This window comes from Rhopalosiphum maidis, chromosome 1, assembly GCF_003676215.2.
Source record: "Rhopalosiphum maidis isolate BTI-1 chromosome 1, ASM367621v3, whole genome shotgun sequence".
NCBI classification, from domain to species: Eukaryota; Metazoa; Arthropoda; class Insecta; order Hemiptera; family Aphididae; genus Rhopalosiphum; species Rhopalosiphum maidis.
In genome coordinates, this window is record NC_040877.1 from 76,334,273 (window position 1) to 76,838,497 (window position 504,225).

The 504,225-nt window shown below is 27.1% G+C and overlaps 15 protein-coding genes and 1 long non-coding RNA gene across 36 annotated transcripts; 8 read left to right on the plus strand and 8 right to left on the minus strand.

Annotated features, from left to right (window-relative positions):
• The first annotated feature begins 14,073 nt into the window (after nucleotides 1-14,073).
• On the plus strand, nucleotides 14,074-38,478 carry LOC113559192 (cilia- and flagella-associated protein 161). Its single transcript, XM_026964819.1, has 7 exons — nucleotides 14,074-14,148; nucleotides 14,568-14,657; nucleotides 19,404-19,627; nucleotides 20,282-20,360; nucleotides 25,204-25,359; nucleotides 27,582-27,671; nucleotides 38,057-38,478. The coding sequence occupies exons 1-7, from the start codon at nucleotides 14,074-14,076 to the stop codon at nucleotides 38,198-38,200; spliced, it is 858 nt and encodes a 285-aa protein (XP_026820620.1). The 3' UTR covers nucleotides 38,201-38,478.
• A 221-nt stretch (nucleotides 38,479-38,699) lies between these two features.
• On the minus strand, nucleotides 38,700-182,170 carry LOC113559191 (band 4.1-like protein 4). 2 transcript variants are annotated; one of them, XM_026964816.1, is made up of 22 exons: nucleotides 181,867-182,170; nucleotides 164,238-164,357; nucleotides 118,217-118,321; nucleotides 116,627-116,669; nucleotides 113,661-113,739; nucleotides 94,383-94,480; nucleotides 77,930-78,050; nucleotides 77,718-77,805; nucleotides 65,839-65,927; nucleotides 65,681-65,744; nucleotides 64,760-64,905; nucleotides 62,075-62,193; nucleotides 57,186-57,297; nucleotides 56,885-57,088; nucleotides 52,864-53,190; nucleotides 51,240-51,458; nucleotides 48,938-49,075; nucleotides 42,652-42,828; nucleotides 41,591-41,689; nucleotides 40,487-41,177; nucleotides 39,786-39,873; nucleotides 38,703-39,661 (listed from the first exon to the last, which is right to left on the minus strand). In XM_026964816.1, coding segments are annotated over exons 2-22 (3,093 nt in total). In that variant the 5' UTR covers nucleotides 164,322-164,357; nucleotides 181,867-182,170; the 3' UTR covers nucleotides 38,703-39,659. The 2 variants fall into 2 exon arrangements, with proteins under 2 accessions (XP_026820619.1, XP_026820617.1); XM_026964818.1 differs by lacking the exon at nucleotides 48,938-49,075 and having other exon boundaries at nucleotides 38,700-39,661.
• LOC113559193 lies at nucleotides 41,036-41,726 on the plus strand. Its single transcript, XR_003405892.1, has 2 exons — nucleotides 41,036-41,312; nucleotides 41,463-41,726. It is a non-coding gene; the product is annotated as an uncharacterized LOC113559193 (long non-coding RNA).
• An 11,312-nt stretch (nucleotides 182,171-193,482) lies between the features above and the next one.
• On the minus strand, nucleotides 193,483-217,856 carry LOC113559108 (septin-7). Of its 3 annotated transcripts, XM_026964706.2 has the most exons (12): nucleotides 217,689-217,856; nucleotides 217,196-217,197; nucleotides 199,017-199,224; nucleotides 198,760-198,945; nucleotides 198,377-198,617; nucleotides 198,088-198,307; nucleotides 197,807-197,996; nucleotides 197,582-197,741; nucleotides 195,532-195,576; nucleotides 195,219-195,354; nucleotides 195,006-195,160; nucleotides 193,483-194,913 (listed from the first exon to the last, which is right to left on the minus strand). In XM_026964706.2, the coding sequence occupies exons 1-12, from the start codon at nucleotides 217,699-217,701 to the stop codon at nucleotides 194,865-194,867; spliced, it is 1,605 nt and encodes a 534-aa protein (XP_026820507.1). In that variant the 5' UTR covers nucleotides 217,702-217,856; the 3' UTR covers nucleotides 193,483-194,864. The 3 variants fall into 3 exon arrangements, with proteins under 3 accessions (XP_026820507.1, XP_026820504.1, XP_026820505.1); XM_026964703.2 differs by lacking the exons at nucleotides 217,196-217,197; nucleotides 217,689-217,856 and adding an exon at nucleotides 209,324-209,875; XM_026964704.2 differs by lacking the exons at nucleotides 195,532-195,576; nucleotides 217,196-217,197; nucleotides 217,689-217,856 and adding an exon at nucleotides 209,324-209,873.
• Nucleotides 217,857-218,227: 371 nt separating this feature from the next.
• LOC113559110 (39S ribosomal protein L42, mitochondrial) lies at nucleotides 218,228-218,847 on the plus strand. Its single transcript, XM_026964708.2, has one exon. The coding sequence runs from the start codon at nucleotides 218,378-218,380 to the stop codon at nucleotides 218,732-218,734; it is 357 nt and encodes a 118-aa protein (XP_026820509.1). The 5' UTR covers nucleotides 218,228-218,377; the 3' UTR covers nucleotides 218,735-218,847.
• A 43-nt stretch (nucleotides 218,848-218,890) lies between these two features.
• On the minus strand, nucleotides 218,891-222,725 carry LOC113559109 (cyclin-dependent kinase 10). The gene is made up of 10 exons (XM_026964707.1): nucleotides 222,555-222,725; nucleotides 222,293-222,459; nucleotides 221,798-221,870; nucleotides 221,477-221,657; nucleotides 220,059-220,261; nucleotides 219,823-219,984; nucleotides 219,587-219,749; nucleotides 219,402-219,523; nucleotides 218,974-219,100; nucleotides 218,891-218,902 (listed from the first exon to the last, which is right to left on the minus strand). Exons 1-10 carry the CDS (start codon nucleotides 222,568-222,570, stop codon nucleotides 218,893-218,895), a joined length of 1,224 nt encoding a protein of 407 aa, XP_026820508.1. The 5' UTR covers nucleotides 222,571-222,725; the 3' UTR covers nucleotides 218,891-218,892.
• A 2,315-nt stretch (nucleotides 222,726-225,040) lies between these two features.
• LOC113559352 (ubiquitin-like modifier-activating enzyme 5) lies at nucleotides 225,041-227,424 on the plus strand. The gene is given in 8 exon segments (XM_026965060.1): nucleotides 225,041-225,487; nucleotides 225,563-225,698; nucleotides 226,041-226,237; nucleotides 226,302-226,488; nucleotides 226,618-226,660; nucleotides 226,663-226,744; nucleotides 226,811-227,025; nucleotides 227,083-227,424. Coding segments are annotated over 8 exon segments (1,257 nt in total). The 5' UTR covers nucleotides 225,041-225,335; the 3' UTR covers nucleotides 227,328-227,424.
• Nucleotides 227,425-227,618: 194 nt separating this feature from the next.
• On the minus strand, nucleotides 227,619-235,780 carry LOC113557194 (microtubule-associated protein RP/EB family member 1). 5 transcript variants are annotated; one of them, XM_026962570.2, is made up of 7 exons: nucleotides 235,445-235,780; nucleotides 233,449-233,622; nucleotides 230,973-231,079; nucleotides 230,477-230,711; nucleotides 229,039-229,127; nucleotides 228,818-228,967; nucleotides 227,619-227,902 (listed from the first exon to the last, which is right to left on the minus strand). In XM_026962570.2, the coding sequence occupies exons 2-7, from the start codon at nucleotides 233,606-233,608 to the stop codon at nucleotides 227,840-227,842; spliced, it is 804 nt and encodes a 267-aa protein (XP_026818371.1). In that variant the 5' UTR covers nucleotides 233,609-233,622; nucleotides 235,445-235,780; the 3' UTR covers nucleotides 227,619-227,839. The 5 variants fall into 5 exon arrangements, with proteins under 5 accessions (XP_026818371.1, XP_026818367.1, XP_026818368.1 ...); XM_026962566.2 differs by lacking the exon at nucleotides 230,477-230,711 and adding an exon at nucleotides 229,267-229,519 and having other exon boundaries at nucleotides 235,445-235,773; XM_026962567.2 differs by lacking the exons at nucleotides 230,477-230,711; nucleotides 235,445-235,780 and adding exons at nucleotides 229,267-229,519; nucleotides 234,546-234,683.
• Nucleotides 235,781-238,510: 2,730 nt separating this feature from the next.
• LOC113557002 (dolichyl-diphosphooligosaccharide--protein glycosyltransferase subunit DAD1) lies at nucleotides 238,511-239,753 on the plus strand. Its single transcript, XM_026962266.2, has 2 exons — nucleotides 238,511-238,903; nucleotides 239,512-239,753. The coding sequence occupies exons 1-2, from the start codon at nucleotides 238,696-238,698 to the stop codon at nucleotides 239,640-239,642; spliced, it is 339 nt and encodes a 112-aa protein (XP_026818067.1). The 5' UTR covers nucleotides 238,511-238,695; the 3' UTR covers nucleotides 239,643-239,753.
• A 1,124-nt stretch (nucleotides 239,754-240,877) lies between these two features.
• Nucleotides 240,878-258,701, minus strand: LOC113558854 (E3 ubiquitin-protein ligase AMFR-like). 2 transcript variants are annotated; one of them, XM_026964423.2, is made up of 8 exons: nucleotides 258,148-258,701; nucleotides 251,638-251,895; nucleotides 245,390-245,551; nucleotides 245,004-245,311; nucleotides 242,695-242,972; nucleotides 242,312-242,418; nucleotides 242,046-242,251; nucleotides 240,878-241,923 (listed from the first exon to the last, which is right to left on the minus strand). In XM_026964423.2, exons 1-8 carry the CDS (start codon nucleotides 258,388-258,390, stop codon nucleotides 241,746-241,748), a joined length of 1,740 nt encoding a protein of 579 aa, XP_026820224.1. In that variant the 5' UTR covers nucleotides 258,391-258,701; the 3' UTR covers nucleotides 240,878-241,745. The 2 variants fall into 2 exon arrangements, with proteins under 2 accessions (XP_026820224.1, XP_028044389.1); XM_028188588.1 differs by lacking the exon at nucleotides 258,148-258,701 and adding an exon at nucleotides 254,069-254,098.
• A 10,684-nt stretch (nucleotides 258,702-269,385) lies between these two features.
• LOC113556651 (proteasome subunit beta type-5) lies at nucleotides 269,386-271,285 on the minus strand. The gene is made up of 5 exons (XM_026961735.1): nucleotides 271,231-271,285; nucleotides 271,013-271,158; nucleotides 270,094-270,489; nucleotides 269,825-270,029; nucleotides 269,386-269,744 (listed from the first exon to the last, which is right to left on the minus strand). Exons 2-5 carry the CDS (start codon nucleotides 271,151-271,153, stop codon nucleotides 269,656-269,658), a joined length of 831 nt encoding a protein of 276 aa, XP_026817536.1. The 5' UTR covers nucleotides 271,154-271,158; nucleotides 271,231-271,285; the 3' UTR covers nucleotides 269,386-269,655.
• Nucleotides 271,286-271,568: 283 nt separating this feature from the next.
• On the plus strand, nucleotides 271,569-276,058 carry LOC113555662 (60S ribosomal protein L15). The gene is made up of 5 exons (XM_026960144.1): nucleotides 271,569-271,725; nucleotides 272,044-272,235; nucleotides 272,320-272,456; nucleotides 275,555-275,665; nucleotides 275,777-276,058. Exons 2-5 carry the CDS (start codon nucleotides 272,064-272,066, stop codon nucleotides 275,969-275,971), a joined length of 615 nt encoding a protein of 204 aa, XP_026815945.1. The 5' UTR covers nucleotides 271,569-271,725; nucleotides 272,044-272,063; the 3' UTR covers nucleotides 275,972-276,058.
• A 1,953-nt stretch (nucleotides 276,059-278,011) lies between these two features.
• On the minus strand, nucleotides 278,012-280,214 carry LOC113556204. The gene is made up of 7 exons (XM_026961014.2): nucleotides 279,925-280,214; nucleotides 279,711-279,829; nucleotides 279,460-279,633; nucleotides 279,038-279,388; nucleotides 278,712-278,980; nucleotides 278,418-278,636; nucleotides 278,012-278,350 (listed from the first exon to the last, which is right to left on the minus strand). Exons 2-7 carry the CDS (start codon nucleotides 279,739-279,741, stop codon nucleotides 278,297-278,299), a joined length of 1,098 nt encoding a protein of 365 aa, XP_026816815.1. The 5' UTR covers nucleotides 279,742-279,829; nucleotides 279,925-280,214; the 3' UTR covers nucleotides 278,012-278,296.
• Nucleotides 280,215-283,740: 3,526 nt separating this feature from the next.
• On the plus strand, nucleotides 283,741-287,517 carry LOC113556203 (probable serine incorporator). Of its 2 annotated transcripts, none has more exons than XM_026961012.1 (9): nucleotides 283,741-283,995; nucleotides 284,067-284,228; nucleotides 284,292-284,500; nucleotides 284,579-284,788; nucleotides 284,853-284,937; nucleotides 286,050-286,233; nucleotides 286,308-286,487; nucleotides 286,553-286,721; nucleotides 286,808-287,517. In XM_026961012.1, exons 1-9 carry the CDS (start codon nucleotides 283,960-283,962, stop codon nucleotides 286,941-286,943), a joined length of 1,371 nt encoding a protein of 456 aa, XP_026816813.1. In that variant the 5' UTR covers nucleotides 283,741-283,959; the 3' UTR covers nucleotides 286,944-287,517. The 2 variants fall into 2 exon arrangements, with proteins under 2 accessions (XP_026816813.1, XP_026816814.1); XM_026961013.1 differs by having other exon boundaries at nucleotides 283,960-283,995; nucleotides 286,556-286,721.
• A 3,716-nt stretch (nucleotides 287,518-291,233) lies between these two features.
• Nucleotides 291,234-448,436, plus strand: LOC113556984 (oxidation resistance protein 1). 11 transcript variants are annotated; one of them, XM_026962233.1, is made up of 23 exons: nucleotides 311,655-311,971; nucleotides 335,848-336,602; nucleotides 400,167-400,223; nucleotides 400,400-400,506; nucleotides 424,838-424,935; nucleotides 425,005-425,169; nucleotides 425,232-425,358; nucleotides 428,416-428,564; nucleotides 428,629-428,819; nucleotides 428,892-429,104; nucleotides 429,178-429,316; nucleotides 429,381-429,585; nucleotides 429,755-430,098; nucleotides 430,177-430,322; nucleotides 431,350-431,535; nucleotides 432,080-432,234; nucleotides 432,313-432,478; nucleotides 433,119-433,329; nucleotides 433,504-433,593; nucleotides 443,048-443,207; nucleotides 446,180-446,301; nucleotides 446,416-446,585; nucleotides 446,811-446,946. In XM_026962233.1, exons 2-23 carry the CDS (start codon nucleotides 336,235-336,237, stop codon nucleotides 446,944-446,946), a joined length of 3,705 nt encoding a protein of 1,234 aa, XP_026818034.1. In that variant the 5' UTR covers nucleotides 311,655-311,971; nucleotides 335,848-336,234. The 11 variants fall into 11 exon arrangements, with proteins under 11 accessions (XP_026818038.1, XP_026818034.1, XP_026818035.1 ...); XM_026962237.1 differs by lacking the exons at nucleotides 311,655-311,971; nucleotides 335,848-336,602; nucleotides 400,167-400,223 and adding exons at nucleotides 291,234-291,314; nucleotides 299,460-299,602; XM_026962234.1 differs by lacking the exon at nucleotides 433,504-433,593 and having other exon boundaries at nucleotides 311,663-311,971.
• A 4,749-nt stretch (nucleotides 448,437-453,185) lies between these two features.
• LOC113557098 (basic phospholipase A2 pseudexin A chain) lies at nucleotides 453,186-474,922 on the minus strand. Of its 2 annotated transcripts, none has more exons than XM_026962407.1 (6): nucleotides 474,612-474,922; nucleotides 459,178-459,319; nucleotides 457,935-458,066; nucleotides 457,739-457,845; nucleotides 455,051-455,199; nucleotides 453,186-454,039 (listed from the first exon to the last, which is right to left on the minus strand). In XM_026962407.1, the coding sequence occupies exons 1-5, from the start codon at nucleotides 474,676-474,678 to the stop codon at nucleotides 455,060-455,062; spliced, it is 588 nt and encodes a 195-aa protein (XP_026818208.1). In that variant the 5' UTR covers nucleotides 474,679-474,922; the 3' UTR covers nucleotides 453,186-454,039; nucleotides 455,051-455,059. The 2 variants fall into 2 exon arrangements, with proteins under 2 accessions (XP_026818208.1, XP_026818210.1); XM_026962409.1 differs by having other exon boundaries at nucleotides 455,040-455,199.
• Nucleotides 474,923-504,225: the final 29,303 nt, after the last annotated feature.

Genomic DNA, 504,225 nt, shown 5'->3' on the forward strand with positions numbered 1-504,225 from the left:
TGAACAGCTTAGAGTGATTGCGAATAGCATTATTAATTCAATATCATCATACTTAATCTTATTTCATTTTACAGGTACGCATACATTATATTGTCATGATTGCATAACATCGTATTATTTTGATTATTTTATAGTATTATCGTGTAGAAATCGACTACTGGTATGACGTGATCACGACAACAATCATTAAGATTTATCCGATATCTAACGTGGGCGTCATAAATAAAACGAAAGCTAAACGATGATCACTAAGGTGTCGTCTTGCAGGAAATGTCATGCGTAATCCCGTTGCCGAGTCGTAGACGTGCACGGCGTATAAGCACAACAACAGCGATCGCGAAGAGCGCGAACAATATATTATTATTATTATAATACTTATACGGGGTTGTTTGAAAAGTCTTGACAGTTTCATCTAACAAGCCCCTTGTCTCAGACCTGTCACGACTTAACTTGTAAACAATGTCGTCAATGCTAACGGGATACAATAAATACACACAATATTATTATGAAATATTATATGCCTAATAATAATAATAATAATAACAACGGGTGATTCATTTATCAAAGAACACAGTAATCCAAAAACTTTTAACGTTTTTGTAAATATTTTTGTATTTATTTTATTTTTTGTTCGTGGTTGTAAGTTGTAACAGAATAACATTTTTTTTTTAAAAATATTTTTATAATTAACATAAATATTTAATTCTATCTTCCAAAGTAAATTATTTTACAGATTACTCCGATAGATATAAATGCTATTTTGGAAGAGTATTTTACGAGTGTTAAAAATTGAAAGTTTCAAAGAGTGATGATAGTGAAGTGAAGTGATACAGTGTTACCAATAAATTATCGATACTTTTATTATAATGATCATCTTAACATAAAATAGTCACTTATGGCTAAATACTCGTCAAAAATTCAATGAAATAAAAATATTTATTGTCTCTCAAAAGTAAAAACATTAAAAAAAAATACAACAATAAAAATTTATTTTTCAATAATGCAGGTTTTAAATGATTAAAAATGATTGTGTATACGATAAGGTGTACGTATAATATTATTTTTGTACTCTATTAGATATTAAAATGTTTGTGAAACTCAGATAATATTAATATAAATACATAAAAAAATGCCATGAGGATATCACGTAATATGAACGTAATAATATAATTATATTAATAAATTGAAATGATTTAGATCAAAAATATGGCTTTCACCGAACTCGATAATTTAACAGCCATTAACCTTTAATAATTATAATATTATAATTTTTGCCAATATAGCCATATTCATTTAGCCATGTGCTTAAGACATTTGTAAACATGTATAGGTAACGATAAAATTAATCTGCAGTACTATGTATAAAATTAAAAATGATAGTTGAAATCCATTGATGTTGTAATAACTAATAATAATATGCCGTATAATATTATTATAGGAAGGTATTTATCAAAATTATTGTATTATTGTAGTGTCGAAACGAAACGATTCTCTCAACGATCCGAGAAAATATACTATCTTTATATTAATTAAATATTTGAAATCGATACGTTTTTAGCCAAAAAAATCACATCTACAACAAAATGAGGTATAATAATAATACATAAATAACGTTATTTACACTTTTACATTGAATCGTCAATGGCCATGGCATAGCGTAATGAATACAATAACAGATACCGTGTGGCATTGGTTGAAATAATTCATCCGGTTACTACAATATTGTTTTCGGATGGATGACAACCCAATAATTTAAGCGACGTCGCACCATTGAAAACTACCGAGCTATTAAATTTGCAAACTCAAAGGTAAATTATAAACACAATTATGTTGAATTTTCCGTGCACAGCGAACTACACGATTGTCTGTATAGTTTAAATACAATAGTCATATTGTTATGTCGAATAATGACTATTTACTAATTTTTTTTTTTTTTATTTTTATGTTATGTATACAACGTCGTTGCACTCGGTGGAGTTATTATATATTTTATTACCTATAATATAATGTGTATGTCGTAACTAGAATTCGAATTGCCAAAATATTTGTTTTATTTTGTCTATTGGCCGAACACGAAACTGTACGTCAGAAGTAATTTCTATACAATATACTACGCAAATCAAAATTAATAAAATTATTTTTTGTTTTTTTAAATTTTTTGCTATATCGAATTTTGTGTTATTTTTTTTTTTTAATGGCCTTTTTATTATTTGTTTTTGGTTTTACAAAATTGTTCAACACTAATGATATGCATTTTAAATATTTTTAACATCAATAATTATTATTCGACCACAACAATATTATAGAATATAGTATTATAGTGCTAACATTTAGTGCATCAACAAATTATTTAATATTTTTAAACTTTTTCTCGGTTTTTTTTTTATACATATAACATAACTTACAAGTTTTTCAATTTAACCAGTTTTACTAACTGCAAACTGATGGATATAATAGTGATACACAATATTTATTTATTATGAAAAAAACAAAATTAATACGTCTCAAAATCATTAATATATATTTTTTATTTTTTTTTTTAATTTATTTTTCATGTTTTCATTGATTTTGTCGAGTTCTTCGGTACTCGAATAATAAGAAACAAATCTTATCCAATCTGGTGTAAAATATATGATTAAAATCTACATAATTATATGTATCTAAATCGCTCACGATTCTCGTTACTCATGAGTTTATAACGGATCTATTCAAACGTAAGTATCTGCGCAAGCATTTGAAAAAAGAATACTTCGATTAAATCGACAGATAAAAAATAACGTTCAATTTCCATCGACTTGCACAAAAGAGTCCTACACCGTTCTATCATGACGTAAATCATATTATTTTTATAAACGACTATCTATCTAATAAAAAAAAAAAAAAAACAATTATTACGTTTTTCTTAAAAAAAATTACGATGTTGACGGAACATATAATTATATTATGATAAAAATATAAATATAAGGTGATTCTTTTGAAGTTAAACATTCACTTTCCAGTTAAATATAAAATTTTTGAAAGTATATCTTACTTGCAATTTCAAGTCATTGGACAATTATAATTTCTTTTTGAAACAAAATATATTCTTTCGGACAATATTAAAGCATCTAAAATACATTTAAATTATATAGTTAATTAATTATCAGTGTTTAAAATATACAACAATTGTTCCATACCATGACTCACGACACTTCAACTTAATAACTAGTTAACTAATAGCTGTAGCCTGTATGCTGTATACATTTATATTCTCAGAACAAATATTTTACTTTGGAAAATAGAATTTTAAAATTTTCGTTTGCATTTAAAATAAAAAAAAAAAATATTTCTAAAACCGTTGATACTTTTTAGTGTGTTTACCTTTAAAGCATCACTTCGTATTATGTTGGTGCGAAACGACGTAGTGGAGTCATTACCATAATATCTTTTGTTCTCGGTAAATCATTATTCGTGGTTATATAATATTATTAAAACGTGGTAATTTAATATAAGGCGGTTAAAACATTAATACCACAATTATTTATCTCAAGTTTCAGTGTAGCAACGCGTGCACCCGAAACCTTTACGCGAGTTGTCATCGTCATTATAATAATATTTTACAAACGGTGATTGAAAATACGCATTAACGATCATTTACGTTACATTCAGGTAAAATACATTCTCCACATCCCTTTTAATGCATACGCTTTGAAAGTTCCTTCTGTTTTTAATAACATACGGTTCGTTTTTTTTTTTTTTTGTTTGTTTGTTTGTTCAATATGTACAACAGTCCACAACTATGCTGCCAATCACTGAATCATCCCGATATAGATAAAATAGAATTTTTATGTAGAATTACTCTATACTGTCTTACCATAACTACACCTACTATCTGGATTTTTTCTGTTATTGCTTTTATTGTTGTTTCTTACTCGATTTTGTTTGTCGTTAATAAATAAAATCGATCGCTGAATCGTAACGCCAAAGAGATCTTTGACGCGTCGCGTAATGACCCAACCGTTTCGTTGCCACGGCGTCAACCAGGCGAAGGAGCGATCGAGAAGTACTTACGTAAAAGAAAAAAAAATCGAATTTCGAATCTCCTGCCACGTCGGTAATAAATAAGCTACGATTGTACCATTATGAACAAAAAATAAATGTACATCCCCCGGGACGAGTATTAAAATACATGATCGCTTAATGCGGCAAAACAAATAAAAAAATAAACAGTATTAAACGTAAACCGTTAAAATTATATTAAATTACAATTGTCGGATACGCGCGACGCAATAAAACGACACATCAGGGTCGTAGCTAATAAAATGCGCGCCTCGTCACTTGTAAGATTCTATCCGAACGCGTAATATAATATGCAGGCTAATTTTTTTTAACAGTTGTCATTAAACTCATCATCATTTCAAAAAGTATATAGGTTTTTTTCTTAAATATTTTTTCATCATTACAGTTTCAAGTTGAGTTAGCCAACGCATTTGTTCTACAACGACAACGATAATAATATGCATCGTAGTAACAAATTTAATTTTATAAAAATACATAATATTAATTGTTGGTAATGGGAACAAAATAAAAATGAATTAAAACAATGGACATTTATAAGAATTAGCAGCTGCTCTGTAATCTGTATATACGGCCGCGACCAAATATTTTAATTATTTTTATATTATATTTTTCACTAGCTTAATTCGATAAACGGCGAACGACAAACGTGATAATTGCAACGTACACATTTATATGATCGGTGTCAATTGAGTATGCGTTATTATTATTCGATCAATATATTTATACATATATTATTTATGTTCTTATTCTCAAAAGTTAAAAAATTCGATCGAAAACAAATTATTATAAAAACTTTCTTTTATTTCAGTGGCATAATAATTATATATAATTCAGTATAGACAAGAAAAGCGTTTTGCAAAATATAGTTTAGGTACACTTGAATACATTTCAAATCACATAAGTTTCGATTTAATTCACAGTGTTTACTATTTACAGCACACGATCCGCATATTTATTTATAATCAACGTCTGAAACTTTTATAAAATCCAATAATATAAACGATAAACATAAACTTAGTTTTATATGTTTCGTATTAAACAGTACATTCAAATTCAAAATTAAGTTTCACATGACTAATTTATATATTGTATGTTTAGTATAGACGATCAGATGCAAGCCAAATAACACACTATAACTATATATTTCAAAATAAATAAGTAATGTTTTATTACTACAGTTGCATTTTGTTACTCTATTCATCTTAGCTCCAGATTTTAAACGCGCTATTATTTTGATTCAATATTTCATTGGCTTACTTCAAAATGATTGGAATTAAAAAGAAACACAATAAGTATCACTAACAAACCAGAAATAAAATCGCCGTGGTAAAAATAACATCGGTTTTTTAAACAAAATAGAAAAATTAAAACACCTACGTTTACCTAAAGTCGGTGTAATATAATATATTATAGGCAATGTGAAACAGTGGGTAATTTGAACCGCAAATATAAACATATTATTTTTCGTGTAATATTTTCTGTTGAATTTACTATTTTTAATAATTACATTATATTGATGACAAAAAAAAATCAATGCACTTATTTGTTTTGCAAAGTTGCATACAAGTACATCAATTAATATATCCCTCTTATAATACTAATGAAGGCTGAGATATTTTTCACTGTAAATTTGTATTATCTGGTATACTGTTAAATAATACACATTTTTCTTTAAAAATCGTAAATTAGTTTCTGCTGTAGAGCCGTTGCGGTTTTCTTTCAGTAGTGATGAACCATATCAGTTACCTACCACTTAAATATATATTTAAAATACTATTTTTTTGGATAGTTTAAACTTATAAGTTATATATTTACTATTTTAAACTTATAATTATAAGTTATAGACTACCCGGCAACTAATTCGGTAATTACGAGAAACTAACTTCGTATAGGCTATTGACTATAAAATATATCGACGGCCATTTAGTTTTGATGAACAAGGGAGATTGTCGCACTTCCTATCAAGTTACGTATTGACAAAAGTATAGACGCGCGATGGTATTGGAGAGGGGAGTATCGAAAAAACGACAAACGACCAGACAAAGCACGACGTTTAATATATATTTTATTATCGGTCTGCAATGCGTAATACACTTACCAGTTACCGTTGTATGTTATAAGAAACATACAGTCTGAGAAAGTGATAAACGAGTAAATTATATTACATATAAATTCGGCAATCGCGGAAAAAAGTGTGTGGCCGACAATCGACGTCGTGTACAACTATAGCGCCGCGCGCAGTGATAGAACTGCGGTAAATCAACACAAACGTGTCGTTTGTACGTTGAACGCCTGTCGTATTTTTTTTTTTTTTTGCTCTTTCATTTCACCCGCACAGATGGAGCGAGAGGGAGAGAGAGAGAGAGAGAGAGAGAGAGAGTGAAAGAGAAAAAAAAACAGAAGAAAAGCATTAAGAACTCGTGCCATGAAAAAGAGGAAAAAAAAATCAAAATCTATTTCGAAATTGAAAAGGTTTTGCGGCGTAAGCGTAGGTGGTGGTGACGAACAGACGAGAACCGGAATGACTCTAATAAATGATAAGAATCGCGAACGCGTAAAACACGATTTATTCGATCCGACGAGTTGTGCGAGCTGGTCATCTGTTTTCCAGGAAACGGTTTTTGTTCATTCATAATATACTTTTTAACGAAAAATGACCTCTACTACATACGAGTATGCCCACCTGTTATGAAATAGTACATCACATGGTTATATTATTATGGTGAATTATTTTTCATTAAATAGTGTAAGGTGTAGTATAGCCATAACGAAACTAGAAGTTATGTAATGTGTTCCGAGTATGCTAAATCTTAATCGGCCTAAAAACGTGTGGGGGAGTTTTTATTTTTCCTGCAAAACTATAAAAAATATTAGTATTAAATCTAAAAAAAAAAAAATACATTTTAAAATGTACTTAGAAATCCAATAATGTGCTATGATAACACCGTATTTAACATTTTTACGAAATAAAAATAAATCTTTTTAAAAAAAAGTAAAAATAATAGTTTTATTTAGTTTAAAAATAGTTTCAATGCGTTTTGCGTCTATTAAATTCCAGTTTAAAACAGACATTTTTCTCTTTTATAGGATATTAAGCTTACTGCTCCGTGACGTATACCCTGTACGCCGTGTGTCTTTGCCTATTAATTAGTGCGCAGCGGTCTTTTATCGATGGCCTAATTCGGCGATATAACATTATTCACAATGACATTATTGTAATAATATTATGAATGAAAACTGTTAATCAAGACAAACGTCTTGCCTAATATAGTTTGATAAAGCGTGTGTTTCGGGTTTCTGTGCGACGTTGTACTCGACTATTTGTTGTCTATTCGCTGTATGAGTCTACGATGTTAACTTAACCATCGACAAAAACCACTTATCGAATTCGTCTACCGACTATCGATACGAAAAGCTCTGTATTGTTAACTGTGTGTTTGCATCGCGTAAAATCGGTATCAGAAAATGTGTTCAACATAAAATATATTATTATTTTGATAACATCGTCGTCACGAGTGTTGAGACCGTAACAAAAGTTTAACCGTACAAATACACGTAACTTGTCTTTATTTAACGACGACCATACAACATGTACAAGTACACTACGTTTGAGTAGTGGGGTCCTAATTTTGAAATGTTTATTTTTTTTTTCATAGTCTATTCACCCATTTAAATTGTAGTTTCCTTGGAAAAATAGTAATAATTTACTGTTGTCTACCGATAATATTTTTAAACGTTGAACCAATATAAAGAGATAGTCCTGCGGTTTTTCTTAAGCAAATCATAAAATATATTATTTGAATAAATTACGTAAAAATTTATGATAGCATGTTAAAGCATAGAAAATATTATACGAATGTGTACTTACATTCAATAACTACATAATCATTTTGACTAAAATGTAAAATAAATAAAATACTGTAGGATAATATATTACGTTTCAAATTATCGCATATTAAATCAAAACATACAATACTACATGAGTTACAACGCTGTAATAACGAAATTGTAGAAAAAAGCCAACTTAAAAATTATTCATCAGTTTTTTAGTTTTTGATGATGATTCGTTATTTAAAAAAAATATATATATAATGTAAAGTATACGAATATAATAATACTATTACTATGTACTAGAATTTTTTTTCCCCGTGTAAGGAGTTTGTACTAGATACACGATTTGAAATAATTAACTTGCTCCAATTTCTAGCAATTATAATTTATAGCAATATAAATACATATAATATACAAAGAACTGAAAATAAAGCTTTTAGAAGATTTGCATTATTTAAAATAAACATTAAATGGTATTGAATAACTTATTCATGTATTCATTAATATAATATAGGTTAGGTATACTATAATAAGAGTATATTGTTTTTCAATCTTTGAATTCAAAATAAGAAAAATAAAAATAAGAATAAGAAAATATTTGATTTTATATACAGATACTTTGAAAAGTATTTAAAATACTACGTTCAAGTACATTTTTCATTTTGTTTACGAATTAATTGTATTTTAAAGTATAAATTAAATTTTTACGAATCCAAAAGAAGTTTGTTACTACTTTGACGCTGCTACTTTCTAAGCATACTATTTTTATTAACTTTTATACTTGTGATTTTTTTCCAACTACAATAGTAATGAGTTACTCTATAATATTATCATCGTTTTTCTTTTTACTATTTGATGTCAAAAACGATGCAACGAGTTTTAATTTAATTTTTTTCTTCGGAGAATATACTACGTATAGAACAATATTATACGAACTCAAGATTTCGATGTAATTGAGCTCACTCTGTAAAAATCAGAAAACAGCTGCAGGGGAGCTGACCCTCACCCTCTTTCACCCGTCATTTAAACGGCTCTGCGGTTTGATCGAGTGGTGAAACAATTTCTTTTCGCCGACGACCCAAAGTTTTTAGCGGTCGATATCTTTTTACTGCGAAACTACAATAATTATTATCATGCATTATATAGTTTAAATAAATACTAATAATATACTGTTGCATACGACTGAATGACGATATTGTATATCACATTATCACCACATATAACAGACTACAAGACTATAAATAAAATATCGTAACGGTTACTACGCGTTCGTCTTCGCGGCCTGCAGTCGATAACGCAAATGTGCTGTGATGTATGTACAGCCACGCCACTCGCATTGCTTTACCTAACTAACCTAACATTAAATAATTGTTAAATAATATTATTATAATACGCTGCAGTTGTCTGCGACAGTGTCACGATATGACAGCATGAATGATAGAAAAAAAATAATAAAACGTACGTCGTACATAGATAATCATCACTCTAAAGTATAGTATATTATTATGAGTTTTGTTAGATGTATTAAATTTAAATTCAATGGTAAATCGTTGAGTACAACGAAAAATTCTTTTCGAAATTTATAAAAAAAAAAATTCGAATATCTACGAGTACACATATATTATATACATATTATATTATAGCTCAAAAATAATATAAATATTTAAAAAATATAATTATGTTTAGACAATTTTAATTTAAACATTAATAGGGTGAAAATTTCAAGTACCTACGGTTATTCGTTTTATTTCGTAATTTATCTTTTGTTTATCTCAACTATATATTGAAAAACACTAGAATATATTTGATTTTAATCCCTCAGAATACCAACTAGATCAAATTTGGTATCAGACATATCTCTCGTAGTTGAGTATATTGTTATTCTTTCTACTAGAAACGTTTTTTGACACAAAACAAATCTAAAACCACACATAATTGTAAAATCAATAGGTTCATCGCTCCGTAGTCCGCTTAGAATTGAATACGATATAATTATGTGTCGATCGTATGTATAATATACGTACATATATAATATTATATTATACCTCACAATACAATTTTCGACGTTTAAACTATTTAAATAGTATAACTATATTACCTATTTTAAACGAGCTGAATTTTATAATTATTTTAATTAATTTTTACCTTATTATTGATTTTATTTTTAATTATTATTATTATTATTATTATTATTATTATTATTACAATGTTTTAATTGAGGTAGTGAGGGCAGAATAGTATTTTACTATTTTTTGACGGAAATGGATGCGTTTTCGGGTTTCAAATAAAATAAACACATTTTGCAATCCTCTGGAACGTTTTAGTTCAGTAATTGTTATTACATTATTCTTATGTATTTCTTTTTACTCTAGAAAAACCACGTTTTGCAGTGTGCGTTTTTAGATAGGGAAACAAAGTCTGGTAAATTTACCGTACACGGACACAGACGTCACTAACATGATTGAGTGAAAAAATGTAAATGATGCAAACTGGGTTTCAGATACAATCTTTAAAAATGTGAAAAACTTTCAGGTACGGAATGTTTTAAGATGAAAACGGTTTTAAATTATAAGAACCACCGAATGTGTTTAGAAAAACAAGAGCCGCAACAATTAAATGGAAACGCGCTGCAGTATATAATATATAATGTATATACAGAAACGTTTCCGAAATTCAATGTTTAAGAATGTGCGTGAATCTGAGAAACGGCCAAAATGGCGCGTCGGTAATGCGAGAAGGGAATTTAATTAAAAACTTGTAATCACCGGAGGGGAGAGAGAGAGAGAAAAAAAACGGAGAGGAAAAAAATCCGTCAAACGATGATGAATCGAAAATATCCCATGGAAAGTTCGTGTACGGGTGGGCTTTAAACTCAAATCGTCTGTGGAACGATTTAATTTAATTTTGAGTTCGACGATCGTTGGCGGGACCCGCGTATAATGTAATATTATTCTGAAATAAAAATAAAATTAATTAATACATACTTCGTTTTATTATATGAAAAAAATAAATTTTTATTATAAATAAGAAATTAAAATATAAATTCAGAAGCAGTACTTTGGTAATTGTTTGATAAAACTATTTTACATTTTCATTTTTACACATTGTGATTTCGAGAGTTCATTTTTGTTTTATTGTTTTTCAATTATTATTATCAATAATAACCCATTAATTTTACCTTAAAAATTGTTATTTTAATTGTCATTATTATTTTATTGTTATGTAACCTAAAAATATAGCAAATTTAATTAAATTTTTAACTTATCAAATTTAGTTAGAAACGTTTACAGGTTTACCTAATCCAACCTAACACTAGGTATGTACTCTATTTTGAATTATTATAATTGTTTGCAATACACATTTGTTTAATTTTCACACCGATCCAGGTAGACAAGAAGATAATATTGTTAATAATAATAACTACATCGTTCATTATGATACTAGACTACATAACAATATGCCTATTGTTTAGCAGGTATGTTTTGACCAAAAATCCATTATTTGTTACCACTTATACCAAAAAATGTGTACTCAATAATGTAAACAATTTTCTCCAGATTTAATAAAACGCATTGATTTAACTGATTTTCTTGATTATTTGAAAAGTAAGGTAAATTAGATGATTTTCAATATCTATTCTATACTAAGATGTGCTATATAAGTCGAGACCCGAACAGCAATTACAGCATACCTACTTCTGGTATCCTGTTTTCTGTCGATTTTTTCAAATCGTTTCTATAATTTTAAACGGTTTGAAATTCCCCTTCAATACTCAATGTTTCTCATAAAATACAATGTTGGAATAATTGCTTTTAAAAATTCTGAAAAAATAAATAAAACTTTTGATTGACGTTGTTGTTGCCAATATGTATGATTATACAATTACAATTTACATTATTCTTAGGTAACTATTTTTTACTTGAAAAAAAATTTTTCTCTTTCTATTTTTGATATCCACTAGACACAAGACAATAATATACAATATAGCGTACCCTGGTATTTCAATTTTTTCTCTGTATTACATACTTATCCAGAGTATCTCTATACTCAGTAAAAAAATATAATAAGTACTGGTATGTACAAATAACTCGACTAGGAGAGAGTAGCTAGTCATAAATAGATCCAGTCATCCAGAGCAGAACAGTCACGTCTTTCCCACTTATATCTATCAACAATGAATCTAGACCATCGTGTTGTAAAACACTCCTTAAAATTGGACATATAATAAATTATACACTGCCCAAAATACGTCAGAGGAAGCTCTCAACCCACACTAAAAATATATTGTTTAACATTTTTAAACATAAAAAGATATATATTTATATTTAATTTTAACTTTTTGTAGATATAAAATATTGTATAATTTTAACAGTATATGCTAAATTTTTTTTTTTTATTAATTATAACATTATCATGATTAAGATAAAATTACCTGAAGTCGGACGTAAATAAATATCAAAAACAATACTTTAAGTGCGCTCTTGTGGAATTCACCGAAACCAATAATGCGTATTTAAATTTTTTTATTATATTCACTATACTCAGTATAGAATATGATAAATACTGGTATTTCCAGTAAGTAAAATTATTTAGTTACCACTGTAAGTCTATAAATAAAAATTAATGTTTTTTCTATTTAAATAATGTAAATTCGTTTATTTGTTTAATTTTTTTTTATATATATAATAAATCCTGACGTAATCAGTGAAGTATTTGATTTATTTGATTTTATTTATAAAAATAAAAATGAGTTTAAAATTAATTTTGTTTTTATTGACTTTAATCTTTATTATAGAAATTAAATTTGTATGATTTTATTATTATTAATGATTGTTAATTTATTGTTATGGAATAAAATGTCATTGAGTTTTAAAATTATTCGTATTAAAAACTATTTTAAAGTGTATTATATTCTTATGTTCATGTTTAAAATCTAATTATATAAAAAAAATTTTTATTTAATTTATAGTTTATAATATGGTACTTATATATATACACATATTTCTAAAGGAATATAGGTACCTTACGATATAATTATATACTTTATAGGTATAGTCATGAAAACTTTATATTTTATTTAATTTTGACTAATTTTTGTAAAATAAAACGAGGTTTAATTTAAAAACTTTTTTACGGAAAATACAGTTCAACTATTTAAGCATATTAAACAATGTCCTTATTCACCTAACCTGAAATAATTTTATAAGATTGTAATTTATAACTTTTTACCAGCGTCCCTCTACAAGTTTATCCATATGGGCATATGACATACGATAGACGTGTCTTCTAATCCATCCCGCACAAAAGCGGTGATCTAACCTAACTCACTTTTTACTGGTCTTAGTAACAGTACAGGACCCTAACCGGTCTAACCAAACCTAGCTTATGTAAATTGACCATCATTATGTCCGTGAACCATGGTATCAGCTGTTGGAATAATAATTACTTACAATTATCAAATAATTACTAACCATTGTATAGGTTATTTATTTCTGTGTAATAGATAAAGACCCTAACTCGTATAGTATATTTTACAATTTACTGCTAAAGTACAATTAAATCTACTCATATCTTATATGAGTATTTGGAGTTATATACAATCTTAGACATTTTATTATGTAGATCAAAATATTGAGCATTTGACATAGACTAGACACTATGCAACTTTGTTTATAAAAAGTTTGTTAAATAGTGTAATTAATTTAATAATATTAATGCACAATAATATTTACAATTTTATTATTATGTGTACGTAAACAATAATTGTGTCATTTCAAATATACCTACAAAACGAATCAAAGGTCTAAAAGATCAAAAAAAAAAGTTTCAACAGATCGTGTAAGAACCTGAAATTGCACATCTCTGCAGTTATTATTCACATATCAGCCTATTCGTGTAGAGTAATGACAATAGTTAAAACACTTGGTCATTCGTACACAAACAACCATCTCGTCGTCTAAACGACGCGTTTACTAATATATTATTTGAATATTGATGGCTGCAGCCGTGACGACCGCCAAAAATCATTATATTATTATCATACTAACGAGCGTCCTCAACAATCAATCAAATTAGGAAATACTCGTATACATCTAATTACTCCGTTTTTCCGCCGCGCTAATATAATATTGTACATATAATACAATATAAAATAAAATTACATTATTCCACCGAACTATCATCATGCACCGCGACACGCAACTGTACAGCGTTAACGTCCGGATGGGCAATTGGGTGGAAGAGACTCGTTTGCAATCCGTGAGTCGTGTGTAAAAATATCGATTTCCGCAGCTATCTATACATTATAATAATACATTTATAAAACAATACGCAATACCCGGGCGAAAACGTCTGAAAGTGTGAAAATAATATTTATAAACTCGGGTCGTAAATTCATCAACTCTAAATGCAATAACCCTGTGACGTGACTCTCGGGGATTGAAAAGTCGATTCTCGGGCGGGTTTGTTATGGCGATATTATTTTTTATTAAAATCGTATTAAAATGTATTGAATTTGACATAAAGTACCTCGAAAATACACGAAAAATCAATATTTTGAAATGCACACACAATTTTACGTTATTGTCTATTGTTTATACTGTTATTATTATTATTATATTATATATTATATCACTACTATGATTATGTAATCGGTCGAATATTATACGTACGTTTAGGAAAAAATAAAATCGTTCTTGGCAAAAAGAGACCGAGGAGAATTGCTCGTGCAGAAATCGCAGAGAATGTACGCAAGCCTTTTGCGACCAGTAAGTCTATAACATAAATGCGATTTATTAGTATATAATTTATACTTCACACGCACGTTTACAATACTACACGTCCGCGTCCGTCGGACCGTGAATGGTTGTAAGTAAATTGTAAAATATAATAATATTACATAACATATTCTACTCCGGGGCCGTTTACTGCTATAGTTTGTATCTCTGTACGTCGTGTATCTCGTTTACAAACTAAATATTAAGTATAGGTAATGATATAATAATAAGAATATTTCGTGCCCATTATAATAGAATATAATTATTTAAACCATAATTTATCCGTTCCGGTATTTTTCTTTACATTTTATGCTTGAATGATGCATCGTTCCGTATGATATTTTCTTTTATTTAGTGCCGCGGTGAGCTTGGAAAAAAGTCACATTTTGTGTCGTTTATCGCCTGATAATACGATCATATTAAATATTTGAATTTCTAAAGCACATACTTTTATACTACATTCGGCTAAGTGCGCCTACGTGAAAGTGATCACACTTCTAATTACAAAGTGTTTAACACCTATCAGTTATCCCTAAGAGCCTATGTCCCTATAACGAGATGGAGAAACCTACCAATTTTGGGCATACATTCTGTGTGCTGGTGCCAAGTATAGTATAACGTACACTAGACCACTCAGTAGTCGGTATGCTTGAGTCATGTGCATTTTATTGTAACATTTAAAAGTTAATTTAAATTATTAAATAATACAATATTAATGATACGATAAAATTATCAAGTGTTAATAAAAAACATGTTCTGTGATACAAAAAAAGCTCTCTTCAAGTGTCATAAAACTAATCGATCAAAACATCACACTCCAAATAAAAATAAACACAAGGTGGTGTCCTTTTTCAACCCTTCGTCTCTTTCCTTGCCTCGTCAAGACCAACCATTATATGTCTCTGTTATTTTTTACTCCAATAATATCGTATTAACTGATTAAAATATATCGCTTTCTAAATTGCATTCAAGTCTAATCACGTTAATTGACTTGCTCTTTTCACTCTGTAAACATACTGAGGTGTGCAGAAATTAAATATTTCAAAAACATGAATGCAAATTCAAAAAACTGTCATCGATAGAGCACATTTTTATTCGAGTATACGTACTTACATAAACAATTTATTAAAATTTCACTTCTTAAAATCCTATTTTATAGTGTTGAAAGGGGCAAAATAATCTGTTTTTGCTTAGCAAATGTCATCCAATATAGTCCTTATACCATTGTATTACACAAACAATACATATATTCCACAGATTATTTTTTTTCCTATTAAGTACTTTTATAATTACTATCATTAATCGTTGTAATACATTATTTTTGACTTTACCTTTTTAATAATTGGGCTTTGATTTTATAATTATACTAATGTCACATATTCATTACTATATATATATGTGTGTGTGTGTGTATTTTTAATTACACGTATCTATCATTTGCAGCTGTTGAGCTATATAGGTATAATGTAATATTATTATTATGTATTTTAACATTTGGTTTTAATTGTTGAAATAAAACATTATTACTGTTGACATTTCAATAATGGAGAAAATAAAAACTTTAAGTATTACTTTAAAAAATAGTACATTAATATTTCGTGTTGTAAACTTGTTAACACCGTAAAGCATTCAAAGCTTGTAATTAATTTGTTCGGTAAATATGATATTATAATGCTGAGTTTTCACATAATTGTAAACAGTAAAACGAAAGTTTATTATTATTTTTACAGTAATCACGTTGAGTACGCATAGAGTTGTTAAACAATTTTATTTTTAATTCGTCAGCACTTATAAGTAATCCCATTAGAAATTTCTTTTACGTGTACTTAATTTTATTACTTACTTATTCAAAATATTTTTGCGTCTCGCAAAATCATTAATTACCTAATATCGTTTTTATGCTCTCTATCTTTGTAGCACGAAATTAACGTCAAAGCATTTCTACATTGTTGAATAAACCAAAATAATATTATTGAAGAAAATAAAATTAATGTTTTCAATCTATTTTTTGACGCCATCTAACATTCAATGGTTAAGTTAACTCTACTTGCTCGACGAATTTCACTAGATGGCGTTCAAATATTTGAATTGAAAACTCTATGAATTTTACATAAAATTAATGTTGTTTTATTTTTGTTCGATTCGTTTGTCGTTCAAACACGGTCGATTTAATTTTCTGTATCTGAATATTTTATATTTTATCCAAAATACGGGTTAATAAACAATCGAACGACATAAAAATAATAGATAATAGATAAATTTATATATACACCTACGAGTACTTTTATAAAAATGTTCAAAAGCCATCAGTGTCATAATTTAATTATACTAGACCGTTACTAGGACATAAATAGGACGTTGTGGTGTTAAAATGAACTAAAATTCGATAGTGTTTGGTAAAAACGCTTATCGACGGAACGAGGTCTTTGAGTCGTGTTCATATTCATTATCCAATTTTTAAATACCCCATTGATTTGACGAGTATAATGTTTGTTTTTTTTTTTAAATTTTAATAACAATTTTCTGTGAAAGAGAAGTCTAAAACCGGTCTCCGGTCGGAGAATGCGTGTTATTGTGATAGTAAGTAACAACAATTTATTACCTCTATACAAGACTCGAGTGGTTCTCAAAATATTTGAAATTTTGAATATTAGAACGTACTATTGATGAAAATGTCTATATTCTACATTTAAAAATGTTGATAACTATTTCGATGCTATTACCTATATTGTCGATGCTGATTTATATATTTTCTTAAACTACACAATAACATTATAATATTATAATTATACACATTAAAAATGTATAATTTAACACATATCATGCGATTATTCGTTTATAATAAAAATAAAATTTGATATAATATTATAATAATATTATAATCACGTTTGTGTGTAATTCAAATTTAAACGAATCACTACAGTACCTAACCGACTTGTTCGATTGAAATCACAAACTCGTTCGGTTACATCGTTACAAGCCGATAGTATTATACGACGCGACACTGATGACCGATGACCGGCCAAACATATTTTTACGGCTTCGGTCACTCCAAGTACATTTAAACAGACTGCTGTTAGTATCGTTAAGGTAAGGTTACACATAATAAGATACAAATATATTATCTGACCGGACTTGTCCGAAACCGCTATACAGTAATCCAACCTGTAGATATAACAGTAGGTAACTCCGGTGATGTCGTTTCGAATAAAAAAAATATATTAAATTTAATGTTCACACGGATAGCATGATAAAAAAATAATAGTAATAATTCCATGTGCGAAAAATCTCGGTATACCGAATTCTGTGAACATAATTTCTAGACTGTCTTTGTTAATAAAATGCAATATTTGAATAATTGATACATAGGCAAGTATATCGCAATGATTATGGTTCTCAAATTTGGTACTCGGGTAATACTATACCCGGAGAGATGTGCACATCGAACATTTTATTTTTTAATTTTGCATATTAATATGCTCAATGTAAATCCACTTGTAATATTTAATTTTGTTAATCCTTATACTAATCCAAAATTTTCAACCGATTTTTGTCATCAATCAACCCAGATAGATTCGCAGTGTCGTATTTAACGGCACTTAAATTTGTCATGATCAGCGTCGTGTAGGATCAATAATTAGTCTATAATACCTATTATAATAATTATTATACAAACATTACAAGTATTCAAATCGCACGTTACAATTATCGACATTTTCAGGCCTTTAAACAAACATGTGCTTACATAAGTTACACGTCAAGTATAACCTGTAAACTCACAAATACTATACGAATACACATGTGACACGTACCTTACATTGTGCTTCGTTTTATTCTTTAATTGTGTAATATATAATATGGTCTACCAGTAATACGGGTATTTTTACGAATAATCGTAGACTGTAGAGTATAAAAATGTTGTGCCAACTTATAGTTTTAAAATCAAGTTTTTCTTAAACTTTTTCTTTTACTTTGCTGCAAGCCTGGATTAAGGGGGGGGCAGAGCCACGGGCTTACGACGGATATCAAGCAACAGTAGCCCTCTGCGATGGCGAATAGTACTTTTTTTTTTTTATTAAATCGGAAATATTTGGATATAATAATAATAGTATATTTCGTATATCAAAAGAAACATGTACAATTATTTATATAAATAACATTTTTATTGTTGTATTTAAAAAATTAAGAAATTCATTTATAGATATATATTTTTTTTTGTCTGAAATATTTTTATTTATGGTTCACCAATATTTTGATTATGGTTATTATGACGTCATTTTGGTTCATAAAATTAATTCAAAAATCACTGTAGCTGTTGTCACTGTTCTATACAAAAACAATCAACTTGTAGCAATACTGTTTTTTAATAACTACTAATATGAATATAGTAAATATTATCTAAAGTAGATATAAATAAGGTTAATATACATTATACACTAAAAACAAACATTATATTATTTTCTTATACTTTTCTTTTTTTCATAATTTTATCATTTATGTTAGTGTGGGTTGTAATATTTATTTTAAATGTCCCATAGTTGTTGAACACTTGTTAATGGGCAACATGAACTAGACGTGTTATAATAATGGTTATGAGTACCTATTTTTCTTTTTTAATTATTTTATTTTGGTATTCGAATCTTGAAAAAATGATTTGGGTATAAAACCTTGATACCTTGAACTTATAATTTAATTTATCGTATTGCTAAATGATTTTATTTCAAATTCATACTACAGGTGGTCTTGAACTCCACCTCTGAATTTTTGAGGTACGGAGAAGACGCACAGCTCGTGTGCTCAGACATCCGTTTCCCAGGCTGGAGCGACGGTGCCGGTGGCGTGGCCCTGTCGTGTTCTACCAGCGACTACCGCTCGGAACTGGACGGGCTGGGACCGGGCTGCACCATGACCGCTTCTCCGTTGACCGAGAGCTGCGTACGAAACTGCTTCAAGATTTGCGGGTAACTTGAGTCGATGGATTTAACATAGAGGTGTCATCAACTTTATTTTAGGCGTATTTTGAGAAAATTTTCGCAAAAACCCAATGAAGAAAGTATATTTATTTTGCAAAAGTAATTCGTTCGTACTAATACATTTTGAAAAACTAAATTATGTTTAACAAATTCGAAGGGTGTTACGACCTAACCTGAAAATCCACTGAGTCGTCACAACCGAAGTAAATGTAACGCATTGACGCGTTGTCTATTGGTCGATTATTTTAACACAAAAAAAAAATTAATATTTAACTCGATTATTATTGGGAATTTGTCCATTTTCTACGACTTATAGGATAATGTGTATGGATTTGGGTAGAGAAATTATTGTAGCGGATCGAATCACCTTAAAATGTGTACCGACGTCCAACACGTATTATCTGAAATCCAACTGCAGTTTATATTTACTTTCCGGATGTTAAGTTAGGTTTCGATTAATATCCAATGTTGATTATAAAAACATTATTAACGTTATATAATAATTGTTATTACCGCCATCATAATTTCGACACGTTGTAATTTATTTATACGTGTAATATTCTTAGCGTTTGATCTAAATAGGGAAAAATGATTATTTTACATCTAAAACTTTAATCTGTCCGTGCAATCCATTTGTTTTAGAATTGGAAGCAACTGCGAAAAAGGAGAACCTTTGATGTTTGGTGATACGTTTACCATTAGCCCGTGCATCTCTTCCAAGGTAAAAGTAATCCATTACATAAAATGTCTTACTACAAACGAAATAATTTTTGACTTGGCTCTTTACTCTTTAATTACGCCGGTGCAACTGTAATATTATTATAACTATAACATTAAGCCACCAAATACATAATATAATGCGAAGGCGCCACGATTTTAGATAAACTCAAAAATGACGCAATGACTTGTATTGAAGTATCCGAGAAGATTCGATTTTTGATTTCGACTTTTTCAAAAGATAAAAAAAAATATTATTAATAACTTAGCTATAATGCAATTAAAAAATAAAAAATAAATACGCGTTTAAAAATTTTAAGTGCAACACGCTCTCGGATGTGAAAGCCAAAATACGAATATTTTTATTGTACAATGTACGTTTATTTTTTTCACGTAGTTTTGATGTATTAATTTATAGTTGTATCATGCCTATTATAGTAAGTTATGGCATGGTAAAAATTAATGATAATTATAATTTTTGTTTTGTAAATATTTTTGTACTTTTTCGTAAAAAGGTCATAATTTATTGTATGCTTTTGATCCTATCTTGTAGGTTGTAAGTATAAAACAACAAAGTCAAATATAAGCTTGCCTATCTCGACCAGTGGTGACTCAAAAGGGGTATAATATTTGAATCATGTGACTGGGGTGAACCCAAATAATAATAATAATAATCTACATAATACAATAGTCATTGAAAGTTTATATGAAAACTAACAGTATAGTAGTTGTAGATAATTTTTATAAGCTATTCTGATGTACAATAATAACAGCCAAACAAATAATAATAAACATGACAAGATTACATAAATCAAGTGCTAAAAGATAATTTATTTTTTGTAAATTCTGAACTACATTTTTAATATTATTTTGTATACCTTTGATTCCTTTGTGTTTAACCTAACCTTTGTGTGTTTCAAAGCCTATCTCTTAGATTTATAATTAATGAACAAAAGTAAATTATATAAAAATGAAAATATTAAATCTCATTTTAATACCAAATTCAGTATTATAACCATATTTAAATAAATATAATTAGAAAAGTGGTTTTAATCGTTCAAACATCTATTTCAACAAGTGACAACACTGTATGTTCATACTCCTACAACTACGAAGATTAGCAACTATGAATTAAAAATAATAAAACTACCTTTAAAAATTAGGAACAGTATTTTAGTTTTAGTTTTACCCACTATAATTACGTAAATGTAATTTAATATAATACACTAATATTATGATGTTATAAAAATGTGTTAATACTTTTAATTTGAAATGGATTGGTGGTCAAACCATATAAAATTTGATAAATTATCTCAGACTTGTTCCAAAAAATGTCCATGTGTTACATTATGGTATTAATATTGTCTATTATAAGATCCTGCGACTTTACAAAATAATTTTAAAATTTTGACCGAGAATGAAAAAAAAGTTCTGGTGTGACATAACAATGAGTGTATATACAATAAAACTTCGAGTCACAACTGACTTTACTCAACTCCGTATAAAGTTCATGGAATAACATCATATATCTGCGGAATTTAACGACTGGGGCAACCCTTATAATAAATTGTACTTAAGAGTCTTATATTTTCCGACTAATAGCGGGGCCGTACTCGCTTGCGTTGAAAAGTTACACGAACGATAAAATTCGAGTTGATAATGAGTACTTATAATAAAATGTCTAAACATAAAACAGACATATATAACTATTACACAGATTACCGCAAACAAAATACCTTATACTTAGATTACCACTAAATATTCAAGTATTGGTATTAATATTTGTTTACATATAATTCAGGCGCAGTGCATACAGGAAATTTAATATGTGATGAATTTTACATAAAATATACTCAGCTAGTGTGTATAAACTTAAAATACCTAAAATTAATGAAAACAAGCTTAAAAGTTGAACCAACATTTTCGTTATTTACTCGATATTTTTATATTACAGTTTAAGTATAAATAAATTATTTATACTCTGATTTACGTAATATGAAATTAAAATTGTTATACGCATTATGCATTCACATATTGTTACTAGCAAAATAAATTAATGGTAAAATAAATATTTATTTATGTAAAATCGTAGTTAGAAATTATTGAAATCATGGAATCTAAAAACAGTGCACTTGAATAGATGTATTTGAGCTTTTAAAAAAAACACCACAAACATTGATTGAGTAAATAAATTCATTTGTTTTCAATTATTTACGAGTACGCCGATGTTTCCTCAACTGGTGAATATATATTCACCATTGTATTGTACGAGTTATTTTAAGGGCCTATACCTATTACATACCCACATAATATTGTATTCATTAAAAGTAGAAAATCCATTTTTAAATAGATTAATGTTTTATCATTTTCGATTTATTTTATTATTTTACATTTAAAAATAAATTATGGTCAGTAGAGACCTATACGAATTGTAAAAACTAATATTTTTTTGGTTTTTACTTGAAAAATCTAAACGTTTGTAATAAATACGATATAAATGTTGCCTCTGTTTCAGTATTAAATATTTCGTCTACTTATCTATGATAACTTGTTAATTTGTGTCAACAATATTAACTAACTAAAATATGTCGGTACAACTGTTACAACGTTCTTTAAAATACATGGTATATTTTTATTTGTTTTATTAAATTATAACTTATAAATTCAAATATATCTATAAATAATAATGTTATACCATTGACAAGTATATAGTACATACCAAGGGATTTAGCAATCACGATGAGAGAGAGCGAAAGATGAGAGAAAACGTTCGAGATAATAATAATAATGAAATTGAGTACTTATTGTTCAAAGCTATTGGCCGCCAGGGTGAACATGTGAATTATTAAATATTATTTACAATAATTCGATTAGGTACTCGACTAAACAAATATTAAATTAATATGCACCAGTTCTACTTTATATATAATATTTATGCGTATAAATAATGATTTTTTTTTTTAAATCAAACCAACCCCACAGAGACAGAGTTCAATCAAAATAAATAAATCTCGTATCACTATGATTGCCGATTGGTGTGTTTTAAATTCTAAAGCCACTGAAACAATTCCAAATGAAATTTTACTAGAGCTTAAATTTTCAAAAAATACGAAGGGTTCTTATTTTATTTTGAGCTTTCTGTGTGAAATGTTATTCTGTACGACAATTCATTAGGTAAGAAATAATATGTTATTCATTTATTTTCCGAATAAAACGTTTTTTATTGATTTCCTATAAAGTTAAAATTATTTTAACAACATCGACAATACATCAATTTAATTGAAACATAAATTATATTTTTCTTTAGATCTAATTTTACGGTCAATATACGCTTGAATACAAACATTTTTTTATGAAGTGTTTTTATAACCATTTTAATCAATTTTTTTTTTTATCAAACTAATGCAATTATTTATTAATAAATATTCACTGATAAATCAAAAATTAAAATTTCCTATTTTGAGAAGAGGAGAAATTACTTTGATTCAACTAAAAGAACCCATCATACCAGCTAGCGTACCTTTTAGAGAATAAATTAAGGGGGGTCCTTTAAACACTATCTGTAGTGGTGAAGGCATAATATAATCCCCTTGTATCCTCAATAATTCCTCATCTACAATTTAACCCGTGCCAACGACCTGGGATGGAGTAATATGATTGCCCATTGACCTACGATGAGATCGTTGTAAATTGCAGGCAGTCAAAATAAATCACCATAATATAACTGGATAAGTTCTTGATTACTATAGCACTTACGATAATGTGCAAAAGCTACACGATTTAAGCAATTTAAGATACTTGAAAAATAATATAAATAATACTTTTCGTAACAAACATCTGTGACCTGGTAAAAAATGTATCCATATGTAGCGTGACAAGACGAGTTTTTCGGATTTCATCCGGTATACATAAATAATCAAGTATCATATTTTATCGATTTGCAACCGTATTACAATAAGTATATTCTTATTTGAAATAAAAATTATGTGATTAATTCAATCAATTTAACTATGTAAAATCAATAAATATATCATGGTAAATTTAATAGTAAGATTTAGATTCAGTAAGATTATTTCAAGTTTATAAAATAAAATTATTACACTGATACTAATATCCTTTTTGATTAAATAGTTTTATTATTTATGACTGTGAATTCAATAAAATTAAAATTTGTATCATTATTAATTATTGTGTGTATTGTTCGCATTTTAATAAATCAACCCAAAGTATTGTTGATTTTACTTATCTTTTAGTTACTGTACGTAGGTACCTTAAATTACGAGTACCTGGTAAAAATTATATACACAAAATGTGGTTCGAACTCTAAACTCATTTTCTATATTAGCACAAATGTTAATATTTTCCAAATGTTCATATTGCACTTGCCTTGATCCAACAATTTCACAGAAATTATAACAATTAATTTAAATTTATTATAATTTATTGTATATTGCGTCGATCGATTTAATATTACGACGACGTTATTAAACACGACTATAAACAATTCATAAATAAACATAAAAGTACATAGATACACATTATTAAATATTATACCTAAATATATTATGTAATAATCAGATAATAAAAATACAAATTATTTTTTGTACCAGTGACTGATATTTTATAATAAATACATTGTATGACGGAATGAGTGCATATTGAACATAATATTTTCCGAGTGAAATATGAAGAAAAAAATATAAGTGTAGTTAAACTTTATTCGTGGTCACACTGGTTCTATGTTTAAAGGAACCGTTAAGACGCACTAAATCGATAAACCCTTATAACTATTATTTTGACGATAAAAATATTATTGTCGTGTTTATTTTTCGACCGTGTTTCCGCAGCCGCTGTTCGTCACTGCCGTCAGTCTATACACTGAACGAGGGGTGTCCGGTCACCCTGCATTGAAGCTGGTTGACTCGCATGACGCGTATTGCCGGTGGACAGTAGACTACTGGCGTGTGTCGATGCGCGAGGAAGCCAAAGGACTTCCGGTTCCGGTGAGAATAAACTTAGTATAAAAAAACCCCAAACCCATCAACAACTGATATTCTATAATAGACCACGACCTTTATTTACGCCACGTAAATAATATATCACTTTCATTTCCACTCGTCTAGGCCATGCAACTGTAGTGTTGTATAAAAATAAACCGAACATTTATATAGATATAAGTTAATAGATAACACTTAAAATATTTATTCTTAATAAAGATCAAGATTAATAAGAGACACTCAAATTTACGAGTATGTAGATAAAAAAAAAAATGTATTCAAAACTTACAATAATTGTAAAATAACGTTTGTATTATAAATATTAAAATATTATACAAGTTTCAATGTGTACACTCATAAATAAGTGTTTTAATATGAATATCTATTGACCATCGATGGTTATCGAGAAAATAATATATAAAATATAATAAGAAAACCAAATAAAATAAATTAGAAATATAAAATAGTATAATAAGATCGAATAAAATTTAAATAATATGAAATAGTTTAGAAATATTAACACCTCTCAAAAAGTAAGTAAGTTGATGAAAAAATCAACTTGAGTAAAGTCAAAGTTAATAGCGTTAAGATATTAATACTTATACTTATCGACAAAATATAATGATACTGATTTGTATAGTCCCACCACAGCGAGTGAAAACTTTATAGTCCCTCCACCCAAGTTTGTTATCTCCTTGCCATCGTATAAGTAGAAAATAATGAGTTTATTTATTGATATTTATGAATCTATTAACTCTAATAATAAATTTAAAATATATAAAAATGTTTATGTTTTTCGTGATTCCCAAAACTCTGTTACATAACTTACATCTTTTAAAATCGTTTCGAACGGATCACTATTGTTTAGTTTTGATAACCACATAAATTCCGACATGTACGGGTAAAAAAATGTCTAGATGTTCCTCTACGTTTTGTGTTGCCCCATTTGGCTGAACCCCACATTCTGTCAACGTTTTGTGTGTGGGCTCCTGGAGTTAGAGTCTACGAAATCGTATCTATGATTAACTTGATTGTGTTTAAACCCGTGTATTTATTATTATTATTATTGTGGTTGGCGGGAAGTTAACAAACCCTAGCGGCAGGCCTACAAAGTTTTCACTCGCCGCTCCGAGGTTATAACAAACCAGTTCACAAATAATATATTTAGCCGTAATACTTGTATTGTATTACCTTGTAATGGAAAATTTCAGTTAAGATAAGTTAATTAGTTTTTTTTTAATTAATAACTAAATATTTTATTATATATTATAACATTATGTGTCATTATGTTATTCCTTAATACTAATTGTTATGGTTTAGTCTATTAGGTGCAAATTCATGTCAACTAAATAATTATTATATAAAATAATATTTATTTGTTTATTTGTATTTGAAATCATTGTATTCTGTGTGATAGAGTATTGTAGTATTATGTTTGTATACTGACATGGTTTAAACTAATTAAGTACTTAACGTTTCATTTTTAAAATCAACTGAAAAAAATCTAACCATAAATATGTTTGCAATATATACTTATAATATAGTTTGCTCATGATAACTGTTGATCATAATTATTATGACTTATCACTGCATTCATTCGCAAGAATACCACGACAAGAGGTCGTTCAAAAGAGAGAAAAACGTCTGTCTAATATATAAGCTGGTTTCACCGTTATACACGGGGCTGCTCCTCCAAAGTCGGACGTTAAATCCAAAACTGCGACGGGTTGTGTGCGTGTGTATGCGACCGGAACAGCAGAGCGGAAAGGATGCGCGTGGGAATACGTACACACACACACACATAAACACAATAATAATGCGATTGTTTCCTCCGACGTAATTACTATATGTCTATCTATATATATATATAAATATAACGGGTTTGTCCTTGAGAGATTTCGACGCGCGCTACCCACCACACACACACACTGTGAGAGAAACGAGTAAACTCGTAAACGCGCGGACGAGTCGCAGTTGACGACAAGACCAGTTGTGTTCGCGTTTCTCGACTCTCGAATAGGTACATACACCGCAGTAGCGTATCGACTACGCTATGTTACAATACATTTTTTCTTAAGTTCGACCTATCATCTGTTGACTGCCAATGTTTTTAATTTCTACATGCAATTTCGCGAGCGAATCGTACTCAAACGTAAAAACCAAAATAATGACTTTACTGGAAACTGCACGCGGGTTCAAATTTTTTTATAAATGCGTAATCATTGCAGAACGGAGCCAGAGTAGTCCTAAAGCACACCGCCACGAATTTGAACGCCGCGGTGGAGACGGACTTTCGGATCGCGACGTTCTTCGGCGATGTAAGTATATTACAATATCTATACACAATAATGTGAAATCATAGTGTTCGCATTAAATCGTACGGCCATATCCATTGCCGTACCGCAGCCTATATAGTGGATTGGCGTTCGCGTCGATCGAACGCTATTGTAATATATTATATTCGGTCATTATGATTTTATACATTGTAAATCATATTTACTAAATAATATCGTTACAGACACGTGTAATATCATCGATACTGATTTTAAATACTTTTAAATTAATACATCGATATTATATATTTTCGTGTCCGTGACTTAAATAATATTATATTATAATGTCGTATAGGCAGTGTTCGTTTACGACTATAAAACGTTTGTTTCCTTACGTTTGCCCGTAAAATGTGTACGTTAAGTATAATAATAGTATTAAACTGTTTCGGTCGAATGGAAAACACAGTCGTACCGTGAGACAAAATCGTGTAAAATAATAATGTGTACAGTCGGCATATTGCCGATTACTATCTTCGTTTAAGTCTCTCGCTTCGAGGTCAGTGCGCAGTTAATTATTTTTATAGTATTAACATTAAACGCGGAGTCCAGTAGAAAAACGGCGTCTATTGCATTATTATTATTTCTCGAGTTATTTATTTTTATTATTGATACGTCGAAAACGTAATAGCGACTGCGCTCGTTCCGATTGATATTACACGCATTTACGCGTTAGCTGCACGCGCGCGTTCTAAATCAATCATTAACAGAACTAGTTTCTATACACTACTTCGAGACTCGTAATATTTATTTTTATATTTATTTAATGCACCTGCACGCCAGATGTACTTGTATGTACCCCGAGTATCCAACCGTACATGCGTTAAGGTCATCGGTATACGCGAGTCCGCCGCAAAATCTTATCTGCGTGTTATTATAATAATTATTATTCAGTTTGCAGTAAAATTCAATGAATCCTTGTCTCGTCATTAATTAAATATAATGATGTAATGCTGAAAGGCGCGGGTTTGTTCTAGACATTTTTATTCGGTTCATACATTCAAACAAATATATTAATGAATACAAGATAGATTTTTGTGGTTTAAATGCATGACCGAAATCAAGTTCAAGTTCAAATTAATAACGCATATAATTTTATTATTGTTTTAAATGGAACGGTAGGACTGCATTTACTTATAAATAAAAAATCGAATATAGAACTTTTTCAATACGTAGATAGTCAACAATTATTACAGAAATGTATTTATACCGATTGAATATATTTTTATCAAGCTTACAAAGTTACAACATGGAATAGGTGATTAATTTGATGTAAAACACTTATTATTTCATATATTGTTTGTATACAATTTTAAATCGTTACAAAAAACCTTTTTAATATAAAATAATATTAAATATAATCTTTTATAGTTTAAATTTCTTGAGTTTTTACTTTATCAGATGACATAATATTGAACATTCCAAAAAAATATATAAACAATTTTATATTATACTGAAGTATCCTGAAAAACATTGTTCATTGAAATAAGGAATTAAAAATGTACCCATGTCGTCACTAAAAACAAGTAAAAATTTGTTAATTTTAATGACGAACAATTTTGTTTTGTTATAATGTAAAATTAAGTGAAAATATAATATTTTTTGAAATGACGAATGTCTTTAATAAAAAAAATCACTCGGTATACATTTTCCTTGTATTGGCATAATACATTATTATATCTCCTTCATTTTTAAACGTCCATGCTATTGCACTTGACTTATGCGTGACGTTTAAAAAATATGAACAACTACATTATTATAATGTATTATGTATCTTTTAAAAAGACGGCGGGGAATAAGATTGTGTATAATATTCACTGTTTACCGACGACAATATTGAGATGAATAAAAAACGTTAACCTATTTTACCGCAAATGCTCGAAATATTAGCATCATTACTCAATTCATTGTCGAATCTCTCTAACACAATATATAGTACATTGTAATATGATAATTATGAAACATAAAATCTCGTCTTACGTACGTTTTCCTTTTAGATAGGTACCTTTATATTGTATATTTCTATATTTATTACGTAGTTCTCGGAGCTAATAAAAACCGTTACTCAGTTATTAAGCTGACATTGTACAATATTATATTATAAAATATAACGAGTTTCGTTGATAAAAAAAAAAAAAAAAACATATGTTTAAAGTACGCATATTGTATGCAATAATACAATGTTGTATTATACTGTCGTCGCGGGTTTGGAGCGCATTGCGATTTGTGGACGATACCTCTTGTCGGTAGATCGTGGACGGGAACTACAACGAAGAATGGAGGAAAATGTGAAACGACGTGATTGATAATTAAATTATTATAGTATGATTTGATTGTTAGTATAATGCCAAATAATATACATAACTCAAGTACGCCATTAAAATTATTTTTGTCTTTTTAAAAATTGAGTATAATCATATAAGAGATTCACCAAGCACCACAACTCCACTTTGTCCATCATTATCATTAAATTTCTTCAAATTCTGATTTTTAGGATTTTTATGATCGTGTTTAATTTTTTTTTTTTTTTTAATTTTGATTTATTTTAATCAAAATTCAAACTAATAATTGTTAACTATTTAAATTTCTTTACTAAGAAAGAACATAAAAAAAAATTAAATAATAAAAATGGTTTTACAAGACTATAAAATACACATGATATTGAATTTAGTATTTCTTGTACTTGGAAAAAATATCAAAATTATTCGATTTATACGGATCAATAAATATTACTATAATTTACAAATAATAATAGCCACATGAGCACCCAAACCTATATATCAATAGCTATAATCCTTAATAAAAAAAGTTAAATAACTCAAAGGTCTTAACTAAAGTTTAAACTTAAATTTATACACATTCAAATATATAAAAAAAATCAGCTGCGATACAGTTTACAAGAATATTTTTTTTTCTATCATGTGAAATAAATAATTCGTTATCGCCACATACAGACCACGGGCCTTAAATGTTATATAAAATTGAAAATAATATCGCTGTTATAATAAGACGTATTGGTACTTAAAAATTTCAAAGATCAGAACTCAAATAAATTAAGGAAAAATGACGGAAAGCTTGCTCGGTGAATGACCTTGTATAGAAACACGTACGCTGAATGTTCGTGTTTTTTTATTTTCTGATAAGGAAGTTTTATGATGAGTATAAATTACGTTCACACCGTGTGATAGAGGTTTTTCGTACTGCAGTTATAATATATAAGTAATAGAATAATTAATACTGAGTGGAACATGAGAACTTTTTCTCGCAGAGCAATGAACGAATTTGTAGTGTGTTGATAATTGGTGTGTGTATATTGGTGACTGTGGTGTTAGGTGCGATTAAAAATTGTCTATACTCGAAAACCTGATGCCGAGAAATTAAAAAACAATTAACTGTCGACTGCAACTGGCGGACATTTATATGAAGTACAAAAAGTTGAATAATAAGTAGCAAGTATTTATATCATTATATTATGTTGTAGGTGTGTTAATTATTTTACAGTGATAATTAAATTAGATTTTTTTCCTTGATGCAATTCTTACTACAGCCAGTATTATTAAATGATAATATTACACTTTATTATATTTATCAATTATGCTTAAAGCTTAGTGTTTTAATATACTAATGCTACGATAGATACAGCTGACATCGTTATAATATATATTTTGTGTATTGAATTGACCATAATTCGGTAAGGAACGCTTAAATACTGAATTCCGTTATATATAATATATAAACCGTAATAAAAAATAATAACAATAATTTTGTGAAACAGTTTTAAAACTAAGGCGGAACGTATTTGTACCGTAATTTTATTAAATTATTAATGCATATTTTTTACCAAATCTTATCGAACACGAAGTTGACTGCACGTGAGTGGAATCCAAGGTCCCTGATACCCTAAATTGAGACCAATGAATTAGTTCCCAAAAAATTTAAAGTTATTTACGTCTAATTGACTTCCTTTTGTTGTATGTCAGTGGAAAATGAGGATGGAGAAGTAATTATGAAAGACAATATTTAATAAAAATCATGATAAAATGTATAAGGAATTAATATATGACAATTTACAAAAAAAAATAACCAAAAAAATTTTGAGAAACTTATCATACAATCTCCTTTTGGTCTCCGAGGTATTGCTAATACGCTGAAATTAAATTCAACTATATTTCAACCAAACTTTAACTTGACAATAATTAAATTACTATTACGTTTTGAAAAAACAAAATGATTTCAGAGATTTAACGTAAACAATTTATGAAACAATGTTTTACTGTAATATTGGACAAGTTTTTGAAAAGTTTGAAACAATTCTTTTTTATATTTTAGAATAAAAATCATATTTCTTACAACACACTAGATATAGGAGTATATTGGATGTACTTGTAAGTAGCTCAATGCATGGTATAGGTCACTGTTTTTTTTTTCATCCGATTTACTTTTTAAAGTTAAGAAAAGCTTATAGTCGTATAATAATTTCAAGAGTATATTTTTAATATATTGTAACGTTGTAATGCGTTCGATAGTCTCAGATGAAACAATAATAAAAAAAAAAAACAAACCAATAGGTAATAATTACGTGAATCAATATTTCGTTTTTAAATCGGACTGGTTTCAAACGCGTGGGTAATGACAATAATTATGATATAGCTATATGCATATAATTGTATAACGAGCATAATCATATTATTTTTTGGGCGTGTCACTGTAGGTGTTTTAATTTAAAAATAATAATATGCTACCATATAATATTGTATGATGGCAAACGTAACAGTTAGCTTGTTCGTATAGTCATTATTATTACTAATAATAATTTACATTGAATGGTTAACCAATATGTGAGTATTAAGATTTCAATTCAAATTATTACTATCGTTATATTAAGTATTACTTATACGTATGGCTGTAGATTGAATATATTTTAGAGACTTCACAAAATGTACTTACATTTTTTAAAATTACAATTTAAAACTCACTATACATGTTACAAAAATATAAAAACTTAACAAGAGAAGTATAAAACATTTTAAATAAAATATATTATTAATTAAGTATGATGTTACAACATGTATACTTTTTATGAGACGAACATTTTTAAATAATAACTTATAAAATATACTCATGTAAACATTTTAATTTAGAGAAATAAAATCTCTAAAAAATTAATAGAAAATGAAAAAATTACCAAAAATGATCTAGAAATTTATAAATTCAAAATTGAATTAATTAGTAGCTAATTCAAATCTTAATACACCAAATAAGGAAATTATGTTAACTTTTAACATAGTTACTAGTATGTGAACTAAGCTAGAATAATTTTAAAATAAAAAAGGGCTGCTAATAATTAGCGCGTTTGGAATAAATTTGCTTCTTGGGGATCGGTTCCATTACTAAAATTACACGTACACTTTAAGCATTGAGATATATCGAAATATATTGTAGCCCGAAATCGGTCGTTTGATATTTCGTAATATATGTTTTTTGAATTATATTTTATGAGAAATATTTATTTGAGAAATTTGATTGCGAACACTTCGTCACTGGACACCATTCCATTGCGTCATGATAAGCATTTGTATAAAATATTTTAATTTACAATTATTGAGCTAAAACTTGAATTTTACCGCATTCGACGTGACTATTGGCCTGTAAAAAGCTTAACGCTGTCACTTCAGAGCAGGTGAAGGGCTCTTAGATCCTTTTATCCTGATCAAATCGTATTAGTATAATAATCGACGTCCGCACTCCTAAGTTTTATGCGATGACAGACTGTTATTATTATATAAATTGAAACCGAATAATACCTATGTGGCCTACAAATAAAAAAGAAGAAGAAGAAGAAGAAGTGAATACAATTCACCCGGACTTCTAGAATGTATTATCTGTGATTATTTCTGTTGATTTTTTTCAAAGATCTTAGGACCGCTAGGACCGACGACTGCAGTAGGCGGCGGTATGCTTGTGCGTATTATTACGATCTGATTTCACGAAAACCCATAAATCTCCGGGTCCGTCGTATTTGCGTCGTCGGGTAAAGGGGCTATATTTTCTTTTATCGATCATTGCCACCAACGACGACCATATAATAAATCGCATCGATTAAAAGCGCGGAGCATCGAGTCGAAATAAATTACACTTCACTGCCATCCACGCCGACAGGCTGCCGTAATGATACATTATCGTACGACACTATATAAGTATACCCGTGGATTTTTCTACCACGCAGTAAGCCACTCATCTTCTCAGTTCGTTAAGTTACCAAAAACACCGAAATTGTTATGTATAATGATATTATTTTTACCGAAACTCAGGTCGAAACGAATTTTGAGGCGAACACCCCGTGGAGATGAGCACAATTATTTAGTGAGTTCTTCGTGAATTTTCTATGACGGACCGTTGTAAATTAATAATTTTACAACACGTTAGTTTAACGGCGAATGTAATAAATAAAAATATTTTTTGACGTGCCATGTCACACGGTTTATGATATTTCTTGTCCAAAATCAATATTTTTAAAATGTATTTATCAAACCTAAAATTCGTCGACGGCATATAATAATATTATCTAAAGGCATAAGGATAATAAACTAAAACAATGAATACGTATTTTATCTGGATGATAATATAACTGTATTCGTGCTATTGGTGGGCATATCGGTACATACTCGTCAAAAAATATATTTTAATATATATAGATCAATTTGTATTGTACTGATTGAATATAACGTAAAACGTACCGTGGACTCAGCTAAATTAATCTATTTTTTTTTTAAATACCTAGAATCGTTATAAACTTAGATTTTGTTACCATTCACCATAGTATCTATTCAGCATACGATAACATAATTGTAGACACGTAGAACCATAGACATTATTTCCAAAATTTTCGGTTTTTATCAAAAAAATCATTGATTCCAACGGAATATTTATTTATTTCAAATATTCGATCCGATATATGAGTTAAAAATTTAAAGAGTTGTACGGTCTACTACGAATTATATGATTGAAATGGAAAATAAACGAATCAAAATTAATTATCCAATTAAACTAACGTAGTGAGTATAGTTTGTACTTTTAAGTGAAAAAATACTATTAGCTTAAAATATTAAAATTAAAATAGTTTTTATCACTTTGATAGAATATAGAACACAGCATGCAATAAAAACAAAATTTTAAAGTTTGGATTGTTAAGAGTCGACTATCAAAATAACAGTTTAATTTTATATCGTATTTTATTTTTAATTAAAGCTGCACTTTAGGTTGGAAAACCGTACAACATTTTCAAAAATTACATTGGGCTATATTATATTAATATAATGCGTGTATTTCTGGCTAATGAATATGGTTTTTCTATTTCTTATTAATACTTGGAAATAAAATACTTTAAATATATTCGTGTCAGTATTAATAGCGTAATGTAAATTTATCAATACAAAACAATCACGACGGTATATCGATCTTAATTAATAATCAGTAATTTATCAGTTTTATACATTAAGTCTTACGGAATAATATTATTATGCATCGTCTATAACAATATAATATGTACGATGTGACTTTTAAATGCATTTTTTTCAATTTTTATATTAGCTAATTGTTTTCCAAAGTATAAAAACCATCCGTCGTCATGGTAAGTCTTAAATATCGATTAATAAGGTGGTATTGGCCATGTAGCGCACACAGCGACGTATATTATTGTGCTCTACGGATTGAAAACTCTATCCCCAATGGGATACACTCCATGTAGGCACTTATAAAGGTACTTATGCGCGGCGTTAAGTGGATTTTGGATCGAGACCGGTATTATTAGAATGACCACCCTGTATACGTGCACAATGCGACCTTAAACCGTGTATACAGAGCGATTTGCCAATAATTCTCACCCGACTCATTTTATCCGTTCATAATGTATGAAATATAAAATTCTAATTTTTGAAATTTTAAAAATATTCACATACCTACCTACCTGGTTACCTACTTTATTATTTAAAGAGTACCTATCACTTTTTTCTATGTAAATTATAAATTATTAAAACGTACAAAAGCTTGGAAATAAAAATTAAAATAATCTCAAAGCTCAGAATCCGAATAATTTCATTGGTAAAGTAGAAAAAAATCGAGAAGAGAGCGTTCGATTAATTACCCTGTATAACTGTGTCGTATTATAATCGCGTATTATTATTATAATTCTCGGAGCGAAGCTGCAGCGCTATCGTTAACGATAGTCGTCTATTATATAACAGCGCAGACGCGTATTGGTCTTCTGCACACCAATCGTCGCTCGTCCGACACAATGCCAGAGACCTTTTCAACCTTTTCAACCCCGCGAACCTATCTGTTTTTTTATAACATACACATAATATACGTACGCGAATCTACTTTTTTTTATATAAAATATGACACAATAGAAAGTGCGTCAGACTACATATTCTTATTATTATGTACGCACATGTAATATTATATTATATTTGCGCACACACAATTTTTAATAGCTTTAATGTATGTTATTATTTTGTCGTACAACTTGCACGCCACGCAAAACGTTATGATTTCCGATCCGAACGAATAGACGGTCCGATCAACGTGATGACTTAGGTACGATTTCGAAATACGGAATACATCGATATCTTTTTCCGTACGGTATTTTACATTTCATTATATTATAATCGCCGTTCTTTGTATTCACTTAGCGATCAATCCGCGGAATGAATCAATGTGACGAAAGACCAAAAAATAAAAATTTCATATTACTTGGAGTATAATATTATATAATAATAAAAAGATTAATAAGTAAAAAAAAAAAAAAATAGAGAAATATATTAGGCGCTATAACATACTTGACATATTTTATTATTGGCCTACTTATTATAATAATACCTAGAGTTAGCAAGACCTTAAGGATTCTAAAAGATGCATGCAAATATGCCCGGAAAATATATCAAAGTATGCTCTAAAAACAATTAAATATGACATTTTAAAATTGTATTATTCTAGAGGTGACCTACCTGCTACCTAGGAGTATTGCCTACAGGTGGATTTCTGTAAATCCATGCATGTACGTGGTTAACTTAATGTAGAAAAAGAGTTTGAAAAAAATGTTTTTTTTTTGAAAACTAAAATCTAAGAAAAATGTTTTAAATAAAATAACTTATAATGAAATAGTTCGAATCAAATGGCAACAGAGCTTTTAAGTTGCAGATAAAAATCGTACGCGATCGTGAACATCAAAAAATGCTCACGATTGCGCATGTCGATTAAGACCGTATGCAGTCGTTCTTCACCGTAGTAACAGGCATAGTGAGTCCATTATAATTGATAAATGATTTGTTTTTCTATGCGTTAGTATACGTTTCCGTGCGCGAATCGGGACAGTCCGTTTGGATTCATTTATATACGAGATTGAGTTAATTCACTGAATAATAATGAGTACTTGCTTCTGTATCGAATATAGTTTTAATCAAAAGTCAGATCGCTTCGACGATTTCTGTTTGTGGGAAATTTTGATTTGGAAGCGAATTGAATTTGAGCTACTTAAAATTAATCGAAAAATCATACGCGTGAACCAAAAAATAACGATGACGGCCAAATAATATTATAATAAAATAAAATGAAGAAAGATTTAGCTTTTGTCGATGAAACCAGACATTGTAAATATATCTAAAATATAAAATCAAACAAATTAATCTTTTATGCAAATCCACAATTTTTGACCGATTTTTATAAAACGGCCGTAAAAAGATTTATCAAGACCCGCGTAGTGCCATAGGTTACATTTTATCGCTTTATTTTTACATTTATTTAACACATTTAAGTTGAATACAGTCGACTAGAAAAGCTTATCGTTTTTAATTTATACATTGTTGCTGTTGGTTACAGAATATAAAGCAGTTATAATGTTATGATGAGATTTAATTTCAGACGTGTATTTTATACTTGGTCAAAACAACCTAATAAACTATGTAAAAAATCTACGAATTTTACATTTATCGAAGTTTAAAAAGGAGTAAATCTGCGAGCATCTAATTTGTTACGGGCAACGCCGTACAGGATCAGCTAGTGTAGTGAATAGCAATAAAAATAATTGTTACCATCATTATTTCTTCTCATACTCCCGCTCCCCACATTCACATACACACTATCGTGATTAGGTTGAGTTAGGTTGATTAAATTCAGTCCAATAAAATGTACCAGTATCATGGCGGCGTAACGTCTTGTTTTAACTTATTATTAAGAAACCACACGAATCAAATCGCTTACTGTGATATTATGCTATGATCGTTGTGACAATAATAGTTCAAACTTTTTAAATCTCTAAAGCAAAACATTTATTTAAAAATGAGCTGAATTAATATTTTTTTGTTTTTTTTTCGCAGGAATATGAAGTAAGCGCACACTCGTACAAAGATGGCAGAGGTTGCGAAAAGGCACAAAATATTTGGGAGTTTGTCACGTCCAGCAAACATTCAGCATTCAAAGATGACGACGGGACGAATAACGATACAAAAACAAACAAATAGTATAATATAATATTATTTTATTATATGTCATATAATACAATAATAATATGTCATTATTCAACTTATTTACGGATTCCACTGCAAACAGATAAAACAACACGACAAACGATACGGTTAATACAAAAGTGCAAATATTTTCTCTGCGCTATAGAGACCGCCAAAAATGTGTTTTCGTTTTAAAGGGTATACAAAAAATAACAAACAAACAAACAAAAAGTAGTATTTGATTATCAGTACAAATATTATTTCTTATTTTCACAGAGAAAAATAAATAAAAAATTAAACAAGATAATTTCGACATCATGATCGGAAAAAAATAATAATTCGTTTGAATTTCGATTTAATTGTTGAGAGCCTGCAATAAATATATAATATTATCATCTGAAATACAAAACATTATAATATTACATCATGTAAGCTTTGTCACACATGTATAATAAATAATATGATATTAAATTATAAAAAGTTATTGTAATCGTTTTATTTTTGTAAACAAAATATTAATAAACAAAAATGAATAGAAGTACAGCCTCACGCGTGAAAACACAGTTTTTCAATATAATAGTAATATAAAATACGGTAGTACAATATGCAGTATAATAAAAAATAATATACACATTGTCGTTGAATTGAATAATACGTACTTACAAGACACGCGTCGTACACAACTAATAATAAGTAGTAATAATTAATAATAATAATAAATGTAATAATGTATATATAATAATATGCGCGGAACACATGTGTTGATCATAATATTGAGCTTTGGTATAGTACTATATTTTTATTAACCCGACGAGCGCGACAGAGACACGACAAACGATTATAATAATAATAATAATAATAATAATAATAATAATATAAAATACGAATGGGAAAGCAGAGAATACGACGAGAATATCGAAAAAAAGAATAAGAGAAGGATAAGAAAATAGGGATCATAAAAAAAAAAAAAAATATTTAATAAAACTCAGACTTATCGACGCCCTTTGACGGTTTCTCTCAAAAGTGAAAAGAATAAATAATAATAATAATAACGGAAAAGAAGAAAACTCGCGCTCGTGTTTATAGATATATTATATTATTCTCCAAAAAGTTTCCCTAAAATATGTGTAGATTATATATATAATTTATATATATATACGTATACTGTAGGTATATACGTAGTGATGAGATAAATCGTTTTCTTTTTACACTGTACACGTTTGTATAATATATAAATGTAATATAATATGGCTTATGTGTACGTGCGTGAGTGCGCGCTTGCATCATATAACTGAAAAACATTATGATAAATAATAAATATATATACACGTAAAAAGTAGCCGGCTTGGAGTGTTGTCTTTCAATTATTGGCGACCGATTAATCGATGTTTCAGGGCTTGGATTTCAATCAGAATTCATTACGATGATAATAATATCGTATCGATACATCATCTTAGTTTGCGTCCCCGCGAGATTCTGTTGAGAAAAAAATAAAATCAATATATTATTATTACTGCTTTGTATAATACCCATAATAGATCGTATGAGTAGTGCTTTTTTCGATTTTATGTTTCACAGAATATAACAGAAAAATACTCACACGTGGTCAGTTTGCTTTGCAGGATTGGAGAAAGGATCTCTTCGAGACTGGCCGACGACCTCAGCTCCGAGTTTGAAAGTCTATCGACCTAAAATTATATAAATGGGTTTAATATTATATTCAACGAGAATATTTGATTGAACCATATAAATATCTTTACATAAATCATGATTTTTAAGCACAGTTTTACTCAGTCAGTTTCTATAATATTTTTGGAATTTCAACAGTTTCTATCCATTAAGACCATATTTTTGAATATTTGGATCTTTTACCATATTATAATACTATTGTAGTATTCTATTTAAATATTCGATAGAACTATTATTATGTATATTAAAAAAAAAAAAAAAAAACATTTGTTTTAAACACAATAATTATCGAAATAATGTAAGCAATAACTATCAATTTACTGTACAACAATAAATTATTTAAGTAAAAGATTGAAAAGGAACTCTTGTGATTAATATATTTTTATAATTAATAATTTCAGGATAGTCCTTATAAATGCCGAAAACGTTTATAAAATACTTATACTTAATTATCGGAAATCAGTATTCAAACAAATCAACAATTTCATAAAAAAAAAAAAAAAACTAGGCGATGGAAATTGTTGACCGTTGTCGTGAAGCTGAGAATACTTCTGAATTGGGAAATTTTAGACGTCATAATTCTAATTAATCGAAACTCGAGTGCAGACTCACGTGGTTGTGTTGTGGTGAAAAGTACGTCGGACCGCCTCTGGAAGAAGTGCGTATCCCCGAGGATCTGTTCCCGAGGTATAGGATTTCACCACCACCACCACCGCTACCACTGTACGGAGACGACCCGTTGTGTTGCTGTTGTTGGTGATTTTGCTGCTGTTGATGTAGTTGGTGGTGATGCTGCTGCTGTTGTTGGTGATGCTGCTGCTGCTGATGGTGAAGATTGTTGTGATGTGGCGACGACGGCGTACCGTTGTGATGGTCCCACTGGTGTGACACTCTGGGTTTGCCCCTATCACCCGGCCACGGAATAACGCCATTGGGCGTGTTGGCGTGCTGCCCTAGTACGCCGCTCTCGAAAGACTTACTGGACTTGATCGACTGCCCAACTGCAGGCGATGCGGAAGAGGCTGTGGTCTTACCGTCGTCGGTTGTCGTCGTCATCGAGCTATTCCTGTTGGTGTCGACCACCGCCGGTGTCGCACACGTTTCCGGGTTGTTGTTGCTCCGGTTCTGGTATGCCGCCTGGTTAATGTTTTTGGGAGGCCCGTAGCTACTAACTGGGTATACGTGGTCCGGAACGCACTGCCAAGGAACACTACCGCCACCGAGAGTGCCGCGAATTTCTTGACTAGACCACGGCGGTGGCGTCGACTTGGTACCGTTCTGAGAGGGTCGTTCGGTGCCATTGCTGTGGTGAATGGAAAAACACGGTCAGACAGTGTTGGGAAAAATATGTAAATTATTATGTCGATGTCACAACACAATGTTCATCTCGTTTTACTATCACTCAGCCAAGTCTCCATAATATTATTTAAATGAGTAGGTAATGTCTGTTAGGGTCGTTGTAATTATGAATATATATCATGATGATAAACTATGGTAAACAAACCGTCAACTTGTTGAGTATCTCGATGTCTTTACATTAATATATTTTAATAGGTATTTAACAATTTTGGTTTGTTGTCATTTTCAGTTGCAGATTTATTATTGTTCATAAGCCGTTATTAAATCGTAAAAATGCAGAAACGCAGTTGGATTACCGAGATTGCTTTATTATTATTATTATTATTATTTAAAATAAAATTAATATTATTAACTCACCCATTTGTCGACGACCTGGCTGAATTGTAAGGGAAGTCTCGCATCAGATTTTCCGCCCTCCTATTGTGCGCATTGTCTTTCTGCTCGAGATCGTGTAACCTATAACAAGACATCAATAAACGTATTTTAAAAAATATTCTACTTTTTAACGTTCACTCGGTGAAACGTATTTCGATATCTGACTACAAATGGTTTTTAATAATAACAATAACGTCTAGATTCGATTTTAGGACCTACCCATCTAAAAATGTACACGCAGCTATTAAAGCATAAAAACATAAAGATGTTTGAGATATAATAAGCAACCAACAATAATATGGCGTAGATAGTTTTTAAGTTGTAAATATGAAAAATAAAGACCACTGTTCGTTCTTAAAAAAAGAATAACTATTACTTATTGTTAGGCCGTATTTATCAAACAGGGGATATCACTTTTCAAGCGTGCTCAGTTCCCTAGTTACTATATATTTTTGAAATAAAGACTTTATTTAATTATCTTGTTATTAAATTTATGAGGTTTATTATTTTTTCATGTAATAAAAAGTTTTGTTTGTCATAAAAATATAATCATTCGAAACTAATAGATTTCTAAAAAATCGTGTTTTTAATGGTTTATTCTAAATAACAGAAATAAATTAGGTCACACAAAAAGTTAACAATTTTGAAAACACCGACAAAAATGTAGTGAAAAAAATAAAAACTTAAGGATAACTTTAATTACACTCAATAAGCTTCCCAATATTTAGTATAATAGTATGAATAATTAATATAATATAAAATACTTTTTATTTTTTGAAAAATCAGATAACGAACCAATAATATTATTGACAATTATTAATTGTATAATAATATGGTATATCCTAAATTAAAAAAATTTAAGTCGACAAAAAACACAACATTATATTGTATCCGAATACAGCTATATGAATAGTTCTTAACATATAGTTTTCGACTATATAAGGACTAGTTTTATAATTCTTTAACATCAATGTCGTAATCAAAGTAGGATAGTATTTACTTATTATTTTTATTTGTATTATTATTATTATTATTATTCTCACCACCGGGAATGGTTCATGAGGTTCCGTTGGTCTTGACTAGAATGACGATAGCTGTTTGCCGAACCCACATGCAATGATGATGGGTTGGCGTATAGCGCAGAGCCCGTAGCCCTGTAGTTGGGGTCAGCAGTTGTCCTCGTCGTCGTTGTCAGTCCACTTTGGTTGGATTGTTGCGACCTGTAAACAAATATAACAATAGATAAGTGACAGACGAATTTATTCACTGTCGCCGAGAAGACACTTCACCGGAGCTTGCGTCTCCGTCTTACAAACGTACATTGATTCAAATTTAAAATTTACGATCAGCTGAATCAATTTATCGTCAGTATATATTATTGAACAATTATTGAACTCACAATTATAGTAAAAGCATTATCTGTAATTGTACGTCGTGTTTTACGATATATTTCAAATTTCAAGTAATACATGAATATGTACAATATTATAAAAACGATCTAGACTAGCTTAAAAGTAATCAAAATATTGTAAGGCACTAACGTAAAGTTTACAGCACGAAAATAATTATGAGAAATGGAAATTTCTAACATTGTACGTTTGGAAGGTGAAGAGATCATAGGCGAGGCGTCCACTTATCGACTAATTTTCACGATTATTTTGTTTTAGGTGGATTAAATGGAAACCATGGAGCCGCAGAGCACGTGATAGTCGAAAAAACTGTGCCACAAATAATATTATATTATGTATACAGATTTACAATATTACTATATACACTGGTTTACGTTTTTTTTTTTTTTATATATTCTTAAAGTCTCTTTCGCCGAATAAATTTACACGAATCGTTTTGAGTTTTTATTTTCACCCCATTAGACTTACCCGTTAATTCCACAATCAGCCAAAGTGGTAAATATAACGAATTTTAGTATTTTTTTTTTTTTAACCGAAGCAAATCTCGTAGTAAACAACACAACTTCACCTTTCATAGTAAACTCGTTGAATATCGTTTTCGCAAATTGTAAAAATTATTGTAGATGTACATAAAATATTTTGTACATGTTTTAGAAAAATCGGAAGAAAATTATAATTTTTTTTTATTTTACCGAACATAATAATATATCATAGCATTATTTAAATTAAAAAATGTTAGAGCCATGGACTTAAAGAATACTGATATTTTAATTTCTTTAAAAAATTACCTATTTTTTACTTATTAAACAAGCCTATAATAAGACACGCACGAAAAGCATCCAATTTAAATGAATGTACCTAATATTGATGGTAATATAAATATCACAGATTGACCAATTATGTTTAATCAATTTTAAAAATATATAACGATTATTAACAAATTGTGTGGATAGATGAATACAGAAAAAAAGTTTATTAAGTTAATAATTTGAAACTAAACCACTTTTTCTCACCATCTCAAACTGATTTTTGATGTACAATATTAATATGCACTTAAAATCACAAAAGACGAAAATGTCGAAAAAACCAAAAATAAAATACACGATTTTTATAAGATTCTGTGCTACATGCGTTGAATTTTAAACTGTGTAAATATTGTACGAGACTACCTACCATAAAAAAATGCATTTAGCATTAAAGTTTTGATACTGATTATTATAATACCTATACATAATATAATGATATACACTAAATAAAAAGTTATCGTTATGATTGACGATTTTCTGACTTCATAAGTTTCTGACGAGCCGTGAGAAAAAAATCAATACAATATTAAAAGTTTCTCTTAAATATTTTTATTATACGAGAAATTATTTAAGCGTAAAAAATAAAACGTGTCTCGTCTTTAAGAGAGGGTACTTATAATAATGTGCGCAGAATATATATTAATTATATTATATAAAAGATGAATTTTACCACCACATATTAAATTATTCAATATCAATGCAGCCACAGAAACCCTAATGATTAATTTTAAACTCAACGAAAAATATAACCAATGATTATATAAAGTGACAAGTTATATTATTTTGAACAGTATAAAAAAAGTTTCTCAACTTTTAATGCTGCGCGTGTTGTTGTATGTAAAAGTTTGTTTCTCTCAGTTTATACATTACGAAAAGAAAGAAAAACGTAAAAAGTTTATTTACTACAAGTATAATCTATTGCAGTAATTAAAATTTAAAAAAACGATTTGCATACTTAATTATGTACTTAGTTGTAGCCTTAATCGATTCCTATTTGCTATCGTTAACTTCATAAACTTGAGTATTTAATCGGTTTTTTTAATCCAGAAAAATATTTTTTTCTTTTATTGTATTTGCTTTATTACTAGAGACCGATCGGTAACGATTATTCACGAGTATAATATTAATACACAGACAATTCACTAAAACACTAAATGGTAAAAATGTTTAAAGTTTATAATATGTACACTAAAATACCTCAATATAAACATTTTGTGAATAACCCAATGATTTTAAACATATTATTGAAATAATTAATAAGAGAAAATAATTGAATTTAATTATCTTTTTATTGGTTAAAATTGCATAGTTAAAATATATCTGTGTCAGTTACACATACACAACAAATAATATCTATGCACAATGTTTAATTCTATGATATTTTTTAAATTAATATTTTATTAATGAAATCTGTCGTTTTTAAATACAGTGAAAACACTGAAAACTCTCTACAACGAATTTGAAGGTACCAAGAGATTTCTTTCGCTGTATAGATATTTTGTAATAAAGAGGGTGTTAAGAATTATATAATAGGTTATAAATCAAACTAACCATTATAATGTAATATTTACGTTATATAGAGTTTTTACTGTATTAAATATATAATCTTTCAAAATTATTCAATTGCTGATTAATCATAATATAATTTATTTTTATCCAAAACTGGCCATGTGAAATATTATCACTAGCCCCCCTAACAGTTATTAGATAAAATCTTGTAAAATATATGTGTATATTGTTCTCCAAATGTCCCACATCACCCTATAAGTACTTATCACTTAAAAAATCAATATTTTTAAATTCAGCTTGATTAAATCAGACAAATAAAAATTACAAATTGATGAATGACATTTAATTTTTTTTTTAATAAAAAATAAAAAAAAGTCGTTTGTATATTTTTGAATAATTCAAAAATTTCGACTTTTATTCTCAATTTTTCAAATAATTAAAAAAAAAAAACTATTAATAATATTGAGCAAAAATTTAGCAAAGTAGAGTATGTTGTATTATGAAAAAATAGAAAATCATTATAAATTTATAAATGTATATATTGCCGAAAACTACAACAGAACGCATATCTATTTCATTTGTATGTACATAGTTTTTATAATAATAAATTACATAAAATAAATAAACATATTGACTATGCAATACATATTATTTTGTGTTTGTATTTATACCGTTTTTGGCCTTACTCGGGTATTGATTTAGCTGTGATCATTACACGTAAACACGCGTTAGGGTATAATAAGGTATAAATACATTTCACTACGGCTCACGGCCGCACGTTTATCGTACGTAATTTATTTATGTTGATAATACTACATAATATTATATTTGAAATGATAAAATATTTATTGATTTTTGGACGTTACGTTGTTGATGTTTTTACAATAATATTGAATTAACGTGTTCGAATATTTATAACGTAATATAATATAGACCACAATGATTATTTCGCGTGAATGACAAAAAATGCCTATCCATCCGAACTAAAAAAAAAATCTGTCTTGTGGAATAAACAATCGTTCACGTGCTGTAACCATGGCAACAAATTTTGTAGCGGGCACTGCACAATAGGAAGTATTATTATATTTTCATACTGTACAACAAAATAATAATATAATTATAATATGATGCTAAACCTTAAAACGAGATTATAATAAGGCTCTCTGTTTGTTGTTATCGGTTTGTGTACCTACCAATTGGTTTATTAAAAAAAATGCTGCTGCGGAGCCAATTTAACGAACGAAAATTATTTATTTCACAAAATTGTATTACAATACGTTGTGTTTTAACTATAGTACAATCTTTCCCGTACCGTTGCCAACCGAATACAATTGAAATGAAAAATTATAATTACGTCTTATAATATTTTGTACGATAATGAGGATTGCTATAAGAACCGACTTTGTGCATGAAACACTATGATAACACAAAAGACAAATATACTCATACAAGTTGATATTAAAGCCATGTGCAGCTAACCACCCAAATTCAGAATTTTTAATTTAAGTTTTTTCAATAAAAATTATTCGTGAATTATTTTGTGGATATATTTATGGATATAAATTATTAATTTTACCAAATTCAAATAAAATTCTCTAGTCATGTCAACTGAGACCAAAATTTTGATCAAATTCATAAAGTTCACAGTTAAAGGATATCTAAAATGTTTTACTACTAAAATTTACTAAATTGTGTTAAACAGAATATGTATATTTATAGAAAAAATGAAAAAGTTAATAAATTGGTGACGTAAGGATAGGTTACAAGTACTACTATTAATATTATCTAGTAAAATCATTATTTAAAAATTACTAGTTAATTCAAACTGAACATTTTCTATGTATAAAAATGGTATTAAAACAATCGAAACAGATTAGGTTAGACTTTTCCCAGTATTAGATGAGAACGTACTAAAGTATATGTTTCAAGTAGGTACTTATAGAAATAGAAGAATTAAAATAGTTAATTCAAAACGTACAATAATAATTGTCGTACAATAAATGGAGATAAAATGTTTTAGTTTACTGTACATTTTAAAAGGCCAATAAAATGGATTTAATGTGTTTAAAATATAAATATCTATTCGATTTTAATCATTATAACTCATTGTACATTAGAATAATTTATATTGATTATAAAAACGGATTAACAGAAAATTTGAAAAAACGGTATTTTGGCAATCGTATATTTTTAAATTCCATGCCTTTAAAAAAAAAAAAATAAATAAAAAAGGTTAATGTAATTTGTAGAGGTAATTAAAAATGGGGTAACTAACAAATCACACATTAATATTTTGGCACGGCTACAGGCCAACCTAACCGAGAACAGAGAAATAACAAATCAGCTATTATATCCGTGTCATAAACTTGTATAGGTGTTATGTAAACTTACAACTATTGATCGATGTATGGCTTTAAACATTAATAAATTACACTAAATATTCATGAAAACCTAAATAAAAAATTAAGGTCTGATACGAAAACATGTTATTGACCGACTAAAATGATGATCTTGAAATATTATTTACGATTCTACGTGTTAAGAATGTCATCGTGTTGGACAAGTGCGTCGTGGCGCCGATTATTGTTGAAATCGATGGACGGTTTGTCAGTTTGGTTGATAATATTTTTTATACCCGAAATTCGATGTTTTCAAACCAAAACCAATGAAGCCATTTCATCGAATATAAAAACAAACTTAAAATCTGATTCGAGTATTCGACGATAGTCAGCGGAGCCGGTCAACGACGCATTTTCGGTTACGCCGATTACAGTGGTTTTATGTTATAAAATAAATTGAACGTTTCTATATCGGGATGGCGTAGTACTTTACGACTCGCAGTGGTCATACCCAGACGCAATGGTGTTTTTTCTTTCATTCTGCTTAAGACACCTTTTTTTCTTAGAATATCGAACATTTTATTTTCAGATTATAATCGCATTTGAAACAAAATAATTACTCCGTGTCACAATAATTTTCAAGAGTGAGTCCTACTACCTCCCGGGAATAAATTATAATATTATACATTTTTTTTTTATTTTTTAATTGCATTTAAAATACATTTCTCGTTTTTCTCGCTATCTAAAAATTGATTTTTTTTTTTATGCATACAAACATAATAATACCTAATAAATAATATTATACAGAATTCAATTAACTTTACGATATTTTAATATCATTGGGTACAAAAAAAAAAATAAATAAACGACGTGCTTTCATGTTCACCGAAGCTCCGTTAATTAAAATCATTGTGGACGTGTTGTAATTAACTAAAATATAATAATATCGTATACCCATACTATACAAGGTATTTTATATTACTGTACTGAACGACATAATATAATACTGCCTCCGTATCATTATACCAATCGTTAAATCACTATCATAATTATTACTATTATACTTATTATAGGCACTTAAAAATATCATATGATAACACTGTATAAGTATATATAATGTTTTGATGAATTAAAATAATTTACAAGTTCATCGTAAGTATGATCATATTCTAATATATATATATATATATATGTGTATTATTATCAGTGCGTGGCAGCGTACGCTAAATGAAAAATCCGTTTGTAAGAGGCTTTAGCTCTTCGTACCTTGGTAACTGATTAGCGCTTTTCGAACTGGGCATGGAGACGGCGACAGCGACCGTGCATTTATCCGTTGGGCCTTCGCTATACGGCGGTGGAGGACTATCACCGGCTTCTGGCACTGTCGAGTCTTTTAACGAACAACTATATACGATACGGCAGACGACATGCAACAAACGACAAAAAAAAAAACAAACAAATAATAATTATGTGACCGATATATACGATTTAACATAGTTTGTGTTAATAAACTACCTATTGTTATATATTATAATATAAATTATGAGTACGTTAAAGCATTATCGTGTTTTAAATTGTTTGATAGTAGTGTAATAATTAATTATTAATTGCTTCGAGAAAACCTCCATGAATGCCGGAGAAAAAGTATTCGGAAAAAAATCAGTGAAAAATTATAATTAATTTTTAGTGTATTGTAATAATGATAGATACTAAAACAATAAATAAAAATACTAAATGTAATAACAATAGTTCAAAACATATTTTTATTTAAATATATTATTTACTGTTTTATCCAATGGTAAATGATATTGAACAAATTTAAAAATATTTATTTATTAAAGATCTATTTCCTTGTACCTTTATTGATTTACTATTTGTGTTAAAATGTTAAAAATTTTGTTTAGCGTATCAATACCTGTTAATTATTACAAGCAACATTATTTATAAATAGTAATTTTAATGAAATTTAAATATCTATGTTTAATTAAAAACTATTATTATTAGTTATTTTATTTGATTTAGGGTATTAATATAAAATTTATAAAATTATCTATTTTTAGTATTTTTTTTTTCAATGACTTTTTTTCCCGGTAACTATACATAGTACTTCAAATAGTTTAGTATATATAAATATAAAATAAACTAGCTACTTAGTTGTACCGCAATTATTTTAACAAGCGCCATGTAATTATATGGTTAAAATAATTCTAAGTGACTGATTAATTTAGACATTTTACATTAATAGGGAAATTGTGTGTATTAATTGGTACAGAAAATCAAAATAAAATTTAGGAGATATGAAAATATAACATTTATGACTTCAAAATCATGTTTGAAATACTTCATCGGATAGTACATAAATAAATGTTATTTTAAACTGAGAAAGGTATTTAAATATTGAACACTATTAGTCGATTACTTCAACTGGGATGGACGCTTATGGTAATTATAATTTGCACATTTTTTATCATCCCCATATTCTTAGTATTTTAATGGTAGATAAATTATGCATAAACCCCTGAATGCGTTTACATTTCCTTTAACCGTTTTAGATCTCGTATTGATTGTGGGTATTTTATTGACGGCACGTCTTTAAAATCTGTCAGTCAAGTTCGATATCTAGGTATTACCCTGTCAGCCGATTTATCGTTTAATTCAATTTATGGTACGTCTATGTAAAGTCTACGTTTTTTAGGGTTCATTAAACACACCTGCTATGAGTTAAATGATGTTTTATGTATGAAGATATTGTACTGTTCACTAGTAAGATAATTACTTGAATATAGTACGGTTTTGTGAAATCATAATCACTCTGGTTTAACTATGAAATTAGAAAATATTTAAACAATGTTTTGCATTTTTATGCTTAGGTATATAAAACTAATTATCCTTTTCATAGTACTGGTGATATTGCGAACTTAGCGGCCTTAAAATCGCTAAAATCAAGACGGGTAATTGTTTATGTAACTTTTATGCATAAAATCTTGAATCGTGTTATCTATGGTTCTAAGTTATTAAAAAAAAATGGTCTTGAGGTACCCTCTTTTAACTCCTCAGAATTAACTAACCTTTTGCAATCTCTCATTCTAAGAACAATTACTTCACAATTAGTCCAGTGTGTCGATTTGTAATAAAATTCTCAATTTTTATTTTTATTTTCTGTTTTAAGCTAAGAACTTTTATTTATAATTTGGATATTAATGTTTAATTTGTTCTTAATTTATTTAAATTATTGTTTTTCTGGGTGTTCCATATTTATTTTATTATTTTATTTTAATTTAATAAATATCTATCATTATTATTATTATATTACTATGTCTTTAAAAAAACATGTTCAACACCCATGACACGGAAATAAGTGTTCGCTACTATAGTTATCGTGTACGGTTATACTATATTATCACAATAGACGATCGCCGTGCATTCAAGGACTAGGCAAGTGTGCTAACAGTGTGCATAATATAGATAATTAAGGGAAGAAAACGAAAAACAACATCTACGGTGATTTTTTTCATTCTAACAATACATAATGTATTATGTAAAGTTATAAACAGAATTTTATACCGACCTTTTGGCTCTCCGAGACGAATAGGTTTTCCGTTTGGACGACAGGGGTGGCGACGAATTATTGGTCTTCAGAGATGTCTTCACCGCCGTATACGGTATTTCTCGCAACTGTTCTTCTGTCATACCATCCGTTTCGACCAGTTCGAACTCCAAATGCTTTTTTAGCTCCTCTGGCAGACGCGTCTTGCTGTTACTCTCTGACGGCGATCTGGATCGCGATCTGCGTAAAATCATCAATCAATCATCGATTTATTTCAAACACCGTATACATTAGCGGGGACTGCAATGTAAGTGTAGGTAACATACACACTATCATAATTGTGTTTTTTTTTTATCTTTATTGAACAGTGTTCACGTCAAGTGAATTAATATACTCATTTCGGATTAGTATACGGTTATAACCATCTTTGCCGAAAAATTAAACTAAATATCAATGATAATTATTTTCACTATGTATAATACGTTTACGATTATCGTAAAATATTAGTTGGAAATTTGACATAGGTAGTAATAGTATGATAATCGAATTGCTATATAGATAATAGATATATTTTAAACAACGAACAATTTGTCTAGAAATGTATTCGATGACATTTTAATGCAAACGCTGCAGTCGGATCAAATGCTATACACGTTAACGTAAAACGGCTAGTTTTGTACGATATCCCTTTCCGACTTGCGGTCGACCGCGCAGCTATATTATAATCACCATACCTCCGTTCACATGACTTCCGACGTTGTGGTGAGTAATTGAACGTTGAAGAGAGGTGAAGCTGCCGACCCGGAAACCGGAAGCTCAAGGAGTATATTATTATACCTACAATATATTTGGGATCCAGCCACCGGCCATTATGTCTATGGTAAATACGATACCTATATACGAGGCAACCCAACAAACACTACCTTGTTGTCATAATGACAGTGAATACAATGCAATAAAAACTGTTTGATGTACATATATGTGCTCGGAAATCACATTTTATGAAACTAAGTTTGAAGTATTTTTTTCAAACATTCATATTTCTTTATATTTTTCTCGTTAATATTATATTAATATTATTTATCATTGCTTCCCTTCCAGGAAATATGATTAATAACCATATAATGATTAGGTTTACAAATTTTTAATTAGTAATTAACGCCTATCTAATCGATCTTTTAATTTGGGTAGATAAAAATTATTTTTAAATCGTTATTAATGTCAATAGCGATTGTCAATGGATAAAACAACGATCAAATGTACCCCCTTTGATTGTTATTTTTATAACATAGAATAACAATAGGTACATATCATTGAATAAATTATTGTAAGATGTTTAAAACCTTTGTCTATATAACGTTACATATTTTTATTTGCCAATAAATACAAGTAGTATTGACAACAGCAATCTAAAAATACTAATTCATTTTCAAACCCATAGGATTATCAGTGATCATTTTAAATTCTTAACCTACCCCCAAAATTTCCAGAAAAAAAACATGTAGTCAATATTACAATAAAATTCAAATACATAGAAATAAAATGTGAAATAATAATATTACACTAAATATTGTATTAACTCTTCTACGGAGTAATAAAAACGAAACACAATTGTCATCATCATTATCATTATTAGTGTTATTACCTGTGTTTCCGATGTTTCCGTCTCCGGTACGACGACGAATGGTGAGAAATCTCGCTCTCGGACTCCAGCCCACTATTCGCGTAGCCCGACCGAGGCCGAACCACAGACGCCTTTTGTATTGCAGACCTACCCTCAGCCTGCCTCCGCTGCACTTCTCGCCACTGTCCCTCTGACTCCACAAGCTGATACCTGTGCCTCCTGTGTTCATGGTCATCGCCTACCGAAGACTTCCGGCTCCGGTGTCTGTGCTTCCGGTGTGACTTGCCCGACCGGCCTGACTGTTCACTCTCGTTATCTGATGACCGTCTATTGTTGCGGTGTCTGTGCCTGCACAAGGTCCATCGAAAGTATACAATTAGTGTTATTATTATTATAAATAAATTATAATCATTATCGAGGCGACCATGCAATTTTGATGTTTTGGATTTTTTTTTTTTTTTTGTTTGCTTATAAAGTATTTTTGAAATACTATTTCGAAAACCGAAATTTTACATCAAAATCAATTTAAAATTCGTGGGGAATGAACGCGGCGTCAATTCGGCACAAACAGTAATAATATTTGTAGTAATATATTATTAAATATTTTTATAAACTATAATTAAAAATAAATAAAACTATATCAATATGTTCCAACGATGATAACTTCTTCTGTTGTCCTCATCTAACTTATATAAAAACATATTTGTTTATTTATTGTTTATTATTATAAAATCCGTATAATTTATATATATTACTGATCTATTCTTATTAAATACTTATATGAGATATTTTTTAAATATATTGGTTCTCAATTAGAAACTCGATGGAAAAAAAAATAAAAAAATACATACGCCGTATGATGTGTAAATTGACTTGTTGAAACGTGTAAATCCATAAAAATCAATTAACTACAATAATACTTTTGTCGTCGATACAAATCGTTGAAATAAATTCAGTTATTTTAATTGTTTTAGTGTGTACGTGTAAATAAATTAATATTTATCGTTCACAATATTATTATGCATGTACTGACTGTATAATAGTGATAGGTCAACGATTTTATTTATACGGTATTTAAAATAAATTAAATAGTAAAGTCATTGACTTATACTCTTATACTCACACAATATTATAGTTTTTTAACATAATATAATATTATGAAACTAAACTATGCATTATTAAATCTCGCAATGAATTTATTTATAAGAGGTCCGTTTTCATAAATACGACGTGCACGTTACCCATTAAAATAATAATATGTTTGTGCATTTTTGTGTTTGTAAAGTCTTAAGCGTGAACATAATCTCCTTAGGATTTGAGATCCTTAGAAATTTTCTTATAAAAGGTACTGAACACTTTTGAGTAAATCATTAGAGTAATGGTATATGTATATCTAAAAATTAAAATAGCATTACATATTACCGAACGGGCGTTATAGGTTAAAGATGATTTATGAAATACACTCCTTTATTAATTTATCAAATTTAATTTAAATTATATAATATTACGAACACCCATATTATTCTTAAGAGGGATTATCAAACTAAACTTATGTTTCAATCAATTTCGCAAATAATATTATGTATTATTTAGATTAGCATATTATATGATTATTGACAGATTAAATTTAATCGAAAACGATAAATTATAATTATATTTTATTTTTCAACATAATATAAGTTAAATTTTGTTTTTGAATACAAATAAATTAAAATTAAGCGATGAGAAAAAAATAAAATTTGAAAATGTTACCAAGGTGTTTACGTTAAACACATCGTTAAATCATTTAATTTTGAAAGTAATTTAGCGTGTTCATCCAACATTTGTCATATAATGTGTGTATACATCATTAATTTCTATCATTTACTTTTAAAAATTTCACTTTTTTACGACTGGTCATAATAAAAACGCATTGAACTATGACTGATAATTTAGAACACACGCACAGCTTATGCATCACCATAATATTCAAATGATTAATCTTATTCGCATTATACGTAGTACATTAGTCTAAATGAATGTGTTTTAATAATATATATATATATTTATGTCTTTAGGATCCCGTCAGTCATCGGTTTAAATTCCAACAAAAATTAAAAATAACACATAATATAAATTAATTATTGGGTATGTGATTAGACTATCTGATTTTATCAAATTTTCAAAATTGTAAATTTAATCAAGATTTATTTCAATTATTTGTTGGTTCAAACAGTTTAAAATCGAAATAAAAATCTAATAAGTATGTGTTACAGCGTAGTATGAATTACACTATTTTACGATCGATGCACGTAAACAATGCGTGTCAAGGGTGATTTTCGTTTGTTACGTCCGTGTGAAAACGTGAACCGACACTATGACGAAGGTAGTAAAACGGTCTCCATATAAAGCTTCTTTTATCGAACACCTCTGTAAACTATGTTCCACGAAAACCAATGTGCCGATATTTAAGAGCTTACCCGAGATGCATAAACAATGCGTGAACGTGGATCTTGGTAGTGGTAACTGATAATTTTGACTAAGATGGGGGTGAGGGGTTTATTTATATCAGCAGATACAAATATACACTGTCCGAGTGCGGAGTAATTTATACGGTTTGGACTTCTATATTCATATATATGGTTATAACATATTGATCACGACTGGTGAAAGTATCCCCTGGAGGTGAGATGAGCAGAGGTGAAGATACGAAAGCAGAACTAGAAACAATGGGAAGGGTCATCGTAGTCGTCGAGGCCTTTTGTATACGTAGTTACGCGTGGAAGTGCTTCGAAAAACCGGCAAACAAATGCACACAAATGCATTTTGTTTTGAAATATAGTGACGTACAATGAATATAATACTGCAGTGAATAACGTCTGCAACTCGAACAGCCAGTGTTTATTGTTGCAGCAGTATCGACATTATCATGATAAAATGTGTACGAAAAAAAAAATAAACGAATATAACAGAGTTAGAAATAGTGATGGTCAAAGATATGATTTTTTATGTCAAAATGTTTACAGTACTGTAATAACAAATAAGCCACACGAGGTACCTATATTATATAAATATTTATAAAAACACTGGAGTTTGATACTATGAATAATATTTTCTTTTACTTATTCCTACTTAGAATACAAATATCTGTAAAAATAAGAAAATAATTATCTATCATTTCCTTAAATATTACAACACTTCCGACATCTCTTATTAAAATTTCATAATTTAATACAAAACGAAATAATAATTCTGTACGCACAAAAATATTCATTAGTAATGAAGGTATGAATTACCTACATACCTAATTCAGAGTTAGATTGTATGATAAATATTCTTCGATATCAAATATAAATTATAAGTAACTATATCGTTGCACAGATCATAGAAAATGATAATTGTTGATTTTTCTTAATTTATTTGGTTAAGATCACGACTTACGGGTCAAACTCAAAATCCTAAAATACCAGTGATCGAGTTTCCACTGAGTTCACTGTACTAACAGAAACAACTTCAGTATGATCCTTTGTGATACATCAATCACTGCATTTTCCTTACACATGTTGATACAGATCCAACGTTATATTATAGTGAGTAGAAATAAAAAGTCATTTTACGTTTGCAAATTAACTCAGGACTTTAAGTTTATGTACTAACTAAGGATGACGATATTTTTAGTTTGCCAAAATATCATGGTATACCTGTATATTGAAAATAGTTACATAAACCTTTATACCGAAAATATCAAATAATCAAAACAAATTAAACAATAATCAAAAATATCATAAAACATCGGAATAATAATAAAAAAAAATAAAAATCAGTATTTATAAATTAAGCAAACGAATATTTAAGTACCAAATAAGTTAAAATACCGAGTTATCGAATAAAATTTTTAAATATCATAACTACTGGTATATTGATATACCGTTTTATACCGGTATTAATATTCCAATGTCGCCAGCCCTAATATTAACTAAATAAATGTAGTTGGGTTTGGTTAAGTTAGTGTTAATGGAACCATTGTATTGATTTGTATTTTATGATAATATACAACACGTACTTGCGACACGACCTTGAGTCGTTAGAGCTCTGACTATCTACGCTGGATGACCGGCGAGTGTGACGCATAATCTGATGCGGACCGGACCGAACGCTTCTTGGCGAGCTACTCGAGTACAGGCCCCTGGTCGGGGCGCTTGACCAAACGCCCCACGGCGCGCTTCTGGTGCTTCTCGGAGAATCACTCCGGTTTGGCACGTACATGCTATATCGAGGGAACAGACAAACTTAAATATTTTAACAATTCGTCGTGCACATTCAGCCACATTATCGTATATTATAATAATTTTAAATTCACGTACGTGTGGACGGGCAGTTGAGGGTTGGAACAGTTTTTCAGCTTATCTTGCGGTTTCAACGATGACGACATCATCAGTTCGTCTCTGGTCTTGTACTCATCTCCGAAAGTTTGATCTGTGTGGAAAGAGTATAAGAATATGCGTTGAGTTAAAAAACTCGTCACGACAATAATACAAATGTCGAAACGCTAATATATTATTATATTATCATTATACCCCCATGCATAGAATATCCTTATACCTTATGTACACCGTAATCGAAGATTCTGTCATTATTATAGTGGACATGTGTGGTTTCGGATAAGCTTTGGGATAAAGAAAAATGCATCGATTTTTTATAATATGTCATTTTTTTGAATTCAATAACACATTCTAATTCAAATAATTTCAATAGTATTTTTTTTTTTGCATTTATTTAATTACTATGATTTAGAATATTTGTCATTTGTGTTATAATAATAGTTATAATTCTAAACAATTATTATTTGGTACTATCAGTGATGAGCAGCGCCGGATTATCCTAAGGAATTAATAGGCTTAAGACTTAGGCTCTTATTTTTTTTTTCAACCACAAAAAATGAATATGAATTTTAACTTGTGATAATTATTATTGTTTTGTTTTATAATTATTTTTATTAAATTTTACTATATTTTTATTTTCTATTTAGTAAACGATTAAAAGAAGGATAATGTTTGGTTATTAATAAATCTTTAATTTTCTATGGCATGAATAAGCTATTATACATATTTTTATTATTAAATATTGAAAAAATGGCTGAACATATTTTAAAAACTATAAAGATTGGGTTTGAAAATAAATCTGAATCTAGTAATGAGAATATTACGATTTTAATTTCATGTAACCACTTTTATAACTAGTATGCTTTTTGTTTACAATTGAATACAATACATGTCTCGATCGAGTATATTGTATTATTATAATATATGATACCACTACGTACTATAATAACCGACCGTCCACTCGGTACGCTTTTAGTTACTATATACGTTGTGGTACCCACAGTAAAATTAAAATAAGTAGATAGATATGTCATATTGTATAATTATTAATTATAACTATTTTCTATGCGACGCAATGCATTGTACATATTATATACTATTATAATAATATATTGCACGATCATTTAGTATAAATTCCTAGGAGATTTGTTGCCAGACAATCGTTTTTATTTCCTCAACAAGCTCCGTTGACCTCGTTGTTCGCGTAAAGGTACTACATAAATATTAAAGGATTATTCAATGCCTCAACAGGCATGCTCATCTCCTTATTTTTTTCATTTTATAATGCATTTATTTTTATATCTTGTGCAATTATTTATTTTATAGTCAAATTTTTATTTTTGGAATTCTTGAGTAAATTTTAAATATTTAGGTCTTAAAACAATATTTTCAAAAAGGTACTTATATGTTTTAAACTAAGAAGTACCAGTGGTAATACAAACTATTTTTATTTTTGCAAATGCGAAACACCTTTTTACTATAAGTAGTTAAGCTAATCATTTTTTAAATACCATTGAAATGTATAAATAAAAATCAGTGCTTTATATGCTAATCATGATAATAAGTTTTAGAATTTGAAGGCTATGATGATTTGAAATGATATAAATTAATATATTAAAAATAATCCATGTGAATTAATATGAACATGACTAAATATAGCATATTATATTTTATATATTTTGTAAATTGTAATACTATATATTATTGAGGATTATTACACTTAGTACCTATATTCATTCCTTAGTTCATTATCTGAGAACGTGCCGTGGCCTGAAGAAAATTTTTCGGTTGTTCTACGTATCACTACTCAACACCCTGCCATCTAAACAAATTGGCGTGTTATCTCGCTGGATTGGTTATAAATAATATATTTATAGAAACACAACTTGTTAGAATTTTAATCTATATACATTAATATTTTCAAAATAAAAATAATCTATTCTGCTTAAAAATTTACAATAAAAATGGTGTAACACATTTAAAAAAAAAAAACTTTTGTCCCTCTAAATAGTATAGAAATCTAAGCATCTAAAGACATGGGTTTTAAGTAATTACCATAATATATAAACTTTTAAAATATAAATTTAAGCAACTGCATTATCAAAGCATAAAATGAGAAGAAGCATAATATTTGATAAGACCTACTATGATGATGTGATTTTTAAACATGTACACGAAAACTCCTTGGGACAAATACATTAAGTATGTAACATATATATAACTCATAAGTACAGTGCTTTCAGAGCGACAGGTATTATTATTTCATTTGGTGGACTAACAACGAGCGTTAATATATCACCTACATTTTTTATACATCTCGCGTGTCATTTCTACGGGCTCTTAAATTAGACATCGTTCCATCAACCAGACATGCACACTAACTCAAAATAATTGGCCGCGTTTGCTGTTTACTTGTTATTGAGGTAAGACTAAAGTGACAATTTTCAAATTGTTTTGAATATAAATTATACTTAATTGAATAAAGATTTTATAAAAAAAATTAAGTTAAAAATTTTAGTTTTGAAGTACTAGTCGGATCTCATTCCGTCACAATAATATTAATAAACTATTATAACATGATATAATATTTCCTTTACATCACGATTCGCAATGTTCCAGATTTTATATTATAATTAGTAGCTGATCTTGCAAGGTATTTCTCAAGATAAATTAAATAATGTCACTGAATTTATTTTTTCTTAAGCTCCGTTAAATGTAAGCTACACATATTTTTAACACAATATGCTTTTTGTAGTTTTCGCCGAATATAAAATTCAGGTTCAATAATAATGATTATTTTATTTTCTGAAACCATTAGCAAACAAAGAAAAATATTAGTTTTTTGTGATTCAACAAAGGCTTGCGTGAGCTCCTCTTTAAAATGCAAAATTTAAAAATTTGAGGCTTCTTGGGTGTAGAATTACCCATGTAGTACCAAAATTTAAAAGTATATGTGAGTAGGATATACTTAGCTATAGATCACTTATACGGTTACATAAATATTGTCTTTTATTAATATGGATTAAGTGATGTCGCTTCGATTAACCACTCAAACTCGTTAGATATGTATTTTTTTTTTTTGTTTTAATGAATTTTCACGAATTTATTATTATTATTATGTACTTTATCTATATAAAATAACAAATCCAAAGTCTGGTATGAAAAATTGATAAAAAACAAAAATGAATAACGCATTTTTTTATAGCTATATTATTAGGTATAGAGCATAATATAATATCGATTCGCTCTGCACACATGCATGTTTCCCGTTGGTTTTATCGAGTGGCGTATACGTAAATGCACTTGACGCGATACGCGATACAGTGCAGAAATATATTATTATATTAATCGATCGAAATCTCGGTAACTATTATTATACAACTACACTGTGCGGGATAATTTTCCATGTTATAATAAAAAATACATAAAACGTGTAATAACAGGAATCGATCTTATTAATATTACCTGCTCATTATACAGTTATGTTACAATATAGATACTCGAGAGTCTTATAATATAAGCGCAATGTACATACGTTTAAATTAATTATAAAGAGGTCGGTAGATGGATACCTAAATAATAAGGATGATAATAATAATAAATAAAAATGGCTACAGACATAATGGTTGAACAATGTTTTTTGTGTGTATCATTCGAGACGATAATAAACGTGCGCGGGTAAATGCGATGATATTTTTATAATTATTATTACTTCGCGTACCCAAGGAGTAAATAATATTGTTATTAAATTAAACGTACCAGAAATACGCGTATTCAAGCGCGCTATTACAATCAACAACGAATTCGGTCGGAATATTAATATCTGCAGCCGGTTATACATTATAATATAATATAATTATATTGTATGTGTAATATTTTATATTATAAAGATATATCTTGTTGACTGTCGTTTGTTGAAGAGACCGAACGTTATTTTTTTTTATTATTATTATTTTTATTCTAAAAACACCACAAAACTTCCAAGTCTTTATTATAGGTACCTACCTAATGTTTATGTTAGTATAAACGCAAACAGTGCGCGCACGGTGTACTGAAACCAGGGATACGCACACATTATAATAACGTATTCCTTTTGCATGACGTCTTAAAGTATGTACACGGTTCTTAAGAATATAATACGAAATTAACTGGTAGTTGGATAATAGTGTATAATGAACGCACCACGCATGTATTGTGTGTACAATGTACGTGAAGGTTTAGCGTGAAAAAATATAAAAAAAAAAAAAAAATAGGCTACGCAATTCCAGCATTTTGTTGGATATACGATATTATTTTATATACCTAGCCATAACATTTTATTTTAATTATACTACTTCAGACTTGAAGTCTAGAACTGGAGTGCTATGTATTGTTTAAGTTAATTAAAAAGAAAAAAATTCTAACAAATTCGAGATCCTAGCAGCGCTTTGAAAAATAGTTGTATGTAAAATGTCAAATTGGTCTGCTCACCTATAATACTATTGTTGTAGTATAGAGAGTGGTTCACCACACGTGTACGACTCCCCACTTACCCCATCAACCTATTTCATACTTTAATAATAAAAATAATATGTATTTTATTTTTATATTTGGAACGACATATTATAGATAGGTATTAGATTTTTGAATACTCCCATTACTTATATCAATTAATATTAAGGAGTTTTATGTATTAGTACAAACATAGTTTTTATTTTACATTAACTACTTTTTCTTTTTACTATAAATTATAAGTTTACTATAATTATAATTCATTTTTACTATTTTACCTACTTTTAAAGTTTTAAATGTCAACATTTGAATAATTACAGAAAAAATTAGGGTAGAAAATCAATGGGGATTCGGCGTACCGCCATCAATATGATACTCACTATCGTTGGCTCCTTCTACGATCCTCCTCTGATAGCGGCGACTAGGTGTCCTTATGAAGGATGGTGGCGTTCTGTTGCTCATCTGCGAACTCCTCACTGACGACTTGTCCGCTCGACCGCTATATAGGAAAAACAAAATACAAATACTAATTAATCACCGATGTACAACGTTGTATAAATTATAATCATTTTGTTGTAAAAAAAGTTTTACATTAATATTTTAATTTTTGGTATATTACGTAATTACGTTATGATAAAATAAAATAATATCTACTATTTATTTGCTGTTTAATTTAAAGGTGTTCATCACAAGAAAGAAGTTCAAAGGAAGTTGATATAGAAATTTATCCCTATCGTAATATATTTTTTGATTAATATTTTGAATTACAAAGGTTTTACATTATACATTACTGATGTAAAATAAGTTAGTAAGAGTAAAAATAATAATATTTTTAATGACTTTAAGTATACAACTTCAAACCTTTACTATAAAAATATTTCATTAACAAATGAACAAAATAGTAGAAAATATTACAAATTTAGTTCCATAATATTACTTCTCGAATATTGATATTAATGAATAATAATATTGATTTTACATAATTAAGTACATAACATGGTACTATGACGCAGCAAAAAATGTATTACACACAAATGATCGCTTAATATAAGTATAAAAAACACCTTTGCAATAATAAAAAAAAAAATCCCATCGATAAACATTTAATAATGTTTTGATCTCATCGATGGTGAAATTTATTCACGAATATTCAATGCAAATGTTTATAACTATATCATACATTTCTGTTCTTCAAAATCAATGGACTATTGTGTTTATATTTTAAAAAAAATTAGGGACAATTATTGACCGAATAATTAAATTGTCTAAAACAATACATGCTCTGCTCTAATGCTTGCCACCTGGAGGGCTTGAGTACAAATAAATAAAAATTAACTATAGGCAATAGGTATTATAGGTATTGATAAAACAAAACCTCGTGGTTAAACTATTGTAATAGGGGTGAGTTTTCAATAACGACACTCACCATGTAACTTAAATTTAATAACGATAAACGCACACTTATAATAGTGCACAATAATAAGTCGTAAGTCTACCCAAACCATAATAATGGAATTTATAGAATAATAGAAGATGTTTATTATCAGGCTCATAAGTACTCGTGTATTAACATGTCAAATTTTCTTAATGATTTATATGGTAAATATATTGCTTAAAAATTGGCTTCAATGTGACTGGATTGAATATATTAAATTGTATATTGTATACAAATATATCAAGATTTTTGAGATATTTGGTATATTTTTGCATGACGATGCATTTTTTTTTCATTTAAAGAACATTTCAATTTTTAAGTACTAATAATTTTGAAACATTTAATAACTTTAGCAGATACCAATTGTGTGCAAATGACATAAACAACATTTGTTTAAAAACTTTAAAAATACTTTGTACCTACATTTTAAAAATATAAATTAATACGTAGACGGTTATACAAATTACGAATTAAAAATAATAGTCGATCTGCAAGTTCAATAAAAATAATTGTAAACGAACGCATATAAATAAAACGAAAAATATATACTAGGTAAATTAATTTTTTTTTTATAAATTAAAACAATATATTTTGTAATTATTTTTTTAAATTTATGATTTTTTACTAGATTAATTAATGTTTTTTTTTACTGTCAAATTAAGTACATACTTGAGCGTTTTTTGAAACACATAGTTCATGGCCATGTACAACCGTAGACCAAAATGCACTAGATATAATTTTCGCAATCTTATTTTGAATCGTAATTATTCATAACACAAAATCGTTATGCATAGCTTTCAAACGGCAATATTAATAATTGTGACAACTGTAGTTGTAGGGTAGACAACAATAAACAATACGAAGAGTATCGCATAGTATTGGCGCAATAATAGTGTACAGTGGCAGTAATTATTATAATATACATCATAATAGAATAGGTATAGTAGTTATAAATGTATGATGCACTGGTAGTTGAAACGCAGATATTATGTGTGTATATATATATATATATATATAAACATTGCATGGCGTGTACCTATATATTATAAATATATACGTACAATGTGGCGCGTAGGAACTATATACCTTCACGCCGTATGACTAGGGGATTTATTTCTTTAGAAATATCTTAGGGCGGGAAAAATCTGAACAATTATATGACGGTATGAAAAACGAAAAACCGCCGTTTGTTCATCCAGCTAGCTCGCTGTAGCTGTTTTATGTACCGCGAGCCCTGGCCGACTACTACATATATAGTGTTTATTACCCGTACATATTATGCAGGATGTTTAAAACGTGTGCCAACAAAATGTTTTATTTTTTTTTTTTTTTTTTGTAAAACTAAAGAAAAAAAATTGTGCACGATATCGCGTATTATTATGATATGAAAACGCGCTTATAATATTTAGTTTTCTCCACCGTCATAATAACACTATATATGCGGTACAAGTGCGGTACGTCGCGACGTACGACGGCTACAACAAAACTATGCAATATTATGATGTACGCAGTGTACACACATAATAATAATAATAATATATCACGTATGTGTAATGTATATATGGTACGCGCGTAACGCAATTAATGTAATTGAATAATATAATATTCTCTCGTGGCGCGCATTTCAAACCTGCTAAATCGAGTGCTTATGACGTCCGGAGGGTTGGGCGACACTTGGACAAGTCTGAAGAATGAATGATGTTCCATGCTGCACTTGTACAGATGTTTACACGCCGGCCTCGAGGGCGTTTCAAACCCGTAAGTATTCTCGTCGTTCTGAAAATATCGTCATTACCATTATTTTTACCTTCATTATTATAGATGTGCGCTCCAATGATTAAAATATTATGCTAATTTTGACGAAACATTTTCCCGGTTTGGCTAGACCGTATTATGTATAATACTATAATATTTTACGATTAGAAACATTAATACTGTTACATTGTGATCTGCTCTGAGACTTCACCACGAGTGTACATCACACTACCGGTAACCAGATAGAAGGTATCAGAGCTAATCAAGTGTAAAAGACCTGGCACCCGTACGTGTGCAGTCCTAGAAGAAAAAGCATCACAACACAAATTGGACATACTAACATACTTTTGATATGAATATTGAATAGTATTAAGTATAATTATTACGTACTAGTTTAGTAAATTAATTATGTAAAGAAGGTTAACTCAGTATTACGTATCATTAAGACCTATGGTCACTAAGCCTCCGATAGTAAAAATCAAATTATTCGAGCACCAGTGCAAGATGTGTTAAAGAATTGGAAAGAAGTGATGCTACAGTTAGTTTAATGATACCCTCACTCCTAGACAGCTAATAAATATGTCACAAAGATTTAAATGAATTTATTGAATTATCATTACCTATTTGGAAACTATGATAATACTCTACACCCTGACTATATTACAATATTAACTGTGTGTTGCGATGTCTTCTTACTATCCTAATCTGATCGAAACGATCTCTCGGTTCGGCCAGAGTATACACGTGCTATACTAAAACGCTATAAACGAGACATAAAAGTCCTATATGTGCTTACGTTTTTGTCGCATACTCTAAGCATGAAATATTTTCCTTTGCTGAAGATCTTAGTGATCCTGGGCCTGAAACACACATCAGTATTTATTTTATAATTATAATTATAACAAAACCATAATAAAGTAATTAATATAAATATTACAGCAGCAGGTCACTCACCAGTAATAGTTTGCGACGATATTTTTATTTCGGAGCACAATCACTCCGGTCGGCGTCAAACCCAAATAATATTCAACGTTGTCTTCACCCTGCGAAAATCAAATGCAGACAATATTAATAATAATAATTTTTAAACTTACACCTATATAGTATATGTGGCGTATATATGCCTTTAAGAGGATGTGATTGTATAAAAATCAGTTAGCCGTAATAAATCGCAAATAACATTTTCAACAAAATTGCACATTTGATATTTTGTATTGAATAGGAAGTAATGTTAATTCTTTTATCATTAAAATATCAAATTATAAGTATGAATGCATGATTTGAAACTCTTCCAAGAAAGAAACGAACAAAACGGTAATAATAATATGTTTTATGTACCTACAAACCTACAAAATACTAAAGCCAAATATGTGTACATCTATATAAATATATATATATATATATACATTATAACTCATTTATGTTGTATATTTTCATTCTTTGTACATCCGTTGTGCATAATATACTCGGTTCTACTATGATGTTATTTGCGTAACAAAAATGAACAAATTACGTTTACTCCAACATCAAAAACGAATGTCGGAATACAAATAACGGTTCAATTTGTTCGCTTAAAAACTAAATTTCAATTTATTTATATTTTTACATAATATACAATATTGTATCGTGCTTACAATGTACGAGAACGGTAAATATATAGATACACACTCGAAAGATGGAAACTCCAGCGACTACATTACTCGCAACCATTTCCAACGAATACTACAATGTATAAACGAGAACACACACATTATTATTTTAATCGTAGGGCACATGAATCAAAATCATTTTCCGAGAAAATAGCAATCAATAAATCACCATACTATAAAAATATTATTGGTGTGATTGGTATGTTAAAAAAAAATATGATAGTTAAAACTCGTAGTTTGATACTACAACTGTACAACGACATTGAGTACATACAGCTAGCTATTTTCTTACCAACGTTTTCGTACGAAAAATCTAATCAAAATATTATAATTGCTGGTCAAGGTATAGATTATAATGGGTTTGTGTGTATACAAAAAAAACAAAATGTAGGCAGAATAGAGTAACTTTACTCAATTTGCGATACGACCTACAGACATATTATTATTATTACGACAACCGTAATAATAATATCAGAGCGTAAATTATTACGATACCTAAATGCGTAGAAAGTATTATAATATAATAATAATCATAATAATTATTTATTATTATAAGTACATTTTGTTATAAATATAATAATATTATGCATATTATAATTAATAAAAATGTATTAAAAACGGCACTGCTGTACTTATTATATAGATTGGTAACAAATTTTAAATTATACCATTTTTTTAACTGTGGTAATATAATATTGTGAATTAGATGATGAAAACGTTTAGAGTATTTTTTTATAAGCTTTATAATAATAATAACAAAATGACCAATATGATTTACATAAAATTAATATAGATTATTATTGTAAAAAATCCTACGCATATAGTGTATAAGTACCTATCTATTATTTAGCTGAATTAGTTATTCTTGTTAAAACTACTGTACAAAAAAAATATATGGTTTGTTAAATAATCACTATTTAATGAGAATGATTTATATAAACTATATCGTTATCTTGAAAAGATCAATTAAATTAAATTTATAAATACCAATATTACAATGGTTAGAGCTCTTTGCTATAGATAATAAATTATTAAAACAATAATTTGACTCTCTGCGCATACCATATTGAATGTAAAACAAACAAAAAAGCTAGACTGTGGACGTTATACTCGGATAAAATTATTTTTTAGTTTTGTGCATAATAGAAAATATTATGTTATTAAAATAAATGTAAAATAAACTTTCATTGAGAAAAAATTGTATTTCGTTTTCATTACGTATTTTACTTCGATTATACACAGCGATTGGTTTAAATTAAACAGTGTTAGTTGAATTTTTTCGTCAATATTATTGTTGAAACCCCGCTAGAACAATTTTAATAATATTAAGTCATTAACACTAAAATAAAATAACATTATAGCCAATGTTGAACGAAAAAAAAAATCAATTCAATCAAGGGTTAAATTGTTTAATAATATTGCGTTATCTACAGTTTGAAATTCATTAATCTCAATAACTCAGTGGCGCCGAATTCCGACTTCTTTTATGAAGCGAAATCTAAATTTTTTTTGTCTATTCGACTTCTAATTTCTATGTTTTAAGCTATCAAAAATCGATTATAATATATATAACACCTATTTAACTTAATTAACCTATTAACTCTAAGAACTCACCTATACTCACACACAAATTTAAGAAGTGAATCGATCATTTCATATGGCAAATGACTTTGGCGCCATTGTAATAAATATAGTGATTGCATGTTCAATGGATATGTCAATATAAAATTATAAATTAAATAATTAAAATTTGTATTACTAAATAATATAATTTGACTACAAAAATACAATACGTTAGTAGTGAAAATAATCTACTTTATGATTGCAAATGCAATCATAGGTACACAATATAGGTAGGTACACTAATGGTACCTACCTATATTGTCAAATTTAATTAGCAGTAAATTTAATATTAAAATAGAAATGTTTATGAATTTTCAATTATTTTCTTATAATAATCATAGACTTCGACCATCCATCCACTATCGTAAAGTATTTTCACTATGCATAATCCATTGATCCATATAACACATAGTCTAATACATTCAATGTTTCCCAAAAGGTGTGCTATGCAAATAATAAATATGTGTCATAAACATGTTACATTTTTTATCTACGCAAATAAAAATATTATTATAAAATGATAAAGATAAAAATGTAAAAACTGTTACCAATACAATTATTAATATCACTTGTTATACACCTAAAAATATTTTAAAAAAGAATCGTAATGAAAAAATTAAAATTTTGTGTTTCAATATTTAAGAATGAATATTTTAATGTTAATTTAGCTCAAGGCATTGTTCCTTATTAATCCTAAAAGTAATTACTATTGTTACAAACCAGTATTATAGGTACATTATGTTTATTGAAAGTGAGCTGCACCTTTTAATAATAGACGTCAAGATTTTGCCGTAAGAAAAAATAGTTTAAGAACTACTAGTCTAATGAAGATAATAAATAATTCTCCTTTATTTATTTGAATGCGGACGATATACATCTATTGCGAATATATATTCACATTTATTTTCATCGGACATGTGTAATACTTGTACAATAAGTATGAAATAAATTATGAGTTAAATATTTTTATTCATAAGTATTGTATTAAAAATGTCAAAATATTAATCTTTTTATACAATTTATCAAAATTCGTTTGGATGTGTTAGTATTATTCAAGAAAACTAAATACATATTATGCATGTTTTAAAAATTTTATATTGCATATAATATACTATACTAATAATATTTTAATAATAATATCATAGATATATTTTCGGAAACTATTCATTTATAACACATATGATTTTTCTAAGACATCACGGTTAAAATATATATTCTCAAGTTGTATATTATAAACTATTTTTTTCTTTAAAATCCAAATCACAAGCATATACATTTGATGCGCCCACGGTTGTCGCACTGATAATATTACTACCTATAATATTATATTATGTGGGTTCACGTTACATCAATGCAATTTTTATTTTTTATATCTGCGCATAACATAATATGATATCGTTACATCATGTGTTGTGGGGGCACCGATGACAGTATTTAGATTTTTAATATATAATATGGTTATTTGAGCTAAATCGCCGTATGCTCGCGAGATGTAAAAAATAACGACCACGTCGGTCGGTTCAAAACCACTTGTCAAATCGTCCATTTAAAAACAGAATCGATTGATTAACGAGTAACTGTAATGCATGACTCTAGTTAGAAAGTGAATGAGTTTTGGTGGTCTGTCTATCCATTGCACTGGTATTATGGACACACGCAGACTCGGCCGCGGCACCATCGATTGATTGATGAAGCTCGTTATAGTATACACTTACCCATTGCAATGTACGATTAAAATATTTAGCAAGTTTTATTTGGCGTTCTATGTAGGTACGTTAGCCAAACTCCAAACTAAATACAATAGGCGTTATTTAAAGTAATGTTTGTCGTAACGCATAGGCGTATTTATGAGGGTGTCTGAGAGACGGCAGCCCCTCTCTTCCGCAAGGTCTGGTACCATTTTTAAAAATTAAGTGTTTTTATGCGCATTTGTATAACATATTACCTCTTCAAATCAATAAATATCAATGGTTTAACAGGCTATAATGTATACTCAATTGTTTAAATTTATAGCTAATGAATTACTAATATTTTTTCAATAATAAGAAATCTTAAAAATTGTGTGGTATGATTTCAGGGTAAAAGTTTTTACTGTTTCTATAGCTAATCAACTTTATATTCAGTTTTAAATTTGATAAAATAAGTTTAGATAATCATGTGCGTTTTATTTTTCTTAAGTTTACTATAACCATATATTTAAAGGTACTTATTGTATATATTTTCAGAATATTATTTTATATATTTATAACATTATCATATTAAACCATGATTTTATTAAAACCTAAATAAATAAAATAAAATCTTCCAAATTTTTTTTTTAAATTTAAATCTCTGAGTGTAATGCAACTAAAGCAATATATTAATGAGTTAAATGTTCACACTAAAGTCATGTGTCAAGCTAATTCCTACATTTCCGTTAATAATGTTATACCGAGCATCGTATACCTAAAATTATGAATAATATCAATGTTAGGTTAGTATTTTTAGTATTTAAATAAATGTGGTATAATTAATTGTTTGTTATTATCGTTTCATAATTCAGTCATCAAAATTTTTAAAATTGTATTTCATATGAATATGTATACGACTTACATATTATTTATTATTTTTACTAGACTATTGAAATAAAACTTTGTGTACGCTTCTATCGTAAATAAGTCGTCTAAAAAATAAATCATACCATACAATCACAATAATAGTACGGTCTTACCATCCGTTAATATAATTGAATATTATAATAATATAGACGGTAATACGAATCCAAACAAAGCTTGCTAAACTTACGGCTTATCACGCGCGCGATGCGACCCCTGTTACCTATGAATTATATTACCCTAAATAGATTTTAATGTCATCGATCACTGTTACGCAATTCAATTGAAATCTCGTTAGCAATTGTTAAGCCAATTTATCTAATTCATTAAGTTTTATGTTTTTTTTTTTTTTGCATCGATTTATGAAATTATATTAAACAGCGGTTGCGAGCCAAGGTATATATTATATCTTTAATAAGGACGAGCAATATGAAAAATCACGCACGATCATAGACTGAAAGAAATGTATACAAAATTAAAAGATATTTTAAAAGTGTAATGCAATTAATAATTCTCCCAAACACCGTATAATAATAATATGCAAATAACACACTTATAACAGTGAAATACAGAATAGATATGGTAATTTATATAATGTGAGGGGGGGTTATACGTGTAATACTGAAAATCTAACCATATTTAACAGAATATTGTTGTTATTATTTAAAAAATTGAAATTTATACAGTGATTATGACATGTGGCCCAAACCGTAATTAAAGAATATTATTTAACTTTTTCTAAATTAATAATTTTTCCCACATTAGCTCTACATTTTTTAAATATAAACACACTATTTTTTTGAACCATTGACTTGTAACGAAAAAACACAAATTATATAAAAATGTCCTATAATATAATATCATTACAGTTTCATGACAGTTCGTTAAACTTTCGTTCGGCGCAATGGTGTATTATTATTATTTGTTCAAACGATATATAAAATAACGATCGGACCCAACCGACCGGCAATGAATTAAATTTGAAAACCAAAACGGATCACAAACGAAACAATAACGATGCAGACCCCATGTAGAAAGTCAATCGGAAAATCGATTATATGCCGAAGACTACATTTTACTCCAATCCGTCGTGACTTTACCTATTATGTAATATATGTACTAGGAATCAATATTGAGCCAAACGTTGCACAATGGTTGCCGAAATATCACATAGGTACCGAGATCACATCGCAAAAAATCTCAAAGGAACAATTCATGTGTATATATATAAATACTTTTTTTGTTTGGTATTTCTTGTATATTTCTCAATTTTTATTTTTCGTGACGACACTGGATACAAATTTACTATGATACACTTTTTTCAGAATTTGACAAAAAAAAAACAACTAATAAGTTATTTAAATAAATTGTACACGTGTTATTGTCCTGGATGATTGATGAAATCACACAATTAACCATATAACAAAGTTATTAAGATCTTAATTTTACAGAGTATTATATTAAACATTAAAGTACAAATAATTTTTGAATTTGTAACAAAATCAAAAATTATATTATCATTGAAAGCAGATAAATAAACATATTGTGTGTATATGGGTATATTAAATGGTAAATATATCTTGTATTCATTATATAGGTAAACATTGATAATACGTATTTATTTTTTAAAGTATCTCCTACACCCGTTATTATAATAAAAATATGTATACCATACCATTGATGAAAATATAATTAGCACGGGGCGTTAAAATACGATCATATTGTTAAATCGGTTGGCCCGATTATGGTTTTATATAATGTGGTATAGAAGTAAAAAGACAGGCCTGTCATACCTCGGGTAGGTACACTCGTAGTTTTCCGCAGACGCAATTTTTCGATTTGTTTTAAGGACTTTATTTTATGCGTGGCTGGCTCCGATGGTACTAGAGGTACGTTGACCTAATCGATCGTCCGAAATCAATATAAACGACGGCCATTAAACAAGTAATATAGCCTATAAGTATGTATACCCGCCGTGGATTGCATATAACGATATAATATGCATGTAAATATATTATTATAATTATTAGTTCAGTTTTATACAAAGATTAGCCAAAAATTACCCATTTATTATAACAGAAAATTCATTGAAATTATATCTAAATAACTTAACACTCGCATTTATAAAATCGCAATTTTGCTAAAAATATAATAATATATCATTAATAAATTAAAATGTATACAAATAACTCATCTGTAGTTACAGATAAAATACTTAACTATTATAGTAAGTTAAACACGTTAAAGGACCAAACGGATATAAAAATAAATTTGAATAAATAGCCACAACTTAGAAAAATTAACGTCTCTCTAAAATATACATATGTTAAAATAAAATTGAAAATTTTATTACAAGAATTATCCCATATAATCATTTTATTTAAATAGATACTTAAAATTATATTTATATAGATAATGTATAATTCTGGTTATTATTAAATGGGCTGATTGTTTATAACGCGCAGCGAAAGAAGTACAGAAGGAAATTTCATTTTGTTTTTCACGTTTGTATAGAGTGGGTTTTTTACGCAACCCACCACTATATAAATATTAATCTGTATGTCACCACGATAATAATATATATATATATTATCAATCCTTGGATTTAAATTGCATTTTTTCAAATTTCCAAGCAAAAGATCTGTTTCATGTATAAAAATGTATTCTATTTTATTTCTTTATCATTTTTTTTTAATTTTTTTATTTTATAATGAAAGTAAACTATTATCATTTAAAAATAAAAATATAAAATTGATATTATGTAAAATTTTGTTTCATCATATTATTTTCGTTACGTATTTTTTTTTTTTTATCCATGTACTAGGCAAGAGCACAACAGTCTAAAAAACGAAATTTTTGTCACGTGCTAATAAAGAAAATATAATAATATATAGATAGGTCGTTTTATTTACGATTCGAATCAATCACTATAACCCCGAGTTATGTTATTTTAAATATAAATATATTTTTATTTAACGCGTCAAAAATTAATTTTGAAGAAAATTGTCTAAGTTTTATTATGAATACATTAAATCGTATTTCTTTAAAGCATTGTTTTTCGGAACATAAAAATCTACACTATAGTTATTAAGATATTGTGTTCGGTTCGCATAAACATAGATGACGCAGGACCCTTAACTAATGCGTTCGCAGAGCATATTACATGTCGATGACGTGCAAAAATTGTTTATATGAAAACAATATATGGCTGAGCTTTTATTTTTCGTTCGTCCGTTCTAACGAATAAGAACCGTTGCCGCAGACCTTTTTCCCAGTGAATAACAATATCGCGCCTTTGAGCGAGGTTGTACGCCTCAACCTACGGGACTCTCATCGAATAATAGTAATAATAATTGTAATGCATTTCTCGGAATATTATAATTGCTGCATTAATTCTCTTAATTCGATTCAATCGCGTCGTTATAATAATATATAGTTTACGCCAAATATACATTTTAAAGTACCAACGCCACAGCGCTGTATCGTTGTATATCGTATACATAAATATCGAGAAACGACAGAGATTTATTTCGTCGGTCGCCGTCTGCAGGTTCGAAATTACCATCGTTGCTCCTATTTCCTAAACATTCCGCGCGATACTTGAGCATAATTTATACAATAATTATTCTGCACGCGTATAATTACTCTTTGAACGAGAGTACAGTCCATTCCGATTAAAAAGCCAAGTCGTCCGAACAATTGTTGACGTCGTCGTATCGTTTTAAAAACCAACTGAGCTATATATGTTTGTACACCGACAATGAAAAAGTAAAAATAGATATATTTCGTTTGAACGCAAAATAAATAAATATAGTGATGACGAACGCAATCACTAACGACAGCTCAGCTGCGGTGTAATAATGTATAAAGTTTCGTATAATATTATTACCGTTGTGATATCGCGCTGCGGTAATAATAATAATATTATGATGCTACCCGAAGAGAACAATAATAATTCTGTTCGAGTCGTTATAAGACCGTTATACATGTGAGATTTAAATAAAAACGCAATAAATGCATAAAAGGACTAATATTATAATAACGCGGATAAAAACAAAATGTTTAAATAACAATAATGTTATAGAAACCAGATTTTTTTTTCTTTTTAATTAAAATTTGCATTTAAAACAATATTTTATAACTGTACACAGACGGCGACATGTATTTACTATTATATTATGTCGTATTATAGGAACTTTCCTACGCACACTCTATCATATATTGCCATTGTTTGGATTTCGTTTAAACGTTAACGATATTATAATATTTTTGATTTACTCGTAGTCAAACGACTGAAATACATATGTACAAAAATATTTATGTACAGTAAAACTCTGGACAATATAAACCTGCACAAAGCTGTCCATAGCGTAGGTACCATGATAAAATATATCTTTATAATCACACATATATAATGTAATAAACACTATACAGAGTGATCATCAAAACATGCTCACCCCCATTTTTACAGCACCGTATTTTAGTTACTAAGATTTTTAAAAAATTTCCTGTGAATATATTCAACATAACTTCTTTTATTTGAATAAAAATCAAACTTTTTAACAATATAATGTTAAGCATATTATGATTTTTAGAAAATTTAAACAAATTGTTTGATATACTAAGGATAATAGTTCTTAAAAAATGCTCAACGGAAATTTAGAATTATACTATATTGGATTTAGAATTTGTTAAACTCGGACAATTTTTACAGATTATAAAATCCAGATAGATGGATAACTATAATTAAAATGATAATAGCCTCTATATCATTGAAACGTATTATAGCATTTTGTACTCGTAGGTACCTGTAGATAATTACTAATTATCTTTAGTATATACAATTAAATAACTCAAAACTCGTTTAAATTATGATTTCGATACATAAACATTTTCAAAAATAATCATCTGCTAGACAACTTACAAAAAAGATCAATTTTCAATTTAAAAAATGAAGTTGGTATCGCTTACGCATAGAAAAATACTTAAATGGTAACTATAAAAAATACTTAAAAATTAAAAATTTGAATAAATTAATTATCAAAGGAAAACATTGGTATATTAGCGTCATTCTTAGTGAATCATTCGGTATTCACAAGTGTGTCTGCAAGGACAGCGCGTGGGACAGTGTTGTCGTGGACGTATTTAGCGTTTAATATCGTAAAATCCGGTATGGAAACGTTTTTAATAATAATATTATACTGATATAATTGTTGTGTAAGCCGCGCACGGCCGTCCGGTAAATTCATGTGTAGCTATACAGTTGTGACAAGCTGGAATTATTTATGTATTGTGCGCGATTGTTGATATAAATTAAACGGCCACTGAATGACAACCACCATAAATATTATGCCGAAACGACATCGTTTGTGTGAGTGTTTGTCTGTGTAAGCGCGTGGGAAGCAAGTATTTCAGTACCGAATAATAAAAACATCGTTACCAATACGATTTATTTGCGCACGCGCGCCCGTGAAACAGAAACGAAAACCGAATTCGCATAGGTAGTAAAAAACTAAATTAAATAAAAACATGCAACTGGCATTTATTTCAATTACGTTTTTATAGGCGTGGACCAAAGCTGCAGCTAAACGGTTGACGGTAGTGCGAGTGAGAGGAATGCACGAATGAGGATCGATTTGCTGAAGCGCAGGTTTAATTCTATAATTTGTTCGGGAACGGGGAAAAAATAGGGTTGTTTAAGTTCAAAGGCCTAAACACTGCCACGCTTGTATCTACTATAAAAAAACAATCCCCATAAATGCTCTCGAGGAAATAATTGAAGCATTATGGGCTGGCTGCATATAATATTATATTATAATGTAATGATTGAACCTATTCCGATTATTCCGAATATCAATGCGCCCGCTGTGTCAGCACAGAATTATTGTAATAGCCTTTAGCCGGGGATCTAAAACTATGCAAACTTGAGCATACATCTTAGAGTGGTCCATATTAGTTATTGGTTAAGTTTACATTTTTTAAATGTTTAATATTTTACTCATTTTTATATTAATAATAAAATTATTATACTTAGCAAATTACGTTAATAGAAAGTGTGTCACAACGTACCACCCTTAAACCTTGAATAGATAAGTTTTATAAAACTTAATTTATTCATAATACATACATATGCATATATTTCTGTCATTAAATTGATTATTTTATTTTTTTATTTATTGAATATTATAAGACTACTCTAAGTAAGACGTCGAAATTAAAATTTACTCAATAAATAAGAACAACCTCCATTTTATATTATGTATACTGATTATTCTCTTTTTTTTAAACTGTTCCTGGTGATAGATACTATCACCTGAAGGTCGCAAACCGTGTTTTTAGATTTGTTGGTCGATTTAAATGTTTCATTACATAAATCATTTTTGCGTGGGCTGCTATAATAATTTATCATAAACTAACGAATCTATAAAATGATTTACATTCCCGATGAATTTAAAGATCTCGTAAATCGGTAATAAATATAATGTACCTATTATAAAATTAAAATAACTCTTAGATTTTCCGCACACGAAAATTTTCACGCGACATCATTTTATTCTTCCCGTTCATAGACATATTGAACAATAACATAAGTTAATATAATAATGTCCGTTGTTTAAAACGTTTCAGACAAAATGGACAGGTACCTACGCGCGTGTTAAACGCTACAACAACTCGTAAACCGACCGCAATAATTATGGCGTTTCGAGAGAACACATTATGTATTATATAATATTACAACAATCATGTTGCGACGGTGTTCACCACTCGTGTGGCGGAGCAAGGCGATGTATAATATGTCGGTATACAGCACATTTATGAATATCACGCCCGCACTAGGGAGAGTCGTATGAAAAATAATTGTTTTTCTCGTCTTACATTGTGGGTACCTACTTTGCAGAATTTTTATTTAAATACTGCGTACCTAACCCCCGTGGTACACGAAGGAAGTATATTACACTGCACTCACCAGTACTGGGTGAAGATCGACGCCGTACATGTCCAGCCACTTGACTTTATCCAAGAAATTCAGCTCGGCGACTGCAGGCACTTGACCCCTGTAAAATGGCTGTCGTTAAGTAATCATAAAGAGCAAAAATAAAATAGAAAACAAAAAAGAACGCAATAGGTAAACGTGCACAGCGAGGGCGAATGAACGTTTATATGGCGCGCTGCACTTACGTAAGTTCTTTGTGTATTTCTCCGATTCGATTCTCAAGCTCTGCGTTCTGATTGGACACAAACCGGAATTCGGACACGTACCCAAGAGTATGTCGCCTAGGATCGAAATCTCCAAGTTCGGCTGTAACAAAACATTATTGTTATTGAAATCAATAATATAATAACATTAGGTGACAATTATTATTATACAATGAAACATAGCCATACGAAAATTCCATGAAATATTCCCAAGACCACAAATTTAGAGTTAAAATTTAGATTATTCATATTATGTTTAAATTAACTTATGCGCCAAAATATATTCTAGAAGATAAAAAAGAGTTTTGGTGATTTAAAAAATGTATTAATTACAACATATTATACAAGTCTAATTCAAGTTCCTCCAATTAAATTATCAGCTCACAATGTCAACATTACATTTTAAATTTGTGTGAGATTTAAAATAAAATATAGTTTCTCTGGTCAGTATGTACACTATACCTCAGTATTCGTAGATTTTTTTTTTAAGAAATAGTCCTAAGAGGTACATAGTACATATTTCTGAAATATTCTTAACGACACATCACAGTCCCTGATAAAACTAGGTGATACGCACGTCAATCATTTCGACGAAATATGGTGCACATCTTGAGACTATAATAACATAATACGCTATTATTGAATAATATAATATTATCACATTATTAAAATAATAAACTATGTTTATTGTAGGCACGTATTCTGTATATTGTATATTGTGCGTGAAACTTTATTTATAATCAAAATCATAGTAAAAACGTATACGAAACATGTGATAAAACAGTCTACGTTGAAATTTATAGACGGCGATATATCTCGATTACATAGCATTATTCAGTTTTCGGCGACATTGTATTACAATAATATGGTGTTTTGGTCTGTTTGTAAGTATATAATAGTGCGGACAGGCGGGGCGATAGAGGCAATGTGCAGAGTCGTCTCAACTGACCGCCAACTTTATGAACATTACATAAAAGCCAAGTTGGATGTTGGAATGTCAAATTTATTGCTTTTCAAGTATTACTATAGTCTATATAACTAAATTATTTCCTGGTATTTAAATTCTTAAAAAATGATTTACTAAAAAAAAAAAATTTCTCAATATACAATAAATAGTATTTTAAATTTGTTATAACAAAATATTGCTTTTTTCCCAGAGTAAGTTTAATGAATTTTTTTAAAATTTCAAAACAATTATTTTTTATTTTGTGCCAGAAGTCAGTGAAATATAATTATTGATGCGTACATCGAAAGTGTAAATATTATCGTGTTTGAACAGTTTTGTGTAAGTACTTCCAAAATATCTTATATGACTCGTGGTGAGCCTATGACAAACTTTATAATGTCTGTTGCTACACAAACCTAAAATAATTATTTGCAGGGTCTACAGCTGCCGTAAATTAATCAGTACGAGCAACAGATTGAATTAACAGCTGTCTAATCGGAATGAACTGATTATAGAAATATTGTTGACGGCCGAGAAGAGTTTGAAATATCAGGTCCGGATACAAGTTCATCGCGTGTTCATTATATTATTATAAATAATACATGGATTTTACGTCGTTATCAAAGATCGAACATTTCCGGTGTATACGTCAGCTAATATATTAAAACAAATGGAAGACGTATATCATAAAATAAATAATAATAATAATGTATCGTTATAAACGCAACCGGATTACGTAAACCAGGAGACAAGCGATTTTTATTATTATTATTATTATTTTTTTTTTTTTTTTTTGAAAGCGCTATGAAAAGTCGACTGCGGTTAGGTTAGGCAAAAGTCGTCAGCCCCCGCGTGGCAAGGATAATAATATATTAGTGCGCGCGAGTCCGCTTTTCCCACTAATAATAAGCACCTAGATTTACACAATATTTATGGCCAAAATCGGGTGGTCTCGGGTTGATCTTTATTGCTTCCTATTTACATCGCAAGCGAACGGCAGATGAGGAGGAGAAAAAAACCCCACCAAACAGAATAAACAACCCCCTTAACAAAATCATATATTTTATCTTGGCCGTTATACGAGTATATTATATACCATTACTTCTACTACGTTTTCTAACTGTTATACTGCATATACGTGGTAGGATATTGTATATATGCGATATGATTTTCTTTCTTTTAACGCAAGACACTAGTTTTTTTTTTTTTTTGTCTATTTCTGAATTTTAGGTTCAAAATATTTTCGTCGAACGCAAAGTGCGATCTCGACTAAAGTAGGTACATAATTATACAACACAGTTTATTGCCAGTGTTTGGAACTCGGATACCTCAAAATTATGTGTACAGTGTGTACATCGCATTTTGTATCGTGCGAAATCTACAACATTATTAATATTTTATTTTTGTGTATTGTATATTAGTATGCATTTCACGGTAATATACCTAACTGAGACTTTACCATAAATAGTTTCATAGTTTAATACAAATTTATCCATTGCAATTGCATGACGATATATTTTAATATTTTTAATTGTTTACGTTTATGCATAATAGACAATACCTAACCTAACCTGCGTGATATGTGCATAATGCGTATTTTTTTTTTCATAATGTAATACGAAATCAAGACTAAGTAGTAATTAATCAATTATTAAGTAGATACATATAATATAACGACTTGCATTGTTTTTGTAGATGTATTTACTGTTGTTATCAAGTCCCGACTGACTGAGTCAACATGCCGAAAAACTACCAAATTGATTCATTTTTAAAATTATGAGGCAATCTATTTATTAATTTATTTTGATACTAAACAAGGATTTTATAAAATTCGCATACTAAAAGAGATTCACAGATTTATTGATTTGCGAAAAACGGATATATAGAGTTTCCATTGGTTACAGACAATAAAATAATAATTTGTATTATTGTTTATAATTTTGGACTTGACCAAAACTATCTACATAACAATGTTAAAAATCTTTGAAGCTTATATATAATGGGATAAAGTGATACGCGTTATTTAATTTGTCATGGGTAATTCCTTGCAAGATTAACTTACTATATAGTAATGTATAAATAACTAGGTGAATTTAATTACACCCGATTTTTCCTTCAAATTATGTTTTCACAACCCGATCCGCAAAAATTGTTGTGAAAAATTAATTTTTAGTTTCAACATTTATTATACGACTTAACATAACATCATATGCTGGTAGTTATAGGTAGGGTGTAACAGGAGAAGTTTATGGACCAGTGGGTTGCTGGTTCAGCCGAGAGCCCCATTTTAGTGATTACTCCCGTTGAGTAGCGCATACGGTTGTGAAATTTGCCGGAAATCCGTGCTCGCACGATTGGGACCGTTTATTTTGTAGTGACGGATTTACACACGCGCGAAAGAATCCATACGTGGAGTTATCGGGATGCATTTTTTACTATGGAACTGTTTTTTACCCATCGTCCGGCTAACGCCATCGCTAGTTTTCGACCATCGGAATTGATATTTATTACCTGGCCAACGTGTGTGTGTTTTTTTACCTGCCACACACCACCACACACACACACATACACACACATATACACAAACACATACATAGAATCATACAAACATACATGTATATGCAATTTCGTCGCGCGTCCACTGAGATTAATTTACACTCTCGGCGCAGGAAAAGTCCCATTAAAACTTCATAATAATAATATACCTACCGGATTTATGCGCCGGCTCTACGTTTGGATAAATTTACGAGCGGCAAGTGAAAAACAAAACAGAACAAAAAAAAAAGTCCAGAAGCCCGCTGCGCAAAGAAACAAAGCGATTTTTGTTTTCATTTTTAGCGTTTCACTCCGACCGGAACAATGTGCTGCAGAATTCCTCACCGGGCATCTGTTCTCGACTGTTTTGACGGGTTTTTGTAATTTTTTAACTAGACGACTCGCGCGCCAAGCTAGGAAAATACGTCTCAACATTTCCGACTCAATGAGACCTGGAATTCTGATTCCAACTTAACCCGTCACATCTCATAAACACATGTACCAAGGTACACACTTCCTTTAGACGTTATATGATTGTATCGGAAAATAATTATATTCATCATTGTATGACTTATTAAAATATGATTTTTTTTTTTTTATTATTCTTTGGAAAAGAATAATACGGGTTTCTAATAAAACTAAAATAAATTTTCAAATAACATTTTTGTTTTTAAAAAAAAAAAATCGAAGATTATAATTGTTTATGTTCAATTTTAATGGCCCCGGAAACACGTGTAAATTATGTTACAAAAACGTTCAAACGGTTTTAACACTAATTAATTATTCCTTTTAATAGTCACTATGAAGTTAATTCTTTGAAAAATAACCCACTAACGTATATACACTAATTAAAAACTATGTATATAGGAGAACAGACAACTTACTAAAAAGTAATAACTATAATTACCTCCAACGTACGCCAAAATTTCTTTGCAAATTAATTCAAAAATATCAAAATATATTCAAGAATAATAAGTTCTGAAAAAAATTAAATTAACGTACTCAGTCTGTTACGTCGCGTGTTTCGTTAAGGTACTAGGACTAAGTATATAATATTATAATATTTGGTATAACAACTTTACTATAACTCAAGTCCTACAGTATTTTGGCATTAGGTATTCCGCGTCACTAAAATTGGACCTCAAATATTATATTAACAACTACGTTAAAGCCGCCAACCCGGATTGCCCGCTTTGAACTACATTTTCTATTATAACAATATAATCGCATAATTATTAAACTTTTAATAGAATAATTTATTCAGACCCGGTTAAGCTCTCCCAGAACAACGTAATAACACAATAAACACACATTGTGTTTCGTTCTTCTCCGCCCATTTATAGTCCAAACTTGGGCAGTCACAAACATCAAATTAGAACGTTATACGTAGTACGAATAGTTTATTTTGTATGAAACGCAAATGTTAAATGTAAAAGTATTTCAATATTATGTTTTAACAATATTTATTTACAAGAAATAAAATAAAATATTTCTTGTATTGATAAAAGCTTGCAATCAAAACGAGTAAGTATTTACATATTACTATTATATATAAATAATATAGTATTGTATTATTTAGTGGTATTTATTTTCAATTAATATAATATATTTTATACTTTAATTATTTTTAAATGTGTGTCGTATTTTAATAGTAATAATAACAATAAGAATAAAATAACGACTAATATCGTGTATTTACATTCAACGAGACTCGGCAATAATACAGCTGGCGTTATAGAATATTATTATCAATTTATATTGTTTTCGGGGCCCACACGAATGTTGTGCGAAGGTGAAATAATAATCATTATTATATTGTAAGACGCATCATCTAAATTTATCGGAAAAGCGGGGAATTTATTCATCGGTGCACAGCTGCAGAGCGACGAAGGGCACGCGAAACGATTAAATTCGCACGCGCACACGGTCCAGCGATCCTAATCCTCAGCGCAGTTAAATTGCCTATGGTAAACGCCGGATCGTTTCGAACCACATAAAAATATTATTATTGTTGTTGTTATTACCTATTATAAGAGCTGTGAATGTGTAGAAAAATGCATTATTTTTAGCTTATTGTAAAAAGTATAGTTTCCTTTACTTAAAGCGTAAATAAGGTACTAACATCAATTCAATTTTGAAACTTTTTGCTATTATAATAACAGCGATCTTATCCTACGATTTATTATAAAATTGGCAGTAGTTCGGTTTTATTTTTTTTTCTGTTATTATAATTATTATTATTAGTTATTACTAAAATTACCATTGTTTTTGATCATTCATATATGTATAATGCGAATGTGTGATAAAACTTTATTAAAATATTACATTGAGCTTGCGGAAAAACGTTTTTGTGAGCTTTCTCGGTCTCTATATTTTAATTATAAAACGTCTTTTAAATAATCGATGTTGTCGAAATTATATATACGTGTATTGACGACTTATGTAATCAAAATCATCATTGAAACTGTTGTATATTATTAATTTTGATAAAATTATTATATTATTTCGTCTGTAAAATGTATAATGTAGTGTAAATCAATTTCAGTGAAACCCGATTAAATTATACTTTCCGACCTGTGCATAACAGTACTCATTCCAGCATAAACTATCGATTTTATTCAAATTTCCGCAAAACATTTTTTCGGTAACCTTAAAACATCACAACATAATTATTACGTTTATCATTAAGTATTTTAATATGGAATAGAGTAACGTTTTTGGCCAATTACCAATCTACTGTTTGAACATTTCAAACTAAAAAAAAAAAAAAAACATATTAATAAAATAATTGAAACTTAAATAAAATATACACTTAATATGTACTTGAATCACTAGAATGATTTATAATAATACATTCTGATAATTTCACAATGACCACAATAATCTACATACATTATTGTACCAAACTCCGAAGTTTGACTAAACTCTAAACAAAAAATATAGGTACATACCTATATTAGCGTGCCATACATAAATTGTAATAATATGACCAAAGTTTTAATACTAATGTGCAAAACTAAACAGTTAAATTATATTTTATACCTGCAATAATATTCGTCATAAATCCTATTAAATATTGGTTAAGATCCTTTATATAGATAGCTTATGATAATATTTTATTAATTAATATAACACAACATTAGGAACAGGGCATTTATTTGTGATATATATATATATATTATAAATAAATAAAATTAATTAAACAGTTATCGAATATGTTAAATTTTTTTTTTTTAATTCACTATAATTCTTAAAATAGGCACAAATATAGTATTGAAAATATGAAATAATAAATATGTTATCAAAATTTAAAATTAAATAAGCTATTACTATTCTCAACAGCGAAAAATCACGTAAAAATGGTAAATAAATAATTATTATGTGATCAAAAATCAAAATTATACAGAAATAGCATGGTTAATGTTTTACATTTTCATATTGTATTGTAAACAAAATTAAAAATTATAAAAAAACAAAATTACTATTTTACTGTTTAAACTATAAAACTTATTTTATTTTGTAACCATTTTATTCGACAATATAAAGTGATGAAATTAAATTAATTTAATTTCCCGGATAGTCATTTGTTCGCCAGTATCCAATGTAAATAACTAACCGCTTTTTTTTCTTTTTTTTTTTGGCAACCGAACGTCGTAACGGATATTCTTACCGCCCACTTTTAGAGTGGTTCGGTCAAAAAGGGGTTTTTATTTATATTTTGTTCGTTCTCCATCCCATTGTGTTTGAAAAAAACATTATATTTTACCATGTGAATAGAAGAACAATGTTGTATTTTTCCCGAGTGTGTCCGAGGATTTCCTCACTTCAACGACGCGCAGTTCAGTGGTAGTCGTCGGAAAATAAGGATTGTTCGGATCGAAAAGAGTAAGAGAGAGAAAAATAATACAAGACCAAATGTTGACGGTCTCTGCGATTCGGATTGTTAATATTTTTTTATTGAAAATTCAGAATGATAAAAAATACCATTTTACCGCACTATATTTAATATATTTAATATTATATATATATATATATTTATAAAGTTTTTATTTATACAAGTTTATTTTTGTATCAACAGTGACCGGCCTATTGTTCACATAATATAACAAAATTACGAACCCTCTGTATATATTTCCATACTAGGATTGATTCAACGTCAACATTTACGGCGATTGTGTGTGTAAGAGAGAATTTAATTGTCACCCCTTCGTTTTGGTGAGACCATCATTGTGTGTTGATGAAGAGAATATTAAAAAACTTTTTATACGAAAAAAAGAATATATTCTTATGCCACTGCAGATGACTCTAGAGCCATAATAATATGAAAACTGTAAAAATGGCTAAAGTTAGATCAAGTATCTACTATATTACCCACGGGGAAAACGAACTGAGAAAAAAAGTAGACAAACTTTCCATATAGAAAAACGTTTTTGTAAACATTAGTAGGAAAAAAAGGACGACAATAATAATAAAAGTATCGAATTATATAATAATACGAATTGACCATTAAATCGGAAAGAAAGTTACATTATAGATATTATAATTTACTACATCTGCAACATTATGAATAAATGTTTGTATAAAAAAAATAACAGAAAAATTTTCCAATTTTATTAAAATTCGAAAACCTAACCTCTGAAAAAAAACCAGTCTCGTAACATAAATTAATCATAAAGTTTTTCATGATTTTTAAACGATCGTAAATATAAATAATAAATAATATACAAAATAAAAAAATAATATAATATATAAAATATAATAAAATATGTATATATTATGGAAATTATATTATATGAAATATTCTTAAAACTAATTTATACTTGATCGTGCTCAGTTTTAAAAAGGGTATTAATAACCACGAGTTTAATTATAGATAATAAAATAAGCAGTGAGTACTGAATAAAAAAGTATTTACCTACAGTACAATAACTACACAAATATAATGAAGCGGACCTTTTTCGTAGAAAAACAAATGAAATGAATAACATCAAGTAAATATAAATACATGTATATAGATTTTACGTTACTCTTTCAGTAAAATGAAAAACACTATATTTCATATATAGGTTAAATTCAGAGAAATGTAAAAGAGAAAAAAAAACGTCTCGTTCCAGACGGAAATAAAAAGAAATGTTATTATTACTATTTGTTTGAATGTGCGATTTTACACCCATATTCACACTTGATGGCTTATGTCGTGGAAATTCATGAATTTCCTCAGGTTTTTACGACTGTACCTTGAGTTTTACGCGCGTCGACAACACCAAAAATGGCGTTTACTTCTCGGGGCCCATAACAATATCCGTACGCAAACAATTTCTGTTCCCTTCCAGTTTTCGATAATCATCATACGGTGCATTGCAACTATACGATTTTATTTTAAAACCCTATATCGGTATTTTTTAAACGGAAAAATCGGTAATACAGCTGCAATATTCACCTCAGAAGAAATATATTTTTATTATCGATATAAATAATAAAAATATAAAGAAAAAAATAAAAACCAAGAAAAAACGTTTTATATATTTATTGTGATAGCAGGTGTGTGTATATTAGGTATCGGGGGCAGTACATAATAATGCATTATTTCACCTGACGCCGTCGCCATTTTACGTCTTAACATCGACGAAACTGTGTTTAATCTTAATCATAATCGTGTCTAAATACTGTAGTACGTAGCGTCCGACGTAATCCTTTACATTTGGATGTATAACCGTAATAAAAAATAATGAAATGGGGGTCGGGAAAAACTCATTTGTGGCGTAAATTTGGGAGATTTATCTTGAACATTCGTTTTTAATTTAGTTTTGTGGTGGGGCCGGTCGCGCTCTCTTATTGTGCATCATAATTAATGTGGTATGAACGGAGAAGGCCCCCCGTGGACGGCGTTTTCACAGTTATGTGTTGAGGTAGACATGCAATTTTCATATTTTACACCAAGTATATTATGCATATAAAATTAAATTATACCTAATATTACGTTATATTATGACTTAGTGTAAACGTATTAATTTTAATTAATGCCCAAGCGACGATAAAAAAAATAAACATGATTAACGATTAGTAATAGTTTTACAAATGTGTAACTAGTTTTAATGTTTATTACACTATAGTTGTATAATATATAGTTATATAATTATATTTAAAAACATAATCTTTCAGTTATATTGGAAGTCGAGGGATTTTTCCTTCTCAAAAGACTTTCATCCTTTTCCCTCCTAAAAACAAATAAAAATAATCTCAATCTACTTTTTCCTTTACGAATATTGTCAAAAATGTCAATAAAAAAGTACGTATTGTGTATATAAAATATTTTTTAATGATAAATTGGTAAATATTTGGATTAAAAAAATATCTTTTATTCCTTGAATTGCTTCATAAATGGCAAAAAAACTGACAGAATTTTTAAAATAAATTATATAATTCAGAGTTTGCTTCTGCTACATATCAGTTTAAATTTAATATATTCAATAAATCATTGTAAGTTTACGAAAAAATAAATTTTGAGCGAAAAAGACAAATAATTTTAACTGACAACGCTTATCAAATAAAATTGCGCTCGACTTTTTGATATTTTTAAATTATTATAGGAATAACTTCAGAAAGTCTATATATCAAATTTTTGAACTTGAAGTAGGTATTGAAAATGAAATTAAGTTTTGAAAGTGAAATAAATTTTTAACTCTAGGGATTTCAACACCTACGTTACACAAAGATAAACTAAATAATTTTGTAAAATGATGTATAATAGCAAAATTTTAATGATAGAAAAGTGAATCAAACGAGAAAATGTTTAATTATTGGAATTTAGTAGTAGTTTTCAATAACAGTACCTGATTTTCGTCTATGATTTATTCAAACGTTACAATCACAGACATTTTTAAAAATTGTTGTGTAATATTATGATTTTATTAAAAATATATCAGAAGAATATTTGAATAAACATTATCCAGAACTCTTTCGGTAACGAATCGTTTTTTCTTTTTATTAATAATAATATAATTTTATTGATCTCTTATATGCCACAAAATAAAAACATTAAAAACTAAATATACAGACCAGTGGGTGCTACGAAATTTGAGGTAAATAATTGATGATAAAAAAAAAAATGTATTTATGCGATACCAATATCGTTTAGAAGCTTTTGCATAATTTTTCGTAATCTATATATAATATTTATTATATAGACTCGACTGTAATGCACACGAATCGAAAATCGCATTAGTATAATTTCAAGTGTAATTCGTATATAAATGTTCCTGTCGGACTTGTGTGTGTGTATTAACAATTCTATAAAAAGGAAGGCTAATCAAAAGCTCTTGGTATTAGTCACGCGCTCCCCAGCTAAAGCGATAAACTATTTTAGGAAAAAGAAAATATTTGAGAGAAAACCCGATCGATGACAACAAAACAATAATAATAATAATATATCATGGAATTATATGACTACTGTTTATACGACGTCTATCATTATCGCAGTAGGCTTTTAATCGACACTATATATTGTTGAGGGGGCGCAATTAGGGTAATTGCATCGGGTGATATGGATTTGCACAACGAGTTTTTGAGCGAAAAAAAGAGGGGTATTCGACCGAGGTCCCGTAATCTACGTACAGCATACATTATTATTGTTATTGTTATTATTATCATTTTTATACGCTCAGCGTATAATATTATGCGTTTAGTGGTTTAAAATACGTCCAAAACCTACGTCTTGCATGTACAGCGATATAGTTATCATTATTATAACGAGCATCGCGTTTATTTTCAAAAATTTACAACAGGATATTATTTATTTTACTTTATTTTATTACAATACACTATACAGTATACAGGCCATGGCTCAAAATACATAGTTTGATAATACACATTTGATATTTACAAATAACAAATATTTAAATATTTTAGCAAACGCTCGAAGTTTAATTGGAAATGACGGGCATCTTTTTCATTAATAATACACAAAAAAGTTTCATGTCATCAGAAAATATAAATAAAAGATTTATAATCTATACATCATTGTGCTAAAAATAGTATGTACACTAAGATAATCAAGACTATTATAGTAAGAGTATTCTACATGAATCTGCTACAAGATATCGTCATTATACGATGATCGCAAGTATGATAATATCATACAGAGCGAATAATATTGATGTTAATACTATTTTGAAATTTAATTTCTGATAAATATCGCGTTTATGACATTTAATTTTGCCCACATTTATTTTTTTTGTATCTTTCATAAGTTGGCATATAACAGGCAGATTTATTGGCTTTTGATGTTTACATTTATTACAACCTACGCATTATGTTTTTAATTTCATAATCTGAATACTTGTTGAATATCCCAAACAACTAGCATATTCTAATTTATAAGCATATTTAAAATTTAATTAGACGACTATTGGAGTGGCAAGGTTCATCGATTAAGACACGTGTTGAGTACATATCTAGAATTTAAATATTATTTAAACTTTATTAATAATAATAATAATAACGGATTGTTCAATGTTCAATCCGATAGGATTAAACAATTATAATATATTATAATATCCATATAGGTATGCATCAATGGTTTTTTTAAAGATATATTATTGTTATTTTTAATGTTAGTTGAAACGCAAAACTCAAAAGTTGATAGTTGCCCACGAACAAAAGTAAGGAACTGCTTAGATATTATTATACATAAAATACAGTAGACCACTTAATACCGGATATTCTAAGTCGCTACAATTTAATCCACTATTCAAAGGACGAACTTTTAGACTGTAGTTTATTTCTAAAAGAAGTTTGTTATTTTAAAGGTATCTATTCACTGTAAAAAACATTGAGTCGATGTATCTTAAATATTTTTTGAGTAGCAAATTTTCATCGATTTTTGAAACATTAATAATGAGTGTCGGCCGTTAAAATAAGTCGGTTTCGTTTTACAGTTCTCGGATATATATAGGCTGTTAAAGTTACCTCCTACTCACAAAAATAAGAAAAATAGTGTTTTTCGCCAAAAAATCTTTCGGGCAACATGACACTGTATCCAACCCCTTTTACTCGACTAGCACTCGTTATCTTGGGATTTTGGATACACTTTCGTTATATATTTATATATATATATATTGCGTACGACGGGGTTTTTGTGCTGACTACTCCACGTCCGACTCTAACTCTCACGTATTTTTTAGATCCAAACATGACAGACGTTGTCATATGCGTAGATAGTCTTGTCAAAAACTGATTTGGAATGTATGTATACGTATATGTATATACCGTACATATATATCACGCATTCACGCGTAATGTAGACATTACGATTTAGTTTTTGGTGTTCGTGTTATATATGAGACTAATCATTTAACGCAGGATACATATTATTACTAAAACGTTTTACGTTATTGAAAATATTAATTTTGTTTTAAATTACTTTAAGTCGTTAAAAAACGATTTTCTAAAAAATAATATTTTTTAACTATTTTTGTCGCTATCATTTTATTTAATAACAAAATGCATTATTAATTTTTTTTTAAAGCAAAATATTTTTTTGGAGAATTTTGCCATATAAATATAAAATTTTGGACGATTTTTTATGAGGTACTAGTATAATAGAATTTAAATTTGTGATGAGTGGAGTGATGTGGTAAAGGTATACCCCGTAAAATGTTGACACACTCTTCCACGTATTTAAACTTTAAATATTTATACATTCATAACTAATTAATAAATTACTTGTCCAAAATGTTTTATTTATTGAAATACCCAATATAAAATTAAAAATGTGTTGTCATTTAAGGAGTAAAAAAAATGATAGGGATAAAAATAGTAGAAAATGTAATTTTTTCAATAATTTTGTATTACAAGCTTACGATTATGTAAAATAAGATTTTTTAAAAATTTAGTGTTTTCTTAATAATGAGTGAGTATGTCTCATATATGTAACTATAATATATGAAATATATAAATAAGTATAATTAATAACTAAATACATAATTAGTAAGAAGTAACTTTTATACAAGTCATATTGTATGTCATATACTTTACCATCCATGGTATTTTGCTATTAGCTGTCCACAGATACTCGCGGTAAAAAGAAGATTTTAATTACTACCGCATTTTTCCAACAAAACTTACATCGTATATTTTATTTTTGATTTTTTTTTCGCCATTTTATATATATTTAGGATTTACCATGGTGGATGACGATGTTTGACAATCACTTTAATAAATAAATATATGATAATAAAATAGGTATTTGATTTCTATTATATTGTTTGTGTATTACTCTTTATTATAATAATCATAATTTCCAACAAAATCGATAGGCGATGAGATTGAAATTAAAACAATGGAATCAATGAAACCCCTATATAGTCTCCATGACGTTTACAAAAAACAAAAATATTATAATATATTATTATATTATTGTACACGAAACACGCATATACTTGTGTAATTTATCATGATCGCCAGACTCATTAGTCGTTGAGTAATAATATTGGAGCCTCCGCTTTTCTCATTCACGCCAACGCCTATTACTTTAAAATAATAACATCTAATGTTATGCTCTCGGTTTCTCATGCGCCCTTCAATAATGTCCATTTGCCCGATATACATACATATATTTATCTGATATGTCCGTTTTGATCATTCTCGACATAAATGAATAACTTACTTAATTATTAATGAACTTTGACGTTTAAACATGTGTGTTACACTAGTTTTCTTTATAAAAATATTTAAACGTATTTTTAGAAAAAATAAATAAAAATGTTAAATTTGAAGAAAAGTCGAATACTGAAATATATAATGCACATAGTATAACATATAAAAATACAACATAATACTTGCAATCATTTATTTTTGTACAGATAAATATTAGTAGAGGGTTAAGAATAATATCAAATGACAACTATATATACTTGTTTATGTGTTTGTTTTACTGCAACTAGTAAGACAATTGTAATCTGATCAAGTTTATTCTGTATATTTAACGTTGTTTATATAATATATATATATAGACATTATATAAGTCCCAAAATTGCATTTTATGTAATTGGCTGTTTACGAATTACGTTATTTATCTTTTTCAAAGTAATATCAACTTTTAAAAATAATATATGAAATAGTTTGTATATATATATAATATATCAATTCAAAATATCAAACACTTGTATAATTTCGTTCCATTTTTATTTTTACTGAAAAATTTAGAACAAAGAAGTATTAAGCTTGAAATATTATTAAAAATTACTAAACTATCGATGAACGACCATTTGCAAAAAAATTATACGGTTTTTAATTAACAACTAATAATACACATATTGTTAAAAATATTTATTGTTATTAAAACGAGTCATATAATATTAACGTCTTACAATTTATATAGCGGAGTCAACGACCTGTTTTTCCGTTTAAATGTCAACTGTAAACAGTATTGAGCAGGGATGAACTATTACGATAAAATGTCATTCAGTAGAAAAAAAAATATCAAATAAGTTGTCAATAAAAAAGACGCTTAGCGATTCTTTGAGTTTTCTGGCTTAAAGTTGTATTGTGAATAATAAAAGAATGACTAACGAATTCAATACATTTATCGTGATACATACATAATATACATAATATTTATATATATTTAAAACCAGTCTATCAATATTTGTCGACAATAATTACACACATACCTTTCAAATCAGTAATACATTATAATATTTTCGGATTCATAAACAAAACAATTACTGTTTCATTTCACAGTTCAATTTTAAAATTGTATTATTCTACAAACATATCATTTCGTTATACAAAATATAATACATCACATGTCAACAACTAAAGAAAATTTAAACATACCTATGTATTTTTAACACTAAGGAATACTATACTATAATAATATATGTTGACTAATTAGTAATTAATAATTGCGTATAATTAAATATTACTATAATTACCTATGCTCTATTGCTACAGAATGTAGAATATTATGTATGTGACATAATAAAATATAAAAGAATTATTTTATTTCTTATATCATGTCTCGTCGAATAATAAAGATTAGAAAAAATACCCCGTCGAATTAAATTATAAAAAATTAGTGACATTTCAAATAAAGTTTTAGATAAAATACACCACATTATCTTACACTGTAATCTGGATGTATAATAAGTTCAGTGAATCGTTTCTCACTGCACGATATATTTAAATAATTTTTAGACTAAATAAATTTAAGAAAAAAAAAATGTAATCTTAGCCTTAAGTTCGCGATGAGCGCTTTCGGTAAAAAAAAAAATAGCGTATACAAAGGACTATTGTTTAAAATAACGGTGGTCGACTTTGTTTGGCGAGTGTTTTTATTTATTTTTTTTTACCATACTATTACTATAGGTACTATGCGATGACGTCGTCGAGGACATGGTAAAACTCTGGTCGGAAGTCACGGCAGCGGCAATGAGGGGAGGTGTTGGCAATGGTAGTGATTCGGTAAGGCGTGAAAAAGTTTTATGTGGAAAACGGGCAGTGAAGTACACAAGTGGAAAAACAATTTTCGCAGTTTAACAACGGCCTCGGGATGATGTGCGCTCTGCGTGTAAAACGCACAGGATATTGTAGTATTTTCCTTGTTTTTAATTTCGGTTTTTGCTAGTCTTTTTGATTTTGGTCGGGTGAATCACAAAAAAAAAACCCCGTAGGAACAGAAACCGCAAAATGACTAACTATCTACGTACCTTTATATACGTGTGAGACGGATAAGATGAAAAACCGAAAACCTGCAGGCGAGAAAAAAAATCGTTTCATTAATATCTCGATATAAACTACTGCAGGATCGCGCACGCCTAACCCCCAGAACCTCGCGTTATTTGAGTATGTTAGTCAATATCAAACGGCTTTTAAACTTACATATGAAATAAATTTACATAAAGTATATATATATTCTATCACTATCGTTGTATAATATTATTGTGTACTTACATTGCACGACGTACGCCCCTAGTTCGGCCATCAGTTCTTGGGTGACAGGTACACGTCCTTGCAGTATGTCCTGTTTGAGCTGCAAGAAAAACTGATACCTGCAACACAGGTGTTTGAAATAACTTAATGTATTATTATTATATACACTATTGAGGATATGTCTTAATAGGTGTACGCGAAAAACTGCAGCACAGAGAACCTGCTATCAAACGTTGCCACATTATGCTGTCACATATCGCATACTTAGTTCATACACTTAATATTATATTAAAATAACACTATACAATAAACACTCGTGTTATATCAAATATCAAAAGGAATAAAAAAAATTGAAATTTCGAGTTTTATTAAAATACAGTCATTTTAGTAGAATTTAAATTTAGTTTGATATAACACAATATTCGAAAGGTCAACGTTTGATATAATAAGAATCTAAACTATATATTATTATTTTGTATATATTGCATAATATACACGCTCGAATGGAGTCAATATACGATAGAGTGTTTTTTTTAACCTAACCTAACCATACACCCCTCACGGCTCATATTGAAATATAATTATTTCAGCAGTAAAATATAAAAATTTAAGAATTATATAATATATACTCACTGACTAATGCGAACATAATATTATAGCGTCTAATAGTTAATCTAGCACTCCTCCTGCTATATGGCTCACATAGAATATTATAAGTTACAACTATTCGAAATTTAACAAATTACTACCAAAAATACTTTAATCATATTATGGAACACGTGTAATTTTCGTGATCTAATTATTATCATACCTAATTATAGTTAGACATTTCCCCAATTATCAACTCTGCCTGATTAGACAAAAAAATAATGATTGATTAACGCGTGCGACTGCATACTCTCCAACGTATATATTATATATATAATTATTTTTACTATTTTCATTAGTAGTTAGTAGTATTACAAATTTTTCGTTATATTCAACTATGCACATTACGTACATATTATAATAACATATATTAATCATTACACATGATATGTTCAAAAAGTTATATATCAAATCGTCAAAATTAAATGTAGGTACGACAAACGTCGCCTTTCCTAACATGAAACGTGATAAACGGAATGATTCACTAAATATAGTCAGTGTTCATACCCTTTTTCTACTATAAATTATTTAGCCATTAATGTTTCTAAAAATTTTGATTTATCAAATTCAAAATTCAAAAAGTAGTTTTTGAGTTATTTAACTTTGTGAATACTTACTGAGAATAACTTTAGTCTTTCGGCTTGGAAGATATATAGAGTATATTTTTATGAAAATGTAAGTAATTAATTTTAATCTATCAAAATGTATAATATGTGAATATAATTTAAGTATAATAAAGTATACTAGATCTTACATCGTATATTATATTTTATATTTTCTTAAAATCATTTTTAAAGACTATTATCTTTAGTATAATATGCATTTAATGACTCAATAAAAAAAAAAAATGAAAATACTCAGTTGGATTTTGACTTAAGTACGAAAATTGGGGATAAGCATTAAGTTTGCTTTTTGAATCTTCATGTATACTTCAAGATTAAAATATTATTGTACATACATAATATTATAAAAGACGCGGTTCCGACCACGCGGACAACGACAACATTTTCGACGCTAATACGTGTATAATTTATTTTACCGCCTGATTTCATATGCGCGAAGCTCACACAACAATAATATCATAATAATAATAATAATAATCATAAATGTTCTAAACATATAATTCCGGTATATTATACATAATATTGTATAGTTACATTAGGTACACAAGAATATTATACATACGTGAACAGGCGGCAGTGTTCGTGCGATACAGAGTGCTACAGGCTATGCCGCACGACTCGATCATTATAACCGGAGATCGATGTCGTGTTTTACGGCAAATAAACTGTAATAATTACCATCCGCAACGAACACACGCGCATGTATAGGAGGCATAATATTTTAAACGCATCGCGGGCTCCTATCTATATCATACGCGTTTTTAAAATATATTATAATGAACAGGGTATGACGCGTGCAATCGTCTGGGAAATAACAAATTACCGGTCTCCGCGCGGCGTGAACTCGATTATTCGATTCTATTAGTTTTAGGGCATAATAATAAGCAATAATGATTGTGTGTGTTTTGTTTAGTATTTTTTTTTTTTTCATCGAGGGCGATTTGTACGTGGACGGAGGACGGAAGGCCCAAAAATCCCACGCTACCGAATTTCACAAGTTCACACACACACCTCATCGATTAACTGCACGACACGTTTAAAACTAAATATTACTACAATAAACTGAACACGGATATTTCTACCTTAAGTAGCAGCACCGGTCAGGTAAGACATGATATTTGTAGAGTTAAGGCTCGGAAGTTATAAGAACTAAAATAGACAAAATAATATGCAAGCAATTTTATAAAAAATGTTTATCAAAAATTTTAAATAGTGAATAAATATTATTTATTTTGTTGTACTGAAAGTATAATATTTTATTAAAAATGGTTTTATTATAAAAATCTAGTTGGCGATATAAATTATTGGACTAAAAATATATTATCACAGTACTTAAATAATATTTATAAAAATATATATTCAATTTTTTTAATGTTGTGTACAAAAATATACATAAATCTAAAAACATCAATTTTTTTTTGGAAACATTAGATAAGTATTTATACAAACTTATCTCTCTTTTTTAAAATTGATGAAATATGCAAAACTTGTATTTCAAATTTTTAATTTAATAACTCATTATTTGCATTAAAATATACAGTGGATTTTTAGTTTGGCCCATTATAAATCAATAAAATTGATAAAAATCAAAACCGATATAAAAGGCTGCAATAGTTAGTTTTGCTATATTTTAATATAGATTAATGCAATATCTGTCTATGTAGTAGTGTCGTACAAACTAATATAAAGTTTTCTATTTACGTGTATTATATAACGTAATAAATGCATATTAGCACGCGGATTATACCAAACCTAAAATTATATTAATAATATACACTTGCCTACCAACACGCGTGTTAGATATTTACTTAAAAAACTTAAAACTTAAAACATTAAATTCCACATCTCTATGTAAGTATTATATAATACAGTATCTCGGTTTTAAAATTATGATCGAGGCAACTATTAAAAAAATATATATTATATATTATTATATCATAATACAAATTTATGCAGCGTTTAGCAAGTAACGACCTAAGTTTTTTATTTGCTGTTATTATTTTTATTATCATCATCATCATCATCGTCACCGCAAACATAAAGCTTTTAATTTTTCTCTTATTACGTGGCTTAACAGATTTCTATAAAACCAGTGCGAATGTCACCACCTGTGCCGTTTTTAATTAAGAAAGACACGCAATATAATATATTTTAAAATTAATAAAAATATATATGGTATCAGTTCCTGTGTAATTTTTCCATTATACGTCAACGATTCAATAATATACATGATGTATAGGTACGCCTACTATTTTAATGACAAAAAGAATGCCTTATTCTTGTTGTTTGTCAACTTTTGCAGTAACCTTTTGTGCCTTTTCATATCATATAGCTAACCAAGTGATGAGCTATTTATTATTAAAAAAAAACCGACGCACCTTATTGTAATCTGAGGTATTATAGTGCATATACGTGTATTACTCAAAAAACAGTAAAGGAAAAATATTCCATTTTAAAATGACAATTTTTTTTGACTACGCCAAGTGATATTTAAAAATACATATGTTCATACCGTACCTACTATTTATCTGTCTGTAATATTCTATATCCTGTACGTAGTGATTTTTCTAAAAAACGGGGAACATTTTAAATGTTTAAAAAGTGTCACATTTACTTATTACGCAGTCTACAATAAATTTCCGAGTAAATGATTAAGTTACAAACGTTTTACTATCATTATTATTCAATTTTACGCAAATTTACTTGAAAATGAATAATTTGCTAAAAAAATTAAATTACAAAAAAAAAAGAATCTTTAAACATAACTAAACAAGCAACAGTACCGTCAGAAACATTATGTTAATTGGCCAAAAAAATAATCCATGAAAAAAGTTATATAAATACACTTGAATTTTATTTATTCATATTTAAAAGTGTAGGTCGACGGATTATGATGTAAAAACAAAATAGAACTATAATGAAATTATATTGATATTGGCCGAGGAAATTGTGAAAATTTGAATTTGCCTGAAATATTAGCTACTATCATTAATCAATGAGTCGTTTAATACTACCGTGTAAAACTAACCAAAAATAATCAAAATATGTTTGATTGTATGCAACGAAAAGCTTAACATAATAGTGAAATACAGTTTTCTTTATAATCATACAATTAAAATTCAAGTATAATCTAATAATTGTTTAAGACAATTTTGTGTGTATGAGTATAATCTAAAAATAAATATTATACAAAAACTATTTATTTGTATTATATTATAGAACTTTTGAAAAAGAATAACGAAAACATATATATTGTTATAATGATATTATTAACGATTAAACAATTTTTTTTTAGTACCTATAATATTTATAATTAGGTACTATTATTGAATTCTAATAAATTTTATACGGCGATTAAATATAATTGAATCTAGTTAAATTGTTTTTTGAGTTATGTTTATTTTACGATAAATCTATGTCTGTAACTTTATACACAAAGTAAATAAAAGTTTCCTTTTATTTTTGTTGTATAGTTTGTTGTTGTATTTGTATTCTTATAACTTTTTATTATATACAATATGCATAATATAATAGTATAAACAACAAGTCAACAAAAATAAAATTATACATACCTATACTTTGAATTTTACCATATATTGTGTAATAAGCTAAATATATTGATATTTTTCCCCGCGCATTTATTAAATAAAATATTTTTTGAATAATATAACATAAATTTCAATTTGAAATCACGCTATTGTTATTTATGTGACCCATAGGTCACAATTATAATTATTTACTATGATTATTACTATAAGTAATATTTTATCTACCTGATAAAAAACTTTTTTAGTAATATTTAAGTTATTCAAATGGTATTTTCCGGTGGTTATTTATAATATATGTTTTTCACTATGTATAAAAGTCATTGATTACTAATATACGATAATGATACAAGATAACTTAAAGCAGTTGTATCATTAATTTACTTGTGGTAATTGGAATGCAAAACTCGTTTCATTATTTAGTATTATTATTATTTTATAATGTAGATATAATATAATATAATAGTATGTTATAATCTCAAGGCGTTTTTATTAAATGAGAATAAAAATAATACATTCTTGGAGAACATTGCATTTAAATAACCAAGTTTATTCTTTATATTTTAATTTTTTTTTTTTTATTCATATATTCTAATATAAACGACTAAAATATGTAACGCATTGCAACTATAAAAGCTATGATAAATGTATTTTTCGTAATGTCCTTGTCTTTTGAATACATACGACAACTAATGTTTTACCTGCGGACAATGCGGAGATGGTATTGCGCTCGATCAACCCTTTACGTGGAAATTTATTGTAGCTTAAGGGAACCAATTGCAGCTCCATAAACGCGCTGCGAGGAAAAATCAGCGGGAATAAAGGAGAGACAAAATGGTGTGGTCACAACGATTATGGTGTAATAATACTAATAAAACCGACTCACTGTATCATAACGCTTTCCGTATAATTCTTCAGTCGGAAAAATAAACTGTGGTTATCTACAGGGAGTCAAATTAGTTTAAAAATGGCAATCTCAGCAGCAGAGTTTATGCAGACGAAATATACGAGTTAAAAATTAGTTGCGTTAAATATTCATGTACATGTATACATATATTTTTTACTTTCAAAACAAGTATTCATGTTATAACAATCGTAAAAAATATAAACGTAATCGAATTTTACTTGTAATTGTACACATATACAATACAAAATGAATACAATAATGATATATAATTAATTGAACGATTTCGAATGATAATCTCGTCTATGTGAGAGAAAAATAAAACTCGTAAACGCATGATTAATTTATTATCCGATCACGATTTTATTATTGTATCATATATATTCAACTCGGCGGCCATTATCATAGTACACACACACACACACACACACACATACAATTAATGACTAAATTAATTTCTCCTGTCCGATTACAAATCCTCTGACGTTTCGTATAATATAAGAACCGTAAATACACATAACAACTATTTAGCGCGACCGCATTTAGATATATGTAGGTACGTATTATTATTATTTTATTATCATTGTGCTCTAGTTTAGTAATAATCACGAACGTCGGCGAAGAATATTACTGCAGCAATGAGCTTATGCAACCCGCAAGAATACAAACACACTTGAACACATTACACGCGATAAGTATACCATGTAGGTACAACATGATATAATTCTTAAATATACGCGCGTTCGGTGAAAGGGGTTTTCCGCCGCCACTGCAATCGACATACACTCGTAGAGGTGACATTTTTCTAGCCCTCAAAAATGTACATTTTACACGACGTCCGTGCGCGATTTCGTATCGCGGCGTATTGAAACGGAGAAATAAAAATGCGTATAAAATAGGAAATGGCGAATCAATCATAGCCGTCGTGTATTTGTCACGAAATTACAAGGTGGCGTGTCCTACGGCGAGTGTTTTCGCGCAGTCCGACCAAGAAAGTCCATTAATGCGGCGATTTCATTCATTTCCGGCACATAAGAGGCATAAATACGAATATATATTATTATGGGTACACGCAATAATTTTACCGTGGTCAGGACAATATCATACGTGCTACAATGCATTTTTAAGTATAAAAGGTGTTTATTTAAATAATTTTTTATTAGTACACTATTGTTTTATCAAAAAGCATTAATGTTTTGGGGAAATTTCCATTAAAGAAAGCCATAAAATAATGAAATTATTAATATTTTTTATTCTTTATAACTTAATAAGTTTTTACTTGTATGAATGACAGTATCACTTTATAATCAATGTTCCTAAGCAGAATAATTGTCTAATGTTAATTTATAAAAATTAAATTTCAAAAGAATATCTAATTTTTTAATTAGTTATAAGAATTTAAAGTTTAAATAAGCAGTGTGAAATAATACCGATAGTATCTACTATCTATTTATCCCGTATATTTTGGTCTGCTATTCAAAACATAAAATCATTAAAAAATAGTAAAATTTATAACAGTAAAAATTAAATTTGTTTTCAAAAATGTTGTGAAATTTTATTCAAATTGTGTAAGAAAATATTTCTATTAACACTTATATTTTTCGAAAAAAAATTAGTGTTTATATTTAAAATAATCTGCTTATACAGTAGTTTTTTAAGATTTGCATTATTTTTACAATTAAATGTACGGTTTAAAACGTGCTTTTTTAATTCTCTGTATTCCCTAAGATTTTCCATAGAATAAGCCCAGTATGTAATTATGATACATACAGGCGATGAACTTAACTATAAACTGCTGTTACAGCAAGTACCATTAACCGTATTTTCGCAGTTCTCACTACATATTATTGTAACGGATATGGCTCCGGGCGTCTGTCGAACGACTTTTACACATTATATAATATATATATATATAAATGTGAAGGGGGAGATTTCATTAGACGCTCTATACGCTCGATATACATGCTACTTTATATATAAATATATATATATTAGCCCACAAATGCGCAAACGATTATTGCTTGTTAAATCGGCGGTGATGGCTAATTTTCCTCTGGCAAAATTGTTATTAACTTTTTGCTAAAACGAGTTCAATATTAAATATTATTTATATAGTAATATTTTATTATAAAAAATCAATTAATTATACAAACACTAAGTGAATTCAAGACGTCTAATTTTATTTTTATAATTTTCAACTCGTTTTTCATTATTTATTATTTCATTTCGAGCCAGTAGTCGTAATGAAAACAATTAAATCAATTCCAAAATATTCTTAGTCAACACAAGTGCAATTATTATACACGACAAATATTAAAATTGTTTTTCAAAAAATGTAAAATTTTATAAATAACCGTTGAATGTTTGATAAATTGAATGTTATAGATAATTAAATAATTTTCACACCAATATGAAATATGAAAATTAAATTTTATGTTCTAAAGTTTATATTGGATCACTAAAAGTCTTTTAAGATCACATAAAGAAAATACCATTAATCATTCAATTCCAAGACCATCAATTCAATATTTTATTTCATTAATATAAACAACGTTAAGATCTTGTATTGTTTTATACTTATTATATATAGTAATTTATAATTGAATTTTACTGACATTTTAATAAACAACACTCCTGCAAACAACATAATATATAATATTGTTTTATGAAAGTTTACCCTCCTCACCTAACACTTAATAATATCAACATAATAACATAATATAATTAAAATATATAAGCCATGTATCATAATAGAAATTCAATTTCTACTATTAAAATGCATTTTAAATTATTCATTTTCACAAGTCAATTCAATAATTAATTTGATAAGGAATCAAATTATATTTAATTAAATATTTAAGTCATTATTAATAAAATCAAAAAAATGTCATACTAAAAAATAGAACATAACTGTTTATTATTACTAATACTGCGAACGATGTTCTATATTAGTTCAAATACAAGTAAGTATACGTTTATAAAAGGACGAAACAGAAACTCGAAACCTAAAAGGAATCATCCTATATATATCCAGAGGAGATAAGACTATATTAATATCGATTTTGAGACTCTACATTTCATTTCATTAACTTAAACATTATTTAATACATTTTAGCGTGTAAAGAAATATTATAAAAAATGGGTACCTACCTAAAAATGTACAATTAATAATTAAAATATTAATTAATTGTCAAACATTCCAAAACTGTGTTTTATTAAAATTATATTATAGATAATATTTACTAAATACTCAATTGTTTTCATAAAATAAAATGCTCTTGTTCAGAATCAGATAGGTTAAACAAATACAACGACCAGAAAATATTTAGAAAATCAAATCAAAGTACATAATATTAATTACACTAATGAAATGTTTTGAAGATATTTCACATTATTTATTGTTTTTAATTAAAATGTCATCATTTGTGTGTCACGTTTTAGAAGTTATAAAAAAACAGTATAATTCGTAGTTATTTTAATAGTTGAAACTTGTTATACACAAAAACTAACATAAAACTCTTTAGATTTCGCATGTTTTATTATTAATTTTTATGTTGAAAAACCAGATTGCATATTTACCGTTATCGTAATAGTTATGCCCACTGATGAAACTAATGTGCCCTAACGTATAATATGTTAGTATTCATAATGAACTAATAATTATGTTACCATCATAGTATACTTAACATAAAGCTTCGGTATAAAAAATACAATTTAATGTTATAACAACGAAATTAAAAATTATAATTTATTTATAAATTATATCGTAATTTTAATTCACAGATATATTTGTGCAATTATGTTGTATACAACAAAAAATACACGATTATTATCATCTGAATAACTTTAAGTTAGCAAGACAAAATTTAATTTATATTTTTGACAAAGAAAAAATTATTATAATACATTGAATACAACACAGTAGTAATATTTAAAACGCTAAAGAACAACCGTCACATAACATGAATCATAAATATATTGCATGGGAAGTGTGCCAAAAAACATTTAAAAAAAAAATAATAATTATAATAAACAATTTGAAGACAATGCTTACTACATTTCAATAAACGAATGGAAATTAATAATACAAAATTATATACTATACATAAGTAACCCTTAACATACTCAAGAGACTAGAAAGATGACATAATAGTAATAGAAGCCCTCGAGTCAACCGACTCTATGAAACACTTACCTAAAAACCGTTTGCCAAACCTGTGAAATCCCAATGTGATCACAATAGATGTAGTGTTTTGAATTTTCAGTGTATTATTATAACACGAATATTAGAATAGTAAGATCCCTTCAGTTTAACGATACATTGATTAGCTTGCTGTAGATACGATTTACATACTATACGCATATACAATATTGATATAATACATGTTATATGTACATAACAATTTATAATACAAGAGCTCTATAGTATTACAAATCCCGAACGAGAGCAAAAGGGCTGCAGCCACACCTTGTATTATAATGATGCATTTATTAAAAATGCTTTGTAAAGAAATAGTAACAGTACATTTTGTAGTTTGTAATCGATCAGAAGTTTAACTCAAATGCTTCTCCAAATTGTTCGGTATTCTACTTATCATATATTAAATATGATATTATGTAAAATATAGTGAAACATAAAGAATTTTCAAGAAATAATTCAACCAAATTTACGATAAGGAAATTATTTAACTTTTAAAGTTGTTCCATATATGTTAATATATTTTCGTTATACTTAAAAAAAACAATTATATAAGATCATGTATCTTTGATTGAATGTTAAATTTTATACAATAACCATTTTATTTAATATTATAATATATAATATAAATAATTTTCAAATAATTAAATTTTTATTTCATTTACTTGTGCAATCATCGAACAAAATTCAATGGAAACATTTAAATATCTTCACTATCTAAACACAAAAAGATCGCTTTTTTTCTTTTAAATAACATAATATAAACTAATATATACAAAGAAGGCGTTTTTCCAATTTGATTCTGTTAACTTAGCATTCAGAGAAAATAATACATATCTTTTTTGTGGTTGAAATAAAATGAAACCACTAATTGCCAAATCTTATGGAAGATTTTACTAAAATGAAGTCATATAACGTATGCAATAATTTAGTATTTTATGCAAACCAACAATGAATACCACTAATCTATTTTTAATCGACTAATTAATTTAGTTGTTAAAATATTTAAAACGAAACATCAGTGGTTTTTCAGGCGAATAATGTAATTTTATTGTTTTAAACTCAAGTTTTATATAATTTAATAATACTATTCTTTTTTCATTTTAAATGAGTTACTAATTAACATAGTAGTTACATCAAAATCATTCAGATGATCAATTATTTACGAATATTGACTACTCATATTTTCTAATGATAATTTTGTCAATGTCAATAAATCATAAATTTTTCATATATATTTGTATCTTCAAACAATATTTTTTGATATTAGCACTTTAATATAAATCTATTTTTTTCTATTTTTTTGTTGTCAAAATAGTTAGATACTTAGTTATATTTTAGAAAACAACTCTAATTCTAAATTTCATACACTAACAATATAAATATTAATTTTTCATAGCAAATCGAGCCGTTAAATATTTATATTTTCTTATAAACGTTTAAAGTTTCACTAAGTAGACGAATAACGGAAGTTTAAAAATTCTATACATAAAAATAAAAAATATATATATATATATTCACTTTTAAAATACTTAAATTTAAAACTATTAGAGATAGTCCCCTCTCGATTTAAAAATTCCCTATTCTTAGCATAAGAAATTTGACGGAATTTTCATTTTTACTGTCAACATTTTTTTTTTTTTTTTTATAATAAAAAACAATTCCTAAAAATAAATCGTACGAATTAGTCACAAACGATAATAATATATTTGTCTGAAGGCTGTATTGTGCGATTCGTGATTACGTGAATATTTAAATTATGACTGTATTTGTCCAATTTTAAAAAACCTGAACGTCAACTTAAAAAAGAACGTCTTACATATTAGCAAGAAAGAAAGTCATCTAGATCCTACAAATTACGATCTATATATTCTATAGGTATTATTTTACAATAACAATATAAATATAAGTCGCGTATGGTGAGTCGTATAATATAGATTTGGAGGGCGGTGGTGGATTATTCATAAATTATATTATAGATGTTTTTTTCATATCATATAAACGAAAAACCGTCGTCGTTTCCGGTAGTCGTCTTCACGAAAATAGGCATAAAATGGTATACGACGACGTCGTCGTGTCATTCGAGTCATTCTACAGTTACGATGATACCTACCCATTTGCAGTTTCAGGCGAAAAAGGTTCAAGGGGTTGTTAGAAGAGGGAATCATAGGGATGACAGTTTGTACGACATTTTCGAGTGCGCTGCACGTTGAGATAATATTATTTAAGCGTGTACAATATCGATTTAACCTTTCACTATCTTTTACATATCATACTATTATTATTATATACGTGTTTCGTGATTATTATTATTTACACCGACCGCCCTGGCAGTATCTCGTGCTACAGAGCTTATACGTTTTCTCCGAATTGGGTTAATCTCTGTGCAACGAATCGTCTAGTCGCCTTATCCGAAAGTTTTCGACGATAAACTTTCAGCCCCTATCGGCGATGGTAGCCTCATTCCCGATTGAAAATAAACGACGAGTCATACTGTTTATGTATCGTTTTCATTGTATCACACCATAATGTGATAATATTATTATTAGACGATTAGAAATTCGATACGCCATTTTAAAATATTATTATAGCGTATTGTGCACACCATATACATATGGAGGTTACGGTAAAAAAACATTATTGGCGCCGTAAAAAATTATATTTCTTTTGGTTTATCACTTTTCGTCGTGATCACAATTAAAAATGTTAAAAGAAAAAAAGTTGATCACGCAGGCTTCATGCATATTATCGTCACCACCGTGATTATGAGTGAGATATTATGATATACATACGGAGATAAACTACATATACTTTTTACTCGCTCGTGTATTATTATAATATTTAATATGCACGCACAATTCGAGTATTTTTCGTTAAAACACTATCATTGTTTCGTTTAGAAAACCATTTTATCCGATTTATGTATTCCTACGCATGACGCATACTTGTCGTATAATGTTATGTTATATAGTAATATTTTTCTAACTCTCTATATAATCTACCACGGTTTAAGTGTGTTCGCGATTTAGGACCCGAGTCAATAAGGGCATGTGAGAGCATGTCGCCATGTCGGTCGCATGTGTAACCACTCGAGTCACACCTACGACAAAATATAAACAATGTAAACGTTTAAGTAGGTATATCGTATATGTGTGTACAACCGGAATAGACTTAACGTAAATAATATTATTTTAATGGCGCTCTACAACTTGACGTTTATATTGTAAGTATATTATTATCGTCTCAGAGAGTGTGTGACTGTAGCTACAGATTACAATGGATAAGGCACTTAATCTATAGTACTCTTATTTGAAAACAGAAGTGGGAGTCTAATAAACGTTAAACATGCTAATCCGGTCGAAATAAACATCCGATCTGATTGTTTGTATATACTTTATTATTAAGACAAAAATGTAATATTAAAATGAAAATACGTTAAGTATATTTATGTTTCTTATAATATAACATATAAAAAACATAATATTATTATAACTCTGTTTTAAAGCTTTTAAATTTTAATTCACAAGATCTATATTTGACGATAGTTCTTTTTATTTGCTTATAAATAAATTAATATCTAACAAAATATATATTTTAATAATATAATGTATCCTAATTAACAGCCACCTTAACCTTAAGTTGTTTGTCTTAAACTTAAATTTAAACGATAATTATTCACGTCACGTGTTCAAACATGTCTACAATTTTAGCGTAGCATACATATAATGCTATTTGAAAAAAATAAACTATAAAATTGCTAACGAAAGAACATTAAAATATTTTGGGAATAATATTAAAGATTTATCTGTTCGCAATAGTACCGTACTTAACATACTTTAAAATATTTATTAAATACATTTATTTAATTTATTAATTTATTTATAATTATTAGTCACGATTAATAGTAAATTATGAAAATGTTTTATTGCAAATATTATATTAAAATTGTAGGATCTAACTAAAAGGGACAATTTATGCCTATTTTCAATGATGCTAATTCAAAAATAGTTGATTGATATAAATAATACATATAACCACATTAATCATTAATTATTATTATTGTTATTATAAAATATTAAACATACATCTTACGATAAACCCCATTGAGAAAATTAAAATTTTACTATTTTCCAAAATATCGATTTTTCAAAACTTATAAATATTATATCGAGTACAATATGATAGCCGTAAAAAAATAATAATAAATCGTTTAAATATTATTTGTCCTATATTGAACGACACGTTATACGCTATAAATCTAAAAATTACCAACTGACACAAACAAATGTCAATTTTTTATATGAAACATTTATTTTCGTATCAGTAAGTATTATATTATATAGGTACATATATATTGCATTATAGTACCGAAAAGGGTATAATATAATATACATCATATTCTACACATACGCACATGTCATAGGTACGAGTATATTTTTATTTTTGTTTGGCGTCTCGTAGGAAATCGAAAACCTGAAGATTTATTTTTCACGTATCTATTCCTCACGCGGATATAGGCTTTTTTGACGGCAGTGCCAGATTGCAATGTAGGTACATTTATATATAGGTACCTACGTGTTGTAATGGATTCACCCACCAACCAACCACATAAGGTGCGCGTGATTTGTGTTAAACGAACTGAGAAAAATAATAATGAAATAAAAAAGAAACGACAGAATACCGTCCAGACCAAGTTTAATGAGCCAAGCACAAAAGCTCTTCTATTATTTTCCCTCTTTCTCCTCACTCTATTTGGACCCTCGTAAACGCAGTAGCAATGTACACGGCATCAGATGCGGCTAATTTCAAATCGCCATTTATATGATATATGTGACTTCAATACATCGTCGAAAGAACTATAACATACCTACCCTACAGTGGAGATCCTACTCTCTACAGTAAAAGTAAAACAGTACGACTTATCAGTTGTGTAGATAGTACGTGTTTGGTTTTTGTTTTTCCACTCGAAAATAATGTCTTTGAAAAGAACGCGTGAAAATGCATAAATATATGTAGAAGAAATCAAATATAATTGATTGTAAAATTTCAAAAATATGTTTCATAAGTATTTACTGTGGATCATTTAATGTGTTTAAAAAATAGTCTATTTTAAAATTTTAATAATCGTTAATATGTATTCACGAGAAATAAAAATACCATACAATTTCGTCGCACTAGAGCAATATATAATCAAACATGTGACATATATATTATTCTAAGACTTTGTAAACTATAATAAATAACTGTAAATATAAAGTACAGCATTTTGTGGGGTTGGACCTAGTGCTTAACGATTCGTATATGAGACTGTTTATATAATAAATGACCGTCGTCGGAGAGAAGTTTGTTCGCCTACAAAGGTCTAATAATTTTATGATATGGCAGCATTTGACTAATATTTCATAAACTTATGTGCTCTGCGGGTAAAATATTCGTAAATTTAGATGAAATACGAAACGATTAAAATAAACACTTAAAAGAAGCGCTAACAGTGTGAAGAATATGTAAATCATTGCCAATTTTTTTGTAATATTTTCAGAACATTAAACTATAAACATACTAATATGATAAAAAAAAACATTTTTTTTTTGCATTTTGCTCATATAATTCAGAAATATACACTTTGCATACAACCGATTAATTTTTATATACTAATTACTAACAAATCATTCCAAAACCAATTATTTTAAACACTAGTGTGAAAAACAAAAATCTAAAACCCGCAGTGCCCTCCAATAAATATAATATAATTGTATGCGAATAGTTAATAAAATATCTACAGAATATTTTAATCGGTAGTTGTTGACTAGTAAAATTAACATACACCATAAAAGATATTTTATTAAATCTTTAATATTTATTGTAAAAATATTATACGATGATAGATCAAGAACTCAAAATAAATTCGAAACCAACTGATTAAACTACTTAACTACACCAATCACAAAAATATATGATACATTTATACTAGACTGGTATCCAATACAGGAAGTTACCAACGACCGTAGCAATATATATATATATATATATATTATGAACGACGATTTCAATTAATAACAATTCAAACTTATACACAATAAGCAACCAACAGACTATATATATATATATATATAATATATGGGCACAAATGTAATCTTCATTACCGTTTGCGAATCGAGAGCAAGTAAGTTTTCCCTCGATAAGTTGATACAATGCGTCTTACTGCTATGGACGATAGTGGATACCAATATTATACAAGATATATATTATACCTAAAACTTTCAAAGAAAAAAAAATAGAAAAAATGATAGTGTCATTCATTGTGACTTATATGAGATGAGTAACTTGGCGCCAAAAAGTGTTAACTTCGCGCCGATAGATATGTGATAAATGAGTTTTTACTGCAGCTATATAAAATCAGTTGGTATAGGAATGCAAGATGATAATAGGATAAGCAAGTTGATTGATCGCAAGTAAATATTGTAATACATGCATAGACATAAAATATAAACAATCTATTTTAACTAAATGGCATCGCAAGAACATCGAATTTTTGTGGAATATGTCGGACTGAGATTTTCAATTCGGTGGAGCATAATATTACTTACTCGAGTATGGGTAAACCTAAGTGCTACGACTATAAGTCATGTTTTAATGACGATAAACCAAATGGCATCATAATAACCTTATTTTTGTGTATAAAAATAAAATATATCAAATATTATTACAAGAAAACTTATAAATCAATATAAAAAAAAACCATATAGTTGTTATTTGTTTGTAATATTTTGGTTTATAAAAGATTTGAAATTAAAATATTGTGTTAAAATCCAAGAAATTCTTCTTTTAATGCTATAACCTATAATTTAACAAATTTTCTATCAGACAATTTGATAAAAATCAATTCTTGCTTTTAATACTATAAAGTTTAGATTTTTGTTTGTTTATATTTTTATTAACAATATTTTTTGTAGTTATGGACTTAACAATATACTTACACAATAACTTTATTTATTTGATCTAAAGTAATATGTAAACTTTTCATTGAGTTTTGAAATTCTATTCAAGTATAGAATGAAAAAAAAACAAATAAATCAAATTTGTATTATTTTCTATAGAGGAAAAGCCCTGCTTAAAAAATAAAAGAGTGACAAATTAAATCATCTTATAAAATAATAAATAAACGATACTACATATATTAAAAACATAAGTAGATTGTATAAACGAATAATAAACCAAAAAAAGAGTAGAAAAAAAATACAATAATATTTTAAAATAAAATATAAGCCGAAGTGGAAAAAAAATCATCAGTCTAGTTATAATGTAATCTGAAAACAACACATTCTGCATAAAAGCAGGTATCTACTATTTTTATATTTTTTTTATTATAATTATTTTTAAATAAAATAAATAAAGGTTACATTTTAAACGACGAGTTTTTTTTATAGAATTTGTAGTGCATATAATATATATTATATATGTTTATATACAAATATTTCGAATTAATTACCCTATTAGAATCATATTTGAATAAACATGGAGAAAAAAATTGCATAATAAAAATACAATAATATAGTTAAAATACTATAAATAAATGCACCCGAAGTAAAATAAAACTGCTGCCGTCTTGATTACAATATAGAAGTATAATGATATACACTCACTGAGAGTAAAAATCGATTGAGACATGTGGTTTTTTAATAATAGGAACGATAAAAATCTTTTGAACAAAAGAACCTCGAGGGGCTTGAAATGTCCGTTTCCTCGTATCGTTTCCATAATATTATGTTATAATTTATGTGCCAAAAATTCACATAATATCAATAACAAATATTATTTGTTTTGGTCATCTAATCGATCTAAGATCTGTGGTGTTTGTGTTGAGGAGAGAGAGTCAGAGAAGATTACATGTTTTCTATCCTATTTTTCTATTTCGTGTTTATGGCTTTAAAAAAAAAAACCCCGATCGTACCTATATATATCGCAAAATGTAATATTATAAATTATAATATATTATTTGCATAAACGGCACAACAGCTTTAAACGGCTACAGCTGCCGCCCACGCGACAGTCAAACCAACTACATTATCCACTGCTACGCCGATAAACCGGCCGCAAGGCAATTGATAGTAAACACATACACAATATTAAGACCCTCGTAAATCACCAGATCTAATAATTATGAGTACACGTACTTCAATCTGTCGATACGTGATCGCTCGATAGACGTTTAACACATGGTAATATTACAAAAAGCATACTATATTTTATTATTATTTTTCTATAAATCATCCATTATGATGTCTTACGACGATTTTTTTTTAAAACAACTTACAGTGGTTTAACATTGATAACAAATCGTTTGTAAGTAGATACAAGTTATACAGAATGATTCATATATGCTCAGCCGGCCCATTGATTTGTTCAAATTCTGAGTTTCGAATATATTTTAAATAAGTGTTCTCGAAGGCTGAACATTTTCAAGCACGTATTCAAGATTAATTTTCGGAGGAGAGGGTTAAAGTTTTGGAAATTTTTTTACTGTAAATAGTAATATTCATAACAGATAATTGTTTTAAAAATCATAGTGTCTATAAACCAACATTTAAACGAATAATTTCTAAATTATTAGATCTTTATGTACTGAGGATATTAGTTTAGGTATGTTAATTGGTTAAAATGTGTCTTAAAAATTATAATAATTAATGTTTATATATTAGACTTTTATGATTTTTAAAAATTTCTAAGAGTAATAGATCAAATATTATAGTAATATTTTATTTTTGATACACAATCATTATTAAGGATTATTATTCTAGAAATATTAAGTTTTAAAACTCAATTTTATCAAAAAGAAATCATTAGCTACTTAACATTTACATTACAAAGGGCGCTTTTCTTAAAAAATAAAAATACATTTTTTCATAATAGAACTTATTAAACGGTATATAAAATAGTAATGTATGAAAATATTATCTTTAAGTATGCTAAAATACATTCCGAAAATCAGAATTCGAATAATAATTATTGAATCTGTTATCATTAAATGATGACACTGTGCACCCAAGGTTTTCTCCATTTCTCAAAATTACTTATTAAATATACAACATGATATAACATAAAAAAAAATCTGCCATAAAACTATAAAGTCGATGGACCATTTGGTTTCAAGACAGCTAATTACTGCGCTGCGTAGGCGCAATAGATTGGTATTTTTATACAAGATCTAATTCATCGATGAGCAATACATAATATCAGTACCTACAGTATTTCCAGTTATGACTTGTTTACAAAATCCAAATCAAAATTAAATTATATTCAATATTCAGATGAACACCCAATACCATTATATCCATTATAATTATATTCATAAGTAGGTAATGTCATATATTATTATCTTACCTGGTGATTTCTTCTACCAGCTTACATGGATCAGCGGCATAAAATTTCACGCCGAAGTAAAACGTGAAATTTTCATTACCTGAAATTCCAAAATAAAAATTCATAAAAAAACTTTATTAGTTTATTATACATAAAATATTATTTATTTGTTTTTGTAATTTGGTTTGTTTTCAAGACAAAACAATATTATTATATAATAAGGTTTCTGTGTAGAAAACTGAAGAAACCAGTAAGATTAATTATACAATATGTTTAAGTTTGAGTACCTATATGTTGTGTTTGTGAGCCACACAAAACAGTACGACACGCATAAGGCATAATATCATGAAGGGTATACGGATATAGGTGTGTATACAAAACACCACCGTACGACGATGACGCCGAAAGTATGGGGGGTAGGTGGACCAATTAGTTAACGTGGTGCATCAAACTTTGTACCAACATTGTTGACTTTCCCATTAGAATTAACTTTCAGAATGTACCTAATAATACTAAATGTATCATGTTAGGACTGAGTGTAGCTATTAGTTGGTGAATCACTAAAAACTAAATATAAAAAAAATATAAATATCCTTCCAAGAATTCTTTAATAAAAGAAACGTTTGCCCACAAAATTGATCTTAAAAAGCGTCCGTGATTTATTTTACTTATTTTTTTCTTTACGATCATAAAGACGTCGCTCTGTTTTTATATTGCCAATAAAACGAAATGCGATATTTACCTGGGCGGCAACTCTCCGACGGATTTCTACTATCTACACCCACCCGCACAAGCGGAAATATCCGGCGTAATTAATGTCATAAAATTAATTACAAGCACGTTTTACAACTACTTATAGCACAAGCAAAAGTAATGGACACCCAAATTGGTTTCCAACCGGTAGTTACTTGTTATTAAAAAAAATATTGATCTTTTCTCTTTCTTTCTCTCACTAGCGCTTCATTTTTGTCTTGGTTGTTCACGTACGCTATTTTCGATTAAAGACAACCACTCTAAAAATATCTTAGCTTTTTCTTCATTAATTATTAATTATTTTTAAGGTTTAAATCTGTTAGAAATCGTGAGCTTATAAAATGAGATTAAAAGAAATAGATTATTTAACGTCGAGCAGTGTACACATATGTCGTAACCGTAAGAAATCGATTGTTAAATTATTGTTAAACAATAAAACAAATAATATCAAACTGAATTCTCGTAATTATCAGTTATAGTTTATTACAAATCATATTATTTTTCGTAAATGAATACAATTTTTTGATTGATTGATTAAGTACGATATGCAAGTCATGTCATATCTAAATATGTATAGTTTTATTCATTAAATAAGTATAAATATTATCTTTGGAGTATTGGTTGTAAATTTGATGAATGGTTACGAGTGTCTTATTGTTAATTAAACTCATTTAAACTCATTTAAACGAGTATCTACATGTTTGTTTTGACTCTCGGTGTACAACAATCAATTTTGTCGTTTTTGAAAAAGATAAATATATCGATTTTTCTATGAAGAATTATTATGTCGTTGTGTCGGATTATTGCGCGTTTCGAAATAATTCCGGTACATATTTTATTATAATATAGGTCGAGTACGAGGAGGAAATAGCCACAACCAATACGCGCGTTATGGGTCGTAAATCACAAGCGTTGGCGATTTTAATCGAAATGTTTTTACTACCATTAAAACCCCCGGGTCGAGAGAGTGGTGACGTATATGAATGTGTGTATACCCAGTAGGTAATAACATGCACAGCAGTTACGATATTACTATTATTATTATTATTATTATTATTGCTATAGTATTAACGGGGGGTGTACAAGGAGTAGTCTAGCGTAATGTTATAGATTTTAAGGACATCGACGATCATCATCATAACATTAAATATAGTGGCATAAATTATACATGGCGATTCACCAAGAATTCTATTTATTAATATTTATATAAGAATTTTTGGAATTTTTAAGCAAAAGTACATAAATTATTCGGAAGATAATTTTTGTTGAAAATGTTGATATTCTTAAACTAAAATTCGAACCTAAATGTTTCTAATTTAACAAACTTTAAGTACTAAGGTCATGAGTCTCTTAAATAGGTTTAGAATATTCAGAAGTTACATTGATTTGAAAACTATAAAAATTAATATCAATTTACTAGTTTATAAAAAATGTCCAAGTACTTATATAATATAGTACCTATCAAACTAAATATTATTAAATGTATTTAATGTAAAAAATATTATTAAGGACTATTATCCTTATAGTACATTTAGTTTAATAACTCAAAAACTACTCGTTCAAATTTCAAGTTAGATGTATATTAAAAAGATCCATCTATCCAATGTTTTACTGTAAAAAATAGAAAGTTTGTACTGCATAACACATTAACACGACACTCCTCGAATGGTAAAAAAAAAATCTATGTATTTGTAAAAAAAAATGATTTTTCAGCATACTCACAGCTAATCAGTAATCACTCAATATCTGTAAGGTATTCCCACCGGTTCAGTTTCTGGGATATACAAAACTACGTGTCTATAACAGTTTTGATTATGAAATGTATAATATAATATGTATCCATATACACGTTCAGTGGGATGAAAAAAATGGACCGAACACATATGCGCTGTTGACAAGGGTTATAACCCAGGCTTATTATATGCAACTATACAATTATTACGGTTTTAACGCATATGCACCACGCGACTAACCCCATTAATAAGCCTCCGAGCCCCACTCCTCTTACCATAGGAGCGTCGCACGTGTACACAATATGTATGTATATAATATATGCATAAATATCCAATTTAATGCGGTATGTATGCCCCCCTCCTGTGGACGTAAATAAAAGTTAGTGCCACGTGGAAGACGGGAAGGCTAACCGAAACCGAGGTTGCAGGGTTACCCATGAACTTTCGGTCAAAATGGATTTAACACAAAATCGTGCGCGGTGTAAATGTGTGTATACGTACCCTTCATCTGTTTGTTCATTTTCTTGGAAAGATCCAACCAGTGCTGAAACAAAAGTATACAAAATATAAATTATTATCGGCCGTGTATGGGTTCATAGATGCGAGTACACACGTATATAATAATATATATATATAGGCATATAATGTACATAATAATTAACAACACTACCGTTGTGTTAATATCATGATAATTGAACATAATAAGACAGTTTCACTAATACTATTATATTATTACAAATAATACGACAAAAGTTGCACGACGTATAACATTATTAACTGCGGAGCGCTAAACATGAATTCACAGATATAGGTATATCATTATGGTATATTACTATGAATCGAAACAAAAGGTCATTTTCTCGGGTTTAAATTATAGAGAAGGAAAATATTTAAAAATAATATTCAACTTTCGAAATCCAAAAAAAAAACAAATACACAAAAAAGAATACATGAATTTCAATCCAAAATTTCCAGACTTATTATTCCTAATAGTCATAAATAAAATTATGCTCAAATCATATCCTCAATCCTCTATAACGTGGATGTGTTTATGAACATGGCCACTATAGCAATAATCAAACATCAAGATCTGATCTAGTTCAAGTTTAAATTAACTCAAAGCTGAATATTTTGAAATTTTTATTTTTACAGGTGAGATATAAACTGAAAATGAGGAACATAACATGAAGATAAAGACTTTTCAATAAATTTCTATCAGCCTGATCTATAAACTAGGTCTAAACACACATCTTAACTTCGCATATATCTTTATATTTGTAAGGTTACAAAATAGCTAAACTTCACTACTGCACATAAATTATCCACCTTCACTGTCTTAACAATTCCCATTTTCAAACCCTACTATCTATCTCTATCTTCAGAAATCCTCCCAGAAGGCTCAAACGACAATAGTCTCGACATTTTATTATTTAATCAATTTAACACCCATAAGAATTTATTAAACTTACGCCAAAGTTTTGTCAGTGAATGTTCATCCCCCCCCCCAAACAACAAGAAGCTCCGTATTATAATATAATCATTTATGTAAATTACCTATGAACGTATGAATTGTATAATTTTCTAAATTCAATAATTGCAGAAAAATGCAGTTTTAAGAACGTACAAGATGGACGTGAATAGGTGTTTAAATTTATTCGAATAAAGATATAGTATTACAACTTTTTTGTATAATCCTATACGGATATGAGTGATATTACTATGTATTATTTATGAACACTGTTTACCTATAGCAAACATTTCCTAAATTGTGTATTTCATTTTAAATATTTAATTATAAAAACTACTTTATATTGCCTATTTATAGGTAATAAAAATAAACGCATTCTCTGATTTACTGGTTTTATTCACAATATAAAAGACTATTAATTTATTTCACTCGCGACGCGCCTCAAATCTGTATATAGTTATATATTACTATTATTACTCATACAAATTTGAATTATCCAATGTGTAGCCTAATAATTAAATCAAAGATCATTTAAATAAACAATATTAATAAAATAAATAATATAAATTATAATATACTTAGTGATAAGTAAATATTATTTTACAAATTGTAATTTAACTTACAGTTTGATTTTGTGAATCTAAGTAACGAAGGCCAAAGTAAGCTGTTTCGAGAAGGCTTAAATGCCTCACAACCACATCAAAAACTTCTTGACCCAAACTCGAACCCTGAAAAATTAAAATATTAAATAAATTACTTTTGCTATCAATAATTTAATCTAAAACACTCTATTATATAAGTGGAATGTCTATCACGTAAAATAACAATTTCCTAAGTAGAACATGTATAATAATATGGCAATATAAGAAATAAAGTTTAAAAAGAATACAATTATAATTATTATGGTTATTCTAATACAATCTAATTTCTATAATTCACAAATATATAATATAATAATAATAATATTCAAAGGCATTTTAAATGAAAAAATAATTATCTAACTTAACACAGAACAATATTTGTGCTCAACTGAAACAATAATTATTAATATAAAACAAACCAGACAAGAAAATGTTTATTTAAATTTATTCAACAGAAATAATTTGCATAAATACACTAAATGTGAAATATATTATAAATGTAAACTCGAGACATTGTGTTTTGTATGGTTTATTACTAATTTATTATTTATTGGATGTTTTACCAAGAAATTATTTTGTATGTCAATCATGTTATAATAGACGCAATAAAGCACTCAAGTGTCTACAATTAGGTATCATAAAGTCTGATTTGTTTTAAGTTTAAACTGCAGCCAATATCTGTAGTAAGATTATTGTAATAATATTTATTTAATAATCATCATCAAATAATGAAATTCGTAACTTTATAAGTTACCAATATTTAGATAAAATTATTCAACTATAATATTATATTATAATGATTACAACTAACCTAAATTTGGATAAGTAAAACTATAAACTTCAAGCTATGATAGTAACAATTACACAATATTTTAAATAATAGGTACATTTTTTACAACTAATGCACTTTATATTTTACATTTGTAATGTATAAGCTTGAGTTATTTATTTTACATGAAAAAATCATATAATATTATACGTCTTACTAAAGTAAAAATAAAATTTCAAAGTAATACCTATATAAGGTTGGTGATTTTTGAGCAACATAAAATCACCGGTGTGGCTCACATAAAACTGTTCATCGGGTAGTTTCTCTTAATGGTGTGTAGTATAAAAAAATGAGCTAGACGGTCATAAAAATACGATATGATCTCGGTAATAAAACTTTCGAGTGCGAACTATAGTTCTCGAATAAAGATCCTCCGAGTAAGTGTTATTCATTTTTGTTCATTTTCACAACATTTTTAGAGTTCAAACATAAGTATCCGACTAATGATAATTAATACTACTCTATATTATTATAATGAATCACGAGTTGTTCTAACATTTTAATTACCTAAGTAATTATCTACTTTATTTTTAAATTGTACCATGCTAAAACAACGACATTTACTTAATACCATTTTTCAAAAATATATACTATTTAATATTTACTTAAAGATAGATTTATTTTTTATATATTATAACCGTTTTATTACTATTTATAATAAAGTTATGATGTAATAGTTTAGAAGATTATTAAATTGAAAAATTTAATTTATTTCAATCAAAATCTAAAATATTAAGAAATGTTTATCTTATGACATATGAGGTTTAGTACATTTTATACATTTTATCGATGTACTAACCTAACCTACGATGTTTGGGGTGTTTCATAAAGTGCGCAATTTTTGAAAATGCAATAAATACGCTGATGGTTACTAAATTGCACCATGACAATTAAGTTTAATAAAAACGAAATACCTTCTAATGAGAGTGATAATAGGTGACAAAAATAATTAAGATAGGGTTAAAAATCTTCAAACAAATAAATCCCACACATTTCAAAAATTGCGCACTTTATGAAACACCCTATATATTCTAACAAAAAACTTATTTCGATTTTCAACATGATATTATTATGTATGTTAACTAATGTGTAATTTTCTCAACGTTAGTACTATTTAATATAGTATAAAGTTATTTCTTTATAGATTAAAATATTTCAAAAATAAATAAAACATTTTTGGTTAAAACATGAATAATAACTTTTGATTTCAATATAATATTATTATACGCTATGTTTTTGAAAGACATCACAAATTTGTTTCATAAAGGTGCACTGTGCAGATTTTCCCATCGTTTCTGAGCATCTAATCGATATTTATACGAATAATAATGAGCCGAAAATGAAAATGAAAACAATTTTCATTCCTTTCCATTCTATTTCATCCTATTTTCTTCTCTCGCACGCCTACTCTCTTTTATTCCAGTCTCGTGCACATATACATAACACACACACGCGCGCTTTCAATATTTTATATACACTTAAGATATTTACCGTTTTTGAATGCTTATATAGGTATATACTTACACATAATATATAAAACAAAATAACAACACGGCAGAATGCGTCCAAGTGTTCCCGGGAAAAACAAAAAGAAAATCGTCGCGGGTGGTATCGAGGGGAGAGGAGTGAAAAGGAAATTATACCACTCACATTTTTACGCCCGGAAAATAGACCCCACACACATCAACACACACATACGCAGACATGCATAATTCATGAGACGCGAAAACCATCAATCAAACAAAGCCTCGTCTTGGTCAGTGCGCCGTTGCAGTTTATGTCTATATACCTACGTATATAATAATACTATATAGATAACTCTTCGCCTTTCCACAGCCACTGTGCACTTAAGACGTTAACTACTTTCATACGACTTGTATGAAGGGAAACTACGTCGCGAATAGGCGTGTTATCCAGTTAATATAGAACGACCGAGGAGAATTCATTCGTCTGCGGCGTACACAATACGCTACAGACACTGCCACGGGATCCTCATCGATTTATCAAAAACGATAAAAGGGTCGCCGAGCAGCAGTTTAATAGGCAATCTCGCCGAAACCGATATAATACTTTCGCATGTTAATATACCGCACACGCGCTCTACACTCGATCATTTCGGTACACATTTCGGCAGCGATATTATAATAATATTTCTCCAAAAAGTCTGCAATATTAAAAAGCCACACAATGTTCTGATACAATATTATTCTGTTATTTGTTCGTTTTCTTGCGATTTCGTGATTTATTTTTCGTGAGAAGCTTTCGTGAATCAACACGCGTTTCAAATATTATAGGTGCATAGCATGATCGTCTTATTATGAAATAGGTACGTAGGTTCATATATAAGTAAGATATTTATATTATTTAGTGAGACAAAGAGTGATTCACAAATAATATTCACTCCCCACCCTTTCCCCCTTTAATAATCAAATTCTGATTTTTGAAATTGTCACGTATTTATTTAGAGGCCATATTTTTAAATAATTAAAACCTTACCTAACCTAACTTAGCGTCTTATAGCGACGAAGACTTCTGTTTTTCAAATTCAGGGCCTTTTTTATAGTGAATTATTAACTAGATAATTATTTAAAAAATTTTAATCTAAATCAAGATTTCAACGAGTAGTTTCTGGATTATTAAAATGTTTATGCTAGGTCAATTTTTTATTTGAAAAACAAGTTGCTTAAATCTTAATAATTGAAAATATAGTATATTATACTTAGAAATTTCAAAAATCACAATAATTATGATTTAAATTATTTGAATACATGTATTTTTAAAATAAAAATGGGGGGGAGGTGAGCATGTTTAATAAATCACAGTAAATAAATATTATAATATAATACTGTATACCTATCCATACGCTAATTTTTTTTTTTTTTAATTCGGTTTAAGACAGCCAACTTCTCAACACATTTAACGTTCGAGAAGCGAAAGGTATTATATTATTATAGTTTCGTAGTATTATAGTTGCGCTTATCATGGACTAATTTTGGCAAGGACACGAGAGTTGTTTCACTGTCAAAACGTGTGATACATGGTCGCGTGTACTTCCGCTTTGACTTCATCGCGTATGATTTATGACAATTATTATTACAGTTCACTTGTACTATGCACTAGGCCCTTTCAACGTAATGATGTAGTTGAAAACTGTATGGATTGCTGGCGTGGGCTATATTTAATAATATCGCGTTTGCCCATAACAGGGTATGTCGTTCAACCGTAAGAAAAGTGTGTATAATATAAGAACGATTGATACGAGAAGGCGTACAAAACTACTAGTATTGCGATACGTATTATAAGTTATAATATTTCGACGGTTGATTTAATCATGTGTTATGTTTTATATGTGTATAATCAAGTGCAACTGAAATATTTTGTTTAGTTTGTTACTTTTATATACAATATTTCTATGGCCACGACTGCTTGGATTTTGGGTCACCGAAATAAAAGATTTCATTAAGTATAAAAATAAAACCTATAGTAATTTCTAATAATATGATAATCATTTTGTTAATTATTCCAACTCCGAAGATATAATATTATTATCACTAAAACAAATACAGTGGCTTAAGATGTGTATACATGTCAAGAAAAAATACATGAAGTATGACCTTCTAAATTGTTTCTATTTAATAATAAACTTGTTCAAACTTTGATTCTGGGAATTTTTTAAATATAATATATACCTACAAAGACCACATTTTAAAACTATTGAAATTTTTTATACTACTTAAGTACTACCCGGTGGTGATACAAACTTATAAAATGAGAACCCCCTTTTTTACTGTAAATTATAGTATCGTTTCATGTATAATATTTTATAATTATTTACCTATTATGTACCTATTTTAAAATTTAAAAAATCAGTTTTTCGGTAACTAAAATATTTATTCTAAGGATAAAATTCCTTATAAATGATCTTACAAAAATATTAAATGTTTGATTTTATTATTGGATCTAGTGTTTATAATACTTAATATTATAATACAAATTACAAAATATCAGCTAAATAATTTACAATTAAAAAAACATGTCATCATTTAAAAAAATAAAGCTTATATTTCTACAAGAAATTCTATAAATTCAATTAATATAACAAAAATCTAAAATTTGAAAATATTTAAAGTATACTTGAAAATTCCAAAACTCAGATTTTGAATAACTGCAGTATTGTCGAAAGAAAAATAGAGTGATCATGCTTGATAAATAACTGTGTATAATAATATGATATAAGTACCTAGCTAAAAGATCATAATATACCTTTAAAACTAATGGAGAGTAAAATAATTGTAATAACGACTTTATTCGAATACCTACATCGTATAAAATATTTCTCGAAATCGCATTGTTTTTAATGTGCACACGAGTTGTAAAGTTCTAACCTCTTGGAAAGTATTCGACATCGTGTAATATAAACATCATAATAATGGCAGACATTAACACCGCGTTATGTAATTTGAAGACACGCAATCGATTTTAATGCTAATTTTTCGAATGAACTCGGTGCGTACATTTCAACCGAAAACAAACGGAATAGTTTCTTATATTTTATCGCGGTGAATCGAATTAATGGCACGCATTCGTACTAATTATTATGCTCCGCAACAATATTCCACGAGTACGGCGTAATGTGCTTGGTAAATTATTTCCCAGCGGCATTGTACCGAGTTTAATATTAAATCCTGGCGTATGCGAAAATAAAACTGTGCGCACAAATATCTGACATGAAAATGCACTGGTAGAACGTACGATAAGTAATAATAATAATTTAAAAACTATTTGGCATCTATTTGTTTATAGGTCCCACGGGTACCATCGTACCCGTCCAGAATAGTAATGCACTCATTTGCATGATCATAACAGGCTGTAAACAATAAGCCAAATGATAACACACGCAAAGCTTTGAAATAATTTTCGTCGAACACGCTTTATTTTTAACATAGTTATCCGTGGTATGCCGATATTTGTTGGTTGAGATATATTTTTATAAAACAACATTTTTATATTTTAATGTTTTTACGTACTTTCAGGAACGCGTCGTCCGTGCAGTGGCATACCTTATTATTCAATCAGACAACGCTAGGAATCATTGACTTCCTATTATAACTCTTATCTCGGCCACCGTAATCAATTCTCACTGTACCAACCGTAAAATTGATTACATCCTACATCTAAATCAGATATCGTTCAAATAAGCACAATAAAATAATAAAAAAAAACATAAAATATACACATAAATTATTATACTTATTAAAATGCCAAATTTATTGGGGGTGCAATGCACCAGGCCCTCAAGACTGAAGTTGTTTATAAAATGATAACGTATCAAAAATAATATTAAAAAAAAAATTAACTCCGTTTTATTATTCCTATACTTACAATTTTTTTTAATCAATTTAAAGGAGCATAATATGAAACATTTACATCTAGTTGAAAATGTTCTTTCACCTTAACTTTTATCAATTATTATATACATATATATATATATATATTTAATACGTCATAATTATCATATGATTTATAAATATCAATTTTTATTAAAATAGGACATCCAATACTAGTAGTTGCAACCCAGATTTCCGAGAATTAGATCCGACACTGAACACATGACAATTAGTTCAACATTAGCCATCATCGTGTGTGATACCGAAGAAACATTAATACGTATAACAACCGTCTTTAAATCGTTTAGTAAAGTATTAATTAAAATAATATTATTAGAATTGTAATACCCGAATGTGTTCTCGCATTGATAAAAACATCTTGCTCAAACCCCCATTTACGGTAACATTAATTATTCATAAGGAATATAAATTCTTCCCCGGATAACTTATATCGCAATTACGATCCGGCTACTCCGACCACAACCAAGTTGCCTTACACGCGCGATGGCAATGGTCAACTACAGCTTATTATCGACGACAAAACGAACCACCGTTACATACAATAATTGCGTTGTAGATGGTTTTAATTGTCTTTTTACGCGTTGTATACCTCCTAATACCAGGGCTATTACAGTCGGTATATCCTATAATATATTATTACATTGTACCTGTCGGTACCGCGGCGAAACAGCTGGTGTCGCGCTCCCGCTATGGTTGATACCGCTTTTTCGTATTCCACGCGTCGTCGAACATAACATAATAATATTACACGCGTATTTTAACCTCTCCGCCGTCGCTCGTGCTGTTATAGCGAGATGGATGCACGCGTAAATCGCACGTACAGTAATCCTATTTTCGAATCAAACGAGTTTTTATAATATACAATGTCATAATATTATATTATACTACGTAATACATTATTACCAGACGTAATTAAATAAATCACCGCGAGTTTAATATTGGGTACCTGCGGGTATAATATGTGTATTTTAACGAACACGAAATTTTATCAACCATATACCTATTCCTTAAAGGTATTATTTTCAGCCGCTCTCGCATCGTGTGACATTATATACTATATACGCAAGCGTAAGTACATAAGCTCATTTGCCTTTCATGGGCACGTTCTATGTTATGTGTAGTAACTACAACGCACGGTGTGTACGTAGAATTTGATCGTGCTCACCAAATACTGTTGAAATATTATTATGTTTACCCTTTCGTCGTTAGAACGCAAACGTCGCAAACACATGATTCTAGGATATTGCAGACGTGTTTGAAGATCATACGAGCGAAAATAATAGTATTGTTCGTTAAAAACACAATGGTAGATATATATTTGTACTTGCAACCTGTACGATGACGATGATATGGCGTGTGCACGATCAGAGTATAGAGGACAGGCATGAATCATCGACGTACACAATTCTAAAAGATTGATTAATCCCTTGATTATTCTTCATTTTCAGAGATAATAATATTTTTAAAGTTTTTCACTCGTACACGAAGAAAATTTAACTTTTAAACAATTCGATTGTATGCAAATAAAAAAAAAAACATTTTACTTTGAAAAAGAAAGTATATAATCACTTATTTTAATTATGTGTTACGTCTCAATGTGCAGTTATCAGTGTGATCGCTATAACTATATGTTATATTGTATGAATATTGTATAGATACGTATATTTATTAATATCGTGTAAGCTATTCATAATTCTTATAAAATACATAAACAACAAGCGAAACGAGAACAAAATGGAAAGTAAATAATTGTACCTAAAATATTTTAATAGAGGTATACCTATTGAACTTTGAAAATTTTCAAGACACGAGTCAGAATAATAATAATAATTAATATACCTATACTATCTGTGTTATAAAATGTGTAAATTAACTTGTAAAATAATTTATTATTACTTTCGTATTAATTCAACCAACGAAAAGACATTTTTACCAACTTTTACTGTTATACTACAAAACTATAAAATGTTATTGTCTATCTTTATACAGCGTTGTACTAGTAACATATAAATTTTTAACGGGAAAATACAAGAGGATTTTTATATTAAATTTAACATACATTAAAATAAAATATAAACACCGCATTAAAATGATTATTATAGGCCCCATTTTAGCAACGATTTTTTTCTAAAACTATATACTATATACAATATACGTATAGTACTCGGGTATCGTCATTACTGTGTCATTTATAGCGATATCTCGAAAACAAAACCCCTCAAGTTTCGAGAACCTACAAATTTCATAATAACGCACACGATGTGGCGGATGGCAGACGTAATTTTAATCGTTTTGTCTTGTCTGTTTTCTGTGAACGACGAAAAAGGGCAGCCGACACTTGGAAAGCGATAAATTAAGGCGCCTCTAGTTTGCCATTAATGTTGCTTTCATTCATTTTCCAGACCGCCAAACGTGTCATCTGTTTTGTTCAGAAATATTATCGCGATCCCACCGCTATCAACGAACCAGGGCTTGAAAAGATTAAGAGACGGAAACCTGCAGTTGTCTGGGAAAGCAAGACGCGGGAATGTTAACAATTTCAACGTAATGTCGCTGACCATAATATAATAAATAATAATATAGATGACCCACGTACACGCATCTCGTTTAATATTACAAGTTACAACTTGTTGTATAAACAGATTTTAAAATAAACAAAGAAAAAATAGACAATCTGTCTGCATCACCATATACTGTATAATTATGTTATACATATTTTATGGTGCCCCATAAAAACCAATGGATTTTTAAAAGCAAAAAAAAACTCAAAAAATGTATCATATTCAATTTTTATTGTATTTACAAGATTCTATAATAAATTCACTTTATGTATGGAACACAGCATCGATGATGGTCATCCCCACGCTGGTAAAACATTTTCTAAAGTTTCGGAACACTCGTGCAGACATGTCATGTGCAACGTCACAACTGATTGCTGATTTAAAAAAATGTTATTATTAATGTGAACCAAGAAACGATAATGAGTGAAATAGGTCTACTAATGCAACGGACACATGACTATCCCTCTACTCTAACCTATCATGAATAACACCTGTTTCAGATCCATCTGTTTATTACGGTACACTGTGTATTATCGACGTATATCCATAAAAAAATACTGACTATAACAATAATATTATGTAAGAATATTCCGAGAATTAATTTATCGATATTAAATGCACCAAACGTACCAAACGGTTTTTAATGTTTTACTTAAGTATAATAACTATACAATATGTGTATCGTATACAAATAATACAGGGTATTTGTTTTCGAATATAAGAAATAGTGCACTGGTTATTCGATGGACGGTGAATACCTACGTATATGCAAACAACAAATCGAGCGGTTTTACAGTACTCGACTATTAATTTTTGATACAGGCGATGGGTATAATACGAAATCGTTTCCGATCTATCGTGAAACCCGAAACAACACATAGCATTATCACAAACGTGTGGTTTTTGTTGTGGTTTTATTCGGAATTCAAACGTAAACGTTCCAAAGTCAGGACAAACCTAAAAATGTACATAATATATGCTCTAAACAATAATATATGTTATTATTATAGTCGCAGCCCGACCAATTAAAATAACTATATGGCCGTAAATCGGATATCGTAATAGAAATATCTAATGGCGACTGAGGTCTAAGACTTTTAAATCGTATTATTCGAAATTGAAAATGCCCGAGGACAACTTCGTGACTTCCCGAGCCTCGTCGGCCACCACCCCCTCCATTCAACTCCTTTAAAACTAAATAACACGGAACGCGGTGTAAGTTTGTACGATGTCAGAGCGTATAACATGCGTATGGAGAGGAGGAGGACCTTTATTCCGAACCGTACATTGTGTCGAGGGATTTACACATTGGCAGCTGCCATGGATTAACGCGGTCAGGTAAGAGTGTAACTTCTCATCACCACCACACAATTCGCTTATATTAAGAAGAATTCTCCGCGGACACCGGACTTGTTTTCGTTAAACGCAAACACAGAGTACAGAGCGGTCAAAATAAAATATGAAACTGCGTGAACAAGCAAAAATAACACAGCTGGCTTGAATGTTCAAGGTAGATAATTAAAGTTTAAACGTATTTGGTGACAATAATAAGCCGATCAAATTAAGGTTTAAATATCGTGAAATGTTGAAATATTCAATAAATATTACAAATTATACTTATAAAAATAATCAATTGACAAGTGACGAAATATTATAACTATTATAAGTTATAACTACTAATTATGAGTTGTCCAAGATTTAAGTGGTTACGATAAAAATAATAAAAATAGAATATTTAACGTGAATTAAAAAGGCACCTGATTTCAAATATATTCATTACAAGACTTTAGTGACTAAACAATAATAAAGTATCTTAATGAGTGCGATAAAAAACATACATCATATTATGAAACATATTCAGAAATATAGATTAAAATAGCATGGTCAAAGTAATTTCTTAGATAAAGATTAAAATAAACCCATATAAATTATTGTTACATAATGGAATAACGTAAATAATAAATAAATAATCATAAAGTATAACCACAATTTTTATGGAAAAAATAAAAACTGTAATCAATACGATAATTGAATTACAAAAATTTTTAAAGTTGAATATAATAACAGAACCGATTTTACTGTGTACGTTTAGAAAGAGACGTATTAAGATTAAGTTGTCGTATTTTTTATACACGAAGGAACTACAAAATAATACCGAACAGCGTCTTGTCCACTCCGTATACACAGGCCTCGGGCAGTATTAATTTCGGCGATGTCAACCAAACGTTCAAAAGTGCAGACATGCCACTCGCACGCCCACATTCACTACCTATATACTATAGTTATTCGTTCGCTACGGATTGTGCCCGTACGGTATATTGTCGGCCGCCTCCCCTTTTGGAGAATGTATTTTTGGCCACAGCTTTTGGACGGGGCGGAAGGGTAGGCGTATTTTTGGAGGACTGAAAGTTCGGAGACAATTAAAACTAAATGTTACGCTCTTAATTATAAAGACTAAGTTACATTTGCTGCTGACGCCCCTCCACTTCCTCCGGCTGCACAATTCTAATTACTATACGGCTTGTAATTTCAATCGTGTTTACCCAGTCCCCGTCTCTGCAGCGTATAAACTTTCCCCATGCCTACTTACCTACTACCAACATAGCTACACCAATGATCATGGCTGCTGCCAATAAGACGTCTGTGCACGTTTCACAAATTAACTGCAGATTTTAGCTCAAGATCCTTGTAGATAAATAACACTGTATTCATAACAATTAAATTCACAAATCTAGAGGGTTAAAAAAATAATCCTCATAGTACCACCTAGGTTGAATGGTTAAAGAAAAATCCTACTTAAAACTTTTATTCCGTGCACGGCTGTACGATAAGTTTTTAATCGCAACGTGGCGCGTGTATACGCTGCATAATATAGTTGTGCGATTTCCAAGCGTGTCAATTATAATATTATTAACGTTGTAATTTAAATTCAAGTTTAAACTTTTTTATTTCATTATTACTATTACTTTTAGACAGTGGCGTATTTTTACCTTTAAAAATGATGTACATTCCATGTAAATATATATATAGGTACCTACTACCTGTATAAGTATAGTATACGTAGGTATACTGTTATAATTCTCTCTGTCTTGAAGTTGCTCGTATTTTCAAAAGTAAATATACATAAAAATAAATAATATATAAATCAAAATATTATCATAATACTCATAATTTATTTGAAAAGTTTTAGTAGTCAAAAAAATTGACTACATTAAATAAGGGTTTAATTTATCAAGCTTAAATTAAATTACAATTTCAACAAAATGCAATACAACTCTCAATATACTAAAATTATTAATAATGTATACTAAATTAAAAACTTAAAAAAGTGAAAATAAATAACTAAAATTATTTTTATTATTAAATATTTACTATTCTATACTTTCATGAATTATTCGTTGTTTTTTAATTATCAATATTTTTTATATACTGATAAATTTAATATGTCAAATATGTTGAACAAAGCTTGTACTTGTGTAAAACAATAATTCACAAATACAATTTAAATATAGATAGATACTTGAAATTATATTATCATAGAATTCCGATGATGCTATATACCAGGACATTATATTAAAACATTAATTCTATTGACATTTTGCAATTTTAGAAAAAAACATCTACCTACATCTAAAAACTTGTTAATCAAATAAGCATTTTATACACGTTAATTAACGTTTGCATATCTTGAAGACTAGCTAAAGGTTATGATTTCCCAAGAGACATTCGTTTGAACACGCAATGACTATATCTATCTCTAGGTAATGTACACGTATGCCTCCCCCCTTATAAAAGGTAAGCCATGATCAAAAACCCATAATAAGGTACATTGCACGCGACTTTTTGTTACATAATCAAACTTTATTTTATTAGATTAAAAACGTTAATGATTAATATCTTTAGACGATGAAAATTCTATTGAACGATTATTAAAAGTTTAAAAACTCATTGTTACAAATCCGTAACGCGTTCACGAGTCATTTAAAGAACACACCATGTGTTTTTTCTTTCTTTTTTATTGCCTCTCACTATAGAGATTTGTCTATTAAATGACACTTTGAATGTATTTTTATTGCCACAAAGTATTTGGGTCGCAAAACTATCGTTTACAATAGAAATATTTTAAGACTTAATGGTACACCTGATGCAATAACGAGTAACTAATAACTACATTGTAATTTCGAGGGCGTTGTTTTTAAAATTAAACTAATATTTATATACCTATTATACCTATATTATATACTATAATATTTTACTTGAATAGAAAAATAACAATTAAACTAAACATTTTGTTTTAATAAATAATAAAAGTATGCAGTTATAAGAAATATATATTTTTTTTAAACTAGTTTATGAGTACCTATTATAAAAACAAGTAGTAACCAGAAGGTCAACTACAAGAAACAAAGTTTATACCTAGGTATTTCTTTTGTCTCTCGGTGTGAAAATTATTTAAAATTTATAATATCACTAAATAATATTTCGCTATCAACTAACAAAAAGGAAATTCAGCAATATTTTTAAAAATCAAACCAAAGCAAGCAACTCTATACCTACATTACAATAGAAAATACGAATTCAAAGATCAAGATTAAGGAAATGTTTTTAAGGCACGTTGGTTATCTTTTTTAAAACGAAAGAGTAGTTAGTTCTAAAGAGGTCGAAAATAACTTTAAAAACTAATTTGGCTCTTTGTTTATTCGTTTGTAAAACTGTGAAAAATATTTATGTTGAAACAAGGTCCTCTTATCTCGTAAGCTTCTTTTCATCCAGTTGATTAATTTTTGAGCATTCAAAAATATGTTTAAAACTTTTTTCAGTGGTAGAATTATTAATTAAAATATAAATCAGTTTAGAGGATTTTATAACGTGTAATATACACTTATTTATTCTTTTTTAACAAAATATTTCCATTCAAAATAAAAAAAATATGTATACATGTGGAATAAAAACATATTAAATACCGAAAGTTTAGTAAAAGAAATATCATAATCGTTATTAATTGTGATTCTATTTTCTATTTTAATAATATTAAATAAAATATCAAATGATAAACAACATGACAATAATAATACATTAAATCTGACCTTTTCAATTTTGTCTAAACTATAATATTGATGTACTGTCATACTGTAGTCACTATACCTGTTCAAACTTCAAATAATTTTAGTAATTTACACGTACACACATCCGGTTTGCTTTAGGACAATATTTGGTTTTATTGATCCGATAAAAATAGGTAAAATAACAGTGTTTTATTGATTTAAAAAATATATATGTATGTATGACTAGTCTGATTATATAACACGATTAAGAGAACATTAAATAAGAAGTGCTGACGCTATTACACAATATAATGTGTCAAAATCTAATCGCATTCGAATAGAACAGATCAACTCGGAATTAATAAAACAGAAACATATTGTTGTTATTTGTTTTAAACATGAATAATATATAGAAGAACAATAAAAAGAAAAAAATGTTTTTAAGCGATATGTCATCGCCGAAATTTAACAATAGGATACGACTGAAAATGACAAATATGTATGAATATTGTCATTAAACCCATCATGGAATAACACAGTGACGCACACTGGTCATACGTTTTCAATGTGTTCAATTTTGAATATTCAATGTATATCATTTTTTTTTCTCCTCCTTTGACTTATCAAACGGCCAACTAACCAACTGATTATCAAAACAACGCGCGTTACTGTCGAATAATAATAATAATAAATAAGTACTATTCCCGCTATAGGCAATACTCAAGATATTTTAATATGATGTTCATAATGTTTACATGAATAATACAATGTGATACGAGGGGAAAAAAACATTAACGCATAATGAATACCTCCACGCATACCATTAATAATAATAACAATAATAATATTCGTACTCGTACGAAACTTCGAAAATGTGTGCACTTATTCGCTGCGTTTGTGGTATACGTATAATATATTATTATACAGCACGTACCACAAACCAATGGTCGCGGCGATGGAATAATAATCGCGTGGGATCGGCAATACGACTGCGCACCCTGAATGAGATATATATCTGGCCGCCGAACAAATCGTAAATAAACTGATTACACTACTAACGCTGCCACTACCGCTACACGGGTGTAGGTATCGTTTTTAATTATGAATATCGTTTTATCTAATTTACTGCAAGAAAAACACGCATATAGTATTTGATGACATATTATTTTTCTTCATTCAACCGTTCAAAACTTATGTGAAAACGTAATTAAAAAAAAATAAAAAATAAAGTATTAGTAGAGACAAAATTAACTAAAATACAAGCCACTAAAATTTAAATTTTTCAATAAAATGGATAAATAAAGACGGTTACAATTATACGCACTGTAGTGTGTGAATAATTATTATCATCGTTTTCCATCGGACGTATTTGCTTTTATCAAATTTTCTGAAAAATTAGTTGTAGCGCGAACGCATTTTCGTTTCATAAAATCGTTTAGAGGGTCATACATAATAACAATATTGGGCCGGTCATCGTGAATAATTAATGATGTTAGTTTTTTTAATCCGCACCGGCAATAATTATAGGTATATATTAAAATTTATGACACGAGTTAATTATAGGCGTTTAACTGCATTACATTGTGTTATTAAGAAGTACAGTTTGAATATGGTATACAATAGGTATATTGTTATATATGTTAAATACCTACGTTGAAAATCTATATTACAATATTATAAGATGTATAATAAGTATAATAAGTAGGTGCCATCAAAATGACGGATTTCAAGCAAATCGCACATGGAATAATATTTTAATGAACGTATGAAACGTAAATGATTATTGGGATTAGCAAAATGGAAATACGAATTTCTGAAGGTGACTATAAGTAGCTTCTACATTCCAACAGCTCGTCCGCCCGCCTACATACGTACGTAAACGAGATTTCAAAACGTAAATATTACCGCGTACGTGGGCATCTTTTAATGACTTATAGTGATGTTCTGATATACCATGCTGCACTGAGTTAAATAATAATACCACATATAGTCGTATAGTACATTAACTAAAATTTTTAATTCGACTAAAAACAAAAACCAATATTGTATTTCGCGTATGTACACCTAGTCGATATCTACTAATATTTTATGCATATTATATTATATTAACTATTGTTCTAGTCATATATTTTACGTTTAATGCATACAAAATGCCATTGATACGATACACATATAAAATAGGAGTAATAATACAATAAATTATAATATTTTAATAATATATTTGCAAGGAAATTACTTTGCACAATATTCTCCACGATTGATTTATATAGTATGAGTATTTTAGATGTTTATTTTGTTGATAGATAAAATAAAATAAGTTTAAAAAAAAATCATAAATAGTTTTTTAAACAATTTGTTTTATCAAAAAAAAACCATTCATACTCTATAACATTATAGTATTTTAAAAGAAAAATTTTATAAATATACATTCATTATAATTATTTCAATATTTTCTATATTTCTTCTATTACGTCTATTACATAATATTATAGTACTACGACTACTAGGTACTAATACGTGCCATAGTATGTTTATGTATAATATTTATATTATCGCATTAATATATTTATAAAATAATAAGTTATACAACTACATAGTTTTAAAATGTTAAAATATCAATTTACTTAAAAAATTCTCATTGAATACTATTAAATATAAATTATCATAATGTCTTATATATACATTATATATATATATATATGCAATGTGTCAAAACTAACCATCCGTATTCTTTTTATTTCCAACTTAAATCCTACTTGAGCTTCCATAAACCATAAACACTTAATAATACTGTATACAAATGAATATTCTGAGCACATAGTATTACTATTCAAATATAAATTATATCAAATGGATTTACAACATTCCTTTTTTTCTTTGTTTTCAAAATTATACTGGTGAAAATACAATAAATAATTTTAAAAAAAACTCATCACTATGTTCATTCTTACAAAAAAAAACAAAAACGAAGTAATACACTATCAGTTAGCATTAACAATAGGTTTCAGTAACATGTTTTAAAATGCAATACAAGAATAGACATAAGTACATTACATACACATTGTAAATGTATGTAAATAGTTTGCGCCTACTATATTTCTCTACACTAATACAAGCCTCGAGAACAATTCATCAATTATCTAAAAATACTTAAAAACGTCGGATGAACAATATCGTATCTTATATTATTCATTAATTCATATAATAGTACTCGTGTGATCAAAAAATTAATATATCAATCCATTTCTTTTGTACAAGTATATACGATGATAGAAATCCGATGTTGAGCATATTATATACGTTCTGCGCAATATATCCACGAAGCTTAAATATATAAATATTTAGTTTTTATGAGCTTTTTAAAATTTTAAACGCAACCGAAATAAAATTATATTGTTTTTCCATTGCCACAAGGTGCAATTTAAACACTGAACTATAAGTACTTATACACATAAGACACCATATATTTCACCTACATAACATCCGTCTAGCTACCTTTTCTTCTTTAGACACGCACGAGCATACAATTCGAACGAAATGTGACCAATTTTCTCTTAATTCGTGAGGATACAATAATATATACACATATAATATATTATACACGCACGCCCTTCGCGTCACACCACCCACATAGCCCGGAGATATATTACGTCGCACAGACAGCGTTAGTGCAAATTTCCGACCAAATGGGGTGAATTGAATTTGTCGACGCGCTACAGAAATTGCTTTCATATTAATAATAATAATAATTTAGCAGCTAGGTACACGCAAATGTAATAAATAATAATATTTTATATAACTCGAATCTACTTTTGTATAATATACTTAAATAATAAATAAATATTATAAGTGGTAGGTACCATACGCATGAGTGAAATATATTTATTTATTTATATTATCAGACATAATATGATGGTGGCAGGATACATTAAACCGAAATCCTTAAAAGAGTTTATGTACGGTGACGGTATTTTTGCGTATTTTTTCCTGTGTTTTGTGACGAGGCCGAAGCGAAAACAAATTGTTTTCTCGGCCCATGACATTTTCCAGCAGCAAGACTGTGGGTGAGAGGGGGTTCAGAAGATGAACAGGGGTTGTTGAGCGCTGGGAATTGGATTACATTGGTGGATCGGAAAGGGTGTCGCGCTGCGTTGAATGTCAATTGCGAAAACAAGAAAGTCCGACAGACCCAAAGAGGCCCATTATTCATTTTTCTCGCAGCTTTTTCATTTTACACTGTATAAAACGTAATACCTACATTGCAGTTTCGACAGATGATAATAATATTCAACGTTTTCATTTATGTGTTTATTGTATATTCACAAATTGACAAAGTGTAAGTAAATGGTATATATTCTATTTTCAACACTTCTTTTTTATTTGTTTCGTTAAAAATTGAAATTAATAAAAGTCAGTACGCAGTTATCCTTTTTGAGAAGTACTTAATACTTATTAAATTCTTGTAAACTAAATCATACAAAAGTAAAACGTGTTTAATATAATCGTATACGATACTTACATATTATTTATTAATTAGTTTTACAAATAATTTGTGTAAATTTAGATAAAATGTTTATCATAATATTATATCCCTTTAACTACAACAGAATAGACAAAATAAGAAACAAATATGTAATTATTTTCAAGTATTGATCGATAGCTAAATATTGTATAATTATATCATAGTTAAAACGTTAAAACAATGATACCATAGATACTCAATTTTTTTTTTTAAACCAAACAAATCTTTGATCAACAATTAATGAATTTTCATATAAATTGAATTCAATAATTCAAATAAAATATTCCTATAGGCTATAGTAAGGATAATCAAAAGTTATCAAAAAATACTATTATTAAAATATCATAACGAATTATTTAATTTTTTGTAAATTTACCAACAAAAATATTGTGTTGGACGGTAGAGAAATAAACATGCGAACAATTTTATATATCTTTTTATTTATTTATTTATTTTATATATCGACGTCTCAGGGGCATTAGGGCAATACAAATTTTAAATATCAGATAATTAATAATATTACAAAGTAAGACAAAAAATAAAAAAAAATGCAAAACTAGAGAACAATCAAGTGTTAAGTAAATATTAACTATTACAATTTTTGAGTTTATGAATAATTATAGATGGCAAAGAATCATAGAAAATATTAATATTTGACAAATTATTAATAGATCAAGAGGGGCCAATTTATGTAAATAACATAATTTTATTAAATCCTAAGCCAGCGCTATATTAATTATTGAACTAAAATATTGTTTATATAATGTTCTTAGTTTTTCAAAAACACAATATAATATGAATACAATTGTATGCTAAATACTTTCGTACTGATATAAATATTTAGATGGTTGAAAAAAATCATAACCATAATTTAAAAAAATAAAAACTCGTACGAATTTCCCACGTTTACAAACTATACAAGTTTCCTGATTTGTTTTTTTGTTATTAAATTACATTTTAGAGTATGAAATAATTTTTTGTTCTGCAGAAGCTTGTAATAAATATGTCGAGTTTAAAGGTTTAACAAAAGAACAAATAAACAATACCTAATGGTGTTTTTTTATATATATATATATTATAACGGGAACTTCGCCCAACATGTCAAGTTAAAAAATGCCATTCTCACAGGGACAACGCCCAGACCTTATGCAGCCAATTAAGCCATTAAATCCAACTAATGGACAGATTAACGTGCAGTACACTGGTAGTATACACCTTCAGCCTCAGGTCGGTCGTGGTCGTATCGATAACCGCTGTTTGTACATTTTTCACCAACAAAAGTACCATTTACACACATCCCAAGGGCGCCGTGGTTTGCTAACCAACATGCCCAAACCGTTCTTAACAGGCTTTGTCGGGATAATGAACTCCGATGAATTCCGTGAACAAAATATCAATCGTTCCCGAGAGTAAAATGTTCTCGTATACACATGGTGCATTTGATTCGATCGTGTACATGAGCTAATTTTATATTAAACTACGTGATAACACAGTCTAATATGGTAATCGATTTTTTTTTATTATTATTATTACTAACTAGTAACTACATATTTCACTATTTTCAAAATGCTTCGACAGTGGTGTAAATTTAGATTAATCTAATTTTAAAGAAAGTGTTGTAAAATACCTATATTAATAACAAAAAATATATGTCAATGTAAATTAAAATAACATAAAACTTGACTTAATTTTATTTTTAATTATTCAAAATATTCCTTTGTGAATGAAAAAAAAAATTGTAATTTATATTTTAAGTAGTGTGCTTTTTGTTAGATACAATAGTCGGTATTTTTCAACCAATAGAATAACCACGTAACTTCAGACTAATTTCTTAGTTGGCATTTTTTGCACGGTTACTCAATTATACGGGCAGGGACTATTTAGACGTGGCGCAGCATCCAAATAACACCATTAAAAACATACAATTATTATTGCTAGACGGAGACTGAAGAGAGGCTACTGCAACTTTTAGCTGTGTTTTGTCGTTTTTTTCCTTCCCTGGGAAATTATATACTCCTTAATTACAACTCCTTGTTTTCAGCTTATGTATATGTTATGATCGCAACTACGGAAATAAAAATCCATCAAGTTTTTTTATCTCGCACACTATTCCTAGTTTGTTATTCCGCTCTCTCTTTCGAATAGATGCCTACCTACCACGTTTCAACTGAAAAAAGTCACAGAATATAACATATATATATATATATATATATACGTATAAAAAAACTAAACCGTTGTAACATTATTATCATTATATTCTGCACGCGTAGTAGTGTTATAGTTTCCTCTGTAGTATATTATTGTAAGACTCGACCGGACGAGAAAATGAAACATGGCGTAGCAGTACTCATCCGTGTCTAAGAGGGTTGGTGCAAAAATAAAAATGAAAAATACATAAAAATAATAATAAACGTGAGTTGATAACGGATCCATTTTTGCGGTTAATTTGCACAAAATTCGCTGCGGTGCCGATGGATGTTTGTTGCTAAACGGTTTTCCGCCACGTACTTTCTACCCACCGCGTAAATAGCCATCGTGTGCGGTACAGCCGGTGCCGCTACCGCTCGTAATGATGAGCCTGTATACGGATAATTTAGCCGACAAAATGAAAAGATACGGCGAATCTCGAGAATAACGTTTCTTTTCTCGTTTTTATCGTAAAAACCCGTTTTCATACTTAAAAAAAAACCCCAAGCGTATATGAAATATTGAGCAAGTCTATAAAAATAAATTGTAAACGTGCGTAGTATATAGCGTTGTATTAAGTAAATAGAATCAGAGAATACACATACAAATGATAATTTTATTCGTACAACGTGAAAAATCGTAGGTAATTTAACTGATATTATTGTCAGTAGGGCATGTATTATATACATATATTATATTTCTTATATTTTTTTATATTTTACTTGAGCTTACATAGGCGTTTAAATAAGTAAATAAATACTTTATATATATATATATATATATTATATAACCTTTTACATACATATTATTGTTATAATTATGGTTAATAGTGTTTGTTGACAAATTGGTGCAAGACTGAGGTGTTCAAACACGATTTGTATAATTTATTTAAATTAGTTTCCAAAATAACTTTCAACAATCATTAATTCTAGTTTATCGGTCTTAATGGGTTAATGTAAAAGAAGAATAAGAAAAAAACAATTTACCTACATATATCCATAATGCAATTACACCCAACAAAGTATAATATGAATAATAGCGTTCTAACAAACTTACGTTCGGCACTACGCGTGTCGGGCTATCTAATTTGACAGCGTTATTCAAATAAGATTTACGAGCATCGGATACTTTTACTATTTTACTGGTCATTTACATACTATGCATACTGTTATTTGCCAGTAAGAATTAGTGAGCTGTCAAATCGAATTTTAAGACATCTAAATTTGTTGTATAGTGCTGATTTCTATACAGCAACTATAATAAAATTTATTTTACATAATTATAATAAAAATGTATAAATCCTAATTTACCAAATGTATGTAATAATATTATGTATTTATAATAAAATTCAACTAAAATACACGCTCTCTACATTATACAATATGTATGCATTACAAATGCACTACTACAATATAAAACATTAATTTGCATTGCTCAAATTTGACTTTTATCGTACTAAAAATTAAAATTGTATACACAAACAGTTTTTTTAAATACTTTTCCGCAATCTATCATGAACTGAACAAAATGTCATAAAATAATCATGTTTAATTAGTGAAATTTAATATTAGTACTCTTAATTGTTTTACGACATATACCGAGTTATTTCATTAACTTATCTTGTTAGTTTCTCGCTCCTATAAACTAAAAACTACTTCAAATAACTCATATAAACTAATTTAAAATAAAATTAATAATTTATTAGATATACAACATTATGGTGATATATTAACTTAAATATTGGTAATAAAATATTCATCGTGAGTAATAGAAATCAACAATAGAATACCTCCACGTCTACATGAAACCCGCACGTCGTATTACAGTAAATCAATCGTAAAGTATAAAAAAAATCAACTTGTATTCGGAATACTTTCAGGCACTTATATTCCAAACCTATAGCACAAATTTATGAATTTGTTGTTTTTATTTATTTTTGATATTACACATATTAAACTACAACATACAACAATAACCATGTCTTTATCATAATATTATTAGCCGGTAGATATCGCAACAGATGAATATCAAAGGGTTCTAGAACACATTGTAATTTATTACACGTTGAATATATAAATGTAAACACACTATTATCGTATTGAAATCGAAGAAGCCGAATTTTGTTTACTATAATCAAAAAATTATTAGATAGACGGTGCTAGAGCAAAAGGACCGTGAAAAGAGGAAATTATATTAAAACATAACTATTACCCGGTTGGAAAATTTATTGTTATCAAACCAATGAACTCGTTATCAACGGGGCTAACATAACGATGTCGTATATCCGGCATAACATAACATACAGGGTAATTCATCAAGTACATGCTCATGCCCACTTTTCCATTAATAACAAATTTATTCAAATTTTAACTTTTGGAATTTTTAAATATATTTAAAGGACATATATTCAAATTCTTAAGGATTTTTATACAACTTAAGGAATGCTCTGTAGTGATACAAACTTCTGTTTTTCAAATTATTACCCCACTTTTACTATAAATAGTTAGTGGATAATTTTATTGAAATTTTTGATATACCAACATAATTTAAAATATGAACAAGTAGTACATTTTGATTACTAAAATGTTTATTCTAAAAAGTTCTTAAAAATAGTTTTACCAAGACATAAAATATTTATAATTTTGGATCTAGTGCTTATAATATTTAAACTATTTTTACAAATTATACATGTTGATAGATTAATATTTTTAAATCATCATAGTTTCTATATCTTTTAAGGTAGTGGTTCCCAACCTATGGGCCGCGGGTAGCATGAGATTGGGCTGTGAACCATGGACCATAATATAATATTATACAACTAACACAATAAATTATCCAATTTTAATCTAAGTATTGACTCTCTCGTAGGGGACAAGCAATATCAAGAATCTAATTAAATTGTTTAACTTTTGATTAGGTGCAATACAGTTTTTTTCTTAATAAACAATTATTTTATATAAATAGGTATATTGGAGGGTCTTAAAGAATTTTTAACAAAATTGGTAGTATGCACAACTAAAAAAGTCGGGAACCACTGTTCTAAGTCCATTATCATGGACCAAGGGTATACATTACCCATATAGTGTATACAGTTAAATAACTCAAAAACTATTTGTTCGAATATTTTTTATTTTGACGATAATATGTCAACGTTCCAGAAAAATTATCTGATAAATAGTTTAATGTAGAAAAAGAGGATTAAGAGGATAAATACAGAAATTTATATCTCAACTCAAGTCGTACAAAACATGTCAAAAATTCAAAAATATGGTCTTTAAGTAGTGTATATTTAAAAATTCAAAATTTTTAATAGCTGCATAATTGAAGAAAATATAGTAAAACATACTTGGTGTATCACCCACTATATAATTTAAATACTGGCGATGTACCGATGTACAACGACAAAGCATTTTTGAGGTTAACCACGCGCAGTCCCGTTAATATCTGTACTCGTCAAAAGAACTGACGACTAGAACATCGCGGCATACACTTTGAATACGGGGATGTGTTAGTCAGTGGAAGTGGGTGCGTCGGTAGAGCCTTTGCCGGTGGAATCGCGTTCCATACCAGATCGTTATTCACACTCACGCGGAATCCTGTACGCGAATCTGCAAACGTCGACGATTTCGCATGCGTCACGGTCGCTCAAATTCCACACGCGTATCACAAAGGGGACGCGAATCGTTTTTCAAAGTCTAACCGTCGTTGCTCTTGCCAGAGTTCATTTTTCTCTGGTTGAAAAATAATAAAAATCAGAAACGAATAATAATAATAAAAAAAAAAACTCCATCCAACCTTAAAATGATGATGATATAAAAGAATTGGCGTGATTCGGACACGTTTTCTAGAGTGTCTTACATATATATATACAATATATAATATTATATAAATATAACGGCAAAGGATATGCGTGTGAGTTTAAATTGTGAAAAGGCTCGTGTTACAAGTAAATAAATGATACGCAATGTTTGTCTCCTACACTCTCTCTCACTCAAGAAAATATTACGTGTGTTTTGCAACCCCCGCAGGCGAAATTTCGTTTGACGTGGGACCCGATATCATTTCGGATTATGTTCGTACATAATGTATATCATATACGAAAGTCAGGCCGTCGCCACGTTCGAACTGAAAACAAAACTGCAACGACCTATGCTGCGAACCGTTAATACGATTTGGGTTTGTACACTTGGCTGGTAACGAAAATAAAAAAGGACATTCGATACCCGTCGTTGCACTTTTGCGCGCCTTTTTACAAAATTGAAAATATTTTCACCCTCGATACGACCGTGTCGCCACTATACCACCACACCCGTGTAAATAATAACATTGTCGTGTGTTTCTTTTTTTCGGTAAAAACGACGAAATATACTATAATTTTCTACTTTGACGTTTATCGAAATTATGTACCAACAGTGCACCTCCCAACCGGCTTTCAGTTCAATTACTTACTTAGGTAAACACGCATTTTTTTGTTGAAATATGACATTTATTGTTTCGTAATGTATTAAACGTATATTTAAATAAAACGTATATAGTTGTGGACGCTTCCTGATTCTCACTACATATTATATTATTTATTTTTGTATGTATGTGCTTGATATCAAAATAAATGTACATAACCTTTTGCGAATAAAAGTTGACACACCCGTTCATAAATATAATTAACTCAAAAGCATTTACATTGGTCAAATATGAATAATATCCCAATGGACTATGATTATATTTTTATTATAATATAATCATATAGCATTTGATTATGTAAATAAGTTTATTCTATTATGCGTTTGTTATGAATTTATGATGATAAATAACAAAATAATTCATATTCGTTTTTCATTAATTTATTTTTGTGCAAATAAAATTATTTATAAAATTAAACAAAATTACTTTGAATGATTTAAAACGTAATTATTACTACTTATAATTATTTTTCTAAATAATTTAAATAAATGATTAAGCAAATACACAGAATAACGTTTTAGATAAAATAATATTTAAGGATGATGATCTATAATTCAAGTTGTTATTTTGCTACCTAAGTTAATATTATGATAAATTTTAAATAATGTTGTTTTTACTGATTGATGAAATGTGTCATTTTATTTTGGCACGTTGTTGATGTTAAATCAGAAGTTATGAGAGTTTATACTAACAAACTACCAAGCTACTTTTATTTTTTTTTATATATACCATCGTAACTCTGAACTTAGTAGAACTGTAGTTTTATGAACCTAGAAAATCCGATTTACGAAAAAACTAAAATATAGTATAAAAATCATTTTTTTACAGCTTACGTGTATTTGTGCAATAATTTAAAATATCTTTTGAGATAATATGGGCATATAATATACACTCGTATGTGTAAGACTAGAGCAAATATATACATCAAATCGATAATTTTGTAAATAAAAAATGTAGTACCTATTCAAAACCAATATATTTTCGTTTGAAGTAATCGGAATAAATAATATATTTAAAAAAAAGTCTATAAAGTAGAAAAGAGATCACAGTCGTACATTGTACCTAATACTTATATTTATAATATTCTCTTGTTATCACTCGTGCTATTTGAATTGTTTACAATAATATATTTTTATCCGATGGCTTTTGATGTATATAATGAATATTCACAGTTAAGTTTATAGATATATATAGGTAGATACGTAAGTACATATTTTCTACTTGTGTGATATTCTGATATATAATATATGGTTTTCGATTTAAAGAGAATTCATTATGAATCATTAACGGAAGTTATTCAACATTATGCCATATATAGGTTTAAGTACTTCTAAAAAGCCATCAAGCTTTTGGTGTACGACAGAATCGTTCACAAAGGAAACGGTGTCGATCGTAATCATTTTGTCAACGGACCGCGTTCGCGCCTACAAAGGCGATAATTTGTATTGGTATATGTGTTTCGGTTTATTTAATCGTTTCAGCAATAGCGCCGTCTCTGCTGTTGAGTGGACCTTTGAAAACACGAAGCGACAAAAAAATAAAATAAAATGAAACGAAACCACAAATCAAAAGCCGAACTATTTGATTGAAAAAAAAATACTTGAAAACACACGTTAAGAAGGGAAAAAACTCAAGTGTATAAAACACGTTTGTGAACAAAAGGAGGAAAATATTGTTAATGCTTTCCGCAATCAGTTGCTTTGAGTCAGTCAACCGTCCATCGGATTAATATATCTTAATGCGAACCAAATGGAAAAACACTTCTCTTATAAATTCATACGTTTGATTAAACAGGCACTTTTATTGTAATTTTCTAGTGAAATGTAACTTCATACAAATATAGTATAGGTAAGTATTCTGAAACTAAAAATATTTATAAATAAAAAAAACTCATCTATGATGGTTAAAAATATATATATAATTATTTTGAACTTCAAACGAATTCGTATTAAATGATTAATACTTATACGTTCACCTATGTTATATGTTTAAACTTTAATATTATATGTTAATTAAAATATATAATATGTATATTGTATACTATGCATATTATTAATAAATAAAAATCATATAGGAAATCTTTAACTTGTATCTTTCGATAATTTATCTTACTGTAGTGCGGACATAAGCTTAACTAATACTTTTAGTTTATTGATTACTCTACTCGTAATAAATATACGTCTGATTAGTAAATAAATATGAAATACTGGTAAATTCGCTGATATATACTTATAAACAAAATACTATATTATAGTATACATAACATATAGTAATATAACATTTAGGTATAATAGGTATTATTATTAACCATCTAACCCATTCCTAAGCACTCATTACGGAGGCGAGTCACTATAATATTATCCAAGGACGCTGGACAAGCTTAACCAATTATTAACTAGATTGTCCATCACAACTGCTGTCACAATTATATTATTCTATTCAAAATAATGACGTTGCTGCTTATAGATACTGTGATTTTCTTATTTTTTTCAATTTAATCACTACGTTTTGTACAAGTCTCAACGTTATTATATTTTTCTACTTATTTAAAACTATAAATACAAAAATGACGTGTGACGTTCATTATTGTGTACAAAATTATAGCTATACGGCACAAGCAAACGTGAATTTTATAAGTATTTTTAATTTTTTGTATTTATTAATGATTGACTTTAACGAAAAAGTTATCAACTTTATAAAAATTATGAGAATTCCAAATGATTTAGGTGTCTAGCGTACACCCGTAATAGTATAATTAAAAAATTTCTATTTACTAACATGCATTTATTATTATAGGAGATTATTTTAATCAAACTACGTATAAGTGTACGATTAAAACCAAAGCAATTTAATTAAGCCAATTTAGTCAAAAACTTGATTTTGTGAACATTTTTATAGGGAATATTAGGTTTTATTCAATTTATGGTTCAACGAGTTTAAACGGATTTCCACGTAGATCAAACTAAATACGATTTCATTAAAAAAAAATCTTCCAAAAATATCTACGTGAGTATATGTTCAACATATCTAACAGCTATTAATAACTGAATGCAATTCTGAAATTAAACATAACATAGTATGTACTATTTAAAATTAGATTAAATTTTGTATAAACGTTTTAGTTTAAACGATTAGTGTACTTCATAATAAAATATTTTTGATTATATTTTTAATCATTTTTAATTTATTCTAATACAATTTTTCAAAAATAACAAATTGAACAATTTGTTCTTATTATATTATTTGTAAATGATGTATAATAAATATTCTTAGTTACTATCACTACTTTTAGTGATTTAAATTTTTAATTAAATAATGTATACGTAATATTAAAAGAAATATCTGTAAAGCAAAACTCGTTTAAAAATAATTATCTAGGCTTACAGGCTTTATTCCAAAACAGGTGTAATGTGTTAAAAATAAGACGTTTAACTTTACAGATTATTTTTGTTTTTTACCACCCTAAAATGCAAAAAAACGTATGTACCATTATCAAACAAATAATTAGCACCTATATCAAACTGCTCTCGTTCAGAATCAAAACAACACTGAACAATTTATATTTGTCTGCATTTGATAAATTTAATGAATATAAATTAACCGTAAACATAAATAGACATAGTTAATAATGTTCTAAAACTTAGGCTAGGATTTAGTCTATACTCGCAATTTTCTAAAACTAGATAATTTTGTGTATAGACAAATTAAAGGTAAAAGATAGATTATAGGCATTACATCTGGTGAAAATTAGATAATGTTTTATTTTCCCGCATATTTGTGTTGTTTCTAGGTGGGTATTGAAATAATTAAGGTTCTAAACCACACGTATATATACGCGTTTATAGCTGTTATTATTTCCGACACGATATACCCTAACCAAAAAGTTTATCTAAAAACAATCTTCCAAAGGAATTCACGGTAACATATATTATATAATACAGATAGCTTCGTATATACTCCTTAAAGGTGCGGGTGTATGTTATAGTATCTACTATGCTTCAAGTCGGGCCTAATAATAATTTTTGGTCGAATTTTATGAGCACGCTCTTTTGATAAAAGTAGAAGATAAGACCGTAATATTCCGAAGAGTGAGAAATTATAGCAATGAAGAAGGGTAAAGAAATTTAATATAATATTGTTTCACGTATATTAAACAAAAGGAGATTAAAACCGCATATTACGGAACAGAAAACTGTATGTGGTTTACACAAATAAAATCCTTATAGGTATCCCTATCGTCATATAGATATAAGCGCTCGCTTATAAGTAATACTGAATATACCAGGATACATTTAACGTAAGACATTCAATATTTCAAAAATTATTAACGTTTTAGAAAATAATGTTTTACATTGAATTAAGCTAAGATTAACATAAAGTTAAAAATAACATTTTTTTACTAGGTATATTTTAATTTATTTTACGTTTCTAATGACTTGCGTTTTTAATTCTGTATACCAAAGCTGAATACTATGTGGAGTACTGCAATGTATAATTTAAAATAGAATTTTTGACGAGAAGTTATAATGAGTTATAATTGTTTAAAATTTAAAAGAATTGGGTGGGATTAATGGGGTTATACGGTCCACTACTCGTTTCGTAAAAACTTTAAAAGTATACTTAAATACTTATTACTAAAAACTGATTATCCAAAATTTATATTTTATAAAATGGTATATTATATTATAATATTTATAGTTATATTGTATATAGATCATTGAAATACTCCGAATAATCAAAAAAAAAATGAAATTATAAATAAATATTTTCATTAAACAATATATACAACTTAGAAAATGACAACGATAAAAAGTTATAAAAAATATTGTTAAGGTTAAAAAATTATTTTCCAAAATATACTGTTTATTAACAATTTATTTACAAATAATATTTTCAAAGACGTTAGTGTCTTCTGAAATAAATAAGAGTGTCTAATATTAAATATATACCCTATAAATGTATAACACATTAAGATACACATGATATAAAAAAATTAGCATTTTTATAACAATAGTAATAATAACACAAAACATAAATAAATATATTTATAAAAAAAATCCTAGGTTGTTTTACCCATCGTTGTATCTTATACACAATGTATACATCATATCATGATATAGTTTCTTTTAAAACGTATGTTATATCACACGAACCGTATGATTAGCGAACCCCACCACGTTAGTTACAATATTGTATGGTATGAGTGGTACGACCACATTCGGTATAGTTGTTGTGTGTGTGCGTGAGTGTATGTGTGTAGATGAATATAGCAATTAACTGGGTGTCTGCAAAGTGGGTGGGTACGCGACGGCGGCAACCGAGATATTGCCTTTGGCTCCGTACTCGTTTTTTTGAGATTCCCCGGCAGACGTTAAACGTCTAATATGTATTCAATATAAAATTTATAGTGCACCTCTTTTGTTTTCGGTTTTTTTCCTCATTTTTTCTTTCACATTTAAATTGGGTGTTTTCGTGAGGAAAAGAAACTATATACTTACATATAATATGCGTAATATCAGACTCTGTTCGTTTACACATTACAACATATATAATAATAATAATATAACTTACGACGACGATGATGATGATAATAATAATAATATGTATACATAGTATATAGAGTACGTCTACAGCGCCGCGGCAGTCCGCGATATATGTTATTATATCACATATTATTGTTTTCCGTGACAGGCGGCGGCCGTCCAAACGATACGCATACATATAAAAATATAATAGAAATAGAATAGAATATTAAAATAACGTACACGGTCGACCGACGTCCGTCATTCGTATTTTAGTCTGAACGAATTTTTATTAGACATTCTGTCAGCCGATATACGTACATCACATAGTTATATCTGTAGGTAGCATGTCTGTTCGTCGTAATAATATTATATATTATATCCTTTACCGAAAATCTTCCACGCATAATATACATCGTGAATTATTGTAATATTCTGGACAATAATGCGCATTGTTATGTCACGGACGCGCGTTACCGCGATTTTGTTTGTTTTTCCCACTCCCCCCGAGCGTTTATTAAACCCTTGATAAACGGCCGTAATAAATAAAAAGTTACAATTAATTTTATCATTATAGATGCTGTTATTATACAGCGACGATAATAATAATTGTGTGAGTTGGCTACCACATTCGTCTGGTACTTGGCGTATGAACAATTTTAAAAAAAAAGCACTTGACGCTCCGCCGAGAGTTCACGAGTATCCGAAATCAATTTAAAACAATACTGTGAAGGGAGTTTAAAAAAAGGAAATGTTTTGCGATTTTAAAACCATCTACGAGTTTAAAAAGCGCTGTTCATTTCCCATGGTGATTTTTTTTATAATTAATTCCATTACGGAAACTCACAAGCCTCTTATCTGTTTTTCCTGCAGCATAAATAAATTGTTAGGTTTATTACACTCGCAAATATTTCGGGGTTAAAATTGAGTTTTCAAATTAATCACTGTAGCAACTATATAGATACAGATTTAACGAGTTACGAGAACTTAGGTGTACCCAAATTCTAATAATTTTATTGTATATAAATCGTTAAGTGCATATAAATATAATAATATGTATGTTGTGTAATTCTCATAACAAATTCATAATTAACAAACTAAATAAGCACATCACATAATACCTATACACTAAAAAATATGTTCTAAAGCCCTTTTAAATAAAAAAATAACAGGGCACTAAGTCTACTATGGCTAATATAATTGGGATTCATCCGTCAAAAACATTCGTTTTAAACTTTTTAAAAGTGCTTTAAATAATTAGTGTTCACAAGAATAATTTGACAAAAGCTATACATTTGAATTTTAAAAGAATTCCAATTACTGTCATCAAAAATACATTGAAAAATAATTGACGTTGATAGTAAAAAGTTTTTAATAATTGTACACGATTAAATATAATTTTCTTCGCACAATAACACTTTTTTAACTATTAACATTTAATACTTAAAATAAACAGTTTTATTAAAACTATACACAAGTTTTGATAAAAAAAAATTATCTGAAATATTGAAATTTATAATACAATTATTAACCTATTATACATTTTAAAATAAATTATATAGAAGTTTCGGATATTATGTACAATAATTTATTCTACCGTAAAGTAAAATGAAAGGTATTTTTGTGATATCGACTAGAAAATACAAAATAAATCTGACAGTAACTAAATCATTTTTAACCAAAGAATTTTATCTTAACAATGGATTGAGAACCACGGGAAGCTAACAACAATAATATGTTAAATATTGACCATGTCATTATCAATCATAACGCTTACATATGAGTAGATTTAATTTTGATCATTTACAATTATTAATTATTATTTATTATTATCATTAAAGCAGTTTATATCTTTTAAAATATATGATACATTTTATGGACTATTATTATATTTGAATAAATAATACGATTTAATTTTTCAAGACGTTATTTTTTTTTTACGAAGAATTATTTATTCATTTAATAGTTTTACCTAATATTGTAATATTAAACAGTCCTTTTTATCTTACAACTACTTCATCAGTTAGGTTATAATTATATATTCCTAAAATTTGAAAACCTTAGTCAATATAATAAATGAATAAAGCATTTAAATTATTTTTAACTATATTATTATACGCATACTAAATTGAATACATTAAAAATGATTTTATTATACTGTGAGAATATCATGTTTAACAGCGGATTATTTCCTATAGCATCACAATTAATTATTATTATGTGTGATTCTAATATACAATATGATGTTTAAACAGTTCCCATATTCTGCATGTCTTTGTTAAAAGGATTACGCCCTCGGGACACGTCGCTCATTCTTATCCAGAGATTGGTTACCTATATAGGTATTAATGTTTTTATTAATTTTCGTGCATTCATACCGTTTTTACCTGGCGATAGCTCGGTTGCTCTATGATAAGTTATATACATATTTATGGGTGTTCTTCCCGAGGGTATTAGAGGGAGCCCGAGAGTAATTTATTAGACATTTACATCGTTAGTACTTATGTGTGAGTGTGTAGGTGTGCGTGTGTACGTTTGTATGTATATATGGAACCCCTACTAAAGTCGACTCCGAAAATTGATGATCTTTGTATTTTCTCTCACTTGCACTCGGTAACGCACGAACGGGTTATTACACAAAGCCCGAGGTGTAAATACCATTTTCAGGACCGACGATAAATCACTAATGGTGTCTATGGAATTCGCGTTTTTTCCTCATTTCATTCTCCCCAACTGACATAATATTTCGAGATTATTAGGTTAATTTTCTGAAGCAATTGGCGGAAATTGCAATATGAACGATGAAACGAGTAATCATTAAAGAACGAGAATGATTAGCACTTGCAGCAAGTAGTCAGGTCACGCGGTGATCATTCGAAAGGTATATCAATTAGTAATTGTCAGTTATTACACGTGGAATACCGTTTGAATGTTTATATTATACATTTTTTTAAAAACAGAAGAGATTTGAATTCCAGGAAACTTCACTTTAAAATAATATATTTTACGATTTCATCAGGTACGTATTATACAAAATATACAAATAGGTATACACACTATTTAAGAATATTGTCAATTATTATAAAAATTATTCAAACAATAAACTTAGTTAAAATATATCAATAATATTATACTATAAGAAATAAAATAAAATTAAAAATAATTTTTTTTAATTATAAAATTACAACTTTATAAAAATAATAATTAAACATTTAAGTTTAAGTATTACCAGTCTGTTTTGTAATATAATGTAATATATATTATAACTTTTATAAAATTCAATGCACTTAATATTTAATTAGCATTCAAAGATGTATTTTATATTAAAAATTTTAAATGTTTAAAAATTATTATTTAATATGTAACTTTACGAATAACTTAATAATGTGCTTGAATGTATATTATACATATATATTTTTATTTTTAACAACGAGTGTTATTGTACCATAAATCAAATAAAAATAAATATAATATTAATATAATTTTTTTTTTCAATTCCTAATAAAAATATTCTGTAAAATGTATAACGAAATTAATATTTAACCTGCAACCACAAAGTACAAAGACCATAGCATATTGATTTACCACATCCGTTATTTTTCTTTGAAATGTCTGTGTTTTTTACCTAAACGGATCATTAATCTAAATAAATTAGGTATAGATAATGATAATTTTTTTGCTAATATACATTTTTTTTATTCTTTTCCGTCTATATAATGTCCCGCTCTAGTGGACGACAATAAATTATAGACAAGCGACCATGTCAAGCGATTCTTCGATACGGAAGACCCTACGATTTTATTGCCGTAAGAAATTGGCTTAATATGTAGGTACATTATTCCGAAGAAATTAGAAAAAAACATATTGAATAAATCTAACTCATAAACAGCTATTGATTATATTTGTCAATATAATATGTTTATACCATATGGAAAATAAAATATAACGATCGTTAAAAATCAAATATATATTACTATAATGTATCAAATTAAAATAAGGTAAAATTACCTTTTTAAAACATTTAACTATGCACAGTGTACTTATTGAACGGTAGGAATTAATTACAGTAATTAAAACATTAAGAGATTGCAAACTTTTCAGAAAGGGTTGCCTAAACATTTTTTATTTACTCAATACTTTCATATGATGTTTAGAGTTTAAAATACAATATAATTTAACTTAACCAAAAATATAGAAATATACATAGTTAAATATCATCAAACAAATTATTTGAAATGACGTATAACTATAGTCAAGAAATCTAAATTAAATAGATCATCTATTTTTTTGTCATTTTTATGTAGGTAAGTTAGTTTTGTTTAGGCCAGGGTATACTCTTACAACGTTGTCCTTTACACTTAGTGGTATTTAATTTAATAAAATTATAGGTAATAGGAGTTTAGAAGAAATATTTCGTTAATTTGACATTCGTATAATATAAAAATGAACTATTAGAATTTGTTATTTATGTAATTATTTACAAGTAAAAATATAATTTTTTCCCGCCCGATTATTTTACTTTCAGCAATGTGAACTCATTGCCGCAGCTGTTTAGATAACCATAATCATCACTACCATCAATGACGTGATACCTAAATAATATGCCAAAACCAGTTCATCCAATCGACCGTTTTCAACGAACCACCTACTTCGATTATGCTTTGCTTCCAACCAATTTCTTGCAGCGTTTCCCACGAGCCTGTCCTGTATAATTATTATAATATTGTCATTTTATTATTATTATTATTATTATTATATTATTATTATATGTTTTTTCCATCTACCCATTTATATACAATTTTTGAATACATTTATACAAAAATAGTCAAAGGGGTTCACATTTATCTAGCAGGCAGGAAATATTGGTGAGACGTAAAAAAAAATAGCAAACGAAACCGGCGTAACATTCCGCAGAACAACTCCGCCTCCAATGTCCCTACTATCAGCGTCAGGTATTCGATTAATATTACGAATACTCGTTGTTTTACTATCAAAAAATTCTTTATAGATAAATAATAGTTATGAAAAAAAAACCATCAAGAAATATTTTATAAATTACTAATCCTGTATTATATATATATCTGTGACGTAAATACAAAAAAAAAACACAGGTACAATTTAATTGCATTCAAAAAAGAAAAAAATGTACACTATAATAGTCATGCAATAATCTCTTGAATCTGAACACCAAAAATATTTAACTGACTTCGAAAGTATACGTATTCTATCGAAAAAAATTATTACGTTTCATAATAATCAACGATGTTAGAGTATAAACTCTAATAACTGGATGATTCTTTACTCTATAGCATACTAATGTTAATATTAAAACGTACCAATATGTATTGTATTTATTTGTTACTGTAAATATTATTGTATTATATTTTCTTTAATACCATAGACTAATTAAATTAGTTTAAAACAAGTGTGTAGAAGCCAAATAAATTATTGATTCATCCTTTACGAACGATAGAGCTAATAAGCTACTCTTAACATAAAATATTTAGAATAATATGGTATATGTAAGTGACGAACTATTTATAATGAATGTGAGGTGTGGTGTAAATATCAGCAGAGGTAACACATTTTTACAGTTCTCAAAAATAAATTTAAATGTTTTCCATTATATGATTGATTTGGCACTCGCTAGGCACTGTTATTCTATTCACCAAATCGAAAATATCTCCCAATCTGATACGAAAACCATATAAGATATATAAACGATATAAGATCTAAGAATATAATTTTTAATCATATATTTTTTCAAAAACTAATATTTATTGAATAGTAAAATATCATAGAAGAAAATTGATGAGTATTAAAATTATTTAAATACAAACCAAGTGGCTCCCGCCATAAATGTATTTTGGTCTTTGGGCGTAATTAATTCCGAAAAACAAAATACAGTAATTTTGTCAAGACTATATTATGTTTAACTTAATTTCAAGAATAACACTCAAAGTTTCGGAATTAAACTGAACATTTAATTTCTAAAGATAAATTGAAAAAAAAATCAAACTTTTAATGACTATAAATTGTAATTGAACACTGTTGCATTTGATTTTCTATTTTATTTTTCTCGTCATATGTATTAATTCACGCCATTCAAGTACATTCAACTAAGTAACTACGTGATTCTGAAATACTTTTTTTAATACGTTCGATATTTTAAATCAATCGCACATAATGTGACACGTTATGCTGATGGTGAAAAGTGACTGTTGGGTGTTGGGAGAATATTATTAAGTGTGAACATTACATTCTCAAATCACATACTTACCCCTAAGTAAATAATGCTTTACACATATGAATTTTACAGGTTTTAAAAATCATACAAAATAACCAACTACCATAGCATATCACATTATTATTATTTATACTATTATTGTGTTATACACTATATTATACGTATATGCCTTCACAATAACGATTTTGATATGCATTTGATATGAACACAGAATATAATATTATATCACACGTCAAATCCTAACAACCGTCAAATCAATTTGAGATATCCATTAAGTAACTTGCACAGCAAAATATCATATTTTGAGATTCAGTTTAGTTGAATTATGGGTAGAGTTTAATGATAAAAATCATGTCAATTCTATATTGTTTCCCAGATTAGTTATTTAAGTTTTAAACACTTTTTATTAGAGGTACAATGGTACATTGTACATTATAATCATTATATGTTAAATTAAACAATTAAAATCACTACATATTATACATATAAACGAGTTTCTAACAGTATAATAATCATGCAACCTTTGTGGTACATCAGAAACAGAGATTACCTAATAAGTCTCTAGCGATGATGTAAAACTGAACAAACAATTAAATGTTGAATCCACTTTACGGTACAAATGTACAATCGTATTAAAAAGTTATATACACTTTGTTTATTTGCCATTCGGTATATATATTTCATTTAAAAAATACAAGATTAAACAATAAATTAAAACCACAATTTTTGAAATACCTATCTAATAATTAGTATACATTTTGTCCATTTATTCAAAAACAATGAGTACTTAAATTTTATTCATTTTTAATAAATTATGTTAATGAACTAATAATATTTACTTGAATACACATAAACATATTGCCAATGAAAAAACTTTCAAACAAGACAATTATATTAATAATGAAATTATTTACTGGATATTTTACTAAACTACATTATATTATATAAATAATACATATTAATATATTATTATATAATAGTGAACTATTATAGCCATAAAATGATTAAATCCTTTAGTTATTCTGGCAAATAACCATTCAAAACTATAAAAAAAAATATACAACGCAAAATACAATACTATAACAATATAGAGTGCTTAAATATTCAAAAACTGTATACGATTAATTATTAATAGAAATTCATCCAATTAAAACGTGTTATTGACACGTCTCTTATTTTATCACAGATTTTACAAATTCGATCCCTTGAGAGTAATTGTTATTAAGGTAACTCAAATGTAATTAGATAAATTGGTGTATTTTCATTTCAAATAAAATAAACAAATAAAAAGAATAAGGTTACTAAAAGCTAAGTTCGGTATAAGCCTTTTTAATATGTGCGCTCTTCGAAGCATCTTTGTTGACTCATTATTTAAATGGAAAAGAATACAGCCTTACTCTCAGTTTCGATTCACTAGAAGAAAAAGTTTATCGTTCATTCTAGGGCTCTTTTCATTTTACATTTTCGTTACGTAGTTTTATTTGATTTTTTTCTTTCTTTCTGTTTTCCCCGTTTTATTATGATACCGTTTATATTGGTTACAATGAGATGGTTTTATAAGTTCGAAGGCGTTATCGTTGGAAGCGCAGATACGCTTGGTAGTTGATGTAAAAGAAATCTGACAGTGTGTTAAGCTATGTATATATACTACAAGGTTCTTAAAATGAATAATTCTTTTACTCTATAAACAAATTATTTCACATGCACTTTATTCAATAGTTTTTTTTTTATTTGATATATTTTAAATGAATATTTTGTTATTTTAAATTTCTTGGGAGCAAATTATTTTTTTTTCTTGTAACTAAACACTTTTATAAAAAAAATGTATGTATATATACAATAACAAAAATAAACCTGGTGTTTATAAAAAAAAAATTGTGCGTTTGAAAACTTCATTGGTTTTACATTTGAATAACGTATCTATTCATTCTATAAGCATTTACACGGCTAAGTAATCGTGTTTGACGTCTATTCACTATAAAATGTATTGTGTTTCCCGACAATCCTGACAGTCAAATTGAGACAATTTAATATCGCATAAATTACTATAGCAGAGTATGGGTCAGTATGAATAGGTCACCTGCAATAAACATGTCACATAAGGATTACACATGGCACTCTAATATCCAAGCCCTAAACAAAAAAAAATATACCCGATTTGTATAAATAATAACAATAATATGACCTTGCTATACTCACGATACCTACTTTATACTAGCATGATGATTTATCCAACGAAAAATATGTTAATGTACCATACAACTCATATAAAACCTTTTATTAGAACTTTTGATATTTTAAATTTAAAATAAATGAAACTACTTAAACCGAGAGTTCTTTTTCGACTTTACTCGAAACAACCCTTTCTTTAAATGCAATCTAACATCACATTGGTTTTTTTTTCATTACGTAGTTTTATTTAATTTTTTTTTTTTTATGAGACATCAAAAAATACTCCGAAAATTAAAAATAAAGATAGACTCAAGAATGAATTCAAGAAGAGCGTTGGAACTTTCTCGTGGATAGTTTTTAAATATTATAACCTTTGTGATAATAAATAATAATCTTTCAAATTCATATGACCCATTAATATTTATAAAAGCGTGTTTTTATGGTAAATTGCATTGGTATGTAATGTCCACCTAAGCACTACAAGATTGAGATATATTATAGTACATACATAGACCATAAAACCATGGTTATCAAATGGCATAAATCGTTTCAGCTAGCTAACTCTCCTAACCTATAATATCAAAACAACATGTCCGTTTATCCAACTGAACGGCTTTATCCTATAATACTATAGTGCATATAATACAATAATGTACACAATCACTAAGACGACTAAACTATCTAGCATGATTTATATTAGTATAACTTAGATAATAATACACAAAAATAAATGAAAATTATAGACATATCTTGAATCACTTACAAACGTTGATTATTATGTAAGCGAAATTAAAATAATTATAATCTACATTCCTATATACTACTAACCTATCTAATTCAAAAATAAATAAAAAGAGAGAAATACAAAGCATTTATTAAATACTTAAATGAAATTAACATTAACAATAATTACCTACTAAATTTATTTATTTATTTGTTTCATCAGTTTGTAATTTAAAAAAAAAAATATAAAAATATATTGTTTATTTTTAAAAATGCAGTGTTCACTTTTTTATAGAATAAACTTATTTTAAAACAACATTTGGTTTCATTAACATAAAATTTAATTTAATATGTCACCGTTAAATGTTATGTATTAAAAATTAATTTTACCTAATTTCGTATTTATATTTTTACTTAATATACATTTTTAACTATTTTCTAATATATAATCAATGATTTCAAATACGTATAATACGAAATATAGTAAATATATTCCAATTAATTTTCAGCTACAAATACCTTTAGTTTTAAGCCAAATATCGTTTTATTTTAATTTAAAGCTAGCTGTGATAGATTTAAATTAGTTATATTCTGACACAATGACAATAACTAAATCACCAAATTAGTATAAAGTAAAATAATAATTTATACTACATTCCTTTATTCTATCCTCTGATGTTATAATACTTCGTCCACAATCATTTTAACAAATATTTTGTAATTTAATACAAATGCCCAAGTATATATTTATTGTATTAATATTAAAGATCCTAAGTTATTTATAGTAAACTGGTATTATAGAAATACACATGAATACGTATTTTTCAAATGATCACAAAACTCAGTAGATGTACTAGGTACCTTCCTAATGTTAAAAGTTATTATAACGAAAACCATATTATTATTTTAAGATTACATCCATAACATATAGAGCCTATTAACTAATATAAGTAATAAGTAATATTATAATAACAGCTAAAAAGATTAATGAGCAATAACTATAGACTATGGAATATTAGCTATAAAGTAACAAAATAAAATGTCATTAGTAAATTAATTATTATATTATTATATTCATATTTTTACAGCATCGTATATTAAAATTGATAATAAATTGATAGCCGGTGTATTATCAAATTTAATATAATAGCGATTAAAGTATGTTAGCTATTAAATATTCAATATCATGGTCTTAAATGTATAAACAATTTTGAATTAAAACTATGAAATTATAGGTATAACCAAAAATTATAATAATGACTGTTAGTAAAATAATATTTCATGTTAATATAAAATCATTAAATACATTTTTTAATAGAATTTAATTGAATTTTTCAATTCAGACATAATTAAATTACACCTTGATGTATTTTAAATTTTAATTAATTTAAATTTTTTGAATAATTTTAGATTCTGAGCGGAACAATGAATGTAAAAATGTTTTCAAAAAAACATGATTTTTTTAAGTTAAAAATGAATAACTACAAATTTGAATTTTTAACCAAATATTTATCATACCATTTTCTAAATACTATATAAATAATATTTTCTACGTACTTTGAAAAACCCATATTATTTTAATTTTTATAAAATTTTACAAGACCACAACAATTTGCAATTAATTATGTGGTTAAAAAATTTAATTTCAATACTATGTTTAAAAATGTAATTCAAAAATCATCATACATTTTTTTAAAGTAAATTTTGTTGTAGTTCGAATAATATTAATAGTAGGAACTTGAAAAATTCCACTTTTATTTAAATTATTATTTTTCACACGCATTAAAATGTATTTTTGAAATATTTAATCTAATATTTTGCAATTTATAAGCATTTAAAATTTTCTAATATTTTAGTTTTTTTCTACGGATGTTGATCAAAATTAAAAGTTATTACGTTCAACAAAAATTTGTGATAATTAAATACAAGATACAAGTAGTTAGTTACATACATTAGTTTTAACTTTTTAAGCTGTACCTATATACGACGAACCTATTCACTCCATACGTCTGTTTAGCGATTCTATTAATTTATAATAGTTAAAAACAGCTAGTAATATTATAATCTTAGTCCTTTGATACATTTTATTATATCAAACTGCTGCACGCTGTTCAAGAAAATTTAAATTATTTTTTGTTCCATTTAATAAAAACCACTATAGTTTCGATAGTTTTTCCCTAGAGGTTTATCATTAACTAAACTTATTGCTGATCGTGTAGATATTTTTTTCATGTTATGTCGAAGTATTACTAAATAAAATGTATTTTTAGCGTTAAATTTAATTGGTATTTGAATTGTATAGATACTATTATATTATATCAAATTCCTGAAATATGTATATTTAATTATTATTTATTGTTAATTTATTTTTATTACTATTTTATTATATTCATATTTTATTACTAATTATTATTATTTAATTTCACTGTTATATTTCTCAAATTAAGATCTTACTCACTACACTATTATTTTCAAACGGTACCTGTTTATGAATAAATAAATATTAATTTATTTAATAATTACTTCTATAATAATAAATTTAATTTATTTTTTCACAGATACCTATTAGTTACCTACTGTATTTCTAATATAAATACATGATAAAATATCTAAAGCATATTGACTGACCGATAGTCTGCGCTCAAAACCGTTTCTTGTAGTTCAATGATTTTTCATGAATTAATAATCAATCAATTATAATTTCAACCGTACATTAAATAAAATAATAATTTTCTATAAAGGAGGGAAATTGATACATTTTTTACGGTCGTGTACAAAACGTAGAACAAAGATAGAGATGAAATAATTGTGTGGTTTTGCCGATGTTGACCACTTATCAAAATTGTTAAAATGTTGTCGACTTATGTGATAAAAATCTTAGTAAAACTAAAACCGAATTTGTAACTAATATAATGAATATTTATTATGACAAGCCACAGGTAAAAAATAAAATGTAATCCTAATGATACGGAAATTTGCAATAGAAGATAATATTATTGTTGAGTGGAAGTAAAAAGTGGCACAAAGAAAGACTGTAGCGGCATAATAGGTATCACATGAAAATAAAAACAAAAGAAAATAAAAAAATATATTGCAAAAATATAATAATTTAATAATATATATATATATATCTTAAGCGTAAAATTCAGCCATTACTGGCCAGTCATGGTTTACGATAAACATTTTCTTTCTGTCATCGTCTTTATCTTGCAGAAGAACAAATTTCGGTGGTGTAAAATATGTTTTGATCGTAGCCACAACTACTTTCATTGTAAAATCTAATAAGTCATTACTTTAATTTAAACCTCTCACACGCCTCGTCTTTTCAAAAGACGAAGAACAAAAACAATATAAATTATATACACTATATAAAAATTAATAATTATATTAACTAAGTCAAACACTCAAACACGTACATTACACGATCGAGTGTAAAGCAAAAAATATTTCTGTTTCATTATTATTTTTATCTTAAAACAAAATAATAAACTTTATATTTTCATTAATATAAAATAATTTAGTAATAATTTTCTTATGATGTCATGATCATAATGTTTAATTAGTTATACTTCCATGTCCCATGATCTAACATTCAAAAATACATTGAAAATATTAAAATAAATGCGTTGTTCGTACTTACATAATACCAAATACCAATATTACTTCTTCAACCGGTAAAATTAATTTATGTAAGTCAATTCGTATTGCAATATTACTATTATGATATTTATGTGAATTTAATTTTAAATAATAAATAAATGTTTCAGGTTAAATTTAGTACAAAAAAAATCAAATTTTATTAAAAAGCAAAACCTTATATGTATTTAAAATATTATTTTGTTATTTTTGACAAAAATATTTTCAAGATATGTTGAACCTATTATTATTTTAATGTACAGGTACCTGTAACATGGGTACAGTAACATGCAATATGTAACATTAACTTAGAACAGACGTCTAGAAACCTAGATATAAACATTATATTTCAGCTGCAGTTTTAATAAAAATAAACAATTTATTAGATGAATTTAACTAACATATAATATGTATAGTAAAAATGTATAAAATAGACAACACGAAGGTAGAATCTAAAGACAAAATTAATAGGCGGTTAGAAACAGATAAAATGAATTCGATAGATTGTTTTAACGATTATGAAGTAATTTTTATTAATGCTGCTTAATTATTATAGAATACGATTAACCCCATCTTTCATATCTATACGACATAACCCAATCGTTTCTATCTTTCCACATTTAATGAAGCCAAAAATAACCACTTCGAGATAGATACAAGATATAACATAATAATATAATATATATTGTCAAAGTTTAGAAGTTTAGAGTTAAGTGTCTCGTCAACAACTCTAGGCTAATTTTATTAGGTACTAAGGTACTACTTTATAATTATAGATATAAATATATAACACCATAGGAATATTTAAGCTAATTATAGATATATATATATATATATATATATATATATATATATATATATATATATTACTTCAAATTATACTCGGGATAACAAGAAGGAAAGGGGAAAAACAAGACCAAGAAAATATATGAGCATGACCTTCGTGCTAAAAACTTGCATAACGCATATAGCTGTAGAAAAAAATCTCCAGGGAAATATAAACTTTCATTAATATTTTTAATTAATCATTTATCATTTCATTATAGAACAACTAAAATTCAAACTTAGTTGTATCGTGAGGAAATGAGAAAAGTATGATGAAGTTTAGTTTGATTAAGCTGCCTGCAGCTAATGTTTAATTGCCTTGTACATACTATACTATATATTATTATAATGTATTATTCTAGGATAATTAGAAATCAAGCCAAAAATATTTAGAACAAATTGATACTATCTAATATCTACAGAACCGTTGTAATATAGCAAAACGCATAAAATTTTATATGTTTGTAAACTTCAGAAGCTACAAACGTAACAGATTTAAGAATTTTTTTCATTCGAAAATTTGTAACAAAATATAAATTTCGAAATAAATAATTATTATAATTATTTACTGATACAATAAGATCAAATACATTTATAAAAAATAAACTATAAAATTAATATTTTTAAATCATACTTGTAGTTATAAAAACACATTTTACTACTATTGCCAACGTTAAATAAACTATTTTCGTTAAAACAATTGTTAAACTACAAAAATTCTTTAAAGAAATTTAAAAAAATGGTACCTAATAAATATGAAATAATTTTAATGTCCATGGAAGAATAATTTATTTTTTATTTATTTTATTTTTAGAATAAGAAGTTATTTCAATCTTAAAATTGAATTAAAAATAAATTATTATTTATTGAAGAGATAAAATAAATTTAAAGTTTTTTTTTTATTGCTTTCACTGGCAACACTTATTTCTTTTAAACACTCCTACTAATCTTACAATGCATGTCTATAAATAATTATGCATGTGATAAGGTTTGATAAAGGCACAGTAGTTAACACATTAATTATTTATTACTTATTATTTTCAATACTCTTTAAAAATTCATCGGATTAAGATAATACATTTTTAAATGTTATGAATATCATAATGAGTATGTATTTGTTGTTTCAATATAATGTTAATGAAAAAATCATGCCATACATTTGATTTTTTTTATAAAAAGTAAATTAATATATTTAAAAACACTTAAGATATTTTAATTAACACGAAAGCAATTTAAATCATTTATGTTCATTAATGAATTTTTAGGTACCTTAAGTATTTAATATGTTCAATAGACAATAAGTCACTAAAATAATATTTTATTACGTTTATTATGTTGTAAATAGTAATATCAAGGTAATAATAATGAATTAAGAAACGCACACCATTAAAATACTTTCCTTTCGTTATTCGTTTAAATTTAAAACTAATTACAACATTATTGACTTACATTTAAAAAAAATTACCTATTATTACTATTACCTTATTTTCTATAGTGTAAACTTTACACTGATATTTTAATAATCTTAACTTTATTCTTAATCACAATTTTACAAGTATAAACTAAACTTGAAAAATGTCGATTTATAATAATTATTGTTATCAATCAATATAATACTATATTTTACTATAAATAACATAATATTACTCAGGTTTTTTAAAATTTAAAATTTTTAAAAACCATTTAACAAAAATATTAAGACTTATTACCGACATATTGTATGGTTCTGGTTCTTTAATTACAATTTTAACATTTACTGTTCTGATATTAATGTGCCTATATATCGAGTATTATAATCTTATAATTATACTATATAATAATAATGAATACGAATACCCAATAACGGTATTAATATTTTTCCTTACCTGTACTTCATGTACAAGTTCTTGATCATCGAGGAATACAATTTTGCAGTGGTGTGTTCGGGCACTGGTACAAAAACAGCCCATGTTGGGTTTTTTCTTATTAAATCTTGTCAAATAGATCTATAAATTAAAAAAACAAAACTTTTATAATATTTTACAATTGAGTTAAAACAAGAGTTAAGCTAATTCCAAAGTAGATATATTTTAATAATAAATTATCGTAAAAATATTTATTATACAATTTTATTATGTATTTCAGTTGAAAAAAATAATCAGCAAGACTTTTGACTGATTTAAAAATCATTTGTTATATTTTATGTTGTACCTCAGGCGATTAATTTTTTTATTCACTGAACCTATACAGGAATTTCAACGAGCCTTTTAAGTATATTAAATACACCCATTATACAGGACATGTTTTGCCCCTAGCATTTTAATTTGAGATAATGTTTGTTAGAATCATTCTATAAAGTTTTTTTTGTTTTGCATATTGTATACAATATTGTTTAGTTTGAAATCCAATGCATTCATCAACTATTTTAATGGAACCATTTTTTTCAAGCGCCTTCGATTAAACTGGATTTTTATGCTACCCACAACAATTTCCCATATGGTCAGTCAACTGGAATGGAATTTGGGATATTGTCCCCGGAGAATTGCCAAGGGAACATGCTAGTGGAGCGGGGAGCTTTACAACTTAACCCACGGGACGTTGTCCAAAACATTCGGTCGTAAATGCGATTTACGCGAAATACCCCAAACTTTTACGCGCGATGGATAAGCTAGTAAAAATAATACGAATGGATAAGATAGTGGTGAGAAGGGACTAGGCAGTAGTAGGCCAAACAACAAGCTCTGAAAAAACACATCTTTCGGAAACTGAAAAAAAAATTAACGGGATAACGCTTGCCTATGGGAAACCGTGATTCCTTAGAGTTTTCCTACACATAGAAAATGATGAATTTCCTCATCAAATTGTAAATACAGAAACGAACGCATAACTAGGGATTTCCAAAGGGGAAATAATATAATTTTATTATTTAATCAGACAAATAACGTTGAAAAATATTATAATTATGTAACTGAGAGAGGGCTGAATGGGAGATATCTTTCAATAAATATTTATTTTCTCTTGAGCTTTTTCATAGAATAGAATCAGATAAAATACGTTAAAAAGATGTTATTTGTATAGTTATTCAGTTGTGATCTACGTATATTGCTATCGTTTTGTTTGGCTGTTAATTTATGTATTAATATGAAAGTACATTGAATAAAAAGTACTAGTAGGTATAATACATATGCACATTTTATACATTCGGAATCAACAATAATATTCGTTACAGAATTATCAGTTTTATTAATTTTATAAACACTAGTATTCTATGCTGTATAAATATGTATAACAATTTATCAACTGATTATTAAAACAAAACAAGCAAACTTATTATATAAACTACTATAGTAAAATCGTTGAATTTGTTTTATACCGTAGGGGAGACATTTGACATCAAAGTTTTATAGATTTTATTAACTGCAGCCACAATTGAAGTCAAATACGAAAATAAATTTTAGTTATTACTTATAATTAATTAGTTGATTTTACTTATAGTTGACATTTTAAAATTCGTTTTTTAAATTTTAATTATTTATTTCTGCGGTAAGTCACAGAATACATATAAATGTTATAAGCAATAAATAAAATACATATATTTAAACTTTATAAAAAGTATATACACTATATTTTATGTATAAACTGTATTGCACAGTTTATATGTTCAAATAAAGATATTAGATAACGAACTATCAAAAAACTTGTCATTACATGTCAATTTCCAATAGAATATATAAGTAAATACAATTCTATTATCTATTCAAATATTTCCAATCCATACTCGCAAGTCGTAATTTTCACTATACGGAAATATCAAATAAATATTTTTTTTAATTACCTACAACACAAGTCTTATATGGATTAGGTAGAATGTGAAACGCTAGAAAAAGAATATGAACGTCAGACAAATATGAAGATTTTTTAATTTTTGACAAAAACTTAATTCAACGTAAATAAAAACAATTAAATGTAAGCTAATATAGTCTTCTAATTTAAATTTTGGGTTAAAATTATTTAATATGCTATGATGTAGTTTTTCAATTTTATGATTTTGATCAACGCAATCATTATGATATATTAAAATTAAAATTTAGATTGCTATTTGTTAAATTTCAAACTTAGTAGTTAATACTTATATATTGAATACAAGTACTGTAGCTATATTAACGAATGAATTAAATAAAATATTAAAATCTTAATATAATATACAATATGAGATATTTAAATAATATAATATAATAATTTAATGTCGTTCTAAATTTTATAAATGTAATAATATTTTAAATCATTATTTTAGACTACATCTAATGTGTAATTGAAACTAAAGTATAGTTATTACTATTTTTTATAAATTATAATATTCACTGAATAAACAAGTTAACTTTGATGTGATAAAATTTACAACCATATTATATCAATTATATCAAAAACTAAAAACTTTAAAATTAAAATTTTCTAAAATATTAAGTTTATAATAATAAATAATACTATTATACAAGGTGGTTCCCCAACCATGTTCACTCTATTTTTCTTATTCAATACCTGACTTTTAGTATTTTAAAATATACTTAAGCAATATATTTAAAAAATGTCAAGAGTTTGAAAATATGGTTATCAAGAACATTTAAAAACTATAAAAATTATAATTTGAATAAATTAATTATTAAACGAAAACATGAGAATACGGATCACCCTTTATATTAAATAGGAACTATAAGGTGATTCAATATTTCAATAATGTATAGCAGTTTCCAACAACTGGATATTGCCTTATAATAATTCATATAGTTGGTTAAGGTCAATCCAAATTCCTTGAAATTTTAACAAAATAAATTATAGTAACGAATAAATTCATGCATAAAATATATTGTCAATTTTAAACTAAATATATTAATGTCAGTATTAGGGATATTTACTATATGTCTATTGTCTAATATGCTATAAAGATATAAAGTAAATCAATTTCGGAGATGTTCGTTAAAATTACTACAATAACAAATATTTTTTTAGTATTGGTACATCTAAGATTTCGTTTTTTCTTCTTATCATATAATACTACTTCACTACTTAATTTTTATGTTGAAAATATTTTATACCTCCATTATTGTAACACGTTTACGACATTCACGTATAAGTAGCTTAATTAGAATAAGAATGTTTAAATATATATTAAGAATGAATATTGGTTTAAGGGATAGAAATTATAGTTGATTTATTTTCAAATGAAGTATACCTATTATTATACTTTATAAAATTACATAATATACAAGGTGATTCATTTACTATAAAACACTCATTATTTCAAAAAGTATTCATGTTTTTGATAAAAAAAATAGCGGAGTAGTGGACAGATATTTTGCGGGGTAACCCCGTACCACTCCACTCCGGGCATCTAAACTTTAAATACTTATAATACATTAACTACTCTCCCTAAATTTAATTTTTATGTATCAAAATACTCAGGAAATTATTCTGCATTAGAATATGAAATTAAAACTCTATGTTGTTGTTCAAAAAATCATAAAACTTAAAAAAATATAAGGATAAAAAATTTTTAAAAATATAATTTTTTTAATAAAAACGTTATTTTTTAACAACTTTAAACTATGTAAAAAAATATTTTCAAAAACATGAATACTTTTTGAAATAATGAGTATTTTATGGTAAACGAATCACTCTGTATAATAACTAATTATATGTAACTCACATAACACGTAAGTAATGCAATTTTTATTTAAATTTAATTTTGTTAACAATTAAAAAGATTGTAAAACATATTATTTAATATTTGTGATGTAGTGCGTGCGTTCAAACTAAAATGATTTAAATATTTATTTGAGTAAACTCTTAAAAATATTTACAATTTTATAGATCTACTGTTTGATCCCAAAACGATAATACATCTTATAAAATATAATTTGTTTCAAATTTCGTAACAAATAACAGAACGCACTATTATTCTTTCAAACTAAAACGTATTTTGATAAGAACGGAATTTAATAAATAAAATTATAATATATAGACTGAGAATCATGAAATTAGTTTTATAATTTTGTTTATTATCGATACATTCTTTTTACCGAAATACCGACAGTCAAACCATATATATAATATTATTATTACAATAACTAGATTGTATAGTTCGGATACATAATATAATATCGTACGTCGTCTACCGCATGGCAAATTAACGCTGCAGGACCCGTTCGCATACGTAATAAAGATAGGAATATATGAATATAATACAGGACCAGTAAGAAAAATCGACGGCCGTTAAAATTCAGTAATAATAGTTATGACGATGATGATAATAATATATGCTAAACCATAGCTGTTGAAACGGTACGTTATTGTTGTTTGCATTACAAATCGCCGCCAATACACGACGATACGCCACGAGATAAATATTTATCACACGCTCTAGTTGCGCTGACATAGTATCTATCTACGTCTCCGCCGCCCGCAGAGTTATTTTCTTCTATAATATACGTTCGATATGATGCGCATCAAATAGTTCGTTAATACTACTGCGACGACTGAAGACGGTTTAATAAGCCAACGGACAAGGGTTTTTTGGAAAACGTTATAATTTCACAGTCTTGTAAACGTTATATCTCATAACTTTTTTTTTTTTTTTGAAAAACATTAAGCCATTGTCCAATAAATACTACCTAATACAATTTTTAATCTATTATAATATATATTTTGTACATTGTTTGGATTTTGGATTATTTCTATATACCTACATATATAATTATGTATCATAATATTAAGTCCCGGATGTCAATATAGTGTATTATTTTTTGGTTGCCCTAGGTCTAGTGCAATGCAAGTAAATAATTCAATCTATGTTATACAGATAGATCAAAGGTAAAACTTTTATTTTAAATTTTTCGAGGTTTTCAAATTTTCAAATTTTTTTATCATTTTCAGGTAATTTTATTAAGTTTTAGTGCATACATTGTACACGATTTTAGAGTAAATTAGGAAATTCAAAATATTATATTAATAAATATTTACTTTAATAATTTGTAGATAATTTTCATCCATAAAAAATATCCAAATGTAGTCAATTATTCTACATTGTAAAAGTTCGAAAACGTCTTCATCTATATTCTATGTTTATTGGATTTTGTGCCTTACCAGGACTCAAACAAATAATAACTAATTGATTAATTGGAAAAATATCGTGAGCACATTTATTTACAGTATATACTGTACTATTTATTTATTAGTTGATATCTTATTTATAAATTACTGTTAATTCAGTTAAGATTAAGAAATTAAAAATATTAAATCATTGTTTCAAATTTGCATGCTTATAAAAAAAATCTTAACTATTTTTATAAAGGCATATTTTATGTTAAAAAGGAATATTTTAAGATATTTTTGGTTATTTTTTTATAGTATTTAATTATTTAATTCCAAACCCTAATCATAATATAGCTAGGTATGCAGAGAAACGCTCCAATATTTTTTAGTAAAAAAAAATAATTAAAAGTTTATCAACGTTATAAAATAAATGTTATAAATATAAATATATTAATTACATAAAATAGATATAAAAATAAAACAATTATTCAACTAAAAATCGTCGATTATATAAAAACAAGGAATTATTGCTTTTAGTAATTTACGTAAAAAACCTATGAGTATTTAAATTATTTTTCTATTAGTTGTTCATAAAAAAAAATCATCGCAATGATTTTATTTCTCACTTATAATTTACACTTTTAAATGATACTATAATTATACGAAAAATGAAAAAGTTCATTGTTTTTCATCCTAATTTATTAAAATAGTTTGAAAAAATATGATATAGAGGGGAAAAAATAACAACAATTTTTTACTTAGTATCACATCACTTTACAATATAGAAAATATGCACCTGAAATGTCAAAAAGTTAATATTTATGTACTCGAATATAAGAATATTTATAAAAAGTTAAAAAGTAAAATAAATAAAAATAAATTGCCTTATTTTATTTTATTTTTTTTAAGTAGATGTATTAAATTATAAGTAAATATAAAATTATGGTGATGTACTTTCAACATATATTTATTTTTATAACATTAAATGAAAACTAGAATTAAAATTTGTTTATAAACATTTTTACGTATATTATAGTATTATACACTAGATATGTATATTGTTTAATTTCTATATCCGTAACTATTATAAGCATATTGTACTTTTTCTTCAAATCATAAGATAATTTAAAATAACAAAAACCATTTCATCTCAATTTTGAATAATAACAGTGTAATACCTACATTTAATATAAACAAAGAATACTAAAATATAAGCTTTGCTTATTGAAACTTCAGGAATATTATAGCTACCGGTATAATATTATTAATTGTCGTAAATACAATTAAATACAATATAATACAAACATGTTTTTATTTTGTTTTTTTTTTCAATTAGTATTATTGAATTATAAATTACACTTTAAACGTGATAAAAAAAAATACCTGCAAGCATTACCATTTGACGCCTATTAAAACTGTTAACAATCGATAGTTTTAAACTTTAATCTCAGTTAAAATTACATGATTCCGTATTCAATATTAGCTTAAAGTATAGTTTATAGGTATAGTCAAACTGCTGTCAAACAGATTTATTTTCGCTTAACATAATATCTATTAGGAGATACCTTTGCTAGAGTGAAATTTAGGTCAGAGGTTATTAATTATTATATTAAATTCAATAATTTGTGTTCTGTGAACAAATAGGTTCGTTATAAAATTACATTAGAGCTGGTAATGATGCATAGTAATCATTAGTTAAATCATCTGATAACGTCATAGTTTTGATACGGTCATTGTTGACAGCGGCGGCGGAACGTCTGCCGTTGTTCAATAACGCATGTAATATCATATACGGAATAAACAAGACACAACAAAGAGGGTAATTGCAAAGCGCACAATGGATTTACCGGGAGACCCGTGGGGGGACGTAAATTACCGATAACCCGATCATCTTTATAAAGAGCTTGAACTCGCCCGTTTTCGATTTCTATACAAACACCGACAACTAACTGTATTCGTTTATATGGCATGTTTTCGTCTCAATCTTTTTAAATAAACTAGTCTAATGCGATGGCAAGCACTAGTGGCGGAGTATTTATAAAATGTTATTTTTCTTTCTTGCTTCTCTCTCTCAATCGCTCACTGTTTCACTACGCGCAATCACCGACAACATACATACACACGTATAAACGTATACACATGACCACCGTAAGAGGTCGACAACCCGTTTTATATATACATATCAACCACGGGAGAGGTCAAGACTATAACACAACGACGAAGTTAATTTTATTTAGTATCCAAAATCATCATCAAGTTGTTAAATTACTTCAATATTTTTTTTTTTTACTTTTATTACGTTGGATTTGTTAAATTAGTATAATATCAGTATGTAATCATGATAATTATACAAACACGCGTATAATCAAACAATAAACAAAGTGTATACAGCACCTTGTATTGTTATTATTGTAAATGAGCTTAATTCGATTGCACAAAGCGCACACATTATACGCAATATACGTTAATAATAATTGGTGTTGTGGAGAAGGGAATATTGTGTACACATATTATATATATTATACTATATAGTAGTCTGCAGATAGCAAACAAGCGCACACGAACAAGGGGATAACTGCATACGGATCGACTACAGACGGGCAGACGGTGTATAATATTCGTAAATGCTCTTATGCTCACGTATCATTGCCGATCAAATCCTATCATTACTGTTAATCCAATATGCAATCTAATAAATGGAATCATCATTTTTTGACTAACTATTATAATATTTTTTCAATCATAATGTGTAAATTTATGACCATGGCTATGATTTTAGAATATCCAAAATGTATGTAGTTTAATGTACTTACTACCTATATTTGATCATCTCAATTACTTTCATATTTAACAGATTGTTTAGGTACATTTTCATTGAATTTATTTAGAAGCTGTATTACTTGACAGTTGAAGTACAAATATTTTGACGACGGGTGATGGATCGAGTAACGTCAATAAAATTAAACATAAGATATTATAATAATTATTATGTTATATAGGTACCAAAATTATTATAATAGGTATTAGCACATAGTTCTTGCCAACACAAACCGATCAATTACGCATGGGTGAAATAAGTTAACCGCCATTTAAAAATAATTTAATTGAATCTGATTAGACCTCATATCTTTCTTTTATAGTAAATTTTACTAAGAATACCTATTCAGTTTTACAATACAATCATTATTATCTTAAAAACTCTTGAATACTCTGATTTGTATGAAATAAATAAATAACATTTGGAAATACATTTGAACCCAAGAGCATGGTTAAATTTGATGCTAATAGAAGTTTATAAAAAGCATTATCGCAATTTCTATTTATTTTAATTCAATATACATTGATAAAATGATAACTAATAACAAAATACTCATATAAAAATACATTTATTTATTCAAATTTCAAAAACTCCCTTACAAATTTGTAATATTATTACGCAAAAATAAAAAGTTTTTAAAAAAAGAATCACGTTTTCTGAACACGTATATCATCGAATTTTTAGTTATAAGAGTCAACGTTTTTATGATCTAACGAAATTCTAATTATGCTGTATGTATTTATATATAAAGCAGCATTGTTGGTTTGGTAATATCATTGTGCATTAGTTCATAAAAGTAAATGACCTTATAGTTTTTTCTTTTGTATTTTATAATACTTTTCATATTTTCTAACTCGAGTTTTATACATGGTGGTATTAAAGCGTACTAGAATACAATCGTGAGAATATTTTAAAATTTAAATGAGATTAATCCAGATCGCCTTTAACATCAGCCGGACGTAGTTTAATTATAAATATTATTATATTGTTTTATGTTTCAATTATACTCTAGGCGCTATACTTCAATATAATAGTTAGTATTGCATTAAATACTAATGCTAAAAAAAACATTATAAACAATTAATACTAAATGCATAAATCTGCATAAAATAAAAATGATTATTATAATGAACAAAGGGTTAAAATCTCTACGTTTTGAAAGTTTCCATTTAAATGTTTTACTAGAAATAGATGTAGAAATTCTGATAAAAGGTCTTAAACTTAAACTATTTAAATCCTGTTAAGCAAGTAAATACAATTTACTAAATAAGTGTAACATTAAAACTATAAATAACTTAAATGTTATTATTTTGTAAAATTAGGTGCATATAACATAATGATTTTGGACAATAAAAATTCATACAAAAACACGTGGGTCACGTAAACATATAAAATAATTATTATATATCGGTAAAAAAAATCGAATATTTCCTCCAATTTATTAAGCTCATTGAAAAATTATATAAGTCATTAGTAGCCAAGTATTAGAATAATAAATAATAATTATGTAAGGAAAAAATTGTCGAGTCTACACGACACGTAGTACGCGTATTTGTACCTATATAAGTAAAAACTTGTAAAAAATACATTTTTAATAGTTGACAATTATGAAATAAACCAAAACATAAAAAAAACTAAATTTTAAAATAATAATTTTACGTCTGTTTTACACAACTAATGGAATAAACCACGATAACAGTTTGTTTTAAATCTTTAGCCTTATCAATCTTTAAAGTGATGTCACTATACTATTTTTACTATACGCCTATAAAATGTTCACAATGATAGACCTTTATGTGATACATCTAATATATATATATATATACATATAATAAGTATCAGTATAAACACGTACCAAGCACAATATAATATATTTATTTATGTTAAATATAACAAAATTAACTGAACGTGAGCATAACATTTATAAAATATTTTCTAATCCTTATATGTTATAAGCGTTTGTAGCTCGTCCAAATATGTTAAAATGAAAAGCTACTATATCACTACTAAACCATACCCATATTTGTTATTAACATTTAAAGGGGATTATTAAATCTAGTAAAAACATTACAATAACAATGATGAAAAAAACAATCAACTCAAACGTGGCTCATTGGGTATAATCGACAACAGTGGCGGATTAATATCCAACCGACGTATTTGCATTGTGAGCCGGTCACGTATCTCAGAAACGTCACGATTTCCAAACCATCACATCACGCGCACGCTCGTTCTTAGAGAGCTCTTGACCTCCAATGGCTATTGTTCACGAATACGCACACACACATAAATGTACATACGTAATACACTCGTACCTAACCCTCGGTTTTTCTAAAAAATATTATTAGGGCTACTACACAATATTAACAACAAAATGTATTAATAATATTTAAAAATGCACATAATCATAGTTTAAAAAAATAAAGATGTAATATAAAAATGGTAACAAAAAAATTGAATTTTGGCGGAAATAAATGTCCAGACAAGTTTCCTATTCCGGTGTTGATAATAATTATTGTGATGTAGATGACGCACCGTATATAAAGAGAAAGAGAGAGAGAAAGAAGACTGGTGTATTCCATCAGATAGACAGCTGCAGGTGCCGCTAGTTTCCCAACAGACACCTGTTCTATACACTGAGTATAGGTTAGCAACAAAACGATTACAATTTAAAATTTAAAAAAACCGCGTAAATAACAATTTCTCCAATAGCTCTCTAATTCAATTTTTTACTTATAAAATATAAATAAAATTCAAACACTATATATTAATCAATTAATTATATCATTCTATTCATTCAGTAACGACATCTACTATTTAAATTTTGTGTGTGTGTATTAAATGCTATTTACGTGTAAATTACCTATAGGTATTTAGTACTCCTTTCGATAGTGCAAAGGTTAGTTCATATAGTTCCAACGCAAGTCTTCAAAGGTTTATTAGGTTTATGTTATCTTTACATAACCATCCCATTTCAAAAATAAGCAAAGACCAAACTGGTCAACGCACGGTCGTATACAACTTTTTTCTTTGCTATAATAGTAACGATACTTTTATATTAGGTACTTTCTCGTTATATTACTAAATAAATTCAAACCAAAACTTACTATGCATAAATACCACTTTATAAAAGGATAATTAAAACATTTAATACATCCAATAAAAAATTGTGTAGCACGCAACAATACTAAAGCTACAAACTCGAATATGTATATACCTATATATATATAAACCCTTAAGACGTAGTAGCGTAGAGATATTAAAGGTTTTCGAGTAAAATGTATTTTCATTTTAAATAGACCAATGGTTTTTTTACATAGAATAATTATTTATAATCGTATTCTTAACATCATAACTAGAATAATATGATTTACATTTTTTATATATTTCAATTTTAGATAAGTAATATATTACGATTTCGTTGTAAATAATTGTTTTTATTTCTTAAAACGTGAAATTCTACTGATGTCAAATTTTTTGATTTATATTTAATACAGACAAATATATGTTTTGTTACATATATTATATAAATGTTGTATACTTATAAATTTTATTTAATATATTGAACAACTTATTATTTTGATAAAAATGCAAATAAGTTTATTAACGCTGACATCTAGTCCAAAGGAACACTGAACTATTGTGCACACCTTGAAAGAAGATAATGTAATATATTATAGCAGGTTCTACGATCCTTTCTCTAATTATCGTCTACCAACAATAGCATTGTAGTTACTGAATCGATATAGTGTCTATATAGATACATATGATTATATTTCCGTTAGGTGGCATGAATGAGTTTTTGTGGATTTACGATTTTCTATTGTCAGTTTTTATGACTTACAATAACAATCCAATGCTTAGAGAAAAACACAATTTTCACGACTGTTATGACTTGTGTGAGTTATGACATATGAGTATAATATGCTGTAAATGGACTCCAGAGTATTCTATTACTCTTTATTTTTAAGGTTACATAAAATCTGTATATCTTATTTATATGAAGAATCCAACATAACTTATCTATAAATTGTATGTTTTAATAATTATTCTTAATTCTTTACCTAATATTAATAAATATAATGAAAAAATAATCATTATTTAAGAATAAAACTTGAAAAAAAAATTATTTATAAAAAATATTAATACTCATTATATAACATTGATAATGATGTAAAAACCAGACAATAGTTATAGAAATTTACAGGAAAATTAATAAAAAAATTGATTTTATTCTTTTACTGTGACATGTGATATAGAAAAATACAAACATTAGCCTTAACATGTTATACTTTAGAGACAAATGATGCGATAAAAATCCACAATGTGGAAAATGTTTATTATAACTATGAAATTCAATTAAAGGCAAAGGATTTAAGAATATTGATTTTACATTAATAAAAATATTATTAATTTAAAATATAATTTAACAATTTCAATGTATTACCATGCATATTTTATTTTAACGATAATATTCATCAAAATCCTTTTTCATATTCATTATCCCTAATTTTAAACCCGTGCGTTATGAGCAGTGCACAATATTATATTTAGTATAAAGTATGACTTATTTTCTAAAAAACGAATCTTATATTATACAAAAATATCATGTACTCGTATTATTTGAAAAATTAAAATTAGTCAACGTTTGTAAAAGTTTAACATAAGGCATAAAATTATCTTTATGGACATTCTACATTCATATTTCATACGAATAACAATTATTATTTTTTCTAGAATTTTCTTATTATAATAAAATTATTTTATGATATTGGTTTTACTATATAATCGTATTTTTAGTTTCTCATCAAACCAGAACAAATAATATTCAAAAATATATTAACATGGGAAACGTATCACAAAATTGTCTTTTTTGAGTCATCTAGTCAACCGGAAAGTCGTCAATGCCCCAGACATATTTATTGTTTGTTAGGTACTACATTACCCCTTTCCCTCCATATAATACTTTATCTACAATTAACCATTTAACCGTGTTTATTGTCAAAGAGTTTCTATATTGTCAATACCCTTTGTGCATATGAAGTATTTTTTTGCTAGTGCATTTATCGTTACAGTTTCCTCTGATATAAAATAACTGATCATTAAAATCACAAAAAATAAATTTTCAATTTTTACTACGTTCTTGGTTATTTTAACATAGTAGGTAAAAAAAAGAAGAGGAGAAAGGTACATTTAAATGTAATAAATATTTTCAAAAAACAATAAAATAAAAATTAATTATCTTCAACAAAGTCCAAAAATCTTTTACAAGTTTATAACTATGAAATGTAAAAAAGTACACAAAATTATTCAACAAATATAATATACTTTAAGTAGGTAAAGGTATAAAAATGTATGTATAAAGTTTTATTTCTAAAGTGAATCCAAGTTGTTATTTCAAGTTTCGAATTCATTCTTGTGTTATAACATATAACGCAATACCTACATAAGTTCGATTATTATCAATGATAAATTTAACAATTTTCTATATCTGTTTTAGAACACCATTATTTATTAATTAAATTAAATTACTGTTTGTTATATACAATAATACTATTGTTGTCTTATTTTTATTCATTGTATCACCCGTCAACTTTATGCTAATATAATAACTATAAGTTATTATCAATATTTACACAATTTAATAAAATATTGTACTAGTATTATATAATATGAGAAAATATTTTTGTGTAAATCAGTAAATAGAAGTCTATTTAAAATTATATTCAATTTTAGCTGTGAAAGTACCTAGAATGGATAATACGTATATACCTATCACCCTACTGGTTAACTATAAGAATTCTGGTAAACTTAATAGTTATAAACTTCTGTTAAACTATGACATGGATAACACAATAATATGTCCCGCAATATATTAAATTCCATTATTTACAATATATTATTATATTAAACCTAATTATTGATAGAATAATACCACGTACGCTTTTAAATCAAACATGAAGAGATACATTTTGAGAATTGTTTGATTATAAATATTTGTTATGAGATAAACCCGTTAATTATAGAAACCTTCAACAATATAAACTAATATAATATGGTCGAAGATAAAACCAATAAACCGTAGATTGATCGCTAGATGAGTTTTTGATGGCGTACCGCGTGTCGGCGGCCGTTATTTAATATTTTTTATAATCAATGATAAAACTAAAGAACTACAAATATAACTATAAGCTAAACAATGTTTGCATTATTTTTATTTTTAATATAATATTTTGGCACATTATATATTAAGTCAATCATGGTCAATAGCGTTATTCAGACAGTGTACGATATTGGCAAATACAAACATACTAAACGTGAAAGACTATTGAAAAATAAAACACGAAACGTTTTCAAAAATACAAAATCATTACTCAAATTCGCAAGAAATATTGTTGACTAAAATCTGTCAATTGAATGCGATCTTTAAGTATAATAGAAAATAGAAAAATTCATTTTCACCATCGATCATCATATTATAGCCAGTCTGGTAGTTGCACATATGCACTGTTATACATCAGAGATCAACGCCTTACGCCAATCACCAAATTATAATAATATATTTATAACCATTAGCTATATACTATAAAATCATAGACTGTGATTTAAATAAGGAATTTGGAAGTGCTTTCGGTGCGGAGAACAGAGTATTATTGTTGGGCGACGACAGTAGTCTGCATCATAGGATATGCTGCGCGCGTACGTCGCGCGTCCGTCACGTTTACAAGTCTCCGATGCCTGTAAATAAATTGACCATTGCCGCCATCACGCGAACACTATAACATATTATTGTAATAATGCAACTATGAACTAATGCACAACTATCTCAAGTTTCTATGACTGAAAATCATCAAATAGCAAAAACAATATCATCAATATTCTTCTGAAAATTAAAAGATATTTTTGGTTTTGTTTTTAATTATTATTCAATATAATCAGCACTAACGCTTTATAGTTTATACGGATATATACACCACACGCACTCCTACATATTTTTGCACACTAAAATAATATGTATTTTAGCTTTTAAAAATATCGTACCATTTTCCCAGCAATCTTGACATCAACGAGTACCTATGTAAGAAACGTAATGAAAACGTCCATTTTGAGTATAATTACAAAAAATAAAAAAGACTGAATCAATAAATTATTGCTTTCTAATATTTTACTGAAACTATGTCAATATAAAACTGATAACATTATATTAATGTATATAGCAATTCATACTTAAACTTTTTGACTCATATTTAAGTTAATCAAATAGATGTCAAGTTATTAAACAAATTTAAAAATTGCATGGCTTTTATTACTTAAATTGTACTAGAATAAAATCATTAATGAATGGTGAATTTTAAATATATTATCTATCTAATTAAATATTTGACAACACGACCTTTATAAAATAACTATGACCTATATTTTATGTATCTATACTTAGTACCTATACTTATTTTAAATGAATCTATTATATAGGTTCTAAAATGTGTACATATATTTCTACTATATCTATACATTTTTATTATTTTTTTTTTATGTTTTATCTCTTATTTATAGTATACTAGATATTTTTTATATTATTATATTATATTACATATATTATTGCTATTTTTAAATTATATGCTTATGAGTAATTATGTTTACTTTAATTAAAATTGTTAATAAGTTAAAACAGTAAAATACACATATTCTGTTCTGCATTAAAATCTTCAACCTTGAAATCTTAATTATACTTATATTCACTCGTTATAATAATAATATATACTCTAAAATATTATTAACAAATAATCTCTCATAACAAAGTAAGAACAATAAAAACCAAAGTCGAGAAAACGAAACTACATAAAATTATATTTCGATTAAGCATATTTATAAATTGATAAAATTATAATAAAAATACTATTACAGTTAGAGGAATGAACAACTAAACATATATTTTATGATATTCTTTTATTACCTACTTAATAAAAACTAGTGAAACCGCTAATACGCTAAAATTCAAAACTACTATTTTAACTTAAATGTAACAAAACAATTATTAATATTATTATTTTGTTAAAATAAAAATACTAATAAAAAAACAAATTTAAAAAATAATATTGATTCTTAATAGTAAATAATATAAATAATTAATACAAACAATATTTATAAATATGCGTTAACTAACATTTGATATGAGTTAAATTTATAAAAAAAATAGACTGCATATTTTATAGTGGTCAAAATAAAACAAAAAATAAATCTTATTGTTTTATTTATTACGACAACATATCCAAAATCTCATATTGAAAATAGCAATAAAATTACCTTTTAAATCATGTTTGAAATTAATTTATTAATATTTAGTGAAGTGTATACTATTTCAAAGTTAGAAACTATTCAATGATTATTGTTTTAGGTGAAAAATACAGAAATTCATAAAATTACAAATTTAATTGTCATATCGTATATCATAGTTATAAACACTCTTTACAATATTATAAAAATTAAGCTATTTTTTTACCGTTAAAATATCCTTTCATGTAAATTGTATAAAAATTATTTTTAATTCTTAAATGTATTAAATGACTTAGATTCACCTTTTATACAGTTATAAAGTAAAGAAATTTTACACTAAATTTGTACAAAAAAAATGTAGATACCTACATTTATTTGGACCATAGAAAAAATAAATAATCTCTATAAAATTAATTTCTAACCAGTAATGGTATTCAGTAAAAAAAATCCTAACATGATATTAATTTGATATTATAGAAAAAATCTATTCATTTAATAATCATGTTTGGAATATGAACGTTGGTAATGATTTTTATTTAATATACCTAACTATTGTTTTCGGTATCACTACAACTTCACAGTTATCATTATAATAATATAATACAAATAGATATAACAGATAATAAGAAGGTTAATTAAACTGAAACATAAAACCTATAACTAAAGAAGCAATACCGTATTAATATTATTTTATTTATTCATACACTTGCGTTTATATACGTTCTCAATTTATATTCTATACATCTAAAAACTTGTACTGCCTTTAAAGAATTTAACTTTCAATTCGGATATTTTATTAACATTTAACCACATTCTAAAGTATAAATTATATTTTGAGCCGTATTTAAAAATGTTTAACTATAATAAAACGTATTAAAAAGTAGGAAGTTAAGATAATTAATAATATTACTCTGCTAATTATTATTACGTTAATAAATTTTAAAAATTTTATGTTTTTTATAAATACCTATTAATAATTTTCATAAAATAATATTATAACAAAAACTATATAAATATTTATTAATATATCTATTGAATGTATTTGTAAAACAATTATAAAACAAAATAAACATTTTAAATAAAATATTTAATTTAAAACCAATATTCTAGACTCCTATTAAATTTAAAAATTTAATCAAAATTAGATGACTAATATATCATAAACTTTTTGTCTAATCGTTTGTATATGTAAGTTTTCCTACATATCCCTGTACAACAAATATTGTAGTAATATCTAACGATTCATTTTGAAAAATTTAATTACGTTTATTAGTTTTCTTTGTCAGTAACAACGTTGCAATTATTTTTGTTTTCTAAATTTCCAATCAACTAACCTCGATCACAACGATTGGATCCACCGCTTAAGCAACGAAGATGCGTATATTCTGCTGTACATCGGATATTTCGTAATTATTCCTTTCGTCAAGTATAATAATTACTTATCACGTAAATATTTTAAACACGCACTTCTTACACAAACACACATATACACACACGCACGTAGAAATGATTTACAAAAATAATACACGTCAATATAAATATAAAATTAAAAGAACTAAAATTTAACTTAATAATAAGCCACTAAACAATAATAATAATAAAAATAAACGCGCCCGGCGTACTGTACGAGAGCATCCGAAGGACTACTCACATGGAGTGGCTCGGATGGCTGCTGGAACGGCCGCGCGGCGGGAACGACGCGGAGAACAGGTGAACTGGAGTGCCGCCGCCGCCACCGCACGGCGCTGCCAACATTGTATATATGTATTTTGGATGTGTAAAATATATATATATATATTATGTGCGTGTATCGTGTATGCTGTAGTCACTATAATGTTCTCGGAATATATTACATAAGTCATTACTCATTAGTATTCCATTGGTCGTCGTGTTCGTCGGTCCATGCAGACATTATAATCAAAAACATTCGTAAATATTTTCACGATTGTCCGAGGACTCACCGACATAAATATATAATATATTACGTTTCATTAAGTTATCATTATTTTAATATTTCTAATATATATTCGTTTTGTGCAACATAAAAACTACAGGGATAGAAAGTGGAATGGACGGATGATGTGATATTAACTACTCTAGCTGGGATTAAACTCGTCGTACATTATTTTCACATGGATATCGATAAGCACACTCAATTCACTTCCAACATGACCAACAATGTTTAAAAATCCTTGAATTTATGGATACAACTACATGATTTAGAACTATTAAATTTATTTTAACTTTATCGGTGTAGAAAACATCCTAGTTAATGTGCCCCGTATTATACTAGAAGTCATAAGAGTTAAGGTAGAATAATTTAAACTAATTTTAAATAAATAATTAAATTTAAATGTAGCCACTCAATATTAATAATAAATAATTTATATTAAATCAGATTTTCACTTTTTTAATGCATATTGCATAACAATTGTAAATCAATTTAATAATATAAATATACCACAAACATAGATAGTTCGTAAATAAGTTATATTATAATACTTGCCTAAAATTAAAACTTAATAGTTTTTTTAAGTTTCATTTGTCATTTGATTACATATAATAATGCGTTTCTAGTAAGTAATAATAGTAAAAAAATAACAACTTAAAATACTCGTATAATGATATACAGAAAAAAATACATTATTATTTAAATTTTAAAACAAAAAAAAAATAAAATAAGAAGATACAAATGTACAATTACAATTAAAAAATGAAACATTTTACTACAAATTATGAAAAAAAAGATTACGCAGTGACCTATGATTAAATAATCTATCTCATCATGATATACGAGTAAAACAATAAAACTGTTTTCTTCTTATTAAAATCAGACTTATAAATGATTTCATATTGTATTGTACCCACATTCTCTATTTATAATAATTCATTTCGCTATCATATAAAAAATATAACATATAATATTGCACTTTAAAATTATTGAAAAATATTTATTAAAAAAATATCATAATATTATAATTTATAGTATTGTAAAATTGGATCCACAACCGTGGTGCACCACAATAGCCTATTTATAACGCCGTGTGTATACAATTTTGTTATTGAAATGTATTTTAAAAATGCAAACACTGCATGTTATTTTATTGAAACAATGATTTATGTATTTCATTCATATTATAATAATTAATTATAAAAGTTATAATAATAGATTGCAGCATTTGTAAAAATGCATGAGTTTATTATTATTTATCAAACATAAATTTTAAAATTACGTAATTTATACTTAACGTGTACTTATTATAGTGAGAATAGATATAAAAAAAAATATAAATACATAGCCAAATCTCAATAACGTGATTTTTTTTCCTAACCTTTATAGATTTTTTTGTATATTCAATGATATAAAACCAATATAATATTCAAGTTAGATAATAATTTTGTTTTAATCTACCATAAAATTCAAATTACTGAGAATTGACTATATTTAACTCACTGTATTCACATCTACTCAATTTACCTAATTTTAGGAATTTACCTAAGTTTCAAACATAATATACTAACGGAGTGTTTTACAAAATTCAGAGAAAAAGACAATTTTTTAGAGCACATCCCACATCACTTCAAAGCTAATAAATAAGTTGTAAAATTAATCTATGTAGAAGTTTTTTTATAATCTGTTTTTTGTATATTTCTATTCTGCAAATACTTTTTCATAAATTTCAATAGCCTTTGCTACGGAGATTTACTATAATAATAATAAAAAAAAATTAAAAATATAAGATCTATCTTTTAAATGAATAATCCAAAGCAATTAAAATGCACAAATGCGAAATAATACACGACTATTTTAACCACTAACCAAGTTAATCAAGTTTTATTTAGATTTTACAAGCCCATACACACATATTTTACCAATATATAACCATAAATTGGTCTTTAATCTAAGACTGTGAACATGATTTCTTCATGGGGGAGGGGTTATAGAAATACTGAAATTTAGTATCTATAATAAAAAAGTATTATGTTTATCTTAATTTTTAAGTTTATAAAAAGTGGTTATTAATCATAATTTTTCGATCATACTTAAGAAGTCTTGCACAAAGAATCTTCCTTTTAATTCGATAAATCCAATAACTGTTGATCTAAATGTAAAAAAAGATAATGGGAAAGGTTTGAACCCCCAACCACCCTTGCACATTAGCCTAATTAGATCATAGAGGTGCATAGTAGTATTATATGAACTAAGCTGTAGATGTAATTATTTAAATCAGCAAGAAAGTCTAATCGTATTAAATACTAAATAGTAACATAATGATAATAATTTGACGTATATTAATTATTTAAATGGCATACAATGGAAGAATATCCTAGATAATTATTTTAAAGGTATTATTAACATTTTTAGAAATGTCTTTTTTTACATAACTATTGCCTATTTGAAGCATTACAAAACAATATTTTTGAAAAAAAAATAATTTTTTTTAACATCTACGAAATATCGTTATTTTTTATTAAGTTTTTACTTTTTCTAAAGACTGTTTACAATTTATTTTAACTGTGCATCCAAAAAAATCGAAACTTTTCAATAAAACGAGTGTTGATTATTTAAATATTTCAAATAACGACCTATATAATATAATTAATGTAATTAAAACATCACGGCGTACAGTGTCACGCGGTAGGAAGTCGTGATAGCACGAATAACAACGGTCCTACATATTATAATATTCTCACATTACATCCTCATTATAATACTCGCGATCGACGATAGAATATTATAATATTGTTTTAATGTATAGGCTAGGTGGTACAGACGGACAACACACATCAGCTTGCTAATGAAAACTCACAGAACGTCGCATATATACAACTGTCAACCTATTTTATTCTGTTGTTATTTTTCATAATTATTTTACATTTGTACCTACGTAAGTAGGCTAAAATCTGTACCTATACAGTTTATGTTATCTAACTTGTTTCAAAAATGAAATTTTTTTTTTTATTTGACTTGTTCTTATAACTCAATAAGGTTATTTTGTATTTGTTATATATTTCAAAAAATAATATAGTTAAATATAACATTAAAATTATGTTTTGGTTCAATAAATTTAACATTTTGCACGAGCAATAGCTTGAAGACTAAAAAAATACAACACTGCAGATAGGGAGGTTAAGGTATTGTTTGATATATGTTTTGAGAGGGGTGGTTTGTTGGTGGGTTTCAAGAAAACATCCATAATTACATACATATCGTACTATATATACATTTTTTCACTCAGCGTAAAAAATAGTTCCGATGCCACTGACTTTGAGTGTGAGCTGACACTATCATCGGCCGCCATTCGAAAATACTGCAACGACCTGGCGTTACAGTGGCACTCGCCGATGAAGCATGCTGACCGACTGCTGACGGCCGCACTGATCTACTAATAAGCAACGGTAGAACAGTGGCGACGGCGTTATAAGCACCTAACGGACTGGCTACCCGCGTTCAAGTCGTGAAAACCTCCCCTTGCCCGACACCGTCAATTCCGTGCCATTCGCGGGTTGGACCTGAGCACCGGATGAGCAAGGCCCACGGTGGACGACGACAACGCCATACGCGCCGTTTATGACCTGGCCGAGACATACTGCAAACACGGTCAGCGCCATCGTGGTCGCCGAACTGGTCGTTCACGGTGAGCCGGCCGGTCACCTGACATCCACACTTCGGTACCAAGTCGTAAAGCAGCGGCAGCGGTGGCGACGACGGCGCGTTTGACTGCTTCGGCGGTGCAGCGGTGATGACAGAGTACGTCCGTAGTATAGTCATCGCGTATGTTGGCAACACCGACCCTTCGCTGTTCAACGAGTAGAAGACGTTCCCTTCTGGAGGGCGCACCGACATCGGAATGGTGAAAAATTAAATATGTACCTACTACCTATCTATAGTATGTAAGATACGTCCTAAATAATATTATTATTATTAAATTGTCGCGACTATATAATAATGTTCGTGTCGCCTATACATTATTGAGTTGTGCTTGCGTAATTTATTAATACTGTAATAATCCTACACGAACCTATACCGTCTTATTAAATTATTTTTTTCTTAATAATATTTAAATGACCATTATTTTAGGTGCCTTCGGTCATTTTTTCCCTCAGAAACCTTAAATTATAGTTGTAACTTATTACCGAGCGTAATAATAATAATAATACACATAATAGATAGGCAATGCCTAATGGCATCTATATTATATTAAGATTATGAAACGTACGATGTTAGGATTTTAGGTACTCACTGACTGGTGACTGCATAACTACATAATTTAAAGCAGGCATCATTTACGTAGCACTCACGCACAAACATTTTTGTGTCCACAGCGGACTCGATAAAAATAAATAATAATAAGAACAAACTCAGGTTAAAATTAAATTACCACATCACTCAGGATATAAAAAAAATACGTTGAAACTTACATATTTCACTTGGTTAAAAACGATGGAGCAAAATTTAAAAAAATATTTTTCATTTCGACATTACATAATCATATTTTTAAGTTTTATCATTTATATTTTACAGTAACAATCACTCATCGATGGTATTTTGCAGACGCAGTATTCTTGTCTGTGATCACACGGTTGTGTAGCGCACTGGAATGTAAAAACCACGGACTGTCGGTAGGTCATATTGATAAGTACCTAGTATGTTATGATCATAGCTGATTATAGTCATAAGTGGTTAACATATTTACTAATATCAAAGATATTGCAATGTTTTATTGTCCTGCGATCGGAGCTGGTAGGGCGCGTAAGCCAAACCTAACCCTCGAATGTAAAAATAGTATACCTTTAGGGAGGAAAAGGAGGAGACTTCTTCGGTGTTAGGTGGGAGAAACTCACCCTTTTGGTAGATGGGTAATCTAACAAGTACGTATCTACCAGTAACCCTTCGAGTAGACCTTGCCACTTATAAATATGATAAGTAGTCACTTTCAACACCAACCTACAGACCTCTCATGACATTGCCAGTTACAATAATACGAGTAGTCGCTCCCTACGCCTACCCACTTTGGTCGTAGCTTTGAGCCCGGACTATTGACTGTTATCAATTAGCTGCAAGGAATAGACATAATTACCATGAAAATGTTAAATATAAAACGGCTATAGCTTTGAAACGAAGTCTGAGCGAGAAATTATGATTGCATCATCGTTCTTAACTCATTAAAATATGCAGATTCTACAAAAAAAAATGGCACAGCAGGTCGGCAACACCTATTTTAAAATCCGTCTCTAACGTGCCGTTGATGGTGGTCTTACACTTACAACTTACTGACTACTGTCTAAAACCAAAAATATAATACCGCATAAACCACAGCTGTCTGTTTTTTCTTTATTTCCCGGGTCCGGTCGATAGACGATCGTATTGTCTTTGTGTAAACACCAATTAAAAATTAACCACAATAATAATACCATATAATATTATCACAAGGTATAAGTGGTATAACTACAGTGCTCGCACTTTTAAAGCAACTCATTGAAAAGCGGACAAAAATTACCCCATTCGTTTTCATGTTTACCACAACGACCGACGAAAATCCTATAGGGAGAAAAAGAGCGCCAGGCAGATTACTAATCATTTTAATCCATAATATTGCCTCCGCGGACTGTATGGCCGTATTTACGTGTATCTGGCAATGATCAGACTTAAAAATTTAAATTGTTTCAAATCTAAGTTTTAAAAATTTTTTAGGTATTAGAGGAACTGATTTTACGAGTTATACGCGCGGTAAAATTGATTAACTGAAATTAGTCGTTTGATATCGTCAAATGAAAACAAAGTAATAACATGTATTTTAGTATTCATTAGTATTAAAAATTAGCTATCCCTAACAGAATATAAATTCATCAAACTATCGTATATTAAAACGATATCACAATATATTATACATATTATAATAAATTATGATTATTATGTAATTTACATAAAATTAGTAAATAAATTATATTATAATGACGAAAATTCTGTGAATTATCAACTATATACAACAAATTTATGCTGCAACAAATTAATTATACACCAATAAATATGACCTAAAGCATTCGGCCAATTGACGAAAATTCATTGTATTTTTATCCGATATTAGGTGGCCAAACATTATTTTACATAATAAATTGGTAACTATTGGCTAATGCAAAATGTATAATGATGGTAAATTGATAACAAGCCATATGGTGTGCAATGCATCCATATTTAACATTTTAGGGCAGTGACACCTACTCACTTTCGACTTGAATGATCAATATAAGCAACTAAATTATCTTGAAATTATTAAATATTGATTAAAGATATAACTATAAGCCAAAACTATAAGCCAACTTCATATAAAGTAAACATAATAATTTTAACTATGATTTTCATTCGAATTAATCTTCTTTAGCTTTTACTACTTATAAGTATTGTATTCTTTTCGTACTTCATATTTATTTTATACTCCGAAACAATTAATGGGTGGTCAACCTAATGTACACATTATACATACTTGCCCGGTTTGTATGTTATGTTATACCTACTTCGTAGATAAATCATCATTGATTTTATTATACTATAAATATTCATATACCTAAATTTAAAAATAATGTCGCATATTTAATGTCAATGATTTATTGTTTTTGTAATATATATATATAGGTATTAAAAAGGTAGGACTGATGGTATTTTTAGTATACCGGTAATTACCATTTACCAGTATATATATTTTCATATATTTACATATAATTTAGTATATCAGTATTCTGTGATTCGATAATTGAAGTAGAAGATAATGGATTATGATTACTATTTAAATTATAATATTGGATTTGTGTAAAAAATCTCGTTTTTTTTGTTATCCTGATCATATAAATTAGAACTGAAAATTTTTAATTTTGATATTTTCAAAGTACAAACTATAGACTGCCCATCAAAAGAACACGCCGGTTCTGAGCGATCCTCTGCGTCACCATCCTATCAAAACTGGTTCACTTATGGCTGGTATCATTGGGGAATGCGCAGAAAAACTGATTTTGGTTGGTTTGCGGCGCGTTCTCTCGCTGGACAGAGTATAGATCCTATTTGCTAACAATTTCATCAATCATCTTCCTCAAAATATAACAAAATTTAAACATATATAAATGATATGTCCAAGTAACAATTATAATATATACCTAACAGAAATATAACAGAATTTAACACATAAACATCTTTGTTTCAATTGGTGTGTAAAAACAATTAAAAATTAAAGGTAGATTCCGTATTATTATTAGACATGAACAGTCTCATGGGTTCATTACTCATATAATTGGTAGAATTGAAGAGGTATGCGGATTGTTGAAGTAGGTAGAACGATAGGATCGTTGGGAAACTTTAAAGTTTAAAGTAAATTAAGGAAAGTTAGGTTGGAGAATCGACATCATCTATTGCACTCGGCTAATGGAACTAAACCTAGAAGAGTGACAACGGGATAATAATCATGTGGAAGACAAGCAGAACTGCAGAAGGCTACCCAAAAGGTATTAATCCACTGCTGGTAAATCGCAAAAACTTTCAATAAATCCTTTCAAGCTGGTTATAGCATTATCAGTATAATATGCGGGTTCCAAATTACAGCACCATGTTCAAGTACAGGCCGAATGATAGTGCAATAAAGAATCTTAATAGAAGATTTAAGTCTAAAATAATTAAACAATAAATCCCATAACTAAGTCCTTAGTCTAACACTTTTAAGGCTTATCTGAATACAAAGACTTGGGTCAGTGTTACTACCTAGTCAACTTAAAACCAAAATCCTTAAAAAAGTTCATTTTAACATAAAATAATAAAATCTCGAAAAAGATAAAAGAACATTCTGAACATTAGAAGAGTATGGATTTACTAGAGAACGTTATAACTTTACATTAATTAGATATGTTTAGAAATGATTCTAAATCTCCAAACAGTTCCATGAATTGATTAATGTCACTTTGAAAAGTATTGATGATTTACATAATATAGAGTTTAATCGTTTAATGTCATTATCAAAACATTCAAAACATATAGATAACAACGTTGATGAAGAATATGACCCCATCAGTTAATACAAATAGAGAACAATACAAGTAACAAGTGCCCCTGAGTATACTAAAAATAAATTTTTAAATAAATTATTTTATTTATTGTATCATTATTGTACATATACTAAGTAGGCACCTATCCATATTCCACTAAATAAAAAAGTTTCCCCCGAGTATAAAATGAAAATTGGCCTGCTTAAATTTAAGCATCTCTATTAATTGAACATTTCTAGGTAGTAACAATATTTACCACATACGTAATTTAATTTATGAAAACCCATTGAAGCTCTATGATCACCCTTAAAAAAATAACCTAAATATTAGTATAGCCAGTTTAAGTGTAATTATGTCCATCACTGATAGATACCCCTTTAAGCCCTTTTGTAATTTTTTCTGTTAATATTAATCTTATATTTACTTATGTTCATTTACACAAGAGATACCTAGGTATCTATATTATTGTTTATGTGCATCTACTTTTATCAGGTGTTTTACTTGTTACATTAGTGACTGATTTATTATGTTTACCTAGTTAAGTTACTCTTTTTCTATTTAATTTGTAACTTTAACAAAACTAACATTTAACTCTAAATTTAATTTACATTTTTCTAGAACAACCTAATAAGCTGGCCACGCCCCATCCGCCACAGAGATCCGTCACATTTCTACAACTTATCGACTGCATAATATATTATATAGGTAACATGTGATAGTTATAAATTATAATTATAACTATTATGTAATTAACGATATATTTATTAAATAAGGCAACCATACATTTTTTATTATTACTTTATATTTTTATAACATCGTATTGATTTAAATATTTACAAATAAATTTTAGCCTCGTAAAAATCTGAACACACGGTAGGTTGCAGTATATTGTTGCATTGAAAGACTACAACCGTGTTTTGGAATTTCAACTATTTTGAGTGCCATTCAATGGTCAATAAATAAATAACAATTTGTTCGTTGTATGTGTGTTTGTTAAAAGAAATGAAAAAAAGGTCACGTAACGTACCGTGTATAAGCTATACAGACACCTATATATTATGCACTCCCCAAGGCACCCCGCGTCGGAATAGAAAGAGTTCGGTTACTGGCGTTACTGCACCACACACAAAATAATATATAGTCATACTCGGTTTAGTATACCTTATACATACCTAAATATCTATATGCCTAATCCACATAATACCTACTCCACAGTCCGCGCTCGTCTTGACATTTTACGACTGTAAAAAACGCGTATTGTTAAATCCAGTCGTAACTCATCTATCGACGACAGACTGTCGTATTACCTGTGTAAGTTCTTATATTATTGTTATTATTATGTTAACATAGCTATACAGCCGACAGACTGACCGATATTTAGTATTATGTTATTTAATATTTGCGACTATAGAGATATTAAAGACTAATACACCAATAGGAATCCACCGTCCCCACATAAACATTTATACCTACCTACAATGGCGTTAACACTATTGGTACAAGCCACAAGTAGGGATATGGTGTACAGGGGACAACTCTACAAATAAAACATTTTTCTTTAAAATTTGACTATTTTGAAATATACTTATATTATATTATTATTATTATTAATTAAAATATTTTTTAGCATACTGAATATTAATAAAATGAGAAACTATCATGTTCCCTGCAACTATCTTTGAATTCTTCACTTTTTAAATTTTATACTCCATAGTCCATAAAATATTGGTCTAGATTCTATTATGGAATTATAGAAGGCAGTTAGAAGATTTAACCTTTGTCCCAGGTTTTTCTTTCAGATTCAAAATTAAAATTATAGAAACAGATTGCAAAAAATATGATAAAAACAAAGAATTCAGCTTTATAAACTTTTTTTATATACATATTATGTATAAAATTACAAGTTACAAGTACTCCTTTTAATTTTTTTCTTTACCTCTTAGATGGTGATTTTAACAATATATAAGTACCTAGTCCCCTAACCATCTACTAGTTTTTAATATTGGTCACTATGATTTCCAAACACCATGGTTATCTATTCATACTATTTTAGTAAAATATCATATCATAAGAGTAACTAATTATAATTTATTTATTGTTATTATTTTATTATATTTTTATTGCCACTTTATCTAGTTTCTTAAAATTTCTATTATTTTTATAATCACAATAATAATATAAACAGTAAACACCTTCCTTATTTCTTAAAAAATCATAATAAATTTAAATTGTTAAAGCTGTTTCAAACAATACAAATATAGTAACCATTTGAATAACTTAGTTTTTTTTTAATATAAGTTGTTTTAAAATAAATAAATTTAATAACCTATTAATATAAATATGTTGCTGTTACTAAACTAAATAGTATATAATGATTAATTGTAATTTGTAATCATTAAAAACAAAATTTAGATGATTTAGATGTAAAGTAATTAAATGATAATTGATGAAAAATGTATAATAAACATTTTTTCTGGGAACTGGACAATTGTTTACAAGTTTATTATAACAAAGAAACAATGACTCAGCGGCTGTTATTATAATAAAATGTGTTAAATCTTTTAGGTTTTATAATAGGTACTGAAATGTTTAGTTCATATTTTCAGCAACACCTATAAGAACAAAATAAATAATATGTACCATAAGGCATCGACTAAGTATAATGAATTATTAATCAATGATCAACAATAATACATATTATGAAATATATGGAATTATATTTATATAGATAAATAATATTGGTCAATATTTAAATAAAAAAAAAACAAATTAATTATTATTAAGTACAGTTTAAAAAAAAACTATATTACATAAACAAATCAAATAAATATCATTAATTTCTATAAAATTGTAATTGTTTATATAATAAATCAAAACCAAAAATACAATAATTTAAAAATTTAAAATAAAAAGAATGAATAAGAATACTAAAAATATTTAGTTTACGTAGGTAATTTAGTATCTAAAAATTACTAGTTATTTTCTTAATAGTATTTAAAAATATATTTACAATATACCGTATGATTTAACAATATTGAGTAGATACTCACGGTGGAGAAATAAACTTAATGGAAAGCACAAAGTTGTTTTTTAACAATTAAATTGATACTGTGCAGGACATATCACTCACTATTTCAACAGTCCAAAAATTATTAATTAGGTATGGTAAATATAGAAATACACACATTTAAAAGTGTATATGAATTTAAAATAAAATTAATATAAAAGATAATCGTTACAGATACCAGAGGCAAGATTCATTACAATACAATAGTAAAAGAATTAATATACATATATATATATATATATATATATTTATATTAAATTCATACAAAAATAAAATTAAAATTTTCTTCCTTAACAATATTCCCAAATAAAAAAAAATTAATAAAAATTAAAAATTACCAGTTTGTAAGTTTGTAAAGTAAGCACTATTGGATGGACATAATGTTAGGGCACTTTAATTAATACTATAATCAGTAATCAAGCGATAATATATTATATTTATAGAAACAAATAATATACTAAATAAAAGAATATTTTATTAAATAAAATCCATAAAAACTTTGAGCAATGCATAAACGGCTTTAATAATGGGTTTGTTCGTAGTTTAACTATTAAAGGAATGTATTCAGTAATAGTTATTGACGAAATTATTATTTTATTAATAACTAGCAATTAAAAATTATGGATTTCTGTGTCGAGAAAAAAAATAATAATACTTATGATTATTGACAAACATTATTTTACTGCCGAATAAACTTAAAATGAAAAAAAGAACAATATTCTACAGGGATGTCATCATCAATTAAAATTAAATGATGTTATTCTTGGAATGAATAAAATAGTCAGTTAGTGATTGCTTACAAATTACGCTTTTGATAAATTTCAGGCAGTAATATTTATTTATATTTGGATTACACAATTGAGCTTCATTCGTTTAAAATTTAAACACTATGGAACTGAAAAACAATTTGCCTATAGTAAATACTTACAAGTTATTTAATTATTCAAATAATGTCTGTATATTACGCATATTATGCATATTACAATGATCAATGAATCAATAAGATTATTAAGACTAAATCATTAAAATTAAGGTAGTAAAAATAAAAAGAATATTATTATTATAAATGTGTTAAACACACACATTACTGGTAACAAGTTTGACAGTCTATGTTAAATTACAACTGTTCAAACGAGATTGTACCCAATTCATACAACTTGGTCAAATAATAATTAGTCGAATTATAATAATAAATAATAATATGATTTTATACATATTATTATGGCACTACTCGTTTCAGAATAATCCTTTTTTCTTGATTTTCTTCTCTTTTCCATCGGTAGTTCTGAAATACAAATTAACAGTTTATTAAATATTGTGCCAATCTGATTTATTAATTAATAAGTTATAATAATTTAAGTAAGAAATATGACATACTCTCTCTCTAATGACCGCCTTCTAAGTTCGTCAAGACTAACACCACTGCTAGATTCCCAGTCTCTGATTTCAATTTCAAGTTGCCTACGTCTTTCATCCAATTCACTAGCTTCAGATTCTAATCTTTTCAACATTTGTTCATTCTTTTGTTGCAACTATTAAAAAAAAAAAATTAATATTTTAACTACATACAAGAAAAAATAATACACTAACAGCAATTTCTGAATCTTTAAGTTTTTGTTTTTTTTCTTTGACTTTCATCTCAAACACTTGTTCCATTTCAGTTTCCATTTTCTTAAGTTTGGCATCATGATCACGTTTTTCATCTTCCATTTGGGCTAATGGATTCCTATTATTAAAAAAAAAAAGAAAAAAACAAATTATGTACATTCAAACACAACAGATTTAGAATGTTATACCAATTACGATATTTCTCTATAATCTTAATTTGTTATAAATTTATTGGACTAATTTTTGGATGAGGGAAAAGTTATTGTTTCTTTCTATACTATTAACTGAAACTTACCAAACAGCAACGAAGGAATTGTTGATTGCTCCTGGGGCGCACGAGCTGGACCAGTGTGTAAGAAAATAATAATAATTTTTTTTTTAATTGATATTATAAACATAATCAGTATAATGGTTTTAAAAAAGCTTGTGTTTGCATAATAAAGCGTTCAATACTATGAACTACAAACTACTTATTTAATTATTTATCTGATTAAACAAGACATATTTTGATTTAAAAGTTCTTAACAATTTCCAACTTATACTCATATAAATAAATATAATATGATAATGCCATTCAATAACAACTTTTTACATTTTTTTTCATGATACATATAATTTTTAGTAGTGAAACCACTATATCATAATACATATTCCAATAATGTATTAGTCTATAAAATGTATAGTAGAAAATTCACACTTACATAGTAATATCCTATATTATCTAACTACTTATAAATCAAATAATGAACAAATATTTACATTAAACTCATTAAAGTATCAAATTGAATGTTAATAGATATTTTATTTTTTCTGTTATACAAAATAAATAATATATTTGTCAACACAGATTGTTAAGAGAACAATAAATTAAAGTATTCTTTTAACTAGCTTTCACTACATTTTGGAAATATAACGAAACATTAATATACAAGCAAAATATTATTTTTTATAATAAAAACTAATTATGCATGTTTACGCACAGTGGTGTATTTAAGATTTTATCAAGGGGGGATATAATGGATATATGTTGGCAAACATAATTTCCTGCACAGGGGGAGGGTACACTTACCATCACCACCGTTTCTCAAAATTGTTGAAAATGTATATACATAAATATATAAAACTGTATTATTTTGTTTTCAAGATTAATAGTATTCATAATTAATTTTTTACAAAGAAAACCATGAGAATACAATACGTAATACCTATTGATAAATATACAAATTTATATGTAGAACGAAAACAGTAAAAAATAGTGCACCAACCAGTGCTCTAAACTTAAGGGTCTCAGGGCCTCAATACAGCTACTAAAGAAGGGCTCTTATCTTTGGTACTTAGCTGGAGGCCTGGGCCCCGGGAAGATGGCCACTAGGCAGCTACCTAGTTTGCCTAAGTGGAAGTTTGATACTGGCACTACAGTGAGTGTTTGACTATAATGAGTAGTGAACTATTATGCTGAATTAAAAATAAACTAATGCAATAATAATAAATATTATAAAAATAAGAAATAACTCATATTTTATTGTTTAAATTTGATTATTATTTGTATTCAATTTAATTATTATAATTTATTGTTTAGAATGCCTATTTATATATACATGCCTTTGCTTTGCAATATGTTTAGAAATAGCAACCAAATCCTTATTATTAAAAGCATGATAATAGCCTGATCATTATTGACAATAATGACGATTAACGGAATTTTACGATTTACGAAACAAATTGTTTACAATCATATACCTATTTAGCAGTAAGTTGTGTATTGACTACGGGCATCAACCATATTTTCAATTTCTTAATATTTCAATATTATTATAAAGTGTAGCATTTTCAATAATTTTATTCTGTATTTCTGTAATATACGAACGATATTATTAAACCTATAAGTAAAAAAAAAAAACCAGAGGGGGGGATTTATCACTCGTAAATACGCCACTGTTCACGCATAACTATAACTGATTAGGGTTTTTAGCAATTTAGCATACTGAAATTCTATATTTAAATTCATTTATAGCATATTCGACTTGAGACAAGAAAAAGACAATGTAATAGTAAACAATTTTCATTATGGTTCATAATTTAATTTATGGTCAAAAAGCCCATGCACAACTAATAAAATAGCAAACAAAACAAATATTTTAAATGTTTATAATGAAATAACATGAAATATATTTATGCAACTATTGTAATTTTTTTGAGGGTCTCATCCAAAAATCAGCCAAATAAATGATAAACAGATATTATTTGGATACATAGAAGATGGGATATTCTATAAATGGGCGCAAACCACAACCTTGAAAGGCTATCAAAAACGCTTACTCATATATCATAATATATTAACTCACTTGGTCATTCCTTTTGGACCATCGGCTGAGAAACAAGCCAACTTTCTAAATCTGAAGTTTTCATAATGTACATTACTAGTTACTTCTTTTAGATCTTGTAAATGTGTTCTCAATAACATATTTCTTAAGGCAACAAAATCACAATGATCAAGATTTTCCACTAGAATTTAATAAAAAATAATTATTTATTATCATACATAAAGTGAATTTGCATTTTAGACACACCTTCAACTAAACCCCAGGGATACTTTCGACCTCGCACTTTCTTTCCATCCACTTCATGTACTTCAGTTGATCCAACAACAGCAAATGGCACTCGTGCTTTAAGTTTTTTTAAATTTTCACGATCTTCATCTTTGTCAGAATCAGGGAAATCGTAAATTTTGATTTTATGCTGAGCAATTTCTTTTAAAATCTAATAATAATAAAAAGAACTCATTATTATCAATATTAAACATAATTTATCATATAAATTTAAATTGATAAATGTAAAATAGAATGTAAACCTGTTTTTTGTACTCTGTCACTTCGTCTGGAGTCATGGTATCTGCTTTGGAAATAATAGGTATTATATTCACTTTGTCATGAAGTCTCTGCATAAATTCTACATCTAAAGGTGTCATTCCATGACTATTTGACTCCAAAAAATACAAGCAACAGTGTACACGACTATCATGTTGTACTTTTCTATTAACTCTAGATTCGGCATTTAAGTATTCTTCATACCTAGCAATAACATTTCAAATAAACATTAAAATTGAATAACAAATAAATTAATAAAAATATTATATTTACCTTGATTCGATATACTCAAGTACTGGTTGCCAACAATCAGAATTGTCAACAGCATCACCAAATCCTGGTGTATCAACTACAGTAAGTGAAAGATTTACGCCCTTTTCTTTCAACATACATCTATTAGTTTCAACTCGTACTGTTTTACCAACACGTAAAGAGGGTCCAGGGTGTTCTTTGCCATATATGTCAGCCAAGAACATAGTATTAATTAAGGTGGATTTCCCAAGACCAGATCTACCTATAACAATTTTTATATTAAAATGTAACTTAAAAAAATGCCAAACACCTGTGCTAACTCAAATATTTAAATGGCAAGTAAGTATTATAGTATGAAGTACATACAAAAAATGTAAAACTATACAAAAATCTAATAAACTTACCAACAACCATAAGAGTGAATTCAAAGCCTTTCTTTACAGCTTTGCGATATACTTGATTAGGTAAATTGGCAAATCCAACATATCCATCTAATTTCTTTACTTTCCTATCGTTAGCCTTTCCAGTTCCAGATTGATCTGTTTTTAAAAGTTTTTCTTTATTTTCTGTAGGCTCCGTTGAGGACTCAGCTATACATTTAAAAATAAAACATTTAAATAAAATACTTAACAAGAACATACAAAAGACATGAAAGACATACGTTTAACAACAACTGGTACTCGTGGTAAATTCATTGGTGCAGTTGATGGTAAATTTGTACTTTGATTAGTTTTTATACTGGTAACAGAGTTCTGATGGGGCACTGGAGAAGTTGAATTGGAATTTGACTGAACAGCAGATTGAGTACCAGGGATTGCACTATTTGCTGATACGTCATTCTTAAAGAACAACTCCCGTTTGCTTTGTAACTAAACAATTAATAATAAAGATTAAACATTATAAAAAGAACAACAAATTAATTAAAACTAATCCATAATTTCAAGAAAAATTAGTCAAATTTGTAATATCCCACAATCTTAAAATATTTTATATACTCAAACACTAAATTATACCAAATTGCTCATATTTAAGTAATGAATAAATAGTTTAATAATTAAATCATTTAAAAATCAATAATTATAATTATTGATTGGTAATTAATAATCTCATAATACATAATTCTGCAATTAATAATAATTCTACAATCATTTTTAATGATTATATAAGTTAAAAAATAAAATAAAATATACACTCATGAATGATTATAAATTATTGTAAGTGTCAAGAAGTCAAATATGAAATCATCATAAATTAGAAATACCCCCAAAAATAGGTATTAAAATAATGAATCCTATAAAATATTAATCATAAAACTATAAATATTATAATTATTTATTTATTTGTACGATTGCGTACAAATAAATTTTAACTATAAAAATAAAGTACAAATATTTTTTTTTTATGGAATGCAATAAATATGATCAAAAAACTCAAGGGTGGTTAGTTATATGTGATAACTATTAAACAATAGCAGATTAACATAATGACTACTTTTATGAACGATATGGATATTTAAAATACTTAATGGTATGTATGTTAACAATACAGTTAAGTTAAATTATTGGTAAGGTAGGTAATAATAGTAATCTAAAAGTCCACCAGCAGTCTATTAAAAAAAAAACACAATAAATACAGAATAGGTAGTCGTTTTAATATTATTAAGCTAATTTATATTTTATAATATAGAAAGGCGACGATACAATACAATAATACGATTACTGACAGATTCTAGATATGATACACACATTGCTTTCCGTATGCTAGTAGTAGGCCCATAAAATGGTATCTCTGTTTATTACTCAAACTTGACTTATTATTTATATAATACTAGAAGTAAACATGTGTAATATACTATAATAAACAACAAAGAGTTAAAAATATTAACAACTGTAATAAAAATCGATCATAAACTAATTAAATGATTAAACATATTTTGCTACCAATAGTTCCTAAGAATGACGCAAATCAAATGTTCACGTACGTGTCAAGAACTGACATGCCATAAAAATAAATAATTCACTTTTAACCTAATTTTAACTGATCTTCTATTTAGTCATAAAAAAAAATAATTATAAGTTATCACAATTTAAAAATTTGACACAATATAATATTTAAGTTCCGCACACAAAAGATAACAAATTATTTCACGGTCACTCATTTTGAATGCATTTTGCGATCATGTGGCGAACAAAACTATTTCTAAAAAACCAACTGGTGAAAATATTATCCCTAAACACCTATATTATAGAGTTTGTGTCGAAATCAATTCAGCGGCTTACATAAAAATTTGACTCGATCACGTTTTGAAAAAATCACAATAGCATTATAAAATTCCAAACCATAATAAAATAGGTTATCCAATTTATCACTACTTACACACTCATAATTTAATTTATTTTACTTTCGATTCATAATTTGAATTACTAATAAACATTAATTTTGTGGTTTATACATTTTATATACTACACATGTCCTCTAATATTAGAATATACATTGAAGTGAAAAATAACTTTTCAAACACGCAATAACATGACTTAAATTCGAATAATTTCTATTATAATTAAAAAACAATATTATGAAAATCTACAAATTACAGTAATGAAATAAATTGTTTACTGACAACATAATATATTCATTAGTCATCACCAACTAATATGAAATATTTAATATTATTATATACCTACTTATATTATCAAAAAGTAACAAGTAAAGTTCTAATAAATAATATTATTATTAACTACAAATTTACGTCCATTCACTTTCAGCTAATAATATTTAAATCCAAACTAATAAAGATTTTTAAATTGAAAAAAGAATAATAGATAACAATAATTAATCAATAATATTTGCCTGCGGTTAAAAAAACAATGTCATTTTTCTTTGATTTAAATTTTTTGTGTAAACACTACTAGAAAGTATTCAAACTATATTATTTTTATGGATACATACATGAAATACAAAATAAGATAACGTCATTAATCATTAAAAATATCATAATTATAATTTATAACATTTATTTGGAAAACCTATGATCTCTACCACATATCTTCGACAATCCAAGATCCAAGATAAATAAATTTACTACAATGAGTTGTTCATTCACAAATGTATTTTTCTCACAATTTCATATCATTTAAAATATAATCTTTATTTTAATGTGCAAAGGCGTGGTTAATATTATAATTAGAGCACGATGACGTAATTTCTATAAAGGAGCTAGTAATACAGAAACAGAACCATATGTGAAGAAACCGTAATAAGGGTTAAAACAAAAAATCTGGGTGTAACCGAGCTGACATTCCCAAAAAATCAAAATTATTACCATAATTCAAATACAGCGTAGCACATAATATATTATAATAACTAATAATTCAAAAAAACATATTTAATAATAGATTTAAAAATATGTAAAATATGATCCTATTACAAGTTAAGCAAAAATTAAATATATTTTTAATACTTTTTATTAATTATTCTCAGTTTTTTTAACGAAAGAGCACTCGAAATATTTCATTTTCAAGATTGTATTTGTCGTAACATTTCATTCCCTACATTTTTTTACTACATTTTCTGCGTTGTTTTATTCGAATAAACAAAGCAAAGCATTATTGATAATACATCATTTAAAATGTCACTTAAACTTAAAATATACTAAATTATTATGCATCAGATTTTATCCATCTTACAATAAGACATAAATTCTATTAATTCAGAATTGTTGATACCTATTAATAGTTATAGACTACAATTATTGTTAAATCGTCTTAATTGCGCTTAAAATTTTAAAATCTATGAACTACAGTAAATCAAATATAAAATATATTAGATTTTTGTTAGTTTTATCATTTTTTAAATTTATCAAATCCTCGAGAAATGATTGCATTATACATTAATACATTATATACTTTTAAAACATTTTTAAACAACCGTCACATTCCGATTGGGAAAAATCATGATCATTTGAGAAACAAAAACACTCACCAGAAATGTCATAATTTGATCAAATCAGTAGTAAAAAATACATTCTACGATTTTATCGGACGACGACGCCTGTCTCGTTTAAAACTACCTTTTACGATTCATCCAACAAATATTAAGCCGTAAAAATAGTTAGCAAATAATTTTATAAAAAATATTTTAGTTTCATTTATCCAGGGGCAAATTTTTTCGTATTAGAATTACATTTTAGTAATGAACATAGGTATTATATAAAATTAATTTATTTCACATAAGTATTAATACTAATATATATATTAAACAATTAACATAAGTCATATACTATGTGGAACAAATATCTCAAAAAAAAAAAATCTTAATAATTTAAGTTTTATAATTGGCTTAGATAAAATATTTATAAAAATTAATTTATACTTATACACAGCATAGTATAAATATATACATAATTAAACATTACGCTAATCGAAGATGTATTTTTGTTAAAACTGTAATACTGAACAAATATAATATTGAGAACTAATTTAAAAAAAAATAACAATATTTTATTTCACTGAGTAGTAATTTAATACTGATTAAGTGTTATAAATTCATTATATAAATCCAAAGATATTAAATTTGTCATTTTCTAGACAAGCCCCGTTAACTAATAAGAATCTCAGTAATATAATTATTCATCTACCAGAACCAGTATAAGTAATAACTTTATTACTTATGGCTTCAGACGACGAGTATTTCATTAAATAAAAAAATATTGATATTTTGTGTGCTTCAAGAATTGAAATGCAATCATCGTTTTACATATCAATGATATTGATCAAAAATCTACATTTAACTATATAAATCATTAAATCAATATATATTTTAATAATAATAAAATATAAAAATAATGAGCACATTGCATAATGTTATTACATGCCTCAAAAATTATATATATATATATTAATATATTATAAATAATAACAATATACTATTATTTACTATGAGAAATTTTCCGTTGATAAACATAATAGACGTGACTAAGTGGAATATAAATATTAAATATATCATGTGGAACTGTTATAGTTTCTTAGATTGGTGTTGTAACTTGTAATAAATAAATAGCAATAAGTTTTGAAATGAATTCAGAAAATCTAAATTAAAGCGTTAAATTCTACTAAACAAAGTTGTTAAAAATGTATAAGCATGAAAATTAACAGCACGTGGTGTGACAACGTAAAGGATCAAGGTTAGAATTAAATAAGTGGACGCATCGAGAATCGCTCTTAAATATTAGTCAGCTGTGGTCGTCATGGTGACGCATACGCACACGATCGATTTTTCTCCCCTGGAAAAGCAACTGAAATCAACAATACCGCACAAAGCAACCCTCTGTAGTTTTTTTTACATTTCAAGGTCAGTATTCTGTAAAATTGCTCGATCGAATCTCACAACTATTATATTTGTATTGAATTGAGTTACTAAAATAATCGTAGTGTTACATATTATATTAAGTTATACATCATAACTCTTAACGTTTTACACTTACAACAATTGTAACTATATATCATATTGTTTTTATAACATGAAACATAATATAATATGCAACTATATGATATACAGTATACCTCACTACACACATAATTTACCTAACCTTAATAATAAGTATAATTATACTTTTAGACTATTATAACAGTAATACCTAATAGATACAAATTATTCATTAAAAAAATTAATATTAAAAACTAGTTTGATAAACAACTATACTATAAAAATGTAAAACACAACCATGAATCGAGAAAACAATAAATATCAAAAACTTTGACGGATTCAAACCAAAATTAAACAAATTTGAAAATAGTTATTATTTAAACAACAAACATATCTGGAAATAAAATATACAATAGTATAGATATACCTACAATATTACAAGTTAATATTCATAAAAACAATTTCAATATTAATATTTACAAATACTAATACGTCAAGTGGCTAAACTTGGACACAAATCGAATCATACAAACCATTTGCACATCGATTTCTTTAGAATATATAGTAGGTATACACTATACATTGTATACGTCACGTACATGATATATTAATATATCTCTCTTATAAGTAAACACGATTATAAAATGTTCCAAAAACGATACATTTAATGTTATACAAATACACAACAATAGTAAACTAAATGTAATAATCTTATTTGTTATTTTCAATTTGCACGAGGTTATTTAACAAGTCAAAAAAATGAGGAACAAGATCATTTTCAATAATCGTTATTATCACTAATAAAAATGTGAGAAAAACAATTATATGTATTTAACACTCGATACACAAAAAGTATATAGTACTAAATAATTACATACTAAGGTCCAGAAAAAAATTAAATAATTTTCATTAAGTAGAAACACTCAAAATATTCTTTATAGTTCTTTTGATAGAATAAGTAAAGAATCTTCATTAAAAATAACCTTGAAATATTATCTCCGTTGTTAGTGATAAAAAATATGCACGCAGTAAACAAATTATTGAGATTTAAATGTTTTAATTTTGATAGTCAGTCAATTGTATGTTTATGTTCATATATAGAGTTTGTCATAAATTAAATATTAGAAAAAGACCTATTATAGAACTGTAAATGTTAAAAATATATACCATCGTCCATCAATATAGGCAATATACCTCAAAAATTCAATAAAGTAATTAATATGTATGCATTGTAACATTTGTAATTCATGCATTTTATCGACGCTTATCGGTTAACACTGCTGCAATTGTACGATTTCACTTCACCTGCCCTCTACGGGAACATTAGGTAGGTACCATAAAACATAGCTTGTAAATGCATGACTCATCAACTCGTTTAATGTTAAAGTAATAAAGTAGAATTTTCCACAAATGTTTGCATTCAAAAAAGTGTACTATATGTATTTGTCTAATGTATCCATACATTTGTATTTTTAAAAGATATTTTTTACAGTCTAACACAAAATATACATTTATTAAACAATAAAATGGTATACGATAATTGTAAAAACAAATGTGTACAAAACCATTAATATAAATACTTAATAACGTTATAATTTTAAATTTTTTATGTACCAAGTATCTACTATCTATATTGAAATTGTATACTTTTAAAACATTATATGCATTTCTAGTTTAAAATTTAACAAGTGCAGTAAATCCTAGTTCTTATTACAATGTGTAATAAAACATTGCATTTTGAATTCGATTAAAAGCCGTAAAATCCTTAAATTTATCTAATGTAATAAATTGAACAAGAAGAATCTATTTGTTATAATTGCTTATCAATAACACTATAAATTTAAATAATAATTAAGTTAAATAGTTAAATAGTTGATTATTTATTTAATTTTGAACTTTTGTTAAGTTAAAAAACTACAAAGACTATCTTATTATAATTATAAATATATAACAATTAGAACATAAAACTATAGATCAGCAATTCATATAAATACATCATTAAGGAAAATAGTATATAGAAGAAAATAATATATTTATAATCGCAACATTTATTATGATATGTAGATATTCTTCACCATATATTATAATAATATAATATAGTATTAATGATTATATAATATTTATTGTATATTATTTTTTATCATTGACATAAATGCATGTAACAGTAACTAGATTATAGACTAGCGTCAAAAATTGTTATAACGAAGAAGCTTATAATAACTAAAATTAATTATAAAGATTTAGCTAAAAATCGTGAAAATATAAAATATATTAATTAAGTAGCAGAAATCTAAATAGCTGTAGTATAATATACATTATACATCACTTTCAGTAAAATATTGATTCAAATGATAAAATATATGGGTCCGGATGAAATCAGAGAAATATCCTAAATATAAAAATTAATCATTTTAGTATACTTAGAATGTAGCAGTGTTAAAATAATAGTAATTTTTTTTATATGTTTAAAAATTATATTTTAAAACATAATGAATTCATAAATACGTAAATGAATCAACAACACAATATTAAATACATTATAATGAGCGAGACTGGCAAAAATGTGACAGTGATTTTGTTTTCAAAAGATCGTTCCAAACAGATATAAATACAATAATAAATAATAGTTATGTTATAAAATTTATAATATATAAATTTACGATCAAAACAAGAGTTAAAACTTAAAATAACATACCCCTTAAAATCAATTAAAAATTGTATCAGTTCCTTGAATGTCATTATACACAGCTGTCACAAAAATGTAACTAACCAACCAAAAGCAAATGTAAAATGTAAATTGTAATTTGGAAAATAAAACAGGTTTTAACAGTCACGCGTATTTACGGATGGTAAACATTCTTTGCGAATTCATAATTGTAAACGTTCAAATGTTTACTTTTAAAACCAATAAATCTTAACTTTTAATAAATGTCATTATTCGTTTTTAGTTTATAATGGGGTCAGTTTAAACAAAGTCCTAAAAAAAAATTAAATAGTTTAACTTAAAAACATATTCATTAAAATTTATTATATTTTTAAACGTGAAACTTAATGTTTCTAACCTTTAACATACGCTTAATTGACACGGTTAAACTATAAGACAAATAAGAATAAGAATTTAAAACCGTATAATATATTCAGAAGTGTTAATTGACTGGCGGTTGCAATAGTTCTTCACCAAAAATAGAATGAACTAAAAATCAAACGTTTAATTGAAAAATAATTTTCCATAACTAAACATACCTCGGACTCGACCCATGAGTGTGTTATGATGACTACATAACTAATTCCATAAAAACTCGCAATATAGTAAAAAATAACGATGAATCGATTAATTATTTTCTGGCGAAACACGTGTGACTCAAATAAACCAGTTTACTAGAGTCGTATTATTGAGCTACTGTGTGCACGGTGTAAAATATATTAATCGCAATGGAAAGACCTCGTCATCAAGTAGATGTGAAAGCTTCGGCGATACCGCCGGAAAGGTCGCGGCAGCGTCTCCTTGTTGGTCGGTGTAATAAAATTTACATCAAAGGACAATAGTAGTGAGACCTACAGTTGAAAACAAACAATGTGTATAACATATCGTTGGTATCAGAGTAAATAATAATAAAATATATACACTATATAGAGCAGATCGGTCAGTGTAACGACAAAATATTTAACTATAGACGAAGAGTTGAGTGACCTGGATTTCACGTAGTTCTACATATTATAATAAAAATAGTAATAATACAAATAACATAATATAATAATAATAATAATAATAATAACCGTACAATGGATATACGACACGTGTTCGAGTTTAGTATTTTTTTACGATAATGGAAATCTCTTTACGTGTCTCCTAAACAATACAATCTAATCAAGTTAAATAGCACTGAATATAAATTTTAGCAAGGGCGATGGTATTAATTCACCAATAAAATGTCAACAGCTTAACAATAATTTGAAAAATTGAAAATAAAATACTGTTTTGATTAAATTTATACTTATAAGTTTAACAATAACTTGTATGTAGCAGTCAGCATAGCTTTAGACCCTACCTCTTCTAAATTCAAGTTACGCGCCTAGATTCTTGATGGGTATTATCAAATTTTAATGTGAAAACTTCGAACAGACGAAACGTGGCGAAATTACGCATTAACATTTATCAAATTAATACAGGTGGTGAACAAATACTCATTATAAAATATGATAAATAGTATAGTTATAGCCCAGCGTCTATGTATTATAATGACAAAACAACTGCAATTCGATTTAAAAGTAACACACACTCACATATGGCACGAACAAACAACACTGTGCAAAGTATCCGACAAATGACGAGTATGATATGTGTTAAGCACGACAATGATATTACAATAGACGGAACGTCAAAAGGAGACCAACTACAATTATTAAACTTGGTTACACCGAAAACACGATACAATTTATAATAGTGGTAACAATATCGTCATCTTCGTCACATCTATCTACCGGTGGATAGTGAAAAGGGTAAAAAGAACATTAATAACATTAACAAAAAAAAAAACCGACGGGTTTCTCACGGATTATAACTATCATTCCATCTGGAATTTAAAATAAAAATGTATAGGTAGGTACGTACTATGTATTATTATGTTTAAACGCGCGAGTGTGTATAGTGCTACATCGCCACATCGGGCGTGTGTCGCTTTTTTCGTTACTAAAAGGGGAATAATATACTTTGCTCGAAGCGGCAGAAAAAATTATATAATATAACCGTTTGTGTCAGTACAATACTACAATACATATTAACTCTATTCGAATAATCACTCCAGAGTTCACGGCCTCCGTGGCTCGAGTGCGTCTTATCTACATCGATTTCCTGCACATTTTGTTATTTCATTCCGACCAGCGCAAAAACACGATAATTATTATTGAAGTACCTAACGAGCACATATTGATTGTTATGAAAATATGACCAAACGAGTGGTTTTATATAACACATGTCTGCACAACAACACTACGATTGCATCCGATAGTTGAAATATTATCACCGCGGCCGTCGATTAGACGGTTAATTAATTTAGCGACAACACCATAATACATGCGGTCGTCAGCGAAAGAATTCAATAACGAGACGTTTAAAATATACATTATAAACCGACCACCTCCATAGACTTACTGATATCAAGGTTGACTTATAAACATCACATTAAATGTCCACCTTGGTGGTATACATACACAGCACTCAAAGCCTAAGGTATAGAATATCGATAATTATTGATATTTTCCTATCGACAGGAGCAATATGGTTTTTTCGAAACGGTATCGAAAATAATAATATTGTATACCGTCGCGGTCGAGACGAATCGCACGTGACACGCCTTAGATAAGGGTGTGACCTTTAAAAACTAGTAGTTGGAGGGGGGAGGGTGCGCCCCAGCGTGATCTCTACAGATCGGAAAACCAGCCCACTTACCCCCCTCGACAAGCCCCGACATAACCTTACCCCGCGCAATAGAAAATACGGTGCGGCGCCCGCCCGGGAAAGACCTACAACAAGAAAACGCTTGCCTTGGTGCCGAGCACAGGTTTAGGTGCGGTGACGGGTGGAGGAGGTCCGGCCGGCGACGACTGGTGGTGCTGGTGATCGTCGGACGCGATCGCAGTCACGGCGGTGGCGGTGACAGTAGTGGCAGTGCCGGCGGTGGACGAAGGCGGCGCCGGTCCGCCCTGTTCGAAAATTCGCTGACGTTGGGCCAGGCGTTCCATGCTGGCCAGACGATACGCGGCCGCTGCGCTCGGAGTGTAAGACTTGGGCAACGTCGGCGGGGGCGTCGGTTTTGCCACTCCGCCGCCGCCGTCGCCGCTTTCGCCGTTAATCATATTATTATTATTATTATTGTTATCGCACGTGAAGCAACGACGGTGACGAAAAATTAATTACTTTCAAATGAGAACACTAGAGGTTCGGCAAGCGATTGACGAGCGCGAAACACGAGTAGCACGCGACACTAGGCACACCGCACTGAAAACGCGCACCACAACACAAGGGGTAGTAATCCCACCGAACGCGTAGTCGTTGGTGTCGCCAAACGTGTGCGCAACGCGAACGCGATCTCTTTACTGCACCGGCCGCGGATTGCTCGGTGGTAAGAAGTCGACGTTGACGGCGACGAGCGCGCGCGCGCGGTCGGGGACGGCGGGATTTTGATGCCGGCGCGCGCCAGATGCCCCGCCGACAGTCACAGTGTTGCCACACGGTAAGCGCGGTGAGACGTCTTCGAGGATAAAGTGCATATATTTTTTCTCCAACGATTATGTTATTATTATTATTATAACAAGCGATGACTAAATATTGCATAAAATAAACACAAAAATACTTTATCCGTTCGCACATAGCGTCCGAGAACGTTTAAAAATGTGAATAAAGTAGTATCACTGATTAAATAAATCTGTGATAGACGATAGTATAAAGAATAAATATTTTGAAATAAAAATATATTTGCACAACAGTAAACAATCGCGTTTTTGGTGTTTTTAGTTTCCGTGATAAAAAAAAAAATAATCAATGGGTTCCGACTTCCCACACATTTTATTCTAGATTATAATAATATAATATACATATATGGGTTGCAGTTAAAAACTCTGTATGGGTTAATTTTGAATTCAAATTTATTATAATACATTTTTTAAGAATAAGAATTGAAGATTTTAAAAAATGAAAACAAAAATTTAACAACATTTTTATACATAGGTAACATATTATTTATCTAACCCAAATATAGTCAAAATTCCGTATTTGACATTTTTTTATTATTACTAAATTATATGTATAGGTACTTACGTCCTACATATATAATATATACACACACAATATTATAAATCACCTGTCAAGAAATCGAAAATAATTCCTCAGGATTATAATTTGTAAAATTAAAATCGACTTTATATGAATAAAAAAAAACTTATTGGTAAATTACATTATTTATTTTTGATAATTATTCTTACAAATATACTCTACACTTAAAAGTTGAACAAATGCCTATTTTGTTTAAAGAACTTACAATAGAAGTATTTTCGTCTTTCAGTTTTATAAATTTGCTACATGAAACTTTTAGAGCACTATTCTTTATTTTAAAAAAATGGTAAAAAAATTATTGCTAATCAAATAAAATAATTTAACACTGAACAGCACGCTCAGAATCTAAATTAAAAGTAAATATTTAAAACTTGGGACCTAAAAAACATAAGCACGCAAATTATTTCCACATTTATATTTTATACTACTATATGTACAACAATTATTATAGGAGATATTTAAATGGAACTACCAATTAGGAAAAACATACTTCGTCAGAGAATATTGTAATTTACATATAATGCAATCGAATTGAAACAACAACGATAAATAAACACTACTACAACGGATTGATTTCTGTTAAGAAAATACCGAGTCCATAAGTCATAAGAGATGATACGGGAAAATAATAAAAGTATACGATGACCTGGAAATATATACGGCTTCAATAGATATAATAAAGAAATTCCTATAGGTTAATAATTTGTACTGCTACAAGTTATAAAAAAACTTACGAGCCATATATGTCAACATGCAGATACAATATACATAAAAATATAGAATGCATGTCTCAAGCCAGATAGGATATATTATAAATATATGAATATATTAGTATTCTAGAAAATAACGGTTTGAGCAAATATAAATTATAAGCATTCAATAATTTAATACCTAACTATGAATATTCTGTGAATGTCGCCAGATATCGCCAACAATTTACAGAATAATAAATACAGATGACATATTTAAAATAAAACAAATAATTGGTGTGAGAATATAGTAGAAAGTATTTTTAAATAATTTATTCTTTAATTTTATCAGATTATTTACTTAACATCCGAGACAATTAATCGATTATTTACTACGATCTACAAATTATGAAAACAAAATACTAATTAAATTGTCTTCATTATAAAACTAAAATTCTGCACCAGAAAAAGATCTTGAAAATACTATATTTTTATAAATCGTCAATCGTTTCATACTATAATAGTTTAAATTAAACTATTCAGAATTCTTTAATGTTTGATTTAATTACACATAAATAACCTCATTCATTTGCATAAATATTGAACCATCCATGTAGACATGTAGTTACGCACAATGAAATTAACAGTAATAAACTAAGTCGATCTATCACTTAAAAGTTAAAGAGACGCCACACCAACTATGTAATCTCCGTCTTAAAAACATATACTTAACACGAACCAATTTTATATATTTAGCTTAAATTTTAGAATTAAGTGACCTATCATAAAACTTAAAGATAAAAGTATTATCTGTATTCTTTTGTCGGTCTTTTACAGTATTGTCGGTATTTAAATTTTTTAGTGAATTATGATTATATAAAATATTAATACACGAAAATGCTCATAATTCACTTAAAAATTAAAGTATCATAAAAACAAGACGAAGGAACACAGTTAAATGTTCTTACTTTTAAGTTTGATAATAGGTCATTTCACTAATATTTAAGCTAAACACACAAAATTGGTTCTATTGAACGAACATTTATTATGTTGTACCTACGTTTGTAAGACAGAGACAATATACACATACTACATAGCGAGTATGACGTACTCTTAAAAAGAAAACCACAATGTTTTACGCATATTAACAGAAATATGTATCTATTACGAGTAATAGTAATAGTAATATAGTTTAAAAATATTTTTTTTAAATACTTTTGAAATTAGTTAATGTTAATACAATAACAGGAAAAACAAATTGAAAAAAAAAATTACATTCCTAAAATCACAATAAAACGAATTACGTCGCATAATAATAATATAATCCAGTTGAAAAAAAAAAATTAAAAAAAAACGTAAATGCCAACAATATTAATTTTATAATATAATGCACGAATTAAAAAAAAATTGCCCTTTTTTCTGGAAACCTTAAAATATAGCTTTCCAAACACAATAAATGTGTATTATACCTAAATTATCTCAAAAATGAAAATTACATTTTGTAGTTTTCATAGATTTTATAAGAATGGATAAAATGTGATAATACTTGAGATTAAAATTATTTACCTAAAAAGTAAAAAAAAAAAATGAATATTGTTTTATAATATTATAAATGCATTAAATCGTGTCTTTTTAATGCATTTTTCTTGTTGTTTAAAAGATTTAAGTCCACGTCTTAATTGTAAGTATAAAACGAATAATATTGAGCGTTAATAGTAGGTATTTAATACAGTTGGGTCATTTCATGAGGTTAGAAGTTGAAGTTTCTAAACACATCTCCCGCTTCTCCTCCACTCCTCTCAAATTCTTTTAGAACATATTTCAATTGCAAAATACAATAATTAAATTTATTATACGATGACTAACTAACGCTTACTATAATAAGTATAGAGCTGTCATTTTCGTTTAATTTATCTTTATATTTAATAAACGCTATGCGTAATCCATTTTTGTTCAATTAAAACATTAATTGCGGTGATTTGTATTCACTTATTTACAATATTATTTTCTATTGTACCTATTTTAAAATTATGGAGATTGTATTAATACAATATCTCTAAAGACGATGTTTCAATTATAATTTTTATATTGAAATTAACTTTGTATATTATTATACATTTAAACCTATTTAATTATTGTTACAATGAAACTAAAAGACTATTATTGTTACTTATATACTTTCTAATAAAATGTTTTTAACTTTGATAAATAGCCCGTATGTTTGAAAATAAATAAATAATTATCTCTAAACACAATTTCTAGGTATCTCTTCTCTTCTTGCAGTCTACTATAACTTTTATATAAAAATATTTAGAACTATACATACATGAATATTATTTGAAGTTGTTTCTGCAGTGGTCTATAATTTTTCAAATTATGCATATAATTATTAATTTGATTAATTCAATACATTCAAATTGCAAGTACCAATAAATAACGTATTTTACTGAATACTTTATAGTACATTCAAGTATACTGTATCTGTATACATGAGAAATATTAGTGAATTATATACGTTGTCTTACTTTGTTTTGGCCACCTATATGGAAACGGTCAGACTGGTGGCAATTCAAGTTCGCAAATGCACACCACACCACACTATAGATTTAAGTGTAAAAAAATTAAATACTTGCTACAATCGGTGTGAAAACGGGTTAATAGTCCGACAATTGGACAGTAATACCACGGACGCAAAAAAGACGACTAGGATTGCCAGCTGGACGACGACGGTCATCTCGACCGGACTTACTACGCTTGATTTGGTCGAGTTATTAACCACGCCTACACGTTCAACATCCAGCACTCGGGTACTCGGGTAACCACGGTGTTTTCTGTCGGCTAACCTTGGGAATATGTACCTAATTAAACTTCATCCGATTTTAACGGTTATCGATCAAAATTAAACGTTTTCACGAATGCGTATCATAGCATTGTGTAAAGTTAGGGCATAGACATTAATACACTTTATTTATTTATTTATTAATATATTTGTTCAAGGTGCATGATGTACAGTGACAAAATTCCGATGACAGGAATATTGTTTTCTGACGATTGTTAAACCGTTACATGTGCCAGAACCAAGATAAGATTTATATTAGTCATCTGACTCCTATTATATTATTATTCATATACTCCTTGTAGCAATATTGAGCTTCTCTTCATAAAAATTAATTGTAGAAACGTCTAAATAATTGAGTTAAAACATTTTAATAATTAGTATATACAGCACCAGTCGAAGCATCAAGAATATCATTATCGAATAAAATTGTGTAATAGAAGATTATTATAACAACTAAAAATATACCTAATTCAATTTCTGACATTTCTGTTAGATAATAATTTTATTTTAGTAAATATCAGAATCTTAAAATTAATAAGTCAACTAATGGAGATGTTTATTTATTTAAAACAAAAATTTAAGTGATAAATATTATTATTTTCACACTAATAGTCATAAAATGAATAATTATATTACCTAATATTACGCGTTTCATATCTTAATACTACTTTTTGAAAAATAAATACAAAATTATATTTTATGTTTTAAGAACAATTTGTTATCCCTTCAACCTATAATACTACTACAAATTAAACATAGATAATAAGACTATTGTTCAACAATAAAATTGATTAAATATATTTAAGTGTATTTAATCAATGACAATAGATATATTACTTATTTTATTTTTATTATACAGGGGATGAACAGAACCTGACATTTTTCAGATTTTAACTGCATTTGGAAGGATGGACACCACCTACCCAACGTAATCTTTCAAAATTGATAAATATTTCAAATAGCATAACTACATAACAATAACAACTTTGAGTATTAAATTTTAATTTACAGTAAAAAAATAACTGAGTACTGATCATTTAAAAATCATCAGGGGTCTAATGGTCACAATATATAAAACGCTATGTTATATAACACTATATACACTATAGTCAAACAACTCGGTAAGCAACAGGAATTACAAGTAAACCAAAAAGAGCTCACTTCCGATCTATATAAAAATCTTGATAAAAATAAACCAGTTGACAGGTGTAGACAAGTTGTCTACAAAGGTAACTCGATTTTTTTCAGACTGCAAAACCACTATTTTTATATTCTTTGGTTGAACTCTTCTTTATGGTGTACAATAACATGACTCATATGAACAACTTTCTAGTAATTTCAAATGACAATGAATACATTTTATATGCTTGCAATTAATATTTAATGCTTCAGATAAAAAAAAATTATATAGCATTTTAGATTCAATTATAGTAGTTATAACTATGATAACTATGATAATAATATTAGAAAACAAATAACTATAATAGTTTCATTTGCCATCATAAAATATCAAATAAACAATGTAAAATTGTAATAATTAATTGATACTAATTGATCACATAAACATAAAATGGAACAAATAGTTGATAAAATATTAAACATTCATTAAGTATCCACTTCAGTTTCAATACCACTTAAAAAATATTTATACACATTTTTGTTTATTTTAAATTTTTACATAATATTTTAAACGACTAATTTATTGGAAATATAAAACTTTCTGTCAAAATATTTCCTAAATTATTTTTGTCAATATTTAAAACTCAAAATATATTTAATTCTGTAAGCTTATTCTTTAAGTCCATAAGCTTATATGTATTTAGCTTTTTCACAAAAACAAATAAAAAATAATTATATAATGAATATACTAAATGGTGTATACTCATTAAATAAACTATTTATTTTGCATGCTTCACTTGATTAAAATAATAGAACATTTTTAAGCAATCAAAACTATACTACCAAGCAAACCACATAGATACATACACAAGTATTAAATTAAATTTCAAGAATAAATTAACAGTGACAACTGATAGGTGCTTACTTCAAATATAAAATTAATTGAGCATGACTAATAGTGTCAATTGGACATTATTTTTCACCTGATTTAAAAAATAAAATGATTTAGATGTTATTTTCAACTATAGATGTATTTTTAATAGTTTATTATTATAGGTACCCATGTATATATTACATTATATATACATATTTTATTTAGGATACCTAACAAAAGTTTTAAATACTCATTAGTATGAATATCACAATATTTATTTTATGGTTATAACTTTGATAACAATGAATATAATTAAATATTCTTTATAATGTAAGCAGACAATAGACTGATAACTGATTATAATATATTATAGATACCTACTTATTAATATGCCTATTGCCTATTCAAAATTATTTAATTATAATAATGCTTATTCAATTTCAATACTATAAAAAATAAAGTATAAGTATATAATATGAATTAATCATTTTAAGTAAAACATAGAATGAATTCAAAAAATTTAATGTGTAATTTGTAAAACATTTAACTTATTAACTATATAATATAGGCAAGTAATATATTTATAACAATAAATTATAAATAGATTAAGTTACATACATAATTATTTATTTATACTCTTAAATATTGATAAGTAATATATTAAAGGTATAAAGGTATAATATAATACTAGCAATATTACTATAAATGTTAAATATATTAATGAAATGGTAATTATGATAAATAGGTATTTACTAATTCTCAATTAGTTATATAGAATGATGATAATTAAAAATATTAAATAGATATTAACAATAAATTTATTTTTCATTTATTCATAAATACAAATCTGATTGCTCTATACAATTTTTATAAAAATGACATTATAAACGAAAAAATCAATATTAATACACTAATTTGATTACTGGAATTAGCTTTTAAAGCAAACAAATAGGTACCTAAACAGGAATCGTATTTTTAACTCAATGAGTATGTTGCACAAGCAATAGCGATCAAAGTGGTAACAATAGCTTAAAAGTTATAATAAATGGAATACGATACTTACAGCTACACGAATATTTCGGCGATAATTTCAGAAGCCAATGCACAACACGATCGTACCAAAAAAAAAAAAATAATAATAACAAAAAATACAAATACTAAACAAGTAAACAGATACAAATCAACACAAATGATTTATGGGTAAGTTAACAACGTGAACAACAACAATAACAACCACCACAACAGCAGCGTTTACTGCTACAATAGATATTAAGGGAAACAAACGATAAAACGCAACGGCGAATCCGGCTTTCGCGCAACGAAGACGGAACCGACGACCCAGACGTTTTCTCCTGGATCAGTGTCGCGCGCAAAACGCGTCGTCACCGGCAATACAGCGTACACTGAGCGCCGAAACGCAGCCGACATCGGAGCGATTCACTCTCGGTGGCGGAGGCGGCGGTGACAACGACCGTTTCGCGCGGATGTCGCGTCGTTTTCGTGCGCGAAAAATAACGGATCGCCGGACACGATGGGTTTGTGAACATTTTACTCACCGCTCCTCTGCATTGCGGTGCGGTCGGAAAAGTCAACGGACACGGTGAAAATTCGGACGGTGTGACGCGAACAAGAGAAAAATTTTAAATTTTAAAAATTCGCACGTCACATTATCATGTATCGATGATGATCGGACGGTAGCACCGGGAGGGACGGACGAATGCGCGCCGTAAGAACGACAACAACTCTGTTGTACACGGGTATTGCGGGGGCGGGTGGCGGTGCAGCTATGGAAAGGAAAATGATTCGGCGGCGATGAATCAGACTATCGATTGGCGCAGTCTTTGAATTGGCAAATACGAAAACATTACCGTCGAAATCAAATTTAATTTATCACGGATCTTTTTCTAATCTTTAGTCTCTTACCTTCGATCATAAACAGTCATTTACAAATTATATATGATCTAAAATTTCTAAAACTTAAGGAACTTTATCAATCGCTCGACGCTCTCTCGATAATACAAAATTGTTTTTTTTTTTGTTTTTAGGTTAACAAAAACTCGGTTTTGTAAACCATGATAACAATTTTTTCTGATAACGTTTATTTACATTTTACAATTATGCATTGCAATTGAACGTTTTTTCATAGTTGTTACGCGTTCTCACCACGCAGGTCTCAGACTACTTAACAAAAATAGCTGTTCCCGAATCATTTAAATTTTGAAAATTCGTACTAATTTACTAGGACATGAACGGTTTGCGATTATTCAGACGGCTAGTCAGCGGCGTATCCACCCGCTCAAACAAGAACGAACGTGCTATCGTCGTCACTGATGATGCGTCTACCATAGTGTGTTATCATCCAGAGAGTACTTTTCCATACGAATTCAGCAAACCGCTACCAGTCAACAAGGTACAGGATAACTCGGTTTTACGAGTTCAAAACAAAGAATTTGTGCACGAAGTATTCAGTAAGCCCAATAATGAAATAGTGCAACAAGAACTAATGAAAATGACGTACACCACCAAACACCGTTGGGTACCACCCAAGAAATGGAAAAGAAAGTTTGCTCATCAAAAACTTGTAGACAGAGAATATTTATAATTTGATATAATTATGTTTATTATTTTTAAAAGTGAAATAGCTCATGTTTTTTTTAGTATAAGAGTACACACTAAAATGTTATAATGATTTTGTTGAATAAAAATTGTGTAATATCAAAAATTAAGATAATTGTAAGTTATAAAAAATTTTTCTTTCTTCTACTTCCAGCTGTAACAGAAAAAATATTTTTAATAATAAAATTTATAGTCAGTAATTAGTAGTATATGATAATAAGTCACCTTAATAAGTCAGTTAATGATGGTACAACTGGTGGAATAGTTTGACAGACTTTTGGTTGATTTGATGGTTTTTTAAGTTTTAAATTGCGATGTTGAGGAAATGTAGGCATCAATTTAGGATCAGACGCTAAAATAATAAATATTATGTTAAATAATATTTAAAAAATGGTACATTATGAAAAAAAATAAGTAAAGTTATAAAGTTAAAATATTATATAATAACTAGGGCTTGGACTTTGGTGCACTTTGTATTGTTTCCCAAAGCTTAGTGTGCAATGCTTGAATAGCTGCATGAACACTAATTTAGTTATATAAACTTCAATTTTTGGATTTTAGATTATTTTCTCAATTTTTTAAATCACACCCTTTTTACGGACATTAAAATTCAGGCCGTAATAATAACATAAGCAATAATTTAAAGTAATTACGCAAAGGTGGTTCAACAAAGTATGAGCTTTGTAGACATTCTTCAGCTGTCGCTCTTCTGCTCGGTTCATACATGAACAAAAAGTTTAAAAGGCGAATACCAGCATCTGATAACCACGGAAATCTAAATGAAAAAAAAATTTTATATTTTCATTTGTATGATGGTATATTTTTAAATTTTAAATACTTGGGTCTAATATTATTATATGGTTGTGGTCTCAATGTAAAGTTCTTCAGTGCTGGTAATGTGTCAATTTCAGGCCATATTGAAGCATTGGGAGTACCAAGAAGTTGACATATCAAATCAAGTTGATGTATCTCTGTACGACCAGGTAATAACGGCTTGTGAACTAAATTATAAACATATTAAATAATTATGAATTATGTTCTGAAATAATAATAGCAATATAACAACTAGCGTACGCAAAAGTTCAGCAAAAATACATGCAGTTGCCCACATATCAATAGCTGTTGTCAATTTAGGAGATCCCAATAAGACTTCAGGAGCTCTATACCAAAGTGTTACCACTTTGGCTGTCATTTTTTTTGGTGGCACACCAAAAAAACGAGCCAAACCAAAATCAGCTTAAAAACAAAAATAAATATTAATTGATATAACTTATACACATTATAATAACAACAAAGTTTCAGTAATTCACCTATTTTTACACATCCTTTGTCTGTAATCAATAAGTTAGATACCTTGAGATCACGATGAATAATGAAATTTGAATGCAAATACTTAAGTCCTTTTAAGAGCTGTAAAAATATACATTTTACTTGAGACTCAGTGAATGCAGTAGCCATGTTGTCTAATAAACTGGATAAATCGTGTTCACAATATTCCATAGACAGAAATATACTAAAAAAAATGGTATGAATACATAGTTAAAATAAAAGTATTATAGTACTGCAGATATGAGACTAAAGCTAAACATTTTAAAGATGATTAGAATATATTAGCACACCGAAAAAATAATAAATAATTTTGAAAATTACATTTCCGACATAATAATTTATATTTATAATATAGTATTACATACATCAGAAGTTTTAAATTAAATGTTAACATATATTTATGTTGCCATGTTTGTTTTAATTTTAATAATTTTCATGGATATATTGTTAAAATCATTCACGTTGAGTATTTTCTAAAATTAGATTATTTCATTAAATTAAGTATTTAAATACTTTTCTGTTATCCAGACTAACAGCTGATGCCGTAACTACCGCTGGTTTAATTCTATGAGACCAGAGATTCCTAACCAGGTGCCGCAAAATTATTTGAAATATATTTTTAGTCTATAGGCTACAAATAGGGTCTATAAAGTGCCTCCAGATTTTTAAAAAATGACTAAGAGTGCCGTAAGTCAAAAAAGGTTGGGAACCTCTGAGTCCTAGACTATACATGTTAATGACTCAACTTCAGTCAATCTCCGTCATCAGCACTGTTAAACGATAATATTAGTCATATCTAACTGATGGTCAAATTTATTATTTTAGTTATAATTTAGTATTTATAATTATGAATCTTTGGAATTTATCGAATAATGAAAAGATGCCGTTGAATTTTTTCAAGAGAAGAGTTTACTTCCAAGATACCATCAATGTAAAAATGGTCATAAAAAAAAAATTATACTTTGGAAAAAATAAAGTTTTTTGGAAACGCAATATTAAGGTATGTCAACATAAAAGTAATATGTGTATTGCCAATAGTCATTGTTTTTTTAAATAATACATTGTTTTATATATTGCTGGAGTACAGAAATGACCTCCATTAAATTTTGTAAACAGCATTTTAATATGAATCATGAGATTATATTTATTATATAAATAAGAAATTCATGTTGGTCAAGACTTTGAGAAGGTAGTTGAGATAATGGAATTGAGACTCATGGTAGTCAGAATAATGGAAAAGTACCGATATTTAATAGGTTAACTGTTAAGCCATTTTTTGGTACTTTGCTCACAACAATATATGTTATTTTTCCTCAAATAATTTTCATAGTACAAAATATTACTTTAATTAAATAGGACAGGATGTGCAATACAATGTTTACTTTTTATAAATATTTACCTGTCTAAACTTCTTCCCACTAAAACTTCTTGTAGGCGAACAATATTCTCATGATCACATTTCAATAATAATGATATCTCACGAAGTGCACTCATTGGTAATCCTTCCTTTTCATTTTCCATACGAACTTTTTTCAATGCAACAATTTTTTCTAAAGGTGATTTTGAATCCTTTGCACGATCTTAAAAACAATTAAAAAAATTAAATTGAGTGCAGTCCAATAATTTTTATTGGTCAACCAACTTAATAAATGATTGATGTACAAAAAACAAATCAATAACTAAAAAAACTAATATTAACAAAATAATAAATTTTACTTACATACAACACCATATGTTCCTTCCCCAATACGATTCAATTTTTCAAATTCGGCAACAAATCGACAACGTCCTAGCTAAATATAAAGAATTTATAATTAAATACAAACAAAATAATAATTAAAATATAACTTATAATTTAAACATGCATAAATTATAAATTCTACTAATAAAGCAAAATAAATTAATAAAAATATAAAGTTATGACTTAAAGCAGCTCATACACAATTCATTTTATTTAAACAGTCTTCAACATACAGAAGTACTGTCGTGAGTGACTTAAAACGTAATAACTGTTCAAATAAATTAATAGAATAAACCACGTAAATTTTATAAGAAAACAATGACTTGCATGACAGTTTGTCATTAAATTACTGCATATATTTGTACACATTCTTGAGTCAGAATTTACTTGTACAAACTTAATTTTAAGTAAGAGCTAAACAGAAATGTAAGGAACACTTATTTATATCACAAGGTATATATCTATATTACTAACAAGGTCTTTTTCAGGAATCGGTATAGGTTTAAGTTCACGAAAAGAGTATAATGATCCTGAAAGCATTACTGGACCCGTAGGATCATAATCAGCTAGTACTTGTTTTGATTTCTTAATGCCTCCACTTTCTACAGTTTTTTCTTTTTTGCTTTTTTTCGAATGCTTCTCTAAAAATTAACATTAAAACCAAACCATATATCATCATTACAATTATTTATTTAATTGTACAAGATTCACTGGGTAAATCGAATAGAAAACATACTTTTTGATTTCCCCATGTTGATCGGAGAATTGTTTTGAATGCAAATTAAAAAACAAAAATTAACATCGAATTGTGACAAGTAAATTACTAAATAGTAAATTCAGTAAATTGTATAGAATGTAGATAAAAAATTTTTATTAAGAAATAAGAATCGTGGTGATTAATGATTGCCATTCGGAGACCGGGGTAGAAAGCCGATTGTTGTTACTTATTATCATCAAAAAGCAAGTGTGCTCGTCGAACGGAATAAAATTACCAGTACCTACCGCGGTGTAATTCAAATAATAATCAAGCCAAATTTCAATTTTACCATTAATTTTAGAGTATAATATATAATACTATTAATACTATAATATTATTTTTTTTCAATTCAAACAATATATTTAGGAACTTAATACCTTTATTTAATCAATATTTGTACGTGTGATCTATATTAATAACAGACAAATAACAATTGAACAGTTCGTAAAAATATCTTGGGATGCATATAGATCTTAGATCTAAATAGACAATTTATTTAGGTAACAACTAACTCATATCAAAACTTCTTATAATCTTATAATCTATTTTACGTCTTTTTTTATTTTTCATAAAAATTTAATATTTCATCAAACTTTTGTGAAATTTTAGAACCTTGCAGTAATAAGTAATTTATATTTAAGTAGATTAAAATAAAAGCAAAATATGTAGTAAAATAAAATTCATAAATATGTAATTAAAATGTTTGTTTTTTCCCCTCTTCGCCTAAAAGATTCACTTTGTGCTGGCTCCAAAATAAGTCTTATAAGCGACGTCCACTGTATATTTATTGAGTGATATTAATGGATATTTTCTCTACTCAAAATATGTCTTCGTATACATTTTGTTCTCTTTCTTTAAATTTACTTGTTGCATTATCCAATATAAATAGGTACGTAATACGTATGTATTGTAAATTTGTAAATAAAAAAGGCATAAATGCAGTTTAGCTGCCAAGCAATTTTTTAGAATTTTCTTTTTCTAAAATGTGTGTTTTTCATACTTAATTTTATGGTATTTTCATAAAAAGTTGCTCAAACTTAATTTGAAACTTATGTTCAAAAAACTTCAAAATGCTCAATTCGTCAAAAACTCGTATTTTTGAGTTTAAATTTAAAATGCCAAAAATTTAATTATATATATTTATATAATTTTTGGATATGTTAGTATTTATATCATAGAAAAGAGATTTGTATGCTTAACATTTTTGTGAAATTATATTTTAGATTATAAATTTACTATAGTGAAGTCAATTCTTTGCATAGACTTTTTTATTTGTACATGTGTGGTTCTTTGTCACAAATTCTCTATTCAGAGGTTAGGTTAGGTCATAGACCATATAGGTCTATGGTAGGGACGTACACAGAGGGGTGTTTTGGGTGTTCAATCACCCCCCGAAATAATTGGTTTTCGTATAGTTATTTACTTATTCTACTTTAATGTAATTTATCATATTATACTTTGATAAACAGATATGATATTACATTATGTTTGTAAAAAAACCGTTAAAGCAAAAAAGAAAAATTTAATACTAACAAATTAGAATAATCGGTGATATTGAATTGAGTCCATGCTACTTTTATGTGTTTGAATTGATTCTATGCTTATTATCTTAATATCTTAAGAATTAAGTCCTCATAAATAAAATGTAATAAAAACTACCTACAGAGTAAAATTCAGTATTCACTCAAAAGTCAAAATTAAATGCTTTTTTTCATTTGGCCCATTCGGGATATCCAAATATTTTTATTCTTGTGGACACTATTCTAGAAATACAGTCTGATACATATATAAGATTAAAAAGCAAAGTAAAAAAACCATGTAAAGAAACATTAGAAAAAGAAAATTTTTTACGGGAGCAGACAAATTAATATATAAATAAGGAATTTGGAGATTTAACTTTTTTAAATCTGTATCATATAAATTTTTACCAGCCACTATTTAATATTAACATATTAAAATGTGATTCAACACTGTACGGATCAGTTCATCGATTTTTGCGTATTGGTCTACGCTCTCTTTTTTAGTTTGATTATTTATAAGTTAGCAGAGTCCCCCTACTTTAATTTTGCCAAGTCGAGCACTGGACATGATAGATGTTAGCTGTGTAAATATGCTTAACATAATGGCTAAAACTTCACGAAAATTAGATTTAGAATTGCAATTTTTGTATTATATCAATGTTTATACTTTAAAAAAAGTATTGTTAATAGATATAACTAATTTTCAAAAATAAATTTATGTTTATTAAAAAAAGTTATACTTTTCAATAACTGATTTTCAAAAACGCCCCCCAAAACTTTTGTCTGCGTACATCACTTGTCTATGGGTTAGGTTCGTGGTATGTGGTGATCAATGTTTATAGACAATATTATCTAATCTACTTATTCGTGGAGACAGTATATACTTATTTAATAATCGTGAACATGAACCATAGAAAATGTCTATGAACATATACCTATACAACTTGCGACAACAACACTGTCGAGCGTCGTGTCCGTTACGTCTTATCAGTTCGGTACTGTGCAACTGCGGTAGTTATTTCGTTATTTGTGATTTAGTGTGACACGCGTAAGCTGCTTTATACACTGTCTCTGGTGTTAGTGTATTACAACTTTTACTTTTTACTATTAATTACATTCACAATTTTGCCGTTTACACTCACTAACGCCTTCTAACGCTCTCAGACGTTTCACTGACTTAGTCGAATTATTTTTTCTCGTGCGTGTTGTGTAAGATTCTTGTGTCTCTCTGTTTGCTAAGATGTCGCTGGAAGATGTGGAAAATATTAAAAAACGCATTGAAAACTTCAAAAAGACTCTGTTGGAGCTAACCGAAACACCGGGCGTGCAAGAAGCAGCAAAGCACAAAGTCCGGGAGATGTCCTCCGAAGTTGTTGACTCAAACCCGTACAGGTGATTAGGGGCGTCTGACGTCTGTAATTGTGACTAATTAATATATTATATTTATATGACTTTCAATTATTTCAGCCGGTTAATGGCCCTGCAGCGAATGGGCATTGTGAAGAATTATGAGGACATCAGGAAATATACTGTGGTCGTGGTAGGTGTTGGTGGAGTCGGCAGTGTCACTGCAGAGATGCTCACGCGTTGCGGCATTGGAAAGGTAAAGCTCATTAATAAATTGTTTATTAAATATTTTTTTCTTTAAAAAGGATATCAGTACACTATTAATTGATTTCTCTCAGACCCGTAAGCAATATTATAAATTGTTATTTTGCAGTCAATCTTGTGTTGTTAACTTTGTCATTAGTTAATTTACCTTTTTTTAAATTAAAATTATAATTTCCAACTTTAAGTCTGATATTAGGTAAATTCCTCTTAATATTAAAACTAACAATACTTTTAAATGTGCATTTACTACATTGAGCTTGCATAAGTCTAAGAGAGAACAAATATCGTTCTGACATCTATTTTAGATTTTACTTAACACGCTTGTTGATTTCAGTTAATATTATTTGACTACGACAAAGTAGAACTAGCAAATATGAATCGCCTCTTCTACCAACCGTCCCAAGCAGGTCTGAGCAAAGTTACAGCAGCTTCAATGACATTGACAAGAATTAATCCTGATGTTAAAATTGAAACGTACAATACTAACATCACGTTAACCACCCAATTTGAAGAATTCTTGAACGTCTTAAAGTGTGGCTCAAATACTATTTGTGGTATACAAAAATTAACCAACATTTATTTTGTCTTTAAATAGGACTGGAGGAATTAATGGTGAACGAGTTGATTTGGTATTGAGCTGTGTAGACAATTATGAAGCTCGAATGACAATCAATTCAGCATGCAATGAATTAGGATTAAATTGGTTTGAATCGGGTGTTAGTGAAAATGCGGTGTGTGGACATATTCAATACATTGTGCCTGGAGAATCTGCTTGTTTTGCGGTAATATGTTTGACATTAATACCAAAGGAAAATATTGTGTTATACTATGACACTGCAATTATGTTTATCTTCTGTTCCATTAATCATGAGTCACATTCATTTACTTCATTATTATACTATAATTTCTAGTGTGCACCTCCATTGGTTGTGGCTTCAGATATAGACGAAAAAACATTAAAAAAGATGGAGTTTGTGCAGCGAGTTTACCGACTACAATGGGTGTTGTTGCTGGATTACTTGTTCAAAATGCATTAAAGTAATTTTTATTATCTTATTTGTGGGCAAATGTTTAATATTTGAGAATGGATATATTTTTTTTTAGAAAACTGTTGGGTTTTGGAACAGTCTCATGGTACTTAGGATATAATGCTTTATCTGATTTCTTTCCAAGCATGATGATTAAACCAAATCCAAATTGTAGTGATAATTTCTGTATAAAACAACAATCAGAATTTAAAAATAAAGTGAAAGAGGAACCCGAATGCACAAATTTAGATCCACTCGAAGATGTAGTTACCCACGAAAATAATGAATGGGGTAAGTATTTAAATATATTATATACCATATCACAACTAATTAAAATAAATATTTAAGGAATATCACTAGCAGAAGATGAACCAATAGTATCAAGTAATACAACAGAAGTCATTGAAACATCCAAAACTGAAAATGTAAATAAAAATAATAGTATAAAGAGTGAAGAAGAATACCTATCACTGAATGATGGAATAGAATTTGCTTATCAATCTGCTGATCAAACAGCTCCAAATGAAGAATCCTTAGTAAAAGAAACCGAATTAAGCGTAGACGATCTAAGAGAACAATTATCATTGTTATGATAACAGTTTACGTTTAAAAATTTGTTTTTAATTAATTTCTCAAAAAACCATTTGTAATTTAAACATTTTTCCAATATAGACCAATGTTAAAGTATTTTATATTTGTTCATACATAAATTCTAATTTAAGATACTTACTTAATAATAATTCAACAAAACATGTATTGTATGTATCATGTTATAAAAAAAAAAACATATGATACAAATTATATTTTTCTTTTTTTTAATAATTTTTATTGTTGATTATTTAACAGGCAATTTCATTAAATTTAAAATTATATAAATAAAAATATTAATTTTCATTGATATTTATATTATAATGGATGGGTCGCTTAAATAAGTTGAGCCATTAACAGTCATCTTTAGATAATTATAAAGAATAAAGAAAAAACTGTACACAATTTTGAACATGTGCTTGTAGCAGTTTATTATATAGCGTACTGTAAAATATAATAAATATCATTAAAAAAAATCATAATTAAGTAAAAAAAAAAAATTAAATAAGAGACTCTATTAGTAAGCTTCATCATCATCATGGTTGTTAGTATCAACCTCTTCTGGAGCAGCAAATCCTTCCTAAAATAAAATAAATTATTATTTTCTTTAGAGTAATTTACTTAATTTTTTTCTACAATATTGTATATATTTAATGTTTATGTTGAATATATACATACAGCTATATAATTATTATCACTTCTTTTATTAAGTTATCAATATTGAAGAAATCTACTGCCTAAACACAGAATAACTGTACTATAATACTATATGCAATGTTAATATTTTTAAATTATTTTTTATTGAATGATTTTCTAACAAGGAAATACATCTTATAATGAAGATTAAATAATTATTTCTTGTTGAAGCAGGTAAGTTGAATTGAAATTATATTTATTCTTAACAGTCAAACACCCATGCGCACAAGTTGGCGGCCAAGTCACCATCTCATTTTGAACAGATTATAATTGTTAATTTAGTTTTAACATTAATATTGATTGATCCTAATACTACAAATTTTTGACTATGACCTATGGTTAATCAAGCAAATCAATGAATCATTTATTTAACATATTTAAGTTTGATTCATAATATATTCTATACAAATATTAACTTGTTAAGATCATCTGTAAAAAAATGTACTTATACAATTTATAGCATTGTGTCTAATGGTTTAAATTAGAATAAAATTGTTAAGTTAAATATATTTTTGGTATGTCCAGTGACTAATGTTTTTAGCCAATAATAAGCACTAAATTCCTTTAACAAAATAATTGAGTACTAGCCAAAAAAAAATCCTTAAAAATCTACCAGTGAATAATTTAGTTATTTATAATGAAAATGTATTATAAAATACGAAATATAAACACAAATATAGATATAGAAGATATAAATTCTAAGTATATAATTTAACATGATAAGTATACATCATAAAGATAATTTTAAATTAAAATGTATTATCAAATATTTATAGAACATAACAACCCATTTACATACCTCAGTTGCATAAAGAATTTCCAATACTTTAGAGAATAATGGATGTTCACTTTCTTGTTCCTGGCATATCACCTCAATGTCACGCAATTTACCAAAATAGAAATCACGTTCTTTTTCCAAACCCTCAACTGTAACTCTCAATTCACTCATCTAAAATCAAAATAATTAAATACATTGATTTTTTTTGTAATGAAGTACAACTGTATTAAGACTGAACTTGCCTGTCTAGTAAGTTCATCAATTTTATGATCGCCTCTATCACGCTGACTAGCTGGTGCTGCTGGTCTTGTTGAGGGTACACGATTAGACACTAAAAACAGTTTTAATAAATTTAATATACTAAAAAAAAAAAACATTTAATACATTGTCAATTAAAGAAAAATAAATTAAAATCAAGCAAAAAAAAGCATATTGGGAATTTGGGATAATTTCGAGTTAAAAATACGAACTATTGCTGTTACTCGCGGGACGGAATAAACGATTATGGGTGGTGGCATTTCTAGGCGGTACTGCCGCTGATGGCTTTTTGACAGGACCTGCTCTGGCTGCTGCACCGGCTGCTCCCATTCCCTCACCACTGCGCGCACCTACTGGGTCGTAATCATTCATTTGGTAATTGGTGTCAAAAAACTTTTTGAACCATTGCAAAAACTCGAAATTATCCTGAAAACGCCCCTTGACCAGCCTATCTATAGGTACTATCTGCAAAATAAAAATAAAACAAAAAATATGAAATTTAAAATAATAATAATAAACAATTAAAAATAATAATAATAATAAACTAAAACTATTTTTTAACTTGTTAAACTTTTTTCCACAAATCTTCAATCTCAACAGTTATATACAAAAAAAATAATAATTGATGTAGTTTATTCAATAATTTTTAATCTTGATATTTTTAACAGCAGACAAGGAAATTGGTAACCAACAATTTTGGAATAAATTGTTACAATTAAAATATATGAATTATTCATTTAAAAGAGCACAACAATAATTATTCTTAAGATTCATTTGACATTTAAGACATTATAATAATTACAAGAACAAAATAATGGAGAATATTTAATTATTTTTTCAAGAAGTTGACTATAATATCAATTTTACTTAGTGTCTTACTATCATGAAATATTTCTAAATAGCATATACCTAATTCAATCTTCATGATTTTAAGAATAAAAGTAGACACAATTTCTATTAAAATTACATAGTCTTCACCGGAATATTCTCAAAAGATAGTACACAGTGAGTAACCTATAATTTTGAGTTAGTTATAATTTATCGTGTTATACTTGATTCCATTAAAAGGAAAAAAAGAAAGTAAATACTTTAAACCTAAAATAAGTAAAACAATAAAAATAATAAGTAAAAATTATCTATTAAAATAAATCTTTAAATACCATCATTAACTAAAATATGATATAGCTATGAAGAAAAATATATACATACTATATTTAATGATAATCCTATTATCAATTTTATAAATAAAAACTATTATAAAGTATTATCATATTAAATTGACATGCAGGTATAAGTATTCTAAATAAATAAATAAATATTCAACGTTTTTCTTTACGAACAAATAAAAAACTAAGTTTTGAAAGATCACTAATAATATTATCCTGACTAATAAACACACAAAAACCAAGCATGTATGAATACCATGTCCATAGGACGAGCTTTTATAAGCGCGAGCAGCTTGTGGTACACGATATGGCGGAGGTGCTTGAAAACCACACACTTCTGCTGCACCAGAACCAATCATAACGCCACCACGTGCATCAAGGCCATCATAATCACGTCCATCATAATTAGCATCAAAGAACTTTTTGAACCATTGTAAAAATTCAAAATTGTCTTGGAAACGTCCTTTGATTAAGCGGTCAACAGGTATCACCTGCAAAGTAATTTTTTACCATCCCAATTGTGGGTAAATACAAAACCCATAAATAGATAACCCAACGTAATAATGACTGATACACTATGTTATTAAATTACTATTAATAGAATGTATAATATTGTTACTACCCCAGTTTTATCTTTAATTCTCCTAATAGAATGTAGACTTATATTAACTAATAAATTACATATTTAAATATTAATATTGTTATTGACTATACTATATTTTATAATTTCAATTAAAATTTTCTATATATACCTTATCAACTGACATCTTTTTAAAAGCTCCTTGGAGTATTTTAAAATTTTGTATATATTCATGTTCAAGATTTGTTCTAAACTTGACTCGTTTCATTTGCACACTACCTATAAAATCAGTAATAATGAGTAATGACAATTTAATATATAAAACATTTTTATAATAAGTTGATAGAATCTGAAATCATAAACTATTTTATGTGATTATATATCATGATGATACAGTAAATTTAATTACTAGATGATGATTTTAATAATGAACTAAATATAAAAAAATATATAACAATTACCAATTCTAGATTTAGAGACAAATTTATGATGTTATGAAGGTCAAATTTATATTCAACATAATATAATAAAAAGAAATAGTCATAAAGTTATAGTTTGTTTTAATTAAATTATATGGCAAAAATCAGTTATAATAAAAGAAAATAATTTTTTTTGACTGATATAGGTTTTTTAGATACTTATACTGTTATTGTAAACATGGTTAAAATTAATGATACATTTAAAATTAAAAAAACAAAAATAGGAAGGTGAAATTATGTATATGAACATTGGTTACAAAAAATATGTAAAGAATTTTTTTAATATTAAAAAATATGTCTTTATACTCACAGAAAAAACCCTTACGTATACTCAGAATATTGCAATAACAATCTTATAGCAGTAGAATAATAAGGTAACTTAATTCTATAAAGAATTATAGATTTATTATTTTCACATGAAGTAACAAATCCATCAACCTTTTATCAAAAACCCCATCAATATATTTAGTGGCTTTAAATCAAAATTTGCTCATAAAAATAGTGTTAATATAAATACTATTTAATAATAAAAATATATTGTACTATCCATCATTAAGTTGTGGGTTCAAAGACTATACTATGCACATACCTACTCCAATTTTTGATAAACTATTATAACCAGGTACAATGGACTGTGGTATGTCAATATTTAAAAAAATAATACTAAATTATACTTATAACCAATTATAATTTTTATTTATGATTTACAAATATTATTTCAGGCAATACATACACAAAATAAATATCAATTTTAGTTTACTTTTTCAGAAATACACATAACATTAGATATAAGATACAATTTGTTTTTATTCTAAGATGGGATTCAAATTAACTAACCCAAAAATTGGTTTGTTAGATATATAGGTAGAGCATAGGTATTATAGACAGATATGAAATGGAACATTTAGACAGGTATATATATAAAAACAGGACTATTAAATATACCTTGTAAGTAGTTGTAATAAATGTTTAATTAATAATGCTCTTAATTAAAATAGGCATGTATAGTATAAAAAAGAAAAAAATTGGATCAATAAAAGTATACAGTGTGTCCTGCAAGGATTTACTCATTGCAATATCTCCTGAAATAATGGAGATATTATAATTCTGGTTTTTTTATAAGATTCACAGGGACAATAACTACAAATATTTCATGTTTTAATTTATTTTTATGTTTTGTAAAAAAGTTAAAAAATGTATTTTTTTATTTAATTATTTAAAAAAATTGAAGATAGCCATTTTGTAGAGTTTTTTTTTCTGAAAATATTGACGTTTTAACATTTTAATTTCATCAATTTCCTGATTTTTAATATTTTTTCTAGTTTCGAAAAAACTGTGAATTATTTAATAGGATAGTGTCATAGTGGTATCATTGTTTTAAATATGTGGCCCGCGTGCTCGTACAGCTGGCGAATGGGTTTCAGTGTGGCTCGCAATAAACGTCATATTTTATTTCTTCAACATTGTTAAATTTTTAAATTAAGTTAATAACTATTGTACAAAATATTAATATGTACATTTTTGTTATACCTAGTATTAAATACGGTTATATTATAAAAATTATAATAAATAGATAAAACCAATGTATTTTGTTTACTTTGAATTTAGTAAAAAAAGGTGTTTTGTCCGCCAACGTATAAATACGTAATAGTTAATATTTTATGGCTTGTCGGTAATTTGAGTATATCATAGTCCACAATTTAAATACCTAATTTAATGTTTTGATATTATTATCTTGTCCCATTTTTGGGCAAGAGATAAACATAATAATAATTTCACAGTTTTTTTTGAAACTAAAAAAATATTAAAAATCAAGAAATTGATGAAGTTAAAATGTTAAAACGTCAATATTTTCAGAAAAAAAAACTCTACAAAATGACTATCTTCAATTTTTTTTAAATAATTAAATAAAAAATACATTTTTTAACTTTTTTACCAAAACATAAAAATAAATTAAAACATTAAATATTTGTAGTTCTTATCCCTGTGAATCTGATTAAAAAACCAGAATTATGATATCTCCATTATTTCAGGAGATATTGCAATGGGTAAATCCTCGCGGGACTCCCTGTATATTATATAGGTAATATTATTATTTATATATTTAAATAATATAAAAAAATATACCTAATCTATTTAATTTCTAATTTAGTAATTATAATTACTTACCAGGGAATAACATATCCATAAATTGACAGTAAGCAGCACCTGAACATAGTTCTTCAATTTTTGTAAAACTCGCAGACAGAGTATCATTTACCCATGCTAACATATCATGACGACTTAGGTTATCAGATGTCACATTAGTTGAATACACATTTATAGCCATGTTTAATTGAGGTTCTAAAACAATGTAAAATATTTTTATAAAAATAATACAGAATTGTTGGTAATATTGCATGAATAAAATTTAAAAAAATTTTAAGTAAATAAAATAAAATATAGTTAAATACAAGGTAAACAAACTTCTTTAAAGTTCATTGATATACATATCATTGCAATGATCTCATATTAATGTTATAATTAACTGCTATGAGAATATTTAACAGTTTAAAGTACTTAAGAAGATCCAAGATGGTTCTAATACTAATAAATTACTTAATTACTTATAAAGTACCTACACATTATTTTTCTTAAAACAACTCCCACTTGTCATTTTAATGAGTATTATAAACAAGTACCTAACTATTATTTTTACAAATTGAACCATTTTCATTGTATAATTTATAAGTACTTTGAATATTATACTATATAACTAAATATTTTTTTTAATATTTCATTTTTTAACATTATCAGTAGAAATGTTTTTAAATTAATCTCGTTTTAATAATTGTAATAAATAAAAGTAATCAAATTTTAATTTTAATCAGGTAAATATGAAAAATAAAAAGTTACAAATTTCAATTTCTGAAAACGTCATATCCTTATTATACAGACATAATTAAAATATGTAGATATATCTTATTTTATTATATGAACATCAATTAAATAATTAATAAAAACGCTAACAATAATGAAACAGTTTATTTTTAGTTCTAAATTACGATTACTATTATTTCAGAAAATGTTTCATGTAGAATCTAACGGTTTTTAATTTTATGATTTATGAAAATGTATGGTACTTGCGCTAATTAGGTACTGGAACAGCGGTAAACAAGCAATAATTAGAAGGTGATAACGTAGTTATTATTAAATACAAAATATGGTGACGACTGACGACGACCGTCAGCGTTATAAATATCAATTTACGACAAACAAAATATTACCATATATGCACTACTAAGAGCAACAATCAGCCGATTAGGAGGTAATGCAGATTGCGGGTGACAATCAATTCAGAAAAACCTTGAAAAACGGCATCCGATAGATTTAAGGTTAAAGCGACTAGTGACTACCTATATTGTAACGGCGACAATGATAATAATGATAAATTATGATAATAGTTAATAGTAATAATAACAGAAAACTTCTATAGATGGGTGTGCTAAGACAACGCGCGATAATCACCGGCAACTAGCAAAACGGGCGGTCGATAATTAATGTTGAAAAATTGGACGTTGAAAAGTGACAAGTGTTTGAATCAGTCAATGCTCACACTCATGATAGTTTCACTGCATCACGTTCGTCAAACCCTTTTGGCTCGAAACGGGAGGAAAATGACCGTTGCGCAACGGCCACCGATTCGAATTTTGGTATAGTTGCCGGTCGTTCTCCAGTGTCGTACGAGAAGAAAATTAAGGATTTCACGGTACCCGCCCTCTATCAGCGCAAAAAACCGTTATCACACATCCAGAGTCTGGACTTGTGGGGTATAGATACATAAAAAAAATTGTATTTTTAATAAAAAAAATGATGACCTTTGAGGTAACGCGCGGGAATCGGCGGGCTACTCATCCCCCCCCACCAAGATTACGTGGGAGAATGGATAGGGTATATTATGTTGCATATACGGTGTGTGGCAAACAGTTAAAACTTACGAATAAGGTCACGTCATCGGGCGCCCGCGGGGAGGTACACTAACCGTGCCCGATTACTGTATAAGGCGAAGTTGCCGTTAAAACAATCACATAGATTGATTGCAATAGATCTACGCCTACACAGTACACGGCAATACGAGAACGGACAATCAAATAATGAGGACGAAATCGGAATGTTGAGCACTTACCTGCAGAAACGACGATGCCGTCGAATGCAGTTGTTGTTCGGTCTTGTAGTGAACTTATTTATCTTTTGATCGGTGTTGCCGCGAGTACGATTTCTCAATAATTGTCCGTGTGCTCGAAGTGCTGCAGCCGCAGTCAAACTGTATGAGTATGACTGACCGACGAACGTAAGTCGTAACTGAGCGTCCTGGATTCTCGATCGAAGCACGCGCGGACAGAAGACGATAATTGTTACTAAATAATAATAAAAAAAAAAATTAAATGAAAAAAATCGGAATTTTCCCACTCGACGAATCACGTCGGGATCCGCGATGACGGGCTCGGCAACAACGACGGCTACCGACAAGTAATTTTTTCTTTTTGCGGTAGCTGATCGATACCAGTTACCAGGTAAACTGGCAACCACGCAGGACCCTCACCAAAAAACCGGTCAACGAGTAAAGTAAGTAAGTGGTAAGTAAAGTAGTTGTAAGGTGTTTAAAATACTCTCTTGAAACATGATAACAGCAATTCGATTTTTAAAAGATCAGTTGAGCCAACGTTGTATTCTTAAAACTTATAAATTGTAATGATATGGTGATAAAAGATTAATTAAATTGACTTATTTTATTTAAAAATTCGAATTTAGTAATTTACATACGTTGTGTTATAATTTATAATTAATGTAGTATATGTGCGTATTATGTAGACCTCGTACGTCGTACCAGTCGTAGGTTACAACAATTTTTATGCTATAAACTTGGTCAGTTGGTCTATCCAAGTTTTCGTACTCTTCTTGAACAATTAATATATAAATAATATATTATTTGAAAAACTTAAAATATATACTAAAATAACAGATTACATATTTATTTAAAATGTATTTCATTTAGCATTCAGGAACTAAAATATATTCCATCCTTAATATGGTCAAACTTGATTTTTCTGAAATAGTTCGATTTGAAGCATTCATTTTTGATATATAGACTTCCGACTTAAGAAGTTCAAATTGTTCGAATATATTAAAATTTGGGGTTTTCTTAAGTTCTAGAACACCCATCGTTATCCCTCCACACACGATACAGTATTTTGGATATAATTTAAATTACCCTTGAAAATAGGTATTCCATTTCAGTATCTACAATTGACTCTAATACAAAATATATAAACAAAAACTATTTTGAACACCTTTTTTGTATTAATTGTTTATAATATGTTTGAATAATGATGATATTACATCTTCATATCATAATTTGTATATATTATATACTTATATTCATAACGAAAATTTAGTTAAAACTTTATAACATGTATACGTATTATGATAATCGGTAAAAACGATATGAATAAAAAAACAAGGTGAAAAACAGTAACTTTGATTAAAAGTCATTAAAATAATTGCCGTCATGAAAAAAATTATTTTTAAATATATGCATAGAAGTTTGGTAACATTCTTATTGAAATAAATATTACTTTAAATCACGAATTAAGATTTACCAATACCACAGAACAATAGGTACCTATCTTAATTCTGCTTTAAATATATGTATGATTATTTTTATTATTATTTACTTATTTAACTTAACAATTGATTTGATATGTATTTATACTTTAACTAATATTTGGATTTTTAAAGTAAAATGCATTTGGCGTTTTTATATATAGTCATTTTTTTCATAGATTCATATATTAGGTAATAGCCAATAGGTTTAATACGTTTTGTACAACTTATAATAACGTCTTACAAATTGATTGTCGTAAATTACGACTCGTAATTCGTTGGGAAATTAATCATAAGAAAAAATTTAAGTTTAAACATGTATATTTTTATTTTGGAGAACATTTGAGAATTCTGGATTGGTTATTCCAAATGTCTTAAAAGAATGCGAACAAAAGTCGTCCAATTGATATATTATAAGAATGTATAACTTTAAAAACCATCGTATGATTCCCTATTTTTATAAAGTTTAATTATTTTTGACGTTTATTATTTTATTCGTATCTTGTATAGTCATATCATTGCATAGGTTTTTTAATTTCATATGAATATAATAACAATTACCTAATATAGTTAATGCCTATTATAGTTGTTAAGGAAGTTTAGGTATTGTATTGTACCATTACTACTATTGTATTTTGTATATTAGGTACCTACTTAATAGATTCTATTATTCAATTTAAATCGATAAAATAAAGTGAAAATAAAAAAAATTGTCGCATAATTGTAAATTGTAATTGCAATCAAGTCTATGGTTATTACATGTAACATTTTGAAATCACCAGCTAGTCAGCTGCGAGTGTTATAAAAAAAAAATTAGAGTGCTTTAGGTTTGGTACACTTTTCTGGCGCCAGTATAACGAAGAACCGAAGTGCGCATCATACAGTATATTATATTATGACTCATCGTCGACTAGAAGACTACTCTAAAAATCGTCTGTAGTTATAAACTATTAAGTATAATTCGTGGATTCATGTGATTCAACAATTTCAACGTCGGTTATTGTATTAAATCGATGTCGTTATTGACATGACAACGCGTATTCGATGCTCAGTTGCCTTTTTATTCATTATTTTGTTCTTTTACAATTTATTGTCTTTCGCATAAGGGCCTATCATTGAAGTGATGACCTTTAATATTACACAGGTAGGTTAGTAGGTAGGTACCTAACATACGTTTAGTTTTTTACACTCAATTTGTGACTAACTGTAAAATCGCATACGCGAACTGGTGAATGGCAGAGCTACCTATTTTTTTTTTTATAGTATAAGAATAAAAAACCAGAATTAGTAGAATTACCATTTACCATGACGTCGAAAAAACAAAATATATTATAATATAATTGGGGGCTAGGAAGGCTATCTTGTCGTTAAAATACGCGTTTTGTTCTTATTCTCAGATCTGCGCGATTATTAGAACATTAGATTGCGCAGTTTGCGGTTTCCAGTCGACGTGAATAAATTATAATACATAGTCCGTGGTTTCGTCCATGAACCGGCGAGATTGTTGTTGATAACACGTACTCGTTTTTGATTACTCCGATTACTTGGTGATAACTCTTCGACCACGTAGATGATAGTGGTATAGTACTCATAATCATATATAGTAATCATACACACTAGAATATCTGTTCAGTGTTTTACGGTGTTTGTTTTGTTGTTAAATGTTAATTAATAATCATTAATTTTTGTTACCGACTGTCGGCTGGTCTACTTGTTTACTGATCACAATTAATTTGTACAATTATATTATAAAAAATCTAACAGTTTTTAAAAATGGCTAAAATCTTGGGAATCGTTTCAAAGTTTTATGAAGATTACACTAAGACAACATCAAAAAAACTTAAGATAATCGATGCTTATTTGTTGTACATAATGTTAACTGGAATCGTACAGTTTGCTTACTGTTGTTTAGTAGGCACATTCCCGTTCAACTCGTTTCTCAGTGGTTTTATTTCATCAGTTAGTTGTTTTGTACTTGGTGGTAAGTATTTAGTAGTAATTCTTCTTACCTTCATGAATATTGTTTTTTTTTTTACTACTATTTTAATTTTTAATATACTGCGGTTACAATTGAATAATCACAATTTTTTAAACATGTTTCATCTGTTGATCAGTTATTTTCAGACATTAAACATTATCTAATAAACATTTGTTGTACCTTAGCTTGTTAAATAACTAGTAATTCTTTGTTGAAAGAAAGAGTTTCAACTATCTTACATTAAACAAGTTTTAAAATTATTTTTATAGTATTATTTAAATATTTTAACAAAATCTTGATATTTATCTGCATTAAATATTATTTTAACATGTTTTATGCAGCCATCAATTTTACATGCAAACTCCAATGATCATGGTTATGTGGTTTAAACTGCATGTGCCCATTTCCACTTGTAAAATTGGTAAATTTTATGTTATAATCAATACAGTTGTAAATACCCGATACAATTTTTAAGTGTTTAAGGCTATAACCTTTAAAGCAAGATATAATACAAAATGTGTTACTGCACGTCAACATATTAATACCAGCCATGTGTCATATACTCACATATAATATCTTTAATAATTCTTTTAATTTTTTTTTTGTTTCAGTATGTTTACGATTACAAGCAAATCCACAAAACAAAGCACAATTCAGTGATATAAGTCCAGAACGTGGATTTGCTGATTTTATTTTTGCACATATTGTGCTTCACTTAACTATTGTAAACTTCATAGGTTAAATTCAACATTAAAGTTAAAATTTAAAATATATTTTATTGCTCCATTTTTTTTTTCTAAAAATATTTTGTGTAAATAAAGGATTAAATAAATAAAATTTATACTCACACATATATTTATTTATTTATTTATTCTTCATCAAAAATAATAATTTTCATATCATTTTTATTTTTTTTAACTTATAATAATATATTATATATTAAAATCTATACTAATCTAATAATTAAAATATTTAAACTTATGTTATAGGACTTATAATTTGACTAGGATTTGAATATTAACACAATTCTGTCAATACAATTACTTAAGTACATTAAATAATTTTATTAAAATGTAGAGGTGATAAGAAGTGCAAAAGTCTTCTAATAAGGTTTATCACAAAAAATATATGTTTTAAATATACATTACATTAATTTACATGACAGTTCTTGGATTTATATAATACCTTCAATTTAATTACAAATAATCAATAAAAATAAATATATTATATATATTATAAATGTATTAATAAGAAAAAAGGCTCATATATTTATACCATGTAACGGAAAAATTATTTGAGAAGTGTTAACTTAATAAATGTTCTAAAAAGTATACGTCATCACAATATTGTTTTCTTGTGAAACTAAATTTATTTTAATTTTGGGCTTTTTTCTCAAAGTTGTTTATGAATATCATATTAAAAATAAATTTAATACGAGAATATATAATGTTTATTTTTTCTATTAATTCTGTGAAATTTTCAACAGTCAAAATATATTTTTTCCAATATAAATAGGTTATCTATATATTTGTGATGCTTGTCAATCTATATATTTAAAATATACCTCAATTTAAATATGAAATCTAGTTTACTATTGTATCTTTTAAGTATTGTGACAAATACTCCACTTATAAAAAACAATTTAACTCAATACAAAATACTTTACAACATTGTATAAATATATATTATATAATTGTGTAAGACTAAAACCTAATTATTGATAACAGTAACTATTAAATTTTATAATATAAATCACTCAATCTCAAATTTGAAATTGTAATGATTAAGTCAAAAGTGTAACAGTTGTAAACAGTTTACTTCCAAACTCTATATATATATATATATAATTGGCTCATTAAATTAATTGTCATAACAACAACATTTTTGTTGAAACTATAAATTACACTGAGCAATTTTACAATCTTTTTATAATCTTTTTATATCCATTATTACAATAAATATTTAAATTTTCCCATTTTTAATTGATAAATGCAATGATAATAAATTTAACAATATTTAAACAACAAAATATTAACCCATTGTATTATAAAATAATCTCAGGTGGATATTTAATCACAATTGAAGTAACAAATGTATAGAATAATATTCTCAATGAATAGTCAAATATGAGACGTATTACATTCATAAAGTCAGAGCCAGAAAGCCAATTTTCAAAATTTGATAATATTTAGGAATTAGCTATAAATTTATTTTAAGGTTAAAAATATCCAAATATATAAATTAATGGAAAAAATACCTACGCCAAAATTTCAAAAGCAAAGATGTCTGTATGAATAAACATTAATAATAAAATAACCCAAATAGAAATCTGGTCAATAAAGCTTTCTAAATCTTGTCAGTTGTACAAATTATACATATCTTTCTACTAACATAGGAATTTTTAATTCAAGGTACATATATAATTTAAGGTGTCACTTTTTATAATAGGATATTGAAAATATTTATGAAACTCAAACATTCAATGATGATCTAGTATTTTTCAAATATAGAACTTATGAACGTTAATAGTAAAGTGGATATACTCCAAGAGGTAGGATAGTCGACAACAATATTCACTTGTCTAGGTATCGATTTTCTTCTAATAGTTATTAATGTTATTATATTTTTATTATCATTTTAGACATATTTATGAGGACATTTTAATTACTTGGATAAATAGTTATTTTGGACATTAGGATCCTGAACCTTATGTGTATTATTTTATACAAAAAATTACATTATATCCTTAAATTAAAATCAAATAATGGGTTTCTAATCACAGTCTTAGCTTTCTTTTGTGTCAGTGTAGGTGTGCGAGCGTGTATGTGACACTACAATGCAATGATTAGTCAGTTTTTGACGAAGCTTCTCCATCTTTGCTCATGTACCTCTGCCTAGCCTTCATGATCATTGCTTGTTTTCGAGCTCTCAGCATATTCTCTCTTTCATCGGGTGACTTAGAAAACTGGCTGCCCATACTCATAAGTCCATCTATGATGGGTTCATTAGTATTTGTGTTAAAGCTAAAACAAAAATGAATATAAGTTCAATCAATATATACATATAAAAATTAAAGATAACTTATAACACAAGTCACAAAAAGATAATTATGTTATGATATATACTATAAACAAGTATTATTTACGTAGCAGAAGTAGGTGTATTGATAAATTGTTCAACACTGTTAACAGTTGGTATAGTTTCAACAATAACAGGTTCCTCTTCAACAAACTGTTGAGGTGCTACAAGTCTGCCTTCTAATATGTTATCAATAGTTAAATCAACAGAACGAGTAGTTGATAAATCATCAATAATTGAATGCATAGTATAGTGTGGAAACAATTGTAGAACCTAAAATATATAACAAATGGATTATATTAATGAAACATTTTATTTATAAACAAATTTTACCTGTCGAGCCATTGTTTCTATTTGTGAAGTGTGTATTTGACTTGTAGGTCTTAGAGAATGTGTTACTTCTACAGAAAAACTTGGTAACCATGACAAATACCTAGATCCTTTAAATACAGATTTAAACAAATATAAATATTTTTTTAATAAGCAGTTTTATGTTTTGTAATTTGTCATCATTAGTTTTTTTAGTAATTATTACATTAAATGTACATGATTAAGTCCTAAAATATATTCATAATTGGTAATAGTTTCCAATTTACAAAAGAAATCTAAAATTTGTTATTAAAACATTTAAAAAAAAACACAAGTATCTACATATTTTTTAGTTGGATATTTTAATTTTTTTTTTACTTCTGAAAATTCAAACAATTGTAACTTACCATCGAAGTGGAAAAAATGGTGAGGAATATGAGTATGGGTACCTAATGTTTCTTGACCACCATTATTTGTTGAATTTATTGGTATATTTTGATTGTGGCCTAGTGTTAATGACAATCTGCACGTTGGACATGATGGTTCTTGTTCCATCCAGGATTGTAAACATCCATTATGAAATAGATGACCACAAGGCAATTTTCTTGCTGAATCCATTTTTTCCCAGCATATAGCACAGTTATCAGAATTTGTATCTAATTCTTCCTCAGTTGCCATAGGATAACTAAAATATTTAATAATTAAGAAATATTTATCACAATAAACAATAATAAACTGGAAAAACTTAGAACATGATTAAATATACTTTTAAAGTGATGTTGTTATTGAAAGTTGAATATTATATGTATAAAATTGTATTGAATCTATAAATAAGCTGTGAATAACTTTGTATCATTTAAATCATTTAATATAAGAAACACCTCAAAAAAATCTATCATTGTATTACAGTATTTATACCACACTTGAAATTAAAAACCCAATAGTACAGTATCAACTAATTATTTAGAAAATTTTATCTATTTCAAATTTTAATTTTTTAAATTGTTATGATGATTTAATTTAAAATGCACAGGTTTTTAAAATTAATAATTAGGTTAAGATATTAAAATGTTTCCCCTATAAGAATACCTTAAAACATTATTTATTTAAACGTTATGTTCATCAATTATTTCTATTGTGACTGGTGGATCAATAATATTCCTAACTCTTTCCTCCCATTTCACTTTAACTAAGAAATTTCATATTGAAGTGAATATTTTATTATGCATAGGTTCATTTGAATTTTATGCTCTACGTATAGTTTGATTATTAGGGTTTATGTAGGGCAATTTTACATTAATTATGCAAGTATAAGTAGTATAATAGATAATAGAAAATATTGTTGTACTTATATTACGTATTTAATACTTTATTCTTTGCTTAAAATATATTAATATATTTTTTTTTATGCTATACTAGCTAACAAACTCAAGTGAATAAAGCAAAAAGATGAATAATTCAAGATTATTTTTTATTATTAATTAGAATTTAATATTGCCTCCTAACAAAAATAAATATAATATAATAACTATCCTGGGCAACTCTTTTATTGAACAGTCATAATTAGGACTAGGATTTCTATGCAATAAAAAATTGTAAAATATGGATTTTATTTACCAAAATACGCAATAATATGCAAAAACATTTTTTTTTTTTTTAAATATTAGTTATTATTACATGCTATTATTAAATTATGTTTTTTTTTAAATTTTCAAATGTGAACGACTGGCAAATAAATCAAAGATTTATATTGGCTGAACGCTGAAACTTTTATACACATCATACAATGTTGTTGGAGCATATTAAATGCCGTGATTTGTCCCGGATTTAAAGTAATAATAACATATTTTTCTTCTGTTTTATATTCACAGTTTATAATATTACACATTTTTAGAAATGTTTTGAATCCCTTATTCTTCTTTAGTATTAAGTCTATTTTATTTTAGATAGGTAGTATATTTGTGATAATTCAACAAATAAACCAATAATTATAGACGTTCATTAAATAAATACCATTTAAAATTAACAAGATTCCCAAAAATGTATATATATATATATATATATATATATATATGCAATTATATGCATAATATTAAAAATATGCAAAAAAAATAAATTTTACTATTTAATCAAGAATAAACCAAATCTTGGACATAACTGACAACCAATCAATTTGGAACTAAGGAAAAAACATGAAAATGCATAGAAATCCTAGCTCTAGTCATAATTTTTAAATCTATAAACATTATGAAAAAATTTTTTTTTTCATATTCTGACATAGAATATTTTTTGAAGTATTTTGAGATCCATAAAAGTAGAAATTCATATCAATACATCATTGATAAATACAAATACCATTACTTGAAATATAATTTTACTATTATTACAATTAATTTAGATTATCATCATGAATTCATGAATAAGTAGTAATATGAAGTATTATTAAAAATGTGATATGTACTACTGTAGTACTATTTTTATATATTTATGAAACAATAATATATAGCTATAAATTTATTTCTATGAAAATACAGCTAGATTACAATATTTTTAAAGATTTGAGTCTTAAATATTATCTTTATTTCAGAATTTCATTATAGTGAACATTATAAAAATATAAATATCTATCATTTCATTGACACAACATAAGTTATCTTTTTTAAATGTGAGATTGATAGACACATCTTAATTTTACTTTTATTAGTCTATAACTTACTTTTTTTCTAGATGAGAATGGACCCAAAGAAAGTTTTTATGTTTTTGTAATCGTTTTTGAATATCACTGATCAGTTGTCTCATATGCATAAATATTACAAAACCAGCCATTGTTAGATATGAATTGGTCCATATAATAGCATGAGAATAATGAAGGATCTCCATCACGCGTATACCGAGATCCAAACTTAACTCGGCGTAATATATCAATATACCAGGACTAGTTGTATGGTTAATAGAATTACGATGAAAAAGTTGAATATAATGTCGAAGAAATATATGAACAATACTTCCAGCTAACATCAAACACTGTAAAATTAATATTTTTAAAAGAAATATAATAGTGAATAAAATATATACATTTGTTAATGACAAATATATGATTACCTCGATGACCATAAAAGCAAATATATGTTTCGATAAAGTAAGGCCAACAAGGTATGCAAAGTTTAACAGCAACAAAGAAAATATAAATCCAATAGATAAAAGTACAGACATATGAATATATTTCCAGTTTACTCTAGTTCCAGTACCCATAGACATCCACATCTATAAAAAATAATAGATATATATAGTAGATAAAAAATATTGTATTTCATAATATATGTATGTTAAAACAAACATAACAAATAATAAAACTAAATTAGATTTAACAAAAAATAAATTTGTAAAAAAATTTGTGGTGCGGATAATTAACACTTTACTATAGGTACTTTTTTAATATATTAGATGTGTTAAAAAATTAATAAAACACATTTATTTTAATTTCAAAACTTTAGTTGACAAATATCAAACTTTACCACTAAATACCTTTTTGCATTTAAAATTTCATTTTTTATAAGATAAATAGACGGTGAATATAATGTAATATTTAAGATGTATTTAATTTACTCTATTGTAGAGTATTTTTAGGTGATAACAATTATATAACTAAGGAAAATAACAAAAATAAGTAAATGTAAGCATTTTCAAATTACATATTTTAAATCATAATTACATGGCATAAGCAACTGCTATGTATGTCTGGGCGCTTATAGTTAAAATGTACATTGGGAATCTGTAGATATTAAAATATCAAATGTAATATTATTACAAAAATACATTATTATGGTTTATAGATAAAAAGTCAATATTGTCAGTCGATCTCATAATATTATTTTTTATTTTAATAAAAACTAAAGTTACTAATTAATAAATATTATGAAGAAGCCAAAAAAAAGCCATTGCATATAAGTTATCTATTATACAATGACCAAAATTGTTAAAAAATAATAGACTTTATCCAAATTAACCTAATAGTTATAAAATAAAAAAAATTAGATATGTTCTAGTCTATATACTTTATAAATTATTTTTATAATTTAATTTTAAACTGTGATAAATTAAATAAAAATAATATATCATAAATTATAATCATGACTATAATTTGTATCATTAAAATAATTACTATTCAACTTATTGTCACTTGACATAAAATACCTATGTGCAAAATCATCATTTATCAAGACTTCCAGAGACACAATTTTACTGTTTTAAAAATCTGTTTACATAGTACGACTTTATATAAATATAAATATAATTTAATAAGTACACAATATGTGAGAATTTTTGTTATATGTCAAAAATAAAATCATTTTTACGTTGGAATATTTTATTTCTGAACTCAGTTATACCAATATATAATCTTACATAATTTTGTGTATAGAATATTTCATGCCAAGTGACGTAATGTAATTCTGAAATAGTAAACTAAAAATTAAAATTAATTTTTTTAGATTATAAGTAAATTTAATAGGTAAGACAGCATTAAACTTTTTATAGTATCAAATAAATTTACATAAAAATTACTAAATAAAAATATATTACTTATTAAAGTTAATAACAATGTAACATATTTGATAACAATTATATTTTAAACAATATAAACATTATAAATATATTTATTAATTAGTTTTGGTTAAATATTTATCAACTAATTTATATAACCACTGCATTGTCATAAACAATTTTACAGGTTTGATACTAATTCAGTTATTTTTATTGAATATTTATTTTTCATTATTATAAAATTAGTATAACACAAAAATCAAAATTTAAAAAATAAGTTAAGAGTCAAGTGTTTAAATAACTATTTTAGAATACTGATCATAATTATATTAATTTAGTTGGAAAATTGAACGAATATTTACTAATAAGTATATAATACCTAAAATATCAGAAGTAACCCGTAAGGGGGGGATACCAAATTGTATTGTACTTTTCACTCATTATTCATTTCTACAAAGAAAGTTAAAACTGTGAAAGTGTAATACACCTTTTTGTATTACATTAATTTTCTATATGGGATGGCAGAGAAAACATTTAACAATGATGTACTATAAGTATATTCATACAACTTATGCAGGTTATGTGGTACACAATAGTTAATATTTCATGTTAGACCTAGACATCTTTTTTATATGGACCAAAGTATGTGGTTTCAATATCAAATTCAAATAAATATTTGTATAAATTGATTTATATTTTACAATTAAATTATTTAATCAAAAAACTATTTATAAAGTTATTTTAATAAACAGTATATAATTTATTTAAAGGTTATAATTGCAATTATTTAAGATTTAAATTTTCTAATACATTTTACTTTTTAAATCAAATAACTAAATACAGATAAAATAAACATAAATATGTTGTTATCACACTATGATAATTACATTATATATTTTTATATTTATACCATTATAAATTAATTGATAATTGATATAATTATTTAATTATAATAAAATTAAATATTAAAGGTTTTTATATGGTTAGGTAATAAGTATTTTACAGAAAACATTCATTTTTTCTATTATTTTACATAATGAATAATGACACATTTCTAAAAACAAACCTGAACATTTCATGAAATTTAATATTTATTAACTTGTAAAAACAAAGTGGAGAATTTAAATTTGTTTATCTGGTTTTAGGTAATCAGATTTTATGTTGTATCACTTTATTGATAATTGACAAGTATGATTGTCAAAAAAATGCACATAATGTACAAGCCTGATTGAATGCATGTGTACGAAAACAATAGGACACACTCATACTACACGTAAGCATTTGAGTATTGTATATTAATATATTATCCTAAAAGTCTTTGAAAATGATCAATATAAGAAATTAATTGTACTTAGTTCAATTAAAAGAAATATTTTTAAATTATAAAACCATTTTACTAATTTTACTGTATTAATATAAGTTGAATTAAAACTTCACACTCATAGCTTTCCATTACTATATTTTCTGAAGTAGAATGCACTAAAATGTGTTTTTTTTCTATTAATTTATAGTATAACACAGATCATGTCAAATGACGCAATTATGCAACTATGCCAGATAAAGCGATGGAGGGGGAGGAGATTAAATATAATATATTACATATATAACATTAATATATATATTAATATATATATATATATATATATATATATATATATACATTAATATATAACAATATACAATGTTTTATGTCAAATATACATCAAATAATATTGAATTTCATAAAACTGTATTATGATTGAGAAAAATGAGTATCATATAGTAAATATATATAATCTATAGGGAGATTTATGAATAACTAATAAAAATAAGTTACAAGTTAAATAATAAATAATTATGTATAAATACTGATAAAATCATTATTAATTATTAATAATAAGTGAAATTAATCAATGTTTTCCTTTTTTTTATATATATTGACAATTGATGTCATAATGTACATAATGTCAAAATATTATTTAAACATAACTTATATCATGAGTTTAATTATAAATAAATAATAATATTACAAATTTTTTTTAAAATAAATATTTATGTATTTATAAGCAACTATACACAAAATATAAACTATGAATAAGTAGGTACAACTGTATAAGAGAAAATAGATTATAGTACAAAATGTGATATTAATCTGATGTAGTATCTCATTTGTCTTATGTATTTTTTGGAATAGCAAATTCAAATAGAAACAAAATTATTTACTTATTTACAAACAATTTATATTGTTATAACTAGGATCTAGTTTATATGTTTTTACATATTTGCATAATTTGCATTTTGTTAACATAATTTTATTTATTTTTGAATATTTTTAAGGAATATAAACAGAATATTTGCAGTTTTTTTAGAGAATATAAATCTGAACCCTAATTATAACTTATAAAGTTATAAATCTGTATATGATATAAAATCTATAGCCTGTAAATATATATTTCAAACGTCAAGCATCCCCATGTCCTCAACATATAAAAACACATTGATTTTAAATTATAATATAGTTTTAATGGCTAAAGGTTAAATTAATAAAATTTAATATTTTACAAGACTAGTAAATGTTTGAAAAATGAAAAGGAATATAAACTTAGACCAAACATAAGTAATAACAAGTTTTTGAAGCAGAAAAAAATGTTTAGATTTTTAACTTTACTTTTAAATATTTTTTTACAAAATCGGCAGTGAAAATAGGATTTCTAATTTTGTTGCAACTCAAAAATGAAATTACTACTGCCACCTACTTGAAATTTTAACCAAATTTTTATATAATCATTTTCTATACATGATATAATTTTCTAAATATTTTGAATCTTTTTGGGGTATTATAGAAATTGTATTTTTTTATAATTTCTATAAATAATTGATAAAAAAATTTTTTTCTGATAAAAAAGAAAGAAAATATATTAGAATGTTCCTCTCCTCATTAGTTGTTATTAAAATTTTTTAAAAATAAAAAATATACATAGGCACGATTATTTTTATAAAAATTTGAAGTTAAAATTTATTCCAAATCAAATAATTAAAAAAATATCGATTTTAATCATTTTATTATAATTTAAAAATATTATTCTCGATTTCACGAGTATTACGTACATGACATATACAACCTATATTATTATATTTTAATATTTTATACACACAATGACATTTCCAAATCTTATATTATGGCAAAAATTAATTCAGCTTACCAGAAATCTAATATATTACATTATTACTCATAGTAAAATTAATTACTTTAACAGCAATACAATAAATATATTATAAAATATAAATGATAATATGAGCAGATGATCAGTCTGAGACGTCAGTCATTCTTCGTATGTAATGACTTATTATTAAAATCAAATTTAACACATACATTACACAGGGGTGTCATTTGGGGGGATCAGGGTGTGTGGTTGCACCCCTTACTTTTAAAATAGTTTCAATTTACCTGCACTCTGATGAAATAATGTATGATTATTATTTATGACTTAAATTACATTGGTTATAAATAGGCTTAGGTTGTAGCTCTAAAAAATACCCAAATATGCTCAAAAATATGCACCTAAAAATAACCGTATATGCACTAAGATATGGCTTCAAAAAAATTAGGTATAACAAATATGTGGTAAAATTAAATATTTATTTCATTAAAATTTATATTATATATTAGAATATTACCTCTCTAATATTCTTGTTTTCTAATAATACTTTGAAAATTATACTGCACAATAAGATATTTCCTGATGTTTTCAAACGTTAATCTACGACGATTACTTGATAGTTAATTTTTATATACAGAAAAACTTCTTTCGACATCTACAGACGACATTGCAGCATATACATAAAATAAACCAGAATCTTCCATATCTTCAACTTCGCCGATTAAAATTTTTCATAAAGTTTAGAAACCAGAATTTTTTTCTAAAACGTCATTTAACTTCTGTACGACATTTCAAGTCAACAATTTTATTTTCGCATTTTTGACCGTTTTTAATGAATTGGATAATTTTATTTTTTTCTTTTCCAAAAATGTTATGAATTTGGGTAAAATATGTATAAAATATAGTTAATTATCTATAGTTTTTAATTTTTAATTAGAAAAATTTGTCAAAATATGCAAAAATATGCACATTCAAAGTTTAGAACTGATATCATTGCATCGAGAAATGAATTTATTTCGCACTCTGCTATATTTAACAATAATTAAAAAAAGTATGCAAATGCTACAAGCCCCTAAGCCTAGTTATAAACAAATATTGTGCTATACATTTTTATTGTATATTTTAGTTTTTAAATTGGTTTTTACCATTATGAGTTATGTTGATGTATTGGATCGGTCCATGATGTATGAAAATAATTGGAAACAGGATAATGTACATATATATAGTATATCTATTTTTATATGGCCTGGTAAAAATTGCTTGATACCTCGCACACCCTAAAAACCTGAAATGACGCCCCTGACTTTACATTCATTATAGGTAGTGAATTATCCAATGACGAAGTACACTCGATATATACTCAATATTAAAGCGGTAAGCTATCTCCCCCCTCCTTTAAAAAATATTTACCACCTAAAATTATCTCTAATAAAAACAAATCGTTTTAATACCTTCTACATCTTTAGCCACATCACTGACTGCATTATTTAATAACAAAATAAGTACAAGTATTTTTATTATAATTTGAAGTGTATGCCTTTGTTATAAGTTTATAACACGTTTTCTTAACTCTTAAGGATGTCGTACTCGCAAATGTTATCCGAGACAATTTGTTTCAAAAATAACATAAAATAATAAAGTATTGATATAATAACTTAATATACTTACATATTCAAATCGATCCTTACACAAACTGGTCATCAAATGAAGAAATCCTAAGGTAGAATACCAAAATAGCCAAAGAGCTACTTTATCCAATGTATAAGCTTTAAGGATTATAAACATAAAAATGAACTTGTAAATAACCCAGTTCCATAGACGTTCGCGAAATTGAACGTGTTCTACTGGTCTTAAATTACCAAGAACAAGTGACTGTATAACAGCGCCTATCATCACTATGCTACATATTGCACCATTACAAAGAACCTGAAAAATATTTAAAAAAAATTAATTAATAAATAACAACCATCATACATGCCATATAACTGTCGATAAATAAAAAAGAAACACCAACATTTTAATCTTGAAAAATTGTTAATTTTAAAAAAGTAATTATTTTTAATTAAATTCAATTTTTTTTCACAACTCCCAATAAATAATAAATTCAATATTTTCAATTACATCAAATGAGAAAATAAAATAAAACATGAAATTATTTTTATCAATGTATATACTAAAGACCAGTATGGGCCAGGCTTGGCCCGGACTGGTCCAGAAACGACCCGGCCCGAGTGGCCGTTAAATGTTTTTATTATAAACATGTTGTTAAGTAAATTATAGTTATTAGTTAATAAATAAAATATTAAAAAGAAAAAAAACCATAAAAAATTGACCTATCCTAGCCGGGCTTAAATACAACAAATTGTTCCCTGGCCGGACAGGATTTACATACAACAAATGGTTCCCGGGCCGGGTTACAAATTATCAGCCCGTACGACCTCAGAACCTCTAATACATATCAGGAGTGGTCAACATGAATAGATTCGTGGGCCACATGTATAAATAGTTAAATACTATAAATACAATGATATAAGGAGCCAAAATGTTTTTAGATGCTTTTTATCTAATTTAATATTTTTTTATAAATGAATACCTAAAGAATTAAAATTCATAATAATATAATAAGTAAATTTTAATAAATAAATAAAACGCGATCCGCATCTGACAACGACGAGAGCCACATAATGTAGCTCGCAAGCCGCAAGTTGGCCACCCTTGATATAATATATTCTAACAGTTATTAATAAAAATTTATCTTATCAAATGTCAAATGAAGAGTTAATATTAATATTATATTATATATTATTATGTCATTTCTCTGAACTGTGCGTCATTACGATATTTCAGTGAAGATAATTAACTGTAATAACAATAACCATAAATTATTATGAGGGATAATTATTAATTAATATTATAAACTGGGCAAAAGCAGTTTATTTAAAAACTAAAAAAGGCAATTAAAAACTATACATTCATTGTTTCGCTCAGATGCTCAGAATCCAAAATGAATAAAAAAACAAATTTATGTTTGATACCTATTTTTATTTAAACCTATATAATGCCACATAATTCCATAATATTATATTTATGTTTACATATTACATAATAAGTTCAAACAAAACAATATAAAAAATAAAAATATTTATAATATATGAACTACAAAAATAGTAATATAAAAATAACTTTTCTAGGTCAACAACAACAAATAACAATTTAGTAATAAACACATTCAATCTAGATCTAGATTATCTGCGTACGAACAACATGAATACTAACAACTATTTTTATGAATATTTAATGTTCATATTTATTTTATAAGATATAGTTATGAGTTTATGACATGAACAAATGAGCAAATAAATAATAATAAATATTCAAAAATACTTTGATCGTTCACTCCTAATTGACACTACTGGTGATTCGTACAGGTTTAAGGTTTAAATATAATATTTTTGTGAAAACCAAGCTCCGCAAAATTTGTTTTTATCAATCGTACTAAAATTAAAATTAATAATGCACCATCACTATCTTGTGTAGTTAGTGTGAGAGCCACTTGGTCTTCTTGATTTCATATAAAATCCAAATTATATTACTAATAATAAGATATTTTGTTAATATGAAAAAATAATTGCTTTTACTCGCGTTTTTTGTCCAATGTCTGATTTTCGCATATTAATTGTTTAATAATGTCAAGGGAATTTATTTATTTTTTATCAAGTAGGTAGCGTCTAGTTGACCTTAACAGTTAAAATTACCTCTCTCCTTTACAAAAAAATCATATTTGAGTTCATCAAACCTAGTTTATTACTTATTAGTATATTTAAAGAATAAATACTATCAAATTAATATAATACCTATATAAAAACCTCGCTAAAAACTGTCACAGTAATAAAATAAGTATTTTATGAGCTTCTAAATAGGAAATCAGTGCTTTAAAGTTTAAATGAATAATTATTTGTTAATAAATTAATTATTTGATACATTTTAATAGAATAGAGTACTTATTGTACCTATGTTTTATTTTATAACAACTAATAAAGTTATAGAAAAATCAATTAATACAATTTTTAAACTAAAAATTAAAAAAAGCACAACATACCCGAAATATAATCATAATTAATTAAACAAATCAGTTTAAAATTGATATTAGACATTAAAACAATACAAAATCTAACAACAAGGGAATCAACAACTCATATGATACGAAGTAGGTAATAACTAATAAGTAATAACTTATAAATTATAATTTAATTAATAAAATTTAAAGTCGATAACATAATAAATTAAAACCTTTTTAGAGATAAAAAGAAAAATATAGAATGATATCTATATTGATTTATTATGAAATTATCACATGTCAATATATGCCATTGCTATGTGTTGTTTAAATAATAACTAGTTATAATGTGATAATTTAATAAATTATGTGTAGTAACACTACTAACACTTTGATTTCGAGTTTCGACGAATCAACAATCATTGATAATTCGCTGTAGGATAGCCATGCCATTCTTAAGAGTCATGACTAACCTATTCCGAAAAATTACCCGAAACGATAATTGTTTTCGATATCCATTTCTATCACCTGCAATCTGTTTAATACATTTTTTTTTATTTTTTATTTAAAATGTATAAATTTTAAATAGTTAATTTCACTTTCAATAAAATCAAAAGCCAAACTATAAAAACTTATAAAATATATTTTGTTATTTGAAGAGAATTGTTAAGAATATTGTTTTATTTTTAGTTTTAATTAGAATGACCAATATGGCAATATTGTATAGTTAATTTACCACACACGTATACTTATTACTTTATTAGTTATTACACATAAAACTTATTCTATTTTCATAAGAGAATTTTTAAGTAACTATAATTATAGTTTTTAAAATTACAACTTTACGATCTATAGATAAAAGGAAAAGTACTTAGAAATTTTTAGGACACTTCTTCAACTAGAAAACAGATAACTAAAAAAACAATCACCACTAAAAAAGCAAATAATTAACTTTACAGGTTTAACCAGGCCATATCACGTATCAAAATTTAAAAAAAGAAAAAATATTAAGTACGTTTTACTTTATCAAAAATGTTTGAATTATGATTATCTTTCTTTACATTAATCTAGCCAAAGATAATTTTTTATTATTTTATTCATTTTTAGTTAGAATAAAAATATTTATATTATAAAATATATATTTATTATAATTATCAATTTATTAACATTTTAATTTTGTAAGAATATGACTATAGACTTTTACTTCAATGTAATATTTAAACACAGCCTTGGTAAACAATTATGTATATTTGAGCATTTTATGTTGTAACAAATGTATTAACATTTAGTTGAGAATAACAAATGGACTTAGGAACTTGACCTAAGTCACGAAATAAATTAAATTTTACTGAATACAGAAGTATCATTATTTTAGATGTAATAACTTGAAACCATTATAATATTCTTCTCAAATAATAAACATAGATAATTCATACACATACACACCTTAATGTTTATTATTATTTTTTAGATAATAGTAGATTTGTTATTTACCAAATTATTTTTTAATTCAATAAGTATAAATAAATAAAAATAATTTTTATCATGTGAAATAGATTTTTATTTTTTTAATATCAAAACATTTTATAAAACACTCATCGCTTTGCTACAGATTTTAAAACGTGATATGTTAATTTTTACAGTAATAAAAATTAAAAATATTCTATAATTGATTTTCCTTTCAACTACTTCGTCAATCAATATATTATAAGTAAAAATACGACAATTTAATATGATTATTGATAAAAGATTAAGTTGAAATCTTTCCGTTTCTTCTAAAAATTAAACTTATAGATATATAAATAATTTTAAGGTAAACTAAAGGTATAACTAAATTACCAATAACTAACGACCTAATAGGTACACCATACGTTATTATCATATTATTTTTAGAGTTCAAGGTTAAATCAATTTTAAAATCATTTAAAGTGATTAATAATCAGAATTCTCTCTTTGTTATAAAAGCTTAAAGATATAATAATATTAATAATTATTAATATAATGTATTTCGTAGAAATAGAAAATAAAAGACTATAAATGCGCTCTGGATGCTTTAATTCTAAAAAAATGTCGGGTATTTATTTTCAGAAATAACCCCGTATATAATTAAACTAGTATTTGTAAAGAATTTACTAATAAAATGAAATATTAAAAATGGGTTCGCCACTTATATTAAAATATTATATAGCTAACTATTGTACTTCTATAAAGAGCCCCCCCCCCAAAAAAAAAATACTTAAATATTTAAAATTATAACAGAAAAGTCAAAAGAGGTTCTTATGGTTCTATTTATAATACTGTAGATGATTGTTTTCTATTGTCCTTCTTAGTTACATGTATTGCCGATTACTCGTTATTTAGATACGGAACAAAAATAGTTAAGGTCACCCAGTAACCAGTAAGTTAGACAAATATATTCAAAACATATAATTTATTTTTACATATAATTTAATACCTAAATATCTTTATTTCCTCAATCTTATAATCGAGTATTTTTCACAAGGAAATAAAAATCACAATAAATATTCTTTTTATTTAACAAATCTATAAAGTAACACTCTATATCAGCGGTTCCTGACCCATGGGCCGTAGGCAGCACGGAACTGGGCCGTGGACCCTTATAATAGTAATATTACTAACGAATATATTTAAAATAATATCATTACATATTTTTATTTTTATTATATAAATACGTATATAGGTGTGTAATTAGTCATTAATGGGCCTCAATAATTTTTTTACAAAATTTGTGGTCCGCACAACTAAAAAGATGAGGAACCACTGCTCTATATATTTAAAAAAAAAGTTTTGTTTTAACTAAGAAAATATCAGAAGGCCTTTAATTTGATATAATAAGTTCGTTTTACTAATAATTTAATATCATAACTATAATTCATTGGATAGTTGATTTTTCGATTTCGTTATTTTTGTAACTTTTATTAACTCTTTTTCGAAAACCTCTCAAGTACTAAGCTATAAAGATTTTTTTTTAAATAATTTAACTAAGTTAAAAATAAATCAAACCATGTAATCCACGAAAACCAAACACGTGAAGTGATATTTTTAAGAATCCTAAATAGTTTTGAAATATAAGTTATTGAAATTTATATTAAATTAATTTGGTAATAAATAAGAAACTAAAATTCAATGATGTATTTATTTTGTTTTTATATATTTTAATTATATTTATGATGCATGTATTGTGTTAATTACATCATACAGATATACGATATACAAAACTTTAGTACAAAACTGTTAGAATTAAACTAAAATAATATAATAATATGGAAAAAGCGCTTATGTTAAAAAATAAAGACAGGAATGCAAATTATCAAATATTTTAAAGGATAACATCTTTATTTTTTATAAATTATTTTTACCTTGAAAATTTAAATTATTTTATTTATTAATAGATAGGTAGATTAATTAAATTAATTAAATTAAATATTCCTTATTATAGTAATTACCAATAAAAACTAATTTTAACTAGATGGTTTTTACACCAAATAAACTTGTTAATATTTTAAATTTCTACTTATCATTCGTGAATTAAAAATTATTATTGCTGGAATTCTAAAAAACCTATACATAATGTCAGATAATATGTAATATAGCCTATGGTAGTAGGTTATATAGAAAATATTAATACTTGATTAGTCTATATTCTTAAACATTGTTCAATTATACCTTGATAAAGATCTTAATATATTCTATAATTATTAAGCTATTTTCCACTGATAAATGTTTCCATAATATCTCATTTAGAGAATAATATTTATTAATTTAAGCTAGTATAAAAATGAATTGAAATTAACTAAATTACTCGATAAGTATAATGAGTTAGAATTAAATAATTAATGGTTAACCTAGATAATTACTACATAACATTAAAATTAAGTAGAGTATATATGCTTAATAGTTAATTAAATAATAACTAACATGTTGGTAAAAATAATTTATTATTTTTTTAATTTTAATTTTGAAAATTCTATCTAGACATAATATATTAGGTGCAATTAGCTAGAGAGATAACATCTGAATTATTAAATAATTTAACTTAGATATAAAATTTAAAAAATCAGTTTATATTTTTAAATTATTAATTAAATATGTCTACTTACCAAAAAGCATAAAGGATCTTGTAACATAAATGCCAAAACGTTAAGCATTTGTTCATAATACACATCCATTGGATCAGTTTTTGTTGGATCTTCATCAACCTGGATATTAGAATTTGATTCATGTGATGCATCAAAGCTGTATTTAACTGAATAATAGGTAGCTGCAGAAATGGATAATACAGTAGCCGAAATATATGTAGATAGTTTAGGAACAGGCAGTCGGTCAACCATCATGAATGACATACTCTTTTTAGATTGTCTATATGTAAAATATGTCAATTAATTTTTTTAATAGATGCACTTGTTAACAGAGTTTAGAATTTATTTCACGTCCCGAACATAATTAAAAATAAAATTATGGTTTAATAACCATAGTAGGTATTTTAACAGTTCCACTTAAGTCTAGAATTATATCATACACGTACTAGCATACGTAAATACTATAATAAATTATGTTCAAAAACAACTTATGGATAAATTTAAGCACAAAAAAGTCATAATTAGCAAGAACGACAACATAGAAAACGAACACGCAGGATGTGAATATAAAACTGGCTGATAAAAACATTTTGTAGTAACAATTCAGTAGTACAGCATCATGATAATAATGTGACGTGATCCGTGACGTCATAATATCACTTTGATTTGTTTTGAGCAAGTAGCTCACTCTATGGGTTATTTTAAACATCTAACTCAAGGCGTAATGAATTACCTTGGTCAACTATTTAATTTTTATTATTTCATTAAAAATGCAAATTTAATGTTTATTCAAATCATAAAATTTATTATCACAATTAACAAATTATATCTACGTCACATTGTAAGACGTAATGTCGTTGATTATATTGGACATAGGTAAATGCTATTAAGATGTAAAGTTAACATTGTAAACGCTACAAAATACCCTATGCAGGAACCAACTGTTTTAATAATGTTTGCAAAACATAAAGGTCCAATTTTTTTAAAATTAATTATTCATATTACAGCATTATACTATTATAGATATAGTTACTCATGGCATTACCAAATGTACATACGGTTAGTGTATTTTTAATGGATATTATTTAATTTTCGATTATCGTTTTCTACGAGTTTTATACTACATTTTTAGGATTCTAAACGGCCAGCATTTGGTTTATAATTATACATAAGAACCTCGTACCTAAAGTCCTAAAACCTAAAATAAAAAAAAATGTATTAATGGGTACTTACTTTATATTATTTCGTTTAGTTACGTGTTATATAGCTAGACGATTTCAAAATATAACCATATATGTATTAAAAATATAATATCTGACCAATTTAGGTAGGTTTAGGTATTACATACTTGTCACTTACTGTATTTTGAACATCAAACATTCTAATAATATGGTAAAGTAATATTTGTTCGAATTTAAGGAATACACAGTTACAGCATATAGGTAGGTATAAGGTATTAGCATTGATTTTAAAATCAATGGTGTTAGCCGTTAGCTGTTACCGTAACTATTGTAACTTAAACCTAATTTGAATTTTAACTTACTAATTTACTAAATCTTCGAAACAAAACAAAGTCGCAGAAAGCTGATTTAAAGGCAAAAGTTTGGTCTTGCATTTTATATATCAATAAGTATTAAAGTACTGTTCGAACTTACATAATTAATTTTATATTATTATTATTTTTGGGGGATTAGCATGGCTTTAGTTTTAGCTTTTTTAGACATAAAAGCATTTGTACTATAGTAAGTAACGTTATTACTGTATAGACAATTATTGTAGTATAGGCATAGGCGTGCGCACGGGGGGTTCCGGGTGTGCCTGGGCATCCCCGACATGTAATTGGGGCCCTAAAATTTAAGTCCTATAGCATATATTATATTGGTCCGTATTTTAACTAATGTTACTAGAATAAAAATGGTAATTTTTTCTAAAATATGTCGTAAAAAAAAATTATGTTTCGGGATAAAAAAAAAATAATACAACATAAAATATTTTAAATTTGCGTGATAAAACTTAAAACTTATTATAATTATAACAGCTAGATGTTATTGACTACAAAAGTAAAAATAATAAATAAATATTGCAATTATCTTAAAAATAGATTTTAAATTCAACTATATCTAATGAAATATTATATTACTTGGTAGTTGGTACTAGTAATACCACTGATTGATATGTGATATAATGTAAGTAATGTTTATTCGTGTATTATAATTTATTAAAATATGTATATATGTATATGTCTTGTCAAGAAAAGGGCCCGAAAAAATTGTACCCCCGAAATTTAGGTCTACGCACGCCTATGAGTGTAAGGTATATAATATTTGTAGAAGTCGGTAAATATTTTAACACATTTCCCTTTCGCCTAAAGGTAGCTTTAATGCCTTATGTTTCTAACTTTATTAGTCTAACCAAAGATTTATACACGTCACATTACTTATCGAAGACTCGAATAGGATGTCCGGCTCTGGATGTGTTAACATTTCCATTGACTACGCCCATACCGTTATTATAATTAAGGAAGCTATAAGTGGCGTAGTTCTTAGATGTTTATAGTTTTAAAGACTTATGAAAAATGTTTGTACAAAATAAACAGTTTATTATTGAGCAATGAGCATTATAGAACTATAGCTAAATTACCCGGCTTCGTCCGTGTGCAATTTTTACTTTTACTAAATGAAATTCATAAATAAGCACATATAGTTAACAGTTGTGTTTTAAAGAAGAAAAACATTTATAATTAATCAGGTGTTAAATATTAGTATAGTAACTGAATTAAAAATAAATAATAATAATAATTATATTTACAAATGATTCTAATGATTCTATAATTATAATTATAATTTGTATAGTTTAACTTTATTTATGAATATTTAAGTTAAAACCTCTTGGTATACCACATTAAGCGTTTTATTTTGTGGTGCATAAATGTATAAATGATCTGGTATTCTAACTAAAGAAAATACTAGTATACTACATATAATTGTCTACGTGAGACTGAGACACGCTAAAAAACTGTAACCTTTAAATAAAAAAAAACCCTCTCCCTCACCTCAGACAAAAAATGAAAAATCGCGGTGACACTCGGAAAAGTATTTGGAACATATCTGTGAAAACAAATTGGAAAAAAGTAAAATGTCATCTCAAAATTGGAACATAAAAAGGCCTGTTATTTTATATAATATATAAGGATATATTGGTGTAAAGGCGCTATGCATAAGATTATTTTTATCGATGAACAATTCATATCTACACGCCGGTATCTAACACATAATTGACAGACAAAAATGATAAATTGTACCTGGAAACCCGCAGGCCGCCTTGCCGTGCCGCACAATACGTATTAGATTATTAAAACGCGATATTTTTCAAAATCCTTTCTTATTACACAGTGAAAGTATAATTATATTAGACTATTAAAGCCTAGAGGAATCACTATTCAGAGCCGTGCAAAGGGAGGGGGCAATTAGGGAAAGTTCCTTAGGGTGGCAAAAAAGCTCCTAAAGCTCCCCCCAATGTTCACCTATTATTAAATTAGGTCGCCAATTTAATTACCCTAAGGCACCACTGATGGTTAGCGTAGCACTGCCACTATTCCAAATTTCAAGTGCGTACGTTGAGTAGTTTTTAAGATACAGCGATCAGTGAATCAGTATATTTGGATTTTATATAAACAGTCAAATAGATAGATTATTTGTCAATTTTCAAGACATGCTATATTTTGTTTAGAAAAAAAACGCGCCAATTCTGTGCATCCGGTCTAATCCCCAATTCCCATACGGCATACACATAGGACATTTACATCTTGCCATAGTAAGTTAAACTAGTAGGTATCGTCGGTATCGATAGTGGGAATTATGCGCAAAATTGGCGACTCATATAGTATATCATATACTCATATCCTCAAACAAGGGCGCCTACAAAGATTTTAACCGATAAGAAGTGTACATTTATATTTATGTAGAGTTTTGAAAATATACCTTACTTATATAATAATATTGATCGAAAAACGGTGGAGAGAGGAACATGGTCCCAAGATATAGCATAAAGATGTAAAACGTAAGTATAATACACACCCAAATGGTCAATTAACAGTTTAATGGTTATAATAGATGGAGTGAATTATTTTGTGAGTAACTATTGTAAAATAAATATGCACCTATACTACAATAGTTTTAATTGAAATTATATTTTGTTAAACATATAAGAATACCGGAAATGAAGCAAAACCGGAACACTCAATGCGCTGTACTGCTGTAGGCTACGGAATACGGATTGATTCCAACTGGTTCTTACAAGTGTTGAATATTATTTACAGATGCCCTTGAAATGCACATCGTTATAGCTTACAACAAATCGACGACCGACGACCTGTTCAACACTTTATACTCGTATACTGACCGCGACGTCAATGTCTACAAGAAACGAATACTTAAATTATAAAGGTACTTACAAGGTGATCTCCAATAATTTATACATACTTTTTTCTAATTACATTTTTAATTGATAAAGTAATTAACATATACTTGTAGATCAGGGGTTGGCGAGTGGCTAACCTAACCAAGGGCCACGGCCTATAAAGCAATTTGTATGACTCACGAATATATTTAAATAATTCTTAAATTCTTTAATTTATACATCATTTAATTCTGTCAATTTAATAAATTATTTAATTAGCAGTATAATATATAACCTAATAATAAAAATTATATAATTTTTATAAATTTATAAATTTTTATAGTATTATTGTATCTTCAACTTCGAGGGTGGTTTTTGATACCAAATTGGATATAGTTTGTACTTTTGAGATGACAAAATTAAAAACTGGGCAAGTTACCCATTTTTTTTTAACTATTATGAGTTAAGTTATCCTTAAAAAAAACTAAGACAAGTTAAAGTTAATTTTAAAATTTCAGTTAAAGTCATTTAACTTTGTCAAAATTAAAAATTCCAAGTTACAAAATCGATTTTGTTTTATGGCGTAATTCATAGAAAAAATAAACATAGTTATAATACTTGAAATGTATACGTAATGTTTAAAATAGCATTTATTTTTTATTTATCACAAACTAAAAAATTTAACACAATATTCCTTATAAATTTTTCTGTTATAAAAAAAAAGTTAACTGTGATGTCGCATTCATTTTTTGAGCGTTTGAAGTTCAAATTTTTACAATATATTTTCTTCTAACAAAATTTATTGATATATTGTTATGATTTAAAAACGAAAGCGGAAAATACTTGAAATACTTATTCATTAAATATTTTTATCATCATTTTTCATATATATTATACATAGTTCGATTTTCAAAACATTTAGATGAGAAATTTATTTATTTATTTTTATTATTGTCCATTGAAATGTTTGCTAAGTTAAGACTTGAACATTTAATACCAAGTTCCTCGTATAGTTGTATGTGATTCATATTATTGTGATATATTCATTATATTCATATTTATATAGACATTATAACTTTATAAGATATTTGAAGATAAAATTACATGCTTAAACGATGAATAACGATGTTAAACATTTTTGTTAAAATTTAAGTAGGTACATTATTCGTTGAGACTTAAAACTTCTGCGTACTTATATTATTTTACTATGCGCAATGACATTTTCTAAATAATACGTAGGTTTACCTATTACATATTTATATCATGCACCTATAAACACTGTTTTATGGTTTATGTTAGAGTGATAAAAGGTGATGTTGAGTCAGAAGATTATAACTTATAACACTTATAACAGTTATAACAATAATACAATATAATATATAAATATATACTACATAAAACATAATTATAATAATAATTAAATGATAAAAAAATAAAATAATGTAACGTTTTTGAAAAAAATAAATAAACCTACTGTAATAAAAAAAGGTAAACAAGTGCGGTACCGCTGTGCTGTATATGGGTCACAGTTATGGATGTGTTAAATTTTAATTCAATGATATTTATCATTGTATATAAAAAACGATTCTGATTTATGACCGAAGAAGATAGTCAGCCGCCTATATGATGGCTATTTGGCTATATCATTACCTAAATATATTTCATGGTACATAGCTATTAAATTCATTTAATTTACTTTTAGTATTAGCATATATACTATAGTATTGCAGTAGGCTGATATAATTTTTCGGAAAATATTGTATTTATTTTATTCTTAGTGTTTAGTTACGTATTATAAGAATATATATTTATACCATGTTATCTATATCAATTTATTTAATTCAAAATTAAATAAATTTTTCCTATAAATATTAAATACCTTAAGTTTGTAAATAGTAAAATTCTTAATAATTTACTAGCTAGTACTTGGATATAAAAAGGAAAGTTTTTATGAATTTCTAACCATAAAATATTTAGAAATTTTTCGCGATTTTGACAAATTTCGTCTAAATTCTTATTTCAAATGCAAATAAAACAAAAATTGTACCTATTTATTTTCAATATATTTTTAAATAGATATAAGAAAAAGTCATATGGGATCTTAAATTAAATTTTCTAAAATTTTGATCCGGTGAATAATTTTTCATCGATATTTATAAAAAAAAACTAAAAAAAAAAATTAAAATTTGTAATATCTATAAATAACTCAAAAAAATTAAAATATTTAAAAAATTCTATTATACAATGAAGATGATAATATAAACATTTTGTAAAAATATACGGCTATCCGTTATTGAGTTAAACTAATAAATCGATTATGTCAAAAATTTGATTTGCATAAAATTCCCCATTTTTCATTAGTTTTATTTTTGTATCTCGCGATTATAAAATGTTAGTACTTATAGGAATTTTTTTTCTCTCGAACCTTCAAAGTACCAGATAGATCCAATTTTTACCAGAAACAATTTTCACTGCCTAAAAGTGTGTTAACAGGCAAAAAAACAAACTTAAATCATTTTAAATTCAATATATTCATCGCTCCACTCAAAATCTAATATTCTAATATACTTTGCCCCTTCTCCTAGCGTATGGATTCGATTGTTATATAATATGTTCTTGGTTACGCCAACATCATTGTAAAACATAGAGTATACCAGCATAAGTGCATGTAACAATTAAAAGTACCTTTATAAGCTAGCAGGACACCTGCAAGAGCTATAAGTACTGTATCCTTATTCAGTATTTATATATGTGTAATAAATTGTTTAGCTTTAACATGGCGCAATCGGAATAAATTCAAATTGCGTCTTTACGTCGTTCGGTCTCTATTTCTATAGGTTACTAAAAAAAGAAAATCAGCCAAAGGTGACAGGTCATGTACAAACAATATCATAGAACATTCACTCGGTCGTATACTAATAGAAGGCAAGAATCACACATGTGTATGAAATTATTATATTATATTATAATTTATTAATTTATAATCTACTCTTACAAATAGGAATAATTACAATTTTGACAATCATCACTCGTTATTGGGATTGTCGGTTGGTTGAGCGATGAAGTGACGAGGACAACTGTTTTATGTCAGCAGTAAACACTCAGCATCTCAGCCCCATGATGGCTTTCAATGCTCTCAATCTCAAAGCTTGAATGAATACAAAATTGGTATAAAATAATTATATAATATACATGACTACATGAGGTTGCAAGAATACTATACAGTATATAGTATACATACTTATAAATTATAGGGTGATTCATCAAGTATATTTCTGGTTTATACTCATATAATGTATTTATTAATATTCTAATTTTTTAAAATCTTAAAAATACATATTTCCAAATTAATAAACATTTTATGTTATTTAAAATGTCTCAAATAAACTATATTTTTTTCATATGAAAACTGCGGTTTTTTATTTTAAAATATGTTGACGTAATTAAATTGAAGTCTGTAGAAAAAATTAATTCTAAGTGATTAAACTGAGTTACATATAAATGTAATTATGTTTGAAATTTTTTCACAGTAGATGATAGGGCGTGTATTGGTAATTTTTAAGGTATAACTTATTCGTTTAATGTTTATAGTCTATACGTATAGTGTAAAGTTGTAAATTTTTAATATAAGTTAATACTGGACATACTATTGCATGCTATGGCGTCCATTATGAAAATATTATAATCTCGTCTATCATTTCTTTTGTTTTACGCTTTATACATTTTTTAGTGAAGTGTTCCTAATAATAATAATAATATTGACCTCGAAATGACGCCCTTTTGTTAAATTAGTAACAAATATACCTACCTATATAGCAATGTAGTTATGTAGCTATATGTAATATGTATTATATATTACTGATTAGGTAAGTTAGGTTATTGAAAACTGAAACACGCCCGCTATAATTAAATTACTAATACGTATTATTTATACTCTTAACTCTATATAGTCTATTATAATTTACCGTAATTATTGTGCTCCTCTGAATACTAATCTCTTTAAATAAAGTGTATATAATAATTATATATTGTATAAAATATATAGGAGATATGGAATACATATTTGCAACGCTTAATTTTTAGGAACTTACGCGTGAATGCTTTAACCTTTAACCCATTTTTAGATATAACTTGCTAAAAAATTGAACTATCGTAAAAAACCAACATACAAACACAGATAATTTTCTTACGATCAAGTTTCATAATAGGTCGATTCACTGTAATTTTTAAATTGACGGAGCTAAACGTGATCTGCTGAGCGTAAATTTGCTATGTTACGTACTTGTTAGACAGAGACAACACATGCGGGTGTGACGCCCTCTTAATGTCGAAATAATCTCATATTGTTTAATATTTCTGGAATTATTTAAAGTTAATTTAAAAACCAGTGATTATTTTTTTTTTGAAAATGTATTTCAATGAGTTAAGAATGATAGCGCAAAAACGAATTTATGCAAATCATTATTTTGGAAGTTATATCTTTCTAAAGTTCACGATTTTACGTTTTTACGCACGACACTGTACTTTATTTCTGTCTACAACGAATTTTCAATTTTTTTTTAAAAAAAAAATAAATCGAAGGCCAATCAAAAATGTACATTATAATTTATACAGGGAAGTATAAACACTAGATAACGTATTCTGTGAGTAATGAGTAATAACATTAAGCTTATAATTATATAAATAATATAATTATATTAATTTATATTTGTCTACCCTGAGTACCCAATATTTTCTGTTAGATAATAACCTATTTACCTCATTTAAATCGCAATTATCGCGATCTTAACATTCTGTGATTATATGTATATTGTATATATCTCCAGTACTCTCGCGTTCAAATGATTTTACTTAGATTTCAAAGTAAAAACATGCTAACAGTTAAATGTAAAGTATTGTGACTTCCTTTGCCCACCAACTTCGGTCACCAAACTCGGTCCTCCATAACTTGAGTTGGATGGGGACTCAGCCACCAAATCTCTCTGAGACTAAAATAGCCAACCTGTGGGGGGAGGATACCTAACATTAGGGCAGCCAGTAACTTAATACTCTAACAGGTTATCCTAACCTACTAGTAAAATAAGAAAATTAGTCACCCCCTACGGGCTATGATCAATAAGAGCTGTTGTAAACTAGGACAGTCGATCGTGTTATGATTTCACCATCATCCATAATATCATAGTACATGAATATGTAAAAAAAAAATTGAAAAATTCGTTATAGACGCAACGTGCGGTAGTAAATTACAGCGTCGTGCGCATGTGTTAAAACGTAAAATCGTAAACTTTGAAAGGATATAATTTTCAAAATAATGATTAGCGCAAATTCATTTTTACACCATCGTTTTTAACTCGTTGAAATACATATGTTAGAAAAAAAATAATCGAAAAAATCGCGTAGTAGCTAAACTATTACACTTGTATCATTTAAATAAAAGGAAATTCTAAAAATTGGTTTTTGATGATTCCGATGACAAAGTTTAGGTTCTAAATGTTTACTCATATACGGCATGGGCACCTGTAACAATTAACAAGTAAGACCATAGACATATATTATTTCATGTCTTTGAGTAAGACAACCTTAGATACGGCTACTAATTACTATAATATTATCATAGGTTAGATTAGTACCGCTGCCATTATGCCTATCAATATTATTTACGCCTCTATAATTACACATAAGCAGGTGTAGATGCGGATCTAAAAATAAAAAAGGAGTATTTAGATGTCCTAAACACAAAATGTAGGACGTCATATCCGTCTTATTGAATTAAAAATAATGCGATCGTATTTCAAGCGCTACGAATTCATTAATAATATTCTAGAACCATAAGTAATACACTGTTCTAAAGGTGATCATTTTTACTATGTTTTGCTGCCATCAGATATTTAAAACTATATATTTTTTTAAATTACATCAAAATTAATTTTTTATAAAACGCCTTTTTATTATGTCGTACTACTTGTTTGTTAATACTTTCTTCAGAAATCTGTTTCCAAAAAATATTATAACCTTCCTACAGCATATTTTTTAAGAGCCTACTTTGAATACTTTTGCAAAGAGAATTTTCGTGTCTGCTTCTTTGTGGTTGATAATAATTCATGTGTACTTGTACTTTGCAAGATATTACCATTCTGTCAGTACTGGTTGCGCTACTGCATTCTGTAGTCTGTACTATGAATGTAGATAAGCTTTAAGGCTTACATTTATCATTTTATTTCCAATGAAAATAGGTCTAATCTTCAATATTCAAATAAAAAAATCAATAAATTATTGACATTTATTAATTCATAATATTTTTAAATTACTTAATGATATGATAGACAAAAAAAGTATAATTTTATTATTATTTTATACTTTATAAATAACACAATCTCTGGAGCATTGTTACATTCTTGTTTTGGTATGGTGTCCTTTTAAAAGTTATACAATTATAGAATAAATACTCGTAGTCGTAAGTCCTAGTTTTAAAAAGCATCTATTATATATTTTATAAAGAAGAGTATTTTCTGTGCATTGGACAGATAGATTTTTAATTTATACATTTTTTTATAAATATAAGAATGTTTTAATTTAAAACAATTTCGATTATTTTTAACCATTAATACATTTTCAAAAATGTAAATATTAAAAATCTATCTGGTCAATTCACAGGAAATACTTTTTTTATAAAATATATAATAGGTGCTTTTGCCATAAGGTGAACCAGAGTCGTAATTGTGGAAATACGGAGTATCTTTGTCCCTATATTATGTGGGAGATAGACAGAGAAAACAAATGCTGGTGTGGCTCCATAAGTCATTTGTCTCGGAAAATTTTTAGTTATAAAAACTATATTTAAGAAAATACACATATATAAAATTCAGTTTACATTCAATTATTTAATTGCCTATTTATAAAATAACGATATAAGACAAAATACCAAAAAAACCAAAAATTCTATAATATTACAGTGTAAGTTGTTAGGTTGTAAGCAAAATTTGTTTTTATTATAATTATTATTCTTTATTGATAATTTATTTTGGAAAATTAGAATACTTATAAAACAATAAGTTTTTTTTATACTTGAATGTTTTAAAACCATACAAAATTATGTTCTTATAATTAACATTTAGAACTTAAAATATTTAATTATTTAGCTTCATTCTTTACTCTGTCATATATTTCATCACAATCTTCATTCTTTATATGTTTCCATCCATCTTTAGTGATGTGATACACTAGAATTTATTTTTAATTTATTTAATCACAGAATAAAATTAAGTAAATTAGAAATATAATTTAAGTTTAAATTTATTACCTCGAACAATTCCACCACTGTAAGCATCTCGATGAGTAGCATGGAAGATAGCTCTTTGGCCAAGTTTTTGAGCTTCTTCATCAGTTAAATCCCACTTATAGCCAGAGTCAAGAACACCAAAAGCATAAATTGATCCAGAACCTACTGAAAAAACTTTACCCGGTGTTCTGGAACCATCATTGTCAATGTAAAATAATGATGGGCCCTGAAACATTATTTTTTGTTACAATTAGTTTTGCAAGGTTTTAGTTTTTAAGATAGATACTTACATTTTTATCATATCCAGCTAACATCATTCCAATAGATAATCCATACCCTTTATAGTAATAAATCATATTTGACATAATTTTAGAAGCAGCTGTAACACTAATGCGTTCTTTGTTTCTTAATTCATGTAGTCTGCATTGTTTTGAAAGAACACGATCCCAGTAAACACAATCAGCTGCACCACCAGCTAATGTACCCAACATAAAATCATTGATTTCAACGATTTTTTTCATACATTGTGAACCAATGTACTGTCCTCCAGTAGCACGAGAATCAACTGCTAACACTATGCCTCCTTGGTATAAAAATCCTAATGTTGTAGTACCATGGTGAAAGTTTAATTCAATCGGACGACCCATTGTATCACGAGCTGTTATCATACGCATGTTTTCAACAGGCTAGAATATAAAAACAATAATATTTAGGTAACATATATTTATATACATGGAATACAAGCAATATTAGATTAATAATTTATAATGTTAAAAAACTCTTTATTTTTTATAAAAATTAGAATATAAAATATTTAAATAATTTTCTTATATAGTCTTTCTCTGGTTATTAATGTTTATAAATTACCCGAAGGCATTAGACATATTGAAGAATATAATTATGTATTGAATTACAGCAAAATAACTAGCATTATCATGTTACAAGTGAAATGGTTATGTACAAATTCAATATATTTTTTCATTTTCAACTAATAGTTTAGTAGTTTTTCATGAGTTTATAGAAACAAATAATTTTAGTTTATAATATAGGTAAGTATGACTTTTTTTAATTACAATACTTGGTACCATCGATAACTTTAAGTACTATTATTCAAGCACATTAATTACATGGATATATTCTAAGGTAATGAAATAGATATTTGTCAATTCCAATCTCATGTATAACAAATAAGAACGATTTGACACTTACGTTTCCAGGAAGTGAGTACAAATTCATTTGGTTTACGGTATTGTCACTCCGGAAAGTTTCAAATGCTTCATTTTCTTCAACTTCACATTTACTTTTGAATAGAGTGTCATCGGATAACCCACACAAAGATAACATAGCCATAATTGCTGAAACCAAATTCAATTTTATGAAATAAAATTAAAAATATTAATAAACAAAAAGTAATATATAATACTAACCAATAACGTTTGTGGATTGTAGTTTAATAAATATTGAATAATGACTATTAACAGTATTTTAAGTATAATATTCTTTAATCTTAATATTATTTCTTTAATGATAATGAATAATATATTTGTTGATTTATCATTATCAAAAAAAACTTACATAACCTCACAAAATATTTAAATTGCAACGTTGCCTTTTTTGTTATACAAAATAAATTTATTTGTAAAAAAATAGCTTCAATAATTAAAGATATCTATTACCAATTAATTTTATTATTTTTTAATAATATATTATCAAGAAAAATATAAATTAATTGTAATAAGTTTCCATAATTATTCAAATTTATTTTCACAATTTATTTCATAACCACAAATATTATTTTTACTTTGGCAACATTGCTGCGTCCACACTTCAATCTTCATTCGCATTTCGTGTTGTTGTGGAACGGGACAGACCCTGTTCCTTTTCTACTAATTTTCGGCACACGTTTTGGTTACTCAATTTAGGTAAGTAATTTATTTTATTTTTACAAATTTATTTGTCTTTAATAATTATACGTTTAAATAACATTATTTCTCTGTCGCCTTTTCAATATAGATTCAAAGTCTAACTTTTATTTAGTTGTTTATTTTTACGACGTGTGGTTTCCAAAACCTCACGTTTATAACTTTCAATTTAGTACTACTTTTAGTAGGACTGTTCGTTTGAGTTTTTTTTGTAATTATTTTAATTCCTTTTATTTTTATGATTATTAAATCTATATGGAGGTTTTACCTTCCAAAATATGATCGTATAGTTTTTGAGGTTATGTTATTAATTTACAGGATTAGGTCGGTTTCCTAAGATGGGTGGTTATAAGTACGTGCAAGAAGTGTACCGAAAGAAGCAGAGCGATGTACTACGTTATTTATTGCGTATTCGCGTCTGGCAGTATAGACAGATGACTCGCGTACACCGCGCGCCACGTCCTACAAGACCTGACAAAGCTAGACGGTTGGGGTACAAAGCTAAACAAGGTAATGTATTAACCTTTAACCCCAAGGTTATTTATTAAACGTTCTTTAATAACATACATATTTCCTTTTTTTTTAATTGAACAGGATTTTCCATATTTAGAGTACGTATCAGGCGTGGTGGACGCAAGCGTCCAGTACCTAAAGGTGCTACTTATGGTAAGCCCAAAAGCCATGGAGTTAATGAATTAAAACCTAAACGCTGTCTGCAATCAATTGCTGAGGTAAATTTTCTTATATTTCAAAATATGCTATAAATACTTTCATTTATGATCAGTATGTTGACGTGTTATAATCTATTTAATTTTGAAATTACATAATGCTATATATTCAATGAGTGGTTGACTAGAGTAAGCATGTAGTTTTAATTTAAGTCATAAGTCACAGGTGGTTTATCTTGCTCTCTTGATTGGTATTTTTCAAGGGAACCACCATCCCCTTCTCTTTGTTGAAAGCTACAGTAAGTCTCGTACATTTTTCCTTAGTATTTTAGTACTCTAACAAAGAGTACATTGAAGTAATCGAGTTTAAGAAATCTCCCTTTATTAAAAGTATAGGAATTGCCAGCCATTTCACATTATTATTATATGTGCAAAATGTGATTCAAAATTTAATATACCTACTTTGATTTATATAATTGATATTTAATCCTGACGATTTTTTTTTTTGAATAATAATTAGGGCTCTATGTTAGTTAAAAATTATAAGCTGGTATTAAATGCATTTACTTATATTTTATACATAAAATTTGATTAACTACAAGCTATATGATGTTTATGAACCATGCACCACTCCTTATTTAATAAATGAGGATATTATTAATTTAATTCTGATAGCTTATTATAATAATTGATGATAGTGCTAATTTTCTTTAAAATATAATGATGACAAAATATATATTACTAACTGCTGATAGTTTATGAAGGGTTTAACTTCCTTGGATGTCTGATATAAATTATTAATACTGTACACCTTATACATTTAAATTACTTTTATATGATGATTATGTACCATGCACCACTCCTTATTTCATTAAATGAGGATAATTTTCATATATCTGATTTAAGTTAAATGTTTAAAATTATTGTTTATGATGATTATGTACCATGCACCACTCCTTATTTCATTAGATGAGGATAATTTTCATATATCTGATCCAAGTTAAATATTGTTAGAAAATGCTGAAAAAAATGTGTGATGATTATGTACCATGCACCACTCCTTATTTCATTAAATGAGGATAATTTTCATATATCTGATTTAAGTTAAATGTTTAAAATTATTGTTTATGATGATTATGTACCATGCACCACTCCTTATTTCATTAGATGAGGATAATTTTCATATATCTGATCCAAGTTAAATATTGTTAGAAAATGCTGAAAAAAATGTGTGATGATTATGTACCATGCACCACTCCTTATTTCATTAAATGAGGATAATTTTCATATATCTGATTTAAGTTAAATGTTTAAAATTATTGTTTATGATGATTATGTACCATGCACCACTCCTTATTTCATTAGATGAGGATAATTTTCATATATCTGATCAAAGTTAATTCTTCAAGTTAAATATTGTTAGAAAATGCTGAAAAAAATGTGTAATGATTATATACCATGCACCACTACTTATTTCATTAGATAATAATTTTTATATATATGATAAGTTTAAATTCACAATGTTTGTTAAATTAATTTATGAATCTATGCATTGAGCGCCACATTATTTTTGATTGATACTCCTTCATTATAAAAGTTTAATGATGACAAATGCAGTAATAACTACTGATTAAAATATGAAGGGTTAATCTTCCTTGGATGTCTGAAAACTAAATATTAAAAAATTAACATATAATACTTATAAATCATAATAGAATATTACATAGATCTAGGATTTGATATATAAGCACTTAAATAATCAACATTTCAAAGTTAAATATATATTTTCATCAATTTTTTCCAATGATGAATTATGTGTATTGCTGATGTAATTTTATGAAGGGCTTATCTTCCTTGGATGTCTGAGATCTTTTAGTATATCTGTAATGTAATTATATTTTTATTTTTTAAACAATTTCCTGCAAGTTAAATAGTTTATTTCCTAAGTATATTATTTAAGATATTAATTTGTTATAAATTGTAATGGCTTTGAGACACAAATATTGGGCGATTATCATGATGATACATTGTGTTTTGTTTATAAATCACTGAAATAATAATGTGGACAAAATACATTCTTGTTCCCTTGGCTATCTGAAATTAAGTAATAATTATATCTGTTTGACTTTTCATATATTATATGCATTTAATTCATAATAAAAAAAAAATCATGATGATACATTGTGTTTTGTTTATAAATCACTGAAATAATAATGTGGACAAAATACATTCTTGTTCCCTTGGCTATCTGAAATTTAGTAATAATTATATCTGTTTGACTTTTCATATATTATATGCATTTAATTCATAATAAAAAAAAAATCATGATGATACATTGTGTTTTGTTTATAAATCACTGAAATAATAATGTGGACAAAATACATTCTTGTTCCCTTGGCTATCTGAAATTTAGTAATAATTATATCTGTTTGACTTTTTATATATTATATGCATTTAATTCATAATAAATAAAAAATCATGATGATACATTGTGTTTTGTTTATAAATCACTGAAATAATAATGTGGACAAAATACATTCTTGTTCCCTTGGCTATCTGAAATTTAGTAATAATTATATCTGTTTGACTTTTCATATTATATGCATTTAATTCACGAAATTAGGTCTGGTGGCCAACATGTATGATTTTTTTTATCAACTTAATTGTTTAAAATAAAAATTACTGAAAATAACTTTTACTCGAGAGCTTCTTTTCTACATGTTAGGTGTTTATATGGTTTATTTTTTGGAAGGTAAGGGATGATAGATATGTGTTACCCAACAAAAGATGGTTGGCTACTAATTCTCCTGAACATGAATAATAAAGGTTTACCTAATGCTATTGAATTGACTCACTCAAATAATTCACTATGAACTATTAACAACTTAATTGTAAAAAATGAAAGTTTCAATGATGATGATAAAATTTGTGTTATAATCACTGAATAATAGATAAATGTGGACAAATACATTTTGTTCCCTTGGCTATCTGAATTGTACTTTTGAAACAAGTTTTATATTGAGAAAAGTAAAAGATTATTTAAATCAACTGAATTAAATTAATATTTGTGTTCTTATTATAAATTATTTAAATTGTATTTTATTAGTTGTCAACTAATGTAATTTGATATATTATATAATAACTTTTATTCTGTAATATAGGAAAGAGTTGGACGTCGTTGTGGAGGTCTCCGTGTCTTAAACTCTTACTGGGTAGGACAAGACTCTACTTTCAAATTCTACGAAGTCATCACTGTTGATACCGCACACCCAGTAAGTTCCTTATTAACTAGAAATAATAACTTTATTCATTGATATGTTATAAATAAAGAAAAATTATATATTTGTTTGATTTAACGCAATAAACTTTTTCTTTCTTTTTAGGCCATCCGTAGAGATGCCAAGATCAATTGGATCTGCAATGCTGTGCATAAGCACAGAGAATTGCGAGGAAAGACTTCAGCTGGTCGCAAGTCCCGTGGTCTTGGAAAAGGACATGGTTTCTCACAAACAACCGGTGGATCAAGAAAGGCATGTTGGAAACGCAAGAACACCTTGCAACTTCACAGAAAACGATAAATCCATTTTTATTATATTATGCTCTTTTTGTATTGCGTTTATATGGCAACATTATATGTTAATAAAATGGTGTTTTATCTGAAAATATTCCATTAGTTATTTGTTAATTATTTACAGTATTTCATTATTTTATCTAGTTACAAGTATAACTTATTTTAATTAAAAATGTTGCTCATAACTGTTAAAACAGTTATACACATTTATTGCATTTACAATTACAAACATGTTTTGTTTGTTAATACCTTTAAGTTTGGTATCGGTGAATTAACTTAGGTAATAAAATAAAATTGATTCTGCTGAATGCAAATTGTTTGTTTGCATTTTTATGCCATCTTAAAAGTTTTATAACGAATTAAGTATTGATAATACTTTGATCTAAATGTAGTATATGAACCATTGGATATTCTCTATTTAATTTTGGTCTGAATGATGTTACATTATCATTTTATATTTGTATAACTGATACATTAAAGTATACAATTAAGGTCACAATTTTAATAAGGATCATTGAGAATCTGATTGTCTACTAGTTTTATACAAAAATATTAATAGCTTTGGTGAAAGCAAGATTTAATAATAATTTTTTCGTAGTTTCAAAAATAAAGTTATCAATTGTAAACATCTTATAATGATTGCCTTCCTTCACCCTCCAGGTAAGCATGTGTAGTATGTATTGTACTTAGAAAAAAGTGCGTCATTACAATTAAATATGTATTTGCATAGATAATTATGTGTATTTGTTAACATATATTTATGAAAGGTTATTTTCCCCTAAGAATTAATTTAAATATAAACAACAGTGATACATTGTTAAATAAAATTAATATTATAACTTACATAGGCTTGTTTCAGGTGTTGGTTTTATTTCTATTGACCACCCACTCTCATATTAGCCCCCTTCAAAAAATAGACAATTAAGTAGAAAAAAAATCATTGTTAAAACTGATACATAATACAATTGGTACAAACATATGAATTAATATTACTTAATTATTTAAAGCATTAATCTTTGTTCTCCTGCTATTCTTCATTTTGTACCCTGTATTACAAATAAGTGAGTATTCTCTTTTTACCTAAGTACCTACCTAAAAGTCTCAGGTGTACACATCTATGGTAATTTATATAAAAAAGATTGTAATCTTTTTTAAAACCCATATTGTCCACTCTGAGAAAAAATTGTACTATACACATGAACAAAATACTGACAAGTTCATTTTTTCAAATTTATTAACTAACAACAAAATGTTGGTATGTGATTTGAAAAATGTTTGCTATCACTGGCATCACTGTTATATTGTTAAAAATAATTTTTTTCCTGCAAATATCTAATTAAATAACATTAATTTATTTTTAACAAGGTATAATAATTCAGCACTTAATTTTTTGATATTTTAAAATTTTATTAATTATTTATAATGTTAAAATACATCCACAATGTTATTCTATTGTAAATGGAATAATTCTGTAAATAAACAAATTAAAAAGATTTATTGTAAAGTTCTTACCCCTATTTTGATTATGTGTGGCATTGTAAAACTTTTTAGGGTTGTTTGTATTATTAATACACAACTTTTAAAAATTAACTTCAAGTGCATATTTTATGAATTTTTAGTTACAAGTACTATATTGGCTATATTTATAAATTTTCAAAATCATAAAAGTATATAATTACTATAATATTTAATTACATATTGTAGGTTTGATATTTTATGTTAGAATTTTCATGGTAAAAACTAAAAACTCAGAATTGCAAATAACTGACAATAATGTGTTATGTATAAAGTTTTTTTTAAAATGGAGGGTTTAAGTTTGGTGTTTCACACACTAATATTAAATAACAATAATAACTGAAAAAGTTAAGAAATCTTTTTTTTTCAGAATAGCAAGGAATTTATAATTTTTCAGGTGATGTTTTGTTATCAATTGATGAGTAATGTTATTGTGGCTTAATTGTGCACATTAGTACTTTCTGTTAACGTATAAAACTTAATACCCATCATACTCTAATGTAAAATAAGTCATAATAATTAACAGATAAAATAATGTACTTGCAAATTCAATTTATTTATTTTTTAATCTTTGGCCCACTTAACACAGCATAAATGTATGTATATAATTGAAAACAAATATCTAATACCCAAAAGATAAGTATAAGTAACTCAATTATATAATAAAAAAGCTCATTTGATGAACATTAATAATTGTTTCATAAATTTGTATGTAATCAATGTAAATAAATATTAAATAATGGTAATAACTAATAACATATCACAGAATTAAGTTTACAATAAATTGTGCTTAATGAAATGGTAACTTTCAACACGTTTAGTCTAGCAATGTTTTAGGAAATAGATTCATTTTAATGTAGTCATCAACAACCTGTAAACAAATATTATTAAAAATTATAATTTATCCTTTTCATATTCAGTTTATATTAAGTATTAACCTCTTTCAGTAGTTCAACTGTAATCTTTGGATGTTTCAATACAAATCCAGAATTATTGATTAATTTACTGCCATTCATTTCAATACGATAACCATTCAAGTGATCTTTATGAATGAATGGTGACAGAGGAGTGTTATGAACACCAGATTTTGAACAAGCTTCGGCCCATGGTACTGAATGTTTGTCATTTGCTTCAGATGCAATAACATCAAAATCATTCTAAAACAAAACATCCATTATGTTTAAAATATTAATAATGGTATTTTGAAATGAAAATAATAATGATTAACATACTTTACATAAAGATGAAAGAACTGAGCCCAGAAACTCATGTTTAACTCCAAATAATGAGGATACAATTTCAGCAATCATATTTTGTTTGGTCTGACCACTATCCACTAAATTGTAAGTTTCCCCTATAGCTTCTGGGGATTTTGACAAATGCCACACAGCTCTACAAATGTCTTCAACATGTATTGTATTACAAGATGTACTGCCTTTCCATAGTATTCGAACAGGCTCTCCCAGACCTCGATACAAAGAGCCAATCGCAATAGTTGGTGCTAAAATAGAAATTTGATTAAATACTATTACTCAATATCTAATTGGTATAGACATACTGAGTCCAGTTCTGTCACCTATGCCATACACAATAGCTGGCCGGACAATTGTATACTTTAAATTTGGAATAGTTTTCAATTGTTTTTCTACTTCATATTTGTATTTTGCAATGGATGTGAGGGGTATTACTTTGTCATCTTCTTTAATTGGTCCTTTATGACTGGCAGTTAACTGACCTGATGACACTTCAATATAACGATTTACTCCAAACTTAGCAGCAGTACGAGCACAATTCATGCTGAGTTTATAGACTCCCTCTTCATAGATGACGTCTGGTAAATCAACACGAGTTTCTCCGGCACAATTAATGACATAATCAAAGAAACCTTCAAAAACATTTTCACAAGAACCTGCAGAAAATGATGTCTAAAATGTATTGATATTTATTTGAATATAAGTAATGCATAAGTGAAAAATTTACTTTGATTTATCAAATTGGCACTGATAAATTCTACTATGGGTGATTCAAATGCCACCTTATGGTCATCGTTGAGCCAAGCGATTTGGGGTGGAACTTTGTCGACTACTCTCACAGCTGACGCTAGATCATTATCCACTAAATACTTGACTAAGTGACGGCCGATAAAGCCACAGCCTAAAATTGTGCAAAAATGAATTTGACGATACTCATGATAAACCTAAAAAAAAAAAATAACTATTTCAATTACCTACCTCCCAAAACTAAAACTCTATCTTTTGACATGCTGGACGTGTATGCTACAACTGTTGCTGTGGAGAACAGAATTATTGATCGAAATCGATGTTTCTTCAACACTTCCTGAGATCAAATACTGAAACATGCATACAATACAAATGTATTACTATATTATATAATAATCATATGCGTTAATTATTATGATGGAAATATATAAATAGAAATTCGTACGTGGCATAGTAGTAGCCGTCAATGATGATCGCATAGTTGTGTCATCTTCCGCTTGGCGCTTATCCACCTTCCGGCAAGATGTGTGAACAGGAAATGGTCACTGATACGCGAGTTCAGAATAATAATTAATTATTATTATAAAACAAGCATCCTGTCATATTATATTATTGTAATTCGTAAACATATTGAAAGTTTGTAATGAGTGTAATATTAATTAAAGATATATAAATATGTCTATGACAATATACATTAATATTTGCAAAATAATAAATTGTGCCGAGTGTCTAATGTAGGTATGTAAAAATAAAATTGATCAAATATTATAGATAATATAGGTATTAGACATTAGGTAATGATAATTATAGTCATTATGCAAAAGCGACGTACTTACGTACTAATGTAGTGGGTAATAAATAATAATTTTAATATATTATCAATTCTGAGACCTATTTTTGTGATAATATATATTATCATTTTCGGCTTTGAATTTTTGATAACCGCTAAAAAATAGAAAGTTATATTATGTTCTATTTCTCTTAAAATAATAGATCGTTTTATTGTTCTAATATTACTATTGACTAGCAATTTTTTTAAATTTAAATTACCTACCTAACTATAAAAATAAAATAATACTACTGGTCATACGTGAATATTTCCTTATATTATTATAATCAATAATTTATTTACTTATAATTGTATATACCTACATACTTACCTATTGCCTTTAATACTGAAATTTGTAATTTTTATTAATATATGATTGGAATTAATTAACTTAGCCACTTAAAGTTACTAATAATATGTATTAAGTTTCTAATTTTTTAGTCAAAAAATGTTACCATTCTTCTATGGCTAACGCCAACCACCTGTTTAACCATAGACCTTAAACGGTATAAGGTCTTTGTTTATAACTATGAATACTACTCTAGTAGCTCACGCTTTTGCCATTAATATCGTAATTGGAATACCAGTTACCACAATATTGAAAATATTCAATTTGTAACCTAAATACAAAATATAAAACCATAATATTTCGAAATGAAATCAATGTTTATTTCATTCTTATATTCTATATTTTTTTTCTTTGTAAAATAAGTTTTTAGTTCCTAATTTCCTTTAATTCCTTCAAAATCTTTATTTCTATAAATATAAATTCTACAATTACAAGGTAAATTCAATTCTCAGTTAATTTTTATCTTTGTTGTTGAATAGTTAAACCAAAACAGTTTTGTGATACATTATTACATGGTACCTACAATATTATTTTTGTTTATTATTATTACTATGCAGATTTATGATAATGTACTGATGTACCAAGTATTATAATAATGCACAGCACATTAAAATATTATTTAATATTTATGACATCGATTATCGGAGGGGGAATGAACTGCTGTATACCCGACTTAAAAGTATAGACCATAGACACATGATGGTAATGGATGATGGAAATTTACTTAATAATATAATTTATTCAAACCACAATTCCATTGTAGAAAATGAAGGAAATTTTAGAGAACTGTTGAAATTTAGAATTGAGTCTGGGGATATCGAATTAAAAAGACATTTTGAGATATCTAATTCAAATGCGACGTATATAAGTAAAACTTCTCAAAATGAAATTTTATTAGTAATAAGTGATATTATAATAGAAAATATTTTGAAAAAAATTTCCATTTCTACCTTCTATAGTTCTATAGCATCATGTTCGATGAAACTACGGATATGAGCCATGTCTCAATTATGTTTGGTTATAACTTATAAGATACGTTTATAATAATTCTATACAAGAAGACTATCATTTTTATCGATCCACATAAAGAAAATTGTAATGAAATTAATACTGAGCCTAAATTAACTGGTGAAGTTCTTGGTATAACAGAATTAAAAATCATGAAACGGCTTGGATTAGTTTTGAAAAATTGTGTAGGTGTATAAACAGATGGGTGTAGTCGTAGTGTAATGTCTTCTAAAATTTGTGGAGCTGTTCAAACTATTCAAAATGAAATTCCGGGAGCTATTTTGTGTCCATGTTTTAATCATAACTTAAATTTATCTATAGTAGGATGTCAAATTCAATTGATTCGTAATGCATTTGGTCAAATCAAACAAATTGTAAATTTTTTCAATTCTAGTTCAAAACGTAACTTTGTGTTAAAATCATGTTTGGATGCTGAATTACATTCTTTATATGAAACTCGTTGGATTAAAAGGTAAGGCATACAGTGGTTTTAGTTTTTGACTGGCTTGCCTAAAATTCTTGACTCTTTAAATGATATTGTTAATCGTTAATATTTAAAATAGATTTTCTGGACCTGAGATATTGATTATATTTTTTTTTTTCATAGAAAATAAATATTTTGAAATTAGTGTTTGTATTTTTCTTACCGATCACTTGCATTGTTACTTATCGGTACACTGTGAGTGTGATTAAAAAATAAAATAAATAGGAAACGAAAAATAATAGGTAATAAACAATTTATAATTTTAGCAATTTTGTGTGTATAATCTAAAACAATTAATAGACCTTAGTGGAAAAACGACGCAGTTATTTATATATTCATTATTTATAATTTATAGTAAATCTTTATAAATACCATAACGCATGTTAATTAAAACAATAATACTGATAAATAAAAAATTATGGGAGTTAATTATTCTGCTCCTAAATAATTTTAAGTTTCTAAGCATGTTCAATAAAATACCATACTAAGTATTGATGATCTTTCATGATGGTTATATTACCGCCCGCAATGCCTTCCGCCAGCCATGAGTACATTGTAATAAATGTAATATCTGCAAATTTTTTTTATGAATTGATCTTTTAATCATAATATATACAACCAAATTATTAATAAAAAAAGCAAATGTATTGTTGAGGCTACAGAAAGTATTGTTTACAACTAGAATTACTTAATGATTTATGAATTGATACCGAGGTACGAGGTACGATTAAAATATAAAAATACCAGTTTGTGGTAGTCATAGAGTAAGATAGAGATGGCATTTCCTATCTCGAAAATGTAACTGTTTGAAGCTAAAAACTTAGCGCATATTTATCCACTAGAAGTTACTCTATGACGAGGAAATTATATAGTGGAAAACGTTTTGCAGGACGAACGCCAACGTTTGAAACGTTGAAAAGGTAGAAATTCGATAGCGCTTGGTTTAGTGCGGTATTTAATTAACGGTGGTGTAAGACATAAAAAGTTAATCTTGATAAGTCATGATATTAACTCAAATTATATTATTTGTGATAGTAACATACCTATAATAATTAATATTATTTTTCATCTTTTCATTCAATGATTGACTCTTTTTCAATTTTTATTTAGGTGATAACGATTATGAAAATATATTTGATGTCTTAGGTGAAAAAAGTCATACCAAAAGTGAAAAAGTATGTTCAAAATGTTGTCGCTATTTTAGTATTTTAAATGATTCTGACTTTAATAGTAATTTTAGATTAAATCGATCATCATTTGAAGTAATTTATAAAAATTAATAATTTAAAACAAAGAAATATTTAGAATTAAATAGTCAATGATTTTGTTTTGTTAAAAGAAATCATTATAGATTATGATTTAACTAGTTAAGTGAGGACAATACAGTCAGTGAAAAAAGTAGAACAGTTGAGAATCCAATCTTAGTCGTCTGGGCACATCTATGACGTCATATTATACAATCAGGTTGTAAATTGTAAATGTATTCATTTTTTTCTTCCAAGTTTAATCGATATTCAAGGATTATAGTTCCATATGACCTTATCAGTGAATATTACCCATTGATATTAAAGTAATAAACATTATGTTTTATTATTATTGTATCAGTATCGAACAAAAGTTGCGTATTATATACTATTCTTTGACATTTTATGAACAAAGAAAACAATCGACGTACCCTTCGTAGTTAATGAGAGCGGATAGATAGACATTGAACAGTAATAGAATAGAAGTGAATTGTAGCTTATATTTCTACTAGGGATACGTATTACGATTAAACGACTATCACTATAAACTAAAACCGTCGTCGAAGATGGGTGCTTTATTTTCATTGTGCACAGTTGGTCAAGTGAGTGTTGCCATTAATTTTTAAACATCATTGTCACAGTAACTTTGCTGAAATTTTAATTTTTTTTGAAGCTGGCATGTTGTTGTGGTCAAGCAGCATGCTCTCTCTTTGCGTGTTGCCCGTCATGTGGCAATTCAACGTCGACAAAAGTGATGTATGGCCTCATGTTACTTGTAGCTATTATATTAAGCTGTATCACACTTGCCCCTGGACTCCAATCGTTTTTACAAAAAGTGATTTGATTATTTTTATTGACTATTAGTAATTGGTAAATGTTATCAATGTCTTATGTCTAGGTACCATTTTGTGAAGGTGATCATAACTCTGGCTTAACTAGTAACTTTGTCAATAATATATCCGGTGTTTCAATCGATTGTAAAAATGCTGTCGGTTACATGGCAGTTTATAGAATTTGTTTTGCCATGTTCATATTCTTTTCTCTCATGTCATTTATTATGATGGGTGTGAAGGATTCCAGGGATGGACGAGCTCCTATACAAAATGGGTACAAAGTTATTTTATTTTATTTTTGCTCATGCATAAAAAAATAATAATAATCAATTTTTTGTTGTTGTTTAATTAGATTTTGGGGCTTAAAATATCTTATTGTGTTTGCTGGTATTGTTGGTTCATTTTTCATTCCGCCAGGAAGCTTTAGTCACATATGGATGATTTGTGGTATGATTGGAGGTTTCATTTATCTCATCCTCCAGTTTGTACAAGTTTTAGATTCTGCCCATTCATTGGCTGAATCATGGCTGGACAAATGGGAACAAACTGAGGATAAAAGATGGTAAGTTTTATGTTAATAACAAGTAATAACATGTTTTAACAAATTTCTAATTGGTAATTTTTAGGTATTTTGCATTACTATTTACTACAGTAGTATCATATGGACTTGCAATTACTGGACTTATTATTATGTATCACAGTTTTACCCAGGTAAAAATAAACATTGTTTCATTATTTTTTTTTTATGTTATGTTATTTTATTTAACAGGCTTGCGCCTTAGTAAATATAGTACATATTATGACATCAAGTGATAAAGCAACATATTCTAGCTTAAGAATTAATATTTACTACTGAATATATAGATGAACGAGGGTCTTCATTTGCTAATTTCATTAATCTATTAATTGGTTTGTTTATAATTAGTCGTGTAGAGTGTAATGTAGAAAGAAATTCTTTGGTATGTAGTTGGTGAAAACATTTTAAAATTAATAAGTGAAAGAACTAAGAAGTGAGACAAGATCAATATTAGATGCAATGGGATTTTTGAGGAAAGTAATATTATGGAAGTTATACTAGTCAGTAGTCAACTAAAAAAAAAAAAATTATATCTTAGATATTATTGGGGAATAGCTATGAGTGGAACAGGGAATTTTTAGATCTCAAACCACAGAGTCTTATCCAAAAATAAATCTGACGAGAGCACAGTAAAGAAATTTAAGCAAATTGGCAATTTTAAAATTAATTGAATTTTTTTTATGAATCCCAGGAGTTTATAAGTTTTGCATGTTATGGAGTTAATGTGTGAACATAGGGATAGATAGGGTACCAATAGAGATGGTGAGTAAATAGAATGACATCTATCAATATTGAGTTTCAAGCCAAGTGCTACGCCCAACTGTCAAATTTATCACAATAACTTTATAAAGTTCTTTCTCAGTCCTCCAAAGAATTAATTTTTGTAAATAGCTTCATATCAGTAAAACAATAGTAGGCTACAATATTGAAGCATAGACTTAGTACTATTGACAAATATAGAAAAGAGCAAAGGCGATAATAGATGAGCATTTTGGGGTACACTGGAAGTAACAATAAAGGGATCTGACTTCGCACCATAAAATAAATATTTAATCCACGAGTACATTTGTATAAATAGTGTTGGTTTCAAATAGTTTTTAGTTATAGTTTTGTAATTGCTGATTACTTAACAAATAATACATGCAATAACACTGTTGACTTATAAATTTATTAAAATATTTTGATTAGTACCTACATTATCATTCTCATAATTTATGATATTTATTATGATATTGCAATTTTTTAGGAAAATGGATGTGCTTTGAACAAATTTTTTATCATATTAACAGTTTTAATATGCTTAGTTATTAGTTCAATTTCAATTACTTCATGTGTACAACGTGTGCATGAAAAATCTGGTTTATTGCAATCATCCATTGTTAGCTTGTATGTGGTGTATCTTACTTGGTCGGCACTCAATAGTGGTCCAGGTATATTTTGTTTAAAAAAAATCTGAATATATACAAGTATACTATAGTATAAATATTTCAATTTTTAATCTTAGAAACTCAATGTAATAAGAGCTTGGCAGAAATCCTGAGTCTATCTAATTCAGATGGTTCTAAAGTACATTTTGGTTCAGAAAATTTTGTCAGTATTGGCATTTTTGTTTTATTTGTATTATATTCTGCTATAAAAACAGGATCATCCTCAAAATTCTCCATGAGTAATTCTACAGAAAGAAGTGAGTATTAATTAGTGTTGAATATTTTAATATTATTCTGTTAACTTATATTTTAACCATTTTAGTAGGCAATGATAGTGATCTTGAAGGAGGTCCAGTGTCTGGTAATGATGATAATTCTGGTAAACTATTTGATGATGAAAAAGAAGGAGTTGCTTATTCATGGTCATTCTATCACTTCACATTTGCAATGGCCACTTTATTCCTAATGATGACACTAACAAATTGGTACTCGTAAGTATAAAAAAAAATATTTTTGTAGTTTATCAATTTTCTAATTGTATCATATGTTAATATTATCTAAATTTTTTTTCAATTAGACCTAACTCTAGCTTAGAAAACCTTCATCCAGATTATGCTTCTACATGGATTAAAATATTATCTTGTTGGGTCTGTGCTGGACTTTATGTTTGGACATTAGTAGCACCAATTATATTACCAGACCGTGAATTTTAAACTGTATCATCATTAAGAGTATTAAATAAGTTCTTTTAAGCTCATCTATTAATATTTTTGGTTATAATTCTATATCTATACAATGTCATATTATTATTATTTAATTTTTTTGTAATAGTTAAGCAATATGTTTTAACTATGGTAAATTATTCCTGTATATTCTACCACGATTAAATCAATTCTAAGTATTCATGATCAACATTGGTAAATATTAAAACCAAATTTGTTATATAAATTTAATTTGTATTTAGTTGCTTAAAGTTTGGTTATGTGATTAATAATTTTATGATTAAAAGTATTATAATACTTTAATTTATGTATAAGATTTGTTTATAGATGACACTTGAACACTTGAACAATTAACAATTTTTTTATATTGTTTAACACTATTCCATTTTTATTTAAAAAAATTAAAGTTAAAAACATAAAAAAAAATTAAACTGTATTTTATGAAATTGCTTACATAAATGTGTTAATTTTTTTTTTATTGATTATGTTGTGATATTATAAAAGTTAAATAAATGTATACATACTTAATTATTTTATTTCAGTTATGTAATCTATTACGATTTAGTATATAGTACTTAAATATATATTTACATTTATTGAGTTTAATAATTGTTTTTTATTTTATTAATTTTTATTTAAGATCTATCTCCATTTTCCAATAGGTTTAAACGTACAAAATTGATTATAATTTAGATGCATATTTAATTTATAATTGTTGCAGGCTTAGGTAAATGTAATATGCTTATTGAGTGTACTAATTTTCATAGAATAATAAATATAAACATAATATTTTGCATAAGTTATAGACAAATGTTTACAAACATGTAAATAATAAATATGTTTCAATACTTACTTTGGATAACCAACAACTTGATGATACTTATGCTATGCTGAGGAACTACCCAGATTTATTTTTGAATTTGACAGTTTATCAATTTATCATTACTTACAAATTTAATACCCTAATTACAGTATTCATAAGTACAGTTATATGAAAACTGGAATACCTATTATATTAAAATGAAATTTTTTAGGACAATTAAAATCATCCATGCTGGGAAAAGTTCTATACTTAATGATACACAATAAATGTACTGAACAGTGTTCATACATAAGATATATAATTTTATATAGGGTAACCTAAAGTCCCATAAAAGTTATCTGTTTCATTTATTTATTTAATTATTAATATTGATAATATAGTATAATTTTGCTAATTATTTTAATAATAAATTAATTTTGAAATAATATCTTTTATTATTAATATTTTTATTGTTATATTGAAAATATTTTCATGACATGTAGGTCATGTACTTTCGGTTTCTGTGTACCTATATACTATAATATTAGTATTTACCATTTGGTATATTGGTATCTTCATAAGTGCTGCCAGGAATTTTGTCAGAGGGGTGAATTGTGCATAGTTTACACTGATTTCTAAATAATGCTTAAATTATTTAAGTTAAATACGTAGAAATATGTGTTGAAATTATACGAAGATAAAAAGTTATTTTAGTTTTTTTCTACGGCTACAAAGTAATGCAGACTAGTGGCTACTATTAGAAAAATAAGTAATAGATATAATATAGATATTATGCAAAATTAAATATTTTCAATACCATTCAATTTTTCTTATTTTTTATTTATTTTATTTTTTTTGAATGGTCAGGGAGTGCAAGTGCACCCCCTTCGCGGCGTCCATGGGTATCTCTACCTGACTACCAAGAATCTAGTACTATACACTAGGCAATGGTGTAACTATAATTTTGGACACTTAAATACCACTTCCTCCCTTTCCACTTGACAATCGAAAGTTTGATGATAACAGAGTTTGAATCAGACTGATCATAATATTATAATCTTTAGGCACCTAACTACAAAACTACTAAATTGAATTGTTGTTTCTCGAGGAAAGACCATGAATGTGTGAATAATATTATTGTTTGCATATTAAATTATTAACCGATGGAGCGTCATGGAAGTAATGTTTCCTCAGTGTCGTCGGTTCCAAAACGAAAAAATAAAATTAAAAGGTATTGAATTGAAAAAAATTCAATGGTGCACTCTAGTTCATTGTCATCAAATTCAACTATATTTTAAAAACAATGATTTTACAATTTTATATAAATGTTGATACCTAATAATTATAAAATGTGAAAGAACATAGGTATAGGTAATACCTACAAATAAAACTACTTTCTATTATTTGTTCATTCAAGGTTCACCAGGTCACTTGATTTTTGGGCACTCCTAAGCCTCACTGTGTCAACTGTCAACTTATAAAATGGTACCCAAATAGTGTTTATCGCGTAGAAAAGTAAATAATAATGGTTTGTCGATAGATGTCTTTGGATTAAAGACATATCGCCGGGTGAACAATGTACAAAGTACAAATACAGCTGCCGTAGTTATAGTGCCAAAGTAGGTTATTATAATATTGTATTAACTAGTAAAGTACTAACTACCCGCCTATAATATATTATACCGATTATTGTGGTAAAAATGTAAAAGTATAATTTATTAACATATGGGTGGATTATGTATCTTTATTGCTGATGTTCATTGTTACGCTTATTTTTATTTCTTAGTTCTTGATAGATAATTCCTTATTGAGGCCTAGACCATAGGAGTTTTCACAGTGCACCGTTCATTCGTGTGGTTCGAGTTGAGATGTAGGTAAAGTTACTTACCATCCATCGATATTTTGTTATTTGCGTTGGACGTATTGAATTAAAAAAACGTGACACACTATGCAGTGTAGCCGCCTTTTTAACGGAATTTAATTTCCATTGGCTCTCCGCAGTCCTCGGGAAGAAAGAATAAACACATTCCTTTGGTATCCAGAATTTGACATTTATATTTTTATAAAATAGGTACTTATAATAATTTGTGTAAGCGTAGCACTAAAATAATATTATATTATACTATTTTATTTATTGTTAAAAGAATTAACGCCAATCGGCAATCGGCATTGAACAATAACTGTAAGTAAAATATTATAATATTATAAAACTGATCCTAAAATTGAATAATGATTAGGTTTACAGACATAAATTAAATTAAGTAATTATAAGCGTGTAACATTAAGTACCATATTAATAACTTACCCGAGAATTCGTTAAAGGGGACTCAGTGGGTAATTTTTTTTTTTCATTCTAATTTTAAGAATAACAAAGTAAAAAGGATTCTGATGAATGATAAATTTGTTATGTTATGTGTTAGGAAGATTGAGAAAACACACGCAGGTACAATATAACGTATTCTTAATATTTACATAGTCATTTTAGCTAGTAAGTTTTTTGAAACTACATACATTGCATGGCACATTGGTCATCTTGGATTATTTTCAAGAAATAAATTTATAAATGTTTATTTTGAGTAGGTACCTATGTGAATTGATAGCACCAGATTGGCAAGATATCGGCCACCTAGTTTTAGAATTTCTAACATTTGATTACAGCTACACAGGGACGTATACAGATAAAAGTTTTGGTGGGTGTTTTTGAAAATCAGTTATTGAAAGTAGAACTTTTTTTAATAAATATACAAAAAAAGTGTATGAAAATTAGTTATTCTTAAAATACAAACATTGATATAACAAAATTAACATTAAAATTGAATAAGTAAATAATCATACAAAAACCCAAGTATTTCAGGGGGTGTCTGAACACCCAAAACATCCCTCTGTGTACGTGACAGCAGCTACAGCTATTATACAGTTTAAATAATTCGAATCAATTATATTTTCTATCAATAATTGTACTACTTTATCACTATAATAATAAAAAAAAATACGATCAAACACTCAAAACCAGTCCATACTTTGAGCGGCCTATCGAGTTTTACTCGGTAACTCGCCAAACCAATCCGGCCCTGTCAGAATGTATGTAATGGAATTATATATATATATATAGTATATCTATTAAGTTACAAAACCATGGCTCTTAAATAATATTTTGATAATATTAATAAGTCATAAAATCACAAACGGGACAAACGCTTTAAGATAACCTGTAAAGTGTATGCATTTATACATATAAAATGTAGGTATATAATATACATGCAATATATCGTCCATCTCATATACTAGAGCACAACATTAAATAGAGAGGACGAAGGGAAACAAAATGTCGGTGAGTGTGTGGAGCGGGCTACTACGCGGGCGCTACGTGCGGGAAACCCGGTCACCACCGGATACAAAAGTTGTTACCCCTTCGTGTCCCGATTTTTCCAGCACGTCTTTCCCTCCTGAAGGGGCCGCGGGCCGCCGCAGTTTCCATCCGGACGCCGAATCGTGAACGTCACACCGACTCGACCGTACACCAGCTCGACGGGACATGATTCGTAAGACTATAATATCAGGTACTATAGTACTTTGATGTGGGAAGTCATTTGAAAAAAAATTGTTTCAAATTGTTTGTATTTATCAGTGGGAAATTAGAAATTTTAGAATAGATTTGATTTAACTTTTGAGGTTTATTTTTAATAAATCAATGGTATTTGACTGTTTTAGATTGTCTATCTTCGCTGTCGATAAATAAAAAAAGTTTAATAATATCTGTATATCATTATTTTAAGTATAGAACATGGAAATAAAGTTAGGTTTAGTTTTTTATTTTATAAGATTTTTTTCAGCTTTATTAAATGCAGTGTATTTATGATTTAGGGTTTAAAAGTGTTGTATTTTATTTAATTACTTATATAAATTATCCAAAAATAAATGAAATCAAAGTTATTATTTAACGAGATTTGACAAATGTTTTACAAATAAAAAAAAATATATTAATGTTGTTGCTGCTCTTATAAATTTAGTATGGAATTGTACTTAATTACCTCATGATTTAGATTAAAAAATAACTTATTTTTTAAGAACACTATATTTTAACTTGATAAAAAAATTAAATAATATAAAGTTTATAAATTGATAAATAGTTAAGTAGATGCTTACTTTTATTTTAGAATATTAATACATTTTTTAGTCGAAAAAAATTTTAATGCTTATACAAATGAACAATGTTTTAGGAATGTTAGATATTCATTTTTTTCTTTTGAAAGGATTAATAATGAAAAACTATTATTTATTAGTTTATAATATACTCGTATTTAGTTTAAACCGTTATTTTAATTTTAAGTAATTAATTTTGTAATACTCAAATGAAAACATGAATATATTATTATATTTAGTACAAATATTAATATTTAAGTGTTTTATAACTTATATATATTTTTAATTTAACTATACTCAAAAAGTCAAAATCGTGTTTTATGATAATATTATATTATTTTTCCTCTGTGCTAAAATTAATTGATGTACAATGTACATAACTTGAAATATTTAAATTTAATTTAAAATACGAAATTTAGTGGAAAGAGTTTTTAAATATGCCATACATTCCATAGAAATTTCATATAGTATAATACATTGTTATTGTTTAGTATTCTTTAAAAATAATTAAAAACTTGTTTCATTTATAGTTTAAATTTAGTATAATCTACAAATAGTGTAAAATGAAATATATCAAATTCCTGAAGACCTGAATGTTTATAAATGTTAAATTTAAATAAATACGAAAAACCTTTTTTTTAGCTACTCATTGGTTACTTACCATACATATCTATTACTTTATAATATAAATTAATAAACAAAACTAATTTTGTTAGTACACGAATTTAGTGATGGGTTTTGAGTAATATTTTGTAAATTATATTATAGTTTATTATAATATTTATTATCGCAATCATATAAACAAAGAATATTGATAATCATTATTTATATACTATAATAATAATAATAATAGTTTTTATTACTATCAAAAAATCTTTTACAAATGATAAATATTAGCATATAATCGAACAACGAACAACACTAATTATTTCAAAATCTATTAACGTTTTAAAAAAATTGTTTTCATTATTTCCGGTCAAAATAAAACAAGATTGAAAAACTATATATCTTAATATTTTTTATCGTTGTAATTTTTAAGTTTTTACTTTTTTGAATAACAGCATATATTGTTAATTTTATATTTTGAAGCAGAATATTTTTGTAATATTTCGATACATAAAAATTGAAATTTGGACGAGCAGTTTTTGAGTTATTTACTCTTTATATAAAAGTAAATAAAATTAACTTAAACAAAGAAAAATGAATTAATTACACATTTTTGGCAAAATTGCTTGGATAATTAGATAAACGTAAATGGATATTTTGTTTAAATCTGGTTTTATGTTTATGATCGAAAATAGGAATTAAATTTTTATTTTTATATAATCGGTTCAAAACAGAAAAATTACAAATAAAATTAAAATTATTCACATTAAGTGCCTTATATATTATTATTGTAGTACTAGTTAAAATAGACGAATTCAATAAATATTTTATAGTAACATTTAGTCTATTTAAATGATTATTAAAAGTTTTTCCCTAAATTGATATACCATAAGAATAAAAAGATTGTACTAAATAGATAATTCTTTTTTAAGAGCAAATAAATGTATATTGTGCTTTTTTAAATATATATAAAATAATTAAGGTTGGCCTATCCCTTTTAACTAATAATTAAAAACTAAACTAATACATTTGTATAAAAATCCAAGTAGATACACATTTTAATGAATGGACAGTTAATAGTATCATTGATAAAACTAAATAATTTGGAATTATTATTTGTTTGTATTTTTAAAAGATAATTTATAAAAAAATATGAATAAAAGGGGATTTTAACTATGCCTTGGGAAATTCCATAATATATTCGTATGTTTAGAGTTTTAACAATTTTATAAGATTATTGTTTGTAAATAATAAAAAATTAAAATATTTGTTTAGTTTTTGGATGAAGTTATAGTTAATAAAAGATGTACAGTTCTACAGTAAAATTGGACACGAGTAATTGTATTTTTATTTCTTTTGAACTAGAGGAAATTATTTTTAATATTTTACCCTACAAAATATTTTGAAAAATATTTAAAAACAATTAGGATAACTTATTGATAGAACCTATACTCTATATAATAAATAATAGTTATTATACCATAAATTGTTAATATAAAATAGTTGAATATCTCAAATTACATTTATGAATTTAGTATTCCTATGTTTTAATGTTTATATACTATATTAACTATTAATGTTAAAAACAAGAAATTGCTCTGCTGTATAGTAGGTTTTAAGATGACCTCTTCATTAAATATAAGTAGATGTTGTGTAATAGATTTATTAAATTTGATTCCAAGGATTTGTGTATTAGTAATATGGTAATGTTAATTAATTTTGCCAAATATCATAAAATATTATAATATTCTATACTATTACTGTTATTAACTTAAGTCTTTTGTAATTTTTTTACTACTCTTTGAATATTTCATTAAGTAAAACTATAATTTAAGGAAAAGGAGAATGTTCTAATAAGTTGTGATAGTTAATTTTTTTTAATAAAATACCCAATCAAAATTGTTTATGAAGAAAAAGATGTAATGATGAAGAATAAGGTAAAAGAATGTATTGCATATATTTTAGAAATTTCATGTCATTTAAATTGATGGACATAAATATTTACAAAATTTAAGTTTTTTAAAATCTGGCCTAGCTGATACTGAGATTATTGACTTTACGATTACTGTCTGCTACAATAGATTATTAAACAGAAAACGTTCAACCCGAACAGGCTCATTTAAATATTAATTAAAAAAGCAAAAACGACTTGCCAAAAACTTTTTGTACTAGAAGATAATTAACCAACAAAAACGAGCCCGCTATAGCATTGTATGTAGTGGTAATGGTGTCAGGCGTTTTATCTGTTTCTGTCCATACCTCGAGACTAAAGAATATCCTTCCCTATTTACATTGTACACGTTAAAAACTAAGAATATTATTCGTTAAATTGAATTTAAAATAAATTATAATTATTTATTTATTTATTTAAATTAAAGCTTTTAATCTTGGTACTAATTTTTAATTAAAATAATTTTCATAACGAACTATAAAAATCAGCCCTTCTTAATAGTTAATAATATATATTGTATTATATTTATGAATGTAATAATTTAATTAATAATTATTAAGTATACTTGTAGTTTTAAAATACACAAAATATTACTTAATTCATTCATAAAATAATAACCTGTGGTAATTTCTGAAATTATAATGAGAATATAATATTTAAAAAATTAAATATCTAATAGTAAACTAATAAATACCTGCTATATTATTAACTAGGTTAAAGCAATTTTTTAATAACCTTAATAATAAATTTTAACAATATTTACATTTGATTGCTGTATAAATAATAAAAATAACAACAGCTTATTTGATGGATTAAGGGCGGTAACTGGGGCGGTTTAAGTAATAAAGTAATTTATAGAAACATAATCTATTGTACCTATCTATGTTCATTGCAGTTCATGTGAGGAAAAGTTTTTTTTCGAAGTATTTACGTTCGACAATAAGAAGACAAACGTGTTTGGATATGGCAAATTTTCTTGTTGGTTCAAAATTTTAAATTAATTAGGTATTAACTTAATATATCATAGGTTAAAAAAATATTAAAATTATAAAATGACTCGGGGCGTTTACAACCAACACTTGTATCAGTCACTGCCGGAAGGTAGTTTTAATAATATTTAATTAACCACTTATAGTTATTTGTGTATCGTGTTTGCGCTTATACAATAATATTGTTTACCGCAGGAGTGTTTTTAATACATTCACATAGGGTAGACATCACAACATTTTAGGAAATTATTTTTTAAATAGGTAGGTACCTAGTTAAGGTATAAGTGGTATTATTGTATATTATTCTATGTACTTATACCTAAAACAAATAAAACTAAAACTTATTTACTAATCACACAGTGAATTACTTATAGGTATTGACTACCTATTAAATATGAAATGAAAATTAAACTTTAACAATTCGTATAATTATTTTTTTATGCCTTTCTAACTTCTTAAACTTTATCTTTTGGCACATCCCAGAATTTAAAATTCCTATAAAAGCTCCTTAAAACACACTTTTTTTATATGTCTCAGTTGTATTTATAATTATTGTATATGATTCAAAATGTTAAAACAATAGTTCTCGGATAAAATCATAAAATTGTTGAAGATGAATTTAGGCTATCAAAAAAAAAAAAAAAAAAATACAATTTTGATAACCTGGTACACAATAAAGGTGCCCTAGGTCTGCTACTCTACCATATGTGATGCTATAGAGTGTGATTCACCTAGTATGCTCACCTATTTTTATTCTATAATAATGTAGTTATTCAAAATTTGATTTTTAGAATTTTTAAATATACTTAAAAATCATATTTTAAAATTCTCGAGGTTTATTTGTATTACTTAAAGAGTTATTCTAAGGTAATAAAATTTTCTATTTTTCAAATGAAATTCTTTTCTACTGTATATTATTTAGCGAATAATTTCTCTAAAAATGTCGTTATACGTTTGGAAGATATGGAGACTATAGTATATAATTTGAAAATTTCAATAATTTAATAATAATAATTCAATAATTAATTTTATATTAATCTATATATATTTATAATTTTTATAAATATCCAAGTATACTAGATCCAATATAATGACTGTTTAATATTTTTTAAAGCCATTTTTATGGATTATTTTCCTTAGCATACACATTTTCATAACTAAGAAACTATTCGTTTGAATTTATAATAAGATTGGTACATCGGAATTCAAAAAAAAATATCCACTAAATAATATACAATAAAAAAATATTTTTTTTTGAAAAATAGAAGATTTTACTTCCTCAAAATAACTTCTTAAGTAGTATATAATTTCTTGAATTTAAGAATATGGTTTATTTAAAATTTTTAAAAATATGGTTGTTATATTTAAAAATTTAAAAAGTCAGAATTTTAATACATTTATTTTTATTTGAAAAATAAAGTTGATAATGCTTGGTAAATCATACTGTGTACATCTAATGTGTTTCATTTTTAGCCGTAGTATATTTAATGCATTGATTTTTATTTTAAAGAATTGTTTATATTATACTATCGAGAACTGTGCATGTGCAATACAACTTTTCAAAGTCCAATTATAGATTATTTTTTTCATAAATCGTTATTTCCAGTATTTTTTATGAGTGATTGGTTATTGAGTCAACTAAGTCTATTTGACACAATCATGGAAAAAAGTTAATAGGTAACATGATCTAATTATTTTTGTTAATGTGTTATTAAATCAATATTTTATACTAATAAAAATGCAATAGAATAGATTCTTATAAATTAAAATAGCTATTTTATCAAAAATGATTTATAAGACGAATCATTAGAGTATAAGATTTTTGTAATTAAATATTATTAAAAATTGTAAAAATCGTATTATACCCTTCTGTAAACTATATAATAATACGATATGTGAAATTTTGATGGATAAAAATTTCAATGGATCATATTTGTGTCTATTGTTGAATAAGTATATACACTTCATTTTCTTAAATGTAAGTTATTAAGGAGGGCCTTATTGTTAAATAGTGAGATTAAGTTCTACGATTCTGTTCAAGAGAATCTCTATAGCTTCGATAATTATTGTATTAATTTTTTTCAGGTTTTATAAAATTTAAGGGATTTCTTTCAAAGCATATATTTTTAAGAAATTATATGATGATGATATTTTGAATTTCCCATTATTTAATTTTAAAACTTGTATTTATACATTAAATATAAATGTATAAATACAAGATACTTAATACTTTTAATGTTTTTTATTAAATGCATTGCATATATTGCAATATTTAATTCTTAATCTTACATTTAATATTCTTAAAAAAATAAGTAAATTTATTATGATGTACATGATGATTGATGAGTTTGGAAATTAATGACTAACGAAGTTTTATCGCTGATGTATTATTGGCAGTTATTTTGATCTAAGTTAGACTTTCGAACATTACAAATTCAAAAACTTGTTATGAGTAATTTGGAAAACTATTATTATATAAATAAATAAAACATCATTTTTTTATTTAACTTGCATCTTAATCATAAAAAGATACTAGATACAATTATATAAGTCAAAAAAGTATTTGAATAAGAAATACTATACAATTACGTATACCAATATAAGATAAAAGATACAATTGTACCTATATCAAGTACGCATCTTAAATATCAGTATTTAATAAGGTACTGTCTAGTATTGCATATATATTGTATAATATAATGTGACCATTGGTGTATCCACGAGGCACAGGGGCCATGGCCCCCTCGTTGGCCATATTTGCTATTTTTTTCTTTTTGATCGTATATTTGGTAACATTTTAGACAGTGTGTACACCTCTCCCCTAAAAAAATTCTAGATATACCACTAAATGTGACTATGTATAAGTACGTATGTTTATTTTGTACAGTGTTCAAATATTAATTATATTAGAAAAAAATGTATCTAAATAAAAATAAGAATGGTACGAGGCATTTTAAATAATTTTCAATTTATGTAATTTTAATTACTTTACATTAGCATAGATTGAAATATAAGTAGTGAATGATGGTTTGAATAAATTTGAATGTAAGTTACAACTTGGTTATTATTTTGTCTTCAGAAATACCTTTACCATTCTCCATACTATGTGATCTTATCTATTGGCAAACATATTACATCCACTATTTGTCAAAGTTTTCTCATTACAAACGACATCTCTCGAGTTGCGTAAAATCCGTCTTCACTCGTAGAGTGTCGGTTTTCGACAGCTCGTAAACAGGCTTAGAAATTGGTGGATGTAGGGTAGAAGTTGAAATTTGATTGTTGACATCTATCTATTCGATAAAAAATATGGAATATTAGCGGCAAGCAACAGTCGATCTTCATAATATTTTTTTTTACCTGAAAATGTCAATTCTCTTCTTTATAAGTCATATTTAGTTTAGTTTATTTTTTTTTACATTTCTAACGATTTTCGGTACTTCAAATATTTAAAAAACGGCAATATATAATCTATGATAATATCATGACGACGTGTTAGTTTGTATTTAGGTATTTACATAAATAATGCAAGGAAAATAAAAAATATTATCAGAATTAAAGTTTAATATAAGTATATGTTAGTACAGCGTTTCCCAAAGTATGTTCCGCGGAACCTTAGGGTTCTGCTGGAGAATCTCAAGGGTTCCGCTAGATGCAATTATTGAGGAAATTATTTTATATTATATTTGGATTAATTATATTATTAAAAATTTAATTAAATTAATTTCAAGTTTGATTTATTATTTATGATAAACCGATTTTACGAATCTGTAGTATAAAACCTTTAATCGTCTTCATTTTTCTGAAATTTCTTTTAATTTTATAAGATACTGAAATATTTTCTTTAGTGAATAATTTAGGTACTTTTGTTAATTTTTTACATTTACGTATTATTTTTATAATAAAAATAAGATAGACAAAATATCTCTAATTAAAGTATACAAATGTTTGGTATATTCTAAAAATAAATTTATAGAAAAATAATTACTAATTTAAATATTTATGTTTAATTATAGTTTAAATATCATCTACTAATTCAACAGAAATCATCATCTAACAATCAAAGAATGGCTACGTTTACAGGTGGTTCAGGACCTTCAAGACAAAGATCTCTTAAGGATCGACTTCGAGAAGGAATTACAGGCAGCTTTAATTGGCAGTGAGTACAAAAATAAATAAATTAAAAATCTATAGAAATCGAATGATCTCCACTTATTTCAGGTAAGTGGTTAAAAAATAATTTGTATTTTTATAATTTTTTCAATTAATTAGGTTAACCTCTTTTTACATATTAAGTTCGCATGGTGGTCAGAAAAATTATATTATTCTGTAACAGATTGTTTTCTTCTGTAACAGAAAGGAAGTAAAAACTATAAATCATATAGAGAATATTTGTTTTTATCTTAGCCCTTATAAAGAAAATTGCCGCTAAGAATCGATACTTACACAGTTACACACACACACACACACACACTCTCAAACAATGACACGTGCTTTTTATTTATGACTTTAGGGGTCTGCTTCAAAATATTATTCTCTCGTTGTATATTATTTATTCCATTTTAGTTTAATATTAAGTATTTATAAATAGTGTATAGCTAATATGCGCATATTTAAGGTGTGATTTTGGATATAGAGTATTTGTTATGTTCGTTAAATGTATATTAACAATTTAAATGATTAGTTTAATCAAATATTCAGTTAACTTGTAACAGAGAAATACAATATGTGTTGAGAAAATTGTAATTTTATGATTTGGGTTTTATATTATAGATATTTATTGTATTTTATCAAAAGTGGTAGTTGGTTAAATTAAAACTTAAACTATTTGGTTTAGTGATTTTTTTATTAAATCTCTTATATTTTTAATGAAATTTTGTTAGTTATGTTTCTTTTAATACAAAAATAATATTTAATACTCTTTAAATTCTTATTTTTATAAGATTTAATAAGTATCTTAATATAATATTTTATACTATAAGTATCTTGCTATAACGAATTATTTATTGTATTTCCACAATAAATCCTGTTCAAACAGATATTCTGTGTATGACTTCTGATTTTCTACCCTTTCAAACGACACTAAAAACATTAAAGACTGTAATAAAATTTTATTAGCAATTGAAATGTCACTAAAAGGTCAGAAGAAAAGGCTTTCACACCAATGCGTTTAGAGAATGTGCAATTATATATAAATGTACATTTCATGTTATTTTTTTGAGAACAAGTCACAAGAAAATAACTAAATAAAATATTATCTTATTAATATTATTTAAAACAATAATCTCCAACTTGTTTTTGTCCTTTGTTTTCTAAACAACGTAAGATAAATTATTTGCGAAATTGATCGTGGTTAGAATTCAATAGTTAGATTGTGAAAATAGGTAAGGCAGTGTCCAGAAACACGTGCATAGAGTACATACTAATTTTCAAACTGTATAATCCAATTGCATCAGTGTCTACTTGCTTATGATAGGTACGTGATAGCTTGCGATGATATGTTTATAGTTTGGTGATAATAAAATTATAACTTAAAAAATGCTGAATATTTTTAATATATGCTAATAAATACTATAATAGATATTAGTTTTAAATCATTTGATTTAGATTTTATAAATAAATAATCAAATATTATTTCTAACTCAACCGGATAATATACAATAATTAAATAATAAAAATTCTAAAATAGAAACATTTATTTAATTTATTTAATGATTATTAATAATAAATTCAATTTACTAAATTTAAAGTTAATATAGGTAGGAAAACATATTAACTTAGATCAGTTTAAAAAAAAGTGAATCTACTTTGTTAATTAGTGTGTGGATCACATAAATAGTACTTTGTGTCTATCAATAATATAGAAAAATTATAGTTATTATAATTATATATTACTATTATTAGTATTATTATAGTATTAGATTATGTTAATTTAAAATTTAAACCGTGTATAGTAATTTTAATAATTGTATATAAAGCTATTAAAACTAAAAAAAAAAAATATTATATATTTTAAACTTGATGGATTAATTTGAAGTCAGTTGTAAAAGCTAAGTTATTTCATAAGTAATATAAATTAGTCAAGTTGTTAAGCTGACTAGAAAATTAATTAACTATTTAATTTAAAAAATTAAAAATAAGGAATTTTTTTAGCTTAACTTAAACTTTCAATTAGTTAATCGCTTTTCGATAATAATTATTATGGATGTAATATAAAAATAAATAATAATAATATATTTGTGCTAGCTAAACCTCGTGCATTTCGTTGCCCGTACAAAATGCATCCTTGTTAAATTTGGCTGCCTAATGCTAACATTTAGCGTGAGGATAAATAATATTTTTTGTTTTCTGATTTAGTGTAGAAATTATATTTCCGACATATCAACTTTATATAACTGTTTCGTCTAGCGTTGCATTTTTTGATCATTTATCAACAGAAATTCAGCATTTTTTATGACGAAACAAACAAACAACCATTTTTAAATTTAAGATTTTCTATTTTTGTTTTTAATAATAATTAATAACCGATTAAAAACAAACCTCAGTAATTCGATTATTTGAATTTCGAATAATATAGATTATATTCGATTAATTAATTATGTATCATGATAGTATAAAATATATATCTTTATGCATAAAAATAAAAATAATATTTAATTTTTTTCCCCAAAATTAAAAACATCATAGATGTATCATAATACATGTATTTATTTGTCATTTTTCTACCATGACTGGTAATCCCCGAGTCTTAATTATAAATGTTTGATCCAAGTGAAAATTTCTATTTATCCTCGTAGCGCGCAGAATAAATAATGTTCGAGTACTGAACTGAAAAATATTAGTGATACCTACAAGTATGAAATGAACATACTATGTATTGTATACAAGTATTATTGTTTATAGTTTCATTATAATTTAAAAAGTAAAGAAGAAACTACAATTTTTCAACTTTTTACTTTTTTACATGAAATGCGTTTTTAGTGTTTTTTCACGTTTCGTAATTTATAGCGTTTTGGTAATACTTTCCCATGCTTTGTTTTTATCGTGAATGCTAAATGCATAGGTTTTCTTATTTTCCACCACTTTATTTAATTGTATCAATTCAATAATTAAAGATTTTTCGGATGCTGAATAGGCAAGTCCTTTACCCATTTTGTCTAGTTGTATTTTAAAAAAAAAAATATTTTTTTTAAAAATTTATTTACATTAAAACGAATGTCGTATAATAATATAAAATTCGTAAGTAATAACAGTGATAATGAGTGATAACAATCTATAACCATGTGTGACCATGATTTTGGTTATCAAAATAAGAATAAGAATTACTTTTGCTTATAACTTTTAAAAGTATGACTTAAGCCTGTTTATGAATACTTATGATTAAGCATTACTTTTAAAAGTAAAAGATAAGATTAGACTTAGGAATTGATTATAAATACGGCCCATATAGTTTTAAAATACTTAATTATTTAAAAATTGAAACCAATAAATATTCATGTTAATTTTTTTTTGCCGGTAAAATTTAAAATATTTACTTCTAACTCTACATCTTATATTGGTTTATTCAAAGGGTTGAAGGGTTGAAGAATTTAAGTATATATTTTTATTTTATATTCAACTATCATAAATATATCAATTATTTTTAAACTATATTATATTTAGTATCATTTTTTTATTCATATAATTTATTATACTTATATGCAGTATGTACTTAATATATTTAGTAATATTATTATATTTGTAAGCTATTGCTAACTTAGTTTGATATGGTTGTAATAGATAAAACTTATGGGCCTCATCAATTTTTTAGTGGGGCCTATTATCTTTTTCAAATGAATATGATTATGATAATAATACTAATAATACGATAATATGGGTAATATAATAAGATGGTAATAAAATAAAAGATTTATAACGTTTTAAAATAATTGATTTTTATATTTCTAATTAAATCTTGCTTTTTATTCAAAATACTAAATAAGGTCAAGCAAATATTTTAAATTAATATATAACTTTTATTTTAAAATAAATTTAAATCATTTAATAAGCATTTGACATTTAACAGAAAAATTAAATCATAAAATTAATTTACAACTTTTTAAGTAGATGTTCTTTACTTACATTAGAACAATAGAATAATAGAAAAAAATGTAATCATATTGTTTCAATAGGCAACCTAATTCCCACGCCGACTGTATTAAATTGAGCAATCAGCCAATATCCCTATAACCTTTTCTGTAATATACTTAATGTATTATATATACCTATATATCTATTATACTACTATACATATATGAGCGTATTGATTGATGTGAACACTAGTATTTTCAAATAGGTCGGTATTCACGAAAAATATCCTTGTTATTATTCGAGTAAAAGATAAATTAAACATGTTTAAGTGTTCAAATTCAATTAAGTACAATGCCGGTATCAAAGGTCTTCTAGCTCAATGATAAACAGCCATATTTGTAATGTTGATGTTGGGTTTTGTTTGAAGGTTGTTCTATGTTTGTTTTTTGTTGTTTTAAAGTCATATGCACGTTGATGGATCATAGCAATTAAGGTTAGAATTATTTGTTTTGCACGCCTATTCGTCATGACGGTATACGAGTAATTTTTTTTCACCAGCTTTTCAATTAATATCACCACTGTTGAGCGTTCAATAATATTCCTTATTCTAAATAACGATACCTACATACCTAATATAATATAATGTAAGTATTAAAACATAAAATGTTGTTTAAAAAAATTTTACTTGGTGCTTTTTGATCTAAAATATAAACTAGGGCCTGAAATATATAAAAAAAACTTAAGTTATTTAATAATATCAATAACTATTGAATTGTTCTATGTAGTAAAATAAATAAATCTAAAAATATTATATAAAATATAGTAAATTTATATTTTACTTAATAAAATAAGGTATTGAAATGTTTGTCACCTAACACGGTAAACTTAGTATAACATGTTCTCTGTATGCAAGTTTACCTTGGTTCCCTATATATTGAGGCACCAATTAAAAATAAATACATTTGTTACTTTTATAGATACGATTTTTCATAGATTATACAGCTTTAACTTATTTAAGATGTATTTAATGAAACTAGAATTTTTTTTTCAGAATCTTGGTTATAAAGTTATGCTTAATCATACAGGTTATTATCTATGATCTAAAAATGAATATATTTTGTGTTATATTATGAGTTATGAGTGATTGGAATTTGAAAAATGAATTTTATGCTTATAACATATATGTAAATATTAGGTATGTTATAAGTTGAAATATTATTAACAACTGTTATAATTTTATTTTCATATCTATGCTATATGCATTTTTATTAATTTTTTTATTATTAAAAATATGACAATAATAATATGGCAATACGCTTTTACTAAACTTTACTCTTAGAGTTTCTCGGTGTTATACACTAATTTAACATTGAATGTTTTAATGTTTATGATATAATCATGGTAGTAATAGCCAATAGGTGACTGAAGCCGGTACCGTGTGGTGCGTTTAAATTTTGGTAGTGGACTAAATTAGTTACGAATTGTACAAAGAAAAAAACATTAAATAAAACATAATTTGGTATTTTATTTAAGGTTTTTTTTTTAAATAATTTAAATAATTATACTTGAGTAATAAATAATAATACATAAACACCACAATATACATAATTTAAAGTAAATACATTTAAATTCTGACGTTTATTACATTTAAAATTTTAGATTATAAATCTTTGGTCAATATATTTTTATAAGAAATTTAGTATTATATTATTAATATTCATTTTTAGAAATAATTAATTTCAAATATAAATTTTCTATTCCACTTTAAGACTTTAAGATGATGCCATACACGTCTGTTATCTTCGTCTTACTAACACATATGATACCAAATTTTAAGTTTGGAATAATCTATTTTACTGTATTATTTATATTATTAGAACAAACTAATCTATAAGAAAATTTAAAAGTAAGAATATTTTCTAGGCCACCGCAAAGATTTTATAGGTAGATTTTAAAGAATGTTATGGGCATTTTAATATTGGAAATTTCAATACTAAAAATAATTAAGTAAAATTTATTATTCTGAATATTAAATTTGGTGTGTTATGCGTTGATTGAAGTTAATAAAACAGACACATATACAGGTATTATGTCTTCTTCATAATTTTAAATCAGCATTTTTTGTTGATAAAATGCATTGTCTTTTTTGATAAATTCTTTAAAAAAATTGCATTACATAATGGGCGTTTTTAAATCGGATATAATGATACTTTATATGGTTGTATAGAACTACCTGACCTAATCTATAGTAGTAATTATTATTAATTAAAATGTAAAATAAAAATTAAATTTATTTATTAAATATGTTATTTAATTGTACAATACTACAATATCCGATTATTTTATGTTTGAAAAGGGTTAATACGGGAGTTACCAAGGAAAATACACATTATTTTAAAAACAAATATTTTTTAGTTAAGTTTTGTTAAAAAATATTTATAATGTATTAATGTCATCGTGTCTCGAAAAAATCTATAATTTAAATGTTCAAGTGTTTCAGTGTTATTTTTAAAGAGAAAAAGTTTCACTGAAAATAAAATGTTTTATCTATATACTTACAAATAGACAAATAATCAAAAATTGACACGCTTCTTGAAGTCCTTGAAAATATTTACATTGTAAATCACGTATCAAATATTTATTACAATTTGAAAATCACTTCATGTTTAAATAAATAAAATTAAGAAAAAATAATTACATTTATGTGTTATTTTTAACACGTTAAAATAGTTATATAGCTTAAAAACATAAAAAATGTTAATAGTAATTATTGTGCATACTTTTAAAGCTTTTAATAGGTTACAATAATTATGCAAGACAACGTTTATACTCCAACACATTAATATTCAAAGTCTCCACCTAGACCCAAATATAATCTAATTGTTCATATCACCAAAGTCTTGGCTCTCTACTACCCATTTTATCTTCAGGAAAATGACATATAGCTCGTTGGTAGAAGTCTCTCCTACGATAATCAGTGTTTACGAGAATGGAATTACTTAAATTTACTTTGTTGTGTTCAGGTAGTAGGAGCTAGTAGAAAATAATTCATTTTTAGTAGAGTTAATGATAGATCAATTTTTATAATAATTATAGCTTTAGATCTAATAGATTTTTACCTGTTTATATCACTGAGATTTTTTTAATAATTTGGTCTTATAATTTTTATTATTAGTACTTAGAGAAGTAGTATAGCTTAGTATAAGTAGTTATGTAGTACCTAGTCACTAAAATTATGTTGATGCAAACATTTTTGTTAGTAATACAATTAATATAACAAGTAATTTAACCTAGGTTAGATAATTTAAATAGAAATCATCGATTTTGAGTAAGGATTTGTTAGGTATATAAATACAATTAAATAATATAAATTTATAACTTTGGTTAAACTTTTAACAAAAACAAAAAAATTATCACACTGATTTCATATATAAAATATATTATAGAATAATATTAAAAATGTTGTTGATTAAATATTTCCTTTAATCTAAAAAGATGATAAGGAACTATACACTATACATATATACTTCAGGTGGCTTATTTTTGGTTCTTTGTCATATTCTATGATGTGTTTTATTTTATTTATAAGAATTTTTATTTTCATAAATTATCTATCATTCAGTTTCAAGTTACCCAAAGTGATGGTTTTGTTTCCAACGATACAATTTGCTCTTAATATATTATTATTATCTGGGGCGTCTATGAAGGCGTTATTCAATATGGTGTGCGCATTGAAGCTAATGGCTTAATATCTAATAATAATATAAAATACTTACCCCCCTATAAAGATAAAAGTAGTAGTAAACAAATTCTATTTCATTATATACATATTTATAGAGCAGTTTAACGAATTGTTTGATATTTTAATATTTATTTGAAATAAATTAGTTTGTTTTTTTTTTAAAAAAATTGACATTTCAATAATTAATGAATGGTTACATTTTTTCATTTATTTTTTATTTTTTTATTTAAATATTTTTAGAAATTACTAGACCTCAATTTATATGAAGTCCCGGAGTTATTTACATTTCAAATGTATGATATATTAAATGTTTACAAATTAAAAAAAAAAGAAGAAATAATATAATTTGATAGGGTTAGAGACAAATATAACATTTGTTAATGAAGTACCTATAATTTTGTTCATGTATTAGTATCGTCACATTTACATATTAGTCAGCATGTGATTTACTTTTTAAATAACAATAACTTCTTGCAATCTAAAAAAACTGGACATTGAATTTTAAATCTAAGTCCCAACAAAATCAAAACCCTTTTGACAAATAGTTTCTAATGACCAAATTTGGGAATATTTGTTTATTACATACTTAGTATTAATACTATAGTTTGAAGGAGACAATAAATTATATTTTTTATGCAGGTATAAAATACTAATTTTAAAACATAAGTTTGTGATATTTTAAACATACAACTCTTAAAAAATTTCTTGGTTGAATACCTAACAATTTTTTTTTGTTGGGATCCTGATAAATATGTTTTTATAAACTTCTCGTTGAGTAAGAATATTATCATAAGCACTATTCCAATATATTATATCATATACGATTTGAGATTTAACGAGTGTTAAGAAAAGTAATCTAATATGGTATATCACTACCTAATTGTTTTATTATATGTATTACTTTTTTTAGCTTGCTGCAATTCGATTTTTCTATTTCATGTCATAACGAAAATGTTCTATATACATTATACCTAGATATTTAAAGTTTCTAACATTAACGTACAGTGACACAAGACTATATCTTAGCAGTTATCATCGTGCAAAACTCCGTGCAATATTCCGTGTATTGGTATCAGCCATCAGGTTATTTGTAAAGTAAAATATATATTATAATATTAACATTTTACTTCAATATACATATTATATTAAATTGTATTCGGTTTCTTGTCTAAACCTTTTCATATTTTAATGGTGAAATATATTATATTTTAATATATAGTTATATTGATATATGGGCTGACAGAAAATATACAATTTAGAAATTCGGTAACTATTATTAATTCAATTTTATTAAATCTAGATATTAATTTAGTTTATTAGATAAACATAAACTTATTACTTTTAAAAATAAATAATTATCATTAAATCATAATTAAATTCAATATCATGTTTGAATGTTAGTATTTTATAATTTTTAACATTATTTTTTATTTATAATATCTTGAAGCTGAATTAATAAAAATGTGCACTAATAAAAATAAAGATTGTTGTATATCTAATATGAACTGAAATTCAAGTATTTGAAAAGATTTTATATTTAAAAAATTATTTTCATTATTTAAGTTTACCATAATTTCATTGTTTATTTTCGTCTTTACATAGTTACATAGTTACATAATTTAATTTTCTTTTTCATTTTGATTTTTAGTGACATTTAATATTCATTTTTTTTTATTATAAAAATAATAACAGTGTAAATCATTGTACAAATATTAAATTGTGTAGCGTTGTTTTGTAACAACAAGATTATATCTCATAAACTGAAACTTAATTATTACTTTAAAAACGGTCTCATGTATTGCTGAAATAATATTTCTGTAGTACTTGTAGCCTTATTTTAATATTTAATTTATAATAAAATAGATATAAGTTGAACAAATTTTATCGTTATGAAAAAAGTTATATGTATATATTCTATAGCTATACGGTCATCAGATACTTATTTTCAATCAGATTTTATTTATTTTACAATTTTAATTGAAGTATGTAAGTAAGTTTATTTATTTTAGTTATTTTATTTACATATAATTAAATTAAGTTAAATTATATTATACTGTAAAACTTTGTTATAACAAAGATAACAACTGATTTTTCATTTAGTGAGACTAAAATACATATATGGTATTGTTGTTATTTTCTATTTTAAGGCGGTTTTACTATATTTAGAACTTTTGAACTTTTAATTTCTGATTAACGATTATTAATTTAATTTTATAAGAATATATTATATAGGAATCATAGTTTTATATAATAATATATCAATTTTGAGTAATAATTAAAATTTTATATTACCTATTAAATAAATATATTTTAATACATGTATAATTTATGGTATAGGTAGTTTTTTACTTTCAAACTATTTTTATAAAATAATTTTTCCTTTTTCAATATTATTAGTACATATAGTTTTAAGATAATATGCATTTTAAATATTATTAACAACTTTATAATTATTAATTTGTATAGATTAGGTATTTATATTTATAAATTATAAAATTATTGTTCTAAAAATTCGAGGTCTGCATCAACTCATTTTTAGAAAATATTCGTTTATTATATACTTTTAAATGATAACATTTACGGACATATAAACATAGTACGGACTAAAATGATAATTTTTCAAATTGTTGAAATATTTACATTATGGGATAGTTTTAAAAACAAAATATTATAAATTTAAATCTCAGTAAGTAATGACTAAAAAGTTAAGGCAAAGTCAATACATATATGATTTTTAACTGTAATAAATGATTTTTGAGATCTCTGTATTAAGTTAATGATTTCTTTCTAATTATCATCATTAAATTGCTTATAAATGATCTTAGGTACTTGAAATAAATTTATGTTTATAATTAGTAATTTTACAAGTACTACATTATATAATTGTATTAAGGACACGTTCTCATATTACCGTGTTGTTGAACAAAATTGAGTCATGAGTGTCGTACAGCAATGGCATGGTGATATTTTATTACAATTAGAGCGAAATGTTTATTTTTAAGCTTTTATATCATTTTATCAAGTATTTTATAAGCTAAACATTGTACCTACTAAAACTAAAGCCATACAATGGTACAATTAGTATAACATGGACATCTAACATTCTTACCAACAATCGAATTTTTTCAAAGAAGTATCTATCTGTTTAAGCTGTCTAATGTCTATGACTATTATGAGTAGCTTTTGTGTAATATATACTAGGTATTCCCATTCAACATTTCTTTAGCCTTGTACGTAATAAGTTTACTCTATAGTGTATTTGTTTAAATTTTTTAATATTATTACACCATAATTATGTACATGTAAGGTGTATTATTTAGATATTAGTACTTCACTACAAAATTGTAAAATTGTTCTAGATTATCTAATTTTGAACGGAACAGAATGTATCAATAGGCTTAAAATAAAATAGCTTTAGTTAATTAATTAATGTTATTGCACATTTAAGACTTAAATACGAGTACGTATCAAAATTAACATGTGTAATTTATTTTAAAATGAATTACACCAAGATTTAAGATAGAAGATAGTTTAAAAGGTCTAATTCCATAAAATATTTTATTTATTCTGTTTAATTTGGCTTGGCTTAACATTGCAAAAAACTTCTAAAAAAAAAAATAAATAAAATATCGAAACGATAAGACAGATGGGGTTCTAAAAATATGTTGACTATCAAATACTTAAATCCTCCCTCCCAAATATTTTTCAGAATCTCCACCAATGACTATAATTCCGTAGGTTATTCTTATAAACAATAATAATGAAAATGTCGTTGCCATAAATACTTAATAGCATAGAATAATGAATGTATTATACCATGACATTATAATAAAGTACTTTTTTGTTCGACCAAGAAAATATTTTTGATTTTTGTAAACAAACACACTTCGACGTGGTCGTGACAGGTGTCACATAGTAACGCAGGTACCTACACGCCATAATAATATTCGAAGCTTTGACAATACATAGGTACCTATCACGAAAACATGCTACGGAAACCAGCTGATAGAGTGCCCTTTTCGTCCAAAAGCGGTTTTCTCCCGTTAATATTATAGTCACCGTTGTCACGGCGTATAATATTCGTTTCGGAAACGGCGGGCACGCGCCCGTCCGCGTATTTCCCCGCGTCACGGTACACTAGCAATTGTTGTAATATACTATCACTACATATTATACTGTCTATGTACTCGCTGTATATGATACAGCTATCGTACCTACCTATACGTATATTATATTTATAGGTACCAGGTCTAGCGTATGTATTATAATATATATATATATTATATATATTGTACCGGCGGGCGGTGGCGGCGATGCAGCGCGCGCTCACCTACATCAGGTTGCACAGGCGAACCGGTTGTCATCCCGAGTTCAGCAGCAGTAGTCGCGTTGCTCTCGGTCTGTTCGCCACGCGCGTTTTTCTGTTTTCGTTTCCGCAGTGAATATTTTATATTTCCATACATATAATAATATTAAATATATATTCATATATGTTTATACGTCGTCATATGCGCCCGTTGTCCGCGATTGTGTGCGAGTGAAAATATTATATATTATACTATCGAATCATAATCGTCATTATTATTATTTTTATTATTGTTGTCACTGTCATTATTATTGTTATTATTATTACTTCTACTATTATACCACTATCGTACGAACGTCATAATAGTCGCGGTGTACACGTAGAGTGAAAAACGACTGTACTTATTTAAAGTAAGTGATATCCACAATATCATAAAGAGTTTTATCATGCCTGATATGTTAAATAAATTTGTATAATACATATACGTATATGATGTAGAAGGTGGTGCGATTATCTACACACAGGCATTTAGCATAGGCACTAAAGTAATATATTATGTAGATATGTATTATAGTATAAGTACCGTAGTATTTGTCAGTTTTTATTTTGTGTACGGTTTGCAAAGAACTTTCTCAAAAAAGTAAAAAATAAATATATATTAAAAAAACATTATACTTATCTACGGTCTAAATAATAATCATGTACAGTAAAGCTTCATGTCGATAAACTCGGTTCGTGGTCATCAAAATGGCAAGTGTTCTTATATATATATATGAAAAAATGATTTCAGCATAGACCTGAGGTAGGTATAATAATAAATTTGACATTTTTGGTCTAACTAAAAAATCTTTTAAATAATGAGTAAATTTATATATTTTTTAAAAATTCATACACGGTGTAGGGTATAACTGGTATAAGCATTTGTATGTATATTTGAGGGGGAAAATTATAGTTCAAAATCATCTGAATAAATAAAGCACAATAATTATAGTAGTTAATAAAATATAAACGTTTATAATTAATTACATTATTTATTATAAGTCAAAATTGTATGACTTATTATTAAAACCAAATGGTTCATATTCATATATATTTTAGTAATATCAATAGTAGTTTATAATATGTATCTATCAAGAGTTTACAATATCACACAACAGTTTTAACTCGACATTTTACACGTTTTGTACATGTCACTAGGGAAAGTTGCTGATCGTGTCTACGTGACAAGGTGATTTCGAACGCTTCGGCGAATTTCCAAAAAAAAAATAGAAAAAATATTTTTTATGCTTTGAATTAAATATAAAATTGGCTGTTTTATTTGAAAAATTTCGTATTATATATAAATATATATAAGATAAACCTGTGAGAAAATATTATTATTTTCGTATTAAAGCACAAATTACAAATACATAATACATATGTACTCAGAGATAATTACAAACATTCATTTTAGATGATTTTATAAAATTTTATAGTGTCATAAGATGTATGGAAATTGGATATTTTATTAATCAAATATTAAATTATCTATATTTGAGCATTTTTAATTTATTATATAATATACTGGTTAAATATATTAATTGTAGTTTTTATTTAACTTCTATTAAAAACAAATCATTCAATTAGATTTTGTATTTACTTTATTTATTTTTAACAATATTTTTATGTAAGAACATTTATTTTTGTCATTATGTGCTTAATTGAGTATAAGATTGAAATTCAAGGTTAAACTTTCACTTTTCTAGGCTATTCGTAAAAATATTATTTTATTAGAAAAGTAAAAAGTTGTAATATTCCAATTAACAATTTTTATGATTAAAATAAACAAATTTTTTTAGAGGGTATTACCTATTTTATAAAATATATACATATTTTATATTGGTTATATAGTTGAATTTTTTCGTTAATATTACTTATAAATCAATTATAACAATTATATTACACGAAAAATGTTAATGCTTTTTTAATTTGATTTTATCATGTATATCGTCATTTCGATATAATATTTTTGCAATATGAATGCATAGTTTTAGATATTTGTAATGACTTAAGTTAGTTGTGGTTAAAATTATATATAAGTAAGTAGTAACTGTGAAATGCATTGTAATTCAATGTATTTAGGGTTCAGATTCTATACCTAGTGTTATAAAATATTGATCACGTTTAAAGCTTCCTAATATTAGTTGACATTACAGATTCTGTTATAGATATGAAAATACTGAATAAATTTGTACAATAAATTTATATATCAAATATGAAAATGTTTATACAGTTTTATAATAAACCTAATGATTACCATAATATTTCCAAAAATCATAATCGATAATTTGAAAAGAATGTTTAATTAGTTGAGATTTAATATTCATGTTATATAAAATTATAATAATTTCCATTTAATAAAATTTCTATTAAATATTATGGTTACGCTGATAAATTCTTTAATTAATATAAATAGATTTAAACAAAATCATAGTTTTCATAGAGTTTTAAAAGAAATTGAGTTAAGTCCTTTTTTATGAGTATCAATTAATATTTAACATTCAAATTTCTTACTCTATTATATTTTATTTCTTATAGGTATCTACTATAACTACTTATATATTTATCTATTAAATAATTGAATAGTTTCTTAGCCGATGTGGCAAAGCGGAAACGGTTACAGGACCTCCCACTATATAAGCAGACATTACTATAATAACAAGCCATAATGTTTAGGAATTTATAATTATTAAGCCGATGCTTGGAAAATACAATATAGCATTAGTAATTTATATGTGTGTTATAATAATAATAGTAATAATGATAAAAAAAAATAAACATCATAAGGTACTTGGTGAATACAAATTATATGTTTTTTTTTTATAAAGGAATTTATACACATCGTTATACGTCTAGAGATCATGAATAGTTATTTATGATTCTTAGATAGCTACGTATGAAGTGAAAAAAAAAATTATTAAAATTCAATACCAATTTTAATTTTGAGTTAAATATTAATAATTATAATAAAAAATAAATAAATAAATAACTTTTATCGTGTATGTGATTTGTCTAATTTTATTAAGTTTTTTTTGAGAATTATCAGCTATTTTAGACTAATAAAATATTTCATATTTATATACTTAACATGAATAATAATAATTCATAATTTTAAAATATAATTGTTCTAGACTTTGAAATTATTGGAATAAGCCAAGGTTGATTAATTAATTTTGTAGTTACTTTTATAATATTAAAAATATAATATGCATTTTATTTAGTTAAAATTGATAATAATAGTTGACTATTATAAATACAATTCATATTACCAAAATATAATTGTATTGAATATGTAATTGATAGAAAAATTAAGCAAGTTAATTTTCTGATTACAATAAATAACATTTTAACTTGAATATTTTATTTTTTAATTAAAGTTAATAGTAAAGTAGACTTAATATAATTATTTAAACATATTAACAAATTAAAAGAAAATGGAGTGTCAACTTTAAAAATATACTTATACTATTTTTCTTCTATACTAAAATACATACTGTTTTTAAATTTTAAAATTTTGTATTTTATTTGAAAATAATTTCATGGTTAGTAATTTATTTTAGTATATCTTCAACGAAAAAAATTATAAGTATATATTTTTTTGATTTGTCTAGTATACTTATAAAATATGGATATTTTCTTAGACATTATTAGTTTTAAATGTATGCGTTTCATTATAGCTCATTATTTATTACTCATATGAAGTAAATTATCATGGATTATGGTAATCAATTTTTTTTAATTACAACTAATTAAATATTTAGGTATTAATGATCTATTTAATTAACTGGTTATATGTATTCTTTATTTTTCAAATATTTACATTGCTACACGTTTGTTCGATAATTAAATTAGTATGTTGAATAAAAAAAAATAAGTTATATTTTACAAAAAACAATTGATTTTTCATAAAAATGTAAGTTAACTAAATTATCAAAGTAAGTATTAGGTTCATTTACATTTTAAAGTACAGGTTAAACTTACTTTTATTTGTGTATTTTAAACTAGTAAATATTTAAATTATTGTCATATACTTAAATAATGAAATTAACGTTAAAAGCTTACTTTTTAAGTTTATTATTTACATTAAAAAATACATAATATAATTCTTATAGTTATTGATTTTAGATTTCATTTACAACTTGATTAAAAAAACATTGGAATTCAATCCTCATTCTCTTTCAGATTTATTAGCATACATCAATGTTTGTATTTTCTTCTTTAGAATATTAAAAATCCTCGAACATATTTTCATCTTCAAGCCTTCCTGGTCATATCACGAATCCCAAACACATAATAGTCAAGGTGACGAAATCTAAAAGCAAAACACACAAATATATAATACATGTATAAATAAATAAATATATATATATATAAATTTGGAAAGACCTTAAAAAACAACAACAATTTAATGGTCAAATCGTGTTCTGTTTTCTCAAAAGACGAAAGATGTCTCCAATAGCTCACATTTCCAAGATACACACAACAAAGTACAGTTAGAATGTGTGCGAGTGTTGGAGATATTCATAACAATACTATATTCAATAATAACACGAGTTTATTGATTAAGTTTTAAAAGGAATAATATTACTTGGAAATAAATATAATAGAAAAATAAATGGTCCTTGTATAATGTCACACAACTGTTAATAATTGATGTTATTGAGAGGGATAATTTTTATTACTATAATACCTAACATTTTGAAAATAGAATTGTCTATTTATTTTGACTTTTGATTGAATATGGGTAATATAGGTAATATATTACTTATAAAGTTAATAAATAATAATTAGGTACATTTATATAAAAACCAAATTAACACTGTTTAATATCTTTTTCTATTTTTTATATACTAGAATTTAAAGTAGTTATAAGCATATTCTTCATTCAAATAAATATTCTTGTACAAATGAAAATAGTAATAAAAGTACGTGTAATTATTACAAATAAAATAAAGAATTATTTTAAGTAATATTTTATGTGTAATATAAGAGTGCATTTACTCTTAAAAAAAAAAATTAAATAAATAAATTATAACGGCAATTATGTTGTATTGACATAATATTTAAAAATATAATTTTTAATTTATTTGAAGGATGTAGATAAATTATAGTTATTGATATGAATATATGACACATGAGTATAATATGTCGCCTCAATAGAATTTTAAAGGGAAAAATTATCGAGGAAAAAATAGTAAAGTTATTGCGTGAACGACCTAATTCAGAGACTTTTTATTCCCGTGGGACATTCTAAACTCGTACCTTCCTGTCAGCATCGACTCATGTCACTTGTTTAGCAGGTCGAGGAAAATATAAATCTGTAGGTCTCTTTTTCGTATAAATAGTTCAATGTACAAAATATTGATCAGTAGTTTTGAAGTTATTTAGAACATTGTTAAGTAAGTAGGTAACATGTTTAAAAAGTATTTTAATTTAATAATTGTAATCTTCAATGCAGTATTATTATTATTAGAATACTATTATTTGTATAGAAATCTAAAACTCAATATTGCAGTCTTTATTATAATGTTACTAATCTAACCAAGGTAGTTTAACATAAATACTTTCTAGTTTCTTTATTTTATTTGAAATAAAAGCTGTGATTTGTTAACAATATCATCGAAACATTATTAGGTATAGTAGGTACTTATTTTAATAATGCGCCTTCACCCGTCACAGTAACCCTATTCGATGTAATTTTGTAAAACTAACAAAATAGTTAAATAAATATGAATTAATTATGTATTTGACACTAATTATTTAATATATGTATCTATCTAAATTGTTGTGAGAGTTTCTGGTTACATATTTTATAGTATCATACTAGTTTAAATTCATGTTATATTTTACTACCAAATTATTTTTACACCTAAGATAAATATTATATAAACTGAGCTATTTTTAAAATGAATTAAATTTCATTAGAATTAATATATTTGATTATATATTCTATGGTTTTAGTCAAATAGATCAGTTATTTTACAACATACCTACAGGTCATCGTATATACAAAACAATACTAAGCGTTTTTTTCGAACATATACATTCCTATCTAAAAGGCACATAAACACATACCATACCTATATAAGTTATATTATGTTTTTAAAACGCATTTAAAACTGCGTAGATATAAATATTTTTTTTCACGTAGAGCTCAATTTATACGTAGTGTATATAGCGGTGGCGTATTATACGTTTATGAATTTAAGGTATAGGTAATAATTAATAAATATAATATTTGCGCTAAACTAAAATTAGCGTTAGGTGGTTAATTAGTTGTACAAATTAAAGCACATTCTTTCCAGTGTTTATGTTTAGTTTATTCTAAAAACCCATGTATGAAGTTTTAAAATTTGGCCCGAAGAATATTTCGGCGAATTTTCGTTTATATATTGAGTGAAACAAATTCGCATACAAGTAAATATTCTGCTTAAATATTATTTTCTATGTAATTGTAAATATTTTTAATCTTTTAAAACCCGATCTTTTTTAAATTCTAACGTCAAAGTATGTTCATTTCAACTATTAAAACCTCCCTCACTTAAAAATCGTTGGAAAATCACTTTACAAATTATACAAAAACTTCTGCATAGTTTTTCATAGAAACATATTTCTCTTGAAGCAAACTAATGCAAGTTTTAATTTCTATATATCGAATTCCTCACCCCTTAGTTTGATTCCTCACGTGTATCAAATTGTGTGGGTATAGTATCTTATTCAATATTTCACAACGTTGACAATTTTTCCTGTGAAATATTTTATTGCTAGTGTATTGTATTTTTTATTTCTGTTATAACGTCTAATCCAAAAGTGACAGAATACTGTAATTATGTAGTCAGAACACTGATGCATTCCATACTCAATTATATAATAATAGTGCCAGCAAATTGATTTTCAAGTATCTGGTGCAAATGCACCTTGTAAAATGCATATATTACTTCCCTTTTTTTTATTAATTGTATTTTTATGAGCCCTCAACCTAAAACACCGCTTCTTCGGGACAAAACTTTCTGGATATATATGAGTCAGACACGCGTGTGTGTTTATCTATAATAACATTATCTTACTGTATGCACAAAAATGTCGTTGTCGCGTGTATGTCGTATTTATATTTTCATGCTTGTTTCTGGCAAATTGACCCTACTATAATATACAACAGTTCACGCTGTTACGTAATTAAGAGGACATCACTAGCGTTTCCGCGCACATAACATATTATAGTCATGATGCATATACGTGTGACATCATTGGAGATCATGGTGGTTCTTCTCCCCCCATAAAATTTTTTTTATAGGTACGAATACGTATTCAGTATATATGAATTATACAGAGTGATTCACTAAACACACTTACCCCTATTTTTTTACTTAAATAATATATTTATTAAAAATCTGATTTTTAAAATTTTTACAAATACCATATTTTTAAATTGTTAAGATTTTTGGTATTATTTAACGAGCATCCTGTAGAAATATAAACTTGTGTTTTTTCAATGAGAACTTCTCTTCCCTATTCAATATTTTAAGTTATAAGTAGATATTTTTTTTTTGAATATTTTATTTCAACGTATCAAAATCAAAATTCAAGCGAATTGTTTTTGAGTTATTTAACACTGTGTAGGTTAGGATAATATATTTAGAAGATGATATAGGAAATATGGTGGTTTACATATTTTTATTATAAATATTTATAAAAATGTCCTAAGCATAATAAATACGAGATTCAATGTGAAATCTGTTTAATATTTTTGTGAAATCATATTCGAGGATTATGATTCTTAGTATACACATTTTAATAACTAAGAAAAAATTCAGAAAAAATATCCACTAAATAATTTACAGTAAAAAGGAATATTCTTATTTGAAAAACAGAAGTTTTTATCGTTACAAGATAGTCCTTAGGTAATCCAAAAAATCACTAGAATTTAAAAATTAAAAAAAAAATTAAAGGGCCATGAAATATATATAGGTATAAGGTATTAAAAAATTCCAAAGATTAGAATTTTAATAAGTAAATTATTAAAAGAAAAAGTAGGGGTTAGTGTGCTTGATGAATCACTCTGTATACCTGTATAACCGTGATTATATTATATATGTTTTATAAACAACTGACACATCATTTAGTAGCGGCAGTGGTCCCTTCCTCTTATAGTCCTCTTCCTGGTTTCCCGACGGATGGGTGGCAGTTCAGTTGTTTTATTGGTTTCGTAATACGATCGCTAAAAGGCCACGGGAGCGCATGCATATTGCGCAGTGGCGGCTACTCCGATGGCAGCATTGTTTTAGTGGCAGTGTAAGTGTGTGTGTGGTGATTCGAAACTGAAGAGGTAACAGTGATGGGTCTAATAATAATAATAATAATGTGAAAGCGTTCTCCTGGCATTGGCATGAGAGAACAATCCAATTTCGGTTTTGACGCCAATAGACTCTTATCGACTTAGAGTCACTGGAAATCTGGAAATATTTTTTATGACTGTGTGCAGTGTGTGTTTTTATTGTTGCAAATGGAATAATTATAACGGTATACTATAATATATCATACGTATCCGATGAACTCAACTAAAATAATAATAACAAAAACAATTTCACATGATTATATTTTTGTGTTTGTATTATATTCATGAAGGTGACATTGGTGCTCGCGTTAATGTTTCAACAACAGCCTTGGATTAACTATTAATATTTAACACTTTATTTTAATTCATCAATTATTTACTCACGAGAGATGCAGTTCACATTATAAAACAATAGAATAATAATATGTTTAATATATTTTATTAGGCTTTTGGCAGGACCAAACATTGAAATTTATTTGCACACAACTTTGTGCGTAAGATTTTCTCTCCTATAAATTTTACTGAACCACCGCAAATAAATTTAAGTATATTGTTTTTTATAATTAGTTGTTTGTTAGTAATTATGTAATGTGTGTATATGAATATCAGTGGTCACTAATATCAATAACCTCGAAAAATACTGATTTAAAAATTAATAATATTACGATGTAGAATTGGTATAAACAACATTAAATAATCTATACTTTATTATAGATGTATAATATGGATGAGATTACAAAAAAAATATTTTTTGTAATTTAAATATTTTACCTTTGAAATTAAGTAAATACACAAAAAATTATACGTTTTGAGAAAATTAAAAAAGTTAAGCCTTTTTGTACGTGCATGCACAATAAAACTTATTTTTAATTCTGAGCAGAACGATGAATGTATTGATTTTATAATAATATGTGTGTGGTGTGTATGTGATTGTGTGCGTGTACATGATAAGTAGTCAATAAAATGTTTCGATTTTCATCTTTGAAGATGGCTTTAGATAATATTTTTAAAAGTTAAAAATTAAAATATCCCAGTATTTTTCAAAATACATAAAATCTAAACAATATGTATAGATGTTTATTATTTTGCTCTAATTCAAAAGCATAGTTGTTCACAGGAACTTAAAACTTTTAAGTATTTTATGAATTTTACAATACGCATTGACATTTTCAAAATATATAGATTAATTTTAAGATATTATCGATTATTTTAGTATGACCCTAAATTCCTAACACGCTAGTGTAAAGCAGATATTTTACGGTATTCATAGTTTACTCAAAAGTTATTAACTATTATATAATTTGGTATAAATATCTACTATTACAGTAATTAAATATTAATAATAAAATAAATGTAATATTTTGCAAAATAAATTACTTTAATAGTAATATCAAAAAAATATATCACAAAATATACTTAGTGATTTGTTCTGACCGTCTCTGCTCAGAATCGTTTTTTGTATACAATGAATTATTATTGAATTAAAATTAAACATACCCAGTGGTATACACATGCCTACCACTTTTTTTTTACCAATTTTTCTATAAATTGTAAGTGGAAATTGACGAATAATCTAATAATAGTAATAACAATCTGTTTTTGTAATTTACTCTGTTTTTCTAATTATTTATTCTATTGCGAAAAGTGAGATAAGCATAGACGTAAACTAGACTTTTAAATTAGGGGTGCTAGATTTCTAAAAATGTTTATAGCAAATTTTTAAAATTATATTATTATTTATTATTTCTATTGGTGTTTACCAACTGATTCTAAAATTATTATTCATTTATATGAAAAATTATATTTTTTTACATTGTGGGCAAAAATAATGTAATTACTAATATATTTATAGGCACATAATTTATTCGAAACTTTTAAGGGGGATCTGAAGCCCACTTAAGCCCCTCCCCTCCTAGTTACGCCTATAGAAAGAAAATAAATAGTAGATAATTTAAAAATGTGAAACTTATAGAAATGACTAAATTACAAATGTTTTTTTTAAATTGTATTATTTAATAAACATAAATTATGTTTAATTTATGTACAAATATTAATTTACCAATATCGGGGTTATCTCGGGTAAAAAATAGCATGGTTAAAATTACATTAAAAATGGATTATTAGTAAATTTCAACTTACTTAAACTTTGTCAATTTTGTAATTAGAAAATCATTTATGCAAAATTAAAAAAAAAACTGCAAACTATCTGAATTTGAAAAAAATTTGTGTTGTTATTAAAATTATTTAAAATTTTAACTTGTATTGCCCGATTACAATTTAAAATTTTCTCAAAATATGTATTTAAGTACTTCTCTTCATTTCTCAAAAACTTCTAGTAAAATAGTTGAAATTTTGAGTAGTACCTAAATTAGTTTAAAGTGAACACACTTATACACTTGTATAATAATTAATAACTATTAAGCTATACTTTTTCACACTATTATAAGTTAGGTTAGGTTAGGTAACCGATTTGAATATTGAGTTTTATAAAAAATGAATACATCTAATCATCTGTTTAATATGTATAAATAAAGTAGTTGCATTTTAATCATAGATAATAATTGAGTACAACTAAAAATTAGTAAAAATTACAGTAAATAATATTCCTTATTTATTTTCATGAATAAATTATATTTTTTAGTCTTTTTAATTTCATATATTTTTAAAAAATATGATTTTTATCCATAATATTTTATTGTCTAGTAAAGAAAAAAAATTATAAAGGATTTTTTAAATACATATTGCTAAGAAACTAAATATTTTTTTTTATTTGATTACATTAATTCTTTTTTATAAGTACATAAAAGTTGTATAATCTTTTTTTTAGTGACCAGTTACTCAGTGAGCACTTCATGTTTATACAAACATAAATTTTTGTCAAGTTTATAAATACCAACAAACTGCATAGGTATTATAGTTTTAAATAAAATGAGTTCGTAAAAAAATATAATATTATAATATTTATTATTTGTAATTAATAGTAATATTTATAATGTATGTAATATATATAATACACACGTTTAAATTTGATCAAGAATTGTTTAGTTAGAAAGGTAATTTTGTGATGAAATATTTAAAGTTAAACATAAAACAATAACTACAACGACAAATATTAATTTGTATACTTGACAATAGGTTAGGTTTTAGATTATTTTAAATTTTGAGCGAAACGAGAAAATTATTGGTTTCACAAGGTTGGAATGTGTGTTTTTTTCAGAAAACATTGTTTAGCAGGGATATTAATTGAAGGCCATTTTGATCGTACTAGCTACTATTAAAAATAATGTAGAAATAACAAAGGTACCGTTGTTGTGTCCCTAGAAATATTCTAATTAAGTTTTTATTAAATTGTTGAATGTTACTAATTTATTTTTAGAGTAATTAACTATGAATTTTTTTCTTTTATTTGCAGAACTTGTTTTACAGAAAATATTTTTGCACAGTATATTTGTTATGTTTACTTTCACCAATTTGATTCAAAATACATTAGTATATTTTTCAAAAGATTTTTATTATATGCACTGATTTGTAAATGAAATGTAGCTAGGGGTTTTAAAAATCGTACGTATAGATGTTATAGGTAAAAACTTCAAAATGGCTCATCAGTAAAAAATATGTATATTCTGTTGTTTACCTTCAACTAAATGGTATCGCGGAAACTGAATATGATATCGATTATTGTTTGTGAGCCGCGCAAGTTTTGAGAAAAAGTGGTGTATTAATTGGTATGTCTTACTTTTAATGATTTGAGTTTGAATACAACTAGGAGGACGTATATTCAAACATTTTAAACCAGTTAGATTTTCGAGTTATTTTTAGTGACTCATTAATATATGTATAATATACACCATATACTAGGTAATATACTTGTTTGTCACCATTTACCAATGGTGTGCTTGTAATGAAATTGAAAATATATTTCACTATATCTATAGGAAAATGTACAAATAGTTGATAATTATTTTAATAATTACTATGCATATGATATATGTATCTACATTTTATTCTATTTTATTTATAAAAAAAAAAAAAACAAACAAAACGTTAAACCACGAAACTTCATATTACAATATATTTATCGTGCACACTGCATATAATATAGGTTATAAGAAAATATGACCTCCCGTCCATCCGATTCCTCGTACATTAAATTTCGTAATATTGTATTAAAGATTACGCATTAAGCTAATTGATCTTCAATAACAAGTGGAATACGTTATTAGTCACTAAAATTAGATCTAGATGTTCGGTGGAGACGTGCAGTGAATTTTATATTTCTTTGTGAACAGCTAGAAATCTAATCAAATGGATTTTCCATTTCTACTTACTAGTTACTCCTCGTCTCTATGGATCTGAAACTACATTCTCTGCTCCAATACATACAACTCATACCTACATTATTATAGCCTTTAACCGAATATGTATGTTTTGCTATTGTTTTTCCTTCTATTTCTTTTTAATATATTTGTTCTATTGCTAATTATAATCGAGTTATTGTGTATACACAATTATTGTGTAATACAAGAATATAATTTTGTTGCAAATACAAATAATATAATATTAAGAGTAATTTAATTAGGTATAAATGTTGACGTTTCAGAATAATATACATATCTATGTTGAGATTCAATACCTATAAAGTGATATATTCTATAGCATATCAATTGTGTATTCTAAGTAAATTCACGTTATTTTTAATTAAGTTCTGACATATGTCTCAGTAAAATTAGTTCAACTTAAAAGTTATAACACTAATTTTAATGTTTAATACACAGTTAATTTTTTACATGTACATATAAAAATTTTAAAATAACAGTTTAGTACCTATGAAATTCCTTAAATCATAAAAATATAACGATTTAGGTGACTTTCGAGTGTTGTTTATGTAATGCTCATCGCGTGCATATACCAGTTTTGCGAATTGCGCTTAATAGTTGCTACATTCGAGCGTAAAGTTCGAACGGAATTTTGTTAGAGTATAAGATTGATTCTGTTTATAAGCCATAGCCATAGAATGTATAAGATATTATTGCTGAGTGCTGACTACACACATGTATTTTAAATAGGAAGTAAATATATTTATTTTTATCTCAGTAAGTAGACGCGTTAACTCGGAATAAAAAATATACGAACAAATGTTAATGTTAAAAGTCATAACTGTGTAGACAGTATAGTACATATAATAAGATACAAATAGTAGAGCTAGTTCTTATTTATATTTATTTTCGAAGGTCTGGGTATGTAAAGAATACAACAATAAGGTGACTTTAACGTACTTTTGTTGTGATACTACAGCAGACATAATATATAAAAATAAAAATACTCTTCGAGTCATTAGGGATTTATATATATATATATTTTTTTATTGAGATAAGTTAAATATTTTTAAAGATTTCCCTACACAAATTGTTATATTACTTTAGATAGATCTATTATATTATAGTAGTATGTTTTGTATAATAATTTACAACTAAAGGATACGATATTTTTCTAACGGTTGTGTATAGAAATACATTATGCATTAGTGTAGTGTATCTAAGCGGGCTGCCATAATTATCGAGGATTTAATACAATAGTTTTTGGAGGATAATGAGAATAGTCTCCTCGTAGTATCATTTGGCCTAAATGGACAAATAGTTTTCAAAAATATTATAAGAAAATACCTAATTAGATAAGAGAAGATCTACAAGGTGCTTTTTTATTAGAATCTAGTTTATATATCAATCATTTCAATAATTTTTACATTAAAAATATCACAACGTAGTCATACATCATTCTAGATTTAATATTTAAGTTATCAGTTATATAAGCATTTTATATCATATATTAATATTTTTTTTATGATTAGTGTACATGCAATATCCTGATGTCTATAATTCTAAAATTCTACATACATATAAATATATAATATAATGTCATATGATAACAGCGTTATGATGTTTTGGTATAATTTTCAAACTGCTACCGTAGATGGCAGTTGTAATTACTGTCGCGCAAATTTGCAAGAACGTATTGTATTCATCGTATGACGATGAAACTATAATATTTAAAACCGTATTTAAATGCATTCGGATAATGCCAAAATTGTACAGTTGGCGGCAGCCACATAATATACATAATATACACGTTTTGCTTGGTCTGTTCATTGCGTGTTGTGTGTGTATGATGTGACTTGACGTGGGTTGGATGCGTGTTAGTCGGCCTTTTTATACCAACGCGCGCGCACAATTATTTCCCTAATCGCATAGAAAACATGTGTGTGTACGCGCCAGTAAAAATGGTTTTATCTATATATAAGTATATAATATAGTAATGATATATTATAGCTAGTATTATGACATGATACCCGTAAGCTTCATAGACAAAACATATGTATATACAGAATGAATCACCAAGCATGCTTACCCCTATTTTTTACTTAAATAATACATTTATTCTAAATCTGATTTTTGGAATTTTTATAAATACCATATTTTTAGATTGTTAAGATTTTTTAAAATTACTTAACGAGTATCTTGTTAAGATATAAACTTGTGTTTTTTCAATAAGAACTTTCCTTCTTCTTCTGAATTGTAAATTATTTAGTAGATAATTTTTTTGAATAGTCCGTCGTATCAAAATCAAAATTCGAGCGAATGGTTTTTGAATTATTATAGACCTTTGGAAGATAATATAGGAAATATGGTGGCTTACAAATTTTAACAATAATTATCATTCAATAAATATTCATAAAAATGTTCTTCTAAGTATAATAAATACGAGATCCAATATGACATCTATTTAATATTTTTGTAAAACAATTTTTAAGGACTGTTATCCTTAGTATACATATTTTAATAACTGAGAAACTGCTCAAATTTTGAATTTGAAACAAAAAAATGTTCAAAAATTATATCCAATAAATAATTTTCAGTATGAAAAAGGGGTATTCTCATTTGATAAATAGAAGTTTTCATCGCAATTTAAAAGTATATAATATATATAAATATTTAAGTAAACTTAAAAATTTAAAATTGAATAAACCCATTTTTAAAGTAAAAAAAAGAGGTAGATATGTTTGATAACTGTACACTATACTGTGATTGTCTGTGATGTGTTTGTCAGAAATGTTTTGGCTTGTAAGTTTCCTTTGTTCATAAACTTCTATTTTATTTATTTTTTGTTTGTGTGCTTCAGAAATATAATTGTAGCGGCTTATCCCCAACTATATAATACGTATCCTTGCACATAAGTCATTGTTACTAATTAAATTGCTACATAATTCCATACTGCACGCGTAAACAAACACTTTAAAAATGTTCACAATGAGCGAAATGAAGCTTATAAGTTATCACTAATATAATAGTAATAATATATTACGGTACATACAATATACTTCGCGCGCGGGTAGTAATAATGCAGTTAATGTTTGAGAATCTATACAACTGATATAATATTATAATTTATAATTCGAATGATATTGATCGATACGGATTGATGGGCATAAATATCAATTTGTAGTGCTACCGTAACGTCGTAACGAAAGGGTTCAATATAACTTATAATTAATTAATTAATAACTTAATTATTATTTTTAGGTTGTAAACATGTACTAGTATTTCTGTTATTTTCAGATATAAGTATTGTTGCGTAGGTTATGTTATCGACTTAATAAGTATAGACACCTCCGTACTTATATTATAATTCGTACTATATGATAACTTTATTATGGCGTGGTGTATGCATTATATATTATTATTATATTTATACACACTGTAGCGAATATTTGCGATTATAGTATTATACTATTATATAATAATAACGAAACTCTGTATCGTTTTGTCATTGTGGTTTGAGATACAGTAATATTATGGTTACCGTTTATAAAGTGTTTATGATGATATTATTATTATTGTCATTATCGTTATCATAATATTATTATTATTAATTAGTTTTATGTTGTCTTAGACCTCAGTGATAGGATTAAAATAAACGAATCAAAAATTCTACTTACAAAGTCATGGTACATAATTATATAAATTATAAATTATTATTATACTATGAAATTATATATAATATATATATAGATAATTTATGTAATATATGTATTATATGTGTCAGAACTTTGACGTAGTAATGCTTGTGAATCCACGTGACTTCACTAGTAACTAGTTGTTTTTAATACTTTGTACGCCACTACGATATATTTTTTATTTTTTATTTTCATATTTTGTTTGATTACGACGTCATGATATTATATTATGATGATAAATCTGTGTAGATACGATCTCGATTAGTAAGTATTTGGGTATACTCAAAAATTCCAAAAATCGGAAATTTTATAAATTTATCAATAAATGAAAAATTAAGTTGAGCATGCATGGTGAATCGCTCAGTATATATTACGAAAAATCCACTCGTTTCTATAATTTTTTATATTTTTAATCATGCGGTGATGGTTATTTACCGAGGTCTAGTGTACATAATATCATCCCGGTATTATAATACTACATATTTATTACATTATTCTATTGTGAATACATTTACCTTTAATCTCTGTATGCACACACGCGCCTCAGGGTTGGTGAAAAGAGCGGGTTACAGAGAATGGAGTATTTGTATAATGTACATGCATAGCGTTGCCTTAAGGATAGTTTTAAGACCTGAACGGACTCTAGGGTATATTATACAAGCTTGATGTGATGTTTATAAACATTGACCGCTTTGTAAGTGGCTGTTATCTAGTGTAAGATCATTAAACGCGTGGTAATACAGTGGCCCAGTTGAATATTTAATGCTATAGCCACCGCCACTACTATGGGCATACTATATAATATACGCTACATTTTTGGTAATGTGTTTAATGTTTACTACTAGTTACCTATTTTTTGGCATATCGTTTTTTGTATAACATTTTGCATCGTGTTTTTTAAACGCTATCGACTATTTTTGTTATGTGCGTTTTGAAAACAATCGTGACTTTTTTTCGACCTTGTCAAATGTGCAGATTAATCGGCCATTTCCAATATAACAGCTCGTGTGTCAAGGCTTTTAGTAAACTTTGGTAAATTCTTTTTATGCCTGTTAATTTCACCCTCCGCAACTCCTCTCCAGATCCGTATGTATCGATTTTCATATACACATTCAGCTTTGTGGAAAACTTAGTAGAAAAGCACTAACCCATTAGAGACATTAAAACTTTCACAAAAGGGTTTCACCCCGCCCACGGATAAAAGCTACTGGCGTCCCACCACGCCACGTATAACCATTGAGTGTGAATTTCATTTCAATGGTTCGTTTAACACACACACAATTTCACCTCAGGAGAAACTAAATCCCCAATATCAAAGCGTGACATGTACTAAGCAGTACATATATGTCAATATTTACACTGCGTCAATTAATAATCATATTATTATTATTTTTTTATTCGTGTATAAATACAAATTGTATTATACAGGAAATGTGTGTAAATTCTTAAAATTATATTAATTATTAATGTATTTTACACACTTTATGTCAAAATTGACACTGCACATGTCTTGTAAAATCCGTTACAAAATCGTATCTAACCACAACAATTCTACTTATACTATACGGTTTATATTTACAACTGTACTACCAATACTTTACTTTCAAATTACTTTGTATCTATAGCAACACAGAGGTATTCTATTAAACGAATGAGGCCAAAACCCCGTCCAACAGTCGTGTTTATTGAGTACAGATCTAAAATATAAAAATAGAACTAAGTTAATATACACAAACAATAGAAGTACTCATTTAATTAAAGATTATAAACAAATATTTTGCCATCTAGTAATGTGAATATTATTAATTAGTATGTGTTCATATATATTATTTTGCTATTTAAATTGAACTGTCATAGCATAAGTCTGGTATATATCGTTCGTAATAAATTATTGTAACTTTAAATTTACTTCTAAAAAAGCAGAATTCCATTAGAGTTAAAAAAGTATTTTCAGTTTTTAAAACATTTAATTTCATGAATAATCCTAATTCAATCATCTTATTTGTTTAATGTAGATGGTAAAAAAATGTATCAATAAATATTTATAACCATGTAAGTATATTTTATAATAGTGGCACCAAAATGTATGTTATATGGTGCAAAGATCATGATTTAAGATATAATTTTTTTGTTAAATGGAATTATTTTCACGTATAAAGTGTGTAAACAGTTATTTTTTGTTGGATCCATTTTTTTGGTATGACTTATTTATGATATTTATACATGATAACTTTCAAGTTCATTTATAGATTGATAAAAATGTTTAAATAATATATAATTTATTTGTTATTTTTGTATTATTTATGATTACTTATTTATTAATTATTTAATAGCAATATAGTGAGATAAGCTTATATTAAACTGAAATATTTTTAAATATCGATATAATTTTATTAAAATATAAGTATGTTTTAATTTATAGAAATAAAAAATATAAGTAATATTGAATAAATTGTATTCTCAATCGTTTTAAAAACTTTATGAATTTATTGAAAATTATTTCGTTTTGAGCATGTAAAAGTTTTTCTAGTATTTTCGATAAAAAAAATAAATTGGTTAAACGGTTTATTTCAATTGTGGAAAGTTTTAACAATAAATTATAAAAAATAATGAATATTAATTTTCAAATGGCCCTGAATTAAACACTTGAATGAAAAGAGCTTTTATATATATTTTTAAATTGTATGATAACTAATTACTATTTTCTTAAAATGTTCTAGATAATATAATTTACCTTACAATGATACTATACGTATTTATTACTTGGCAGATTATTGAAATATGCAATAGAAATATATGAATTTATGTGTTACCTATGGGAAGCAGAATATTTATTATTAGGAATTAAATTAAATCTCTCTAAACGCCACGAGATAAATTAAAAAAAAAAAATTGTTTATTATTAATCTTATTATTTTTATTGTATTACGTGGACATTTTAAGATAGCTTGTCAATTAGTTTAGTGTGATTATTGAATTTAATTATAGTTTTAGATTTATATGGAAATTAAGAAAAATTTAATACATTATATAGTTTGTAGTTTTCAAGGCTAATATTTTGATTTTTTTTCATTTTCGAAACACCACGTTTGTAATCCATAAATGAATATTTTTACCGCAGTTCCCAAGTGTTTACTTAAACATGTTTATTTACTGTAAAAATATATACAAACAATTTGCATTGTTGAGTGAAAACAATTTAAGTACCTCTATATACAGCAGCTTTAAAATACTTAAAAATAGTAAATACTTATAACATTATATTCTTGACACGTAAATAAGTGTTATTGGTTATGATTGTTTTCGTTTAAATAAAATAAAATCCTCGCTAATAAATTGAAAAAAAATTATTCAAATAAAACGTTTGTTTCGGTTTTTTATTTTTTCTGCTTAACTTGAAAACCGATAATTTTATTGTACCTTATAATATATACTATAATAAGTGATGAGTTGTTACTGTTGGCTTAACTTAATTGCGTTTCTTTTGAAGTGATCGTTGAAAATTAAAATTATTTTCGAAAGACTAATAATCATACCATATTGCTGCTGCAATAATAGATTTTGTATTTTTTTTTTACGTTTTTATTGTTCCTTTGAGTATGAAAATCATCTATAGGTTGGATTTTTTTTAAACAAATTTTATCATCGGTGAAAAATATGTTACAGAGGTTGGGTACCAATAGCGCGCGTGGTTTCCAATTTGCAGAGGCCATTCATCAAAAAAAAAAAAAAAAAACGTAGACATGAGCCGCCGGTAAGGCTGCCGCCAAGTAGGCTGCAGGACCAACTTGAAAGCGATCAATCTTGTTGAAGTGAGAAAAGAAAAAGTAAATAAAATAAAAACAAAAACAACGCAGACAAAAAGAAGATAACATTTATCGTCGAAGAGGAAAGACGATTTTTCAAGACGCGCGCGGCAGACGATTTGTTGAGATATTCATTATATATTATACACGAAGAGGGTGAATAGAAAGGATGAAATTATTTGAACCAGTAAGGGTGAGGGTAGAGTGATCGCTAAAGGATTTCCTGGACACTGCTATACCTTATATATATATATAAGATATTATGTGCGCATGATATTTACCGAAAACCAGCCAATAGAGCTGTACGCGGGATTACTGTTCGTTTTCGAAATCAGAGCTGTTCAACCGATGTGTTACGAACTAATAGTAATAATAGGATTTAAACCAGAATCGTTAATATCATACCAATAATTATGTCATACCTTTACAAGTCGCCGTCAAAGCGAGTATTCATTAAAATAATATAAAAATAAATATCATGTGTTATCACTATGTATTACCATAATAATATTACTAATATGTTTTGCATTATTTTTTTATTGTATATTATTAAAACAAAATACGTGAACATGTTATGGTAATTGATACACAACATAATATTGTATATTAAACATATTATAATATATTTTGTCGACAAAGTCTATACAATAATCTCAAATACAAAATTCTTTACAATACACAAATTCAATATTATTATGAATTACGGTACTATAGTTAATAGTGTTGTTTTAAACACAATCTAAAAGGGAGACTTGTGGGTGATGAATAGTCTTTGTTTTGAAATTAGCACTCTCATTTATGCTATTTATAGATTGATGGAAAAAATAAAAGACCCCAGTTTTTACTTTGAAATTCTGCCATTGAAAATTATGCATACTGCAGTTTGCAATAATCCAATATAACAACAAAACGTTTTAACGAACGCATGAAACATATTTACCTATATGTTTTATATATGTATTTTTTATATAATGTATTATATTATATTAAACACATACATATTTAAAACTGTTAAAAACATTACAAACATATTTATACTATATAAACACAATTCATGCTATATTTATATAATAAATATATATCATATATACATATAGAGACATGACAATTTCACATTAAAATTACATTTGAATGTGTCAGATCATTATGATTAATATAAAATCATTTACAGAACGTATCTAAACAACAAAACTGTGAAATCAATTAATATACGAAGTGATTAATTTTAGTGTCGATTGGTTATGGTACCCAACAAACGTTGTCTACTAGTTGGCTCATCAAAACTTTAAATATTTATAACTAGGTAATTATACTTCTTCGAAAATTTCATTTTTATGTACCTCGAAATAATCTGCTTCGGAATATGAAGTTTAAAAAAAGTGGACAAGTGGATACCATTTTGCTGTAAATTACGTATGAGTGGGTCACTATAATGGATGTGTTAGATTTGAATTAATTGACATATTATTGTACACAAAAAACTATTTTTATTTCCCTATTTTTCTTCGATTATCAGCCCATATCACTAAGTATACTTCGTGTTATGGTTTTTTGATATTTCTATTGAAGTAATTAATTTTATTATTAGTATTATCATAGATTGATTTAATTTTTTTTATTAACTTTTGAGTTTCTAGCACTTCATCGTAAAATAGTGTGAATAGGTCCATATTATAAATATATGTATATAATATCTTAAAACTAATATATATAATATGTTTGTGACATATAATACCACAACTTATAACAAAATAATTAACATCATGGTTCATCATTAAATTTGTAATTTTAGCTCAAAAAGAGCTATATAATATAAAATTATATATTTTGAAAATTATACTTTACGTAAATATTTGAGAAAATTTCAAGTACTTTGGTTATTAGGTTTTAAATTACTAAAAATTAAAAAATTGATTTTTTTTAAAATTGATTTTTCATAAATGTTCTCGTTCTTACTTTATTTTTTATTTGTTTTTTCATATTATTTAAATTACACTGAGTATCAATTTAATTTTCTAACCACCCTCAATATTGAAGATTGAAGTATTTTATTAAATACTTATTATATAAACATAAAAATAAAAATAAATATCGTTGTAAAATTAATACATTTATGAAATAATGAGTGTTGACATTCATACGGATTTTCTCGTGTGTAAAATAATGCATAATAAATAAAATAATAATGGTTCCCCCTCATTATCTTATATAATATTACGCATTTGGACTTGCACATGGCATATATTGGATTTAATTTTAGTTGCCTATATAATTGGCGAAATGGTGAAATTAAGTACATAGGTATAGTGTATAAGTATAATATGTATGATATCTGTATACACAAACATAAAATAAACGTATAATATATATTTATAACATAACTGACAGAAAATTTCAGATTATGTTTGATTAAATTAATATGATAATCCCTCACTACAGCAGGTACCAACGTACAAATTGTTAACGTGTTGTTATGCAGATCAAAAATCAGTGTGTTTTGTAACTATGCATATAACACATACACATATTTACCGCTTTATTTTATTATAAACTAAATAATTTATACTTCAATTTAAATTTAAACTCACAAAGGCTATCACCCAAGAATGTAATTTAATTTAAATATATATATATACAGGGTAATTCATTATGTTGCTCATTCCAATGTTTCTTCAGTATTTTAATTATTAAAATTCCTATTTTTGGAATTTTTAAGTATATTTTAATACTATAATTTCAAATTCTTGATATTCTTTCACTACTTAAGTACAGTCCTGCGGAGAAAACGTTTTACAAACTAGTATTCTCTTTTTAACTAAAAATTATTATTTAGCAGAGATTTTTTCTGAAAATAGTGACGTATCAAAATAAAAATTCAAACGATTAGTTATGAATTATTTAACTTTGTGAGGGTTAGAATAATTGGTTCATATTATGATAATATGTTTGGAAGATAGTATAGAATATTTGATGAAATTTTTTGAATATATAGTAATTAATATTAAAATATCAAAATTTATAATTTATAAAAATGATATAATAAGTACTAGATCCAATATTACATCTATTTTAAATTTTTGTAAAACCATTTTAAAGGACTTTTATTTTTAGCATATATATTTTAATAACTGAAAAACTAATAGTTTTAATTTCGAATAATGTAAAGGTACATCAAAATTTTCAAAAAAATTATTCGCTAAATAATATACAGAAGAAAATAATCTCGTTTAAAAATTAGAAGATTGTATTACCTCAGAATGATATCAAAAATTATTAAGAATTTGAAAATACGGTCTTAATGAAAATATATTTAAAAACTCCGAAAACCATGATTTGAATAAATTCATTATTAAATGAAAAATAGAGGTGTTTATACTTGGCAAATCATCCTGTATACCATTATAACAACTTAAGTATTTACCGAGTTTCGTAATGAATAGTAAAATGTTTAATGTAAGTTAAATAAATTCCCACTTATTAATACTCAGTGCAAACGTGCAATATAATTGTTGTGTAGGTGTATGAGTGTATCAATTTATTAATAATCAATTTAAATACAGGTATACGTTTTATCGAGTCGGACTGTCAAACGCGTTGTTTAATAAATATCTCAATGTATATGCATATAATATTATTGCAATATATTGTTTTGATTTAATAGATGAGTTTTTACTTTTTAGTGATTGTATTATATTATTTATATTATTATTTTTGTTTTATAACCCTCTGTAACTACAACTATAAACACCAAACAGTCATGATTATCGCACCACTTACAGTCATACCGTATATGGGTATACATATATTACATTATTCGTAGTGTTTGGGAGTATCTTGACTTAAGTTAAATTTAATGTGAAAAATTCTTTTTTTTTTTAGTTACTTTTTTTGCAGAAAAATTTCAAAATTAATGTTTTTTTAAATACATTTAAGAACCAATTGATAATATATGTAAATAAATCAAATAAGTAAAATATTACGATTGTAAATTAGTAACTTTTTAAACACTGATTATTATATTCGATATGTCTCTAGAAACATTTATAGTTTCTTTTTATTCAATTATATAATATATTATCGGTTTTTTGTTTGTAGATTCAAGTGCAGCTTTTTTCGTTAGTCGTTACGCTACTCTGTAATCCTAGACTGGAAAACCATATGCACGCGTCGCACGCACGCCGTCCAGAAAGCACACCGATATCGGATTGTCTTGTAACAGTTATGCCATAACGTCGTTCGGACGCGCCTGCGCGCTGTGACCCATTGTAATATTATAGTGTACCGCGCATGCATGTATAATAAAAATATTAATTTATTGTTATTATTATTATTATATAATATAAACCTCTCCTCTCTCTGATCGACCATCCGCTCGTTTAGCCAACCTGTCTACGTGTGGTCAAAATCGCTGAGTTAACTGTTAGCCGCTCGAGCGCGCGCTCCTGCGCGTTCACCACGTCCGCAGTGGGTTCGTACCGGAAAATGGAAGATCTGTACATATCGTCGGCAACGGCTGAGCCGTGCACTAATAACAACATAGAGGAGGATTCACCAAAGAAGAAATGGAACGGAGGCTTGGCCATCCTGCAGGAGACCACCGAGGATTGTGGAAGGGGCGGCGAAGACAGCGGCGGCGGAGGAGGTAAGCCCCCGATGTCGCCGCCGGAGCGCAGGAATCGTCGGAAATCGTGGCAAATGGGACGGCTGGACAAGAAGCGCCGGAAGAGTGTGTCCGTGCTCTCGCCCATCCCCGACGCCGAACAGCTGGACACTACCGCACGGGAGTCGGCTTACTATAAGTCCAAACGACCTAGCTGGTGGAACATTTTCGCGCACGACAATTGGGCCCGGTAAATAATTAATATTAATAATACAATTATAAAATAGTTATATCATATAAAAAAATATGCCTTCGCTGCCTACTCGTATAATGATTTGAAACTTTGCGAGATACGAGTACCGAACTATGACACGGTACTGTTAGTTCGAGGGGTTGTTTGAATGGGAAATTAACGTATATAATAGGTAAAAATACGCTACATCCGCCAGATTATTATATTGTCTCTGTCTTTTAAACGTTCAAGTTACAAAATGTGTGTTTAACAGTTTCAATTTTGTACAGTAACCTTTAATGATGAAGGTAATTTATCTATTAACAACTTTAAAGGAAAGAACATAACGTACCTGTTTTCTCTATTGAATTTCTTACGATACTTTAATTTTTAGTTATACTTTAGTTTTTCAACAAGTATATTAATATAATATATCGAAAATTATTGGGCGTTGATAACAATTGAAGTATTGTAAAAAAATCACGAGAAAACACAGATAAATACATTTAAATGTTCTCGCTTTTAAATTTCATAACAGGTAATTTAGTCAATTCTATTATTAAAGGTTACTACACAAAATTGGAACTGCTAAACATAGTTGTGTTATATTGTGCGCATGTAATACGAAGACAATATTATATGCAGATACGTAGATAAGAGTGTACAACGTCTTCTTAAGACCTTGGTAATGGGTAGCTATAAAAGGTATACAGTCGTTGATACCGTTTTTGACACGTGTGAAATGTATATTCCTAGTGACTATCACGAAGTGGCTTAAAGATAAAAACATAGCTTTACGAGTTATTTTTAAATTAGGGTTTTTTTTAGTGTTTTTACACCTTTTTCCACATTAACGGCCTTTAATATTTGTACCTACGTGTTAATATATTACATTTATTGTGATATAAATTTGTATTGATAATAATATAAGCCTATATATTATAAAGATAATTATTATATATTTATTATTATTTATGATATTAATTTATTATTCTAAGGTCAATGTTTGTTTCTTTGAGAAATTTACTATACATGCGATAGTGTTAAAAAAAACCTCATATTTTATATTAACGTGGTTTTGGTCAGAAAATAACTATTATATGGATTTTGAACAGTTTATAATTGTAATACAGGTCGCTTTATGACGGTATTAAATACCCAAAAATGTTAGGTAGTTATAACAATGTTAATAAGTGTCTTTTAATAAACTTGAGCAAAAAAAATGAATTAATGTCAAAATAATTTCATAGATAATAGTAATGTTCTGATAATCATGTTATTAAATACTCAATGTAAACGTAGTATTATACATACTTTACGCTAAGTTTTAAATATTTAAAAAAAAAATGTATTTTTGTTTAGATTGTATTACTTATTTTTAGTAATTCGTTTAAATTAGTTATGAACCTTTGAGGGAGTTGATGTTGTTTATTAATTCATATCAAATGTTGGGGAAAGTATTTTCATATTGTGGAGAGAAGATATACACGGGAGGATATGTTATTTTATAATAATACAAATAGCTACCGTTATATTTCGATCAATATATTAGTAGATAAACTGCAAACAGTATTATCCTTTGAGTTATATCAAGTACATAGTAATATTCAAAATAAGATGTTTTTGTGAAACATTGGCTGGTATAAAACATTTTATTTTTATCTTTAATGTTCATGGTTTTTTTTTTAATTTATATTATTTTTTACAAATTACGAAACTAGGATTGGTATTTTTTTCTTCATTTCCAAAATTTAAACAATCTATTCTTGGTTAAAATAAATGCTGGAAATTAGAAAATAATGATAATCAAATAAAATTAAATGAATAATCTAATAGTTTAGAATGATGTATGATAAAATTATAATTTAGTTTAATAAAATATATTGTATATCTATCTGTAAGTTTATCTCATCATTATAATAGGAATATAGAAAACAAATTTTGAATTACATAATGTATTTTGATTTTGATTATAACAAATTGTCATTGTTTTTATTATTTTTGTTATTTACATATTATTTATAATTTATAATTAGGTACTTTATTACTTTCTATAATCATTAAAAGATACATTGATATCTTAAATTGGTTTCTAAAATGTAGGTTCTTATTGAGATCGACTAAATTTATATAATTTAAATAATCTTAATCTGTTATTATTACATTTTCTTCATATTTCATCATTAAAAATAATTGTATTAAATTATAATTCATTCTTGAATGCTTGATAAGAATGTAGGTATTCGTAGTTAGTAGTGAAAAACAATCTTGATAAAATATATTATAAAGAGTAATAAATATAATAGAGTGGGTGAAAGTAAATCATTTTATTGTAGTTTACAATACTGCTGAGGATAACTATAATCATATAACTAATGTAATTTTTACCAAGAGTAAGTACAACTTAATATAATAGAGGATGAATGTATAAAAAAATTAAAAACCTATCTAAATTTATGTGTTAACATGTGGTGAATAGTGATAGAAAATGGTAATACATAAACTACTCGTATATTGCATAGTAAGTTAAACTGTCGTCTATCGATAATAACATAGACAGTTCTTAATTCTTTTTATTATCATTTAATATCAATGAAACTATTAAAAGTAAATACGTGTATTAGGAGTATAATTTGTTTATTAAACAATATTTATTTAATTGATTGGTAATTAAGAAATATACATTAGGATTTATTTTTAAAATAAAACTGGTTGTTGTAAAGGGGTTATTATATCTCTAATATTTATACTCATGGTTAATTTTTATGTATTTTATGCCACAAGTATAATATTCTAGTATTTATTTATTACATCATTTATGTAGTAATTTTAATGTAAATTATTAATAAAATAAAATAGTGTTTATTTGTTTAAAGATTTTATTTAGTGATCGGGGTGATCACCTGGTATTTCCGTAGTATATAATTTGTAAGTTATTATTATGGAGTTATGCAATTCTGCTTGAGGTACAAAATCATGAAAATATGGTTATTGAATAAATTCTCTTTGACTAGGTAGTTTTAAATTGGCTTAAGATGAAATCAATTTTTATAGTAATTGTGTGATATTGAAGTAAATTTCTTTAAAAATGATTGAAGTGCACAATCTTGTTATCAATTCTTATCCGTCGTTCATCTGACCGCAAAAAAAATGATTTGGTTGCTATTTATTTTTCTTTACTAAAACTTCTGTCTTGTCCATTTATTTAGATCGTCCTTAAATCCTTGACCTATATATTTATTGAACTATTAGAGTAAATGTAACCTTGGACCTGTAAGAGTGTTACGTATATCTTTGTAAATCTAAATGACGATTTAGAACGAACGTATATATATGATACTTACATTTTTATAGTCGCACCTTTTTATAAGTACACATTCTACTTAAGGTGTTATGAGCCGTAGAAAAATCTGTTCTTTTGATCCTGTTGAATGGTTCATTATTATTTGATTATCATAGTTACGTTTTTTTATTTTATTCATTTCCCTACTTAACGATAAACAGCCCTACCCGTATTTACGCAATGTGGTTTTGGTATATAAGAAAAGAAAAGAAACAAACAAATAAACATTATACCAAAAAAAATGCATTAAGCGAATTAAAACAAAGTTAGCGTTCGTCTTATTTTAATTAGTATGTTATGCATCAATTGATTTTTATTATTCAATATCATATCGTCACTTGGTAGTTTTTCTTACATCAATCAATAGTTAAAATGTATGATCATAATTATTTTAAAATATCTAATAAACTATTTTCAACAATCAAAATGATAAATCATAAAATATTTAAACTTCTTTTTAATTTTCAAAATTCAGTTATATCTATTATATTTAAAATTAAATAACCCGATATTATTATATCTGTTTAAATAACATTATTTTAATGAATCTGTTTTAATTTTTGTACCGTAAAGTCATTTTAGAATGTAATTTATTTGTATTATTTAGATTTCAATATTAATAATTATTTTATAATTGTCTGAATGATTACTTTGTTATCTACTATAGATATATAGTACACTTTCATAGTGTACTCTACTTGTATATTATTGTTTACTGTCATGTACTTATGTACTTAGTTTTGATTTGTCTATACTCTATGTGATAATGATAAATCGGCGAATAGTAAAATCCATGGAGGTAGACTAGATACTAGAATACTACTTGTAGTATACAAGAGTTTATGTATTATACTTCGATTATATAGCCATATAGGCAGTTGCTGATATTCATAATTCCTACGTATAGACTATACTACTATAGTCTATAATATACATATTAGAACAATAAAATCACGAACTTTCTGTTAAACTATGATTATTCTAAATCATTATTATGGTAAAGAGTAAAGTAATCGTTTTGACGGGTTCTATCTTTCCAAATGATTTGATTGTACTTAGTTTTATTCATGAAACATTATGCCAAGTTGTAAATAGGTTTTGTAGTACATTATTGTTTTGTTCTTTTATTGCACTAAGAGCTCAGACTTTGAAAAACTCTTTACTTGAATATTTCACTACAGTGACGTTGTAAAAGTTACAATTATATTTCATAAAAACTTATTCAAAAGACCATTTATTAAATTTCGAATACTATTGTTTGTGCTCATGTATCTGGAACTAGATATTTTATATATTTTAAGAATAAATACTACTGTTCATTCTTACAAGAATAAAATTATTCTTGAAATAAGATATCATATTGTTTTGACTCCCATGACTACTATCGTAAATATTTTTTATAATAACAACTTGGGTCAATGAAGCAGATTATATAATTACATCGACTAATACAAATAGTGAGTACTGAGTAGTATTATAATTTATAAGTTACAACAAAATTTGAAGTATTTAGCATGCATTGAACTAGAATATAGTATGCGTATGATATATAATTTTAACTCATAAGTCTAACAATAATTACTTATACATATTTACCTCTTCATGGCCTAACGATCATTAATTTAATTTATTTGACTTATTGTACAATATATTTTACTGTATTTTTTTTTTCATTTTTTAATCAGTTAAATGATTTATCATTAATGTAACACCTTTAAGTACAACACAATGTTTCTATGACGTGAATTTGTGATTTGCTTAGCGTAATTGATAAAATTACGAGTTTTGACAGATAGAGTTTATGGTTATTATTGTTATTTTGGTTTAGTTTATGTGACATATTGGAGGTCACAAGTAATGTAGGTAGATAATTAAATAGACATCCGGAAACATCCAACTTATTTATTATTATAGATATATTTTAATTTCAAGCTCTTAAAATCAAATTAAATTATTTAAAGAAAATTATATTCTAAACTCTGAATTTTACTCAGTTAACTACATTTGATTATAGACGGAAGCTTTATGTATTTTTCCTTGAAATCTTATCATATTTGTCGTAACAGGAAATAATATATAATGGGTAGAAGCGGCATAATATGTCTATTGATAGTATAGTCATGCGATTGTTAAAGATGTAATCGTAAAATATAACCCTGACAGCATGTTATACTCTTATATGCTTATACGATGATTCCTGAGCCTCATTATGTATACAAGTATATAGAGTAAATCACAGTATTAATAAGAGTTAATTTACTCAAAAAAAAAAAAAGTAATGAATAAATAGGTGCACATTATTAAATACATATTTAATGTTAAAAATATCATAACAAGTACCATATTAGTTTAGTTGGTATAAAATATAAGTACTTAAAAGTTGACAAATATTAGGTACTCAAATATTATGCTTGGTCTATTTAATAGTAACGCGGAAGTCATTATTCAAATGTTTTTTTACAATATTTTATGATATAAAACAGTCAAAAAGTTAATAGTTGTAATTTAAACTCTGTTATGAAACGAAATATTATTCTCATTGTTTTCATATAAAAAAAAAGAAATTAAAATAAAAACTTTACCAGCATAACAAACGAGCAAATTAAAACGTAGAAATTCATTATTATGTACTAGTTATGTACTTGGTTTTATAAATTCAAAATACTTTGTACACAGTAATAATATAAATAAGGCAAAAGAATTTGTTGAAACTAGAATGGTTAATTGAATGTATTTAATATTTATTGATGACTTACTTAGACTCGATAAAAAATAAACCATTTGGTTGTTAATTTATTATTTTGTTTTGAATATTCGTTGGAATATTATCATTTGCTGAAGATATAATCTGAAATATATTTACATAAAATCCATAACAAAATATGCGTAGTACAATATGTGAAGGCTGTGTGTTTTTGGGGCGGACGTTAAATGAGACAAATTGTTTTTTTTCTAAACCATGTGGTTAATCTAAACACTGCAAATGTGGATATCTTGGGCGTATACGTTTTGGAACAAATCCAAGACACCGGTCGGCCACTCGCAAATCCCTCGCAGTAATCATGTCCGACAGTATATCCTCCCACTGACTTGATTTTTTGATCCTTTTATATTGTAGGTAAGGTTTTTGTGGGATTTTAAGAGTATATAAAATTAAGGTTAATTTTTTCAACGTATTAACATTTTCAATAATTACTTTGTCACAGTAGAAAATTATCCATTATATTTCAAAAATTATATAATTTCTATAAAATATTACTTTAAATATTTGGTAACAATTTCAAATGTCGGTAATTTAAAATCGATCTTGTCAAAAACTCGTTTTGTGTAAAAATTCCAGTTATTCCTGACTTATTAAAAAATACTGAAAATATTTTACTTTTGGCCACTTAAAAATACCAATTAGAATACAAGTTACAATTTTTTTTTAATAGAAACCACTCTTAAAGTTGAAAATTTCTGTTCTGATAAAAGTTATGTCACACGTAAAATAAAATACGTACATACCTACTACATATTATATTGATGTTATTGTCCAATTATTTTTTAAATTCACGCTAATACTTAATTATTTAAACAGTCCAAACTATTTTATTTTAACTTGATTAAAACCAGCGTGTTTAATTTATTATTATTATTTAACATAATTGTTATTTAATAAATCTATTATATAGGTACGCACTTGGAGAATAAGCATGGTTAATAAATTAATGAGTTATAAGAGCAGACAGAATGAAGAGATCTTCTAGTGGAGGGACTTAGTCACTATGTTATGAGATAGTTGGTGTACATAAATACCTAATCATATTATTTTCAATGAGGGTAATAAATATTTTAGTATCTAATGCATTTATAAATTATAATTGTACATTGAATTGTTATTATATTACAATTTCATTCAACAAAGTAAAAGTATTATTATATATATTAAGTATTTACTGCAGATTTTTTTAAAATGACTCTTACTCTTTTTCATTAATAGTATCAGTATACTACCACATAAATGAATATGTAATTAAAACTGTCAAGGACGTCGTATTTATTAATCTAGGTATACTGATAATGATTTTTTATACATATTCACGGCTTAAGCACAAATAATTAATGAAATCATTTATATTTTTTCTAAAATTTACAAATATAATAAAATATTTGTGTACATAAACTTATATTACATTATATTTTATTAATGTTTTAAGTTTAATATGCTTATTTAGTTAAAGAAATAATTATATTACAAAAGCACTTAATAACCTCTATACTAAGCTGTATGTATATAGGACGTATATTATTAAATATAATATAATGTATAATATTGTATTTTTTAATAATATATGTATTGTATGTAATATATTACAATTTTTATATTATCAATAAAACTATTATTATTTTATTTTTTAGTGATTTCGCACAAATAACATTAACAGTTTTTGTTAAATTCAATTCAATTATTTTTTTTTTGAAATTCTTCTCTAAGTACAATAAATGTCTATATTAAAACACTTATATGACCTTTACACTAGACAGTTTAATAAAAAAAAATCATTTAATATAATAAGTTATTATATTATGATATAAATTATAGACTTTTGACACCTAGTTATATGTACATTTATGTATACTATTAAATTGCATATATGGTTTTAATTTATTCATCTTAAATTTATAAAAGTGTCTTAACTTTTGATTTTGAATATAACACAAGAAGTCGTTCAGAGTTAAAATTTACATGTAAGGGGGAATGTGGTTTGCAATATGTTTGTTAATATTTTTGTGATTTTAAGACAATTACAATAATAATGATAATTAATATACCTACAACGTAGGTACATGTAATTTAACATTGAAATTAGTTTAAAAAAAAAATATAGTTCACTCTACAAATTCTGTCAAACCTATTATTTACAAAACGCATTTCTCGTAAGAGTTAGATGATATTATTTTTATAAGTGCATAGGTACTTAAAATGGTTATTATTGCTATTGTTAAATTTAATGCGCAATTTCTAATACTCGTAAATTTTCATCAACATTTGCATAATTTAAACTTTTAAGCTTAAAAGTAATATAAATTAATAAAATTATTTAGTGAATCAATCATTATATCAGGGTTGTCACGAGTTAGTAGTAAATAAAAGACTCAAGCTTTACCTCTGTCGATATGTTAAAATTATAAGAATAAACTGATATATATATATATATATTGTGCTAAATAATATAAAGTATAATATTTATGAGGAGGTTGGTTACTTAATTTAATTTAATTAAAAATATATTCACACCCAGTAATTATAGTAACTATAATAGTTTAATATTGGTAACGTTTAATTTATTTCTACCATTAATTACGAATAAAAGTTTGGATATAATTATCATAGAGTTCAATAAATCGTTGTACACTTGTATAGTGTATACTATATAAATTAATTATGATTATAGTTATACGACGAATATAGTACTATACTAAACGTATATACTATGTAATGAAAAAATATTGTGTATACATCAATAATATAACATTTTACTAGGTTTTATCAACACAACAAAAGTATAAAATGATCAATGATCAATGTATAGGCATACAAAATAATAATAATAATAATTATAATATCATAATATTTAAAAATATTCACTGCGATGAGATTGTAACAACCTTTATAATAAACGTATAGCGATAATTTTGAAATATGTTGAAATATACATCACTGTCGAGGAAAATAAAAATCATGTAGTTAATTATGGTTGTGGGCGTGGATGGGACATACATGTCAAGATTGATATTAAAACATTTTAATCACCTTCCCCTCTCTTCGGTCAAATTTTAGATGCACCACTTTAGGTACGAAATTGACATAATAGACATGCGTAATATCGTAATGTGTCACGACGTTTGTGACTTTTATAGAAGAGGGACTAATGCACGCGCGATAAGGAAAACACTTTGAGTTCAGTTCGGTTATATACACTATACCGTTCCTATAGCCGTACATTATCTAAACTGTGCACGCGTATGTTCCTGTTCATCAAGTGCCGTAAGTAGCTGTAAGTCGAGTGTGCCGATAAAACGCGCCAATGGATAAACAGCTGATCGCCAATGCGTGTGGGTACACAGTTTGGCAGTTCGGCTAGATGCGTATACATCGGCTGTAACAGTAGTGTGACTGACGAGAAGCATGTTAGGCAATCTTGACGAATTTCCGTAGTGTTTCCGTACGTTTGGTCAATATGATAAGATTGGACAAGTTATTGAAAAGGTAATGTAAATTCGCACGCAAAAATTTTTTTTTAAAAATCGCTTTGTGTACTACATAATATAAGTAGACGGTGTATTTTTATAATGCGCATAGCTGTAGGTCATACACATGTAAATAATAATATATAATATAAGAGGTATAAATTATAACTGCAGGCATAGCCGAATAATATTTTTCTTGTTTAGTTATAATTCGCCTGAAGCTCCTCATTGGACTAGTTTTTGCTGTTATAAGCAACAGTGGTAGGTATACGCGTGATATATGGTTCGGGGAAAAAAAACACATAAAAACCGTAAGACAAAAAAAATATTACAACAATACAATAATAATTGTCATTTGTCAGATGGCGCATGTACGGCTAATTATTAACAGACATGTGTCGTTTCCAATTTCCGCGCGCGCACGCACATTACGAATATTATTATTCATCTCGTTTGTTGTGAGTGTTGTGACCTTAAACGGTTCTTTTGAACGTCATGACTTTTGCCGGAAAACCTATTCCTATTTTAAATGATCTTAATTTGAATTCATCGCACAAGTTGGCGTACAATAATGACCGCCGTATTATTATTATAACGGGTGAATCTGTAAATTACTTTTTCCGTCTGGCATTACTTTAGTTTTTCGAAACATTTTCTACCTCCTAGTGTGAGCTGGTCGCGGCGGGTGCTTTTAACGGTACTATTACGACATTGAAGTGTTGCGATGCTCGTTTTGTATGCAAAACGATTGCAGTACGAGTACTCGTCGATTATTTTCCGTAGTGATTTTATTCATACATATATGAAATAATATATTATATATGCTTAACCAAAAAGTTGAATTACGTTCGACGTATAATAATAATTATATAAAGACTTCGATTAATTACGGAGTTCGAATATCACATAATTCAATTGAAAATGATTATGTGTAAATTAAACTCTAGTAAAACGTTTGTGGAGTACACGGCCCAGTAATTATAGAATAGTAATTGCGCGAAGAATTCGAGTTAGTGTAGTGGAATTCATTACAGGCTTAAAAATAAGGTTAAATTATTTCTCAAAATGAATAGTTTATATATTTTATGTTTAGTGTTTATCTTTATTCATTATTTTAAGTTGTTGTTTTGAATAATTAAGTATTTTAACATATGCATCGATTTTTTTTTTTACAATATAATTGTCTTTGAACTTATATAATTATATGTCATTGCGTTGTATAAATTAAATTGAATTATTAATAAGATGTAGCGATAAAATGAATATAATAGTTTTAAAATGTTTTTCAAATTAAAAGTTGTATGATCATTCCATAAGACATTCATTCAAAAGAACCTTATTAATTAATTTATTTTAAATTATTACCCAACCTAGCTACTTTTATAAAACAGAAAATAAAAGTGCTGTTTTTTTATTGATAAACACAAATAAATAATTATAATATTGAATAGTATATAAATTATTTAAATTGATATATTTTACTCGTATATAAAAATATTTTTTTCATTTTTTTTTCGAAAAGTCATCTTAAAATTAGCTACTTTTAATATTTTTAATAACGTAATTATAATCATTTTAATGTTAAATGTGGAAAAAAATGTCCATGCAAATAACCTGCTCAAAATAATCAACTATATTTTCCTTATACCTATTTGTATATTATATTATTTTGAAACATTTTTTTTTATACATATCAATACGTATACTTAAAGCAATACATAATTCTGATGTTATATAACTTTTATATTTTCATAGTATTTATAACTTAGTGGTAAATGTATAAACAACTTTAAAACAGGTCAAACAGGGTTACACGAATTTTTATGGGAATACATATATTATTTTTAGCAATACATTCATTCGAATTAGGTATGCATTGTGCATTATTTTCAAAGGTAGTAGTAGTAGGCACACAGCATTTTGAAATGTTGAGAAGAGCGTTAAAAAAAGATGTATCTTAAGAATTTATTTTTTGGAGAGCTCTACTTGAGAATTAAAAACATTTGCAGAGTATGGAAAAAAATGCTGTTTAAGTTAACGTTTTTCAATTTTTTAAGTAAGATAAAATCTCCAAAATCTGTAGTGTAAATGTATATTATATTTTTATATATTGCTGACACAGATTTTAACAGAAGTAAATTGATAAATATTATATAAGAGCATAGTAACCTCATCAGTATTTTGTTTTTGATATATTGTTTATTATTATTATGATTATTATTGTTTTTTTGAGTCGAAAAGAAGCGGAAAAATTTCCAAGGGAAATATAATATTCGAATATATGCTTGTGGAAGTATTCTGTGTATAAGTAATAGGAAAAAAATGTATTTATGCAAAATTGTGCATAATAATGGACATTACAACATCCGGTTTGAATTCAAACGCGCGCCCGTTGAGAATACATAACATTAAGTCGACATAGATCCGAAACCGCAAACTCGGCACCCTGCAGTAGAGAAAAACATACGTTGCATATTTTAATGAATATCCCGTTTATTCAATACATTTTATATCATTCGTTTTCTTCTTCATCTCATACTGACCTTATCCCGATTATTATAAATATATTGAATACAATGACATTGCAAAAGTGTTTTTCGATTTAGTGATTTGACAGAATGGTTATTGGGGATATCGAATTTCAATCTATGATTTGATACCTGTAATAGACTTCCAATGCATAGGCTATTTGGATAATTTTAACATATTTAATTGGTTGTGCTACTACATATGATGCAAATGATAATCGTAATATATGTGTATATTGTAGACATTTGTTTACGTACATTGTGGAGTGTCCGTTGATAATTAGATCCAATGACATTTTAATTGGCAAGCTTTGTAATTTAATTAGAACAAAACTGTCTAAGCTGAGATCGACTGGTATGTAAACATAATATAGGTAACAGTAAATAGACACAATATAATACAATATATTATAATAGATACGTCTTTTTCACAAAATTTGGCGATAATATATTTCTGTCAAAAATATATTTCTTAACGTATAATTTTGTTCTTTAGTCACCCTACCACTCTACTCATACCCAAATTATAGACAATAATATAGAAACTTCAAATAAACATAAATCTTTATTTATTTATTTTTTTATCACCATTAAAATTTAAGAGTCATGAACTATGATAATAATTAGATAACAGGTATAATATAATTTATATATGAATATAAGATGCTTAAAATTTAGCCGAATAATTTATATTTTAGTTCAAAGTTAGTTTTATATGATACATAAAAGTTAAAAGTCTAGAACAGAATTTAAAATTCACTTTCTATATATTTTGTTATTTTTAGTCTATGATATTTAAGGAAATACTTATATTTATATTATGTCATGTAATATAATCTCTTGATAAAAATAATAATAATAATATGATATAGTATTAAATTCATTTTTTTCCATATATACAAATATATCGTCTATGGGTTCCAAATGTCGAGATATATTAACATTATAAACATCCATATTTATCATCAATAGACGTAGGTACTGTGATTGTCGTTAAAACTTTAAATGACACTCAACTCAATTTCGTATTGCACAATGTGAGCCCGGTATGCACCTTATTAATACCGAACACAATTCTAGTCCTCAGTATTTTAAAATTATTACCTACGTTTTAAACGATATCGTCAAATGAACAGTTTTTTAAAATGCATATATATGACCGTGTTATATTTTATTCATGCATGCTGTAGGACCCACACGAGCAGGCCTCGACGTCGAATGATTCGACACGGTATACCCCGCCGCATTATAGAGTCGGCGAGTCGTATATTACATAGTTTGCTGTAGTTGTCCCCTTGCTAATTTGTGCACTCGTTATATATAGTTTTATGTCATGACGTACAGAACAATAACATGCTTGTGCAATAAAACATAACATTGTCAAGCAACAAATTACACACGCTGGATAAATTCTCTTGACAGTCGGTTACGAACTGTGTACATCAGCGCATTTGTGTTTCGTTTATTTAATGTACTACAAAGGTATATTATACCTATACGTTGTGAGTTCGGTTGTAAACGTGTAAAGTACCCGAGTGAAACGATTTTTTATGTTTTTTTGGGATGTGCGAAAGAAAATCAAATTCTAATGGGTCGTATTTTGGATACCGTTTTCTTAACTTTGGGTAAGAATCGAGTTTAGAATATATAAATTTTTTCTAGCTCTATACGATTGTTTGTGCATAATTCATGAACAATTTAATAAAACGTCACAAAATATTTTTGTTATACATATTTGTTTATATAGTATACAAATCGATTTTTACGTAGTTTCATTGCAATGACGTTCGTCTATTTTCTAGTACAAATTTTTCTGCAAGCTCAGCTTAAACAATTTTTTGAATCACATTACACAAATTTTAAAACCCTCAAATGTAATCCTCTTCACACACGCTCACGCTTGTTGAACAAGCATCAGAATGCTTATATTTTATTTGTTCTGAAATATCTTGTTTTGTTTACAAAATATTTTTTAACGAGTTGAAAAAGTTGAAAATTTAATAAAATAATTTTTACATTGAAAATCTTTTTTTTTCAAACAAAACAATATTGTGAAAGAAATACTTCGAGTGATTATTCAAATCGATTATACATATGTATATATGTATTATCTTATGTTCTTTAAGTATGGCAATATTTATCAATAGAACTTGACTGTGTTTACACAACCAACATAATGCGCCTTGATGAAACGAAAATATTGGCCACACAATTTGTTTGTTTATTTGGTGATTGAAATTTTTCACGTTTTAATTGATAGAATCCAATTTATTGTTCTCGACTTCGTTGTAATAATATTTTTTCGAACCATTCATCAAATATACGTCCGACGCGTCTTAAACAATAATATTGTCTATCGTAGAATACAGTAAAAATATATGCAACACATTAAATACACGGCATTAAAAGCGACCGGCAGGATTATGCGGGTTTGCGTTAGAAACAAATACATAGTGTTTTACGATAAATTGAAATGACGAAAAAAATCCAAAATAATTGTTGACCCCATCCAATATAATATTATACATGTATTTATATTATATGAAAAATATACTGTAATAAATTATTACAATAAATCGATTAACTGCGAATTTTTCGAAATGACACGAACTACTATTTAAACGTGTCAAAGACCACATATATTATCTGAAGCGTTTAATATAAAATATTACTTTATTTATTATTCTCGATGAATAATACCTATCGTGTAAGCTAGACAGCTAACTAGAGTTTTGCGATGAAATCTTCGGGAAAAAATTTTAAATTTGAATCTCTATTACTACATTATAATTATTATCATTAGACAATCCACCTAAGTGGCGTTATTATGTTTAATGGGAAAATCATTTTGTTTTACATTGAACTAAATCAGATGTAAATGGCCGATGTCCGGAGGGGGACGCCCCGAATTCTAAAAGGAAACGTTCCAGTCACAATAATTGGTTATATTAACAATATATATTAAAGCTTTATGGTCATTATAAAAATAACATTGAAAATAAGTGATATTTTATTTCACGATTCATTAATATTATATAAAAAAAATTGCTTAATATTAGGATGTATTAACGTTTATAGACGAGAAATACGCTGTAGTACTTCTAAAAAGTAGCCCCTAAAATTTTTGTACTATTTAATCATCAAAATACAAAAATTAATCATCGTTACAATTTACAGCATTAAAGTAAAATATATTTTTTATTTGCTATTGATTCCCATTTTCATGTAAAGTCTATACATCAAAAGCTACGTATATAACTTTATGTATTTATAATTTATACATAAATATCACGTATGGCCATAGTAATTTTCCTCCAAAAATGTGACACCACAGTTTTCCACTGCTAGTTTTCATCATAAGATAAAGATATTGTCATTATGTTATTAATTTGAATCGGTATCTATCTATAATTTCTTGACCAAGAAACCATTTTATTCTATATATTTTTAAGTTTAGCCGTATAAGTAAACATACTATGTGAAATAAATTAAAATTAAAAATCACAGAGATAAAATATAATTTGATAAATTATAAAATTGTTATGATAATTATTTAAACTTAAAATTAAAATATGTAAACATTTAAAAAAAATAATTATATGATTATAGTATTTGGAGGAATAAACACAATTCTAGCACCTAGAAATGTTTGAAGGAAAATGAAAAGTACCTTTTTGTAAGAAAATGTACAGCGGAGAAAACTATACATAGTCTCATTTTTGGAGGAAAATTGCATCGTTTCACAGTATATCCATTGTCTATAGTATATTTTATCCGTCAAGTGGTGGAGGATGACTGCAGGGGTTGATGAAGCAATACGTGTTATAGTTGTCTTGGTGAAATGCGTTGTTCACAACAACAGTAGTGAACTGCAGGAGTAGTAATAGTAACTAGTAGCAGTTATATTATAATTAAAAATGAATAATATATTAAAAAAAAAAAGATTGTTGTCGGTTTATAATCGAAAAACTGGTTGGAGGTAAAAAAGTAACAATAATTTCGTGCGTGTGTTCGTTTTTATTTTGTACCTGTAGCGGTTTATGAAATAATACAATAATGTAAGATTTGACGTGAATACGTTATATTATTATTATTTATCGTACGATGACGGCCGAACGGGGAATGCCGTTTTCATTGACCAAGAGATCGCCGACGCCTCGCATAGGTCGCACAATGTGCCTACTATTTTATTTCTCTCGGCTGTTGTATACGTGATGACCTGCACGAAGTTGATTCCGTCCACTTGTATATAGGTACCTACCTAATAATATTATTATTACAACTTTTTCGTTGCTCTGGCGGCGCGTTCACTCGTTTATCATTATTATCATCATCATCATCATCATCATCATCGCCACAATTATTATAGACTGCAGTGCCACCTCTCCCAACTACCCCCAAATAGCGGAAACTCGGTCGAACGTTTTCTAACGGTTCGTCACGACAATAATAATATGTTTGAAGAAAGATGATGATGATGATGATGACGACGCGGTAGAGTGACGAGAATCGCGATCGCGCGATGATCGACTAATTTGTAATAAAACTCTCTCGAACTAATCATAATAATGAGTCGACTAGAACGCGAAGACCAGTCATAACGACCACCGCCGTATCCTCTCATTCGAAATTGTTCTGATTTGTGATCCGTGATCAAAAAAAACCAGTGGCGTTGTTTCACTACTTATACAAAGGTATATAGATTGCCGTATGTTACGTGGGATAAAAATTAACCAACGGTTGATATCAAATTTGAACCATTTTTCTCGCAAAATCACTATGTATAATTTCACTAGTTGTAAAAAAAGTGGTCGAGTTCTTTTTGTATGAAATCATTATTTAAACGACCAAATGAAAAAAACAATGTTATTTTGTTTTAAACAAATTTAATACTAAAAAATAAAATTCTAAAAATATTCGTATATTAACTAATTTTTGTATGAACGCGACAATTTATATTATATGAGTGTAATATAAGCATACACCCACAAATTCTTAATAGGTTCCTCACGCATCTCACCAAATGGCACACTACTGACATGCATAAAATAATTACCTATGTGTATTGTGCAGGAAAAATTAAATATTTGATTGGTGAGGTAATTTATCGACTTTGACTTGTGCACCTCGTCATTGAGTAGGTCACTGTAATGGCTGTGTTACACATACAGAAACAATCCAGATGATGGGTCTGTCTCTGTGTATATTTTAATAGGTTTATTTATTGTATATTTAAATTATTTAATATATTAATAAGAGTAACTTATTTTTCAATTAGTAATATGTTAGGTTTTTAAGAAATTTAAGAAGCGTAATGACAATTTCTCCTGAGGGCTGTAAAATGTTGCCTCAGGACGCATAAATACGCCTAAATGCGTCACTGATCTCGCTACAACTCCATAGACCATATCATAGCTTTTACGTGTCGCACGTGGGGTACGTAACGGTTATAATATACAATATTTGTTTCATAATATTATATTTAGTAGTATAATAATATGTACCTATTTATGCATAATTATGTATTCGGTAATATATTATGAATATTATGATCGACGGTGACTATCCTGAATTCGCGGCGAACGACGTATAGGTTTTATATGTAATATACGATCGCGTCAAGTGGTTTGCTTTATCGTAATCTAGGTCAAGGACGGTCGCGTCGACAATGATAGTGTTTTCGATCCCGAATATGATCTCTCTCTCTCTCTCTCTCTCTCTTCGTTTGTCTCATTCTTTCGTACAAATAATTTTAACGACGCACGCGCGCCTTGACGCGGCTTAACTGTTCGCAGTCAGCGTTACTTCGGCGGCGATGGTTAACAACAATATGACAAATAATATTTAGGTGCCTAAATTTAGGTCCCAATTACCTGAGATATTTCTCTGTTTTTAGTGTTATTTTTAGATAAACTGCAAAATTCATCGATTTATCATCACACATAATATTATTACAATTTAAGGCTATGACTTTGTAGGAAAACCCATAATTTTTAGCATATTGCTAAACATAGCTTAATTTAACGTAAAGTTTAAATTAAGTACCTACAAATTAATTCAATTTTTATGTTTCTATTTTGTAGTTGCTTGTATCTATTGATTTATTAGGCCTAGGTTTTTGGCCTTTTTACTTTTTTGTTTATGTTTTTTATTTTGTTATAATTTTTATCATTTTCATCGATCAATTTTTTTCTTACATTCAATGTATTATATATTTATTTTTGAATTTTTTTCTTATTAATATTGTACATATTCCATATAATCTACCGTAGGTATATAGGTTTGTGTGTGTTCAAACAGTTATACAGCGATCGGGTCTAAAAAAAAATTATATAATTCGATTAGCTTAGACGCATTAAAATTATGTGTAAAAATACAAAAAAAACTTAACACAATCGAATAATATAAAATTTTATTTTACATAATACTTAGGGTATATAATCTTTACGTGTTTTTGTACCAAGTGTAGTTTTAAATGGCGCATATATTATACACATTCAATTTTTAAATGCACATTAATGATACTATTTAAACAATATTTTATATTTTCAACAGAAATTGCGTATTTTTTTCCTATTTGTTTGGCCTCGATAAATCGTCTTTTTTACGATTTAAAAAAATTTAAACTTTATTTTTAAGTAACTTTAGTCAGCGTACCTATTTAAAATACAACACAATGTTTTTTGTAAAGTTTATGTATAATATAAATAGCTTTGAATAAGGAATTATAATATAATTAATAAGATAAAATAAAAATGTTTCCTTATTTTTAATTCCAATTGTGTATTACGAATAATATTTAATATTTATGATTGTATTAAGGTCACAGTTCAGGAATGTTTGGGTCGTTAGGGACACATGTTGGTATAGCTTATGAACTTCCGGCCGACCCAAAAACTATAAGATAATCGTCTCGTGTATAAGTCGTATTAAATAAATAATAATAAAACGCATTTTCGCTCGTTGACGCGTTTCCTAAAATGTTAAAAAATGATAATCACTGTATTTTTACTGGAAGATTTTATTTAGTCATATACGTCACAGGTATGCATACCTGTGTGTACTTATATATATTATGTAATAAGTTAATAACGTGTTTTCGTGGCTTATAGTTTTATAAGACTCTCTCGTCTCTATTTATCGTCTTTATTTAACGGTAAGTATTAAACATTTCTATACGATTACTTAAGTTAATGTTTTTTTTATCGAAAACTTGTACGCTTTATATTATGTTTAATGTATATGTATTATACGAATTAATCACAATCTACGTAGCCGTGTATTATTTGATAATCGTTTTATCTCGAGTAACTCGTGTGTATTTTTTGCTGGTCGTGAAATATTATAATACAATGTGAATCGATTACACGTCGATTCAATAACGTGTCCGATTTGAACGGTTTTTATTATTAATTAATATATATTTTATGCATACACAATATACATCGTAAATCACGTTACCCGATATAATAATGGTAACGTTTATTATTATTTTAGCGAGCACACATCGTTAAATATTTACTTTGGAAATATTCGAACAATGACTATATATTAAACGCTGATAGGTTTTGTCCAATTATTTCTGAATAATCAAATTTTATCAAATACGTGTTTCGAGTAAACGAAAGTATTTCGCATATAGTGTAAATTAATCTGTTCGAAAAACTTTGATAACCATAACTTGAAAAATGAAGTCGGTTGTACCTATATATAATATATTAATTTGAATACTGCTTACAAATTCATATTAATTAATTAATAATTCAAGTACAGGGTGATACGCCAAACATTTTTTTATACTTTGCCTTTTTTTCTTTAACAAAGAATTTTTTCAAATTCTGATTTTTGAAATTTTTAAGTATTCTTAAGAGACCATATCTCTGAAAATGGTAATTTAAAATAGACGTAATAATATCTAGTGCTTATTATAATCAGACAATTTTTATAAAACACAGCATTTTAATAGATTAATATTAATTAGTAATTATATAGGTATTATATTTTTCAAATCGCCCCTATATCTTTTAAATCCACTATAATAGTGCTATCATGGATAATAAAAAAGCACAAAAAAAAAATCCTTAAATGATGTAAAAAATCTGAGTGTTAGAAAATTCAGTCATCAAGTATACCTAGAACTTCCGAAAATCAAAATTTGATTGAATTCAACATTAAATGAAAAAACAACTATGGTTAACATATTCTTGATTAATCACTCTGTATTAGTATACAATACATAATTTACATAATATGGTCTATGGGAAAAGTTCTAAATATTATAATTTACGTTGATAGTTGAAAAATATGTTTTTATCTTGCTTTGGTTGTGTAGGCTCGTAACGTGATTTTTTATGACGAACAATAATTTTGAACGTAAAATACACGCACAAACTACAAGGTACAATAACAACAAAACATTGTTCGTATCCATAGTCAACACCGATGAAATATGTTGTAGGTATTATTTTATTATTATAAGAAAAAAATAAACATAAACACGACTGGCCACAATAATACACGTCAAAACCGGCTGTAGTATCGTAGGTCAAGATTCATATGATGTTGTGTGACATCATCAAATCCATAACTCACCATTATATCAACGACTGTCGTGTATTTATCTTCGTGCTTGACAATCATACAAATACATTTATATATATATATATATATATATATATTATGTATGACTGGTCGAGATCGAGAACAGCTAGTTCCACAGCTGGCGCTGATGTTCGGTGCGCGACGATCATAATACCGCGCAGTAAAATTGTATTACCTATTGGTTATTATTAATTATTATTGTATTACCACGCTGCTGTGACCGACTGTTCGCAATATTATATACGCCTAAGACCCACTGACTCAAAGTCAAAGGTGGTCATTAACTAATTATGAAGTTAAAGAGGTTAAGTAAAAGAGGTATTATTTTTTTTTTTTAACTTTTTGACTTAACTAGTTTGTTAATAATTAACGGATACTTTTTTTAATTAATAACATTAACGGTTAATGTGTTATAATTAACTTAATAACTTAACTAGTAAAAATAATCCATTGTAACAACTTAGGTTTTTCCAGTTGATTTAAAAAATAACACCTTTAGTTAAAATCATGCTTATATATATATATATATATATATATCTACGACTGTTGTTGAGCTCCATTAATTATATTATTTTTTTGTTAAATCACGTCGTATACAATAATTTAAAATAGGAACAATTATGAATTAACCAAATAAATATTGCTTGATATAATAATTTGTAGTTGACATAAACGTTTAATATTTTAAACCAATACAGCTATTGTGCGTAATAAGAAAAGATTGTATTGCCGTATAAGGTGCATTTTTGATAAAATATTTAGTTATTATCCAAAAAAAAAAAAGTTGAATTCCACAATCGTTATATTGCATGAAAACCAGGTGGTAATTAAAAGTAAAAACCTCAACAGAGTTAAGTTTATATTTTTCTATATATTTATAACTAAACTTTGAGAGTGGAATACGTTGTTTGTCACTTATTAATTTATAGCTTAACGTTCTTAACGTTGACGTTACTTAATTAACTCGAGTTAATTGTTTTCATCAACTCGTTCACCTTTGCTTATAGTGCTACTTGGTACTATACATCGTATTACATATAGTATTATTATAGTGATGAATGATGATTATGTTTTAATAATGATTGAAGACGACCTTATTGTTGCATATCGCTTATAATTTATTATGTACCTATATGATGTAGGCCCAGTTATCGCGTGGATAACTTATTGCAATCTCATTAAACATTATCAGCTGCAGTTTGACCGAACGTACTCTTACACACGCGCACTCTCGTATAACGTACCCATTGCGTAAACGTTTCTGTATGTATACGAATATAAATCACTTCGACTTGTTGCTGTGTACATGTATATTGGGTGATTATTTTACAATAAAGATAAGAGTATTTATTTTTTTTTGCCAACAGTGTGTTATAATATATTATAACGCGCGCTATGCATCGTAATATTCGGTAATGATTTAGTTAAGATTTTTCTCCACGATAGTATTCTCATATTATAACCATTCGAATTTTTCTATTAGAATTTAAAGTATATATTATTATATATAGGTATGCCGGTACGCGGTGAAAGGATATTTCATATTATTATTAATACTACGTAGCAAAGACCTATGCGTACACACGATATACTAAACTTCCTTTGTACACACGCTGCGAGTCGTGGGTAAAAAAATATTTATTATTTAATCGTCATATTACACAATTCGTATTTTTTATTTCTTACGTTTAACAACAATCGTAACGGTTATATTTTGCTATTAATTGTCTACATATAATATTATTATTATGAATACGAGAGTGCACGTGAACGCTTCTCCGTTGCACGCGTGATAATCAAAATCGACTGTTGACTGTATTTTAAAATGTCTTGAAGTTAATTATTATACAACTATCGTTTCCAGTATTATTTTTTATAAATTTAAACGCGTATTTTACGAAACACTTTTTTGAAGACGATGCGAAGATGAACACTATTAAACGCACGAGCCGATTAAAAACAAAATTTTTAGTTATAAACAAAAATCGCGCAATAGTATTATAATATAATACTATAACATATTATGTTATAAGAATAGACGTTATATAATCAATATTGTTGGTATTATTGGTAGAGTGTAGTCACATATTTTTTTATTAATTTATTTATTTATGATTATACACACATTTAATCTCAACAGCATTTTCCTTCTCTAACTCCTTATCATTAGTAAAGTCATCTTGGTATTATCTACTTTATTTTATCTTAAAAAAATAGTTTATACGTAAATAGATAATCATTAAAGTAATGTACCTATACTTATTATTAATAATACAAAAATTTACGTAAAATAAATTAATAATCAAAGACCATATATAATATACATAATAATTTATTTAATAAGATAATAATTTTATATTTTACAATATGAAAATGACTGAATATATTAATAGAGATATACATTTTTTACCAGGTCTAATCATCTAATAAGAAATATAGAATATAATGGTAACTTAATCAGTAATCAATATTAATTAATATAATAAAACTTGATTATTGTTTGTTATTTAAATATATTTCAAAAGGCAATGTTCGTATATTTGTAGTCAATGGCGTACTAATGAGGGGGATAACCCCCCCACCCCGAAATTTTTGGATTTTAATTAATTATGAGAAAACTAAAATTTCTAGTACCTGTAACCCCTTAACCCCCCCCCCACCCCAAATTCAGGTCTAAGCACGCCACTATTTGTAGTATATAGACCAAAAACTAAACTAAGAAATATCTGTTTCCCCATGAAAAATGTCCATAAAGGAGAAAAAGCATAAACAATAGTGTAGGTAGATTATTATTATTATAGACGATAGTTAACATTTATTTTAGTTTTTTTTTTAATCAAACTATTAACTTGTCTATTGTTTATGATATTAAAATATGCTTGAAAAAAAAAACAAAACAATAAAAAATAAAACAGAGTAACATAAAAGTCAACTGATTACCCTGAAGACTACTTTGAGCGCATGCTTATTCGGTATTTTTTGATGCGATGCATAATATACCTATTTTTGTGGTTGATGCTCATTACACGATTCCTTTTTTGAACATACATACGGTAACCGGTTTAAAGGTGGTATAGCTTCTGTTGAAAATTCCGACATAAGGCCTGTAACTCTAACATATATATTATACTCGTATAATCCACTACACTATAGAATACCTGTATCCTGAAAAATGTCCGTCAGCGTATGGATTTTATTTTATACGTATGCGTGCTACAATAATATTATGTAAACAATCGCATTTCCTTATATGCAATGCACACAACTCAAATGTAAGTTTTGAATGCATATTACGTTTGTATTTTAAAATTATATTCATATTTGAAAACTAAACATATTTCATTTTGTTCGTTATACTTAAAAATAACGATTGTTACAGTAAAATATAGTTATTTTAAAACACAAAAATATTACATAAAATCAAATAAATAATACATGCACACACACACCGTTACCTTTATTTATGATGATATATAATACAGACCTCTGTGGAGTTTGAAAGTTTTTCCACGTTATTGCATAAGATTTGGAGTTACCTAACACTTTCATCTTAAAAACAATCGCATTAATAGATTTTTAAATAAGTTTAAATCAATATTTATATGCGTAATATCGTATCTATTGTGATTATGTATATTGTTCACGCGATATACGTGTATATTGTATAATATTATATGTATAAAACATTTAAACGTATGATGATTAAAGGTATTTGGTTATTATTCTTTTCGTTATATTTCGACAGTCATCGCTTCTTTTAAAACAAAACAAAATACGTACAAATTAAAGTGTATTGTGCGCCAGTTCTTTATGTTAAATTGTTTACTCGCGCGCACGAGTACCTACGAGTGGTTATACAGGCCGCAGTATATGATAGTCACTCGTCGAATCGACAAGCTGAACAAATAAAGACGAAAGAAAATATATTAAACAGGGCATACTGCATATATTGTAGGTATATTACTATTTTGTTAGGTAAATTTGTTTTTAATCTGTGAATGAAAAAAAAAATTATAACTGCACATATTGCGTTCCCATTATATATCCATAGGTAGGTAGGTTATCGTATAAAATTGCATTCCAGTGCACGAGTTGCAGTTCTGTTTTAATTTTCAAAAAAAAAAAATATATATCAACTATAATAATTGAAATAATTAAAACACACGTTTAAGCGCTTTCACAATAGCGGGTAAAGAATTTTATCATCAGCTGCACTCTTGATTGCATGCGCAGTCCTTTTGTTCACGTTAGCCCTCGAAACGATTTATCAGCTTTTATATATTATACACCCGTAATGCACCAGCTACTATGTATATAATATAATACAACTTTAATCAGTGGATCATGCGGTGTGTTCGTTATGTAATACATAAGTGCGTAACAACTACACAAGTACCTATATACGTACGTATTTTCGGCAGAAGAACTTTTCAGAACGTGGAAATCAAGGCCGTTTGATTTTAATATAAAAGGAACTAGAAGTGACTTTTTAAAATCGAATATTAATTTTTATATTCAAAATATTTCATTTTAACAACATTTTAACAACTGAAGAACTTGAATTTTGAATTAGGCAGGTACATAAAAATTAAAAAAAAAAATTTCCACAAAATAATTTATACTAAATAAGGAGGTTCTAATTTGAAAAATAAAAGTTTGGATCACCTTAAGTGTACAGAAAATCTCAATAATTTTGAAATATGGTTTTTAAGCATATTTAAAACATCAGAGTTTGAATCATTTTTTTATTAAATGAAAATGATAGGGGTACTCATGTTTGGTGGATCACCTATTTTATTTAGTAACGTAGAGTTGCATGTATAGTTATTAAGGCGAGGTGCTTCGAAATGTAATAAACCAAGCGAAGGATTATATAATATATATTGAATAGAAGTTGAAGAACAAGGTGGACTATACTATGTATAGCTGGCAGTGTAATATTTACTCTTACACACATACACACACATAAGGTATAGATGCGAAGAGCCGGTGAAAAGTTTATGGGTACGGAAGGCTTACAAAGCCTGTTAATATTTTCACGGATTTCCTCAGTCGGAAATTTACCTCATTGAGTTGCGCGAGTGTAACGAGCAGACACCATGGCGCACTGCAGATTTATATATATTATAGTAGATTATTATTATTATTATTAATCCCAATATCTGTGCGTACACGACGGCAGTGAGTAAAAGTCATTCCCCAAGTGTGGATCGACCAAGTACTCATCTAATTTTCGCCATTTATTCCTTGTAAAGAACTCGTCGATATATTATACGAGTATTATACAAAAACTTACCTCATATAAGAAAAACTCTCACGTCACGTTAAAATCTAACGGAAAATGGTCAAATTTTGATAATTTATATTTTATTTGAAAGATGAACTTTACGTTTTAAACTCCGGTTTTAAAAACTTAATTTTCAGAAAAATATCTGTAAAATTTTTTAATTGTATTTTCCAGCTTATATTTTAAGTTAATTCGAAAATCGGAGACTAAGCAATATAAAATAAATACCTAGAATATAGATTTTTTTTTCTGTATTTTTGTGGAGTTTGACGAGTAATACCCAAAAATTACCTCAGATTTATATAAATTATCTATTTTTTAATTTTCAAAAATGTTCAAGTATGTACAGTATAATATTATTGCTTGTTATAGATGTAGGTACTTAAATACAAAAAATGCACATTCTATACGAAATATAAATTATAATTACTGCAATTTCGATTCTATAACATCAGTGGTTAAAACTTAGAAGCGAAAAAATTTAAATCCCAGACACAAATGCTAGACTCATAATATTTAGGCGTATTGTTTATCATTTTACTTGATTCTGTGTGAGTGTGTAAATAAATATACATTATAATATGTCATAGTGTACCCATATATATACTTCTGAACGATGTGTATAGTGCAGTACGTGTGTACGAACGATAAACTACAAGTGTTTACACTTAATTTTCACGATCGGCTCCTGCTGGCCTCCGTAGGTGTATATAATATACATTATATACGCTCATAAAGGTATCATACGTACAACAACCACCGTAATATGTATCAACTATCTATACATTGCATTAGTGATCAGTGTAATGTAATATTATTATTAGTGTCGTGTATGTATATGTGTGTAAGTGTGTGACGTGTATTCTCTCGTCGAACTGTATAGGTAGTAGGTACAACGCTTTGGTGTAGCTGCGAGGTTACCTGCTACGGATAATATAACAACCGTGACCGCGAATAATGAAAACGTTATTATAATACTATACCGCGTGCGACGTACCATAGGTACATACATGCTGCAGACGAAAAATAAATGTATATACAGGGTGATTTTATAAACATTGTCCTTTAATAATACATTTATTTAATATCTGATTTGGAATTTACTTGATGTTTTCAAGTATACGTCTCAAGAGACATATTTTCAAATATTTAGATTCATTGCATTTTAGGAGTATTATGTGGTATTACAAATGTCTGTCTTTCAAATACTTTACTATTTTAAGTAGGTAATTGTTTTGAAAATGTTAATGTATCTAAATCTAAATAAAAATTTGAATGAGTGGTATTTAGTTATTAAAATGTTTATACAAAGGATAATAATCCTTAAAAATAGTTGCACACAGTTATAAAATATAAATATATGTGATGTTTAATCTTGTACTAGTACTTACTATACTCAAGAAAGTTTTCAAAAACTCTAAACTTGTTTTATTTCTATACTTATTAAAAATTTACAACAATGTTCATATCATTAATGCTCCCATATAATATTTAAATCCATTATCTTGTGGACTAAGTTTAAAGTAGCTACATAATGTTTAATAACTTGGATATTACTCGTTCAAATTTAAATTGAGATATATCAAAATTTCCGTAAAAAAAAAAAAATATCAGCTGTTAAATAATTAACAGTAATTATGGGTAATTTTCATTTTTATCATCGCAGGACACTCATTAAATTACCTATTGTAAATAATTCAAGTAATCGAAAATATCGTGTTTTAATTTGCTTAAAAAATAGAATTAGAATTTAAAGTAAAAAGAAGAGAGAAGCATATTTGGTGATTTTACTTGTATATTATAATTGTATTATTCGAATGTGCTAGTGTGCATAATGAATAGTGCATACACACTTACGAGTATATACTTTTTACTAGGTATAATAATATTCTCGCTGTCGTCGCAGTCGTAGATTTCTAAAGATCGCATTGTATAATGTCTTTGATCACAACGCTTTTTGTGTTGTATCTTCTCTCTTCTATGTAAAAACCATATATAATGTATAATAATATATTTGTATCTGATGAAAAATATAAAATTCAAACGTTTCAATTGTAGAAAAAAATCGTATACACGAGAAATAAATGAACGGTGCCCTGCGCGTATAATATAATATTATATACATCAAATATATTTTTATGAATAATAAACTTTATTATTATAAGTCGTGTAAAAACAGAAATCTAAATTCGAATGTTAACCTCTTTTTCTTCTTTTGAACCATTTCGTCATTATCTATTCAGCCGTTCGGAGCCCACGAAAGCATAACATTAATCTTAAATTATAAATTTTCAAGCTGTATAACAGTGCAAGGTTATAATTACTATACTAATATCCTGCTATATATTATAAAATATAAATGTATGGATATATTGTAAGCTATCATTAAAATCAATTTTTTTCGAGGTTTTCTTATTTAACCCTGTTTATAGGATATAATGATATATCAACTTTATTGTCTTTAGAGGGTGTTGTGCTTTATTATTTAAATAACAAACTATCTAGACCAGCGGTTTCCAAATTATGCTGTGAAGTAGTACTGTATAATGTACACTTATTTTTAGACCATTTTTATAGTTAGATTTAGTTTTACTATTAAGATTGTTTCTTGAAGGCAATACTTTTGAATCACTTTTCAGTTCAACCACAGTCTTTTATAGATAACAGTTTTACGTTATTTTGTAATTTCTAGATTAGTGATTTTCGACTTATTGGCGGTCGTCAAAACTGATTATCGAATGTCACTAACGAAATGTTAATGTCGGAAATGTACCTAAATACTTACATAAGTAAAACATTTGTAGGAATCGTGAAAAAATCGGATTTTTCAATTTGGGGGTTTATCTTTAAAAATGTTTTCGGTTGAGAACCACGGATATAAACGATATCGACTTTAAATATATTTTTATCTACAATTATGGTGGGACCATGAGCAATTAAAAACAATAAAATATATTGTGCACTAAGGCATTTATACAATTTAAATCTTATATCCATTTAAGTATAAGAAAACTCTGATACTGACGGTTGATAGCTGTATATCTATAAATATTTATTGTTATTAAACAGTGCTAAGTATAATATACGAGTAGTGTCATAAATATTATGATTGTTAACACTCAAACTTATTATATTAAATGCTAGTTGCGAGAACGGTGTATCGCATCAAACGCGTATTGGTGCAGTGCGGCAGTGTTGGTTTTGTCACTTATTTTTTCTTTGGTTCCGATATTTGATTCTCGTTATTTGCTAGCATCTCACAATATACATTAGAGACTTAGAGTAATATACAAGATACTAATAGAGCATTGTGTTGTATTCCAGTATTGTTTAAATTATTAGTGTTGTTATATATGTATAGTCCTTGAGTCGTTGGGGAGTGTTCTGTTGCCCATCTGCAACAATGTTTATCGAACCTATTTATTATATTTAATTAAATCTAGAAAAACGCCAACCTTTTTTAATAAGATTTATGGACATTTTTTTTTTTATCTCTTTCACTCGTTTAACTGCAAAAACATAATACAGTTGTTTAAAAGTATTCTGTTTTCTCCAACTAAAATCAGATTTTTAGGCACTTTATATCACATAAAAACAACGTGTGAATAGATGAATCATACTAATATAATATTATACATCTACATGCAATACGTATAGATTCTTTTTACATTTAAATTCCTCGGTTGTTCGGTATGTTCTAAAAAAAAATTATGTAAGTAATATAATTATTAATTATATTTTTTTATTGACCTTGGAAATTCTAATCTTATACGTCCATCTATAGCTATTTAAATTATAACTATAATATAATATTACGATATATAATAGGTACCAACATCAGATTTTGAGATATCTAAACAAACCTTTTTTATTCCATTTATATTATTCATGAAATTCAAGTCGAAATTAAATAATAATTTATAAACGTCAGTGCTTTGTATGCATATGAACTGGTCATGAACCTAAAACTTAAAATATTATTCACATGTTTGTGAAAAAATTTTGATTTTTATGATGATGTATACATATATATGTATTGTATTGAGATATTGTAGTTGACATTTGTATATAATATGTATATATTTACATCTCAAATGTGTATAGTACCTATATATAATACATAGGTGATTTGGTGATGCACATTGTTGCTACTTTGATTTAAATCCACATTTATTTTAGAACTTTATCACAAATAAGTAATTCTTAATTTAGTATTAATTCAATAAATTTTTTCATTTATTTTATTCTCACTTAAATGGCGCAAGTATTATAATATAAATAATAATTAATAGGTAACTAATAAGTGCTATATTTATACGTAAAATAAGTACTTAGTTATTGAATAATAATAAAATGATGTCGTTATACTTATATATATATATAAATATTTAAATTTTATTAATTTATATTAGCTGGATTAACTCTGCGTCAGTAGACAAACATTGAAATGCACATTTTAAATTTTTTCAATAGTTGTATAGTAATAACTAGTATAACGCTACACTTAAAATGATAATGGGAGTCGATAGTGTGTTACTATGTCGTGCATTTATGACAGTAGCAAACAACATAGGTCATAAATTGCGTTTTACGGCTCATATCGATGATGGTTTGTTGAAAACAAGTTTAATCTGAAGCGGAAATACTTCTAGTCATCTGTTGATTATATATTATTTCAATTAAATATTTGTTTTTTTTTCGATTTTCAAATATCGTGTTGAATAGTATGTATATGACATAATAATAAAATAAACATTTTGTAGGTAAACACTATATACGTATGAATTGTAAAATATTTACGACCACGTATAATCCAAACTCATAAGATAGCTTTAAATTTCGCTTAGAACGTGTAGTTAGACACGGCTTCCGGGCACAACGACGATTATATAATAATAATTAATTACGCATACTAGGAAAGTAGGATAGCTGAGCCGGTTGTAATATTCTTGGACCGTACCTAATTGTTATTATGATAATAATGTATACGAAAGCATCACACGAGCACGGTATTATATTATATCTTTTTGAGGTAAAGTTTTTTTCTTCATACCTACCTCATGACTATACTAAGAAAATCTAAATCACTAATATGTATATACAATATTAATAATGAACATTTTACTACTGACTTTAATCTTTCTAGGTGAATAATTATCTTCATGGCGAAATTTTAGGTAAATTGTAAAATAAAAATTAGAACTTAGCATACTTAGTTGTCGAACCACGTTGAAGATGGACATAATAATAATTATTAATTATATATCTAAACTGCGTTGAAAGAGAATTTAGGGCGTTTCAGCACGAGATAATTTCAATAGTGAAAAAAAATGTATATAAAGTAAAAGCGTATAAGTCATTTAATATTATGTACATAAATAAAAAATAAATAAATCAAGATAATTATAATTATTTAAAGTTAATATAGCTGAAAAATTATGTATTATCTATATAACTAATATTATTATTTAGTCTTAAATTAATATACCATGCGGAAATATTTATATTTTTAAATTAATTTTTTATTGCTGTTATGTATGGTACCAAGTTTGAAATCTGATGTTGAGCAGAGATCAAGTTGTAATTCATTAACTATACTTACTAAATAATTTTTTATGTACTTATTCTTTTTTGTAAAGTACCAATGTATAAAGTACAAGATACACCTCATAAAGAATCAACTAAAATAACGTAAACTTGACACAATAGAGTAGGTGCTACTTTGAAAATTCTATCCATGTATTTACCGTATTTTTGAATTTTTAGTGGTCGACCAAATATTAGTATACTTTCATTTTTGGGTCCACTATTTGTCAATAAAAAATATTAATTAACTATAATTAATGATGAATGATGTTGATGCTCATCAGGTATCTGTAAATATAATAAATCCGATGGATCACACACGGAGCTTCTATTTCAATATATATATATATATATATTATGCCTTACTTACCGTTTTATAGCCTAGATAATTTCCAAATCACACTCCGCAAGTTGAGACAAAATAGCAACATTTATACTAATAACACCTACACATACAAAATAATAATAATAATAAAATTGTATCATTGCCATATTGATCACGCGCCAAAACGATCAGCGAATTGACATTTCACCTAAATGTCTGCGTCGAAAGTCCCATTTCCGTTAAGAAGATATCAGAATAATATTTGTTTTCTCCTTCAAACAAACTTGCGACATAAATACGCATACACATCAAATCGTTTAGATAATAAAATAATATTTTTGAAGGTCTTACATGTCGGTTTCGCAATTTATTATTATTTAGCTTTATATTCGATTTAAAAAATATTATTTTTGTTTTTGTAAATTTAAATGGATAATATTTATAGACAAATCGATAAATGTCAACATCCGAACTCTCAAAAATATGTTTCTTTATAATTTTTGGAATGGGCAATTATTGTACTCCAAGATAACTCACAAACATAAAAAAAAAGAAAAAATCAATGATTTTATGCCTAAAACGACGTCGTTGCGTACATACGTTGTGGTCACTGATCAGCTACGTGTATTAAATAATAGTACGGAATAATAATGTGAACTATCGTAGCCGCCACACACTTGTCCGCGATTTTCGCATTGTCAATGTCCCGTTGTAGTGCCCGAGTGCCGTACTGTTGAAGTTGTCGGTTTACCTCGTGCAATGATAATAAGTGATAATAATGCCTATTACGATCATTATAAAACATGTCGTTGTTGTTCGCGTGTTAGAATAAAATACACCACGGTGCATCGCATATGCTTTAAGTATCGAAACACGTGGTGGTTGCCGACCACATTCGGAATCGTGGACGGCGATGAGCTTTTTCTAGGTCGGTCACATTAATTCGCCGGCTGGTTAGCAGTCCTGCATTTGGTATTATTGTTATTCTTTTTTTTTTTTTATTATTATCATTATTAGGTCATTATTCCACCCATAGTTCTACGAACTCGAACGATTACCGTTTTGTTCGAAAAGAATTTCCTCGATTCTTCACACACTCCATGCTATATAGGTATACATAATTGGCTAATTATTTCCAATACAATTAAATTACTACTATAACATGATAATACTACCCATTTATCCTATTTCGTCTTTATGAATGTACCCACTGCACACAATGACGATTTGTCCAAGGAAAACGGCATGGTATACGGTGTTTTCAAAATATTTATAATATTTTATAATTATAATAATTACGTCCAGTGTTTTTTATACGATAATAGTATGCCCACTAATTGTGCATAGTATACGCATATTATTACCTACGGGCCATATTATATTATTATATGTATACGGATTTTGATGTGTATAGGTATACGGTGTACCGCGTACAAAATATAATACAATATTTAACACACACCACATCATTATCATATCGTAATGTATGAGATTCGCAAGGTCGCTACTATACGGCTCACGTATATATTTCAATACCTGTCGGTGCAGTTTAAATACCCATTAATTAATATCTCTACATTCGTCTAATCGTCGTCAATATATAGTATAACCACTCGATATAATAAATTTACTGCCGCACAATGCCGATCAGGAAACGTCGTTACCTATTCAATTCCGCTTTATATGTATTGCCTTGACGTGCTTTCCCCGAAGCCGTCTAAGGATTATTATATTTCGCAGAGCGTGATTTGTTTGTCTTGCGCCTCAAATTGGGCGTCATAATATTGCTAAATTAACTTTTTCACCATTCAGATAAGCCTTTTATCTTTAACAGTATGGAAGAACGAAATCTTCAACGGTCACAGCCTCTGGATTATCATCTGTAGATTATAATTTATAAGTATTAAGTACCGTACGATTATATATACGTATAATTGTGTGCAGGTATCAGGTTACTGGTTTATTCCCAATGGCAATAAAATAATCGGTAATCCTGTAAACGTATTTTGTTATTATACATAAACTATAACTCAGCATTCGGCACTCTCGACAACCGAAAGTGGTTCGCTCGTTATCGTTAAAATATGTATAACTCGACGAATTCGGTTTTATGATACACATAATATGCATATTGCCGTATTGGTAGTATAGGTATACCGGGTGTTCCATTTAACGTAAGACACTCAGTTACTTCAAAAAACACTAATTATGTCGAAAATATTTCTCTTAACATTTTATAATACAACATCTTTTGAAAACAAAATTACATTATTATTATATTATATTTTTTATCGGCATAATTCTTTAAGGTTTTTACTATTTGAAAAGCAAAATACCTTTTAAGTTTCAAATTCCATTCGTTCGTCTTCGCTTTCAATACTTATCTCATGAATAAACTACTCGTTCAAAATTTGATTTCTATATATTATCGAAGCATTCCAAGAGATATTCCACTTGGAATAAGAAATTAAAAATGCATGTAATCATTAAAAAATATATATATATATAAACGTTAACAAATGATAACGATTGTTTTTTAACAACTAGAAATTAGGTATGAAAAAAAAATATATATAAATAGTTTTTGAAATAATTAGTGTGTTATGTTAAATGGATCATTCAGTATATGTGTGTTGCATACATATATATATAGTATAGGATCTTGAAGCGTTCAAGGACTGGAAGTCGCAGCGCCCGGTTCTTAAATGTTATAATGTAATATATTTTATAATATGATACGCAGATGCATAATATTATTATAAATAACCGAAATAATTATTGGTATAACTGTTACAGAAATGTAATTATATACACTTGTGTGGCACACCGACGTCCGCGTATATATATAATATACTATACAGATGATTAGTTTCCCTGCAAATTAATTTTTGTCTATCCGCAGTTAATGCGTAACATTAAAGTATAAAAACTAAAAACCCATTAAAAGACATGATTTCCATTTGGATATAGTTATATTATTAATGTTATAACGCACTGTCTCATACGCATATATCGACTATATGTTATATGATATACACACGCACACATCCATAGTTCATACACATAGATTATAGGTATAATATTACTATACAATATTTGCATCGGATGATCCATATAAAGTAAGATACTCATTATTTCAAAAACTATTAAAATAAATGAAAGTATATTTTTTACATAACTTCAAGTTATTAAAAGCAAAATTTTTCTAAAAATATATATTTTTTCTATTTTTTTTGTCACAGTATTTTAATTTTTAATTTTTTTTTTTTTTTAATGGCATCATATATTTTTAATTTCTTATTCCAAAGCAGAATATTTTTTGAATTAATTTGATGTATAAAAATCGAGTTTTGAACGAGCAGTTTGCTTATGAGATTATTATTTAAAGTTTTAATGAGCAAACTAATGGTACAGGGGTACACCGTAAAATGTCAGCCCATTACTCCGCTCATATAAACTTTAATTTAAATACTTATAATTTATAAACCACTTGTCCAAAATTTCATTTTTGTAGATCAAAATTTTTCAAATAATATTTTGCATTTAAATATGAAATTATGCGGGTATGTTGTCGTTTGAAATAAGAGTAAACATTAAAAAAAAATACAATGACTAAATTGTTTTATAACGATGATTTATAAATTATAATTATGTAAAAGAAATACAATCTTTAAAAACGTTAGTGTTTTCTGAAATAATTTCCTAACGTTTTATAGATTTACCTCATAAGTTATGTATATAATTGACATACTGTAATTATATTATAGACATTGGACATGCAGTAGCGTTTCTATTATTAAACAAGAGCACATTTAATTGACAGTTGCATATATAATATGTTCCATTATTATAGCAATCACCTACCTATAGTTTGCATTATTAAGATTTAGGGATGAATCAGGGTTATTATGTTTAATTCATTGACATGTACTTACCTATTCACAGTCATTTCTAGATTGGCTATTTTATACACACGTCGTATATATATATATAGATATATATATATACAGTTTTCGTTGTGTAAAAATGTCTATATACTATAAATACTAAATAGTTTACTCGGCTGTACTGATTATACGCTAATATCGCTATCCTATATAGATTGATATTTAAAGAGAAATTCCATTCTAAAAACATTATATATATTGACACAGTTAATTAAATGAATACAAAAGAAGGAGAATTTATTTACCATCACGAATCTTAGTACCGCTATATTATAATTGTGTGTAACCCGACGTATACGTATTATACGACATAAACCATGTTTAACATTTATATACATATAATTCATACCGTGATGTAATGTAATATAATGCATTGGTAAATAATTGTCTTTGTATCGCATGGTATACACCAATATAGATTTAATATTAAAATAAATATCTCTAGAGTACACACATTTGTAAAAAAAAAAAATAAATAAATAACTGAAAAATATACATTTAATATTAAATAAACAGGCGTATTTCCCAATTTACCTTATCTGAATTAACATAATACTCTTATATAACATACATACCCGCCGCGTCCGATAATGTTCAAATAATCCACAGAGTTCATGATACGACTCCCGTGACAGCATAGCAAATTTGATAGGTTTTTCGTATATAATTTAAATACGGAATTTCATGTACGCTGTTCTATAATAGTGAATTCTATCAGTAATTTACTTACTAATCCATTAAACTTAATAATTTAAGGTAGTTAGTAGTTTTTAGGTACCTAAATTGAACATTTTCAGTGAATTGAGTTGTCTTAATACGTACATCATACTCGTAGTTTTAATTGGATCAGTTTTCTATAGATTATTTGGTAGAACATTTTAATTTTTTATGTATTTAAAGTAAATTTGATTGTTTAATTAGAAATGGGTATAAATAATTTATGTATATTCATACTTACAATTAATATATTTTTAATATATAACGATAGTTATTATAGATTATTACAAGGACTCAGAAGTTATTACATTTATGCAATTTGTTTTTAAATCCATCGATATAGACTATCAAATAAGCACCAATTTATAGTTATATATGTTTTTAAAAATATGAAAATGTTCGTTATAGTATTTTTAAATGTATGCAAATATATTCAATTTTTGACATAATGACTCAAGTTGACTCAAATGTTTGATTTTTGTGAAATTTTACAAAAAACAATATTTATCTATAGTATTAAAAAAATATATTACGATATTTAGTATGTAGACTATGATTTGCCATCGATTAACACTATACCTACCTATTTAAAAATAAATAAAAAATACTGGTTAACTAATTTTTATTTAATGATAATTGATTCACGAATTTACAATTTGAGTAAACATTATTTAAGATTCAAATTCAATATACCTTATGTGGTGGTTTTATGTCAAATGTAGCTACGTCGAAAAATTCTAATATTTATATATTCTGTATATTTGTATTTTTATCTAACTTTGGACGTTTTTAGTGAATATCTACTGTGATATATTTCATTCATTATTAATAACTGGTAGTCAAAACCCAATACTATAATAACATTTTTGTTAAATATTTTATTAAAATAGTTGCTATGTTTATCTAGTCACTTTAAAATATTAATTAAAAAATAGTAACTTTTGTTTCGACATTTTTTTTTATAGAATGAATAGTCATGTGGTTATTGTATTGTGTAAAGTAATACAAAACTTAAATAAGTTTATTAAAATGTTATGTTATTTGAAATATAAATTTCACGCGTAATATATATTTCATTTAAATCAATTTAATCCGTTTACTTTTGTTATGCTTTTAAACTTATTAATATTAAAACAACGTGAAAGCATTTTTTATACTGTAGATAACTTATTATTCTATATTTTAATAAAGTTGAAACATATTTATCTGTGTTTATTAAGTTTTAGTAAATGTTTAATATTTATCTAAGAGCTAATGTACGTTAAAAAAGTTTTTCGAAACTGTTTTATAATATTTTATGAGGTATTAATTGTAAATTGTAATAAATTAATCTAAAACTGTTATCAATAGACAATAGTAATTAGTAACTACCACTAATAAAAACCAACTTTCACCAGCACAACTAATATCGGTGTATTTGTTACAATGACTTATGAATTAATTTTTAATTTTTAAAATACGTGCACATACTTTTATAGTCTTGTAAAATTATTGTCTCGTTTTGATGTTTTTTTTTACAGTTTACCAAAGGTTGAATTTTATGTAAATAATGTATTATAGGTATAATAATTAGTCAAGATGGTTGATATTTTTTTATTTTCTCAGAATTTGTATAGATCAGTCCATGATCCTATACATACAACTATCATAACTAACATAACCTAATCATAATAAGTCATATTATAATGATTACTTACAAGGTAGGAAGTAGGAGGCACCTGGGAATGGAAAAATACTGGCCTACATTATTATAATATATTATACAATATAAAATATTACTAAGCCTATACTCTCTCTCTCTCTCTCTCTCTTTTAAAATTCATTATAAAAACTTTAAATAAAATGTAAATCTTGTTAAAGACAATTGTTATAAGTGCCTATAAACCTTAACCCAAATACAACACATCACATTGAAGAATCTATTATCTATTTTTGAAACTGTTTAAAATTTAAATCGACCTTCATTTAAAACTATATGTTTATTTAATTATACGAGTATGTATACAATGTTATGTTGATTATGGATTTCAAAAATTAGTTGAATAATTTCTACAGTAATTTCACACAATGTATATATTATAGTATATAGGTACTGAGAGTAGTGTTGTTGATTTGTATTTTATACGTGCAATATTATTTTACGTTCGAAAAATCTCGTGTTGAAATAACCTATTGGGAATTGTGATGTAGGTAGTATATATATATATACATTTTTCAATGTAATTTTGAATAAAACAGCCGATGAAATAGTACATAATTTATTCATGGAATAAATTTGGTTAGGTACTCTTTCTGAATGAAAAAAGCAACACAGATAAACATAAATTAATGATATCATATTATTTATACAATGACAATATATCATGATTGAAAAACATTTATTAAATATAATCTTAATTATTCTACATGTAGCTTAAGTTTAATAATAAATAAGAGTTATACTACTACCTACCTACTGGCTACTGTGTAATGCGTTTCACGATTTCAACCGAGTTGAAACGTATTTATAATTAATAAATTAATATTACTATATGTATTTATAAATAATTTATCAACTTTTATTATAAAGTTTTTGTAAAAGCGATCGTTTAAGAGTTGATAATACATATAATAATAAATATAATACATGAAACATATATCACATCAAAATATCAAATATTAATTTTTTATTAGTTTATTTCATAAACTTTTCGAAAAAAAATCTCTTAAGTAATAAACGGTATTATAATAATGAAAATATCTACTAAACAACTAAACTAGACATTATACTTGCTGTCGGATACACAACATAGAATTAATTTAGATCTGCAGTAGTATATGACGTATGAAAAATAATTCGCCTTGATTGATTATAAAAAAAAAATCCATGTTATTTAAATATTTATTCAAAATTGTTTCCGCGTTTCATTAATATGCACAATCATGGTAGACTAGTATAAAAATGTCGAGCAACAAAATAATCAATAATAATATTATTAATATTAGTTTCAACATAATATATTATGATGCAACATATAATATAGTAAATCGTGACAATGTCCGGGCCCTAAAGATATAAAATTTGTTGTTCAGTTCAATGATAAAAACGCCTTTACTCATTAATATATTAAAGTAAGCAAACGTTTTTATCAGTGCAAAACACGTTTTAGAGTTTTGTGTTTCGAATAACAATTCGTCTTATGTTGATGAAAATCGAAAATTAATGATAAAAATATATTGTTTACATATTATGTAAAACGTATACACATTATAAACATACACAATATTGTTATATTTTATTATCAAAGTTATTCTATCTTACAATTTTAAAATGAAGTATTTAAGCTTAATTAACAATAATAATAATAATATAATGGGTAAATACTAAATAGTAAATATTATGCAATTAATAACTTATACTGCCTAATTTTTAATGTTGTAAGTTGTAAGTGTACCAAACATATTATATGCCATATAGATTTAACAAGAATTATAATCAGTATTGAGTACTTACAAGTTACTATTAGATATCTATGTAAATTATATACTTAAGATCATAAAAAACAGTTGATAAATTACAACAATGCTTATTCTATTTACGTAGGTATTATATGTAAATTATTGAAAAGAAAAACACGAAAAGCGCCAACAATATAGTAATTGAAACTATTGCTAGAACGTATATACCAACAATCCACAGATATCGGCTACATTTAATTGTATAGGTAATCATAATATATTATAATATATTATATATTTAAATATATGCGTGCACTACTATACAATATTGACTATAACATGTTATTACAATAACACAATGATTTATATAAACACAATTTTTGATTTTTGCGAACTATGATATCTTATAAGAATAACTATTATTAAATTATAAGAACAGAAAAATTAGAAAGACAAGAAATTACTAACGGCGGGAGAGAACTATAGGTATATATATATATATATATTTATATGAATACGATGTATAATAATGTATCCGAAACGGGTACAATTACTAGTAACGATGTTTTGAAGATGTGCTCATCCTTTTTGTCACAATTAACGTTTTCTTTCGGGTAGAAGACCGCTTTGGGTATTAGAAACTCGAAATATTTTAATTTTCGAAAATCTCGACCACCAGTATTTTAGGTTAATAAGTTAAAATGTCATTCCGCGTATTTAGGTGTTCAGCCGCAGCCAAATTGCCAAACGCTATAGGTATTGTATTTTGAATTCAACGATTTGTCGAATCTTTTTCCTGTATAATATTTCCGTGATACTTGCACCTTATTATTTGATGAAAAAGTATTGCAGAAAATCGAAAATGCTAATTTGATAATATTTTACTCGAGTGTTTAGATCGATGTATCAATAACTATTTAAGAATTAATATTTAAATTTCTATTCAAACGCCATAATAATGTGTAGTCACTATCACGTGGAAATGGCGGTGTTCCGCAGTGTTATCTAAGTATCTGATTCTGGAGTATTTGAATCGCGGAACACATTTTCCTAATACGGTTGACGGTGCGTTGAAGGTTTCGAGTTCAGGGTTACGTAAATCATCTTTCCCAGCGAATAGGTATCACGAAACAACCACAGTGTATCGATTACGAGTAATAGTTATATACCTATATAATATGTAATTTGTCAATGTCCCATCTCTTTGTAATGTATATATTATACTATATACGTAATAACATACAAGACGACTAGCAGAGCATGCTCTTTTCCGTTGTTCTTTGATTATGTATTTATTCAAAATAGTATGTTTAGATTTTTCCCATATACTTTAACTAAGATCATATTTTCAAATTATTTAGACTTTTTGTACTATTTTAGAACGAGATGCTTGTAGACATATAAACATTTGTTTTACAAATGAAAACCCTTCTTATATATTGTAAATAATTTTTCAGATCGTTTTTCTAAAAATTTTGACGCGACTAAAAATGAGAGTGAATATGCTTGGGGAACCATTCTGTATAGGTATTATAGGTATAGTAGTTAGGTGTACGCGAGTATATTCGATTTATCATCTGTTATTCGTTGGTACATAATATAATTTATACTAATTTCCTATTACACTTGTGTAATATAAATACAAACCGTTATATACAAAGATATATTATCATATCGTACCACAGGACGTATGTCACTGCACCATACCCGGCCGAATTCTTTTGTCCTCTTCACTGTATTATTGTGATGGGTAGTACCTAACGTATACGCGTTACACTCATATGTTATATGTGCGTCGTGATTATATTATTTAGGCAAATGCGTGTGCCACAAAAATAAAAACCATAGGTGTGTGCTTAATACCAGCTGTACGGTGTATTTTTTTTAGAATCTTAAAATAATGTGTATAAATAATTTGTTTCAAATGAACTGAAAATCATTTCAGAAAAAAATATATAATATTATATATTTGACAATTTTATTATTTTAACTACTAAGCTTATAAGTTCTATACAACTTTTATTATAACTATATAACTCTAATTACATTTTACTCATATCAACTATTACTCGTATTTTAACCGACTGATTTAACTTTAATCTTACTATGTGTTCAATATATATTGATGGAAATAGTTTGCTATCGTAGTTTCGTGTTTCGTTATGTTATTATTTTTTAACATTATCCAAAATAACTTGTATGTTCTACTGCCTCAATAAAGTTGGAAATTATCCCGACGTACATTAATGGAAACTTTAATATTGAACATTTAAAATGTTCATTATCGCTTGTTTGATAATCTCCGGTTATGTTAAGTTGTAGAGTTTTATCTATGAGATAAAACGACTAAAATAAATTAAAATACAGCTATATTGTCGTGTAGGAATATTGTCAGCAGGGAATCGTCTATTATTATCAGGTCGAAGAAGTTTTTGAATTATAAAAGTTTGAGTTGGTTCGTATAGCGTATTAATTTATACTAATGTGCGCAGTAAGTGTTTGACGATCGGGCGTTACGTTTTGAAATAAGTTTTTAGTCGATTTTTTTTTTTTTTTTTTTGTTCTATTCAGAGTGGATCCCCCAAAATTCATAACTTACTATATTATATCTCCCCGAAAAATGCCCTAGTAGAGTCGGTACTATATAATATTATCTGAACTGTGTCGATAACGCCAGTTTTGATAAGCGAATAGTAACGTAATCGTAGCAATAATAATGCGAAAAAAAATGAAAAAAAATCTGGTATCAACGAACGATAACGATCGCGTTATTAATTATTATACGCCGACCGTGACACTGTGAATCGCAGTCCCCCGGACGATGACACATACGATATAATGGTAGGTACACTCTTTCACGCCGTGCATGCAGTTATAATGTGTAGTACAGCATTAGGTACCGACACATTGCTGATGGAGGATATTATGTATGTGTACAGAGCGCTCACGGTGATGAGAACCGCGTCTGTCGAGACAATTTATATTGACATACCTACTTATTTTTTGCTCTCGAAAATGTAATATGTTCTATGATATGATTTACGGAATAGCATCAACACAAACTATACAGTTGAACGATTGAACAAAGTATATATTGTCGTATTTTATATAATATTTACAAAAATCGAGTGTAATTTATTTAATGTTTATCTAAACAAGACCGCGATCAATATTTAACGCGATTCGCAATCAAAACACCTGTGTATTTGTCTGTATAAATACACTGTATATTGTATTACGCAGAGGTGAACATTTATACTTGTTAAAAATGTAATTAAAAAAAAAAAAATTTTGTCCAAAGCGTAGCGAAAAGCATTTTGATTTTACAAAAATGTGTGTAATCTATTTATTTATTTTTGTATATTATTATTAAAATAATAATTGTTTGCCATCTTTGTTCAGAATCGTTTTTCATCGTATTATATAGTGATATAAATCATCGTTAAACTCAAATTTAGCACATTCATTATAGTGAACTACTCAACAACGAGGTATGCTCGAGATTTTTTTAAACTGACTAGTTAGTGAGTTAAATTTTTGATTAACTTGATTTCTTAAAAAATGTTTCAATTGATTCAAAAATAATCCACCAAATTAAAAGTGTTTTTTACATTTCTGGTTATACACATTATATATTACTGTATACATGATTTTGAATAAAAATCATCTAATTCAATAATAATAGTAGTATCTAATAATAATATCATTTCTATCGTGTTTCTTTATTAAACAATATTATTACCTGCATATAAATAGACAAAAAATACTCTTTATGTCATCCACGTAATAATTAAAACAGTTGAGTTACCTATTTTAAACCAAGTTGAGTTAATTTTTTTTCCACATTAAGTTTTAAATGTATTATATTTTTTAACTACCAATTTCTAACTTGACGATACTGCGTAGTGCGTGTACTATACTTGTGTTAATTATTTTCGTATAATATGTATCTATCAATATGACTATATAGTGTAATTTTATTTTTCTATAATTTATTGCGTACTAATCGTAAATAGCTCAGTTCATCGTTATTGCTTTTTAAAACTCGTGCAAAAGTGCGCGTATCGACTAGTGAAATATACGTAATAATACGTATGAATCGTATGATAAATCATATTGTACGATTAATCAATAATACGGGTGTACATACAATAAAATATTATATTATTATGCGGTGTATTTTAATAACAAAATATACGAAATATATTCGTAAAACTCGATAGCCCATAAAGTCGGGATTCAAAATCAAATCTGCAGTGATTTATCGGTACTTTCTTCGCGACCGTGTCGGTTATGTATGTATATATATCCCGTTGAAACGTATATTGTATACTTTTCATTAACGCATAATGCAATTTTATTAAATTCGAATAATTCTATACGCGTATCCCACGGAGACGAAACGAAACTGTATTTATTTTTGTTAGACCATCTACGGCGTAATATTATATAATAATAATAATAATAACAATACGCATATACCTACCTATATTATGTGTGGGCACGTCGTATACAATGTAATAAATATGTCTCCACCGCACGACCTATTATAGTTGGCCACATCCCAAGTGACGCCCCTGCTGCAGATGGTTCGCACTGTTATATTATTATATATTTCGTTCGGCCCCTGCCAAAGGATTGTAGGCCGCAGCGGCATCGGGGCCGCGTCGATGATTTTCCGGGAGTCTATTAAAAATGAATTCGGTCGAGTCTTCGTCCGACCGCGCGGACATACCGTGTTAACTGTACTCTACCCCCTCCCTTCATCACTTGCACACCCTTCCAAAACACCTATCACAAGAACCGTATACGTTTTATCGAACTTGCAGTGTTTGGGATTTCGAATTTCCCCCGAGCATTGGCGCGGTCACGCTTCAGCTCTCCGCTCTGTTCCCGTCCCTAGGACCACCGTGTGGACCAAACCATTTTCGCTACGGCTAGAGTATATTTATAATATGTATATACGAGTACACCCTGCAAAATTGTCGGCAAATCTTTTCGGTTTTGCCCGATCCACAAACACGTATTCTGCGAGACTATAATATAAATATAAATATTTTTATTTACTATGTGTAAATTTTAGATACACATATCTATATACTGTAATATAATATGTAAAGTATAATTTTGCGCTATCGCTGTGGGGTGGGGTTATAATATACAGAGTGATTCTCTAAGAAATTCGCTTCTATATTTTTACGATTTATTCAGATACTTAGATTTGATTTTATTCTACTTAAAGATTTCGTTTTTTCCCTATAGATTTCCTATTTTGCCAAATAAATTACAGCACAAAAGGTTGATTTTAATTTAAAAAAAAAATAAGCTTGTATTGATACAGAACACTCCTTAAATTATATAATATATGAATATTAAACTTTATAAATGTTTTTGAATTATTCAACCCGGCATATTGTATTAAATATTTTAAATAAGACATTGAAATTAATTTCGCCATCGATGAAAAACGTTGAATGCAAAAACGGTCGATGTGATCCGATCCACTGTTCGCAAAAATAGGCCTAGTTATATGCTAATAAGAGCATATTTTTTATCGTTTTATTGTTTAATTCACGGAGTGAATATTTTCTTGTTCGTACCTGTTATCACTAATGAATATCTCATGTGATATCTGTCAATAATATAAAATACATAATCGTAAGCTATAATTATATACTCATTACACCATTTCATTAATAATAATGTACATAAAGTCCTACAGCTCACACAGCAGATGACTGATTCGCGATTCGCGTGTATATTACTTCGGTGTAACCATATACAGTATAATATACGGAGTGTATTACGAAGATCTAACAATTATTAAATTTAAATTAAATTTAAGCACATCGTATGTTCATGGTACACTCTGTATATATACGAGGCGCATCGCTGCAGATGATAATGGCAATATAGTAACAATAATGTCATAATGGGTACGTTAACCTTATCCGAATCGAACGGGTCAGAAAAAATATAAGACTATTATTCAATCGTATTCACGAACGACTGATTAGTTTTGCACGGATTTCGATTATTCGAATTACCTATATTATAGAAGCGACGATGCTGCTGTGTGGTGTTTTAAAATAATACTCACCTGCAAGGGCAATATTAAATATATTATACATTGTGTGCAGCTCTGTATAAATGATCGCGAGATGTGTGAGTTTTCCTTGGAATGCATATATCGCTTGAAAAATTCCTGGATATGGTAAATCAAAAAAATTAAGGTTGATTTTTGTTTGTCCCAGCCAACATTATTTCATACGATGTCGAGTCACATTACTGCGTTGTACAGAAGTGTTTAGTGTACCTTAGATCATTACTAAGTATATATTATACAATACTATTTTCTGTGAAATGCATGCCTCTCGTGATATGGAACAATTGTATCGTCTGTTTGATATTGTAATAAATATGTAATATTTATTGTGATTTAATATCCATATATGATATTGAATAACACCACCTTAAAATATAAAAATCGTATGAACCTACAGTTACAGATTAAATTTCTTTTCCGACGAATGAAATAAATAGTATACTACCTATATACAATATTATGTGACCACAAATTATGGTTTTAAAATTAAACGTTAAAATTTATTAATTACTAATATCATAATGTGTCGCTGTAGTTTTTTAATATTATTAACTTGAATGCTCGATTTGACCAAAAAATAAAATCATACCAGTTGTATTAAAATTGAAATGTACAATATATTATATGATATTGTTGTATAATGTATATGAATGAAATCATAAATTCAGTAAATAGAAAATATCGAAATTCGGAATTATGGCTTAAATATACATATGATATACTAATATATATGCGTAGTGAAATATAATATCGTTGTAATACTTAATCATTAAGTGTCGAGTGCGTCGAAAGCTCAAGAATAAAATACAAATGATTTACATGTATAGTTCGCGTAGGTACCGGTAGCGTATATAAGAACGTTTTAAGTGAGGTAAAATATATATATATATATAAGTACACGCGGTGTATGAATAACTAGAAGAAAGAAGGTAACACGCAAAAAACCTGTAATCCAAGACGTTCTCGAGTGTTGGAATCCTTCAGAAAATAGTACATAAGCGTATAACTATATGACGTATACGAGATTTACTATATTTGATGTTTTCGAACCTTTGTCATTTACACAAACACAGACATCTCATTATACTGTAAATTATATAAAGTTCGTTACACACACACACACACACACACACACACACACACACACTTATACAGTCCATTCGGGTATAATATTTATCCGTTTCGGTGTTCCAGATCAATGGAAATTGTTTGAAATGTCTTTATTAAAATCTTTATTGTATACCTATTGTAGTTGTGTATGAAAAAAAAACATAAAAAAATTGACGCTCCTCAAAATGTTTACCACTTGGACCACCTCCTACACGGTTCCGTAGATATAGACGTCTGCGTATCTATCGAGTACTGTACTATACATTGTGTGAATTAAATAATTGGCTATTATGGGTACAAACACACTTATATACCCAAAATATCAAATATTGGGTCTTATTAATGTCACTATTATTATTATTATTATTATTTGGCATGTAAAATGGTTTAATAGTTAAACCTATGAAACGGTTTGCTTTAGTAGCTTTTCAAAGACGATACCGCGCGAGTAAGCAATGCTGTCATAATATATTGCTGCTTTCTTATATATTATCGATTTTTGAATGCAGTTTTCCGTGTACACTGCAACGTAGTAAAATATTATATTATCATAGAAATAATTCCAAGTCGGCAAACCCACCCTTATAATACACATTATATTTGTATTTATACTTTACGTGTGTGTAAAGTTGTTCCACCCACTCAAAGTTACGGATTCCGGACATTTAAAAACTTTTGTAATTAAAATTTTCTATGTAATTTTCAGAATGTATATACTTTTAGTTTTCTCAGAATAAATATTTTTTTTGTTTTCTTTTTGAGGGGAGTGGAAATTTCACGGTAGCTCTCTTCTTTCATTTTTAGCTGCGGACTCGAAGCTTTAACAACAATGTTGTTGCGTTATTCGTCTCGACTGCGGAACTAGTCACTGGTATCCATATTATTATATTACTATAATTATTAATTGCCTACAATACTACTGTATTATTACAAAATAAACCTGAATGCTATATGCTATACCTTCCCTGATTGTGGCACGGCCAGTGCTTTCAATATCTACACACTAATTGTCTTTTTTTCTCACACTATATAATATGTATATTGTATATCTAAATTACCTTTTTTTCCTTTCTCGATCTCATTTTTTCCTGTATCAATGCTCTTTCTTTCATTAATATCATCACAATAAAAGCCATCCTTAATCTTAAATCCTTCTAACTGATACATACATTTAAATGCATGAACTTATTATGTGATTTGTCCGATTCAATTATTATTATCTGTTGTTATTATGATTTTCTTTTTTTTTTGTTATTACGTCTTTCTTTAAATAATAGTTAAGATATAATAATTTCTATTAAATTCTCATTCAATTAAAATATGTACGTCATGTATATTATAATTTATAATTTTTATTAATCATAGTTCGATTATGACATGTTTCATTGCATCGTTGGAGGTAATTATTTTCCTGTAAACATTATATGACAAAACCAAAAGGAACTTCGTTGTACGTACACTTATTATATGCGCTATAATACGCGTGTATACATTATTATTATCATTATTGTTATTATTATTGCAGTGGAGATAGATGATGGTTTGTTCGGCGTTTGTGCTCATTAATGTATATGTGCGAGCCAACAAATATTTATGGTAATTAAATGGTTTGCGTGGTAGTATAAAACAAATTTGTGCTACGGGATGACCGGGAACGGTGTATTGTTGCCTAACAAAAATGTTTACCCAATTCGTTTGGTCCCTTTATAGTTTATACCAACAGCCGACGACAATTCGTTTGTAACGACCGTGTATTTACAACATTAAAATATGTATTATATTATGCATATATACGTTCGTATGATATTGTTGCTTATACTTTTGTGTTACACGTATGTGTATCTTTTGCACAGACGAGATAGACATGAAACTCTCCTAACTTCGTAGTGGACATCAAGCGACAATTAAATCACCGAATACATAAACTTAATGTACCTACTACCTACGTGTATATATTTTAATATGCAGTCTTTTGATATTATTCGAGGTACCCATCTACATGATTAGCCGAATGACATTTTCTTTGTGGGTTAAAGGATTATTTTTTTAAATTTTATACGGATTTTTGAGCTATTAAAATAAGAAGAACATACATTAGGATTTTCGATAGATATATATTTGATAATTATCCACACTTAGTATGTGTATTATTTTTTTATATTAAAAAATAAATCATTTCAGAGGTAGAGGTCGTATGAAAAAAAACCAAGATCCAACAAATTATGAGACTTATCCGAAAATGTTCAAAAATCCTATATTGTACGAAATTTTAAGTCATTGACGTGAACTTGGCCGCGTTTTTAGATAGATATGTATTTATTTTAACGGTGAAGGTCAAAATATTTAAAAAAATGTTTAACAATTATGTGTTGATGCTCAGCCAAGTATCAACGAACTTGTTAAATACGTATTGAACGACACGAGACTATGAATAAAGTTTTCCTCAAGCTTCGACTACTTGCTCTACTACATTATAATATGAGGCGTAATCGTTTTTCCTCCTGTAAATTTGTTTTTAATCGTTGAAATGAATTGTTTTAATTTGATTTTTCAGTTCAGTGTTCAGACTATATTCTTCGCCAGCCGAGCCACGTAGCTAGGAATTACACAATTAATACACGTATAATGTGTGCATTGCGCATAGACAATTCCTGGTTATTTTATTATGATACGCGCGCACACAAATCCTTCTGAGTTTCCGAACTCTGTAGTACACATGCGCACACCCAATGTATTATTCTATTATGTGTAACACGGCGTACACATAACCAGAAAGTTATATGCACGTATATACTGTGTCGGAACAGAAGTGTTCGTATGTACACCACGTGTACTCGCATTTTGTTGACATTTTCAATCCGCACGAAGCTTTTGAATCTCTTTAAACTCTATGTGTGTACGTGTATATGTGAGTGTGTGTGTGTACGATATGCGTGATGTATCTCTCCTGCACTCTCTCTGGGTTTTTTCGCCTTCAAATCCCGACCAAACCGACTCGTAGTGTAATGTGCAAATAATTTAAAATCCCATATATATATATATAATATACTTCTTCCGATAGATTTGTAACGGTTTGCTGCATATTCCAAACGCATATGTATATAAATTTGTCGAAAAACCACTCGTGGTACATAATAATACATCATATTTACTATGTATAGATAAAGTGTTCGTACATTAAATTATATGTTTGCGTTTTTTTTTCATTCATTTGTTCAAAAAAGAAAAAAAAATGAATAAAATATTGTTATTTCCGTTAACTATACAGATTTAAGTAAATACATCAAGCTCTTTCCCTCTCGATTATTCTCAATTAAACACAGTAACTGTAAACCATTGAATTTAACACAAATACATATTATAAAATTCAATCAGGTTTTTGCGGTTATTGCTCCGAGGTATTGTGAATTTTTTTAATTATTAAACGCGATATATTGCGACATATAATTTTTAATCTTTAAAAATTATTAGGAAATAATAGCATGTTCATAATAAGCTATTTTACATTAAAAAAAAAAAATAAAGATAAGGCGAGTAAATAAAGTGTATATTGAAAGTTGAATTAAATACAAAAGGAAAAATAATAAAAGAAAGAAAGATTAGTATTGGTATTAGACATACTGTGGTGCCTGTTCATAGATTCATTAATAGTTCGTAATAGTAGAACGTAAAAGAAGTAAAAGAAATTCTAGTGGAAAGGGTAATCTGATACGGAATATTAAAATTAAGTTTGGTAAGTATTAAGGCAATCAATTTTATTAGAGAGAAGTTTCTGCAGAAAGTCAATATTGTCCGAAAGTCTGCGGTCGACTAAATTGACTAAATTGAGTTTATGGATGACGGGGGGTCATAGTCATGCGGTGGATAATCAATTTTGAACAAGAAAGCTGCATGCTTAAGACATTTTCACTGAAGTTTTTCTAACTACCACTATGAGTATCCCAGAGCTTTGAACCATATTCACTAATTATTCGAAGAAGGAGACAATAAAGAGTTTAATAAGAAGTACATAATTTGTGTTCGGGCGTACTATGTTTTAGGGAACCTAACGTTTTTAAAGATTTATAACAAACATTTTGGACATAGAGATTAGGATTAGTTAAGAACATATATGTATTGTAAATTCATGATCACAGATGTCACTGTTCAGTGTTAGACGTTAGTATGGGGCAGATCTAAGCCTTGAATAATACAACTGAAGTTGATAGGGTTAAGACGACGTATAATGGTTATAGTTTGACACTTGGAAATATTCAATCGGAAGACCAAATCATTAGACCAAGTGACAACGTATATACACGTATTATATTAATATACTATCTATACTATTACATTATTATAATTTTAAATAACGTATCAATATGAATCATGTACATTTGGTGTACTTATTAGTTATTTTGCGTTAATTTAAAGTATTAATAACTTTACGACATATATTATCATTCAGAGTAATTAGTTTATAACCAATAATATTATAATATGATTGTAAACCGGATTTATCGGTTTTTCGTCATTTATTCAATATTTGGAATTACAGTATAATAATATATCTATACTGTTTTCAGATAGTCATCATTGAAACGTGATCCATATTTGTTTTTTATTTTTTTATAACGTTTAAGGTTTTATTCTCGTTTACAGTATTTTTTCGTTGTTAGTTAATCAATCTACGAGTATATATTATAGTCATAATTAATTAAATATAATACCACGTGGAAATAAATGGAGCACTTTATCGATGTAGAATTATGATTTTCAAGACACTGTCGTCGCAGAGATAAAACGCTCTTGACCAATAAAATTATTTTTTAAGACTGATTTCAATATATATTATTTGTTGATCGCAATTTGAATCGTATGTATATATAAGATTTGTATATTTTGTTGTCATTAAAATAAGCATAAACTTTGGCGAGAATTTATCACACCTATAACTATTATTGCGTGCCCACGGCTAATATATTTCGTACGAATTTTATTCACTTTATACAATCAACCGTATATTTGCACACCGTTTATTAATACTGAAATTTATGACCTGACTCGCCTTGCAACCGAATCGTGGGGAGTCCATTTTATGGTACGACGTCGGTGGACGAACGGAGGCGTATTTATAGGTGCAGAACCTAGCACGAGCCTAGAATGACAACATTTTAAGGGATGGTTAATTTTGGCCTAATAATTCACTCGGATATCATTATATTAAAGCTATAACGCATTCCGCTCTTACTTACTTCTTCTTTCAAACGACATATTATTTGGTTTCTGTTTACTAAAAAAAAATATTAAGTATAATTTAATAGTAAATGATGTTTCATTATTTTTTTTATAAACGATCGTATGATAGGCTTTATATTCAAATGTATTTTATAAGTTTAATGAAGAGGAGAGAGAAAAAGGGATAGTTTATTGAAAAGTAGAAAATACTTGAATATATCAATTTTAATTTTATTTTTATATTAAAAATATATAATTGTTATAAAACGTAATGTACATAACATACATAGTCATTAGTTAGTTATTGTTATTACACTATTTCTTATAGTCTAAATCTAAAAAATATATATTTGTATATTTATTTTATTTTATTACGCTTTATGCCGTTTCATACGCTCTCGTTTTCCTAACCGTATGCCATCATATATAACATCATAATAATTATCACTAAAATATTTATTTCATATAATAACTAATGTACAAAACTTTAGGGCAACCGTAGACGTGACCCCGTCTAAAAAATAAGAACTATGAATAAATAATATGTGTGTATTTTTTTCATTGTTTTAATATTATAACCATCGTACTGGTTATTTAAGTTAATGTATACATGCATCGTCGTCGCTGTGTCGCCGAACAGACCTCGGCCGTCGCACGCGGAAGCTTATACTAGAGAAATACGCGTTTTCGCTGTGAATTCGAAATATTATATATATTATGTAATCGCATTTAGCCCTCGCCGCGTTCGTCACACCACACTTTTGCGCTATATACATACCTGCTGTCACGTTTAAGTATGATAAATGTCCCGGAACACTTTTGCAAAATTGTTGTTGCTGCACAGGCGTCCAAAACTGCTGTTACACTTCTCTCGTTTTCCGTTTATCGTCGCCCGCGCCATAATATTATATATAATATACACGTATAGGTGTATATAATATATATATAAATTAATCTAAGCCCCTCCGATCCCCGTCACAGCCTCCAGCAACACAATACAGCGCAGCGATGTCGTCACGTGTTTTTTTTTCCTCGCATTACAAATTATACCGGCGAACAAGGCACTGCAGTATACCGTCGGTAAAACTACGATATAATGTATCGTCGTAAAAACATTGTGTTGATCGAGAAAATTGTAATCAATTACGTGGGTACTATTTTATAGGTACGCTTTGAGTATATTATAATATGTATTATATTACACATAGTATAATAGCATTATGTCCGTTCTATACACTTATGTATAATATACAATATAAATATTAAATTATGCATACTCGCGTATAAGTAGGTACACTGCGCGTGACGTATTGGCCCGCGTTAACGGTTATTGGTGATTGTGAATCTTTGAGAACATATATCTACTGCTATCAATAATCATGATATAGTAAAACTTCACCAAGAAATTTGGAAAATGTTGCGATCGCAATCGGGCCAGCGCAATCCTTCCACCCCCTACACCATGTGCCATTATTACACAGCTTTCGAAACTTTCTTTATATATAGGATTTTAAACAATAAAATGTATGATATATTTGTAGAAGACACTATTATAAATACATTATACAAATACATTACTTGGTATTGTATCAGATTGTATTTGTAATCAGAAAAATTCGACTGTAGTATTAATTTAATACAATTTATTCGATATTACCTACACAAATTACAAAATATATATACTATTATAAAGTCATCGATCATCGTAGTTCAATAAGCCATGATATAAAGGGGTCAAATTTAATACGGTTTTTTTTTTTATATGAGAACGGTGGTGGGGTTAAGTCCACTACTGTGCACATTTAATAAATAAATATAATACATAATATTATATAACTACATTTTTACATTATATAGCATCATATAATAACGTAGTATTAAAAAACGTTTACAAACCGTATATATATATATATATATAGATATACATAAACCTGATACACGTGCATATTGTACAAGGATATATAGGTAAAATATATTACATATAAAATAAATAATAGTAATATAATATTATATTGAGCTCGGTAGTATATATTTTGGTCTTTTCAATGATGGATGAGAAATTTATTGAATTAGAAATAAAATGGACGAAAATGTAGGTAAATTCAATAATTTTATTAAATACTGAGTTATTTAACGCAAGACATACATTTTTGTTTCAAAAACTATTAACATTTTTGAAAATACTTTCTTTTTACACGATTTGAGGTCGAAAAAGACTTTTGAATGACTACATGCATTTTTAATTCCTTATTCGAGTGCTGTAGAATATTTTTTGGAGTACTTCGATATATAAAACTCAAATTTTGGACAAGTAGTTTATGAGTTATAAGCGTATAAAGTTTGAATGAGCGGGGAAGAGTGGCGTACTAAAGTATACCACAAAATTGTGGTCTACTACTCCTCTTATGTAAACTTCAAATAATTATAACACTTATAACTAATAAACTATTTGTCTGAAATTTAATATTTATATATCGAAATACTTCTTATAATATTGTGCTTTGGAATATGAAATTAAAAATGTATTTAGTCAAAGAGCAAAAACTTTTAAAAAATACTTAAAATTATGTACAAAAATATTTTCAAAAACGTTAGTGTTATAATAAGCGTCTTACGATAAACGGATCACCCGCATACATAATATTATTAAATACATCATATTATTATGCAGCGGGTCTAGATCTAGAACGCTTAAAATTAACAAATATAATGTTAATATTAATACTGTGTGTTCGCGTCGCGATGTGTTGACATGCAACGATTATCGTGAAATCAATTAAATGTGTAACCGCTCATAAAATATGTTAACGATCGTTTGTTATCTTAAATCATCGAGTATACGCGTAACGAATCCTACGCATAAATACATGGGATTTCTAAACCCTCGAGACGCCGTGTATAAACGCGGCTTTTTATGGCGAAAAGGGGTAAATTCGGTTTTTCGTGATCCATCGGCGATTATTATACGGGTCGCAGATTGCAATATTTCTATACTCTAACCATTGCCCCTCAAGTATACATTAAGCAGGCCAATTTATTTTAATATTCGATTATATTGTCTACCCACCTTTCTTTTTTTATGAGATTTTACAATATTTCGACCAAGGTTATGAACGAGTGTAATACATGCCGCCGCAGTGTTGTTCAATTAGGTTTTATGTAGGTACCTACGTCGTTATGCGTACATAAAACTATTAAAAAAATAAAAAAAAAAAAACAACAATAATTTATTTTATTACTATATTGCTTTTAATTTGTTATTTTACAATCTCTAAACGTATTACTTGTTATATTTTATAAGACATAACTCCAATGTTACCCAATATTTTGATTTTATCTATTTAAAATAATTTCGATTGATAAAATATTGTGTTATTATTCATTCGAAATAATAATTGTATCTTGCTATTGAATAAACTCATATTCAAGAGTATGTATTTTATTGTTACCGAACACTGTCTATATACACAAAATTTGAAAATCGTGAAAGGTAATTTATTACTGCTAAAGTTGTAACCAGCTCTGATATCATAATAATACATGAATGTCTATGTATAATATATATACCTACCTTGAATTATCATTCATAATATAATAGATTCATATTTTGTACAGTTCTACGCATTTGATAAGAAAACCGGAAATAAATGTAGTACAAATGAAAATGAAATGCATCAACTCTTTATATATGCGTTGATATACGTGTCTACAGTACCTATCATAAATTTTAAAAAAGATTTATAAACTACGGTTTATTCACTAAGTTATTTTTGTTAGGCCGGATAAGTCCATTTTTCAAATTCGTGGTTACCTTGCCTCCACTCCGCTCAAATTACATTCCTGTCCAATGGCATGATATCTACTGATTTATCGTGATTGCAAGTTTTTATGCGGCATTTAATTTAGTATATAATACTAATCATTATAATTGTGTGTACAAGTCACTTTTTGTAACTTAACATAATCAATGACTAAATGTATATATTTTTGAAGAATATAATATAATCTGAAATACTTATTGTGATTATATAGGATTTCTATAGATTATTCAGAAATTCGTCATAACGTATCTATCAAACTTTAAACAACCCGATGAAATATATTACTGTATTGGTTTAGTCATTAATTGAAATTTAAATTAATAGCTCCACCCGAAACGTAAAAAATAGTGTACAATTGGAGATGAATAATGTACAAATAAGTAATAGAACGACAATTTGTACGAAATCGTCAATGTTTACCCTACTGCTATCATACATAAATACACAGAAAAGAATAGTTGGCGATAAAATATTTTTTTAATATCATACAGCGAATTAAGTAAATCTGAAAAAATACTGTATCAACTAAATAAAATTTAAAAAAATTATATGGTTACCATTTATTTTAAGCTACAATAAAGATCTAAAAGAAATATCAGTACAACAAAAAAATGTAAGTACATATGTACCCTACCACTTTGCTGTAGTGGGTGTCAAGGGGTCACTCTAATGGATGTGTTAAATTTGAATCCAATGATATTCTATTGTATACAAAAAACGATTCTAAGCGGAGACGATCTGTTAACCTTAACTTATATCACTAAGTATACATTTCATGATATGTTTTTTGATATTACTATTAAAGTAATTTGTTTGGCAAAACATTGCATTAGTTATATTATTAATATTTAACTATTGTAATTATATATATTTATAATGAATTATATAAATATTATTAACTTTTGAGTAAACTATAAATACCGTAAAACAGTGTGATAGATACCATAATATAATAATAGATAATATTTTAAAATTAATCAATACACTTTGAAAATATCATTGCGTATTATGAAATCCATAAGATACATACAATAGTTTTAAATTCCCATAAATATTTATGTTTTTGAATTATAGCGAAATAATTAACAACACTATTTATCGTTTAAGTATCTAAATTTATCCAAATTTAAACTTCAAATGTCTTTAAAAATAATTTTGTTTATTTTTATATTTTTGGTTTCCAAATGAACTATACTCATGGTCCATGGGAAACCTTTTGTTAAATATTCAAATCTAAGATACAAAACCAATATTTTTTTTTTATGAATTTATAAATACAATAAAATCTGAAAATGTTGTGATTTTGGCGAATATGGTCAACATTCTAAATTCAAATCCTTAGAAAATAAACGTGCTTATGTATTTTTATATTGAACTTATATTGAACCTTGTATTACATTTTTAAACTTTTTGACCGAGCAAGTTTTATTGTATATTATTATTTTATACTATGTGTACAAAATGATCAAATAATTATTTCATGAAAATTTCAAGTTTTTACAGTTATTTGTTTTTAAACTATTTTGACGAAAACTGATTTACCGTTAACATTCCCGTTTTTCCTAAAAACAAACTTTTCTCTTGATTACTAAGAAAAGTATATATATGAAAATATTTACTTTTGGCTCTCACAAAGTATCAACTAGATCCATTTGCTATCAGAAACCACCCCGGAAGTTAAAAAACGAAGCATTTTTACTTTCCCAAAAGGTAATGACGGATACAAAAAAAAAAACACTTATAGTTTACAGAGAAAAATAGAGTTTTGTAATAATTAATCACTACCCTAAAATATCGGCTATTTCCAAGTGGAGAAAGCAGTGCTATATAAGCATACTGCATACATATCGATCCCATACTATCGCTTCAAATTATAACGAGATATACCCATATAAGTTCTATTAATAATGTATACGGTTATTAATTGTGTTCAAATATTATTATTATTACTATAAATATTGTATTAGAGTATGTACGAATTTTCTTCTCGACGACGGTACTGAGTGAAAACAGAGCCTGCGATCTCTATTAATATATGGGTACGTGCGTCATTTGCAAGGAGCGCGGCTAATGTAATACCATTTTACTGTTCATAAACTTGAACAAAATTGAACACTATATAATATATTATATATATAATTACACGAGACGCGCAACAAAACCACCGTCGATATATTTTCTTGTGCACATTTTACGCTTCTTATAATACAATTACGAAGACGTGGCGGACGTTATTTCTATATATTACCCTGTTTCGCGCGAACGCACTGCAGTCCTAATAAACTACGACGGTATAGTAGTATAGTATATATTGATATAGCCAAGCCAATATAGGTATAAGTAATAACTTTTGTGAAACGATTTCCTAATATAATAAAGTTATACAGAGTCTTTCAAATTGCAAGTGACAACAATTGTGCAGATTACGTTAGTGCATCATCGTTACCACAACTTTTGGAAGACTTGTATAGTTTTATAATATTATAATTTATGAAATGTCGACTCATATACGTTTTTCAGTGAACCTATCTATATAATAATTTGATCAAAGCTTTCACTCGTATTTTTCGGTTTTGTGTAATATTTTGTCAGGTCTATCATTTTATACTTTGTATTTACCTATTTAATAATAATAATAATTCATTCATTTGAATAAAACGAAAAAAAGCCCAATTTGCAATAATAGATGATACTATACTTAAATTAAATATAAAATGTTGATAAACAAAAGAAAATAGTTGTAAAATAAAAGTATGCAAAGGACGTACTTACATGAAAAAAGGAAAGAAAACAACAGTAGACAATTTGTTTTAATAAATATAGAGATAACATGCAGACAATATAATGGTAAGATTATAGAAAACAATATACTATATCAAACTATTAAGTGGTGCATTTAATTACCAATAATAAATCTAAAGTCAGGATAATTATTTAATAGCTCTAAATATAGGTGTGATTTTTTTCTAAAATTAGAATTACGATATTGGACGTAAAAAGCGAGGGATATCTGTGATGATGAAGAGGGTAAAATCTCTCTGGATGTGATAAACAATAAATACGAAGAGTTAATTTGGCCATTGATAAGTATACATACAGTAATGATATATCCATGAGACCAAGCGAGGCACAATGTTGAACCAATGCTGTGCAAATTCAGAAACGGTTGTGCAAGTGTTTGCGAATTTCATACTAAATATTTAAGTAACAATTTTTTCAAAATTTAAAGTTCTTGAGGCTGGAGATTCAAAATGTATATAAAAACGTATAAAGTTATAAAGCTACATATAATATTATATACTTAGCAATTTTCGCATATAAAAATAATACTTTTCTTTCTTCATATATATATATACTTATATTGCTTATAATGATTCGAAAGTGTTAGATAGAATATAACGTGAAACCCGCTGGTTTATAGTTTCACTACGGAGTAGGGAGTTTTATGACATTTTGGCCACGGTCTATTTCCTGTCGCGGGACATATATATATATATACATATTGTATGTACTTACATGTGCTGTAGTTTATTATATAGGTATCGTTATCGCTGAATTGGGGCAATGCTGCGAAAGCTGCAGAGATGTATCTTCATTCGTGTTTTATTTATTTGTTGTTCATTGCAGAGATATATTATGTATTGAAACATTCTATAATATTAATTTAAAAAAAAAAAATAGGCAAGTACTGGTCTGTTATCGCGCTACTATGGCTGACGATAAATATTTTCGAAGTACTAGAAATTGTACAAAGGTAAGGTTATTATTGTGGTTAATTTAATCAAACAACTTTGTGGATCTTATTTCTGAAGCGAGCTTCAAAAAAATGTATGGACAATTTAAGATATTTCAAAATGAAGAAACAAATAACGTCGTGGTATTGACGAAAATGTATTTGAGTCCTAATTGATAGAGTTTACGTGGTGGATAAAGCATATTGAAAAAGATCCTTTAGACCAGATTGTATTATATTTCGGAATCATGGCATCCGTCGTATAATTAATTTATAAGCTCTAATACTCCTAAATTAAATAATAAGTACAATTTTTTTAAATATTTAATCGTTGTATTTTCTTGTAATTTTTAATAATAATAATATTTTTATATTTAATGGTTATTTAAAAATAAATATGTAATAATATGAACGATACTTATTACTAACGGTATTTAGTGGGTCGATAACAGACCAGTACCATAAAAATGTCGAGTGCTGAAAATTCTAGTAAAATCTGTCCTTGTAATACAGTTGAGTGGAAGAAATGAGAGTATATATACAAATACACTGAATATATTTATTGCGCGCTGCATACCTGCAATATTATATAATACGCAGATGTATACACAATGTGTACACGGAGACTGGTGGCGGAAGAGTTGTAATCCAAAAACAGCAGCTGAGGGCTACGCGCGTCATGTAATTGCCGAAAAATGGTGCTACGAAAATCCGTTTCCATTAAAAATAGTGATAAATTTTTAGCACCGGCGTTTAATTTATTCCATCACCCGCGTGCAGTTCCGGCGTCCTACACACGTTTTTTTCTCTTACAAATGTTTTTATACACGACCACAACCGTACACCTCCCCCCCTCCCGAGATACGCCTGCTCTACACCCCTGTTCATCACCCCTTCTCGTCTAAGGGAAAATCCTTCCATTATCGAATTGCATAACTATGGCACCTATATAATATGTGTATGCCATATGAATATACTGTATATTTATATATAATATTATATTATATACTCATTTGTGTGCGTATTTATTATTGCGTATATGTATATAAGCTAGCGCGAAACAATAACGCCACTGACGTTGTAGTGTCTATAACTCGTCGATTTCTATGTACAGTCAAAGTATGTTTTCTGAAACAACAATGACAGAAATAATTACATATCATATTATCGGTGCCCGCTAATTTAGTGGAAAAAAATATACAGTGAATATTATTCTTATTTCACGGAGAAAGCGGCGTTGTCGGCAGCACCGCGGGTACCACATCATATCATAATATTATCATAATAATAGTCATCGTTGACCGCGTATGATGAAAACAATATACGATGTATAAGTAAAACAGCATTAATATATGAACTATGTTATGAGTGCAAGTATTATATGAACGGAGGTATAGTATGAAATAACATCGACCATTCGAGTTTATAATATAATGTTGATAGTATTATTACTTATGATTACTAATAATATGCATAAAAATGTAAAAAACTTTATTTTTCATTATCAAATGCGAAACGTAATACGGTCGTATATCTAAAAATAATATTTCAAAATTGTTTACGAACATATAATAGGTATATAAATATATCTACCTAATATTACAAACATGTTGTGAAATTGCTTTAATTCTCATTATAATATACATCATTATGCTATTAAAGTGCATACTGGGTGATACATTTAACACAAAATACTATTAACGTTTTTTGAAAAAAAAACAATTTTACACTATTTATGTTGTTAAAGTTAAACAGTTATCATTTTTTATTTTTTAACTTTTTTTTATTGACCAATACATTTTTTAATTCTTCAAGTATTAAACCAAATTTAAATATTATTCCAAAGCGTAATATTTTTTGGAGTAGGTTCTTCAATGTATAAAAATCGAATTTTGAATAAGTAGTTTAAGGATTTATACGTATTACGCATTTAAAGTTGAGATGAGCGAAGTGGAATGGTGCAGATTAAATTATAAAAATTGGAATATGAAATCAAAAATTAATGTTTAAGTATAAAACATTTTAAGAAAAAAGTTGTTTTGTAACGACCTAAAATTATCTTGAAAAAATATTTTTTTTAATACTGAGTGTCTTACATTAAATAAATCATCTCGTGTATATATGTTTTATATTATAGCACGTGTTAACAAATTACTACTGCAAACCAACATTTCACTGTTATTAGGTGTAGGTTGGTAGGTGTACCAGGTTTTACACTGATTGCACTAGGTATTTGTATTGGTATAATTAAAAAAAGTAAACTATTAATGATAAATAACAATTTATTTTACACGTTTTCCTACTAAAAATGTTTCACACCCAACTACTCAACTCGATCAAAAAAAATAATGCTTATTGTAGTATGTTATATTTTTGTACCTATAAGTATAGGTTATCGCGTTCTGATACGATGTGTAATTGTAGCCGTGTAGTCATAACATATCGAGATTTCCATGGAAGAAATTGAAGTGTATCAATATGTATCGATTAAAAATCGAGCGTTCGAGAAGTTGTATGACTTGTAATATACATGCCATGAGGATGCGTATCGTATTTATTTTCTTAAAAATCTATTACATGTGCTTTGTGCTCGTTGCGTTCCGTGATATAGACTGTGGTAAAAATTATAAGGACGAAAAATAGACGATACCTATAATATAATATAACGAGTGAACGAAACTATAAAAAAAATCGCACTAAATTTATTACGTCTATAATACGCCTATCGTCGTTATGATGTATATCGTTACTCAACTGTATTATTTTATTTATTGGTATTAGGTATATATAACCTTTATGTTATGTGTGTTGTACAGTTTTTGTTTAATGAGTCTCGGTGGTCATAAACTCTGGCTACTTTATTTATTAAATTTTTTGCGTTGGCTTAGTATACAATATTATATGAATAAATATACATATGTGTGTGTGTGTGTGTGCGTGTATGTATTTACTTGCCGTACCTCTATAGTTACAGTTTAATGTGTTTTTAATGTTCTATTTTTACCGATTTATCGAGACCAATAACATTATTGTGTAGGAAAATAATTAAAATCAGATATAGGCCAATTATTTTACGATATTTGTATTTACATTTTTTTTTATGCATTTAATACGAGTTCCGATCGTACGGTGTTTTGTCATAACCAATTACCATACATACACATTATGCATACATACTCTATCTGCATTGAGTATAAGTGAATTTTCGTGCTTGATGATTATATTAATTGTCGCACTTTTATCTATCATCTTTAAGAGTGTTTCGCAATCATATTTTTTAACAAATTTTGAATATGTATATACTATAGTATACTATTGTAAAAGAGTAAGAGACCACAAACATTCGGTTCACGTGCAGTGTTTGGTCAAAGCATAATAATATTCTAAATTTATACTTGATTTGTGTATTTTGTAATAGTGTGCAAGTGTATAATACTTTTAGTAGCTACCCCATAGTTGATTTGCTTATTTTGATAGTTATTTTTTTAGTTATTAAGTTTATTATTTACATTTATTGTATTAAATGCACGTTTATTGTTTTTATTTATTTTATTATTTTGTAGTTAGTCATTTTTTTTTTCAATTACAGTTCTCGAAGAAATTCTGATTTTGGTACTTCGAGTGACGATCGTATTCCGTATAAAAGGTACTAATATTTTTATTGTTCATTATAGATATTACTGTCATTATTATTGTTAAATTTTTTTTATTGTTCCAATACGCTAACACCATCTAATCCGGCAGTAATTAAAATTTATATTGTCGTATTGTATTAATAAGTTATACCTATTCATAATCAAATATGGTATTTTTGATTTCCAGGGGAAAGAGTCGAAGCGTTGACCATGGCCTCTCGTCGCCATTCGACTTGGATTCCTTGCGGAGTAAAGTCGAGGGCAGGTTCGAGAGTGTCGATAAACTTAACAGAGGTGAGTATTTTAATACGTTTTTCTAAATTCCATTTGAGTACTGTATAGAATAATTTTAACTATATAAGTTGTTAGTTATAAGTTAAAACCAACCAAAACATTCGTGCTTCGCTATTATAAACGATAGGGATGCGGATATACAAATGAAAATTTTTTTAACGGCATAATGGATCTCAGCGGTACATCGTGAAAAATGATATAAAATATATTTTCACTATGCGTCACTAACGGTGTTTATGGATTTTGAATTTTCGCCTCGTTTACCTAATTGCGCGTTGCCTGGGGTCAGTTAAACACTAATTGACCCTCCCATGTCCTAGACCTGTCGAACCCAAAAACCCTTTAGTTAATTAAATATCTTTAGTGATTTATGGTCTGCTGGTTTTTAGCTTTCATTACGTATATATATATATATATAATAGGTAGTGTAAAACGTTGTTGGTTTCCCAAGTTTAGGTATAAAACACCCGAATACTATCGTTGTAAACTTAATTGAAAAAAATCGAGATCTACTAACATGGCAAATGAACAATTTCACAGTAAATAATCATTACTTCTTATTTCTATATTTTTTAATTACCGAACATTAATGTAATATATATGCATCAACATCCACTATAAAGTTTTAGATAACGTTAAAAATTAAAACACTGTTTATAATAATATGAAAAAAATGTACTTTTTGCGGAACAAACGTTTTGCTAAGGGTAACACAACGTTTTAATAGTTCGTAGCTTAAGTTAATGATCAAAAACATACCCTAAGCATTTATGATGTTGTTTCATTACAGAAAAGTTGTAAACAGTGACAATTTTATTTAATTATTATACTCTGAAACAAGATACTTGTTTTCGTTATTAACATAATGCGTCGCGGGTTGGTGTTTTCGTAATATAATATTATACTTGTATAATAGTAATCAAATAAATGAATCGGATAAAACAATTTTATTTTGCTTAAGCAAATCATCTCAACATGTGTACGGCGTATTCGTATCATTATATTATTATGTTTGGAAATCTAAGGAAAAATAAAACGTATTGGTAGATATTCAGTTTGATTTTGTACACGTTTGGGCAGTTGACAGTAAAGGTACGTTTTACGTATTTTTAAAACAGTATTTAAATACTAAAAACTTAATAAAATGTAAAAATATAAACGGTTATTAATTCATTAATAGATTATCTGCGTATGATGCATCTAAGTGATTCTCGTATAATATTGACTATTTATTTAATGTGCACGTGATTCATAGTTTATATAATTCCTTGATAGTTAATTGGTTAATTCTTATTACTCATTACTACACGCAGATAACATTTTTGTCAATTAAATAAGTAATTCAACCAAAACATGACAGTATTACGTATAATATATTATTATTGTTTTAATTATAAATGTTTTTTTCCAAGCTATTAACTAATCATTTACCTATAGCAATAGTTTGCAAATTTTAATAGAAAATAATTCAACTTAATATTTCCTTATAAAAGTCCAATACATCATAACAACTAACAAGATTCACGATTACCGATACCGGGCAATATATTTATTGATAAGTACATGTATTTCTTTAATGAAAACACGAACACATCTGTAACGACTTACTACTCACATACATTTGTTCGAGCTTCCTGTTATTTTATTGCATGAATGTCTATAACCCTATCCTGTAGTTTTTTTCGTTCAATGACATTTTTAAAAAAATAAGACATGGTTCCGTCCTAATTCCAATTATAAAATTAAAAGCATATATTACAATGTACGTAACTATACTAACCATTTAAAAACTAAAATTTGAAAGCGTAATTATACAATATTATGAAATTCTTAAATTTTCCAAAACAAAAATTCTAAATACATATGGCTTCCTGTTAAAACAAATCATCTTGTGTATAATCGAATACATACTATAATCCGGGCATAAATAAAGTGTACTCAACATTTAATTTAAGCAGTCATCTTCTGATTTATACATTTTAAATTCAGACCAGCTGGTATATTTTATAGTCAGATCATATTTTGATGATTTTACCGTTAGTTTTGTTGAGTGTAATATTAAATTTAAATAAATACTATTTTAACGAAGACACTACTACACTAGTCACTCGCGTTCGATTTCGAAATTCTAAAAATACATTTTTACATACCATATTTATTAAAAGGTATGATCACGTTTCAATTTATTTGCAATATTACAAAATTAATTCGTAACACTTCATACATATAACATTTATCATCGTGATTCATGACTATATTATACAAATAATATGTTAATTATTCAATGTATTTTTATATTTTTTTTATAAATTCATATTTTCATAATATTATAATTTTTTTTTTTAAAAATTCTATTATAATTAATATAATAATTAGTAATTTAAAAATAAAATAAAATAAAATTTGCAAATTTGTTTTCCGAATCTATAATATTTAAAGATAAAAATGTGTTGAGCGAGGGAAATTGTAGTGATAAAACAACATACATTTTTGTGTATTTTGTCAGTATAGTTTGTTTATGTTAATATTTAATTTAATACAATTCTAAAATGAATAACAATATAAATCAACCGGAGTATTCAAATATTTATTTGTTTATACTTGATTTTATTTATATACGGATATACAACTATACAAGAGCTTTTAGTAAAATTATTTACTTGAACTTAAATTTGGTAGTATGAACAGATAAAAATATAATTTTTAATTTAGTACTTCTGTTTATAGCTGAGCACACGATATAACTATTTATAATACTAAGGACGTGCGAAAGTAGGCATTTTAGTAATTCAAATATAATCACTATTTTACCTTCATATTAGCTTTTTTAATTCGGTTTACCCCAAGCGCATGACTATACATATAAAATATAATATAATTATTGTGCTTTGAAAATATTTCATAGTTGTATAATTAATAACAAACGTACCATGGGTTCATTAAATACGCGTTGTATACATTAAATTAAATGGTCGGGTACAATGTAGTAATAAAGTAATAATGGAGTTTCTATTAGCCTAATATTCATATTTTAAACTAAATAAATATTAGATTCAACACAACATTAATTGTAATTTTTACGTACCTACCAGGTCTACCCTCTGCAGGTATTTAATAGTATGCAATAGATATGAGCTAACAATTTTAAGTACCTAAAATAGTAATATACCAAATATTATTTTTATTTAAACGTTTTGCTGGTTTATAGATAATTTATTAATTTTAAGCTAGTCTTATGATTATAATGTACATATTTTATTTTTTAAGGTCAGGTAAGGATTGTTTAAAAAACGTATAGGTATAAAATAATATAGTTAATTGAGTTTGATTTGTGTTTTAAAATGAAAACTAGTTGTTTCGTAAGATTTAAAACGTTCTGCGCCTTTAATCTTTTTAAAAAAAAAATTTTTATCTTCCATCGGTTGTACTAAACTGCGTAGTACGTTTGTGTTTCTCTCTCTTTCGCTCTATCTCTTTATCCTCCTCTCTCTCTCTTTTGCTTTCGTCGCCCGGACGGGACCGTGCAAGTTCGTGCGCCGTCGACCCGGCGGCGGGTCTATCAGCTGTGGGCTAATTTCGGACAGGGTGGACCGATCGATCAGCTATCCCCTGCGTGTATGCTCAATGTTTATAAAATACTAGTACGCTCCCCGGAACGATAATCGTTTTCTACACTTTCTGGCTCGATGTCAGTACGCGTTAATTTTTGTTTTTAATTGTTATCGTCGCAAATGATCCGATATCAAACATAGCGCCGCCGGGACCACATATCGATCTCGAAACACTCACTGAAACACGGCTGAGCTCGAGATGATATACCAAAGGTACGTTCGTGTAGTGTGTGATGTCTTATATCCACGACTGTGTCATATAATCACAGCAGTTTTATTTATATTATTAATGAAAAAATTATGAGTAAAAATCGCCATTTCGACGCCTCTCGTCCTTAATTTTCCACTTTTCTTCTTGTGCAGAATCTACCCCCATACATATGCGACATGCGTAGTATTGCGATAAAGCTTTTCAAATTACGCATCTATACAATTAGTTGTCTCGTCATTGTTGTCTCTATTCGAATATCTTGACAAGTTCTTCCGTATGTCTGGGAAACCTAACCTAACTGCGCTGCACGTTTATAATAGGGTTTGCCTGGAGCAGCTGTTTAGTTTTACAATTCTCTATCTCTTTCTCCCTCTATTTCATCCTGATAAATATCGAATGTTATTTATCACGTATATATAAATATTATAATAATGCATAATATATTGTAAATCTATTCTTTTAGTCATCCTTTGCGAGCTTTTTCGTTGCACGAATATATATATATATATATGTATACTGAGTTTATAGGTACACCAATATTGATTTTTAACGATAACCGAATGCCCGTACGTTATTTAATATTATATTACATGGCTCAAGGTTATAAACAAAATATTATATGTGTACCATAATATATATTTTATACAGTAATGTACACGCACGCATCACGCCGCAACAGTATTATTATTATTACTATTTGCCGATTCTCGAGAATAATATCATAATATGGATAAAAATAATATATATATTATATTATCGTCGTCGTCGTCGCCAACGCTTATTATAGACGTTTTATTATTATTATTATTATTACTGTTACATGAGCCCAGGGATGATCGATATACTTCACGCGTCTTGCGTACATCATGAATTTCAGTATAGATATATAATATAAGGTACGTACGGCGGTATTATATATTATGTATAGATCGTTTCGGCTCGACACTGTCGCCCTTTTCCCCCATAATTTTCACTAGCACGTAGGTACGACGTATTATAAATTATAGTGTTTTATATTCTTGTTTTCGAGCGCCACATACACGAAAGGCAATAATTTTATGTTGGGCCCAGAATGAGTTCACCGCGAAGACGACGACAGTGCCTACCGTGATCCTCGAATATCTCTATGCTATTATAGAGTATCGAGATAAAATACTAAATTACACCCATCCTTTATTGTCCGATATTGCATACACGTTATTCATATAGTATTCTTACTTAAGTACGTATAATAACGCATGTTATTTACTCTGTAGTAAATAAACTTGATGTAGAAATATACAAGGACTAAATACATAAAGTACATAATTGATAACTATTCAATATAAACATTCAAAAATATAAATTATAATTTAATACTTAATATAAGTAATATTAAAAATAATTTAAGAGCAAAACAAGATATAATATAAACAAGTTTAAATAAAAATTATAATGATAATATCAACTAGGTAGATTAAGTGTTTGACAAATCATAGTATATGGTATAAAATAAATCTATAGTGTATTATAAATTATTTGAATTTCTTGTAGACATGACAACATATTATTTTACAGGAGTGTACTACCTAATACATATATTTTGACTTAATTGACAAGAGATAAAATATAGATCTATTATAGTGCGTGTTATTGATGGTATTAGATAAAACAATTAGCTAAGTTACTGCCACCATAACCGCATAAGTACAAAAAAATTTAATATAATTTTTTTTTTCAATTTAAAAACAAATATTATTATTGTTCATAACTTAAAGTAATAGGTATAATTTATTATATTTAATAGAAGAAATAATTACTGTGTGTTGTAATTTTTTCCTTTTGATAGAATATTTGAAAGTGAATCGCAGGATACCCTGCATAACACTTTGATAATGAGACATCTATCACTGCACTATCGCCATATTATCATACTATTTACTCATGTATGTTATAGAAAATATCAAATATTTAAATAAAAGACAGGCTTTAAATTTAAAAAAAAAAACATATTTTTTATGTTTTGGACTATTTAAATGTTATAGGATTTTAATATTTAACGTGCTTATATTTTTAAATGTTATTTTTTTTAAATTGTTTGTCTAAAATTTAACACTAAAATTATTTTTAAACACCAATGAAATTGAACATAAACATGAGAATTGGTTGAATTATAGAAATAAATAAATAATTATTAAATACATTTAATACACGAAACGGTATATTTTCAAACTAATTTTAAAATATTATGTTATAGGTAGGAATATATTGATTAAGTACAGACACAAACACATTTTTTGCCTGTCCGTGACAATAGTTTGTCTTGCGAAAACATTATATTTATTACAACTACCATATTGTGCCATTAGGTTAAAATGGCGTTTAATTTTGTACATACATATTAGGTATTTAAAATATTCATATGAACTATTTGTCCTTGTCGAGTTGAATTTCTGTAAACGTAAATATTAGACAAATAATTGACGTTTATGCGAACAACAGTACATGCTATTAAGCGTCATTAATTAATTTCACGGCAAATCAATTGTTTTATGTTGTAAAAATGTCCTATGTGTTACTGATTGTTTATTGTATATTTGTGCATCTATATATACGTATAGATATTATACGCATTTGGGCGTTTACAAATTAATACTCGGTAAGATTGATAAAGAACCTTATACATGCATAAGATGTAAATGCAATAATTTTATTTAATATTTGACGAAATAGTTTCGATGACAATATCCGTACGGTTTGTTAAAAAAAAAAAACAATTACGTCTTTCAATGTTATAGGGCCGTAGTATTTTATTGATTTTTCTTGTAATTTTTTTTTTTTTAAGTAATTAATATTCAAAATCAACCTCGTTGAATCCTTTGTAAAGTACTTTAATCTTGTTAGTAAGAAGAGAAAGACTTTAAGTTTGAAACTTCTTTCTAATTAAAAATACATTTCTTGTCTGAAATATATTTTTGAAAATTGTTTTTCAAGATTTTCGCAAACGAAGGACGACGTTTCTTACATAATTTATCGAAATTCAATGTTTTTAAATAATTTGAACGTATACTTCTCATAGTAATTTAAAAAGCCCCGCGACTACATGATTCTCAGGAGCATTTTATAGGCAACTTCTCATGCATTCGGTTATTGATTGTGTGTTTATGTACAAATAGTGTTATAGTCATAGTTCGTAAATGATCATTGTTTATTGATGTGAAATGCAAGTATAGAAGAACAAGTTTCTACATTAATCGATTTAAATTTTTACGCACTAGTATGTATACGCACATCTATTCAGTAATAACGATAAAATGTTTCATTTTTCACTCAAACGAACAATTCTAATAATTCATATACAGAATGTTACAGTTCTTATTCCAATTTGCATTATTAAAAAATATTAGAATTCTCCGTAAGTTTACTGACCAAAGCTCATTTTTAGTTGATTAAAAATGTTAGCTTGAAATATTTAAACCCCATTTATTTCAATTCAGAAGACCAAGATAAACACAGCTCGGCCTTTCCCTCGAATATGTTTTAGATAGCGTTATCGAAATAGGAGTTGCGACGTATATTATACTGTTTGAATAATTAGAATGAATAATTTTTGACTAAAAATATAATAGTCGCAAGTCCCCTCGACGTTTACAGTTTTATTTTATCAACCTAGTCGTCGCAGCTGTACTAATATTGTATATTATATTATACACGAATAAAAAACTGTTTTTATTTTCGATTCAGACAAACCTATGACCTAAATATGAAAACTATAGCCCAATACTATAACCCGGTGTATATAATTAAATCATAATATTTTATATTTATAAACACATTAACTTAGAATTTAAGATTGAATTTTATTTCTAAATTATGTGGTTCTTGTACTTCTATTAACTTTTATATAAAAAAAAAGAGTCACATTTTCCAGAATCTTTGTTGTATCGTAAACATCTTCGTTGAATGAATTTTAGAAATAAAATCGTAAAATGTTGGTTAAAAGACAATTCCGTTTGATTTTACCAAATCAGACAATAAATAGTTCATTCTTATATGAAATTAGTGATCTTATGAATTTAACCCATGTCCAAATCTAGGTTAATATATAATACGATATTTGTAATACGTATTCGTTTCTATATAGATTCTGATTTCGACATTTTCCTTATTGATTTTAAAGCTCGAAACACATTAATAACCAGATGGATCAATTTTTCTCGTATTTTTTTCTCGTGTACTACTGATTATTCATGAAAAGCTGCTAAAATTGACCTCTTGAAAGTCAAATTTCCAACTTCTATTACCTATATTATTATATAATACGCAAAGCAAATAAAACTAAACATAGGACGACCATCGGCCATCTTAAAAAAATAAAATTGGCAAGAAAAACTCATCACTGAATGCACTATTACATTATCATGGGTAATTATGTATAATACTGTATAATATCGAGAGTGAAACAGTATTCAAAGTTGAAATTTTACTCACAATTTTTCAAAAAATAAATTACACTCATAATTGATGAAATTTATTTTACTTAACACGATTGATTAAATGGGCAAACCAATATTGTAATTATATGTATAACAGGGTCTATTGTGTAAAATCACTTATTTCGGCAAAAATTTAAAAAGAAAATAAGCTAATCAGAGCTGTTAGAATATTAGTCTTTATACACACACTATACATTCCGGCTCAATCGTCGATGAATTGAAGCTAAGCCGTGTTGATAATGATAAAATGTTATAGAACAATAATATATAAATCATTATATATTATAATATCATTCAAGTTCTATGTCAACACTGAACATTATGACTATAGTGAGATCACTGATACGCGCGATAATGATCTACAATGACAGGTTATGGTGACGACGTAACTCGTTCGATTACCGCGCGATAGGTAGAAGTAATAGGTACGCAACGAATAATTAAAAAAAAAAACAAAACCGGGATATCAAGACCCAGCTCATGTGTACATAGCCCCGACGGTACGTCGATACAATCGATTTATTATATGCCCTACTACACACTCAACTGGTTTACATCTTTTGTATTACCCTACATTTACGATACGTAGTTTTTAAATAATATCCGCTGACGAATGACCTATATATTATATTTTAATTTATAATGACGAATAGTATCATAATAATATGTCATACAGTCGTTACTATACTAATATATATTTACTGCATATAATTAATGTATAACGAATAAAGTAAATTTGATTTCAATGTATAAATATATATTTCTAAGACAATAAATAATGATAGGTACCAGCGGTGAATTGACTAGTCAAAAAAATGTGTTGAATAATAATATTAATATTCTTATAAATGAATAAATTATACTGCCTTTTTTTGTGTAAATTTAATATAATAACTCGTTAAATTATCACGACTCCTCAGGAAAAGTTTTGAAAATATCCTAGGTAAGGTACATAATATTATACTACTAATAAACCTATCACTCGTCTGTATATTCAATTACTATAATACAATATTATTATATAACAATGTTATTATCGCGTCGTCAATTAATAACACATCTTAACCGCGTCGATAATATTATAATTATTTTTAATAATTGATATATATTTTATAAATAAGTATTATAGTTGTGCGTCGATGCGTAATTTATCGACATTCGCAATAAATCTACATCGTAATAATATTATTATCACAAAAACAAACATAAAATTACGCGAAGTCAAGATTAGATAATATTTTTATTTTTTAATTGTACGATCTATTCATTTTTTTTTTTTGGTACAATAAGCATAGTTTCTGATTGTTGTTAAGTTTAATACATATAGTCTTGAGAAAGATGTCACTCGTCGTTAACATCTGTGAATAGTGATATTAGGTATAATATTTGTATTTCGAAGTTTGACCCGTCTGTATTGCGCTATTATACATTGACAGTCAATACCATAATGTCCATTATATATATTTTTGTACATCATAACTTCAACTCTTGTTAATGTTTGGGTACACAGTATAGTTACCTACTGGCTACTAGTTACCGCGGTACAAACAATTAACGTAGTTCGTAATTATGTTATTATTATTTAATTTTGCTATACAGTCGAGTCGCGATAACTCGAACCTCAATAACTCGAAAAACTTGACAACTCGAATTTTTTTTATTTCCTAGAAATATAAATTAATATAAATTTGAGTTAGATATCTCGAAGCGAATTTTTATCTTCTTTCAACTTCGAGTTATCGCGACTCGATAATAATAATAATAATAATAATAATAATACGTCTTGTCATCGTACGAATACCCGTAAGCCTTTATTCGTCAATAATGATTTATCTATATAAAAATATAGGTAGATCTAGGTATACGAGTACAAACGTATAATAACAATTATATAAATGTTTTATGTACACGTATAATAAATATAGTCACATCCTTGGTTTCACGTTTTGATTTAATAAGATGTCTTTTATAGTTTTATATATTTCATAATTTTATTTTCGAATTTCATAGACGTTCACCTCGTCATATAGGCACATTGTAAATATATAAAAATATATAATATATAGGTATGCTATTCTTATATACCTGAACGGATAACAATATACTATGTACATAGGCGTAACTAGTCCTTTAAGTTATGGGAGCTATAGATTCCTAAAAATGTTTTATAGCAATTTTTTTTAAATTAAATTATTATTTATTGTTTCTATTGATGTTTACAATTTACTTGAATGATTATTCGTTTATATGAAACTGTTTAGAGATTTACTCTAAAGAAAATAAACGATTAATTTTATAAGTAAAAAAAAATTTTTAAAAAAACATTGAATATTTTAATAAAAACTTTAGATTGTCACACGTTATTTGTATTTTGTTATGTATATTTGCAGATATACATTGGTTGGGGGTCGTAGGGGGCAGAGCCCCCCCATGAATCGTTACATGTCTGCCCTTGAAAGGGCTAAAGCCCCCCCCCCCCAAAAAAAAAAATTGACCACCCTACGCCTATGATGAAACATTATATTTTTTTATATTGTAGACAAAAATAATACTAATATCATATTAGTAATATGTTTATAAGCACATTCATTTACCCAAAAATTCTGGGGGGGGGGGCTTTTGCCCACCCAAGCCCCTTCCCCTTACTCACACCTATGACTATGTATACAATAATACTTAGCGATGATGAGGAACACACATGATGATATTAGTTATATTATCTACATAATATACAAACCACAGTGTATAGGTCATGTTATATTTATAATTGCACTTGACATCAATTAATTACTATTATTATAATACTGTTGTCTATTAGGTACTACGAGTAGGTATCACAAAATTATTTATTTTGTGTTGGTATAAAGAGTGGATCGTTGTGTGTGTAAGTTAAAATTTAAAAAAATATATTTAACTAATTTCATTTTATTTACAATTTATTAAAATCTATTATTGCTATAACTAATGTTAAAAATAATCAATACAACAGTTCAGTATACATTTCAAACAAAGAATTCATATTAATTACATTTTGTATGTTTTTACTTTCTATCACTTACATTATCTACAATTTTAAACTCATAACAAATGTTTTTAAGCATATATTTCGATAGTTTTTATTACTTCCTATCTGGCACAGTTATAGTAACCAAAATTGATTTTGAAAAAAAAATGCATAGTTTATTATAAGTAAGAAACCATAATACAATTAAATTTTTTCAAATGTGTAGACTTGTTCAACAACGAATAATATAATATACGGTATGTAATACGCGCTATAATAACGGTAGACATGACTTTAAATTTTATTTTAAGTGTAATTTTTTTATAGCTATTATTATGCGTTTAAAATAGTTTTCTTTCATTTGTAATGTTTTTAAATAAACGTATTATCTTTCCCTAAAACTCGATAATTATACTGGTGGCTTGATCTTCTAGATATACATTATGTTACAAGGTTACAACCCTATTTACGTTTCCTCCCCGTTGCCGCGGAAAGTGGAAATTGAACACCGTATTTAATCATTTATAAAATTATATAACTAATAAATGAATTATTATGGTATTTGATTTGTAGCTTTATTTTGTTTGTTACGATCAAGTCAATATTCTTATCGTATAATGTGATTCATAAAAATTGTAAGAAAACAAAGATACCCAATAAATAGTAGTAAATGGAAAAATATTATGATTTATTAGGTATATGTCGAAATAGTAGGATAAATCGATACCTATTAATTAGTGGCAATAAAGAAACTGTCATTGTGCAATGGCTCACAATAAAATCTCTCAAGTAATCAAATACTAATTTGATTACAACAGTTTATTAGGATTAAGTTACAATTCATAAATGAAACATAAATTATTGTATTATAATTTATTCAATTTTCTATGACAATAGTTCAAAAATATTTAATTATTTATACGTGAGTAGGGTATGTTTAATTTAATATTATTAAATCATTATTATTCGGAGTTTTAAAATTATATTTAAATATTATATTCTATACATATTACAATAACACTGTAAATTAGCAAAATATAAAAATTGTTGCTTTAAAATGACTGTATATATTATATTAGTATATATCTCTTATCTATTTTATGTTGTACATCGACTAAATACTTTTAGATCTCCTATATTTTTATATTAGAGAATTAATTCAATAACACATAATATTAACTATACATATATGTGCCTATAGTAGTATAGTATATGTTAGGGGTAGTCAACATGAATAAGTTCGTGGCCACATGGATAAATACAATGATACCAAAAGCAAAAATATTTTTAGATACGTTTTTTATAATTAAACAAATTTTTAGAAATGTATACTTAAAAAATTCATAATAGTTATAGTATAACAAATAAATTTTAATTTTATAAATAAGACGCATGCCGCATTTAACAATGACAAGAACCACATGTGACTCGCGAGCTACAAGTTTGTCACCCCTGTATATATAGGTACCTATATGTACAACATTTTTATCATGACTAGTGGCGAATGTAGAAATTAATTTCAGGAGAGGTTAAAAAAAATTTTCAATTAATTATACAACCAAAATTAATGGCCGTACCAATCATACATTTCAGAAGGGGTTTGAAGCCCTAAAATCCTCCCTAAATACGCCACTGATCATAACTGATATATATTAAGAAATTGATATCCTCGACTTGATATTATTTAAATAATCCTTCTTAATTCTTTTGAAAAATCATTCAACTACTGATGATAACAAAAAGGTATAAAATGTATTGGGTTAATCAATGTGTATATAGTAGAGCATTAATTATTCATATTAATTGAGACGGATGGAGTTGATAAAAAAAAATGCTTAAAATAATTTTATTGATTAATTGCAAATTAAATTAAATTAATTTGCAATTAAATTAACCAAATAAGATTACAATTAATAGTATTCAAAATGTATGAAGAATTAAAAAAAAAAATATATAAATTTATACGAGTAAACATTTATTTTTGTCTGTACGTTTTATTTGAAAGCAGTTTTCTTCTTAATAATATAGATCTATCATGCCTTATAGATTTAAGGCAATAATAAGAACACGATTGTGTTGTGATTTAGGTTGGTCCTACAAACATGTGTTTCAATTGATTTCAATAATAATCGGAAATGCATAAAATGCTTTGACACCCATTTAATCAACATGTGTTTCAATTGACATCAAGTTTTAGTTTCTATATAGCAACTATATTATGTTGAGTCATTATTTAATATCTGAACACCCTCGATCGGTTCAATCTTTCAAATAATTTTCTAATATTATTATATCTATATCACCATTACTTTATAATTGTCAATTACGATAAGTCGATAACTTGAATAGATCATATTATTATAGTATCGATATTTATGTGTATATATATAATACATATACATATATTAATTGTTAATTTTACATTACTGAAATTGACATTGTTTAATTAGTTTAATAGTTTATCAATAATAATGTTAAATAAAATTTGTTTTTTTTTTTTGACATTTATAAATGCTATCTATAATGTTTGTTTAAAAGTTTATCAACAATAATAATGTTAGATGAAATTCGTTATTTTACAATAATATAAATTGTATATATATATTATATTAATGTATGTATACACAAAAATCTAATCTTTAAACGATTTTTATGACACTTCCGGTTAATCGGGTTGTAGGCATATCCATTGTACTTAAGTTGATGACGTTGCTGATTATACGACAATTATTTTCTCAGATCAATCGAAATGTCTAGTGTGTAATCAGCTTTAGACATGAGCATACAGTTTAAAAATGATCAGTTAATCTTTGTCGTCGTTCAAACTATATTCATTTCAAAAAATATACATCGAAGATACTTACATATTCATGGTAGGTATACTTATTATATTAATACATTTATATATCTCTTTAGAACGTTTCTATTATATATAATATAATTATTATATATTATTGTATTCTATTATAATTATATTCAAAGCACAAGGGTTTTAGAGAAAACGTTCACCGATAAATTTTACTATTTCCCAATATGATATTAAGTGTCTTTTTTTTAAAAAAAAACCACTTTATTCACTTTTGCATCCAAAAACTTATTGGTTTCTGTTTTCGAAACATGCTTTGTAAAAATTATCTATTGATACCTTTCTGATTTACTTACATTTTTTAATCCAGATACATAATATTATTGTGTGTGTGTTATAGACTATATTGTAGGTATATCATAAACAATACATATTAATCATCAATTTATTTAGATTATCTAATTAAAACTTTATAAGGTTGTATCTATGGCTAAAAATATCAAACTTCTACATCGTTAGTATTTCATTACATTTTTACCTAGTGTGAAAGTGTTTATATGTCTCAGTGACTCACTGATCTGATTTAATACCAAACTAATTAAATTTAAGTAGTATCTATATTTAGGTTACATAGATACTTTCTTTATTAATATTATTATACGGACGGAGTCATAGTGGCGCCAATCAATATTTACAAATACGATAGGTACATATTATACAACAGTCAAAATACAAACATTTTGAAGTTGGTGCAAATTGTTACGATTTTATTTTAATTCCAAAGTGGTAAATTTTTCTCAGATGCCTGAATTGTTAGGAATGTGTGATTAAATACATGCAAAGTGGCTTAAAAAAAATTTCAACCAAACTATGTCGTATGTAATAAATTGTCATTAATAACTAATAAGTACCTACAAGTTTCAGTTGTATGTATTAATTAACTTTTATATTATTTTTTAAGAAGTACCTATAAAATTAATTTTACCTAAATAATTTAATAGGCATATTATTATTATTATTATTTTGAATATTTAGTATTTATATTACACTAAAATTAAAATGTAGTACATCTTTATTCATAATTAAAGGAACAAAACTAATTCAGAACTAAATTCAAACATATCTATTGTACAATTAGCAAATCCAATATGATTTATGCATTTCATTAAGATTTACATTATAAAACTTTATTAAAATGTGATACTTAATATAAGGTTTTTTTTAAGTTATCCAAGTATACATTTTACATAATATAATCTTAAGTAAAATACTAATAAATAATAGCAATAAAACTAACTTGATTCTTTATTTAAAATGTATTTCATCGTTTTTTGTTAATTTCACAGGCTTGTTGGATTTGTGCCAAATCGACTAACATTTTTCTCTAATAATCAGTAATAACATTATTAGGAATAATATAATATCATTAAATACTAACGCTGTTTAGCAATTAACAATATAATAAAATAAGTAAAGCAAAATGACAAACTCATAATTAGTATAATACAAAATAATGACCTTACATTTTAAATATTTATTAAAAATGAATTTAAATAATTAAGTTTATTATGAATACTGAGTAAATTACCGAACATATTTATATATTTTTATTGCGTTCGTCGTTTACAATAAGTACCAACATTTTAATTTGTATTTCCCAGGATCATCATACAATATATAATACAGTATTTGTCGATGTTATTAATTCTCCTAAAAGACCTTTAATAATTATAAATTATCAACAATTTGAGTAGATATATTATATTTTTAAATAGTTACAATAATGTTATATTTAAAACGGCTGTTTATTTGATTTAACTTCAACTATGTACTTATATTTTGTACAAGGTAGGATACCCTGTATAATTACATACTGACACGTCTTACACTAACAACGTTTCTATCATTCTACGTGATGTATGTCATATTTTTTTTTTTATATAATATTTTAAATTCAATGGTAGTAATGTTGTAGTAATAACCGATTAATCGATAAAAATATGTCGTAAAATATATATCCATCACCAATGATAACAATATCAAATAAATAGTACTTAATAGTTAAGAAAAAACCACACATAAATCATAAAACTATGACATACGCTGTTTGTACTTATATTATTTATTCACTATAAATATATCAATTCAGTATATTTATAACCTTTTGTCTGGAAAAATTGAATTTAAATATTTATTTTGTAAAAAACATTAATATATATTATTGTTTCAAATAAATGTACGAATACATTATACTAGAAAATTCTCACTTCACCATATAATGATATACAATCGGAAAATCGTGTGCAAAGGCCGATTGTCACCAAAATCGGACAAAATGGTTACAAAATAAATTTTAAATTGTTATTAAAATAGTGTATGCAAAATAGGATTTTTTTTTTTTGTTAGTGTATTTGAAATGAATAATACAAAATGGTTTGGTAATTTAAAGTTTATGTAATATATTAAGTATAAATTATATAAATAAAACAAATATTTAGTGATAACTTATGTTAAATACACATAATAATAAATAATTTGAATTTAGTTAATAGTTATACAAGCAGGTAGTTGAAGGCACCTAATACTATATTAAATGCATACTATTTGGTTGTCGAGTAACCAAAGGTGACTATTGTCGAAATTACGTATGTAATTGCAATTGGTAGGTACTAGGTATTTACATTATTAATAAACAGTATTATTAAATACTATAAAATTATATATGAAAATACCAATAACCGTAACAGATGAGCTATGTAAAAAACATTAAAAAAAAACAATAGAATTATAAAAAATATTATTAATAGAGTTTACTGTTTAAAAACTAATATAATGTATTATAGTAATTAGTAAGTACAAATTAAAATATTTAACTTACTGTATTTTGTATTTTGTTAAAAATAATTGACTAAAATTATCCATTTTATATTTAATATAATATTAAATATTGACAGAATATTAATAAATATATAAAATGCAACTTTAAAATGTACAGGACAGTATAAAAAATAATAAATATATATATTTAATATGCATACCCATTTGCCCAACCCTGAGTGTTCTAGACAGCCACGTTGGGCCCGTCGTACAGGATCGTTTAGTGGGGTGAGCCAAAGTCCAAAAGGTGTTTAATCTTTGGTATAGTAACAAAAATGACATATTTCAATCATTTTCACTTAAACTATAAGATTATATTTTATATTATATACATACACTATTTAAAATTTTTTATTTGAACTAATATAATATACAAATATAAAACCATAAGCTTGATTAGAATATTTGTATGCAGGTACATACCTATATAAATATGATTGATTGATTTTTTACATAAGTGGAGGCGTTATTGCAAAAAAATTGTGTCTATATAAGGGATGAAATAATATAATGCGAATCACGTCCCACCATGCGTATTATCGCCCTCACTTCGACCACTGCTGGACTGAGTGCCTATCTACCGGTAAACCACTTATATAAATTCATTCCACGCCACACCGACTAAAAATTGATTTTTTTTCCGACGAATTTTTATAATTTATACATTTTTTTTTTAATTTAAACCCATCCCTTTTTATCCCGTGTCACGAGACCCCGCCAAGTCTTTGACGGTCCAGCAACTTATTGTATATACGTATACAAAGTACGGGCTAATATGCGTATATCATGAGTACCAATACCCATCACAGGCAGCTTCTAACGAAACCGTTAAATTATTGAAATCTACAAACACGAAGGTCAGAACTTTATGTGAAATATATTTCAGCCCATAACTCAGTTGTAAATCAATACCCACATATATATAAAAAAAAAAAAAATTGTCAGCGTTCGAATTGTGTGTGTGTGTGTGTTGAGGGAGAGGATTGAGTCACTCTTAAAAAATATTTTAACGTATTTCTTCCGATTATATCTTAAATAATGAAACATTTAAATTTTAAATTTTCTGATAAGTAACTCATATATTTTTTCACTTTTGAAACCTCTTTCTAATTTTTGTAAGTATTACGTATTAATTCATTTCTTCGTTCCGTCAATCACGGTTTTAATTTGTAGTAGATATTAGTTAAACTGTAAAATTTTTAAAGGTGCGGCAATCGTTGTAAATATTGGAATATTTACCTACATTGAATATAAATCATAGTGGTGTAAAGGTGTACTTATGCATAAACATACTTATAATACAATATTTTATTATTCTATTGATCGCTAAACCCGCGTCATAATATATTAATACACATAAATAATTATTATAACACCTACATATAACATATATAATACCTACCAACCTACCTACGTATTTTTTCTACGCGGTCTTAAATTATAAATTCTTTTCGAAAACCCACCTTACTAAATTGGTTATAAAAAATATACAATATACGATGTAAAACATATCAGTGGAAAATAGTCGAATAGTCGCTGTTGAGTGTAGGCTGTTAAGCTAAAGTTTATAGATCTGAAAAAGTAAATTCGTAATTCGTCTGAATATCGTGAGGGTTTCATTTTCGGTTATAACGGTTTAAGTAGTTACAAGTTATCGATCGCGAATATACGATAATAATATGAACGATCGAATTAAAAAATCGGTTTTGAAGTTTGAACAACAACAACAACTATACAAACCACTTTTTAAGCGCTTTTTTTTTCGTTTTTTATAATTCAACGGTTAGCGTTGGTAATAGACGATAGTATTGTATTGTGAATAAAGTGTAGTATTCCGACGCACAACGGATTTTCTAAATCATTCGATCGCGGCGGAAAAAATAACTTTCTATTGATCACTGCGACACGTATCCGTCGTCGGTCGACTTTTATAGTTGTGCGACACCGGCGGCAGATGGCGTTCCGCAAGAGGCCTATAGTTTGTCATTGTTTGAACATATTATTTAATATTTACATACTATTATAATATAATGGTTAGCAGATACCTAAATGGGGACAATAGGGTTACTACCGCGAATTCGTATCAAAAAATTCAAAATATTGGTACGCGAGCTTACCGACGCGCACTGCGCAGCAACTTTCTGCAAGCTCGACACGCCGGCCGGTTCGCACTATACGTCAGAGGAACCACAGTGTCGCGGTTACCCGAAAATACGCGCGTTCAACCATATTATTGTTACCGCGGCAAACATAGCAATACGGTATGCGTAGTTATCCGTAGACGTCACGTTATCACTCGTCAGCGAGTGTCCTGCGAGCCGCGCCGCGACTGGTCGCTAATCGTTATCAATTATAGTAACATTGATACATTGTACTTGTACGTTATACGGTACATGTTATTTGTTAGTATTTACTATTTACTATTTAGTAACAACATCAGTACACAGTTGTGTTTGGCTGTCGGTGCCGATTGTCGTCGTTGTCGGCTCGTAGTAGAAGCCGACTATCTCGTTATCGGCGAATACGATTATAAGTTTTACATGAATCGATGATCCGATAAATATAAATCTACTCCACTCGACGAACTGCCGTTTAAATCCAAGTGTGTCGTGTTTGCTCTCGCACTTCACTCTGCACGTCTGCGTAGTACACTAGTACACATTTGTATACACATTATCATGTAAAAATGTAAAATATAAAACGGATAATGTAGGGACGCATGAAATAATGTGACGTTTAAAGAAGTAAGTGAGCTTGTTTACTCAAAAGCCCTTGTGCTTTCTAGTTTTCACGGTAATTAATTGTACCTCCGCTTTATTTGCATAGAAACGTTCTTGAGCTCTTAGTTATTTATTATCTTTTCAACTTTTATTATTTTTTCTGTTTTTTTGTTTTGTTTTCCATACATCCTTCTTAACGTGTGCTCATAATTACTTTAACAATGCAGCTTTATTTGGCCAACACTTTCCAGACGTATGTGCACGTTTAATAGACAGTTGACACTACCATTATACATATGTGCAGTGAAAAACTGCAGAAATTATGGTAATGGAATCCACTAGTATGGTTAGTTGTGAAATCGAACAGTTTTACACTCCGATGACGGTGACAATCTATAAGAGCTGCTGTGGTGGTGAATATTATGTCCGTTACCGAGTACTGCCAGGTTTGATTTTCATTATATTTAGCTGTGTTGTCCTTATTTATCAAAACATTGCAATAGGAGATAGAATAATGTTGTTGTATTATAAACAGTTCCTACTTTTCCTAGCTATCTGATATAGCATAAGTTTTTATATGATTTAATCAAAAAAGTGTATACACCTATGCTAAATATTGATATACCCACCTAAGTATAGATCTAGTTATAGGTATGATGTATACTGAATTTTATAATAATTTTTGATAAATAATGTTAGTTGAAGTAAAGTATAGATTGATCTTTTTTTTTCATTTAAAATTGTCCATATGTTTGTATTGAAATTTTAAAATTGTTTTTCGAAAGTGTTTTATTTTCTGCCAATATTGTTAAACTTAATAAATAAATAAATTTTCTTATTAATTTCTCTACTTATTTATTTTCTTTCAATTAAAAAGTGAATTGTATGTCTATATTCTTTGCTGCCAATATTGTATACACATAATGTATAATGCAAGTTAAATCCTAATATTAGCATAATACATTCAATATTTTATAATGAAAAATTGTATTTCCTTACCCTGAATCAGGGTTGAGTTCAGGACATTTAATGGAAAATGTTAAGAATATTTTAAATCAAGCTATTAAAAGAATTGTCAATAAAAACAAGAGTCGCTTTCCTTGTATGCTCTCCCATCAAGAATTCTGTCGCTTTATAACATAAATTTCAACAAAGTACATCATGGAATACAATTTCTGTCTATTAAAATTAAACGAACATTAGGGAAAAAAAATGTGACAATAGCATCATCTCAAACTCAGTGATTATTAATTTATTATTTTTATAAATATTTTGAATATATTGATCAAGTCTACTGTTTGAAAATACATAAAATGTTCTGTAATAAATATAATGTTGGTTGATTATTATAAACTATTCAAAATATTAGGTTTTTTTGTTTGCCTTATAGATTACTCGATAACTAGAAACTTTTACTAATCAAATTATATTTTATTTTTTGTATAAATTCTTGTTTAACTAAAATTTATATAAATATACTAGGGGCGTCGAATTTAATGATTGTCTTTTTTTTAGTTAATTTTGATTTATTTATATTTTTATATATATATAATAATGGTTTTAATAATAATCATTTTATATCATTATTTTTATGTAATTACTGATTACATGATGTCTAATTACAATATGCATTGCTTTTTACTTCCTTTGGGTAGGTATATCTTTTAAAATGTATATAATATTGAAAAAATTTGAAATAAAATAATATTTAATGAGTGCTATGAATTGAAAATGGCTCTATTGATTTTAGTAAAAATTAGGCCTGCTATAAGTTTTAAAAGCATGAGTTACAGTCTGGGAAAGGTAAGTTTCATTTTCACAAAATGCTTATTGCATGCAAGTTTTGCATGTATGATATTTATGGCTTGGTTCCTCAGAAAATGTTGATGCATTTGTGTATATATTTTTTTAATGATTAATAATTAGTTTTTAATAAGTTGCATAAATATTTGTTTACAACAAACAATGGTAAATATAACTATATTATATAATATATAATAATATATATTTGGAGTATTAGATATTTTTTTTGTAGGTACCTTCATTATGAAAAAATATATATTTAGGTTATTAAGAATTTTTATAAAAATAATATATAGTACTAATACTCCTTTTATTTTATCTTAAAATTGATAAATATTAAACTAATTAAATTCAAACATGTTAGATAAAAAAAATTCCTATTTATTGAATTCTAATTGAAGTGCTGATAGGTAAATTGTTTTAAAGTTTAAATTTTATTTTTATGTAAATAATTTTCTAGTAAAAAATAATCCAAATATTTTAGTTTAGATTTTCGTAAGTTTAGGATTTCAAATCAAGTTTAGATGGTATATGTTTTTAGATTTAGTATTATAACATACCAACATTCTTCACCTAGATAAACAAAGTGAAGTGAATGCCATTTCAGAATTTCTCTGATATTTTAATTGTAATTTTGATAATTGTTCAGGACATTAAGGTATTGTAATACTGTTATTAATTTTATTTGGTTTTATGAGCAACAACAGCAGATCCCAGGAATAATTATTAATACGTAAAAAACAATTCTGAGTTATTAATTCTTTTTAAAATATTATATACATATTTATTTTGATAATTGATTATAATAAATTTTTAAACATGACGTGATGGAGAAAGTTTCTGGTTTAGTATTTAATTAATATATATTATTACAATATGATGTCATATTGAATAGGATAACATAATATTATGTTTTAATAGTATAATATTATGAATTTTATACATATATAGTTTTCATGATCAATTGTTTTTTTGATAAGACCTAGTACTCAAATGGCCTTGAAATTTAGATCAAATTAAAACATTTACTATAACGTAATAATAGTGTGATTTGTGATTGACCATGATTTGCTCGAATTACTTAAAAAATGATTTAACAATAATTGTAAATATAAATTTGGCGCCATTTAATGAGCTGTACAGGTAATTTTATTATGTACTTAAACACAGTCATACTATTCAATATTCATAGTAAAATCACAGATTAAATACAATTTGTATTTTGTAATCATACTATTCACACGCCTTTAACTTTTGTAATCTGTTAGCTTCCTAGGAAATTATGAAGCCAATAATAATGATAACAGTTGATAAAATAACATCTGATATCACATCAAGAAATGCAACTGGTGTTATTGAAGATAGTAGATATTAATTTATAAAGCTACTCAGGTGACAGATATTCTTAATTTAAAAAAGTTACTAAGTATTGTGTTACAAGTACTTATGTATAATGGTGTGTGGGTTTTTATTTTGCACGCATATTAATAATTAATGAAGAATAATAGAAAAATGAATACATTCATATTAAACTTGACATGTAGGTACATTAATAAGTATTACATGAATAACACAATTTAGTACCTAATATGTTGGTAAGTATAAACAATTTGTAAGGGTATTTTTTTTTATCAGTTATGAATAAATTTAAAAAATAAAATAACAGTGAGATACATTTAATTATTAATTATTAATTTTAACTTTTATAATATAGGTATATATAAATAAATAATAACAAATTTTATCTATAAATTGTTATAAGTATTTATTTAATAATAAATTTACTTGAAAAAAAAAATATATATGTAACTATATTAACTAAAATATTTATCTAAACAGAAATATTAAGTCATGTGATCTCATAGAATTATAATTTTTATTATTAACAGCAGATGAATACAACAATTGTGTTATAATTATGAACTTTGACATAAATTCTATCTATTCACAGTGCTGGAAAAATATAATAATAATTGATTATTAATCTATTAAAAACCATATTATTTAGCTGGTGGTAGTTAATAACTATTATTTTATTATGTATCCTTATTATTTATCAAGCCGATATATTGGAACAATATAATGTAATTTACACATTTTATTAAATTTTCTTATACACCATGATTTATTTAAATGTCTAGATTCATTGAATATATTGATTTTAATTTTTCTGTGAATATTATTCTTTATAAATTATATAAATATGTTTTTATTTTTCGTCTATTATTTTATAAGTTGTTACTTTTTTGAATTACAACAATTTTTAATTTCATATTTTAAATCAGAATATTATTCAAAAGACTTTTATACATAAAAATCAAAATTCAAATGATTGGTATATTAGTTATAAGTAGCTGAACATGAAGTTGACTAACTTTTTGTGGGATATCCTAGTGCCACTGCTCCATTAATTTAAACTTTATTAATTAACTATTTGTTTAACATTTGATTTTTATATATTCTAAGTATTCTGAATAATATCTTGTTTTGGAATATAAAATAAAAAATGTATACAGTCATTATAAAAAGAAAAAATTGATTTAACAATGATATCAAACTATGTGAAATATTTTAAAATATTATTAAAATAAATTTCTGATAAATTACCTGTGTAATAATATTTACAATTTATTCTATATTACACTAATAAATACAAGAGAACTATTAGGTATAGTGTTTATCTATATTAATAGATATATTTATCATATAAAACTATTTAATTATTAAAAATATATATAGTACTCAAATGATTTTGTTTTTTTTTATTGTTTACTACTCTAAATTATCTATATTATTATTTTAATATATATATTTATTTTTGTAGATTCAGGTACGGATGGGGAAAGCCAGAGCGGCAGCAAAGAGCAGCTTAGCGAAAGAAAAATGCCTAAGCCTCCTCCTATTTCCACCATCACATATAAGGTAATGTATTAAATTTTAACATTTTATTTGTTTTTTTTGTTTAGTACATAGGAAGTTAAAATTTTTCAGGTTGAAGCATCAGATACATTGACTTCAGTTGCTGCTAGGTTTGATACAACACCATCTGAATTAGCCATATTAAATCGGCTATCATCGCGCACACTATTTCCTGGTCAGATTCTTCGTGTCCCAGATAAAAGGCGAATATCTGTGTCAGAGTCTGATGCATCTCAAGTAATTTTTAACTTATAATTTAAGAATGATGAGAGATTTAAAATATTTTATTTTATTTTTAGGGAGGTCTTAGTAATTTAGATTTATCCGAAACCAACAGTTTCACATCGGCTGATGGAGAAAGTAGACCCGGATCTGGGCCTTCAACTGGCAATGATAATAAAGATATCATTGATAGAAGAGAAGATGGTATGATAAATAAAATATTAAATTTTTACTATTTTTCTAAAATTTTTCTAAATCTTAAAATCAGTTTTTTATTGTATTATAATAGTATAATAAAAAAAACTAATTTCCAATTAATAACCACATTTTAGTTATAGTTAAGAATTTAAGATTTAAAACTTAATGCACTATAACAGGGGTGGCAAACCTTTTTGGGGTCAAGTGCCAAATTTTCCCAATCAAAGTTTTGAAAGTTTTTCACGTGCCCAAAGGAAATTCATTTTTCTTAGGATAAAAATAAAGTTACCGATTTATTATAGGTACATTATTTTGTTAAGTAAGAACACATTTTTTTTGGTAATTATAATTTTTAAAATGTATATAATTTGTTTCTTTGAATTTTTTTTTAACAATTATAATTAAAAATTTATAAACACCATTATTTTTAATTATTGCAATTATTTTACGTACCATTGACATATAATCAACGTGCCACCTTTGGCACGCGTGCCGTAGGTTTCCATTCCTGCACTATAATTCTAAAATACAATGTTGTAAGTGATTTCCCACATTTTAACATACAAGATATTAATTGGTTCGACGCAAATGTTAAGTAATATTTTATAACTGGGGAACCGATTTTTATTAAAATAAGTATTTTATATAGTTGAATAGTTGTGTGTTTCATAAAATTCTGAATAAATTTATAATTATACTATTCTAAATATATTAAAATATTTTAGTATAAATAAATATTTTGAAATATTTTGTTGATAAATTATTTGATTAATATTTCCTGCATGCATGTGCAGTATTGTGTTTTTATTATTTTATCTGAACAAATGTGTATATAATTCTAACAATTATGGAAAATTTCAAAATGTATGTTATTTCCAAATATTCTTTCCATAATAAAAATGATAGGAAAAAAAATATGGCTTTATGACACTTTTTTTTGTAAATATTTTGAAAATAATTGATTTTTTTATCCATATTTTATTTCAACCTTTTTTTTTTTAGAATTACACCTGAAAAGATTGTATAATTGTTTTTTTTTTTGTACACAAATAAAATTGGTGTAGTTGTTAACTAGTCGATAATTTAAAAGATTAGATATATATTTATATTATTTTGTCACTTTGGGAAAATAATTAATTAGATACCATATGTTGATGTATCTTGTAATTTTCAGTTGGTTATCTACTAATGACAAATTTATTATTATAGCTTACCTTTGTCATTGGTATGTGTATACATGCTGTTAGTTGCAAATTACAGTGATAAAAAAATATAAAAATGTAATCATTTCAATATGATTTGAATGAAATTTACTTGTAAAAAAATGTGGTAATAACAAGAATATGCAAAATCTTAGAAAAAAATCAAAAAATATGCAATAATAGATTTTTATACCTAAATAATATCATGAAGCACATTTGTATCAATTTAATCACTAGAGTCTTAATATAACAGGGGTGGCCAATATGACTATGTACGCGAGCCAAGTTATCTAATCTGTACTTTTATACCACAAAAATAATAAAGATAGCTAACATCCAATAAACATATTAAATTATGAAATATGAAATTATAAAATAAATAATAAAAAAATAATAATAATTATTATTTTTTTTTTAAATAATATTAAAAATATTTTTTTTTATAAATGTATGCAAAAAAAATTGGCCACCCCTGTAATATAAACTCATTTCTTGCAAATATACAATTATAAAAAGTCTCATGATATTAGATATCAATACATTTTATTAAAATATAGTATATTTTTTTCACAATTATCAATATATTATATTTATATGCAAGTTCTTGTAAGAAAAATATAAGATCCATAATCAATTGTGAAAAATTATTTGTTGATAAAGGAAAATTAGTTTCATCTACTTTTATATTTTCCAATTTATTGAATATACCTATTCTGTAAACTTTTCTATATATCTTATGGTTCCTTATAATTATATTTTATACTAGTTTTTTTTTTTTTTTATAATATAATAAAATAATACAATTATAATTTATATTAAACAATTTTTTCATTTATAAAAATATTAGAAGTATTTTCAATACACATTAAATCACTTTCGTTTCTAGGATTTTTTTATGAGGGTGCACTCATAAATTAACTATATTATGTATAATATAATACTTGGTTTATAAAAATTGTATACATAATATAATTACTATACACATTTAAGATTAAATTAAAAACCTATTCAATATTTAATAAGAATAACATTGTTTTAGTAGTATTAGTAGTATTCTGTTTAATAATACCAGGAATTAATAAAACCTTGTATGATATGAGTAAAGGTCTTATCCTGAAACACCTCCTCTACATTAAATCATGAATTTTGTAAATAGTGTATGTACTTTTTATTATTGATATAATGAGTTAGATACACTAAAATTATGAATATGAATAAAGATATTAAAATATTAAGATAATTATGATATAAAAATTGAATTAATTTTACATGTAGACTGTAACTCTATGTATTTGTCATGTAATTTTTAAGTAATAAGTATATTATCTCCCAGTCATATAATTACAATTTACATAAAAACTGTTTTATGTGTGTACTATGAACATAATATTATTAAAACAATTATTTAATTTAAAATAAGGAGCATTTACTTTATGTTATCTTACTGATGGTATTGCTCTCAAGTACAATGAGCTTATACGCAGTTGTCATAATGTGACTGATTTTAGAACTCTTATCTGCTTTAACAACCATACATGTTTCAATTTGATACTAATATCAGTAATTAATTTGAGTTTTCTCTCTTAATAATTAATAATGTCATTCACAGTGTTATTTTAATATTTCTTGATTATGCAAAACGAATTAGTGGTAATTTAAAAACTGTTTAATAATTGTTAATTATTATATAAATATTTATGTAATATTACATTTAATAAAATGAGAGGCATAGTTATGTCTCCAAAGTATCTTTTACAACATACGGGTTATGTATATTTTGGTATTAAAAATCCTTCAATTTTTTTCTTGTTTGAAATTAAAATGTTTAGGTTATGACTAATTTAGTAATTTATTGTTGCAGACATGTTGGACACATTACGGCCTTCATCTCCAAAACCAGGTCATCCAGAACGTATTGGTTCTTCAGTATCTCCTTCATCAAGCAGATCGCATTCGCGCGGTGTAGAAAGGTTCCTTAAAATAAATGTCAGACACATCACAGATGGACAAGTATGACAAAAATTAAAGTGAAAAATATAAAAATAGTAAAAATAATAATGCGAATTTGCTCTAGGGTGTGGTGGGTGGTGTGTTGTTGGTTACTCCCAATGCTGTCATGTTTGATCCAAATGTCTCTGATCCTTTGGTTATTGAACATGGCCCCGAGTCTTACGGTGTCATAGCTCCTATGGAATTTGTGGTGAATGCTGCCATATATTATGATATAGCGCACATGCGAGTTGCTGGACCTTATCAGTCAACTGGGTATATTATTTAACATACACAAATTGTAGATAATAGTTATGATTTTTATATCTGATTGTTAAATCATTTTAGAAATGAAAATGAGAATATTACAAAACCAGCAATTTATCATTTATCTCCCGCTCTTAAATCTGAAACAACAGAAGACAGTGAACATAAGTCCCCAACAATGTTAACTACTATGCAAACTGATTCATTGGACAGTGCTACATTAGATTTACAGATATCTCCTGGAGGTCGAACTGATTCTCTCTTGGCTAAAGATGAAACTTTTCCAGAACTTAGGTAATTTAAATTATATCTATTTACTTTATTTCATATTATATTTTAGTTTAAAATTTTTTTTTTAAATGTTTAGATCTTCAACTGAAGATGAAGAAGAAGATGGTAGCATATGTTCATGCAATGCACAAAGAAATGATGGAGCTGCATTTCCAAAAGCATTTGATCGTGATCTAGTCACACCAAGTCCCATGAATAGATCTAATGATGCACTGGTTAGTTTCTTGAATTACTTTTTGTCCAATTATTAATTTAATAAATATAATATTTTAATTTTAGAAGAGATCAGATAAAGAATTGGCTATTGAACACATTGGTAATGAAGATGATAGACCACTTTCTTCAATGTCAGCAGAACAAGATGCTGTTTGTAGTATACGTAATATGGAACAGCGCAGGCAATCTTCGATTGACCAACATTGGGCAATGCCAAATAAAGTCAGATCTCTCGATGATGAACCTCCAGTTCATCATGCGGTACAAGGTATTTTTTTTTTTTTATCAAATGTACCTATTAATTATGTAAATAGTATAGTTTATTTTACAATTTGTAAAAAAATTCTTCAACATCTAATAATAATGTTATTTTTGGAGTTATTCATGAAGTCATAAATTAATAATTATAGTAATAATTGTATTAATTTGTTTCCTAGAAACTGTTGAAGACTCTGAACCATCAAGTGGTTATCTAGTAAAGCAATCATGTCATGATTCGGGCATTGATATTCGAGATCCACCTGTATTACCAATACCTCGTAAAACTGTTTATTCTGATGCTGATATACTTTTATCAGAATCTGAATTTCTTCCACCAGTGCCTGTTCTACCATTGTCTTCAGACCATCTTAATGATGCAGTTCAATTACGTAAAAAGAAAACTACATCAGTGTCATTTAGTTTGGAAGACTCTAAGGAACAAGATTCTGCAGGTGCAATAGAGGTTCAAAAGGTTGATGAACAAGCTGAAAAACAGGCTCAGGAAACTAAAAAAAATAAAGTAAATATACAGTTGCTATAACGTTTTTGATAAAGTTACTAAAAGATAACTATATAATATATATACATATATATTTAGATGTTAAAAAGGCTTTCTTATCCTTTGTCTTGGATGGAAGGATTCACGGGTGATAAAGAAAGTGAAAAAGAAGCATCAGTACCATCTTCAGCTGAATCATCTCATCTATCACATTCATCTAGTGTGTTCTCTAAAGTTTTTTCAAGGTAAATATCCATAATTAATTTTTAACAACTTTAAACACACATCACTTTTCTTTATTAATATTTTTAAGCATCTTTTATACATTAAATAACAAATGTAGTATATAACAATTTGTTTAACATGGCACTTTTGTAAATAAAATGCGTACTAAAGGTATATACACACTTTTTATATTACACACTATTAACTAGCATCTCCGTAGGAGAAGCTTCTATAGTTTTCATATTTTATTGTTGGTATTATTAAAATCTATCAGGAATATATTGTAAAGTAAAAAAAAAAAAAATAGATTATTAAAAATACATCCAAAGTATAAGTGTATTGGATATATTTTTTATATAAATTGATGATTTTTTTTTTATAATTTTATCTATTTCATTTTGAAAATAATATGAGAATAGATGTTAAACAACTATTATTTATTAAATCACTCTTAATGATAATAATCAACATAAGCTTTATATATTATATTTTATTATTTTAACTTTTTGGGAAAGCAATTTTTTATCTCAAGAATCGTATTTAAGCATTTGTTTAATGCTAATTTTAAAGCATTATTGATTTGAAGCTATTAAACTTTAATTTTTGTTGCCATAATTATACTCTTAAGTGAAAAGTAGATTACCCAACAATTATAATATTAGTTGGGCTTATATTAGTAGTTTGTATTATTAACAATATTTTATTTATTTTTTGTTATTGTTAATGATAAAATATCTATTTATTTTTCCCTACACAACTTTTTGCAAAATTGATTTCTCCAGTTAATTCCTTTGAATTATTACTTTTGATGATAAATTATTAAAGAAAACCAAGAGAGAGTCTTGCACTTAATTTTAGTTTGATTGAATTCGAGAAAATAATTAAATTCATTAATAGGCTAAAAATCAAGACCTGGGATTGAATTTAAATGAAAATATATTAGTTGATATATGTATTTATAAGAAAATATGAAGAGAACAAATTGAATCAGAGTAAATTAAAAAGTGTAGTATGAGGATGTGATGATAATTTTGTATTATTGCCAAGCTCACCAATAAACATGGTGACTGATTTTGGTTCGGGTCTGTTCCTAATGAAAACACCGAGCGAGGAGAGTGGGCGATTCCAGTTCCCGCCACCTCAGGACTGTTCGCCCGCCCCGCCTTCGGCCACCCCATCTAAACGAGAAGGCCTCGCTAGCTTTTCGCCGTCATCAATTATTAACAGCGTAGGGTAAGTGGTCACACACTGTACCCCTAAATGTCTATCTGTCATTGATATCATGGTGATGTTATGTGTGTCCCTTATCCTGCCACCAAAACCACTTAATGTAGTATTTTAATTTTAATGCAAGTTTTAGTTTTAATGCATCAATTATTTTAATCATTAGAATGCCATACTCGTACAGTTATTATCATTATTATTATTATTATTATTACTATTATTATTTAAATTTATATTCTATGTACACTTTTAAATTATTGTAATCAGTTATATTTACTTATAATATGTTATGAATAAAATTATGATTACCTTTAAATTATATATTATTTAAATTATTATAAAGTTGCTTTGTTTTTTTTACATTAAAACATTTTTATTAATATATTGTGCCAAATTATTATTTTTAAGCCATCATTTTGACTTTAATTTAGCTTTGCTGATTTATTCGCTTATTTGTTTACAAAATATATATATACATATATTTTGTACATTATCAAATTTTTACTTTATTTTTATTTTGTTTATTAATACATGTTTTTAATGGTTATTTTAGGCGTTCATCAGTTACTACATTTATACGCCAGCAACACAATAGCTCAAACAGCCGTTCAGATAGTCAGGGCACTTCAAAAACTATGCAACCTAAATTAGATTATCGAAGTATGGTATCTGTAGATGATATGCCTGAACTTTTTGTATCTTTTGAAAGTAAGTGTAGAATATGTTTTTATACAAACACTTACATTTTTTTATTTTATTATACTAAATAAGATTTGTATTCAACAGAATTAATTCCAAGACCCGTCCATACATTTGAAGAACCACCGCCTCTTTATTTAAGGCTCCGAATGGGTAAACCAAAAGACAAGAAAATACCAAAGTCAACGCCAATTATGTCGTATGGCAAGAAAAAGATGAAGCCAGAATATTGGTTTAGTGTTCCTAGAAACAGGTAATGTTAATTACCTATTTACTATTTACTGTAGTAATACTGAATTATCATACCAAGAAATTTAATAGTAAAATTACTTAAATTTGAATGTCTTGTTGTTATTTTTAGTAAAATTGTATTTAATGTGAGAAATCTGTTGTACAAAAAATGTTCAATTTTTATTCATGAATTAAATTGGAAATTAAAAATTATTGTAAAAATTAAAAGTTGTATTTTACAGTATAATTTGAATTAATTACTTACTAAAAATCTATGTAAAATTGAAAATAAGTTAAATTTTCATATTTTATTAGCCAAAAACAGATTCAAATATAAAACGTTTCAATTGATAATAATATTTCTTAGTAGGTATGTAGAAATGAATCATATTACTCATTGATCACAACTATTTTTTCATATAAGATTTGTGATTTTCTAAGTAATACTTATTAGTTTTTAATTTATAAATAACACAAAATCAAGAAAACTATTTTTTGACTAGCTTTATAAAAATTATCTATTTTTATATTTATTGAAATTATCTCTTATATTTGCTATTAACTTTTAATAATTGTTTATAAAAAGTCTTAAGCATTTATAACAAGAAATTATATCAATTTTGGTCAAATGAATTAAAAATAATTTTGAGGTATAATTTTAGGGTGGATGACTTGTATCGTTTTTTAATGTTATGGGTCCCCCTCTTGTACGGTGACTTAGATGAAGAAATAGTAGCATGTCGCGGTTTTGAGTTGGTTGAATCGGATACAGAACTGTGGGAAGAAGCGGAAACACCGCCCGGTGATACTAGCGATAAAAAGCTAGACAGAAATGAAAGCGAAGCAGGTGATCTCACACGAGAGTCTTGGGAGGTAAGTTCCTATACTTAAACATCTAATATTTTAAATCTTAAATATTTAATGCAATCTACATTGATGGTATATATAATCCATAATTCATGATATTTAGCTTCATGTGCCAATTATATGCGTGACTAAGTATTACAAGGTGTCCCCTGTTTTTAAATTAATATTTTTCTATAAAAGGTGTTAAAAGCGCCATATTCAAAATTGTATTCGATGCTGAAGACTCAGGCCGATCAATTCGGATCGTCAGATTCACAGGCAAATAACGAGGTACACTGTTAGTTATTAACAGAGACCTATAAAAAAATAATTTGCTATTTAGTCAGACATAGTGGTAGTGATAATGTAAATGGCCAATTTTTTTTCTTCAAATGTAATCTTAAAAAACTGACCATTTCACATAATTGCATTATAGCTATGATTATTAGTATAAGCATATTATTTCACAATACTGAACTGTTTGTCGAGCCATTGATGGCAATTTTGCACAATTAATACTTAGCACATAATTATATCATTTCGAAATTATTATATTTTTAGATTATATTATTATCTTATATACGTTTGGTGCTTTTACATTTTAGTTGTAATGTACCCTTTAGTTTTTAAAACACTAAGATTATTTGATAAAGGCTTTAACATAGTTTAGTGCTTAATTTAAGCGATTTAGTTGCTTTCATTGTTAAAATCTATAAATTGATATTTATCAAGTATAGAAATAATTGATGAATTTTATTGTACGATGTTAACATGGATGATTACTAGACTAAATAGGTTAATTATGTATTTTATTGTTGTGAATTATTTTATTTTTATTGATTCCTAAAACATTTCAAGTTCAAAATGGTTTTCGAGATGAAACCTAGGTACTTATAGTCTAGTCCAAGTATGATTTGTTTCAAAAATAGTGTTGATATTCTTTGACGTCACAAATTGTTGTCCTACTGCTGTCCCCACACCGGTGACTATTTTATGTATTATAATATTATAATTTATCACTCTCTCCGGTCCGCGGAAGGGGAGCATTTTTGGTCTACGTGAGTACGTGACCGATCTATAGCAAGACGTGTGAGACACCGAAAGAATACAATATATTATTATATATAGTTCCAAACGATTGCCGTCGATCACATATTCACATTAACGTCACTCACTCATCGACATGATAATCTTTTCAGTATGACAGTTATCGCCCAGGCCGGGCGGGTAGGTTCCATGTAAGTTCATCTGAGTCTGTTTCAATTTTATGTCCATCAATAGTCCTTCGTGTTGGTTATTTTACATACCTGGTACGTTTTGTCCAAACAATGCGTCTTTTGTTAATTGTTTAATCCTAATCGAATTACTTAATCCAAAAACTGCTAATAAATGTATTTTGTCATTGCTTATTCAAAAGCTTGTAAAGAGTTCCAAAAGTTTTGCGAATTAAAAATTGCACACAGATTATAAATAATTTTTAAAATTGTATAAGTAAAAAAAAATACGATAAAACACGTGAGTATCTACTCATTAAAAAAAAAAAAATTTATCTCTTATAGATAGGTATTAAAAAAAAAAAAACTTTCAAAATTGTTATTACTTTAATTTAATGATTTATCAATGTTAATAAATTAAACTGCAGACTTCTGACCTTATGATTTGCTTGACATATGCAGTAATAGGTATAATGATTTTGGATTCTAAATTAACTGTATTTTTAATAAATTGTTTATAATGATTGTTAATAGTTTTGCAAGTAGAAAAGTATTTTAAATTGTTCTAAATGGTTTTATAAATACAAAAGTAAACTGAGTTTTGCTCGAAATCGTTTTTCAAATGTGATTATTTTATAACAATTTGAATACCCATTTCATCATAACTATAATATTATCCTGCCCAATTTAGATGACTGAGTTATTATAGGGATTGTCTGTTTTTATCATACTTTATATTAAATAATATATAATAATTTGCTTAAATTACTTATTTCTAAAATATTCATTGTAAATCTTTACAAATTAGTAAAAACATTAGATTAATTTAGTATATGATTAGTGTCGATAGCCGATAATTGTTTTTTCTTTTGAAAACTTACAATTGTTCATTATTTAATTAAGCACTAAATCATATTTTATTTTTATTGTTATTAATTTTATAAATTTTGATATAATATATTTAAATGCATATTCGTGTCCGTTAAATTGAGTTTCTTTTAGTTTGAATACTGTTAATAATTTGTGTTTAAATCATAATTTCATAGATGTTAAACCGTAACCTAATAATTTTAAATTATGAAACAGTATTTGTATTAAGCATTTTTCTAATCGTTTACTAACAATCAGAATTTTAATTTCTAACATTATTTTTAAGCGAATTTACAGTTAAAGAGAAAGAAATTTCTTTCTGTTTTTAATCAAAAATAAAAAGATTTTTTAAAATTAATTCATAAAATATATAAATGTATGTATTTTATTACTATTATACAATTAATAGAGTATTATTATTTTAAAATTAATTTATTAAAACGTGACGAAAAATATTAAATCACATGCCACTTAAATTGTATCTATTTAAAATTATACGAGCTGCAGTAATAAAAAAAATAATTTACAGGAATAAATACAACGATAAACAACTATTTTTAGATTAATATTTTTTAATAATATTTAAATGTGTATGATGAGTAAGAGACATAAACAATAGAGGTCGGTAGAAGGGAACTTTCTAAAATTGACTCGCTCACAATCAGCTGTCACGGTGACCAACGCATGTAGTTTTCCCAATCAGTAGTTAAACGCAATAGCTTCATAAAGCATTCCGTGTTCTATTCGTTCTATTTAAATTGTCAACGTGTTTTAAACTAATTAAACATCTATAAAATATTAATAATTGTTTTTATTTTGGCGATTTAAACATCAACGCATGTATATCACATTAATGTATTATATTATATATAATATTATGCTACTTACGTCCGATATTATTGATTAATTCGAGTACGAACGTGTCTCCGATGTGATGCAGTATGATTCCTAAGACGTTCAGATTTTTACTACAACATGAATAGTTTTGGGAAGTCGTCAAAAACAAAATTGGCGTCCACTAAAGCATTTGTGAAAAAAGCTCAACAACTATTAAACAAACGCAAAGTAAATAAATAACACGTTTAAGCAATGACGTATAACCGTGTAGGTTAACAATAACAAAAACATTAAATAGTATAATATATATCAGTTTTTTTTAAAATAAATGAAATAGTGTTGATTAATAATGAAAAAACAAACTAATAGTGACGTTTATTTAAAAAAATAAATAGTTATCTATGTGTTGTATGGTCGTTGATCATTATAATACGTATTTTATGACATTTAAATTATTGTTTTATGCAATTTTGTTCAGTGTATATTGAATAATTCTTAAACGACTTATTCTTTCGTTAATTCTTTAACGAAATATTCATTAATTGTATTATATTGATTATTGTTAATATCTAGATATTATAATATCTCAAATTATCGTCTAATCGTATTTATTCATTTTTATAATGAAGTGTGTTTACATTGTTTACAATATAATTTTATAAATAATTACTTAAAGTGATTTTTATAGTTTTAAATCTCATCGGGACTCGAATCAATGGTATTATATGATATGTATTTTTCTTTTAATTGATAGTTCTAAGTACATAATCTAATATCGATCGTAATTATTATGTTTTTTAGCGAGTTATAACTTACAAATAATGTTATGAAAAAATAAAACACAAACTCGATATAATAACCGATTTCTGTGTTGTGTATTTATCAATTTTTTTAGCAAAATAATTTAACCGTAAGAATGTTTTTTTTTTTTTGTTTCATTAAACATAAAAATATATAAATAGTTATTTCTACTTATTTCGGATATATTCTACGCCATAGATACTATATTTTAATATTTCGAATGTATGCGATTACGGGTATTCAAAAATATATATCTACTGTCTAACATTATTATATTTCACATTTATTTTTCCTTTTTTTGAGTTAGAACTATCGATTTTTGATAGATTTTCACATTTATACTCCAATTTATTTTGTACATCAAATCTTGTATTAGAAATTCCAAAAAGTGTTACTTTATAGTTATTATAGAGAGTTATAAACGTTTGTAGATAGTATTAAATTGTTAACATTGTAACTATATTTTTTATACTGCTACTTGTATAATATTATGTATAGAATATCCTGTATTTACTACACATTTCTATGCGTGGTATATACCTACAAATTACATTAAATATTTTTCTTGTGTGTCTATGATCCAGCATTTACTTCTATTCAAACATTCGTTTTATTTTTAAATATATTTTTATTAACTCATTTTTTTAGAGGCACATGTCTGTGTATATGCCTCTACGCGTACAAATTTAATGTCTGCCACGTATTTCACTTTCAACGAAGATGAGATGACAAATGTTGGTGGTGTTGTAGGTTGACCTTACTTGTCTTATCCTCTTAAGTTCATTGAAGAATATAGAGATGACGCCAATAATACGTGTGTTACAAAAGACAATGATTAGTAATGTTTCATATTATAATATGTGTTTAGGCTCTAAATTTACAATATTTATGTTAAAATATTCTTTTTAAAGTGAAAACACGCCAGTGATTATACTATGATACTATATTCTTTAATATTTGAAGTTTATATAATAATGGATTTTTCAATTTAATGTCTTACTTTTTTGATAGCACCTATGATTCTAAACGAATCTGTATTTCGTATAATTATTTTAACCTTGGACGATCCAACCTATCCAATACAGCCCAGGACCTAAAGATATTATAGGCTTTAGTCTATAATTTAATTTCTTTGAAGTACTACGATGTTGTGATGTAATTTTCTGCCACGCGATAGAGTTTGTATTTATCGTGCTTAGATAGTTTTGAATAAATTTGATTAAGATTACAAATATTTTATTCATTTTATTTTGTATAAAATATACCTATGTTCATATTTGATTTTAAACAAATGATAGTCTCATTGTTTTCCTCGAAAACTCATCTTATTTATATATATAATATATATAGGTATTTGTTGTTTTAATTAGTTTAAAACACATTAGTTTATTTTTATATTTTGCCATTTATTTGATGACAGTTATTTTTCTACACGCTGTCTGTTCCAGCCCATTTGACCTTCATAATTTTGTTATTGAATTATTTTCTTAACAATACCATATATGCGTACATTGAATCGTATAATATTTATACACTTGAATATTAAAGTTGTTTTTATTTAAACGATAACATATTAATTATGCTAATATGCCATATCATGTATTGGATATTATAAACTCAATTGATGAATTATGGTTAGTAGGTATTGAGGTTTTTATTGAATATCTATTTTTTACGTGCTTTCCACTACTCATATTGATGAAGTTATATAATTTCATAGTAAAAGCTTATTAAAAATTATTTATATTTTTAGTTTAGATAGTATGTTCTATAATTTATATTAATATAGTTTGTTAGGTTAAAATTAAACTTACATTAATTGTCAGTGGGCCGTTATTATTTCGTTTAATTATGGGGATTTGAATGTTAAGTAAAATTGTTAAAAATTGTCATAAACGAAAATATTATTTTTCCCATTTAAAAAAGATCTATCTGTTAAATATATAAATATATTTGTGTACACATATATATAGGTACAATTAAATAACAATTTTTTAATTTAATTTTACAATTTAAAGGGCATAACAGAATATTTACTGACAGATGTTATTAACTATACCAGCGGTTCCCAAACTGTGAGGCGCGAGCCGCGTGGTACAATTTACTGTTAACTTATATTGTCATAAAAATAAAAATGTTTGTATATTTAAATACTATAAATTTGTTATTTATTTTTTTATGGAAGGCGCAATTATTTTTTTTTAATTTTTAGGGTGGCGTGAACTAAAAAAGTCTGGGAATCGCTGAACTATACATTAACTATACATGATACATTTTTTTCTATTATATTTTTACTTAAAATTTAGATACCTATTATAATACTAAGTGGTTATTATTAATGTATTTCTGTTACATTTAAATATATTACATTTTTTACTGTTTTATTTGAATATAGAATATAAAATCACTATCTATTTTGAAGGATAAGACACTGTAGTCAATGATGTTTGGTATTCGTACTCTATATTATCTTAAAATATTTTTATGTATCAAAAAATTATAATTATGAGTTGTACGATGCCATTGTTACCGTTTGTGTATGTATGGTTATTTTTTAGTTTAATGATCTTTTAATACGTCTATTATGTGAGACTTGTGTGGTGTTTTCGTTTTTTAAATTTATTAGTTATTATTATAAGATTTATGGCTATTCTGCAAGTGTTTAGTTACTCGTTCATTCATCTTGATTTTTTCGATATTTTTCATCGGTACACAGCACGTGTTTCTATAAAGTATTTATGATTTTGTTTTGGTGGTCAACCGTGCATTTCGCACAACAGGATGGATTAATTTATCAAACATCCTTTGAATATCCATCCATATATGTTTTTTGTGTTTTCTCTGCATGAGCCATCTAGCGGTTAAATATTTCGTCGGTTGATTTATTGTTATTTTTCTTGTTATATGATTTAACATAAGTAGGTATTATTTTACTATTCGAGCCAGTCTTCGATGTTTCGATAATACTTAATTTTAGACCAGTGTTTCTCAAAATTGTTTATTTAAATAACGTGAGCCATATAAATTACAAGCTCAATTAAGGGGCATTGGATTATAAAAGTAGGTAGTGACTTTTTTATTTATATTATTATGACACTGTAATGTGTAAAGTGTATCGACGTCTGGTTTCTTCAGCAATTGCAACTTCGTAATTTATGAATTATTATTGTACGTATTTATATTTTACTTTTAGAACAGTTTTCTATAAAAGTAATCACACATAATGAATTAAAATTTAAATTTAAAGAAAGGTACAGAGAGTTCTGGCTCCAAAAGCAAATACCTACAGTTAAGAGTTAACATTTACTCATTAAAATAATATATTTTATTATTTATACAATAATATGTACATACACAATAAATTAATTTACCATTGCATATTTCTATGTCCTTTTTTATTTTTGAGGAGACTTCTCTGGAATTTTTTTTAGTTTGTCGTAAAGAAAAAAGTTTTGGAATACTGGTTTAGATGAAAAAGCAGTAAACCTTTAAGTATCGTAAGTTAAACATTTCAAAAATGCACGCATATACAAGGGGTACCTAATATTGGAGCACAAGATGATAAATTTTTGTGTTCACATTCATTATTTCTAAAACTATTTGTTTTATTTTTTGTACATTATATAATTATTTCATTGGAAAATTACGTTTTTAAATAAAAATAAATTATTTAACATTTTGTTTAAGTTTTTTATACTGTGGAACAACAACGTATATTTTTCATTCTATATTCTTTAGCAGAAAACTTTTTGAGTATGTTGACACGTACAAATCGAATTTCGAAAGAGTAGATTATTAGTTATTATGTTAAATAGATATTGAACTATTATACTTACCTATTAATTATTCATTCAAAATTCAATTTTGTTTTGAAATACTCCAAAAAATGTACCTATTTTATAAGTGTACACTGTACACGTTCTAAAATGTTTGCTGTTATTGTAAAAAAGAAAAACTTGAAAAATTGTAATATATTATTTTGGTAAAAAATTATGTTTTACGATAGCATCAATTTATATAAAAATAATATTTTCAAGAGAAGTTAAAATTTTAAAATAATGAGTAGACAAAATGGATAATCTTATAATATAGTTCACGTATTTAATAAGCATATTAAATAGTAGTCAAATTCGAAAATTTTTTATAATGCTTAGAAACGGGTATAGGTATTAGTTTCTACTTAATTTTTTTGATTCATTCAAATTAATTATCTGTACAGTTTTGTTTTAAATAATAAAACGTGTTTGTTTACATAATACTCAACGTGTATTAAAAAATTAAAAACAATTATTTTTGGTGATAAAATTATTTAGACATGAAATTACAAAATAATGATTTATGTGATGGTTAAAAAATAATCAATTTAATAATTTTAAGTTGAGTTCTTTTATAAATAATTATATAATATGTTATATTTTATTAAAACCTCATGTTATAAAATATTTAGCTGCAGTTTTTTTTATTTAATATGTTACGAATTTCCACAGTTATAATATATTATATATAGTGTGTTAAAATTATTAGTGTTTTAAACTGCAGATTACAGATATAATTTTATTAAGGAAATGTGCAGATTTGCTTAAATGCAATTGAATGATTTATGGATTTTTATTCAAATATATAATTATACAATTTATTATCGCGTATATTTGATATATACATGTCGTAAAGAAATTTTTAACTTTCAATATATATATTATATATCTATAGGTAGTTCCCGAACTAGACAATTTACTACCTATTTCAATCATGAAAATAACCGTAATATTTATTGTTACTTCACGTGACTACGATATTTTAAACCTACATCTCTATATATTATAGGTATTATATTTATATATTTGCATGGTTTTTTATCTTATAGTTTGTTATTATCTCTTACCTCAGCTTGTAAAACGAATACCAGTATACCAGTATTACCTAATGGACAAATAAAATAATCAAAACATGTAATTTTATTTATGTATAATACGTAATCGCAATAATTATTGCGTATTAATTGTTTCTCTTTCACACACATTTATTATTTCATAGTTTAGATTTTCAGCATCTGTTAATTGTATGATCATAGTTACTGCAACATAATATTATAAGAATGTGACCGAAAGTTTTAAACAAAATAGTATTTAAAAAAAAATCTGATTTTATAGCATATACCTTACTTATACATATTATACCGAAACATTTTTTGCCATTTACCTATACCTGTGTGACACGCGTGACCTATATAAGCGCACCTGCAGTGTATACTTACATTTATACTTACAGCGTAGTGTTGATAACAATTTTAAAAGTATAATGTATAAAAAGCATGTGATCATATATTTTTACTTTTTGTCTTCTGACCCATTACCTGTACCTTTGTAAAATATTAGGTGTATAAAAAGTATATCACGAAGATCTGCTTATTTTACATTAAAATTACATTTCATCAGATATTCGCGATATACCATATACATGCACAAACTATGTACCCAATATTACTATTTGTATATGTGTCCGATCGCTGCCACACTTCTAAGCAGTGCGACGTACTACTAAGTATGTTTACTTTACCTATACCTTGTGTTATGTTGTTTAATAGAGCATGCGTGTCTATACATAATAGAATGTGTATACTTGTGTATGAGTGCACCAATAACATAATATTATTTCGTTATGTTATATACTTTTACAATAATTTATTAACATAGTAATTATATTGCACCGCAGTTTATCAAAATATTACTGTGTTATAAAATTATTGTTTCTTACACGTTCGAAAAAATGCATTATTCGACCGTGTATGTTATGTACCTATACTAATTTATAGGTATAGGCGAACTTAGAATTTGAATTTTGGATGGACTATTCAATCTTATTAAATAATCCTTTATCATTTTATTGATCGTTATAGTCGTATCCTATGCTCGTCCCTAAGACCGCCTATGTTTATAATATATATATAGTTGGGCATGTCCCGCTTAAGGTGCAGTATACAATGATGGTTTTAATCATCGATTTTTTTCTTTACTTATATATAGGTACTGTCTATGAGTGATGAACTCCGTCGGGCCTTCTACGCAACCAGCGTCAATTCATTAGATTTCGAATCGTATATCCCTGACTTGCACGGCATCACCGAAATCTTGACCGAAGAACACAGGAAACAGTTGAGCAGGCATTTGCCAGCTAGAGCAGAAGGTAAATATTATTATTATTATTATAATTATTATTGAATACAACGGACATGAAGACAATATATATTTCACATTTAATCCTTAGATCTTATTATTGGTACCTATGGCTTTTTGCCATAGTCAAAATACTTATTTAGATGATGTACACGTGCATGGGCGCCCGGAGGGGGGACAAGACGTGGCATTGCCCCCCCTGGAATTTAAATAGAATGTTGAACATTTTAACTTTTATTTTGATTTATAAACATTTTATCGATATTTTTACTTTAGTGTGTGTGGTATTTGATTTCATATAGTTCTAACACATTTGTAATTTACAAAGAATAAACATTTGTTAATGTATTTTTTGGTGTAATTTCATTATGCCCCTCCCTGATAAATTTCCTGTGGACACCCATGTACACGTGTTTATAAGATTTCGTAGTTTAAATGATTAATTTCCACGTTAATGTTTTCGTAAATTCATAGTTTTTTTTTAATTAATACGAATTTAACATACCACGATGGCATCTGAAATTTACATCTTCTCTCGTCATATCATTAAATATACGTTCATAAGCAAAATTTATAGTTTCGCACAATGTAGTCTCTAAAGGAAAATTAGCTTTTAGCTTTTTATAATAAAACTAAGTGTAAAGCGTATTTATTATAATATTTATATATGGCGTCATATTATTTTTAAATATTTCATCCTTGGTCTAGTTATTCTTAACCGTCTCTGGTCAACGTTGACAAGTTATTATTTCTCCATTTTCATCAATCAAAACTACTTACATATCTACCACATAATATTTATTCCTCTACGCAATTTATTGTCAAATATGAACACAATGTTTATGCATTATCTGCTGAATACGACATTTTAATTATGAACTGTGTAGATTTTTTTTTTTAATTAAACGCAGTATTTTTTCCATAGCTTGTGGGAATACACACTTTTTAGGGATAATAAATAATATAATGCTAAAGTTTAAAAATGATATAAAACTTTGTAATTTAATTTAAACACAATATTAATCGTATTATTAATAATCCTATTAATGTATAGTTAATCTTATTATTTTTGTCATCGGCCTGTACAGGAAATTTAAATAAAACGTGCTGATGAATTTATTTTGTTATGATGTTGGGTTATATCCCAAACTTTTTAATGTATCTCATCTTCAAAGTTGCAAACCAAATACAAGTCGACTATTATGATTTGTTTATTCTAAACGATCATTCTATTTAAATCTTGCTTAGATCTATTTAATAATTTAATATAAGCATATAATATATTATATGGTTTTTTGGATATTATCCAAATTATATCAGTTTAGTTTTTGTTTTTATTATCATTTTAAAAATAAGATTTTTTACTAACATTACATTTTTATATATATAAGCATAGGTTTAAAGTAAACTTTATTAAATTTTGCGTTTGTTAAATTAACTATTATTTTATTTTATAGATAGATAAGTAAAAAATTATACATTTAATTGTATTTAATCACTCCTAACCTAACCTATATATTTTCAGATATTTTTTTTGTTAAAATGTGAATTTATTTTGTTTGGCATTTATATGTTTGGTTGTAACACGTTTCCACCAAAAGTGTATCATTCCCTTTTCCACCAATATCCGCTTCCACCAAATGAGATCCACCTAACTAACATTTTTACCAAACCGTTTTGGTGGAAACGGACGGGTATCGTCCAATTATTTTACTTAAAAAAATCTTCCCAGGAACTTGGTCTATACAGGTACTTTACCTACCAGATATATACTATAGGTAAAATAATTATTTAAATATACCATTTGTGTGATAAAAATTTAAATTGAAAATTAGCTTATAAGTAATTTAATAAACGATTTTGGAAAAATATTGATTCGTTTCAGTTTCTGTTGAATTAAAATTAAAATATTTAAAACATTTTTATTTAATACACATCAAATCAAACGATGTGCCTATTATACAATATATTGGGTTTTATAAATGTTAGTATAGTAAATAGCTTTTTTCTAAAAAATGTTACATTGCTCTTTTTGACTGTTTATAGAAAATAAATGCCATCGTACAGAGTTTTAATAGTTTTATTATTTACTACTTCACGAGTTAAAATTTAAAAATGATTAGATAAGCTTTTCTCTTTTTTTTTTTTAAAGACCCAATTGCATGTATAATTATTAGGTATTGTTATTATTGTTGTGCTTCATCGGCAGTGACAGTAACATACTTTAGTGTCGCTAATAATGAACAGTTTCCTGTCCTTTGTCGCGTGTGCCCCCATCATCATCGGTCCAATTGCTGATTTTTTATATCGACATATAAAGTTTACCGGAGCCATAATACGTAACTCTGCATTAGCAGAGTATATTTTTTATATTTGACTGTATTGTATTTGTATATTTGTGTCTGACTTCCGAGTCTTCTATATTATTATTATCGCTGTCGTTATTATATGTATATCTCGTCATAGGCGGAGATGGCGTTTGGGAGGCTTTACGAAGGATTAGATTTTTTAAAAATAACCTAAGTACACTGACCAATTCGTAAAATATATAACTTGTGGTATTGTAACTATTTAATATAATTATTTTAAATTAGATTCTATTTTTTTTTTTTTTTATTCAATATAGTTTTTATCATTAGCACGACGACTCCGTCATTTATCATTAAAAAAACAACGCATATACATTATATGTGTCAGTTTTAAAGAAAGTTATAATAATAATAATTGTTATAATGCACATAAACGACCCTAATATCGATTTAGTAACATAATTTTTGCAATAAAATTTGCGATATTATAAAAATATTTTATCATTTTAATGTTGCTTTTTGTGTAGATTTATTTGCTTGTGACTTAAAAAATTTGAATACTTATTAAACAATCTAACTATTGGGGTCTTATTTTTCTTTTTCTCTCTCTCTCTTTCTTAATATAAATATTGTAATATGCCGTGTGTAATATTTTTTTCTTCTTTCATTTCAGGATATATGTGGACGTTGGTCTTTAGCACACTACAACACGGTTTTTCTTTAAACTCCATGTACCGGAAAATGAGCAAAGTTGAAAGTCCTATACTCCTAGTCATCCAAGACACTCAAAACAACGTGAGTATAGCCAACCAATATTAGTCTTTATTTTTAAATCTAATTTCATTCAAGCTATACCACCTAGGTGGCTTAATTGTCTACCATATGTTTTTACCGCGATCACTTTTACAGGTGTTCGGGGCACTGACGTCGTGCGCGTTGAAGATGAGCGACCATTTCTACGGTACGGGTGAATCGCTGCTGTTTACATTCTGTCCCGACTTTCAGGTGTACAATTGGACCGGCGACAATATGTACTTCATCAAAGGCAACAACGAGAGCTTATCGATCGGGGCAGGAGAGTGAGTATATATTTGTTTGAAATTAATCGCATCTCTATACAATCCAGCGACGTCACCAAACTATAGATACTAAAAATTAATCCATAATAACCTTCGCGTGAGGGTGTTCGGTGGTGGATACATTCTAACTTTTTTTGCGCTACGAAAACATATAGTTTGGGCGCCATTGTCTCTGTATCTCTGCTTTAAAATATTTATGTTTAATCGATCGATTTTTTTTCACAGTGGTAAATTTGGTTTATGGCTCGATGGTGACCTGAACCAAGGTCGGACCGAAGCGTGCAACACATACGGCAACGAACCCTTAGTCAATGAACAAGATTTTGTTGTCAAGATTCTCGAGTGCTGGGCGTTCCTATAAACTAAATAAACCAATTTTATGCGAACATACATACACACATACACACAATTCACCATTTATTCGTTTTTTTTTTTGTTAGGGTGCTAAATTTTAATAACTTTTCGTCAATCATTTGCAATGGCGAAAATACAATTTATTTATAATTTTTAACCACACCGAAACTTCATAATCTCTGTTCCCCACCTCTGTTGTACCTGTTTGTATATATATAAAATTTAAATAATAAAAGATCAATAGGAGAGAAATAACATAATACAATTTAGCTCAATATTATATACGAAAAAGTAGTTAAATAATGTTATGATTCTAATTTTATTTTTTTTTTTTATTTAATTTTATATGTGTAACGAAAAACGTTGTAACATGTAATAACATTTAGTAATTATGTCTAGTCTCAGCCGAGAGTTCTGTAAGAGTTGACTCTGTGTTGCTTGTCCAAACCTGAAACCCTTGAAACAATCATACGGCAGCACTGATTATGTTTTTTTTTCTAAACCACTTGTAATATCGAAGAAAAAAATTGTATCTCTTGTGTCCAGGGACCACTAGTCATCGCACGTATGAGCACTTCATGCGCATATAACAATATTTTTTAAAAATCAATCTACCCCATCTCTGCAACCGTTAGACAATCACAAAAACTCAATTTATCCCGCCCCGCCTTTATCATGTCTCTGAATCTCTCGATTATTTTTTTATTTTTATTCGTTGTATTATTATTGTGTTGTGGCAACACTGATTTGGTAGCTGGGCGCTGTAGTCCTTAGATTATTAAATTTATTTAAACCATATTATATTACTATACGTGTATTACTAAAGTAAAGTAAAAATAATAAAAACTCGTAAAAGATATAGTATATACACTAAATAAATATATCCATATAATATTAATAATTGTGATAAGTCTTGCATTGGCCTAATGTAGTATTATCGAGAAAAAAATTATGCTAGAGCGTCGTAAAAAAACTATTTTAGTTTAAGAAGATTTAGATATTTAACTTAATATTTATATATATATATATACATATAAGAACATTACTGTACCTCTAGCAAAGTCAATTCCGTAGTGATTAAGTGGAAAGCAATTATAATGAATTTTGAGTGAGGAAGTGAATTAAAACAAAATACCTATGAAAAGTATATTATTATATTAGTGAAATGCATCGTAATTTATATTTTATAAATACCGGTAACTCGTAAACTAATCTATTTATCGTTGTTTTTCATTGTAGATAAAATATATGTTAATTATTTTATTTCTTTTCCTTTACTGATAGCATTATTATTGTGTATTTATTATAATTTTATAAATGATTGCGAGCGAACCAGATGTTTGTACCTAATTATTGTTGCGCGTACCAGTTTGAATAAAAGCCTTAGAATGCGCTTTGTGTTTGTTCGTTTCTTTTAATTTCTTTTATTATTATAATTTTTTTTTAAGTATTTTAGACGGTATTATTTATATATATATTTAACTAAAAAATTTAAATTAAAAAAACATAATTATATTATAATTGTTACTGTTACGCAAGTGAATTTTGATTTTGACGTGAAAAATAAAGTTAATGTAACGTTGAAAAAAACCCGTCTTGTTCTTACCCATCTCCTATCTCGCCCACTCCATCTATTAGGTATAGATATATTCAATTATTTAACTTATTCGGATTGCTATTATTTGTGAGTGATTATTAAAGCGTGCGAATGTGCGATACTGCGTGCTTAATATTTTACAATATTTAAGAAATTCTACGGGTTGTAGAAAATGACCAAACTCAAAATCCAACAATATTATATGAAGTTCATACTATGAACCCCCAATGTTTTTCCTGTGAAGTTATTTTTACATTAATAATATAATGCTCTGCGCCGACCGCTGGCGCTCAATAACAAGGTCGGCAGCATGCAGAGGCGTGGTTATACCGCAACAACCGGTCCGATAACAAACAGCAACGAACGACGTCACACGTGAAAACAAATCACACACGATGATGGGTGGTGCCTGCTTAGTAAACAGTCGTGGTTGGAGCTTGTGGCGGTGCCTGCGCAATAGTATCGATGCAATAATGCACAATTTATACCTATAAGGCTATAAATAAAGGCGCAGATCACCAATTCAATTAGAACACTCGAATCTCCATAAGAAGGAACATTAATAATTTCAGTCCACTGACAAAGAAAAATCCCCCCCCCCAAACGATATACCTACTAAAATGCACACAATATATTCGTATAATATTTGAGGATAGATATGTGACATTATTATTATCTGCTTACTTTTTTCTTGTTTATAGTTACTAAATATTTTATAATCGGTGATTTTTATTCGATAGTTATTATAGCTATAATGATTGTTTTTTTGTCCCTAATCATATCACTGGGATTCGATTAACTATAATGTTAGGTATAGTTGAATCCCTAGAAACCAACGAACACGTTCCTAAATATATGTATATTTTGGTTACAAAAAAATAGGTGATGAATCATAAGTTAAAAGTTGAAAACCTTTAGACAGTTTCTATAATTTATTATAAAAAAAACAAAGATCAGTTCAGCTAAATATTTACTTTATAAAGTATGATAAATTAATATGTACCTACATAATTTTTCAAAATACTTCCTTATTATAATAGTATAATGTGGAAAATACATAGATAGTTTTTCAGTATATTTACTTATTATTACACAACGGCTAACTTTAGTATTTATTATTATAATATAAATTGACTATCTCGTTGTTTTTATATTTTTTTCCAAGTATTTATTATAAATACAATATTTTCTTCTCGCTCTTTACGAGGCTTGTTAATATTTTGTTGTTTTAATTATATATTTTTAAATAAGGTTCAATTTGAATATCCAATAAAATATGTGTTACTTAGTAAATAGATGGATGAGATGCATAAAACTGAGCGTTATAGTGGCTATGGAAAGATTTTGACCCATTGGACGTTCTTGCTTCTGTTGAAGGTTCAGATGCCCATAAAATCGGTAGAAAAGTGGCATCAGATGATATATAATATTGTAACTTAACCTAGGACTACATGTTTGTGCTAAAAAGTTAGAAGAACTTGATTTTTGTTACATAAATTTATATTTTTTTTTTTTTTTTTGACTCGTCGTTATAATAAATTACCATAATGTATTATTTTTATTTATTTTTTTACTATACGTATTACGTTAATAATTATCATTATTGTCGTCGTCATAAATACATCTTAATTCTTAATTCGTTGATAAAATATACATCCGAAAAATGATGTCTATAGTACAACCATTTTGAAAATAAAAATAGTTATCATTCATCATTTTTCAATATATATATATATATATAGGTACTTTATTATTTAATTTGGGTGTGGTGGAAATATGGCATGCTGGTGTACTGACTACTGAGTTAAACGTATCCTCAAACAAATATAAGACACACCATTGTTGCGCAGGATTATCAGAATTCAGGAGTGTGTAATCTGCTCATTAAAGTGAAGTAGGAACCTAGTGCCTACATAATAATGAACATCGTGGTGTAGGCTGTTAGTAGCAGAAATGTTCGGCATTTACTCGGTACCGGCATAATACCTACATTTTTACCCGGCCCTTACTAACTTAGTATTAAACAATGATCTTAAACGACGTTCTACTGTTGATTTTGATTATTAATAATATTATGGGAATTACAAATAAGTATGCTTGTAAATAATCATTATCGGACGGCGTTAAATTTAGACTACTAAATGTACACAACGGCTGTCATCTGTTGATTTCTTCAATACCTTATACCAGTATAAATTATACGTTATAAGCCGGGCCGTGTTGAAATAAATACTTCGCGAAATGAAGTTCAGCAGGTAAAGCGAATATGTAGGATTAAGAATGTACACTGTAGCAAAATAGTGATACGTCGTCGGGTTATGTTTTATATTATAGAAACCACTCGACTTTAACGCTTCAGGCTTCAGCTGTTTTGACTTGCAAGAGACCCGCAATAGTCGATAATTAATCAATCATAATACATTTATGTACATGAAAAATCGCTGCTTAAACGAAATTCAGTAAAAGTATTATACTAATGTCTAATATTATAATATTACAATACTAATAATAATATATAAAGAAACACTCGAAATTGTAAAACATAGATGATCCATATTTTTAGTGAAAAACCCCATACATATATATATATGTATTTATATTTATCTACAAGACTACTAAGATGGTTGTAGTTTATGACTTTGGGATTTGTTTATTGTCTGCCATAATAATATTAAATATTTCGTTATGTATAAAAAATCATCGGCTACCACTAATCGAAAAGCCGTGTAGCGGGTTTAATACAACAGGAACCCTGGTCGTAAATTAATTTTATTTATAGTAAAGTATTATGTTTAAATATTGTGTTATAGTTAGGGCTTCACAAACTAAGTAAACAAAATCCGCAGATAAACCCAATAAAAATGTATCCACCAATAATAGCCACGACATTATAACTACACAGAAACCCATTTTACTATCGAAACCTAATGAACGTATACACTAAGATGGAAAGAAAGATATAAAGCAGAAGAACCATTTTAGGAACCCATTCCCTGGAAATGATCTAACGCATTTGGACTTCGCATGAAGACTATTCGGGTAAACTATTTTGATAAAAAGGAAAAAATCGTGCGTTAAAAGATAAGTCAGGGAGACCGGAAAGTGATGCGAATGCGGGGACATATTATGCAAGACGATCGACATCTGATACATTGCAGCACGACAGACGTGAAATGTGAGAGGAGCGACCTCTGCGAAAAACTCTATGACGTTTTTATTAACCAGATCAGCTACCGTTTTATAAGAAAGAAACTTGACACGGCTGACTGACAAAAATAATAAGATGTAACGGGAATGCAGTATATAAATCTCTATATAACTGCTAAATCTTGTACAATATGCCAGTGGTTCGAGGGTTTACGTGCGCATCTCACGACGTCTTATATAAATATTAACATCCCCACGAATGACAGTGGTACGTATAGGTACTACTTTTACGAGTGAAAGTGTTTATCGTTTTTGTAGACTGTAGATACTTGCACATCGACTACATCAGGACCTATTTATTATGTTTATTACGTTTTCATCTCACCCTATAAATATGAGAATATATCGTGCAAAAATACGATATACATAATACATAAACACAATACACGCATATATATGTTAAACAATAGACCTTATTTTCCTCACTTTTCTGACGCCACTTTAAACTTTTTACGAGTTTTTTTTCACTGGGTTGTTACAAATATACTTACTTGAATGGTCCCGTGTCGTCCATTTTGCATTTATGGTCATTGGGAGAGGGCTTCAGTGTACTTAGATGTACCACATTGGAAATGATACGATTGACCTTTTTCAATTATGTTCTAAATAGTGTTCCAAGTGTCTCATTTTTTGAAATTTTGACAGAATGTGCTAATGAAGGAAAATATTTAACCCGATAAAATAAATACCAAAGTCCAAAGAACACCAAGAAGAATTACCCAACGATTTTTTAACTCAATTAAGAAGGGTCCAGTTTCTGTAATAAAAGTTTGTTTTGTAATGACAATTAACATGGCACCAGATCAGACGTTAGAACATTGTGAAGTGGATTTGGAAAGTAACTGTTTGTCACGTGAGCAATTGTATATTTTTGTATGTACGGTTTTCTGAAATGAGAAAACTGATCATTCATACGATAATGCAACACAAAATAAAAGTCTAAATGTAATATATCAAGAGGTTTTGACTTAAGTTAATTGTTTGTGTAGTACCCCATTCAGAGCTATTGTATCTATATAATATATAACTAATATATAAACGTATAAATGATGGTCAGTACTTTCCAAATTTGCATCATACACGAGTTTTTCTAAAATAAAAATTCGTAGATACTGCAAATATATTTTCGTATTGTAATCGTTGTATAAAATCATTTGTAAATATCATAAACCAAGTAAAATAGATTGGAGATAATATTCAAATAGTAATTATATTTATAATAATGTACATAGGCGGTACTGGGGGTAGCAGGTAGTAATACTTATAGTTGTACTATATTTATAATATCATGTCAGTATTTGACATTTAAACTATATATGCGACGTCATACAACATATTATTATTTTTTAGGTTTACTAGGGACAAATGAAAATGTAATATAATACAATGCGTTCAGTTTGTATAATCGAAGATTTTTATTTCTTTCGTTAATTTGTCTATAAACGCACAGTGTAATGTAAGAAATGTTTTTACAAAATATATTATTATAACAATCGTTTAAAGTTGCACATCTTATATATTAAACATGATATATTGTATACACAAAATGCACGTCTCTTTCAAAAGAGAAAATATTGTGGTAAGCGAAATTTAATTCATACAACATAATAACGATTGATTTGCCAACGCGTATTAAATTATAATAATACATATTTCAGTTCGGGAGGAAAACAGCTTCAGTGCAGGACATCGAATACCCAATAATGTAATAATAAAAAACAACAAGTTCTCGGGATTGAACGGTTCTATTTTCGCGAACTACCGTAATGTAGACATCGAAAATTAGTGTTCACGAATCTGCAGCAGTCTGTCACAAACTCAAATGGTTTAATATTATCGCCGTCGCGTGCTGCCGGACGATCTATATATGATGCACATAATAGACGCATAACAAGCAGTGACGGCTCCTTCCGGTCGTACGATCGACCCGAAATCAAAGTCTTTAGTTGTTCTTCAATCGTTTCGACGTAAGTTATACATAATATAATAATAACATTATAACTTTATACAAGTGTTCCAATTGATAAGTTTGTTTGTATGTGTGTGTGTGTGTGTGTGTTTGTTATAAGCGATCTATGTATATATTATATCGAGTCTTCGGTGGTGCACACGTATCATATATATATATATATCTAATAGGTATGATATATTCACATCGACGGCGGCGGCGGTGATGCGTCGCTTCTACTGGTACGATGTATCATAATATTATAATGACTAGAACGAAATTCGAAAGCTATCGTCTTCTATATATTATGTTAAAAATATAATACTGTATGTACGCCATCACAGCAGTCTGAAATCAATAACAAACAAAATCTATAACTACCTATAGTTTATTGAAATATCACCTGTTTTGAAGGCAGTGGAGTGCCTGAGATTTTGAAATAAATGGTGGGGGTGGGGGCTATTAAGCAAAAAAAAAGTAATCGGGAAGACGGGAAATAATAAGTTTTATGTACAATATATAAATATAATAAGCGACTAATAAAATATTTCATAAATACAACAGTGTATTTGTGAAAATAATAAATTATCATATATTTATTTAATTATTTAATTGATAATTTTATAAAATTAAGCTTTATAACAATTAGTAAACAAATAATAATAAATACTATAGAGTTAGTTATAGATCATAGAGTTATATAATGATTGATTAGAAAAAAAAATTCAGAATTTTTAGTATACTTATTATAATATTATCTTACTTACAAAATAAAAATAAATTTTATTTTTATTTAATCATATTAACTAAGTATTAAATATTAATGTATCTATGATATTGATTAAAGTCAACGATTTTTTGTGAAATATATGGAAGGCTGTGTGAAGTGTGATACTGTGATATCAAATAATATGAAATATGAAACAGTTAATGTTCTATCTAGAGTCTAGACAGTAGACATCTATATTGGACCACACTAATATAGTTTGATACCGATCACGTTGTGGGAAGAGCGCAAATGCGATTTAATAAATAATAACTATTATAAATATTTAATGACAACGGTCTATACCTAATCTAAAATACTATAAATATAATTTATAATATAATTTTCTTGATCCGATGTGGGGTTTTACTCCTCCCCTCCCCAACGGTCACTTGGGAGGTACTTATACGTAATATAATTATTAATAATATTATATCTAATACAGTGGGTCCGTGAGGTTATAGGTTAATTTTTAGGTTTTATTAATCATCTCTAAATTGACTATAGTTTAGAATTTTTAGACTCTAAACTTCTCTCGTCGCCACTGAATTAAATTAGCTGTTATAATATCGTGATATACACAATATACATACCGTTGCCTTTCAGAACAACATGTTCTGGAACCATCTCCAAGGGCTTGTTTTGCAAATCGCCTTCTGCGTTGGGCACCCAAAACGTTTCAAGCACATGGCCAGCTTTTGATCACACTCGCACAACCGCTGACTGCAGCCACCTCCTAATGCTGTGTGAGCAGCAGTTAAATAGATATGATATTATAGATGAAAATATTACAATAATACATTACAAGTTGTACGACAATGCGAGACGCGAGTATATCGTGAGCCCTTCGACTTAAAAGCTGCACCGATTACCACCGAGAATTTTTTTTTATGATTCGAATTTTTAGTTTTTATTCCATCATGTAATATAATACTTTTTTAACAGTGTTTAAGACATTTTCATGACCTTACATTAGTGGAGTATAAAAGTCACAATTCTCTAATAGTCTAATATATTATTATCTACATGCAGAGTATATTATATTGTATACACCGAAACTTTTTATTAAAACGCCCACGGTGTAAACGTATATATATATAGTTAAAGAACGAGGTAAAAAATGACTTAAACTAAACAATATAGATAATATACGGTGAGATATGGCTGATAGTAAAATAATTGCATCTCTTCCCCCAAATGTCAACTATAAGAGGGTATAACAAACCATCAAAGGTACCTATATCGTTCGGTCCACGTCGAGGTAGTAGTTTTTTCGATTTATTAGTCGTGTACTATACACACCTAATATGGGTCCGCGTTCAAATAAGTTACATTATTATATTTTCTTATGTTTTTGATTTATACGAAATCGTAACCGTTGCCCGCTATGGTTAGTGTCTACGGTTCTCAAGGCGCGTACACCGCGTGCGGGTATAAATCGAAGAAACATCTAAATAAGCTAGAAAGTTGCAGAAAAAAAAAAAGATTAAACGAGTAACGGATCAATCTATAAGACGCGTAAGCCGATTGCCGAGCTTATTGATATCAACTACGGTAGGTAGTGCGCATTAAAATAATATACACCACGAAAAATGTTTCTAGCGTAGTTGTAACGTTAATATTGCTAAATTGCATCAATATTTTCTCCGTTTGAATAACTATATGAAGGTCATTATTATTGTTATTTTACTAAAAAACCGTATGCACGCGTATGTTATCATGTCGTACATTCGGTTTTTATTTTGGAACAAACGAGACGATTGCAGTACATAATATTATAATACGCAGGTTAGGACGTTGGGTTATACGGGTACGTCATATCGTAATATACCTATATAGTTATGTGTAGTATCTATATTTTTAAGGTGAAAATAATGATCGCTTTGAATTATTGTGCACGGCGTTATTATAATTTTTTTGTACACTTCTCTACGGGAACTTTGTTCGTTGCAGCATTTTCCCTTTGTCATTATATAATCTGCACAGTTATTTATAATAATATATACGCTCTACATATACAATTGCTGAGAAGTGCAGGTAATATCTAATTATTATAATAGCCGGTATACATAACACATATTATTGTATTGTTTCGTGAATGTATTTAATGTTTTACGTTTCACCGCTTCTCCCTTTTTATACGCAATTTTGCAGAATTGTATTTATTACCTGCAGCTACTATTATTATATACATATAATTCTATATTTTTGCAAATAACACGTATAATATATTTTTTATACTTGTTCTTCTTATCATTATTACAGCTTCAGCTACTAAGGTTATTAGCTTAGCTTTGCTCAATTACTCCGGTTCCCTTTCAAACATCATACATTTTTTGCCTTTTATTCGATAGTATTGCATAGAGAATTCGTGTCCTAATTGAACTGAATAACGTTTTCACGTGCGGTTATTTTTTAACGATTCTTGGGTGTTGGGTCATTAGCTAAATTATTAGATTTAACATATATTTATATATACACTGCATGTAGTATTATTCAAAGTGTTCTTTATGACTAACTAGGTATAATCGACATTCGCAGAGTTGCAGTTTTTATGTCGTGACAACTGGCGACGTGTTTTAATCATTAGGTACATGTTTTTGAGATTTAGAAATTGCTTGATATATACACACTACAGACAATCCAAATTTCATCACATTACTGTGTCGATACAGAGCAGATTTTATATAATATTATGTATAGCAGTGTAGTCGTTTTACTTTGTTTCTCCAAACCGATGACATTCTGTTGTGACGGTATACCTACCGATAAATAATATAACGCATTCGATACAATTGGTCGAACACCGGAATGGCGAATATTATAAACTAATTTTATAGCTACGGATTTTTTTTTTTTTTTTTTGTAATCGCCGCGGCCAGGTTGTTATATGTTATGTAGGAAGTTGAGTGTTATTTAAAACTGTTTATTAAATAAATAAAGAGTTTATTATAAGCACCTTTCGCAAAAAGGTATGGAAACTGCGCTGCCGACAATTACATTGATCTTTACTGTAGTGTCTCAAATAATAATATGCTCGCACTGTCATACGTGGGTTAAAAACGCTCTCATCACAATACAGACACGGCGTCTTAGTACAAGTCTCGAACGTTGCTGTTTTTTTTTTTTTCGTATAATCTTATTGTTATAAATTCGTTGACTACGAATACGATCGTTTTTATACATTTTTACACGACCATTATAAATCATAATCATCGTTGTTACGACAAAATACCGACAATCAACATTTTTTTTTAATTCGTTAATGATGATGTACTTACAACACAATGGTTTTTTGTTGTAGCACGTCCAGACGTACGGCGTAAAGTATTCGAGGAACATTGGGCAATCGGCACTGTCGTAGCACCAATCATGCATTTTGCAGCAACTAAAAATTGTCCGAAAAGAATAAAGCAAAACAATGTATGAATTTTCATCGTTCAATTAACGACAAACAGATTTATTGTGTTTATTAACTTGTCTATGGGATCAACCGGCGATCCAGAACCCAGGAAACCACAGTAACAGCCGTAGCCGAGGTAAGAAATTGGATTGCAACCGGTAGCGCATACGACCATATTGTACAGCTGATATACACTCCTTTTGGGTCTAAAACAATGCAAATACGAACATAGCAAATTAACAACAAAACATGTTAGATATATTGACCTTCTAAATATATGTAATTGTAGGTAATTAGAGCAAGGACTTTCGTGCAGCATTCGCATATATTTTGTATTGTTTGATTTTCTTGTGTACGAGCATTATGAATAGGTAGGTATAACTGTATAAACTATAAGTATACATATAGAATATGTTTCGTAGAGTTTTCACTACTACGTCGGGTTTATGTATAATTTATGCATGGTGATTGATAATTGTTTTATCGTTAAATAGACATAATCGTGTAATAATGCGTGACCAATAATATTTGGATGACGAAAACAGAATAAAAACTTGGGATATAGGTATTTACTGTGATTATAATATTATTTGATGTACCATATATTATATTTATATGTTTACTGTACTTAAATAAAGAAGTCATATTATGTAATCTTTGAATAAGACATGATCATGCTGATTTGGGATAAAAAAAAAATGTATCCTAAGTATATTCCGAGTGATCCATTCAAGGTAAGACATTCATTATTTCAAAGTCTATTTGCGCTTTTAAAAACATTTTTTTTTATATTATTAGTTAATACTTGTTATCATTATTTTATTTATTTTCAATAATTACAACATGCATTTTTAATTCCTTATTCCAAAACAAAATAAGTTTGGAACACTTCGATGTATAAAAATTGAATTTTGAAAGAGTAGTTTATAAGTATTCTAAGTTAAAATGATCGGAATGCAGTAGGTACCTCGCAAAATGTTGATTTACTACTTTACTCCTCATCTTTAAATACATATAACTCATTTCTCATTAGTCATTACTCGTTCAAAGTTTGATTTTAATACTCTGATACATACTTGAATGTGGGAATATGAAATTAAAAACATATGTTCCCATTAAAAATAAGTACAATTTTAAATTATAACGATAAAAATAATTAAAATACATTTTTTTTTCTCCAAAAGTGTTGTTTTGTACTAACTTGTAAAAGAAATATTTTGAAAACTATTAATGTCTTCTAAAATAACGAGTGTATAACGTTTAAATGTATTATTTCATGTATTACAAACACACTATTTAATCATGTTCTTTTCGTACCTGTATTGGTTTTTACCACCAGATTGGCCGGTCTCCAACAAAGCCGACGGTCCCCACGGATTGTTCGTGTAGCTAACGTAGATTTCTATGGGCATAGAGGTGCCGTTTTTGTGGTGTATTTTTCGAGCCAAAGTGTTAATATCTGTAAAAAAAAAAAAGGAAACCTAAGATAATATATGATTTATATATAGTATGACTTGTGTTCTTGAATGTACTATGTGTGTGTGTACATATTATTGCGTGAGTAAGTCACATTTTGCGATTTGTTAAACGCTGTTCATGTGAATGAAGAGGAGAGCACGTCCGAAGATCTGATCGATTGGTTGATTGATGATGCATGTTTATATTATTTACAGAGAATCCTCGACATGCGGGCGACGACGACGTTACACGTGCTATTTGATCAAAAACCCGCGAAAGCACAAACTATACAATTTTTTTTTACATCCCAATTAAAAATAAAAACCAATTTTACTTTTTCGTGTTATTATATTTAAATATATTGTATACCATAGTTTAATAACAGCCAGCGATTAAAAAATTATAGTTATGTATTGTAAAAACTAATAATACTTATTCGGACGGTTTTAACTTTTAACACTATAACTGGAGTCGTTAAGAATATAGTACGACGACATAAATTTAAAAAAAAAAGTTAAATCATTTTTATAATTAATTTTAAAATACTTGTTTTTTTTAATTTTAATGCTATACGTAAAATATTCTCGTAAAAAAGTGGTTTTTATAAAAAAGTTTTGTATATTTTCAAGTATATTTTTTTCTTTTATTGTTGAAAATATAAAAAGTGTATAATTATACGCGATGTAAAAAATAACAAGACGCAGTGGTTTGATAGAAAGGAGCGTCCAGTGACACAATTTCAATAAATATATTTTAAATACTTTTATTAAACTATATTTTACTAAATTGAAAGGGATTCGTATAGGACGTGGGTAGTAGTACATAATAGTATACGATAATAGATGTAATAATATGCATCGTTTATAGGTATATGTAAATAGTCACAATAACATGATTACAATTATAATCGACGTAATTGCATCTATACAACGTGGACGATATTCAGGCGTATATGACGCAGACGATCCTTTGATACGATCGCGAATATTTACCTCATTTATATTTTATACATACGTATGTGCCCTACGTGACATTATCTATAATATAGACATATTATAATGGTTAGCGTACCAGGTATATCTCAATCAAATTAATAGACATTATTAATTTAAAAGTTTATAATATCACATGACTATAAAATAGAAGTCTATATAATATCTATAGCTCTAAATTTTACACACGGAGTATCCTGAGTATCCTTTATTATATTATAATGTATGTAAAGTGATATCAGTTTGTATTAATGGTGGACGAGGAACGACATTTAATTTGATTTTAAACCAACCACAGGTAATTCGATCATATTGTGTTGTGTCTGTTTCCAATATTTACCTCTATGATATAAACACAGTGTATACAGAGTAATTCGTCAAACATAATACCCACCATTATTTTTTTTCATTAGAAATCGGATTTTTGGGATTTTCAAATATAGTTAGACCATATATATATATATATATATATTTTTTTTTTTTTTGAGATCTCTTATACTATTTCAGAACCTCCCTTTTCTGCTGTAAATTATTTAGCCAATAGATTTTTTTTGTTGAACATTTTGATATATGAAAATCAATATTTGAACGAGTAGTTTTTAACTTTATGTACTAAGGATAGTAGGTTTTTTATAAGTAGTGCATACAATTTCAAGAAGTTTAAAATAAGTCCTTTAAGTTTATTTAAAAATCTCAAAAATTAAAATTTTAATAAATTCATTATTAAAAGAATAAAATGGCAGTGAGCATGCTCATAATGAATCACCCTGTAAATTAATACAATGTCAAACCACATACAATACACAAGTGAATCGGAAAAACGATATTCATAAGACGTATAATTTATCATCTGGTATTTACCTACTATAATTACTATAAAGTTAAAGTTGTACACAGTACCTAGTAAGTATAGGTGAATATAAAAGTCATTAAATGTTAATGTATTAAAGTAAATTACTGGACACATTATAACCGTGCTTCTCATAACTTATCAGCCTAATTCAGTTATAGGTATACAATATACATGATAAACCATTTTAATTTGTTCACGTCAATTTTTGTTTTATCCATTAACTATTTTCTTTTTTGTTAATTGATATCAAAGTTGCATTAATACTTACCTGTAATAAAATTACTATCTATATAATTGGTAACTACTTGACTAAAATAGGTACATTGTGTACAATAATTGCAGATTATGCTTATCCGATAATTATCATTTATCACTTATTTCAGATTTCTATTTCCACTTCCGTAATAATCGAAATTATTTTTATTTTCATTACGCTAAAACTGCCGAGAAAAAATATATCAACATAGCTGCGATTGGATATTATTTACAAATATAATATTCTATAGTTATACTTTTTTATATTCAGTTTTTTACAATAGTTATTCTAATCTGTAAACGACGACAATGTCTTTCAATTTCTTTTCTGCACACCGTTTATATATTTTCCGTCTTCCCTATAGCCTATTTACAGTATACAGACATATATCACATAGATTGTATTACCGTGATTCATATTACTGAATTTCTTTCACTCCTAAAGACATTTAAAAAAACATTACTTTTTTGAAAATAAAATTGAGTGAAGGCTATCCGTTCCAAACCTAACCTCGCTTAATTAAATATTAGGAAGTACGCTTTGACTTACAAAACGATTGAAGGGTACACCGTCTCCACTACAGTCGTGCATAGGTACCTAGACAGAATAACTGTATACGCACAAAAATAGATACGCAGATACGTCACACTCACCACATATTATATATTATAGTGTCGAGTCCGTTTCGGCGCAGGAAACGGAATTTGCGGACTGCTATCATATACACACCTGCTGCACATTTTCATATTGCGTCATGCACGCAGACGGTGCAGCGTGTTCGGTGTAACAAGATTTTCTTTTATATATAATAAATTATAATAATATATTATGTAGTTTTCGTTTTTATAGAACAAGGTCTCTTCAATCGATAAATATATTATTATGTCCACAGTATCATGTAGTGCTGCAGTTTCCCATTACAATAATGAATAATTGTATGCAAAGTGTACGCCGAAAATCCGCGTGGCCAAGACGATAATTAACCAATTCACACAATAGTAGAGTTGTCGGGTAATCAGTTAAAAAAAAAAAAGAATAAATAAATGAAAACAAATTGGTGGAGGTAATCGGTGACCTTACTGCATACACGCATAAATCGATTACACAATATATACCTATAGCTCGTGTGTACTGGTTAGTGGCTACCGCATTATAATATAGGAACAATTATATTGTATTATGTAGATATTTTGATGTTTAAATCGAATTTCAAAAGTAATTGAGTCAATTAGTAACGTATTTTAAGTTAAGATGAGTGGATTGGAGTGGCATAAGGATAATGTTTGTTCATTTCTTCAGTCATTAAAACATAAAATAATTTTTAGTAATGAACTTTCTACGTAGATAAACTCTAGTGTATCTTTAATGAGTAGATATACTCGTTAAAAATTCGATTTTTACACATCGGAATAATTAAAAAATATTTTGAATTGAAATAATAAATAAAAAATTTTAATTTTCAATCAAAAAAGTAAAACATTAAAAAATTATAGTTACAAAAATATAATGCTTTCAAAAAATGTTATTTTGTACATAATTATTTCAAATCATACGATTTTTTTTTAAAAACGTTGATATTTTTTTAAATGATGACTAATTTTTGATAATATAAACCTTAGATAATAGAATTTTTATACATTTTTTTGCGGAACATTTTATCAATCGAATAGTGGTTTGATTACTAATTTAATGTAAAGTACTGTAACAATACCAAAAAAACTGAATTTTAATTATATAGTAACTGGGTCCTGCAATAAAACGCAAATATCGTTTATTATAATTATAATTATTCCATTAATTAAATAGATGTACTCCTAGTGGTTTTATAATCAGGCAAACTTAAAAATATTCTTCAAAAATACATATTTAAAAATAATATTTAATATGTATATATTGCTTTAGTTAAAACACATCCATCATCTGTGTGTAATTAAAATTTCATTATTTCTATCTTTATTAATATTTGAAAACAACTTTTATTAATTTCTCGAATTCAAACCAAGTTCACAGGAATTGAAATTAAATAAAAATATAAATAAACTCTACAATTAAAATTCAAATAAAAACAAAGTTAAAGTTGTAAGTTTCTTTAATTTGTAGTGTTATCCATATTTTATATAAAATATAATACACGCAAATGTATTTACAAGTTAGTAAAAACACTGTTTACTAGAAATTTTAAACAGATATATTTCGAAAATATTTAAGATGATTTCATTTTTCGTATTTTTATTTTATCCTGATATTATAAGAAAAATATAATCATAATAAGTAAATTTTTTTTAATACACATTTTGCTTTTTATAAATATAAAACAAAAAAATGTACAAACAAGGAGTAAAGCTACATTACACCCTGAAACACTGTAGAAGTGTAGACACTCAAGCTTTCAACACTTAAACTTAAACCATTATCACTTAAAACTGATTTGAATTACTATTTTAATGGTTTTGTATAATATTTTATTTGTATATCATTTAAAAAAAAAAATAATTAAAAAAAAAAATTGTAAAACTCAAAATGAAAATAATTATATAATATTATAATTTTATATGCAATGAAAAATTATCCAAACCTAGATACCAAAATATCACTGCAGTAATAATAATTATATTTTAATCAATAGACACTAATATAAATTTCTTTTATTTCATACAAATATTTTAATAACACTTTTTATCAATCAACTATATTAATATTATTACTTATTAATTATACTTAAATAATTATATTAAGGTAATACCTTATATCTATTGAATTATTTGAACTGCATTTTTCCTTCCATTTTCACAATTTATAAATGTTATCATTTTGTAATAGAAATTTAAATTTGATAGGAATTTAATTTTTTGAAATATTAACATTTTATTTTATTTTTGACTCTTTTTTAACGTGTGTAAAAAATAAAATATTTTAAAACAAATTTATTTAATAAAAATATATAGGCTCTTAAAATCAATGGATTTTGACCGTACCTTATCGAGACTTTATTATTTAGTTTTTGGACACTTGATTCTAATTTATTATTTATCAGTAAAATTGTCAATAATTGTTTGCAATCAGCTGATAAATAGAACGATTTAATAGCCATAGGTTCCATTATACATGATTATTGCTTCTTAGAGCGCCCTTCTATGTCAAAATCAGTATTTTCGGTAACTTTCATAAAGATATTATATTCAATCATTGTACTTTTGATATCATCGAAATATTTATTTTAGATTTGTTATTTATATTATTTGTTTTATTTCAGTTACCAAATAATAACTGCTTTCATTGATACAAAGTTTAATAACTATTTACAATATATAAATATCAAGAAAATTATTTTGAACTTTATATTGATTTCATTTTTATTATTTTAAGTGAATTTTATTCATAATGGGAATTTCAAAGAAAAAGAAAAAAGAAGAAAAATTTGAACATATGATGGTAAGTCTACTACAAAATTATAATAATATTATTTATTAATTATTGAAAAATAATTTTAATTTCGATTAAATAAGCTCACGTTCAATTGAAAATGTAAATTTACTTTATAATTTATGTTATTATATATAGGTTGTATAGATACCTAATTAAAACGAACAAAATATCTGTGTTTGTAAATTTAAAATTATTATTATTATCAATGTAGTTAATCAAAAGTATGTATTTTGTCTTTATAAATATAATATACAATACGTATTTACTTATTTATAAATACTATTAAATTATGATTTACCAGCAATAAATATAATGTAATGTAAATGTTACAACAGTAAATGTTTTTACAATAAGAAATAAATACAAAACGATTAAAAAACTTTGGCTAAAATATTAAATTTGATTACTTAACTATTTGTATTGTCTACCTAAAAATAAGCTATTATTTAGTATTTAGATTTTAGAAATTTCCTTTTATTCGTGCGTTTGGATATACCTTGCTATTGCAAATTTATTTTTTAAATTTTATTTGAGAATAATATACAATCTTTACTCTAAAGTAAAATAAGGATATGTGCTGCATTATTTTAAAAACATGAACAGGGTGAGTGAAGAAACCATCTAGTGATTACACTTTCTTTTACTTATATATGTATATATATTTTTTTAAATTTAAATTTAATTATTTTTATTATTATTATTATTTATTTTTTCGTTAATTATTAAGTAGATCTCTGCACCAGTTTCTATTCAAACGCCTTGATGAGTTTTCATAAATCGTGTGAGTGGCTAATCCGGATATCAGAGGGTTTGGGTGAGAATGTTGTTGAAAAAATGTGTATAGTGAATTTTAGCTTTTTCGTGAATAGTTTTCATTTTTAAGTCAAAACAGAGAATGAAATTAGAAATATAAGGTAGTGGCATTGGTGATGGGAGTGTAGGATTTTATTTTGAACGGTTTGTAGTTTGTTAAGATTGGATTTTTTGGTATTGCTTCACAGTTGGAGGCCATAGGTATTATTTCCACATAGACTTAATTAAGGATTTGTAAATAAGCAATTCGATATTTAATTTAATTTGTTTATTATAGATAATAATGTTTTAAGCAACTGGATATGCGCATTTAGGACGAGTTTTTTTCCCTTAAGTGTATCGCCCTGGTGAGTCGCCTATCGCCGTAAAATTAAATAATTAATTACCTATTGCATTTCTTTATAATATATAAACGTGGTATTTCACAGCACAACGGATGTAAGTCTTTTTATTATTGATGTTGGTAACACATATTATAAAGGCTTGTATAAGTATGTTGCCGTTCAAAATATGTAAAAAAATATTCAATCGATGTACGATAATAAATAATAATTAGGTAATATTGTATATAATATTATATAGTCTATAAAAAATGAGAATTCAAAAATGTGTTAAATCATTTTTAAGAAATGGCTATAATATTTTATGTGTAGGTAGCACATAGAAAAGTAAGTATAATCAATTCATGTCACGAGGATGAATATTGGCAATTGCTACTTGCAAGAGACCTCTTAAATGAATATACGAAATGAATATACAGTGATTGTTTTTATTGCACTTTGTCTATTTTCATATTTCTGTAAATATAAATGTATAGGTACATTTTATGAAAATCTTAAATCGTATTCGCGCCCAATACTGCCATGACGTATATAAAGTTGGTGTGAAATACAACAAATAAAGTATGAATAAATTCTAATATACCATTTACTCGAAATAGATAGGTTAGAAATGTAGAAAAAATACACGCAATATATTTTTATATATTTGTCGGTACATTCAATTCAGCTATACCTAGCTAAGGTGATTTACAAAGCATGCTCACCCGCTTTTTTTTTCAATAACGCAATCTGACTAAGAGACTATGAGAATTTTTTTAATACTTAAGAAATACCTTGTGATGATATATCTATAAATACAAACTTATATCTTTCAAATGAATATCCCCTACCCTTTTCCTAGTGTACCTATACATTGTTTAATGGATACATTTTCAGAAAATGTTTACATACCAAAATCATGATTCAAAAATGTACTTAATTTTTAAGTTATTTAATTTTGTGTAATAAGGATAATATTAATTTATCAACATTTTATATTTTGTAAAAATCACACAAGTATACAAAAACATTAGATCCAATATCACATAGGTACATTTTATATTTTTATAAAATCATTTTTAAGGATTATTATCCTTAGTATATACATATTAACAACTACAAAACTACTTGTTAGAATTTTGAATTATTGGTACATTTAAAAATAAATAAAAAATATTTAATAAATAATTTATAGTAAAAAATGAGTTCTCATTATTATTTCTACGGAAAATTCCTTAAATAGTACTAAAATCCCAAAGTTTAAAAATATAGTCTTAAAATATATTATATTAAAATTCAAAAAATCATGATTTTAATAAATTAATTGCTAAATATAAAAATGGGGTATATACATGATTAACGATTTTCCTTGTATATACAGTAAATTTTATTGTAAAAATTATAAACATCGATTTTTTTTTTTATGTATACACGTTTAACAACGGTTGTAAGTACGTTTGTGAAGTGTGAACAATCAACTATACTTAGATTGTATGTTAACATTTTGCTACAGATCTACAATGGAAATGCCATAAATAATATAACATTTATATTAAATAAATGATAATTTCTCAGTAAATCAAATAAACATATGTATACGTCCGTATACTGTAAAAATAAATGCATTTGTGTCATACTAACAAGACAAACTTTCAGCTGTAAATAACAATAAATAATACTGTTATTATAATAATATAATGCGTTAAACGTATTTACGTAGGTTATTACTCTTAACAAAAAAAAAAAAAAAACTATTCTTATTCTTCTTTTCTACTTTTATATCGCACACGTTAAATGTATCAAAAATGATATTTTTTTATATTTTACAATTTAAATTGTATGTATATTATTTCATATTACAATAAACTTTAATATTATTATGTATACTATAAAATAAAAAAAGGGTAAATAGATACGACTAATTATATTATAATATAATAAATTGCAAAAAATAATTGTCCAATCACTATATCTGATAATATTGTTTTCAAAACAGTTTTTTTGATTATGGCAATTAGTTTTATTATAAACTTTAACATTTTAAAATAAATTAGTGAATTGAATATGTCAATATTCAATGAGTCATTTAATGGTTTTAAGGGGAAAATATTAGACAGCAAATTATATGGTCCACCCAAATATAAAATCCCTGATTTTTCTATTATATTATATAGTATATTACTTATCATTTTTTTAGTAAATTTAGTACCTATACTGTATTGACGAGTATCTAAAAACTAGTATCAGTATTCTGTATCTAAAAACTCAACATTCGAATAGTTGTATGTGTATTATGTATGTATGTATATGACTTGTTTTTACACGTACTTCGTATTAATATTTAATTCATATGACCCGTAGTACCTATAATTAGTTACTAGAGCTATTTTTTTTAGATTCTAATGGAATCTAGAATTCAAATCATAAAATGAAGTATTGGATTTATATGTTTTTTAATTTTAACATGATTTTAATAAAATAATAAATAATATGGTAAAAATAACGAGATTCAGAAAATATTCTTCTATATAAAAACAAAAACATAGTCTATGTAACAATATAAAAAAGAGTAAATTAATTGAAAGTTCATATTATATTGTGTGTACTAAAATACTCTTAGGTATCCACGTATAAAACAGAATATAATATATTATTACGCTATAAACATGAATTGATAAATGTATAACTTATAATTTAGAATTACATTATTTTCATTTATTCACTTATCATATTATCAAGGAAGATTGATAATACCTAAAAGGTACAAATATTAATTATATGCTTCTTATTTTAATAAGGGATCAATTACTCAGTTATAACTTATAACTATAAACTGAAAAATAATTAGTAAAGTTCAAAGCAGTAACAACTTACAAACGGTATTATATTCATCCGACTGACATAAACGTATTTTAATAAATAAATTACTCTGTAATAATTGCATGCCGTAGAATATCTAACCTGGTATAGATATACCACATTATACGACATACATAGTATATATCTTAATATAATGTCTATACAGTATTTCCAAGCGATAATGTTGAATGAATTTCGGTAAAATATCAAAGTCTGTTTTGGCTACAATTTTATAATCAAATCATGCTGCGATAGGAAAAGTGAATAATAATTATTCATCGGATACACTCTGATGATGCTTTGCGTGACGTCTGTTTAATGTATAATGATTGAAAAATGGGAAATGATACATTTCCCAATACAAGTACACAATTGCTCTGCGTTCGAGACGAAAATCAAATCCATTGCGGTAGGCATATATTTTTATTTCAATGTCATTGCAAACCGCATATTTTACTTTCTCGTTTCTAACGGATCACTTGTTACAATTACTAACAATTAATAAATGTATCTATTATAACTTATAAGCGTATAGACATCGTACGTAATATAATTGTTACAGTTTTGGTGACTGAACGCGTTATTTAAATTAATCGATTGGTCTGCAGCATAGATTTATGATACACACATCCTACGGATTGTCGTATATTTTTGTTCGTACAACAAAACGGTTATAAATGTAATAATTATACATAAAAAATTTCATTTGGAAAATTTCCATCACAGAATAGACAATAATATATTATTATAAAATACGTTGAAATTTAGCGTCGTCACTCGGCATATATGAAATATTATGTATAATAATCATACTTATTTAGTTATTTTTTATTAATCAAATTTCATTATTGCGTTTTCACATACTATTATGAGTGTAGTAATGTATATATAATAATAGTCACGTAAAAATAATTTAACTAATTTTTATATTTTACAATTACATTCAATAAGCAAGCCGTACGTTATAATAGCTTATTATGATTATTTTAAAAATGTATTACTTTTGTATGCGATTTCCTTAAATATTATTATAATATTATTTGATTTTTAAACTACCTGGTAGTCGGTAGATAGTGTACACAGTTAAATGATTGCGTCTTCTTCTTTTATAAACTAATCGGTATGTTAAAGAAACTATTGCGAATCAAAATACATTATACATTTATTTCGAGGCCTTCTGCATTTACCAATTTCAAATTTGTATGACACGACAAATAGTAACATTTTACGTCACTTGACCTGAATGTAAAGCTTTTTTCGAACAACCGACGACGGTGCGTGGTCGTACGACTATTAAATTTCGATTTTTTTTTCAAAATCACTTATCACAATATAAACGTATAACTATTAATTTTATCAGTTTTATTGTATAAACTAGTTTTGAGGTGTCACTGACTATATTAAATTACAAAGATATTTTTTTAATTTACAAATAAAATGATTTAGAAAAACTACTTTCTTTTGCTTTTGGTTGTTCTTGTTATAATATCTGCTTTTTTTCATTTGAATATTATTATCATTATCAATGTTATAGGTATGTTTTTATCGGCTCTATAAATTTGTACCTACTATACCTCAATAACACATTGATACAACTTTTTTAAAACGTATATTTTTAAAAGTTTTTTTTTATGAACTCTGATTCCGATACTGCACTAGACAATATAATTTTGAAAAATTACATAAATGTTTTTATATATATTATTTTGTTAAAGTAAAATTAAAATTATTCCAATATTAAATATTCGCTACCTTATGTAGGTACTTAATTTTTTAGTTTTTGGTCTCTGCGTGTCTATTTTAGAAATTTGCATCCTTTGGTCTATAATAGTTTCAGTTTTTTAGTAAATTAACCGTGACAGCTAACAATACTATCAAGTTGATTTCTTAATTATTAATTTTTACAGTTGGTAATTTCTATACTTATTTATTTTATTAGATAAGTGTTTTTAGAAAAATCTTGTAGAATAGAAACTAAAGTATTTTTGACTTTATTCGTGTAGCTTAATGCTTTATGAATTTTTAGCATACTTATATTAAATTAAATTTTATACATAGCTATGTTTCTAACCTAATTTCAGTGTTTATCACATAAACTTATTAATTTCAAAAAGTAACAAATAATTTTTCACAATGTTTATGATATTATTATTTACAATATTTGCATTCCTAATAAATATATACATTTTTTAATTAATTTTAAATAGTAAATTTCATCATAATTGTATTTATAAAATAATTAATTTATATAGTAAATTATTTGAATAATATAAAATAATGAAAACACAAAAAGAAAATTAATTAATTTTTTTTATGTAAAAAAAATGTCTTAATATATTTAATATATATCTATGATATGTACTATTATTACATGAGTATAATTTAGAAATGATTGCGAAAGAAGTACAGCCATACATTTATGATCAAGTCATGTTTTTAGTTAAACATTATTTTTAGATTTGACTAAATAAATAACTAGTATTTTTTTACAATAATTTTAAGCATAAATGAAAAAGTGTAAACAAAAATTTTTACAACGTGTTTTTTTGGTTACACAAAATACCTAAATTGATGTTTATTTTGTGATGATAAAATGGTTTTCAAAGAGTACATTTCTGCGGTATGTTATTTTTACATTATCTCCTTAATTGCAATATATAAATACAAACTCTACTTTTATAGGTAATCATTATCAGTTTTATATTATTTGTTTATCTTTTTTAGTGCAAATTAAATTGCATTGAACCGAATGATGAATAATATGAGCTCCTATTGTGTATGTTCCGAAACGGAAACTATTTAATCTATGTAGAATTAAGGCCTTCAATTTTAGGCAGGAAATACACTTTGAGTGACTAAAATACCGATGAAATGTTTTTAAAAATTATATAACTATTGATAAAAATAATGTAAAGAATTGTAAATTAGTTTCCGTCTTAGAATTATTACAATATTACATAAATGTTATAGATATATTTTTTTTTAAATATCATACGTCACAATATATTGATATTAAGATAATACGCTTTGACGGGTTTTAATAGATTATAGATATTAATAAGTCTTAATATTAATAAATATAGTGTAGATAAGGTTTATTTATTTATTATGAAACAGTACGAGCTCAATACAAATTTCGATACTAATCTTAAAGTAAAGTACGTAACAGTATAATTTATAACAACAATATACTGAAAAAAATTACATAAATAGGAACTGGTTAAGTCCCCCAATAGAAACAATGGATCCTCGTTCGCTAATCACATCATTCGGGATATAGGAAAGTTTCGCAAATAATTCACAGAACAAAAAGGGATAAAAAAAGGGGAAGATACTTTGAGAATTAAAAATGGGATTCTGAAATTAAGCTTGTTTAGTAGAGCAGGTGAGTCGATTTGACCAGATTTAATATAAATGTGCTTTTTAATGCAATTTATAAAATTAAAACATACTTTCCACAAAGACATATTTAAACACATCAAAAATTAAATGTCTTTTTATTATATAAGTGAAATAGTGCAAATTTAGAAATTATAGACTTTACATGATATTAAAATAGGTAAGTGTAACTATTTCAAGTTAATTATTTCTTGGTTATTTATTTATTTTTTTGTTAAAATGTATATATAATAAAATTAATTAATAATAAATTATCTAGGGTAAATGAAAAACTTATTATTATTACTTTATTTTTATCATGTAAAAATTGGTTTAATTTTAAGACTTAAATTCTTAAATTTAAAAAAATTATAAGTACCACTATAAAATCAAACAATTCTTACTTTCTTAATTAACTCGTTTTTTTATAAATGACTCACACACAATTTGTCTATATGTGATTTAAATAAATTTTGTAGAACATACATTTAAATGTTTAATCGCATTCGTTCTGCAGGTACAACAAAATATGATTTTCAATTTCGAAATTGAAAATCTACGTCGTTATTCAACCAAATATATTGTGTTGTAAAGATGAATCCACTTCGAACTTTTGAATTCATTTTTCGTTTTATCAAGCTCGTAATGCACATAAAATGTTTTGTATTATGTCGGTTACGTGTAAGAAAATATAAAAATAATATTTTAAGAATAACAATAAACTGAAAGATATATAATATAATACAATAAAATAAAACCCACATAGTGCCTCATTGCTTTCATCGACTGTAATATTAAATTAAATAAATAAAAAGGACTTACACACAGTGATAATAATATATAGGTATAAGTCGTTTGACTTAAGGTGAACGTCATAAAATCAAACCAATTTGTCTCTACCGGAACAACCACTTTCGGTTCAATGCGATTTTCTTTATATAGAATAAAAATGAAAAATTGTTTTTACCAATTCCTTTCTATACATACACTATACGTCTATACATATATTCAATTTTCTAGATTTATTCAAATGGTTTTAAAAATAATAATTGCTTAAGTACAATATTGGCTGTATGAGTAGAATTTCTAATTTCTATCGAATAAACTTAATGACACAAAAATATCGTAAACGTCGAATAATACAAAATTGAAACCATTGGCCTAACGATTTCGGCTTGTACAAAATATATTCAGCATAAAACAATAAACGAATTGAAATAGTAAGCCAGACCACGTTTTGTTGGAAAAGATTTTAACGCATTGCCATGACAACATTTTATTCAGAATCTATTCGTATACACAATAATTATTATTTGAACGAAAGTGTACGCGTTTTGTCGTTTTGGTTGACGATTTTAAATGATAGACACTAAACTGAAAAGAAATCCTAATCCGACGCAACGACCTGTGAACACAATTATAGATGAAGAATCGCCAATAACGAATTCAAATATTATAATTTTCTCTCAGAATTAAATTGTAACAATTCGATCTATGAATGTAGCGAAGAACGCAATTTATATACATTTACGTTATATTCAATATTATTTATGTATTATATTCGCATTTTAAAATTTAAAATTAACGTCTTTGCAATTGTAAATCAAACATGGACTGTATAATCGTAGGCACGTTATAAATAGTATAAAAATCTTAACTCGCGAATAATTACAATCAATAACATAATTTTCATCCATCCTTCATTTATTCATTGCTCACATAGTTAAATAACGTCATGAGGTATATTATTATAATATCACGACGTTTATCATTACCTACCTAATGCATATATTATCAACCAACAGAGTAAAACGATCCTAGATGTTTCGTCTGAAAATTTTTTAAAATCATTTTTTACACAGTGTACTCGTAAATTCGTGATGGATGTGTAGATCTTATTAATCATAGTTCCTTTTTATGATATATTTTTGTCCGCGTAGGTTGAACGCGATATTTTTTTTATTTTTTTTTTTTCGCTTGTAACTATATAATATCGCTAAACTCCTAGGCATCTATCTACCTATCTGAATTTACGCGGTCAACACACATAAAAAATTACACGTACTTCGAACTTATGTATAAATACACTTATACAGATATACAAACGGGAAACAGTAATTTATTTTGAGCGTGTGAAATATTATATGAAATAATTAGCGAATGTTTCTCAAGACGTGTGTAAATAGATTATAACACATTCTGAAAGATATGTAAATATACATGTCGCTTGTGAAAAACACATACTATATATGTCGTATACAAGCTAGTTTAAAATTTTCCACGAGTTTAGGACAGACGAAAGACTTACAAATAGTATATTTTACTGCTTTAACAGCAAAACGCTGAGACTTAGCGAATTTGGCATTTAATTTTTATTTATTCTAAAACAAACTCACCTTGCGAATGTACCATTTGCTGTAGGATGGCAAGCAGAGTGTATATTATGTCGACTGGTTTTAACATGATTTGGGGAAAAACTCGCGTAAGATTAAATAGAAATAAAAATCGAACGCCCGAATTTTCCCCCGGTCGGCCACAACGATATTTACCTAGAGGTTTTGGATAATCGCATTTTACAAACTTATACAACTAAAACCAAAAAACTAACAAGAGAATAAAACTCAAACGTCAATCCACACGTAAAATATTTATTGTTATAATTGATTTGTATAATTGTTATTAATTCGTGTTTTTTTGGCAAACAGCCCACCACTATTTGTTTACGACTAAACCGCTAAAAACCCGTTAAGTTCCTCGGTGGCAGATCGGCAACCGCCACCACCACCACTTTCACCTTCACGCCCGCAACGTGCGGCAGAAAGCGAAAAACCAAGACGTAAGGTTCAATGTCGTTGTCATAATGATTCCCCTCCTCATAAAGGTGCACAGCCTAACTACTTAGTTATACGGATGGAAGTTGAACGATATTAATCCGTTAATCGCTATCCGGTTGATAAAATTAATATTATACTATACAATATCGATTTATTTGATATAATTGCGGTTAATTGTTCAGGATAACAACGGTACTAATATTAATTCTATCAATCCATTTTAATACAATTATACATATTGTGTTATAAATAATTATAGAATTCATAATATTGTTTGATAGGTTTGAATAATATGTACATATTTATTGAAATTTTGTTCCATAATTCTTAAATCCAATTTTTATTATGTTATATAATTTTTATTTATAACCATAAACAATCGATCCAGTGAACATTCTGTATACACGTGATAAGAATTGTTTAATGTTATGATCTATTATGAATACTTTATTGTTTCTATGAAGATTTATAATATATTTCATTTAATGGTTAAAATATTATTCAAAATTAAATTTAAATTTTCTAAGAAATTTATTTCAGGAGTAAAACCTAATTACATTAATTTTAATAAATGTATATAACTTTGAAGAGAAAACTGCATATTTTCTTGAATCATAATTTTTTAATAGAAGTAGCTGAATATACGATAATGATTAGTACAGTGAAATTACTTGTTAGAAGTTCTTAGTAATGGCACCTCATAAATTAATGATTAAAAAAAAAAATTAATCTAATGACTTAAAATCTTCTATTGTTTCATTGACATTGACAGTCAAATTTATATCATTCAATATATTTACTTTTTAAAATAATGAATCTGTACACGTATTTGTTATTTTTCCGTGTTATAGTCTTATAGGCTCAACAATATTATGAATTTTTCTGTTTTTAATGTTTTCATTATAACAAATATTATTAAAAACATATTTTCTCATAAACTAGATGTATTTTTTATTATTACAAGACATCTATATCCATTAAAATTATACTGTAGTTTAAATAATGTATGGTAATATAATATTATTTTAATATAAACTGGACGTGCTGCTACATTATTAGTTCAGTTGAATATTATTAAATCCTATATAAAAAATTGAACTATATATCTTATCTTATTAGTGTATGACTCTATTCGTACATTTATTTATGACAGCAAAACTTATAACACTAACTGTTGGTTTATATAGGTTTATTATATAATTATTATGAATAATATTGATTTTAACTTATAAATTTAGAATTTTCAATAATTACAATGTTATTTTAATGTAGATACTAATATATCTACTATATTATTATGTTATGTTATCATCATAAATCATTCGTTATTATTTATCGTGATAATATATTATCAATACAATTTTCATCAATCGTATTCTAATTGTACATAAAGATCCATACAATTTCTAAGTTATACACAGAAATAATTAATATGAAAAATTGTCGAGTTCGGTAGAAGAGTAATTTTCTTGTTTTTTTTTTTTACTTTCTCTTAATCTCCAGTCCGTTTACTCGTGTTAATTTCAAGTTAGTCTAATTAAATCACCCATTATTCTATTAAATTTATATTTTCTTCCTTTCGGTGTATATATATATGTATATAAGTACACCTTATATATGTAGTTTTTAATATATAACGCATAATTTAATACACCTATTTATATTAAATTACTAACAACAATTTTATTGATATCAAACTCAAAGCGTGCAATAGATAATATTGTTATTAAATGATTTGCAAACTATTTACGCAATAGGTAAATTTATTTTTTGTAAAATGATTTTACTACTTAATAATTTTTATGTCTACAGAAGTCATATCACTAATTACAGTGCATTTTTTAAATGTTTCAAATTCATTAAAAATATATATTTGTATACGTATTCCCATGGGTTAATAAAACACACACTACAATCGGTCGTTCGAATTCACATCGTGTTACGTGTAAATCGCGGTTTTATTATTTAACGTTTTTAACACTCACTATCATGACGTCAACCCCTCTGTATATACTATATTATTGTAGTACTTATGTTCTCACTATTACATATATTTTTTTTTGTCACACGCGTAGATATATCCATGGGTAAATATGTCCAAAATTCCAATTATAGTCTTTAATATTGATAACTGTGATCGAGCTTCGAAGGATTTTTTGATTTTACAAAATTGTCGCGTACCGGGTGAATCATATTTATTTTATCAACAGACGATCATTATCTGTAAAAGTGTCAACCCGTCCCAATGCTGGTCGATATATATATACTGTATAATAATAATAATGAAAAATCATAACACTATTACGTGACTTGATGGCTGAAACTAACACGATAACACGCGAAAAATATTAACCTTGAAGCAAAAAAAAATAAGTACACGTTTCGCTCTTGACCGACAAAACGCATTATCATAATGATATTATTGGCAATTGGTCGTTAAAATCAGTTCACAGTAGGTGAATCCAAATAATTAAAACATTTTAAGATATTGTTGTCTTGATATATATTTTGACTTGCACACGTTTATCAGCAAATGCGTACAATATATTGTGCAGTTTATCTACAATATTTAATATAGGTATTAAGACATTATACAATGTAGTTATAGTGTTATATTACCTTCATTAATTTTAAAATACATTGAGTACGTCATGCATTTTACACATTGGTGAATACAATATGTACCGAGTTGAGAAAAAATCAAGCATACCTAAACGTTTGACGGTCCGCATTAAATTTAATATAATCAATTGAAATTCATGGGATCAAATACCTACAGTTATCAATAATGAGAAGGAAACTATTTGATGTTAGTTAGGTTAGGTACAATCAAGTGTATTTAAGAACGTAAATTCTACAGTGGTGCATTTTAAATTTAAATTAGTCTACGACGTGATTTGTATGCCATATATATTATAGGTAGCATAGGTATTAGCTATACTAACCTATTACCGTATGTATAACACTATTATAATTACTAACGTAAATATTATATATAAGAAAAAATTCATTAGGTTCCAAAACTGTCTTATAACTTACACTTTTTTATCTTTTTAAAATTGATGGATAATATTATACAATTGTACTATAATTAAATAAATTGATGTTTAAAAATAAAATTCAATATAATAACAATTACAGCGCACTTTTGGTCTTTGGTTGATGACATTTAACATTTCAAAAATATTAAGAACATTAGTTGAAATAAATAAATTATATAAACAAATTGAAAGAAAAACATAATTTGATGTCAATTTTGTTAATTAAAAATTAAAATACACAATAATAATATATTTACTAAAATTCATAATACTTTTCGTTTAAAAAATAAAATTTCACAGTCTAAAAAAATATTTTATACGGATTTAGAGAATTTTGTATAAGCACTTTGTAATTAAAATATCAATTTATATTTATTATATTTTAATTTGAGTAATATACATAGTTCAACGATGTAAATTTTAAATGGTAAATCAACTATGCTCGTATATTTTTGAGTGTGAATGCCGCACAAAAAAAAACAATTTTATTGAAAATTTCAACAGTTTTTTTTTTCTTAACACTTTCTTTTTTTTTCACAAACTTCCAACGTAGATACATGTTTAATAATATTTAGCTAATATTTTTTACTTAAAATAAAAGCATTTATTTTATTATAACGAATTACAAAATCCGTATTTTACAATTCAAGTTAAAAAGCGCATTAAAACGTTGGTTTGCTAATTAAAAAATGTATCTGTATACAAAAATAAAACAATCTGTTTTTAAAAGGTTGTTTATAAAACTATTAATGTGTAAAAGAGAAAAAGTCGAACTAAAAAAAAAAAAACGAAAGTAAGTGGTTATCGCTCAGTTGTACAGTAGGTGTCAAGTATGGGTCACCATGGTGGATTTATTAAATTTGAATTTAATGACATATCATTGTATACAAAACTGATTCTAAGCAAAGACGGTTTTGATATCACAAAGAATATTTAATTTTATATTTTTTGATAATGCTATTAAAGTAAATTATATTACCATTTTAAAATTGTTATTCATTATTTTCATCTAAATTTGAACTTTAAAAATTCAGCTTACCTATATATTTTTTAGATTATTTAGTTTCAGTATGAATTGTGTGTGAAGAATTTTGTATTAAATTTCCACGTATTAGCCATAATAATTGTTTATTTTATACATTTTCAACTATACAATAATTTTTGTTATTTTGGCGATTTTTATTAAAATTTAAGCTTTTTAAATTCTTATAAGTATTAATTGTACACGTGTATTTTAAATATTTTTATGTATAAAAGTAATTAATGTAGAATCTTATATTAAAAAAAAATTTTCCAGATTATTTTGAAAATACTTGTAATTTTTATTCTCAAGCTCTCTAACATATAGAATAGATTCAATTTGCTATCAAGGATCATGAGGATTTGCTATCATGATTTTTCAACTATTTATCGTGTATACAAACATCGTAAAAAAAACCCATCATTGTAAAATCAATAAATTTATCGCTTCACTCAGAATCTAAAAAATATGTGTATGCAAATATTTCAATTTTTTTTATTGTACTTAACCTCTTTTATGTAAATAATGAATTAACTATTTTGAAAAGATTTTTTTCAGAACTATTAAAGTGTAAAAGAGAAATAGTCGAATTAAAAGAGAACCATTATCTATAGTTATAAGAAAAAGTATTTTACAAGATTTATTCTTGTTGTACTTTTGTATATGATTTATTTGATTGATAAAGTTAAGAAATTCTAAAATTATATAATTTCGATTTATTCCCAACGTTGGTAGGTACGACTACGAGGTATTTCATAATACATAATAGTATAATATCATTTCATAGAATGAATTTCAAAACTTTATTGACATTGTCCTATTCCTATATCGGTCACAGAATAATAATCAGGCCCAGCAAATTACCATTATAATGTAATTACTATATATTATTATACAAGTAAGGACTATATTATCCTGCGCCTGTAACGCGTATATATAACATATTTGTGTTATAGTTATTCCAAAATGCCCGTTATTGCAGATTTCGGATCTTTATAATAATAATATCGATCGATATTATTCTATAGACGTTTCAATATCATATAATTAAACATGATATATATATATATTATTTGACCCGATGAAATCGTTATATATATATATATATATATATATATATATATATATATAATATGCGTATCTACTATCTATAGCATAACGAGCACGATTTCGGTTCTTTTCTTCGTTTGATGTACGTATTGGTATACGGTTCATTTGTGTATGCCAATAATAATACATTAATACACACTATAATACTATACTTGTGTACACGCTCATGTACAGCGTGTACATTGTGCGGCTATTGGGCGAACTCCGTAATAGCCACAAGGACGGGCAGCAAATCTAATAACCGCGATTGTGTTGCGACCAATAATAATAATATAATAATCAGGTCGGCAAAATGCTGCTGCCGTCGTTTAATAATTATATATTATATTATAGTAGGTGTATACTGTGTATATATAATAATAATAATATAATGCTGTCACTCGTCCGTAATGCTGCGTATTGTTGTTCGACCACAACGAAAATGAGTGATCGCGAGGAAAAATAATCGAAAAGTGCGTATAGAAGTTACGGCGTTTATATACATACAGGTATATAGGAAACACTAATCTACATACTGTATGTCAATATTATACAGTGACAGTAAGTACCGTTCTCTGAAATCATGGGAGGGAGAGGATGGTTCGGCCTTTCAAATAATTTTAATAATAATAATATTTATTTAACGCTAAATTAACTATATAGATAATAAAAATAATATTAAGATAAAATAAATTAAGCATTGGTTCTCTTTTTAAAAAGTAGAATCCACGAGAAAGTGACTTCGTTATTATATGATAATTAAAAAAATATATTAAAATGTCAAATAGAATAAACTATTAGGATAAAACAAATTTTAATATACTAATAATAAAACAAGAACAATTTAAAATAACATGTTATAGCATTGATTAAATATTTAATCACCATTTAATCAGTACCAATTTATTGGTACTGGACTACTACAAGATCGTTATATTAATCTAAAGCAGGGGTCACCAATTAATAATTATGAATGGCCACATTAGGAATCTGAACATTTTTCGCGCGCCATCAAATTTCTAAATACATATTTCCATTATATAAAAACCAATAATATTTAACAAAAATTATAATTTACAATAATAACACATAATATGTAATAATAATAATAATAATATGTAATATGTAATGACATAATGTTGTCATATTATGTGTTATTTATTTTTCATCTGCGGGCAGCCATTTGGCGTGTATCTTAAATTTCTTAAAAATTTTAAATTTTGGATATTTAATTTGAAACATTTACAAATTCCCACTTACGTGAATTGGGCAACAATTACTAAAAGTAGCAGAACAAAAAAAAGAGAGACAGAAAGATTAGAATAGAGTTAATTGACTCAGTAAAGTCTTCGTTTATTTAAACAAATTATTTAATGATATGTTTAGCAGGAACAAATAGGTATGATTTAAAGCTGTACCCCAAACTCATAATTCATAGGTAGTTAAATATTATTAATTGTACTGGTATAATACTAAAATGTAAATAGTTCTATTATTACGAAGATAAAAAATTATTATAATATTTTGAATTTATAAAACAATTTCCTAATTTATCTTTCTATTTAGTTTTTTTATTGTTATTTTATACTACCTACCTACTGAATGAGTATTGTCGTATATTTTGGCGACAAGTTCGTTAACCACTTCGTTTTTATCTTACTATAGAATAAATAAAATATCTAATATATCTATAGTTTATATAATAAGTGCTACTTGAAATGGGGCGGCAAAGTACTTTAGCCCTTATATTATGTAGTTTTTAGCACCTAAAATAAGCTGTACTTTCGTCCTTCGCAGTCCACCTAATTTGCAATCAATTTAATTTCATTACTATAATATATATGATATATATACAGATTGATTATTTTATCATTATACACTCATTATTTCGTAATGTATTGACTTTTTTTCAAAATATTTTGTATTATACTTTTCTCAAACTGTATAAAATTTTAATTTTTTCACCCTTTTATTTAATAGTGAAACTACTATCAACATTTAATTTTCAAATGGTAACCTATATTTAAAATTTCATAAAATAGTATTTATCATGAATTTCAACGTTAAAATCATTATTTTTTATTTAACCGTTAGTGAGTTATAGCTGCCCAAAGTTAGGTAGTTTAAGGTTTTTAGGTGTTCACCCTATACAGGTTATTACAGCAGTGAGGCGTTGGTTTAATTACAAGTACAAAGTTCATCACTGCGTCGATAGTCGATAACGAGTTTATTACATATGAAAATATTTACCTCTTATTATCTATTACCCATCACCCTTGTGACTACTGGTCTTCAGAAACGAGAAGCATTATAAAAACCAAAAACCGCCAACATTAAAAAATGAAAAGCTATATCTAGCTAAAAAATTAACGAATAATAATAACTTGAACATTAAAATCCATAAAAAAAAATAGCCCTATTAATTTAATTTATTTTAAATGTAGGTTTCCATTTGAAAATCAAAAGTTGATAGTAGTTTCACTGTTAAATAAAAGGGTGAAAAAATTAAAATTTTATACAGTTTGAGAAAAGTATAATACAAAATATTTTGGGGAAAAAAAGAAATAAAGTTAATATTTGTCGAAATAATGAGTGCATAATGATAAAAGAATCATTCCGTGTACTTATATATATATAATATCACTTCAAAATTATAAACACACGAAATTATCAAGGTATATACAATGACTAAAATAAAAATTAGCTATTAGTCCATAGTTATTTATCATATTGATTAAATGTTAAATTCATAACTACTGTCTGTCAATAAATTAAATTTTATCGCCACCCAAGCTTCATATACATTCTATAACAATATCGATAATAGGTATGATAAACCAAAATTATATTATGTAGATATAAACTAGGTATAGTTTATAGTTTAAAGCAGTGTTTACTAGTCTATGGGTCGCAAAATATTTTTAATAGGTCGTGACTTGTGACGTTCGTAAACTAAATAGGCAACTATATTGATAATGATATAAAAGAAATCTAGGAATTTTTTTTTTTTAGTGTGTGTCACGTACTCAAAAAACAGTAAATATGTGGGACACCATTACAACAAGGTTGAGAAATACTGGTATAAAACATATTTATAAGATTAGACTAAATTCCAATAATATCAGTCGCCATTTTAAGTATTTTTAGCTAATATTACTTAAATTCTACTGTTATAATACATTTATTGATCATCATTATTAATAAACATTTTTTTTACTCGTGGCATAATAAGTAAAAAATTTAACATAATTTAATTTGAACGTAAAACATTTTATCTTATCTTTAAACGCTCATTAAATTTGTTTAAAAAACCGTAAGACCAAAATATTGGACTATTAATAAAAATATTTAATTTTTTGATATTTCCAAAGAAAACAGTAGCTTTAAAAGAAATTTTTATGAAAGTTATGTATAGAAAATATTATGTTCTTGAATAAAGCTAATTTATGTTTTTATTGTATTTGCTACTATTTTTAAGTAAAATATGAAAATCCATAAAATGCCCTTATTTGTAAATTGTCAATCCATCTGAGAAACGGCGAAGGAGATTAGTCATCATCACCAAATTTAACATACATTATTTTTTTATAATATCAAATATATTGGATGGGTTCTGGCTCAAAACATTAGAAAAAAATGTAAATATAATGACCACTCTAATGCAGTGATGAGTTAGTGAGTAGTCTCGTGTCTTGCAGCTTAAAGCATAGATAATATTATATTATACAATTATAAACACATACTATAGAATGTCGACCAATACCCATATTTTGAATTGTATAATTTTGCATAACATAAACTTTATATACAGCTAAAATATAGGTAGAAATTATTTTTTTCAGAGAGCAGGCGTAACATACACACAAACCGAAAACGGACATCCGATAGTTCTAATGCCGGCTAACATAGGACCTCCGAAATTGAAGCGGGTGTCCTTTCGGAAACCCCGTAAACGTCGCTACTACGCGATGTCGCGTCGTCACCGAACGTCGTTCGACTTGACGAATCAAGTGATCGTTTACTTCGAACCGGGAGGCAGCGGAAAATACCAAGTGGTTGGTGGCAGCACTCCTGGTCACGGCGGCGATGCGCGACAAAAGTCCGTCGAACTCGACGTGACACCGGTGGAAGCGAACCGCAAGGGCAGGCCCAAAGGATCGAAAAATAAGTCGCCGCCGTCGTCGTCGTCGCCATCGGGATCCAGCGCGTTCAACTACCGGTGCGAGAAGAAGTCGCTGACGTACACGTTCGCTGGTCCGGTCAAGTGCAAGTCGTGCGACCGGAAGTTCAACGGCGACCCGGTGGCCCACTGTCTGGAGCATCACAAATCCGTATGTCCCATATGCGGCCGCACATACCGGCCACCGTTGTCCGCGCACATCAAGTCGCACGGGTCCCGGTACGTGTCGCTGACTGTTTCTTGTTACGAGTGTTACGCGTGCAAGGAGAAGTTTGGTAACCATTCGACCATGGCCGAACACATACTGACCGTACACTCCGTCACGGCCGCCGAGTGTTCGCTGTGCGGTGCCGTGGCGTTCGAAACCGTCGGCGCGGCCGTCAATCACCTGGTAGACGCGCACTGTCCGCGGAAGACGTTCAGCCACCCAACCGTGTACCGGTGCCGAGTGTGCCTAGCCGGGTTCAAAACCCAGATCAACGTGCTGCGGCACGCGTGTAACAAGATCAAGTCTCCGCAATGCGGACAGTGCGGCAAGTCGTTCCCGTCCAAGATGCGGTACGCGTTTCACCTGCAGTTCCACGAACACCCGAAGTGGGCGACCATGCACCTGCACTGCGACCTGTGCCTAGCCGAGTTCGACGACGAATATCAACTGTACGATCACATCCGGTTCCGGCACGAGCTGCACGATAAGGCTGTGTGTGAGGTGTGCGGCCGGACGTTCAAGTCGTCCATGGGTCTCAACATCCACCGCCGGTATCACAACGGGTCACGGGACTTTACGTGCAAGTCGTGCGACAAGTCATTCTTGAACAAGTCCACGCTCCGGGAGCACGAGATCTCGCACATGGACGTCAAGCCGTTCCAATGTCACATATGCGGCCAGTACCTGAGCCGCGCGTCCAGGCTCCGGTCGCACGTCAAGACGCACCGGGCCGCCGAGTCGACCGAACAAACGTGTTACGGCTGCAGTGAATGCGGTTACGTGGCGCCCAACCCGGCCGCGGTCGCCGACCACTCCAGCAAGGAGCATTGCGGCGATGACACACACACGACGGCGGCAAACGAGTATGGATGTTACGCGGTGCAACTGCCGTCGGTGGTCAAGTGCGAGTACTGCGACTCGACATATCTAGACGCAGTGCACTTGAACCGACACCGCGAAGCGTCGCACACGGGCGGAGGATCTGGCGACGCGGAGGCGTTCATCTGCGTGGTGTGTTCGTCCACGTTCAGCACGTACTCCAGGTTGACCACGCACAAGTTGACGCACGGCATAAACATGGAGTCCTCCTGCAACGCGCCTGCTCAGCAGCAACAACTTCACGAGCAACAACAAAAACCACAGCAGCAACAGCAGATGCAACTCGCACCTGACCAGGTCCCCGACCGGTTCGAAATACCGCAATTTTTCTCTTGTGAGTACTGCGCCAAGATGTGCTTGCACTACACGTACTTTTGCCTGCACCGGCGGCTCAAACACCCACCCGGTGTGCAGACGCACACGTGCGACCAGTGCGGCATGGACTTCAAGACTTCCTGGAGACTGACGTACCACAAGAAAACCGCGCACGGGCACTCGGCGGCCGCGGCGGACGAGAAACCGACTGAGATGTTCAACTGCACAGTGTGCTCCCGACAGTTCGTCAAGATTGGCGCGCTCAACTTGCACAAGACCCGCACGCACATCGACGCGGTCGGCGACGTGTGCAAGTACCTGTGTCACCAGTGTGGCAAGTTGTTCAGCTCAGAGTTTTCGCTCAAGTCGCACGTCAAGACGCACGAGTTCGTCATTGGCGGTTGCACCGACGATCACGCGCACGACAACACCGGTTGCGACGAACCCGCCGCGATAGCGTCGCAGACGGTGCAGGCGCGGCCGAATTACCGGCGGCGCACGTACCGGAAACAGGCGGTCGCCACAGCCGTACGTCCGGCGACGCCGGTCAAGAAGTCGTGTCCGTACTGCACCCGTACGATCGACGACGAGGCGGCGTTCATCGAGCACGTCAACAGTCACATCCGGAGTTGCAATCCCGTATTGCCGACGGGCACGGTTTGCGAGCTGTGCGATGAGCGTTTCGCGGACTCCACGCAACTCAAGCACCACCTGGACGACCACATGAACGCGAACCAAGGCATGCTGTGCCGTGCGTGCTACTCGCCGTTCCTGTCGGCGGCCGCGCACGACGCGCACGTGGCCGCGGGATGCCAGTTCACCGTGACGATGCCGGTCAACGCGATCCGGGACACGGCCCTAACCGCCGTTACGTCCACCGATGCCACCCCGCCCGACGTGAAGTTCACAGAGCCGTCCACCGCTTCCGCCCCGCCCGACGTGAAGTTCACAGAGCCGTCCACCGCTTCCGCCCCGCCCGACGTGAAGTTCACAGAGCCGTCCACCGCTTCCGCCCCGCCCGACGTGAAATTCGTCGGCACGCCCGCCGCCCCGCAGTCCGACGCCGGTCCGCTGATCGTCGACTGCTCAGAGATATTCGCCAAAGGCGACGCGGTCACGTCGTCGTCGTCTTCGGCCGAACCGCCGCTCTTCAAGGTACCGTCAGCTGACGATAAATCCACGGAAACGTCCGTGATCGACGAGCTCCTGTCCATACTGTCCACACCTCGCTCGTTGGCCGCGCTGGATAATATCGATATCCAACCGTCGGACGACATGACGTTGGACGCAATATTCGACAGCATCTCCGCCGCGGACTGACGTACTTACGCAGTATAATTAATAATCATACAATATAATTTATTTTATAGTAAAGTGTTCGTGATGACCAACTGACGCAGCAACCGCTTGGCTTACCCCCTACCCGTCATTCATCACGCACGTTTTCCTACCAACAGTGCGTGTTCGCGTTATTTTTTTTTTACGTGCCCGTTTTTTAATCGTCCGTTTTTTACTTCTTACAAAGACATTTTTCGAAAACCACATGCATTTATTTTTTCATCAGCCGCCAAACAGCAAACTGTATAATGTTGTTTGCTTATATCCCAATTTTATTATTACGGTTGTTATTGTCACCAATGTTCGGGCGTCATACCTATAATTGTTGAGTTTTATTTTTGTCTCAATGTCATGTTACGTAATTTACAGTGTAGTGTTACGATTCACGTAAACGCATTATATTGTGCATATATTATTATTATACAAAAAAAAAAGAATTACGAATTAAAATAAATTACAATGATTGTTGTGTATATTTTTTTACATTTCATGTGCATTATACACATATACAAGGCGCGTATCGAGTCGATCGAAAACTTAAACATTTCTTCGGAGATTAATGATTACATTCATATTATGTATTCCATTTGGTAATTAACTATCCAAATTATTACGGTTTGAAAAAAATTACGAATTTCCGACGAAATCAAATTTCATAATCAACTACATTAGTTGCATTCGTTAAACGAGAGTTAATTGTGAGTTTCGAGGTAAATTAATAATGATCCCGCGTTTATTAAAAACACAATAAATTAATATACATTATTTAGTTGATATTATATTGGTGCTCTGCGTACAGGAAAGTATCATTGGTACACAAAGTATACCGTGTACAAATACATGTACGTACCTATATATTATACATTATGTATATTATATATAATAAATGGGTAGTGGGTGAATTTATATTTATTTACTTGCACAACAACTTTGGCATACGTAATTCAACTATCGACTATTGTCAAACGCGACGCGCAGGTATATAATACTGTGAACATGCAGCTGGTTGGTCACGGTCAATTTTAAAAATATAACTCTGTTGTTTATTTAAATTTCAAATCTTGGCAGCGAAAGTGTATGTATTCATACAATTTTAAAATCAAGAATTCCGCACTGCCTACCTATATATACACATAATGTTATGTCCACGCCAACTGTGTATGAGTGATACCTACTGTGATTTATGACCGATATAACGTAACTATAAAATATAAATTATCATTTAGGTACATAAAAAAAAAGTGTTTATAGGTATAGTGTATACGTGTATATAATAAACGTATCTGCGACTATGGAGTAAACAGTAAATATGTAATAATAATATGTATTGAAAAAAAAACGAAACACTATTATTCATCAACCGCGAATCGCATTAAAATATTGAAAATTGGTAAATGGAAAAACAATACTTTTTATTAAACGTGGAATACTTGGGGGTATATATCTGTATACATGCGCGTAGGTCGGCACCTTAACTGAATAGCAATAATAACAATAACAATAGTAGAATATAATATTTACCTACCAAATAGGAAGTCGTCGAGTTGCGATCCGATTTCAACGGAATAACCATATTATGATTGATATCATTTATTCTGCAGTAGTTGCTTATTGATTGTCTTTGTTTTTTTATGCATTTACTGACGTATTGTTATAATTTATTATTGTTTAAAATATACTTCAAAATCCAATGCTGACAGCATACTTTATTGTTATTGTTACATATAATACAGATCGAGAATATAATATAAACAATTTACACATATATCAGTTAGAAAACACATGAAAACGCATAATAAACCCAAGGGGGATTAATAATTAATATCGTTTTATAGCGTTTATTAATAGTTTATCATAAAAAGTTGTTCTGTCCCTTTACACTTATTCTATTTTTGTACGTAAATTGAATAGCAAAGATCTGTAATTTCTGCCATGGACTAAAGGCGACTTCGGCACGATAATATGAACGGTGATTTCTGAAAAAAAATTTGGCCCTGCGATTTGGTATATCCGGTTGTTAGCAAGTGGTAATAGTGGTTTACGTATACAACAGTGTAACCGTATAATATTCTATATATCAGAATCGAATCCTGCTCAAGAGCCAAGACATATGCTAAGTACTAATTAGTACCAATTATAGATAATATAAATAATAAACTAGATATAAACTATTGATATGATTTGATGTTAATAAGTTATAAACCACCATTGTGATTAGGTCAAATGGATGCCGAAATCTCAATCAAGTTTAAATTCTTGTACTATTTAACATTATAAACATTTAAAATATTTGAAATATAAATTTCTTTTTACTGTTATTCATTAAAATTTTCAATAACTTAAAGGAAACTTGTATATGACTTAAAATTTTATAATTCTCCTTAATAGGGTTTTCGTATACAAATGACAAATTGTTGGTTTTACATAGGTATTTAATTACATAACGCATTTAAAAATGGTTAAACTAAGTACACAAAAGTTTTAATGAAAAAAATAATAACTTTAAAAAAATAAAAACTATTTAATCTCGTGTATTTAAATATATTATCTTATCAAATATTAACAAATATTAAAGTAACGAAATTATTATTTAATTTCAATCAATACTGTGTATCATTTTTGAAAATGTATATAAATTAAGCTACAAAAATATTAAACATTAGTCTTTAATTATTATTTCTATTTGAAAAAAAATCGGATCTATGCTACTGCAGACATAAGCGTTTACTCCAATAAATCTTATATTATATTTGTTTATTACTTATAGTGTCTTAGTTGCTAATGCCTCTATATTTGATAAACATATTGTTGGGTTTGATATGTCATAAGTAGTTAATATTATAAAGGTACACAATTTGTACATTACATAGAAGGCTAAGTAATAAGTATTTACATTAGAACTATATTATATACTTTATTATAGTCTATTTAGAACAACGTGTTACAATATGGAGGCAATTTACATTTGAAGACTGTATTATGGTCTCTAAGCAGACGGCTAAAATTTATAAGTCAAGGTAGCAGCACTACACTCGAAACGAATTATTCCGTAAAGAATAGTATTTAGGCGCGGCCCCGCAGGTAGAGTGACAAAAACAAATCGATTTCTGACACTTTGTTCAGAGCTGACTTACGCGCCTAGACGACTGGTATAATATATACATAATAATATACACACAAACACACACAATGTGATCCGTTAATACACGCTGCGTTCATTTAGCTAACTATTTTTTGTAAATTTGAAAAAAAATGATTACATGGTTTAAGACATTTTATAATGCGAATAAATCTAATCTTTCATCGCAGTGACTTCAATGTTTTTAAATTAATAAGTACCTATATTATAAAAATACAAGATTTTTTTCTACATAATGAATGAAAAGTATTTTTTAAATAGTATTTTTTGAGCAGAGCAATGAATAATATATTGATTTAACAACGATATAGGTATATTTTGTTTTTAAGTAATCACTGTAAAAACGATAAGTAGTTGTTAATAAAATGCTTTAATTTTTAATAATTGAGGTGGTTTCTGGGAGAAAACGATTTAATTAGTAATTTTGAAGGGAAAAGGTGACATAATAGTAAAAATTCTCAGTACCTACTTTTTTTATGACATTATATATTCACTCGTAAAAATAATTTTATTATATCATTGTAGTTCAAAAACAAATTATAAATCTAGTATAATTTTCAAAATATTTGAATCTTTTTGAACTATTTATAGACATGAGGAATTTTTGATATTTTTGAGTTTTTCTCTACATATATTTCAATAAAAAGTATTTTCTGGATTAAAATGCATATAAATGTAATCCAAGATTCCATACACATAAGTTTTCTTACAGATATATAAAAATATTTAAATTACACATCTACAATTCAAATTTTGATAAAATTAAAGTTGTTTTGCATTATAAATTATATATAAAGTGATATATTATAGAATGCTTAAAACTATATGGATACATTGTCCCCCTGGGATTTTTCCCCACTTAAAGCCCTGTTCATAAGTAGTTTTAGTTTATGTTGAAACCAAAAAATCGAAAAAAATATGCATGCATAAAATGTTTTATAGACATTTTAGGTTTAAATTTGGACGTAATTATACATAATATTTAAATTATGAATAACGATGATATTCGTTAATTTGTTACAGTTCAGATAATATTCGGGGGGGGGGGAGGACATAAAACTTTTTCGTATACTATTATATTTTTATACACGTAATGATATTTTTAATTGCAATGTTTTTAGGAAAAATGAATTCAACCTACTGTATTCCTATTTATAAAATAAATTACTTTATCTAATAGCACAAAAAAATATAACATGAAATAAATTCAGTAATACTGAATGATTGGCCATCTTCGCTCGGAAACGTTCATAATATATTATTTAATTTGAATGCAGCACATATATCACAATAGTCCACTCGATTACTGCGTATAACAGAGTAGTGCCCACGTTCCCACTTTTATTAATGAGGTTTTAAAATTTAGACGATAGTACAATATTACACTGCAAATTTTCCGAGGAATGCCGAATAATCACCCTACTTATTGTCTACAGGTATATAAACTTCTTAAAATTAAAAAAAATATTCATTAAATACAAAATATTTATACATTCAAATATTTTATAAAATGTACAACCTTAAATTTTGAGACTGAAAATAGAATGTTTTAGATAAGTTCAATTAATAACAATTAAAAAAAAAAAAGTAAAAACCTAATAAAAAATTATATATTTTTTTAAAAATCAAATGTACATAATTGATTGACAAATACTGCGAAATATTTACCTATAGTTAAAATCACAAAGCAACTCGATGACGAGTCTTCTTTTGTGCTATTCACAATTACTGACATAATAATATGTTTAAATTTGCTTATTGTATTCTTCATATAGATTATAAGTACTTAAATACTATCAATACTCAATACTCAATATTCACTCTTATATATACTTATATTACGGCATGTATATAAAAATGTGTAGTCAATGGATTCACGAAAAAATAACCCCATAGACTTGTTGCGTGTTTGAATTTAATATATTATGTTATCATTAGGTTTTTCGAACAACCGTAATACCTCCGCTCCTATACTGAAATACAATAATTACAAATGTGCCTTTGTCTGGTCATTGGTTATAGGTACTTGCACTTAAAAGTATATTGTGTAAAATGTATGTACTTATACAATTATAGACATACATACGTCATCACAACTTAACGGTATCATATATTATACAAACAGTGACCGCATTCGGTTTTAGTGATGCCTCGTAATGAATAGAAAGATAACTGTTGCATTGCATTAGTTATTTTTCGGTATGAATTTGTGTCCTAGATAAATTTGAATGTGTTCAATATTATGCATACAACATTTAGAGTTTTGCATAAATTGTTAATACATGTATTAAAATAATTAATTGTTGATTAATGTATTGCAGATGTATTAAGCCGATATGACATTATATACTCAGCTATTATTATTATTATTATTATTATTATTAGTCTACTCATTGCTATAACTTTCGGTAGGGTAGTTTTATTATTCCTTAACAGTCGTTTTCTCACTCAATTATGAACATAAATTATTAGTGAGCCAAAGTTATGTTAATCGTTCATGAACACTTAGGTAGAACAAAGGCATGGTTTTAATAAATCTAAATCTACACAAACAAACTTAATCGTATTCTACTCATATTTAATAGATATCATCAAGTTGTGGTAGTAGAGTATAGACACAATATATACAGGTCTCATAAAGGACTTGTTCAAAAGGTAATATTTTGATTCTGTATTAAACTGAACAATATTTATTAAATAAGTAAATTACTTCATGTATGGTGTATCATGTGGTGGTCATTTATCTCAGATTGTGTTACCACATTCATTAATGATATTGGCGCTACCTTCAAATCATGTAAATATTTATTTGTCGATGAACTGCAAATCTATCTTCCAGTTAATTCGATTATTAATGAAAGTCAGTTGCATAGAAATCTGGATGAGTTATATAATAGTATGTTCGAAATAATATTTCACTAAATCCTTCTAAATGATGTAAATGGGCTTCATTTAACCGTCGCAGGATTAAACCTTCGACAATCATACAAAATAAATGGTTTTAAATCACAAAATTCTTCTACTGTGCGTCTGTGCATGATTTAGGTGTTGTATTATCATTATCGAGTATGTCATTTTTAGAAAACGTGTTGAGTATATGGTTAAAACTTAAAATAACTATTACGAAAGATAGCTAATATGACGCGGTAATCGTATAATTTGGCAAAAACCAAAAGGTAAATAATATATTACACAATACATATAATGATGGATACACCAATTACTATTATTAGATAGGTGCCTTTGTAAATATTTTTAGTATACTTCTATAGTTGACGCAACGAAACTAAAAATCTAAGTTAGGTTTGAAAAAATATAGGTAAATATATAGATTATTTTCTGTGCTTCAACGAACACTAAGATACAAATATTCTCGCATAATTGTGGAAATTTCAGTAATCACTAATAATCCGTATACATTCATGTTATTATAATTTAGCCATTTACAAAATTAATATTAGGTATACTTCAATATTATTCTTCGTGTCAAAATATAATTAAAAAATAATAATAATTAATGTTACATATAATTTGCTTAATATTATTATTCAAATAGGATTCAAGAAAATTTAAGTATACTTGGTAAATCAACTTTTACAATAATTAAAGTTGAAGATATTATTTTTAAGTGTACATTTAATCATCGTAAAATTATAATGGTTCAATCGAATTTAAATTCACATACATTATGTTTTTTCGGTCATTGGTGGTATTATAACTATTTATTAGTGTTAAAAAATGTTTTAAACAATGTATAGGTACCCTGCTATTTTCTTAGGTGTAGCAATACTACAATATTACTACAAAATGTTTTTACTCAAATTGATTATTAGTTCCTAAAAAACTTGATATCTTGAGTATTGTATTTAAGTGTAATATTTTGAACTCAAAATAAAATTACATGACAATAAGTGATTACATAATCATACAACACCTACTTTATACTAAATAGAAATTTTGAAATGTGTTTTATAAGATTAAACAATACAAATATCTTTTATTTTAATAATACTTTTAGAAAACTGCTTACACTATTATTTCTTATCGTAATTTTTAATATTTTATTACAAAACAATAATATTGTATATATTTTAAGAATATCCTTTAGTTTTAAAATTATTCTACATTTCTATTTTAATTTCATTTTGTAGATTCTATTAACAGAACGAAAACTAAAGACAGTGGTTTTGTAATACATTATTTTTTTGTTCTAAGTATAGGTAAATACAGAATTTATTATTAACTATTAATTGAATATTCTTCTACATATTGAAACTCAATCTTCTCATTTTTTAATGAACCAATTAGTCAATTTGTTACTTACATCAAAGTAGGACTACATTTGACATATATACATGTATTTTCAATTACATTAAGTTAGAATAATTTATTATGGATGTTAGGTTGAATTTTATATATCATCAACAGGAAGCGTTTTTATATCAAATCTATTTTATTAATTAAAAATCAAACCTAGACATTTAAAATAGCTGTTTATTTCATATTAATAGAAATTTCATCATTAATCCATATGGTTGATTAATCTGAAAATATAACCTGTCGCTATTTTATCACGAACAATTTATAACCACATTTGTTTAATGCACAAGCCTAAAAGCCAAATTATATGGTGATAGGAGGATGGTTTCATAGATATTATGACGAATAATACGATAGCTACTATAATGTACCTTGCGATAATTATACACTACAGACTTCTATAATACATTAAATAAAGAGTCCAACGCACATTAATGCTTTTTGCAAAAAAAATTCATTTAGGTGGCTATATACATATTATAAGTAAATAAATTCCCTGAGCTATATATATAATATAATGCATATAGGTCATGAAAAAAACATTTATGACATTTATATCTAAATTATGTCTGCTGTATAAGTGCATTTATTTCTCATTTTATAAAATGGTAATGAAGGCTTTATTTAATTACTAACATTTTTCATTAATATTATTATTATTATATTTATATATAATCAATGATATAATCAAAAAATTGGATAGCTTCAGTCAGAACTTGTAACTAATATATACTTAGGTCAGTCTTACGACATACCAGTTATAGTACATCTGCAATGATAATCGCGCAGTATACTCTCCCTATAAAAATATCCGTTTTACATATTTTCTTTGCGTTAAAAACTAAATAACAATTAATATGACACTTTATCACTTAGCGCCACAATGAATATAAACGTTTTTATACGAACACAATAGGATTTTTTCTAAGGCCGCTTTCACGGTTATGTATTATATATATCTGCTGGATCTAATGAGTGCGAGAAAACGTTTTATACCGTTACGTAAATCTAAGCGGATTAATGTATTATCGTGTTTTTAATTTTGAGTATATATAATATAATATATTAACAATAATACTTAATACAAATGAAACATACAAGTGGAATTACTTTTATATTTTTGTACATACTTTTTGTATAATATTATGTACATCATATATATAGATATATTGCAGTTAGTATTATTGTACATAACTACAAAAGAAATTACAACCTGCTCGAAAAATATTCCAATTTTTAGATAATTTTTTCAAATTATTATTTTTATTATTACTTAAATACAAAATAATAGATATTCGAAAAATAAAATATAACTAACGTATTTTATTGAAATATATCTTTATTTTATAATACATATAACATCGTATTAAAAAGAGCTTCGACAACTATAGGACATTAATCATTAGCGCTACTTATATTAACATTTTATCAAAATATTATTTTTATTATCATGTTATACTTAAATAAATAATAATAAATACATTCAATAGAACAAACTATTAAGATTAAAGCATATTTAGATATCAAAATAATATATTACAGTAAAACCTCGATTAACTTTCTTTAAATGAGTCCAAGAAAGAGTGACAAATAATTGAATTAAACGGATAAAATAAAATATTCATTTTTATATTTATAATTATTATACCTATATTAATTTTAATATTATACGTATTAATATATATATATGTGACGATAAACTAAAATAATTTGAAAAAATAAGTTATTTTAGTTTGTTTATATGAATTCCGTGCTATTTTTCATAGATAAGTTTTTTTATTTTTCTACAAATACAGTACATATATACCCATGATACGCGTGCAATATTCTATTTATCGTTTACAGTATTATTATGACAGCGGGTGGCGTATAATAGAAGTTGACGGATGAGAGAATGGTGGATAGTCAGAATTTTACTGTTTGTATGATTGTACGAATTAGAACAACTGGAGATTTAAATAGGTATTTATAGCTAATTGATATTTCAGTACTCAATTTCAAAAATTTCTAAAAAACCACCCGCAATTATAATATTTGAAACTCAGTACTTATGGTTGAGTATCTTTAACGAGTTATTAAAAAAAATTTAATTTAGCATTAAAATTTAAGCCATCTAACAAATATGCTTGTTTTGGAAAAAAAGATAAACTATAAAATCAAGGTTGTTATACAGTAAAAATGAGCTGGCCACGTTCCTAACATAATACTTTGAAACTCTTGGAATAATTAAATGTTCATAAAAGTATTTAAAACTAAAGTAAAAATCGTCTTTGTATAAATATCCATTTTTGTTTAATTACAAAAAAATGTTTGTTAAGTGTGATTATCTATAGGTATATATATTTTAATAAAACAAAACTCTCTTGTAAAAAAAAAATTAAGCTCATGATTACTACTTACATTTTTAATAACATTTTTTCCAAAGTATTATTTTTAAACATGCTTTATGAATAGATATTAAAATATTACAAGGTAATTTTTGATTTTCTCTAGGATTAAACAGATATTTCCTAGAATTATCTATGCATTTTTCCATGAATCACAATTAATATATTTTTTTTTTAAAAGAATAATCTAAAAACCAAACTAACCTTACATTAAACCTAACAATTTTATAATATACACTTATAAAAATGCAGTTCTGTTAAAAAATATTCAAAATAATAAGATTATAATTATTTATTCAATTATTTGTAGCTAAAATTGTAACTCTTACGAGTTTGTAATTATTTAAATTGTATAAAAATGTCAAAAACTACTTTCGTATAATGTTAGTTAAATAATGTGTAAATTTACATCAGTATTTATTATTACATTATTTATAGGTACGTACAATATGCACTGAACGATAGCATCTCGATTATTAATTGTATTTATTTTATACTCTATACCGAAGTAACTACTACAGATATCTATCACACTCGCAAAACTCATTAGGTGTTTTTATTCATCGAATCATTAAGGTTATTTCCGTTGTCCTCACACCTAACAAATTACTGCGCCAAACATGTCCACGATAAAATATAATATAATTAGTGTACCGTTGTCACTGTAGCGAGATATTTAGATAATTCGCTCTCATATAGTTGTTTTTGTGTATACGTCAATGTCAGTTGACATTGCGATTTCTTTGAGTCTAATTACATCTAGTCGGTATCGAAGAAATCAACAGCTGCCGTACTTTCGTGTCTCTTACCCGTCTCGGGTTTGGGTATGATTATGATAATTTAAAGAAAAAAAGTGGACAGCACTTATTGTTACGCGCTTTGATCCAGAACGGCCCCGTTGTAGTAATGGATATAAATATATACATATTTTTTTTTTGTGCAATATGTTTGGTTATTTTTTTTTATTTTTCGTCCTGGCACTGTAGTACACTAATACACTATAGGTGCTTGTATATTTTAATTAGATTATCTACGGACCCAGGAGGTGTAATCCGGACCAAATTGAAATAAAAGAGACAAAACGCATGATTAGAATGTTGTCACGCGACCCAATCGATTTCATATATAATTGTTTACTAACATGCTAACATTATAAACATTATAAAAACTAACATTATAAGCCACGAAGACTTGTGTAGTTGTATGTGTTTTCAATGTGTCTAGACACAGAACTCCGAAGGACTATGGGACACATATCAATCATATCTATACAGGCTATACATGTGCATAATATCAGCATGTTGCGTTCCGGCTATCCATATTATACATATTATCCATGTTATACATTGTTTAATATTAACAAAAATAAAATCTCCGTATTATTATTTGGAAATTTAATACATAAAAAATAAATAACGCGTAAACATATTATAAAGGTTGCCCGTCATGTCATATATGAAGCTAAAAATTATCCACAACCATATGAACTTACTAGTATATACCTACTTTTAAACAATAATATTAACTCGACAAAAAAAAAGTCTCCGAATATATATCCAAGGTTCTAGGTGCTCACATTTAGCCCAAAATAAAACCGTATGAATAAGCAACGAAAAATCAAAATTAACCTATACTAAATCTATTTCTAAAATTTTATCGCCATTTGTTAGACATTTAAACCTAATAATCGGTTTACTATTTCCCTTTTTTCTTCCGTTCTAAATGCATTTATCATTTAAAGTCCTTAATCTCCTTAGTTTATTTTTGTTTAATATTTCTTCACTTATAATTATTTCTATTCGTTGTTTTTCAGTTATAATCGTTTGATATAAATAATTATATATGGTTGTAATTCTTCACAATGCAACATTTCCAACTTATGTACTCAAAGTAATGTGAGCTCCTCTCTTGCTACTAGGTAATTAAAATATAAAAGATACAAATATATTACAAGTGTCTAAACATTTTCGTGATTATCGGGGAAAAAAAATCCTATTTAAATTTTAAACAATAATGAGCAGGTCCGTACTACTAACCCTAAGTGATAATATTCAAAGTATAAAATTCTATAAAATTCATGACTTTAAACTTTAATACGATATACTATATATTATATACTTTTACAATAACTAGGTTATTATTTGTTATTAGGCATAATTTTCATAGTACATAGTATTATAAGTCGGGCGCATGGTTTAAAAGGGGCGCCAAAAAAATTTAAATGCATAATGATAAATAAATAGGGGGCGAATATTTTTAATTTTACCCTGGACGCCAAATCTTAACGACACGGCTCTGGCTGTGATATACACTTTTTTCTATTCAAACATAAAACTATACCGTTATATTTTATACAGTATATTTTTCATTTTAAATATTTAAAATGAAAAATGAAAAATAACGAATAGTTCATATACCTATATATTATGTATTGATTAAACATAACTCAATACAGAAATTAAAATACAGTAAAAAATCACAGTACATCAAAAAATGTAATTTTAGTTAAAAATAAATAATATTTTTAAACTATCTAAAACATAGTAATTAAATAGAAAAAACGTACCCATAAAATGTAATGGTACTGACCAATTAATTATTAGATATTTAGATTGAAATATCGATTGTCGTCAGTGAAAACTGTGAAAAAAAAATTGGTAAGTACTTACCTATCAATAACAATTATTGATTCAAAGAAACAATTGCATACCTTTATAAAATCAATAAATAAATTTTTCCAGTTACCTATAATCTATTTTAATAATGGCATATTCTATTAAACTTTCTAAATTATATAGTTTGAAACAAGTGGTTTAATATAGTGCAATAATTAGCATTTAATTTTTTTTTATTACACAATCTGTTATATATTGTTTGAATCATTTCATTTTATGTTTCGTAGTATTGTTGAGAATTTGGCATCACATTCGAGATCAAAATTTTTCAGAATTCGAGCAAAAAGTCAAATAGAGTGTTTGAGAGACAATAATTCTTGTGGTTTATTTATTATTGCAGTCAATGCTAGATTACCCATTAAGTGGAGTAGGCTCCCGCCTTAGGGCCTCGTTCATTTAAAGGGGCCTGTGAAAACGGAAAACCATATTTTTTTTTTTTTATTTAATAATATCTATATTTTATTTAAGAATTTACGGGATAAAAGTCAATATGAAATATAAATATTAAGTTGTAGGTATTATATGCAGTAATAAAAATAAAATTATTTTGTGGATTTTGTCGTCGTGGTAAATAGGTACTTTATAATATTTATCATATTATCTGGCGGCGATGGTGACGAAAATAATTACATAACCGTTGTTGTTGTGCATTGCAAAAAAATATAGATGTCTAATGGTCAGCAATGCTACTGGGCAACGATTTTTTTCGAAGTTAAAAATTATTTTGTAGGGGCCCAAAATTGTAATTGCCTAAATGCCCAAAAATGTTAAATGGTTGCAATACATTTAATATTGAATGAGATAAATATCGAAATAATTAGTTTTTAAAATCTTACAATCGAAAAATACAAATTAGGTTTTCATTTCATTCACTGACATGAGATAATTTTCAAGATTTGAAAATGGAACAACCGATTCACCTATAATATAATATATATTAATATGTTATATAATGACTGCTAGTCGACATGATCAAACATTATTTGCACTTGTACACTTGTACACACATACTACACATGTATATATTAGGTATGTGTGTGTGTGTGTGTGTGTGTGTGCGTGTAAATTATTTGTTATAATATTAATTTATTAAAACATATAATAATATACGTAATTACCTATATGTGAAAAGGTTATTGTTCTGGTTTTTTTTTTAATCCCCCGAATAGTCATATCTAAACAATGACAGGGTGCAAATGACGTATCAATAATACGTCTGGTGGTGAATGAAAAACTTTAGTAATTATAGTTTTATATTGTAAAAAATAATTATAAAAATTGAATACATTAATTTTTCTCACATTAGCTTTAAGATTTGTCTGATAACTTAAATATAAAATAAAAATAAATAGTAATGTAGTATAGTTATAATTTTTAACTAAGTTTATAGTATAGTAATTAATGAGGCTCGAAAGTTATTGCATTATTGCAGTATAAAAACCCTAAATTGCATTTAAAAATTTTACTATGCATTTAATTAAATTAATTATAATCATGATTATAATTTATATTTCAGTAATAACTAATTAATAACCTTCTATTCTACTTTACAAAGTGATAAATGATAACTACTTGTAACTACAACAATGAAGATTTGAAATTTTAATTATCTAATTATTAAGTTTTAATTAATTAAAAGTAAACAACTAAAACTATATTATTTTCATAGATTCATAGGAGAAGGGGGATAATATTATGTTACAGTGTATGTAATAGCCACAAGCTTGATTATCTGAAATAATATAAATCATTGCAACTATGATAAACATCAAATAATATAAAAAATCAAACATACTTTGTTAAATACGAATTAGGTATTGCTATTAGTATCTTACTAAATCTTAATAAATACTATTTTTAGTATACAAATATCATTTTTATCTGCTTACATTTTTCTAAATCTAAGTTTAAAATATTAGATTATTGTGCTATCTGTTTAAATAATTGGCAAATAGCAAATGCCAGATATTATTTTCGTATAATAATTATTGTCAAAAACTGCAGATCAAATAAGAATAAAAGTTAAATAATAAACTTATTTTCACATAACGGTAAATTAGTAACAAAAATCTATTTGTAACACATTTAATATCTAAGTAATATTCCTCACAATGAAACGGCGATACAACAATAACTCCATAATAGCCGAAATTGATACATATAATTATATAAAACAGTTTAGAAAAATATTAACATTCATTATATAAATATTTGGTGTGTACGTCTTTATTCAAAGATAATATTATAAAATGTTGAAATATTATCATATATTAATACATTACTGACGAGGTATTGTTATATTATTAACTATATAATATTATATACTTAAATTGCTACTTATTAATTATTTGTAAATTTAAACATGTTCCTTTATAAGTATAAAATCAATATTCTAATATAAACACATACATAAATAATTTAATTTAATAATACCTATGTAAATACCTTTTAGTTTCATTTATATAAAATTAAAAGTAACTATATGAAAACATTTTTAACCAAATAACTTACTATTATATAATTTAAGAGTTAAAATATAGGAAATAAAAAATTGATCCAATTAATTTTTTTTGTGGTATTATGGTGTTATTGAAGCTAAACCTTGATTTGCCACCAACATTTTAATAATAAGAACAAAATGTTCCTGATTTAAATTATTTTTAGTAATAAGTTCATTGGTATTTTAGTATTTTCGAATTATTATTTTAAGTAAGTCTATTACAAAATTATTCGTTTCAAACCTTACAACATTTTATACAGGAATATATTTTAAAATTCGTCCATTAACAATATATACTATATTTTACTTTAAGAGCTAAAATGTATAACTTTATGAGTAAATATAAATGAAAGTTCTCGGATATAAAAATACATCGATGTAAAAAATAATACCACTAATAAAAATTAAAACAGGAAAAATCGTTAAGTACAAATAAAAAAAAATAGAGCTTATAATTTTAAAATTAAAACTTAGTCTACAGAAATAATTTATCATCTAATATTTAAAATATTTTTTTGAAGAAAAATTTCATCAATAAAATAATTAATAAATACTGTATTAATGAATGTTGTACTATCTAATTAAACCTAATGATCAGTCAGTATTATTTAATATAATTTACAGTAATTTCAGTGATTAAGTTCAATATTAACAATAGTATGCTCATATTTTTTAACTTTGTCATTCATTATGCTTTGATACATCATAAGCATCTGAGTTGGCACATATCTTTTAATTCTGAATAAAACGAGAATCGTAATATTTTTGTTTTTATTATTTGACATAATATTCGTAAGTATCTCTAGATAAGGAATGTAAAAAATATAAAAGTACCTAGCCCTATCTATCGATTTGAAGTATATTTCTTTATACTTAGTCCGTGTTTTGATTTTCTTAAATTCCTGTGACGCTATTTTTATACTTATCAGTTACTTATTATTCATTTTTCATAAATATAAAAAAAATAATTTTGGAAATGATAATTTTTTTTTTTATTAAATTAAAGAGTAGTATTAATTATGCATTTATAGGAAAAAGAAACATTAATGATTGTATTAACAATAAAAATAAAAACATTAAAAAATTTTTATTTGTACAAATTATTAAAATAAGACTTATTTTCGTGATTCACATTATACCTAGATTTTATTTTTGGTATTTACATACTACCTAAAAGTAAATTTTCCTTCAAAACAGTTATAGACATTTTTTAATGTTTTATTTATAGCAATGTTGATTGTATGGTCGACTAATTGCATTTATCATGGAATTAAAATTATAAAACATTCTAAACAAAACATATAAACATAAGTCTAGTAACAACACTTAGGTATATGTAAATTACTACAAACTCTAAAACAAGTAATAACTATAATTAATATACATCATAACTTCTAAGTGACGAATAATTATAATTTAATGTGTTTTGAGTCACAAAAATACAAACAATATTATGCTCTTGTCATTATGGTTTTGTTATCCCCGGTGAATTTTCACTTATACACCGTATATAATAAAGAACAACAAAATGCAATTCCTATACGTAAATGTGTTCATTAAATAAATAACTTAGTATTTTCAGATTTATGATCATGCACGAGTATATAATTAATTTTATATATCTTAGGTAAAATACCAAATTATTATATATATGAATTTTGTTTATAGTTAATATATCTAAGCTATACTTTTAATTTAGATATTTTTTATATTCAGGTACAAGGTGTAATGGTACATATTAATACAATATATATTTATTTATTTTATATTAAATTTAAAACTATATATACATATAAGAATCAAAAATATCAACTTAAATAGTCGATGAATTTTTATAAAAAAATATCTAAAAAATTATTGTTCAAATAAATAGTAAACACCTAATTAATAAATAACACGTTTTTAATTTTAAATTAATAGTTATTAATTATTACAGTAGGTACATTATATATCAGTATTATTATAACGAATTATTCAGTTCGTTATTTAGTAAGTAATTTTTAATTTCTAGAAATTAACAATAATATTTAGGTACCTATTTGTATAAAATTAATTTAACCGACTATATTATCAATAGGTGTTTA

Coding starts and splice junctions, on each gene's coding strand:
- LOC113558854 (XM_026964423.2), bottom strand. CDS start 258,390: ATGTCATTCATGATGGTTGACCGACTGCCTGTTCCTAAACTATCTACA. Junction 251,896..258,147: donor AAGATCCTTTATGCTTTTTG/GTAAGTAGACAT, acceptor AATATTTTTCAG/GTTCTTTGTAATGGTGCAAT. Junction 245,312..245,389: donor TTGCTTTTATGGTCATCGAG/GTAATCATATAT, acceptor TTAATTTTACAG/TGTTTGATGTTAGCTGGAAG.
- LOC113556651 (XM_026961735.1), bottom strand. CDS start 271,153: ATGGCTATGTTATCTTTGTGTGGGTTATCCGATGACACTCTATTCAAA. Junction 270,490..271,012: donor TGTACTCACTTCCTGGAAAC/GTAAGTGTCAAA, acceptor TTTATATTCTAG/CCTGTTGAAAACATGCGTAT. Junction 269,745..269,824: donor CAGTGGTGGAATTGTTCGAG/GTAATAAATTTA, acceptor AATAAATTCTAG/TGTATCACATCACTAAAGAT.
- LOC113559110 (XM_026964708.2), top strand. CDS start 218,378: ATGAACGGTTTGCGATTATTCAGACGGCTAGTCAGCGGCGTATCCACC.
- LOC113555662 (XM_026960144.1), top strand. CDS start 272,064: ATGGGTGGTTATAAGTACGTGCAAGAAGTGTACCGAAAGAAGCAGAGC. Junction 272,457..275,554: donor GTCTGCAATCAATTGCTGAG/GTAAATTTTCTT, acceptor TCTGTAATATAG/GAAAGAGTTGGACGTCGTTG. Junction 275,666..275,776: donor CTGTTGATACCGCACACCCA/GTAAGTTCCTTA, acceptor CTTTCTTTTTAG/GCCATCCGTAGAGATGCCAA.
- LOC113559191 (XM_026964816.1), bottom strand. CDS start 164,321: ATGGGCTGTTTTTGTACCAGTGCCCGAACACACCACTGCAAAATTGTA. Junction 113,740..116,626: donor AATGAACAAACAGATGAAGG/GTACGTATACAC, acceptor TTGGAATTTCAG/GTAATGAAAATTTCACGTTT. Junction 57,089..57,185: donor CCTCAACTGCCCGTCCACAC/GTACGTGAATTT, acceptor CCCTCGATATAG/CATGTACGTGCCAAACCGGA.
- LOC113559109 (XM_026964707.1), bottom strand. Junction 219,985..220,058: donor CAAAGGATGTGTAAAAATAG/GTGAATTACTGA, acceptor TTTGTTTTTAAG/CTGATTTTGGTTTGGCTCGT. Junction 219,750..219,822: donor TATTTTTGCTGAACTTTTGC/GTACGCTAGTTG, acceptor TTTATAATTTAG/TTCACAAGCCGTTATTACCT.
- LOC113559108 (XM_026964703.2), bottom strand. CDS start 209,635: ATGATTAACGGCGAAAGCGGCGACGGCGGCGGCGGAGTGGCAAAACCG. Junction 198,618..198,759: donor ATTCACTCTTATGGTTGTTG/GTAAGTTTATTA, acceptor AAATTGTTATAG/GTAGATCTGGTCTTGGGAAA. Junction 198,308..198,376: donor CTTGAGTATATCGAATCAAG/GTAAATATAATA, acceptor TGTTATTGCTAG/GTATGAAGAATACTTAAATG.
- LOC113559192 (XM_026964819.1), top strand. CDS start 14,074: ATGCACCGCGACACGCAACTGTACAGCGTTAACGTCCGGATGGGCAAT. Junction 19,628..20,281: donor AACTGCTTCAAGATTTGCGG/GTAACTTGAGTC, acceptor CATTTGTTTTAG/AATTGGAAGCAACTGCGAAA. Junction 25,360..27,581: donor CCAAAGGACTTCCGGTTCCG/GTGAGAATAAAC, acceptor TAATCATTGCAG/AACGGAGCCAGAGTAGTCCT.
- LOC113556204 (XM_026961014.2), bottom strand. CDS start 279,741: ATGTCAAAAGATAGAGTTTTAGTTTTGGGAG. Junction 279,634..279,710: donor TAGAGTTTTAGTTTTGGGAG/GTAGGTAATTGA, acceptor GCACAATTTTAG/GCTGTGGCTTTATCGGCCGT. Junction 278,981..279,037: donor AGGTGACAGAACTGGACTCA/GTATGTCTATAC, acceptor TTTCTATTTTAG/CACCAACTATTGCGATTGGC.
- LOC113557002 (XM_026962266.2), top strand. CDS start 238,696: ATGGCTAAAATCTTGGGAATCGTTTCAAAGTTTTATGAAGATTACACT. Junction 238,904..239,511: donor TAGTTGTTTTGTACTTGGTG/GTAAGTATTTAG, acceptor TTTTTGTTTCAG/TATGTTTACGATTACAAGCA.
- LOC113556203 (XM_026961012.1), top strand. CDS start 283,960: ATGGGTGCTTTATTTTCATTGTGCACAGTTGGTCAA. Junction 284,938..286,049: donor TGTATCACAGTTTTACCCAG/GTAAAAATAAAC, acceptor GCAATTTTTTAG/GAAAATGGATGTGCTTTGAA. Junction 286,488..286,552: donor GAGTAATTCTACAGAAAGAA/GTGAGTATTAAT, acceptor TAACCATTTTAG/TAGGCAATGATAGTGATCTT.
- LOC113557098 (XM_026962407.1), bottom strand. CDS start 474,678: ATGTTAAAACCAGTCGACATAATATACACTCTGCTTGCCATCCTACAG. Junction 459,320..474,611: donor GCAAATGGTACATTCGCAAG/GTGAGTTTGTTT, acceptor TTTTTTTTACAG/ATATTAACACTTTGGCTCGA. Junction 457,846..457,934: donor CCGGTTGATCCCATAGACAA/GTTAATAAACAC, acceptor GACAATTTTTAG/TTGCTGCAAAATGCATGATT.
- LOC113556984 (XM_026962233.1), top strand. CDS start 336,235: ATGGAAGATCTGTACATATCGTCGGCAACGGCTGAGCCGTGCACTAAT. Junction 425,359..428,415: donor CATTGATAGAAGAGAAGATG/GTATGATAAATA, acceptor TTATTGTTGCAG/ACATGTTGGACACATTACGG. Junction 429,105..429,177: donor GAAACTTTTCCAGAACTTAG/GTAATTTAAATT, acceptor TTAAATGTTTAG/ATCTTCAACTGAAGATGAAG.
- LOC113557194 (XM_026962566.2), bottom strand. CDS start 233,608: ATGGCTATAAATGTGTATTCAACTAATGTGACATCTGATAACCTAAGT. Junction 231,080..233,448: donor TATGGATATGTTATTCCCTG/GTAAGTAATTAT, acceptor CTGATTTTATAG/GTAGTGTGCAAATGAAACGA. Junction 229,520..230,972: donor AAAAGATGTCAGTTGATAAG/GTATATATAGAA, acceptor TTTATTTTGCAG/ATAGTACCTATAGATAGGCT.